The sequence below is a fragment of the Dasypus novemcinctus genome, chromosome X (assembly GCF_030445035.2).
Source record: "Dasypus novemcinctus isolate mDasNov1 chromosome X, mDasNov1.1.hap2, whole genome shotgun sequence".
In the NCBI taxonomy this organism is placed as follows: domain Eukaryota; kingdom Metazoa; phylum Chordata; class Mammalia; order Cingulata; family Dasypodidae; genus Dasypus; species Dasypus novemcinctus.
In genome coordinates this window covers 112,446,136-113,022,851 of record NC_080704.1, presented here as the reverse complement: position 1 = coordinate 113,022,851, position 576,716 = coordinate 112,446,136, and the positions used below count along the sequence as shown (strand labels likewise).

The 576,716-nt window shown below is 38.0% G+C and overlaps 1 protein-coding gene and 3 pseudogenes across 1 annotated transcript; 1 reads left to right on the top strand and 3 right to left on the bottom strand.

Annotated features, from left to right (window-relative positions):
- Positions 1 to 80,169: 80,169 nt before the first annotated feature.
- On the bottom strand, positions 80,170 to 81,044 carry LOC101412747 (BRO1 domain-containing protein BROX pseudogene; annotated as a pseudogene).
- Positions 81,045 to 180,661: 99,617 nt separating this feature from the next.
- On the bottom strand, positions 180,662 to 476,556 carry NRK (Nik related kinase). The gene is given in 28 exon segments (XM_058291117.1): positions 180,662 to 183,733; positions 185,450 to 185,589; positions 189,618 to 189,777; positions 192,543 to 192,714; positions 192,995 to 193,115; positions 194,660 to 194,764; positions 198,213 to 198,368; positions 201,311 to 201,454; positions 203,171 to 203,323; positions 203,789 to 203,975; positions 211,670 to 212,015; positions 216,113 to 216,477; positions 217,472 to 217,569; positions 249,188 to 249,282; positions 251,128 to 251,195; positions 254,176 to 254,283; positions 256,662 to 257,808; positions 257,967 to 258,030; positions 259,571 to 259,746; positions 260,820 to 260,898; positions 272,644 to 272,698; positions 274,308 to 274,438; positions 278,099 to 278,189; positions 280,090 to 280,200; positions 283,963 to 284,088; positions 291,532 to 291,603; positions 292,897 to 292,953; positions 476,407 to 476,556. Coding segments are annotated over 28 exon segments (4,773 nt in total). The 3' UTR covers positions 180,662 to 183,637.
- LOC139438131 (cysteine and histidine-rich domain-containing protein 1 pseudogene) lies at positions 268,149 to 268,670 on the bottom strand (annotated as a pseudogene).
- On the top strand, positions 349,337 to 349,433 carry LOC111766998 (U6 spliceosomal RNA; annotated as a pseudogene).
- Positions 476,557 to 576,716: the final 100,160 nt, after the last annotated feature.

Below are 576,716 nucleotides of genomic sequence, written 5' to 3'. Positions count from 1 at the left end.
TTCTGTAGGTATGTCCTTGTGCCAATACCATGCTGTTGTGATTACTGAAGCTTTTTAATAAGATTTAAACTTGGGAAATGTGAGTCCTCCAACTTCTTTCTTCTTTTTCAAGAAGGTTTTGGCCACTTGGGCCCCCATTACCTTTCATATAATTTTGATGATTGGCATTTTGTTTCGGCTAAGAAGGATTTTGGATTTTTTATTGGATTGTGTTCAATCTGTAAATCACTATGGATAGAATTGATATCTTAACAATATTTAGTCCTCCAATCCTTAAATGGGATGTCCTTCCATTTATTTGGATCACCTTTGATTATTTTTAGCAATTCTCTGTAGTTTCCCATGTACAAGTAATTTACATTCTTGGTTTAATTTATTCCCAGATATGTTATTCATTTATTGGCTACTGTAAAAGGAATTTTTGCATGATTTACTCTTCTGATTGTTCATTACTAGTATATAGAAACATAACTGATTTTTTAGATTTCTTTTTATTAGAAATGTTGTGAGTTTACCAAACAATCATGCATAATGTGGAGGATTCCCATACATCATCCCACCACCAAAACCTTACATTCTTGTGGACTATTTGTTACAGATTATGAAAAAACATGATCAGACTATTAACACTATGGTCCATAGCTTACACTTGTAATATTTTTCCATGCACTCCCTAATTTTAACACTACGCATTAGTATTGTATGTTTATTATGTTTCATGAGAGAACACTCTCATATTTGTACTTTTAACCACAGTGCATCTTCTACTACACTGTTCACCGTCTTATGCAGTTCCATGCTTTGTATATTCTATCCGAAGTGTACACTCACTGTCTCTCATTTTCATCATAGACTTGTACAGTCATTGCCCCAGTAAACCTTTGAAAGTTTTTCTTATTCCAAAAGAAAAATTCCATACCCCCATATTATTGCCCTTGAACACTGATATAGTACCGTCGTTCATACTGATGCAAGACTATTACAATATCACTAATTGTAGTCCATCAGTTGCTTTTATTATATTTTTCCCATGCATATTATTCTTGCCACCTTTTAATAATGATGTACATTTGTTCTAGTTCATAGAGGAACATTATTGATAAAAACACTCCAAAATAAAGAATAAAAGGACATTTTCTCAACACGATAAAGAGCATACCTATCAAAATGATCATGTGATTTTTACTTTGCTATATTGATGGTTCAGAAACAGACACTCACATATTTGCTTAAGTGATTTTTTTTCAAGATTGCCAAGCCCTCTCAGCTGAGTCATATCACTCTATCCAACAAATGGTACTAGGACTATTCAATATCCATATTCAAAAGAAAAAGAAAAGAAGAGGAACGCTTTCTCACCTCCTATAGCAGTTTGACATAGCAGGGACAGTTACTGGACATTGTATGTCCTCCCATGGCCTACTGGGAGGACTGGTAGAGAGTGTAAACTATAATGTGGACCATTGACCATGTGGGGCAGCTCAGAGATGTATTCACCAAGTGCAATGAATGTCCCATGATGATGGAGGTGGTTGTTGTTATAGGAGGAGTGCGGTGAGAGGGGTGGGGAGTAAATGGGGTCCTCATATTTTTAATGTAACATTAAAAATAAATAAAGACAAAAAAGAGAAGTAGATGATTGGGACCTCCTTAAACTTAAACACTTTTGTTCTTCAAAGTACTATGTCAAGAAGATAAAAGGGTAAAACACCCAATAGAAGAATATATTTGGAAACCACATATCCAATAAGGGTTTGATTTCCATGCTATATAAAGATATCATAAATATGATAAAAAATTTATATACAGAGAGAGAGACAGAGCCATTCCCCTGATAGTCTACATCTGACCTTGTGGAGAGAGGCAAAGTCTAGAGAGCCTCATCAGCTACAGCTGACCTTGTGGAGAAAACAGAGGAGCTGAACCCAGAGGAACCCAGGAAGCCTGAACCCTCACAGACATTGGCAGCCATCTTGCTCCAATACGTGAAAATAGACTTTGGTGAGGGAAGTAACTTATGCTTTATGGCCTGCTATCTGTAAGCTTCTACCCCGAATAAATACCCTTTATAAAAACCAACCAATTTCTGGTATTTTGCATCAGCACCCATTTGTATAACTAATACAGAACTGCCATAAGATCCAGCAATACCACTTCTGGGCTTATAATCAGAAGAATTAAAATCAGGGTCAGGAACAGATATTTACACCACAATATTCATAGCAGCATTGTTCACTATTGCCAAAAGTTGGAAGCAACTCAAGTGTCCATCAAAGGATGAATGGTTAAGAAATTGTGCCTTATACATACAGTGGAATATTACTTAGCTGTAAGGAATGTTGTATTAAAACATGGTGCAACATGGATGAACCTTGAAGAACTTATGTTAAGTGATGTAAGAAAAATATTACATGACTTCACTGATATGTCTTAAGAAATTTGAGCAGACTCACAGTGTCTCTCTCTCTGGGGTTTCTGTCATGTCTAAGGAAATGTCTCTTTTCCTCTGTATTCTTCTCCTGGCTCAGGTCCTCTCTTCCTGGGTCTTGCTTCTCTTTCCTCTGTGTGTTTACTTCTGAGGGCTCCAGCTTCAGCATCAAAGTCCAACATCAGACAACCCTCCTACTCTGTCCTTTGCCATTTCTTTTATCTGCCCTAATGACATGGCTCAATCAAAACCCTAATCATAACATAATCATGCCCAAGTTCAGACCAGTTTACAAACATAATCCAATATCTATTTTTGGAATTCATAACTATTTCAAACTGCTATAGGAGGTGAGGTAGGGTTCCTCTTCCTTTCTTTTGAATATGGATATTGGGTTCTCCAAGCACAGTTTGTTAGATATTGTGATATGCCTCAGCTGGGTGGGCTTGGCAATCTTGAAAAAAATCACTTGAGCAAATATGTGAGTGTCTGTTTCTGAACCATCAATTTGTTTCCATTAGTCTATATGTCTATCTTTATGCCAGTAAAATGTTGTTTTACCAATGCAGCAGATAACATGATTTAAAATTGAGAGTCCTCCGACTTCATTCTTCTTTTTTAAGATGCTTCTGGCTTTTTAAAAATTATATACTTTTTATAGATACATAAATCACACAACATGTTACATAAAAAAATATGAGGCTCCCATATACTTCTTACCTTTCCAAATAAATTGGGTTCCCGGTTCAAAAAAAAAGACTGTTGGAAATTTTATCAGGATTGTATTAACTCTGCATATAAATTTGTGAAGAATTGACATCTTAATGATATTTAAGTCTTTCCATCCAGGAACAATAAATGTTCTTCCATTTATTTAGGTCTTATTTAATATGTTTTAGCAATGCACTCTAGTTTTCTCGACACAAGTGATTTACATCCTTGGTCGAGTTTATTCCTAAATATTTGATCCTTTTGTCATGATTGTAAATGGATTTTCCCCCCTCACTTCTTCCTCAGATTTCCCATTACTAGTGTAGAGAAACAGCATCTATTTTTGCATATTAATCTTGTATCCTGCCACTCTGCTGAATTCATATATTAGACCTACTAGCTTTGTTTTAGTTTTTCGGGATTTTTTAGGTGTAGGATCATAACATCTGCAAATAGTCAAAGTTTTACATCTTCCAATTTGGATGCATTTGATTTTTTTTCTTGCCTGATTGCTCTAACTAGAACCTCTAACACTATATTGCACAACTGTGCTGAAAGTGGGCATCCTAGTCTTATTCTTGATCTTAACAGGAAAGGTTTCAGTGTTTTACCATGGAGTACATGTTTGCTGTGGGTTTTTCATATATACCCTTTATCATGTTGAGAAAATTTCCTTTTATTCCTATATTTTGGAGTGTTTTTTTCCAACAAAGTATGGGGGGCATTTCCAAATGCCTTTTCTCCATTTATCAAAATGATCGTGTGATTTTCTTCTTTGATATATTGATGTGGTGTAATAAACTGATTGATTTTCTTGTGTTGAACTTTCATGCGTGGGAGAAAACCCACTTGATCATGATGAATAATTCTTTTAATGTGTTGTTGGGTTCAGTTAGCAGGTATTTTGTTAGGATTTTGGCATCAGTATTCATTAGGGAAATGGGTCTGTAATTTTCTTTTTTCATAGTATCTTTATCTGGCTTTAGTGTTAGGGTGATATGCACTTCATAATCACCTCTCAGGCCTGGGAGTATACAAAGAGGCATTACGCTCAACCCTCAGATTGCAAGCTCAGTGAGGAAGAGTATACAGTCTTGAGAAGCAAGCTTGAGGCAACATGGGCAGCAAATAAAGGGAGGCATTTGTACTAGGAGCATGGCTGTGGGTGGAGGCATGGAATCTAAGTTCACATATCCCCTGTACGGACACACTGGGCACCTGGATATTTTTGGAATGATGGTGCTGGATGAGGGTCAGAGTGGAGCATGTGAAACCATAACAAATAACCTCTTGCCTGTCTCTGTGCAGTACAATATATCACAACTAGTTAAGAATAGGTGTTCTGGTAACCAACCTCCAAGATCATCCCAGTGATACTTGCCTCCTGATATCGTGGCCCTGTGCAGTACCCATGCTTACTTAACAAAGCAGAACTATGTTATCAATTCGTTATTGTGAAAATGATAGAATGTGATATCCAGAGTTAGGTCATATAAGACATTGCTTATGTCTTGCTCTCTTTTGGTTTACTCCCTCTAGGGACAGCAGACTATCACATCATGAGGATACTCAGCCTAATGGAGAGGACTATGTGGTGAAGAAATGAAACCTCTTGTCAACATACAGCAATGTCTTAATTCTTCCTACCCACAGTCATGTGATTGAGCCATCTTGGAGGCAAAACTAGATCCAGTCAAACGTTCAATTATTGTAGCCACAGTTGGCCTATTGACTTCAACTTTATGAGACACTCCAAGACAAAACCACTCAGCTGGGGATTATGGGAAGATGGTGGAGTAGGAAGCTCTAAGACTCAGTTCTTCCACAAAAGAGACACTTAAACAGACAGGAACTGTCTGAAAGAACTATTTTGAAACTTCAGAGGCTGGAAGAACATAATATAGCATCCAGGGAATAGTGGGAGGAAGAGACTGATAAGTTATGGTAATGAACAGTAAATAGTTCTCTGCATGGTGGCTACTGGTGCCCAGCCCCATCTCTCATGGCTGGCCACCACAGGTCCCAGCCCCTGGATTGCTCACTGGTGACAGAACAGGATGTGAAAACCATAATGCCCAAGAACAGGGATGGCACAGCTGACACTGATGATATATATATATGTTTTAAATCAGTTTTATTAATATATATTAATAAAGCACACAATCTATCCAAAGTGTACAATCAATGATATTTGGTATAATCACATAGCTGTGAATTCATCAACTGTGAATAAATCATTATTAGAATATTTTCATTATTTCAAAATTAATAGTAATAATAAACAAAAAATGGTATTCTTTGATATTCACCTCTCAATCTCTCTAAGTTTCCTCTGCCATACATAGCTGCTATTTCATTTCCATCTCCTAATTTATTTTTACATTCATATTATTTTTTCTTTCCTTAAGCATTTTTGGTTAATTTTATTGATACATATTAATAAAGCTTAAATCCATCCAAAGAGTGCAGTCAATGATATTTGGTGTAATTACATGTTTGTGCATTCATCACCCCAGTCACTCCCAGAGCACTTTCATTATTCCAATAATAATAAATAATAAACTGACAAACAAAACTCATCACCTCTCCGTCTCTCTATGCCTCATCTGGCATACATGGTTGCTATTCCTTTTCCTTCTCTCCAGTATATTTAATTTATATTTTGTAAAAACAGTCTTATATATGAAACATCACCCATATTTGTGTTTTACATGAGATTTTAATATCTTATACAGTACCATGTTATAGTTTTTTAGCTTTCTTTCTACAAATATACATCACCTTAGGCTTTCCTTTTCAACATCTGTCATACCCATACAATAGCAATGCTAGTTACAAACACCATTATATACTTTAACCATTTCTATTCATTTCCAAAGATTTACAAACAACTTTTTAAAACAATTCTGCACAGATTAACCCTCAGCTTTCCATTTGCTACCCTCTATTTTCTGGTGACCTGCATTCTATTTATTAAGTCCATGGGTTTACACAGTATGTTTAGTTCATAATAGTGCAATCATACAGTATTTGTCATATTGTGTCATTTCCTTCACTCAACATAATGTCCTCCAGGTTCAATCATGTTGTCACATGCTTCACGACTTCAATTCTTCTAATTGCTGCATAATATTCCATCATGAGTACACATTGCAATTTGTTTATCCATTCATTAGTTGATGCACATCTGGGTTTTTATGTCTTTGCTATCAGTTCTTCTGGGTATATACCTAGAAGTGGTATTGCTGGATCACATGGCAAGACTATATTCAACTTTCTTCAAAACTGCCAAACAGTCCTCCACACTGGCTGTACCATTCTACATTCCCATCAACAGTGAATCAGTACTCTTATCTCTCCACATCCTCTCCAACACTTACTGGTTTCCAACATTTTAATAGCAGCCAGTTTAATGGACGTGAAATATTTCATCATAGTTTTGATTTGCATTTCCCTAATCACTAGTGATGTTGAACATCATTTCATGTGTTTCTTTGCCCTTTGTATTTCTTCTTTGGACAATTGTCTTTTCAAGTCTTTTCCCCATTTTTTAATTGGGTAGTTTGTCTTTTTATTGTTGAGTTGTATGATCTCTTTGTATAATATATCATGGGTATGAACCATTATTGGATATATGATTGCCAAATATTTTCTCCCATTGAACTTGTTGCCTTTTCACCCTTCTGACAAAGTTCTTTGAGGTTGAAAATATTTAATTTTGAGGAGGTCACATTTAGCTATTGTTTCTTTTGTTGCTCATGCTTTGGGAGTATGGTTTCAGAAACCACGGCTTGACAAAGATCTTGAAGATGTTTTCTTACATTTTCTTCCAGGATTTTTATGACTGTCACTTTTAAATTCAAGTCCTTGTTCCATTTTGAGTTAATTTTTGTGTAAGATGTGAGATAGAGGTCTTCTTTCTTTCTCTTCATTATGGATATCCTGTTCTTTTGCACCATTTTTGAATAGATTCTTCTGGGCCACAAGACAGGGATTAACAGCCTTGTCAAAAATCACTTGACTGTAGATATGAGGGTATATTTCTGAGTTCTGGATTCTCTTCGATTGGTCAATATATCTGTCTTTATGCCATTACCATGCAGTTATCACTGTAGCTAGGTAATATGTTTTAAAGTCTGGTAGTGAGAGTTCTCCAATTTCGTTCTTCATAATTAAGATCTTTTTGACTATTCAGGGACATTTACCCTTCCATATAAATTTGATAATTTGTTTTTCCACTTCTGCAAAAGCTGTTGGGATTTTTATTGGGATTGCATTGGATATATAAACCAATTTGGGTAGAAATGACATCTTAAAATTTTTTTCACTCTTTTTTTTAATATTACATTAAAAAAATATAAGAAGTCCCCATATGCCCCTGCCACCCTCATCCCACTCCCCCCACATCGACAACCTCTTTCATCATCATGGCACATTCATTGCATTTGGTGAATACATTTTGGAGCACTGCTGCACCACATGGATAATGGTTTACATTGTAGTTTACACTCTCCCCCAGTCCACCCAATGGGCCATGGTAGGACATACAATGTCCAGCATCTGTCCCTGCAGTACCACCCAGGACAACTCCAAGTCTTGAACATGACCCCACATCATATCTCTTCTTCCCTCACCCTACCCTCAGCAGCTTCCATGGCCACTTTCTCCACATCAATGCTACAATTTCTTCCATTACTAATCACAATAGTTCCATAGTAGAATATCTTGATATGTTGCGTTCCAATCCACAAACATGGAATGTTCTTCCATTTATTTAAGTCTTCTTCACTTTCTTTCAGCAATGTTTTTTAGTTTTCTGAATACAGATCTTTCATGTCCTTGGTTAAGTTTATCCCTAAATATTTTATTCTTTTAGTTGCTATTATAAATGAAATTTTTCTCTGATTTCCTCCTCAGATTGCAAACCTGTAGTATATTTAAAGGCTATTGATTTTTGCATTTTGTTCTTGTATTCTGCCACTTTGCTGTACTCATCTATTAATTCTAGTAGCTTTGTTGTGTATTTTCAGGAGATTCTAGATAAGGATCTTATCATCAGAGAAGACTGATAAACTTTTTAAATTTATTGAGATTTGTCTTTTGACCCATCATATTGTCTATCTTGGAGAAGAATCCATGAGCACTTGAGAAGAAAGTATACCCTGTTGTTTTGGGTTGCAATGCTCTATAGATCTCTGTTAGGTCTAGATGATTTCTCATATTGTTCAAACTCTGTGTCTTTATTATCCTCAGTCCATTTGTTCTATCCAATAGTGAGAGTGGTGTACCAAAGTCTCCAACTATTATTATAGAGACATCTATTTCTCTCCTCAGTTTTTTCAGGGTGTGCCTCATGTATCTTGGGGCATTGCATATTTACTATAGTCATTTCTTCTTGGTGAAACACTGCATTTATTAATATATCATGACTTTCTTAATCCCTTATAACAGTTTTGCATTTGAAATCTATTTTGTCCAATATTAGTATCACTACTCCAGCTCTTTTTTTGGTTACTATATTCATGGAATACCTTTTGCCAACCTTTCACTTTTAACCTGGTTCTATCCTTATATCTGAGGTGGATCTCTTGTAGGCAGCATATAGAGGGCTCATATTTTTTTATCCTTTCTATTTTTCTATGTCTTTTGATTGAGGAGTTCAATCCATTAACATTCAATTTATTACTGTGAAGGCATTACTTACTTCATCCATTTTGTCTTTCATCTCTCTGTTGTCATATCTCCTATTGTCTGCCTTCTTATTCTTTACTTTACCCTTTTTAATAATCTTCATTTCTAAACTTTTCCCCAAATTTCTCACCCTTGCTTTTTACTTTTAGGCTGCAGCACTGCCTTTAGTATTTCATGTAAATCTAGTCATTTGGTAATATATTCTATCAGTTTTTGTTTGTCTCTGAAGACTTTGAACTCACTCTCATTTTTGAAGGACATCTTTGCTGAATACAGAAATCTTGTCTGGAAATTTTTCTTTTTCAGGTCTTTAAACACATCATACTTTTTTCTTCATTCCTTCATTGCTTCTGATGAGATGTCAGCACTTAATCTTATCAAGTTTTCCTTGTATGTGATGCTTTTCTTTTCTCTTGCTGCTTTCAGAATCCTCTATCTCTATTTGTTGTTCAGAACAGTAGGTATCTTGGGGTAATTCTGTTTGTGTTTATTCTGTTTGGCAGGTGTTGTACTTGGATATTGATATTTATGTCTTTCATGTGGGTAGGGAAATTTTCAGTCATTATGTCCTCAAATATTCTTTCTGCTGCTTTTTCATTCCCTTCCCCTTCTGGGATGCCAGTAATGTGTATGTTCTTGCATTTCACATTGTCATTCAATTCCCTGAGACCCTGTTCCATTTTTTTCCATCCTCCTCTTTTCCTGTTCTCCTGTCTTTTCCAGTTCAGATGTTCTGTCTTCAAAATCAGTAATTCTGTCTTCAAGCAGTTCAAATCTGTTCCTATTTCCTCTAATGTATTTTTACTTTCATCCATTGTTTTTTATTCCCATAATTTCTGTTACTTTTCTTTGCAGACTTTCAATTTGTTCTTTATGCTCTCCCAGTGTCTTCTAAATATCCTTTAGTTCTTTAGTCATATTTTCTTTAAATTCTTTAAAGTGATTTAGGAGAGTGTGATTATCACTGATTATTTGTCTTAAATCCTATATCTCTTCAGTATATTTGGATTGTTCTTTTTGGCTGGGCAATCTCACAATCTCTTCCTATTTCCTAGTATAGTTTGTCATTTTTTCCTGATATCTAGGAATCTGAATATGTTGGTGAATTTACTCTGATGGTTAATTTCTCTCTTGCCTCTTTTTCTTTCACAGCTCTTCTTTGATATTTGATTCATTGCCCAGCTTATATATTCAAATTCAGGCCAGGGACACACTAGTGGGGCACAGATTTTCTCCCAGGGATTGGTTACAGAGGGCACAGAGAACAGTTTTTGTCCATGTGATTTTCAGACTGACTAGCAGATAGTGCTCATCAGCACACCTTTCCACATTGGAGTTTCAGTCTCGGTTTTTCTGTATTCTTTTGTTGAATCTCCATATTGGAGATTCAACACAGGCTTTAATTACCAAATTCAGTGATGAAAAATACCTCTACCTCCCTTCCTTTTTTCCATGAAACAGGTGACAGAGAAGAAGATGTCCGTTTCCCTCTCAGTTGGCTGCAGTGAGCCAGGGGTTTTACCTCAGCTTAATATCTTGGGGATGGGGAGGGAAGCCTTTCCCAGCTGCCACAGTGGTTTGGTAACTCATGTTCATTGTTTTTGCTTCTTCAGCTCTCTATTCTTCACCCTCCTGGAAGTCGTATAGCATTATTCTGATCTGCTTACTCCCAAAGTAATTCCCTCAGATAGCTTTTGGCTCTTTCTCTGTTGTTTCTGTGAGAGCATTAAGCTCTGCCTGTTAGTTCATTGCCATCTTCCCAGAATCCTTACTGTGCCTTTTGATTAATGTATTTGGATCACCAGGGTCCTGGCTTTTAGGGTAGCTATTGTTTCAGGCTTCTTGGAAGGAAGTGGTATTAACCAGTGTTTCCACCCTCCACAGACAGGGTCTGAGGCAACGGACACTTAAAGATGCAGCACAACCTCAAAGATGTGGGAGACAATTAGTTGAAGGGCTGCATTTGCTGGTCAGATCAGGAAAATTTAGCTTTGGGGAGCCATGACAGAAGTTCCTGATGCTCTCGCTGACCCCCTCCATGGGGCATTTTGGAGTCAGTATGAGCTCCCTTCATGGGTCCTTGACCTTGTTCCAGCTGGGAAAGACTGGGTTGAGAAAGTCTTCTCTGGTGTGCCCTCATCCCAGAATTTTCCCTACAGGAAAGAGCAACTTGAGACAACAAAAAGAATGCAAGAAACTGTAGAGGAATATAATCTGGGAAAAAGCCTTCTGGCATCAAATGACCTCAAATTCCTGGGAGGGGGTAGTTTGTCTCTGGGAAAACAAAGGGGACAACCAACTCCTGTAAACAAGGGAATTTAAAAAAAAATAGCAAACAAAGGCTAGGGCAAAGCAGAGACCCAGGGAGAAAGTGAAAACCCTGCACATTGCATTTACCTTGGACAGACCTTCCTGATAGGAGTGCTGAGAAGCTCATGAAAATCTCTGTCATAACCAGCAGATTACAAAATTAAGAAACACATCTCATGGATTCAATCTCAGAGTTGACGATTTAAAATATTAAAATGTCCAGTGTACAGACGAGTACAAGATAAACAAAGACACAGAAAATGATGGCCCAATGACAGGAAGAGGATAAAAATCCAGAGGGTATCAAAGAAGAAGATGAGAATTTGTATATACTGAACAACACCTTTAAAATATGATCATAAAATGCTCAAGAAATAGTTCTGGGAAGATGTTGTCAGAGTAGGTAAGCAGTGCTCAAGTCTCTTACAAAAATAGAGAAGGAAGGGCAGAAAATGTCTGAAAGCTGTTTTTGGGATCTTCACCTAGGAGAGTGCTGCATGTATCATTCAGGAGTGAATGGGGATAGAAAAATGAAGACGCAAAATGAAAATTGTGAGTTATTCACCCCATGGCTGGGAATGGTGCCCATGCCCATCCTCAAGGTGAATAGCCTCCATAAAGCTCATGGTTTATGGCAGCTAACTGAGAGGGAAAAATATATATTCCTCCTATGGAAGAGTGAGGGTGTAGAAGAGTGCTAAGTGTGGTTTATCTTCAGTTAGTTTAAACGGCATGTTCTGGCTTTGAAATGTGGTTCTACCCAGTCCAGAAACATCATTCAGAGGAGCCAACTCTGTGGAAAGGTTCATTGAAGACCACCATCTGCTGGCAGGCCAGGAAAGTGAAGGAATAAAAATACTTTTTGGAATCTCTTATATCCCTAACCCCATGTCCCCTTGGATCTGCTCTAACCCCATTAGTGGGACCCTGGTCCTGCTCTAATAACTTAGACAGGGAAATTTAAAATATTTAGAAAATGTTGAATCAAAAATCAATGAAGAGCTGTGAAACTAAACTGTTAGGCAAGAGAGAAAAATTGAGTATCAGAGTAAACTCACCAACATAACCAGATGTCTAGATATCAGCAAAAACTTATAAACTATACTAAGGAACTGTAAGATATGGCCCAGGCAAGGGAACAAATTAAAATTCCTGATAAGACACAGAATTTGTAACAACTAGCAATTTAAAACAACCAACCAATGATGTACACAAAAATCTCCTAAATATATTCAAGGAGTCAAAGGAAATTATGGCTAAAGACATAAAGGATATTAGGAAGATGCTGGGTGAGCATAAAGAAGAATTTGAAAGCTTGACAACAAAAATAACAGATCTTATGTGAACGGAAGACAAAACGGATGAGATTAAAATATATTAGAGGCATATAACAGCAGATTTGAAATAACAGTGGAAATTATTGTGAATTAGAGGACAGAGCATCTGAACTTGAAATGACAGAAGAAAACAGAAGAAAGACTGGAACTCAAGGGATTGAATGATGGTGTAAAATGCACATATATAGGTGTTATGGGTTTCTTGGAAGAAGAAAATGGAAAAGGGGCAGAAAGAAAGAATTTTTGAAGAAATAATGTCCCCAAATTTCCCAAACCTTATGAGAGACACCAATATCCAAGAAGTGCAACATATTCCAAGCAGAATAAATCCAAGTAGAACTACTCTGAGACACATACTATTCAGAATGTCAAATGGCAAAGATAAAGAGAGAATTCTGAAAGCAGGAAGAGAAAGCAAGTCATCACATACAAGAGAGGCTCAATAAAACTAAGTGGGGATTCCTCATCAGAAGCCATGAGGTCAAGAAGGCAATCATATGATATATTTAAGATAATGAAAGAAAAAATACCTGCCAGCTAAGAATTCTTTATCTGGCAAAAATGTCCTTCAAAATTCAGGTTGAGATGGGAAGGCAATATTGTGGCAGATTAAGGATGTCCAAAAGCCAGGTCATCCTACAGCACAGTTAAAAATCAGCTAGATTTAACAAAATCACCTGATTGGGGAGCCCAGGACACCAGAAGAGCATCCTGCAACATCCTTGGATGAATGAAAGGAGGAAACTTCCCATTTTCAATGAAGACTCACAAATAGAGCACTCCACACCACGGATTCCTGGGTCCATCCTCTGCTGATAGGACAAGACACCTTGAAAGATATTCACTAGCTGGAGTTAGAAACTCCATTTCCAAGAAACAGGAGGAAGGGACCAACTTCAGCTACTGATTAGTAAATTCAGCTGGCTAAAGTCCAACCCTAAGAACAGCTAAGTTGGCACTCATACAATTAGGAAAGAGGTCATTAGTCTTCATTTAAACTCCACCACCAGCATGGGTGATTGAAAATCACAGTGATGGTAGGGACCATCTTCTTTCCACCAATAACAGATTGCTCTCCTAGTCTGGGCTACAGTCCTATTTCCAGCAGGGAGGCAGCTGGGGAGCTTGCCCCAACTTTTCCAAGCAACTGTAGTCACTTTTGGCCTGCATGGACTAGATTGTTGTGCATGCCTCTGGCTCCATCCCCACCACTCCAAGGGCAGGAGGAGACATCATGATTCCTCAGGCTATCTAGGTATCTATAGTCACTTTTGCCAACACTGACTAGATTTCTGGGTACAACTGTGTCTACATACCCACCCTGATAGAATAAAAGTGGGAGCAGTGTTTTCCCAGCCTCTCTGTGCAACTATAGATGATTTCATGCTGCATGGACTAGGTTGTTGGGCAAACCTGTGCCTCCATCCCCACTATTGCCAGGAGAGGAAGGGAGTCAGTGCTTCTTCAGTCTATCCGGACAACTGTTGTCAGATTTAACCTGCATGATTTTGTTTACTGCCCCCACCTGCAGCTCCATCCCCAACCCAGGCATGAAGGAATGGGCACGGTGCTTCATTAGTCTCTCTGTGCAACTAGAAATGGTCTTGGCTTGCATGGCTTGGATTACTGCACAAGGTTGCAGCTCTGGCTCCACCCCTGGCAGGGAAGAATGGTGGGAGAAGCTTCATCAATTCCTGGTACGATGCAGACAGCTTAAACCTCCACAGCATACAATACTACCCATATCATGAGCTCCTATACACCCAGCATGGAGAAAGTTCAAGGAAGAAATTAATAGGAAAATGAAATAGTAAGATAGGTTTAAAGATAAGAAATAAAATGCATAATAACTTAGAAAACTAAAATAAAGTGAAAAATAAATGAGGTACCAGAAAAAGTAAAAAATGTCATAAACATTTTTGATGTTTTGCCTTTCATCACTATAATAGGTGCTGGCCTGTATGTACAGTGACAAGGCAATCTCTTCCATTTCTTCCTCAGTGTATTACATCTTTTTTTATGTCTTCAAAAAAGTTTTTGGTCACAGTAAAGTCACATGTAGAATGTAGGGAACTCCCATACACCCAACACCTTCCCCCTTTTTACATGCGGATGTTACATTTGCTACAACTGATGTGCAAATATTGAAACATAGCTACTAACCACAGTTACATTATGGTTTACATTTGGTTTATATTTTAGACTGTACATTTTTATAAAATTTTTGGTTACATTATGGTTTACATTAGGTAGGTTTTATATTTTAGACTATACACTTTCATAAATTTTGGGGGAAATTTAACATGGCCTGTATCCATCATTGTATGATCATGCAGAATACTTCCATTACCTTCCAGTTAGCCCCTCTTCCATCTATTCTATTCTTCTGTCCCCCTCCCGTCAGGGCCCATAGTAACAAACAAACTTCACTGCTTGAAGGACAAGATTCATAGGTACTTGCAACAGTGCTGGGATCTTGACACACTAGTCTTTCCTCCCCCATTGGGAGCCACCCTTGCTCTCAAGAGATACATTCCCCTCTGTTTAAGAACATCAGGGCTCTTCAGGATGGAGGAATAACACATTTTCACTCATCGTATGGGTCTCCACCCACTGATATAACACACTCTGACAAGATGAGCACTCACACACTGCCTCAAAGCCTGCCCCAGAAGGACCCTGTGCTAGATGCCCCCTGCCAAATACCTTAAACCAGTAACACTTCCTTATTATATTTTCTAAAGAGTTTTCTCAACATTATAATTTCAACCATGTACCTGACAATCTCCTGTGTTCACCAGCTCCCCCCCAAGTGAGTGTAAGCTACAACATTGAAGAAATGCTCTAAAGAGCATTCATTAAATGCAATGAATGTACCACACTAATGAAAGAAGCTGTTCATGTGGGATGAGTGGGGGGTGTGAGGAGTGGGGTATATGGGAACCTCTTATTTTTAATGTAACTTTTTCTGTGATTTATGTATCTTTTAAAAAGATAATAACAAAAAGAGATTAAAAATAGCTGAATAATTCAGATTAGCTAAACCTGACTCACTATAAATTTCCAAAATAAATTGAACCAAGTATCAATCAAATACAAAGCCTTAAATTAAAGAGAGAAAATGAGCTCAGAATAAATACATCAAATAAAGCATCAGATGCCCAGATGCTGCCTAATTACAAGCCACGCCAAGAGATAGGAAGATATGTCCCCATCAAAGGAAAAGAGTAAGCCTCCAGATGAATAAAGGAGTTGAAACCACTAATCATAGATATTCAAACAAACCTCCTCAATAAATTCAATGAGATGTCTAAAGAGATTAAGGATATTAAGAAGACACTGGGTGAGCACAAAGAAGAATTTGAAATAATATTTAGAAAATAGCAGAACTCATGGGAACAAAAGGCACAATAAATGAAATAAAAAATATACTGGACAATGGATGCAATTCTCCTGCTTGCAATTGTAGGCACTCATGGCTCCCTGGCTGGTGGTTGTCCTTCTTCAACTTCCTGTTAGCTGGCTGCCAGGGTAGGTCCAATAAACCAGACAGTAAGAGTTGCAAGTCTGCTGAGGCTCTGGGCCTGGCTGTCACACGGACAGTCTAGAGATTCAGGTCTCCTGAGTATACACTAACCCCAGCACCAACCACAGGTCTGGTAAAAGTGACAGAAGAGGCATGTGTAGAAAGGTCATATCTAAGTCCAACTCCATTACACTCAGGAAGACAAACTCCACAGTAGGGCCAACTGACATGGCACTGAACTCTGGAGCCATCTACCATGACCATAGAACCTGTGGGTCTCTGTAGCTCTCAGGAGAACCAGTGCCTGGGCTTCTATCTACTTTGGATGTCTCTGGGACCCTGCTGAGGCATGCCTAAGCATTACCCCTCTGAGGACCTCCTGACTCTTTTTTGGAGACTCATAGCCATATAAACTCATTTGTCCTTTCCATTTCCCCCTTTTATCCAACGTCATAATGCAGTTTTTAACACCTGATATTACATGTAGCCTGAAATATTCTGCTGATCTGAGTTGACCCTTTTATTCAAGGTCTTTTTCTAATTACATCACCAGCTGGTGCTTGATAGTAATCCTTCGGTGCCAGGGAGGTTCATCCCAATGAGTCATGTCCCATGCTGGAGGGGAAGTAATGCATTTAGATGCTGAGTTTGGATTAGAGAGTGGCCACACTTGAGCAACATGGAGGCTCTCAGGAGGTAATTCTTAGGCACCCTGCAGTTCTAGGCCTAGTTCATATTTCAGACACACAGGCTCATAATCATAGCCATAATTATCAAGGGCTCATTGTTGAACAATCTGTCTCTATTGGTCTTTGCCATTGCACTTGGAGGATTGTTGCTGTTCCATTGGGGAATGTCATGTGACAGCCAGGCCCTGAGCCTCAGCAGACTTGCAACTCCTACCATCTGGTTTATTGGACTTACCCTGACCAGCTAACAGGGAGGTGAAGAAGGTCAGCTGCCACACTGGGGAGCTGGGAATACCTGCTGCTGCAGGCGGGAGAAGTTCATCCATCATATATGTGGAATCTAAACCCACTCTTGATATAGAGGGGGAGTGGATGTAGCCATCCCAAGGTCCACAGGCTGGAGGAGTGGAGTGTGGATTAGAGTGGACTTACTGATATTGTATTCTGGAACTTTTGTGATTAGTAATGGAAAAAATTGTGGTATTGATGTGGAGGGGGTGGTCACAGTAGCTGCTCATGGTAGGGAGAGGGAAGAAGAGATATGATGTGGGGGCATTTTCAGGACTTGGAGTTCTCCTGGGTGGTACTGTGGGGACAGATGCTGGACATTTTATGTCCTGCTATGGATCACTAAGTGCAAAAAAAGTCTCCAAAAGAATGTCTTATTAAGACTTCTCAGTTAGAATGAAATGGTACAATAAAGAATGACAAATATCCTTTTCTCCAGAAAAGCAACGTATAAACTGGAAAAAAAAAGCTAACAGACTCAAGTTTTGTAACTCTGGAAACTAATCAAAAGTGTGCAGCTACCACAGGAAAACTTAATCATAAAAAAGCCAAATTTCAGTAGGAACAGGAAGTTTCCTGAAATTTTAACTTAATCGAATCCCATTTTCCACACCTCATCTTGTGTTCTTGAAGACCACATGATGTCTTCAAGGTTTGGTACAGTCCCAGTACAGGTATGGACAGTCTCAGTACACGTACTAGTACTAGAGAGAGCACCACACAACTTATTCACAATGGATTGTCATTGTTTTGATGTGTATGGTGGCTCCCAGTAGGAACAGCTGAAATATCTCATTTTCATCTTGCCTACTCTGAACTCTCCCAGTGCTAAGGTGGCTAGCAAGAGAGAATGTGTAAGAAAAATTTGAAGTTAAATGTGTTGATGGCTGTGGACTGAGTCAATGTATAACAGTTTCCACAAACAAAAGATGAAAAAATGCTTCAGTAGAAAGACTGGTGATGAAACGCTTTAGGGAATAAGGACTTCTGAAAGTTCTTATTCTGGGGATCTATATAGTTCCTTCCATATCCAAAGTTGGTTGTATGCTCAGGAGAGCTCTGAGAAGGACATAATCTCTCACCTTTGACTGACATTTTGTCTTTGCACACACAAAAAATGAAGGTTAAGGCTAAGTTGTTTACTACAGCACTCTGTGTTGAGTGCATGCCCCAACACACACATAGAACTCATCTGCAATCATGGGTAGTTGGTTATATTTATTTTTTGGTCCCAGATGTTTAAAAAAAGTCTACGTCAGATAATTAGTTGATACCCAGGATAGCTGACTAAGCTAATGGAAGGAAGATTTCTATGGACACATGCAAAAAGTGTACAGCATTTAAAAATTAATTCAGAAAAGTCATTAAGCAAACAGACAACTTTTAAAGTAAAGAACAATAAAAAAAAAACAGGGAAGGGCAGTATCATATTTCCAAAATTACCTCTTTATAATATTCAAAATATCCAATTTTCAATAAAAAATTACAAGATATGAGAAGAAAAAAGGAAGTCTGGCCCATATATAGGAAACAGAGGAATTAATAGAAACTGTCCATAACTTATTAGAAAAGACATTCGAACAACTATTTAAAATATGCCCAAAGAGTTAAAGGAAACTGTGGACAATTAACTAAAGCAAACAATGCGAATGATGTCTCACCAAATAGGCAGTATCAATAAAGACAGAAATTATAAAAAGGAATCAGATTTGAAATTCTGGAGTTGAAAAGTATGATAATTTAAATGAAAAATTGTTAGAGGGTCTCAATGGCAGATGTGAACAGGCAGAGAAAGAATTAGTGAACATGAAGACCTATCAATTGAGGAGCAGAAAGGAAAAAGAATGAAAAAAACTAAAGCCAAAAATTCTACTGTACATGATAACATGAGAGGAAGGAGAGATAGGGGCAAAAAGAACATTTGGAGAAGTGGCTGAAAACTTCCAAAATTTGATGAAAGAATCTACACATGAGATAAGCTCCATGAAACTCAAGTAGGCTAAATTTTAAAAGAGCCACAATGAGTTCACATTATCAGTCAAAAGACAAAGACAAAAATATCTTATTTTTATTTTTTAAAATATATATTTTAATTTTTTAAAGATACTTAGACTACACAAAATGTTACACTAAAAAAATATGAGGGATGCCCATATGCCCCAATCCCCACACCTCCCACCCTTCCCCACATTAGCAACATTTTTCATTAGTGTGGTACATTCATTGCAATTGATGAACACATTTGGTGCATGGGCACTAAGCATGGATTATAGTATAAATTGTAGTTTAAACTATCTCCCACACAATTCTGTAGGTTATGTCAGGATATATAATGGCTTGTATCTGCCATTGCAATGTCATTAAGGACAATTCCAAGTCCTGAAAATGCACCCATATTACACTTCTTTTTCCCTCTCCCTGCCTTCAATACCTCCAGTGGCCACTGTCTCTACACCAATGATATAATTTCTTCCATTGCTAGAATATCAATAAGTATATGGTACAATACCAATGAGTCCACTCTAGTCCATATTTTATTCCTCAATACTGAGAATTCTGGGATGGTGATGCCCATTCCACCTCTAATTGAGAGGGGGGCTTCAATCCCATAAGGCTGATGGATGGAACTCTCTTGCTAGCAGTTGTATACACCCTCAATTCCTTGTATGGTGGCTGTCCATCCTCACCTCATTGTCAGTTGTCCTGGGTGAGTTCAATGCACTAGAGAGTAGGTGTTGTGACTCTGTTGAGGCTCAGGAACCAACTGGCAAATGAATAGCCCAAAGATTCAAGTCTCCAGCACCAACTCCAGCACCAACAACAGGTTAAAATAGAAAGGACAGAAGAGGATCCTGTAGAGAAGGCATATCTTAGTCCAACTCTCTCACACTTGGGATCACAAACTCCATGGTAGGGTCAACTGGTGAGAAACCAAACCCCAGGGCTATCTACCATGACCATAGGACCTAAGTGTCTGCAGAACCCTTTGGGGCCCCATTATTTGGGGTAGTATCTACTTTGACATTCTATGAGATCTTGCTAAGACATGCATAAGTGTTACTGCTGGGATGACCTCTTAACTCACTTTGAAGTCTCTTAGCCACATAAACTCATTTGTCTTTACCTTTCCCCCTTTTTATTCAAGATCTTTTTTTCAGTTGCATTGTTCATTGATGTTTGGCAGTAACCCCTCTGTGCCAGGGAGGCTCATCTTCAGAAGTCATGTCCCATGCTGGGGGAAAGGGAATGCATTTATATGATGAGTTTGGCTTAGAAGGAGGCCACATTTGAGCAACAATTAGGTTTTCAGGAGGTAACTCCAAAAAGAAAATCTTGAAAACTGCAAGAAAGAAACAACTGACAAGCAATCCTCAATAAGATAAACAGCAAATTTCTCATTGGAAATCATTGAAGACATTAGACAGTAGGAAGACGTTCAAATTGCTGATAGAAAGCAAACTTGACATAGAATTATGTATCCAGAAAACCCAACCCTCAAAAACAAAGGTGAGATGAAGATATTTCCAGAGGGTAAAAAACAAAACAAAAAACCTGAGCACATTTAATCCTGGGAGATATTACCTATAAAAAATACTAAAGGAAATCCTTCTGTTGAAATGAAAGAGCAGAAGAGAGTAACTCAAATCCACAGAAACAGAGAGTAACAGCAAAGGTAACTATATAGATAAATAGGAAAGTTGATATCAAAGTATTTTTCACTTATAACAACTCTGTTTTTGTATATGGTTTAAAACACAATGCAAAAATAACTAAAAATCTATGACAATGGGCCACAATGTATCATATTTCAATTTGTGACAATAACAACATAAAGGCGTAGGGATTCAGAGAAAAATAGGAAAAATATTTTTCCACACTGTAGTAAATAATTTGGTATTTGACAGAACTAGTTAGTTCAGAAGAATCAGTGAATGCAAAGAGAAGACACTTGAAATGAGTCAGGCTGAGGAGCAGAACAATAAAAGGAAATATTAAAAGGAAAATAGCATAAGGTAGCTATGGGACACCATCAAGTGTACCAACATATGCATTGTTGGAGTCCCAAAAGGAGATGGAAGAGAGAAAAAGGAAGAAAAAATCTTCAAAGAAACAATGATAGAGAAATTCCCAAACTTAGGAAAAGATGAAAATAGGCACAACAAGCAAGTCAAGAGAACAACAAATGGGATAGAAGTGAAGAAAAATACACCCCACCATACATTCAGCACATGATTGATTGACAAGAAAAAGGAGTGAATTCTGAGAGCTGCAAGCTAAACACAATGTGTTACACAAAAGGGAGTCCAAATTAGATTGACTGCTGATTTCACATCCTGTCTGGAGGCAGGAAGGCAGTGGATTGAAATAGTTCTTCAATTTACATTATTTCCAATTTGGAAGGTTTTATTTCTTTTTCTGGCCTGCTTGTTCCAGTTAGAATCTCTAGCACTGTATTGAACAATAAGGTTGCAGCAGACATCCTTGCATTGTTCGTTATCTCAACAGGGAAGCATTCAGTCTTTCCAGAATTGAGTAGAATATTAGTTGTTAGTTTTTCATATATACCCTTAATTATGTTCATCAATTTTCCTTCGATTCCTATCTTTTGAAATTATTGTGTTAAGTAAAGTTGTTGGATTTTTCCAAATGCCTTTTCTGCATCAATCAAGATAATGAAGTGATTTTTGTTCTTTGATTTATTAATGTGGTATATTATGCTGATTGATTGTGTTGAATCACCCTTGCATGCCTAGGATAAAACCCACTTGATCATGATGAACAATTCTTTTAATGTGTTGTTGTACTTGTATAGTGAATATTTTGTTGAAGTTTTTTTGCATCAGTATTCATTAGGAAAATGGGTGTGTAACTTTCTTTTATCATAATATCAGTATCTGACTTTGGTATTAGGGTCATACTGACTTCATAGAAAGTTTGATAGTGTTCCTTCAGGCTCAATTTTTTGGAAAAATTTGAGTAAGATTTGTATTAACCCTTCTTTGAATGCTTGGTAGAATTCATCTGTGAAGTCATCTGGTCATGGGCTTTCATTTTGGGGATTGTTTCATTCTCTTTGCTTGTGATTGGTTTGCTTAAGTCTCCTGTTTCTTTTAGGATTAGTGTGGGTTGTCTGTATACTCCTAAGAATTTTTCCATTTCATCTATATTGTCTAGTTGGTTGGCATGAATTGCTCATAGTATCATCTTATAATTTATTTTATTTCTGTGAGGTCAGTAGTAATGACTCCATTTTCATTTCTGATTTTATTTACTTGCACCATCTATCTTTTTTTTTCTTTGACAGTCTAGCTATGTGTATGTCAATTTGGTAATCTTCTCAAAGAACCAACTTTTAGTTTGCTAATTCTCTGTATTCATTTTTTGTTCACAATTTCATGTATTTCTGATCTGATATTTGATACTTCCTTCCTTCTGCTTGCTTTTCAATCGTTGGTTGGTTGTTATTTTTCTTATTTCTCCAAATATGTAGTTACGTCGTTCATTTTCAGCTCTCTCCTCTTCTTTAATGCAAGCAAGGAGGGCTATACATTTCCTTCTCAGCACTGCTTTCACTGCATCTCATAGGTTCTGAGATGTTGTGTTCTCCTTTTCATTTGTCTCAAAATATTTATTGATTTATCTTGCAAGGTCTTCTTTGACCCACTGATTATTTAAGGGTGTATTGTTTCGTTTATATATATTTGTGAATTTCCCTATTTCTGCCTGTTGATTTCCAGTTATATTCCATTACTTTTTAACTTTTTAAAGAGATACATAAATCACACATAACATTACATTAAAAAATAAAAGAGGTCCTCATATGCCTCACAACCCACACCACCCAATCCTCCCACATGAACAAGTTCTTTCATTCGTGTGGTACTTTCACTGCATTTGATGAATAAATTTTGGAGCACTGTTACACAGCACTGATTATAGTTTACATTCTCTCCCAGGCCATTCAGTAGGTTATGAAAGGATATATAATGTTCCACATCTGTCCCTGGTATATCATTCAGGATGAAACCAATCCCTGAAAATGCACCCATATCACACTTCTTTTTCCCACTCCCTGACTTCAGCAACTCCCTTGGCCACTGTCTCCACATCAATGATATAATTCCTTCCACTGTTAGAGTCACAATAATTCTATAGTAGAATACCAGTAAGTCCACTCTAAACCGTATTTTATTGCTCCATCCTACGCACCCAGGGATGGCAAAGCCCACTCCACCTCTAATTTGAGAGGGGCTTAGACCATACATGGATTGTGGATGTGATTCTCCTGCTTACAGTTGTAGACTCCCTCGGTTCCTCGGTGTGGTGGTTGACCATCCTCAACTCCTTCTTTGCTGTCATAGGCAGTTTCAAGGAATTGGAGAGTAGGAGTTGCAATTCTGCTGAGACTCAGGGACCAGTTGGCACATGGACAGTCCAGAGATGAAATTCTCTTGAGCATACACCCATGCCAGGGCCAACCACAGGCAAAGTAAAAGTGACAGAAGAGGCATATGAAGAGAAGTCACATCTGAGTCCAACTCCAACACATTCAGGTGCACAAATTCCAAAGTAGGCCCCAATGGCAAGGCACTGAACTCCAGAGTCATCTAACAAGACCATAGGACCTGAGTGTCTCCATAGCCCTCAGAAGCACAGCTACCTGTGATTGTATGTATGTTGACTATCTCTGAGATTCTGCTGAGATATGTGTAAGTGTGACCTCTCTGATGATCTTCTGACACATTTTGAAGTCACTTAGACATATAAACTCATATGTCTTTAGCATTTCCTCATTTAATTCAAGATTCTTTTTTGGTTGAATGATGAGCTGGTGCTAGGTAGTAATCCTTTGGTGCCAGATAGGCTTATCCCTATGAGTCAGGTCCCATGCTGGGGGGGGAGGTAATACATTTATATGCTGAGCTTGGCTTAGAGAGTGGCCATATTTGAGCAACATGGAGGCTCTAGGGAGTAACTCTTAGGCACCCTGTTATTCTAGGCCAAGTTGAAGTTTCAAGCACAAAGGCTCATAAGCATAGTCGTTAGTATCAAGGGCCTATCATTTGATTATCCTTCATCACTAGTCTTTGCCCTTGCTCTTGGGAGATTGTTGCTCTTCCACTGGAGAATGTGACACAGCTCCCCAGGATGGGAACTCATCAGTCCTCAGTTGTCATTTGAAATTTTATCCACTATGCCAATACTCAATGAATATCTGAACATATCTATATTCTCTATATGCATGCTCTGGAGAACTTGCTCCGACCCATGCACTCCCCATCAATGACATATCACACCAATGGTCCTTCTCTACCATTGTTGAACTACTCTGTGATCAAAAATTTCTTCAAAAATGAAGCCTAATATATTGCTAAATTCAATTAATAGGAAAATAAAATATTAATGATAAGTTTAAAGGTAAGAAATAAAATACATAATAATTTGGAAAAAATAAAGTAAAAAATAAATTGGGGTATTTAAAAAAAGGGAACTATCCTAAGTGGGTTTTTTTTTTTTTTGGCATTTTGCATATCATCACTGTAAAAGGTGTTGGTATCTTATCCCTTCACTGCACAACTACTTACCTTCATTTTTTTTATTGATTTTGTAAAAATATTACATTAAAAAAATATGAGGTCCCATTCAACCCCACCACCCCCACCGCACCCCTCCCCCCCCAGCAACACTCACTCCCATCATCATGACACATCCATTGCATTTGGTAAGTACATCTTACCTTCATTTTATCATACATTTCACCCCTGTGGGCATTGACTCACAACCTTCCTCTCCCCCCTATTTCCTGTAAGCTTGTCTTCCAGTCTCTAGCTCTCTGAGATAGCTTGATTTGCTTAATTCATATCAGAGAGGTCATGTAGTATTTTTCCTTCAATGCCTGGCTTCCTTCACTCCACATAAAAGTCCTCAAGATTCATCCATGTTATCCCATGTGTTATTACTGTATCCCTTCTTACATCTGAGTAGTATTCCATTGTATGTATATACCATATTTTGTTTATCCATTCAACTGTTGATGGGCATTTGGGTTGATTCCAACTTTTGTCAATAGTGAATAATGCCGTTATGAACATTGGTGTGCATATATCTGTTCATATCCTTATTTTCTGTTCCTCTGAAAATAAATTCCAGCAGTATAATTGCTGGGTCATATGGCAAAACTATAGCTAGTTTTTTTGAGGAATCCCCAAACTCTCCTCCACAGTGGGTGGATACTTCTACATTCCCACCAGCAGTGGATGAGGTTTTCCATTCCTCTACATCCTCTCCAACACTGACAGACCTCTGGTTTTTAAATAGCTGCCTGTCAAATGGGTGTAAGATGGTATCTCATTGTAGTTTTGATTTGCATTACCTTAATAGCTAGTGATATTGAACATCTTTTCATGTGCTTTTTAGCCATTTCTATTTCTTCTTTGGAGAAGCATCCATTCAGATCTCTTGCCCATTTTTAAAATAGGTTGTTTGTCTTTCTATTTTCAAGATATACAATTTCTTTATATATGCTGGATATTAGGCTCCTATCAGATACATGGTTAACAAATATCCCCCCCTCCTTGGGTAGGCTGTCTTTTTACTTTCATGATAAACTCCTTTGAGGTGCAAAAGGCCCTAATTTTGAGGAGGTCCCATTTATCTATTTTTTCTTTCACTACTAGTGCTTTGGGTGTGAAGTTCATGAAGACATTTCCTATTACAATGTCCTGTAGATGCTTCCCTACATTGTCTTCCAAGATCTTTATGGTCTTGGCTCTTATAATTAAATCTTGGATTCATCTTGAGTTGATTTTTATATAAGGTGTGAGATGGTATTCCTCTCCCATTCTTTTGTATTGGGATATCTAGTTCTCCAAGCACGATTTGTTGGAGAGGCCATTCTCTCCCTGTTGAGTGCACTTGGTGACCTTGTCAAATATCACATGAATGTATAGGTGAGGATCTATATCAGACCTCTCAATTTTTTTCCATTGATCAGTATGTTTATTCTTGTGCCAATACCATGCAAATTTTTTCTCTATTTATTTTTTTAAATGTTATATTAAAAAACTATGAGGTTCCCATATATCCCCCACCACCCTCACCGTACTCCTCCCACTCTAATCCATATTTTATTTCTTCTTTCTGTGGACCCTGGGATGGCAATGACCACTCCACCTCTAAGTAGAGAGGGGGCTTAGATCCCACATGATTCATGGATGCAATTCTCCTGCTTGCAGTTGTAGGCCCTTTTAGTTCCATGGTGTAGAGGTTGACCATCTTCAGCTCCCTGTTAGCTGACCTGGGTAAGTCCAACAAACCAGAGAGTAGAAGTTGCAACTCTGCTGATGCTCAGGGCCCAGGTGGCAAATGACCAAGCCAGAGATTCAAGTCTCCTTTTTCATTTCTTATTTTATGTATTTGAATCTTCTCTCTTTTTTTCTCTTTTTTAGTCTATGTAAGAGTTTGTCAATTTTATTGATCTTCTCAAAGAACCAGTTCTTGTAGTGTATGCCATATGTTGTTTGTATTTCTCTTTTTTCTCTTTATTTGTTCTTACACTCTTCCAACTCTGTCTCTCCTGTTTTTTTCTATTTCATTCTGCAATACTCCCTTTAGTATTTCTTTAGGGGCAGGATTCTTATTGGCATACTCTCTTAGTTTCTGATTACCTGTGAATATTTTGAACTCTCCATCAGTTTTGAATGCCAGTTTAGCTGGATAGAGTATTTTTGGCTGGAAATTTTATCTTTTAGTACCATGAATATGTCATACCACTGCTTTCTTGACTCCATGGTTCCAGATGAGAAATCAGCATTTAATCTTATTGAGTTCCCCTTGTATGTGATGGTTCTCTTTCCTCTTGCTGCCTTCAGTATTTTCTCTTTGTCGTCAGCATTGGATAATTTGACAAATATATATCTTGGAGTAGGCCTGTTGGGATTTATACTGTTTGGGGTGTGCTGTGCTTCCTGAACATGTATATACATCTTGCTCAATAGGTTTGGGAAGTTTTCAGCCATTATTTCCTCCAACACCCCTTCTATCCCCTTTCCCTTTTCTTCTCCTGGGATGCCTATAATGCATATGTTTGTGTGTTTTGTGTTGTCATTCAAATCCCTAAGTGCCTGCTTGATTTTTTCAATCTTTTTATCTATCCCTTCTACTATCTGTTTGATTTCAGATGTACTGCCTTACTCATCACTAATTCTTTCCTCTGCCTGTTCAAATCTGCTGTTATTTGCTGAGAGTGTATTTTTTATTTATTGGATTGTGCCATTCATCACCGTCATGTCTGTTACCTTTTTGAGTATGTTTACAGTTTCTTCAGTATGCTCTGAACTGTGTTCTTAACATCCTTAATCTCTTCATTCCCTTCATTTAGTTGGTCCATGATATGATATTTGTTTGGACAGCTTTGATTAGTTGTTCAATGTTCTCCTCCTCTTCATGGTTTTTAGTTTGTTCATTGAACTGGGCCATGTCTTCTTGATTACTGGTATGGTTTGTAATTTTTTGTTGCTATCTGGTCATCATTTCATCTTGACGAATTTGTTTAGTTAATTAGCTTCTCTGTCTAATCTCAGGTTTTATTTGATTGCAGTTTTTCTGTGTGTTAAGTTTTCTCTTTGACACTTTGTTCTTCTTATTCTATTTACTTGTTGTTGTCCAAATTCCTTTGAAGGAAAAGATTCAGGCCAGAGAAGGCAAAAGAGTTAAGAAAAAAAGTATAATAATAATATTGATAGTAAAAGTTAGCAGAAGAATCATGAAGGACCTAGAAGAATGATTATTAAACTCATTTAAGCAGTGTAGAGTTATAGTAATAAAATAGTAGAGTGCCTACAATGAAATGGGGAACTGAATATGGAGAGGAATATGCTATGAATTAAAAGGCCAGTGTGATGAAGAGATAGGGAAAGAGAAAAGAAAGGACAAAGAAGAAAGAGTTAACAAAATATAGAAAACAGAATAGAAGTTTTAGAAACAAAAATTCAGAAAAATTGGGGCTTAAATAAAGAGATGTGTAATGTAAGAGCAACAACAGAAGGTGGAAGATAGAAAGATGTAGGAAGGAAAAGAGATAGTGTCCCCTGCTCCCACCCTGCCTTTCGCTTCCTTACACTTTGCCCGCCTGTTCCTCGTAACCTCCCTGTATTATGGCCCTTCTCAGCAGCAGTTTGTGCTGCTGCCTCCCTCTGCCCCTCCTCCCAGCCACTGTTATCTTCCCCCTCCCAGCCGATCGCTGTTCTCCCCGCCTCATTTCAACCGCCCTCATCCCGTATCCGCCCCGGCACAACCTCAGAAACAACCCCCTCTGCCATCAATGGCTTACGTCATAAACCGCAGGTCCGCCCTTGCCTCTGCAGCCAATCCTCAGCTGCCCCGCGGACATGCCCCTCCCACAACCTCCCCGCCTCCATGACACTATAAAACCCCATGTACTTCCCGAATAAAATCAGACCTGCGCATAGACCTCGTCTCCGTGGTTTTTCCTCCATCGAACCGCGCGTCCCCCAAGCCTTGAGCCGCCCGCTGCCGCCCCGGTCCGGCCGTGGCGTAGGCCCGATCCCCGGCAGCGACTCGCCTGCAGTGACCCGCCTGCAGTGCCGCAGCAGAGGCCAACAGGTGGCGCCCGAACAGGGACCCCAGCTACGGCCCCTTGTCTGGCCAGCCCGCTGCTGACCCCTCGCACGGGACCCATCGCCGTCCTCCCGTGCCGCCGCTCAAGGTAGGGACTCTCCGGCGTTGCTCCCTTCACCCCCCTCCTGAGCCCTCTGCCGCGATGGGGGCCTCCCTCTCATCCCGTCAGGTTCCTCAAGTCCGCCTGCTCGCTGCCCTCTTAGAGACTCACCACGTGAAGGTCTCTCTCCATCAGCTACAGCGGTATTGGGACCTTCTCCTACCCTTTAACCCTTGGCTCGTCACCTGTGCTCTCTGGAGCCCAGAGACCTACGAACGTTTAATTCAGCGGGTGACGTCCGCTATGGAGCACGATCGCAAGCAGTTTCCCCCCGGCCTTATCCCGACCCTCGTCGCTATCCGCGCCTGTCTCCAAGGTGTGCCCTCCCCTGCCTCCGCTCTCGCCTGTGAGCCTAGCCACCCTCTCACCTGCGATCCTGATGGAGACGACGATACTCGTTCTCTGTCCGCCCAGCTAGAGGCCGCGCTCGAACTGGATCCCCCCACAGCCTCCGATCTGGACCCCAACCAACATGGCGACCCCCCGCCTTCTCCCCCCCCCACCGCGTCCTGCAAACAATGCCAACATGGTGCACCTCCTCCTTCTTCTTCCTCGGCGCCCTCTTCCTGCCTTTACCCACCTCTTCCTGTCTCGTCGCCATCCGGTCCCGTCCCGGATGCCTGCCGATCGCCATTTTCGGCTAAACCGGCAGAGCCTCCGGTGCCATCTTGGCCTGTACCTGGAAATGACGTGGCCACTCCTCCATCTTGGCCTGAGGCCAGAAGTGATGTCAGGCATGACGTCACTGTGCCGCCATCTTGGCCAATCAGGAACACCGTTGCCGCCGCGCCCTCCTGGCCGGCGCCCGGTGGCACCGCCCATGCCTCATCTCCATGGCCCGCTTCACCTCCCGCCTGCCCCGGCAATAGCGGGAGCATCGGGAATCCTCCTCCACCAGCGTACGACACCGCCTTTCTCACCTCCCCCACTCCGCCTCTGGCTCAGATGTTCCCCCTCAATCCCGCTCGCACTCCGCAGAGCCCACAAGCGTGGGTCCCCTTCTCTCCCAAAGACATCCAAATGCTCCGCAACGCGATAAAAGAGGATGGCCTTGCCAGCCCTCATGCCCAAGACCTTCTCGAGCGTATGACCATCCCTCGCTGCATCCCTTACGATTGGATCTCTCTAGCCCGAGCGGTTCTCTCCCCCGGGCAATTCATTGACTGGCGAGCCCATCTCGGTGTCCTGATTGACAATCAGATTGCCGACAATGCTCGTCAGGGTGTGCATTACCCTGCAAACGCATTTCTCGGGTTCGGCCCTTACGGCGATCCCAGCGCCTACACTGCCACCCCGCCTGGGTTTTTCATCCAGCTCCGTGACTGTGTTTTTCGAGCCTTCCGTTCGTGCGCCGCGGCTGCCCCAGAGCCCCTCGTGAAGCTTTTCCAAAAACCCGAGGAGCCGTTTAATGAGTTCGTAGCTCGTGTGCAGGCCGCTGCAGAGAGGCGAGTTGTCGGCAATGCAGCCCGCGAGTCCTTCGTTAAGGACATCCTGCAGGAGGGGGCTAACCCAGCTTGCAAAGCCATCATTCGTCCCCTTCGTGACAAGCCGCTCCAAGACTGGGTCCTCGCATGCTCCGGAGTTTCTGGGCAAGCATCTGCGCTTGCAGCGGCTATTGTCGCGGCAGTCCAAACAACCAACACCTGCTTCCGCTGCGGCGAATTGGGCCACTTCGCTCGCGAGTGCCCCAACCTTCCGGCTCCGCCGCAACCCGTAGTCCAGCCTATGGTGCCACCACCGCGCCCTGTTCCTGCCGCCCGGCCGCCCTCCACCCCCTGCCCGCGCTGTGGAAAAGGGTATCATTGGGCTCGCGATTGCCGTGTTCCGAGACAGCCTTTAAACGGGCAGCGGGGCAAGCCTCAGCCCCACCACCAAGAGGCTCCAATCGCCCCGCGCCAACCCCGCCCATAGGCATCCACTGGTCCGTTCCCATGTCACCCGCTTCACAGCCGCGCCTCACCATCAAGGTCAATGGAAAGTGGATGGACGGCCTTCTTGACACCGGCGCCGAAATCTCCTGCATCCCACTCTCCCAAGCTCGTGACTTCCCACTCACAGCCGGACCCGTCATCGTAGGCGCCACAGGCCAGTCCTCCTCGCAACAGGCGGCTGAAGATCTTGCCTGGCATGACACCGATGGATGGTCAGGGTTCTTCCGTCCCCTGGTTCTCAGGGATATCAAGCAAGTCCTTTGGGGGCGCGACATTCTTCACCAGTCAGGCGCCGTTCTTTTTACTTCGCAGCCATCGCTGCCCCCCCAATAGTTTTGGCCGTTGCTCGCGTTCGGCCTCCAGCACCCATTCCTCTGCAATGGGACACAGAGGAACCCATTTGGGTGGAGCAATGGCCTATGACTGCCCCGAAACTAGCTATTCTTCAGGACCTCGTGGAAGAGCAGCTCCGTGCTGGCCATGTTGAGCCCTCCACCAGTCCATACAATACTCCCATTTTTTTCATCATCAAAAAATCTGGCAAGCCACGCCTCCTCCACGACCTGCGAGAGGTTAACAAGCACATCAAACCCATGGGCTCTCCTCAGCCCGGCATGCCTCACCCGTCAGCCTTTCCGCGAGATTGGTATGTGGCAGTCCTCGACATCAAGGACTGCTTCTTCTCTATCCCCCTGCATCCGGATGACCGCCCACGGTTCGCCTTTACTGTTCCCCAGCCCAACCACCACCGGCCTGCCAAACGGTATCAGTGGAAAGTCCTCCCCCAAGGCATGAAGAACAGCCCTGGCATCTGCCAGCTGTTTGTGGCTACTGCTATTGAGCCCTTAACCTCCGAGGCCACTATTGTGCATTACATGGATGACATCCTTGTAGCCCATCCGAGCGAGCCAAAACTACAAGCTATAGTTGCCAGTCTTCTCTCCAATCTGAAAGATATCGGTCTTCAGATCAACATAGAGAAAGCCGTTTTCCACCCACCGTTTCAATTCTTGGGCTTTGAAATCTCGGAAACGGTCACGCCCATGGCGCCGCTTATAAACGCCCCCAAAACCATGACGCTCCATGATCTCCAACAGCTTTCTGGCCAGCTCAACTGGCTGCGCCCGTCGCTGCCAGTCACCACACATCAGCTGCAGCCTCTGTTCCAGCTCCTTCAGACCACTGGCCCACCATCACAGGCACCCACAAAGAGGGTCACCCTGTCGTATGAAGCAGAGTGCGCCCTGAGCTGTGTCAACTCTGCCCTAATGGACTGCTTGCTCCAGCGAATAGACCCAGACAAGCCATTCGCAGGACTTGTCCTTCCCACCCGTGGGACCCCCACTGGCCTCATCTGGCAGGACGGTCCACTCCTGTGGGTCCATTTAGCCAAAAGCAAGCTTCGCAAAATCACCCCCCAATCCGTCCTGTTCGCGCAGCTCGCCATCGCCCTTGTTGAGCGCTCCACCCACCATTACGGGCGTCATCCAGATGTCATCATTTGGCCCCTTACAACTCAGCAGGTCACTCACTTGCTAAAGGACTCCATAGATATGCAGGCACTGTTCCTCCTATTCTCCGGCCCATTCGATAATCACTTCCCCCCAGCACCGCCTCATACAAGGCCTCAGCACGCTCCCCGTCGCAGCTCCTGACCATTTCCCGTTCCCGTCCTCCAAGCCACTCCCCAACGCCGCCATCGCCTTCACTGACGCCTCCAAGCACTGCCTTGCTATAGTCCTCTACAAGCCAAACTCCACACAACCCCTCTGCCACACCCGCCGACATAGCAGCTCTGTCCAAGTGGCCGAATTGAAAGCCGTCACTCTGGCTCTCCAATACCTCCAGGACCAGCCAGTAAATATCTTCACGGACAGTCTCTACTGCCTGCAGGTCTCTCGTATCCTTGCCTTTGCGGCCTTCCTGCCGCCTGCTAGCATCAGCAACCAGGACATCAACCTGGCCTTAGCTGACCTTCAACTCCTCTTAGAGAGGTGGCGACAACCCTGGTTCATTGCCCATGTTAGGAGCCACTCAGGCCTCCCAGGCCCCTTGGCTCACGGCAACCATCTCGCTGACCAGGCCGCCCAAGGTGCTTCCATCAATGCCCTCAGCCCCGCAGCTGCCGTAGGAGACATTATCAACCAGGCAAAGACCTTGCATGCGCGCTTCCATCTTGGTGCGCCCGCCCTCCATCGACTCCTCCCAGAACTTCCCATCGAGACATGCAAACATCTGGTGCGTGCGTGCCGCTCCTGCGCACCTTTGCTGCCCCTGGGGCCACTCCAGCCCCAGGGTGTCAACCCGCGCGGATTGCGGCCCAACTCTAGATGGCAATTAGATGTCACACATGTCGCTTCCTTTGGCCGATGGAAGTTCCTTCATGTTGCCATCGATACGTTTTCGCACCTCTGCTACGCCGTCGCCCTCCCGGGAGAGTCTGCCAAGTATGCCACTCAAGCGCTCCGGGAAGCCATCCTCTTCATGGGAGTCCCTTGGGACATAAAGACAGATAATGGCCTACCGCAGTGCCGCCTTTGCCGAGTTTGTGAAGCTCTACAACATCACCCACCACTTCGGCATCGCATACAACCCGCAAGGCCAAGGACTTGTTGAAAGAATTCACCAAACCCTCAAGATCCTCGTCCAGAAGACTAGAGAGACTCAACCCCGCCTCACCCCACGTGAAACAGTCACGCAAGTGCTCATCCAGCACAACCTGATGACCTTTGACTCTGAGGGGCTTTCGCCTGTCCACAAGCACTGGGAGCCCTCTTACCGGCCCACTCCGGCCCCTCTCATCCTCTGGCGCGACCCGCTCACTAGCAAGTGGACCGGACCAGCGCCCCTTCTCACCCAAGGGCGAGGATTTGCCTGCGTCTTCCCGGAATCTGCACCCCAGCCTGTCTGGATCCCTGCTCGTCTTGTTAAGCCCTTCACTCCACACGGCCCTGCCGACCTTCCACCTCCCGACCCCCTTCCCCCTGATGATTCCCCCCTGCCATAATGATGGCCCCTCTCCGCACCTCACCCCCCCGTGAGGTTTTTCTCCTCTTGTCATTGCAGATGACGCCTCCAGTCGCCCAGTCGAGCCCGCCTGAGTCTGCCCCTCCTGCGCCATCACCCGCAGGGACCACGCCAGCTCTCTCCCGCCGCGAGCGACGTCGATGTCGTCTTCTTGTCCGCCGCTTGAGCCATCTCTCCCTCGAAGATGCCTCCATCGAGCAGCAAATTCTCCAGCTTCTCCGTCGTGCTCGCGCCTCCCCTGCCCCGCGCCCTCCTACCACCCCCCCCCACACCTTCTCATCATTATGCTCTCCTTAGCCTCCTCAGCCCAGGCCACGCCCCTTTGGGCCGCCCTTCTTCAACCGCCTGGCTTCCTCTTTCTCTCCCCTCACTCCCCCACCTTCCCCACCATGTACTCCCCCAACTGCGACTTCCTCCCAGAAAGCTGCGACCCCCTCGCTCTTCCTGTCTCCTCGTCGTTGCCAAATGTCTCCATCCCTATTTCCCTCGACGCCTTGCAGTTCGTCACCAACCTTTCCCTGTGCGTAAACCCCCGCAATAACTCCTGCCTTTTTCTCACCAACGCCACTCTTCTTGACCTCTCCCCCACCTCCCCCCTCAACGTCAACTCCTCCTTCAACGCCTCCGCTCTCAATGTCACAGGTCCCTGGCTTTTCCCCACCAACTCCGCCCCCATGCCCAGTTCCCACCCCTTCATGCGGCCCCTCGTCCAGCCCTGCCACGCCGACACCCTGCCGGCCCGCCTTCCCACTTTCCCTTGGACCCCCTGCCTCTACCCCACGCCGCGCATTGGTGGCCTCTTCCACGGAGCCCCCTGCAACATCTCCGACCCCCACAACCTTACCCCCTGCTATGCAAACCCCTTCCAAGTTTCCCCCCTGGTCCCCCACACGTTTAGCGTCATGTCCCTGTGCAACCCCCACACCTGCTTCGATCTCCGCGCCCTTACCTGCCACCCCAATTGCCTTGTCTCCCACGCCAACGTCTCGGTTATCACCCATACTGTCTCCTCGCCTACAACCCCTCCCCCCAACGTCACCTTCACCTCCACCCCGTTCGTTTGACACCCTTACTATTTCCTTTTATGCCCCCCTCCTTCCGAATCCACCCTCACCAACTGCAGCCTCGCAAACCACTGGAACTCTTCCTTCCCTTCCGCCTTTCTGGTGATGCAGCCCCGCGTTGTGTGGCTCCCCGTTGACTCCCCCGACTGGGTTGCCCCCCAGCTGGTAGATCTCCCCCTTTCTCGCCACCCCCGAGATTTTGGCATCACAGCCGCCATTACTGCTGCCATCCTCGCATCCCTCGCAGCCACCACCACCGCGGCGGCGGCCCTTGCCGTCTCTTCTGGCGCTGCCTCCGCCGTCATCAACGCATCCACAGCAGCAGCCCTTGCCCTCGGCGACCAAAGCAACATCAACTACCTTCACCACCAAGCCTTATTCAACCTACAGCAGCAAATCGACCTGCTCGCCGCTGACGTTGCCGCCCTCTACGACATAGCCACCACCACCTGTGATGCCCGTTGGCCCCTCTCTAGCTTCTGCTTAACCCCCCACCCCGTCAACTCGTCGGTGACCGCCCGCCTTGCACTACGCCAATGGATGTTTTCCTCTTACAACACCTCCTTCCTCAACTACACCCACTCCCTCCAGCAACACATCCTCACCCTCGAATCCATCAAGCCCCCAACCCTCTCAGCTTCCCTCCTTAGAGACGTGCTCCAAAAATTCCTCTCCCTTTTCCAACCCTCCAGCCTCCTCCTCTACGCCTTCCTTTTCCTCCTTCTCCTCCTCCTCCTAGGCCTCGCCTGCTGTATCCGCAAGTCCGTTCGCCAGCACCGAGAGCGGCAAAGGCTCTTGGCCACAGCTGTCCTAGTCCTCTCCCAAAGCCATCCCCTTCCCGAGGAGGCCCGGCACGCCCAGGTGTGGCTCACGGAGGTGGCAGGAGGCGGCCATCGATAGGGCCCATCGTGGTCGCCTCGAGCTGCGGGTACGGGTTCTCTGCCCTCCACATGGGGAATCGGGCGTTTCAGCCGCCCTCCCCTCTGCTCACACCCCCCTCGTGCCCCCACGCCCCCTGCCGGTAACCCCTCCTCGTTCCTTTCTCTCCTATTTCCCCTCCTCTCACCCCCCTCATCTTTCCTCCCTACAAAATGTCAATCCCACAAAACCTGTGCGTTCTTATTTTTGAAAGAGGGAGCAATTGTCCCCTGCTCCCACCCTGCCTTTCGCTTCCTTACACTTTGCCCGCCTGTTCCTCGTAACCTCCCTGTATTATGGCCCTTCTCAGCAGCAGTTTGTGCTGCTGCCTCCCTCTGCCCCTCCTCCCAGCCACTGTTATCTTCCCCCTCCCAGCCGATCGCTGTTCTCCCCGCCTCATTTCAACCGCCCTCATCCCGTATCCGCCCCGGCACAACCTCGGAAACAACCCCCTCTGCCATCAATGGCTTACGTCATAAACCGCAGGTCCGCCCTTGCCTCTGCAGCCAATCCTCAGCTGCCCCGCGGACATGCCCCTCCCACAACCTCCCCGCCTCCATGACACTATAAAACCCCATGTACTTCCCGAATAAAATCAGACCTGCGCATAGACCTCGTCTCCGTGGTTTTTCCTCCATCGAACCGCGCGTCCCCCAAGCCTTGAGCCGCCCGCTGCCGCCCCGGTCCGGCCGTGGCGTAGGCCTGATCCCCGGCAGCGACTCGCCTGCAGTGACCCGCCTGCAGTGCCGCAGCGGAGGCCAACAAGATAGCACTGGTAACCAAAATCAGTACACACAGTAAAGAGGAAACCAAGCAAACGGAAACACAGCAAACAAGAAACAAGTTGGCAGCACCTAATTAAAATGAAAGAAAAAAAGGGAGGATAAAGTGGAAGGCAAGACAAGGGAAAAAAAAGCAGACAAACCCACAAGCAAGGAGTCAACCAAACACTATGAAAAACAGACTTCCCTATTAAGCCCCTGTGGAGCTTGTCAAGATGCCAGTCTTAATCACTCTGAAGCTTTCTTACTGCAGATTTTAAAGTGGGTTTTAGTGATTAAACTAAGTTAAAATACATAACAAAAGAAAGGTTTTTTAAAGGAAAAATTAGAATCCCAAAGAAAGCTAATACAAGCATAGTGTTCATGTTTTCCTTACCTTAAAGTGTCAGCAAGATATTTAATATCACAGTGGGTCACTACTCTAACAGTAGCTGAGAATCTAACTAGAAACCTTGCCTATTCAAGGCTGAAACTCCTCCACTGAGCTAAACTTTCTGGTTGGGTTGATTAGCTCTTCAGAAAAAGTTGCTTCCCCTGGAGCAGGATTGACTCTTTGCAATCAGATCAACTGCTTGTTAGGAATCATTCCTCCACCCACTTTTTTTCCCCTAACTCCTTTCTTGATCAGGGCAGAAGGAAGCAAAAGCCTGTGTGAGAGTTCCCTTTTGAAATTCAAATGGAACCCTGGTGACTTAACTCACCACAGAAAAAATGACTCTCAGTCTCTTTGAGAGAGAGTGCTGACACCTTCCTGGGAACTCTAAATATCCTCTTGGAAGCTTATTTAGCACTTCCTACTATCCCCCTCCCTTAGATGAGTTGCACAGGACTAGCTAATTGCCTGATTCCACATTCTCTTAGACCAATTTTCCCTATCTGAGGGAGATTAGATAAATTAGGCTGCCTCAGCAAATTCACCTCTCCCCTCTTCCAGATTTCTCCTCAAGCCAGCTAGTATGGTCCTCAAAACTCAAAATTGGGGTCCAAACAATTGAACCCACACTCGGGGGTCCCTCTCCACCCTTCACCAGAACCCTCCCACTTTTGGAGTTAGTCTCCTCCATCTGGGCAGCTGGCAAGGTTCAGGGATGACTGCAATTTCCTGCCCTGAGGGAGGGGCTTAGCCACCCCACAGCTCTGGCCTGAAGTGCCAGAAACTCACAGTTTTACCTTGAGAAATCACTCATTCTGTTGCACTCTCTCCAGATCGATGCCTTGAAACCTCCTGCTTTATGGGTTCCCAAAACAGCTCATTCAGTTGGGATTTTACCCCCACTCAGCTGTTTATTATAGGAGAGATGGTGTAGGTGCACTTAATCCAATGGCATCTTGCCCCTCCACCTTCATTCCATTATGATCAGAAAAAGGGTTTTTTTTTTATAATTTTTATCTTTTAAAATTTATTGAGAGCTGTTTGTGAACCAATATATGGTCTATACTGGAGAAATATCCATGAGAATTTAAGAATAACCTATATCCTGTTGTTTCGGGGTGCAATGTTATGAAAATGTCAATTAGTTTTATTTCATTTATTGTATTATTCAAGATCTCTCTTTCTTTACTGATTCTCTGCCCAGATGATCTATCCAGTCATTAGAATGGTGTATAAAAGTCTCCAACTATTATTATAGAGACATCTATTTCTCCCTTCACTTCTGCCATTGTTTGCCTCATGTAACTTGGGGCCTCCTGGTTAGGTGCATATATATTTATGATTATTTCCTCCTGGTGATTTGCCCCTTTTATTAGTATATAATGACCTTCCTTGTACATAATAACTTTGCTTTCACAATTTGTTTCATCTGATATAAGTATAGCTAATGAATTTTTTTGTTGTTGTTCATTCATGGAATATCTTTCTCCAGGCTTTCCTTTTCAATCTATTTGTATCATTAGTTGTAAGGTGAGTCTCTTTAAGACAGCAAATAGATGGCTTAAATTTTCTTATCCATTCCACCAGTCTGTCTTTTACTTGTGCAGTTTAATGAAATACAATTTGATGTTATTACTCTAAAGGCAGCTTTTATGTCACCCTTTTTAATCTTTGGATTTTATCTGTCATAACTTGTTTTCATCAATGTTTCTACCTGTTTAGTTACTTTGATTATAATCTTCATTTCTACACTTTTTTCCAAATATTTTCTGTCATTTCTTTTCAGGTTGTAATACTCCCTTCAATATTTCCTGTAAATCCAGTCTTTTCATTGCAAACTCTCTCAGTTTCTCTTTACAGGAAATACAATAAACTTGCTCTCATTTTTTATTTTATTGAAGTATATCATGAATACATGAACATACATGAACAGTAAGTGTGTAGCAAAAATTGTGAACTTACAAAACAAGCATGTATAACATCGTACAGTGGTCCCATATATCACCCTTCCACCAACACTTTGCATTCTTTTGAGACATTTGTTAAAAATTAAGAATTAATATCATGAAAATCTTATGACTAAATATAGTCCATATCTTACATTTGGTTTATTTTCTCCCAACATTCCCTATTTTTATTTTTATAAATATATTTTTATTACAGATGCTGTGAAGTTATTAAACAATCATGTACATGTGTAAAATTCCCATAAACACTCTTGCACCCACACATCACACCATGGTGGAACATTTTTTTTTTACATATTATGAGATAATATCATCAGACAATTACTACCAACCATAATACATTGCATACATTTGGCACACTTTTTCCATACTCCTGAATTATCAATACAGTACACCTTAAGCATAAATGCATGAGTTTTACAGTATTGCTCTTAACAACAGTCTATAGTTCACTCCAGTTGTATATTTCCCATGCATCTCCACATTCTCACTGCACTGAAATAGTGACATACATCTGATTTAGCACACAGGGCACTCTTGCATCTATACCATCAACCCTAATTCTCATTAAACTCTGGGTTGACTGTGTTATTCAGTCTCTAGATTTTTTTCTAGCTTTCTTTCAATTGACATTTACATCCCTAGACTACCTTTTCCAGCCACATTCCCTCTTGTAAATCAGCTGTTACTGAATATAATGTTACCATCAAATTTATTTATTTCCAAATTTTTACAGTCAAGTTAATTAAAATTTTTACATTCATTAATCACCAGTAGTCCTTCTCAGCCTCCCTTTTATCTCTTTTAAGAATCTACCAACTAGAATCCACATCAAGTCTTTAAGATGTTTTCCTACATCTTTTTCTAGAAGCTTTATGTTTCCTGCTTTTATATTTAGGTCTTTAATGCATTTTGAGTTAAGTTTTGTATAAGGTGTGAGATAATGATCCTCCTTAATTCTTCAGGCTATGGATATCCAGTTCTTTCATCAACTTTTGTTGAGAGGTCTGTTCTGCCCAAGCTGGGTGGGTTTGACAGTCTTGTCAAAAATCATTTGACCACATATGAAGGTCTGTTTCTCAACCATCAATTTGGTTCCATTGGTCTATATAGCTATCTTTATGCAAGTATCATACTATTTTCCACTCTGCATCTAGGTAATATGATTTGAAGCGCAGAAGTTTGTGTCTTCCAGCTTTGCTTTTCATTTTTAAGGTATTTTTGGCCATTCAGAACCCCTTGCCCTTCCAAATAAATTTGATAATTGGGTTTTCCATTTGTTTAAAATTGCTGGTGTGATTGTTGTTTGGATTGTGAATTAGTCAGACAAAGTGTTGCTGATGCAAACTACCAGAAACCTGCAGGGTATTATAAAGGATATTTATTTGGGGTAGGAGCTTACAGTTACCAGGCCATATAGCATAAGTTGCTTCCCTCACCAAAGTCTATTTCCACGTGTGGGAGCAAGATGGCTGCTGAGGTCTGCATGGGTTGAGGCTTTCTGGGTTCCTCTGGGTTCAGCTCTTCTATTTTCTCCATAAGGTCAGCTGTAGATTATGAGGTTCTCTAGGCTTTGCCTCTCTCCACAAGGTCAACAATAAACTATCAAATGAACAGCTCTGTCTCTTTCCCTGGGGCTTCAGCTTCAGCATTAAACTCCAATATCAAAATTCCAACATCAGAAATCCTCAATTCTTTTCTTTGCCATGCCTTTTATCTGAGAGTCCCCACCCTCCAAAGGGTGGAAACTCAATGCCTTAATCTTAACTCAATCATGCCCAGGTACAGATCAGATTACAAATATAATCCAATATCTAATTTTGGAATTCATAACCATATCAAACTTCTACAGATTGCATTTAGTATGTATGTCAGGGTGGAATTGACATCTTAATGATATTTATTCTTCCAAACCATGAGCTTGGAATGTTCTTCTAATTGTTTAGGTCATTTATTTTATTTTAACAATGCATTGTAGTTTCCTGAATACAAGTGCTTTACCTCATTCATTAAGTTTATTCCTAAACATTTGATTCTTTTAGTCACTATTGCAAATGGAACGTTTTCCCTGACTTCTTTTTCAAATTGCACATTACTAGTGTCTTTAAAGTCTATTTCTTCTGATAAAAGTATAGCTGCTATGGCATTTTTTTTTGTTATTTCATATGTGGAATATCTTTTTTCAGCCTTTCTCATTCAATCTATTTGTGTCTTTGGGTCTAAGATTAGTCTTTTGCAGACAGATATAGATGTTCCCCATTTTCTCATCCATTCTGACAGTCTGTGTTTTTTGATTGGGGATTTCAATCCATTAACATTCAATATTACTGTAATGGCAGTTCTTATATCATCCATTTTGTCCTTTGGGTTTTGTGAATCATTTTATTTTCACCACTGTTTTGACACTTTTAATTACATTTATTGATAAAATCTTCATTTCTATACTAGCTTCCAAGCCTCTTTCTCCTATTTTTTCTTTTCAGACTGTAGTAAACCCTTTAGTATTTCCTGTAAGGTTGGTCTCTTTGTTATAAACTCTCTCAGTTTATGTTTATCTGTGAACATTCTAGACTCTCACTCATTTTTAAAAGCCAATCTTGGGAGAAAGGGCAAGGACCTATCCAAGGGATTCCTTTGGGTGTATGTAGAATGGGAAAGTGCTCTGTGTCATGTAGGAGGGAAATGGAAAATAAAGAAGCCAAAAGAAAACCATGAGTTTCTCACCCTTGTGGCTATCAATGGCACATATATCTTGCCCAAAGGGTAAGTAGCCTCCTTCAAGACCCAGGTTTCCAATGGAGTCACAGGGAGCCTTCTCTGGGATGATGAGGGGTTTAATGGAGGGTGGAGAGTGGTTTATTTGTGGTGAGTTTGGTTGCTAAGCTCCCTTTGAATCTTTGAAGGGATTCTGACCTGATGGAGAGAGGGGAGAGGTGATCTATCATGCAGGCTGTCACACCCAACCTTTGTAGGAGAGAGAGGAACTAGATTAAAGAGAGGGCAGAGACAGGTGCTTAAACATCAGGGCCTTAACAAACTGTTAGAAGGCTAAACTGTCTGAGGGAAAGGGGGCAGATAGAGTGATATAAGCTTTCTGAAGCATAATTAACCTGTGCAACCACTTTATCTTAGTGGAGGAATTCCTATATGAGGTCCCTGGTACAATTCCAAGATCACCATAAAGAAGTGAACAAGAGAGTGATACACCTGGGTTATCAGGTACCCAGGTGATACCCAGTGACAGTGAAAATATAGACAATTTTTGACTTTAGGTTTTCTAATATCTGTTATTTTTTATTTTTTAAAGTTTCTCACTTATTTTTTGGCTTATTTTAATTTCTATAATCTGGTACATCACCTGCAGAGGGGAGGCTACAGTGTGATTGATTGATGAACACTGGCAGCCTGAGAAGCTCATTAGGGACCTTAGAGGGAAGGCTGTTTATTTCTTGGTATTTAATTTTTTAGTTGTTGCTGTTTTGTGTCTTATTTTCTGCATTTCCCCTTTCTGTGTTTCCTTTTTTCCATTTACCTATATTATCTACATACTTTATTCATATCCTTTCCTTCATTTTTCTATCTTTGGTTTTCTATTGTTTTCATTCATTCCACCTCTTCTTGTTTGGCCTTCAATTTTGAAAAATTTCTCTTTCTCTCTTTTCTTTTTCTTTGTTTTCTATTTCTTCCTCTCTTCTCATCATTCCAGGCTTTTAATTAATTACATATATTTTTTGTTATTTTGTTTCTTGTTTCATTTTTTTCTATTCTACTTGTTTATTCTTATAACTTTGTAAATCTTATAATTTTTCACTCTTGTTTATTATTTATTCTCTAGGTATGTACAGTTCCTTTTCTGCATTTATTATTATTATTACAAATATTCTTTATCTTTTCTTATCTTTTTCCTTGTCTCTTGTCCTCATTTTTTTTCAAGAGAACACAGACAAAAGCAAGGAAGTAGAATAAAAGGAAAAAAGGTCAAAGAGAAACCTTACCACACACACAAAAATGAAAACAAAAACAAAATAAAAACCTAGGGTAGAAAAAGAAGCTAACCAACTAAATAAGCCCATCAAGATAAACTGATACTAAACACCAATAAAAAATTACAAGCCATACTAAGAAACAAGGAGACATGGTCCAGTCCAATTAGCAAACTGAAAAACAGGAGGAGAGGCAGAACATGGAACAGTTAATCAGAGATATCCACCCAAATATCATGAATTGACCTAATGGAGTGAAGTAAGAGATTAAAGATATTATGAACACACTGGGAGAACATGCTGAAGAAATTCTAAACATACATAAAATGATAACAGGTATGATGGTGATGAATGGCACAATGCAAAAAAAAATACTCTGGAAGCACATAATAGCAGATTTGAACAGGCAGAGGAAAGAATCAGTGATGTGGAAGATAGTACATCTGAAAGCAGACAGATATTAGAACAGATAAATAAAAACAGAGAAATCATCCAGCACGGGCTTAGGAATTTGAATAACAAGAAATACACAAATATATGCATTATAGGTACCCCAGAGGAAGAAGAGAAGGGAAAGGAGGCAGAAGGAGTATTAGAGGAAATAATGGATGAAAATATCCCAAATATTTTGAGGGACATCATTGTAAATGACAAGGAAGTGCTGTGCACTAAAAATATTATAAATCCTAACAAGCCTACCCCAATACATATAATTTCCAAACTGTCAAAATCTCAAGACAATGAGAGCATACTGAAAGCAGCAAAAGAAAAAAAAAGATATATCACATAAAATGGAAGCTTAATAAGATTAAGTGCTGATATCTCATCTGAAACCATGGAGACAAGAAGGCAGGGGTATGACATAGCTAAGGTGCCAAAAGAATAAAAGTGTCAGCCAAGAATTCTGTATCCAGGACAGCTGTCATTCAAAAATGATGGAGAGTTTGAAATATTCACAAATAAAAAATTTAAGAGATTTTCTCAACAAGAGAGCTGTCCTTCAAGAAATACTAAAGGAAGTTGATGCAGTTTGATATGGTTATGAATTCCAAGAATAGATATTGAATTATGTTTGTAATCTGGACTGCACATGGGTGTGATTAAGTTATGATTAGTGTTTTGATTGGGCCACTTCATTAGGGCATTGAGTGCACACTCCTTGGTGGATGGGGACTCACAGTTAAAAGGCATGATAATGGACAGTTAGGGGTTTTTGTGTTGGAGTTTTGATGTTGGAGTTTGATGCTGAAGTCTTAAGCTGGAGTCCCAGGAAGTAAGTGCACAGAGAAAAGAGAAGCAAGCACTAGCAAGAAAGTAACCTGAGCCCAGGAAGAAGCAAGGCCCTGGAAGGCAGGAACCCAGGAAGTCTGAACCCTGACAGACATCCACAGCCATCTTGCTCCTATATGTGAAAATAGACTGGTGAGGGAAGAAACTTATGCTTATGGCCTGGTATCTGTAAACTCATATTTCAAATAAATTTTCTTTATAAAAACCAACAAATTTCTGGTATTTTGCATCATCACCCTTTTAGATGACTAATACAGAATTTGGTACTGAGGAGTAGGGAAGTGTTTTTGCTATTACCAACATGCTGTAATGGTTTTATAAATGGATAAGGGGTATATTTTTTGGAGGAATTGTGAGATGCTTGATGGAAAAGGTCTAGATCACTTTGAAGAGACTGTTGATAGCAATATGGATGCCAAAGTGACTTTTTATGATGCCTTAGAAGGAAATGGTGAAAGTATTATTGGAAACTGGGGGAAAAGTGATCTGTGTTTTAAAGTTGCAGAGAACTTAGCAAGATTAACTCCTGGTGTTTTATAAAAATGCTGAGGCTTGAAAACAGCAAACTTGGGCATTTAGCTGAAGAAATTTCCTAAGCAAACCCAGAAAATGTGGCTTGGCTTCTCCTTACAGCTTATAGTAAAATGCTAACTGAGAGAGATATACTGAGGACTGAACTGTTGGGCACAAAGAAAACAGAAACTGATTCTGGAAAGACCACACCTCTGAAAATCAAGCTACCAGATGAAAGTGCCCCATTGGAGGACTTAACTTGGAACATTCAAATAAGGATTGAACATGCAGTTATTTCAGAATAACTTATGGAAAGTCTTACTGTCTGATGGCCTGGACCCATGTTTCTTGCATGCTACACCAGCAAGGTTTTTGAAAGAACTCTATGGACAAAACCACTGCCAGCTTGGACTAAATGGGACATGGGAAAGAGAGATTGAAGGAGAAAGAGCTTTAAGAGGAAAACCATGGAAGCTGAGACCTGGAGTTAAGACATAACCTTTGGCCAAGAGAGGAATCCCACCCATGTGCACAGAGAGGGTGAGTTAGCCTGTACTAGGGGGGTTAAGACTCTAACCCCAAGATTGGGTAAGGTGGGAAATCACCCCAATACTCTTGGAGGGAGAGATCTGGAGTGTTGTGGACACCCAGATGATTGATGAGGTTGGGACCAAGACAATGGCAATTGGGCAAGCCTGTGGAAAGAGTGAGTTCCCATAATGCACCGAGAAGAAAACATGATCTTAAGAATGCCTCTCAGAATGAAATCAAATAGAGGATGCCCTGCAGTTTTAATGAACTGTAGAGACCCGTGACTCATGTTTCCCTCTCAATTCCTCTTTATTTTAATGAAAATGTTTATCCTTTGTTCATTTGTGTATTGGAAACAGATAAATTGTTTTGTAAGTTTCAGAGGTTTATAGCAGACAGGACTTTGCCCCAAGACAAACTGCATTTCTTTAAATTGATTGTGAAATGATTTAGTACTAGCACTGTTACTGATTTAAGGGTTTTTAAAATATTATAATGTATTTTTGGAATTAAGAGGGTGGAATGTAGCAGTTTGATATGGTTATGAATTCCAAAAATCAATGTTGATTTATTTTTTAATCTATTCTGTACCTGGCAGTGATGCAGTTATGATTAGGACTTTGATTGGGTTACATAAATCTCATAATGTAAGAAAGAGTTAGGGGTTTATGATGTTGGAGTTTGATGCTGAAGCCTTAAGCTGGAGCCCCAGGAAGTAAACTCTCAGAGGAATGAGAAGAAAACACCAGAAAGAAATTAACCCTGAGCCCAGGAAGAAGCAAGACCCTGGAAGGCAGTAATCCAGGAAGTCTGAACCCTTGCAGACATCTGCAGCCATCTTGCTCCAACACGTGAAAATAAACTGTGGTGAGGAAAGTAAATTATGCTTTATGGCCTGGTATCTGTAAGCTCCTACCTCAAATAAATATCCCTTATAAAAACCAACCAATTTCTGGTATTTTGCATCAGCACCCCTTTGGCTGACTAATACGGAAGTTCTGCATGTTTAAATGAAAAAACAAAAAACAAAAAACAAAACAAAACAGTGAGAGCAGGTTGGAGGAGATTGTAAGAAAGAAAATTATTCATAATAATAAGAAAAATAGAGAAATAAAAACATATGACATTCATAAACCTAAAGAAAATATGGCTAATGGAAGTAATGCCTTCACAGTAATGACATTGAATGCTGATGGATTAATCTCCCAATCAACAGACACAGGTTGGCAGGATGGGAAAGGAAATATGACCCATCTATATGCTGTCTACAATAAAATCAACTTAGACCAAGGGAGGCAAAGAGGTTGAAAGTGAATGGTTGGAAAACAATTTTACATTCAAATAATAACTAAAAAGTGGTGTGAGTAGATATACTAATATCAGACATAATAGACATTAAATGCAAAATTACTGTAAGAGACAAAGAGGGACACTATTAATAAAAAGGTAATTAATCAGGAAGAAAGAACAATTATAAACATTTATACACCTAACCAGGACACCTCAAAATACATGAGGCCAACATTGGAAAAACTAAGTGCAGAAATAGATACCTCTACAATTATGGTGGGGAACTTTAGTACATTATTATCACCATTAGGATGAACACCTGGACAGAGGATCAATAAACGAACAGAGACATTGAATATTACATGAGAGAATCTGGACCTAATAGACATATATAGAAGATTATACCCAAATACAGCAAGATATACATTATTCTTAAAGTCACTTGGAACATTCTCCAAGACAGATCACATGCTAGGCCACAGAACAACTCTTAATGAATTCAGAAAGAGTGAAATTATAGAAAGTAATTTTTCTGACCACAATGGAATGAAACTAGAAACCAGTAAGGGACACATAACCAGATTAAGCACAAAGATATGGACATTAAAAAACACACTTTTAGACAATCAGTGAGTCAAGGAGGAAATTGCAAAAACAAAAAAAACAAAAAAACAAAACAGTAACTACCTTGAAACAAATGTATATGAGAGCACAATGTATCAAAACCTGTGGGATGCAGCAAAAGCAGTGTTGAAATGGAAATTCATAGCCATAGATTCCTATATTTAAAAAGAAGATAAAGCTAAAATCAAAGACCTAACTGCACACCTGGAGGAATTACAAAAAAGAAAAATGAACTAATCCCAAAGCAAGTAGAAAGAAGGAAGTAGCACAGAGTAGAGCAGAGTTAAATGAAATTGAAAATAAGAAAGAACCAGAAAACAACCTTTAACAAAAACTGTGTTTTAGAAGATTAATAAAATTGACAAATCTTTAGCTCGAATAACAAAGAAAAAATGAAAAAGGATGCAAATACAGAAAATAAGGGACAAAGAAGGGGATATTGCCACTGACCTCACGGAAATAAAGAGTGCATAAGGTGGTACTTTTAAAAATTCTTTGCCAACAAGGTGGATAACTTAAGGGAAAGGAACAAACTCCTAGAAACAAACAAGTAGCCTACTTTGACAAAAGAAGAATTTAATAAATTCAACAGATCAGTCACAACTACCAAGATTGAATTAGTCATCAAAAATCTCCCAACTAAGAAGGGACTTGTGCTTGATATCTGCTCAAATGAATTCTACCAAACATTCTAGAAAGAACTTGCAGGAATCCTGCTTAATCTCTTCAAAAAAATAGAAGAGAAGGAAACATTGCTTAACTTATTCTATGATGCCAGTATCACCCTAATACCAAAGATGTACAAGACATCACAAGAAAGGAAAATTATTGACCACTCACTCCAAAGACCCTAGATGCTAAAATCCTCAAAAAAAGCACTTGCTAATCATATTCAACAACATATCAAATGATTTATATACCATGACCAAGTGAGGTTCAGTCCTGGTATGCAAGGATGATTCAAATAAGAAAAAAAATCAATGTAATACACCACATTAACATAGAAATAAAATGTCATAATCATCTCTGTAGAAGCAGGAAAAACATTTGACAAAATATAGCACCCATTTCTAATAAAAACACTACAAAAGATAGAAATAGAAGGAAACTTACTCAACATAATGAAGGTTATATAGGAAAAATCTACAGCTAACATCATATTCAATGGGGAACTCCTAAAAGTTTTCCCTTTAAGATGTGGAAAAAGACAAGGATGCCCACTGTCACTGCTCTTATTTCATATTGTGTTTGAAGTATTTGCTCTAGTACTTATACAAGAAAAATATAAAAAACACATCCAAATTGGAAAGAAAGAATTAAAATTTTAACTATTTGAAGATGACATGATCTTATACATAGAGAATCTTGAAAAATCTACAATAAAGATTGTAGAGCTTATAAATGAGTTCAGTAAAGTGGCAGGTTATAGGTTTACTGTGTAAAAATCAGTGGCATTTTGATACACCAATAATGAGCAATCTGAAAAGTAAATCAAGAAAAAATTCCAATTCTAGTAGCAGCTAAAAGAATTAAATTTCTAGGAACAAATTTAACTAAAGATATAAAGGACATGTATGCAGAAAACTACACAGCATTGTTTCAGGAAATCAAAGAAGACCTAAATAAATGGAAGAATATTTCCAGTTCAGAGATAGGAAGAATAAACATCTTTAAGATATATATCCTACCCAAACTGATTTACAGATTTAATGCAATTCCAATAAAAATTAATACAGCATTTGTTTACTGCATTGGAAAAGGTAAATAAGAAATATATTTGGAAGGACAAGGGGTCCTAAATAGGCAAAGTCATATTGAAAAAGAAAAATGAAATCAAGGGACTCATAATACCTGACTTTATTTTTAAATTTTTTCCACTTCCCCTCATTTCTTTTATTTATTTTTCTTTTTTTGGTTTTCATTAATTTTTTAATGTTACATTAAAAAAGTATGAGGTACCCATATACCCCCCACCCCCCTCACCCCACTCCTCCCACAACAACCTCCTCCAACATCATGGGACACTCACTGCACTCGGTGAACACATCTCTGAGCACTGCTGCACCACATGGTCAATGGTCCACAATTAAGTTTACATGCCCCCCCAGTCCACCCAGTGGGCCATGGGAGGACACACAATGTCCAGTAACTGTCCCTGCAGTACCACCCAGGGCAATTCCAAGTCCTAAAAATGCCCTGACTTTAAATGTAGAGCAAACCTACAATGCTCAAAACTGCATGGTACTGAGTGTGATGGAGTTGGACATAGAGGTGATCTTTCTACACATGCCTCTTCTGTCACTTTTACTGTACCTCTGGTTGGTGTGGGGGTTGGTGTATACCCAGGAGATGTCAATATCTGGACTGGCCATGTGCCAGCAGGGCCATGAGCCTCAGCAGACTTGCAACTCCTACCATCTGGTTTATTGGACCTACCTAGCCAGCTAACATGGAGGTGAAGATGGTCAATCACTACACCAGGGAACCAAGACTGCCTAAAACTCCAAGCAGGAGAACCACATCCATCAACCATGTGAGATCTCAGCCCCTTCTTTATATAGAGGTAGAGTGAACATCACCATCCCAGGGTCCACAGGCTGGAAGAATATAATATGGATTAGAGTGAACTTACTGATATTCTACTATAGAACTATTAGACTAGTAATGGAAGAAACTGTAGAATTGATTGGAGAAAGTGGCCACGGTAGTTGCTGAGGGCAGGGAGAGGGAAGAAGAGATGAGATGCGGGAGCATTTTCAGGACTTGGAGTTGTCCTAAATGATATTGCAGGGGCAGATGCTAGAAATTATATATCCTGCCTTAACCCACTGAATGAACTGGGGTAGAATGTAAACTACAATATAAAGCATAATCCATGCAGTGCAGCAGTGCTCCAAAACGTATTCCCCAAATGCAGTGAATGTACCAGAATGATGAAAGAGGCTGTTGATGCAGGAGGAGTGGGGGAGGGGGTGGGATGTGAGGTATGTGGGAACCTCACATTTTTAATGTAACATTTTTTGTGATCTATGTATCTTTTTAAAAAAGCAATTTAATAAAAAAATTTAAAAACTGCATGATATTGTCACAAAGATACATACTCACTAATGGAACAGAACTAAGAGTTTTCATATACATCCTCATATATATGGTCAATTAACAATGGCACTTGGAGAACTGGATATCCATCTCCAAAAGAAGGAGAGGAACACTATCTCACACCTTATGCAAAAATTAACTCAGGATGAATAAAAAATCTTAACAGAAGAGCCAAGACCATAAACATCTTGAAAGATAATGTAGGAATGCATCTAAAAGATATTGCAGTAGGAAATTGTTTCATGCATTTTACACCCAAAGCACAAGAAATGAAAGAAAAATTAAATAAATTGGATTACATCAAAATTAAAAACTTTTGCACTTGAAAAGAGTTTGTTAAGAAAGTGAAAATGCAGACAACTCAATGGGAGTAAATATTTGGTAGACATCTATTCAATAGGGGCCTAATAACCAGTGTATAAAAAGAAATCCTTATTGGACTTACTCCACTCAGCTAACATGGAGTTGAAGAAGGTCAACCACCACAACATGGAGCCTAGAGTGTCTACAACTAGAAGCGGGAAGAGTGCATCCAGTACCCATGTGGAATCTAAGCCCTCACTTGACATAGGTGTGCAATGGCCACAACCAATCCAATGTCCACAGAGAAAATGTGGAATGGGTGTGGGAACGGTAGCCATGGGGGCTGCTGGGTGTGGGGAACGGGAGGAAGAGATGAGATGTGGAGGCGTTTTCGGGACGTGGAGTTGTCCTGGATAGTGGTTCACGGACAATTACGGGACACTGTAGATCCCCCCAGGGCCCACTGGATGGAACGTGAGAGAGTCTGGGCTATGATGTGGACCATTGACTATAGGGTGCAGTGATGCTCAGAGATGAACTTACCAGGTGCAATGGATATATCATGATGATGGGAGAGAGTGTTGCTGTGGGGGGAGTGGGGGGGCGGGGGCGGTGGGGTTGAATGGGACCTCATATATTTTTTTTAATGTAATTAAAAAATAATAATAATAAATAAATATTAAAAAAAAAAAGAAATCCTACATCTTGAAATAGAAAGTCCACAACCCAATTAGAAAATGGGAATTTGATTTGAATAGATGAATTGTCCAAAGAAATATAAATGACTAAAAAACACATGAAAAGATGCTGAACATCACTAATTACTAGGGAAATGAAAATCAAACCTACAATGATATATCATCATACACCCATTAGATTGGTGGCTATTAAAACACATAGGGCTACAAGTCTCGGAAAGGATGTGAAGTTGAGGGAACACTTATCCACTGCTGGTGGGAATATAGAATGGTGCAGCCATTGTGGGGGGCATTTTGGTGATTCCTCAGGAATCTAACTACAGAACTGCCATATGATCCAGCAATCTCCCTGCTGGGTACATATGCAGAAGTATTAATAGCAGGGGCACTGTATTATTCAGCCAAAGTGTTGCTGATACAAAATATCAGAAATTTTATGGCTTTTATAAAAGGTGTTTATATGGGGTAGAAGCTTACAGTTACCAAGCCATTAAGCACAAATTATTTACCTCACCAAAGTATGGTGCCACATGTCAGAGCAAGATGGCTGCTGACACCTGAAAGGGTTCATACTTCCTCTTCCTCTTAAAGCTCTGCAGTCCCAGCTTCTTCCAATATGAACTACAAGTTGGGATAAATCTCCTCTCTCCCAGGGCTCATTCCTCTCTGGGGTCAGCAGTTCTGTTTTCTCCACAAAGTCAGCCGTAGATTGTCATGCAAATAATTTGTCCTTCTTCCCAGGGTCTCTGCCCTGTATATGGAACTGTCTCTTTTCCTCTTTGTTCTGTGTGTTTACTTCCTCAGGCTCCAGAATAAAAAAACTCCAACTGACTCCTCTGCCATGTCATTTTCTGTGTATCCCCATCCATCAAGGGGGGAAATCAATGTCCTTCTGACATGGCCCAATCAAAGCCCTAATCATAAATTAATCATATAAAAGTGAATTGTCTGAAGATAATACAATGTAACACACCTAGAGAAAGAGACCAATTTATTAACATAATGCAAAACTGGCTTTTGGAATTCATAAACAATACCAACTGCTACAGACATGAACAGATATATGCAAACCAATGCTCATGACGGCATTATTAACTATTGCCAAAAGTTAGAAGCAATCCAAATGTCTATCTAGACATGAATGGATAAGCATACTGCGGCATATACATACAATGGAATATTACTCCGTTGTAAGAAGAAATCCAGTGTTAACGCATGGAATAACACTGATGAATCTTGAAGACCACTGAGGCATATGAATGTGTTCAAGTGTTCATGAGGCCTTGTCACTGTGTGTAGTGACCCTCACAATAATCAAACAAAAATTGATTTCCCATCCTAAGGAGCTCTGTTACATTCTCTAGTGGGAATTCCCCAAGTAAGGGGCAGTTCCTAATGAAGGAGGATGAACCATTGCAACATTCCCGTGCTACTGATGACTATAATTATGAATATTTTCTTTGAAATTGGAACTTTGCCTAGTATTATATGTTGCCTAAGATTTACCTCCAGAAAGCCTCTTTGGTGCTCAAATGTGGCCTCTCTCGATGCCAAACTAAGCATATAAATGGTTTGCTTTCTCCCTGGTGTGGGACATTACTCCCAGGGATGGATGAACCTCCCTGGCACTGAGGGATTATTATGAAGTATCAACTAGCAATGCACCTTGACAAAAAGGGGGAAGTGGTAAATACAAATGAGTTTCCATGTCTAAGAGATTTCAGAGTCAGTTGGGAGGTCATTTCAGAGGTTACACTCATGCACATCTCAACAAGATCTCATTGATTGCCACAATAAATATTGCTTCAAATAGCAGGGTTCCTGAGGGCTCTGGAGACATACAGTCACTGTAGTCAGGGCATACAGCTCAGGAAATTGGCACCCTTCCAGTGGGCCCTACTTTGGAATTTATGCTTCCCAGTGTGATGGAGTTGTTCTCATTTGTTGTTTCCCTACACCTTCTATTTGAACCTATAATTATTACTAGACTTTATAGGTGTATATCCAAGAAACTTAAATATTTGGGCTGTCTATGAGCCAGTTGAACCCTGTATTTCAACAGAGTTGTAACACCTACCCTCCAGTTCATTGGACTCACCTTGGACAACTAACAAGGAGATGGTGATGGATCATGCCCATCCCAAGGAACCAAGAGAGTCTGCACATGCAAGCAAGATAGTCACATACATCTGCCCAGTAGGACCTAGAGGTGGAGAGGACATCACCATCCCAGAATCCTCAGGATTGGGGAATGCATGATGGACTCGAGTAATCTTACTATTATTCTGCTATAGACTTATTGATTTCTAGCAAAGGAAGAACTTTTATCTTTAATGGAGGAAGTGGACACTGGAGGTTCTGAAGGAAGGGAGAGGGAAAATCTGGTGCAATATGGGGGCATTTTGGGGACATTTGAATAGTCCCAAACAAAGTTGCAAAGATGAATAAGGGCAATTATATATTTTGTCATAATTTACAAAATTGTGCAGGACAGAGCATAAACTTCAAGGTAAACTATAATCCATGCTTAGTGGTAACACTCCAAAATGTGTTCATCAATTGCAACAAATGCACTACAATATGGAAGGATGTTGTTAATGTGGGAAATTGTGGGAAGGGTAAGGAGTGGGGCATATGGGAAGCTCCTATATTTTTTATGATTCACTTATTTAATCTAAAGATTTTTAAGAATTAAAATTTTTAAAAAATATTTTAAAGAGACAGTCTTGCTCAATATAAGATTTTGGCTGTCAGTTTTTCTCTTGCAGTATCTTAAATATATCATACCACTGTCTTCTTGCCTTCATGGTTCTGATGAGAAATCAGAACTTAATCTTATTGGGTATACCTTATATTTTATGCATTGTTTTCCTCTTGTTGCTCTTTGAATTCTCTCTTTGTCTTTCTCATTTGACATTCTGGTTAATATGCTTTTTGTAGTTGGTCTACCAAGATTTATTCAGAAGAGAGTATGTTGTGCTTTTTGTTTTTTAAATTTTTTATGAGCATTTATTTATTTTTATTGTATTTTTAAAGATACATAGATCACAAAAAATGTTACATTAAAAAATATAAGAGGTTCCCACATACCCCATACCCCACCCCACCCACTCCTCCCACATCAGCAACCTCTTTCATCATTGTGACATATTCATTGCATTCGGTGAATACATTTTGGAGCACTACTGCACTGCATGGATTAAAGTTTATGTTGTAGTTTACACTCTCCCCCAGTCCATTCAGTGGGTTATGGCAGGATATATAATGTCCAGCATCTGTCCCTGCAGTATAATTTACAACAAATCCAAGACCCAAAAATGCCCCCACATCACATCTCTTCGATCTCCCTGCCCTCAGCAACTACTGTGGCCATTTTCTCCATATCAATGCTACAGTTTCTTCCATTACTAGTCACAATAGTTCTATAGTATGTGGATATCTGCATCCTTAAATAGGGTTAAGAAATTTTCTACCATTATTTCTTTGCATATTCCTTCTGCCCCATTTTCCTTCTCTTCTCCTTCTGAGACACCCATGACACATACATGATTGCACATGTCTTGCTGTCATTCTATTCCCTGAGACTTTGTTCAATTTTTTCCATTCTTTTCTTCATCTATTCTTTTCAGGTTCACTTTCAGAGGCCATGTTTTCAAGTTCACCAATCCTTTCTTCTCCCCCCTCAAATCTTCTGTTATATGACTCCACTGTATTTTTAAAATTTCACTTATTGCACCTTTTATTCCCATAGGATTTATTTTTCTATGTATGCTTTAAAATTCTTCTCTGGGGTCACCTAGTGTCTTCTTCCTGTCTTTAATTTCTTTAGCCATCTCACTGAATTTATTAAGGAGATGTGTTTGAACATCTATGATTATTTGTCTCAATTCCTTTATGTCATCTGGAAGCTTATCTTTTTCCTTTAACTGGGCCGAATCTTCCTGTTCCTTGGTATGAATTGTAGTTTTTGTCTGTGTTTTGGCATCTGGCATATTAGAGGTATTTATTATGGGTGCAGTTTCTTTCTTTGGTTTAGGGCTTTCTTGCCCTTTCTCCCTTGCTGGTTGTATAGTGGGAGCTGAGGATGTAGTTGGTGCTGTAAGCTGTGGAATCTCAAGCTGCCTGCAGTGCCCCAAGGTCTGATGAAGCTTCTCCCACCTTTCTCCTTTACCAGGGATAGGGACAGAGCCACTTGTGTGTAATAATCTAATTTGTTTAAGCAAAGCACATCTGTAGTTGCCTGGAAATACTGATGAAGCTTCATACCCCTTCTTCCCCTGCCTCGGGCAGGGATGGAGCTGTACATGTGGGCAGCAGTCTGTGCTGCATGGATCCAGATTGGCCACAGTTGCCCAGGTAAACTGATGTAGTGCTGGCCCCTCTCTCCCTGCCAGAGGTGGAGATGGAACCTCTGTACTGCCAAGAATCTAATCCATTTGGGTTGAATGCCCCTGCAGTTGCACTGACAGTCTGAGAGAATAGTGCCCCTTCTGGTGTTTAGGGAGTAGCAATGAACAACTGAAGCACAACAGTTCCGTCTGTGTAGATGGAAAGGGCTGCTTTTGCCCAGAGCAGCTGAGGAAACATCAGCTCCCTCCTAGTCTATTGGATGGTGGTGGTGGATTCACGGGCACCCAACAATTATTTCCCTGCAGGCAAAGAGTACCTACCTTTGTCTGAGGAAGCTGAGGATTCCCTAACTCCTCCTATCTTATTGGGGGTGGGGATGGATCCATAGGTACCCACCAGTCCAAAAAGCCTACTTTTGCCTGGAAAGACTGGGGAAACTCAGCTCTCCTCTTATCCAATGTTGTGTAAAGATGGAGCAACAGGTGCCTGAATATCCAGAATGTGTGGGCTGAAAAATTTGCAGTTTCCTAGAAGGGCTGAAGAAACCCCACTTGCCTCTTATCCTACGGGTTTGGAATGGTGGAGATGGAATTGAAGGCACTCAACAAACCAGTTTGTATGGGCTGAAAGCACCTGCAGTTGCCCTGAAAGTCTGAGCAAACAATTCTTCTCCTTTCTTATTGGGGTGTGGGGATTTAGGCCTAGTTGTCTGAATATTCAGTCTGTGCTGGGCGAATGTACCTACAGTTACCCAGAGAGGCTGGTGCAGGTCCTGCCAGCTTCCTTCCTGCCAGAGGTGGGGCTGAAGTCTAGGCTAGGGCTGCTTTCCAATCTGGATGGAAAGAAGTTGGTCCCTATGGTCTCTATGATTTTCAATCAGCCTGGTTTCCCCTTCCAGGGGTGGAGTCAAAATGATGGCTACTGGGCTTTTTTCCAACTTGGCAGGTTCAAACTTTAGCTGTTTTTAGGGTTATACTTTAGCCAGCTGAATTTACTAATCAATAACTGATGTCAGTGGCCAACCATTTCTTCCTCTCTGATTTTTGGGAAATGGAGCTACCAATTCCAGCCACAGAATTGCTCCTGAGGCAACATGTGCTACTAGGGTAGAATGAACAGCAGCCTCTGCTGCAAGGCCTGTAGTTTCCTGGAGAGACTGGTGCAGGTCTCCCTAGCTTCCTAACTGCCAGAGGGAGGACTGGGGTTTAGGCTAGAGCTGCAATCAGATCTGGATGGAAAGTAGCATGTCCCTACCAGTGCTGTGATTTTCCATCTGCCCTGCTTCCCCTCATGCTGGGGATAGTGTTAAAATGGTGGCTACTTGTCTCTTTCTGGCTTAGGTTCTAGCTTTAGCTGTTTTTAGGATTATACTTTAGCCAGATGAATTTCTAATCAGTACCTGAAGTTGGAGCCCAACTGTGTCTTCCTCTCCCACTTCTGGGAACTGGAGCTTCCAATTCCAGTCACAGAACATCTCTGGAGGTGTCTTGCACCATCAGTGGAGGATGGTCACTGGCCTCCGTGGCATGGTGTGTTCTGCTCATGAATCTTCTCTGAATATGGGAAGTCTCCTCCTTCCATTCTTTCAGTGATGTTTCATGACACTCTTCTGGTGCCCTGGAGTCCCCAAACAGTTGCTTTAGATAGTTTTGGGTGTTTAATAACTGCACTGTAGAATGAGCTGACTCAAGCAGTCTGCCAATATCTTGCTAGATATTCCTTCCCCACATTTTAAAAAGACAATCTTGCTGTATATAAGATTCTTGTCTGGTTATTTTTATCCTGCAGTATCGTAAATATGTCATACAACTGCCTTCATGACTCCATGATTTCTGATGAGAAATCACCACTTAATTCTATTGGATATCCCTTGCAGGTTGAATCTTCTTTCTCTTGTGGCTCTCGTATTCTCTCTTTATCTTTGGCATTTGACATTCTGATTAGTATGTGTTTTGGAGTTGGTCTATCTGGATTTATTCAAATGGGAATATGTTGTACTTCTTGGACACATATATCTATGTCTTTCAAGAGAATTGGGAAATTGTCTACCGTTATTTCCTCAAATATTCTTCTGTCTTTTTTCCCTTCAGCTGTTGTCCAGAGAAATTGAGGGATCACTGTCCCTTCTTCCCTGACAGGGGCAATAATGGATCCACAGGAGTGACTAAAACTCTAGCCTTTGCAGACTGAAAGTGCCTAGAGGTGTCCACAGAGGTTGAGGAAGCACCAACCCTTCCTATCCTAATGGAGGCAGAAACGTATCCACAGGTTTGTCCATCAATATAGTCCATGTTGGGTGAAAGTGCCTGCAGTTTTGGAGAAATTGGTGCAGGTACCTCCAACATCCTCTCTGCTGGAGGTGGAGTTGGAGCTTAAGCCAGTGTTTTAATCCAACCTGGGTGGAAAGAAGCTAGTCCCTACCTTCACTATCATTTTCAAATCAGTCTTGTTTCCCCTAATGCAATGGTGGAATCAAAATGACAGCTAATGGTGTGTCTTTCCAGTTGGAGAGGTTCAAACATTAACTGTCCAGAGCTTCCAACCCTAGCCAAGGAATACCTTCTCAGTGGCTTGCACCACCACTGGGGGATGGGCACAAACTTCAGTGGAAAGGAAATCTCTACTGACAAATTTTCAAAGTTGGCAAAGTTGGGCACTCTCTTTCTTCTGTTCTTCCAAGATTGTTGCAGGATCCTCTTCTGGTTTCCTGGGGCCCCCAAACAGATGATTTCAATACCTATGGCTGATTACTAACTGCCCTGTAAGGCAAGCTGACTCTTGGAGTTCCTTACTCTGCCACCATCTTCTATGATGTTAAATTTTAACCCAATGGTGACCATAAGAAAGATAGATAAAAAATATATCCAGATCATGTGGAGAGGGTGGCCATGGTGGCTGCTGATGGTTGGGAGAGGGAAGAAGAGATATGGTGTGGGGGCATTTTCAGGATTTGGAGTTGTTCTTGGTAGTGCTGCAGGGATGGATGCTGGATGTTGTGTGTCCTGTCATGGTTCACTGGGTGGGCTAGGGGAGAGTATGGACTACAATGTCGACCACTGTGCATGTGGTGCAGCAGTGCTCCAGAATGTATTCGCCAGGTGCAGTGAATGTGCTGCAATGATGGAAGAGGTTGTTGATGTGTGAGGGGTGGGGTGGGAGGGGTGGGAGGTATATGGGGACCTCATATTTTTTGAATGTAACATTTAAAAGAAAATAAAGAAGAAAAAAGATATATATATATATATATATATATATATATATATATATATATATATATATATATATATCCAGATAGAAATAAGAAAGCACTCTGTAAAGTAGAACACAAGAAAACAAATAAATATAAATATAAGCATTAATGGAGTATGGGGGAAATGATATGAGACATACCAGGGCTGAATAACAAAATGGACAAAGAAAGTCCTGTATTATCAGTAGTGTATTTAAATGTAAATGGATTAAACTCTCCAATAAAAAGGCAGAGATTGGAAAATAGATTAAAAAGCATGGCCCAGCTATCTGCTGGGCTTACCTTAAAGTCTCACCTTAAAGTCAAAAATAGAAGTTAGTTGATGGTGAAAGGATGGGAAAAAATATATCATGCATGTATTAACAAACAGAGAGCTGGGGTCACTGTACTAATACTGGATAAGATAAGCTTTAAGTGAAAAACACATATGAGAAACTAAGATGGTCATTATATACTGATAAAAGGAACAATTCAACAGGAAGATGTAACAATTATAAATATATATGCACCAAACAGCAGAGCCCCAAAATATATGAAGCAAATACTTAGAGATTTGAAGGAAGAAGTTGATGGTCCTATGTTAGGTGTTGAAGATTTTAACACACGACTTTCAATGATGGATAGAACATATTGAGAGAAGATCAGTAAGGAAGTACAGTACTTGAGTGATACACTAAAACAACTAGATATAATAGAAATATGTAAAATATTGTCCCCAACCAAAACAGAATACACATTTTCTAGAGGGCACATGGATCAATCTCCAGTATAAAACATATTTTGTGTCACAAAAGAAATCTCAAAAAATATGAACTTATTGAAATCATACATTATCTATTCTCTGACCAAAAGAGAATGAAGATAGAAATCAATAACACAGAGAATGAAAAATTCACAAATACAGAAATTAAACAACATACTCATAAACAACCAATGGGTTAAAAAGGAAATCAGAAGTGAAATTATGTAATATCTTGAGGTGAATTAAAATGAAAATACAACATACTAAAACTTATGGGATACAGAAAAGGCAGTGATCAGAGGGAAATTTACAGCTATAAATGTTTACATTAAAATAGAAGAAAGATTTCACATCAGAGACCTAACCTTAAAACTGGTAGAACTAGAATAAAAAGAGTAAACTAAGCACAGAGCAAGGAGAAGGAAGGAAATCATAAAGATTAGAGCAGAGATAAATGAAATAGAAAACAACAGAAAAGCAAAAACATAGAGACTGAAAAAATAATAAGTTAGTGTTTGAGAATATAATTAAAATAGAAAAACTTTTAGCTAGACTGGCAAAAATAATAAAAAGAGAGAGGATTTAAAAAATGAAAATCAGAAATGATCTTGGGGATATTACTATTGACCCCACTAAAATAAAAAAGATGATAAGTAGATATTATGAACAACTATATGATACAAATTTAGCTAGCTTAGAAGAAATGGTCAAATTCTTTGAAACACACAAACTACTTACATTGATTCAAGAGGATAAAGAAGATCTCGACAAACTAATAATAAACAAATTATTAGTAAAGAGATTGAAACAGTAATCAAAAACTTCAAAATCAAAGAAAATCCCAGGAACAGATGATCTTGCAGTGGAATTCTACCAAGTATTACAAGAAGACTTGTCTCCAAATTCTGCTCATACTATTCCAATAAACTGAAGAGGAGGGAATACTCCCTAACTCATTCTGAGGACAATACCACCCTTATAATAGAGCCAGATAAAGATACTACCAGAAAATAAATCTATATACTGATATCTCTTGAGGATTGCACCTACGAATATAGATAGAAAAATACTCAAGAAAATACTGGCAAACACAATCAAACATATATTAAAAGGATCATAAACCATGATCAAGCGATAATTATCCCAGCTATACAATGGTGGTTTGATATAAAAATCAATATATAATAGACCACATTAGAAGATGAAAAAAAAACCACATCATCATCTCAATTGATGTAGAAAAGGCATTTATCAAAATCCAGCACCCTTTCTTAACAAAAAACAACAACAGCAACAACACATAGAACACAAGGCATAGAAGGATATTTCATTAAAATGATAAAGGACATGCAAGAAAATCCCACAGCTAACATTGTATTTCATGGTGAAAGACTGAAAGCTTTCCCCCTAATATTAGAAACAAGACAAGGATTCCCACTGTCATCACTGTTACTCAACAATGTAATGAAAGATTTTTTCCAGAGCAAGGAAAAGAGTTAAAAGACACCCAAATTGAAAAGAAGTGCAACTTCCCTATTTGCAGATGGCATGATCCTATATACAGAAAATCCTGAAAAATGAAGAAAAAAGGTCTTAGGCGTAATAAAGGATTTTAGCAAAGTGGTGAGATACAATATCTACCCTTCAAAATCAGTAGTGTTTTCTACACAAGCAATAACCCATTGGAAGAAGAATAAATCAAGAAAAAATTCCATACACACACAAAAAAAACAAAAAGAATAAAGTATGTAGGACTAAATCAAAGAATGATGTAAAGGCTTGTATGTAGAAATCTACAAAGCATTGCTAAAAGTAATTATAGAAGACCAACATAAATGGCAAGACACTCCATATTCGTGGATTGGAAGAATAAATGTTTTAAGATGCCAATACACCCCAAATTAATTTAGAGATTCAAAGCACTCCAAATAAAAATTCCAAGAACCTTCTTTGCAGAAATGGAAAAGCCAGTTACCAAATTTATGCAGAAGGAAAAATAAGAGTGAAGTTGGGGAACTCACACATCCTGCTCTTAAAAGTTATTACAAAGTCACTGTAATCAAGAGAACACAAGGTAATGGCATAAGAATAGACACATAGACCAACACATTCAAACTGAAGGCTCAAATATTAACCCTCATATTTATGGTCAAATGTTTTTTTTTACAAGATTCCAAAGACACTTAATTGGGAAAGAATATTCTTTTTGACAAATGGTGCTGAGAAACCTATATCTCCACTTGAAAAAATAAGAAAGAATGAGAACCCTTACCGCTCAGCAAATACAAATATCATCTCAACGATGGTTGAGAACACAATTGTGGGAGTGTTCTTTTTGGCAACTATGGCAGTGGAGGGTCAGTGATGCAGGGTGTTGGTGTTGATGGGATGTGGGGGAAGGTTGCACTTGGGGCATGCCTTTAAGGAATAACAATGTGTTCATATGGTCATAGGGTGTGCCTTCCTTCCTTCCTTCCTTCCTTCCTTCCTTCCTTCCTTCCTTCCTTCCTTCCTTCCTTCCTTCCTTCCTTCCTTCCTTCCTTCCTTCCTTCCTTCCTTCCTTCCTTCCTTCCTTCCTCTTTATTTTTTTAACATTACATTCAAAAAATATGAGGTCCCCATATACCCCCCACCCCCCTCACCCTACTCCTCCCCCCAGAACAACAACCTCTTCCATCATCATGAGACATTCATTGCACTTGGTGAATACATCTCTGAGCACTGCCGCACCTCATGGTCAATGGTCCACACCAGAGCACACACTCTCCCATAGTCCACCCAGTGGGCCATGGGAGGACATACAATGTCTGGTAACTGTCCCCGCAGCACCACCCAGGACAACTCCAAGACCTGAAAATGCCCCCACATCACATCTCTTCCTCCCACTCCCTACACTCAGCAGCCACCATGGCCACTTTCTCCACACCAATGCCACATTTTCTTCAATTACTAATCACAATAGTTCATGAATAGAATATTAGTAAGTCCAATCTAATCCATACTCTATTCCTCCATCCTGTGGACCTTGGAATGGTTGTGTCCCCTCCACATCTATATCAAGAGGGGGGTTAGATTCCACATGGATCTTGGATGCAATTCTCCTGCTTTCAGTTGTAGGCACTCTTGGCTCACTGGTGTGGTGGTTGACCTTCTTCAACTCCATGTTAGCTGAGTGGAGAAAGTAAAATAAACCAGAGTGTAGGAGTTGTAAGCCTGGTGAGGCTCAGGACCTGGCTATCACATAGTCAGTTCAGAGATTCAGGTCCCCTGGGTATACATTAAAACCCAGCTCCAACTACAGATCTCCAGCTTATCATAGATTTCACCCATGTAGGTGTCAGCTTACATCCTTCCTCTACCCCCAAATTTCCTTTAAGCCTATCATTAAGTCTCAAGTCTCTGAGGCAGCTTGGTTTACTTATTTCATATCTTTGAGGTCATGTTGTATTTGACCTTCAATGCCTGGGTTGCTTCACTCAACATAACATTCTCAAGATTCATCCATGTTATCACGTGTGTTTGTAGTGTATTTGTTCTTAAAGCCGAGTAGTATTCCATTGTATGTATATACCACATTTTATTTATCCATTCACCTGTTGATGGGCATTCGGTTGATCCCAACTTTTGGCAATAGTGAACAATGCTGCTATGAACATTGGTGTGCATATATTGGTTTTTGTCTTTCTTTTCAGTTCTACTGGGTATAAACCCAGCAGTGGAATTGCTGGGTCATATGGCAAAGCTACAGCTTTGCAAATTGCTGGGTCATATGGCAAAGCTACAGAAACCACCAAACTGTCCTCCAGAAAGTCTGGATCCTTCTGCATTCCCACCAGCAGTGGATGAGTGTTCCCATTCCTCCACATGCTTTCCAGCATTTGTAGTCTTCTGTTTTTTCATAGCTGCCAATCTTAATGGGAGTAAGATGGTATCCCATTGTAGTTTTGATTTGCATTTCCCTAATAGCTAGAGATTTGGAGCATTTTTTTCATGTGCTTTTTAGGCATTTGTATTTCTTCTTTGGAGAAGTGTCTGTTTAAATCTTCTTCCCATTTTTAAACGGGTTGTCTTTTCATTTTCGAGATATAGGAGTTCTTTATATATGCAGATTATAAGTCTCCTATCAGATATATGGTTACAAAATATTTTCTCCCATTGTGTAGGCTCTCTTTTCACTTTCTTGACAAACACCTTTGAGGTGCATAAAGCTTTATTTTGAGGAAGTCCAATTTATCTATTTGTTCTTTTGCTGCTGGTGCTTTTGGTGTGAAGTTCATGAAGCCATTTCCTATTACAAGGTCCTGTAGATGCTTCCCTACACTGCTTTCCATAGTCTTTATGGTCTTGGCTCTTACATTTAGGTCTTTGATCCATCCTGAGTTGATTTTTGTGTAAGATGTGAGCTGATAATCCTCTTTCATTCTTTTACATATGGATATCCAGTTCTCCAGGCACCATTTGATGAAGAGGCCATTCTATCCCAGTTGAGAGGTTTTGGTCACTTTATCAAATATTATATGACTATATATATGAGGATCTATATCAGAACTCTCAATTCGGTTCCATTGGTCTGTGTCTCTCCTTATGCCAATATCATGCTGTTTTCACTCCTGTAGTTTTGTAGTATGTTTTGAAGTCAGGTAGTGTGATTCCTCCAATTTTGTTTTTCTTTTTCAATATGTCTTTGGTTATTCAGGGCCTCTTTCCTTTCCAAATAAATTTCATAGCTAGTTTTTCTAGTTCCTTAAAGAAGGCTGTGTTGATTTTTATTGGGATTGCATTGAATGTGTAGATCAGTTTTGGTAGGATAGACATCTTAATAATATTTAGTCTTCCTATCCATGAACAGGGAATATTCTTCCATTTATTTAGATCTTCTTTGAGTTCCTTGAACAGAGTTGTGTTGTTATCTGTGTATAAGTTTTTTACATCTTTAGTTAAATTTATTCCTAGGAATTTGATTTTTTTATTGACTATTGTAAATGGTATTTGTTTCTTTTTTTTTTAAAGATTTATTTATTTAATCCCCCCCCCCCACCGGTTGTCTGTTCTTGGTGTCTGTTTGCTGCGTCTTGTTTCTTTGTCCGCTTCTGTTGTCGTCAGCGGCACGGGAAATGTGGGCGGCGCCATTCCTGGGCAGGCTGCTCTTTCTTTTCACGCTGGGCGGCTTTCCTCACGGGCGCACTCCTTGCGCGTGGGGCTCCCCCACGCGGGGGACACCCTTGTGTGGCACGGCACTCCTTGCGCGCATCAGCGCTGCACATGGCCAGCTCCACACGGGTCAGGGAGGCCCAGGGTTTGAACCGCGGACCTCCCATATGGTAGACGGACGCCCTAACCACTGGGCCAAAGTCCGTTTCCCAGTATTTGTTTCTTGATTTCCTCCTGATCTTGCTCATTATTGGTGTACAGAAATGCTACTGATTTTTTGCGCATTGATCTTATAACCTGCAACTCGACTAAACTCATTTATGCCTTCTAGAAGCTTTGCTGTAGACTTCTTAGGGTTTTCTATGTATAGGACCATGTCTTCTGCAAATATTGAAAGTTTTACTTCTTCCTTTCCAATTTGAATGCCTTTTATATCTGGTTCTTGCCTCAGTGTTCGAGCAAGTTCTTCTAAGGCAATGATAAATAGAAGAGGTGATAGTGGGAATCTTTGCCTTGTTCCTGATCTTAGAGGGAAAGATTGTAGGATTTCACTATTGTAAATGATGCTGGCTGTGGGTTTTTCACATTTCTCTTTGTCATGTTCAGAAAATTTCCTTGTATTCCAATCTTTTGCAGTGTTTTTATCAAGAAAGTGTGCTGTTACTTTTGTCAAATGCTTTTTCTGCATCTATAGATATAATCATGTGATTTTTTTCCTTCAATCTGTTTATATGGTGTATTACATTGATTGATTTTCTTATGTTGAACCATCCTTGCATACCCGGTTGAATGCCACTTGGCCAGCCATGGTGTACAATTTGTTTAATGTGTTGTTGAATACAGTTAGCAAGTATTCTGTTGAGGACTTTTGCGTCTAGGTTCATTAGAGAAATTGGTCTGTAATTTTCCTTTCTTGTGGTGTCTTTGTTTGGCTTTGGTACTAGGGTAATGTTGGCATCACAGAATGAGTTAGGTAATGTTCCTTCTGTTGTGATTTTTTGGAAGAGTTTCAGCAAGATTGGCATTAGTTCTTTCCAGAATGTTTTGTAGAATTCACCTGTGACAACGTCTGACCCAGGGCTTTTCTTAGTTGGGAGGTTTTTAATGACTGATTCTATCTTTACTTGTGATTGTTTTGTTGAGATTCTCAATTTCTTCTTTCATTAACATAGGCAGCTTATGTGTTCCTAGGAATTTGACCATCTCTTCTCAATTGTCATTTTTGTTGGAATATAGTTTTTCAGAGTATCCTCTTATGACAGTCTTTATTTCTGTGATGTCAGTGGCGATATCTCCTTTCTCATTTCTTATTTTTTGTATTGCATCTTCTCTCTTTTTTTCTTTGTTAGTCTAGCCAACAGTTTGTCAATTTTATTGAACTTCTCAGAGAACCAGTTCTTGGTTTTGTTTATCTTTTCAAGTGCTTTTTTATTTTCTATTTCATTTAATTCTGCTCTTAAGTTTGGCCATTCTTTCTTTCTTCTTCCTGTGGGGTTACTTTGTTTTTTGTTTTTGTTTTTTTTTTACTAATTCCTCCAAATGTGTAGTTAGTTCTTCAATTTTTGCTTTCTTCTTTTTTGATATATGAATTTATGGCTATAAATTTCCCTCTCAGTACTGCTTTTGCTGCATCTCATAAGTTTTGGTATGTTGTGTTATCATATGCATTAATTTCAAGGTAATTATTAATTTCTTTTGAGATTTCCTCTTTGACCCACTGTTTCTCTAAGAGTGTGCTGTTTAATATCCATATCTTGGTGTGAAATATGGGCCTCTGGTGCCTGCAGGTTTCCAGCTTCACTCCGCTGTGGTCAGAGAAATTATTTTGCATGATTTCGATCTTTCTGAATTCATTGAGCCTTTCTTTGTGGCCTTGCATATAGTCTGTCTTGGAGAATGATCCATGTGCACTTGAGAAAAATGTATATCCTGCTGTGTTCAGGTCTAATGATCTGTCTATATCTATTAGGTCCAGCTCCTCTAATATATTGTTCAATATTTTTGTTTCTTTATTGATTCTCTTGAGATGTTCTGTCCAAAATTGATAGTGGTGTATTAAAGTCCCCCACTATAATTGTAGAGGCATCTGTTCTTTCACTTAGTTTTTCCAGTGTTTTCCTCATGTATTTGGCGTTGCCCTTGTTAGGAGCATAAATATTTATGATTGTTCATTCTTCTTGAAAGATTATTCCTTTCACTAATATGTATTATCCATCTTTGTCTCTCACAATTGTTTCATATTTAAAGTCTATTTTGTCTAATATTAATATAGCTACTCCTGCCTTTTTCTTTGGTTATTGTTTGCTTATAAAATTGTTTTCCAGCCATTCACTTTCAACCTCCTTGAAACCCAGGGTCTAAGATATGTTTCTTGTAGACAGCATATAGATGGGTCAAATTCCTTATCCAGTCTTCCAGTCTGAATCTTTTGACAGGTGAGTTTAATCCATTGACATTCAGTGTTATTACTTTCAAGGAATTATTTATGTTAGCCATATTTTGTTTGGACTTGTGTTTGTCATATATTTTTTTTAAAGATTTATTTATTTATTTAATTTCCCCCCCCCTCCCCTGGTTGTCTGTTCTTGGTGTCTATTTGCTGCGTCTTGTTTCTTTGTCCGCTTCTGTTGTCGTCAGCGGCACGGGAAGTGTGGGCGGCGCCATTCCTGGGCAGGCTGCTCTTTCTTCTCACGCTGGGCGGCTTTCCTCACGGGCGCACTCCTTGCGCATGGGGCTCTCACGTGGGGGACACCCTTGCGTGGCATGGCACTCCTTGCGCGCATCAGCACTGCGAATGGCCAGCTCCACACGGGTCAAGGAGGCCCGGGGTTTGAACCGCGGACCTCCCATATGGTAGACGGATGCCCTAACCACTGGGCCAAAGTCCGTTTCCCGTGTTTGTCATATTTTGTTTGTTTTTTCCCTTCTCTTTTTGTCTTTTTTGTTGCTCTTACACTCTCTTCCATCTCTGCCTCTCCTATTTTTTTCTTTCTTTCTGCAGAATTCCATTTAGTATTTCTTGAAGGATAGGGCTCTTGTTGGTTTACGGTTTTAACTTCTGCTTATCTGTGAATATTTTGAACTCTCCATCTTTTTGAATCCTAGCTTAGCTGGTTAGAGTACTCTTGGCTGGAAATTTTTTTCTTTTAGTACCTTGACTATATCATACCACTGCCTTCTTGCCTCCATGGCTTCAGATAAGAAATCAGCACTTAATCTTATGGAGCCTCTCTTGTATGTGATGGTTCTCCTTTCTCTTGCTGCTTTTAGAATTTTCTCTTTGTCTTGAGCATTGGATAATTTGACAAGTATATGTCTTGGGTTAGGCCTGTTGGGATTTATGGTGTTTGGTATGTGTTGTGCTTCCTGGATATGTACATCCATCTCCCTCAGTAGATTTGTGAAGTTTTCAACCATTATTTCCTCCAACAATCCTTCTGTCCCCTTTCCCTTCTTTTCTCCTTCTGGCATGTCTATATTATGTATGTTTGTGCATTTTGCTTTGTCATTCAGGTCCCTAAGTCCCAGCTGGATTTTTTCTTTCTTTTTATCTATCAGTTCTACTATCTGTTTGATTTCAGATGTACTGTCTTCCACATCACTAATTCTCTCCTCTGCCTCTTCTAATCTGCTGGTATTTGCTGAACGTTTATTTTTGATTTCTTGAATGGTGGTGTTCATCACCATCATATCTGTTATATTTTTGTGTGTGACTGCAATTTCTTCTGTATTCTCTCCAAGTGTTTTCTTCATATTGTTAATCTCTTCCTTTACTCCATTAAGTTGGTGACTAATATTTGTTTGGAGATCTTTAATTACTTGTCTATTGTTCTGTTCCTCTTCCTGGTTTTTAGTTTGTTCATTGCATTCAGCCATGTTTTCCTGAATATTTGTTTGGTTTGTAGTTTTTTGTTGCTGTCTGGTCATCATTTTATCTTGATGGTTTTAACCAGTTCTTTAGCTTCTTTGTGTAGTCTTGGTGATTAGTTAGTTGTTGTTCATGTGCAAATGTTTTGTATTCTCTTTGTCACTTTGCTCTTCTTACTCTATTTTCTTGTTGCTGGCTAAGTTCACTTTCAAGGAAAATATTAGGGCCAGGGAAAGCAAAATGATTAAGAAAAGAAAATGTATAAAGTAGTATTGGTAATACATGTTAAGAGAGCAACAATGTGAGATCTAGGAGAATCACATTAGGCTCATGTAAGTTGTGTAGGGTTATAGCAGTAAGTTGAGCACCTATAATGAGAAAGTCAACTGAATATCAGGAGGAGTATAGAATTAATTAAAAGGCCAATGTTTTCATGAGAGAGGGAAATAGAAAAGAAAGACAATAATATCAAGAGTGGATAAAAGACAGAAAACAGGACAAAGATACTAGAAATATAAAAAGTCAGACAATTTGGTTCCCAAAGAATAGGAGGTAGAACGTAAGAGAAACAGTAGATGATGGAGGATAGAAAGATGTAGGGGAAAGGGGATAGTGTAGGTGGCTAAAATCAATACACACAAAAAAAGAGGAAGTGGAGGATGAGGAAACACAGCAAATGTGAATTGCTCCCTGCAGCGCCTCTTGCAAGAATCTCTTCTGTCACTGTCTCATCAAATCGATGTCCAGATACCCCCTGCCCTGCAATCCCCTGAAACAGCCCAGTCCAGCAGGACTCCAACACTGCTCAACCGCTTCTTTGCAGGAGAGATTATGAGGTTCACTCACTCAGATGCCATCTTGCCGGTCATAGGGTGTTAACTCAGTGAGTAGCGACTCAAAGAATAAGCAACAAAATAGTAAATTCTCATTCTCGGAAGTCCTGCTAATTTCTAGAGTATATAGGCAGGTCCTAATAAAAGAAAACAGACCAATATACCAAGCTCTTTATATTAATGTCTGTACTTATGAACCTTATTCTAGTAAAATTGAAACTAAGTCTAACAATATCTTTTGCCTAAAGAATTAACTCCTAAAAACCTCCTTGTTACTCAAATGTGACCTTTCTCTAAGCCAATCTCAGCAAATAAACTCACTAACTTTGCTGAAGTATGGGGCATAATTCCTGAGGATGAACCTCCCTGGCACTGAAGGATTATTACCTAGCAGCAACCAGTTAAGTTTGGGAAAAAAAGACCTTGATCAAAATGGGGGGGAGGGATTAAGTTCAATAGAGTTTATACAGTTAAGAAATTTCAAAATGAATCAAGAAGTCATTCTAAAGGTTATGCTTTGCACATCTCAGGTGGATCTCACTACCAGATGTAGTAAACAAAGCCTCAAACAAGGGTAAGCCTGAGGTCTCTAGAGACATCTGGATACTATAGTCAAGGGACACAACCCTATGAAATCAGGATGCCATTGGTGGACCTTACTTTAGAATTTATGATAGCCTATTTAACTAACATAACAGAGTCAGGCTTATTTATTTATTTTTAAAGATTTATTCATCTATTTATTACACCCCTCCCACCATTATCTGCTCTCTGAGTCCATTCACTGTGTGTTCTTCTGTGTCTGCTTGTATTCCCATCAGGTGGCACTGGCAATCTCTGTCTCTTTTTGTTGCATCATCTTGCTGTGTCTGCTCTGTGTGTGTGTGGCACCACTCCTGCAGTTTGGTGTAGGGTGACTCTCCTTGTACAGGGGCCAGTTCTTGCATGGGGGGGCACCCTTACATAGGGGCATCCTTGTATGGGCCAGTACTCCTTGAGTGCAGCAGCACAGTGCATGGGCCAGCTCACCACATGAGCCAGAAGGCCCTGAGTATTGAACCCTTGCACCTCCTAAACAGTAGGCAGATGCTCTATCTGTTGAGCCATATCCACTTCCCAGAGTTAGGCTTATTTATAATTTCTCAGCAGAGTTACAGCTAACATCTACTCTCCAATTCACCAGACTCATCTGGGACAACTAACAAAATGATGATGATGGGCAATCCCCATTCAATAAGATCTGAACCCCCTTGCAATCTGAAGCAGAGAGGGCATCACCATCCACAAATCTTCAAGACTGAAGTATGAAGAGACTTAAGAGGTGAATGTAACCATGGACCAAAGAAGATTTATTTTAGTAACAGAAGAACTCATAATACTGATATAAAGATAGTGGTATCAGAGGATCTGAGGAGAAGGGTAATGAAGAATAGGTGGAACCTAGGATATTTTTAAGGCATTGGAATTTTTCTGCATGATATTGCAAAGAAGAATACAGGACATTATATGTTTTATCAACACCTATAATGTTTTACAGTGCAAAGTGTAAATTATAATGTAAACTATAGACCATGGTTAGTAGCAATGCTTCTTTATTTGTTCATCAATTATAACAAATGTACCACATGAATGTAAGAAGATAGTAATAGGGGGAAACGTGTGAAGGGAAAAGAACTGGTTATATGAGAACCTCCTATATTTTTTATGTAACTCTTTTTGTAATCTAAAATATCTTTTAAAATAAAGTTTAAAAAATCACCTCAAAATGGATCAAGGACCTAATAATAAGCAATAGAACTATCCATCCCCTAGAGGTAAACATAGGAAGCATCTGCAGGAGGTTTGGTTAGGTAAATGTTTCTTTCTTTTTTCTTTTCAAATAACCATAAATAAATGTAATTTTAGTCTAGAATAAACAGCGCAATAGCAAATATACACAAGGCTGAGCATGGTTTTGAAATAACCATAAACAATGGTAATGTCAGACTGGAATAACCATCACAATAGTAAGTATACACAAGGGTAAGTGTAGTTTGAAATAACCATAAAGAAGGGTGAGGAGACACATCTATATAATGACTCAGTAATCATAAGCTTTTCATAATTCTTAATTCTTACATACAAGTTTCCATGTTCAATACAGGTTAAAGCAAATTAAAGAGAAACTTGGGTCAAGTACTCATATTTGAAATGGAAGAAATGGTGCAGTTTGATCTAAAGAGACTGAAGCATTGGGGATAATAAATAAATTTGTTATGGGTAGAACAATGGGGTCCCTTGTAATATACATAGTTTAGGATTTATGGTGACAATTCCAATAATCTGTAAGGTTACCTTCCTTTGAAATGTCCTGGGAGAGACAGGCAATGGAATTGTCTTTCCAGGCCAGAACAAGGACAAAGCATTGAGAAATATAAAGATTTTACATATTATAATTATTAGTAAGGTAGAGGTTATGTGAGGACTTCTTTATGTTAGGACTTGATCTGTCAACTTGGTAATAAGTGGTCTACTTTGTGACATTGTCTACTTCCCATTCTGGCTAGTTTGAGGTTTTTAATTTTATTCTTTTTTATTTAATTGCCTTTTTAAAAAAAGATACATAGATCACAAAAGATACTACATTAAAAAATATAAGAGGCTCCCATATACCCCACACCCCACCCCACCCCACTCCTCCCACATCAACAACCTCCTTCATCATTGTGGTACACTCATTGCATTTGGTGATCACATTTTGGAGCACTGTGGCATGACATGGATTACAGTCCATATTGTAGTTTACACTCTTCCCCAGTACATTTAGTGGGTTATGGCAGGATATACAATTTTCAGCATCTGTCCCTGTAATATCATTTAGGACAATTCCAAGTCCCAAAAGTGTCCCCACGTCTCATCTTTACTTCCCTCTCCCTGCCCTCAGCAATGACCGTGGCCAATGTCTCCACATCAGTAATACAATTACTTGAGGGAAGTGGTTGTGGCTCAACTGAGAACATCTGCCTACCATATGGAGGGACCAGGGTTCAATATCCAGGGCCTCCTGACACATATGGAGAGCTGACCGAAGCACAGAGTTGCCGTGTGCAAGGAGTGCCATGCCACGAAGGGGTGTCCCCCTTATATGGATGCCCCCCATGCAAGAAGTGTGCCCTGGAAGGGGAGCTGCCCCATATGAATAAAGTGCAGCCCACCCAGGAGTTGTGCTGCACACACAGAGAGCTAACACAGCAAGATGAAGCAACAAAAAAAGTGACACAGTTTCTCGGTGCTGCATGACAAGAATGGAAGTGGACATAGAAGAACACACTGCAAAAGGACACAGAGAGTAGACAACAGGGGGGATGGAGAGAGAAATAAATAAAATAAATCTTTAAAAAAAACCAAATTACTTCAATTGCTAGAGTCACAATAGTTCTATAGAAGAATACCAGTAGGTTCACTCTGCTCCATATTCTATTCCTCCAAACTGAGGACCCTGGAATGGTGATGTCCACTTCACCTCTATATTGAGAGGGGGCTTAGATTCCACATGGTTGATGGATGCAATTCTCCTGCTTGCAGTTCTAGGCACTCTTAGTTCCCTGGTGGGGTGGTTGACCATCTTCACTTCCTTGTTAGCTGACCTGGTTAAGTTCAACAAAACGGAGAGTAGAAGTTGCAACTCAGCTGAGACTCAGGACCCAGCTGGGATATGGTCAGTCCAAAAATTCAAGTATCCTGAATATAGAGCAACCCCAGCATCAACCACAGTTTCAGAAAGAAGAGGCATGTATAGAAAGGTCACACCTGAGTCCAACTCCATCACACTCAGGAGAACAAATCGCAAAGTAGGGCCCACTGATAAAGCACTTGATCTCCAGAGCCATCTGCCATGACTGTAGAACCTGTGTGTGTCTGTAGCCCTCAGGAGCACCAGTACCTCAGATTGTATCTACTCTGGCTGTCTCTTGGATCCTGTTGAGATGTGTGTAAGTGTGACCCCTCTGATGACCTCCTGACTCTTTTTAAAGACTCTTAGCCACACAAACTCACTCTTCTTTACCATAATCCCCCTTTTATTCAAGATCTTTTTCTATTTGCATCACCAGCTAGTGATTGGTTGTAATCCCTCAATGCCAGGGAGTCATTTCCCACATTGCAGGGAAGGCAATGCACCCACCTGCCGAGTCTGGCTTACAGAGTGGCCACTTCTGAGCAATGTGGAGGGTATCAGGAGGTAACTCTTAGGTACCCTGCAGCTCTTGGCCTAGTTGAAATTTCAGGTACATAGGCTCATAAACATAATCATCAGTATCAAGGGCTCATCATTAGATCATTCTTCACTGATCCTTACCTCTGCACTTGGGGGTTTGCCTCTGCTTCATTGGGGGATGTGACAGAGCTCCCCTGGCTAGGAACTCAGCATCCCCTCAGTTGTCATGTGTAACTCTATCCACTATGACAATATCCAAAAATCATCCAAACATATCTATATTCCCTATATGCATGCCCTGGAGAACTCCCTTCCAACAATGCATGCCCCATCAATAACATACCACACCAGTGTTCCTCTCTGCCATATTTGAACCCCTCTGTGGTCCAAAACTTCTTCAAAAATGAAGCCTAATATATTGCCAACTTCAATTAGTAGGAAAATGAAATATTAATGATCAGTTTAAAGATTAGAAATAGAATACATACTAATTTAGAAAAACTAAAACAAGGCGAAAAATAAATTGGGGTATTAAAAAATGAAAAAAATCATAAAACTTTGTTTTTGATGTTTTGCCTTTCATCACTGTAATTGGTGTTGCCCTGTATGTGTAGTGGCAAGGCAATTTTTTTCATTCCATCCTCAGTGTCTACATCCTTTTTTTTTACTTTTTAATTTTGTTTTCAGAAAAGTTTTAGATTACAGTAAAGTCACATATACAATATAGGGGTCTCCCATATATCCAACATCAATCCCTTTTTCCCCTTCCCCAGCAATGATCTTTTCACTTGTTCATGCTGTATTTGTTGCAGCTGATGTACAGATATTGAAACACAGCTACCAAACATGGTTCCATTTTTGTTTACATTATGTTTTATATTTTAGTCTATAAAGTTTTATATATTTCTGGTGAAATTTAACATGTCCTATATCCATCATTGCATGATCTTGTGGAACACTTCCATTGCACCCTAGTTACCCTGCTTCTATCTATTCTATTATTCTCTTGCCCTCCCCTCATGGCCCACAGTGACAACCAAGCTTCACTGCTTGAAGAACCAGATTCACAGATACTTGCAACAATGCTGAGGACTTGACACACTAGACTGTCCTTCTTAGACTTAAAGCCCAAAGCACAAGCAACAAAAAAAATTGATAAAGAGAACCTCATCAAAGTTAAAAAATTGTTCATCAAAGGAATTTTTCATGAAAATAAAATGATGGCCTACACAATGGGAGAAAATGTTTGGATCCCACAAATCTGATAATGGATTAATATCCAGAATATTTAAAGAAATACACCAATATAACAACAAAAAGGAAACAAACCAATTAAACTTGAAAATACATCTCTCCTAAGAAGATATACAAATAAACAGAAAGCTAATGAAATGATTATCAACATCATTAGCTACCAACGAAATGCAAATCAAAATCATAATGGCACACCATTTAATATCCATTAGATTGGCTGCTACTAAAAAAAACCCTGAAAATATAAAATATTTGAGAGGCTAAGGAAAAGAAATATATTCATTGCTGTTAGTAAAATAAAATGATGCGATCAATATGGAAAAAAGTTTGTTTCTTCCTCAGAAAGCTACATATAGAACTACCATATAACCCAATAATCTCACTAATAGGTATATACTCAATGTTATTGGAAACAGATACTCAAATAGATACATGCCCACTGAATCATAGTGGGATTATTCACAATTTCCAAGAGATAGAAAAACCCTTGTTTCTATCAGTTGATGAATGGATAAATAAAACGGGGTATATACATTTGGAATATTATTCAGCCATAAAAATGAATGAAGTCCTGGCACATGTGACAACATGGATGAACATGGAATTCACCATGTTGATGAAATAAGCAAGATGCAGAAGGACAAATATTGTATGATATCAGTGATTTGAAACAATTAGAAAAGCAAACTCAAAATCCAGATTACAGACTGTGAGGGGATGGGTTAGGTAAAGGGAATGGAGAGTGAAGGCTTAAAATGTACAGGATTTTTATTTGGAATGATGGCAATGCCTCAGTAATCGATGGTAGTGATGGTAGCAACACTTTGTGAATGCAATTAACAGCACACTGAAATACATATCTGAATATGGTTAGAAGGGGGAATCTAAGATTTCATATACAGAAACAGAAGAAAATTTTTAAAAAATCCAAGGAAGTACACTACACAAATAGGGAGCTTTAAGTTAAACCATGAAATTTCATTAATAATAAAATTATAAACACGTGGTATTATCAATTGTAACACAAATGTTCCACACCAATGCAAGTTGCTGGAGTTGTGTTGGTGTATGGGAATCCTGTATTTTATCCCTGATTGTTCTGTAAACCAACTACTTTCATAAAGAAAAAAAATTATGTGAAAGCAAAAAAAGAGAATCATCTCAAATCTATCACACAAATTTCTCCTTGTATAAACTAGAAAAAGGAGAGCAAACTAAACCTGAAGTAAACAGAAAAAAGGAAATAATGAATAATAAATTACAGATAACGTCTTGTAGAGATAAACAACTGAGAGTATCAACAAAACTAATAGATAGGAAGTGGACTTGGTCCAGTGGATAGGGTATCTGCCTACCACATGGGAGGTCCATGGTTCAAACCCTGGGCCTCCTTGACCCGTGAGGAGCTGGCCATGCGCAGTGCTGATGCATGCAAGGAGTGCTGTGCCACACAGAGGTGTCCCCCGCATAGGAGAGCCCCACGTTCAAGGAGTGTGCCCCATAAGGAGAGCCACCCAGCACAAAAGAAAGTGCACTCTGCCAAAGAATGACATTGCACATGCAGAGAGCTAACACAACAAGATGATGCAACAAAAAGAAGCACAGATATCCCAGTGCCTCTGATAAGGATAGAAGCAGTCACAGAAGAACACACAGCGAATGGACACAGGGAGCAGACAACTGGGGGAGGGGGGAGAGAAATAAATAAAAAAATAAATCTTTTTAAAAATTCCTCTAAAACAAACAAACAAAAAAAAACACAAAAAAATCTAATAGATGTTTCTTTGAAATGGTTGACCAAATTGACAAATCTTTTGTGAGACTACCCAAGAAAATAAGAGAGTAGACCAGAATTACTGGAATCAGGAATGTAAGTGAAGAAAATATGTTACACTACATTTTAGAAATAAAAACAGATTTTCAAAGTATACTATGGACAATTGTATGTCATATAGATGAAATGAATAAATTCCTAGAAACACTCAAAGTACCAACACTGTCCACAAGGAGCACTACCTTCATCCCATCATGGAACATGACTCTTGGGGATGACCCTCCCTGGCACTGAGGTATTTTTACCAGGACCACCTAGCAATGCATCCAGAGAAAGACCTTGATCAAAAGGAGGAAATACTAAATACAAATGAGTTTTTATGGCTAAGAGATTTCAAAATGAGTCAGGAGGTCATTCCAGAGGTTATGATTATGCATGTCTTAGCAGGATCACATTAACTGTCACAGTAAATAGTGCCCCAAACAGTGAGGTTCCTGAGGGCTTTAAAGATATCCAGAAACTATAAGCAGGGCAGACAAACTCTTGAATTTGGTACCCTGTCAGTGGGTTTTTCTCTGGAATTTATGCTCCCCAGTGTAACAGACTTAGTCTCATTTATAGTTTCTCTACATTGGCTCTTATGCCCCTTTTATTTGTCCTTACAGTTGGCAATATATTTGTTAAATGTATGTCCCAGAAACTTAAATCTTTGGTCCATTTATCTGCCAGTTGACCTTGCATCTCAGTAGAGTTGCAACACCTACTCTCCATTTCACCGCGACTAGCCAGGACTACTAACAAGGAGATAATGATGAACAACGACCATACCAAGGAACCTAGAGTGTCTCTAATTGCAAGCAAAAAAATTCCATACATCTTCCCCATGGAATCTAAACCCCCTCTCAACTAGTAACAGGGTGGGCATCACGATCCTCAAATCCTCAAGATTTGGGAAAGAACAATGGACTAAAGTAGACTTATTATTATTCTATTATGGACTTATTATTATTTTAGCAATGGAAGAACTTTTATCATTGTTATAAAGGCAGTGGCCACCAGAAATTCTGAGGTGAGGGAGAGGAGAGAAAAGGTGTAATATGGGGTCATTTTCAGGACTTTAGAATTGTCTTGCATGACACTGAAAAACATATACAGGCCATTATATATTGTGTCATAACCTACAAAATTGTGCAGGACGGAGTGTAAACTGTAATGTAAACTATAGTCCATAGTTAGTAGCAATGCTTCAATATATGTTCATCAATTGTAACAAATGTACCACACTAATGAAGGAGGTTGTTAATGTGGGAAAGTTGGGGAAGGATATGTCAATTCCCTATATTTTTATGTAACATTTATGTAATCTAAAGCTTCTATGAAAATAAAAATAATTAAAAAAAGAAAAACTAGAAAATCTGAACAGATTTATAATACTAAAGAGATTGAGTCTGAAATAAAGAAACTTCCAAAATAGAAACATCCATAACCATATGGATTCACTGGTGAATTTTACCAAACATTTAAAGATGAATTAGCATTAATCCTTCTCAAACTATTCCCCAAATAGAAGATGATGGAATACTTCTTAATTGGTATGGGGCCCATATACCAAACCAAAGATATCACAAGGAAAGCAAAGGGAAGGGAAGGGAAGGGAAGGGAAGGGAAGGGAAGGGAAGGGAAGGGAAGGGAAGGGAAGGGAAGGGAAGGGAAGGGAAGGGAAGGGAAGGGAAGGTCAATATACATTAAGGATATAAATTTTTAAGTCTTCAGCAAAACATACCCAAATGTTAGTGCCACTAAATACAAGCTCTGTGATGTGCTTTCACATTTCTACTCATATCCAAACATTTCCAAACAACCTTTTACCAATTCTGTACAGATTAAATCTCAGCTTTCCATTCTCTAACAACATTTTATTCTCTGGTGACTTAATTTAGCTATTAACTCTATGAGTTTACATTTAGTTCATAATTATGAAATCATACAGTATTTATCCTTTTGTATATGGCTTGCTTCACTCAACATAATATCAGCCACATTCATCCATGTTGTCCTATGCTCCATGACTTCATTTATTTTTACAGCTGAATAATATTCTATCATGTGTATATAACCTGGGTTTTTTAAAATCCATTTGTCAGTTGATGGACACCTACTTGTTTCCATCTTTTGACAATTGTGAATAATGTCATTATGAACAACAGTATGCAGATTTCTGTTCATGTCATTGCTCTCAGTTCTTCTGGGTATATACCCAGTATTGGTATTGCTGAGTCACATTGTAGATCTATATCTAATTTCCTTAGGAACTGCCAAACAATCTACCTCAATGACTGTACAATTCTACATTCCCACAAAAGTGAATAAGGATTCCTATATCCTCTTATGATCCTTCTTATTTCTGTGTGGTCAGTTATAATGTCCTACCTCTCATTCCTGATTTTATATGTAGGCATTTCTCTCTTTTCTTTTTTAGTCTAGCTAAGTGTTTGTCAGTTTCATTGATCTTCTAAAGAACCAGCTTTTGGTTTTGTTGATTTTCTCTATTCTTTTGTACTCAATTTCATTTATTTTGCTCTAATCTTTGTTATATCTTTCTGCTTGCTTTAGGATTGGTTTGCTGTTCTTTTTCAAGTTTCTCCAACTGTTTAGTTAGTTCTTTGATTTTAGCTATTTCTTTTTTCTTAATATAGGCATTTAGGGCTATAAATTTCCCTCTCAGCTCTGCCTTTACTGTATCCCATAAGTTTTGATAAGTTCTGTTCTCATTTTCATTTTTCTTGAGATACATACTAAATTCCTTTGCAATTTCTTCTTTGACCCAATGAATTTTTAGGAGTGTGTTGGTTAGCCTCCTTATATTTGCAAATTTCCCCTTTCCCACCTATTATTATTTTTATTTTATTTTATTTATTTATTTCTCTCCCCTTCCCACCAAACCCCTGTTGTCTGCTCTCTGTGTCCGTTCACTGTACTTTCTTCTTTGTTGGTTTCTGTTGTTGTCAGTGGCATGGGAATCTGTGTTTCTTCTTGTTGCGTCATCTTGTTGTGTCAGTTCTCCGTGTGTGCAGTGCTATTCCTGGGCAGGCTGCACTTTCTTTCGCACTGGGCGGCTCTCCTTACAGGGTGCACTCCTTGTGCGTGGGGCTCCCCTATACGGGGGACACCCCTGCATAGCACAGCACTCCTTGCACACATCAGCACTGTGCCTGGGCCAGCTCCACACAGGTCAAGGAGGCCCAGGGTTTGAACCGCAGACCTCCCATGTGGTAGATGGATGCCCTATCCACTGGGCTAAGTCTGCTTCCCTCCCACCTATTATTGATTTCCAGCTTCATTCCATTATGATCAGAGAAAGTGCTTTGCATAATTTCAATCTTCTTAAATTTATTGAAAGCAGTGTTGTTGCCCAACATGTGGTCTATGCTGGAGAAAGATCCATGAGAAAACTGGCTAAAACTGGATCTACTATACTAAATATCAAAAGCAAGTAAACTGAAAGCAGATTGCATCCAAATATAATAAATTATTCTATAGTATTCAAAGAAATCTTTTTAAGAAATCTGAACAGAAATTACATGGTGTATCTTATATAGTAGTTACAGCAATTCAAAGTGTACATTTTACCAAAGTATTTTAAGAAATGTAGCACTCAGTATCCTTTTGATGTTTGATATCTGGTTCTTTCACAAGTTTTACTTCTTCTGGTTTCAGTTTGGTACTGCCATCTTTGGGTCTCTTGGTGAATTCAAATGCATCCAGCATTTCTGGTGTCCAATGTGCTCTTACAGAAGGAAATTCAAAAGGTCTAGGCTCTACAAGACCATAATTCACTTTGAGTTCCAGTTGCGGGCTTCTGTTGGAATTTTTTGAAAGTAAATACAACCATTTTCTCTCTGACATTTTTCTAGGGTATTCTTCACAAAATTTCCAAGCTTTCCTGAAGAACAAGTATACTGAAGGTTTGACTATTGGTCCAGGTCCTTTGGTTTCTCCATATTCTTTGTGTAATTCTTTTACCTTTGCATAAAAAATTTCTGCTTCTTGGAGATAACTGTTTGCTTTCCCAAATTTATCATTAGCCAACAAAGTCTAACCATGATAACAGTAAGCATGAGTTCTGTAGAAATGTCTAACTTCTTCAAACGAAGATATTTTCTTCATTTCACATTGTATTCAGGCTCCAACCTGGATAAAGTATGATCAGCTTTTTTTACAGAAATTGGCTCTTTTATCTGCCAGTGCAGAAATTAGTCCAGGAACAAGTTCTAGTTCAATTGCTTGAGCAATTGTTACTTCTTCAGCCTGACACTGTATAATATAAGCTTCTAAGAGTCATACCTCGAAGTCCCTTCTGTTTTCCGCAGGTGTAGTAAGTTTGGAATATCATTGCCCTTTAAATGCTTAAAAATTCCAGCTGCAGTTTTTAAGCTTTAATGAATTTCTTTTGCCTGTCTTACTTTAGAAGGACTGTTGTACAGACACTGAAATCCAGGAAATTCCAAAGACATGAAGAGTAGGAGTTGGTCACTAATTTGCTGGGATTTAGGGCTCAACTGGCATAGGAACAATCCAAAGATTTGAGTCTTTAATGAATACAGTTAAAAGACAACATCTGGGGGAAATGACCATTGGTTTCATAGGAACCCATTAAAAGCTACAACTCCTGTCTCTTTGAACTACTATGGTGTGGCTGTTGGTCCTGCTGCTTCAAAATTTTACAATGATTCAAGGACATCCAGGACCCAATTGCTTGAACTGTTCACTGATTTGAGCTGTAATCCAGAAATGATGAGGAATGCAGCAGATTCATATTTTTCACTTTTACAAGTTTTCATAAATTAATTGGATGACTCTATCCAAAAAGCAAGCTATGATATATTCAAAATTTCAAATGGACTGATATATTATGGGGACAGATTCCAAGTTCCCAGCAGGATGTTGTTTTTCAATTATTTTCCATGGGATTTAATGTTACCTTATGGTATTCCAAAAATATTTTCAGACTGACTGGAAAGCAAAACATAACAGAAGATGAAGCAAAAGAAGTGTATACCATAAGTTTTGATAAGTCGTGTTCTCATTTTCATTTATTTCAAAATATCTATTATAATAATTTCTCCTGCAGTTTTTTCTGACCACTTATTCTTGAGAAGTGTGATTAGCCTCAATATATTTGTGGATTTTCCTCTTTCCTGCCTATTACTGATTTCCAGATTCATTCTACAATGATTAGAGGTGCTTTCTATAACTCCAATATTTCATATTTGCTGAGAATTATTTTGTGACCTAATATGTGGTATAACCAATATGTGGTCTATCCTGGAGTAAGATCCATGAGCACTTAAGAAGAATGTATAACCTGCTGATTTGGGGTACAATGTTCTGTATATGTCTGCCAGGTACAGGTGATTTTTCATATTGTTCAGGTTCTCTGTTTTCTTGTTGAGTTTCCATCTAGTTGTTCTATCTAATGATGTGAGTATCGTGTTGAAGTCTCCAACTAGTATTGTAGAGATGTCTATTTTTCCTTTCGGTTTTGCTAGAGTTTGCCTCTTGTATTTTGGGGCAAACTGGTTAGGTGCATAGATATTTATGACTGTTACTCCTTCCTAGTGGATTGTCCCTTTTTTTTTTTTTTTCAACATAAAAAAGTCAATTTTATTTCTATATAAGAGAAATTAACATGTGGACGTTGAAATTAAAATACAAAACATAATTATTAAAATACATTTATAGTCACTCAAAAAATGAAGTGTTTAGGTGTTAATCTAACAAAACATATAAAACTTAATGGCAATTTGATACTGAGTCATAAACTGGGGCAAATATTACTGTATAGGCACATAAATCAAGACTGTAGTATTGGCACAGGGCTAGACCAATTAATCAAACAAGAGAACTTAGAAATAAACTCACATAAGTATGTCCAAGTGATTTCTTTTTGATGCCCCAAAACTGTATTTTCTTTTCAAGTTTGGCTTTCAGATGCTTAACGGAGGGGTGCAGAGTTTGGCTGCAGAGAAAGCCAGTGCCAACTTCCTGCCAGTGGATTGTCCCTTTTTGAATATATAATGACTTTCTACATACCTTATCATATTTTTTAATGCAAAGTATTTTATCTGACACAGGTATAATTATCCCTGCTCTCTTTTGGATAGTTTGCATGAAATAATTTTTTCTAACCTTTCATTTTCAGTCAATTTGCATCCTTGCATCTAAGGTGAGTCTCCTGCAGACACCATATTGATGGCTCATGTTTTTTATACAGTCTATCAATCTATGTCTTTTTTAAAATTGATTTTTAATAAATTTTTTATTAGAGAAATTGTGAGCTTACAAAACAAACCAGGATAACATGTAGAATTCACATCCATCACCCCTCCACCAACACTTTTCATTGTTGTGGAACATATGTCACAGATTATGAAAAAAACATAATAAACATATTACTACTATCTATGGTCCATAACTTACATTGGTTTATTTTTTATACACCTCTTATTACCAATGCCGTGTATTAGTCTTGTTCATTTGCATTAATTCATGGGGGAATGCCCTCATATTTGTACTGTTAACCATAGTCCTTCATCCATCACATGGTTCACTGTGTTATTGAGTCCCATGCCTTGTATAATCCATCCCAGTGTTCACACAGTAAGTCTCAGTGTCATCACAGAGTTGTTCAGCCATTGCTTCAGTAAATTTTGGCACATTTTCATTAGTCCAAAAGAAAAAAAATCCCAAACCCTCTTTATTGACTGTTAGCATTGCTATAGTACCTTCTTTGACATTGATGCAAGAATATTACAATATTGCTGTTTACTATAGCCCATAAGGTATATTAATTGTATCTTCCCATGCATCATCATATTCTTACCACATTGGATTAGTTATATGTACATTTGCTCTAGTTCATAGAAGAACATTCGTTTATTTGTACTATTAACCACAATCTTCATCCACCACTGGGTTCACTATGTTATTTGGTCCCAAGATTATTCTCTAACATTCCTTCAATTGACATTTATGTCCTGAGACTATCCCTTTAAGCTACAATCACATTTATGGTATTGCAGAGTTTAGTCCACTAACAGTCAATGTTATTACTGTAAAGGCATTATTTACTTCAACCACTTTACCCTTTGTCTTTCATATGTTGTATCTTATTTTTTTCTATCCTTTTTTCCACCTTTGGCTACCCTATCTATTAAACTTCAATTTTACACTCTCCACCATGCCTCTTTGACTTATCTTTTCTGGCTTTATATCTTCCTTTAGTGTTTCCTGCAGAGCTGGACACGTGTTTACAAACTCTCTTAGTTTCTGTTTATTTGTGAATATTTTAAACTGACTGTCATCTTTGAAGGACCGTTTTGCCAGATAAAGAATTCTTAGTGAGCAATTTTTCTCTTTCAGTACTTTAATTATATAATACCACTGCCTTCTTGTCTCTATGGTTTCTGAAGAGAAATCTGCACTAAGTCTTACTGGGTGTCCCTTGTATGTGATGTGTCTCTTCTTCTTTACTGCTTTCAGATTTTTCTCTATATCTTTGGCATTTGACATTATGAACATCATGTGTCTTGGAGTCAGTATGTTAGGAATTATTCTGATAGGAGTATATTATGCTTCCTGGACATGTACATTAAGGTCATTCACGAAAGTAGGGAAATTTTCAGCCATTATTTCCTGAAATACTCTTTCTGCCTATTTTTGCTTCTCTAATCCTTCTAGAACACCCATGACATGTAAGTTGGTGCACTTTGTGCTATCATTCTACTTCCTGATCCCCTGCTCCATTTTTACATTCTTTTTTCTTCTTGTATGTCTCTCTTTTCAACTTCAGCTGCTTTGTCCTCTATGTTGCTGATTATTTCTTTTATGATTTAAATCTGTTATTGTCTTCCTCTACTGTATTTTAATCTCACTTATTGAGTCTTTCATTCTCATAGCTCTTTCATGTTTCTTTTCAAGTTTTCAAATTTTTACTTGTGCTTACTTGGTGTCTTTTATTTCTTTAGGCACACTGTCCTTCAACTCCATGACTTGATTTAGATTTGTATGAACATCATTGATTAGCTGTTTCCAGTCCTATATCTCTTCTGGAGCCTTGATTTCTTCCTTTGCCTGAGCCATATCTTCCTTTTTCTAGTACAGCTTGTAATTTTGTTGATGTCTAGGCATCTGATTATAATAGTGGCTTTGTTCTGATGGTCAGTTTCTCTCTCTTTCTTAGTGATTTACTGATAAGTAGCTGTGTGCTACTACTGATCTTTGGTCTGGGTTTAACTTGTTCTATATCTTTAGGATGTCTTCTGTTTAACAGCTCAAACCAGGGCTAAGGACCCAATAATGAGGTGCAGACTAGTTTTCAAGGGTCTTGGAAAGAGTGATATTTAAGGCACGAATTGTCTCCTTTATTTATTTATTATCATGTTTTTTAGACCCCAGATGTTAGAGGGAATGCATTCATTGAAACCCTACTAGAGTGGGTGGTGTTAAACCAATGTCCCTGACGGTGGGCCAAGCCTTGCAAACAAAGGTTCACAGAAGCTGCTTTCTTCCCTTCAAAGGTTGTGCCCTCTCTTTTTCTGCATCATCAGCAACCAGTCCAGGGCAGTAGGGAGGGTGTTTGAGAAGGTACATTATCTTTAGGTTCTTGTCTGCTCTCCGGTCAAACAATCTCTTTGCCCTAACCAGCTTGGAAGTGTGTAACCCCTGGGACAGGAGACAAATTCCCTGGCCTAAATCTGAATTCACCTTAAGTTGTGTGTCTCCCTTTCCCCTTTCTTGTGGAAGAAAACCTCTGCAACCCCCTTTCCCTATAGCCACCAGCCATTGATCAGAGGACACATAGCAGTTTGGTTTGAGGGTAGGGGGATGGGCACCAGCATCTGCTGTAGCTTTACTTATGGAATCTTTCCAGTTACCCAAGACACCTTTCTTTTATCCTTCTGTTTTCTTGGTGATGTCTAGCCTTGCTATGGTGTCTTAAGCCACAGAACAGATTTCTGGACAGTTTCTTCCTGTTCTCTAGCTATTTTTCTTGGAGAGAACTGAGTCCTCTGCCTCCCTAATCCCCCAACTTCCCAGAAGTCAAGTATAATTTGTTCTTAAGTTAAGAGTAATTTGATTCAAATAGTGCAGAGACAGGTTAATTTAGGTCTACTTTTGTTCACTCAAATTAATATTTCTGATCTTCATCTTATTGTTTCATATAAGGGTAGCTTGTTCCTCCTATTGAGTATTATTTGATTTATGAATATGCCCAAATTTAGGTGTTTATTCATTTTTTTCTTGATGGATACTAAGCTTTTTCCCATATGGAACTACCATGAATCAAAGTTGCTACTAACATTCTTGCATACGTCATTGTCAGAAATAAGATTTATTTCTCTTGGTTGAATTCCTGAAAGTGCAATTGTTGGACCACGTCCTAAGTGTATGTTTACCTGTATGAGAAATTGGCAAACAGTTTGTTGAAATTTTTGTACTATTTTCCACCCCACATATAGTATATTAGACTTATTACTCCCATCTTTGTCAACATTGAGAGTTGTCAATCTTTTCAAGTTTAGCCTTTCTAGTGAGTATAAAAGAAAAGCTCATTTTGGCTTCAGTTTGAATTTCCTTGATGACTAATGATATCAAGCACCTTTTTTCTGCATATAGTAGCCATTATTATAACTCCTTTTGTGGGATGTCTGTTCAAATTTTTTGTCAAATCTTAATATTGTACTTTTTCTTTTTGTTTGTAATTATATTTTTTTATTAAATTAGAAAATAAGAAAGATCTAAGATTAGTAATCTAAGTTTCCTCTTTGGTAACCTAGAAAAAGAACCATAATTTTGGCCTAAAGCGAGGAGAAGAGGAAAACAATACAAATTTGAGCATAAATCAATAAATTTGAAGAGAGGAAAACAATAGGTAATGTCAATGAAAAAAAACAGCTTCCTTGAAAAGATCAATAAAGTTGACAACCTCTAGCAAGGTAATGAATGAAAAAATAGAGAAGACACAAATTAACAATACCAGAAATGCTACTGTCATTTCCTACTGATCCCATGGATATTTAAAAGATAGTGAAGGACTTTTATGAACAACACTATGCTTACAGTTATATAACTTGTATGAAATGGACAAATTCTTTGAAAAACACAAGCTATGAAAACTAATGAAAGGAGAAATAGATCATCTGAATAGTCTTATATTAAAGAATTTGACCCAATAATTAATAGCCTTCCAAGAAAGCAAGCACCAAACCTAGATGGTTTCCATTGTGAATTCAACCAAATGTTTAAGGGAGAAAAGATAAAGATTCTTCACAGTTTCTTCCAAAAAATAGAGACAGAGGAAATCCCTCCTAACTCAATCTATAAGAACAGCATTTCCCTAATACCAAAATGAAATAAAGACATTCCAACAAAGGAAATATTCAAACCAATATCTATCATGAACATTGATGCAAAAATTTCCAATATATATTAGCAAACCAAATTTTAAAATGTATTTAAATGTATATATCACTGACATGTTTCACCCTTGAGTACACTAGCACTCAAGTCTCCAGTGTGTACTTTCACTTTCTTTTGTTTCTCATTAAATCTTTTATTTGCTTGCTTAAAAGAAGGTGCATCCTTAAATTCCTTTCTGTGACATGGTTGAGAACCTGGAAACCCACCTCTGGCAACAATACATATAAAGGATTTGTATTAGAGACATAGGTTGGTACAGGAAGATTTCAGAAAGGAAGAATAATGTAAAGCAACTGCTACTGTTATGTGGAAAACTGGAAACTTTTTATCAAAGTCATGATTTTTCCAAAGTGAAATAGAGGACTAGAGCTTAGAAGCACATTCTTCCTTCATGAATCTGTATTGTGTTAATTTTCTCTCCAATTCTTGATGTTAGAAGAAAATTGGAAGAGGATCCAGACTTCTGAGGTTTAGATGTAAAGGTACTAAGATTTAGCTCATGAACTGGTATATAAAAAAGTCAGTGATTCCCCATTGTCTGTTTCATAAAATGTGTTTCAGTAAAGTGAACAATTTTTTACCTTCTGGAAAAAATTATATAATCACTGCTAAGTGGGGCTATTCCAGTTAGGAAAGGGTGGTTCAACAATAGAACATCAATCAATGTAACACACAATGAAAATAGGATAAAGAGGAAAAATCATATTATCATATCAATTAATGCAAAAAAATATTTGAGAAAATCCAACATTCATTCAAGATAAAAACTCTCAGCAAACTAAGAATAGTTAGGGTGATGGTTAGGCTAGTGTGTCAAGTCGGCAAGGTAATTGTGCCTGGTTGTTAGGTCAAGAAAGAACTGGGCTAATTGTAATACAAAGGCATTTATGGACTTTAGTCACCATTGACTTTAGTGCAGTGGTAAATCATAGATAGCTGATTATAATTACATCAATCAGGGAGACTGCCATCAGCAATGAGTGAACGTTTACCCAATCAGTTGAATTCCTTAAAGGGGGAAGTGATTCCAGCATTAAATGAGAAATTCCCAACTCATCTTTGGACAGAAAACATCTCCTAGAACTCATCAAGGATGTTCACTGGACTTTGATTAGAGGCCCTGGTTGCAGCCTGCCTGTGGAACCTGGATTTGTACATCCCCACGGTCATGTGCGAGACTCTGATAAAATTTCTTACTATCGACAGATATCTCTTGTTAATTCTGTTTCCTTAGAAAGTCCTGACTTGTACAGCTTGGTAACAGGAGTGGTTCTTGAGGAACAGAGCCTTAAACATGGGATGTCTGAGGTGGTTCTGGGAATTTTGCAATTGGTTTTCTACTCTAATTGGACTCAAGGGTATATAGTGACTCCCTTTCCAACAACAAAGAGGCTGCTAACAGTCCATGGCTCAAGTTGGCAAATGAGATATGCAAAATATCATCACTGGATTCTTATAAGAAGCAAGGATCTGGGTGAGAGTGTGTTCAACATCTTAAAAGAGTTTTGTAGAGACAAAAGGTATAATGATCTTGACTGGCTCTTCCTAGATAGTCTTTTACTGTTACAAAAGAAAGAAATGAGTTAAAGGCTTCAAATTTGAAATTTAAACACCACATAAATGATGCCAAAGTTTCTATGTTTGCTCTGAAAGAAAATCATGTCTCTTGTAGCCACAGGCTTGAAATATCTGAGAACCAAACTCAGATTTTCATTGTATGAGTATCAGAGTTACAAAGGAAACTAAAATCTCAACCCCACATGGTTTCTGCAGTTAAAGCGAAGGCATTGATTGGAAAAGAGTAGAACCCAGAGAACTGGAATGGAAACATATGAAATGATCATAATGGTGGGGACTATGGAACCCTAAATTCCGCTGAGTCTTCACCAGATAAGCCTGTGATAGCCTGCCCTGTGGAGACCACACCTTGTCAAAGCTGTATCATCCAGCCTCCAACCTGCACCAAGGAGTCCAAAACTCCTTCCAGCCCTAAGGTAGATAAGAGCTAAACTGAAGCCTGCACTGCCCAGCCTCTGGCCTGCACCAGGGTGTCTGGATCTCTCTGAGCCCTGGGGCAAGTACCAGACAAACTCCAGCATGCACTGCTGAGCCTCCAGTTTGCCCTGGGGAAACTGCCTTATATTCTCTGCCTGAAGAGATTTATCCTGTATCACCAGAAGAAAATGCATGGGAATGCTCTGAGGTCAGTAGCTTGCAAGCCATTTCTAATCCTTCTCCTTATCCACCTCTACTATCTCTCCTGTCTTAAAGAACTATTACTAGACTAAAATTACAACAGACCCCCAAAGGTGAAATGCAAAGTGTGACCCATGAGGAAGTAAGGTATACTCTGAAAACTGCCTTAGTTTTCCAATTTATATAGATATAAATCAGGGGAATATAGATGGGAATGGATATTAAGGGTATGGGATAACGGTGGAAAGAATAGAAAGTGTGATCAGGCTGAATTTATTGATATGATGAGCCCACTAATCAGAAATTCTGGATTCAATGCTGTATCTCAAGGGGTTATAAAAGGCTCTAACAGTTTGCTTGGGTGGCTGATTGAAATATGGACCAAAAGATGCCCTAGTATGTCTAAGGTTGTGCTGCCTGATTTGCCCTGGTATACAGTAGAAGAGGGAATTCGACGGCTTAGGGAGATCGGAATGCTAGAATGGATTTATCATTTGAGAACTGCCCACCCACCCCAGGAATGTCCAGAGGATATACCTTTAACCAGGACTGTAAGGAATAAATTTTTAAAACTAATTCCATCTTTCCTAAAGAGCTCTGTGGTTGCTCTTCTCTGGAGTCCATATATTACTGTAGGGAGGGCTGTGATGGAATTAGAATCCTTAAACATTATAGGGATGATCAGATGTAAGTCCAGTAAAAGTCAAGTATTGGCAGTTAATCACCAAAGTCGGGGTGGGCGTGGCTACCACAATGAAAGGCAGATTTTAAAAAACACTCAAAATAGTCTGAGTCATGTAGAGTTATGGTATTGGCTAATATATCATGGGGTACCTAGCAGTGAAATAAAAGGGCAGTCTATTAAATTTCTTCTGGATCTGTATAAACAGAAGAGTCCTAGGTTGAGTGAACAAAATTCTAACTGAAATTATAGACTCAGAGAATCATAGCCCCTTAATCAATTCCCAGACTTAAGAGAATTTACAGATGCAGAGCCACTTGAAGGAGGAGAAGGCCAGGTCTCCTTGGGGAAGGATCCTGCTAAACTGCCAAAAATTTATACTGTTAATCTTCCAGCTTTCCGCAAGGACACCTATGACCTTTTACCAGAGAAACTGTGCTTTGGAGAAAAGGAAATGATCAAATACTTTGGAAATTATTAGACCCTGACTCAGAAGTGACATTAATTTCAGGAAACCCAAACATCACTGTGGTCCACCAATCAGAGTAGGGGCTTTTGGAGATGAGGAGATTAATGGAGTTTTAGCACAGGTCCACCTCACAGTTGGTCCAGTGGGTCCCCAGACCTATTCTGTGGTTATTTCACCAGTTACAGTATACATAATTGGAATAGACATACTCAGTAACTGGCAGAATGCCTACTTTAGATTCCTGACTTATGGAGTGAGGGCTATTATGGTTGGAAAGGCCAAGTGGAAGCCACTAGAAATACTCCTACCTAGCAAAATAGTTAACCAAAAACAATCCTGGATTCTAGGAGGGATTGCAGAAATTAGTGCCACCATCAAGGATTTGGAGGATGCAAGGTTAGTGATTCCTGCCACATCCCCATTGAAATCTCCTATTTGGCCTGTACAGAAAACAGATGGATCTTGGAGAATTACAGTAGATTATCATAAACTTAACCATCTGGTGACTCCAATTGCAGCTGCTGTACCAGATGTGGTATCATTGCTTGAGCAAATCAAAATATCTCCTGGTATCTGGTATGCAGCTGTTGATTAGTCAAATGCTTTTTTATCACTTGCTATTAGTAAGGACCACCAGAAACAATTTGCTTTCAGCTGGCAAGACCAGCAATATACCTTTACTGTACTGCCTCAGGGGTATAATAACTCTCAGCCCTATGTCAGAATATAGTGCACAGGGAAATTGATCATTTCTCCCTCCCAAAAGACATCACACTGGTCCATTATATTGATGATATCATGTTGATAGGACCTACTGAATAAGAAGCAGCAAAGACTCAAATATGGTGCCAAAGAGGTGGCTATACCTTGCAGGCCTGGGCAATGTTCTCCAGAAGGCTGTGTATGACCTAAATAAGAATCCACTCTATAGTGCAATATCTCCCATAACCAGGATCCATGGGATCAGGAACCAAGGGGTGGGAAAGGGAGTGGCACCACTCACTGTTACCCCTGGTGACCCACTAGGAAAAATTTTCATCCTGTCCCAGCAACCACAAACTCTGGTGGTCTACAAATTTGAGTCCCAAAAGGAGGAGTGCTGTCATGAGGGAACACAACAATGGTTCCATTGAACTGGAGGTAAAACTGCCACCTGGCCATTTTGGGCTTCACTTAGCTCTGAATCAACAGGCAAAGAAGGGAATTACTGTACTCGCTGGGGTGACTGGTCCTGACTATCAAGGGGAAATAAGACTGCATGTATATAATGGAGGTAAAGAAGAATTTGCCTGGAATACAGGGGATCCTCTAGGGCATATCCTAGTACTACCATGCCCTATGATTAAAGTCAATGGAAAATTGTTAAAGCCTAATCCCAGCAGGACTAGCAATGGCCCAGAAACTTCAGGAATGAAAGTTTCGGTAACCCCACCAGGCAAAGTATGATAGTCAGTTGAAGAGCTTGCTGAAAATAATGGAAACATGGAAAGGGTAGTGGAAGAAGATAGTGATAAATATGAACTTTGACCATGTGACCAGTTACAGAAATGAGGACTATAGTGGTCATGAATCTTTCCTTATGGTTATAAATGTATATGTACACAAAATGAATTTCTTTGCCTTCTTCCCCAAACTTTTCCCTTATTATATAACAAGTTGTATCAGTTTCATGTCATAATATTTGAGGATGTCAAATTTAAAATTAAATATTACCCAAGGACTTGAACCCTATTCTTTGGGAATTAATGCATTTCCAGTTGTATGCAGGAGAATCGAACAGTGTTAAGTGGAAATACACACACACACACACACACACACGTCTGTTATTGTTTTTACTTAGAGAATAAATATGGTTTAAGGTAATGTGTATGATTGCTGAGTTGACAAGCAGCAAGGGGTGGACTATTATGGTTAGGCTCATGTGTCAACTTGGTCAGGTAATTGTGCCCAGTTGTTTGCTCAAGCAAACACTGGGTTAATTGTAATACAAGGGGATTTATGGACTTTAGTCACCATTGACTTTACTGCAGTGGTAACCCATAGATAGTTGATTACAATTACATCAGTCAAGAAGATTGCCATCAGCAATGAGTGATGCTTTATCCAATCAGTTGAATGTCTTAAGAGGGGAAGTGATTCCACACTCAGTGAATTTCCAGGCTCGTCTTTGGATAGCCAATGTCTCCCAGAAATCATCAAGGACTTTCATTGGACTTTCTTTGGAACCCCCTTGGTTGCAGCCTGCCTGTGGAACTGGACTTATGCACCCCCACAGTCATGTGAGTGACTGATAAAATCTCTTACTATCAACAGATATCTCTTGTTGATTCTGTTTTCCTTGAGAACTCTGACTAATACAGTTAGGAACTTCTTCAACTCCATAGAGAACATCTATAAAAAAGTCTATAGTTACCGTCATATTTAATGGTTACAAACTGGGCTCTTATCTCCTAATATTGGAAACAAGGCAACAATATCTTTTCTGACCACTCCTATTCAAAAATGCTACTGGAAGTCCTAATTGGTGCAACTGGAAAAGAAAGGGAAATAAAAGGTATATAGATGAGGAAGGAAGAAATAAAACTTTGTTTGCAGATGACATGATTTTATATGTTCAAAATACCTAGAAAACAAATTCTGGAATTAATAAGGGAACATCAGAATATCTGAAACATCAAATTTAATTTATACACCACAATTTCTTTCTTATACACTCACAAGTAACAATTGGAATTTTTCACAATAAAATTTATATTTGCAATAGGTCTAAAAACTGAAATATTTTGATTTAAACCAAAGAACAAAAAAATGAAGGAAATAAAAAAGTCCTAAATAAATGGGGAAATATATTCTGTGTTCATGGATTAGAATATTTAATATGGTTAAGATGTCAATTCAGACTTCTGGGGAAGATGGTGGAGTAGGGAGCTACAGGAGTAAATCCTTCTACCAAAACATTTGTTAAACAAGCAGGAACTATCTTAAACAACTATTCTGAAAATCCAGAGGCTAGGAAAACATTATACAGGAAAGATTGGGAGTAGGAAGCTGATCGATTATGGTAAAAAGTATAAATTGGCTCACTGTGCAGCAGCTACCAATGTTCATCCCCTAATCTAAAGGCAGATCGCCAAGGGTTGCAGTCCCTGGCAGGCTCACTGTTGACAGAAAAGGACATAAAAATCCTCTTCCCCAAGAAGAGGGTTGTGCACAGATGATCACTGATTATGGTTGTTCATTAGCAAATTCAGATAACTGGGCCATGGCTCTGAGGCCAGCCATTGTTTCAAACCTGCCCAGAAGGGGCAGAATTTGTGGCTATTTAGAAATGCAGTATTCCCTCTGGACTGTTGAGGAAAATGACACGAAGGGCTGCATTTTCTGAAAAGGTCAGGAAAGCTCCAGATTTGTGGAGCTGTTGGAGAAGTTTTTGGTGCCCTTCCTGACCCCTTTCACAGGCCATTTTGGAGTGTTTCTACACCATTTCATGGTTCCCTGGGACTGTTTTGACCGGGAAAGAGTGAATTAGAAAAGTCCTCCCTGGGTTGACCCTCCTCCCAAAATTTGTCCCCAGGAAAAAGCAATGAAAGACAATGAAAGAAGATTGAAAAACTGTAGACATGGACATTCTGGGACAAAGGCCAGCTTGCTTCAGATACCTGGGAGAAAGAGGTTTATCCCCTGGGAAACACAGGGGACTATCAAATTCCTGTAAACAGAGGAACTCCAAAATAACTAACAAGCAAAAGCAAATAAAATATTTAATATACTAGGCTTCATTTTTGAAGAAGTTTTGGACCACAAAGAGGTTCAAATATAGCAAGGGAGGAATGCTGTTGTGGGGAGTTATTGATGGTGGGAGCATGGTTGGGAGGGGGTTCTTCAGCGCATGTGCAAAGTGTACATAAAAATGTTTGGATATATTCATAATGGTTACAGTTAAAAAAGACAACTGAGGGAGTGCTGAGTTCCTAGCCAGGGGAGCTCTATCACATTCTCCAATGGAACAGGAACAATCCCACAACTGCAATGGCAAAGACCAATAAAGAAGGAGGGTCCAACAATGAGCCCTTGATACTGATGACTATGCTTATGAGCCTATGTGCGTTGTTAAAAACTGCTTTTTTGACGTTGAATAAAAGGGGAAAAGGAAAGAACAAATGAGTTTATATGGATATGAGTCTCCAAAAAAAGAGTTGGGAGGTCATCAGAGAGGTCACATTTACACATGCCTCAGCAGGGTCCCAGAGACAGCCAAAGTAGATAAAACTCCAGGTACTGGTTCTCCTGAGGGCTACAGAGACCCACAGGTTCTATGGTCATGGCAGATGGCTCTGGAGTTCGGGTCCATGTCAATTGGCCCTACTTTGGAGTTTGTGTTCCTGAGTGTGATGGAGTTGGATTCAGGTGTGACCTTTCTACACATCCTTCTTCTATCACTTTTACTGGACTTGTGGTTGGCACTGGGGTTGGTATATAGTCAGCAGACCTTAATCTCTGGACTGTCCATGTGACAACCAGACCCTGAGCTTCAGCATACTTGCAAGTCCTATCCTCTGGTTTTTTGAACTTACCCTGGGCAGCTAACAGGGAGGTGAAGAAGGTCAACCACCACACCAGGGAGACAACAGTGCCTACAACTGCAAGCAGGAGAATTGCATCCATCATCCATGTGGAATCTAAGCCCCCCTCAATATAGAGGTGGAGTGGACATAACCATCCCAGGGTCCACAGAATGGTGGAATGGAGTATGGATTAGAGTAGACTTACTGATATTCTACTATGGAACTATTGTGATTATTAATGGAAGAAATTGTAGCATTGATATGGAGAAAATGGACATGATAGCTGCTGAGGGTAGGGAGAGGGTAGAAGGGATATATGATGTGGGGGCATCTTCAGGACTTGGAGTTGTCCTGGGTGGTACTGCAGGGACAGATGGTGGACATTGTATGTTCTGCCTTGGCCCACTGGGTGGACTGGGGGAGAGTGTGAACTACAGTGTAACCCATTATCCATGTGGTGCAACAGTGCTCCAAAATGTATTCACCAAACGAAATGAATGCCCTATGATGATGAAAGAGGTTGTTGATGTGGGAAGAGTGGGGTGAGGGTGGTTGAGAGTATGTGGGGACCTCTTATAATTTTTGAATATAACATTTAAAAAAAAAGAGAAAAAAAAAGGAAATTAAAGAAAGAGGTCCCGTAAGGCAAGGAAAATGCTGCATAATGCATTCATACCCCTTCATCATACCCCATCACATATTGATTACACTATCAAATATAAAATACAAGGACTGATTTCTGAAAGCTGCAAGAGAAGCAACATGTTACATACAAAGGAATCACATATGGAGACAAGAAGGCCATCGGCTGAAATACTTAAAGTGCTAAAGAAAAACTACTGCCAGGCAAAAAAATTAATATCCAGAGAAACTATCTTTCAAAAATAAGAGGAATAGTATGACATTCTCAGATAATCCAAAATAGAGGGACACATTACCATGAGATCTGCCCTAGAAGTAATGTTAAAATGAGTTTTTTATACTGAAAGGAAAAGGCAGTATACAGAGGTTCAAAGGAGCATAAAGAAATAAAGACCTTCAGTAAAGGAAATCATTTTGATAATTATAATTGCCAATATGATTGTATTGTATTGTTTGATGTGTAACTCCACATCTTACCTCTTATAGGAGTTAAATTGCAAATGCATAAAAAGGAATGCTATATCTATAATTTTGGGCATACAATGTTTAAAGATAAAAGTGGCAACAAGTACAAAAATAGGTGGATTGCCTGAGGGTATAGGAAAATATATTGAATGGTATTCAAGATAAATTGGTATGAAATCAAATAATATTGGTATATATTTAGTATGTTAAATTTAACCCTATGGAAAACACATTGAAAACATATCCAGTAGAAATGAGAACTCAATATGGTACATAATAAGAAAACAACTAAATATAAAAATAGACTTTAAGGGAAGTAAGAAACAAAAAACACAAAGTCTACATAGCAGAAGAAAGACCTGTATTATCGGTAGTGAATTTACATGTAAGTGAATGAAACTCCAGTTAAAAGTGAATGAAACTCCAGTAAAAATTGTGACACAAGTATTTGCTGTCTGCAGGAGACTAATCTTAATTTCAAGATACAAGTAAGTTGACAGTGAAAGAATGGAAAAAATTACACAGTGAAAGTAGTAACCAAAGAGAGCTGGGTGACTAAATTAATAATAGATAAAATAGATATTAAGTAAAAGACAGTTATGAGGGACAAAAATAATCATAAAAGGTACAATTCAACAATAAGATGTAACAATGATAAATATATATGAACCTGAGAGTAGTGCCCTGAAATTTTATTAAGCAAATACTGGCAGATTTGAAGGGGGAAATTGATGATTCTACATTTTTTTCTAATTTTCTTTAAATTAAAAATTTATTTTTTTAGCCCCATATATCCCACCTCCTCACCCTCCCACTCTTTCCTCCACTAACAACATCTTTCATTAGTGTGGCACATTTGTTGCAGTTGATGAATGTGTGTGGAAGCATTGCTACTAACCATGGGCTGTTGCTTATAATATAGCTTACTTACACTTTGCCCCACAGAATTTAATGCATTTTGACAAAATGTATAATGGCCTATATCTGTCATTGGTATTCCAATGCCCCCATGTTACACCTGTTCTTCCCAGTCCCTCCCATCAGAACCTCTGGTGACCACTGCCTTTATATCAATGATACAAGTACTTCCATTGCTAGAATCATAAGTTTACTTTAGTCTGTAGTTGCGTTTGCCAATTTATGTTTGTTTATTTTTCATTCTTGAGGATGTTGGAATGGTGATGCCCACTCTGTTTCTGATTGAGAGATCTCATGGGGTAGATAGATGGAACTGTCTTGCATGCAGATATAGATACTCTCTTTTTTTTTTGAATGGGCTTTGTCCATCATCATCCTTTTGTTAGTTGTTCTGAGTGATTCTAATAAACTGGACAGTAGGTGTTGTAACTCTGCTGAGATTCAGGGCTCAGCAGCATATGAAAAGAGAGAAGATTTAAGTCTCTGGGAAATATATTAATATTTAATATGTACAGTGATAATTACAGGTTCAAATAAAAAGGTTAGGAGAGCCATGTGTAGGGAAATTATAAAGAATTTAACTGTTACATTGAGGAGTATATGTTCCAAAGTAAGACCCACTGACAAAGTGCTGAATTCCTGAGATGGTCTGCCATGCATATAGTGTCTAATATCTCTAGAGCCCTCAGGAAACCCGCTGTTTGAGGCACTGTTTACTATGGCAGTCATTGAGATCCTGCTGAGACATGCTTAAGTGTAATCTCTGGAATGACCTCCCAACTCCCTTAGAAATCTCTTAGCTACAAAAACTCATTTGTATTTAGTATTTCTGCTTTTTTGGTCAAGGTCTTTTTCTAGAAGCATCACACATCACTAGTTGGTGCTTGGTAATAATCATTCGGTGCCAGGGATGCTCATCTGTGGGAGTCATGTTCATGCTGGGGGCAGGTAGTGTATTTATTTGTTGAGTTTGGCTTAGAGAGAGGCCACATTTAAGCAACAAGGAGGCTTTCAGGAGGTAACTCTTAGGCAATATATATTACCAGGCTAAATTTCAATTTCACAAGAAAATGTTCATAAGTATAATTATCAATAATAAGGACCTGGGGTATTGGTCTTTCATCCTTCTCTAAGCACTGCCTATGTACTCAGGGGATTCTTGCCGCTTTATTAGAGAATGTAGCAGGACTTCCCAGGATGGGAATTCAACATTCTTTCTGTTTTTATGTGGGTCTCCTCCCATTGAGATAATTCCCCATGACCATTTGAACATATTCATGTGTCATAGAGGTATGCCCCAGGTTCATCCTCTCAGCACATCCCCCATCACTGACACTCCACAGCACTGATCTGTCCCCGCCCCAGCTGTGACTCTTCAGTAATCCAAATCGTCCCCCAAAACAAAGCCAAAAATAAACAAATAAAAATAACAATACAAAAATAACAAAATAATGAAATAATAAATAATAAAATTAAAAATTAAAAAACTCATCGTCTTTGATCACTGTAATATATATTATCTTTAATTTGCAGTGACAATTTTTTCCACATGTTCCCTAGTATCTTATTTTTCTTCACTTTATCTTCAAAGAAGCCATAGTGTACAGAAAAGTCACCAAAAATATAGAGGTTTACTATATAGCCAACCCCTCCCCTCCCCCACTCTCCCTTAATAATAACATTTTACTTGTGTTTGGTACATTTGTTACAATTTATGTACTAATACTTAAGCATTGCTACTAACTATAGTCTATGCTTTACATTATGCATTGTACACTTTTATAGGTTTTAACAAAATTTAAAATGACCTTTATCTGTCTTTGCAAGATCATGCAGAACAAGTCCAATGCCCTAAAAATGCTCTGTGTTCCATCTATTCTGTTCTTCCCTCCCATTCCCATCAGAACATATAGTAACCACTAAGATTCAATTTTTAAAAAAGATTTATTTATTTATTTCTCTCCCCTTCCCCCCCACCCCAGTTGTCTGTTCTCTGTGTCTATTTTGCTGCGTGTTCTTCTTTGTCCACTTCTGTTGTTGTCAGAGGCATGGGAATCTGTGTTTCTTTTTGTAGCATCATCTTGTTGTGTCAGCTCTCCATGTGTGTGGCACCATTCTTGGGCAGGATGAAATTTCTTTCATACTGGGCAGCTCTTCTTATGGGAGCATGGGGCTCTCCTATGTAGGGGACACCCCTGCGTGGCAGGGCACTACTTGTGTGCATCAGCACTGCACATGGGCCAGCTCCACATGGGTCAAGGAGGCCTGGGATTTGAACGACGGACCTCCCATGTGGTAGACAGATGCCCTAACCACTGGGTCAAGTCCGCTTCCCACTAAGATTCAATTTTTGAAGAATAAGATTCATAGTTACATGCAATAATAAGGAGGGCTTGACATATTTGTCTGTTTTCTTTATTTAAGCACTGCCTATGATCTCGAGGGATTCTTGTCCCTCTAATTGAGAATATAACAATTCTCCCCTGGATGGGAGTTAAATATTTTCTTGTTTATTGTTTAGTCTCAACCCACCGAGGTAGCACACTATGGCAAGATGAACACTTTCACATTCCATCGAAGCATGCCCCAGGTGTACCCCATTCAGTATATCCTCCCACCCATGATACCCTGTATCAGTAAAGCTTCCCTGCCATGTATGACAAAAGAACATTACCACCATCGTAGTTTAAATCACAGACCTACAAATCCCCAGAGTTCATCTGTTCCTTCCCCCAGCCCTCAGTTCCATGGATAGTCCAATCTGAGCCCCTCAACCTACCCCCCTCACCTTTCAGCGCCATTGAACCCAATCACATCACTGTGCCCATCCACTGCCCAACCACCCCCTTCCACCATATCACATATTTTGCCCATATTGAACATCAGCTCACCACCCTCTACTCTCCTGATAATCTATCTTCCTGTCTCAATCACTGAGTCTGCTAAAATTTCTTAAGACATATCAGTGAAGTCATGTAATATTTTTCTTACATCATATAACATAAGATCTTCAAGATTCATCCATGTTGTGCCATGTTTTAATACAACATTCCTTACAGCTAAGTAATATTACACTGTATGAATAAGCCACAATTTCTTAACCATTCATCCTTTGATGGACACTTGGGTTGCTTCCAACTTTTGACAATAGTGAATAATGCTGCTATGAATATTGTGGTGTAAATATCTGTTCCTGACCCTGATTTTAATTCTTCTGATTATAAGCCCAGAAGTGGTATTGCTGGATCTTATGGCAGTTCTGTATTAGTAATACAAATGGGTGCTGATGCAAAATACCAGAAATTGGTTGGTTTTTAGAAAGGTATTTATTTGGGGTATGCTCTACCCTCTCTGTACCCTGGGGAAGCAAAACTCTCCCAGAACATCAGAAAGGAACATTCAACTTCTTCAACTGCTGGGGCAAATGCACTCTCTTTGTACACATGGGTGGGGTTCCTCTCTTGGCCTAAGGTGATGTCCGAATTCCAGATCTCAGTTTCCATGGTTTTCCTCTTAAAACTATTTATCTTTCAATCTCTCCTTTCCATGTCTTTTCATTCTAGGCTGACAGTGGTTTTGTTCATACAACTTTCTCAAAAACCTTGCTGGTTTAGCATGCAGAAAGCAGTAGTACAAATCATCAGACAGTCAGACTTTCCACAAGTTTTTCCTAGGTAACTGCTTCTTCAATCTTGATTTACCAGTTTCATGTTTAGTTAAGTCCTCCAATAGAGCATGTTCATCAGCTCCATTTATGCTTGACAGTCCAGTCCTCAGCATATCATGTAACATTTTGCTATAAGCTGTAAGCAGAATCCCAGCTGCATTCTCCAGGTTTACTTTGGAAACTTCTTCAGCTAGACTTTGCCTCTCTCCAAAAGGTCAGCTGTAGACTATTGGGAAAACAGCTCTGTCTCTTTCCCTGGGATTTCTACCATTTCTAAGTAGCTGTCTCTATTCCACTGTGTTCTTCTCCTGGCTCAGGTCCTCTCTTCCTGGGGCTTGCTTCTCTTTCCTCACATTCTGACTTTCAGGAGCTCCAGCTTAAGACATCAGCATCAAACTCCACCATCAAATCTCCAACATCAGAAAAACCTAAACTCTGTCCTTTGCCATGCCTTTTATCTGAGTCCACACCAAGTGGTGGGGACTCAACACACTAAATGATGTGGCCCAATTAAAGCCCTAATCATAACTTAATCATGCTCATGTACAGGCCAGATTACAAACATGATCCAATATCTATTTTTGGAATTGATGATCATATCAAACTACTACACGTTCTATAGTTATCTTCCTGAGGAAATGTAAAACTGTCCTTCACAATGGCTTCACTATACTACATTCCCAGCAGCCATGGGTGAGTGGTCCCATTCTTCCACATCCTCTCAAACACTCATAGCCCTGTGTTTACTTAATAGTTACCTGTTTAATAGGTGTAAGATAATATCTTATCGCAGTTCTGATTTGCATTTCCAAAATAGCTAGTGATGTTGAGCATCTTTTCTTGTGCTATTTAGCCATTTATATTTTTTCTTTGGGGAAGTGTCTATTCAAATCTCTAGTCCATTTTTAAATGGGTTGTTTATCTTTTTTATGATCAAGATGTAGGATTTTGTTTTATATACTGAACATTTGGGCCCTAATTGAATAGATGTTTGCCAAATATTTTCTCTCATTGATTAAGCTGTCTTTTTACTTTCTTGACAAACTCCTTTGAAACACAAAAGATTTTAATTTTGCAGAGGCCTCATTTATCTATTTTTTCTTTCATTGCTTGCACTCTGTGTATAAAATTTAAGAAAAAAGATTTTGTAGATGCTTTCCCACTTATCTTCTAGGAACACTTTGGTATTGGTTCATCGATTTAGACGTTTGATCCAACTTGAGTTAATTTTTGTATAGGACACATGAGATAGAGATCCTCTCTCATTCTTTTGGATATGGATATTTAGTTCTCTGAGTACCATTTATTGAAGAGGCCATTCGTTCCCAATTGAGTGGACTTGGTGGCTTTGTAAAATATCAGTTGACTGCATATGTGAGGATCTATATCAGAATTCTCAATTATGATGCTTTGGTCAATATATCTATCCTTGGTCCTATACCATGCAATTTGACTACTGCAGCATTATAGTATGCTTTAAAGTCAGGAAGCATGATTTCTCCAATTTCATTTTTTCCATATGATTATGGTTATTCAGGGCACCTCACCCTTCCAAAAAATTAATGATCAACTTTTCCAATTCAGTAAAAAATTCTTTGTAATTTTTATTGGGATTGTGTGGGACCTGTAAATCAATATGGGCAATACAGGCAACTTAATGATGTTTAATCTTCCAATCCATAAATGTGGAATATTCTTCCCCTTGTTTAGGTCTTCTTTGATTTCATTTGGCAATGTTGTGTAGTTTTCTGTGTAAAAGTCCTTTACATCTTTCAGTAAGTTCATTCATAAGCATTTGATTCCTCTAGTTGATATTATAAATAGAATTTTAAAAATGATCCCCCCCCCCAGATTGCTCATTATTGGTGTACAGAATTGCTACTGATTCTTGTGCATTGAGCTTATATCCTGCCACTTTACTGAAATCATTTATTATCTCTACAAGCTTTTTTGTAGATTTCTCAGGACTTTCTATGTATAGGATCCTTTCATCTGCAAATAGTAAATTTTTACTTCTTTCTTTCTAATTTGGATGCCTTTTATATCTTTTTCTTGCCTAAGTACCTGAGCAAGTGCTTCTAACACAATGTTACATAAGAACAGTTACAGGGGGCAAACTTGTCTTGTCCCAGATCTGAGAGAGAAAGACTTTAGCATTTCGCTATTGAATATTATGCTAGCTGTGGGTTTTTAGTATATGTCCTTTATCATATTGAGGAAGTTTCTTTCTATTCCTATATTTTAAAGTGTCTTTTTTTAACCAAGGAAAGATGCTGTATTTTTTCATCAGTAGAGATGATCATGAATGTTTTTCTTTTGATCTGTTAATAAGGTGTATTACATTAATTAATTTTCTTATGTTGTACCAACCTTGCATACCATGAATGAATCCCACTTGGTCCTAGCATATGATTTGTTTGATGTGTTTTTGATTATGATTAGGAAGTATTGTGTTGAGGATATTAGCACCCAGATTCTTTAGAGAAATTTGTTTGTAATTTTCCTTTAATGTGGTATTTTTATGTGGCAATTGGGTTAGGGTGATGTTGATATCATAGAAGGAGTTAGGCAATGTTCCCTCTACCTCTATTTTTTGGAAGATTTTAAGCAGGATTAGTGTTAGTTCTTTCCAGGATGATACAAAGAATTCACCTGTGAAGGCATCTGGTCCTGGGATCTTTTTAGTTGGAAGATTTTTGATGACTAATTCAATCTCATTACTTGTGATTGGTGGGTTGAGTTCATCAATTTCTCTTTTCATCAGTGTAGGCTGCTTGAGTGTTTCTAGAAATTGTCCCATTTCTTCTAATTTATCCATCCTGTTGTCATTCAATTTTTCAAAGTACCCTCTTATAATAATCTTTATTTCTTTTTTATCAGTGATGATATCCCCTTCCTTGCTTTTTATTTTATGTATTTACATTTTCTTTCTTTTTTCTTTGTTATTCTTGCTAAAGGTTTGTCAATTTTATTCATCTCAAAGAACAAGCTTTTGGAATTGTTAACTTTTTTGGGTGTTTTTTTAAATTCTGAATTTCATTTAGCTATGCTCTGATTTTTTTATGTTCTTCTTTCACATAATTTAATATTAGTTTGTTGGTTCTTTTTCTAATTCCTAAAGATGTGCAGTTAGGTCTTTGATTTTAGCTCTTTCTTCATTTTTAATATAGGTATTGATGGCTGTAAACTTCCCCCTCAGCACCGCCTTTGATTCATCCCACAATCCCATAGATTGTGTTCTCATTTTCATTCATTTCAATGTAGTTACTAACTTCTTTTACAATTTCCTCTTTGACCATAAGACTGTGCTGTTGTACTTACATATCTTTGTGCCTATTCCGGTTCTTTTCTTATTACCGAATTCCAACTTCATTCTATTTTGGTCAGAGAAATTACTTTTTATAATTTCAATCTTTCTGAATTAGTTAAAAAATTTTCAGAGACCTACCATATCGTCTGTTTTAGAAAATGATCCATTTGTGCTTAAGAAGAATGCATATCCCACTGTATTTGGGTGTAATGTTCTGTACATGTATACTGGGTCTAGATCTTCTAATATATTATTCAAGGTCTCTTTTTCTTTATTGACCTTATATTGAGATGTTCTGTCTAATGGTAATTGTGGTCTATTAAAGGTCCCCACTATAACTGTAATGGCATCTATTTCTACATTTAGTTTTTCCAATGTTTATTTAATGTATTTTGGGGTACTCTGGTTAGGTGCATAAATGTTTATAATTGTTCTTTCTTGACAGATTACCACTTTTATTAATATATAGTGTCTTTCTGTGTTTCGTACAACAGATTTGCATTTAAAGTCTATTTTGTTCAATATTAGTATAACTACTCCCACCTTTTTTTAAATTACTTTTTGCATGTAAAATCGTTTTCCAGCCATTCACTTGCAACCCCTTTGTATTCCTGGGTGTAAGGTGAGTTTCTTGTAGACAACTTATAGATGGGTAATATTTCCTTATCTATTCTGCCAATCTGTGTCTTTTGATTGGTGAAATTAATCCATTAGCATTCAATGATATTACTATCAAAGCATTATTTATATTAGTGCTATTTTCTTTAGCTTTAACTATGTCATATTTTGCTTTTATTTCTCTTTTTATATTTTTAGTTATTCTTACTAGTAATCTTCCTTCCTACACTCTTCTACAACCCTCTCTCTCCTGTTTTATTTTCCTTTAAACCTGCAGAATTCCCTTTAGTATTTCTTGAAGAGCAGGTTTCTTGTTGACAAAATCTCTTAATTTCTGTTTTATCTGTAAATATTTTGAACTCTCCTTCATTTTTGAATGCCAGCTTTGCTGGTTACAGAATTTTGGGGGGATAATTTCTTTTCTTTTAGCACATTAACTATGTCATAACATGTCTTCTTGCCTCCATGTTTTGAAATGATCAACCAGGGCTTAATATTCTAGAGCTTCCCTTGTACCTGATGGATCTCTTTTCTCTTGCTGCTTTCAATATTTTCTGTTTTGAGCATTTGACAATTTGATACATATATCACTTGGGATGATCCTGTTAGGATTTATTCTGTTTTGGGTGCACTGTACTTCTTGCACATGTACATCCATGTCCCTCAAAAAGTTGGGGAAATTTTAGCCATTATTTCCTCCAACACTTATTCTGTCCCTTTTCCCTCCTCTTCTCCTTCTGAGATGCCTCTAATGCATTTGTTTGTGCATTTTGTGTTTTCATTCAAATCCCTAAGTCTCTGCTTGATTCAATAAGCTGGAAATCAATAACAGGGGGGAGAATTGCAAAATCCACAAATATATGAACATTAAATAACACATTCTTAAACATCAGTGGGTCAAAGAAGATATTAGAAGGGAAATCAGTAAATATCTGGAGATGAGTGAAAATAATGACAAAACAAATCAAAATGTACGGGATGCAGCAAAATGAGTGCTGACAGGGAAATTCATAATCCTAAGTTATTACATTAAAATAGAATAAAGAGCTAAATCAAAGATATAATTGCACTCATAGAGGAATGAGAAGAACATCAAACTAATCCTAAATAGTCATAAGGAAATAAGCAACAAAGAATAGAGGAGAAATAAATGAAATTGAGAGTAAAACAACAATAGACAGCATTAAAAAAACAAAGGTTGGTTCTTCAAAAACATTATTAAAATTGAAAATCCTTAATTAGAATGAAAAGAATAAGATAGAAGGTGCATATAAATAAGATCAGAAGTTAAAGGAGGGATTTTACTACTGACATGCAAAAATAAAAATAATAATAAGAGTATACTATGAACAAGTACATTCCAACAAATTAGACAACATAGATAAAATGGCCAAATTCCTATAAATACACAAACAACAGACACTGACACCAGAAGAAATAAAATATTACAATAAAGAGATTAAATAAGTCATCAGAAATCTCCCAGTAGAGAAAATCCCAGGACCAGAATGACTTCACTGGTGACCTCTATGAAGCATTCCAAACAAGTAATACAAATAATGCTCAAACCTTTAAAAAAATTGAACAAAAAGGAACATTACCCAACTCTTTATATTTAGTCAACATCACCCCTCTACCAAAGCCACTACAAGAAAATAAAACAGATCAATCTTTCTTAGGAATATAGATGCAAAGGTCTTCAACAGGGTACTTGGAAATTCAATCCCGCAGCACATTAAAAGAATTATACACCATGATCAAGTTGGAATTCATCATAGGTATGTAAAGGTGATTCAACATAAGAACATTAATTAACGTTATACATAGCATTAACCAAACAAAGGGGAAAAACATTATTATCTTAATTAAACAGAATCTTAATTCACAAAATACAGCATCATTTTTTGATAAACACACTTAGAAAAATAGGAATAGAAGAAACATCCTCAACACACTAAAGAGCATATATGGAAAACCCAGTTAACATCATACTAAATATGGAAACACTAAAGGATTTCCATCTAAGATCAAGAACAAGACAAGAAAGCACAGTCAGCCCTATTATAATTGGACTAAGTCCTAACCAGAGCAATTAGGCAAGAAAAATAAACAAAAGCATCCAAATTGTAAAGGAAGAAATAAAACTTTGAGCATTTGCAGAAAACATGATCCTATGTACAGAAAGTCCCCAACAGTCTGAAAGAAAATGTTAGTTCTATTGAATGAATTCAACTAAATGTTGGCGTACAAGATCTTCATGCAAAAATCATTTTTGTTTCTATAGTCTAGTAATGAGTAATCTGAGGAGGGAATCCATAGAAAATTCCATTTACAGTGGAAACTATTGGAAACAAATATCTAGACTTAAATTTAACCAAAGATGGAAAGGACTTATACATGGAAAACTACAAAACTTTGCCAAAAAGATAAAAAAAAGATCTAATTAAATGGAAGGGCATTTCATGCTGATGGATAGGAAAACTAAACATTGTTAAGATGTCAATTCTACCCCCAATAATTTACAGATTCAAAGCAATTCCAATTAAAATTCACCATACATTACAGAAATGGAAAATTTATTTGGAAATTTAAGGAGCCCTGAATATCCAAAAAGAGCTTGAAAATGAAGTTGGAGGATTCACACTTCCTGGTTTTAAAACTATTACAAACCCATAATGGTCAAAAGAACTGGAATAAAGATAGATATATAAACCAATGGAATCAAACTCTGAGTTCAGAAATAGACCATCACATCTATGGCCAATTGATTTTTTATTATAATCTATTTTATTAAACCCAAACCATGCAATCCATTCAAAGTATATTATCACAGAGTTGAATTGTGCATTCATCACTTCAATAAATATTAATCTCTCTATATATGTGAATTTCCCTTTTTTCACCTGTTATTTAATTCCAACTTTATTTCATTATGAACAGAGTTTTGTATAATGCCAGTGTTTTTAAAGTTATTGAGATCTGAATCATGTAACAACATCAAGTCTATTCTGCAGAAAAATCCATGAGCACTTGAAAAGAAAGTATATCCTGCTGTTTTGGGATGTAATGCTCTATACGTGTCTAATAGATCTGGTTCATTTATCATATTATACAACCTCTCAGTTTATTTATTTTCTGTCCAGATGTTCTATCTAATCATGAGAGTAGCGTGTTGAAATCTCCAACTATTAATAAAGAGATATTCAGTTCCCTTCAGTTTTGCCAGTGAGTGCCTCATGTGTTTTGGAATGTCTATGTTAAGTGCATAAATATGTATTATTGTTATTTCTTCTTGATGAACTTCAATCAATATGAGAGCATTTTCATTACTCCAAGGAAAAAGAAAAATATCAAAATCAAAACCAAAAACAAACTTCCTACCCTTTAGTAGTCACCTGTCAATCTCTATCTTTTTTCTGCTTTACATAACTGTTAAACTAATTTCATCACTATAATTTATTTGCATTTACATTTTGCATAGGTGGAGTAAAACAAAATGTAGTACTTTTTGTCTAGTTTCTTTAAGCAAATATTTTTTTACCATTGATGGAAAGTTATTACCATATTACTATTAATAAAAGGGAAAATGGAAAATATATGGAGATTAAACAATGCACTTTTATATAATCACTGGGTTAAAGAATAAATTACAAGAAAAATGTGTAACCTCAAGAGAAATGAAAATGAGAGGAAAACATACCAAAACTAATGGGATAAAGAAAAGGCAGCACTGAGAAGGAAATTTACAACCCTCAATGCTTATATTAAAAAAGAAGAACCATGTATAGGGGAACCTATCCCAAGGAACAGAGAGAGTCTGCAATTGCAAGCAAGATAGTCTCATCCTTCTGCCCTGTGGGACCTAAACCCCCTCTAAATTAGAGACAGAATAGTTATCACCATCCCAGAATACTCAGAATTGGGGAATGAATGATAAATTAGAGTAGACTTACTATTGTTCTATTACAGAAATATTGTTATTCCAGCAATGGAAAAACTTTATCATTGATGTGGAAGCAGTGGCAACCAGAGGTTCTAATGGGAGGGAGAGGTAAAAACAGGTGTAATATGGTGGCATTTTCAGGACATTGAAATTGTCCTGAATGATGTTGCAGTGAAGGATACAGAACCCCATCTATGACAAGTTCTTGAAGGTAGTTCCATACATTATCTTCTAGGAGTTTTATAGTCCTGGCTTTTATGTTTACATCTTTGATCCAGTTTTAGTTGATTTTTGTTATAAGGAGTGAGAGAGGTTCCTCTTTCATTCTTTCAGTTATGAAAACCCAGTTAACCTAGCTTCATTTGTTGAAAAAAATTGTTCTTTTCCAGTAATATAGACTTGCAAGACTTATCAAAAACAGTTGTCCATAAAGGGTAGGGTCTGTTTCCAAACTCTCAATCTGACTCCATTGATCAATGGGCCTATCTTTATGCCAATAATATATTGTTTTGACCACTGTAGCTTTGTAATATGCCTCTAAGACAGGAAGTATGGGTACTTTGACTTTACTATTCTTTTCTTAGTATGTTTTTGACTATTTGGAACCTCTTTTTCTTCCAAATAAATTTAATAATTGACTTTTGTATTTCCTTGAAATAAGCTATTGGAATTTTTAAAATATAAGTATATTTGTATTGAAATATAGTATTCATGCATGAATATGCATAAACAATAAGTGTATAGTAAAAGTTGTCAACTTACAAAATAAACATGCATACAATGGTTACATATATCACCACTCCACCAACACCTTGCATTATTTACAGTTGGTGTGAACTAAGGGTATTGCAATTTTGGTTGTGACTGCATTAATCTATAAATCAGGTTCTGTAGAATTGACATCTTAATGATATTCAGTCTTGCAATCCATAAACATGGGATGTAATTCCTTTTGTTTAGGTCTTTGATTTCTTTAACAGTGTTGAGTAGTTTTCTGAGTACAGGTCCTTTACCTCCCTGGTTAAATTTATTCCTAGATATTTGTGCTTTTTTGTTGCTATTGTAAATGGAAATTTTTAAAATTTCCTCCTCAGATTGCTTGTTACTAGGGTATAGAAACACTATTGATAAAGAGAAGCAGCAGGATGATGTCAGTTTAAATGTGTACTCACCATCTCTCTCCCAAAAACTGCCTGAGTAGGAGCAAAATCCTTCCCTTTGGGAACTTACATACCAGGAGACTTCAGCACATCAATCTGGAGAGAGCAGGACAAAGAGATAAATTGCTTAAGGGGAAACCCCGAATTTTTTTGCCCCTGAGGATTGAAACTGTGAGATTGCTAAGCCCCACCCTTAAGGCAAAGCCACTGTGAGTCCCAAGCCATGTCTCCTCTCAGCCAACCAGCAAGAGGAGCATTCTCCAAGAGTGGGAGTGTTCTGGCAAAGGGTAGAGAAGGATTTCCTTTCTGTGGGTTTTATTGTCCGGACCCACTTCGAGGTTTAAGAAGCATACCAATTGGCTCAAGGTGGCACCAGGAAGAGATGAGAAGTGAATCTGCTGAGGCAGCCCTATTTACCTACGATTTACCTAGGATAAAGAAACTTGGCTTGGAATAGGACCGAGTCAGGCAATTGACTAGATCCATGTTGAAAACTATCACAATTTCAACCCACCTAAGGGAGGCAGGGAGTAGGAAGATTTAAATAAGTTTCCAAGAGCCTATATAGGATCCCCTAGGAGACAATGGTACAGAAGAGGGTTGAGAGTCATTTTACTGGGGTGATTTCAGTACACAGGGTCCTATTTGAATTTTAAAAGGGAAATTAACCTGAGGGGAGATCCCCGTCACACAGGCTTTTGCCTCCCACCTCCCTGGGAGCGAAAGCAATAAGAATAGAAAGGAGACAGGGACAGACTCCAAATCAGCAGGAATCAATCCAAATGAAAATGTCAAAACTGCCTAGGGGAAAGTTCCTGGATAGCTTTCTTTTTTTTTTTTTCCACTTTATTCTATTTATTTATTTCTTTATTTTTAATTTTTTTATTCATTTTTTAAAAATATTACATTCAAAAAATATGAGGTCCCATTCAACCCCACCGCCCCCACCCCACCCCTCCCCCCACAGCAACACTCTCTCCCATCATCATAACACATCTATTGCATTTGGTAAGTATATCTCTGGGCATCGCTGCACCTCATGGTCAATGGTCCACATCATAGCCCATACTCTCCTACGTTCCATCCAGTGGGCCCTGGGAGGACCTATGATGTCCGGTAATTGTCCCTGAAGCACCACCCAGGACAACTCCAGGTCCCGAAAACGCCTCACATATCATCTCTTCCTCCCATTCCTCGCACCCACCAGCCACCATGGCCACTTTTCCCACACCAATGCCACATTTTCCCTGTGGACCTTGGATTGATTGTGTCCATTGCACATCTATGTCAAGAGGAGGCTTAGATTCCACATGGATACTGGATGCAATCCTCCTGCTTTTAGTTGTAGGAACTCTAGGCTCCATGGTGTGGTGGTTGACATTCTTCAACTCCATGTTAGCTGAGTGGGGTAAGTCCAATAAATCAGAGTGTAGGAGCTGAAATCTGTTGAGGTCAGGGCCTGGCTATCATATTGTCAGTTCAGAGATTCAAATCCCCTAGATATATATTAAATCACAGAACCAACAACAATTCCAGTAAAGTAGCATGAAAGTCTTGTGAAAAGGGATCCCATCTGAGTCCAGCTCCATCATGCAGAAACAACAGCTCCAAAGAAGGGTCAACTGGCATGGCAGTGAACCCCATCTGCCATGACCATAGAACCTGTGGGTCTCTGTAGCCCTCAAAAGGACCAATACCTGGGGTTGTATCTACATTATCTGTCTCTGAGACTCTGCTCAGGTGTGCATAAGGGCAATCCTTCTGACAACCTCCAGACTCTTTTTTAGAGACTCATAGCCATATGAACTCATTTGTCCTTTCCATTTCCCACTTCATTTAGGTCAAACAGCATTTTTAACTCCTGTTATTATATGTAGACAGGGATATTCTGCTGGTCCGTGTTGAACCTTTAATTCAAGGTCATTTTCTAGTTGCATCATCAGCTGGTACTTGGTAGTCATCCCTCGGTGCAAGGGAGGCTCATCCCCGGGTGTCATGTCCCACGCTGGGGGGAATGCATTGCATTTACATGCTGAGTTTGGCTTTGAGACTGGCCACATTTGAGTAACACAGAGGCTGTCAGAAGGAAACTCCTAGGCACAGTGCTGCTCTAGGCCTTGTTCTTATTTCAGGCGTATAGGCTCACAAGCATAGTCATTAGGATCAGAAGCTCACTGTTGGACCCTCGTTTCTTCCTGGTCCTTACCATTGCACCTGGGGGATTGCCGCTGCTGCCCTAGGGACCACGACAGAGCCCCACCCGGCCAGTAACCCAGTACCCCCCCAGCTGTTGTTTTTATTTGTTTCTACTATGAGTATACTGAAACATTACCATGCACCCTGGACATATGCCCTGTATAACTTCCTGTCAACCATATATCACCTGTCAATAACATCCCATACCAGTATTCCTCCGCTGCCATTGTTGAACCACTCTGTGATCCAAAACTTCCTGAAAAGTGAAGCCCAATATAATGTCAGGTTCCCTTACTAGTAAAATGGGATATAGCTATGAGTTTAAAGGTTAGATATAGAATACATATTGATTTGGAAAAATTCTACTTCCTATCTTTTTCTTTTCTTTTTTCCTAATTATTGAGCTTCTATTCACAAGAGCCCTAGGTCACAGTAATTCATATATACAATATACAGTACTCCCACACATCGACCATAAAACCTTTTCCCTTCCACAGCGATAATCTTATAACTTATTCATATCATATTTACTGAAACTGATGTACAGACTCCGAGACAATAGCTTTCAAACAAGGTGACATCTGTGCTTACATTGTGGTCCATACTTTAGGGTATACAGTTTTCTAAATTTTTAGTTATCCTATGTTTTACATTATGGTTTACATTATTAGTCTGTTGACCCCTACATGTTTTTGGTGTAATATTACATGTTTTATATCCATCCTTGTGTACTATCGTGAAACTCCTCGCTTACCCCCACATTTACCTTGGTTCCCTCCATTCAACATCCATTTTCCCCTCCCCTTGGGGCCCACAGCGGCAGCCAATCTCCATTTCCTGAGGAGCCACGTCCAGAGATACTTGCAACAGTGTTCAGGGCCTGACTTGCTCAACTGCCCTAATGCCCTGGGAGCCACCCTTTCTCTTGAGAGATACAGTTCACTCTTTTTTCATGGCATTAGTCCTCCCCAGGATGTGGGTCCACCCCCACTCTCACTACTTGGGTCTCTACACAATGGTACATCCCACCCTGGCAAAATGAGCATTCAGACATTCCCCAGGCGTCCGTCCGGCGTCAGACCATCCCCTCCGAGCATCCTAAATAGGTAACCCTCCTAATTATATTCTGATACAGTTTTCTCAGCATTTTACTCTCAACCAACACCTGACACTCTCCTATGTTCGTATTTTGCCCCTCCCTCACCCCAATTTTTTGGGCAATATTACCCCTCTGCCCATCCACAGCCCCCCTCAAACCCACAAAGCCCCACCCAAAGGCAACCCCTTGCCCCCATTTTATCTCTTCTTTGTGCTCATACTTACAACCAGCTCATCATAGATTCCACCCCTGCAGATGTCAGCTCACATCCTTCCTCCACCTCTCGATTTCCTGTAAGCCTATCTTCCAGTCTCTAGCTCTCTGAGGCAGCTTTCTTATTTCATATCATTGAGGTCATGTAGTATTTGTCCTTCAATGCCTGGGTTGCTTCACTCAACATAAGGTTCTCAAGATTCATCCATGTTATCACGTGTGTTTGTAGTGTATTCGTTCTTAAAGCCAAGTAGTGTTCCATTGTATGTATATACCACATTTTATTGATCCACTCATCTGTTGATGGGCATTTGGGTTGATTCCAACTTTTGGCGATAGTGAACAATGCTGCTATGAACACTGGTGTACATATATCGGTTTGTGTCCTTGTTTTCATTTCTGGTGGGTATGTACCCAGAAGTGGTATTGCTGGGTCATATGGCAAATCTATGGTTAGTTTTTTGAGAAACTGCCAAACTGTCCTCCAGAATGGTTGGATCCTTCTGCATTCCCACCAGCAGTGGATGAGTTTTCCCATTTCTTCATATTCTCTCCAGCATTTGTATTCTTCTGTTTTTTTCATAGCTGCCAATCTTATGGGAGTAAGATGGTATCTTATTGTAGTTTTGATTTGCATTTCCCTGATAGCTAGAGATTTGGAGCATTTTTCATGTGCTTTTTAGGCATTTCTATTTCTTCTTTGGAAAGGTGTCTGTTTAAATCTTTTTCCCATTTTTAAAATGGGTTGTTTATCTTTTTATTTTCAAGATATAGGAGTTCTTTATATATGAAAGTTATAAGTCTCTTATCAGATATATGGTTGCCAAATATTTTCTCCCATTGTGTGGGTTCCCTTTTTACTTTCTTGACAAACTCCTTTGAGGTGCAGAAGGCTTTAATTTTGAGGAAGTCCCATTTATCTATTTGTTCTTTTGCTGCTCGTGCTTTTGGTGTGATATTCATGAAGCCATTTCCTATTACAAGGTCCTGTAGATGTTTCCCTACACTGCTTTCCAAGGTCTTTATGGACTTGGCTCTTATATTTAGGTCTTTGATCCATCTTGAATTGATCTCTGTATAAGGTGTGAGTTGGTAATCCTCTTTCATTCTTCTACATATGGCTATCCAGTTCTCCAGGCACCATTTGTTGAATAGGCCATTCTCTCCCAGTTGAGAGGGTTTGGTGGCTTTATCGAATATTATATGGCTATATATATGAGGTTCTATATCAGAACTTTCAATTCGATTCCATTGGTCTGTGTGTCTCTCCTTACACCAATACCATGCTGTTTTAACTACTGTAGCTTTGTAGTATGTTTTGAAGTCAGGTAGTGTGATTCCTCCAATTTCGTTTTTCTTTTTCAATATGTCTTTGGCTATTCGGGGCTTCTTTCCTTTCCAAATAAATTTCATAATTAGTTTCTCTAGTTCCTTAAAGAATGCTGTGTTGATTTTTATTGGGATTGCATTGAATGTGTAGATCAGTTTTGGTAGGATAGACATCTTAATAATATTTAGTCTTCCTATCCATGAACAGGGAATATTCTTCCATTTATTTAGGTCTTCTTTGATTTCCTTGAACAGTCTTGTATAGATCTCAGTGTATAAGTTTTTTACCTCTTTAGTTAAATTTATTCCTAAGTATTTGATTTTTTTATTTACTATTGTGAATGGTATTTGTTTCTTGATTTCCTCCTAATCTTGCTCATTATTGGTGTACAGAAATGCTACTGATTTTTGTGCATTGATCTTATAACCTGTGACTTTACTAAACTCATTTATGAGTTCTAGAAGCTTAGTTGTAGATCTCTTAGGGTTTTCTATGTATAGGATCATGTCATCTGCAAATAATGAAATTTTGACTTCTTCCTTTCCAATCTGAATGCCTTTCATATCTTGTTATTGCCTCAGTGGTTGAGCAAGTACTCCTAAGACAATGTTAAATAGAAGGGGAGACAGTGGGCATCCTTGTCTTGTTCCTGATTTTAGAGGGAAGGATTTTAGGATTTCTCCATTGTAAATAATGTTGGCTGTAGGTTTTTCATATATACTCTTTATCATGTTCAAAAGATTTCCTTGCATTCCGATATTTTGGAGTGTTTTTATCAAGAAAGGGTGCTGTATTTTGTCAAATGCTTTTTCTGCATCTATAGATATAATCATGTGACTTTTTTCCTTCAATTTGTTTGTATGGTGTATTACATTGATTGATTTTCTTATGTTGAACCATCCTTGCATACCTGGAATAAATCCCACTTGGTTGTGGTGTATAATTCATTTAATGTGTTGTTGAATATGATTAGCAAGTATTTTCTTAAGTATTTTTGCATGTAGATTCATTAGAGAAATTGGTCTGTAATTTTCCTTTCTTGTGGTGTCTTTTTTTGGCTTTGGTACTAGGGTAATGTCGGCATCATAGAAGGAGTTAGATAATGTTCTTTCTGTTTTGATTTTTTTGAATAGTTTCAGCAGGATTGGTGTTAGTTCTTTCCGAAAAATTTTGTAGAATTCACCTGTGAAGCCATCTGGCCCTGGGATCTTCTTAGTTTGGAGGTTTTTAATGACTGATTCTATCTCTTTACTTGTGTTTGGTTTGTTGAGATCATCAATTTCTTCTTTCATCAATATGGGCTGCTTATGTGTTTCTAGGAATTTGTCCATTTCGTCTGAATTGTCATTTTTGTTGGAATATAGTTTTTCAAAGTATCCTCTTATGATAGTCTTTATTTCTGTGGGGTCAGTGGTCATATCGCCTTTCTCATTTCTTATTTTGTGTATTTGCATCTTCTCTCTTTTTTTCTTTGTTAGTCTCGCTAAAGGTTTGTCAATTTTGTTGATCTTCTCAAAAAACCAGCTATTGATCTTGTTTATCTTTTCAAGTGCTTTCTTATTTTCTATTTCATTTAGTTCTGCTCTTATCTTTGTTATTTCCTTCCTTCTTCTTCCTGTTGGATTACTTTGTTGTTTTTTTTCTAATTCCTCCAAATGTGCAGTTAGTTCTTCAATTTTTGCTCTTTCTTCTTTTTTGATATATGAATTTATGGCTATAAATTTCCCTCTCAGTACTGCTTTTGCTGCATCCCATAAATTTTGGTATGTTGTGTTATCATTATCATTTGTTTCAAGGTAGTCATTGATTTCTTTTGAAATTTCCTCTTTCACCCACTGTTTTTCTAAGAGTGTGCTGTTTAATTTCCAAATCATGGTGTGAAATCTGGGCCTCTGGCCCTTGCACATTTCCAGCTTCACTCCACTGTGGTCAGAGATGTTATTTTGTATGATTTCGATCTTTCTGAATTCATTAAGCCTTTCTTTGTGGCCTAGCATATGGTCTATCTTGGAAAATGATCCATGTGAACTTGAGAAACATGTATATCCTGCTTGTTTGTGTTTAATGATCTATATATGTCTATTAGATCCAGCTCCTCTAATATACTGTTCAAATATTTTGTTTCTTTAGTGATTCTTTTTTGAGATGTTTTGTCCAGAGTTGATAGTGGTGTATTAAAGTCCTCCACTATTATTGTAGATGCATCTGTTCTTTTACTTAGTTTTCCCAGCTTTTGCCTCACGTATTTAGAGGCGCCCTTGTTAGGAGCATAAATATTTATGATTGTTCGATCTTCTTGACAGATTGTCCCTTTCATTAAAATGTAGTATCCTTCTTTGTCTCTCACAATTGTTTTGCATTTAGAGTCTATTTTGTCTCATATTAATATAGCTACTCCTGCCTTTTTTTGGTTATTGTTTGCTTGTATGATTGTTTTCCAACCATTCACTTTCAGCCTCCTTGAGTCTCTGGGTCTAAGATGTGTCTCTTGTAGACAGCATATAGATGGGTCATATTTCCTTATCCAATGTCCCAGTCTGAATCTTTTGATAGGTGAGCTTAATCCATTGACATCCAGTGTTATTACTTTCAAGGAATTATTTGCGTTAAGCATATTTTAATTGGACTTGTGTTTGTCATATTTTGTTTGCTTTTTTTTTCCCCTTCTCTTTTTGTCTTTTTTGTTGCTCTTACACTCTCTTCCATCTCTGCCTGTCCTGTTTTTTCCTTTCTTCCTGCAGAACTCCCTTTAGAATTTCTTGAAGGGGAGGTTTCTTGTTGGCATACTCCTTCAATTTCTGTTTATCTGTGAATATTTTGAACTCTCCGACATTTTTGAATGCTCGTTTAGCTGGATAGAGTATTCTTGGTTGGAAATTTTTTTCCTTTAGTACCTTGACTATATCATACCACTGCCTTCTTGCCTCCATGGTTTCAGATGAGAAATCAGCACTTAATCTTATGGAGCTTCCCTTGTATGTGATGGTTTTCTTTTCTCTTGCTGCTTTTAGAATTTTCTCTTTGTCTTGAGCGTTGGATAATTTGACAAGTATATGTCTTGGGGTGGGCCTGTTGGGGTTTATGACGATTGGGGAGTGCTGTGCTTCTTGGATATGTACATTTGTCTCTTTCAGTAGATTTGGGAAGTTTTCAGCCATTATTTCCTGCAACACTCATTCTGACCCCTTTCCTTTCTCTTCTCCTTCTGGGATGCCTATAATACATATGTTTGAGCGTTTTGCATTATTATTCAGGTCCGTAAGTCCTAGCTGGATTTTTTCTATCATTTTATCAACCAATTCTACTATTTTTTTGATTTCCGATGTACTGTCTTCCACATCACTAATTCTCTGCTCTGCCCCTTCTAGTCTGCTGATATTTGCTGCAAGTGTATTTTTGATTTCTTGAACTGTGGTGTTCATTCCCATCATATCTTTTGTCTTTTTGCATATGTCTGCAATTTCCCCTCCAAGTGTTGTCTTCATGTTGTTAACCTCTTCCTTTACTTCATTAAATTTGTCAGTGATAAATTTTCTGAGATCTTTAATTGCTTGTGTGAAGTTCTGCTCCCCTTCCTGGTTTTTAGTTTGTTGATTGGATTAGCCATGTTTTCCTGATTACTGGTTTGGTTTGTAGATTTTTGTTGCTGTCTGGTTATCATTTTATCTTGATGGGTTTAATCAGTTCCTTAGCTTCTTTGTCTAGTCTTGGGGATTAATTAGCTGTTGTTTTTGCATGTTGTATCTTCTCTTTGTCACTTTGTTCTTCTTATTCTAATTTCTTATTGCTGGTTGAGATCTCAGTGTATAAGTTTTTTACCTCTTTAGTTAAATTTATTCCTAAGTATTTGATTTTTTTATTTACTATTGTGAATGGTATTTGTTTCTTGATTTCCTCCTAATCTTGCTCATTATTGGTGTACAGAAATGCTACTGATTTTTGTGCATTGATCTTATAACCTGTGACTTTACTAAACTCATTTATGAGTTCTAGAAGCTTAGTTGTAGATCTCTCAGGGTTTTCTATGTATAGGATCATGTCATCTGTAAATAATGAAATTATTGCTGGAAAGGCAATTGTGTAAGCAAGGAAAAAGTGTAAAGTAGTATTGGTGATAAATGTTAACAGAACAACAATATGAAATCTGGGAGGATGGATATTAGATTCATGTAAGTTGTAGAGTTATAGCAGTAGGTAGAGTACCTATAATGAGGTAGTCAACTGAATATGGGAGGAATATGGTATGAATTAAAAAGCTAGTGTTTTCATGAGAGAGGGAAGGAGAAAAGAAAGGCAATAGTTTCAAGAGTGGATAAAAGACAGAAAACAAAACAAAGGTATTAGAAATTAAGTGTTAGACACTTTGGGGATCAAAGAAAGGGTGGTGGAATATAGGAGAGACAGTAGATGATGGGGGATATCAAGTTATAGGGGAAAGGGGATAGTGTAGGTAGCCAAAATCAATTCACACAGAAATGAGGGAGCGGAGGATGAGGAAACCCAGCAAATGTGAGGTGTTCCCTGTGGCACCTATTGTATAATTAAGATAAAATAAAATAAGAAGAAAATGAGGGACAAGAGAGAGAGAAAAAAAAGAGAAGAAAGGAAGAAAGAGAAAGGGGGTGGGTAAAGGGCAGGGAACAGGTAGGGAAAAGAAAAAAAAGATACAGAACAACCACAACAGCAACCACAAAAAAAAAAAAAAAACCCTAAATAACTGAAAAAAAATAAAAGACTTTGGAGAATATGCTGGGAGAAAAGACTAGGAGATAATGCAATGTTAGCAATCAGGACATTAAAAAATAAAAAATAAAATAAAAATAAAAACAAAACAAAACAAAACAAAAAAGAAAAAATGCAAACTTTGCGGGCTAGGACATTCAAGGACCTCAGATGGACCTCAGGGCGTGATGAATTAAGGGATGGAAAGTCTGAGATATTGAAGACTCAAGAGGTGTGAGTCTCTAGGGTGTGGGCCCCCAGGGTTTAGGGGACTCAGACCTGGCAACCTCAAGTCCAGTTAACAGGGAGCCTCAGAGCACCGCAGTGCAACACAGCCTTCAGGGATCCCCGCAGCTGGGTGCCAGCCCTATGGGTGAGGTCACATCCGCAAACTCTATCCTGTGTGTCTGAACCCTGCAATTCACTCACTCACTGGGGTCTATTCTGTGGCTGTATCACCAATTCGACTTCCGGACACCTCCCACCCTGTAAGCTCCTGGAACAGCCACCTGGGGGCGCCTCTAGGCTGCAGCCAATTTAATGACGCAGATCAGGAGCCAGGCCTGGGGGTGGGGCTCCAGCCAGAAACGCCGATAACAGAGTCCAAAACCGAAATTCCCACACTTCACAAACTATTCCCCTAATTGGCTTCCAGACGTCTCCCACATTGGCAGACCCTGCAACAGCCTCCTGGTGGTGTCTCTTTATTGCTATCAATTTAAGCCCACTGCAGATCAGCAGCTGGGCTTGGTGGGGGTGGGGCTCTAGACGGAAGCGCTATTATTTTTGTCTGCAATCAAAAATTCCCCGCTCCACAATAAAACTCCCATTTGTCTCCCCAGATCGGTCTACAAAGGCCTCCTGTCCTGTTAACCCCCAATAGCCCACTCACGGCTTATGAATTCCTCAGTACCGCAGAGCCTCCAGCAAACACCGCCACAGTGGCAGTGCCATGGCTCCACCCACCACAAGAAGGAGCGTCCGGCGCACAGCTCCCACCTCCGTGTAATAGAGTCTCAATTATATCTTATAGACACATTTTCTCTGTTACCTTCCCACCAAATTGATGTCCAGACACCTCCTGCCCTGCAAAAATCATGAAACAGGCTGGTCCCGAAGAACCTCCAACGCTGCCCAGCTGCTTCTTTGCAGGAGATATTATCAGGTATGCTCACTCAGTCACCATCTTGCCCCACCCTCCATGATAGCCGGTGTTTTAATCTTGAATACACAAGGTCCCTAGTTTGATTCCCAATTCCTCTTGTAGTAATCCACTGGGATATCAAACATCCAGCTGGTTCTTTAGGACAGTGTACACATAGACATTATTTTTGTATTAGCTTCTCTTGAGTCTCTTATTTTTCCTAGAACAAGTTTACTTTTTAAACAATTAAGTTAGCTTACTCACTAAAACCCACTTCAAAATCTGCAGAAGGAAGGCTGCAGGGTAATTGATGAACAGCAGCAGTCTGAGAAGTTCCTCGGGGGCCTAAGAGGGAAAATGGTTCTTCCTTAGACTTTTGTTTGACTGCCTGTTTGTGTGTTTGTTTTTTGTTTTTGTTTTCTTGTTTTTCTTTCCTCCCCTGCTTTTTAAATTAGGTGCTGCTGTCTTACTTCTTGTTTTCAGTGTTTCCTCTTTCCTGATTACCTCTTTTCTGTGTATACCAATTTTAGCTACCAATGCTGTCTTTTCCTACCTACAGCTTTCTATCTTCTACTTTCTGTGGTTGTTCTTATATTCTACCTCTCTCTATTTAGTCCCCAATTTTTCCATTTTTTAAATTTCTAACTCTTCTATTTTGTTTTCTTTCTTTTATTAATCTCTTTTTGTCCATTCTTTTTTCATTCTCTCTCTCCTCATCAATCTGTTCTTTTAATTCATTTTATATAATTCTCTACATTCAGTTTCCCATTTAATTGTAGGTACTCAACTTTTTTATTGCTATTACTCTACACTGCTTACATGAGTTGAATATTCATTTTCCTAAGTCTTATATGGATCCTTTTCTAAATTTTACTATCATTATTACAGTTACCTTTTTTCTTTCCTTATGCCTTTGCTTACTCTGGCCCTAATCTTTTTCCTTCAAGAAACATAGACAACAACAAGGAAATAGAATAAGAAGAACATAGTGTCAAAGAAAAAACAACACACACACGAAATTGTAAACTAAATAAAACCCTAGAACAGAGGGAGAAGCTAATCAACTGAATAAACACATCAATAGAAAAAGAAGTCCAGACAGCAACAAAAAATTACAAACCATATTAAGAAACAGGAAGACATGGCCCAGTCCAAAGAAGAAACTAAAAACCACTAAGAGAAGCAGAACATCAAACAACTAATCAAAGCATTCCAAACAAATATCAGGGACCAACTTAGTGAAGTGAAGGAAAATATTAAGGATATTAAGAAGACACTGGGAGAACATAAAGAAGAAATTGCATACACACATAAAAAGATAACCGATAGGATGATAATGAATGGCACAATCCAAGAAATCAAAAATACCCTCTCAGCACATAAGAGTAGTTATTAACAAGAAGAGGAAAAAATAGTGATGTGGAAGACAGTACATCTGAAATCAAACAGATAGTAGAACAGATAGATAAAAAGATAGAAAAAATTCAGCAGAAACTTAGGGATTTCAAAGACAACACAAAATGCACAAATGTATGCATTATGGACATACCAGATGGAGAAGAGAAGAAAATGAGGATGGAAGGGGTGTGGGAGGAAATAATGGCTGAAAACTTCCCAATGCTATTGAGGGAGATGAATGTACACGTCCAGGAAGCACAGCATACCCAAAACAGTGTAAATCCCAACAGGCTGACTCCAAAATGTATATTTGTCAGATTCCAATGTTCAAGCAAAAGAGAAAATACTGAAAGCAGTAAGAGAAAAGAGAACCATCACATAAAATGAAGCTCAATAAGACTAAGTGCTGATTTCTCATCTGAAACCATGGAGGTAAGAAGGTTGTGGTATGGCATAGTCAAAGTACTAAAAGAAATAACAGTTACAGCAATAATTCTCTATCCAGCAAAGCTGGCATTCAAAATGATAGAGTTGAAAATATTCACAGTTATTAGAAACTAAGAATGAATGCCAATAAGAAAACTGCCCTTCAAGAAAGAGTAAAAGGAGTTCTGCAGGTTGAAAGGAAAAAAAAAATCATGAGAACGAGTATGTGAAGAGAGTGTAAGAAAAATCAACAAGACAAAAGGAGAAATAAAAATAACGTATGACATACAAAAACCCAAAGAAAATCTGGCTAAAGTAAGTAATTCCTTGAGAATAATAATACTGAATGTTAATCGATTAAACTCACCAGTGAAGAGACACAGATTGGCAGACTGGATAAGGAAATATGACTCATCTATATGCTGTCTACAAGAAACCCACCTCAGATCCAAGGATTCAAGGAGGCTGAAAGTGAATGGCTGGAAAACAATCTTACATGCAAAAAATAACCAAAAATAGATGGGAGTCCATATGCTAATATCAGACAAAATAGACTTTAATGCAAAATTATTGTAAGAGACAAAGATGTACACTATATATTAGTAAAAGGGATAATCTTACAAGAAGAAAGAACACACTTAAACATTTATGCACCTAACCAAGGTTCCTCAAAACACATGAGACAACCACTGGAAAAACTGAGCTGAGAAATAGATGCCTCTACAATTATTGTGGAGGACTTTAATACACCATCATCACCATTAGACAGAACATCTCGACAGAGAATCCCTAAAGAAACAAAGACTTTGAATAATACTTTAGAGGATCTGGACATAACAGATATATACAGAACACTACACTCAAATACAGCAAGATATACATTCTTCTGGAGTGCGCTTGGATTATTCTCCAAGATAGACCCAATGCTAGGCCACGAGAAAGTCTCATTGAACTTAGAAAGACTAATATCTTACAAAGTCATTTCTGTTATCACAATGGAATGAAGCTGGAAATCTGCAAGGGCCAGAGAACCAGGTTAGGTACGAAGATATGGAAGTTAAGCAACACACTCTTACACAAACAGTCAAGGAGGAAATTTCAAAAGAAATCAGTAACTACCTTGAAACAAATGAATATGACAACACAATATATCAAAACATATGGGATGCAGAAAAGCTGTACTGAGAGGGTAATTCATATATCATAAATTCATATATCAAAAAAGAAGAAAAAGCTAAAATCAAAGACCTAACTGCACACTTGGAGAAATTAGAAAGAACTAGAAAAAATAAACAAAACCAGGAGCTGGTTCTTGGAGAAGATCAATAAAACTGAAAAACCCTTAGCTAGATTAACACAGAATAAAAGAGAGAAGATGCGAATATACAAAATAAGAAATGAGGAAGTGGATATCTCCATTGACCCGACAGAAATAAAGAATATCCTAAGAGGATATTTTGAAAACTTATATGCCAACAAGATGGACAATTTAGAGGAAATGGATAAATTCCTAGAAATGCACAAGCAGCATGCATGACAAAAGAAGAAATTGATTAACTCAATAGACGAATCTCAAGCAAAGAGATAAAATCAGTCATTAAGAACTTCCAAACAAAAGAGGCCAGGACCAGATGACTTCACCAGTGATTTCTACCAAACATTCTGGAAAGCACAAACAATAGTCTTGCTTAAACTATTCCAAAAACCTGTAGTGGAAGGAATACTGCCTAACTCACTCTATGATGCCAATATTACCCTAATACCAAAGCAAAATAAAGACACCACATGAAAGGAAAATTATAGACCAATCTCTCTAATGAACCTAAAAGTTAAAATCCTCAATAAAATACTTGCTAGTCATATTCAACAACACATCAAATGAATTATACACCACGATCAAGTGGTATGCTGCTATGCAAGGATGGTTCAACATAAGAAAAACAATCAATGTAATACACCATATAAACAGATCAAAGGAAAACAATCACATGATTATATCTATAGATGCAGAAAAAACGTTTGACAAAATACAGTACCCTTTCCTGATAAAAACACTGAAAAAGAGGAATAGAAGGAAATTTTCTAAACATGATAAAGGGTATATATGAAAAACCCACAGCTATCATCATTTACAATCATAAAATCCTAAAATATTTGCTTCTAAGATCAGGAACAAGACGAGGATGTCTACTATCACCCCTTCTCTTTCACACTATGTTAGAAGATCTTGCTCAAGCATTGAGGTAAGGAACAGATATAAAAGGCATCTGAATTAGAAAAAAAGAAATCAAAATTTCACTATTTGCAAATGACGTGACCCTACACATAGATAGCCCTGAGAAATCTACAACGAAGCTTCTAGAACTTATAAATGAGTTCAGTAAAGTCGCAGGTTATAAGATCAATGCACAAAAAAATCAGCAGCATTTCTGTACACCAATGATGAGCAATATGAGGGGGAAATCAAGAAAAAAATACCATTTACAACAGTAAATAATTGATGTGGAGACACTGGCCATGGGGATTGCTGAGGGCACAGGGAAGAAGAGGTGTGATGTGTGGGCATTTTAGGGACTTGGAGTTGTCCTGAATGATTTTGCAGGGACAGGTGCAGGACATTATATATCTTGCGATAACCTATTGAATAGAATGGGGAAGATAATAAACTACAATGCAAACTATTATCCATGCGGTGCAGCAGTGCTCCAAAATGTATTCACCAAATGCAATGAATGTGACAATGATGAAAGAGGTTGTTGATGTGGGAGGAGCAGCAAGTGGTTAAGGGAGTGTGGTATATGGGAAACTCCAATGTTTTTTTTTTAAAGAAAGAAAAAAGTGATGTATATTAATATTAAAATTTTTTCTTCCAAAAATAAAAAAAAATAAAAGACCTATACACAGTGCTGTGACCTGCACAGGTGAACTGAAAACCTGAGGGGAGTCAACGGGAGCTGAAGAAAGATGCATAGAGACAAAGACAAGATTAGAGGGGGCCAGGTGGGCCAGGGCTAGCTGATGGCAAAGCCAAGGTCCTGAACTGGCACCACAAGCTTTACTTAAAGCAGTTAACTAGGTCATTGTTCTCAGAGCAGGGGCTATCAGGCATGAAGTTCTTTGGGGAGGGTTTTCTTAGAGTTTCTTCTTATCAGGACAGCAGTTCCTTTCTGCTTACTTGCAGGTACAGACATGGCTGACCACACCCTTACCACTCTGCCCACATTGATCCTCCCTAGCAACGTGGCTTGAGCCCCACACATTACTTCAGGGACCCCTACACACAGAAAGCTACAGAACACTGTTAAAAGAAATCAAATAAGACTTAAATAAATGGGAGAATATACCCTGTTCATAGTTAGGAAGACTAAATATCATTAAGAAGTCTGTACAACCCAAACCAATCTACAGATTTAATGTAATCCCAATAAAAATCAATGCAGCATTTTTTTAATGAGCTGGAAAGACTAACTATGAAATTTATTTGGGTGGGAAAGAGGCACTGAATAGCCTAAGACATATTGAAAAATAAAAATGAAATTGGAGGAATCACTTTAAAACATACTACAAAGCTATAGTGGTCACAACGGCATGGTGTTGGCACAAGGATAGACACATTAACAATGGAGTTGAACTGAGATTTCTGATATAGATCCTTGCATATACACTCATCTGATATTTGACAAGGCCACCAAGCCCACTCAATTGGGAGAGAATGGCCTTTTCAGCAAATGGTGCTTGGAGAAGTGGATATCCATATGCAAACGAATGAATGAAGAATACCATCTCACACCTTATACAAAAATCAACTCAATATGGATCAAAGATCTAAATATAAGAGCCAAGACCATAAAGACCTTTGGGGACAAGGTAGGGAAGCATCTACAGGAACTTGTAATAGAAAATGACTTCATGAACTTCACATTCAAAGCATGAGCACTGAAAGAAAAATTAGTTAGATGGGGCCACCTCAAAATTAAAACCTTTTGCACCTCGAAGGAGTTTATCAATAAAGTGAACCAACAGCCTACACAATGGGAGAAAATACTTGGTAACCATAAATCTGATAGGAGCCTAATATCCAGGACATATAAAGAAATCCTATATCTCAAAAATAAAAGGCAAATAACCCATATAAAAAATGGTCAAGAGATTTGAACAGATGCTTCTTCAGAGAAGAAACAAAAATGGCTAAAAAGCATATGAAAATATGCTCAACACCACTAGCTATTAGGGAAATGCAAATCAAAACTACAATGAGATACCATTTTACACTCATTAGACTGAAGGCTATTAAAAAACAGAGGACTCCAAGTATTTTGAGAGGATGTGGGGGAATAGGAACCCTCATCCACTGCTGATAGGAGTGTAGAAGGATCCAGCCATTGTGGAGGGCAGTTTGGCAGTTCCACAAACAATTAGCTGTAGATTTGCCTTATGACCAAGGAAATACACTGCTGGGTATATACCCAGAAGATCTGAAAACAAGGACATGAACTGACATATGCACACCAATGTTCATAGTGGCATTATTCACTATTGCCAAAAGTTGAAATCAACCCAAAAACCCATCAACAGATGAATGGATAAACAAAATGTGACATATACATACAATGGAATATTGCTCAGCTAATGTGAATCTCTGGATTGTCCATGTGCCTGCTGGGCCCTGAGCCTCAGCAGAGTTGCAACACCTATTCTCCAGTTCATTGGACTCACCCAGGACAACCAACAAGTTTGTGAAGATGAATAACCACCACTCCAAGTAACTGAGTCTAGAACTGCAAGCAAGATAGACCCATCCATCTGCCATATGGGATTGAGCTCCCTCTCAATTAGAGGTGGAGTAGGCATCAGGATTGGGCAATAAAATATGGACTAGAGTGGACTTACTGGTATTCTACTATAGACCTTTTGTGATTCTAGCAATGGAAGAAATTATATCATTGATGTGGAGACAGTGGTCACTGAAGTTGCTGATGTTATGAGAGGGAAAAACAGGTGTAATAGGGGGGCATTTTCAAGACTTGGAATTGACCTGAATGACATTGCAATGACACATACAGGCCATTACATATTCTGTGGTAACCTACAGAATTGAGTAAAAGCGAGTGTTAACTACAATGTAAACTATAATCCATGCTTAGTGGCAATGCTCCAAAATGTGTTCATCAGTTACAAGGAATGTACCACACTAATGAAAGAAGTTATTCATGTTGGGAAATGTGGGGGATATGAGGAGTGGAATATATGGAAATCCCTTATAATTTTTTATGTAACATTTTCTGTAATCGAAGTATCTTTTAAAAATAAATTTAAAATATATTTTAAAAAAGGAAAAATTAACACTACTGATCTTTGCGTGTTGATCTTGTATCCTGCCACTTTGTCGAACTCAGTTATTAGCTCTAGTAGCTATCACATAGATATTTTTGAGTTTTCAAAATATAAGATCATGCCATCTGTGAATATTGAGAATTTTACTTCTTATCTTCCAACTTGGATGTCTATTTCTTTTTCTTGCTTTAATTGCTCTAGCTAGAAGGTCTAACACAATGTTGAATTACAGTTGTGACAGTTGGCATCCTTATCCTGTTCTTGATCTTAGAGGGAAATCTTTCAAAGTCTCTTCACTGAGTACAGTGTTGGCTGTGGGATTTTCATATATGCTCTTTATCTTATTGAAGAAATTTCTTTATATTCCTATCTTTTCAAGTGTTTTCATCACAAGCTTTTTCTGTATCAATTTAGATGATCATGTGGTATTTTTTCCCTTTGATTTGTTATTGTGGTGTATTACATTATTTCCTTTTCTTGTTTTGAACCACCCTTGCACACTAGGAATAAAACCCACTTGATTATGATGTTTAATTCTTTTAATATGCTGTTCGATTCAATTGGCAATTATTTCATTGAGAAATTTTGCATCTATGTTCATTTAAGTGATGATCTGTAATTTTCTTTTCTTTTAGTATCTTTATTTGGCTTTGTTATTATGGCTAAGGCTTCATAAAATGTGATGGGTGATTTTCCATTCTCTTCAATATTTTGGAAGATTTTAACCATTATTGTAATAATTCTTGAACTCTGGTAGAATTCATCTGCAAAGCCATCTGGTCCTGTAGTTTTGTTGGAAGATTCCTCTATTTCATGTAGAATCAATGTAGGTTGTTTGTGCATTTCTAGGAATTTGTCTATTTCATCTAAGGTGTCTCATTCATTAGCATACAATTTTACATAATATACTGTTTTGATCATTTTTATTTCTTTGGGGTTAGTTGTAAAATCTCCACTTTCATTCCTTACTTTATTATTTTTTGTATCTTCTCACTTTTTTTCTTTGTTAGTTTAGCTAAGGATTTGTTGATTTTATTGCTCTTTCTCCAAGAAGCAGATTTTATAATTTGGTTTATTTTCTGTATTGTTTTTTGTTCTCAGTTTTGTTTATTTCTGCTCTAATCTTTGCTATTTCTTTATTTCTGCTTGCTTTGAGTTATGTTTTCTGTTTGTTTGTTTGGTTTTTTTTCCCCTATTTTCTCCAGGTGTTCAGTTAGGTCTTGGATTTTAGTTCTTTCTTACTTTTTTTTTATTTTTATTTTTTTTTTAAGATTTATTTTATTTATTTATTTCTCTCCCCTTCTCCCCCCCCCCCCACCCTGGTTGTCTGTTCTCTGTGTCTATTTGCTGCATCTTCTTTGTCCACTTCTGTTGTTGTAGGCAGCATGGGAATCTGTGTTTCTTTTTGTTGTGTCATCCTGTGCTGGCTTTCTGTGTGTGCGGCACCATTCCTGGGCAGGCTGCACTTTCTTTGGTGCTAGGCGGCTCTCCTTACAGGGTGCACTCCTTGCGTGTGGGGCTCCCCTAAGTGGGGGACACCCCTGTGTGGCACGGCACTCCTTGCATGCATCAGCACTGCACACGGGCCAGCTCCACACGAGTCAAGGAGGTCCGGGGTTTGAACTGCGGACCTCCCATGTGGTAGACAGACGCCTTAACCACTGGGCAAAGTCTGCCACCCTCTTATTTTTTGATATAGGCACTTTGGGATATAGATTTCCCTCTTAACTCTACCTTAACTGTATTCCATAAGTTTTGATAAGTCTTGTTCTTATTTTCATTTGTCTCAAGATATTTACTAATATAAATAAATTACCTCATGTCTTTCTTCCTCACCTATTTCAATTCTCTCTTCAAATATTATCTCCGTGAGACTTAACATGCATACCTTATTTAAAATTGCAGCTAACTGTTCCAGCACTTCTCTCACTTAATTTATTCCATAATACTTCCTCTCCTAGAATACTGTGTACTTTATGTATTCATCTTTTCTATTCTGTTTCTCACCCTGCTAGAGAATAACCTACATGAGGGCAAAGGATTTTGTTTCTTTTGTTTATTGCTATGTCATCAGCATCATGAAGAGAGGCTTAAATCTATTAAGTACTCAAATAGAGTCGATGAAACTTGAATCATACTCCTCTTGGGCTGTTTTCAAGATCGTTCTTACCTGGACATACAATACTCATCCGTTCTCACCATTGTTATCTGGCTGCTACTGCAATAACTCAGGGAATTACTATTGCTGACTGACATACTCCACCCACAATTGCTAGTTGCTGCTCCCACCACATGGGGCAAACTTGTCCACTACCCACCTTCATGGATCTCCTGTCTGTTCAAATGATAGTGGTTATTTATGCAACCTCAGTTCTCAAGACCACAATTTAATTTCCCTGAGTATCATCTACACCAACACAACACACAAAACCACAACACAACCTACAGTCCCTTCTGTTGGGCTCTCCTAAAACAGTTTTGCAGATGTGCTTCCATGCATATAAACCATTATTGTAGATATAGGTCAAGTTCTTTCCTAGAAGATTAATTGCATCTAATATTTGCATATTCAAAGATGGGACTGCTAAGAGGCTTAGTCAACACAGACTGTCTTCTCCACCTTTCAGATGTGTCTGAGGAAGTGTTGATACTACAAAGTAAAAATACATTTAGTTCATGACATTAGAATAACTCTCTCAGGCAAGCATGGTCCTAGCAGTGTTAAAGAAAACTGAATTCCTGGGTATCTTTCAACTGTATCTGGGGAAAGTTTTTGGGTAAAAGTCACCTTTGGCTTGCAGACTGGGTGACACTGTCTGGGAAAGCAGCATTTTTGGATTGGCAATAGAGTCTGAAGACTGACTGCATTCTTGTTCTTTGCTTCTGTATATGAAAAATACATTATTCTTAGGTTAAGTTAGGTAAGGTTAGCATCTGTTGCAAAAGACTAAAATTTCAAAATTACCATTGCTTAAATACTGAGGAAATTCATTCCTCTTTCATGTAAAAGTCTAGAGATTCAAGGTTCAGAGGTGAGATGGGAGCACTTATCAACAAAGTCTTGGAGAATTTAAGCTCCTCCATCTCACTGCTCTACCATGTGGAGTATGGTCCTCATCCTCAGGTCTAAAGCACCACCTGCATTCCTGGCAGCAGGATAAAGGAAAGAATGAAGGAAAAGAGCAAAGTGCAAGCTCTAACTCTTTTATAAGGAAGATTCTTGGAAGCTGCCACATGACACTTCTACTTATACCTCAATGGACAGAATTTAATCACAGGACAACATATAAGAATGCATATAAATGTACTTTCTATTTTACCCCAAATAAATCCCCTATATAAAAACCAACCAATTTTTGGTACCTTGCACAGGCAGTCCTTTGGTAAACTAAGACACCTTCTAACATTCCTGGCCTCTACCCTCTAGATGCCAATAGCATCCCTCTAGCTGTGACAACATAAATGTCTCCAGATATTGCCAGGCTTTGCACAAGGGGGTCAAAATTACCCCTCCACCATGTTAAGAACATTTTCTCAAGGTAATATTATTGAAAAATTAAAATATTGATAACATAAATGATAGTTAACAATTATAAATGTGAGCCATTTAAAGAAAATTGTATCAACTATAATATAAACTTAAGGTATTTTTCCTTCTCAATCTCCTGGTATATGAAGTTATTATATAAGTTTTTTAATAATCTTGGATACACAGGGGACTAGCAAATGAAACACAGGAACCTGGAATTTTTTATCAAAAGACAACATTCTGTAGCTGCAATGGTTGTAAATAACATGGCATAAAATGGAATAATGGAGCTGAATTTCACCAAATTTTATATCCCTAACCCTAGCCATTCTAAATAACCACATCCAGTCCTTCTAAATCATAGGTTTTAAATAAGTGAGTGAAATTCTGTGGGGAAAATAGGCTTGCTTTTTTGGTCATTACTCTTGGACAATACCAAGAACCTCATTATATCTATTTTTGTAAAATAATTAAGTGCATGCCACACATTTCTCATACATGAACTTATAGCTCCACTTAGTGGCAAGTATAATTCATAGAATAATCAGGTTTAAAAGTGATTTTATCCATAAGTATAGTAGGAAAGCTGATTCTCTGTTTTCTGATTCTGGTATAATAAATTTAAAATACTCTAGTGCAGGAGAAGTATAACTCAAATATCATAAAGTTATAGTTTCATTAAGCTCAGAGTGAAATCGTATTCTCCTCTGTTAGATATGGCATTGTGGCTTATACTCAAATGATCAGAGAGGGTATTCCTTCTCTTTTATTCCATCCCATTCTTCTCCAAAGCAGCGATTAGAGAAAAGTAGAAGGGCCAAGTGGAAAGGAGCACATATATATGTTATTAGAATAAAGTTTAAAGGATCAAACATAAAGCTGTAAAACACAGTGGATCCTAGTGTAAACAATGGACTATAATTAATAGTGCAAATATATGAATATTCTTTCAACAATTATAAAAAATATTAATAATAGAATGTTAATAATATAACACTCTGTTTCTGATTGAGAGGGAGCTTAGATCTCATGGGGTAGATAGATGGAACTGTCTTGCATGCAGATGTAGATACTCTCTATTTTATTGAATGGGCATTGTCCATCGTCATCCTTTTGTTAGTTGTTCTGAGTGATTCTAATGAACTGGAGAGTAGGTGTTGCAACTCTGCTGAGATTCAGGGCTCAGCAGCATATGAAAAGAGAGAAGATTTAAGTCTCTGGGAAATATATTAATATTTAATATGTATACTGATAATTACAGGTTGAAATAAAAAGGTTAGGAGAGTCATGTGTAGGGAAATTATAAAGAATCTGTTACATTAGGGAGTATATGTTCCAAAATAAGACCCACTGACAAGGTGTTGAATTCCTGAGATGGTCTACCATGCATATAGTGTCTAAATGTCTCTAGAGCCCTCAGGAGTCTCACCCCTTGAGGCACTGTTCACCGTGGAGGTGAATGAGATCCTGCTGAGATTTGCACAAGTGTAACCTCTGGAAAGACCTCCTGATTCACTTTGAAATCTCTTAGCCATAAATCTCATTTCTATTTACCATTTTCCCATTATTATTCTACTGTACACATATGTATGTTCTAGTGAAGAAATAACTCATATTGTTAATATAAAAGCAGTGGACACCCAAGGTTCTGAGGGTTGGGAGAGGGAAGAATCAGTGCAATATAGGGACATTTTTTGGACATTGGAGTTGTCCTGCATGACATTGCAATGATGGATACAGGACACTGTGTATTTTGTCATGGCCTTCAAAATTGTGTGGACAGAGTATAAACTATAATGTAAACTGTAGTCCATGGTTAGTAACAATACATCAATATATATTCATCAATTGTAACAAATGTATGACACTAATGAAGGATGTTGTTAATGTGGGAAAGAGTGGGGCATATGGAAATCCCTTGTATATTTTTATGTAACATATATGTAATCTAAAGCTTCTTTAAAAACAAAAAATATATTTTAAAAATGGGATTTCTGAATTGGTTCTTTTTTTTTTTTTTTTACAATTGACTCTCTACTCTGATCAGATTCAAAGACACTAATGATGAAGTTTCCAATAATCAAGAGGCCACTGATAGTCCATGGCATGAGTTGGAGATAGAGATATGCAAAATATCACCAATGGATAGGACTACTTCCAGGTATATAATGTGGGAGTGCGAGCCACCGTTGCTAAGCCAACCCGGCAACAGGCGTGTGCACAGCCTGAAGCCGCAGTTCAGGGTGGCTGGAACGGGCGACCACGCCCTCAGCCTGGTACGGGCGAAGCGCCCTCAGCCTACCCAGGCAAGATACATCAATAACGGTCGCCTCTCACTATCTCCCGCCTAGCCTAACATCTGGTCGGCTCTCACTTCCCCTTTCCCCTCCCCCATTCCTAACCTCTCCGCCTGCCCTCTGCCTAGCAACCGCTTACATTCACCTATCAGGAAGCAGTACCCGCCCGCACCTATCAAATCTCTCCACGCAGTCCCTAACCCTATAAAGCCATATCCCCTTCTGCAATAAACCAGACTTGTGCCATCAGCCTGTCTCCGCGACTCCTTCCTGGGTCATGCGCCCTCCACGCCTTCGGAGCCCCCGAGGGAAGCCTCAGCGGCCGAACGAGGCTTTCTTCCCCACGCCAGGGACCCCTCTCGTCCCACAACGGGACCCCACTCATCCCTTAACAGGGACCCCGCTCGTCCCACAACGGGACCCCACTTGTCCCGCAACAGGGACCCCCGCTCGTCCCATAACAGGGACCCCGTTTCGTCCCTCAACTGGCGCCCAAACGTGGGGCCGAGCAACCCCACCATAGAGACGCTCCGAAGGTAAGGGCCCCCGGCCCCTTCCCCCACCCCAGCGTGGGGCCAAGCACCACCGCCTGGAAGCAGGTAAGGACTTCGGCCGCCTAGCTCCATAGCTTGGTGGCCCACCGCTCTCCCTACCCCCACCGACGAGAACAAGCGCTTTCCTCCCGGTCTCATCCCTACGCTTATCACCATCCCACCATCCGCTCCTGTTTGCTTGGCGCTGTCCCGCCCGTCTCCGCCTTCCCCTGCACCCCGGAGCCCCCTCCCGAGCCCGCCAAGCCTGACGGCCCCAACGATTCTGCCTCCCTAGTCCTCCAACTTAACAATATCCTCGAGGAGGACTGTCCGCCTGCGTTGCAGCTCCCTAAAATCCAAAATAACCTCAACGCAGGGAACCGCTCCGCCAAAAGCCGCTCTGCTGGCCAGTTCCCTGAAACAGGCAAGCAAGATGGCGAACTTCCCCCTTCCTCGCTGCCTCAAATGCGGAAGTCGCTGTACCCTGAGCTTCCTCCCTCCCCCTCCCATAGCAAACAGGAAGTGACTAACCACATAGAGAAGCCGTTACTCCCTCCCCTCCACCCCAGGCCACCACCTTGGCACTGGGGATGCATCCGCCTTCCTTTAACCCTTTCCTCAGCAAACCTCCTGCAGCAATGATATACTGTCCCCACTACCCCTTCCCAGCTGCTTCTCTCCTCCTACTCACCCTTCCAGCACCTCCCACCCGCTCACGCTCCCACCTCCCTCCGCTTCTTCCCAATCTCTCTCCCCTTCTTTCACACCCCAGCCCCTACAACTGTACCCTATGAATGTTATCCGGACACCTCAGCGCCCGCTTCTTTGGTACCCATGCAGCCCACCTAACATTAAGCGCTTGCGCGAGGCTGTCTGAGAAGACGGACTGGGCAGTCCATATGCCCAGCAGCTCCTTGATGATATTTCTCTCAATTTAAACCCCCCCCTTTATGTAACCTCTTCCAGCCGAGATCCCCCACTCGTATATCCAATGTAGTAGGCAGATTGTGCAAGGCTGCAGAAAGACTGTTTGACAATAGGCGATACCAACACAGAAACAGACTTTGTAAAGCAAATTGCCTTTGTAAATGCAAATGCGGCTTATCAGGCCGCAGTTAGACCTTAAGAAAGTAGGAGAACTTGTCTGGTTACTTCAGGCTTTGTTCTGAAATTGGCCCCGCCTATCAACAAGGCCAGCCACAAGCCCGAAAATCCAGACAAGCTTATAAGGCAATCAACTCTGTTCCAGCAAACGCCTGCCCACCCTTTTCACAACTCCTCAAGCTCCCTACTATCTACATGACAATGTAGCTCTGGGCTAGTAAAGGCTAATAATAGTTAATCCACTGGTATGAGAGAAAAACATGGCAACATTGGTGTTCTGTTTTATTTCCATGCTAATTCTAATTGGACTTCTTTAACCAAGATATTAAAATTGGTACAAAATTTTTATCAAGGTTTAAAAAGGAATTTTCAGTTTTAAATCAATAGTTTACTCCTGAACTTCAAGTCTCAGTATAGTCTTACAGAGTAATAATCCATAAATGTGTGTTAACGGTCTGTCTCAAGTTATCTTAACTGATTGCTAATAACTAATGAAAATGTTTCCAAGCACAAGCTTGCATGTTACAGGCAACATGGATTCCAGAAGAAATCTTAATAAGAACTTAAAAGCAGCTATACCAAGAAAGTAAGAATTATGAGTTAATTGTAAACTGTATGTTTCTGTTACTGTGTTGTGATTGTTCTGTGTTTGTCTGTTCGTTCAATGTCAGTGTGTATTTTGATACCTCCGGATGGTAATATAAATTAATAAAAATTTATAAAAGAGCTCTATTCAAATGGCCAAAAATTAAATAAGCGCTTATATTAATACATAAGTTTAAATGTTAATAAGATCTCTACAATGATAAAAATTGTAAGTCTTGATTAACAAAATTACTATAAGTCTGCTAAGAAAAACAGAGGGGGAGATAATGGTATTATGCTTGTTGTCTTGCTCCCCCGTGTTCTCTTTCATAATGATAACCAATTCTTTGACTACTGGCAGCGCCTCCGTCTACCACCTTCCATGCAAAAACGAGAAATCATCACTGCCATCACACTTGCTTCGCTTCTAGGTCTCGCTGGAGCCAGCACCGGGATTGCAGCTCTCACCACACAACATACATCCCTTTCCTCCACCAGGCAAGCCGTCGACGAGGACATAGCCCGCCTAGAAACCTCCATAGCCCACCTAGAAACCTCTCTCAACTCCCTGTCTGAAGTAGTCCTCCAAAATCGTAGGGGGTTAGACCTCCTCCTCCTTAAAGAAGGAGGACTCTGTGCGGCTCTAGGTGAAGAATGCTGCTTCTATGTCAACCCCTCCGGCATCATTAGAGACAACCTGGCCCAAGTCAGAGAGGGCCTTAAAATACAAAAGCTATGGGACGTGGAGCTGCCCTGGATGGCGCCTCGGGGGTAATCACCGGACATCGTGGATCCTCACAGGGCCCACTGGATGGAATGGAGGAGAGTATGGGCCATGATGTGGACCATTGTATATGAGGTGCAGAGGTGCCCAAAGATGTACTTACCAAATCCAATGGATGTGTCATGATGATGGGAACGAGTGTTGTTGGGGGGGGAGAGGGGGGGGTGGGGGGGGTGGGGTTGAATGGGACCTCACATATATATTTTTAATGTAATATTATTACAAAGTCAATAAAAAAAATACAAAAGCTAGAGCAAGAAGCCTCAGGAGGCTTTTCCTAGAGATTCAATGGGCTTCTCTCTTACCTCCTTCCCCTCTTAGGCCCGCTCATTACCTTTCTCCTGCTGCTCTCTCTAGGGCCATAGGCCATCAAAAAGATTATTCAGCTCGTCAAAGATCAAATTAACACTGTTCTCAGTAAACCCATTCAGGTCCGGTACCAGCGAATCCGCACCACTGAAGAAGAGGCGCCGAGAGTCTCCACCTACCACCTCCCCCTCTGAACGGCCAGCCGCCCTGCAGTGCGCTCAAGCTCCAAGCCCCTTACCTATGCCCCTTCTCACCGCCCATCCTAACCCCTTACAGTTACCCTTCCCCCTCCCCCGCCCTGTTTACCTAAAGCCGCCAGCATCCCATCGAGGCGCAGGACTGGTTAGCCAATGACGGGCAACGGGATTGGCCCCCCAGTCAACCTAAGACAGGGACACGGCCTTTTGCTGCCGCGCTTCCCCATGACGGGTAAGACTGGCCACGTGTGTGGCACGGGCATTGCCCGGCTGGGCGCAATCCCGACCTAAAACAGGCACAGTCCCCCTCCCTCCCCGAATCAAGCATTTCGGTGGAGCTTAATAAAAAGAGAGGGGGAGATGTGGGAGTGTGAGCCACCGTTGCTAAGCCAACCCGGCAACAGGCGTGTGCACAGCCTGAAGCCGCAGTTCAGGGTGGCTGGAACGGGCGACCACGCCCTCAGCCTGGTACGGGCGAAGCGCCCTCAGCCTACCCAGGCAAGATACATCAATAACGGTCGCCTCCCACTATCTCCCGCCTAGCCTAACATCTGGTCGGCTCTCACTTCCCCTTTCCCCTCCCCCATTCCTAACCTCTCCGCCTGCCCTCTGCCTAGCAACCGCTTACATTCACCTATCAGGAAGCAGTACCCACCCGCACCTATCAAATCTCTCCACGCAGTCCCTAACCCTATAAAGCCGTATCCCCTTCCGCAATAAACCAGACTTGTGCCATCAGCCTGTCTCCACGACTCCTTCCTGGGTCGTGCACCCTCCACGCCTTCGGAGCCCCCGAGGGAAGCTTAAGTGGCCGTACGAGGCTTTCTTCCACACGCCAGGGACCCCTCTCGTCCCACAACGGGACCCCACTCGTCCCTTAACAGGGATCCCGCTCGTCCCACAATGGGACCCCACTCATCCCGCAACAGGGACCCCACTCGTCCCATAACAGGGACCCCATTTCGTCCCTCAATATAAGAGACAAATCTCTTGATGAAAGTGTTTTTGATATCTTAACAGACTTTTGTGGAGATAAAGGTACAGTGATGTTGGCTGATTGTTCCTAAATATGCTGGATACAGTTGTTAAGGAAAGGGATGAGCTAAAGACTTCAAATTTGCAACTTATGCACTGCATGAATGATGTGAATATTTCTATATGTGCTCTGAAAGAAAATCTTGTTTTGTGAGCTTTAGACTTGAGATCTCTGAAAACAAAACCCAGAGATACGTTGTTTGAGTAGCATAGTTACAACAGAAACTAAATCTCAACCTTACAGAGTTTCTGCTGTTAAACTGAGGACAATGATTGGAAAGGAATGGAATCCTGAAAATTGAGATGGGAACATTTGAGTTGATAATGATCGCAGTGAGAGCAGTGAAACCCTAAATTCTGCTGAGTCTTTGCAAGATAAACCTGTAATGGTCTGCCCTGGGGAAACACCTTCTGAATCTCCAGTCTTCCTTGAGGAAACAGCTACCTGACCTCCACCTCTTGTATGCCACAAGACTATAATCCAACCTCCATTGAAGAGATTAATTCTGTCTCACCAGATGAAACTGTAAAAGAATGCCATGAGATAAATGGATTGAAAAACACTTCTAATGCTTCTTATTCCCACGCCCAACACCCCACTTTTCTTCCAGACCTATAACTAGACTAAAGTCACATGAACCTAATGGTGAGGGACAAAGTGTGATCCATGAGGAAATATGCTATATTCCAAAAAAACTGCTTGATTTTACAATTTATACAGACAGAAAACAGGGATAGATGTGGAAATGGATATTAAGTATGTAAGATAATGGCAGAAGGAGTCTAAAGTTGGATCATGTTGAATGTATTAATATGGGCCTATTAAGCATAGATTCTGGAATCTATATTATAGTTTGAAGGACTAGAAAGGGCCCTATTAATTTGGATGGCTGTTTGAAATATGTTTCAAAATAGGTTAAAGACCAGAACTGCCCTGGTATTCTGTAGATGAAGGAATCCAAAGTTAGAGAGATTGGAAGGTTAGAATGAATTTATCATGTAAGACTTGCTCACCCATCCCAGGAATGTCCAGAGGACACATCTTTCAGCAGTACTGTAAGGAATAAATTGGTGAGACTAAATTCATCTTCCCTAAAGAGTTCTGTGGTTGGTCTTCTTTGTAGATCAAATATTACCTTGCGAACCGCTCTCACTAAACTGGAAACCTTAGAAACTTCAGGGATGATCAGATACCAGGTTGGCAAAATCAAAAGTCAAGGTGGGTGTGGCTACCACAATGAACAGCAGACTCAGAGCAGCAATTGAATAGTCTCAGTGGTGGAGACTATGGTGTTGGCTAATAGAACTTGGGGTTCCTAGAACTAAAATAAGATTGTCTTCTAAATTACTACTTGATCTGTATAAGCAGAAAAGTTCTAGGTCAAGTGAACAAAAGTATAACTTGAGTTACAGAAACAGAGTCACAGCTGTTTAATCAATTCCCAGACTTTAGACAGTTTAAGGACCCAGAGCCCCTTGAATAAGGGGAAAGCCAGGTCCCCTTAAGGGAGAACCCTTTTACACTGTCAAACATTTATACCGTTAATTTTCCTCCCAGATTTCCCTAAAGAGACCTTTACCAGGGTAACAGTACGTTTAGGAAAAGGATATGATCAGACATTTTAGGGATTATTAGACACTGGATCAGATGTGATACTAATTCCAGGAGACCCAAAATATCACTGAGGTCCACCATTCAGAGGTGGGGACTTGTGGCAATCAGGTGATCAATGGAATTTTAGCTCATGTCCATTTCAAGGGTTATTCCCCCAGTTCTAGAGTACATAATTGGAAAAGACATACTCAGTCACTGAGAGAATTCTGACATTGGCCCTCTGAGTTGTGGAGTGAGGGTTATTATGGTAGAAGAGGCTGGCCATGAGGAAGCCACTAAAATTTTCCCTAGCAAAACAGTAAATCAAAATTTTACCTAGCAAAACAGTAAATCAAAAACAATCCTGGACTACTGGATGGATTGCAGAGATCAATGCAACAATCAAGGAATTATAAGGATGTAGGCTGGAGGTTTCTACTACATCCCTATTTTTTTTGTAGAACAAAAGCAGTGATTTTATATTTTTTTCTTATTTTCAAGGTTACAATACCCTTAATTGTTTTTTTAACTTTATTTTGTACATTTAATAATTGAAAACATAAATAATTAAAAGCTAATAAGAAAACACATTTGAATAAAAACATACATTTCTCAATTAAATATACTGGATACATATAATTTTTTAAAAATCATACAATATGCTGCACAATATGTTTGGTTCACAGTAACACAGTCATATAGTATTTTTCCTTTTGTGTCTAGTTTCCTTCACTCAATATATTGTCCTCCAGGTTCATCCAAGTTGTCATACACTTTACGACTGCATTTCTTCTTATAGCTGCGTAATATTCCATCAAGTGAATAAACCACAATTTATTTATCCATTCATCTGTTGATGGACACCTGGGTTGTTTCTAATTTGGGGCAATTGTGAATAATGCTGCTATGTATATAGGTGTGCAGATGTCTATTCATGTCACTGCTCTCAGTTCTTCTGGGTATATACCTAATAGTGGTATTGCAGGGTCACATGGCAAGTCTATATTCAAATTCTTTAGGAACTGCCAAACAATCCTCCACAGTGGCTGTACCATTCTGCATTCCTACCAACAGTGAATAAGTGTTCCTATCTCTCCACATCCTCTCCAATACTTGTAGTTCTCTGTTTTTTTAAATAGTGGCCATTCTGATAGGTGTGAAATGATATCTCATTGTAGTTTTGATTTGCATTTCCCTAATCTTTAGTGATGTTGAACCTTTCTTCGTGTGTTTTTTTTTTTTTTTGCCATTTATTTTTCTTCTTTGGACAAGTATTTTTCAGATCTTTTGCCTATTTTTTAATTGGGTCATTTGTCTTTTTATTGTTGAGTTGTTACATCTCTTTATTTATCCTGGATATTAAACCCTTTCCAGATATGTGATTTCTAAATAGTTTCTCCCATTGAGTTGGCTGCCTTTTCACCCTTTTGACAAAGTCCTGCGAGTTGCAAAAGTGTTTAATTTTGAGTAAGCCCCATTTATCTATTTTTTCTTTTGTTGCATGAATTTTGGGTGTAATGTCCAAGAAACCACCACCTACTACAAGGCCTTGAAGATGTTTTCCTATATTTTCTTCTAGTAGTTTTATGATACTGGCATTTAAATTTAGGTCTTTTTGATCCATTTTGAGTTATTATTGTATAGGGAGTGAGAGAGGGGTCCTCTTTCATTCTTTTGGTTATAGATATCCACTTGTCCCAGCACCATTTGTTGAAGAGACTGTTTTTTCACATTAACATTAACTTGGTAGATTTGTGAAAAACGAGGTTGACTGTACAGACAAAGGTTTATTTATGGATTCTTAATTCTATTCCACTGATAGATATGTTTATCTTTTTGCCAGTACCATGCTATTTTGACTATTGCACTTTGTAATATGTTTCAAATTCAGGCAGTGAAATTCCTCCCACCTTGCTCTTCTTTTTAGAATGCTTTTGGCTATTTGTGTGCACTTTTCTTTCCAAAAGAATTTGATAATTGCCTTTTCTAATTCTGTAAAGTAAGCTGTTGGGATTTTGATTAGTATTGCATTGAATCTATAAATCAGTTTGGGCAAGACTGGCATCTTCACCTAATTTATTCTTCCAATCCATGAACACAGAATGTCTTTCCATTTGTATAGGTCTTTTTAATTTTCTTTTAGCTTTGTTTTATAGTTTTCTGCATATTGGTCCTGTACTTCTTTGATTAACTTAATTCCTAGGTGTTTGAGTCTTTTTGTTGCTATTGAAAATGGAATTTCCCCCAATTTCCTCCACAGATTGTTCAGTACTAGTATACAAAAACATTACTGATTTTTGTGTGTTGATCTTGTATCCTGCCACTTTGTTGAACTAATTTATTAGCTCAAGTAACTTTGTCATGGATACTTAAGAATTTTCTAAGTACAGGATCATGTCATCCACAAACAGTGAGAATTTTATTCCTCTTTTGCTATTTGGATGCATTTACTTTTTTTTCTTGCCTAATTGCCCTAGCTAGAATTTTTAGTACAATATTGAAAAACAATGGTGATGGTGGGCATCCTTGTCTTTTTCCTGATTTTAGAGGGAAAGCTTTTAACATCTCCCCATTGTATATGTTGTTGGCTGTGGGTTTTTCATATATGCCTTTTATCATATTTAGAAATTTTCCTTCCACGCATATCTTTTGAAGTGTTTTTATAAATAAAAACATGCTGAATTTTGTCAAATGCCTTTTCTGCATCGATTGAGATTATCATGTTTTTTTTTTAAATTTTCCTTTAATTTGTTAAAGTGGTGTATTATGTTGATTGATTTTCTTATGTTGAACCAGTCTTGCATACCAGGAATAAATCCCACTAGGGTGGTGATGTATAAGTCTTTTGCTATGCTGTTGAATTCGATTTGAAAATATTTTTTGAGAATTTTTGCATCTAGGTTCATTAGAGGGATTGGTCTGTAATTTTCTATTCTTGTAATATCTTTATCTGGCTTTGGTATTAGGATGATGTTTGTTTCATAAAATGTGTTGGGTAATTTTCCATCCTCTTAAATTTTTTGGAAGAGTTTAATGATGATTGGTGTTAATTCTTTTGAATTGCTTGTTGGAAATCACCTGTGAAGCCATCTGTCCTGGACTTTTCTTTGCTGGGAGATTTTTGATAACAGATTCAATCTCTTTGAATGTGATTGTTTGCTAGGTTCTTGCATTTCTTGTAGTATCAGGGTAGGTTGGTTGTGTATTTCTAGGAATTTATCCATATCGCCTAAGTTGTCTTGTTTGTTGTCATACAGTTTCTCATAATATCCTTATGATTCTTTTTATTTCTGTGGGGTCAGATGTCAATTCCACCTTTCATTTTTTATTGTATTTATTTGCATCTTCTCTCTCTTCTTCTTTGTCTAGCTAGGGGTTTGTCAATTTTATTGATCTTATCAAAAAGAACCAATTTTTGCTTTTGTTGATACTCTGTATTGTTTTATTTTGTTCCCAATTTCATTTAGATCTGCTCTAATCGTTATTATTTCTTTCCTCCTGCTTGCTTTGGGATTGGTTTGCTTTTCCTTTTCTAGTTTCTCTAGTTGTTCAGTAAAATCTTTGAGTTTAGCTCTTCAATTTTTATTTTTTAAAAGATACTTAGATGACATAATGTTACATAAAAATGCAGGGGAATCCCATATGCCCCACTCCTTACCCCTTCCATACTTTCCCACATTAACAACATCCTTCATTAGTGTAGTATATTTGTTACAGTTGATGAACACACACTGGAGCACTGCCACTAAGTTTGGATTATAGTTTACATTATAGTTTAAATCTCTCCCACACATTTTTGTAAGTTATGGCAATATTTATAATTGCCTGTATCTATCACTGAAACATCACTCAGGAAAATTTTGATGTCCTAAAAATGTCATGATATTACACATATTTTTAAAAAATACATAGGTTACATAAATGTTACATTAAAAATTCATCAAATGCTCTGAATGTGCCACACTGATGAAAGAATTTGGTGATGTGCGAAGAGTGGGGGAAGGAAGAGTGGGGGAATATAGGATCCTCTTATAATTTTAATGTAATATTTTATATGATCTCTGTATCTTTAAAAAAATCTTAAAAAAATAAATAAATTGATCTTGAAGCCCTCTAAAAATATTACACCTTTTTTCCCCTCGCACTGCCCTCAGAACCCCCAGTGGCCACTTTCTCCATATCAATGACATAATTTCTTCCATTGCTAGAATCACAGTAAGTCTATAGTAAAATAACAATAAGTCCACTTTAGCCCATAGTTAATTCCTCAATCCTGAGGATTCTTGGATGGTGAAGTCCACTCCAACTCTAACTGAGAGGCAGCTGTGATTCATTAGGGTCGATGGATGGAAATCTCTTGCTTGCAATTTTAGACTTTCTCAGTTCCTTGGTATGGTATTTACCAATTATCACCTCCTTGTTAGCTGTCCTGGGTGAGACCAATGACTTGGAGAGGAGGTGTTGCAACTCTGTTGAAAATTCAGGGCCCAACTTGCACATGGACAGCCCAAAAATTTAAGTCTCTTGGATGTACGCCTTCCAACTCTAGTACTAATTATAGATTCAGTTAGAAGAACAGAAAAGCCATGTGTAGAGAAACCACAGCTGATTCCAACTCTGTCACCCTGAGACATAAATTCCAAGTAGGGCCCAATGGCAAGGCACCAAAATCCTGAGCTATTTGCCCTGGCTGTAGTGTCTGGATGTCTCCAGAGCCCTCAAAAGTCCCACTATTTGGGATAGCATCTACTTTGGCAGTCAATGAGATTCTGCTGAGACATACATAAACGTAACCTCTGGAATGACCTCCTGACACACTTTGTAATCTCTTAGCCATATACATTCATTTGTCTTTACTTTTTCTCCTTTTGGTCAAGTCTTTTTCCAGTTACAATGCTAGTTGGTACTTGGTAGTAATCCCTCATTGTCAGAGGGGCTCATTCCCAGGGGTTGTATTCCAAGAGGAGGGAAGATAATGTATTTATATTCTGAGTTCAGCTTAGAGAGAGGCCACATTTGAGCAACAAAGAGGCTCCCAGTAGGCAACTCTTAGGCAATCTATAATACTAGGCTAAGTTTCACTTTCAAGAGTAAAGGTTCATAAGCACAGTCATCAATATCAAGGGCCAAACAATGGACCGTCCTCCTTCACTAGGCATTTCCCCTATATTCTGGGGATTCTTGGTGTTCCATTAGAGAATGTAACAGAGCTCCCCAGGATGGGAATTTGATATTTCTTAGGTTATTGTGTGAATCTCCACATACCATGACAATGCCCCATGAAGACTTAAACACATTTATATGCCTTAAATGTATGCTAAGGTGAGCTTCCTCCCATGTATTCCCTATCACTGACACCTCATACCAATGATCCTCCGTTGCCACAATTGTACCCCTTCTGTGATCCAAAATTCCTTAAAAATTCAGCCAATAGAATAGTCAAATACAATTAATAAGAAAATGAAATAATGATAGTTTTAAAAATAAGAACTAAAATACAAAAAAAGCATTAAAATTTTTGGGATAATAGAACTAATGAAACAATATTAAAAACTTTTTTGACATTTTTTCTTTCATCACTAAGATTTCTTTTCATGACACAGGAAAGTAATTTTTCTTTATTGAATCCATCTAACCTTACCAAGTGACTGCTCCCCTACATATGACCATTGATTATTACCTTAGTTCTTTTAGCAGTTGCACCTGTACTTATACCAGGCATGCAACGCTTTATTCAAAAGCAATCACAAACATTAACAGGCTTAATTTTCCTCCTCAGACTACCCTCTTACAATAGTTTCCTAAGAGATCAATGCCCATAATATCAGCAGAAAGTAGTTACAGAAGATTTGAGCTTCATCCCTTTCTCCTGTGATAAGAATATCACCAAAAAGTAGAAGGAGGGAAATGATGGATGTAGGATGACTGAATACCTGAAAGTAACTTGTTTCTCTCTCTGTTGCTAGGATAAAAAGGAAAGTATTGTGTGTAAATTAGAAGGTAATGATATGCAACCCTCTCTTTCTGCCAAATTCTGTTTTGGTGGTCAAGTATATCCTGTTGAAGCCTTGAAGTATGAAAACCAGCTTCAACTTGTTTTCCAGACCTGTGCAGAAAAAGGCTCTTGCTATCCTCAATTCATCACTGTAAGATCTTTTGTCGTATATGGACAGTGGCATTTTCTTCCATTTATTCCACCAGTATCTTACTTTTTAAATTTTGTCTTCAAAGAAGTTTTAGGTTACAGAAAAGTAACGTATTGAATACTGAGGACTCCCATATGCCCAACATCCTTCCCCTTTTCCCCAGTTCCCTATTAATTACATTTTATATGTGGATGGTATGTTTGTTATATCTGATGTACAAATATTGAAACATAGTTACTAATCATGGTCAATGGTTTACATAATAATTTACATTTTGAACCACTTTTAAAAGTTTTGATATAATTTAACAAGATCATATAGAACACTTCCATCACCCCAAAAATGCCCCTTATTCCATCAATTCTATTACTCCCTCTCCTCCCCTTGGGACTCATGGTAACTACCAGGCTTCTCTCCTTTTCCTTGAAGGACAAGATTCATAGTTACTTGCATCAACACTGAAGGCTTGACACACTGTTCTGTCCTCACCTATTAAGCACTACCCATGCTCTTGAGAGACTCCAACCCCTCTATTTGAGAACACAGCAGGCTTCCCCTGGATAGGAGTCCACCACCTTGTCACGCATTATGTGGGTGTCCATCCACTGACTCAACACACTCTGACAAGATGAACACTCACACACTCCCTATTAGCCTGTCCCAGGTGCACCCTGTCCCAAATGCCCCCCAACAACCAACATCCCAAACCAGCAACCCTCACCTGTCACATTGCCAACAGAGCATTCCCGATGTTGTACTATCAACCATGTGCACACCAATCCCCAGTGTTCACTTGCTCCCTCTCCCAACCCTCCCCCCTTTTCCATGGACAGTCCAACCCAACCTCCCCACGCCACCCTCCTGAAAAACCAGTACCTCCCAACCCAACAATATTGTCACACCACCCTCACGCTCCCCCACTGTACAACTACACAATTCCGCCTTGTCATAGCTTTTGCCCATAAGGGCATTGGCTCACAACCTTCTCCATTTTTGTTTCCTCTAAACCTATCTTTGAGACTCTAACTCTGTGAATCTGCTCAAATTGCTTAATTCATATCAGTGAGGTCATGAAATATTTATAGTTCAGTGACTGGCTTGCTTCACTCAACATAAGGTCCTCAAGATTCATCTATGTCATCCTATGTGTTAATACTCTATTCCTTCTTACAGCTAAGTAATATTTCATTGTATGTATATGCCACAATTGGTTTATCTACTCAACTTTTGAGGGGCATTAGGATTGATTCCAACTTTTGACAATAGTGAATTTGCCACTATGAACATTCGTGTGGATGTATCTGTTGTGTCCTTGCTTTCAGTTCTTCTCGGTATATGCCAGGCAGTGGAACCGCTGGATCATATGGCAGTTCTATAGTTAGTTTTCTGAGGAACTGCTGAATTGTCCTCCACAACGACTGCACCGTTCTACACCCCCAACAGCAGTGGATAAGTGATCCCTGTCCTCTGCATCCTTTATAACGCTTGTAGTCCTCTGATTTTTAATAGCAGGCAGTCTAATGGGTTTAAGAAAATATCTCATTGTAGTTTTGATTTGCATTTCCCTAATAGCTCGTGATTTTGAGAATATCTTTTGTGCTTTTTAGACATTTATATTTATATTTATTCTTTGGATAAGTGTTTATTCAAATTACTTGTCCATTTTTGAATGGGCTGTTTGTATTTTGATTTGTGAGTTGTAGATTTCATTATATATGCAGAATATCAGGTCCCTATCAGATATATTTTCACAAAATATATTCTCCCATTGAGTAGGTTGCCTTTTCACTTTCTTGACAAACTCCTTTGAGGTGCAAAAGTATTTAATTTTGAGAAGTTCCCATTTATCTATTTTTTCTTTCACTGCTTGTGCTTTCAGTGCACAGTTCATGAAAACATTTCCTATTATAAGATCCTCTAGATGCTTCCCTACATTATCTTCCAAGGTCTTGATGGTCTTGGCTATTATGTTTGGATCTTTGATTCATCTTCAGTTAATTTTTACATAAGGTGGGAGATGGTGTTCCACTCTCATTCTTTTGGATATGGATATCCAGTTCCCCAAGCACCATTTATTGAAGAGATCATTCTCTCAATTGAATGGTGTAGAAGTTTGACATTACTGATGAATTCCAAAAAGAAATATTGGATTATGTTGGTAAACTGATCTTTTCCTCTGAGCATATTAGATTATATTGGATTCATAAGTTTACTTGATTAAGTAATTATGTAAGCCTCTTGTGTCAGTAGGGTGTTGAGTCCCCACCCTATGGTGGATTTGGGGACTCACAGATAAAAGGCATGGCAAAGGACATAGTTAAGGTTTTTGATGTTGGAGTTTTTGATACTGAAGCCTTATGCTGGAGCCCTGGGAAGAAAGGTACCCTGAGCCTGAAAAGAGGCAAGCCCTGGGAAGAGAGGGACCCAGGAAGCCTGAACCCTCACAGGTGTGAGCAGCCATCTTGCTCCAGCACATGAACATAGACATTGGTGGGGGAAGTAACTTATGCTTTATGGCATGGTATCTGTAAGCTCCTACCCCAAATAAATACCCTTTAGAAAAACCAACCAATTTTTGGCTGACTAGAACAAATGGACTTCATGGACTTCTTGAAGATCAGTTCATTGTATATCCAAGGGTCTATATCAGAACTCTCAAACTGGTTCCATTGGTCAGTATGTCTATCCTTGTGCCAATACCATGCAGTTTTGACCACTGTATCTTTGTAGTGTGTTTTAAAGACAGATAGTGTGGTTGCTCCAATTCATTTTTCTTTTTCAATATGTCTTTGGCTATTTATGGCCTCTTGCCTTTCCAGATAAATTTTATAGCAAGTTTTTCCAATTCAATAAAAAATGCTGTAGTGATTTTTATTGGGATTGTGTTAAATCTGTATATCAGTTTGTGCAGGATAAACATCTTAATGATGTTAGTCTTCCTATCCATGAATAGGGAATATTTTTCAATTCTTTAAGGTCTTCTTTGATTTCTTTTGGCACTGCTGTGTAGTTTTCTTTGTGTAAGTCATTTAGATCTTTAGTTAAATTTATTCCTAGGTATTTCATTCTTTTATTTTCTATTGTAAATGGAAGTTTTTTTCTTAATTTTCTCCACAGATTTCTCATTATTGTTGTATAGAAATGCTACTGATTTTTCCACTTTGATCATATAACCTGCAATTTTACTGAACTCACTTTCAAGCTCTAGGAGCTTTGTTGTAGATTTTTCAGAGCTTTCTATGTATAGGGTCATGTTGTCTGCAAATAGAGAAATTTTTACTTCTTCTTTTCCAATTTGGATGACTTTTATATTTTTTTCTTCTTTAAATGCTCTAAGTACTTCTAGCACAATGTTAAATAGGAATGGTGAAAGTGGGCACCCTTGTACTGTTCCTGGTCTTAGATTTCCCCATTGAATATGTGGGTTTTTCATATATACCCCTTATGATGATGGGGAAGTTTCCATCGATTCCTACCTTTGAAGGGTTTTTATCAGGAAAGGGTGTTCTATAGTGTTGAAATTTTTTTTTGCATCCAAAGAGATGGTCATTTGATTTTTTTTTTCTTTTGATCTATTTATATCGTGGATTACATTGATTTTCTTTTGGTGAACCATCCTGGCATACCAGGGATGAAACCCACTTGGTCATGGTGTACAATTCATTTGATGTGCTGTTTCATGGGATTAGCAAGTATTTTATTGAGGCTTTTGACGTCTAAATTCTTTAGAGAGATTGATTGGTCTATAGTTTTCTTGTGCCATCTTTGTTTGCTTCTTGTATTAGGGTTATGTTGGTATTATAGAATGAGTTGGGCAATATTCCCTCCACTTCTATTTTCTTGAAGATGTCAAGCAGGACTGGTGTTAATTCTTTCTGGAATGTTTGATAGAATTCACCTGTGAATCCATCTGGTTCTGGGGTCTTCTTATTTGTGAGGTTTTGAGTGACTAATTCTATCTCATTCCTTTTGATTGGTCTCTTGAGTTCATTAAATTATTTTAGTGTTAATGTAGGCTGCTTGTGTCTATCTATTAATTTGTCCATTTCCTCTAAATTATCTATCTTTTTGGCATATAATTTTTAAAAGTATACTCTTATGATACTTTTTATTTCTGTGGAGTCAGTGGTGATATCTCCTCCATTGTATCCTATTTCATGTATTTGCATCTTCTTTCTCTTTTTCTTTGTTATTCTAGCTAAGGGTTTGTCAATTTTATTGATCTCCCTGGTGAATCAACTTTTGGATTTATTTACTTTTTCTAGTGCTTTCTTATTTTCAATTTCATTTTGTTCTGCTCTTATCTTTGTTATTTCCTTCTTTTTACTTCATTTGGGGTTAGATCTTTGTTCATTTTCTAATTCTTCCAGGTGTGCATTTAGGTCTTTGATTTTAGCTATTTTTTTAAATGTAGGCCTTTATGGCTATGAATTTTCCTCTCAGTACAGCTTTTGCTGCATCCCATATGTTTTGATACATTGTGTTGTCATTTTCATTCATTTCAAGGTAGTTACTGACTGCTTTTGTGATTTCCTCCTTGACCCACTGTTTGATCAAGAGTGTGTTTTTCAACTTTCATATCTTTGTGCCTAATCTCTTTCTTTGACCCTTACTGATTTCCAGCTTCATTCCACTGTGGTCAGAAAAATTGCTTTGTGTAATTTGAATCTTTCTGAGTTATTTGAGTGTAGTCCTGTGGCATAGCATGTGGTCTGTCCTGGAGAATGATCCATGTGTACTCAAGATGGATGTATATCCCACTCTATTTGGATGTAATGTTCTATATATGTCTATTAGGTCCAGATCCTCTAATGTATTATTCAAAGGCTGTTTCTTTATTGATTCTCTGTTGAGATGCTCTGCCTAATTGTGATAATGATTTGTTAAAGTCCCACACTATAATTGTAGAGGCATCTATTTTTCCACTTCATTTTTCCAGTGTTTGCCTCATGTATTTTGGTGTCCTGGTTAGGTTTATACATGTTTATGATTGTTCTTTCTTCTTGGTAAATTATCCCTTTTATTACTATGTTGTGTCCATCATTGTTTCTTACAATAGATTTGCATTTAAACACTATTTTGTCCAATGTTAATATAGGTAATCCCACACTTTTTTTGACTATTATTTGCTTATACAATGATTTTTCCAATCATTCACTTTCAGCCTCCTTGCATCCCTAGGTCTAAGGTAGATTTCTCATAGATGGCATGTAGATGGGTCATATTTCCTTATCCATTCCACAAATCTGTGTCTCTTGACTGTTGAATTTAATCCAATAACATTCAATGATATTACTGGAAAGGACTTACATTAGCCATATTTTATTTTGTTTTATATATGCCTATATTGTTTTATTTATTTTCTTACCTTGTTATTTGTTCTTACACTCTATTCCAACACTATCTCTCCTGTTTTTTCCTTTCATCTTGCAGAATTCCCTTCAGTATTTCTTGAAGTGCCAGTGTCTTATTGACATACTCTCTTAATTTCTGTTTATCTGTGAATATTTTGAATTCTACCTCATTTTTGAATTCCAGTTTTGCTGGATAGAGAATTCTTGGCTGAGAGTTTTTTTTCTTTTTTTCTTTTAACCCATTAACTGTGTCATACTGCTGCCTTCTTGCCTTTATGGTTTCAAGATGAAAAATCAGTGCTTAATCTTTTGAGCTTCCCTTGTATGTGATGGATTTCATTTCTCTTGCTGCTTTCAGTGTTCTCTCATTGTCTTGAGCATCAGACAATTTGACAAGTATATGTCTTGGAGTAGGCCTTTTAGGAATTTCACTGTTTTGGGTGTGCTGCACTTCCTGGACATGTACATCCATGTCTTTCAATAGGCTTGGGAAGTTTTCAGCCATTATTTCCTCCAACACCCCTTCTGTCCCCCCCCTTATCTTCTCCCTCTGGGTTGCCTATAATGTGTATGTTTGTGCTTTTCATGTTGTCATTTAAATTCCTGAGCCCCTGCAGGTTTTTTTCTATCTTTTTATCTATATGTTCTACTATCTCTTTGATTTCAGTTGTACTTTTTTCCACATGTCGATTCTTTCCTCTGCAGGTTCAAATCTGTTGTTACGTGCTTCCATTGTATTTTTGATTTCTTGTATTTTCCCATTCATTGCCACCTTATCCATTATCTTATGTCTGTTTACAATTAGTTCAGTGTGTCTCCAGTGTCTTCTTAATATCCTTAGTCTCTTCCTTCACTTCATTAAGCTGACTGATGATATTTGTTTGGAAATCTCTGATTAGTTGGTCCATGTTCTGCACTCCTGTTTCTTAGTTGGTTCATTGTGTTGGGCCATGTCTTCCTATTTCTTAGCATGGGTAATTTTTTGTTGATGTCTAGACTTTGGTTAGTCTTGATGCTTTCATCAAGATTAGCTTCTCTTTCTAATCTAAGGTTTTATTTTGTTTTTATTTTTGTGTGTGTGGTCAGTTTTCACTTTGACACTTCAGTCCTCTTATTCTATTTCCTTACTGTTGTCTATGTTCTCCAGGAATTGATAACCTGTTCAAGGAATGCTAAATTGGCCTTCAGGTTGGGTTCTGAAATAGCTCCCAGAAGAAAAGCCTTGAAAGACAGGAGCAAGCTACCACTCACTTTTGTGGGCACATGTCTCTGTCTTCTTTTTCAATAATGGCATTTAGGGCTATGATTTTCCCTCTCAAGACTGACTTTGTTGAGTCCCATAAGTTTTGATAAGTTGTGTTCTCATTTTCACTTGTCTCATTATATTTACTGATTACACTTAGAATTTCTTCTTTGACCTAGTGATCATTTAGGAGTGTGTTGTTCAGCTTCCACACATTTGCAAATTTACTTTTTTCCTCTCTATTATTGATTTTCAGTTTCACTCCATTATGAGCTGAGAAAGTGCTTTGTATAATTTCAATCTTTTAAAATTCATTGAGAGGTATATTTTTCCTTACCATGTGGTCTATCCTGGAGAAAGATCCATGGGCACTTGAGAAGAATTTTTAACCCACTGAATTTGGATATAGTGTTATGTAAATGTCTGCTAGATCTAACTCATTTATTATATTGTTCAAATTCTCTGTTTCCTTGTTGATCTCCTATCTATTTGCTCTATCTAATGATGTGAGTGGGGTGTTGCAGTCTCCAACGATTATTGTAGAGATGTCTATTTCTCACTTCGGTTTTCCTAGAGTTTGTCTCATGTATTTCGGGGCACCCTGGTTAAGTGCACAGATATGAATGACTGTTAAATCTTCCAGGTGGATTGCCCCTTTTATTAATATATAATAGTCTTCTGTATCTCTTATAACTTTTATCATTTAAAGTCTATTTTGTCTGATATTAGTATAGCTACCCCTGCTCATTTTTGGTTACTATTCACATGGAGTAACATTTTCAAATCTTTCATATTTAGCCAATTTGTATTCCTGAACCTAATGTGAGTTTCTTTTAAGCAGCATATAGATACCTTATGTTATTTTATCCATTCAGTCAGCCTGTATCTTTTGATTGAGGAGTTCAGTCCATTCACATTCAATGATATTACTGTAAATGAAGTATTTACTATCACTATTGTATGCTTTGGATTTCATATGTTATATCACATTTTGTCTGTCTTTTTATTCTTTTGGTTACCCTTATTGCTATTCTTTCTTCTATACTATCCTCCAAGCCTGTCTTTCCTGTCTTCTACTTTCAGGTTCTAAGGCTTTCTTTAACATTTACTGCAAAGATGGCTTCTTCCTTGCAAATTCTCTTAGTTTCTGTTTCTTTGTGAATATTTTATACTCACCTTCACATTTGAAGAACAATTTTGCTGAATAAAGAATTCTCAGCTAGCATTTGTTCTCTTTTAGTATCTTAATTGTATAATACCGCTATATTTTTGTTTCCATGGTTTCTGAAGAAAAATCTGCACTAAGTTCTACTGGACATCCCTTTTATGTGATGGTTTGCTTCTCCCTTGCTGCTGTGAGAATTTTCTCTTTATCTTTGACATTTGACATTCTCAGTAGTATGTGTCTTGGACTAGGTATATTCAGATATATTCTGATTGGGTTACAGTGCACTTCTTGGACGTGTAAGATTACTTCTTTTGCACTAGTTGGGAAATTTTTGACTATTATTCCTCAAATACTCTTTCTGCCTCTTTACTCTTCTCTTCTCCTTTTGGAACTCCAATGACACATATGTTGTTGCATATTTTGTTGTCATGCAACTTTCTGAGCCCCTGCTCAATTTTTTCCCATTCTTTTCTCTCTCTGTTCTTTTCTCTCTTAACTTCTAACTATTTTGTCTTTGGTAATACTTATTCTTTCATCTATCATTTTGAGTCTGCAGTTGTATGTCTCTAGTGTATTTTTTAAATCTCATCTATTGTGTCTCATTCCTTTGAGCTTTGTTATTTTTCTGTTCAGGAATTACAAATTCTTCTTTGTGCTCACCCTCTTCTTGATGTCATTTATCTGTTTAATCATATTGTCTTTCTACTCATTAATTTGAATTTGGAAATTTGTGCACCTCTTGCTGATTATTTCTCTCAAATTCTGCCTCTCTTCTAGGGCTTTGATATATTCCTTTTCTTGGGCCATATCTTCTATTTTCTTAATATGGCTCATATTTTTTTGCTGAAGTCTAAGCATCTGATTAAGATGTAGTTTACTCAGATGTTCAATGTTTTTCTCTTTTTTAGGGATTTAGTGGCAGGAGGCTGTGTGTTAACCCTGCCCTTTGATTCTTGGCTCAACCTGTATTGTTAGGTTTGTCCTGCTGGTTGCTGAAAACTGGGCACTGTACACAGTAATTGGTTGTTGACTTGCTTCCTTGGACCTTCGGGAGGGAAGCTACAGAGGTAAGAAAAAGCCTCTCCTACTTTTTAGTTTCCTCAAGAGCACTTCCTTGGTTTTCCAGCAGATGGCGTGTGTTGACAGCTCTCAGATGAATGGTTGATCAGAATGTATTTGTTGCAAGGTAGACCGAATCAACGTGATAAAGCTTCTTGTCTGCAAGCTGTGAGCTTTGTAATTCAGATTTTCTCTGACACTGTTCTCTAATCTTCTCTGGCAGCCTTCCCCATCTTCCTGTCAAGGAAATATTTCCACTGCCCTCTGAGTCCTTAGCAATCAGCCCTGGTTAGTAGAAAAGGAGTTTGGGAATGTCTTATATACTTAGCCCTATGCAGGCTCCTCCCAAGGCTAACAATGGCACAAACCCATCCAGCCTGAAAGTTCTCCTGAGACACAGCAGACCAAATTTATGAGTTTAAAACTGAGCCAACCTTAGGCTGTGTCCCTCTCTCTCTATTTCCTGAGGCATTCTCAACAATCAGTCCTAGCTAGAAGAGAGGGAGATGTGAGGGTTGGATTTCTCCAGTCCTTTGCTGGGTCATAGGGCAAACCACCATGTCATTCTACCTGGCCTGAAAGGACAGGTGGGACACAGCAGACTAAATTTGTGGGTCAGAAGCCCTTTCCTGGGGTGGTAAATACCTGGCTTGCCCTTTGTCTGTAGCAGCAGGACAAGAGGCCTGAGAATTCTCAAGTGTCTTTGGTGTAGTGAATGGTGCCTCCGAGAGCAGCAGCCGCTGGTTTCAACACACATTTCTGTCCATGCAATTACCCATCTTTGTCCCTCTTTCCTCTGGATGATGGCTAGCCTTTACCTGGTGTCCTAAATCCTAGAAGATATTTTTCTAGGCTGTCTCAGCCTATCCTCTTCCTATTTTTCTGGAGAAGAGAGTCCCCTGTCATTTTCTTTGTTGCTGTTGTTTAAACTGATTTTGTTTTTATTTTTTATTTTTTACTTTTTCTCTTTATTTTTTTAAAAATGTTACATTCAAAAAATAGAAGAGGTCCCCATATAACCTCACCTCTCTCACCCCACTTCTCCCACATCAACAACCTCTTTCATCATCATGGCACATTCGTTGCATTTGGTGAATACATTTTGGAGCTTGGTTGCACCACATGGATAATGGTTTACATTGTAGTTTACACTCTCCCCCAGTGCACCCAGTGGTCCATGGCAGGACATACAATGTCCAGCGTCTGTCCCCGCAGTACCACCCAGGACAACTCCAAGTCCTGAATATGCCCACACATCATAGCTCTTCTTCCCTTTCCTTACCCTCAGCAGCTACCATGGCCACTTTCTCCACATCAGTGCTACAATTTCTTCCATTACTAATCACAATAGTTCCATAGTAGAATATCAGTAAGTCCACTCTAATCCATACTCTATTCTTCCATCCTGTGGACCCTGGGATGGTTATGTCCACACCACCTCTGTATCAAGAGGAAGCTTAGATTCCACATGGATGATGGATGCAATTCTCCTACTTGCAGTTTTAGGCACTCTTGGCTCCCTGCTGTGGTGGTTGACCTTCTTCCCCTCCTTGTTCGCTGGCCAGGGTAAGTCCAATAAACCAGAGGGAAGGAGTTGCAAATCTGTTGAGGCTCAGGGCATGGCTGTCACATGGACAGTCTAAAGATTCATGTCTCCTGAGTATATACCAACCCCAGCACCAAACACAGGTCTGGTAAATGTTACAGAAGAGGCATGTGTAGAAAGGTCACATATAAGTCCAACTCTAACACACTCAGGAACACAAACTCCAAAGAGAGCCAACTGACATGGCCCTGAACTCCAGAGTCATCTGCCATGACCATAGAACCTGTGGGTCTCTGTAGTTCTCAGGAGAACCAGTACCTGGGCTTGTATCTACTTTGTCTGTCTCTGGGACCCTGCTAAGGCGTGCATAAGTGTGACCCCTCTGATGACCTCCCAATTCTTTTTTGGAGACTCATAGCCATAAACACTCATTTATACTTTCCACTTCTGCCTTTTATTCAAGGTCAAAAAGCAGTTTTTAGCACCTGATATTACATGTGAGCTGAGATATTCTGCTGGTTTGACCTTTTATTCATGGTCTTTCTAGTTACATCATCAGCAGGTGCTTGGTAGTAATCCCTTGGTGTCAGGGAGGTTCATCCCTGGGAGTCATGCCCCACACTGTGGGGAAGGTAATGATTTTACATACTGAGTTTGGATAGAGAGTGGCCACATTTGAGCAACATGGAGGCTTTGAGGAAGTAATTCTTAGGCACCTTGCAGCTCTAGGCCTAGTTTGTATTTCAGGCACACAGGCTCATAAGCATAGTCATCAGTATGAAGGACTCATTGTTGGACCATCCTTCTTTATTGGTCTTTGCCATTGCACATGGGGGATTGTTCCTGTTCAATTGGGGAATGTGATAGATTTCCCCTGGCTAGGAATTCAGCACTCCCTCAGTTGTCATTTTTAACTGCAACCACTATGAAAATATCCAAACATTTTTATGTACCCTGTACACATACCCTGGAGAACTCCCTCCCAACCATGTGCCCCCCATCAATAACACCCCACACCAGTCTGTGTTCCTCCCCTGCCATGGTTGGACTCCTTTTGTTCCAAAACTTCTTAAATATGAAGCCTAATATATTGCCAGGTTCCATTAATAGTAAAATGGAATATAGTGATGGGTTTAAAGATTAGATATAGCATACATACTAATTTAGAAAAATTAAATAATTTAAAAATAAATTGGGGTATCAAAAATGAAAAAATGAAAAAGGTTTATTTTTGACGTTTTGCCTTTCATCACGTGCCCTGTATGTACAGTGGCAAGGCAATTTCTTTCATTTCTTCCTCAGTGTCTACATCCTTTTTTTTGTAATTATTTGTTTTGTCTTCACAAATGTTTTAAATCACAGTAATTCACATATATAATAAAGGGTACTCCCACATATCCTACATCAAACACTTTGTCCCTTCCCCAGGAATGATCTTTTTACATGTTCATATTATATTTACTCCAGCTGATGTACAGATATTGAAACATAGCTTTCAACCAACGTTCCATTTGGTTTACATTATGGCTTATCTTTTAGACTATGAGATCTTCTAAATTTTTAGTTATGTTTTGCATCATGGTTTACATTTTTGCCTATAGAATTTTATACATTTTTGGTGTAATTTAACATATCCTATATCCATCACTGAATGATCTTGTGGAACAATTCATTGCCTCACAGTTACCTTGCTTCCATCTATTCAATATCTCTTCCTTCTCCCCACAGCACCCACAGTGACAATCAATCTTCATTACTTGAAAGTCCATATTCAGAGATACTTGCAACAATGTTGAGGGCTTGACAATACTCTACTGCTCTAACCTATTGGGATCTACCAATTCTCTCAAGAGACACAATTCCCTCCATTTGAGAACATCAGTCCTCCCCAGGATGTGGGTATACCTTCACACTCTTTGTATGGATCTCCACCCAAAGATATAACACACTATGACAAAATGAACTTTCACATACTCCCTAGAAGCCTGCCCTGTGTCAAATGTCCCCCCTTAAGCATCTTAAACAGGTAGACTTCCTTATTATATTTTCTAATGAGTTTTCTCAATATTATAGTTTCAACCACATACTTGACAATCTCCTATGTCCAAATATTCCCCCACCCTTCCCCCAATTTCTTGGACCATCTGACCTATCCTCCCATCCCTAGCCTCCCATCAAGCCCTTGAAGCTCCACCCAAAGGTATCCCTATGCCCCCATTTTATCCCTTCCCTGTACAAATACTTACCTCCAGCTTATCATAGACTTCACCAATGTAGGTGTCAATTCACAATCTCCTTCTTTCTCCAACTTTTTTAAAGCTTATCATCCAGTCTCTAGACCTCTGAGACAGCTTGGTTTACTTATTTCATATCAGAGATGTTATGTAGTATTTGTCCTTCAATGCCTGGCTTGCCTCACTTAACATAAGTTTCTCAAGATTCATCCATGCTATCACATGTGTTTGTAATGTTTCCCTTCTTATAGCTGAGTAATATTCCATTGTATGTATATACCACATTTTATTTATCCATTCATATGTTGATGTGCAGTTGGGTTGATTCCAACTTTGGTGATAGTGAATAATGCTGCTATGAACATTGTTAGCCATATATCAGTTTGTGTCTTGTTTTCAGTTCTAGTGGGTATATACCCAGCAGTATAATTCCTGGGTCATATGGCAAATCTATAGCTAGTTTTTTGAGAAACCACCAAACTGTCCTCCAGAATGGCTGGATCCTTCTGCATTCCCACCATCAGTGGATGAGTGTTCCCATTCCTCCACATCCTCTCCATCACTTGAAGTCTTCTGTTTTTTTTGATATCTGCCAGTCTCATGGGAGTAAGATGTTATCTCATTGTAGTTTTGATTTGTATTTCCGTAAGAGCTAGTGATTTGGAGCATTTTTTTCATGTCCTTTTTAGCCATTGGAATTTCTTCTTTGGAGAAGTGTCTGAGTCTCTTGCTCATTTTTAAAATGGGTTGTTTGTCTTTTTGTTTTTGAGATATCGGAGTTCTTTATATATGCAGGATATTACTCTCCTATCAGATACATGGTTACCAAATATTTTCTCCCATTGGGTATACTGTCTTTTTACTTTCTTGACAAACTCCTTTGAGGTGCAAAAAGCTTTAATTTTGAAGAAGTCCCATTTATCTATTTGTTCTTTTGCTGTTATGTCTTTCTAGTCCACCATCTTCCCAGAAGTCCTTACATCCCCATTTGACTTTCCAATTTGGCCTGTGCAGAAATCAGGTGTTACTTGGAGGATGACAGTGGATTATTGTAAAGTTAACCAGGTGGTGGCTCCAATCGCAGTACTTTTCCAAATGTGATATTAATGCTTGAGCAAATCCCTTATTTACCTGGTATGCAGCTATTGATCTAAAAAATGCTTTTTTTCTCAATTGTTGTTAGTAAGTACCTCCAGGTACAGTTTTCTTTCAGCAGGCAATGCCTACCTCAGAGGTATATCAACTCTTCAGCACTATGCCATAATATTTTCCATTCCTCCCACAAGGCAACACATTGGTCCATTACATTGATGATATTATGTTGATTGGATCTAGTAATAAAGGAACAGCAACCACTCTGACTTATTAGTAAGATATTTATGTGTCAGAAGATGGGAGCTGAATCCAACAAAAATTCAGGGGCCTTCCACACCAGTGAAATTTCTAGGTGTCAAGTGGTGTGGGCGTGTTGAGATATGCCTTCTAAAGTGAAGAATAAGCTGTTGCATCTGGCCCCTTCTGTGGCCAAAAAAGAGGCACAATCCTTAGTTGGCCTCTTTGGATTTTGAGGACAACATATTCCTCATTTAAGAATGTTACTCTGGCTTATTTACTGAGGGACCAGAAAAGCTGCTAGTATTGAGTGGGGACCAGAATATGAGGAGGCTCTATGACAGGTCCAAGCTGCTGTTCATTCTGCACTGCCCATGGACCATATGTCCAGCCCATCCACTTATCCTGGAAGTCTTCGTGGCAAATAGAGGTGCCATCCTGGAGTCATTGGCAGACCTCAATAGGAGAATCACAGTGAAGGGCATAAGGATTTTGGAGCAAATCCATTTTCTGCAGATAACTACTCTCATTTTGAGAAACTGTTTTTGGCCTGTTTCTTGGTCTTGGTAGATACTCAACACTTAAACACAGGACACCAATTTCCCATAAGGCCTGTGTTGCCTATCATGCCCTGCATGTTTTCTGACCCACAAAACCATAAAGCTGGGTGTGCATAAATTCAGTCTTATTATAAAATGGAAGTGGAATATATAAGGTAGGGTTTGAGTGGGTCCTGAAGGTACATTTAAGTTACATGAGAATGTGGCCCTAATGCCCATGGTCACTACTGCTAGTTAACATTCCCTTTCCCAGCCCACAGCTGGGGCCTCTTGGGGAGTTCCTTATAATTGTTTGACTAAGGAAGAGAAAAGTTGGGCTTGGTTTACAGATGGAGTGAGGGTAAATCCTCCCAGTGCTCAGAACTTTATATAGTGCACCTGGTTGTTCATTATTCTTAGAAGGAGAAATGGCAAAATGTGCATTGGTACACTGATTCATGGGTTTTTCCCAGTGGTTTCACTAGATTGGCAGGAAATAGAAACATGATTGGAAAAATGGTTACAAAGAGGTCTGGGGAAGAGATACATGGATATACCTTTGTGAGTGGGCAAAAAATATGAAGATATTTGTGCCCTAAGTGAATTATCAGCATAGATTGGCTTCAGCAGAGGAAGATTTTAAAAATCATGTGGATAAGACTTACCTGTTTTGCGGATAGCAGTCAGCCTCTTTCCTCAGCCACACCTATCATTGCCTAATAGCCTCATGAACAAATGGCCATAGTGGAAGAATGGGGGTTATGCCTGGGTTAAACAGCATGGACTTCTATGCACAAAGGCCTATTTTGCTACAGCCACTGCTGAATGTCTAATTTGCCAACAGCAGAGACCCACACTCAGCTTCCAATTTGGTACCATTCCCACTTCCATCATGGAAGGAGCAATGTTTTTTTCTAACTGGAACAGATATATACTATGGATATGAGTTTGCCTTTCTTGCATGCAATGCTTCTGCTAACACTCATCCATGGACCTACAGAATGCCTTATCCACTATCATGTTATTCCACATAGCATTGCTTCTGATCAGGGAACCCACTACACAGAAAATGATATACAGGAATGGGTACAAGCTCATAGAATCCACTGGTCTTACCATGTTCTCCATCACCCTCAAGCAGCTGGGTTGACAGAAGTATTGAATGGATTTTGGAGACTCAATTACAATTCCAACTACGTGACAATATCTTGCAGGGTTAGGCAATATTGTCCAAGATACTCTGTAGACTCTAAGTCAGTGTTCACCTGTGGTGCAATTTCTCCCATTGCCAGTATTTATAAGTCCAGGAATCAAGAGTTGGAAATGGGCATGGCACTACACACTATTTCCCCTTGCAATCTACTAAGAAAAATTTTGCTTTCTGTCCCTGCAACCTTAAGCTCACTGGTCTATAGGTCTTAGTTCCAAAAGGAGTGATTCCACCAGGAGACATAGCAACAATTCCATTGAACTGGAAATTAAGAATGCCACCTGTTCTCATTGGGCTTCTCATACCACTGAATCAACAGGCAAAGAAGGGAATTACTGTACTGGTTGTAGTAATTGATTCTGACTATCAAGGGGAAATAGGATCACAACTATAAAATGGAGGTAAGAAAAATAAAACTTTTGCCTGTAACACAGAGATCCCCTAAGGCATCTCTAAGCACTGCCATGTTCTGTGATTAAAGTCAATGGAAGACTGCAAAAACCCAATACAGACAAGGCTAACAATGGCCCAGAAACTTCAGGAATGAAGGTTTGTGTCACCCACCAGGGAAAGAACTATGGACAGCTGAGGTGTTCGCTGACAGTGAAAAGAACATGGAATGGATATTGGAAGAAGTTAGTAATAATTATAAACTATGACTATGTGAATAATTACAGAAATGAGGACTGTAGTACAGTTCTTTTGTTATGAATTTATGTTTGCACATAAAATAAATATATTTTTCTTCCTTATTTTATCCCCTTACCTTGAGACATAAGTTGTATTAGATTCACATCATAGTATTTAAGTTGTAGATTGTTAAGTTTAAGAGTCAGTATTATCCATGGGCCTGCATCCTATTCTGGAGAGATTTGCTGCATTTCCAGTTGGATGCAGGACAGTTGAGTATTATTAGGTGAAAAAAAGTCTCTAATTATTTCAATTAAAGATAAGTTTGGTTTAAGGTATTGTGTATGACTGTCAAGTTACAAGGGTTGGAATTTGATAGTTAGACACCTGTATCAAATTGGCCTGTTAATGATGCCCTGTTTCATCAAGAAAACTCTGGCCAAATTGTACTGTGAGGATATTTCTTGGACTTAAGTTATCATTACACTGATCGTATCTATGGCTGATTACATCTACAATCAACTGAGGAGATTGCCTTCAGCAATGAGAGACATCTCATCCAATCAAGTGAAAGCCTTAAAAGGAGAAATGATGTCTCCATGCATAGAGAGAATGAGAGGTGATTATTAAGGGGCAGAGCTTTGTTTGTCTATTTTATATTTATTATTATTATTAGAATATGAAAATGCTCTAATAATAATTGAATAATGAATGCACAACTATGTAATTATATCAAATACAATGGATTGTACACATTGAAAGGATTATACATCTTGAAGGGATTGTATGCTCTATTAATATGTATTAATAAAACTGATTGAAATACAATGGGAATGTGATTTCAGCAGCCAGAAGAGAGAATTTCCATCTCTACTTCACATGGACAGCTTCTACTGGAAACTCAGTGGGGATGTTCATCAGAGTTCACCAAAGGTTTACAGCAACCAAGTGAATGTTGAATCAAGAAAAAGGCAGAGTAAAAATAGTAAGAAAGCTTTTAGTATTTTTATTTTCTCTCTATCCAATTCTTACTTGGCTTCACAGAGATCTTAAAGACAGCATCCTGTGGGACAGTGGCTCCTTGTTCCAGATGGTGCAAAGTAGCAGACCATAATTGTGAATTACTGTTTTCTGTTCTAACTTCTCTGGTGTTTACCTTAACGTCTAAAACAAGGTTCTTGTCTGTTTTACCAACCCCTGAATTCACTGAGGCAGAGAGATGGTGGAAATTGACAAGAAACACTTTGAGGTGAACTATCAAATCTCAGCTGCCTGAAGTAAATTATAAGTTGATACAACACAACAGCAAAGGCAGTTTTTAGAAGGAAAGTTATAGGTACATATGCCTGCATTTGCTTATTTGCTTTATTTTTTATTTTTTAAAGATATTTAGCTTATATAAATGTTACATAAATATATAGGTGATTCCCATATGTCCTGCTCCCCGTACTACCCATATTTACCCTCCATTAACAACATCCTTTAGTGTGAAACATTCATTCCAATTGATGAATGTTTTTTAGAGCACTGTCACTAAGCATGGATTATAGTTTACATTGTCGTTAACACTCTCCCACACAGTTCTGTAGGTTATGGCAAGATATATAATGGCCTCTATCTGTCATTGCAATATCATTCAGGGCAATTCCCAAGTCCAGAAAATACTTCCATATTACACCTGTTTTCCCTCTTCCTGACCTCAGAACCTCCAGTGGCAACTGCCTCCACATCAATGATATAAGTTCTTCCATTGTTAGAATCACAGTAAGTTTAAAGTAGAATACCAGTAAGTCCACTCTAGTTATTAGTTCATTCCTCAATCCTGAAGATTCTGGGATGGTGGTGCCCACTCCACCCCTAATTGAGAGGGGGCTTCAGTCACATACAGCTGATGGATGGGACTTTCTTGTTCACAGTTGTAGACTCTCTCTGTTACTTCATGTAATCTCTTGGAATACACCGACCAACTCTAGCACCAGCTGTAGGTTCAAATAGAAGGGACCAAAAAGCCATGTGTAGGGAAACCACAACTGAGTCCAATTCTGTCACACTGGGGAACACAAACCTCAAAGCAGGGCCCACTGGTAAGGCGCCAAACTCATGAGCTATCTGCCTTGACCATAATGCCTTGGTGCCTCCAGAGCCCTAAGGAGCTCCGCTATTTTCGATAGTATTTGATTTGGCAGTCAATGAGATTCTGCTGAGATGTGCATAAGCATAACCACTGGAATGACCTCCTGACTCACTTTGAAGTTTTTTTAGCCATATAAACTCAGTTATCTTTACCGTTCCCCCCTTTTGGGCAAGGTCTTTTTCCAGTTGCTTTGCTATTTGATGCTTGGCAGTAATTTCTCAGTGACAGGAATTCTCATCAATGAGAGTCATGTCCCAAGCTGGGGTGAAGTTATTGCATTTATATGCTGAATTAAGCTTAGAGAGAGGTCACATTTGAGCAACAAGGAGGCTCTTAGGAGGTAACATTTAGTCACCCTATAATACTAGGATAAGTTTCAATTTCAAAAGTAAAGAAATGTTCATAAGCAGTCATCAAAATCAAGGGCCCATCACTGGACATCCTCCTTCACTAGCCATTGCCTCTGTACTTGGGAAAATGCCTACATTTAAAAAAGAAGAAAGATCTCAAATTAATATCCTGACATTACACCTATAGGAACTAGAAAAAAAAAGAAAATTAAACTCAAATCTAGAAGAAAGAAGTAAATCAAAGAGAATAGAATGTAGATAAACAATAGAGAGCATCAACAAATTCCAAAGTTGGTTTTTTGAAAATATTTATAAAATAGGCAAATCTAGTTACATTGCCAATGAAAAAGAGAGAGGAGACCCAAGCAACTAAAAATAAAGTTAAGGTGGGTTCATTATTGCCATCATTTCTGAAATAAAAGTATGATAGATAATATTATAAGCAATTGTGAGCCAACAAATGAGAGGATCTAGATGAACTGGATATATTCTTAGTAGCACACAAGTTACCCAATCTGATTCAAAAATAAAAGGAAAATATCAACAAATCTCAAAAAAGTAAAAAGATGATTGGGAAATACAGGCAAAGTATGATGCTCTAGAATTCAGTTCTTCTACCGGAACAACTATTAAACAGGAAGGAATTGTCTGAAACCACTATTTTGAAATTCTTGAGAACAGTATAACTGTGTATGGCGTCCAGGGAAGAGCTGGAGGAAGAGGCTGGTGAATTATGGTAAAAACAAGTAAATTCTTTTCTCCTTGTGGAGGTTACTAGCACCCATCCCCCACTCTCAAATCAGGATGCATGGGGTTCCACCCTTCCCCTCCTGGTTAGCTTGCTTGTGACAGAAAAGATGTAAAAATTATCTTTCCCAAGGCCATATTGGACACGGCTGATCACTGATCAGAGGATTTTTTTTTCTCCTTCCTATGATTTCTTTATTTTTTTAAAATGTTACATTAATAAAATATAAGAGATTCCCATATACCCCGCACCCCCTCACCCCACTCCTCCCACATCAGCAACTTCTTTCATCATTGCGGCACATTCATTGGATTTGGAAAATACATTTTGGAGCTTTTTATTAAGGACTTCAGATTCCTGGAAGCCCAAATCTGAGGGTGGCTGATGTTCCAACCTGCACAAACAACAGTGGTAGAGGAGGAGATTAAAACATTCTATGGTTCCTCAGGGCTGTGTCGCACAGCTAGGTGAGGTACTGAAATTCCTGGAGAGATCAATAAAGCTCAGCTTTGAATTGCCCTTCCTGATTCCCTCCTTAAGGCAGGTTGGAGCCAGTCTGTGACCTCTTTGTGGGTCCGTGGCCCTGATTATGCAGAGGAAGACTGACTTGGGAAACTCTTCTCTAGCATGCCTTCCCACCCTTCCAGGGTTTGTCATCTGGGCGAAAACAGCTCAAGACAACAAAAAAGTGTAAGAAAATATAGAGTAAGACTATATAGGGCAAAGATCTTCCTGCTTTAAACATCCTAAAGAGGAAGGTCTATCTCCTAAAGAATACAAGGGGCACTCAGATGTTTGTAAATGGAGGAACTTCAAAACAACTAACAAGCACAAGACCAGAATAAGACACAGGCTCAGAAAAGACCCTGCACAATATATTAATCTTGAGAAAACCTCCTTGAAAAGAAGGCTGAAGCTCAAGAAAATTTCTGCCTTCCCACCAGCCAATTAAAAAATCAACAAACAGATGTCTCAGGATATAAATCCCAGAGTTAGTATTTTAATATAGTAAAATGTACTGTATGCAACCAAAGAGACCCACACAAACAAAGGTAAAATGACGGTCCATTCAAAGGAAGATTATGAAAATCCAGAAAGCACCAAAGAAAAACACCAGAATGTGAACATACCAAAAAAAAGTCTTTTAACAAGTGAACGTAAAAATGATCAAGAAGATGAAGGAAAATGCAGAAGAAGGACTAAAGGATATCAGGAAAACAATGAATGAGCAATATCAGAAATTTAGTAAAGACATAGAAATATTAAAAGGCAACCAAACAGGGCTACTGGAGTTGATGGCCACAATAGCTGAAATGAAAAATGTCCAGGACAGTTTCCAGAGCAGATTGGAGCTAGCAAAAGAAATAATTAGCAAACATGAAGAAAAGACCATTGAAAAGAGTCATGCTGAAAGGCACAAAGGAAAAAGAATTATAAAAAGCAAAAATAGCAAAATATCCTTCTTGGATCCAATCAGGCATACCAATATAGACAGAGGAGTCCCAGAAGGGGAAGAAAGAGAGAAGTGTCAAAAGAAATATGACAGAGAACTACCCAAACTTAGTAAAAGACATGAATATGTACATCCAAGAAGTCCAGAGAACACAAACAGGATAAACATGAAAAATCTACTCCATCATATACTGATTACACTATCAAATATAAATATTAAGGAAAGAGTCCTGAAATATGCAAGAGAAAAGCAATCTGTTATGTACAAGAGTCCCAATTAGTTTGAATTCAAATTACTCATTAAAATATTTGGAAGCAAGAAAACAATAGATTGCAATATTTAAAGCACTGAAAGAAAACAAATTTCAACCAAGAATTTTATATATGGTGATACTTTGTTTCATAAATGAGGGAGAAGGCTTCTGGCAAAGATGGCAGGGTACGGTGCTCCAGGACTCACTGCATTAACCATAGCAACTATAAAATAGGCAGAAACTTTTAGAAACAACTATTTGAAGCTCCAAAGGCTATAAGAACACTGTACAGCATCCAGGGAAGAGTGGAAGGAAGAAGCTGATGAGTTATGGTAAAAAACTGTAAATTGCTTTGTGTACAGAGGGCCACCAGCATTCATCCCTCACTCTCATGGTAGGCTAATGCTGGGTCTAGCCCCTGGCTACCTGCAGGTAATAGAAAGGGACATAAAAATCCTCTTCACTAAGAACAGGGGTGGGTAAGGTTGTTCAGTCTTAATAACTCTTCATAGTGAATTCAGGTCTCTGGGACGTGGTTCTGAGAGAGCAATTTTATCAAACCAGTTTGAACAGTGAAGATTTAAAGTGCAAGACTTCCTCAGGGCTACCAAAGAGAAACAGCTGAAGAGATGCATTTGCTGGTCAGGGAGGAAAGCTCAGCTCTGGCGAGCCATCAGAGATATGAAAGGGTGTAAAAAAACCCCACAAAACTATAGAGTCAGACAGTCTAGGCCAAAAAATTTTCAGTTGCAAATACCCAGGAAAGGGAGATCTGTCTCCCGGGAATCAGAGGGGACCATGAAACTCCTGTAAACAGGGCAAATTCCAAACAACTAACATGTAAAATCACAAGATAAGAGAGAGACCAAGAAAGACATGAAAAACCCTGCACAATGCAAGGTAGACCTTCTTGATAGGTGCACTGAAGTTCAAAGAAAATCTCTGTCTTATCACCAGCTGATTAGAAAATCAGAAAAAAACACCTCAGGAAATAAATCCCAAAATTAGCATTTTAAAATATCAAAATGTATAGTGTGCAACAAAAGAACACAAGATAAACAAAGAAAGAGGAAATTAGGGCTCATCCAGAGCAAGAAGATAAAAATACAGAAAACACCAATGAGGTAGATGAGAAATTGGACATACCAAAATGAGTTTATAAAAATGTTTTTAAGATGCTTAAGTAATGAAGGAAAGTACAGAGAAAAGAACTAAAGTATATAAGGAAAAGAATGAATGTGCATATGAACTTCTAAGTAAAGAATCAGAAATTTTAAAAAGGAATCAAACAGCATTACTGGCATTGAGGACTGCAATAACTATAATGAAAAGTGCAGGAGGATTTAAAGACGACATTGGACCTGGCAGAAGAAAGAATAAGTGAACTTGCAGAGAAGACATTTGAAATGAGTCAGGCAGTGGAGTAGAAAGAAAAAAAAAATTAAAAGTGAAAATAAGAGAGAGGCAAGATGGCGTCTGAGTGAACTGCCCGGTTACTAGCTCCTGGGGGGAATCGGCTGGGAGGCGTCGGAGACTCTTTAGGACCGGGCTGTTTCGGGATTTTTCCTGGTCCGGAGGTGTCTGGACATCAATTTGGAGGGAAGGTAACAGAGAGGATCCATCTGTGAAATATACACGGAGATCCCAGCTACGTGTGGAGGATTCCCTCCTTGGGTAGGCGGAGCCGAGGTAGCTAGCACCCTTCCGAGCCCCGGCGGGCGGCGGCCAGGGTAGCCTAGCTGGGCCGCGGTGGGCAGCGGGCGGGAGAGCCGAGCCGAGCTGCACTGCGGCGGGCGGCGGGTGGGGGAACCGAGCCCAGCAGAGCCCAGCCGAACCCAGCCGAGCTGCGTCGGGCGGCGGGCGGGGAAGCCGAGCCCAGCCGAGCCCAGCCGCGCTGCGGCGGGCGGCGGGCGGGAGAGCTGAGCCGCGCTGTGCCGCGGCGGGCAGCGGGCAAGGGAGCTGAGCCCAGCCGAGCCTAGCTGTGCCGCGGCGGGCGGCGGGTGGGAGAGCCGAGCCGCGCTGTGCCGCGGTGGGCGGCGGGCGGCGGGCGAGGGAGCCGAGCCCAGCCGAGCCTAGCCGCGCCGCGGTGGGCGGCGGGCGGGAGAGCCGAGCCGTGTTGCGCCGTGGCGGGTGGTGGGAGGGGAAGCCGAGCCCAGCCGAGCCCAGCTGAGCCGCGGTGGGCGGGGGTGCCGAGCCCAGCTGAGATCGGTTGAGCCCAGCCGTGCTGCGGCAGGCGGCGAGCGGGAGAGCTGGGTCGCGCTGCGCCGCGGCGGGTGGCCGGCGGGGAAGCCGAGCCCAGCCGGGCCCGGCCGAGCCCAGCAGAGCCGCGGCAGGCGAGGGAGCTGAGCCCAGCCAAGCCTGGCGGCGGGGTTTCTGTTCTTTGTTTTTTGTTTTTATTTTTTTATTTTTTATTTTTTGTTGTTGTTGTTGTTGTTTTGTTTTTTTTTAATCCTCTCTTTCTTGTCCCCAATATTCTTCTTATACTATTTTATCTTAACAATACAATAGGTCCTACAGGAAATACCTCACATTTGCTGGGTTTCCTCACCCTCCACTACCTCATTTCTCTGTGAATAGATTTAGCCTATCTACACTATCCCCTTTCCCCTACAACTTGATATCCTCCACCATCTGCTATCTCTCCTATATTCCATCTCCCTTTCTTTGATCCACAAAGTGTCTAACTCTTAATTTCTAATACCTTTATTTAGTTTTCCATCTGGTATTCGTCCCTGAAACTATTACCTTTCTTTTCTCTTTCCCTCTCTCACGAAAACAATAGCCTCTTAGTACGTACCACATTCCTCCCATATTCAGTCGTCTACCTCATTATAGGTACTTTCCTACTACTATAACTCTACACAATTTACATGATCTAACCTCCATCCTCCCAGAACTCATATTGTTGCTTTGTTAACATATATCACCAATACTACTTCACACTTTTTCCTTCCTTACACAATTGCCTTTCCCCAGCACTAATACTTTCCTTTAAAGTGAGCTTAACTAGCAATAAGAAATTGGAATAAGAAGAACAAAGTGACAAAGAGAGGATATAACACTTACGCAAAACAACAGCTAATTAATCTCCAAGACTAGACAAAGAAGCTAAGGAACTGATTAAACCCGTCAAGAAAAAATGTTGACAAGACAGCAACAAAAATCTACAAACCAAACCAGTAATCAGGAAAACATGGCTGAATCCAATCAACAAACTAAAAATCAGGAAGGGGGGCAGGACTTCGCACAAGCAATGAAAGATATCAGAACATTTATCACCGACAAATTTGATGAAGTAATGAAAGAGGTTAACAGCGTGAACACAACACTTGGAGGGGAAATTGCAGACATGCGTAAAAAAATAACAGATATGATGGAAATGAACACGACAATTCAAGAAATCAAAAATACACTTGCAGCAAATATCAGCAGACTAGAAGAGGCAGAGCAGAGAATTAGTGGTGTGGAAGACAGTGCATTGGAAATCAAACACATAGTAGAAGTGGTCAATAAAAAGGTAGAAAAAATCCAGATAGGACTTAGGGACCTGAATGATAACGCAAAACGCTCAAACATACGTATTATAGGCATTCCAGAAGGAGAAGAGAAGGGAAAGGGGTCAGAAGGAGTGTTGCAGGAAATAATGGCTGAAAACTTCCCAAATCTACTGAAAGAGACAGATGTACATATCCAAGAAGCACAGCGCACTCCACTGGTCATAAACCCCAACAGGCCCACCCGAAGACATATACTTGTCAAATTATCCAATGCTCAAGACAAAGAAAAAATTCTAAAAGCAGCAAGAGAAAAGAAAACCATCACATACAAGGGAAACTCCATAAGATTAAGTGCTGATTTCTCATCTGAAACGATGGAGGCAAGAAGGCAGTGGTATGATATAGTCAAGGTACTAAAGGAAAAAAATTTCCAAACAAGAATACTCTATCCAGCTAAACTAGCATTCAAAAATGATGGAGAGTTCAAAATATTCACAGATAAACAGAAACTGAAAGAGTATATCAACAAGAAACCTCCCCTTCAAGAAATTCTTAAGGGAGTTCTGCAGGAAGAAAGGAAAAAACAGAACAGTCAGAGATGGAGGAGAGTGTAAAAGCAACAAGAAAGACAAAAATAGAAGGGGAAAATAAAATAATACAAACAAAATATAACAAACACAAATCCAACCAAAATATGGCTACCATAAATAACTCTCTAAACGTAATAACACTGAATGTCAACGGGTTAAACTCACCTATCAAAAGATTCAGACTGAGACACTGGATAAGGAAATACGACCCATCTATATGCTGCCTACAAGAGACACATCTTAGACCCAGAGACTCATGGAGGTTGAAAGTGAATGGCTGGAAAACAATCATACAAGCAAACAACAATCAAAAAAAGGCAGGAGTAGCTATATTAATATCAGACAAAATAGACTTTAAATGCGAAACAATTGTGAGAGACAAAGAAGGATACTATATTTTAGTGAAAGGGACAATCTGTCAAGAAGATCAAACAATCATAAATATTTATGCTCCTAACAAGGGCGCCTCTAAATATGTGAGGAAAATGCTGGAAAAACTAAGTGAAAGAATAGATGCATCTACAATTATAGTGGGGGATTTTAATACACCGCTATCAACTCTGGACAGAACATCTCAAAAGAGAATCACTAAAGAAACAAAACATTTGAACAGTATATTAGAAGAGCTGGATCTAATAGACATACATAGATCATTACACCCAAACACAGCAGGATATACATTTTTCTCAAGCGCACATGGAACATTCTCCAAGATTGACCATATGCTAGGCCACAAAGAAAGGCTTAATGAATTCAGAAAGATCGAAATCATACAAAACAATATCTCTGACCACAGTGGAGTCAAGCTGGAAATTTGCAAGGGACAGAGACCCAGACTTCACACGACAATTTGGAAATTAAACAGCACACTCTTAGAAAAACAGTGGGTCAAAAAGGAAATCTCAAAAGAAATCAATGACTACCTTGAAACAAATGATAATGATAACACAACATACCAAAATTTATGGGATGCAGCAAAAGTGGTACTGAGAGGGAAATTTATAGCCATAAATTCATATATCAAAAAAGAAGAAAGAGCAAAAATTGGAGAATTAACTGCACTTTTGACGGAATTAGAAAAACAACAACAAAGTAACCCAACAGGAAGAAGGAAAGAAATAAGAAAGATAAGAGCAGAACTAAATGAAATAGAAAATAAGAAAGCACTTGAAAAGATAAACAAGATCAATAGCTGGTTTTTTGAGAAGATCAACAAAATTGACAAACCTTTAGCGAGACTAACAAAGAAAAAAAGAGAAAAGATGCAAATACACAAAATAAGAAATGAGAAAGGTGATATCACCACTGACCCCACAGAAATAAAGACTATCATAAAAGGATACTTTGAAAAACTATATTCCAACAAAAATGACAATTTAGAGGAAATGGACAAATTCCTAGAAACACATAAGCCGCCCATACTGACGAAAGAAGAAATCGATGATCTTAACAAACCAATCACAAGCAAAGAGATAGAATCAGTCATTAAAAATCTCCCAACTAAGAAGAGCCCAGGGCCAGTCGGCTTCACAGGTGAATTCTACAAAACATTCCTGAAAGAACTAACATCAATCCTGTTGAAACTATTCCAAAAAATTGAAACAGAAGGAACACTGCCTAATTCCTTTTATGATGCCAACATTACCCTAGTACCAAAGCCAAACAAAGACACCACAAGAAAGGAAAATTACAGATCAATTTCTCTAATGAACCTAGACGCAAAAATACTTAACAAAATACTTGCTAATCGTATTCAACAACACATTAAACGAATTATACACCATGACCAAGTGGGATTTATTCCAGGTATGCAAGGATGGTTCAACATAAGAAAATCAATCAATGTAATACACCATATAAACAGATTGAGAGAAAAAAACCACATGATTATATCTATAGATGCAGAAAAGGCATTTGACAAAATACAGCACCCCTTCCTGATAAAAACACTCCAAAATATCGGAATACAAGGAAACTTTTTGAACATGATAAAGAGTATATATGAAAAACCTAAAGCCAACATTGTTTACAATGGCGAAATCCTGAAATCCTTCCCTCTAAACTCAGGAACAAGACAAGGATGCCCATTGTCTCCGCTCCTATTTAACATTGTCTTGGAAGTACTTGCTCGAGCACTGAGACAAGAACCAGATATAAAAGGCATTCAAATTGGAAGGGAAGAAGTCAAAATTTCATTATTTGCAGATGACATGATCCTATATATAGAAAACCCTGAGAGATCTACAACAAAGCTCCTAGAACTCATAAATGAGTTTAGCAAAATCGCAGGTTATAAGATCAATGCGCAAAAATCAGTAGCATTTCTGTACACCAATAATGAGCAAGATCAGGAGGAAATCAAGAAACAAATACCATTCACAATAGTAAATAAAAAAAATCAAATACTTAGGAATAAATTTAACTAAAGAGGTAAAAAACTTATACATCGAGAACTATACAAAATTGTTCAAGGAAATCAAAGAAGACCTAAATAAATGGAAGAATATTCCCTGTTCATGGATAGGAAGACTGAATATTATTAAGATGTCTATCCTACCAAAACTGATCTACGCATTCAATGCAATCCCAATAAAAATCAACACAGCCTTCTTTAAGGAACTAGAAAAACTAACTATGAAATTTATTTGGAATAGAAAGAGGCCCCAAATAGCCAAAGACATATTGAAAAAGAAAAACGAAATAGGAGGAATCACACTTCCTGACTTCAAAACATACTACAAAGCTACAGTAGTGAAAACAGCATGGTACTGGCATAAGGAGAGACACACAGACCAATGGAATCGAATTGAAAGTTCAGATATAGAACCTCATGTATATAGCCATATAATATTCGATAAAGCCACCAAACCCTCTCAACTGGGAGAGAATGGCCTATTCAACAAATGGTGCCTGGAGAACTGGATAGCCATATGTAGAAGAATGAAAGAGGATTACCATCTCACACCTTATACAAAGATCAACTCAAGATGGATCAAAGACCTAAATATAAGAGCCAAGACCATAAAGACCTGAGAAAGCAGTGTAGGGAAACATCTACAGGACCTTGTAATAGGAAATGGCTTCATGAATATCACACCAAAAGCACGAGCAGCAAAAGAACAAATAGATAAATGGGACTTCCTCAAAATTAAAGCCTTCTGCACCTCAAAGGAGTTTGTCAAGAAAGTAAAAAGGGAACCGACACAATGGGAGAAAATATTTGGCAACCATATATCTGATAAGAGACTTATAACTTGCATATATAAAGAACTCATATATCTTGAAAACAAAAAGATAAACAACCCATTTAAAAAATGGGAAAAAGATTTAAACAGACACTTCTCCAAAGAAGAAATACAAATGGCTAAAAAGCACATGAAAAAAATGCTCCAAATCTCTAGCTATCAGGGAAATGCAAATCAAAACTACAATGAGATACCATCTTACTCCCATAAGATTGGCAGCCATGAAAAAAACAGTAGAATACAAATGCTGGAGAGGATGTGAAGAAAGGGGAACACTCATCCATTGCTGGTGGGAATGCAGAAGGAACCAACCATTCTGGAGGACAGTTTGGCGGTTTCTCAAAAAATTATCCATAGGTTTGCCATATGACCCAGCAATACCACTGCTGGGTATATACCCATCAGATCTGAAAACAAGGACACAATCCGATATATGTACACCAATGTTCATAGCAGCATTGTTCACTATCACCAAAAGTTGGAATCAATCCAAATGTCCATCAACAGATGAGTGGATCAATAAAATGTGGTATATACACACAATGGAATACTACTCAGCTGTAAGAACCAATACACTACAATCGCACGTGATAACACGGATGAACCTTGAGAATCTTATATTGAGTGAAGCAACCCAGGCATTGAAGGACAAATACTATATGACCTCAATGATATGAAATAAGTTAACTGCCTCAGAGCACTAGAGTCTGGAAAAGTGGCTTACAGGAAATCGGGGGGTGGAGGAAGGATGTGAGTTAATGTCTGCAGGGGTGGAATCTGTAATGAGCTGGCGGTAAGTATGAGCACAAAGAAGGGACAAAATGGGGGCAAGGGGTTACCTTCGGGTGGGGTTTTCTGGGTTTGAGGGGGGCTGCGGATGGGAAGAGGGGTAATATTGTCCAAGAAATAGGTGGGAGGGAGGGGCAACATACAAACATGGGAGAGTGTCAGAAGTTCGTTGAGAACTAAATATTGAGTAAAATGTATGAAAGTATAAGTAGGAGGGTTACCTGGTTAGGACGCTCAGGGGGTATGGTCTGATGCGGGACGGACTCCAGAGGGAATAGCTGAAGGCTCATTTTGCCAAGGTGGGTTCTACCATTGGGTGGGGTGGACCCATATCCTGGGGAAGACTAATGCCGTCGAATAGAGAGAACTGTATCTCTCATGAGAAAGGCGGCTCCCAGGGCATTAGATTGGCAGGCGTTGTGGGCCCTAAGGGGAGGGGAAAATGGATGTGGAATGGATGGAACAAAGGTAAATAAGGGGGCAAAAGAGGAGTTATGTGAGAGTACACGAGGATGAATATAAAACAGCTAATATTACAGCAAAAACATATAGGGGACGACAGACTAATAATGAAAACCATAAGACAAAACATAGGATAACTAAAAAATTTAGAAAACTGTACAACCTAAAGCATGGACCACATAGTAAGCACAAATGTCACCTTGTTCGAAAACTATAGTTTCGGAATCTGTACATCAGTTTCAGGAAATATGATATGAATAAGTTAAAAGATTATTGCTGTGCAAGGGAAAAGGTTTTATGGTGGATCTGGGGAAATACTGTATATTGTATATATGAATTTCGGTGATCTAAGACTCTTGTGAAGCTGACATTATGTTGGGATTCACTTTACGGGAAGTTTTGGATCACAGAGTGGTTCAACAATGGCAGCGGAGGAATACTGATATGGGATGTTATTGACAGGATATATATGGTTGACAGGGAGTTATACAGGGCATATGCCCAGGGTATATGGTAATGTCTATATATACTCATAGTGGAAACAATTAAAAACAACAGCTGGGGGGGGTACTGGGCTCCTTGCCGGGGGGTCACTGTTGTGGGCCCTGGGCGAGCAGCGGCAATCCTCAAGGTGCAATGGCAAGAACCAGGAAGGAAGGAGGGCCCAACAGTGGGCTCTTGATACTAATGGCTACACTTTTGAGCCTATACACCTGCAATAAGAACAAGGCCTAGAGTAGCATTGTGCCTGGGGGTTTCCTCCTGACAGCCTTCATGTTACTCAAATGTGGCCACTCTCACAGCCAAACTCAGCGTGTAGATGTGATGCATTCCCCCCAGCGGGGGACACGACACCCGGGGATGAGCCTCCCTGGCACCGAGGGATCACTACCACATACCAGCTGAAGAAGCAACTAGAAAATGACCTTGAATTAAAGATTCAATGTGGAACAGCAGAATATACCTGTCTACATATAATAACATGACTTCGGGAAGCTGTTTGACCTAATGTAAGGGGGAAATGGAAAGGAGAAATGAGATTATAAGGCTGTGAGTCTCTAAAAAAGAGTCTGGAGGTTGTCAGAAGGAATACCCCTATGTACAACTGAACAGAGTCTAAGAGACAGATAAGGTAGATACAACCCCAGGTATTGGTTCTTTTGAGGGATAGAGACCCACGGGTTCTATGGTCATGGCAGAAGGAGTTCACTGCCATGACAGATGGCCCTTCTTTGGAGCTGGTGTTTCTGCATGATGGAATTGGACTCAGAGGGGATCTCTTTTCACAAGGCTTGCATGCTACTTTATTGGAATTGTAGTTGGTGCTGGGTTTAAGATATATGTAGGGGATTTGAATCTCTGGACTGATAATATGACACCTAGGCCCAGAGCCTCAACAGACTTCAGCTCCTACACTTTGATTTATTGGACTTACTCCACTCAGCTAACATGGAATTGAAGAAGGTCAACCACCACAACATGGAGCCTAGAGTGTCTACAACTGGAAGTGGGAGGAGAGCATCCAGTACCCATGTGGAATCTAAGCCCTCACTTGACATAGGTGTGCAATGGACAAAACCAATCCAATGTCCACAGAGAAAATGTGGAATGGGTGTGGGAATGGTAGCCATGGTGGCTGCTGGGTGTGGGGAACGGGAGGAAGAGATGAGATGTGGAGGCGTTTTCGGGACGTGGAGTTGTCCTGGATAGTGCTTCACGGACAATTACGGGACATTGGAGATCCCCCCAGGGCCCACTGGATGGAACGTGAAAGAGTCTGGGCTATGATGTGGACCATTGACTATGGGGTGCAGTGATGCTCAGAGATGAACTTACCAGGTGCAATGGATGTGTCATGATGATGGGAGAGAGTGTTGCTGTGGGGGGAGTGGGGGGCGGGGGCGGTGAGGTTGAATGGGACCTCATATTTTTTTTAATGTAATTAAAAATAATAATAAATAAAAAAAATAATACCAAAAAAAAAAGTGAAAATAACCCAAGACAGCTACAGATACGATCATGCATGCAAATATGATGAGATTCCAAGAAAGAGAAAAAAGTGAGAAAGAGGAAGAAGGTAAAAGAAGGATATATTTACAGATAACTTCCCAAACTTAGCAAAAGAAATGAATATGTATGTCCAAAAAGATCAGAGAACTTCGAATAGGATAAACATGAAGAAAATAACACCCCATCATATATTAATTACACTGTCAAATGCTAAGGAAAAGGAGAGAATAATGAAAGCTTCAAGAGAAGAGCAAAGTTAGAGACCAAAACAAATTGCTGATTTCTCATTAGAATCCATGGAGGCAAGAAAACAGTGCATTGAAACAACTGTGAGCAAATAATTTTTTACCCATTGAAGCTCTTTCAAAAGTGTCAGAGAGATTAAAACATTCTTGGATAAACAAAATCTGAAGGTGTTTATCACCCCTAGACATACCCTACAAGCAATGTTAAAGGACATTCTTCAGACTGAAAGGAAAGGACACTAGACAGTAGTTCAAAGCAGCATAAAGAAATAAAGACCTGCAGTAGAGGAAATCTTTTGGGTAGTAATAAATGTCAGTATTATTGTATAGTACTGTTGGGTATGTAACTCCACTTCTTAGTTCCTACAGGCAATAATAAGTAAATGCATAAAAAGTAATGATAAATCTTTGATTCAGGATATACTATGTACAAAGAGATAAGTGGTGACAAGTACAAAAACGTGGTTCAGAGACAGAAGTGTGTAGGAAAATTATATATGCATGCTATTGAAGTGAGGTTGTTATCAAAACAAATATGATTGAAAATTCTTAGCTGGGAGTTCTGGGACGATAAGGTTGGATTAAGCAGGTAGAGCTCAAGTCACTCACAAAAAAGAATCGAAAAGGGCCAAAAGCTACCTGAGGGACCTGATTTGGGAGTCAGCAGACCAGTGCAGTGCTACACAACTCCCAGGAAGGAGAGGAACAGAAACACATAGAACCGAAATAATAAGCATGAGATACCAAACAACCATTGCAGGCAGGAAGGGTTCTTTTTTCCCACTCCAAAATATTAAGCTGTGTAAATCCCCCAGATCAGTGCATCTGACTGAGATGGGAACAGATGTCCTCTTTTATATTTGCTGTTACAAGGGAAAAGGGAGGGAATTCAGGGGCTTATCTTCAGTGAATTTGGACAGCAGACACTGTTTTCAATCTAGGCTCTGGCCAGACCAAAACACAGGAAAGCAAAAATTGAAATAAATACCTTCATGGAAAGTTGTGCTTAAGAGCACCTTCAGCTGGCTGATCTGGAAATTGCATGGAGAAAAACTGCATTTAGGTTTCTTTTAGCTCAAACTTCTGAAAGAAAATCTGTTCCTCATTAGTGAGTCATTGGCCCTATTTTGAAAACTTATTGTAACAGAAAAAAATTTTGTAAAAATCGATGGAACTACACTGCACAAGCAGGGAATGCTAAGTGAGACCATGAATATGTGGTGTATGGGAAATCCTGCACATTCACATTCAAACCAAATGTTTGTGCATACCAAGCAGCCAGATGAATATCTTAATTGTTCATTTTTCATGCAGTTTTTATATTATTAAACAATCTTTGCCATTATTTAAGGTCCTTGGATATTAATTACTAAAGGATTATGGTGGTTCTTTATATGTTACTTTTAAAGGGAAAATATAACATGTTAGAACCAAAAAACCACTATTTTATATTCCTTTCTGGAGTAAAATCTTTGAAATTGCTTGAAATAGGTCATTCTTGGGCACCAGAACTCAGATAGTACTTTAATGAATCATCAAATGGAACTGTGAATTTTTAAGCTGTTTTAAATAAAATACCATGAAAGAAAATCCAAATAAAACAGGCCTTTTTCTCCCTTTAAACTTATGTTGTTATTGAGCCTTTGGTGTATATATTAAGCACCAAACTAGGATCTTTGACATATGGGTTGGCAAAGCTATAAGAAAGAGTTCATTCCAACATTGATTTTGTATTACTCTACAAAGAAGGCTGCAGACTAGCTTCTGGAAATAGAAATAGATTTAGAATCTGTTTTTACTCCCTCTGGAACTGTTCTTTATGAATCAGTTAATATGCTTGTGAATAACAAAATATATGACAGTGCTTTCTGAAAACTGGATTTTTATTCATTACTGCCTTCATTCAGTTTATGAAATTACGAGTGGTCATACTCATTGGATGTAGAATCTTCAGGAACCTTGAGTGAAGGTGGAAATCACTGTGTTGGAAAAATGTTCAAATTCAATAGCTTTGCCACATTGGGGTCCATAAAATAACTGCTCCCTTTGTGAGTGAGAAAAGTACTAATGGTTAATTCTCATGATCTACCCCATCACCAGGATTTGTTAAAGGGTCTCTGGGATGCACTCTCTCACCCTTGGGACCACACCGTGCCCAAGATGATTCCAATTTGCAATGATACTTTTTTCCCTGTAGCTCGCAAAATTGTCCATTAAGGTACTTGAAGCTAGTTGCACTATATGTAAAGCGCAATAAGTCAATTTGATTATAATAAACAATTTTAATTTAGCTTCTAAATGTCTGGATATGCTTGATGTGTCTGAATAGCCCAGTTATGCTTGATGAGATTGAGTAGCCCAGTTCCTGAACACATGGTCACACCTGAAAATTTAGGACCATACCCAGCTGGCACTTATGGAAAGGCTTAATGAACATCTCTTCAGAATGACCTGAGAAAATAGGATGTACATGGGACCATGTCACTAATGTTTCATTGCTGATCCGAAACAAAAGACTTAGATTCCTTGACAACCTGCATTCTGACATTATTACTTCAATTTCCATTTTTCACCACAAGCTTGAACGAGACATTTTCTTATAGGGTTCCTTCTCTTTCTTCTTCAGAAGACTTCAGGGTACTGGGATGAGGTGGTAGAGGAGCTGGCATTAAAATTTGCATGGGTTTCACCCATTCTAAGTGAATCTCTGCCTCTGTGTAAAATCCTATATATTTGGAGGAAAAATAATATGCCCCTAACTCCACCAGAAAGTTCTTAACCAGATTAATATCCCCTTTGTTGGTCAGATTTCCTAATGGGACAATAAGCATAATTCCTAATATCTTCCAATCAGTGCATAATTGCAGGTTTAAATAAATGTATATTCCTTCAATGAGTCCTCAGTTTGAAACACTAGACAAATATATTTCAATGATGACATTGGCCAATAATTTTTAAATTTTTATTTTTAGAGGTTGAACAATGATTCATTGCTCAATTTCTGGTAAAACAATTAGCAGTCTCAAAGATTGTTTCAATATTATTTTAAGTTAGATCACAGACTGAATACAAATTGATTTAAATATACACATTCCTCAAAACAAATTCAAAAAAGCACTTAAAAGATCCCATTGAATGCATGTGGCATTATTCTTAATTTTACAGATACAGTCTGAATTAAATAACTCTTGACAGAAAAGTGATTCATTTATCTAGAAATCGATAGCATTTAATGTAATAAAATTTATGCATTCTAATTGTATGTGTTAGATTCTTCTTTTTTATTTTACTATTGTAACAGTAATTATTCCCCTTTTCTTCCTGCTTCATGTGAAGATTACCTTATTTAAAAAGACTTAATCTCTCAAAAATTTTCTTATCTCCCCATTTTCATCTACCATTTTCTTATTTTCAAATATTTCCAATAATGTTCACTTCGGACAAGGACTTTGCTGGAAAAACTAAAATACAATAAAATGGAACTATAGCTCTGTCCCCAGTGCTGCTCACAACCTGCTAGAACTTTCATGCTTCAAGTCCCAGGGCTAGGGAAACTGGATTGTCAGGAGACCCCCTTCATGCCTCTGTGATGAATAAAGCTTCAAGGGGCTGCTGCTACAAGATGGGGTGTAGATATAATTTCTTCTATCAAAAAGTGCACTGATTGAAATATCACTGTTCCTTCACTTTCTTGTTATAGCTGGCAAAAGGTCTGAAGATTCCAGAAAGATTTATATCTAAATTGGAAATTGTCATTACCTATTTCCACTTCAATACTTTCAATTCTTTCTGTTTAGTCACCCAAAATTATAATCCTTCTTCCTAATATGTGCCCAGGTTCTTTTATTCATTTACACTTTCTCCTTTAAAGCACACTTACACTTCTATAATCTCTCTTGCGTGGTTACTTTGGGACATCTTTATATATTTAGTTCACAATTTTCAATGTTTACTGGAATAACAGTCACCGAGCACAATGGGAGTTGACTTCCTAAAATAGTTAACTGTCTTATTGCCTTAAAATATGATTATAAGGTAAAATTTACTTTTGAACCTTAACTTTGAGTAACTATTATGAAGAAAAAAATGAATTTTTAAAAGACTTGATTCTACACTTTACTTAAACGAGAACATTTTCTGAAATGCAGTCAAAGCAACTTCCGTTTGCTCTGCAATGAGGTACTTGCACAAAGTTCCCCACAATTTTTTGGTCTACAAATTTACAACAATGACTACTTTAAAGAAATAATTTAAGACAAAATTTGGTTTTCTTTTTAAACTACTGCATTTAAAAAGTCATTTGAGTTGTAAACATGCAAGGGCATGCCAGTTATGGTATCACATTATTATATCACAGTAACAGAAATGTGAATCACATTTAGTTCTTTAATTCGAGGATTCAGATTCTCCTAAATTATCAATATTGAGCTGCTACACTCTTGATATAAGATGTTTGGAAAATCTAAATCTTCATTTCTGCTACCAAAGTGCCAAGAAATGATGTGCTCTCATGAAATCACACAGCTGTTTTTGTATATTAGTTAACCAGGTAGTTGGAAAATTATTACCCCATTAGCACTGTCTTCAGATTTTAGAAGCAGAGCTTAGAGGAATTAAACTGAGGTATACTTTGTGTTGCTTCTCTCTTGCTACAGAACTAATCATGATATTGAAGATGAATATGTAGAAAGTATGCTGCTTTTCACAAGATAGCAAATACCATAGGTGACCAAAAACTATCTATGGAATCTATAAGATATTTGGGTAATGGACTAGTATGATTATCACTATTCAGTCTAATTTTGTGAATCTAGATATGTGAGGAAAGTTGTATTTTTTCTAAAAAAAATTTTTACTTATCACATTAAGTACCATATATGTGATTAATTGCTGATTTTACAAGTAATAAAAACAGGAAAAGTCTCATTTTGGATGCTAGTGCATCCAAAACTTTTGTTATTACATTTTTGTTTTGTTTTTGTTTAATTACTGGAAGGCAACTTTGATATAGCTTAATCTAGATTTTGGAAAATATTTGGTGCTGTCAGATGGTTACACTACTGCTTTGTTAAGAATTTTGATAAATCCACCAATAAATCCTTAGAGTAGAATTCAATGCCTATTTTAAAGGTTTAAACACACACACAAATACACACACACAGAGTACTCATTCTACAGTACGTTTGTATAGGAATTCAGTCTTGTATTCAGGCTTGCAAGTGTATTATTTTGTGGTTGTATAGACAGCTATTGCACATCTTTTGCTATCTGAGGGAAATCAAGAATCTGAGGCTTTCTTGTTATCAGCAGAAAACCAGCTTAGCATTGGGTGAAAATAGCACAACTAGTCACTAACTAGGCTTAAATGTGATGGAGATTGTTAAAATAGTTAGGAAATGAGTGACCCTTATTGCTGTACTTTTCCCCAGGAATGAAGGTTGTTCTGCCTTAGTCTGATTTATAGCATAGACCTTATTATTTTCATTTTGTGATTTAACCTTTGGTTCTTCATATGACTCTGGTAAAATCATATGTGAATTATTGCTGCTTTAGTTTTTCTGAAAAATTGCACAGTCGCTTCTTTTAAAAACTGCTTGCAATCTAATTCGACAGGTGTCTTTACTTCTTGTTGTGAAATTTCAGTATAGATACTGTCCAAACTGTCCTAAGAATAAATTTGAATTCACAGTAACAACAGCTACAAAATTTGTGCAAAAGATATTGTACATGATTGGAGTACATAGAGCTTGCAATAGTTAATTTAATATAAAACTGTTTTCACTTATTAAAACTATTCTGTACTACATTAAAAGTTATTTCTCTGATTTAATTTTCCCTATCAAGGAAACTGAATGCTCATTTAATTCCAGAAATTTGAAGATTCTAATTAATTGCGTACTGTTGCAATACATCAATGGAATCTTTTAAACATCATAATTGCTTTGAAGTTCTTCAAGTTTTCCAAGGGTCATGAAGTAAACCCGGCTGTGGTGATTGTGCAGAGTAGGAGTAAAGAATAACTTTGAAAGGAGAGAAAAAGATGCCATCAGTAGATATTTCATATATTTTGACCTCATAGTTCATAGGCAAAAGTTTTAAGTACCAGGAAACCACTATAGCTTCAATTTATCTGCAACTGCCATACCATTTTTCTGAACAGGCTTTCCTCAAATTAAAAATTAAAAATTTAGATGGGAAAGACATTTAATTTTACATATTTTAAAATAACATTTTACTGTATTCTATATAATTGTAGTTTATATCCTTTAAATAAAATTAGTTTCTTATAAGTGGCATTCAAGTCCTTAAATTCTTGTTGAATTTTGGTGAAAATTTTAATTTTTCTTTATTAAAAATAATCTTTTACTTTTAACTCAAGTTTGTATTTCCTTTTTAATATAAAGAAACTATTAAATTATTTAGATGTTGTTTACCATTGCTTCTGGTGTTGAGTGGCCACTGAAATTTTCTACTTTATGATTTGTTACTTCAGTGTAATGGACCAAGATCAATAGAATGATATATATATATAATTAGGTAACCCCAGTATTTTGGAGAGGGACATGTTGTGCAAATACAGTCTGTACCATAAAGAAACTTAGACAGAACATGGGCATAAATATCAGAGTCTTCTTTTTTGATGAGAATTTTCAACATTCACAAAATTTATATCTAGTAGGAGGTTTGTAACATAATAATAATGATAATAAAACGCATCGGCTATCCTTGACTTAACACCCTTGACTCAAGGCACTTTGTGAGAGATTTACTATATACACAAGATCAATAATTTTCATAATTGACGTCCAATTAGTTATTAATTTCCCCATTTTGGAGAAAAAGAAACTAAAGCTCAGAAAGATTCATCAAATTTCCCAGGTTCTCAGTTCTACTTCTGTTGCAGAGCCAGGACTGCATCTTGGGTCTGTCTCACCTCAAACACTGGTCCTCTGTCCAATACATTTCTCTGCATGGACAAATCAATAAATCACCCTGTCTTATTGCAGAGCGCTTTATCCTGGTGTTCTAGTATTAACTCGAATCCTCTACAATCTCTTCCAAGCGTGAAAGCATTCTATCCTAGCTTCATGCCATTATTTCTTATAATGTGCAGGGAATGTAATGGCTTTATGTGGTGACTTTTCAATTTAAACTATCTGAATTGGTTGTCAAAATTGATCAAATTACACAATCAATTACACAATTGAAATCTCAATTTCATTCTTCTTTTCTGCAAAGTGGACATAGTAATACTTACTTGAGACTAAATAAGATAGCTTTTAAAGTATCTAACAAAAGACCTACCACATAATTAGGTGCTCAGCAAAGGAAAGTACTTTTCTGTCTTCTATCACTGGATTATGCTAAAAGCTCTAAAACACAGATTTACTCTAACATTCTGTTTAAAATATATTTTAATATGAAAATGAACAAAACTATAGAATAAAGACAATAATGGACTGCATTAAACTAGATAATAGCTAAGTTTTGCTTACTTATGGCATGAGGAGAATATTTAATTTTTTGGAAATGATTTCCTTTTGAAGCCGAATTTAATGATTTACTGAACCATTGTTTCTGATGCAAAATGTAAAATTTTCATCAGTAGTAAGCCTGTTTGAAAAATGTAGTGCAAATACATTTATGGCCAGAAGGGAAATGACATAACTTTATTTAGTACGTTAATTTTCAATACTTTCTTTATTTTTGCTGCAACTGGAAGATGTAAGCTATACCTTGTCACCTCGGGAACACAGGAATCTCAGCTTCTTAATTGACCTGCATTTCAGTTCATCTTCCAGAACCCATGATTGCAAAGAGTGCATGGCAATGGCCTTTTGACCCCATCCTGTGGTTCGCTGTGTATATTCATAAGCTACAATAAAAATGTAAAAATAAGTAAAGCATAAAATCTTTCTGAGAGTGATAGAAAATTACAACAAAAAGAAAATTTTGATTATTAAGAGGTTCATTATTACAGTTCAGGTAAGCAAATCTTTTTTTAACCTACTTTTTTTGTCTTTATTTGTCTATATACCCCCTACCACTCTTACCCCACTCTTCCCCCCAGAACAACAACCTCCTCCATCATCATGAGACATTCATTGCACTTGGGGAATACATCTCTGAGCACTGCTGCACCTCATGGACAATGATCTACACCATAGCCCACACTCTCCCACAGTCCACCCAGTGGGCCATGGGAGGGCATACAATGTCCGGTAACTGTCTCTGCAGTACCACCCAGGACACCTCCAGGTCCCAAAAATGCCCCCACATCTCATCTCTTCCTCCCACTCCCTACCCCCAGCAGCCACCATGGCCACTTTCTCCACACCAGTGCCACATTTTCTTCGATTACTAATCACAGTAGTTCCTGAATAGAATATCAGTAAGTCCACTCTAATCCATACTCAATTCCTCCATCCTGTGGACCTTAGAATGGTTGTGTCCACTCCACATCTATATCAAGAATTGCTGGATGCAATTCTCCTGCTTTCAGTTGTAGGCACTCTTGGCTCGTTGGTGTGGTGGTTGACCTTCTTCACCTCCATGTCAGTTGAGTGGGGTAAGTCCAATAAACCAGAGTGTAGGAGTTGCAAGTCTGTTGAGGCTCAGGGCCTTTTGCCTACTTTTATAATCACTCATTTGAACATTTTACTTCTCAGGAATGATGTTCAAATCAGCACCATTGCAACCAACACTGAATTTCGAGACTTTTGTTTCTTGGATTCACATTCTCCAATACCACAGAACAAGCCAAGGTTTAAGTCTATGCTGTTAGCAGAAATTCAAATCTACCACTAGTCATCTTTATGCATTCTAGGTGAAGTACAGCATTCCATAAGTGTTTTATTTGCGCTCAAGTGACATACAAGGAAACCTAACTGGTAAAAATGAAAACTGTTTAAAAAAATGACTTCTCAAATAATGACTTTTGTAACTCTAATGCAATTCAATAAATTACCATGTTACAAAGCTAATTTCATGCCATTAATCCTGTCTCGTACACAGGAAATTTTTATATGATTTTAGCTTTTTGGCCCTGTTTTATATTAATTTTGACAATGAAGATTATGACAATAACTGATTTAATGCAGAAAACTTAATTATGTTAATAGCCATTATAATATAATGCTATAATAGCTGCTGCTGAAAAGGATTCTCTGGTACATGGAACAGTATTACTGTTAGATGTTTAACTTTCAAGTAGATATTACTTATGTACTTTATGGGGAAGAAAATTTCCATTTAAATAATATCAATATATAAAAATTTTTACTCAAGCTAAAATAATCTAGAAAGCAATAAAATAAGGTGCCCTCATTCCCACAGCAACATAATAAATAGCTTAATATAATGATTATTTTGTCTTTCCATTTTCTTTTATTATAAAGGCAATAAAGTTCATGTTGATATAATAATATGTTTTAAAAATTCCTTATTTTTCCTCAGAGTTTCTAGAATACTTTTTTAAAACCAAAATTTATCTGGCCTATATTTGTATATATTTACTATGCATAAAGGGACTCTCATAAAAATGATTGTTGATAGGCGTAGTATGAGATATTTTGAATACCTCAACTAGAATTCACCAAATATTTACTATCTCTTGCTTCATTTTACAATTCAAAGTATTTATGTTTAGAAAAATTACATCAAATTGTAATGAAATCACAACCATATTTTAAGTCAGACAAATTTCTCTCATTGGAAGAAGATTTTGTAAGACTCTTTTCAGACTAGACTTAAAATCATCCAATATATAAGGGAAGTAAGGGGAACCATAGTGATCCTAGTGATGGGAAAACTAATAGATTTTGTTTGTCTGGGTTTGAACATTTTCACTTATGTGACTGTGTAATTAAAAATAGTATTTTTATCAAAACCACATAGAAGGAAGTGAATGTAGCTCAGTGGTTGAGTGCCTGCCTCCCACATATGAGGGCCTGGGTTCTATTCCTGATATTTCCAAAAAAAAATCCCACATAGAGTAAAGATTTCTTAATGCACACACTCCTTGCTGAGTACAAGTACTCAATTAATATGACTTCAAATAATTTCTACATTAGTTCTGAAACCAAAGCCTTGCCAAAAAATATGACACATAAATCTACCACTTACTTGAGTTAGTAAGTAACTGTGTTGGCCAGGATGCTTTCTGAGTTGGCATGCGATGATGTGGAAGTAATACTTGCTGTGATTGTTAAGCCTCTGTATATTTGTTTGGAAATCTACAGCACTGATCTACTTATCAAAAACATTTATTATAATTCAAGGAAGTATAAAATTCGAATTAGGGATGTTGAAATTTGGGTTAGTTTTAAATTACTAAGAATTTATAATACAGAAAACTCATAATTAATTTTATATCAGCACACTGTAGTCTTTGGAATACTCTCACAACCAAAATATAAGGTTCTTATAATTCTATAATTTAATTATATATATATAAAGAGAGAGAGGGAGAAGTCGTTCAAATCCTGGCAACTTAAAATAGCTTTTTCTTTTAGGATAGAAGTTATCCTCCCTAAGGACAAGATTTGCACCAGATGGCATAAATACAATTTGTTCAATTTTCCATTTGAATTGAATTTCCTTACTCCCATTTCTGATGAACACATTGATAATGTAAGTATCACTGTTAAAGTTAGAACAAGACTTGTTATTTTTAGTTTCTTTTGCCCCAGTTCTGCCAATTAAGTTGTAAGCATTTACATTCTGTCACTTAAAATGGTTTTAAACCCTCTGTTGAGTTCTTACCTGCTTGAAGAATTTGGAACAGGTTTATTTTCGGGACAATCCTTAACACTGAATATGTAAGTAAAAGGAATGATTTTGCAGATGCAATGCAAAAATGCCATCATCCCATAATTAGAAAAATGTCTATTAAAAAGCCGTTCTTTCAAACTGGTTTTTAAAGCCATATGAGGATCACATTTAACAATTTTTAGAGATTTCTGAAGCTTCTGGCTTCTCTATTGTCTCTCTCTCTCTTACACTCGATCTCTGATGTTTGCTCCATTAAATTTTTCCTGCATTCAGGAAAATTTGTCCTCCATCTAATATTTCTATCCTGTCTAATATTTCTATTTCTCATATGCATTATGTTTCCTATATAGAATCATGCCTATAGTCACCAAACCTCAGAGTTACACATATGAATTCCTGATTGTTGTGATTATTACATTATTACTATGATGATGATGATGATGATGATGATTTATTTCCTAACTCAGCATCCCTTCATTGGTATGAAGGAAAAAATATCGTGGTCTGATGAAGATGAGAAGGCAGTTTTCTTTATGTTGCCACCTGAATGGTACCTAACAGGTGGTCTATTAAGTCAATCTACCTCTTTTTGAAATGACGGATGATGTCAATTTAGTGACAAAAAATATGTCACAAATTTAGTTTGTATTTGATTTTCTCACAAGAGTATTAGTCACTCAGCATAACACTACTGACTGAAAGAAATAGAAGCAGTTTTCTCTTTTTTATGACTATTTTTCAGTCTCCTAAATTAAGTGAGAATCACAAAAATCAAGGTAATGGAGAGAAGCATTTTTATCATCTGTCTAAAATCTGAAAGCAAATAGAGGTAAGCATAAATATAGGTTATTATGAAATAGAATTTGCCCTTGTTTCAATTGTATAATTATTGCAATGAACAAAAACTCAAATAACAAAAATCAGCCTCTTAGTGGTATTCTCATAAATGCACGAAGCATAAGACAAATACACATCACCTTACAAATTGAACTGGTAGGCAGGATCCCAAACTAAGAACCCTATGTGCTTTGAGAAAACGTGATATTCAGGAAACGTTTGCTTAGGACACATGTTTTACCCTTAAAAAGCTTCTCTGAGTTCATCTGAAAGAGTAAGAAATTTTATACATACCTACAGAAGATGGTATGTCTTTCCACATTTCAAGGATCTTCTTGAAGAGTTGTTTGTTTGCTTCCATAGAAAGGGCTTCGGCATTGAAGGTGAGAATCATGCCAATTCCCAAGCAATCAGGCAGAATGATGATATTCTGTGGTAACATGATTTCCAGGGGCTGGAATTATGTTTCATAGTTTTACATGTCTAACATTTTATCACTACTACTTTAATTGAAGCAGCTTGGTTTAGCAATAAAGACCAAAAAGGGTTTCAAAGTGTAAGGAAAGGAAGAGAAACTTCTATTGCAAAATTAAACTGCATGAGATCCAACACTTGAAAAGAGCTTTCTTTATAGCATAAAGTAGTCACTGTTTTATATTCCCCCTTTATATTTATGAGAAACTTTTGTTTGAATAAGGCTAAAATATATTTCCAGTGCAGAAACAGTTTGCTAAAATTTCATATAGCTTTATGAATAATGATAGAATGTAGAGTTAAATTTAAGATATATTTCAGTATATTAATGAACACTTTAATAATAAATGTGTGAACCAAATGACAAGACACAATTGTTGAATATCAGCCAATATATTCGAATCAGAAATAGAAAATTAATTTAAAAATTGCTTGAGTTTAAAATGTTTACAAAAAAGTAGTTTTTTAATGCTTTTCATCGCTTGTTATGTGTTAGCTGTCCCCTTCCTCAAAAAAGTAGGATTTCTTTATATAATCCTAAAATACATACAATAATATACACAAAAGCCAAGTAATTAGTTGAATTCAGAGACTTAAGTTTACATAATATGAAATATTAAGAAATACCTAAGCATTTCTAAATTTGTTGGACATTTGCTTAAGCTACAGACCTTGTCACATTAGCAGTATTTCCCTAAAAAATGAACAATTATTCTATTTTTATCATTTCTCTAAATTAGCAAGTTACAGGAAAAAAAGTAGAAACTGTACTTGCCAAACCTGGTGTACTCAGGACAATTGCTTGAGGCCATGTCTCAGCTACTACTATCCTTAAAACTAAAATGGGGATCCAGAGGCGAAAAGCAATTTTAATGCGTTGCCTGGGCACTCTCATGAGCATTTGAATCAGAAAAGAGATGAAGGAAGAGAGTAAAAGAAGGTACAAGAAAGAAGGTTTTCACAAAATCTTTTAAATAAAACTCTACTGCTGCAAATCCAGGAAGCCTCAGCCTCTTGCTTCTCAGTAGATTCTTGAAGTAATCAAATATTCTTTAACACACTTCTAGCAGTACAGATTTTACAATCTAGCACACTTGTATAAAAATAATATTTTTAATATGTTCTATTTCAGAAGATATTGTCTCCTCCCTCAAATCAGAATCCTTTCTCTCTTGGTGGGTCAAGTCACTAAGGAATTTAGCTAAAAATGTTACATTTGAATGTACTACATAAGGTATCCTAATTAGGTTAAAAATGATTTTAAAGAAACTCATCTTTCATTCTAGGTTCCACAATAATTACCTAATTATTATTTAAAAAAGAAGTAATTCTCCTTGCTTACCAATCAAGTGGCATACAAGTTTCAACCATCACAAATGGCTTTTTAAATATCTAAACTTTGAAAAGTACAGAAATGTTCAGTACTGCAGTAGCTTTTAAATACAGATTATCTGACATGACATAAAAAATTAAGATGCAGGAAGTTATGGAAGACACACCAATCCAATGAGTATTTTAAAATTATCTCCAAAATAAATTGACTTCATATCTAATTGGCTTTGCCTGGACTTGGATCAGTATTTTCTACATTATCAATAGGGTGATTTCTATACAATCCTAGATGATAACTGGGCAAACACTTTTTTAAAAAATGTCTCCATTAATGATCTGAAATTGCCTTCTATAATTTGTCAGAGATGTATGAAATCTTGAAGTTATTTTTAAAAAGTCATACAAGCTGTGATTTAAAAGTACGTAAGTTTTCTCCTGGACTTTTTGTCTAATAATAAGCCTCTGAATTTTTATTTGTCTATTAGCTGTGGAATTAAGAAATGGTGAAAAGGAAAAATGTTAGGGTCAGCACTTCCAACTAAAAAATAAGTTTTACAAGGACAATAATAATCACTATCATCAAATCACAGATAGAGTGGAATTATGTTTTGTATGGTATGTGTGGATGTATGTTATGCTACACTGGAAGTCCTTATATAAATGATGTGTAAAGTATTTTATAACTATCCATTTTGCAGATGTTGTGGCATATTTTTGCTGTAATTATTTTAGAGTTTAGGAGTTGACATATATTTTCTTTTAAAGCACTGAATTACTTGAAAATATATTTCAAATATAAGTGACATATATGATATTTTGCTATACAGCAGAGTTAAAATTAATGCAAACTGGATAAAGAAGGGGGTATGCATAATAGTGCTGAACATATTAATGTCTGTGTTGTATTTTTAAAGAATCTGTTGGGGAATTATAGGGGTACAGAATGACTAAAGAGCAAGGATTGTAAACTCAAATGCTTCCTAGTGCCAGCTAATATAAATGCATAATGGTGACTAGATAGGGAATGTGGAGAATATATACCATCTAAAATTGGGTAAGCACAAATCAGTTCCAGCTGATGATGACCAGATAGAAATATGGTCCTAATATTGTCAGATCTTCTTGCTTTTCAATACAAGTCCAAATTTATATGTAAATTTAATTCATTAAAAAAAACACTGTGCTAGAAAACAAAATATATCTGCAAAATAAACTTGCTTATCTGGACTAAGAAACTATTAGCAAGTTTTGTTTGTTGATGATCACTTTATGGCACTCTATAATTACCTATTAGATCTCAGTTCCAGTATAGATATCATTTATCATATTTTTAAACCTTTAAGGGTTTTCACAATTGGAAAAATTCAGAGAGCAAGAAACAATAATTTCTGAGATCTGAAGATATTATCTTACATTAATTGGCAAGGTCACATCAGATATAGCCTCAGATTCTGCATCAATGATGTGATATCCATCCATTGAGCTGAAGAAAATCTTTAGTCTTTTTTCAGAATCAATAGCCAGGTCAACTGTCATTGGTTTATGACCAAGTGTTGGAAATACCTGCAAATGTAAAACCAAATATTGCCAAAAGGCAAAAAAATGACACTCTGCCAAAGCAAAAATTTCCCTACCATTTTGCTGGATTTTTTAAAACCTAGGTTGGTTTTCAGAATGTTACAATGTATTTAGAGATCTATACACTGCAACTTTCTTTAGGTCTGCTACTGCAACAAGGACATATTTATATTCAGATTATAAATCTTGAATTTCTCTTCAAAGGTCAAATTGCCAAGGATAATAAGAGCCTTACACTCTGTTTGCTGTATTTAAATTCCTTGTCTTAAGCTTCAGCAAATGAAGGGAGTTCTTCTGGTCACTTAAACCAGTTCTCTGAATTAGCTGCCTGTATTTTTGCCTATATTCGTATATAGCCTTCGTAAGACATGTAGTCTCCTTTGGAGTCTGCTGATTGATCTGTGACAACTTGGTAGGGAGTCAAAAAGACAGGCTTGTTAGCCTACCATATACTGGGAGAATGCTAGACTCCAATAGTTCCTTGTCAAAGGAAATCAAAGGCACAAACAGGATTCACTGTCAAGATCAGGTCATAGTAGGGAACTGAGTATCACAGGATTCACTGTACTGTAGTCAAGAGATGGCATACAAGAACTGGAATGAGGACTTGGACCAGGAAGAGAATATCAGACTAGAAAGAATGTTGGTTCTTATCTATTCTTTCCAGCTCCATACCAAGCAGCTTTGACAAATCAGCAGACCCCAAAGAACAAACCCAGGCCCAAATCCTGACAACTGACCCAAGGCCCAGTTTAGGGAGATCAGATATGGGATGTGATCTGTATCAGGCCAAACTCAGACTGTCTATATAGTACAGTCTGTGATATCTACTGTGCAAAAAGGCTTTGAGGAGCAGTCATGTGAATTAGTCCATCTTTATTTTACATATGTGTTGTTTTGGCCTGCAAAATATACCTTGTGAACAGATCCTGACCTAAGGTTGAAATGAATATATCTCTACCAGTACTTTTTAAAAATGTGTCCATGGACCAACTAGTTCAAAACCACTTGGCAGGTTTGCTAAAAATATAGATTGACAGACCCCACTTCAGGCTCACTAATTCAGCCTGGGGTTGGGTCTGAGATCTGAACTTTTACAAATGCTCCAGGTGATTCTGATGCATAACCCAGGCTAAGAGCTACTGGATTCTATATAATATTGCCAGTTTATTAATCAGTCCTGTGAAATAAATTTGAAATAATCCCATTTAAATGGACTGGCTTTAATTCTGGAGCATAATAACCAAATTATTTTAATTTAAAACCATCCTCAGTATATGGGATGTGATAAAAAAAAATTTAATCAACTACTAAATTAAGACTCCAAATGGCCAACTTCCAAGGTTGAGTCATAGAAGTTAAACAACGTAAAGGCAAAAATAGTACTAGTATTCCAAGTAAACCTCATAATAGTTCTAGAAAGAAATGTGTTTTGAATTCCAATTTGGAATTTTCACCCCTTTCCTTCCCACTCCCATCTATTGTAGCCCTGTTATTCATATCACAGGTTGATTCTTCCCTCATTCGTCCTCCAAAAGGGTTCTGCCCTTTACCATTGTCACAAGTCTTCTTATCTTCCCTCTGCCCCCCATCCCCCATTAACAGAGAACAGGGACTACCAGCTTCAGTTCATTGCAGTGGCATCCAAAACCTGTGTCTGGGGCTCTAGAAGAGTAGGTATTCATGTAGACTAAAGGAATTGACAGTAAGGAGCTGGTGGAAACATTCTCTAAGGGGAGGGATTGAGGATTTCCCTCACATTCTCCCTTGCTATGGTGCCTGTGAATTATCTAAAAGAAAGTGGTTAACAGATAAATATTGACCTAGTATATTCAAATCAAATTAATTGTAGAATAAAGGCGTATATTTTTGTATCTATGTTCAAACTATTGTTCAGTTTACAATTTCTTCTGAAAAGAAAAACTGTATTTGACAAAGGAAAAGGAAATTACTCACTTTAGTAGCAGTATCTTCATCAAAGGACTTTGGAGCCCACACATAAAGATGAATTGAGGATTTCAAAACAATTGCAATATAAATTGTTTCTTCATGTTGGACTATAGCGATAAAATACAAAGAAGAAACAATGAATTAGCTAGAATACTCGTGTATGTGTATTTGTCATTGAAAATGTTCTAACAACACTATAAGATCACATACCTTACATTTTTAGAAATTATACTTGACTAAAATTTGATGCCCCAAAACTCGTGATAAAATTACTCTCTAATGTTACGGAGCATATGCATTAGCTTACAAAAGCATGGAAAACTACAAAATATAAGTAAATGGAATGAAAGAAGGCCTAAATAAATAGCAGAATATCTGTGTTCATAGATTGGCAGTCTTAATATTGTTAATATGATGGTATTACCAAAAGCAATACACAGATTCAACACAGTCTGTATCAAGATTCCAATGGCATGTTATGCAGAAATGGAAAAGCTGATCCTAAAATTTATGAGAAATTGCAAGGAACCCCAAATAGTCAAAGCAAACTTTGAAAAAGAAGACCACAGTGGGAGAGCTCACACCTCCTCATTTCAAAATTTACCATAAAACTACAGCAATTAAAATGGTGTGGCACTGTCAAAAGGTAGACATACATATCAAAAGAATAGAATTGGGAGTTCAGAAATAGAGCCATACATCAATGGTCAATTGATTTTGACAAGGATGCCAAGAACCTTCAAAGGGAAGAAACATCTCTTCAACAAATGGAACTGGGCAACTGCATATCTACATGCAAAAAATGAATTTGGATCCCTACATCATACATTATGTAAAAATTGACCCAAAATGTATCAAATAGCTAAATATAAAAGTAAAACTTATAATATTCTTAGAAGAAAACATAAGGGTAAATCTTTATGACATACATTTGGCAATGTATTCTTAGAAATGACAACAAAAGCACAAGCAACAACAATAAAATAGATGAACTGGACTTCATCAAAATTAAAAACTTTCCTGCATCACAGGATACCATCAAGGAAGAGATAGTACATTCTAAAAAATGGGAGAAAATATTTGAAAGTCATATATCTGATGAAATAAATATACCATTATATATTTTAAATAAAATAAAATATATCTCATAAAATTTCTCCAAAGAAGATATACTGTTCAGTCATTTTATGGCCCTTAAGCACCAGAAAAATTTTCATCATTAGTTATTAAGGAAATGATCATCCAAACCACAAAGAGATACCCAATTTATGTCCACTAGGGTGGCTATAATCACAAAATAGGCAATAGCAAATTTTGGAGCTTATGTGGAAAAACTGGAACCATTGTTTATTTTTGGTAGGAATATAAAATAGTGCAGTCTGGAAGTACTATTCAAGAGGAAAGAAAACATACATATCCACAAAAACATGTAGGAAAATACTCATAGCAACGTTATTCATAATAATCAAAAAGTGGAAAGAGCAAAATGTTAATCAACAGATGAATGGGTTAACAAAGTTAGCTTGTCCATTCAATGGAATACTATTCAATAATAAAAAAAAGTAGGATGCACATTGCTCAAAATACAGCGTGGATGAATCTCAAAACATTATGCTAAGTGAAAGAAGCCTGTCACAAAGACCGCACATTGTAATTGCATCATTCCTTTTATATAAAATGTCTTGCATATGCAAAACTATAGAGAAAAAAATATATCAGTAGTTGCTTATGACTGGAGGTGGGGGTGGAAGTTGGAGGAAAGGTAAAATGGAGAGTGGAGTTTCTTTACGGGATGATGAAAATTAGATTTTGGCGATGTTTGCATAACTCTGAAAATACTAAAAACCATTGAATGTACACTTTAAATGGACGCATTTTAGGATATGCCTAATTCTGCCTAAACAGGCAATTAGTGAAGAGGGAAAGAAGAACAATAAGGTTGAGAGTAGAAAGAATTAGCTTCAGAAATAGAACAGAATAGGATGTTATTTATTCCCAGTTGCTCACTGCCAACAGCAACATTCTGAGACACTGGAGTTATTACTCCGTTTCACAGTGGATGGCTATGAAAAGACAGGGGATACAAAAACACTCTAATCAGGCAGGACATTTTTGCAAAATACAGTCATGAATATTGATAATGTGAGCAGGAGTCAGTAGATCACAAATATTTTTCTTTTTGACTCATTGTAAAGTTTCCTGATCATTATGAAGAGAGATTTTAATGTAATCTACTTCATTGCTGGCGGTCACCCCTCGGGCTGAGGTGTGGTTTGCTGGCCTGGAGGGGGAGCAGCCGCGGCAGGCCAAGCCGCTGCCCCCATAATAGGGTGGCTGGTCGGACTCACCGCCACCCCTGAAGGGAGTTCGGCATGGGCGCAGAGTGCCCTCGGGTCTCCCCTTCTCGGCAGCCATGCTTCCGCGGCCGCCCCTCCTCCCGGATGGCGCCACAGGATGCCTGTGGGGCGGCACCCTTCTTCTTCTTTCTCCCTGCGCAGGCGCAGGGTGGAAAATTCCAGTCTGCCCTTTTCCCCTCCCCCGACAGCAGCAACAGCCAGGCGTGGGTGGAAAAATCCAGTCTGCCCTTTTCCCTGCCCCCCCCCGACAGCAGCAACAGCCAGGCGTGGGTGGGAAACTCAAGTCTGCCCTCCACCCCAGCAACAGCAGCCACCAATCCCTAAACCCTGCCCCTTCCCCCCGCAACAGCGACAGCCAATCCCTAACCACCACCCCTCCCCCGTCCAGTACCGCCCACTGACCTTTCGCTGGCAACCAATCAGAACAGGGCGTGGCTTCGACCAATCAGCCTTCCCCAGCCCCTATAAAACTGTTGCCTCTCCCTCAGTAAAGTGGACTTGCGTGTTTACCTTGTCTCCGCGGTAGTTCTGCCGTGCGCCCTCCAGTCCTGAGAGCCCCCGACAAGGGCCTGGCCTCCCTTGTCCCCAGTTCGTCGCCTGCTTCTCCGGGTGACCCCTTCGTCGCCGGCTTTGCCGGGCGACCCCATCAGCCGAACCGCACAACCCCTTGTGAGACCGATCCCTCGTCTGCTGCCGGACCGACCCCTCGTCCCAAGTGGGACCGACCCCTCGTCCCAAGCGGGACCGACCCCTCATCCAGAGCTGGACCGACCCCTCGTCCGCAGCCAGACCCCACCTCTACCGACCGAGCAAGCCGCCGCAATTGCTGTTCCAAAGGAAACCATTATCAAATGGCTCTCCTTTCAGGTTTGTATAGATACATCTTGAATATTTATATATTTGAAGCTACTAGCAGCAGGAAAAAAATATATCAACTTATCTGGAATATCATGGATGCCAGAAAAGAGGGAAAGTGAGAAAGAAAATCATTCTTAACTTCAATAGCTATTTCAGTCATGCAACATTATCTTGATAGCAACAATGTCTGCAGCATAAAAGACCTAGAAGATGTTTCAATTAAATTCACTCAAATTTGTAATTAAAGTTGTCAATTATTTTCTTTCTTCACTTTACCTTTCATAACAATTTACTTCACGTAATGAAGGAAGCAAAGTCCTACACACAAAACGGAACTTACGGACACTGAAGTGTTCACCTGTCAACTTGTCAATAACTTTGCAGCCTTCTTCTGTCTTCAGCATTTCCTCTTGCCTTCTTTTACTTTCTGGATCATCATTCAAAATCTTGTTCCTCAGCCAGGTCAAATGATAAATCTGAAGTCTGTTCTTACAGCCTGGTACATAAGAAAAGATACAGTATTTCAATTTAGTCTTTTTAAAACCTTTCTACCTATTGGGAGGGAAAAAAAGAGTAAAAGATACTTTGTTTTTCTTTAAATCAAATGTTTCATTTTTCAAAAGTGCCAGAGGTTCTGAGTGGAGAGTGAGGGAAGAATAGGTGTAACATAGGAACACTTTCAGGACATTGGAATTGCCCTGCATGACTTCGCAATTGATGAGTACAGACCATTATTCATTTTGTCATAACCTATAAAATTGTGAGGGGCAGGGTGTAAACTATAGTGTAAACTATAGCCCATGGTTAATAGCAATGCTTCAATATGTGTTCATCAACTGTATCAAATGTACCACACTAATGAAGGATGTTGTTAATGTGGGAAAGTGTGGGAGGGGGAGGGAGTGGGGCAAATGGGAATCCCCTATATTATTTATGTAACATTTATGTAATCTAAAGCATCTTTAAAAATGAAAAAACAAGTGCATTGCATCAGAGTCTCCCTTTCAGGGCTAGGGGATGTCATAGAGAAGAATTTCTTAGTCTCTTGCTCCCAAGAGATAATCACTTCTTATCTACTGTTTACCTATACATTTGTCTGAAGAGGATTTATCAGACTCCTTTGAGGTAGGTTAATACTTCCACTGCGCAGGCAACAGAATTACCATCTCATTCATTTGTACCTTGGCTTTTCCCTAAGTCATGCTTCCTCCCCTGAGGTTCAGAGACCCAGGAGCTGCCCATAGTAGTGTCAATACTTGTGTATATATGAGAGGTATGTGAGTAGGCATTCAGGATCAGTGGGGTGGGCCTTTTTGTGCTGTCTTTCTAGCATACTTACAAAATAATTGAATAGTTTTCTTTTTCTTAACAGAATGTATCTTTAATTTTAACTTTCTAATTATAAATTCCATCAAATTCTAATAATTCATTTAGGAAAAACAGGTCATGAAAATTACACATTCCTCTTCCTACACATTGACTCTAAAATAATTTTTCTTAGTCATTTTTAGGATTCATTATTATAAGATTTCTAGGTCCAATATTAGGATTCTTATGAGATGAATAAGTTTTAATGTAACATTTTTGAAGCAGGGGTAGGATTCAGGTATCTATGCCTATTTTCATTCTTTTCTATAATGGTAAAATAATTCGGTGCTTTAAATTATTCAATAGCTTTCTATACTGATGTTCTCAGTACTATTTGATGCAAAAACAATCCACATTTAAAAGAAAAGGATGCATTAAAGAAGGGCAGATTTCGATTAGAGAAAGCTGGACTCAAAGTGAAGAAATTCATTATTTCTAAGCCACCCTAATGTTTTCAAAAACTAAATGTTGTTCTGTGTACTTCAAACCATTATAAACAAATGACCATGAAACATGATCAACAAATTCTGAAGTCTGAGGATACTTTTTGAGGATTTTCTCCTTAAATCAAAACTTAAATCAATGTTAATCGTATTTAGGAATATACATAATCATTAATTAGTTTGCAACATGGCTATTTGGTATAAACTCATAGAAATGATTGATTAGCATAATTTTATTTGGCAGCTAAATGACTTTTTTGCCTCTCCTTTTGTCAGTCATCTCTACTTATAATCACCTTAAATGCTAGTGCTTTCCTGATACCAAATATTCTTTAGTAATCATTCTGATTATTTTTAAAATATATTTTATTTCTTTTTCAAAGGTATGTAGATCACACAAAATGTTACATTAAAAAAATATAGGAGGTTCCCATATGCCACACTCCCCACACCCCCCCACTTTTCCCACATCAACAATTTCTTTCATTAGTGTGGTACATTCACTGCATTTGATTAATACATTTTGGAGCACTGCTACACAGCATGGATTATAGCTTACTTTGTAGTTTACACTCTCCCCCAGTCCATTCAGTGGGTTAAGGCAGGATATATACTGTCCTGTACTGTCACTGCAATATCATTCAGGACAACTCCAAGTCCCCAAAATGCCCCCATATCATACCTCATTTTCCCTCTTCCTTCCTTCAGCAACTACCGTGACCACTGCCTCCACATCAGTGATACAATTCCTTCCATTGCTAGAGTCACAATAATTCTATTGTAGATTACCAGTAAGTCCACTCTAATCCATATTTTATTCCTCCATCCTGAGGACCCTGGGGTGGTGATGCCCACTACACCTCTAACTGAGAGGGGGCTTCAATCCCACACAGCTAGTGGGTGGGACTCTCGTGCCTGCAGCTGTAGACTCTCCCGGTTCCTTGGTGTGGTGGTTTTCCATCCTTGCCTCTCTGTCAGCTGCCGGGTAAACCCAAAGAACTGGAGATCACTCCTATTATTAACATCCATTTACTTACACTCTCATATTGGAAAGTTCAGGTTCTGATTGCCAACACAAGAAGTTCTACTACATTATGGGAAAATTACAGAGGCCTCAGGGGCTCCATTCTTGTTTATAATCTTATCTGTTGGTTCTTGTGATAAGGCTGTGCTAGGAACAACAAACTTTCTTATTTATTTATTGCCCACTTTGTTCTTCGTTGCTTCTAACACATTACAAGAAAAGTATACGGTGGATTTTGGTGGTGTTCCTGTACGCATGCATGAATGAGAATTCCAGTTGTGAAGTAGGTGGCTACTCAGAAAACAACCTGAGAAAATGCAAATAGAGTGGTTTTTCTTAACCTTGACATCTTTATCCTAGGTGAATTGGAATAAAATATCCAAACACCAAAAGAGAGTCAGGTTTAACTTAACTTAGAAATTCGTTTAAATTTTAAATAGATAAGAAAATAAAAATAGCAAAGTCTGGAGTCCCAAATTGTCCCAATTAAAAGTTTATTTCAAGGTTCTCCTGTGAACACTTTCACCTGAGAAAGTCTTTAACCCACTTTGCAACCTAATTAATCTGTATAATTATTTAGTTAATTTTAGTTCTTAAACAAACCTGAGATGGTAATCAGCAAATTCAGTGGCTCAATAACTTGAATCTGATGGAATGGTCTTCGCTTTATAAGTTTAGTAATGTCTGCTTTTCCACTTCTGTCCATCAGATACAGATCAGATTGGGTTCCCAACAGCAAATTCACTCCTGTTGATATATATATTTTTAAAAAGTGCTATATTAGCTCAGAATAATTTTTAGAACTGCATATATATTAGTATTTTTGCTATTCCAGTGAATTTTATCATTTCGTGCTAATGTTAACTTCATTCTGTTTAACTGTGAAAATTCTACCAACTAAAATTTTCAAAGAAATATATTATCATAGAGAAGATTATACTGTCTCTTAATATTCCAATGGCAAGTGTCCAGTGCACTGCCTCACAAATAGAACTTTATATAGATCTACTTACCTTTCGTAGTGTCCCAAACTTTATCAAAACAATCAACCCTTTTGAAAGTTACCACTAAACAGTAAGGATGACTAGTACACACACATAATTCAATTCTTTTGATTTCTTATTCCTAACTATAACTGAGGGTATTAATGCTTTTAAAATATTTATATGTGAAATAATTATTTTCAATTGAGTCATTTCTGTGCCTAACTATACATTACAAAACAATTACACTGTTAAATTCTTGTTAAATTAGTTCCAACTCTCATGTATCTAAGTTCTTACACTCTCTTTTATTTGTTGGCTTGCTCTATTGGCTCAAATATAAGCACTGTTTAAATCCAAATAAGAGGACTGAAATAGACGCTAGAACTAAAGTTATAATACACTTCAAACCACTGTGTGGGTTCTCCCTACAAATTGAGATATAAGAGACATTCAGCCAAAGTAATGTAAAAGAGAATGATTGAGTGTCTTCCTTTCACTTGGAGGACATTAGTGCTCCATGGATATAAGAAGAAAAGACAAGTGTCTTTGCCTTCATTTTCTCACTCTTTTCTTTACCAGTTTTCTAAGTCATGGCCAATGGCAGATTTAGGAATTGCATCCTCCTCTCACACAGAAATCAGGAAATCATGGACAAGTACAGTCAATTTTGACTATAATATTTTATATTTCAAAATATAAAACCACAAGTTATAAAAATGAGTAGTCAGACATTAACTACATCTATGGGTAATTGATTGAAATGTTAATGAAGTAAACTTTCCTTTCTTGTTTTCTAACACATAGTAGCAAAACTTTGAGGATGACATGTTTTTTTCTAAGTTTTTAAATACCTATAATGCTTGCTACACTATTCTGTTTTTTAAATATAAAATCCTGTTCTCCATTCAATAATACATTAAGAAAAATCTGTGAAACTGCAAGTCACAGAATGGCATTTGCTTTGGATTTCTACCCTCTGTTTTTCATTTATGATTCAGACTGACTTGACATAAAATATTGTCTTAGCACTCTCAATGTTATAATTCTTCTGAAACAAAAGGATTGAAAAGTCTATCAAAGTTAAGACATTATAGAAGGAATTTTCTCTACAAATCTTAGACAATTTAAAAACAAGATCCCACAAAATTCTTTCTGGTAATACTTTGTTATTTATCATATGGTGTATACTATCCTGAATTAGAAGTATTAACATCAAATTTTCAAATCATGGTAATGTACTCCAATATTATATTTTAGCCAAGTTACTAGAGGTTAAAAGTAGAATAAAAAGGTGGGGCATCAAATTTCATTGTGTGAAGAAAAATTAGCTAAGCAATTTTGAACAAATTATCAATTAAACATATTTTTATTTTTATTTGACTGGAAATGATTTGCTAATAACAGACAACTGTTTTAACTATGATTTTCACAGATTTGCTACATAGATTAAAAATTTATTCTTTTTAAAAAAACTCACCCCACAAAAAACCACAGCAGATCTCAGAAGTGAATTCCTTCTCATACATGTGAATTAGTGGTTTTTTACATGCAGGTGAGACATAGAGGGAGTTAACATTGACATCAGATCTCTCAGGTCGTTTCTCAGGTATTTCCACTAATCTAGCATATGCTGCAAAGAAGAAAATGGAAGATACTGAGGGAAAATACTGTTATACACCATATGTGCTTAGATGTTTCCACAAATGAAACACAACCAAGAAAAGTTACTTTCACTTTAAATTATTTTATTTTTAACAGGAAGTATTATCATTTTAGTAACTCCTAAGCTATCAGATAACTCAAATCATGCTGGTTAAGATATATCACTGAATATGAATATATTTCAAGTTACTGTGACTTAGATGCAAAGAAACAAACAAAAATCAGACGAGGGACTCGACGTCTCAATTGTAGTTCAAATGTAGGTGCCATAAAGATTGAGTAAGAGGTGTATTTTCAGTATACAAAATCTGAATTTATGTCAACTGAATATTAGAATGATTTTATTCTTTGCAAATTATGAATCAGTGGTCAAACACTGCATATAATATGTGAACTGATAGTGGTATTTGTAGATCATATTAAACACACTCACAGATGCCACTGGCAAAGGCAACATTAGCAGCCTGCCGAGAACTTTTGGAAGGAAATGAGTGGCTGGCAGAAAAATCTGATTTTGTTGATGATTCCGATATATCTTTATTGTCATTCTCATCATCAGGTGCTGAGAGTGCCGTGCTGGAAGTGCTGGCATTTGAGGCCTTGCTTCCACCGTTTGGCACCTAAAAGAAGAACCAAAATCCATTTTATTAGGAGTTTAATAGTGAGGTGAAATATGCTTAAATGGTATATTTGAAAAATAGAATGGAAATTTGCAGCATCTATAATTCCATATTCTTATAAAATCCACATTTACTCAACAATGTTTTTGAGAGAGAGAACTAACCTATATTGAGGCCATTGACATCAGAGGAGAAATATAAGGAACTTCAAGTCCTCAACTATACATTCTGGGGACCAAACATTTGTGGAACTTTTATCATGTACCAAGTACTGTGCTGAGGCATTTTATATACATATTTTCACGAATGCTTACAAAAACCCAAAAAGTAAGTATAATTATTTCCAGTTTACTTATCAGAAAACTAAAGGTCAAAATTAATTTATTCAAGGTTGTAGAGCTGTCACGTAGAGTAACCACAGTCTGAAGCCAAAGTGTGTTTGTTTTGAAAGCTTACATTCAGCTACCAAAAAGCCAAGTGAGAAAATGAAAACTACACATGTGGGATTTGAGTTCCACTCTTCACAAAGCTGTGAGCATGAAAAAGCCTGTAGTGAGAATTTTCATATGTCAAAGCTAATGGTGGAAAATCCACCAATGCAAATTCTAGAGTGTAAAAATGCTACACTGTCCTGAATCTGTACCTGCAGTATCATTGAGGACAACTCCAAGAACCAAAAAAGCCCCAATATCACACTGCTTTTTCCCTGTCCCCACCTTTAGCAAGTCCCATATCCTGCCATCACCCCCTGAATAGACTGGGAGAGAGTGTAAACTACAACATAAACTATAATACTTGCTGTGTAGCAATGCTCCTAATGAAAGAAGTCATCGATGTGGGAGGAGTGGGGAGTGTGGGGAGTGGGGAATATGTGAATCTCTTATATTTTTTAATGTAACATTTTGTGTGATCTATGTATCTTTTTAAAAAAAAGATAATAAATAAATGAGAAAAAATGCTTCACAAATCTAGCCTACTTGCACTAATTTATACAGAAGAAGCTCCAGGAAAGAAGCCATAAAATGTGATAGAATTTATGTGGATGATATATCCTATGGAAAACATAACAACTACAAGCCTGATTGTTGATAATCTCATCTTCATGACTAAACAGTCATTCTTGGCATTGAGAGCACTGTGCTGCCTTGCTATCAATTGGATTTTGTAGACCTTCCCAATCATAAAAGTGCAATATGGCAGTATACACTTCTTTAAATTAAAATGAAAGTTAGAAAAACCAGCGAGATAGCACCAGAGTATAGAGCTACAGGGCAGTTAGTATTCACCCAGAGCTATTTAAAGCACCTGTATGGGGGCTCCAGGACACCAGAGGAGCATCCTGCAATATCTTTGAGGAGTGGAAGGAGGAGACTGCCCTTCTGCAGAGAAGTTGCATAAGTTAAGCACTCCACACCACGTAAGCCAGGACACATGCTCCACAGACTGCACAAGCCACCTTGAGAGCTATTCCATGGCGGAAATTGGAAGCTTCATTTTCCAAAAAATGGGGGAGGAAGAGACAGGTGGGCACCAACTTTAGCTATTGATTAGTAAATGTGGCGGCTAAAGTATAATCCCAAGAACTGCTAAAGTTTGAACCTTTCCAAGTCAGAAAGAGGCTGGTAGCTGCCATTTTAACTCTGCCTCAGGCATGAGGGGAAGAAGGGAGGACTGAAAATTACAGTGCTGGTAGGGACAGGCTTCTTCCATCCAGATCAGATTGCAGCTCTAGCCTAAGTTCCAGCCCCAACTCCAGCATGAAGGAAGTAGTCAGGCCCTGTGCCAGCTTCTCTGGGTAAATGCAAGTACATTTGGCTGGCACAATCTGAATACTCAGAAGTCTACCAGGCAACTGTGGTCATTTTAGACCCACAGAGCATAGACTGCTGCCCACACCTGCAGCTCCATCCCCAGTCCATGCAAGGGAGAAAAGGGCATGAAGCTTCATCAGTCTCTGGGCAAATACAGTCTAGAACTGCATGACTTGGATTATTGCACACAGCTGTGGCTCTGTCCCTACCCCTGGCAAAGGATAAAGTTGGGAGAAGCTTCATTGGTCCCTGGGGCAAAAAAAGCTATTTGAGCCTCCATAGCTTATAAGACCAGATAAATCCTTGGCTCTTATCCAACACCAGCAAGGGAGAAAGCGCAAGAAAGCCCTAAACTAAAGAGAGAAACTGCACCCAGAGTAAATAATCTAGTAGTCCAGATGCCAAGACACCAACAAAAAATTATAACCCTCACCAAGGAACAGGAAGCTATGGCCCAATTAAAGGAACAAGATTAGCCTCCATATGACACAATGGAGTTGAGACAACTAATCATAGATATTCAAACAAATCTCCTTAATAAATTCAATGAGATGACTGAAGACATAAAGGATATTAAGAAGACATTGGCTGGATAAAAATAAGTATTTGAAAATATACATAGAAAAAATCAGATCTTATGGGAATGAAAGGTGCAACAAATGAAATTAAAAATACACTGGAATCATATAATAGCAGACTTGAGGAGGCAGAAGAAAGGATTGGTGAGCTTGAAGATATGGCCTCTGAAGGCAAACATTCAAAAAAGCAGATGAAGAAAAGAATGGAAAAAATTGAACAAGGTCTCAGGGAACTAAAAAAAAGCAAGAGATGTGCAAACATAGGTGTTGTGGGTGTCCCAGAAGGAGAAGGGAATGGAGAAAGGACAGAAGGAATATTTGAAGAACTAAAGGTTCAAGATTCCCAACCCTATGGAATGACATAGATATCCATATCCAAGAAGCACAATGTAGTCCCATCAAATAAATCTGAATAGACAAACTCCGAGACACATACTAATCAGAATGTCAAATACCAAAGACAAAGAGAGAATTATGAGAGCAGCAAGAGAAAAGCAATGCATAATATAAAAGGGATACTCAATAAGATTAAGTGCTGATTTCTCATCAGAAACCATGAAGGCAAGAAGACAGTGGTGTGATATATTTAAGATACTGCAAGAGAAAAACTTCCAACCATGAATCTTATACCCAGCAAGACTGTCTTTTAAAAATGAAGGTGCGTTTAGAATAGTCACAAATAAATAGAAACTGAGAGAGTTTTTAACCAAGAGACTGGCTTTGCAGGAAATATTACAGGGTATGCTACAGCCTGAAAGGAAAAAAACAAGAGAGAAAGACTTGGAAGAGAGTCTAGAAATGAAGATTATATCAATAACAGTAACTAAAAGCATCAAAAGAGTGGTGAAAATAAAATATGACAGATAAAACCAAACATACAGGAAAAAATTTAACCAATGATGTAAAGCACTTGTATTCAGAAAACTACAACTCATTGTTAAAATAAATTTTAAAAAGACCTACATAATTGAAAGAACATTCCTTGCTCACAGATTGGAATACTAAATATCATTAAGATGTCTATTCTGTGGAAATTGTGATACAGAGCCAATGCAATCCTCATAAAAATTCCATGAGCATTTGTAAATAAAAGGAAAATATGATTGTCAAATTTATTTGGAAGAGTTAACAGGTCCTGAATAGCCAGAAACATCTTAATAAGGAAAAAGCAAAGTTGGAGGACTCATTTCTGAAATTTAAATCATATTACCTTGCTATAGTAGTAAAAACAGCTTGGTACTGGCATAAAGACAGGCATGTAAACCAATGGATCAGACATGATGGTGCAGAAACAAAATCAAGTGATTTTTTTATTATTCTGTGAAACCCCCTTAGCATGGGCAGAACAGTCCATTCAAAAAATGGTGCTGAGAGAATTGGATATCTACAGCCAAAAGAAGGAAAGAGAACCCTATCTCACACCTTATACAAAAATTAACTCAAAATGGAACAAAAACTTAAATATAAAAGTAAGAACCATAAAGCTTCTAGAAGAAAATGTAGGAGAATATCTTCAAGACCTCGTGGTAACTGATGGATTCTTAAAGGAGATAAGAGGAGAACTGAGATGGAATACTGATGTTTAATGCATGTAGAAGTTTCAGTTAGCTTTACTGTAAAGTGTGGAAATGTACAGAGTTGAGATTAATGCATTATTGTGAGTAACAGCTGTTTTATAAATGAGAGTGTGGCTGAAAATGTGTGCCAAATGTACGCTATGTACCTGGTAATATATGATGATATTATCTCATAATCTGTAACAAATGATCCACCACAGTGTGGTGTGTTGATAGAGAGGTGTTGTTTGAGAATTCTGCACATGTGCATGATTGTTTTGTAAGTTTACAACTTCTGCCATAAAAATATATTTAAAGAACATAATAAGATGGGTTGGCAGAAAAATACACTGAATATAGGATAAGGACTATAGTTAATAGTAAGATTTTGACAATATTCTTTCATAATTTGTAACAAATATCTCACAACAATGCAAGGTGTTGTTGGTGGGTTGATGTACGGGACTTCTATATAATGTTATTCATGTTTGCTTTGTAAGTTCACAGCTCTTACTATACATTTATTGTTTATATATGTTAATGTAAAATGATAATAATAATAGGGTGGGTTGGGGAATACTTGGATTAATAGTAATATTTTGAGGATGCTCTGTAATCATTAGTTAAAAATGTTTCACAACACTGCAAGGTATTGTTGGTATGGTGAGGTATGAGAACCCTGTATAATGTTGTGTATGTTTGTTTTCTAAGTTCAAAACTATTATTATATACTTATTATTTAGGTATGTTTATATATGAATGATATACTTCAATACACTTTTTAAAAATGAAGATTCCATTCACTCTGGAAATGTCAAAAACACTCTTTCCTGGAGATACATTGAAGTGCTAAGAAACCTATGTTGGGACATCCTGATTTAATGTCTTGAATTAAGGTAGATGGATGATAGTTAGATAGATAGATAGATTGATAGATAGATAGATAGATAGACAGACAGATAGTATCAGTATCTTTGCTTTAAAATTGGAAATTATCTGACAAGTTCCCTTCATTCCATTTTTATTTTCATTATTTTCTTCATTGACATCTTCCATAAACCTTATGTGCCTATCATGGGACAGGGCCGTGGTTGGGTCCTGGGTTGAGTGAATGGATAGAGGACAATAATCAAGGATCGATTATGCATAGCTCCTGTCTTTTAAGAGTTCATAGTCCAGTATGATGAAAATCAATTAAACAAATAACTAAAATAGAATGTGATATGTATTATAATGGGACTATGGGCAAAATGTTTGCAAGTACCAGAGAAGGGGTGTGTAATTCTGTGGCTTCAAAAGTCAAAGACAATATTTGAGTTGGATCTTGAAGGATGACTAGTTCACCCAGCAGAGAAGGGGTGAGGGGGCTGTTTTTCAGACATAGGGAACAGTTGCATTATGGCACTAATTCATGAAAATCATCAAATCTTCAAAGCCAGTTTGTGTGATAATAAGCTTGGAAAGTATATTAGCATGACCTACCCTCTCTATGGAATCTCTCCTATGTTGTCATATATCCAAGTACACCCATTCCCATTTTTCATGTACTATTTCACATGCTTTATGCTCCAGGAAATCTTTTCTCCATGGTAATTCTTATTGATCTAGCATCTTTGAAGCTACTTAAGTATTTTAAGCTTATTTATAAAATCAATAAACATTTATGAGCAATAAAATCACTTTCTAAACAGTATTTCAGTTAAAATTGTATAGAAACAAGTGTAAATAGAAATTGCCAAAAAGCACATGAAAAAAAATGTTCTATATCACTTGCTACTAGGGAAATGCAAATCAAAATGACAATGAGATATCATCTCACACAGCATAGAATGGACATTACTGAAAAGACAAAAATCATTAAATGCTGGAGAGGATTTCCAGTCTCACTGTTGGTAGGACTGTAAAAAGGTGCAGTCTCTGGATTGCAGTTTGGCAGTTCCTCAGAAAGCTGAGTATAAAACTACCATGATTCAGCAATTCTTCTACCAGGAATAAATCCAGAACTAAAAACTGTGACACGAACAGATATTTGCACACTCACATTCATTAGTGGCATTATTCACAACTGCCAAAAGATGGAAACAACCCACGTGTCCATCAACCAACGAATGGATAAATAAAATGTGGAATATACATGCAATGGAATATTATGCTGCAGTAAGAAGAAATGAAATTGCTACACAGATGATAACTGGATGAAATTTGAAGACACTATGCTAAGTAAAGTAAGCCAAACACAAAACGACAAATATTGCATGGCCTCGTTAATATGAACTCAATGTGAAGAATAAATGCATGGAGTTAAAACCTAGAGTATAGGTCATTAGGGGATAAGAGGAGGCCTAAGGAGAACTACTGATGCTTAATGTATGTAGAAATTTTAACTAACTTGACTGTAAAGTGTGGAAATGGGTAGAGTTGATGGTACCACATTATAATGAGTACCAGCTGTTTTATAAATGGGATTGTGGCTGAAATGGGTAGTTTAGGGATGTAAATGTCAATTGAAAGAAAGCTAGAACATAATCTAGGGTCTGAATAACAGTGAAATCAGAGGTGAATGGGAATTGTGGCTGATGGTAGAGATGCAGGAGTGCCTTCAGTGAGCTAGAACAGATGCACGTCACTATTGCAGGGCAGTGGGAATAAGGAGAAATATGAGAAATTACAATTGGTGTGACCTATGGACTGTGATTAACAGTGATACTGTAAGATTCTTGCGTTAATGCAAAAGATGTGCTGTGCAACGCCCAGAGATGTACTCACCAAATGCAATGGATGTGTCATGATGATGGGGGAGAGTATTGCTGTGGGGGGAGTGGTGGGCTGGGGGCGGTGGGGGTGAATGGGGACCTCATATTTTTTAATGTAATATTTTTTAAAAATGAATTTAAAAGAAAGATGTGCTGTGTTGATAATGGGAGTAATGGAAAAAGTGTGCTAAAGTTATGTTATGGTCCATGGTTGGTGGTAATAGCCTGATGATATTATCTTGTAATGTGTAGTAAATATTCCACCACAGTTCGATGTGTTGGTGAATGGGTGTTGTATGGGATTCTACACATATACATGATTGTTTTGTAAGTTCACAACCTTTGTAAAAATAAAAAATATATTAAAAAATAATCGTGTGGGTTGGGGGAAAATACACCAAATGTAAGATATGAACTGTAGTTTGTAGTAATATTTTGATGATGTTTTTACATAGTTTTTAGGAAATGTTTCACAATGCAAGGTGTTGTTGGAGGGATGATGTATGGGAGCCCTGTATGATGATATGCATGTTTATTTTGTAAGTTCACAACTTGTACTATACATTTATTGTTTATTTATCTTCATGTGTGAATAATATACTTCAATCAAAATATTTTAAAACATTATATTGAGACACCATTGTGAATGTAATAAATAATCACTGAATTGTACATTGGAAGGTAGTTAAAATGGGAAATGTTATGCTCTATATAAGTTCTCATAATAAAAAAATTAAAAATTGTGTTATGACACTACCTCAAACATACGATTTGAGTAAAAAATGCAAACAAAAAGATTTCCTTCACTTGAAGTAAATAGGAACTATCAGCATTAAAAGAAATAAAGTTCTACCACCCAAAGCTAAAATCAAGAATGTTTACGGATTCAGGTAGAAGGTTAAAGTCGACCTAGAAAAGCTGGAAATGCTATATATCACATCCAGGAACACATTCACTTCGAGAGAAGTTCATTTCCTTTTTTGAATGATGAATTACCTCTTGTTGGTGTTCAAGGTCCTGGAATGCTGATCTTTCCAATTCTGGACCATCTATAGCTGAGCTTTTTTCTCCTCCACTGAATCCATGTGTTTCACTCTCTTCACTGGTTCCATTGAATTTCTTACCTCCATTACTTCTTCTGCCTCTTCTTCCACTGCCTATATTGGTTCCATATCTTCCATGGTCACCAGTGGCTGCACTGACCCCACTGGCTGGACTTTCTCCTTGATTTCTACTGGTTCTTTGGCTTCTATAGCTTATTAAGGTTGCTTCTCTTCCATCACTTCCATACCTATCATGTTGCTTGGAGCTGCTACCTCTTCCATCTCTGACATAGCTTGGCCTGATAACAAGCTCCAATTAATAAAAGAAAGCAACCCAACAAAAATACAGTGGACAGTCAGCAAATGAAACAGAATTAGGATGTTTCTTATCCATAGTTATCACGTATAAGACTGTTTTTGATCTATATGAACAATATTGGGGTGGTATAAACAAGAAAAATGCCCTTATGTCTTATTACTGTTAAATATTGAATTAACACCAAATCCACCAAAACTTCCCTGGTTGAATTAGAATGGCAGAAGCAAGAGAACATCAGTTCTTTGTTAGCAATATTTGTTGGGTTAGTGACCAGAACATGATTGTGCTTAAGTAATAGACTACATCACAAATTAACAAATTCACAACCACTTGAATGCCCAAAGGCATATTTTTTACTCAGAAAACATATTTGAATAATTCTTCTTGCAGTATATGTAATTTATGTTATGTTAATTTTAGCACCTTCCTTGATACTCTAACTTGTGTATTGATTGCCTTGCAGCAGAGTCCAATTTGTCTACTAATACCACGAGGAAGTTCAGTAACATAACTCATATTATATAGAAGTAAGATAGTCAATTAATTCTGTGCTAAGAACACAGAGTTTAACAAAATGTCCCAATGTTCTTTTTCTGCATAAGAGACAATATTAAAAACGAGTCTGTGGTCATTCTAAAAGCAAATTTTTTAGAAAAGTTAATTTCTGGTGATTTATTTTTAGTTAGTAAAAAAAATTCCAAAGAACACTTGGTAATTTCTCCACTAATTAAGTGTAAAAAGATCATCCCATCGCTGACAAATGTATTATATACATAGAAATATCTCAATTGTTTGAGAAGTGTACAACTATGGAAATTAAAATTGATATGCACAAATTATCTATATTATATAAAAGATATCCATAAGGATCATACGTATTTATAAGCAAATATTATCAAAATGATAGACCACTGCACAATAACCTTTAGCATATATCTTCTTCCTTAACCATTTCTATTACTTCCATCAACAACTTGAGGCGACAAGGGAAAAGGAAGGCATCGGAAAGATTAACCTTATAGTGACTTCTGTTCACTTTCCACTTGAACAGTTGGTCTCCCCTGTTTGACTTTTATAAAAGTGGCTTAGAATCTAGAGGTAAAGAGGGCATGACAACAAGGGAAATGGGCTCTGAACTACCTGATTGGCATCTAAAAGATCTAGTACAACAAAGAAGAAAACAAGTATAAGACTGGGCAGACAGCCAAAATTGGAAGCAATTAAATCACCTTTCATTCAAGCATGGCTTAGGTTACATATGGGTAAATCAAGAGAGAAGAGTTTGTAAAAAGTTCTTCAGTTTTCCTGCAACGAGGGACCACTATCAAATACCAACTGATGATGCAACTGGAAAAGGACCTTATATGGAAGGTTCAATGCGGATCAGCAGAATATCCATGTCTACATAAAATAACATGACTTTAAAATGCTGTTTGACCTAAAGTAAGGGGGAAATGGAAAGGAGAAATGAGTTTATATGGCTATGAGTTTCTAAAAAAGAGTCTGGAGGCTGGCAGAAGGATTGCCCTCATGCACAACTGAGCAGAGTCAGAGAGACAGATAAAGCAGATACAACCCCCAGATATTGGTTCCTATGAAGGCTAAAGAGACCCATGAGAGTTATGGTCATGGCCGATGGGGTTTACTACCAGGGCAGATGGCCCCTCTCTGGAAATGGTGTTTATGTGTGATGAATCTGGACTCAGATGGGATCTCCCTTCATAAGACTTTCATACTAATCTGCTGGAGGTGCAGTTAACGTTGGGGTTTAAGATATAGTTAGGGGATTTGAATCTCTGGACTGATAATGTGATAGCCAGGTCCTGAGCCTCAACAGACTCCAGCACCTACAATCTGATTTATTGGACTTACCACACTCAGCTAAGATGGAGTTGAAGAAGGACAATCACCACACCATGGAGCCTAGAGTGATTACAACTGAAAATGGGAGGATGGCAGCCAGCATCCATGTGGAATCTGAGCCTCCTCTTGACAAAGAGGTGCAATGGACACAAGCAATCCAATGTCCACATAGAAGAGGTGGCATTGGATTGGGAAAAGTGGACATGGTGGATGATGGGTATGGGGAAGGGCAGGAAGAGATGAGAGGTGGGGGCGTATTTGGGACGTGGAGCTGCCCTGGATGGCGCCTCGGGGGTGATCACCGGACATCGTGGATCCTCACAGGGCCCACTGGATGGAATGGAGGAGAGTATGGGCCATGATGTGGACCATTGTCTATGAGGTGCAGAGGTGCCCAAAGATGTACTTACCAAATCCAATGGATGTGTCATGATGATGGGAACGAGTGTTGTTGGGGGGGGAGAGGGGGAGTGGGGGGGTGGGGTTGAATGGGACCTCACATATATATTTTTAATGTAATATTATTACAAAGTCAATAAAAAAAAAAGAAAAAAAAAGTATTTTGTTAAATACCAGATTTTCCCTCTTCTTTAAAGAGGCTATTGAATATATATGTCACATCTAGGAAAGCAGTAGTATATATGGTACAATTAATCAATTTTCTCAGAATTTCAACTATAAAACATTTCTGTTCAAAAACTAAGTTTTATTAGAACAATTGACATTCTGATTTAATTGACCTAGGTTGGCACCCAAGCAACAGTAATTTTTTTAAAGTTCCCCAGGAGAATCAAATGTGCAGCCAGGATTGAAAACTATTGCTGTCATATTGTAACAAATACCTTTAATAAAACTGTGTCCACCAAAGATTGAGACTAGTCATAATGAGATCCTACTTGCAGCCGTAGTTCTATGTTAAGGAAATAAATTTTTAATTTCTTTTTAGAGAATGAAATTTTGTTTACACTGTAAGAATAGCTTTACAAATGAATATAAATGTTTCTATGGCAATGATGTGAACCTCTATACCAGTGGCTCTGAAACTCTAGTTTATAAAGGATACTATGATTTAGGACATTTGTAAAGAGGCTAATATTATGTACTTTAAAGAAACTCCCTAGCAGATTCTAAAGCAGGGGCATTTTAGATTACAACTCCTTTATAAAAGTACAATTATATTTAATGATAAAATAAATGGGGAAAATTATATTTTATCTATCTATATAATTCTCTGCACTATAAATCTGTTCCTCTGAGGTGTGATATTCACCACAACCATACTTGTTTAATGCTTTTGTTAATAGTTAATATTATTTATATATATTATATATTTACATATATTCTTGCCTTTAAATAGTGAGTTTTCTTAAAGTGTGTAATGATCTGTAGTTTGTTCTCCCATGTAGTTCCCCTAATGACATTATTTGAAAATTTAGCAAAACTCTATATGCTTTGTAATATTATAAAGCAAACAGTTCTCCCATTGTTAATGATATTTTTAAAAATATAAAAATGTACTATATCAACAAATCTTTGAAAGCAGTATAAATAGAAATAATGAACATATGTAAGAAAGAAAACACTGGCTCTTTAGGGCACGAATGAAGAAACATTCACAGTAATCAACTGTTGGCATGCCAAATCACTACTTCACCAAATATTAGCATTTTTGGAAACCATGGTTAAAATGATAATAACAAATGGTACTGAATTAAGGTACAACAGTTTTCAAAATTTCAAGAATAACAGTATCTTAATAAGCTGCAGTCAGAAAATATCAACCAGTGAGCCAATTTCACAATTTATTTACTTCAGTTAATTAAGAGCTTTGTTAGTAAATATTAGAACCTCACCTTAGCAAGTATTAGACAGCATGTTTTATTTTTTGCCCAAATTTTTATAATGACTTTGTCTTCATGAGGTAGGATGAGTCACCAGCATAAATTTTAACAGAAACCCCAGACCATATCAGTCATAAAGAATGAATGAATACTTGAAAGTTAACAAAATATAGTAAACAAATAATGCAACATTAAGTGCTCCTCATTTTTTAAAAAAATTAACTTAAAATTACTTATCAAAAATCAAACAGTAAACCAATATGCAAGTGCAATCATTCACCCTTTTGGTAATGGATTTTGAAAGTAACTGAATGAAGCAAATGGTTCTGAAGCTGCAAAACATAGATAGTACAAATAACCCAGGTAAACCAACCTTGCCAAACTAGGATCATCATTGTGATTATTGTCTTCATCATCAACAATTTCATCCTTTTCATCATCATGGTCATTGTAGCTATCATTAGCTTGAACAGCCTGGTTATTGAAGTCATCATTGTCATTATCATCGTTGTAAGTATCCTCATAAACATCATTAGAATTGTCATCATCATTGCCATCAGTGTTAGCACCAGCATCATAGAGTTCAACATAATCACCATCCTCTTCAGGTGGCTGAGTGATAGGTGCAGGAGTTAGCCAGTCATTTTGGAATATTTCAGAGCGTGCATTACAACCTACCCATTCATTTATCAAGTATACAGGGGGTGATAATTTTCCTATTTTAAATCCATCAGGAACCTGTGTGCATAAGAAAGGTTAATGCAGTCACTAGTAGCCTTTAATTTTCTTCTAGAATGGAATTTTCCAAGCCAAAAAACATTAAAAATATATATTTCAATTGAAAAGATGTTCACGCACTGGCTACAGTCAACATTTTTGTAAGGATGAGATGGAAAAACCCAAATCTCAGGCTGTAATTGTTAATGAACTTTCTGGATCACAAAGTGCAAAATTTACTCACTTTGTCTGCTGAAGAGTAGACATTTATTTTTAATAGTGGAAAGTAGAACAGTTTTGATGCTCCATAGTGCAGTCTCCTTTTCCTTATATTTTATCACCTGATATATTGGGATTAACACATAGATCTTCAAGTTGGTATGTTAATTTTCCTACGCTGGTTTTACATGCCATACATTGCCTTAAAGAATCTCAAACTCCTCTAAAATTCAAATTAATATAAATTCACCTTTTAAGGATTATATGTGTCATACATCACCTTAGGTGAGCTTGGAAAGTGTGTGTGTGCATTGAGGTGGGTAATTACAAAAGTGAAATAGAATAATTGAAAAGCACAATAGAAAAAGGTGTTGGTAGAACTTTTAAATATATGCAATAAGTAAACACTTTCTTTTCAGTAAATGTTTTATTTTTGTACGTTGGTTCATTAGTCAAGAAATAATATTAGACATAAATTCAGCATTTAACCTCTACCCCTTTATTTAGGTTATAGTCTACAAATAGATCTTTATCACTCTTCTCTTAAATATGCTTTATCTGACACAAGTATGTGAAAATAAAACATTTTCTGATCAATGAAGTGTTTTCCTATTTCAAATTTCATTTCTGCATTTCATTTCTGCATGTTAACATAGCAACGAAAATCTGTCATAAAATCATTAACCAGAAAACTAAACTCTTTAACCTTTCCTTCTGAGTTAAAATGGAAATGCACTAGTCAAAACAAATTGAAATATAAAAAGACAGACATAAATATATTAAGATGGAAACCTACATGGACATTAACCAACAACTTCTGATCAATAGTAGAATAAGGTGGTGATGACTGGGACCTCCTTCCAGTCACAGGACTCTCTTCCTCAGAAGATGATTCTGTGGAATGCCAAAAAGGAATGAGTAATAGTGGTGATCACAGCCATTGTTTCTATTATATGGTGGACCAATTCAATTGCCTAGCATTTTTCTTGTATCTTCTTGATTCAATTCAAGAATTATTACTGGATAAATTCTCACGAGGCCAAGATCCCAAGTTCTAGTATCAGGAGTAGTAGCAGGCTCCAGTTTTGTTTCTTCTGTAATTCAATATTAAATGTAGATCCACTAAACATTACTATCTGTGTAAGAATAGAAGGGAACTGACTAGTGGTCGGATAGTTCCATTAAAAAAATCTGTCACTAATAGAATGGGCTAGGGGAAATGGACTTGGCCCAGTGAATAGGGCATCCATCTACCACATGGGAGGACCGCGGTTCAAATCCTGGGCCTCCATTACCCGTGGGGAGCTGGCCCATGTGCAGTGCTGATGCATGCAAGGAGTGCCGTGCCACACAGGGGTGTCCCCCGCGTAGGGGAGCCCCATGCACAAGGAGTGCGCCCTGTAAGGAAAGCCACCCAGCATGAAAGAAAGTGCAGCTTGCCTAAAAATGGTGCCTCCCACTCAAAGAGCTGACACAACAAGGTGATGCAACAAAGAGAAACACAGATTCCTGTGCCACTGACAAGAACAGAAGCAGACAAAGAAGAAGACGTAGCAAATAGACATAGAAAACAGACAACTGGGGTGGGGGGGAAGGGGAAAGAAATAAATAAAAATAAATAAATCTTTTAAAAAAAAGAAAGGGCTGGGTTGTACCATTTATTTTACATACTAATCAGTAGAAAAAAATGTGTGTTTGAAGATGAAATAACAGCCAAAAATTTCAAGAGCAGAACTGTCTCTATAATCTTAGTCCCCCAATTTCCACTCAATGACAAATCCTCAAATATTTCAATACACCAATGAGAGTACTATTGAAGAGAGAGAAAAGTGATCTGAAAACCTTAGTATAGTAGTGCTATAGAATTTTCTATGGTAGTGTATTAGATCTTTCTATAGAAAAGCAATAAAACTTTCTGTGGTAATAGAAATGTTCTGTGTCTGCACTGTCCAATATAGTAGTCACTAACCATATTTGGTTATTGAGAAGTTGAAAGGCAACCAGTGTGACTGAGGAAATGAATTTTTATTCTCTTCTAATTTTACTTTTAAAAGCCACATGTGACTATTTGCTATCATTTTAGACAACTTGTAAGAGCATGAAATTTTATTCAATAAATGAAACAATTGAGTAAAATGTCAAAGCTCAAGGCAGACTTTATATACTTAGTCATTCATTTACAACATTCATTCAAGTCAATCAATCACAGTATCAAATTCATTTTTGAAGCAGGCAGGACTCAAATTAAAAATAAAGAACATACTCATACAGCTAGCAAGAATACCATTGTATCTTCTACTATATGCATACTACATTTCTTCAGCAACTTCAGAGTCGAAAAACATTATTTCAGTATGTATGCAGGGTGAGGTATGACCTGGTCTCCCAAAGATTTCGTCAAGGGAGAATTTCCCATTATCTATTACTATATAACAACAAATAACTCCCACTCCAAAACTTAAGTGCCTTAAAACAACAATCCTTCATAGTTGTATTGGTTGAATATTTACAGCTGTGCAATTCTTGCTCAGGCTGTCTAGTGGTTGCATTTAGATTAGGGGTTCTTAACAAGGGGTCAGTGAGCTTGAATTTAAATTAAAAAATCAACAGTATTCTTGTGGGGCCATGTTGGTGAAGGTTTGATATACTTACTAAATAATACAGAGTACAGTGTGGACATAGTAAGGGGTCTGTGGTTTTCATCTGATGGGCAAAGGGGTCCATGAAACTAAAAAGGTTAAGAATCCTTGAGTTAGATGGTACTGCGGATGAAGTCATTGAAGACTTCTTCACTCACATGTATGGTACCTGAGCTTGAATGTTTGAAACAGCCTGACTGTCTCCATTGCTTATTACCTGGCCCCCAAGTCAAGGGTTCTAAGAAAAAAAGTAAAGGCTGCCAATCTTTTAAGGATGATCCAAGAAATTAGCACTATTTCACTTTTCCCTTATGCTCTATATTTGCTTTTTTTCTATATAATAAACTTTATTTACAGAGAAGTTTTATAATACATAAAAGTTACAAAGTATATTGTTAATGTGGGAAAGTGTGGGAGGGGGACATATGGGAATTCCCTATATTTCGTATGTAACATTTATATTTTCTAAAGTGTCAAGAAAGAAAGAAAGAAAGAAAGAAAGAAAGAAAGAAAGAAAGAAAGAAAGAAAGAAAGAAAGAAAGAAAGAAAGAAAGAAAGAAAGAAAGAGAGAGAGAGAGAGAAAGAGAGAAAGAAAGAGAGAGAGAAAGAAAGAGAAAGAGAGAGAGAAAGAAAGAGAGAGAAAGAAAGAGAGAAAGAAAGAGAGAAAGAAAGAAAGAAAGAAAGAAAAAAGAAAGAAAGAAGGAAAAAATAGAAAGAAAGAAAGAAGAAAGAAGGAAAGAAAAGAAAGAAAGAAAAAGAATGGGGAGAAGACTGTGGGAAGGACTCGAAGTTCTCACACAATGAAGAGCCAAAATCTGTCTGAGGGACCTGTTTTGGGGATCAGCAGACCAGGACAGTGCTTCACTACTTCCAGGTCGGTGAGGGACAGAGAGACGAAGAACCCAAAAATTGTTTCAATTTTTGGTGAGTTACCAAGCCCCCACAGCAGCCAAGAAGAGCTCCCATCTTGCTCAACTGCCAAGATATTAAGCTGGGGTAAAACCCTTGGCTCACTGCAGCTGACTGAGAGGAAAACAGACATCTTCTTCCCTATCAGCTGTTTTGAGAGAAAAGAGGGGGGTAAGAGGGGGCTTTTCTTCATTGAATTCAACCAGCACAACTGCGTTTAAATCTCTGCTCTTGAAGTCAAACACAAGAACACTGAAAAGCGTAGACTGAGGCGGGGCAAGATGGCATCTGAGTAAGTGCACCTCATAATCTCTCCTGCAAAGAAGCAGCTGAGTAGGGTTGGAGTCCTGCTGGACCAGGCTGTTTCAGGTGCTTGCAGGGCAGGAGGTGTCTGCACATTGATTTAGTGGGACGGTGACAGAGGAGATTCTTGCAAGAGGTAGAATTTTGGGTCTCTTTCATGGAGGTCAGGGTTGTGGGCAGGACCCTTCCCCGTGGGGCCGGCGGCCCAGCAGCGGTGACAATTCCTGAAGGCTTTGCTGTGCTGGGGAGTTCCCAAGCCCTGAGCAGGCTGTTTCGGTGGCTTGCAGGGTGGGAGGTGTCTGGAAGTTGATTTGGTGAGACAGTGATGGAGGAGATTCTTGTGAGAAGTGGAATTTTGGGTTTCTGACATGGATGTCTGAGGTTCTGGGTGGAGCCCCTCCCCCTAGGACTGGCGGCCAGGGCACGGCAATCCATGGGATCTTTGTTCTGTGGGGTGTTCCCAAACACTGAGTGGGCTGTTTTGGACGCTTGCAGGGCAAGAAGTGTCCAGATGTTGATTTGGTGAGACAGTGACAGAAGAGATTTTGGGAAGAGGTGGAACTTTTGGTTTCTGATGTGGAGGTCAGAAGTTGTAGGTGGAATCCCTCCCTCTAGGGCTGGCGGCCCATCTGAGGTGGCCCCTGAAATCTTCATTGTGCAGCAGTGCTCCCAAACCCTGAGCAGGCTGTTGCAGTGGCTTGCAGGGCAAGAGGTGTCTGGATGTCAATTTGGTGAGACAGTGACAGAAGATATTCTTGTGAGAGGTGGAATTTGGTGTTTCTGGCATGGAGGTCAGAGGTTGCGGGCGGGACCCCTCCCCCTAGGACTGGTACCCAGTTGTGGGGATCCCTGAAGGCTGTGCTGTGCTGCAGTGCTCCCAGGCCCCATGTTAACCGGATGCATGGTTCCAAGGTCTGTGTCCCCTAAACCTTGGTGGACCATGCTCCAGAGACACACACACCTTGAGTCTGCAATATCAGACTTCCCATCCCTGAATATACCACGCCCTGAGGTCCATCTGAGTTCCTTGATTACACTAGCCCTCAGTGTTTGTGTTTTCTTTTCTTTTCTTTTTCTCTTATTTTTTCTTTCTCTCTTTCCTTGAACTTGGAGGAGTATACCAGCTGTCTTGGGGAGAGTCTAGGAAGAAAGGAGAGGTGAATCTGCTGAGAAAGCCCAATTTGCAAAAACGTCCTGGGATAGGAAGAAAGTGGAGTCAGAAAATCAGTTAGACCTCTCCTAGCACACCTAAGGGGGAGGGACTGTAGGACGTGCTATCCAAGCTTCAAGTAGCATATTTGGGGTTACTGGTGAGGTGGAGGTGATCTCACGCTGGAAATAAAGAGCCATAGTCTTCTGTGTTGAGTTGGTTCAACAAGGACCTACATGAATCTCTTACTGGACCTCTCAGGCAACTTTCCTGCTGCCCTGGGAGAGAGAAGTAAGGAAAGGAGAAAGGGGGAAGGTCAGATCCCTAAGTGTATTATTTAACTGCAAATAGGATTCCTAGCTTAAAACGTTAGTTATTTTTTTTTTTGTCTTGGTTGCTAATATTGCACTGTCTCCTGGTCTTTTCTCCTGTTTTCTCTCCCAAGGTCCTATTTTTTTTTCTTTTTCTTTTTCTTTCTTGCTTGCCCCCCCTTTTATTTGCCCCCCCTTTTTCTCTTCTCTTTTTTTTTCTTTTCTCTTTTTTTCTTATTTTATATTATGTTCTTTATATAATAGGTGCTGCAGGGAGCACTTTACACTTACTGTGTTTCCTCATCCACCATTTCCTCTTTTCTGTGTGTATTGATTTTAGCCACCTACACTAACCACTTTCCCCCACATCTTTCTATCCTCCTTTATCTACTCTTTCTCTTACATTCCACCTCCCTTTCTTTGGCCCCCAAATTCTCTGACTTTTAATTTCTAATACCTTTTTTTCTGTTTTCTGTCTTTAATCCACTCTTGATATTATTGTCTTTCTTTTCTCTTTCCCTCTCTCATGAAAACCTTGGCTTTTTAACTCATACTATATTCCTCCCCATATTCATTATAGGTACTCTACCTATTGCTATAACTCTGAACAACTTACATGAGTGTAATATCCATTCTCCCAGATCTCACATTGTTGCTCTGTTAACATTTATTACCAATATTATCTAATACATTTTCTTTTCTTAATCATTTTGCTTTCCTTGGCCCTAATATTTTCCTTCAAAGTGAACTTAGCCAGAAACAAGAAAATAGAGTAAGAAGAACAAAGTGACAAAGAGTAGACATAACACTTATGCACGAACAACAACTAATTAATCCCCAAGACTAGACAAAGAAGCTAAGGAACTTATTAAACATGTCAAATTAAATGATGACCAGACAGCAACAAAAAACTGCAAACCAAACCAATAATCAGGAAAACATGGCTGAATCCAATTAACAAACTAAAAACCAGAAAGGGGAGCAGAACATTGGACAAGTAATTAAAGATCTCAAAACATATATTAGAGACCAACTTAACATAGTAAAGAAAGAGATTAACAATATGAAGGAAACATTTAGAGAGGAAATTGCAGACATACACAAAAAGATAACAGATATAATGGTGATGAACCCCCATTTCAAGAAATCAAAAATACACTCTCAGCAAATAGCAGCAGTTTCGAAGATGCAGAGGAGAGAATTAGTGATGTGGAAGACAGTACATCTGAAATCAAACAGATATAGAACTGATCAATAAAAAGATAGAAAAAATCCAGCTAGGACTTAGGGACCTGAATGATGATGCAAAACGCACAAACATACGTATTATAGGCCATCCCAGAAGGAGAAGATAAGGGAAAGAGGACAGAAGGGTGTTGGGGGAAATAATGGCTGAACACTTCCCAAATCTACTGAAGAGATGGATGTACATGTCCAGGAAGAACAACACACCCGAAACACCATAAATCCCAACAGGCCAATTCCAAGACATATACCTGTCAAATTATCCAATGCTCAAGAAAAAGGGAAAATTCTAAAAGCAGTAAGGGAAAAGAGAACCACACATATAAGGGAGGCTCCGTAAGATTAAGTGCTGATTTCTCATGTGAAACCATGGAGCCAAGAAGGCAGTGGTATGATATAGTCAAGGTACTAAAAGAAAAAAAAGTTTCCAACCAAGAGTACTCTATCCAGCTAAACTAGCATTCAAAAATGATGGAGAGATTGAAATATTCACAGATAAACAGAAATTAAAAGAGTATGCCAATGATAACCCTGCCCTTCAAGAAATACTAAAGGAATTTCTACAGGAAGAAAGAAAAAAACAGGAGGGGCAGAGTTGGAGGACAGTGCAAGAGCAATAAAAAAGACAGAAAGAAAAGGAAAAAAACAAACAAAATATGAAAACACAAGTCCAAACAAAATATGGCTAACATAAATAATACCTTGAAAGTAATAAACTGAATGTCAATGGATTAAACTCACCTGTCAAAAGATTCAGACTGCAAGTTTGGATAAGGAAATATGACCCATCTATATGCTGTCTACAAGAAACACATCTTAGACCCAGGGATTCATGGAGGTTGAAAGTGAATGGCTGGAAAGCAATCTTACAAGCAAACAATAACCCAAAAAATGGCAGGAGTAGCTATATTAATATCAGACAAAATAGAATTAAATGCAAAATGATTGTGAGAGACAAAAATGGATACTACATATTAGTGAAAGGGATAATCTTTCAAGAAGAGTGAACAATCATAAATATTTATGCTCCTAACAAGGACGCCTCCAAATATGTGAGGAAAACACTGGAAAAACTATGTGAAAGAATACATGCCTCTACAATTATAGTGGGAGAGTTTAATACACCACTATCAACTTTGGACAGAACATCTCAAAAGAGATTCACTAAAGAAACAAAGACTTTGAACAGTGTATTAGAGGAGCTGGATCTAATAGATATATACAGATCATTACACCTGAATACAGCAGGATATACATTTTTCTCTCCAGTGCACATGGATCATTCTCCAAGATAGACCATATGCTAGGCCACAAAGAAAGGTTTAATGAATTCAGAAAGTTTGAAATCATACAAAATAATATCTGTGACCACAGTGGAGTGAAGCTGGAAATCTGCAAGGGCCAGAAGCCCAGATTTCACACCAAGATACGGAAATTAGCAGCACACTCTTAGAAAAACAGTGGGACAAAGAGGAAATCTCAAAAGAAATTAATAACTACGTTAAAACAAATGAAAATAATAACACAACTTACCAAAACTTATGGCATGCAGCAAAAGAAGTACTGAGAGGGAAATTTATAGCCATAACTTCATACAACATAAAAGAAGAAAGAGCCAAAATTGAAGAACTAACTGCACATTTGGAGGAATTAGTAATAAAACAAAAACAAAGTAACTCCATAGGAAGAAGAAAGAAAGAAATAACAAAGAAAAGGGCAGAAATAAGTGAAATAGAAAGTACGAAAGCACTTGAAAAGATAAACAAAACCAATGCTGATTCTTTGAGAAGATCAGTAAAATTGACAAACCCTTAGCTAGACTAACAAAGAAAAAAAGAGAGTGTTGTGGTGTCATCCAGCGGCTCTGCTCTCGAAGAGGTTAGGACGAACAGAGCAAGAAAACACAAGTAACCACTCTGGAGATGCAGGCTGGTGGTGCAGGTCTAGTTTATTGAGGAAGTGCAACAACTTTTATGGGTGACTGGGGGGAAGCTAGGCATCGTGCAAGCACCTGATTGGTTATGCTGATTCAGTGAGGTTGGTTGGCACATGGGATCTTGTTGCTGAGGACTGGGGAAGAATTAGCAGTGGCTCACAGTTGTTTACTGTGAGGCTCAGCGCCATCTTTAAGGAGTGGCGCCTGCAGCTCACTCACAATTCTCCTGTTTTTGTTTTTTAAGAAGCATTAGGCAGTGGTTGAATGAGCACCAAGGTGACTGTGCCTGTCGTAGATTGTCTCCCTCTGGAGATCTTACCCGTCATTGACTACCAGTCAAGCACACTGATGCTACTAATTATTCGCGCATGTTGCGCAATACTGCAAGACTGAAGGTATTTGTGGCACACTGTATAGCTTCTATATTGTCCTCTATTAGTTGCGGGGCTGAGAGGTGCCCCTGATCTCATTTAAAGGCAGAAGAGGATTGCCCTGAAGGTCAGTTTTTGAGTGACAATCTCTTTTCCAATGAAGTCCTTTCCTACATCTTGGGCAGACCAAGGGGGGAACATTTTGTGGCTTAGGAGTAACCATGAGAGGGCACTCCTTGGTGAAATGACCAGGCTTGTGGCACCTGTAGCAGATTTTGTGAGGTGGCTGGATATGCAAATGATCAGCTAAGGCAGCAGCTAGTACAGAAGTGGTATTAGTTGCAGCTGCCATAGCAGAAGTGGAATGAGACCCAATGTCTCTGCAAGCAAGGACCCAGTTGTCGGGGCTTTTATTACAAATAGGCATAATTGTTTGTTGACACTCGGTATTGGTGCCTTCCCAAAGAAGGTCTTTTAATAAAGCATCAGCAGCAGCAGAATGGGAAACTTTTCTATCAACGGCCTCCTTCACTCGACTATAATAGTCAGAAAAGGGCTCGTTGGGACCCTGCAGAAGTTTGGAGAGGTGAATAGGTTTCCCCTGAGGGTTGAGGTTTTGAAAAGCAATTTTAGCAATGGTGAGGCACTGATCAAAGTAGGGCACTGGACATGCATCTTGGACTGTTGGAAGAGCCCATTGCCCCTCCCCTTTTAAAGCATCAGGGGGGAGGGCCGTTATGCCGTTGGTAAGATTGCGTGTGCCTGTTTTCTCTGCTTCATCATTGTACAAAGCTTTCCAGGTGATATAATTACCAGGAGTCAGAATGTCATGCGCAAGGTTCTTCCAATCAGTAGCGCAATTGTGTTCAAGGGGCAGATTATCCATTAACATCTGAGCATGTGGACTATTAAAGCCATCTTCCTGAATGGCTTTGCAAAGGTTAGAAATAGTTTTATGATCCCAAGGGTACCAATTGTAGGGGGTGTGATTGGTAGGATTGAAGTTCACCTGGTAAATGTTGCAGGGGAAGGGGTGAGAGGAGGGAAAGTGACGGATGGGTTAGCCAAGATGGCTGCTGAACCAGAAGAGGAAGTAGAAGAGGAAGAGAAAATGGCAGGTGCAAGTGAAGGAGGGGAGGAACGGTTTTAGGGTGAGAAAGAAAAGGGCAAAGACCACAGGGTGGAGCTCCAGAGGAGGAAGAGGAGGGAGGTGGGGGTTGTGTAGGAAGGGAAAGGGGAGGTGTTAAAGAAGAGGAGCAGTTGGTCACTGCCGAAGCAAAGGTGATTAGGTCCTCCTCCTTTGTGGAAGGGAGGGTGACGCTCTTGTGGCCAATGGCTTCCGCTGGAACCCGTGGAGCAACGGCGTCCTGTGGAGGACCATTAGTAGGCATTTTTTGTTGAGAAAGGTTGGTAGCAGGTGTCAGGATGAGCAGAGGGGAAGTTTCAGGGGGGGAGTAGGTGGCCCTGGGATATATCTTTGAGCGATGGGTATAAGGGATCGCTGTCAGTTGGTACATAAGGAGGAGCAGGGGTAGAAGGAGTTGCGGGCGTGACGGAAAGTGGGATTGGGGAAGGTACATCTAGCAGAGCACCCATAAGGCAAGCATGAATGGCTAAGAGAGCAGGAATGAGGCCTAGAGGAAAGGTTTTTCCCTCATGGACTTCAGCAGAGCGCACATGCTTGAGCAGCTTCACCCATGTGGCGGGATCCCACAGGGCGGCTGTGGAGAGCCAGGGGTTAAAATGAACAACAAGGTCCCAGTATTGATTAAGTTCCTTTTCAGAAATTTTGATGGGCCTACTTGCCAAAAGGGTGTGTAGGGCGCACGCTTGTGGAGCCTTCTCAGAGGAGGAGAGATTACCCATTCCGAGGGGCACTTACCGACTGCAAATGCCGAGCTGCACTTCATAGCTCACTGATATTGTCTCCGAGGCTTTCAGGCCCCCACGTTGGGTGCAAGAGAGAAGATACAAATACACAAAATAAGAAATGAAAAAGGAGATATCACCACTGACCCCACAGAAATATAGAATATCATAAGAGGATAATTTGAAAAACTATATTCCAACAAAAACGACAATTCAGAGGAAATGGACAAATTCCTAGAAACACATAAATAGCCTATATTGACGAAAGAAGAAATTGAAGATCTCAACAAACCAATCACAAGTAAAGATAGAATCAGTCATTAAAAACCTCCCAACTAAGAAGAGCCCAGGGCCAGACGGCTTCACAGATGAATTCTACAGAACATTTCGAAAAGCACTAAAACTAATCCTGCTGAAACTCTTCCAAAAAATTGAAACAGAAGGAACATTGCCTAACTCCTTCTATGATGCCAACATTACCCTAGTACCAAAGCCAAACAAAGACACCACAACAAAGGAAAATTACTGACCAATTTCTCTAATGAACATAGACGCAGAAATCCTCAACAAAATACTTGCTAACCATATTCAACAGCACATTAAATGAATTATACACCATGACCAAATGGGATTCATTCCGGATATGCAAGGATGATTCAACATAAGAAAATCAATCAATGTAATACACCATATAAACAGATTGAAGGAAAAAATAACATGATTATATCTATAGATGCAGAAAAAGCATTTGACAAAATACAGCACCCTTTCTTGATTAAAACACTGCAAAAGATCAGAATACAAGGAAATTTTCTGAACATGATAAAGAGTATATATGAAAAACCCACAGCAAACATCGTTTACAATGGTGAAATCCTAAAATCCTTCCCTCTAAGATCAGGAACAAGACAAGGATGCCGACAATCACCTCTTCTTTTTAACATTGCCTTAGAAGTACTTGCTCAAGTACTGAGGCAAGAACCAGATATAAAAGGCATTCAAATTGGAAAGGAAGAAGTCAAAATTTCATTATTTGCAGATGACATGATCCTATTCATAGAAAACCCTGAGAGGTCTACAACAAAGATTCTAGAACTCATAAATGAGTTTAGTAAAGTCACAGGTTATAAGATCAATGAGCAAAAATTAGTAGCATTTCTGTACACCAATAATGAGCAAGCTCAGGAGGAAATCAAGAAACAAATACCATTTACAATAGTCAATTAAAAAAATCAAATACCTAGGAATAAATTAAAGTAAAGATGTAAAAAAAATTATACACAGAGAACTACACAACACTGTTCAAGGAAATCAAAGAAGACCTAAATAAATCGAAGAATATTCCCTGTTCATGGATAGGAAGACTAAATATTATTAAGATGTCTATCCTTCCAAAACTGATCTCCACATTCAATGCAATCCCAATAAAAATCAACACAACATTCTTTAAGGAACTAGAAAATCTAGCTTTGAAATTGATTTGGAAAGGAAAGAGGCACTGAATAGCCAAAGACATATTGAAAAAGAAAAATGAAATTGGAGGAATCACACTACCTGACTTCAAAACATACTACAAAGCTACAGTATTGAAAACAGCATAGTATTGGCACAAGGAGAGACACACAGCCCAGTGGAAACGAATTGAGAGTTCTGATATATATCCTCATATATATGGTCATATAATATTCGATAAAGCCATCAAACCTTCTCAACTGGGAGAGAATGGCCTATTCAACAAATGGTGCCTGGAATAACTGGATATCCATATGTAGAAAAATGAAAGAGAATTACCATCTCACACCTTATACAAAGATCAATTCAAGATGGATCAAAGACCTACATATAAGAGCCAAGTCCATAAAGACCTTGGAAAGCAGTGTAGGGAAACATCTACAGGACCTTGTAATAGGAAATGGCTTCATGAATATCACACCAAAAGCACAAGCAGCAAAAGAACAAGTAGATAAATGGGACTTCCTCAAAATTAAAGCCTTCTGCACCTCAAAGGAGTTTGTCAAGAAAGTAAAAAGGGAACCCACACAATGGGAGAAAATATTTGGTAACCATATATCTGATAGGAGACTTATAACCTGCATATATAAATTACTCCTATATCTTGAAAATTAAAAGGCAAACAACCCACTTAAAAAATGGGAAAAAAGATTTAAATAGAAACTTCTCCAAAGAAGAAATACAAATGGCTTAAAAGCACATGAAAAAATGCTCCAAATCTCTAGCTATCAGGGAAATGCAAATCAAAACTACAATGAGATACCATCTTACTCCCATAAGATTGGCGGCTATGAAAAAAACAGAAGACAACAAATGCTGGAGAGGACATGAAGGAATGGGAACACTCATCCACTGCTGGTGGGAATGCAGAAGGATCCAGCCATTCTGGAGGACTGTTTGGTGGTTTCTCAAAAAAGTACCCATAGATTTGCCATATGATTCAGCAATTCTACTGCCGGGTATATACCCAGTAGAACTGAAAACAAGGACACAAACAGATATATGCACAACAATGTTCATAGCAGCATTGTTCACTATTGCCAAAAGGTGGAATCAACCCAAATGCCCATCAACAGATGAATGGATAAATAAAATGTGGCATATACATACAATGGAGTACTACTCAGCTTTAAGAACGAATACACTACAAACACACGTGATAACATGGACGAATCTTGAGAATCTTATGTTGAGTGAAGCAACCCAGGCATTGAAGGACAAATATTACATGACCTCAATGATATGACATAAGTAAACCAAGCTGCCTCAGAGAACTAGAGATTGTATGATACACTTAAAGGAAATTGGGGGATAGAAGAAGGATGTAAGCTGTCACCTACATGGGTGAAATCTATGATAAGCTGGAGGAATTTGTACAAGGAAGGGGTAAAATGGGGGCATAGGGTTACATTTTGGTGGGTTTTTGTAGGCTTGAGGGGTTCCAGGGATGGGGGGATGGGTACTATTGCCCAAGAAATTGGGTGGAGGGTGGGGCAACATATGAACATAGGAGATTGTCAGATATTTGGTTGAGAGTATAATGCTGAGAAAACTTTTTCAAAAATTTAATAAGGAAGGTTACCTGTTTAAGATGTTTAAGGGGATAATCTGACACAGGACAGGCTCCTAGGGAGTATGTGAATGTTCATTTTGACATAGTGGGTTATATCATAAGATAGAGACCCATATAATGAGAGCGAAGGTATACCCACATCCTGGGGAGGACTAAAGCCCTCAAATAGAGGGAATTGTATCTCTCAAGAGAATTGGTGGCTCCCAGTGCATTAGGGCAGTTCAGCATGTCAAGCCCTCAAGACTGTTGCAATTATCTCTGAACATGGCCCTTCAAGAAATGAAGATTGACTGTCACTGTGGGCCCTAAGTGGAGGGGGAAAGAGGTATTGAATATATAGAACCAATGTAACTGTGTGGGCAATAGAAGTGTTCCACAAGTTTACACAAGGATGGGTATAAGACATGTAAAATTACACCAAAAATATATAGGGACTGATAGGCTAAAAGATAAGTCATAATGCAAAACATAACATAACTAAACATTTAGAAAACTGTATAGTCTAAAATAAAAACCACAATGTAAACACAAACGTTACCTTGTTTGAATACTATTGTCTCAACAGCAGTACTTCAGTTTCAGTAAATATAGTATGAATATGTAAAAAGATTATTGCTGTGGAAGGGAAAAGGTTTTATGTTAGATATGTGGGAGTACTGTATATTGTATATATGAATTACTGTGATCTTAAACTTTTGTGAAGATAAGCTTAATAATTAGAAAAAAGAAAAGAATAAGGTAGGACGTAGACATTGAGGAAAAGACGGAAGTATTTGCCTTGCCAATTTGCATACAGGGCAACACTTATTACAGTGATGGAAGGCAAAACATCAAAAACAAAAGGTTTTACATCTTTTAATTTTTGATACCCCAATTTATTTTTACCTTAATTTTTCTAAATTAATATGTATTCTATATCTAACCTTTAAACCCATCACTATATTCCATTTTACTATTAATGGAACCTGGAGATATATTGGGCTTCACTTTTCAGGAAGTTTTGGATCACAGAGAGGTTCAACAATGGCAGGGGAGGAATACTGGTGTGGCATGTTATTGACAGGGGACACATGGTTGGCAGGGATTTCTCCAGGGCATATATCCAGGGTATATAAAAATGTTTGGATATTTTCATAGTGGATACAATTTAAAACAACAACTGAGGGAGTGCTGAGCTCCTAGCCAGGGGAGCTCTATCACAGTCCCTAAAGGAACAGCAAAAATCCTCCAAGTCCAATGGCAAAGACCAAAAAAGAATGATGGTCCAACAATGAGCACTTGAAACTAATGACTATGTTTGTGAGCCTGTGCACCTGAAATAAGAACAAGGCCTAGAGCTGCAGGGTGCCTAAGTGTTACCTCCTGAGAGCCTCCGTGTTGCTCAAATGTGGCCAGTCTAGAAGCCAAACTCAGCATGTAAATGCATTGCCTTTCCCCCAGCATGGGACATGACTCCCAGTGATGAGTCTCCCTGGCGCTGAGGGATTACTACAAGTACCAGCTGATGATGTAACTAGAAAATTACCTTGAATAAAAGGGTCAACTCGGACCAGCAGAATATCTCAATTTCCATATAATACCAGGAGTTAAAAATGCTTTTTGACCTGAATCAAGGGGGAAATGGAAAGGATAAATGAGTTTATATGGCTATGAGTCTCCAAAAAGTGCTGGGAGGTTATCACAGGAGTTGCCCTTATGCACACCTCAGCAGCGTCCCAGAGACAGATAAAGTAGATACAACCCCAGGTATTGGTTCTTCTGAGGGCTACAGAAACCCACGGGTTCTATGGTCATGGCAGATGGAGTTCAGTGCCTTGTCAGTTGGCCCTACTTTGGAGTTTGTGTTTCTGTGTGATGGGGCTGGACTGAGATGTGATCTTTAATCATAAGCCTCTCCTGTTACTTTTACCAGAACTGTAGTTGGTGCTGGGGTTTAATATATACCCAGGGGACCTGAATCTCGACTGTCCATGTGATAGCCAGGCCCTGAGCCTCAACAGATTTGCAGCTCCTACACTCTGGTTTATTGGACTTACACCACTCAGCTAACACAGCATTGAGGAAGGTCAATCACCACACCAGCGAGCCCAGAGTGCCTACAACCGAAAGCAGGAGGATTGCATCCAGCATCCATGTGGAATCTAAGCCCCCTCTGGATATAGATGTGTAGTGGACACAACCATTCCAAGTTCCACAGGATGGAGGAGTAGAGTATGGATTAGGGTCGACTTACTGATATTCTATTCATGAACTATTGTGATTAGTAATCGAAGAAAATGTGGCATTGGTGTGGAGAATGTGGCCATGGTGGCTGCAGGTTGTAGGGAGTGGGAGGAAGAGATGTGATGTGAGGGCATTTTCGGGGGTTGGAGTTGTTCTGGGTGGTGCTGCAGGGACAGTTACCGGACATTGTGTGTCCTCCCATGGCCCACTGGGTGAGCTATGATGTGGACCATTGACCAAGAGGTGCAGCGGTGCTCAGAGATTTATTCACTAAATGCAATGAATGTCTTATGAAGATGGAGGAGATTCTTGTTATGGGAGGAGGAGTGGGGAGAGTGGGGAGGAGGCTATATGGGGACCTCACATTTTTTTAATGTAATATTAAAAAAAAAGACAAAAAAAAAAAGAAAAGGTGAAAAAAAAGAAAAGCATAGACTGAAACACCTATGTGGAAAGGTGCATACATGACCGCCATCTGCTGGCCAGTATGGAAACTGCATGGACAAAAATTGTTCTCTGTTCTCTGTGAATCCTAACCCCTGGGAAAAAATCTGCACCTCATTACTGAATCCCTGGTCCAAATTTGACAACTTAAGCTGGGCAATTTTAAATTAAAATAAGTTGAAAGTAATATCAAAACAGAGAAGTGGGAAAAAATAAGAAAGAGAGAGAAATTGGCCATCAGAGTAAATTAATTAAAATACTCAGATGCCTTCATATCAGCAAAATCTATGAGCCATACTATGAAACAGAAAGATATGGCTCAGCCAAAGGAACAAATCAAATATCCTGAAGAGATACAGGATTAAAACGATTACTCGGTGATAATCACACAACTCTCCAAAACCAATTCAAAAAATTGAAAGAAAATATAACTAAAGAAATAAATGATATTAAGAAGACACTTGTTAGCATAAAGAAGAATTTGAAAATCTTCAAAGAAAAGAAATAGACCTTATGGTAATGAAAGACATGATGGATGAGATTAAAAATACATTACAGGCATATAAGTGCAGATTTGAATACTCAAAGACAATTAGTGATTTGAAAAGCAGAACATCTGAACTGGAAAAAAGAAGAAAAGAAAGAGAAGAGAATGGGAAAAATGGAACAGAGTCTCAGGCAATTGAATGACAATCCAAAACACACCAACACTCATATTATTGATGTCCGAGAATGAGAAGAGAATGGAAAAGGGATAGAAAGAATATTTGAGGACAATGCACCCCAAACAATAAATCCAAATAGTCCTACCCCAAGACACCTACCTACAATTCAGAATGACAAATATCTTAGATAAACAGAGGATTCTGAAGGCAGCAAGAGAAAAGCAAAGCATCACATAAAAGGGAATCTTGTTAAGATTAAGTGATGATGTTTCATCAAAAACCATGGAGGAGAGAAGAAAGTGGTATGATATATTTAAGGTACTGAAAGAGAGAAACTGAGCAAAGAATTCTATATCTGACAAAAATGTCCTGCAAAAATATAGGTGAGATTCCACATGGATGATGGATGCATTCTCCTGCTTGCAGTTGTAGACACTCTTGGCTTCCTGGTGTGGTGGTTGAACTTCTTCACCTCCCTGTTTGCCATCCAGGGTAAATCCAATGAACCAGAGGGTAGAAGTTGCAAGTCTGCTGAGGCTTAAGGCCCAGTTCTCACATAGACAGTCAAGAGATTCACGTCTCCTGAGTATACACCGACCCCAGTGCCAACCACAGGTTCAGTAAAAGTGACAGAAGAGGCATGTGTAGAAATGTCACATCTGAATCTAAGCTCCCTCTCGATATAGAGGTGGGGTGTACATAACCATTCAAGGGTCCACAGGATGGAGGAATAGAGTATGGATTAGAGTTAACTTACTGATACTCTACTATGGAACTATTGTGATTAATAATGGAAGAAACTGTAACAATGATTTGGAGAAAGTGGCCATGGTAGCTGCTCAGGGTAGGGAGAGGGAAGAAGAGATATGAAGTGGAGCATTTTCAGGACTTGGTATTGTCCTGGGTGGTACTGCAAGGACAGATGCTGGACATTGTATGTCCTGCCATGGCCCACTGGGTGAACTGAGGAAAGTGTAAGCTACAATGTAAACCATTATCCATGTGGTATAGCAGTGTTCCAAAACATATTTACCAAATGCAATGAATATGCCATGATGATGAAAAATATTTTTGATGTGGGAGGAGTGTGATGTGGGAGGTGTGGGGTATATGGGGACCTCTGATATATATATTTTAAGGTAACATTAAAAAATAAAGAGAGAGAAAAAAAAGAAGAAATAATATAAGTGAGTACAAATTCTTCACAGACAAGCAAAAACTGATAGAATATGTTACTGAAAGACCAGAGTTACATAGATGTCTCTACAATACTAGTTGGAGACTTCAATATGCCACTTTGAGCATTGGTTAGAATATCTGGGCAGAGGATCAGTAAAGAAACAGAGAGCTTCATGAATATGATAAGTAAACTAGACCTAACAGATATCTATAAAGCATTGTACCCCAAGTAGCAGGATATACATTCTTTTCAAGCACTCATATAACCTTCTCACAGTTAGACCATATGTTGGGGCATGAGACAAGTTTCGAAAATTTTAAAAGATTAAAATTATACAAAACATTTCTCTGATCATAACAGAATGAGGCTGGAAATCCATAATGGATGGAAAAAGGGAAATTCATAAATGTATGTAGGTTAAACAATAAACTCTTAAATAATCAGTGTGTCAAAGAAGAAATTGCAAGAGAATTCAGCAAATATTTTGAGACTAATGAAAATTAGAACACAACATATGAAAACCTATGGGACACTGCAAAGGCAGTACTGAGAAAGAAATTTGTAGCCCTCAATGCTATTTTTTTAAAAGAAAGAGCTAAAATTAAAGATCTAACTGAACAACTGGAGAAAACTAGCAAAAGAAGAGCAAGCTAATCCAAAACAAGCCAAAGGAAAGAAATATTAAATATCAGAGCAGAAATAAATAAATTAGAGGACAACATAAAAAAATAGAATCAACAGAACTGAAAGATGATGCCAGATTGAGTGCACCCACATCATCTCTCTTGCAAAGGATAGGCTGAGTGAGGGCAATATTCTGCCTGAGTGAGCTGTTTTGGAAACCTACAAAACATGAGGCTTCAGGGTATTCATCTGGAGAAAGCACGACAAAAAGAGGGGTTGCTCAAGATAAAACCATGAGTCTCTGGCACTTGAGGCTGGAGCTGTGGGATGGCTAAGCCCTCCCTCAGGGCAGGAAGATGTAGGGTTCCCTGACCTTTGTCAGTCACCCAACTGGAGGAGACAAACTCTGAGAGTGGGAGGGTTCTAGTGAACTGTGGAGCGGGGTAACCTGAATGCAGGTTCAATTGTCTGGACCCCACTTTTTTGAGCTTTGAAGAGCATACCAGCTGACTTGAGGAGAAACCAGATAGGGGGGAGAAGTGAATCTGTTGAGGCAGTCTGATTACCGAACCTCCTTGGGACAGGGAAAATTGGTCTGGGAGAAGGTGGAGTCCGGCAATTAACTAGTTCTGTTCAACCCACCTAAGGGGGGGGGGGGGGGACAGTAGGAAGGCTTTAATAAGCTTCCAAGAGCATATTTAGGGTTTCTGGCAAGGTGTGGATACTCTCTTTCAAAGAGACTGAGTCATTATTTTCTAGGGGGAGTTAATTCACCAGAGTCTCATTTGAATTTCAAAAGGGAACTCACAGGCTTCCTGCTGCCCTGAGAGAGACAGCAGTTAAAAAAAGGGCAGAAAGGAGGACAGATTCCAAGTTAGCAGCTGATCCATTTGCTAAGTGTCAATCTGGCCCCAGGTAAAGGGACTCTTTCTGAAGAGCAAATCAACACAGAAAGACAGTTTAGCTCAGTAGGAGTTTCAAACTTGAAAGTGCAAGCTCTCTTGTTCAATTCCTGGTTCCTCTTAGAGTAGAGATCCACTGGGATATTAAAGATCTAGCTGATACTTTATGACAGGGAAACACAGACATTATCCTTGTACTAGCTTCCCTCAGGTCTCTTATTCTTCCTTAAAAAAAGGTTACTTTTGTTATATAATTTAACTTAGTTTACTTACTAAAACCACTTCAAACTATGCAGTGAGAAAGCTGCAGGGTAATTGGTTGATCAACACTGACAGCCTGACAAAGATCCACAGGGGCTTAAGAGAGAAGTCTGTTTTTTCTTAATGTTTGGTTGACTCCTTGCTTGTGGGTTGGTTCATTTTTTTGTTTTCTTGTCTTTCCTTCCTCTTTATACCTCTCCCCTTTTTATTAAATTATGTGCTGCCAGATTGTTTCTTGTTTGCTGTGTTTAATCTTCCTCAATTTCCTCCTTTCTGTGTGTACTGATTTGGCTACCAATGCTATTTCTTTCCCTTCCTACATCTTTCTATCTTCCATCTTCTGTTATTCTTCTTACATTTCACTTCTCTTTGTTTAGCCCCCAGTTTTTCTGGCTTTTTATTTCTAACACTTCTGTTCTGTTTTCTATCTTTTATTAACATTTTCTGTTTGTGTCCTTTCCTTTCTCTTTCCCTCTCTCCTCATCATGCTGACCTTTTCATTCAAACTATATTCTTCTTTATATTCAGTTTCCCAATTCATTGTAGGTACTCCACATTTTTATTTCTATATCTCTACACTGCTTACATGAATTTAACATTCATTCACCTAGGTATTATATGGTTCTTTTGTTAATATTTACTATCAATATTATATTATCTTATACTTTATCTTTTCTTACCACTTTTGCTTTCACTGGCCCAAATCTTTTTTCTTCAAGGGAACTTAGACAACAACAAGGGAATTGAAGAAGAAGAATGAAGTGTCAAAGAGAAAACTGAACACATGCACAAAAACAGCAACTAAATAAAACCCAAGACTAGGCCAAAAAGCTAATCAACTGAACAAACCCATCAAGATAAAATGATGACCGGACAGCAACAAAAAATTACAAACCATACAAATAATCAGGAAGAAATGGCCCAGTCCAAAAAACAAACCCAAAACCAGGAAAAGGAGCAGAACATCAAACAATTTATCAAAGTTCTCCAAACAAATATCATGGCCCAATTTAATGAAGTGAAGGAAGAGATTAATGATATTAAGAAAACACTTGGAGAGCATACTGAAAAAAATTATAAGCATACACAAAATGATAACAGACATGATGGTGATGAATGGCACAATCAAAGAAATCAAAAATACACTCCCAGCAAATAACAGCAGATTTGAACAGGCAGAGGAAAAAAATTAGTGATGTGTAAGGTAGTACATCTGAAATCAAACAGATAGTAGAAGTGATAGATTAAAAGATTGAAAAGATCCAGCAGGGATTTAGGGATTTGAATGACAACATAAAACAGACAAACATGCATTATAGTCATTCCAGAAGGAGAATAGAAAGTAAAGGGAACAGAAGGGGTGTTGGAGGAAATAATGGCTGAAAATTTCCCAAATCTATGGAGGGAAATGGATGTACATGTCCAGGAAACACAGCACACCCCAAACAGTAAAACCCCCCACAGGCCTACTCCAAGACATACATTGTCAAATTACGCAATGCTCAAAACAAAGAGAAAATACTGAAGGCAGCAAGAGAAGAGAGAACCATCACAAACAAGGGAAGGTCAATAAGATTAAGTGCTGATTTCTCATTTGAAAGTATGAAGGCAAGAAGGCAGTGGTATGACATATTCAAGGTACTAAAAGAAAAAAAAATTCCAGCAAAGAATACTCCATCCAGCAAAGCTGGCATTCAAAAATGATGGAGAGTTCAAAATATTTGAAGATGAACAGAAACTAAGAGAGCATGCTAATCAGAAACCTGCCATTCAAAAATACTAGAGAGAATTCTACAGCAGGAAAGGAAAAAAAAAGAACAGGAGAGACAGCATTGGAGGAGAGTATAAGAACAATTAAAAACCAAAAAAGAAATAAAAACAACATCTGACACACACAAATTGAAAGAAAATATGGCTAATATAAGTAATTCTTTGACAGTAATAGCATTGTTAATGAATTAAAATCACCAGTAGAGAGACACAGATTGGCAGAATGGATAAGGAAATATGGCCCAACTATATGTTGTCTACAAAAAACCCACCTTACACTCAGGGATTGAAGGAGGTTGTAGTGAATGGCTGAAAAAAAATTTTAAAAAGCAAACAATAACCAAAAAGGGCAGGAGTAGCTATACTAAATTGGACAAAATAGACTTTAAATGTAAAACTCTTTTGAGAGACAAAGGTAGACACTATATATTAGTAAAAGAGGTACTCTTTCAAGAAGAAAGTGCAATCATACATATTTATGCACCTAACTAGAGTGCCTGAAAATACATGAGGCAAACACTGGGAAAAATAAGTGGAGAAACAGATGCCTTTACAATTATAGTGGGAGACTTTAATATGCCATTATCACCATTAGACAGAACATCTCAACAGAGAATCAATAAAGAAACAAATACATTGAATAATATATTAGAGAATCTGGACCTAGTAGATATACACAGAACACTACACCCAAATACACCAGGATATACATTCTTCTCAAGTGCACATGATCATTCTCCAAGTTATATCACATGCTCAGACACAGAGAAAGTCTCAATGAATACAGAAAGATGGAAATCATTCAAAATAATTTTTCTGATCACAATGGAATAAAGCTGGAAATCTGCAAAGACTAGGAAGCAGATTAGGCACAAAAATATGGATGTTAAGCAACCCACTCTTAGGAAAACATTAGGTCAAGGAGAAAATCACAAAATACACCAGTAACTACCTTGAAACTAATGAAAATGGCAACACAACATATCAAAACTTATAGGAAGAAGCAAAAGCTGTACTGACAGGGAAATTAATAGCCATAAATTCATATACCAAAAAGTGGAAAGAGGTAAAATTGAATACCTAACTGCACACTTGGAGGAATTAGTAAAGAAAACAACAAACTACCCCAAAGGGTGGAGAAAGAAAGCAATAACAAAGAGTAGAGCAGAACTAAAAGAAATAGAAAATAAGGAAGCACTAGAATAAATAAACAAAACAAAGACCTGGTTCTTTGTGAAGATCAATAAAATGGATAATTCCTTACCTAGACTAACAAAGAAAAAAAGAGAGAAGATGCAAATACACGAAACAAGAAATGAGGAAGAGGATATCGACACTGACCCCACAGAAATAAAATCTATCAAAGAGGATACTTTGAAAAGCTTTATGCCAACCAGGACAATTTAGAGGAAATGGACAAATTCCTAGAAACAAATAAGCAGACTACATTGTTGAAAGAAGAATTGATAATCTCTCCCAAACTTTTAGGAAAGAACTAACATCCATCTTGCTTAAACTCTTCAAAAATATTGAAATAGAAGGAACATTGCCTAACTCATTCTAGGATGCCAACTTTACCCTAATACCAAGCCAAACAAAGACACCACAAGAAAGGAAAATTATAGACCAGTTTCTCTAATGAACCTTGATGCTAAAATCACCAACAAATTGCTTGCTGATTGTATTCAACAACACATCAAACAAATTATACACCATGACCAAGTGGGTTTCATCCCTGGTAAGTAAAGAGGGTTTAGCATAAGAAAATCAATTAATGTAATACACCACATAAACAGATTAAAAGAAAAAAATCACATGACCATATCAATAGATGCCAAAAAAGCATTTGACATAATACGATATCATTTCCTGATAAAAAACACTGCAAAAGATAGGAATAGAAAGAACCTCTCTGAAAATGATAAAGAGTATATATGAAAAACCCACAGCTAACATCATGTACAAAGGTGAAATACTAAAATCTTTCCCTCTAAGATCAGGAACAAGACCAGGATGCCCACTATCCCCCCTCCTATTTAACACTGTGCTAGGAGTACTTGCTTAAGAACTAAAGGAAGAAACATATAAAAGGCATCCACATTAGGAATGAAGATATCAAAATTTCACTCTTTGCAGACAACATGATCCTATACATAGAAACCCATGAGAAATCTACAACAAAGCTTTTTGGACTTATAAATGAGTTCAGTAAAGTGTCAGAATATAAGATCAATGAACAAAAATCAATAGCATTTATGTACTCCAATTATGAGGAATCTTAGGTGGAAATCAAGAAAAAAAACCATTTACAATAGTATATAAAAAATTGAATGCCTAGGAATAAATTTAACTAAAGATGTAAAAAGCTTATATACAGAAAACTATACACTCTTAAAGGAAATCAAAGAAGACCTAAATAAATGGAAGAATATTCCCTGTTCATGGATAGAGAGACTTAATATCATTAAGACGTCTATCCTACCAAAACTCTTCTACAGATTTAATGCAATCCCAATAAAACAACACAGCATTATTTATTGAACTAGAAAAACTAACTGTGAGATTTATTTGGAAAGGACGGAGGGCCCAAATAGCCAAAGAAATATTGCAAAAGAAAAATAAAATGGGAAGACTTTAAAACATACTACAAAGCTGTAGAATTAAAAACAGCATGGTATAGGCACAAGAATAGACATACTGACAAATGGAACCAAACTGAGAGTTTGGATATAGATTCTCGCATATATAGTCATCTGATATTCGACAAGGCCAACAATCTCACTCAACTGGGAAAGAATTGCCTCTTCAACAAACAGTGCTTGGAGAACAGGATATCCATATGCAAAAGAATGAGAATGGAACACCATCTCACAATTATACAAAAATCAACTCAAAATGGATCAAAGATTTAAATATAAGAGCCAGAACTATAAAGAACTTGAAGGACAATGTAGGGAAGCATCTACTGGACCTTGTAATAGAAAATGGCTTTATGAGCTCCACACCCAAAGCACAAATAGCAAAAGAATAATAGATAAATGGGACTTCCTCAAAATTAAAACCTTTTATACCTTAAAGGAATTTATCAAAAAAGTGAAAAGTCAGCCTATTCAACAGGAGAAAATATTTGGGAACCATCTAGTTGATAGGAGCCTAATATTCAGCATATATAAAGAAATCCTCTATCTCGAAAATAAAAAGAGAAACAACCCATATAAAAAATGGGCAAGAGATTTGAACAGAATCATCTCCAAAGAAGAAACAAAAGTCTACAAAGCACACGAAAAGATGCTCAACTTCACTATTTATTAGGGAAATGCAAATCAAAATTACAATAAGTTACAATCTTACACCCATTAGACTGGCGGCTATTGGAAAAAACAGAGTACTACAAGTGTTGAAGTGGGTGTGGAGGAATAGGAACACTCAAACACTGATGGTAAGAATGTAGAAAGATCCTGCCATTGTGGAGGACAGTTTGGCAGTTTCTCAAAAAACTAGCAACTGATTTGACATAGGACTCAGCAACCCACTGCTGGGTATATACCCAGAGGAACAGAAAACTAGAACATGAACCAACGTATGCACACCAATGTTCTTAGCAGCATTATTCACTATTGCCAAAAGTCGGAATCAACCCAAATGCTCATCAACAGAGGAATGGATAAACAAAATATTGTATATACATACAATGGAATACTACTCAGCTGTAAGAAGGAATACAGTACTAACACATGGGATAACATGGATGAATCATGAGGACCTTATGTTGAGTGAAGCGAACCAGGCATTGAAGGACAAACACAACATGATCTCTGTGATATGAATCAAGCAAATCAAGATGTCTCAGACAGCTAAAGACTAGAAGATCGGGATACAGTAAATCAGTGGGGAAGGAAGGTGGTGAGCCCACACTCACATGGGCAAAATCTGTGGTAAAGTGGAAGTAAGTAATTAAGCAGAGAAGTGATAAGATAGGGGCATAGGGATACTATTGGGTTGGGCTGTACAAGCTTGAGGAGGCAAGGGTCGTGAAAAAGTGTCTGATGATCCATGGAATTGGGGGAGGTTTGGGTGTAAGCGCGTGAACACAGGAGATTGTCAGGTACGTGTTTGAAACTATAATGTTGAGAAAATTCTTTAGAAAATATAATAAGGAAGGGTTGCTGATTTAAGGTGTTTGATGGGGGCATTTGGCACAGGATGCACCTGGGACAGACTTCTAGGGAGTGTGTGAGTGTTCATCTTGTCATAGCATGTTATATCAGTGGGTTGAGAATTATACAATGAGCGGGAAGGTGTTGTACCCCCATCCTGGGGAGGCCTGATGCTCTCAAACAAAAGGGAGTGTGTCTCTAGAAAGCATGGTTGGCTCCCAATAGGGGAGTACAGACTAGAGTGTCAAACCTCAGCATTGTTTCAAGTATCTATGAATCTTGTCCTTCAAGCAGTGAAGCTTGAATGTCACTGTGGGACCTGAGGGGAGAGGGAGTGAGGAATAGAATAGATGGAAGAGGGGGTAACTGGAGGGTACAATGAAAGTGTTCTGCATGATCGTGCAATGTTGGATACAGGCCATGTTAAATTTCACCAAAAATTCATAAAAGTATATAGTTTAAAATGTAAACCCTAATGTAAATCATAATGTATCCAAAAATTTAAAAAAGTGTACAGTCTAAAATGTAAACCATAATGCAAACCATAATGGAACCATGGTTACTAGCTATGTTTCAATATCTGTACATCAGTTGTAGCAAAGGTAACATCCACATGTAAAACAATCATTGCTGGGGAAGTGGGAAAAGGGTTTGATGCTGGGTATATGGGAGTCCCCGAAATTCTCTAGGTGAATTTATTGTGACCTAAAACTTTTTTGAAGACATAATAAAAAGAAAAAGATGTAGAAACTGAGGGAGAGACGGAAGAGATTGCCTAGCCATTGTACATACAGTGCAACACCTATTACAGTGATGAAAGGCAAAATGTCAAAAAATTGTTATGGTATTTTTCATTTTTTAGTAGCCCAATTTATTTTTTCCTTTTTTTAGTTTTTCTAAACTCTTATTTATCTTAATTCTAATCTTTAAACCTATTATTACTATTTCATTTTCCTATCACCTGAATTTAGCAATACATAAGGCTTCATTTTGAAGATGTGTTGGATGACAGAGGGGTTCAACTATGGCAGGGGAAGAGCACTGCTTTGGGGTGTCATTGATGGGAGATGCATGGGTGGGAGGGATTTTGCCAGGGCATGCATATAGGGTTTATAGATATGTTCAGATATTCGTTTGGGTATTGAGATAGCATGTAGAGTTTCACACAACAACTAAGGATGATATGGTCTCATCCTGGGAAGCTCTGTTGCATCCCCCAATGGAAGAGCAAAAATCTCCCAAGCACATGGGCAAAGACCAGTGAAGAAAGATGGTCCAAGGATGGGTTCTTGATACTGATAACTATGCTCATGAACCCACACGCTTGAAATTTCAACTTGGCCTAGAGATGTAGGATGCATAAGAGTTACCTCCTAATAGCCTCCATGTTGCTCAAATGTGTCCATTCTCTAATCCAAACTCAGCATATAAATGCATTACCTTCCCCCTATCATGGGAAATGACTTCCAAAGATAAAGCTCCCTGCCCCCAAGGAATTACTACCAGGCACCAACTAGCAATGCAACTGGAAAAAGATCTTGAATAAAAGGGGGAAAAGGTAAAGATAAAAAAGTTTGTATGGCTAAGAGATTTCAAAGTGAGTTGGGAGGTCATTCCAGAGATAATGCTTATGCACATCTCCGCAGGATCTAATAGATTGCCAAAGTAGATACCACCCCAAATAATGAGGCTCCTGAGAGCTCTGGAGAGAACCAGGTCCTACAGTCATGGCAGATGGCTCTGAAGTTCAGTGTCTTGCCATTGGGCCCTACTTTGAAATTTGAGCACCTGAAAGTGATGGAGTTGGGCTCAGATACGACTTCTCTACACATGCCTCTTCTGTCACTTTTACTGAACCCATGGTTGTCCCTCGGGTTTGTGTATGTTCAAGAGACTTGAATCTCTAGACTGTCCATGTGCCACATGGGCCCTGAGCCTCAGAAGAGTTGCAACACCTACTCTCCAGTTCATTGGACTTACCCAGGTCAGTTAACAAGGAGGTGATGATGGTCAACCACCACATCAAGGAACCAAGAGTATCTACAACTGCAAGCAGGAAAATGCCATTCATCAGCCATGTGGAGTCTAAGCCCCCTCTCAAATTAGAGGTGGTGTAGGCATCAACATCCCTGGGTCTTCAGTATGGAGGAATAAAATAAGGATCAGATTGGACTTCCTGATATTTTACTATAGAATTTTATGATTCTAGCAATGGAAGAAATTATATCACTGATGTGGATAAAGTGGCCACAGGAGTTGCTGAAGGTAGGGAATGAGAAAAAGAGGTGTGATATAGGGGAATTTTTGGGACCTGGAGTTGTCCTGAATGATATTGCAGTGACATTATATATCCTGCCATAACCCACTGAATGGACTGGGAGAGAGTATAAACGACAATGCAAACTATAATCCATGTTATGTAGCACTGTTCAAAAATATATTCATCAAATGCAATGAGTGTACCACACTAATGAAAAGAGCTGTTGATGTTGGAATAGTGGGGGGTATAGAGAGTGGGGTATATGGGAACCTCTTATATTTTTTAATGTAATATTTTGTGTGATTTATGTATCTTTAAAAATAGATAATAATAAAAAAGAAAACGAAAGCTGGTTCTTTGAGAAAACCAACAATATTGACAAACCCTTAGCTAGACCAACAAAGGAAAAAAGTGAGAATACACAAATAAATGAAATCAGAAATGAAAGAGTGGACAATACAACTGACCCCGCTGAAAATAAGAGATCATAAGACAATGCTATGAACAACTGTATGAGAAAAAATCTAGACAATTTAGAGGAGATGGACAAATTCCTAGAAACACAGACCATCTACACTGACCCTAAAAGGGATAGAAGATCTCAACAAAGCAACTGAAAAGTGAAGAAATTGAGCCAGTCATGGAAACCTCCCAAAGATGAAAAGTCCGTGACCAGATCATTTTTCAGATGAATTTTACCAATGACTCAAATATGATATAATACCAATCTTGCTCAAGCTCTTCCAAAAACTGAACAGGAAAGATCACTACCAAGCTTATTCTATGACACCAACATCGCCATAGTACCAAAAACCAGAAAAAGATTCTACAAAATAAATTACAGACTCATATCTCCAATGAATACGAATGCAAAAATTCTCAAAAATATACTTGTAAACTTAATCCAAAAGCACAATAAAAGAATTATACACCATGATCAATTGGGTTTTATTCCAGGTACACAAGTGTGGTTCAACAAAAGAAAATCTTATAGTGTAATAAGCCACATTGATAAATTGATAAATTGAAAAATCACACGATCCTTTTGATTGATGCAGAAAAGGCATTTGACATAATACCACACCCTTTCTTGATGAAAAAAATTCAACAGAAAAGAATAGAAGGAAACTTTCTCACTATGGTAAAGTTCACATATGAAAAAGCTACAGCTAGCATTGCACTCAATGGTGAAAAATTGAAAGATTTCCCGATGAGAAAAAGGACAAGAAAAGGATGCCCACTGTCAACATTGTTTTTCAGTACATATCCAAAAGAAAGAAAGGGAATGCCTATCTCACACCTTACATAAGAATTAACTCAAAATGGATCAACAACCTAAAATTAAACATGAAATTAATCCTTTGCAACTCAAAGGCCTATTCCGAAGGGTGAAAATTAGCTGACTCCATCAATGGGAGAAAATATTTGGCAATCACATATCTGATAAGGTTTAATATCCATGATATTCAAAGAGATAATAGAATTCGGCAATAAAAAGACAAACTGATTAAAAAATGGCACAAAAAGTTGAAAAGGCTGTTGTCCGAGAAGAAATACATATAGCAAAGAAACACACAAAAAAATGTTCAATATCACTAGCAATTAGGTAAATGTAAATAAAAACTGCAATGAGACCTAATTTCACACCTATTAGACTGCCTCTATTAAAAAGTCAAAAAACTGTATACGTGGGAGAAGATGTGGAGAGATTGACATGCTTATTCACTATTGGTGGGATTGTAGAATGGTACATTCACTTTGGATGACTGTTTGGCAGTTCCTAAGGAAGTTGAATACATACTTGTCATGTGATCTGGCAATACCATTACCATGTATATACACAGAAGAACAGAGAGGAGAGACACAAACAGACATATGCACACTGATGTTTATAGTGGTGTTATTCACGATTGCCAAAAGTTGGAAACAACCCAGGTGTCCATCAACTGAAGAAGTGGTAAACAAGTTGTGGTATATACACATGATGGAATATTATGCAGTGGGAAGGAGAAATGAAGTGGTGAAGCAAATGACAACATGGATGAACCTGGAGGACATTATGTTGAGTGAAGTAAGCCAGACGAAAAAGGACAAATAATATAAGATTGAACTATTATGAACTAAATATATTGTTTAAACACATGGAATTAATAGTTAGAATATAGGTCACCAGAAAATAGAAGGAGGGAAGAGAATGGAAAGCTGAGGGTTAATCTGCACAGAACTGGTAAAAAGGATGTTTATAAATCTTTGGAAATGAATAGAAATGGTGATAGCACAGTATGGTGTTTGTAACTAGCAGAGCTATATATGAGTATGACAGTATTTGAAAGGGAAAGTCTAAGGTCTTGTATATTGGCAAATGGAAAGCTAAAAACGAATATGTTACTGTATAAGATAGTAAAATCACATGAAAAACACAAATATGAGTGATGTTATTTATACAAGACTGTTTTTACAAACTATAAATACAAATATATTGAGAGAAGGAAAAAGAATACAGCTATGTACAGCAGAAGAAGCATAGATTGAGAAGTGATGAGTTTTGTTTGTTTTTCATTTATTATTTTTATTATTGGAATAATGAAAGAGCTTTAAGAATGATTCAAGTGATGAATGCACAAATATGTGAATACACCTAATACCATTGATTATAAACTTTGGATGGATGTATGCTTTATTAATATGTGTCAATAAAATTTATAAAAATGTATAAGGGATTCTCAATACCTCATACCTTTCCACATTTTCCCCTATTATAAACATCATACATCATTGTGGTACATTTGTTATCCTTGAAGAACAAATATTGAAGCATTACTACTAACCAAGGTCTATAGTTTATATTTTAGTTTACACTTTTCACTATACAGTTTCATAGGATTTGACAATATTTATAATGATCTGTATCCAGTATCACAATGTCATGCAGAAGAATTTCAATGCCCTAAAAATGCCTTATGTTCTACCTATTCTTTTATTACCCACCCCCACAGAATCTCTGGTACCCTCTATCTTTATGTCAACATTACAAATTCTTCCATTACAAAAGTAATAATAAGTCTACTCTGATCCATGACTATATTTCCCCTTTATGTTTGTTAAATCTATATGCCACATTTTCACTGATAGGGACCCAATAAGGTATTTTGCCCTTAAATTACACCTGGGTTGCTTAAGTCAATAATTCTAGATTTTATGATCCAAGACACAAATTTGCTAATATTTCACCAATCTCTAATTAATATAATCTCTCTTAAAAAAACATTTAAAATAAAACACTTGCTTGAAATTCCTATCTCAATTTGTGAAGTCATTTTTTATTAATTCATATCCTGAGTGAAATCGTCAATTTAAACAATTAGAAATGTTTATGAGATTCTGTATATATTTTAATTTTGTGACATGAAATTAAAAAAACAGATAAATAAAAATCATGCCCACAATTATTCCAACCAATATTTTAAAGGTTGCCTATAAATTTTAGGTTGTTGATGTGGCCTCTCCTAAGTTTCTTTCTCATATTTTTCTCACCTGCTACAAAAGCTAAATGAAAGTCATTCTCCCCACATCCTTAGACATATACTTAACTCTAACAAACTGGAAGAAGAAACTTCAGAAAATTAATTTCTATTTATTAAAGGTCACCACTGATTACCCGAATGCCATTCTAATGGCCTTCTTTTCATAATCCTACTTGACCTCCCTAAAAATTTTAATTCATTCTTTCTTGAAATTCTTTTTTCTTGACTTCATCAATATAACTGTTAATCATTAGCTCTTTGGTTTTTTAAAAGCAGTTTTATTGAGATATATTCACACACCATACATTCCATTCAAAATGTACAATCAATGGCTATCAGGATAATCACAGACTTGTGCAATCTTTACTACAGTCAATTTTAGAACACATTCATTACTGAAAAAGTAAAACCACATACTTCACATACCCTCCCCATTGGCACTTAGCATTGGAGTGGTACTTTTGTACAGCTGTTGAAAGAGTTTTACGATATTACTTTTTCCTCTAGTCCTTAGTCTGCATTAGGTGTGTTTTCCCATAGACCACCCTATTATAAACACCTTGCCATAGTGTTGTACATTTGTTCTAGTTCATGAACAAATATTCTTATATTTGTACTATTAACCAGAGTTATCGTCCATAACCAGTCTATGTTTTGACTGTCAAATTTTATGGTTTGAATCACCTGATGCTGCTGGGCAACTGTGAGGATTTTGTGAACTCTTTTGTCTGATGTAAATGGACTTCTGAGCTTGTTCCAAAGGTGACAGTTGGGGAACACTACTGGAAAGACAGAAAAGCATGAGACATGTCCTAACACTCATAAAGTTAATTTATAACTAAGCATAAAAACCAACAATACAGTTTTGCTTAAAGATATGGGTATATATCAAAATGAAAATAAGCAGAACGCAAGTATATTTTCCAATTTCCATTTTCCTTCAACTTGTTTTATTTCAAACAGAGAAAGTTTCCAAAATAGAGAAAAAAAACTATTTCCATATAGTATATGTCCTTCACATACAATATTTCTAAAAATTCCTATGAACTTTCTTTAAACTAATATTCACACAATATTATCTGAGTAGCAGCAAAAAACATACATTGTATGTGAGAATTTTAGCATGATAAAAGCTAAGTTTTTGTTATGCTAAATATTCCTCTATTATCATCCTGATTTTAAATATTTGGGGTTCATGACATTTATGTCCTGTTCCTGATTTAGAGACATGGAAGGGTGGATAGAAAGTTGGATGGATGGATAGATGGATAGATGGGTTAGATCGATAAGATAAAATACATTAAGATTTTTTGCTTTTCTTTGCAGTTTTGTTCTTACTATTCAAATTCAATGAATATCTAGAATGTTGCTTTGGACCACTGTTGCTAAATTTTATAGTTGCTTTGTAATTTCTAAATAGGAATGAGTTTGTTAATGACATGTCTAGATATGACAAGTTTTCTCTATGACACCAAATTTCAAGAAAATTTTCAGTTTTATTTAAATTAATTGTATAAATTTAACCATATTTAAAAGCAATGTATTTGCTATTCATTTATAAATTTAAAAAATCCTTTGGTTAAAATGAAAAATCACTTTTAGTTTAAAAGTAAGTTTGATTTTTATATATTGGATTTTATTTTAAAATCATGCCCCATTTCATCAAAACTAGCTACCAAAAACTATAAACTTTTTTTCCTCCTTTGGAGTCAAAAGGACCATGCCAACCCATTCACTGAGCACAGAGAAAAAGTTATCCGTCTTGCTTTCAGATTTTTCCAGGGTTTCCTAATGATATTAACTGAGAACATAAATATATAGGGCTAAAAATATTGAGGTAAGAATATACATACTATGAACTCTCAAATCTCTGCTAACTGTCCATAACGTCAAGTATCTTGAACATGATAAGTGCTCAGTAAATATTTACTGAGTGACTGAGTGAATCAAAGCAGGTTAAGTTCTCTGCATTGTGAGTTGGGTTGGAAGAACTATGTCTTTCAAGGAAACCGTATTTAAAATTTGGCTTTCAAATATAGTGCCTATCACACCACCTCTAAAATACGGAATGAGATCTTTGAATATTACTGAAAATTACCATTATTAAAGGAATCTAAAAATCAAGTGACTAGTATGTATACACAAAATATATGATATTTTATCAATATACTAATTTGAGTTTTAGATTTTATTTTGAATACAGGTTATTTTCAGTCTTACTATCTTTGTAACAATAGCTTCTGTGGCTAGGGATTATGTGTGCTTGTTTAATCTTGCAGAACCTGCAGGGAAAGTCACTTTGAAATTTCATGTCATTTTATTCTCATTATTAATTTAAAGCTATCAAAGAATTCATTGTTTTTCTTCATTAAATTGTGGACCTTGACAGTAATTATCAAACTAAATGGCACTGAGATTGCACTACATGCAGATATGAAAATCTAGTTAATGAATCTTTGCAGTGGAGGTTTTAAATGCACTCCAGTGATGGGAATTAAGTTGATGCTCTAACTAATATTTCAGTTTTATCTTCAGTCAGAACTTGGAGTCAAAGAAGCAAACTTTAGTTTTCTACTTGATAGTAAATAATTAGCAATTTGAATATAGAAATCAGAGACAAATACCTTAAAGAGAATTTGACACGGTGTGCACAATCCTGGCTGTAAGGCATAGAGCTAGATCTTTCTTGAACCTTAAAGACACAACCCAATACTTCACTAGGATTTTCAGTCATTAATTATTTTGAGCAATTAATTTATAGTAAAATGTCTTTCTTCATATACAGATATTTTCCCAAGTGCCTAATTTATCATATCTGATTTTCATAAATACTTCCTATTTTCACAAATATTATGGTATAACATTAGAATTGCTTAACCATAATTTCTGAAGGAATCTTTGTCTCCAATCTCATCACCTCATTCTGTATAATAACAGAATTTTTGTACATGAAGAGATTCTCAAGATTATATAATCAAACATCTGCATTTTTATTGTGGAGGAATCTGTGGCAAACAGAGGGAAAATTATTTTTCTAAGGATTTTACAATTCAGTGGAAAATCTAGAACCAGAATGTATGTCTCCTGACTCTTAATTTAATGTTCTTTCCCTTTTATAGTGTTGCTTTTTATTTCAAGCCCAAAGTTCGCACTCCAAGATTAAGGGTTTAAATCTCAGCTTCTCACTCACTCACCCTTTTATGCTAACACTAAATTTTACATTTTCAAAATACGTAACACATATGCATTCATAATTAAAATCTCAAAAGAGTCAAAACTATCTCATATTTACGAAAGTATTTTACTCACTTTACAATTTGACTATGCTGTCATAACTAGCATTCCAAAAAACTTTCATTTTAAAATTAATTAATTTGGACTTCACTTATGATTCACTCATCTAATGTAGCAAAAACCCTCAAGAAAGAACATATATGATGAGCTAGCTTCCATCAGCGAGGTAAATTTCTGTCAACGTTAGTAGTCTGGTCATTGAGATGTTATCTAGCTTAATTTAGTCTAATTTCATTAGGTTTCTACTCACCATACTTTTTATATGTTCAATAAATAGGTCATTTTGAAAAGCAAAGAGGTGTCACATTAGATTCTTTAAAAAGGACCTTTCAATGTATTACATGCTTTAAAAACCTAGCATTTTCATGATGATAAAACCACTCTATAGTTTGTAGAAATTATACTAGCTTAAGTGCACTATTTTTTTTTTCTGTCAAGTGACTTATCTAGGCTGTCTTTATACTCCAGCAGACAGATAGGTGAGAAATTTTAAATGTCGTCAAACTTTCACTTGTTTTGCTAATCAGTGTTTCCAAGTATAACCAAATGTTCGGCAATATGTAAGATAAACATTTGACTTATAGTTGGCATTTTAGTGACCCAGTCTAGGCCTCTTGGTTCATAAAGTTGATTTCAGAACATTTACCAGACGCCAAAATTACTCGGAATAGATAAAAGTCCAAAATGAGAAAAACAATATGTATATGGCCTGAGAAATGGGGAGAAAAAAATGATTGGTAAGAATAGCAAGATAAATGATGCATTCTAAACCAAGCAGGCATACCTCATTACATTTCTTGCTTAAGATGCCATGTTTAAGGTAACAGTTATTACCTGAGACTTCTAGTGAAGTCATAATTTAATAAGGCAGAGAGAAAGCCATGTTTCCTGTACTAATTAAATAGTGAAATCTTATTTATATCCTTCCACTGGTTGTTAGCATATACAAAGAGATACTCTTTGTTATTCACTTTCAGGTGACTATTATTATCAGGGGGGCATATTTAAAAATAATTGTCCAAGAAAGACCTCATAGTAAACTCCTGAAGAAGCATAGTAATCTTGGACCACTTGGGGCCCTTGTGTTGATTAGGAGCAATGATGCTGCTCCTGATCCCACACTAACAAGGCAAGAGTTTGAATTCTTTACACACTCTACTGGTCATCCTTACTGAGCAGGAATTTTTTTAAATGGCTGGTTAATGATGCTACCTTATCTACATAGGAATTGGACCTATAACTCAGCCCTCACCGATACCATATGCTGAACAACTATTATGATAATATTAATGTAGTAGCGAAACAAGTCAACTGGGATATTAAGATTGTCTTTATTATTCACAGAAGTGTAAGAAAATAGATCACACATTACATGAACCCAATCCTTTCATAAACTGCATTCCAGGAAAAAGATAATCAAAGAGAACTACCTGGTTATTTCATGGACAATAATTTTACTTAAATAATGTTGACAAATAACAATTATTATTCAAATTTAGGTATTCAGCAGACATTTTATTTTTAAATGAATGGCATAAGACTGTCAATTAAAGGAAAAAATAAACTGATATTATTTGTTAACAATGAAAAAATTTAGGCTTTCAAAGAAAAAATAGTTTTTGAAAACTTGTATCTGCTACCGTGCTCTTGAATGCTTCTCAATATTCAATAACTTTCATGATGAAATTGATGGTGATGTTAACAAGTGTGGTTTTGTATATTGCATAACGAAAAATATAAGTATTTATAAGATTTGCATAAGCAGTGAACTGATAGTTTCCAACTTATCAATACATGATGCTCAAAATCATGCAGAAGTAAAAATATCTATTCATAGCATGAGAGGGCAAGTATAAAAAAATTCATTGATATGATTTTAGATTTTATTTCTCTAGCTTTGATGAACTATCACAGAACAGCCACAATTAGCTGAAAAGGCTATGAAAATCCCTCCTTTCCCAACTACCTATCTGTGAGAAGCCAATTTTCCCCATAAACGTCAACTAAAACAACATGTGGTGACAGATTGAATGCAGAAGCAGATATGAATACCCATCTGTCTTCCATTAAGTCAGACAGATTAAAGAGATAAGCAAAAATGTAAATTCTTCTTCTCTTTAAATTTTTTGTTCTGAGAAATATAGTCATTTTCATTGAAAAATCTATTTATGTTAGCATGTAATATTTTTACTATATTTTAATGACAATAATTTTTACTTTTTTCAGTTTAATTTCTAAAATGGTAAAAATTGAATAAAAGAATCCACATCAAAAAAAAAAACTTTTGAGGGCCTAAAATATAATTACTGGAGACCAAAATGTTTAAGAACCACTGTTCTAGGCATTTAATATCATAGCATTTCATACTGAAAAATGACCTCATTTCCTTTAGGATTTGTGACATATGGCTGCAATGGTTCTATTTGGACTTGGGCCTGAATTGAATGAAATACTTCATCATTGTCTGATGTCTCCTCTGCTTTTTCCTTGAAAACAAAATAGAAAATATTTTAATTGGTAAAATGCAAATGATTTTTAACAGCAAATGGAGCAACTGCTGCATCCCATTACACAGTTTAAAAGTACTTTCCAGACAGTAATGATTGATTTAAAAACCAGTGCTTTCTGAAAATATTTAGTTTGGATTGCTTTCAGAATCTGAGGAGTGCTACAGAGTCTCCATAGGAAAATACATATAGACACATATTTTTGCATATATATTCAGGTGGATCATTGAACTCCTGAAGGTCATCTATAGGCTCCAAGTTAAGAATCCATGGTCTAAAGCTTCATTGCCTCATAACCCATACTAGCTATCACATTTAGTCAGTTTTTATAACTTCAAACTTTCATTCTCCTGCTGCAATGGGAGATCTGTAATATCTTGATGCAAATATTTCCCCCTAATTGAGCCCTGGAAGTTTAGAAAAGATTCTGTTGCTTATTTGAACAAGTAAATTTTAGTTCTTCAACTCAGACCAATGAAAAGTCATTTTCTCTCTTGCTGGTGAGTTAAAACACCTACATTTGTCTCCAACTTGTAGTAGAATTTCAGATATTTCAAAAGAAATATGATTTTGACTATATTATTAATAATTTTCTTTTCCTTTATTTTTTCTGTAAAGGCAAAACAAAAACTATAAATGCCCAAACAAGATCCTAGGGTCACAGGATTATGAACTATTATTTACTGGCTTTTCCTTCCATTTTAGCATAACAGTCCACATATATTTTTAAAATATTAAATGATAATAATCATGTGCCATGCTGGAAACATTGAGTCTTTTAGGGATTTATAAAAGTTTCTTATGTATATTTTTAATGGATGACTGTAGTATAATATTCCTGTTTAGAGGATGGCAAATTCAACAAATGTTCACAATTTAAGTAACGTCTCCAAGTATGTGGGGATGTGTTTTAGAAAATAGCTATATAAATTCAAAACTACAAACTCAAAATGCAAAAGAATTCTCCAAGGACATTTAGACAGTGCTACATTCCTCTTGGTAAGTACCTAAATTTCTTTTATAACCAATTGCATCTTGAGATACTTCACAGCCATGTTATAACAGGGCTGCAGAGCTTTCATCTTTTACAACACAAATGCAAAAGTCATTAGATGTATTTGGACATCTGGGTTTGTTTGAGAATAGTCATTATTACTTTAGATGTCCTACTATCAGTCAAATATCATCATTCTACACTTATGCCACTCCTCTTTCTGGCTTCTTTCCCTCCCTATCTTCCTCTTTTTCTGGGGATTGACCATCTATTTTCCCTTTTGGGCCTCTCTTCTTTTGTTGCCTTTACCTTTCTTTATGTTAAACACATCAGGGAAACAGCATTTGTTCAATTGGCTCAATGGCCACAAACTCAAATATTTCCATTTTCCAGACATTTAAATGAGGTTCATTTGTAATTATTATGTGAATTATTATTAAGTAAATGGGTGTGGATACCAAGGTTTAAGTTAAGATCATTACAATGATTCTTTTTAGGTCAATAGATACTGGAAAGTATTAGATAATGGCTGCTCTCCTAACCTTGTATACCTCTTTAATTTGTATATCAAGCCCACATACACTTCATCATCTGATTAGATTTTTCAGGTTAAATTCTACTCCAGTCAAATTATATATTTTAAAAGAATGATAGTTTATTGACTGTTCCTAAACAAAGAACATAACATATTGCAACAAACATTTTAAAAGGGTGCAGAAACCAATTTGTATCATGTGCCATATTCAGAGCAGCTCATCACTGATTATACCGTTAGTTGGGAGGCAAACCAGTGAGACAAGTCATAAACATGAAAATCACATACAAAACATTTTGAAAACTGCTTTTCCTTCTCATTTCTTAAACCTTGATCCAAACATTTTGAAGTATGGAAATGAGTAAAATTCATTTAAATAATACAGTTCAGTTATCTATGGGAAGAGAAAGGAAAAATGTAAACATTCAAATTACTATTTTGGATCTCTAAAACTTAGTTCATAATTTACAACCTGAAAAATAACTCAATAAAAATAAATGCAGAAATTTGGTTTATTCCTCAAAACTTTATTAGTTTTTTCCCCCTTTTTCTTCCCTTTATTTGTAAAGGAATAGTAGGAAGACAATTAATAATTAAAGTTGCATCTTTACTGAGTGGCTAACGTAAGCAATACCTTGGATCATTCAAGCAAAATTTCTTCTCAATTTAGAACAATTATCTAGAAATTGAAGGTCAATTTATTTAAATAATCTTCTCTGGAATATGGGAATATTTACTTCATTTGGTTTTACAGAGGAAACCATGAGTATCAATTAGCACATTTGGATTGCACATTGGACTCAGAGTAAAAATATCAAAGACTCTTACATTTGTGACTTGCCTCAATCCTTCCTCCCATCTGCATTGTTGCCTTTGTCTGTGGGCTTCTAAATCTGAGAGTTCTAATTCTTCAGTTCTCTGTGATGACTTTGTCCAAAATCTCTTTGGTGATAGTCTTTTAGCCAATGCCTGCCTTATACTAGAAACCTTTGATTTTTTCTTACGTGCCTTTTCTGGTTGAGAGTAAAACATGTTTGATGACAGATTTTCCATCAGCATTTGCAGTGGACCAAGTGGTTTTGAGTTATGTGAGTTTGGTGCTCGAAGCAAGTTTCTTGATAATCCTTCTATCAGGTCTTGAACTGAACCAACAGCAAGCAGGGGATCTAATGCCCAGACCTGTGCCTGAGGTGTCTGTTCAGTTTGCCCCTCTACTGGAATGAGCACCTGAGTATCTAAATGTAGTGGCAATAGCACATGGTGGTTCTGCAACAGTAGTGGCAGGAAAACTTGGGCATGTACTCGAAATACCTCAGGTTCCTCTGCCTCAGTTTCTGCCTGTACAGGCTCAGCAGCCTGTTCCTCGACCTCTGGGTGTACAGGTACCTGGTTCTGCTCCAGCTGCTCTTCTGGGCCCTGATTCTGCTCCGGTTCCTGTTCAGCGGCCTGGTCTTGCTTTTGTTGTTGTTCAGGTACCTGACCTTGTCCCTGAATATCCTCTGGTACTTGGTCAAGATCCTGTGGCTGTTCTGATACCTGGGGCTGAGTTTGAGTGTGATGCTTTTTGGCTACCTGGGCGTGTACCCGTAGAGGTCTAGATGCTTTAAACTGATCCTGTAATGGCATGAGCACCTTAGCTGCCCTCCATAGTCGCGGGGGTGCCTTAACCTGCATCTGTAGAGGCCTGGATGCTTTAGCCTTAACCTGAGCTTGTAGTGGCATGAACACACGAGCTGCCCCTTGTAGCCGCTGAGGTACATGGGCTTGCCCCTGTAGAAGCCTAGGTGCATTGTCTTGAGCCTGTACTGGCATGAATACCCGGGCTGCTCCCTGTAGTTGCTGAAGTGCCTGGACCTGTGGCTCTACTTGATCAGGTAACCAACGTGGCTGGGAGGGTTCTCCATGTAGGACTCTAAGTGGTCTACATCTGCTGCTGTTTGGCAATCTCAGAAGCTCATGAGTACAAGACGGTCCTCTAGAAATAAACATACAAATGATTCCCACACAATTAGAATTTTCCTGTTATGTGTTGCATCAGAAAAGATTGTCTTTCTGAGTCAAATGAACAGTATGCAATCAATTTCTTTACATGAATTACTATTTCAAATTATATATGTAATTTTTCTAACACACCTGAATCTTCTCATGTTGTACTGTTCTTTAATAACTTCTTCTTTTTCAAAGATCAGAGGTATCCCTTTTTATGAAAGAGAAAAAAAACCCGCATAAACAGTCAACAGAGAGGCATGCAGTCTGCCTTAGTCATCCTCTATAAACCTCAGAATGTTGACAGGATTCACAAGGGCAAGAAGAAAGTAGCCATCCAAATACACTTGGTTGGTGATGTAGACAATATGCTAGTCCCTAGGCTTACATTTGCAGCACAGTGCAGCTATTCAATATAGTTGAATTTCTCTGGGCATAGGAAAGAGAATTGAACAAAATTATTGCTGCAATTCTGAAAAGAAAGAAGAGGGAGGCAAAGGGAGAACATGGCAAAAGAATCTCTAATAGGTAGATAAGCATGGTTTTCAGCTATGGGTTCTAGAAGCAAGGACTTCTTGAATTGAGATTGATCTTTGGTCTTTCAAATGAAAGGTTAAATCTTATTGCAGGATTTACAATGAACATATTCAAAATAAATATTCTGTTTCTTTCCCATCACCTGTGCTGTTATTTCTGAAATATAGAAGCCTACAAGCAAAATATGGTTCCTTTGAGTTTCCTATATTAAAGTGTTTAGAGCAAGTGTATTTGGATTTCTTTATATAATAGAAATTGGACTTCTTCTGGAGATTCCATACAGGAAATCTTGCAAATCTGGAAATCAGCTGATTTTCAAGTATACATGTGGTCTTCCTGCACCCATTTGAGACTGGCTGGCCTCTGTTATGTTGTTCCAATGAATTATACACCATGGTTAAACTAATTCCTGTTTATCCTCATTCTAAAACAGAATACATATAATTATGCAGATGAAAGAAGCACCTCTGCAATCAATCCTATAGCTAATTTGTGGATGCCTGCTATCTTTTTCAGGTTTCTCCCTCTTCACTCCATTAATACGATCAACCATGCCTAAAGACCATGCCTAAAGATCTATATTTTAAGTTAGACCATCCCAAATTGTTTCCTTTGGACTTAGTGAAAATCCACTTTGCCATTTTTACTATTAATAAAGAGAAGCTACTTTAATTTGTATAAATTAGTTGCTCTACTTCAATAACTTTTTGTAGTTAGAGATTGGTACCCTAAAAGTTGCTTTATATGTTACACAGGCATTACTCAAAATGAACAGTCAGTAAATGGTTAATTACAAACTTCACTTATCTCAGTAGAGTTAATTAAAATGTCAGTCAAAAAGAACAGAAAGCCATATATTTCATTATTTCATTAACTTTTTTATTATTTTATTTCTTTGGTTAGGAGTTTACTTAACATAAAATTGGCACATCACAAAACTGTACTTGAGACTTTCAAGGTCTTCATTAGTATAAATACTTGCCAGGTATAAATGGCAAAAATTAATAATAATACACATACATACCCAGGGAGGTAATGGATCAAATAAGAGCACATGGCACATTAATGGAAAAAACTAATACTAAAGGTTTCAGAATTTTTGCATTCAACCTAATTCTTAAATAAATACTACTTTTTATTGAATAAAATAAATGAGTGTATTCTACTTGCAACTGAATATTCATTCCAGTAAAATGAAACATTGCAGATTGTACCTTTTTTCTGTCTCCTTTTAATGATGCCTGTAAGATGCTTCTTTAATGACTCTACAACATGTCCTTCATTTTTTATATTTTGAACAAATGGGTGATGAAGCATGTTCACAGAAGTGGGACGAAATAGGAAATTTTTTATCATGCACTTTTCCATGAAATTGTGGAACTTGCGAGACCTAAAAGAAATGAACCAAAGGTATAAATGCGCATTCTCAGGTGTACAAACCTCCTCCCACTCCCCACCCCCATGCTATTCTGCAGGTCATATTTTTGGACATAGTTACCTTTAGTGAAAATCATCTTTTAAACTGTCAAATATCCTGCAGCTTTATAATATTCATTACACATCAATGCCATTCAAATATCAGAAAAAATACAGATGTCAATAATTTCTATCTGAATAATAGAAATTTAATTGAGTTCAGCTGTATGTTTACAGTATAATGTAAAGTGGAGATGTAGCAATTAAATGGTTAATGCAATATATGTAGACCATGTGACTAGCTTGGTCAGCCCATAAAATCATACTCTGAATCCTGAATATTTCACTTAACTACATGCACTTTGAGGTACAGAGGCATAGATGTAATGATCCACACAAGAAGTTAATGACATCAGGGCTAATTAATCTTATAAAATGACCAATGAAAACGGTTGTGGCCAGATAGCTTGCATTTGTGGAAAGGACTAAACTTAATCAAAAGAAAGAATATAAACAATCAAATCATAATCACCACATAACCAGGACAAGCAATAAATACTAAGAATAAGCAAAAGTTGCAGGTACTTGATCAACAAGCTTCAGAGAGAAGAGTTCCCAACTTTAGCTGGCCTCTAGTGCCCTGGGAGATAAAGTCCTCTCCTTTAGGTCTATGAATGTTTAATTTAATGGGCCAAACAAAAGGGCTGTATATCATAATTCCTCATTGCCTATTTAAGCACAATGAGCAAATTCAGAAATGGTTGACCTTGGTCCATCCCATAACTGGGGAAACAAATGAACACACCCATTAATGGCAGGATAGAAATGTCGTCATAGTATACTATGGAGGATATTATTTATTTCTAGTTGGTTAGTTAACTCTTTATGAAAAACTAGTCATTTAGATTTCCTAAATAAGGTCCTGGATTTTAGATAATACTGCCCAAAAATTATGATGAAGCAGGATTGTTCAAATGCATGAAAACTTCTTTGCTACATAAAAATATCAAGTCAATGTGTTCAGAAGGTTAAGACATTCATCTTTACCATCCACTGGATTTGACTGTTGGAGCAGATTCCCGCAAAATAACGAAGAGGGCTTCCAAGGGCTGAAGATTGCACAGTGCTGTAAATTAAACAGAGAAGTTTAGAAAGAAGGAGAAGAGTAATTACAGCACACACTCTTTATTACAGAGGGAATTCTCAGTATTTTCTCACACATCATATTGTATAGACACTAAAGAATCAATAGATATACAACAGAATGTAATTAAAGGAAAAACTCATTTTATCACAAACAGTACATTACACAGAATTCTAAAGCTTCACCATCACCAGATGTGTAAATGCAATTGACAATTCAATAATAACCTAGGAAAAATTTAGAATATGTGATTGATAATTTATATCTAGAAAAGCAAACCAGAAGTGGAGACAAACACACTTTTGTGTTTTTGAATTGTAGGTATCTATAGTTGTACAATTATATATGTAATGATAGGTTGGAAAATTCAGTCAATCTTGTAGTTATGAATAGCAACATATAAAGGAGGATGATTTAGTAATCTATATATCTGAGAGCAATCTGTTTTGGAAGCTCAGAATCCTATGGAAAGAGAAAGATAAAATGCAACCATTAAAAGCATACACTAGGGTAAAAACACCTGGGTTCAAATTCTAACTCAGTCTTTGTGGGAAATTACTTCAACCTATCTGTGCCTAAGTTAACCTCATCTAAAAAACAGGGGTTATATCAGAAACACTTTCACAGAGTTGCAGTGAAAATTAAATGACAACCTACCTGAAAAGTATCTTATACCTAGTAGGCATGTATTAAATATTAGCTTTTAACACTACAATAGTGATTTTGAACTCTCTGGCACTTCAAGTCTGCTAAATTACTGGGCTTTCATTCTATTTTTCTTACAGACAGCCATACAAAGAAGTCTATTCCAAATATGTGCTGGATAAATTACTTACCTCATCGTTTTTGGAATTCAGTCTCACTTCACTTATAGAAAATAAGGTGTCAAAAAAAATTCCCAAGGGAGAGCGATAGTGTAAATTTCATCTTCACACTTCCAGTATGTCATTCATGAGAGGGCAGTTTTATATTAATGACTCTTCAGAGTCTACTTTCCTCTCTAAAATATATCTCTGGTAAAACTAACAATGCTATACTGTCCTCTCATAGTAGTAGAAAGTACTCCCCAGGGTGATTTTGTTAGAATGTTGTAAAGGCAATTGTTGAAAAGTTAAGTTTTTTCTCCATTACATGGGTATAAATAATACAAGATTCACGTTAACAACTGAGGACAGAAATCATTCCAAGCTCAAAAGATTAGGATTATATTTCACTCTTTTCATTCATTTACTGTGTCCAGTCAATTACAACATTCGGTCTTTTAAACACATTGCAAGGGAGTTGTACAATGTTAAGCAGTTGTCATCTATCAGCATTTGAACATCATTCATTCAACTAACAGCATCTTGAAGGGTCAAGAGATAGGACATAGATTAGGTAACTTTTCATTAAGGGAAAAGAGAAATATACACAGGAATGGAGCATGAGGTAGATATAATAACCTTGTCAGCACTAGCTGTGAATGGTTTCTTATATGGACTAATTTTAGTAATGTTGATAAATACCACCCCACCCCATATCTCCTAAAATTGCCTAAGTTTTGACCATTAGAGATTCATTCCTTTGAGATAGCAAATCTTATATATATATATATCTCCTTGGGTGAGAAGTGATATAAAGAAGAGACTAAGGTGGCAATGGGGATAGTCTGGACATTATTTGAGAAGGCTTTCTAAGAAGTGATTGCCAGTTGAAGAGAAAAAGTTGAAATCAGAAGATAAAGAAAATATATCTCTTGAGGGGTTACAACCATGTTAAACTGGGCATAGTTTGAATTAGATGAAAAAACGTGGTTTTTTCCTAACACATATTGAAGTAATCTTCTAAATACAGAAGAAAGAGGTCTTTATATGGGATAACAGCAAATTTGAATAATGAGGCATTCTGGTTCGGCTTGGAGTGTGAGGGAGGGAAACTACAAGAAATAGAGGTATGACTATAAACAAGAGTGGCTGAGCTGACAATATTAGAAAGAATCTTTGCAACATCAAAGAGAATGTCAAAACAGGGAAAATATGATCCAGATTAAGTTAAACAAGCTAGTGTGACCCTTACCAAAGTAAAGTGATGACCTTGCATGCTTCTCTACCAGGCAACAATTCACTTTTCTATAAAGAGTAAAGAGATTAAGAACCTCATCTATTCAATATTAATAAGTTTGTGATATTCTGATGTTCTAATCTTAGTTTAAAGGTCTCCATATTAAGTTTGAATTCCTAACCAGAACCCCAGAACTGAAGGAAGCTTGAAAGGTCCTGGTGTATATGGGTCCAGATCATTATTCTCTTAAGTCTCTATAGCACCCTTTCAATTCTTCTCTCTTTTTACCACTCCAGGAAAGACTCACAAAAGACAGACAAAAGGAAGGGTATTTTGTTTTCTGGACCTCAAAGACAATTATCAGGTAACTGTTAGTTTTGAAAGTCCTCTCCTTGGAGATGAGAATTATCATAAACTGAAGGATATCTGCAGTTAAACTGATGACAATCATGTCCACCTAAAGTTAATTTCCAGGCAATAAAGGAGGTTAATGAAATATAGATGTTTTAGTAGTATGGCTAGTTCAAGCTGCTTATGACCAAAGATATACCATTTCAATTGCTTATCCAGGCAGACTGATTGTATTAATATTTTCTCATCTTTTGTGTTCAGAATCTCCTGGCCCTCACTCGTCTTTGGCAAAAAGCTTTCCGGGTACATAATCTGTACAAAATTTCTTCTATGCACTCCTTCTCTGAGTATGCTATGTTCCCGTGACTTAATATTTTAGAATGAAAAAGTGAAAACAAAAAAGATGAATCAAGAAGTGCAGAACTTCAAAATGTAGACAGCCGGTTGTATGAAAAGACATGTTAAGAAATGCTCAGACTCTTCATGAGAGCCTAAAAAATGACTCAAAATAATTATTTTATATTTAACATGTAAGAGATAATTGTCATAAAGCGAAGTATTTACATTTATTCATTCTAGTATATTTTCACAAGCTTTTAAAAGTCTACAATTTTATAAATGTAATTTTCCATCAATGAGACCAGGTAAAATTTCTCTTGATACATAACTAAATAAAGGTTGTAAATCAGGTTCAACTTAGTTACACTATGCAAAGTGCCTTTAAATAATCAGGAAAGGGATTCCTAAAATTATTGCTTAGTCTTTTAAAATAGTGAATTTTAACCAATTTGATATCTCCATAATCTTATTTATAATGCCTCCTATACAATTACATCATACTGTTGAGCAAGAAATACAAGTTATTAAAATAATGTTTTAAGTAAATTAATTGACTAAAAATTAGAATTCAGTTACAAAGCATATATTCCTCTTAAAGTACTTGCTATACTACCTGAGAACTAATCCTCCTAGAATAAGCAACTGTCCCAAGTGGAAAAACAATGCAGAGCTTTATCTCTTCCTTTAAGATTTTCAAGTGTTATAGGACCACAAATCCATGAAAAACTGATGAAAATTTGACATTCCAACCTGCTTTTATAATTTTAGGATAAGAGGAAAATACGAAAAAAATGTTCCTTATTATTCCTCTGCTCAATATAAACATTATCCTATGAAGTACTACACTACAACTCTGTTTATGAACTGTTTTCTAATTTGTTCAAATATAGTTCCATTAGTGAGGAAAATAATCAAATAATCAAACTTATTTGATTAAGGAAGATGAGAGACATAAAATATAAATGACTTTGGCTTTTAAAAACTTACTGTTGAGGAAGGATCACTACCAAACTAATTCTAAGAAGATAGTATCACCCTAATACCAAAGATGAAGATATTATGAAAAAAGAAAATTACAGAGTCATTTCCCTAATTAGATAAAAAATCCTCAACAAAATACTCACTAATCAAATCCAACAACACATTAAAAGATTTATTAATCATGATCAAGTGGGTTTTATTCCAGGTATGAAAGGGTGGTTCAACACAAGAAAATCAGTGTAATATACCACATTAATAAATCATAGAAGAAAAATCACATGATCATCTCAATACACAGAAAGAGCATTTGATGAAATCCAGCACAAGCATCCTTTCTCTCTATTTTTTTTTAAGGCTTTTGGCACCTTTATTTTTAATCTCCAAACTCTGAAAGAAGGCAAGGAATCCTAACATAGATGAATGTAAGAAGCACACAGAGCTATATCTACAAAATGAAATACATTGAGCTATTCAGTGATAAAATGAAATCTTCCATACGGTCAAAAAAGACAAGGATGAAACTTAAATGATTATTCTTGATAAAAACACTTCAAAAGATAGGAATCGAAGGAAACTTTCTCAACATGATAAAGGCTATATATGAAAAATCCACAGGTAACATTGTACTCAATGGTGAAAGGCTGAACGCTATCCCGTTGAGATCGGGCAAAAGACAAGGATGCCCACTGTCACTACTGTTGTTCAGTATAGTTCTAGATATTCTAGCTAGAACAAGCAGACAATAAAAATAAATGAAAGGCATCCAAATCAGAAAGGAAGAAGTAAAACTTTCTCTATTCACAGATGATATGATCCTATATTTAGGAAATCCTGAAAAATCTACAACAAAGCTACTAGAGCTAATAAAAGAATTCAGCAGAGTAGCAGGATACAAGAGTAATAGGCAAAAATCAGTAGTGTTTTTATACACTAGTAACAAGCAATCTGAGGGGGAAGACAGGAAGAAAATTCCATTTATAATAGCAACTAAAAGGATCAAATATTCAGGAAAAAGCTTAACCAAGGATATAAAGTTCTTGTATTCAAAAAGCTATGATGCATTGCTAAAAGAAATAAAAGAAGATCTAAATAATGGAAGAACATTCCATGTTCATTGATGGGAAGACTGAATATTGTTAAAATGTCAGTTCTACTCAAGTCAATATACAGATTAAATGAAATCCTGATAAAAATTCCTACAGCCTTTTTAAAAGAAATGGAAAATCCAATTATCAAATAAATTTGGAAGGGTAAGGGTCCCCAAATAGCCAGAAATATCCTAAAAAAGATTAAAGTTTGAGGACTCTCACTTTCACTTTGAATCACATCACCCAGCCACAGTGGGAAAAACAACATGGTACTGGCAAAAAGATAGACATATAGAGAAATGGAACTGAATTTATGGTTCAGAAATAGACCCTCACATCTATAGTCAAGTAATTTTTGACAAGGTTGTCAAACCCACCTAGCGTGGGCAACAAATGTTGCTGAGAGAACTGGATATCCATACCCAAAAGAAAGAAAGAGGAACCTATCTCACACCTTATACAAAAATTAACATGAATCAAAGACCTAAATATGAAACTGAGAATCATAAAACTATTAGAAGAAAATGGAGGGAAACATCTTCAAGACGAACTTTTGTGTATCAAAGCACTTTGTCAAGAAGTTGAAAAGGCAACACACTCAATGGGATAAAATCATTGGAGACTACATATACAACAAGGGTTTAATTTCCATGGTATGCAAAATGATCATACAACTCGACAATAAAATAGCAAGGAATCCAATTAAAATTGGGCAAAAGAATAAATAAGCATTTCTCCCAAGAGGAAGTAAACATGGTAAAAAAAAGCACATGAAAAAAAATGTTCATTATCATTAGCTACTATGGAAATGCAAACCAAAATTACAATGAGATATCATCTCACCCTCACTGAATGACTGTTACTAAAAAAAATAAGAAAACAGAAATCAACAAGCGCTGGAGAAGATGTGGAGAAATAGGAACACTCCTTCACGTTGGTAGGAATGTAGATGATGCAGCCTCTGTGGAAGACAGTTTGGTGGTTCTTCAGGAAGCTAAATATAGAACTTCTGTATGATCTGGCAATCACTTTACTAAGAATATATTCAGGAAAACCGGAAAGAGTGATGCAAACAGTCATTTGCACACCAATGTCTTAGCAGCATTATTCATAGGTGCCAAAAGATGGAAATAACCCAAGTGTTCATCAACTGTTGAATGGATAAGCAAAATGTGGTATATATGTATGATGGAATACTATGCTTCTATAAGAAAAAATGAAAATAGTAGACATATGATTACATGGATGAACCTTGAAGACATTATGCTAAGTGTAATAAGTCAGATACAAAAGGACAAATATTGTATGGTCTCACTAATATTAACCAAATATGATGAATAAACATATGGAGTTACAATCTAGACTAAAGGTTACTAGGAGAGGATTGAGAAGGAGTACTGATGTTTATTGTGTATAGAATATCCAAGTAGCTTGATTTTTAAAATGTGGAAATGGATAGAGTTGATAATAACACATTAATGTGAGTATAACTAACAGCTGGTTTATAAATGGGATTGTGGCTGAAAGGGGTAGTCTAGAGATATAAATGTTAATTGAAAGGAAGCTAGAGAATAATCTAGGGACTTAGAAATATAGTGAACCCAGAGATGGATTAGGATTGTGGTTAATTATACAAATACAAGAATGTTCCTCTATGAACTAGAAAAAATGTATATCACTATTACAAGGTGGCAAGTATATAGTGATGCATGGGAAAATACAATTAATGTCACTTATGGAATATAGTTAACAGCAATATTGTAATATTCTTGCATCAATGTCAAAGAAGGTACTATATCAATGCTAAGGGTCAGTAATAGGGGATAGAGGATTTTTTTCTTTTGGACAATAGAAAACATTCAAAGGTTTACTTGGGTAATGCCTGTACAATTTTGTGATGAAAGTGAAAGTCACTGTGCATACACTTTAGATAGAATATACAAGGCATGGAACTATATAACACAATGAACCATGTAGTGGAAGATGGACTGCAATTAACAATACAAATATATAAGAGTATTTTCTTATGAACTATAACAAATACACTATACTAATACATGGTGTTAATAAGAGTGGTGTATAGAAAAAGTATATCAAATTGTATATGGACCAAAGTTACTGGTAATAGTTTGATGATGTTCTTTCATAATCTTTAACAAATGCTCCACAGAAATGCAAGGATTTCGTGGAGGGGTGATATATAGGAACTCTGCACATTATGCAATACTCTTTTGTAAGCTCAAACTTCTCAAATAAATAAATAAAATGGAGAAAAATACAAAAAATTCTTCGTCCCTTAGATGACAGACTTCAACAATAACAAAATAAAAATTTACAGCAGCAAGCTACCAGTTCATCAAATATTATTAAAAATGCTGATATAGGCAATAGTTATTTTTTACCTTTCTGCAGTCAATTAGTTATATCTTTCTTTTACTTTTCCTGCTTTTTGATTGCAGGCAGTTCAAGACTTGTGCATAGCATGAGTTTAGCTTTTCTTATAGTGATCTCAATCTTGGTTGCCGTCATAGATAAATAACCTTGCTTTACATCAATCACACCCCATAATTTCATATTTTGATGAAATTCTTTCTCACCTTCAAATACAATGTCCATAATTAAGAATATACTATTTGCTTCTGGAAATAATTTCTGGAAGTGAAATTTCAGCCTATATTGAAGTGGTGATTACATTCTCCAGTCTGATGCTAGTCATGCCTACATGTAATATCTTTTTCCCCAGCATCCTTTTTAGTCCATATGTGTTTTCCTGTGGCACAACCCTCTTGGGCTGAAAAACGTATTAAAATCAGAAGTTTACCTTCTACAACATCTCCAGTATTTCATCCATTCAAGGAAAATAGATACTACAAAGTGATATACATAGATTTGTTCTAGACTTGGTAGAACCTGATATGTCCTTGAACATCTTCCATTTTTACGCAATTTCCCATGAAATTAAACCTTCATGAATAGCTTGGCAATTCTATGTGATAAAATATTGATTCTATATTGCACTTTATTTGTATTAAATCTAGGTATCACAGAATTAGATTGTATATGTTCATTGAACCCATTAAAGGATAGGTTACTTTTAGAGGGAATACAGGGCTCAAGAAGAAAATTAATATCAAGAAATATTATGAAGGCCTAATAAACTGGCAAAACTCATTAAGTTTGGGTATAGTTTATGCTTACATAAATTAAAATTGTTTTTCCTCAAACCCCTATTTTTTCCTTGGAATTAAGAAATTCTTATAAGGAAAAAATTGCAGAAATATACTTTTATTTAATATATTAAAGAGTATATCTCATTCCACTAACCTTAGTAAACAACTGTTGGACATAGGTAGGTAGGTATTAAACCCTTTAGCTCTTACAAATAAAGACTCAAAAAGTCTGACCAGCAGGAAGAGACCAGGCTTTTAGGACATCAAATTTCAAGGCAAGAAATTTTTGGCAGTAAAAATTGGATCTTAATAGAGTACCTAAGTGTTTAGTATTTAGAGATATATTTAGATTTTTAAAAAGTTATCTTTTATCAGGTACTGTCTATGTTCTCAAGTGATTCTTGTCCCTCTAATTAAGAATATAGCTGGACTTTCCAGGATGGGAGTTTGATATGCTCTTGTTTATTATGTGAGTCACAACCAACTGATATAACACACTATGACAAGAAGAACACTTATGTATTCCATAGAAGTCTGCCCAAAGTGCACCCTGTACCACCTACCCCCCATATCCAACACCCTACACCAGTAACCCTTCCTTGCCATTTTTGCCAAAAGAACATTCCCAACATTGCAGTTTTAACCACAGACCTTCAAATCCCCAGGGTTAACCTGCTCCTTCCTCCGACCCTCCCCCCAGTTCCCCCAGGATTGGCATCTCAGGGATAAGCCTCCCTGACACCAAGGGGTTATTACCAAGTGCCAACTAGCAATGCTTCTGGAAAAGGACCGTGACCAAAAGGGGTAAATGGTAAATACAAATGAGTTTTCAGGGCAAAGAGACTTTGAAGTGAGTTGGAAGATCATTCCAGAGGTTACACTTATGAAAGTCTCAGCAGACTCTCATTGACTGCCACAGGAGGTGATTCAAGCAGCTCCTGAGGCCTCTGGTGACATCCAGAAACTACAAGCAGGGCAAACAGCACTCGTTAGTGGGCCTTACTTTGGAATTTATCCTCCCCAGTGTAACAGAATTAGACTCATTTATAGGTTCTCTACACCTGGCTCTTCTACCCTTTTTATTTGAACCTATAATTAGCACTATACTTGATAAATATATGTCCCATGGACTTAAACCTTTGATCTGTCCATGTGCTAGTTGAGCCCAAAATTTCAGCAGAGTTGCAACAACTCTCCAGTACATTGGATTCACCCAGGACAACTAACAAGGAGAAGTGTATGGACGATGTCCATCCTAAGGTACAGCAAGTGTCTGGAACTGCAAGCAAGATAGTTCCATCCATCATCCCCATGGTCTCTAAGCTCCCTCTCAATTAGAAGCAGAGTGGGCATCACCATCCCCAAATCTTCAGGATTGGGGAATGAACAATGAACTAAAGTAGGCATGTTATTATTCTAACAATGGAAGAACTCTTATTATTGATATAAAGGCAGTAGTCACCAGAGGTTCTGAGGGGAGGGAGAGGGAAGAATAGATGTAATGTGGGGGCTTTTATGGGGCATTGGAATTGTCCTGCATGACATTGCGATGACAGATACAGGCCATTGTATATTTTGTCATAACTTACAAAATTGTGCAGGACAGACTGTAAACTATAATGTAAACTGTAGTCCATAGTTAATAGCAATGCTTCAATATGTGTTCACAAATTGCAACAAATGTACCACACTAATGAGGGATGTTGTTGATTTAAGAAAGTGTGGAAGGGGAGGGAGTGGGGCATATGGGAATCCCTTATATTTTTTTATGTAACATTTATATAATGTAAAGGTTCCTTAAAATAAAATAAAATAAAATTAATTAATTAAAAAATGAGGTAATAAAGTTATCTTTCATGATTTATAAACCGAGTTAATTTAGACATGAAATCTTTATTGTTCATGGGGAGGGTTTGGAACTTGATTTGATTCAAAGTAATGATTAATCTACCTTTTTAAATATTGCCTGCTGGTGACTTTCCCCTAAATAATATCTCACTTCATTATGTGAAACTGAGCTATTGTTTAAAGCAAATGGATTATTTATCAGAGTTAGTTACAGACCTGATATATATATATATATATATATATATATATATATATATATATATATATATATATATATATATATATATATAGAGAGAGAGAGAGAGAGAGAGAGAGAGAGAGAGAGAGAGTCTGGTTAATTTATGTTCTACTTCTAAGAACTTCTGAATTTGTTGGCCAGGTAAAAATCTAAATGATATTTATCTTAGACTCATACATAAATGGACAAAACTATGGTTAGATAGAAAATGTTTTTCTCTGTCAAGAAAATTAATAGAAATGGCTAAAGTTGAAAAGTAACCCTTAGAAATAATGGAAAAAATATTGACCTTAATTCAGTTATTCATTAGCCAAGTCCATACATCAATACTAATATCAAATGCTACAGTGTGTATTTAAATAAAAAGAGAGAAAGAGAGGAAAGAGAGCCCTATCTAGCATAATCTAAGCATGTTTCCCAAACAGAAATAATCAGGAAGGGTTGAGGAATAATGGACATCTCTCCTGTTTCAATTCAATTTTATATATGCTGTATATGTAACTTTTTATACAATGTAAACTTTTCCATCATTAAAAAATTCCTCAACCAACTTTGGGGCTTTCCAATTTGGGGGCAGCAGAATACAGGTAGCAGCAACCTGATCTCCACATCTCCTTCAGCTTTATCCTAGCCCCTTTGTGATATTACAAGGGACACCAGGAATTTTAAATAATTCTTACCACTATTTCTACTTCTTGAAATTCCTCCCATTGGCCTTGAAGCATGGAGCTAAAACAGTCCAAGCTTATAGTTTGTTGGAGGTAGATTATATAGATGGAGCATAAAAGAACCTATGAACCTATATGGTTTTATTGAAGAAGGGAAGAAAAGCAATTCCCATACCCACTGAGTATTTTCCCTACTTTTCATCTGGCAATACCAGAATGCCTTTATCTTTTATGTCTTTGGATTTATATGCTGAAGAAAGCAAATATGCCATCCTCATGGGGTTATACATTAGATGGTTATGGGGTTATACATTAGATAGTTATGTAACTAAGTTTATATTCCATTCTCACTTTTCTAACAGTGTTCAGTGCACTGGGAGAACAGGATGCTTACAGGATGTTTAAATGATAGGGAGGAGAGGGAAACAAGAGGAACAGCTCACATCAGTGGCAAAATAATAAAGCCTTGTGGGTGGCTGAAGAAAGTGGGATAGCTGAAGAGACAAGGAAGGCAACAAAGGTGAGCTGAATCAACTCCCTAGAAAAAAATGCTTACTTCCCAGCACTGTTGAGGATAGGCCAGTTTCAATGACCCATTGAAACTTTTTTCAGCTTCCACAGTCTGAGGCAGTAACTCTGTGTGGCTGTAACTGTTCTGGAATCTAAATATCTCACCAGTATAGCCTGGAATTCCTTTGGATTCTGGTGGGTCAGGACTGTCAAGACCAAATACTACTGAGGCTGAATTTCAACAACACTTTGCAATCCTAAAATAAAATACCATAAGAGATAAAAGTACAAACGGTTTTTATGTACTCATAGCTGCCATTTTAAGAGCATTTGGTAATCACCTAAAATCCCACTGCTTAATTTGATATATAGTATGTGGCATCTGTGTGGTCAATTAAAGCAAAATAGTACAAGTGGAAACCTTATATTTTTCCACAAATACAGATTCACACAGCATGTTTCCCTAACCTTTAACAAATATCATTTGTACTCACGAGGAGCCCCTTCAGCCATTTCAATAGCAGTGATTCCCACGGACCACACATCACTCTGCAAAAGAAAAGATGGCAAAAAATGTCGCTAAAAACTGGGAAATTGGTATTATTTAGAATCTCAAAATAATTTTTCGTTGGGGTGAGGTGTCAAGGTCTCAGCCATTTTATAGGTATTCTATAATGAAGCTCAATTTAAAAAGTGACACTCTAGGAAGATATTATCTGGGTTTGTAAGAAACCAATACTCACTATGCAACTAGCTGATGTGCAATGGGACTTAGTGTTAGGGCAAGTTCATATTGGATGTATCATTATTGTTGACTTAATTGAAATACCAAAATGAACTTTCCATAAAGAAATCCAATCATAAGATCTGCAAGTTGTGTGATATTGGGTAAATTATTTAACTCTTTGTGACTAAATTTTGCCTCATTTAAAGTGGGATGATTTTAGTACTGTCTCATAGGGCTGATATGAGATAAAATGAAATAATATATGTAAATAACTTTTAGTATTCCCTGGCATATGTTAAATTAAGTGTAGACTTAAAGGAAATCAACTTCACTACTATTAACTGTACTTTATTCTATAGAATGTGGGAAAAGTACTGGGATAGAGGTGCACTAGACATAACAAAGACCCCAAACAATTTAACTGAATTTTTAGAACACACTTTTTTGTTATCTGATGGCTTAAAAGGGTTGATGTGAAGGCTTAGGCTTCCTTTTAGTTACATGGTGCTAAGAAGTAAAAATAAATAACATATATCAGTGATGGAACTTTGAAGTTTGAAAAATAATTATACAGCTATAAAGCATTATTTTTATAGCAAACCACTTGAAGAATATTATGTTTCCTTATTCTCCATAGTTCCTAGTATAGGACTGGACATTTAATAGACACTCAGTAAATAATTATGTTGCCAGTCAAGAAGAGAGCATTTAAGGGAAAGAGAAAAGAGATGAAACAAATTAATCAGTTTCAAGTACTGAGTCTTAGGTTCCATGCAGAGAGACCACAATGAATTGTTTCAGTGGATTATTACATGGGGAATGAGTGAAGTTTTCCAGTCTATAGCAAATGGATAGTGTTCTTTCCACATCAACTTTTTGAAATATATATATATATGTGTGTGTGTGTGCGTGTGTATGTGTATTTTCCAGATTGTAGCTTCAGTGGAAATTTTAATAAATAGTATGAATGGTTATTTAATTTGTCTATTCAGTGATTTCTCCATGGTTTGGAAGTGAACCATGCCAAGGATTTTCTCCATTACCCTAAATAATCAAGTTATTATTTATTCTTTTTGGATTTAAATTACAGAGGGGATTATTAATAAGCTTTCTATTTATTCGTTTTAAGTTTACAGAGCCCTCGAACTCTGGAAGTTAAATTTCCATGTAAAGACACATAATTTTTACAAGTTGCTACAAACAACATGAAATAGACATTATTTCCCGAATCTGGATACCTTCAAATGGTCTACTTTGTCTAAGTTTTTAGAAATTATTATTTGTATGCATATAATCAAACCACATGTAGAAATAGAGGTATTTACTACTATGGTCTAATACTATTTAAATTTTCTATTTTATTATTTAAAATAAAATATGGTAAAAAATCCTTTCCAAACTTTGATTCTCACTATCTGAATTCACACTCACTCTGTAATCATAGGAGCGTCTGGGGTCCTCATCACAGTTAATCACTTCTGGTGCCATCCAGTATGGTGTCCCAATGAAGCTATTTCTCCTCCCATTTGTTCTGCTCACCTGGGCACTTACTCCAAAATCCACTGAAAATTCAGCATATGTGCAAAGAGTTAATAGGTAACAAAAGCACAAAAAGTTATTGCTTTAACTTGGAAAGCCAATACAAAAGCCACAATGGATAACAGATTTTCATTCTAGCCCAGCAAGCTTAACCATGAAGTTTACTCCAGAAAAAAGGAAAATAGGCTTATACTGCTATTTTTGTTGGAAAGAGACTCAGCAGTGCTATTATAAATCTATGCTAGTTTTGGCTGGATGTTTACCATTAATATTAAAATGAAGTCCATCAGTACACCGTGAAATTCTGAAGTGGTATCATATGTATTGTTTGGATATCCCACCAAGCTGGAGAAAGAAAAGCACTTTAAGTAGCATCTAAGAAATATAAAACCATTGGACTAAGTTTCTAGCAGTTGACTGGAAATATTCATTATGACATTACAATACTATCACATTGATGAAGAAAAATAAATGTTCTCATTTTATTATTGAGAATTTAGTTTAAATTCTTCTAGAAATCCTCTGAATCATATGTAAATATTTACTGTGGTGTCTATACCTTAACATTGCCTGTAAAATTTCAGTCTTCTATTCATCCATGAGATACATTATTAGAAAATAGTATAGCATGGTTTCTTCAGAAACAGACGGAAAAAAATGGCTAACTTAGAGTGGGGTTATTCAATCCACCAAAAAAATAAAGTTTTCTAATTTATAATGATTTCCAGGAATCTGGAGAATGGAGAATGGTGAAAAATCTGACTATAAAACATTTTTTAAGAGCTTAGGAGAAGAAATGAAAAAATAATAATTTTGGGCATTCTTTAAGGATGTATCTAACACGATGAAAAATATGCATAATATTATAAGGTCATCATTGGTTGTTGCACAATCTTATTTTGAGAGTAAGTTAAATCATTGTTCAGCATTCCAACCATCCCTAACCGGCAACTTTAAGGGTCAAGAAATACCTGTGAAGACAATAAGCTGATATATGGCATACATCCAGGGAAGAAAATGAAAGGAGAAAACAATGAAAGAGAGGTGAAAATAGAAGGAAAGGAAAAAAAGAAAGAAAAAAAGAGCTGAAATTAAGATAAAAACCTCAATTATGTTGTAATTTTACCTTTCCTTTAATGATCCAGGGACTAGAATACGGAGATCATTGACCAACTGCAACTGCAATACAAGCATTTTCCTGTCTCTTTCATCTCTGTCTCTCCCTTCAGCTGTCATTTGTCTGACTTCTGCAACCTTCTCCTTATAATATGTTGCTTAAAAAAATATTTTTTTTAGTTATTTGAGAAAACTACAACTAAATATATAAGGATAACGTGTAAAATAACCCTGATTAAATTATAATCATGGGAAGTGGACTTGGCCCAGTGGTTAGGGCGTCCGTCTACCATATTGGGGGTCCCGTGGTTCAAACCCCGGGCCTCCTTGACCCGTGTGGAGCTGGCCCACACGCAGTGCTGATGTGTGCAAGGTGTGCCCTGCCACGCAGGGGTGTCCCTGCATAAGGGAGCCCCACGCGCAAGGAGTGCACCCCATAAGGAGAGCTGCCCAGGAATGATGCCACACACACGGAGAGCTGACACAGCAAGATAACGCAACAAAAAGAAACACAGATTCGTGTGCCGCTGACAACAGAAGTGGAAAAAGAAGAACACACAGCAAATTGACACAGAGAACAGACAAACTGGGGGGGCGAGGAGGGCGAAGGGAGAGAAAAAAAATTATAATCAAATGCAAAAATTTCTCTCCTACAGAGTAAAGCAGATGAGCACATGAGCTTTAGTGCATGGATTTTGTGACAGATAATTTCAGTGGCTTTTCACTTACTTCCAATTTCTCCTCTGTGTTGCAAATGATTGGGTTGGCCAGCAGCTTAGCGCAAGTATGAGGGAGTGTTGTTCTATATTATAACATAGTATTTAGCTTTGTGATGACCATTTGAATATGAAATCTATTGCCCCCTATGTATTCTAACAGTTTTTTAAAATTATGCTTTTAAGAAAGTGTTAAGAAATTGTTCTTGAAAGTGTCTTTGTAGATTTTAGATGCAAAAGATATAAATCACTTCCTTGAAATTATTTTTTAAATTATTTCAAGAATAATTACTATTCCTGTGTTTCTTCCACAAATATTCAGTTGAAAAATGTCCTCAATGAATGAATAAAAACTCCACTCTGGTTCTATTTGTAAAGCAGGATAATGAGAAATAATTAAGGTCATATTTGAAACATGTTAGGAAAGAGTTGCTGTAATTTAAAAAAGAATAAATGCAGGGTATGATACCTGATTTATGTTATCAATGAGGTTAGTTGCTGTAGCAGTGTGATATTATTTATGAAATCCAAAAAGAAATACAGATTGTTTGTAAACTGGTAAGTTCCTCAGGCATGATAACCATTTTATTGAATTAGATTTAGTTGAGATGTCGAGTCTCATCCCCCTTGGGGATAAAGCAGATGCCCATATGGAAATAAACACACAGAGAAAAAGAACAAAGAGGAAAAGAGATAGCTCATTAGATACGGCAGAAGCTATGGGAAGAGAGATGACCCCAGTGGTCTACAGCTGACCATGTGAAGAGACTTGAGCAGCTAAGCCTGGAAAGAAATGAAACCCAGGGAGAGAGATTGAGCCTTATATCAGCCTACAGCTGAGACTGGAAGAAGCTGGGATCACAGAGTCTTAAAGGAAGAAGGAAGGCTGAACCCATGCAGATGTCATCAACCATCTTGCTCCAACATGTGGTCAATAACTTTGGGTGAGAAAGTACCTCTTATGGTACCCTAAGTTGGAGTCTTTAGGGCCTTGTGACTGTAAGCTTCTACCCCAAATAAATATCCTTTATAAAATGCAACAGAGTTCTGGTACTTTGCATCAGCATCTCTTTCTCTGACTAATATAGTTGTCATTGCATCATACTGTCATTATTCATACGATATTATTTAAGAATCAGCCAAAAATATTTATTTTAAATGTTTAAGGATACAAACATGCTCCTGTGATGGAATATGTGTGGGCATTTTCAAATACATTTTGCCACTCTAAATCCTGTAATAGAAAGCCAGGGAATTTCTGGTCTTTGATTTCTAATTCTGAATTTCCTATGGATATTATTGAAGCATCATTTCTGATTGATAGCATTTCTCTAAATATTTGAGGGAAAATCCTAAATAAGCAGTCCATCTTTAAGTAATTTTAAAGCTCTCTGATATTCTTGGGAAAGCACGTCTCTGTGATGCTGTAGAAATATCTTTTTTTTTTGCATCCTCATCCACCAGACAGAAATTGTGCATATGGTAAGTACTCAGTTCAATTGTTGCAATAAATAAAATAGCTATACTTAATAAAGGGTCAAAAATGACTAAAAAATATAAGGTTTTATATAAATTAATATGCAATATAATTAATTCATATATTAGTTATACTTAAAAGTTATTTTTATCTACATGATTTCAAAGAAGTGACTAGGTACGTCCTCTTTCTCTTGCTCCACCTCCTATCGCAAACAAATTTTCAAGTTTTGACAGGCTTTGCAGACAGGGAAGACACAGGAAATATGTAGAAGATACCGGCCATGACATGAAAGAAAGCACAGCTATTTTAAAGTAGTTTTCTTCATTGAAATATTTTGGAACTCATTTAAAATATTTTGAGAATAAACTTACCTAGTTTTACTTCAGCATTATGAGTCAGTAGCACATTCTGACCTTTGATATCCCGATGAATTACTCGGTGTGCATGAAGGTGCACTAAACCCTGGATATACATATAAATTAAAAATAAAAGTCACATTAGTATATGTTATTCCTCTTTTCTGACACTGTTCTTAGTACTTTTGGAGAAATTTTTGGTAAGAAAAGTGACCTAGGTTTGAGTTTTCAGATGAAATCCTTTCTTTAGGCTGGAATTACTACAACCAATTCTCAGAAATACCACTTTTGGCTATAGAGAAAGGAAAAGAAATCAGGACAACCATGAAAGAAAATGAACACCAAAAAGTAGTGTTTGTATACATTGGGCCACTTTAACTTCCTGTCTAGCCTCCATATTTCCAACTAAACATAAGAGTAAAGTCCTGGACATCTTAAATAGCTCAGCTCAGCCATAGTTCTGCTCTGTTCTTCATTCAGCCATTTGTTTAATCCAAATGTTTTAACCCAGACTTGTGGGAATGGAGGAACGTGGAAATTCATTTAAAGCATTTGCAATGTATTGGCTTACCTCACTGACTCCAGCCCATCCATTACTAAATGTAACCCGTGACCTGGTATGCAATGTTAGACTGCAATGAGATCTCTCTAGACACTTACTGGTGATTAATAATTGTAGTAACAACAAAGAGAGCTAATATTTATTTAGCTCTTTTCCTTTGCCAGGCACTGTACTATATGCATTACATGGAATAAATTATTAAACCCTCATAGCAATCTTTTGAGGAGGGTACTAATGTCACCTTATATTTCAGATGAGGAAAGAAAGACAAAGAAAGTAAGTAAGTGACTCAAAGTCACACAGTTAATGGATAGTGAAACCAGAATTCAAACTCAGTTCAGAGTTGGCATTCTTACTCATTATACTATTATCACAAATGATTTTAAACAAGATGGGAGGAAAGGCATTGTGATATTGCATGAATGCAGTTATTGAGTTCTGTTAATATCCTTCTTGGGTGTCACTAAACACTTCAGCCGCATAAAAACTTGAGTTTGTTTGATCAAGTAGATTTTTGCCTTCACACAATTTGGTGTTAGAGTAAAGATATTTAAAAGCAGAGAAGTATTCATGGGAGGTTGTCTGTCTGTAAAAACGTTTTGGATATTTTCTGTTCATTTTGTAAACCAGTGACTTCTCCCACTTCACTTTCATTTTAATTACTGACAGTGTTATAATTTTTAATAATCTTAAAAAAAATCATAAGAACTTAGTAAATACTTCCAAGTGGTTATTTCTGTGATTCACTGACTACAATAGTGTAACACTGACAGTGCCATTAAAAGGTATGATTTGGAAGGGTCTAATTACCCATTTGTGGCATGGTTGTCGGTTTTGGTTTGTATTCTAGTCAGTGTAGACCCATTGTAAGTAAGATCTCTTCAAGATGTTACTGCAGTTAGATGTGGCCTAACTGAATCAGTTTGAGCTTTAATCTGGAAAATTGAAGTCCTTTATAAGCATAGTGAAAGTCAAATTCAGAGAGAAGCCGTGGCAAGCAAGAAGCTGGAAGTTAACAGAAGCCAGAAGAAAACTGAGAAGAAGCTGCCATGTGCATTGCCATGTAATGGAAAAGTCAAAGACCAAGGATTGCCAGCAGCCAGCCCCAGAATGCCACAGTCTTCTGGAAGAAAGTATCACTTTGCTGATTCCTTGATTTTTAATTTCTCTTGGCTTCAAAACTGTGAGCCAATAAATCCCCATTGTTTAAGCAAAGCCATTATATGGTATTTGTTTTAGCAGCTGGAGCAAAGCACTAGTTTACATTCTGTCTGAAAATCTGCTTGCTACAAAGCTTTCTGGTCAGTTCAGAAACCCTGCTCCAGAGGTTATGTTGATAATATTTGATCCATAATAATCAGACATGAGCAGGTACAAGGTAAATTTTATATATTACTCTCAGATTAGTTCAAATCCAGGGGAGAATGACCATATGAAGACTCACCTGCAGAATTTCTCGGCAGATATAAGCAATCCATTCTTCTTTTAAACTCTGATTTCTGGTCATGTTGACTACATCAGTGACTGAACCTGCTGCACATAACTCCATCACCATCTGCAAAGAAGCCAGAAAAGTACTAAGAATTAAAAAGTAATTCTCTGAAAATATCTGGAGAGTTTTAGTCCATATAGCTATATGGGCTAAAACACACAAATCTGACTTAATTTTCTGATGGAAGCCTCCAAAGCCTACTAGAATCAGAAAGAATTGGAGTAAAATAAAACCTTTCCAGAGTGAGGAAAGCCAAGTACCAGAAGTATTTAACCAAGAGGTAGAATTTGGGCTAAGCATTTTTGGATGGGTAATACTGGAAAAGAGGAGAAGGAAGACCATTCAGTTTATGGAAAACAAAATAAGAACATGCCCTTAGAAAGAAACTTGTGCAGGGGACAACTCTGAGTGGTGAATATAATAGAAAGAAAAGGATAGATAAGGAGACAGTTTTACTTGGAGGTAGAGAGGCAGGTTATGGAGGACCTCAATATTTAGACTAGGTTTTTTTGCTTTTGTTTTTATGTTCAAATTCCAGACTATTTTTCCCTAAGGACTGGCAAGCTACAACTCCAAGGGAGGAATTATCAACTATATTCCTGTGGATAATTCTTTCCAAATGGGATTACTATTAAGGCATGCCCATTTTAAGGCTAAAATAATTGACATCAACTTTTCAGATTATACTTTGTTTTATTAATAAAATAAATTAGTCAGAAAATCTATATTTGCTACCAGTGACTTGGGTGCCCAAATCATTTTTTATCTTCAAGAACTGAATTTCCTTCCAGACAATATTAACTAACTAGAGGACTGACCTACATGATTGAAAACATAACTATTATGGTCAACCTAGCTTTTAATAGGTACCTAGCCTTTAAACATAGGTTTATGCAATATTTCCTATGTCAAAAATACATTATCAATAGAACAAAACATGTATTCTTTTTTTAAACTGTTTGTGATGGTCACATTTCTGTGTCAACTTGGCTAGGTTATGGTGTCTAGTTGCTTCTTTAAGCAAGCCTGATTGGTACTGTGAGGGTATTTTGTATATTTTAATCAAGTCAGTTAATTGCATCTATAGATGATTATATCTTCAATCAATAAAGGAGGCTATCTTCAGCAATGAGAAAAGTCTCATCCTTTCTTTTCAGAAAACTAACCCTCCCCAATATATAATTTTTCACAACTGATAAAGTTGCATTTCGTCCACCTGAGCACACTCTCACCAGAAAGAATTGGTCAAGCAAAACCAACAATACAGATAAATTTCAAAAGGATAATTTTCATATGAGGAATTAAGGATTGACTATACGCAAATGGGTACAGCATATGTGTTGTGGTAGAGGAAGTAAAGGGGCCTCCCTTGAAACATGAAAAACTGAATTAAAACCATTCATAGAATCTAGAATATACGTTACCAAGGGCTGGGGTAGGGGTAGAGAATAGGGAGATAATGCTTAAACTATACAGAATTTCTGTTTGGGTCGATTATAAAGCTTTGGAAATGTCTGGTAGTGATGGTAACACAACATTGCGAATATCATTAAAAGAACTGAATTATGTATGCAAATGTGATTCAAAGGGGAAATTTTAGGTCATATATATTTTATTAGAATAAAAATTTAAAGAAAAAACATGACTGTACAATACAGTAAACACTATTGTAAATGATGGATTATAGTTAACAGTGCAATTATAAAAATGTTTTTTCATGAATTATAATAAATGTACCATACTAATGCAAAGTGTTAATAGGATGGTATATGGGAAAAACAACATGCAATAATGTAAATGATGGACTGTAATTAATAGTACAAATATACTATTTTTTTATCAATTGTAACAAAGGTACTACACTAATGCAAAGTGTTAGTAATAGGGAGGAATGTGGGAATGCTGCATATTTATGTGATTTTTATATAAACTTACGACTTCTCTAATTAAAAAACTTTTTAAAAATTCAGTAAGAAGTATCCTGAAAAATCTTGCCAATATTCCCCGATCAGAAAATTTCTGCTGTAAATGTAGGGAGTTCTGGATCATTTCTTTGTTTTTAAGCATAGTGCCTTGCATATATTCATAAACGGTTATTAGTTAGCCATTTTCTTCCCATTTGTTGCCTTGATTTACATAGATAAGAAAGTGTGAATGGGTGTACGAAAACACTTACTTCCACAAGTAATTTATGCATTAAGTGCCTTTTAATCTTTCAGACCTCAGTTCAAGATTAATTTACCCACATAGAACCATGTCATTTGCTTTCTGACCAATTACATATTCTTCAGTGTGACTATTTGATTAATATTGGTCTGCATGAACAGATTTGTTACCTCCATTGTGCCTGCGACATGTCTATTCAGCTTACCATTGTATTCCATGGATCTAGCAAAATTCCTGGCATGTAGATGATGTTCAATAAATATAATATTGAAAGACTGAATGGATTGAGTACTATTAATGTATACCTAATGAGGATACCTAAACATATATCATAGTTTGCCATATTGTCAAAAGGAAAATCTTACAAGTAAAAATAAATGAAAAGACAGATTGGATATGCTGAAAAAAAAATATTAATCATTAACCCTGTGCAGCTATATTTAAAAAAATACCCACTGGAATTGTCATAGAATAGTAGATTCTACTTAATCAGACATTTGGGAGAAAATAGGGTTAAATTAAATAGCTTAGAATTTGGTCATTCACAAAGTATGCTACCAGACCAGCGGCATCAGTATCAACTGTGAAAATGGTAGAAAGCACAAAATCTAGGACCCCAATTCCAAACCTACTGAATCAGAAACTGAACAAAGAGCCCAGGAATTTGTGTTTTATAAGGTTCTCTAGGAGATTCTGATGCATGCTAAAGTTTGTGAATAACAGTTTTAATTTAATCCCTGTTGAAAACATTTCTATAATGCTCACTGTCCTGCTTCCTAAAGGACAGTATATAGAATGCAAATGAATCTTTCACTAACACTTGAAGATACTGAAAAGTCTCAGTCATTATTTCAAAAAAAAAAAAAAAAGAGGAACTATTGTTGGCTTGGTCTACAAATAGAAATGTAACGAAAGTAGAGGTTAAGTGTACAGAAATCCCAGTTTATATACTAATATTCATTTTTAAAGTAAAGACATTCTTGACCAAGGCTTGTTTTCTTTTGATTTGCCTACTCCTCCTATAATAGGAAAAATACAATAATTCCTCTAACTGTGGCTTAGGCAGTGTGAGTTCCTGTTAGCTAAGGCTTTCTGTAATTTATATTCATTGATCTGCAATTTGTGATTCTCTAGGCATGATGACTAAGAAAATAGCAAATCTATTAACCATTTAGAAAAGAGATTCTAGGAGTTATGTTTATACATAGTTGCATATAGTTGACAAACACTAAAAATAAGTTCAGGCCAAGTTCTAATTAATTGAAGCTGATGATTATCCAGTAATTTCACAGTGGATCTGGTAATCACCTTGGCGATACCTCTAATATATCAGCAAATCTGTCTACCATATAAAATTAAAAGCAACAAATCTGTATTTGAAAAGGAATATGTTAGATATTTTAATTATTTTATGTCCTTCTCCTTCTTACTTTTAAGCCCACTGTCAGGCACTTAACTTATTTTTTCCACACTTTATCATCCCCCCACCCTTTCCCAGTAACCAGAGCACATTTTGTCATACTACTTTGAGCAGTGAAGTGCTTAAGTTGCTTAAGTTTTCCTGTAGGTGAACAAAAGTGACGTGTCAGCTCACAAAAGCTTATGCCCTTGGGTAAGACTTATTCTTATGGAATAAGAGAAGGGTAATTAAAAACATACCCAAAGTTGGTGCCTCTGGCCAGGGGGACTCAGCTTGAAAAATGCACCATAGAAGGACACAATATTTTTGTGAAAAGAATACTTCTTCAGAAGGTTGAGTTCAGTTCTGAGATCCTCTTCCTCATCCTATGGAATAAATACACAATTTAAAGCTAAAACATCAAAGAGGGAGAATCCTATAGCGACCCATTATATCCCACAGCAATTTATAATAAAATATAAACTGGAATTCTCAATGAATGAAAGTCTCTGGCTAACTGGGAATTTGAGAGAAAATAAGGGTAAAATGGAGATCTTTTAATCTGGTAATTCTCAAAGTTTGGTTTCTGGACTAGTCACTATATAAAGTTTTCACTGAATGATTAATTGAAGTATTACATGTTTTGCTTGTTTGTAACAGTTTTATTGAGATTTTTAAATTTTTATTTAATTGTCTTTTTAAAAAAGGTACATAGATCACACAAAATGTTACATTAAACAATATAAGAGGTTCTCATATACCTCCCACACACACTCCTCCCATATCAACAACCTCTTTCATCATTGTGGCACATTCATTGCATTTGGTGAATACATTTTGGAGCACTGCTGCACGGCATGGATTATAGTTTATATGGTAGTTTACACTCTTCCCCAGTCCATTCAGTGGGTTATGGTAGGATATACAATATCCTGCATCTGCCCCTGCAATATCGTTCAGGACAATTCCAATTCTCAAAAATGACCTCACATCATACCTCTTGTTCCCTCTCCCCGCCCTCGGCAACTCCCGTAGCCACTGCCTCCATATCAATTACTAGAGTCACAATAGTTCTATAGTAGAATTACTAGAGTCATAATAGTTCTATAGTAGAATACCAGTAAGCTCACTGGAATCCATATTTAATTTCTCCATCCTGTGGACCCTGAACCTGTGGTTGACGATGGGATTGGTATATACTCAGGAGACTTGAATCTCTGGACTAGCCATGTGCCAGCTGAGCCCTGAGCCTCAGCAGAGTTGCAACACCTACTCCCAGGTTCATTGGACTTACCCAGGTCAGCTAATAGGGAGGTGAAGATGGCCAACCACCACACCAGGGAACTGATATTGTCTACAACTCCAAGCAGGAAAATCACAACCAACAGCTATCTGGAATCTAAGCCCCCTCTCAATTTAGAGGTGGATTGGACATCACCATCCCTGTTTTATTGACATTTAATTCACTTTCCATATAATTTTCTCATTTGTGGTGTGCAATTCAATGGCTTTTAGGACATTTATAGAGTTGTGCAACCATCACCAAAAAGAGTTTTAGAACATTTTCTTCACCCCGAAGTTAAACCCTGAACCCTTAGCTATCACTTCTCAATTCTGCCATCCCTCCCCCTACTGACAACCACTTAACTTCTTTCTGTCTGTACAGATTTACCTAATCTAGACATTTCATATAAATTCAGTAATATGTGTTCTTTTCTGACTGGCTATTTCCAAATGTCATTCATGTCTGAAAATGTGTCAGTACTTCATTCTTTTTGGTTTACTGTCAATCAATTGATGTGCATTTAGGTTGTTTCCACATTTTGGATATTATGAATAATTCTGCTATTAACATTTTTATACAAGATTTTGTGTGGACATATGTTTTATTTTGAGGAATTGCTTGATCAAATGGTAACTCTAAGTTTTAACATTTTGATGAATTGAAAAAACTGTTTTCAACAATGACTGCACCATTTTACATTCCTAACAGCAATATATGAGGGTTTCAATTTCTCCATCTCCTCAGCAACACATGTTATTTTTCATTTTTTAAAATTATAACCATCCTTGTGGATGCGAATTGGTATCTCACTGTGGTTTAGCTTTGCATTTCCCTGAAGATTGATGTTATTGAACATCTTTTCATATGCTTAATATCCATTCATATAATTTCTTTAGAAAAATGTATTCAAGTCCCTTACCATTTTTAATTAGGTTATTTGTATTTATATTATTAAGTTTTAAGTATTCTTTATATATTACAGATACAAGTATATTATCAGATATATGATTTACAAATATTGTCTCCAATTCCGTGGGCTGGATTTTCCACTTCTCTGAGAGTGCCCTTTCAAGAGTTTTAAATTTTGATGAAGTCCAATTTATCTATTTCTATTGTTGCTTGTGCCTTCGGAGTTATATCTAAGAAACACACCTCCAAGTCCAAAGGCACAAAGATTTACCCCTATGATTTCTTCTCAGAGTTTTACAGTTTTAGCCCCTATATTTAATTATTTGATACGTTTTGAATTAATTTTCTTGTTAGTTAAGGGTCCAACTTCATTATTTTGCATGTGGACATCCAGTTGTCCAAGCATCATTTTTGAAAAGACTATTCTTTCCCCAGTGAGCAGTATTGGCATCCTTGTTGAAAATCATTTGACCATAGATAGGATTTTTTAAAATGAACTATCACCTTTATTGCATTAAACTATATACCTATCCCTACGCCAGTACCACACTGTCTTGATTACTATTAGTGAGTAATTTTATTTTATTTTATTTTTTATTTTCTTCTTTGCTTCTGTTGTCGTCAGCAGCTCGGGAATGTGTGTTTCTTTTTGCTGCGTCATCTTGTTGTGTCAGCTCTCCATGTGTGCGGCACCATTTTTAGGCAGGCTACACTTTCTTTTGCCCTGGGCGGCTCTCCTTATGGGGTGCACTCCTTGCACGTGGGGCTCCCCTACGCGGGGGACACCCCTGCATGGCACGGCACTCCTTGCACTCATCAGCACAACGCATGGGCCAGCTCCACACGGGTCATGGAGGCCCGGGGTTTGAACCACGGACCTCCCATGTGGTAGACGGACGCCCTAACCACTGGGCCAAGTCCCCCACCGTGAGTAATTTTAAAAGTGTTGGTTTGAGCTGTGCTGATCTCTTTTTAAGTATATGTTTAAAAGCATTTATTTTCCTAATCACAGTAGTGATACATGCATTTGAAAAAATCATAAGTATATGAAGTAAAATATGTAAGTAAAATAAAATATGTTCTCACTTCTCCAAGCAATGGTAACTTCCCTCTACACATTTTTATACGCTAGTGCTGTAGCTAGAGTGATTACTATTAGAGATAGATACGTGATCTATAGATATAAATGAATATATTAGATTTTTATCTTTTAATCCAAGTAAGTCCACGTTATTCTCTGCTGGATATTTTAATCAATACATAGAAAACACTTGTCAATAAACAAAAATTGTTTATTAATTGTAATTAATTCTACATAGGATTGCATAACATGGAGACATGCATCTTGAGTTCAGGAGACAGGTCAGGGCCAGAAGTAGTGTTTTGAGAATCATCTATATAGGAATAGTTGAAGCCATATGAGTGAATAAGAGAGAATGCACTGTTTCTAGAAATATTTTTAGCTGGGGGTAATGAAATGTCAGTTAGAAAGAGAATTTACACTGGGCATCCAGGCTCTGAGTTTTATTGTTAATAATCATGAATAGGAAATTCACTTAATCTTACCAAGGTTAAATTTACTCTTAAAAAACTGATAGAAAATGGCAGCCACTATTTATCTCCATGAATGTTAGTGGGACTAAATGGGAAAATAAAGTTATTTAAAATTCTTGGGAAAATGCTATAAATGGAAGATATTGTCACACAGTATCTTTCTTACTTGAACCTCTCATTTGAATTAATCAGAGTGTTATCAGAACTATGGGCCTTATCGCTCCACTTTATACCCTAATATATAAACATCAGCACCTTTCATTCCTGGCACATCTGTTGTAGGGGAGTGAAATGGAAAGTAATTCTCTTACCCTAAACTTCAACTATGACTGCTCTTATCACAACAACAAAGTGCTTTTGAAATTTCTTCTGCAACTTATTTTTTAGTCAATGTAAACATTTTCTTTGTTTCTTAATAATTTTTAAATCATCAAATATTTTTGTGTATATAGGTACAACCCACTGGAAAAATCTTTTAAAATATTAACTTAAAAATGATAAATTCTTGGAAATTTTCCAAGAGCATATCATTGGATTATACCTTTAGGTGTTATATAGTCCTAATTTAAAGGAACTCACAATCCAGGAAAACAAGATTCACATACATTAATGACTGCATATAATAAAGTTGAGGGTGATTTGAGGTGACCCAGGAAATAATTCTACATTTGACAGATAGAGTCACCACCAGACTGAATTACTTCTAGCTTTGAATTTTATTTGATTTTACAGAGAGTGCTCTCTTACAAATCTACCGAAGTTCAGTATAAAAGAGTATAAAATACTCTTATTTTATAAAGTGAATTATATTTATAATGTACAAAGAAAGCAGAATTTTTAATTAAAGATATAGTTAAGATCCTGTCCTAAAGTCCACTAATAAAGGATGCCTTTGACTTTTTTGGTCTTTGAATTAGGAAGGAGCCAATTGACATGAAAAGCTTAATCCCTAAAACCCACTAAGAAAGGCAGAAAATTAGTTTATATATATATATATATAGCTATCTTGTGGCTAGACTTTATAAATCCTTATGAAATAAATATAAGGCAATGCACTAGGTTCTGTAATATCTCCATATTGAATTGGTATTTGTTTGTAAATTAACCTCCTCCCAAATGCCAAGTATTCATAACATATCTTGTGAAGGAAGTTTAAAATCTCAGAGAAATGGCTGGCAGCTGCAGAACATTCTTCAGCATTTCTCTAGGATTTTCCAGTGGATTTCCTTATAAACATTCAATTACTAAAACATAAACCCAGAAACCAATTTGTCTTTTGGGCGAGTGAGATGGAGCCTGATTTATTCAATGGATAACACCAATTTATTGTGTGTGATAAAGGCATAGACAAATTAAATTAAATTAAATTAAAATAATAAAATATAATAACAGCATCAAAAAATAAAACAACAAATTTGCCTGAGAATTACATGGAAGTTAAGGTTCACATCTCATCCCAACCTCTCAAGGAAGCTTAGTTAAAATTTCCCATCAAATTCTCCCAATTTGTTTTCTATAAAGCTAAAATTTGAATCTTAAGACTTTCATTCTTGCCAAGTGGCCCTAAGACTCATCTATTTCTTCTATGATGTGACCCTCCTTGAAACTGTAACAATATCTTCAATCATGTAGAAGTAAATTACAGGGATTCACAAGTTAAAAATGTACTCTCCAAAGCATGAACAGGAGATTTGGACCCCTTAGGCTGGGCTCTAGGAATCTATGTAGTTGCATTTATCCATATTTATAAAGATTTATAGGCAAGCCAAATATTCCTGTGTCATTTTCCTGTAAAGAATCTGAGGCCTAGAGAGGTAAGAAAACCACTTTTCCAAGAAATTTCATGACTGTTTAGTGGTCAACTTGGTATTTCAACTCATACTTTTGGACTTCCACATTATTACTATTTCCATAAAATGTTGGCATTATATGTGTGACCAAGTTATATACTTCTTTTCCCAAACGATTCAAGATGATTTAGAGATGTTAACTGCTTGATCAGTAAGTAGTTATTTTTTCTTACTGAAATATATGTTGAGAGAATTCGAAGTCCCCAACTGGAAAATCTTCTAAAAGCAGTTTTCTCATACAAATGCAAACTCCCTCAAATCAAATAAACCAAAATCAGATATGTTTGGAAAGCATTTGAGTGTTTGTCACTCTCAATTAACAGGAAGTTGAGTTCGTGAGAAACACGTAAATACATCACATCCATCAGACCAAGTGGGAAATTTAAAACTCTCACATTTCTTCAAGTAATTCCATGCTGCAGCATTTCCTGGATCAGGGCCAATTGATCCCAGAATGGCTGAATATCCTGCTTTCTGTCAAGAAGTAGCAGCTCAAGGATGCCAGAACTTACTTTTTAATTTCACCCAATTGTGGAATCAAAATCTTTTTTTCACTGTGGAATGAACTACCAGAGAAGGTTTGGGTATGATCTTTAGAGGAGTTTCATTACCACAAATGTTTGATGGGAACAGAACTGGTCAAATAATTACATTTTTCTTACATTCCCTCTTGCATCTTCTTTTTCTTTAATGGTAGGAGGTATATTTTTAACTCAGATTCTTCTAGTACTCTTGCATCTTCTTGATCCACCAAAATATGTTATTAATCAGCTCTAACCATTTCGTATGGATAGTATGCTTTTTCTTTCAAGATATATTAAAAACAAAACTGGAGTCTAGTACTTAATAAAAGACTCATGAAGCTGTTTAGCAATACCTTTTTTTAAGGGTAGGCAAAGGAATAAAGAGTTTATTAAGAAACAAGAAGAGATCATATACACCCAAGACATGAGTGTGGGCCATACAACAGGGTGAGACGCGTGCGTGGGGCTCTGGAGTAGGCCTTTTTAAGGCCTTTCCTCCTCCCCTTTCACCATATTAAGGAGAGATCTCAGCTATTTGCTGTCCTGATTGTTTGCCTTTCTACCGCCACCTGCTGGTCAGGGAACCAATAGGGAGGCCTAATACCTTTTTTAATATAGGTAGAACATTTTTCTCAATGTGATTGTGTGAATGAGAAAGATTATTTTTAGTATCCCTGAAAACATAAAAGTAAGGAAAATTCTGCTTTCAGTCCCACAGAATACTTTGATAGATAACCAAAATCTACTTAAAAGGGGAGCCCACTTTGTCTGATCTTATTCTAAAACTAATGAATTATCAGAGCCATAGAAACTGCATTATAAGGCCATCAAAAAGCTTCATCTTTAGTCTTTCAAATATTCAAGTACATTTCCAGATATCTTCCAAGTTTTAAGCTGGGTAGCTTGCTGTGTTTTTTTTCTGCTATTGTACTTTTAGTAAAAAAATGACAGTGCTCCATAGTGGTAATAGTCTGATGATAGTATCTCATAATTTGTAACAAATGTTCCACAACAATGTAGTGTTTTGGTGGGGGGGTGTTGTATGGGAACTCCACACATATGCCTGATTGTTTTATAAGTTCACAACTTCTCTAATAACAATATATTTAATAAAGGGGCAGTCTGCAATAGGGAAAACTTTGGGAGGGGTACAGGGAGAGGGGGATATGGGAACTCTGGACTTTCTGTTCAGTTTTACTATATCCATGAAACTACTCTAAAATATAGTGTATTAAAAAAGAAATGCACACTAAAGTTTTTTTTTAAAGCAGTTCTCATATGGCTCATATACAATAGCAATATTTGTTAGACTCATAATGGGGGAAACCTCACAGAACCTCACATAAGAGGTTTGAAATTGACCTTGAGAAAGCTGACTTTAGGCAGAATTTGGTCTTGGTCCCATTATCTCCTCATATGTTGCTACCGAGCCAGAAGGCTCTATGTTCTCTAAATTTATTCAATCAATCTTCTACAATCAATGCTTACCTGTTCAGGGACCGCTGCTCTCTGCCAGATGTAAGTGTTCAAATATAATGAAAGGATCTATGTAACTATGTTAAAATATATAACAATATTACCACTTCCATTTGAAAACATTTCAGTGATGACCTTCTAGAGATAATGATACAACACAACGGGGGTGATTTTAAATCTGAAATTAAAGGAAATAATACTTGGGAGCTAATGAGGACTTTAAGTACTCACACTGTATCTCCACCCGACAGACTTTTGATATTTATTCACTCTCACTCGTCTTCCTATTTCAGGTAAAGGGGTCTGTAAAACACAACAACAAAATATTATTAGACCCACTGGTACACTCTGAAAATTATTTATACTTAAATACTTGGTGTTCCTTTAGCACTCAAAAGAAGAGTAAGAATATTATTCCTCCCTTAATTTCACTAATAGTTTTAATAAAAAATATTGTATACAGAAACTTGGTACCAAATTCACAGTAAGTGATTTAGCTGCCATATTAATGGAAAAATTAAAATTTGATGTTAGTAAAATGTTATTTTCCTTTACAGTACCAAATAACTGACATTGACCACTTATGGGCTGAACATAATTTGAAAAATATTTCCATGGTCTGAGAATGGGAAATGTAGATTAAATACGGGTCAAGGTATCTCAGTTAAACAAGGAAATAACAAGGAAATATTACAGAGAGTACTTTTACTCAAAAAGTACAAGGTTGATTATTTGGAAACCATGGTTTTTAGGGCAAAATGAATCTACAAAACCTCAAAATCCCTTGAAAGTCACATTGATTTGTAATATTCGACATCTACTGGAAAAAGAAAACACATGCATCTCTTTAAATAGTTTAAGAAATTCATTCACTGCACAAACTAGAAAATAACAGTTTAGGGCATTGATAACCCTTCAATAAATTTGTTCAACATAATATTTGAGAATATTCCTTCAGGGTATAGTGAAGTGAAAATTTTTCAACCTTTGCTATGTTCATGCTAATAATATCTTGAAAAGACAGGTAGTCATGCTAAAGAAAGACAACAAAAAGAGGACTTAGCAGATTCTACAGCAATGTGCTATGGACCATTACCCAGCTTTATGAATGTTTTAGCAACAGTGTCAGTTAAATTCTCTTGCTCACTTGTCACAAAATACATGAAATATGTGCATCTCTGATAAGTTCTTTCCTTCTATATGTCATGCAGAACCTAATGGTTTCAATTATCTAGAAGAATGACTGGTGAGGGAAAATAATACAATGGAACACAGTAGGATTAACACAGTACTAGAGGAAATTTCCTACTGGCTATCTCTGAAAACAGATAACCAACTAGAAATAATAATACAGATATTTTCCTCATTTTAAAAGTATATCAAATATCTGGAATATCCACCCTGAGTGATGTTTGTTAGTATGGAAATACAAGTAAATAATAAATATAATATACTAATGAATATAATTAATATCATATACTAAATATCAAATAAGTCCAATAAATGTAATTATATACAGTAATTACTTAAAAACTAAAACAATATTTCCTGAACTCTTTAATCCCAAGAAAACAGTCCCTTAGGATATAATATTACCTTGCGAGCATTCATCACTTTAACAGCTGTCAGTACACCAGTCTTTTCATGGAGGCCCTGAAACACAGGAGAATGATAAGCATCAAATGATGGATAAATAATCTAGCAATCAAGAAGTAAAAAAAAAGTAAATAAGATCAAGCACTCTAGAATATAATGTATTATATAGAGATTAAATATAAGGTATCAAATAGAGAACAAATAGATTATCAACATTTTATTTTTAAAATTTTTAATTTATATATTTTTATTATTATCTTTTTTTAAAGATACATAGATGACAAAAAATGCTACATTAAAAAAATAAGCCGTTTCTATATATCTCCATTCCCCACCCCACCCCTACTTCTCCCACATCGAAGATCCTCCTTCATCAGTGTGGCACGTTCATTACATTTTTTTTTTTAATTTTTTAATTTTTTATTGACTTTGTAATAATATTACATTAAAAATATATATGTGAGGTCCCATTCAACCCCACCCCCCCACCCCCCCCTCTCCCCCCCCCCAACAACACTCGTTCCCATCATCATGACACATCCATTGGATTTGGTAAGTACATCTTTGGGCACCTCTGCACCTCATATACATTGGTTCACATCATGGCCCATACTCTCCTCTATTCCATCATGTAGGCCCTGTGAGGATTTACAATGTCCGGTGATTACCTCTGAAGCACCATCCAGGGCAGCTCCATGTCCCGAAGATGCCTCCACCTCTCATCTCTTCCTGCCTTTCCCCATACCCTTTGTCCATTATGTCCACTTTTCCCAATCCAATGCCACCTCTTCTATGTGGACACTGGATTGGTTGTGTCCATTGCACCTTTATGTCAAGAGGAGGCTCAGATTCCACCTGGATGCTGGACGCAATCCTCCCATTTTCAGTTGTAATCACTCTAGGCTCCATGGTGTGGCGGCTGTCCCTCTTCACCTCCATCTTAGCTGAGTGTGGTAAGTCCAATAAATCAGATTGTAGGTGCTGGAGTCTGCCGAGGCTCAGGATCTGGCTATCACGCTGTCAGTCCAGAGATTCAAATCCCCTAAATATATCTTAAACCCCCACATTAACTGCACCTCCAGCACATTAGCATGAAAGTCTTATGAAGGGAGATCCCATCTGAGTCCAGATTCATCACACATAAACACCATTTCCAAAGAGGGGCCATCTGCCCTGGCAGTTAACCCCATCGGCCATGACCATAACTCCCATGGGTCTCTTTAGCCCTCAAAGGAACCAACACCTGGGGGTTGTATCTGCTTTATCTGTCTCTCTGACTCTGCTCAGTTGTGCATGAGGGCAAACCTTCTGCCAGCCTCCAGACTCTTTTTTAGAAACTCGTAGCCATATAAACTCATTTCTCCTTTCCATTTCCCCCTTACTTTAGGTCAAACAGCATTTTAAAGTCATGGTATTTTATGTAGACATGGATATTCTGCTGATCCGCATTGAACCTTCCGTATAAGGTCATTTTCCAGTTGCATCATCAGTTGGTAGTTGATAGTGGTCCCTCGTTGCCAGGGAGGCTCATCCCCGGGTGTCATGTCCCACGCTGGGGGGAAGGCATTGCATTTACATGCTGAGTTTGGCTTCGAGACTGGCCACATTTGAGTAACATGAAGGCTGACAGAAGGAAATTCCCAGGCACAAAGTTGCTCTAGGCCTTGTTATTATTTTGGGTTTATCAGCTCACAAGCATAGTCATTAGCATCAGGGGCTCACTGTTGAACCCTCACTCCCTCCCGGTCCCCACCACTGCACCTGGGAGACTGTCGCTGCTCCCCTAGGGACCACGACAGAGCACCACTGGCCAGGAACCCAGTACCCCCCCTACTGTGGTTTTTAATTGTTGCCACTATGAGTATATCCAAACATTACCATGCACCCTGGACATATGTTCTGTACAGCTCCCTGTCAGTCATATATCACCTGTCATTGGTATCCCATACCAGTATCCCTCCATTGCCATTGTTGAAACACTCTGTGATCCAGAACTCCCCGAAATTTGAAGCCCAATATAATGTCATGGTCCCTTACTAGGGAATGGCATATAGCGATGAGTTTAAAGGGTAGACAAAGAACTTGGATAAAGTTAGATAAAGAACTTAGATAAAGAATGTTGACTTGAAAAAATTCCACATCCTATTTTTTTTCTTTTTTTTTTTTTTTTCCCCCCCCCCCCTAATTATTCAGCTTTTCTTCACAGGAGTCCTAGACCACAGCAATGTATATATATAATATACAGCACTCCCACACATCCACCAGAAAACCTTTTCCCTTCCACAGTGATACTCTTACGCCCTATTCATATCATATTTTCTTAAAGTGATGTACAGAGTCTGAGACATTAGCTTTCTAACAAGGTGACATCTGTGTTTACATTATGGTGCATACTTTAGGATACACAGTTCTTTACATTTTTAGTTATCCTATGTTTTACATTATGGTTTACATTATCAGTCTGTCATCTCCTATATGTTATGGTGTAATATTACATGTTTTATATCCATCCTTGTGTACTCTCAAGAAACTCCTCTCTTACCCCCCATTTACTTTGGTTCCACATATTTAACGTCCATTTTCCCTTCCACCTTGGTGCCCTCAGTGATAGCCAACCTCCGTTTCCTGAGGAGCCACTTCCAGAGATAGATGGAATAGTGTTCAGGGCCTAACTTGCTCAACTGCCCCAATGCCCTGGGAGCCACCCTTTCTCTCGAGGGATACAGTTCCCTCTATTGGATGGCATTGGTCCTCCCCAGGATGTGGGTCCACCCCCACTCTCACTACTTGGGTTTCTACCCCATGGTGTCACCCACTCTGGCAGAATGAGCATTTAGACATTCCCCAGGAGCCCGTCCTGCATCAGACCCTCCCCTCCGAGCATTCTAAACAGGTAACCCTCTTTATTATATTTTGATATGATTTTCTCGGCATTTTACTCTCCACCAACACCTGACCCTCTCCTGGTTCGTATGCTACCCCTCCCTCCCCCCACTTTTGGGCAACGTTACCCACCCGTCCCTCCCCAGCCACCCTCAAACCCGCAAAGCCCCAAGCAAAGGCAACCCCTTGCCCCCCTTTTATCTCTTCTTTGTGTTCATACTTACCACCATCTCGTCGTAAATTCCACCCCTGCAGACATCGGCTCATATCCTTCCTCCACCCTCCGATTTCCTGCAAGCCTATCGTTCAGTCTCTTGCTATCTAGGGCAGCTTGTTTATTTCATATCATTGAGGTCATGTAGTATTTGTCCTTCAATGTCTGGGTTGCTTCACTCAACATAAGGTTCTCAAGATTCATCCATGTTATCACATGTGTTTGTAGTGTGTTTGTTCTTACAGCCGAGTAGTATTCCATTGTGTGTATATACCACATTTTATTGATCCACTCGTCTGTTGATGGGCATTTGGGTTGATTCCAACTTTTGGCAATAGTGAACAATGCTGCTATGAACATTGGTGTACATATATTGGTTTGTGTTCTTGTTTTCAGTTCTACTGGGTATATTCCCAGCAGTGGTATTGCTGGGTCATAACGTTCATTACATTTGATGAACACATTTTGGAGCACTGTAACACAGCATGGATTATAGTTTACATTGTAATTTACACTCTCTCCCAGTCCATTCAGTGGGTTATGGCAGGATATATAATGTTCTGTATCAGTCCCTGTAATTATTAACATTTTAAAGAAACCTCAACCATTTCACTCAAAATTCAAGCAAGTTGATGCAGTAATTTTGCTTTTTATATTTATGTTAAATAGCAGACCTAACTGGCCATTTAAAATTACTGCTAGATTATTATCATTGCTTTATGTTTATACAGGACCAAAACATCCAAAATATATGAAGACATATATTTCCACTGGACTTGACTTAACACATATTAGAAGTTTCTCAGTAATGATCACTGGTAAGAATGATCCATAATTATTAATTCAACTCAAAACCAGTATGTCCTATATCATATGCATCAAGAGATTTATGAATGGAATAAGTTCGGGAAGAGTCTTTCCTATTGAAAACATAATTTCTAAGAACTTAATCTTATCCTAAATCCAAGTAGGTATTACAGATTTATAATTTAAAGAATGAAAATACAGATTTAGACTCAGAGCTGTTATTTCATGGCTGGTGCCATTTAAAAAATATTCATATTGTAGTCATAGAAAAATTTTCAGTCAGGTATTGAAATGAGTAAGACTTCAACGTCGAAGAGAATGCTTTCTCTGATAGTTATCTAACAGAAGGTTTATATTTGGGGCATTCAAACCAAAAGACTGTCATCAAATCATAGCTCTCATGTAAAAGATATCAACACTTTCACTTAGGGGTGGTGTATTAGGATAATATTGTTAATATCTGGGTAACCTGTAAGGTGAATAAATATGCAAAAACATTAATTTCTTAATTTCAGTAATGCAATCTTGAAATATATTGCCAGTTTGTTGTCAAATCTCTTTTACAAAGCATCTACTTTGAAGTATATGAATGTTGTTTTTAGACGTTTGTTAAGTGTTTTATCATCAAAATATGATCAGTTGATCAAATAATTCTCAAAAGGTCTTACTGTACCAGTACCACCAATGTTACATGCTACTTATGAGTGTCACCATGTCTCCACTTTTCTCATTAAATACAATAATGTTGATTGTAGTTTATCTCATTGATTTCAAGTGATTATTGGCCTATTGAGCAAACTACTTCAAGTAAATACCTTTCCATTACCAGGGACCGCTGTTTGTAAAGGGGGCCATATGTCAGAAATGGGTCATAAAACTTTCCAGGAAATACAGTAAATCTAGACACACTGGCACCTTGACTTGACTCCAGTTCTCACCAAAGAATTACGCGTTAAGCATTTACACTGGTTAAATGATGGGAAGTGCCAGTAGATTGCTGATTTCAGTTCAAGGAGTCAGCCCTGGAAGAACCAGGTCAAAGCTCAAAGAGAAGGGTGGAAATCGAGCCAGGCAATGGACTGGACTTAGGATAAGTGTTTGGGAAACTAGTGATAGTGTTTGGGAAGAAAACATCATCTTGATGATGTCTTGATTTAGACATTTTTCTCAGCCTAAAAGCTGTAAGCTTGTAAATTCATAAATTCCTACAGTTAAAAGTCAACTGATTTTATGGTATCTGCTTTGGTAGCAAAGCTAATCTGAACATGGGTTAATATGCCAAACCATTATACAAGTGTCCATAGGCATCTGTTATATCCAGATAATAGATAAATGGAAAATCGCTGCCTATTGGCTAGCATTTCAGATAACTACCTTTATATCTCGACTTTTTAAAAATTTTATTTTGAAATAATTTTAGGCTTAGAGAATAGTTTCAAAGACAATACAGTAGTTTCTGTATCTTCTCCATCCAGCTTCCTCTAATATTTAACCCTCTTACCGGATCATTGCACAGAGATCAAACTGTGAAATTAACAATGCTATAGTACTCTTAACTAAACTATAGACTTTATTTGTATTTCTGAAGTTTTTCCATGAATGTCCTTTTTCAAGAATCCAAACAAGGAATCCTCCATTCCATTTGTGTCATGTTTCTTCCTCCAGTTTGTGACACTTTCTCAGTCTTTCCTGTTTGTCATGGCCTTGTTATTTATGAAGAATACTAGTCAAGTACACTGTAGAATGTCTCTCAACTTGGGTTTGTCTGATATTTTTTTCCTTGTTTGACTGAGGTTATGGATTTGACTGCAGACTATCACAGAGGTGAAGTGCCCTTCTCATTTCATTTTACCACGGGGTAATGAAGGTAAAATTAAAAAAAAAAGAATTGTCTATTTTACAAATTATAAATTTCAACACCAAATTCACTAAATTTCTTTTTTTTTGAAAGTCAAATTATCATATTTCAGGTTACTTCCAACTTGGGAGAATATCTCAAAAGCATTAAAGCAAAGTAAGCTTCTAACAAGGATTCAGCATGAAACTATAGTTTCCTCTTTGATTGTAATGGAAAATTATGAATTGTCAGTGCCTGGCCACCTGAGATTTAGCCTTGCTGACTTCATTATCTGATTTGCTTTCTGTTAGCAAATCTCAGAGACATGCCTAAGTGTTTGTTTGGGATGGGGCTTAGCTAGACCTAGAACAGGGATCAGGTCTTAAGGTGGGATCTGATCTTCCAAAATCTTTTGTAACTATAAAATCACATTGACAGTCTTGAGTAAAGTACATGGGCAGGTTAATTAAATACAGAAAATGATAATGGAAAAATACGTTAAGGTGATAAAGCTTAGGTATCAGGCATATCATTGTTTCAAGATTTCGATATTCCATCAATAAAACCAGACAAACCATAAAAGTTCTAAAGGGCTGAGAATATATTTCTTTAATCATACTATCTCCGGTGCTTAGCAGAGTGACTGGTACATAAACACTATTTAATGAGTTTTCATTGAACAAACTATGAATACAGAAACTAGGAAGGCTGCCTAGAAGAGGTGGATTGTTAATTGGACTGTGAACATGGTATAAACTTTGAACAGATTCAGAAGGGCAGGGTGGACCCAGTTTGAGACATCATGAGCAAAGGCTCTGAGGCAATACTGAGTATGGAGGCACAACCATTGAAGCAGAAAAGAAAAGGAAGTAGGGATCGATTGGCCATGGATTAAAGAGAGTCAATAAAGATAGCATGAGTGCACCTGTCTTTTGTCATGTCAGAAATTTTAATCTGAAGTTCGTAAAATAAAATGTTCTTTGAAAGAATAAAGAATTGATGAAGAAATGAGCCCCTAGTAGTTTAGCACTTTATGACTATTTTTTATTAGTTAATTGTGTGATGCAAAGCTCAGTGTTGTTAAGGCACTAAAAAACCAAAACTGAATTGCAGTAATGATCTATTTCATGGGGATTACACATTTTAAACTATAACAAATTATTTAAAATAGTAATTTTGACAGCTGTGTTGGAGAAATCCATCATTCTGATAAAATTACCATGTTTTTCCCCAGAATGAACACAGGGCATTCCTTGATGGACTTGCAATTTTGACGAGTCTAAAAACTTTTTTCAATCATGCCGTTAAAGAAACTGTGTGGAAAGACTGCCAACTCTCTAGCAGTTCCTACATAGCCCTTACAGTTATTTTCTTAGCCTTATGTTGGCAAATCTAAGCCTCATAATCTACAGGGCATTTTTCCTTTCTTTTCAATTTTTTTTTTTTTTTGTGTGTGTGTGGTAGAAGAAGACCATGAGAAACTCACTACACGAAGATTCATTCTGTAACCTTGCTTTTCATCCACATAGTTTTGGCCCTCTTTTCACTTGATTGGATGTACTTTTCTCCTGGTAAACAAACCAAGTGATCCTTTAAGGCCACCAAGTGTACTTAGTGCTGTGGTGTGTCTGGTTTTTGTCAGTGCCGTGTCCATTCAGGAAAACAAACACATGGGGTTGGAGAAGACTTTCAAATGTTAACAAGTCTGTATCTATGCCTATAAACAAGAGCTTTCCTTAACCATTCTATTTTAGTATTATGTTTTTTATTTTTAAAGAATCTTTAGATTGCATAAATGTTACATGAAAGATATAAGGGATTCCCATATGTCCCACTTCCTTTCCATCCCACACATTCCCACAACAACAACATCCTTCATTAGTGTGGTACATTTGTTATAATTGATGAACACATTTTGAAGCACTGTTACTAACCATGGATTACAGTTTATATTATAGTTTAAACTGTGTCCTGCATAATTTTGTAGGTTATGACAAAATATACAAGGGCCTATATCTGTCACTGCAGTGTCATGCAGGACAATGATAATGTCATGAAAAGTCCCCTATGTTACACTTATTCTTCCCTTTCCTATCTCTTAGAACCTCTGTTGGCCACTGCCTATATATCAATGATAAAAGTTTTTCCATTGCTAGAATAATAATAAGTCTATGATATAATAATAATAAGTCTGCTTTAGTCCATTGCTCATTGCCCAGTCTTGAGGATTGGGGATAGTGATAACCACTCTGCTTCAAACTGAGAGGAAGCTTAGATGCCATGGGGTAGATGGATGGAACTATCTTGCTTGTGGTTGCACTTTAACCATTCTTAAGATGAGAAATAATGATGATTTGATTTTTCCTTAGAATGCTATTTATTTTATATTCCTTCTTAGTCTTCATCAAAATCTACAAACTCAACAACCCAATGGGACAGATGGGTTCAGAAGAGTCAGAGTGCAGGAGGGTTGGTTAAGATTCGATCGGATCTAGTGCAGATTGGTAGTAGTGGTGGGAGAGTGGAGTTGAGTATGTGTAGAGGAGCACAGCAATTACTCCCCCCACCCCCAGTTCATACATCATCTGTCAGGAAGAATGACCTATTTCTAAAGATTGCCAAAGGAGGAGATGTAGTCTGTTTAGGGAATTCTTCAAAAGAATTACACAGACCTTAAATTTAGATTTGTTTTAAGAAATTTTAAGAAACTCATGATGGGCACATGTTTGATAGGTGCTATTTTATAACTGTCAAGGATATTAAGACACACGTTTTACAAAGAATGTACTTAGTAAATTTTATTGAGGCAGTAGTTGCTTAACTGCTTAAGGGTACAAAAGAAAGTCTCTGATTCAATACTTGTTTGAACACCCCAACACCAAACAGGTTTTGATATGCTCAAGTGTATCAAAGTTGGGAAATTCTTCTGAGTGTGACTTTCTTCTTTTGGGAAGAATGCAGATTAAGCGGAATCAGATATTTCTGGTTCTGAGAGGATCAATCCTGGAGTTGAATAAATACTATTTTAACCATAACACCTTGGGACTGAAATCTTCTATAATCAAACTGCCAGAGGGGCAAAAACTACAGATACTCTTCCTTAGTAACAAAGAGATTTGCTGAACTTAATAAATACGGTCATCGCACTGTCATAGGTCATTGTCATAACATAGGTCAATGTTAAATTATCACGTCTTCACATACATCATGAAGTAAATTTGCATTCAAGTGTATGTGTGTGATGTGTGTATGTATGTGATGGTGTGGGGCACAAGAATAACTTTAACACCGTGTTTTGTGGGTTTTGTGAAGAGGCAGAGAGTGAAACCAAAGCAGTGTGTCCCCATGATACCTTGGAGTTTCCTGATAATGGCTGTGAAATGCTGCACCAGAGCAGAGTTTTTCAGAAACTCAAAGATTATTATTTGTCCATAGGTGAATATTTTTCAATCCTTTACTCATATTTCTGGCTCTATTTTGAAGCAACTTAACGTTCTTCACAGCTTTCTTAAGTTAGAGAATCTCAAGGGAGAATATATAGTTAACATATTAACTAGCAGAAGTAATAAAAGTACCAATGCTCTTGCCAAACTGGCACACATTAGGCATGTCAGGTGACATTGCCTAAATCTCATCCATGTTTTTCTTAGCCCTTTCCTAGTATCCCCAAACCTCTTTCTTCACTACGTATCTGTTACATACACCCTTAGTCAATATCAGCTACAGAGATATGAGATAGTGAGAGCTCCAAGTTCATCACATTTTCTGTATTTTTACAGCAAACCAATTATCCAAACCTTGGCTGGAGAGAGTCAAATAATCTTCATTGAAACAAAAATTTGATAGCTATAAAGCTACTGAACTAGCAGCATAATCAAACAAAATATTCTTTTTCTACTTCTAGAAATCTGGGATAGGCATGGTTATGCTTATTGGAATTGTGAAAGGATTTGGAAGAGGGCCTTTGTGGTTTAACTGGCTTTGTAGCTTAGAAACTTCCCTGTAATTCGAAGCAGTTATTTGTGCTTATACAGCAGCTTCAATGAAGTTATATTACCCTTGTTTTTACTTCTGCAAGGAAAAATAGGCCAAAATATGTAGTAACATCACTTACAAATGGAGCTGCTCTCTTGTGCTACAACCCTCAACTGGTAAATTGCATGAAATGGACAACAAAGTTCAGTGTTCTTGGCTATAAGATACATACAAAATTTTCTGGAAATAAACAGCTGCTCTTAGGGAAATAAGGAAAGACCTCAATATGCTGCTATGTGGCACAGTCAGGTCTACAGTGGACAAATATCTAAAGCCATTGAAGTTTGGTGTTATAAATGGGTGATAACCTAAAAACTTTGATACTGGTCACAAATTCAAGTTTAAAGTCACAGTCTGTAACTTTGCACATGCTGAGGGAACTATATAAGAACACAGCGAGATTAGGGTTCACACTGTGCCAAACCTTCTGAAAACACATCCATGCTACTCTACCTAACAAAGTCTAGTGAAATTATGATCAATTGAGAGAGATAACTATTTAGTTCCCTATATGTACAACTTCTTCACAAATATTCCTTCTTTTTTTCTTCTGAAAGACCACACAATAAAAAATATAACAGAACATAGCTACCAGAAGCTGCTTTTGTCTTTAGATTTTTCCTCTCTGTTCTTATTTTCTCCTATCATCATAGATTGTATGCATTTTTTCTTTAAAAGTTTTCTGGGATTGACCATGGGGGAGTGGGTGAGAGCATAAACAAGGGAAAAGAATCAAACCCAGTATAAGTAAACAGGTTTCAGAACACCACAGATAATGCTTCATTGCAGAGTCACCAGGTTTTAACACAGATTACTTTCTTTATGCAATGCATAAATCAGTTAATATTCATACAAAATGCATTCCATCTGCTCAGACAGATGTAAGCTGCAGTGCTTCCAATTCTATCAAACAGCACAACTAGATGAAAGAAAAGCACGGAGACAAATGGGTGATAGGTGTGGAGAGGGGCTTAACTGAAAAAAAAATGATTGTGCCTCACACTCTATCCAATCAAAATGGGATTCTCAGCTCTCCCAGTTCTGTCCACAGAAGTAAAAGCACAACAGCCCTAAATGAGTATGAAGCTAAAGTGGAGAGCATTGATGCCTTAAAGAAAAATAAGAGTCCTTATAAAACTGAACTGTCCCCACAATCTACAACAATGATTAGCAGTAGTCAAAGGCCTTAGGAGTGCCTAAATTTAACTGGGATGGAAACTAAGAGTAGGGCAAATGCCAAGGAGGAGGGAAGGAGTAGTGGAGAAAATGAGAGAGGAGTCAGAGTAGAAGGGCGGTGGGGGTGAATGGGGACCTCATATTTTTTTAATGTAATATTTTTTTAAAAATTAATAAATTGTGTAGAATTTGGGGAAAAAAAGTTTGAGAAAGGAGATAAGGAGGAGAAAGGAGATAAGGAGGAGAAAATGACTTCATCGTCCATTTAGTGCTCATAAATAGATGTCAAGAAGATAAAAAAATCAATTCATCAAAATCAGTTTGATTGTTTACCACTAAATCTCGGGCTCTGTCTGACCCAAATAGTTCAGTGGTCGACATTCTAACCCCTGAGTTTACTTAGGACTACTTCCCCATGGAGGTATTTCCTTCAATTAACCTTAATGAGGAAACTCCTTACCCCACTTAACATTCCACTCTGTGCCTTATTCCTTCCAGATCCTGCTCTGGTCTTTTCAAAGTCAGAGGACTTGTTAAAAAAACCAGCACTTCTTTACTCATATATTGGAGAGGTCTCGTCTAGTGACGTCCCTTCCCACTATTTGAACTAAAGACATATGATGTCTGATCTATTTTTGAATCTAAAGAATTACCTACACAATGAAATTTCAGGAAATTTTTGCTACTGTCGTGCAGGATTTCCCCATGATGGGGTGTTTAACTCAAGGCTTTAGAAATGAAATCTGAAGAGTGTGAAATCAGTTAAAAGGACCAGAGTTAAATACCTCGGTATATTCCTCAGAGTTGTGTGGCAGAGGAGAGCTGTGAAAAGACAGTAGGATATAGCCACTGAGAGAATTCTGAGGTGAAAACTGCAACATGATAAAAGGAGAATGTGCTAGTGCACAAGAAAATAAAATCCAAATACAAGATCTTAGGTATGGCTGCCCCAAACAAGAAAGCCACTGAGGTCGGGTCAAATGCAACAATGCAATATAGAAAACTAAGGCAATAATTTAACTGAAAACACACACAGGTATAACAAATATCTGGTTGTTTAAAACAAATCTGTGCATGTGTGTGTGCATGCATATGTGGGAGAAAGGTACAATAGGGAGCATTGTGTGTGTGTGTACAAATTACAATTCCCAGATTTGGAGGAAAAGAAGGGCAGTTATCTAAAGGATCATGGGAGCATGTAGAAACCAACTTTGCCTTGTTCACACTTTTGACTTTTTTCTTTCCTTCTTCAAACAGTTTTGTCCTTTTCCTGCTGTATTTTCCACCCCCCAATTTTTTTTTCTCACCATTGCCCAAAACCTAGAGTTAGTAGCAGAGCCAAGAATAAGACCAAGACTTCTGATTCCCTCTGGACTGACCATATGATAGCCAGGCCCTGAACCTCCACACTTCAGCTCCTACACTCTGGTTTATTGAACTTACCCCACTCAGCTAACATGGAGTTTGAAGAATGTCAACCCCCACACCATGGAGCCAAGAGTGCCTACAACTGAAAGCAGGAAGATTGCATCTAGCATCCATGTGGAATCTAAGCCCCCTCTTGATATAGATGTGGAGTGGGCACAACCATTCCAAGGTCCACAAGATGGAGGAATAGAATATGGATTAGAGTGGACTTACTGATATTCTATTCATGAACTGTTGTGATTAGTAATCGAAGAAAATGTGGTAATGGTGTGGAGAAAATGGCCATGGTGACTGCTGGGGGTGGAGAATGGGAGGAAGAGATGAGATGTGGAGGCGTTTTTGGGACTTCGAGTTGTCCTGGGTCATGCTGCAGGGACAGTTACCGGACATTGTATGTCCTCCCATGGCCCACTGGGTGGAACGTGGGAGAGTGTGGGCTATGATGTGGACCATTGACCATGAGGTGCAGCGGTGCTCAGAGATGTATTCACCAAATGCAGTGAATGTCTCATAATGATGGAAGAGATTGTTGCTATGGGGGAAGGAGTGGGGGAAGTGGGGTGGAGGGTATATGGGACCTCATATTTTTTTAATGTAATATTTAAAAAAAGACAAGAAAAGCATGTTCATGTATGAATGATATACTTCAATAAAAATATATTTTTAAAAAAGTAAAAAAAGTAAAAAAAAAAGACTTCTGATTCCCACTCTGGTACTCCTTTCCTCTTACACACTACCTCTATATCTAAGAAGGGATTATTAAATGCCAACTACATGCTAGGCACAATGCAAAATATTATAAAAACTAGTTTGTACTTTTAAGGAATTTTTAATACAGTTTTGAAGAAAAACAAACCAACATAATGCAAGGAACAATGGAGCAATTTTCATAAAAGGGGTTCAAATGAAAAGATACAAGGTTCTTAGAAGTATTATAATTACATTTAAGATTTTCCTATCTCAAGCATTTCACAAATCCAGATTGGCATTGCTGTAAATCAGTGAGATTCTAGTGTATTTGATTATTTTCAAATCCTCAGTGTTTGCATGAATTCAAACACTTACTATAAGATGCAGAAAAACTTCTAGGGAATATGGCAGAGGAAGGAGTTCCAGGAATCATTACTTTCACCAAAACTACTATAAAACAGGCAGGAACTGTCCAAAGGAACAATCTGAAATTTCAGAGGGCAGAAGAACACTGTACAACATCCACGGAAGAGTGGGAGTAAGTGATTGATAAATTATGATAAAGAACTGTAAATGGCTTTCTCTGTTTGGCATCTGCCAGCACCCATTCCCTGCTCTTGTAGCAGGCCACTGCAGGGCCCTGTCAATGGCTAGCTGCTGGGATGGAAAAATTCTCTTTCCCAAGAACTGGGGTGGGCACAGATAATCACTGAGCATGGCTTTTATTTAGCAAATTTGGATTGCTGGATTCTGGCTCTCAGGAGAGCCATTGCTTCAACCTCTTCTGGGCAGAAGAAGTGACAGCCATTGTATCAACCCTCCCTGGAATTGCAGGGAACTTTTAACTGAATGACTGCATTTTCTGGGCAGGCAAGGAAAGCTCCTTTGGGGAACCATCAGAGTAGCTTTTGGTGCCCTTTTTGACCACTGCACAGCCCACTTTGGACCTGGTTTGTGCCCCCTACATGGGTCCCTGACCCTATTTTGACTGGGAAAGACCGAATTAACAACGTACTCTCTGGAAGGTCCTTGTCCCAGAATTTTCCATTCAGGCAAAAGTAGAGTGAGACAATGAAAAAAGTGTATGAAACTAGAGATGTGCCTACCAGAATCAAATATTTGGCAGAGAGGGTTTATTCCCTGGAAAAAAAGAAAGACAACTAAACCCCTGTGAACAGCTGAACTACAAAACAACAAATAAAAGCACAGAAATGATAGAAGCCGAAAAAGAGAAGGAAAACCCTACACATTGCTTTTGCCATGGGCAGAACTTTCTGATAGTAGGGTTGAAGCGTGAGAAAGTCTCTGGATTGAAAATCACAATAACTGAAAATAAAAATGCCCAGGGGAGTTTCAAGAGAAAGAATGGATCTGGCAGAAGGAAAAATCAGTGAACTTGAAAGCATGATGCTTAAAATGAGTCAGGGTGAAGAGCAGAAAGAAAAAAAGAAATATTACAAGCAAAAAATAGCGTAAGACAGCTGACTTAGTTTGCCAAAGGCTGTCAATGCAAAGTACCAGAAATGGGTTACTTTTTATAATGGGACATTTATGAAGGGCAAAATACTACAGTTCCAAGGCTGTGAAAATGTCCAAATCAAGGCATCATCAAAGATGACCAAAGACAGCTACTGGTGGTCCTGGCATGTGAGGAGGCAAGATGACAGCCAATACCTGCTGAGGTCCTTGCCTTCCCTTCAAGGTTAATTTTCTCCAGGAGCATATCAGTGAGAAATAAGACATATGATTTGTGTCTTTCCAGATTTCCTCTCTCAAATTTGTCTGCTCTGTTTTTTCCCTAAGTCCAGTTGTGACAAACAAGCATGTGTCTCATCTTTTCAGCCTTGAACTGATTCTTGGACCCAGCCTCTTGGGGGCTTCCTGTCTCAGTTTTGACTGCTAGCAATCCTTGAGTCATTTCTCATATAAGGTTGGGTTAAAATGGTAGAAATGCCTTGTCTGTATGTCTCCTCTATGTATCTCTATTTATATAATGTCCAGTAAAGGGGCAGAGACCAACCTGAGTCACACATCACTGACATAGTTCAACCAAATACAAGCTGAGGATTGTGGGAAAATGGTGTTGGACTAACAAGCAGAACTCAATGCTCTCACCTCAAAAATGGGAATCAGTAGACCAGGACAGTTCTATATAACTCAGAGGAGGCTGAGGGATAGAGAGATGAAGAATCCAAAACAACAAATGTGAGCTACTAAGCCACCATGGTATACAGGAAGGGCTTCACTTTCCCACCCCCAAGATATTATGCTGGGGTAAAACCCCTGGCTCACTTCACCTAAATGAGAGGGGAACAGACATCCTTACTTTTAGTCATTTCAGGGGAAAAGGGAGGGGAGACAGGGAGATTTTCTTAGGTGAACTCAGCCATCATAGCCTGCTTTGAATCTCTGCTCTGGAAAGTCAACACAGGAACACAGGAAAGCTTAGACTGAAAACTGTGGAAACATGAACCCAGGAGCACCATCTGCTAGCTCATCTGGAAATTACATGGACATAAACTGTTTTCGGTTTTCTCTGTATCCTAACCCCTGGGATAAAATCTGAGCCCTATTCATGAGTCCCTGGTCAGAATTTGATAACTTAAGCTGGGAAATTTTAAAGACTTAGAATAAACTGAAACAAATTTCAAAGAAGAGCTGTGGGAAAAAAAAACAACAAAGGGTAAGAAAGAGAAATTGGCCATAATAGTAAATTGACCAACATATTCAGATGCCTAGACATAAGCAAAAAAATGCAAGCCATACTGAAAAAGAGTAAGAGATGGGTCAGGCAAAGGAACTAACAAAAATGCTAAAGAGATACAGGACTTAAGACAAAGAGTCAACTATAATAACATAACTCTTATACATCACTTCAAAGAATTTAAAGAAAAGATGACTAAAGAAATAAAGATTATTAAGAAGATACTGGGAGAACATAAAGTACAATTTGAAAGCCTATAGAGAAAAGTAACAGGTATTATGGGAATGAAAGGCATAATGGATGAGATTAAAAATACATTGGATTAGAGTGAATTTACTGGTATTCTACTATAGAACTATTGTGACTAGTTATGGAAGAAATTGTAGCATTGATCTGGAGAAAGTGGCCATGGTAGTTGCTAAGGGCATGGAGAAGGAAGAAGAGATGAAATGTGGGGGCATTTTTGGAACTTGGAGTTGTCCTAAATGATATTGCAGGGGCAGATGCTGGACATTATATATCCTGCCATTACCCACTGAATTTTCTAGGAGAGAGTGTAAACTTCAATATAAACTCTAATCCATGCAGTGCAGCAGTGCTCTAAAATGTATTCACCAAATTCAATGAATGTGCCACAATGATGAAAGAGGTTGTTGATATGGGAGGAGTGTGGGGGGCTGGAGAGTATGTGGGAACCTCTTATATTTTTTAATGTAACATTTATTGTGATCTGTGTACCTTAAAAAAGAAAATTAAATTTAAAAAAAATTAAAAATATTTTTAAAATAGATTGGAGACACATAAGAGCTGATTTGAATTATTTGAAGACAGAATTAGTGATTTCAGAGACAGATCACCTGGATGGAAAACATAGGGGAACAGAAGGAGAAGAGAATGGAAAAAATGGAACAGAGTGTCAGGGAATTGAATGACAAGGTGAAATACTCAAACTTTCACATTGTCAGTGTCCCATAGAAGAAGAGATTGGAAAAGGGGCAGAAAGAATATTTGAGAAAATAATGACAGAAAACTTACCAACCCTTATGAGAGACATAAATATCAATATCCAAGAAGGACAACACATCATAAACAGAATAAATCCAAATAGACCTAGCCTGAGACATTTACTTTTCAGAATGATGTGTATCAGAGATAAAAAGAGGATTCTGAAAGAAGCAAGAGAAATGAAAAGCATCACATACAAGGGGAACAGAGTATGATTAAGTCCTGAACTCTCATCAAAAACCATGGAGGCAAGAAGAAAGTGGTATGATGTATTTAAGGTACTGAAAGAGAAAAACTGCCAACCAAGAATTCTATACCTGGCAAAGCTGTCCTTCAAAAATGAAGGAGAGTTCAGTCTTCATAGGAAACAAAAACTGTTAGAAAATGTTACCAAAAATCCAGGAATAAACAATATACTAAAGGTAGTGCTGCAGTCTGAAAAGAAGAACAAGGGTGAGAGATTAGGAGAAGAGCACAGACATGACGATTATTAGGAAGTGTAAATTAAAGGGTAAGAAGACAGACAATAGAATGATATGACAGCAGAGACCCAAAGCACAAGATGGATGAAGTAAGTGAGATGTCTTTACAATAATAACATTGAATGTTATTGACTTGAACTCCCTAATCAAGACACAGATTGATAGAATGGAAAAAAAGTAGAAGCTGTCTATTTGTTGTCTACAGAAGATCCAAATCAGACGTAAGGACACAACTGGTTTAATACTGAAAGGTTGGAAAAAGATATTCCACGCAAATAGTAACCAAAAAAGAGCTGGAGTAGTGATAGTAATATCAGACAAAATAGATTTCAAATGCAAAACTGTTATAAAGGATGAAAAATGTCATTATATATTAATAAAAGTGGCAATTGACCAAGAAGAAATGTCTAAACTAAATATTTATGCACCATACCTGAGTATCCCAAGATACAAGAGGTACTCACTTGCAAAACTGAAGGGAACGGTAGATGTCTCTACAATAATTACTGGAGACTTGAAAATAACATTCTCAGTGTGGGATAGAACGTCTGGATAGAGGATAAATAAGAAACAGAGAACTTGAATAATATGATAAATGAACTAGACCTAATAGACATCCATAGAGCATTGCACCCAAAAGAGCAGAATATACTTTCTTTTCAAGTGCTCATGGATACTTCTCCAAGATAGACAATATGCTGGGTGACAAGACAAGTCTCAATAAATTTACAAAGTTTGAAATTAAACAAAACACATTCTCTGATCATAATAGAATGAAGCTGGAAATCAATAGTGGATAAAAAAGGGAAAATTCATAAATATATGGAGATTAAACAACAAACTTTAAAAAAAAATATGTATTTTTTTATTATTTAAAAGGTACTTAGATTACAAGAATATTACACAGAAAATATAGGAATTCCCATACGCCCCATTCCCCATATCTCCCACACCTTCCCACATAAACAACATCCTTCACTAATAAATGAAATGTGTGGCACATTCATTGCAATTGACAAACATATCCTGGGGCATTGCCACTGAGCACAGACCATAGTTCACATTGTAGTTTGTACTCTCTTCCACACAATTCTGCATGTTATGGAAAGATATAAAATGGAGTATATCTGTTGTTACAATGTCATTCAGGATGATTCCCAAGTCCCAAAAGAACCCCTATATTATACCTGTTTATCCCTCTTCCTGGCCCCAGAGCCTCCACTGGCCACTGACTCCACATCAATGTAATTTATTCCATTGCTAGAATCTCAATAATTCTATAGTAGAATATAGAATATATATAGTTCACTCTAGTCCATCGTTCATTCCCTAATCCTGAGGATTCTGGGATGGTGATGTCCACTCCACCTCCTATTAGAAGGGGGCTTTGATACCATACAGCCAATAGATGGGACTCTCTTGCTTGTAGTTGTAGGCTTTCTCATTTCCTTGGTATGGTGGTTGTCAATCCTCCCCTTCTTGTTAGTTGTCCTGAGTGAGTTCACTGAACTGGAGAGTAGGTGTTGCAACTTTGCTGAGGATCAGGGCCCAGCTGGCACAAGGACAGCCCAAAGAGTCCAATCTCCTGACATACACCTGCAAACTCCAACACCAAATATGGGTTTAAAAAGAAGGGACAGATGAGCCATGTGTTGGGAAGTCATAACTGAGTCCAATTCTGTTGCTCTCAGGAGCACAAAATCCAAAGTAGGACACACTAGCAAGGCACTAAATTCTGGATCTATCTGCCCTGACCATAGAAACAGGGAGTCTCCAGAGCCATGAGAAGCTTCACTTATTGATTGGGTAGTACCCACTTGGCTGTCTATGATATCCTGCTCAGATATGAATAGGTGTTACCTCTGGGATGCACCCCTGCCTCATTTTGAAGTCTCTTTCCATATAAACCCATGTGTCTTTAGCTTTTCCCCTTTTTATTTGAGGCCTTTTTCCAGTTGCATTGCTAGTGGGTGCTTGGTAGTAATCCCTAGATGGCTTTTTCCCAGGAGTCATGTCCCATGCTGGGGGGAAGGTAATGCATTTAGATGCTGAGTTTGGCTTAGAGAGAGGCCACATTTGAGCAACAAAGAGGATATCAGGAGGCAACTCTTATACGCTCCACAACACTAGGCTAAGTTACAATTTCAAGAGCAAAGGCTCATAAGCATAGTCAGCAATATCAAGGACCCATCAATGGACCATCCTCCTTCACCAGTCATTGCCCCTGCACTTGGGGGATTGTTGCTACTCTATTAGAGAATGTGGCAGAGTTCTCCAGGATTGGAATCCAGTGTCCTCTTGGTAATTGTGTGTCTCTACCAACTGTGAAAATGTCCAATGAACATTTGAACACATTTATATACCTTATATATATGCTCAGGTGAACTTCTTCCCATGTATTCCCATCACTGACACCCAACATCATGATCCTCACTTGCCCCTTGTAACCCTTCAGTTGTAACCCTTCTGTGATGCAAAGCTTCTTCAAAAAAGAAGCCAATAAAATAGCCAAACACAATTAATAAGAAAATGAAAAAATGATTATATAAATTTTGATGTTATTTAACATGACCTGTGTCCATCATTGCAAGATCATGTAGAACACTTCCAAATAGGAAAGGAAGAAGTAAAAATTTCACTATCTGCAGGCAAAATTATCCTATACATACAAAGCCCTGAGAAATCTACAACAAATCTTCTAGAGCTTATAAATGACTTCAGTAAAAAAAAATAACAAAATATATGACTTCAGTAAAGTCGCAGGTTATAAGATCAATATGCAAAAATCAGTAGCATATCTATACACTAATAATGTGCAATCTGAGAAGGAAATCAATAAAAATATCTCATTTACAATATTATCTGATAGAATCAAATACTTAAGAATAAATTTAACTAAAGGTAAAAATGACTCATATGAAGAAAACTACACAACACTGTTAATGGAAATCAAAGAACCCCTAAATAAATGGGACAATATTCCCTGTTCATGAACAGGAAGAATAAACATCATTAAAATGTCTATCTTACCCAAAGTGATCCACAGATTTAATGCAATCCAAATAAAAGACCGCACAACATCTTTTACTGAATTAGAAAAACTAGCCATTAAATTTATCTGGAAGGAAAAGAGGCCCCAAATAGACAAAGACATACTGAAAAAGAAAAATGAAATTGGAGGGATCACACTACCTAACTTTAAACATACTACAAAGCTACAGTGGTCACAACTGCATGGTACTGGCACAAGGATAGACATACTGACCAATGGAACCTAATTGAGAGCTCTGATATAGACCCTCGCATATGCGGTCAACTGATCTTCAACAAGGCCATGAAACTGGGAGAGAATGGTTTCTTCAATAAATGGTGCTGGAAGAACTGGATATCCATACCCAAAAGAATGGGAGATGAGTACCATGTCACACCTTATACAAAAATTAACTCAAGATAGATGAAAGAGCTAAATATAAGAGGCAAGACCATAAAGACCTTGGAAGATAATGTAGAGAAGGATCTACAGGATCTTAGAAAATGTTATCATGAACATCATACCCAGAGCATGAGCAAAGAAAGAAAAAAATAGATAAATTGCAATTCCTCAAATTTGAAAACTTTTGCACCTCAAAGGAATTTGTCAAGAAAGTGAAAATACAGCCTAGTCAATGGGAGAAAATATTTGGTAACCATATATCTGATATAGAACTAATATTCTACCTATACAAAGAAATCCTACACCTCAAAAATAAAAAAACAAACAACCCATTTAAAAAATGGACAAGTGATTTGAATAGACACTTCTCCAAAGAAGAAATACAAGTGGCTAAAAAACACATGAAAAGATGTGCAAAATCACTAGCTATTAGGGAAATGCAAATCAAAACTTCAATGAGATATCTTACATTCTTTAGACTGGTGGCTATTAAAGAAACAGAGGACTACAAGTCTTGGAGAGGATGTGGAGGAATGCAAAACTTATCCACTGCTGGTGGGAATTTATAATGGTGCAGCCATTGTGGAGGAAAGTCCTCAGAAAACTAACTATAGAACTGCCATGTGATCCAGCAATTCCAGTGCTTGGTATATACCCAGAAGAACTTAAAGCAAGGACAAGAACAGATATATGCACTCCAATGTTCATAGTGGCATTGTTCACTATTGACAAAAGTTAAAATCAACACAAATGCCCTTCAACAGATGAATGGATAAACAAATTGTGGTATATACATATAATGGGCTATTACTCAGCTGTAAGAATAAATAAAATACTAACACATTGGATAACATGGATGAATCTTGCAGACCTTATGTTGAGTGGAGCATACATGCCCACACTGATATGAATTAAGCAAATTGAGCAGACTCACATAGCTAGATTCTGGAAGATAGTTTACAGGAAATACAAAGGGAGAAGAAGGTTGTCAGCCAATGCTAATATGGGTAATATCTATGATATGGGGGAAGTGTATAGTTGTACAGTGGAGGGGAATGACAGCGGTGTAATGGTACTGTTGGGGTGGGTGGTGTTGGTTTGTAAGGCGGTTGGGTTGGGGAGGGTGGGTTGGACAGTCCATGGATCTGGGAGGAGAATTGGGGGAGGGAGCAGGTGAACACTGGGAGTTGAAGGGCGCATTGTTGAAACCACAATGTTGGAAATACCCTGTTGAAGTTATGGCAATTGAGGATTGCTTCTTTTGGGTGTTGGATTTGGTGGGGGGGGGGGGCATTCAGGACAGAGAGCACCTGTGGCAGGCTTCTAGTGAGTGTGTGAGTGCTCATCTTGCAAAAAATGGTTAGAACGGTGACCCACATAATGAGCAGCTAGGTGGTGGACTCCCATCCTGGGAAAGCCCACGATGTTCAAAAATAGAGGTGCAAGAGTCTCTTTTTTTTTTTATTGATTTTGTAAAAATATTACTTTAAAAAAATATAAGGTCCCATTCAACCCCACCACCCCCACCGCACCCCTCCCCCCCCAGCAACACTCACTCCCATCATCATGACACATCCATTGCATTTGGTAAGTACATCTCTGGGTATCTCTGCACCTCATGGTCATTGGTCCACATCATGGCCCACACTCTCCCCCATTCCATCCAGTGAGCCCTGAGAGGATTTACAATGTCCGGTGATTGCCCCTGAAGCACCATCCTTGAGAGCATGGGCGGTGCCTAATAGGGGACAACAGGCCAGTGTGTCAAGTCCTCAGTGTTGTTGCAAGTAACTGTGAATCTTGTCCTTCAAGGAGTGAAGTCTGGTGGTTGACATGGGTCCAAAGAGGAGGGGGAGGGATGAATAAAATATATGGAACAGGAGGCATTCACTTTACAGGTGGTGGAAGTATTGTACATGATCTTGCTATGATGGATACAGGACAAGTTAAATTACATCAAATTTATAAGTATATGATCCAAAATGTCAACTGTAAATGTGAACAATTGACCACGGTTAGAAGCTATGTTTCAATATTTGTACATCAGCTGTAACAAACTTACTATCCACATATAAAATGCTTTGTTTACGTGTGTTCATATATAGATGACATAAAGAAAATGTAATAATAGGGTGGGTTGGGGGAAAATACTTCGGTTAGTAGTAACATTTTAACAATGCTCTTTAATCATTAGTTAAAATATTTAACAACAATGCAAGGTATTGGTGGCAGGGTGAGCTGTGGTAGGTTAAGGAATGAGATTCCTGTATGATGCTATACATGTTTGTTTTGTAAGTTCACATCTATTACTATACACTATTGTTTATGTATTTTTATGTATGAATGATATGTTTCAATATTTTTTAAATGTTATTAATGGGTGAAGGGGGAAAGGAAAGAGGATGTTGAATATATGTGAGTCACCTGTATTTTGTATGTGACTTTTCAGTAACTTAAATTTTCCTTGAAGACAAAATGATAAAAGTAAGACACTGGGGGAATAAACAGAAGAAAATGTCACAGTACATGAAGGACAACATATATTACAGTGATGAAAGACAAAATGTCAAAAAGTTAATATTTTTCCACTAGTTTCTATTATCCCAAATTTTATTGTTTTATTTTTTAAAATATTTTATTTCTTATTTTATAACTATCATTATTATTTCATTTTCTTATTAATTGTGCATGGTTATTTTATTGGCTTCATTTTTGAAGAAGCTTTGGATCACAGAAGGGTTACAACAACGGCAGAGGAGGATCATTGGTGTGAGTTGTCAGTGATGGGGAATATATTGAAGGAAGCTCACCTGGGCATATATATAAGGAATATAAATGTTCAAATATTCATAGGGTAACACCTAGGAATAAATTTAACTAAAAATGTAAAAGACTTATATACAGAAAACTACACAACACTGTTCAAGGAAATCAAAGAAGGCCTAAATAAATGGAAGAATATTCCCTGTTCATGGATAGGAAGACTAAATATTATTAAGATGTCTATGCTACCAAAACTGATCTACAGATTCAATGCAATCCCAATAAAAATCAACACAGAATTCTTTAATGAACAAGAGAAACTAACTATGAAATTTATTTGGAAAGGAAAGAGGCCCCGAATAGCCAAGGGCATATTGAAAAAGAAAAATGAAATTGTGAGAATCACACTACCTGACTTTAAAAAAAAACTACAAATCTACAGTAGTGAAAATGGCATGATATTGACACAAGAATAGAAATACTGCCAATGGAACCAAATTGAGACTTCTGATATAGATCTTCATATATACAGCCATATGGTATTTGACAAGGTCACCAAACCCTCTCAACTGGGAGAGAATGGCCTCTTCAATAAATGATGCTTGAAGAACTGGATATTCATATGCAAAAGAATGAAAGAGGTTTACCATCTCATGCCTTATACAAAATTCAACTCAAGATGGATCAAAGACCTAAATATAAGAGCCAAGACCATAAAGACCTTGGAAAGCAATGGAGAGAAGCATATACAGGAACTTGAAATAGGAAACAGCTTCATGCACTTCACACTCAAAGTACGAGCAGTAAAAAACCAAATAGATAAACGGGACTTCCTCAAAATTAAAGCCGTCTACACCTCAAAGGAGTTTGTCAAGAAAGTGAAAAGAGAGCCTACACAGTGGGAGAAAATATTTGGCAACCATATATCTGATAGGAGACTTATATCTTGCAATATAAAGAACTCTCATCTCATATCTTGAAAATAAAAAGACAAACAGCCCGTTTTAAAAATGGGAAAAAGATTTGAACAGACACTTCTCCAAAGAAGATATACAAATGACTAAAAAACACGTGGAAAATTGCTCAAAATCACTAGTTATTAGGGAAATGCAAATCAAAACAACAATGAGATACCATCTTACTCCCGTAAGACTGACATCTATCAAAAAATCAGAAAACTACAATTGTTGGAGAGGATGTAGAGGAATGGGAACACTCTTCCACTGCTGGTGGGAATGCAGAAGGATCCAGCCATTCTGGAGGACAGTTTGGTGGTTTCTCAAAAACTAGCTATAGTTTTGCCATATGACCCAGCAACTCCACTGCTGGGTATATACCGAGAATGACTGAAAATAAGGACATAAATTGTATATGCACACCAATGTTCATAGCAGCACTATTCACTATTGCCAAAAGTTGGAATCAACCCAAAAGTCCATCAACAGATGAATGGATAAATAAAATGTGGTATATACATACAACTGAATACTACTCAGCTATAAGAACAAATACAGTACAAACACATGTGATAACATGAATGAATCTTGAGAACCTTATGTTGAGTGAAGCAACCCAGGCATTGAAGGACAAATATTACATGACCTCAATGATATGAAATAAGTAAACCAAGCTGTCTCAGAGAGCTAGAAACTGGATGATAAACTTAAAGGAATTTGGAGGGTAGAGGAAGGTTGCACGCTGACAGCTACTTGGGTGAAATCTATGATAAGCTGGAGGTAAGTATTTGTACAGGGAAGGGATAAAATGGGGACATAGGGATAACTTTGGGTGGGGCTTTGTGGGCTTTAGGGGAGCTAGGGATGGGAGGATGTGTCAGATTGCCCAAGAAATTGGGGGGAAGGTGGGGGGAATATTTGAACATAGGAGATTTTCAGGTATGTGGTTGAAATTATAATGCAGAGAAAACTCTGGAAAATATTATATGGAAGGTTATCTGTTTAAGATGCTTAAGGGGGGGCAATTGACACAGGGCAAGCTTCTAGGGAGTCTGTAAGTGCTCATTTTGTCATGGTGGGTTATATCATTGAGTGGAGACCCATACAATGAGAGTGAAGGTATATTCACATCCTGGGGAGGACTGTTGTTCTCAAATAGAGGGAATTGAATCTTTCAAAAGAGAATTGGTGGCTCCCAGTGGGTTAGGGCAGTTGAGTATGTCAAGCCCTCAACACTGTTGCAAGTATCTCTGAATATGTTCCTTCAAGTAATAAAGATTGATTGTCACTGTGGGCCCTGAGGGGAGGGGGAAAATAGGTGTTGAATATATCAGTGTAAATGTGGGGCAATGGAAGTGTTCCACAAGATCATGCATGCAATGATGGATACAGGATGTTAAATTACACCAAAAATGTATAAAAGTCTTTAGGCTAAAATGTAAACCATAATATAAAACATAAAATAACTAAAAATTTAGGAAATTGTACAGTCTAAAATATAAAACATAATGCAAACCCAAATGGAACCATGTTTGAAAGCTATTGTTTTATTTTTATTTTTTTCATCTTCTTTTAAAAATTTTTTATTAGAGAAGTTGTGAGCTTACAAAAGAATCATGCATAATGTGCAGAATTCACATACATCACCCATCCACCAACAACTTACACTGTTGTGATATATTTGTTACAAATTTTGAAAGAAGATGATTAGACTTTTACCACTAACTATGGTATGTAGTGTAACTTTGGCATATTTTTCCATACATCCACTGTTATTAACACTATGTATTAGTATTGTACATTTGTTATAGTTCACAAGAGAACACTCTCATATTTGTACTGTTAACCACAATCCATCTTCCACCAACCACATGGTTCATTGTGTTATACAATCCCGTAAAAGCTATTGTTTTAATATCTGTACATCAGTTGCAGCAAATATAATATGAACATGTAAAAAGATTATTGTTGGGGAAGGGACAAAGGGTTTGATGTTGGATATGTGGGAGTACCATATATTGTATATATGAATGACTGATCTAAAACTTATGTGAAGACAAACTTAATAATTAGAAAAAAAAAGGATATAGACACTGAGGAAGAAATGGAAGAAATTGCCTTGCCACTGTACATTCAGGGCAACACCTATAGTAGTGATTAAAGGCAAAATATCAAAAACAAAGCTTTTTCCTTTTTTCATTTTTTGATACCCCAATTTATTTTTCCTTTAATTTTTCTAAATTATTATGTATTCTATATCTAACCTTTAAACCCATCTCTATATTCCATTTTACTATTAATGGAATCTGGCAATATATTGGGCTTCCTTTTTGAAGAAGTCTTGGACTATAGAGAGGTTCAACTATTGCAGGGGAGGAGCACTTGTGTGGGGTGTTATTTGTGGGGGCACACAGTTGGGAGGGAGTTCTCCAGGGCATGTATACAGGGTATATAGAAATGTTTGGATTTTCATAGTGGTTTCAGTTCGAAACAACAGATGAGACAGTGCTGAGTTCCTTGCCAGGGGAACTCTATCAGATTCTCCAACGGAAGAGCAGCAATCCTCCCAAATGCAATAGCAAAGTCCAACAAAGGTGGGTGGTCCATTGATGAGCCCTTGGTATTGATGGCTCTGATTATGAGTCTGTGTACTTGAAATATGAACTAGGCCTAGAGCTGCAGAGTGCCTAAGAGTTACCTCCTGAGAGTCTCCATTTTGCTCAAATGTGGCCACTCTCTAAGCCAAACACAGCATGTAGATGCATTGCCTTCCCCCTAGCATGGGACATGACTCCTGGGGATAAGCCTCCCTGGATCCAAGGGATTACTACCAAGCACCAGCTGATGATGTAACTAGAAAAAGACTTCGAATAAAGAGGTCAACATAGACTGGCAGCATATCTCAGCCTACATGTAATATCAGGTGCTAAAAACTGCTTTTTGACTTTGGATTAAAGGGGGAATTGGAAAGGACAAGTGAGTTTATTTGGTTACGAGTCTCCAAAAAAGAGTTGGGAGCTCAGAGCGGTGATGCTTATGTACACCTCAGCAGGGTACCAGAGACAGCCAAGGTAGATGGAAACCCAGGTGCTGGCTCTCCTGATGGCTGCAGAGACCCACAGGTTCTATGGTCATAGCAGATGTCTCTGGAGTTCAGGGCCATGTCAGTTGGCCCTACTTTGGAGTTTGTGTTCCTGAGTGTGATGTAGATGGTCTCAGATGTGACCTTTCTACACATACCTCTTCTGTCACTTTTACTGGATCTGTGGTTGGCCCTGGGTTTGGTGTATACTCAGGAGACCTGAATCTCTGAACAGTCCACTTGACAGCCAGGCCCTGGGCCTCAGCAAACTTGCAGCTCCTACCCTCTGGTTTCTTTGACTTACCCTGTCCAGCTGACAGGGAGGTGAAGAGGGTTAACCACCACACCAGTGAGCCAAGAGTGCCTACAACTGCAAGCAGGAGAATGGCGTCCATCATCCATGTGGAATCTAAGCCCCCTCTTGATGTAGGGGGGGACTGGACATAACCACCCCAGGGTCCACAGGATGGAGGAATAGAATATGAATTAGAGTGGACTTACTGGTGTTCTGCTGGGGAACTACTGTGATTAGTAAGGGAAGAAATTGTTGTAGTGATGTGGGGAGGATGAACACAGTGGCTGCTGATGGTAGGGAAACAGAATAAGAGATATGGTGTGAGGACATTTTCAGGATTTCGAGTTGCCCTAGGTGGTGCTGCAGGGATGGATACTGGATGTTGTGTGTCCTGTCATGGCCCACTGGGTGGACTGGGGGAAAGTGTGGACTAAAATGTGGACCACTGTCCATGTGGTGCAATGTTTCTCCAGAATGTATGCACCAGGTGCAGTGATGTGCCACAATGATGGAAGATGTTGTTGACGTGGAAGGGGTGGGGTGGGTGGGAAGAGGGGTATATGGGGACTGCATATTTTTTGAGTGAACATTTTAAAAGAAAATAAAGAAGGAGAAAAAAGAAAAAAAATGTTCATGAGGCATTGTCACAGTGGCTGGAGATTCACGAAATATCCTAAGGAATATTAAATTCCCATCCTGAGGAGCTCTGCCACATTCTCTAATGGAACACTAAGAATTTCATGAGTTCAAGAGCAATGATTAGTGAAGAATGATGGTCCATTGATGAGCCCTTGATATTGATGACAATGCTTATGATCTTTTACTCTTGAAATGGAAACTTAGTTTAGTATTATAAGGTGCCTAAGAGTTACCTCCTGTGAGCTTCCTTGTTGCACAAATATGGACTCTCTCTAAGCTGAACTCAGCATATAATACATTACCTTCCCCCCAGTATTGGACATGACCCATGGGGATGAGTCTCCCAGGCACCAAGGGATTCCTACCCACAACCAACTAACAATGCAACTGGAAAAAGACCTTGACCAAAAGGGGGAAAAGGTAAAGACAAATCAGTTTATATGGCTAAGAGACTTCAAAGTGAGTGGGGAGTGCATTCTGGAGGTTATGCTTATGCATATCTCAGCAGGATCTCATTAACTGCTAAATAGTGGGGATCCTGAGGTCTCTGGAGACATCCAGACACCATAGTCAGGGCAGATATCTCAGGGGTTTGTTGCCTTGCCTTTGGCAGTTTGGAATTTATGCTCTCCAGGGTGACAGAGTTGGACTCAGTTGTGGTTTTTCTACACATCGCTCTTCAGTTCTTCTATTTGAACATATAACTAGTACAGGTGTTGGTAGGGGTATGTCCAAGAGACTTAAATCTTCAGGCTGTCCAATTGCCAGCTGGGCCTCAATTCTCCATGGAATTGCAACTCCTGCTCTCCAGTTAATTGGTCTCAACCTGGACAACTAACAAGGAGGTGATGATGACAACTACCGTACTAAGGAACCAAGGGAATCTACAAATGCAAGCAAGCAAGAGAATCCCATCCATTGGCCCTAATGGATTGCAGCCCCCTCTCAATTAGAGGTGGAGTGGACGTCAATATCACAGAATCCTCAAGATTGTGGAATGGACTATAGACTAAAATAGATTTACCAGTATTATACCGTAGCCTTATTGTGATTCCAATAATGGAAGAAATTAAATAATTGATGTGGAATCATTGACCCCTGGAGGTTCTGAGTGCAGAATGAGGGAAAAACAGGTGTAATGTGGGAGCATTTTCAGACTTGGAAATTGTCCTGAATGACATTCCAACGACAGATACAGGCCAGTATATGTCTTGTCATAACATACTGAATTTGGTGGGAGAGAGTGTAAACTACAAGGTAAACTTTAATGCTTAGTGGCAATGCCCCAAAATGTGTTCATCAATTGCAATGGATGTACCACACTAATAAAGGATAGTGTCAATTTGGGAAAACATGGGAGGTGTGGAGAGCTGGGCACATAGGAATACCCTATATTTTTGGTTCAATTTATGTAATCTAAACATCTTTAGAAAATAGGAGTAATGTGGTGGCATTTTGGGGACATTGGAATTGTCCTGAAATGATATTTTAGTGATGGATACAGGTCATTATATATCTGTCATAACTTCCAAAAATGTGTAGGAGAGAGTTTTAAGTATAGTATAAACTATAATCCCTACATAGTGACAATGTTCCAATATGTGTTCATCAATTGTAACAAATGTTCCACATTAAAGAAGAATGTTGTTAATGTGGGAAACTGTGGGAAGGGTAAGGAGCAGGACATATGAGAATCCCCTATATTTTTATGTAACATTTATTTAATCTAAATATCTTTAAAAATAAAATAAAAAATAAGTAATTAAAAAGAGAAATGGAAAGCCTAAGGTCATGTATATTTCTAGAAGGAAAACTAAAAACTAACGTGGGAATGTATACGATAAAACCTCATGTAAAGCAAGGACATAGTTGCTATTGCATTCATAAGATTGTTACTATAAAATATAAATACAAACATACTAGAAAGAATGAAAAAAGAATACCAACTATGTACAGCAGGTGGAGAGATTGGGATAGAGAGATCGGGAGGTGAGTTTTGTTTGTTTATTATTATTATTGGTATAATGAAAGTGCTTTAAGAATGAAGTGATGAATGAACAAATATGTGATTACTCTGAATACCATTGGTGGTACACTTTGGATTGATTTATGCTTTATTAATATGTAGCAATAAAATTGATTTGTTAAGAATAAGCAGTCTCATCAAGTGAACAAATCAAGGTCCCTTAATTGAATCTAATGCATTCAAAGAGTTTCAGGCCCACAGTAATTGATCTTTTTTGGGGGAGTTACCAAATTAAAACTTGAACACTAGCTATGGGACACCATCAAGTACAACAATATATATAGTATATGGTCTTAGAAGGAGAAGAAAGTGAAAGGTACAGAAGCAATAGTCAAAGAAATGACAGAGAAATTGCCATAGTTAGCAAAAATCATGAATATGAATGCCTAAGAAGGTCAAAGAACCATAAAACAGGATAAACATGAAGAAAAATGCCCCCAGTCATATACTGATCACACTATTAAATGCAAAGAACAAGGATAGAGTTCTGAAAGGTTCAAGGGAAAAGTAATGTTTTACATACAAGGGCATCCCAATTAGATTTAATGCTAATTTCTCATCAGAAACCATGGAGGCAAGAAGGCAGTGCATTGAAATACTTTAAGTACTGAAGGAAAACAATGGCCAGTGAAAAATTTTATATCTGATGAGACTTTCAAAACTGAGGGTCATACTAAGATTTTCCCAGAAAAGCAAATGTGGAGGGAGTTCATCACTACTAGACCTAACTTATAAGCAATGATGAAGGGAATTCTTCATACAGAAACAAAGGGCACTAGACAGTGGTTGAAAGCAAGATAAAGAAATAAAAATCTAAGCTGGGAGGATGGCATCAGAATATGTAAGAATGTCTCAGCTCTCTTGCAAAAACAGCAGTGGAGGGGCAGAAACTGGCTGAAACAGTTTTGAGGATCTGCAGACCAGGAGAATGCTGTGCATATTGTCCAGAAGGGTGTGAGGACAGAAAGATAAAGAGGCTGAAAAGAAAAGTGTGAGTTACTAGCCTCCACAGCTGGGAAAAACGCCCAACAACCAACCTCAAGGCAAACAGCCTAAGTAAAACCAGTGGTTTGCAGTGGTAAACTGAGAGGGTAAAAACATATTCCTCTCTGAGAAGATGGGGGGTGCATAAGAGTGCTGAACATGGTTTCTCTTCAGTGAGTTTAAGCATTAGTGCCCTGCTTTAAATCTTAGCTCTAACCAGCTCAGAAACACAGGCCAATAGAATTTGAAAGCATCATTTCTGTGGAAAGGTTCCCCAAAGAGCACCATCCACTGGCAGACTAGAAAAGTGTAAGACAATCAGACTTTCTGGGGTCTTACTTGTCCCTATACCCAGAACCCCTTTGATCTTGTCTATGCCCCAATAGGGGGTCCCTGACCCTGATTTGATAACTTAAACAGGACAATTTACATATTTTAGAATAAATTCAACCCAAAATCAAAGAAAGGCTGTGAAACAAAAAGCACTAGACAAGGAAGAGAAATTGACCATCATAGTAAACTCATTGAGATAATCAGATGATTAGACATCAGAAAAAATTACAAGTCATACTAAAAAACAGAACAGGACGATATGGCCCAGCCAAAGGAACAAATTGAAAGAGCTAATGAGACAAAGGTTATTTATAAAAAATTAATCAATGACGTTCACACAAATCATGTAAATCAAATCAAGGGGTTGAAGGAAAATATGGCTAAAGGTCTAAAGGCCAAGGAACAAATAAGTGAATTGGGAGATGGAACATCAGAACATGACAAGACAGAAGAACAGAAAGAGAAAAGAACACAATATTTAACAAGGTCTCAGGGAGTTTAATGACAGCATGAAGTGCACAAATACACACATTTTGGGTGTCCTGGAAGGAGAATAGGGAAGGAAAAGGGGCAGAAAGAATATCTGATGAAATAATAGCCCCAAATTTCCCAACTTGTATGAAAGACATAAATATAAATATGTCAAGAAGAGAATTGCACACCAAACAGAGTCAATCTGAAAAGTTCTACTCCAAGACACCTACAATTTAGAATGTCAAATGCCAGAGACAGAGAATTCTGAAAGCAGCAAGAGAAAAGCAATTCATCACATACAAGGGAAGATCAATTAGACTAAGTGCCAAATTCTCATCAGAAACCTTGAAGGAGAGAAGGCAGGGTTATGATATATTAAAAGAACTGAGAGAAAAAGTGCCAGGCAAGAATTCTTTACCCAGCAAAACTGTCCTTATAAAATGAGTGTGAGTTTAAAGTTTCACAGATAAAAATAAACTGATAATTTGACACCAAGAGAAAAGCCTTATAAGAAATATTAAATGGAGTGATGCAGACTGAAAAGGGAAGACAGGAGACAAAGGCTTGGAGAAGAGTGTAGTAATGATGATTTTTAGTAAGAGTAATTAAAAGGGTAAAAAGACAGACACTAGTAGGAAATAATAATGGGAAGCCAAAGAAAAAATGGATGACGGAAGTAATGCCATTAAATAATAATATTGCATATTAATGCATTGAACTGCACAAATAAAAGACATAGACTTGCAAGTTTGATTTTTAAAGAATGAGCCATCTATATAATATCTATAAGGGATTGACCTTAGATACAAAAACACAAATAGATTGAAAGTGAAAGACTGGAAAAATATATTCTAGGGAAGCAGAATTGGCTCAGTGGATAGAGTGTCCACCTACCATATGGGAGGTCCAGGTTTGAAACCCAGGGCCTCCTGACCCGTGTGGTAAAGCTGGCCCACATACAGTGCTAATGCATGAAAGGAGTGCTGTGCCATGTAAGGGTGTTCCCCGTGTAGGGGAGCCCAACGCACAAGGAGTGCACCAGATGAGGAAAGCCATCCCATGTGAAAAAAATGCAGCCTGCCCAGGAGTGGCACCACACACAGAGAGCTGACACAGCAAGATGATGCAATAAAAAGAGACACAGATTCCTAGTGCCACTGACAAGAATAAAAGCAGACACAGAAGAATGCACACTGATTGGACTCAGAGAGCAGACAATGGGGGGAAGGGGAGAGAAAATTTTTAAAAATCTTTCAATATATATATATACACATATATATAACACAAATAGTAATCAAAAGAGATCTATAATATCTACACTAATATCTCAAAAAATAGATTTTAAAGGCCAAACTCTTAAGGGATAAAAAGGACTTCATATATAATTAAAGGGGAAATTCACCAAGAAGAAATGAAAATAATAAATATTTATGCACCTAACCTGGGTGCTCCAAAATACAAGAAGTAAAAATTGGCAAAACTGAAGGGAGAAATAGACATCCATAGAATAATATATGGAGATGTCATTCCACTCTTATCACTGGATAGACCATCTGGCAGAGAATCAATAATAAAACAGAAAGCTTATATAACATGTTAAAAAGAACTAGGCTTAACAGACATATATGGAACTTTACAGCCTGAAACTGCAGGATATACATTCTTCTCAAGTCCTCATGGATCTTTTACTGGGATAGACCATATGTTTTTGCAAAAAACGTGTCTCAGTATTTTTTAAAAGATTGAAATTGGGAAGTGGATATGGCTCTAGCAATTGGGCTTCCATTGGCCATATAGGAGGTCCAGGGTTCGATGCCCAGAGCCTCCAGGTGAAGACAAGCTGGCCCATGTGGCAAGCTGGCCCACTCGAGTGCTAGCCTACACAGAGTACTGCCCAGCGCAGGAGTGCTGCCCTGCACGGGAGTGCTGGCCCACACAGAGAGCTGGCACAGCAAGATGATGGAACAGAAAGAGGTATAGAGGAGAGATAATAAGAGACACAGCAGATCAGGGAGCTGAGATGGCACAGGAAAAAGATTTAAATTATACAAAACTATCTATTCATAATGGAATGAATCTAGAAATCAGTAACAGACAGAAAAAGGGAAAATACACAAATACAAGGAGATTAAAAAACATGCACTAAAATAATCAGTGGGTCAAAGGAAAAAAGTGCAAGAGAAATCAGTAAATATCTTGAGATGAATGAAAATAAGAACAGAACTTATCAAAATCTATGAGAAGCAGTGAAGGAAATGCTGAGAGAGAAATGTATAGTCATCAATGCTTACATTAAAAAAGAAGAAAGAGCTATAATCAAAGACAAAACTACACCCCTGGGGGAAATAGAAAATAACAGCAAATGAAATCTAAAGCAAGCAGAAGGAAGCAGTAAGAAAGATTAGAGTGGAAATAAATAAAACAGAGAAAACAATAGAGATAATTTACAAGAGCAAAAGTAGGTTCTTCCACAAGATCACAAAAATGGACAAACCATTAGCTAGAATAACAAAGGAAAAAGAGAAGGTCAAATAAAAAAAAATCAGAAACGAGGGGGAGGGCATTACCACTGACCCCACAGAAATGAGAGATCATAAGAAGATATTATGAACAACTGTACATCATCAAGCTAGACAACATATGCGAGAAGGACAATTTCCTAGAAACACATGAACAACCTACATTGACTGTTGAAGAAATAGAAGACTTCAGCAAATGAATCACAAACAAAGTGATTGAAATATAAAATAAATAAATAAATAGATAGGTAACCTACCAAAAATGAAAATTCCAAGACCAGATGGCTTCACAGGTGAATTCTACCAATCATTCAAAGAATATTGCTCAATCTCTTCCAAAAAATTGAGCAAGAGGGAATGCTACCAAACTCATTCTATGAAGCCAACATCACCCTAATACCAAGGCTAGATAAAGATACTATGGAAAAAGAAAATTACTGAACAAAACCTCTAAAGAATACAGATGCAAACTTCCTCAAGAAAATGTTTGCTAATTGATTCCAAAGCACATTAAAAGAATTAGACATTATGATCAAGTGGGATTTACCCAAGGTATGCAAAGGTGGTTCCAGAAAAAAAAATCAATCAGTGTAATACACCACATGAAGAAATCAAGTAAGAATATCATATGATCTTCTCTACTGACAAAATACAGAATTATTTCTTGATAAAATACTCCAAAAGATAGGAAAAGAAGGAAATTTCTCAATATGATAAAGTGCATATATGAAAACCAACAGCCAATATTGTACTCAAAAGTGCAAGATTGAAACTTTTCCCACTGGCACCATGAATAAGACAAGGACGCCCGCTGTCACAATTATTTTTCAACGTTATGTGAAAGTTCTAGGTAAAGCAATTAGGGAAGAAAAAGAAATAAAAAGCACCCAAATAGGAAAGGAAGAACTAAAACCCTCACTGTTGACTGAGGATATGATCCTATACATAGAAAATTCTGAAATATCCACAATGCAGTTCCTGGAGTTAATAAACATGTTCAGCAAAGTGCAGGGTACAAGATCAATATGCAAAAATCAGTATGAATGTTTACACTACTAATGAGCAATGTGAGGAGGAAGTTAGGGAAAAGTTCCATTTAAAATAGAAAGTAAAAGAATCAAATATTCAGGAATAAACTTAAACAGGGAAATAAAGGATCAGTATTAAGAAACCTAAAAACCATGCTAAAAGAAATCAAAGAAGACCTAAATAAATGGAATAACATTCCATGTTCATGGAGTGGAAGGTCAAATATTATTAAGATGTCAATTCTACCCAAATCGATTTTCGTATTTAATGCAGTCCCAATAAAAATTCCAATATACTTTTTTTTTTGCAGAAATGGAAAAGGCAACTATTAAATTTATTTGGTTGGATTAAAGGCCCTTATTAGCCAAAATATCTTTAAAAATGAAGACCCAATTTGGAGGACTCTCACATCCTGATTTTAAAGCATATTGTATAGGGAAACGGACTTGGCCCAGTGGTGGGAAACGGACTTGGCCCAGTGGTTAGGGCGTCTGTCTACCACATGGGAGGATCGCGGTTCAAACCCCGGGCCTCCTTGACCCGTGTGGAGCTGGCCCATGTGCAGTGCTGATGCGCGCAAGGAGTGCCGCGCCACGCAGGGGTGTCCCCCGCGTAGGGGAGCCCCACGCGCAAGGAGTGCACCCTGTAAGGAGAGCCGCCCAGCGCAAAAGAAAGTGCAGCCTGCCCAGGAATGGCGCCACCGACACTTCCCATGCTGCTGACGACAACAGAAGCGGACAAAGAAACAAGACGCAGCAAATAGACACAGAGAACAGACAACTGGGGGAGGGGAGGAATTAAATAAATAAAAAATAAATCTTTAAAAAAATAAATAAAATAAAGCATATTGTATAGCTACATTGTTAAAAACTGGATGGTACGGACATAAAGAAAGACATATTTTTTTAATTTTTTAATTTTTTTTATTGATTTTGTAAAAATATTACATTTAAAAAAATATGAGGTCCCATTCAACCCCACCACCCCCACCCCACCACTCCCTCCCCCCAGCAACATTCACTCCCATCATCATGACACATCCATTGCATTTGGTAAGTACATCTCTGGGCATCTCTGTACCTCATGGTCACTGGTCCACATCATGGCCCATATTCTCCCCCATTCCATCCAGTGGGCCCTGGGAGGATTTACAATGTCCGGTGATTGCCCCTGAAGCACCATCCAGGGCAACTCCAAGTCCCAAAGGCGCCTCCACATCTCATCTCTTCCTGCCATTCCCCATACCCATCAGCCACCATGTCCACTTTTCCCACTCCAATGCCACCTTTTCTCTGTGGACCTTGGATTGGTTGTGTCCATTGCACCTCTATGTCAAGAGGAGGCTCAGATTTCACATGGATAGTGGATGCAATCCTCCTGCTTTCAGTTGTAGGCACTCTAGGCTCCATGGTGTGGTGGTTGTCCTTCTTCAACTCCATCTTAGCTGAGTGAGGTGAGTCCAATAAATCAGATTGTAGGAGCTGGAGTCTGTTGAGGCTCAGGCCTGGCTATCATATTGTCAGTCCAGAGATTCAAATCCCCTAAATATATCTTAAACCCCAACACCATCTACAATTCCAGTAAAGTAGCATGAAAGTCTTATGAAAAGAGATCCCATTTGAGTCCAGTTTCATCATGCAGAAACACCAGCTCCAAAGAAGGGCAATCTGACATGGCAGTGATCCCCATCTGCCATGACCATAGAACCCATGGGTCTCTTTAGCCCTCCAAGGAACCAATACCTGGGGATTGTATCTACTTTATCTGTCTCTTAGACTCTGCTCAGTTGTGCATAAGGGTAATCCTTCTGACAGCCTCCAGACTCTTTTTTAGAGACTCGTAGCCATATAAACTCATTTCTCCTTTCCTTTTCCCCCTTACATTAGAAAGACATATTGACCAACGGTATTGAATTGAAAATTCAGAACAAGACCCTGACTTCTATGGTCAAAAGATTTTTGACAACACTGTCAAACTCACCAGTTGGGTCAGAACAGTATCTTCAATAATGGATGCTGGGAGAACTGGATATTCAAAACCAAAATAAAGAAAGAAGACCTTATGTCAGAACTTATACAATGAATAACTCAAAATGGATAAAAAGCCTAAGTAAAACTAGAACCATAAAACTCCTAGAAGAAAACGTAGGAAAATATATTCAAGATCTTGTGGTAGGTGGTGGTTACTTAAACCTTACAACCAAAACACACACAATGAAAAAAAAGTAGATAAATGGGAACTTGTCAAAATGAAACATGTTTGCACTTCAAATGACATTGTCAAGGAAGTGAAAAGGCAGCCTACTCAATAGGAAACCACATATCTGATAAGGGTTTGTTTCCCATGTTCTATAGAGATCATACAACTCAATGATAAAAGTAAACCAACACAATTAATAAAAAGGACAAAAGACTTGAATAGACATTTTTCCAAAGGAAATACAAATGACTTAAAAGCACATGAGAAAATGCTCAATATCACTAGCTATTAGTGAACTGCAGATAATAACTATGAGATATCATTTCATGTCTTACAAAATGGCTTTTATTTTAAAAAAAACAGAAAACTGTAAGTGCTGGAGAGGACATTGGAGAAATAGGAAATCTTCATTGTTGGTGGGAATGTAGAATGGTGCCTCCTAGGTGGAAGACTGTTTGTCAGGTCCTCAGGAAGCTACATACAGATCTGCCTTAAGATTTGGAAATCCTGCTCTTAGAAATATATTCAGAAGAATTAAAAGGACATGAACAGACATTTCCACACTGATGCTCATAATGACATTATTCACAAGTGCTAAAACATGGAAACAAACCAAGTGCCTAACAAATGGTGAATGGGTAAACAAAATGTGTTATACACATATGATGGAATAATATTCAGGTGTAAGAAGAAATGAAGTTGGATTCATATGATGAATGGATGAACCTTGAGGACATTTTGTTGAGTGAAATAAGCCAGGCACAACAGGACCAATATTGTATGGTCTTGCTAATATGAACTATATACAATGCATAAACTCATGAGGTAAATTCTAGAGTAGAGGTTACTATAAGATAGCATGTAGTCTCAGAAGGGGGAGTTGATGCTTAATGTTTGTAGAATTTTTAATAAAGCTGATTGAAAACGTGTGGAAATGTATAGAGTTGATGGTAGCACTTTATAGTGAGTATAACTAAGACTACTGATTTATAAATATGATTGTGGCTAAAAGGCATAGTCTATGATGTAAATGTCAATTGAAAAGAAGCTAAAGGATAATCTAGGAACTATGTAACATAGTGACTTTGATAGAGGATGAGGATTGTGGTTAATAGTAGAAATACTATTAAAGGTGATAAGAATATGTTGATACATGGGAAAAATAAAACTAATGTAACATGAATTATTTTAACAGTAATATTGTAATATTTTTCCATCAATGGTAAAGAAGATACTATATCAATTCTAAGGGTCAACAATAGGGGGTATAAAGGATATGGGAATTTTTATTTTGCAATGATGAAAATACTATAAAATTGACTGGTGATGACAGCACAAACTGAGAGCCATCTAAAGTGTACACTCTATGGCTCTCAGTTTGTGCTGTCAACATTGAATCCTGTGGTGAATTATGGACTGTGATTAACAGTACAAATATGAGAAAGCTCTCTCATGAATTATAACAAGTATACAATACTAATACATGGTGTTAAAAATTGGAAGGTTTGTGGAAAAAATACAATGAATGTTAGATATGAACTATAGTTAGCAGTAATATATTGATGACATTTTTTCATTATTTGTAAGAAGTGTTCCACAACAAAGCAAGTTATCAGTGGTGGGTCGATGTAGAGGAATATTGTATGGTGTACATGATTGTTTTTTAAAACTTACCACTTCTCTAATAAAAATGAGAAAAAAAAGAGAAATAAATGAGAGAAAAATGACCTACAGTAAAGGTAACCATTTGTGTGATAATTGCCAGTATTATTGTATTGTATTGTTTAGTATGTAATGCAGCATCTTGCTTCTTAAAGGTGTTAAAATGAAAATGCATAAAAAGTAATAATTCTATGTTTGTGGTATAAAATGCACAAAGAATCAAAGTTCAAGCACAAAAGCTGTTGAGGATTCAAAAGGTTACATGTAAATGCTGTTGACGTTAGTTGTTATCAAGCCATATATAATTGTTTTACATTTAGGATGTTAAAATTCAACCCCATGATACCCACAAGAAAATCAGATGGAAAATATATCTACATAGAAGGTATGACATCTATCATCAAGTCTCTAGCTCTCTGAGACAGATTGATTTGCTTAATTTATATCAGATAGATCATGTAGTATGTGACTTACTGGTATTCTACTATAGAACTATTGTCACTCTAGAAATGGAAGAGATTGTATCGTTGATGTGGAGACAGAGGCCATGGGAGTTGCTGAGGGCAGGTAGAGGGAAGAAGAGGTGTGATAAGGGAGCATTTTCAGGACTTGGAGTTGTCCTAGATGATATTGCAGGACAGATGGAGGACATTATATATCTTGCCCTAACCCAATGAATGGACTGAGGGAGAGTGTAAACTACAATGTAAACTATAATCCATGTGGTGTAGCAGTGTTCCGAAATGTATTCACCAAATGCAATGAATATGCCACACTGATGGAAGAGGTTGTCAATTTGAGAGGAGTGGGATGTGTGTGTGGAGTGGGGTATATGGGAAACTCATATTTTTTAGTATAACAATTTGTGTGATCTATGTATCTTTTAAAAAATTAAAAAACTTGCTAAAATAAAAAAGAAGGTATGACATACTAAAGTAAATAGAAATAAAAATAGGCTTTAATGGAAGTGAAGGATAAAAAAGACTTACATATAATACCAGGAGTTAAAAATGCTTTTTGGGTGTCTGAGTGAGTGCACCTCATAATCTTTCCTGCAAAGAAGAGGCTGAGTAGGGTTGGAGTCCTGCTGGACCAGGCTTTTTCGGGTGCTTGCAGGGAAGGAGGTGTCTGGAAGTCAATTTAGTGGGACGGTGACAGAGGAGATTCTTGCAAGAGGTAGAATTTTGGGTCTTTTTCATGAAGCAGGGTTGTGAGCGGGACCCTTCCCCCTGGGGCTGGAGGCCTGATGGTGGCAATTCCTGAAGGCTGTGCTGTGCTAGGGAGTTCCCAAGCTCTGAGCAGGCTGTTTTGGGGGCCTGCAGGATGGGAGATACCTGGAAGTTGATTTGGTGAGACAGTGAAAGAGGAGATTCTTGCAAGAGGTGGAATTTTGGGTTTCTGACATGGAGGTCAGAGGTTCTGGATGGAGCCCCTCCCCCTAGGACTGGCGGCTGGGCCATGGCAATTCCTGGGATCTTTGTTGTATAGGGTGTTCCCAAAACCTGAGCGGGTTGTTTCGGGGAATTGCAGGGCAGGAAATGTCTGGATGTCGATTTGGTGAGACAGTGACAGAAGAGATTCTTGCAAGAGGTGGAACTTTCAGTTTCTGACACGGAGGTCAGAAGTTCTAGGTAGAACAACTCCCCCTAGGGCTGGTGACCCATCCGTGGGGCCCTGAAATCTTTGTAGTGCAGTGGCACCCCCAGCAGGCTGTTTTGGGAGCTTGCAGTGTAGGAGGTATCTGGATGTCAATTTGGTGAGACAGTGACAGAAGAGACTCTTGTGAGAGATGGAATTTTGGGTTTCTGACATGGAAGTCAGAGGGTGTGGGCGGGACCCCTCCCCCTAAGGCTGGCCCCCAGCTGCGGGGATCCCTGAAGGCTGTGTTGTGCAGCAGTGCTCCCAGGACCCCTGTAACCGGATGCATGGTTCCCAGGTCTGAGTCCCCTAAGCCCTGGTGGCCCACACTCCAGAAACTCACACACCTTGAGTCTGCAGTGTCACAGACTTCCCATCCCTGAATCCACCACGACTGAGGTCCATCTGAAGTCCTTGATTACCCTAGGCTTCAGCATTTGTGTTTTTTTCTTTTTTCTTGTCTTGGTTACAATTATTGCATTGTCTCCTGGTGTTTTCTCCCATTTTATCCCCCAAGATCCTTCTTCATTTATTTAGTTTTTCTCTCCTTTTCTTTTTCCTGCTTGATTCCTCCCCTCTTCTTTGCCCACCCCCTTTTTCTCTTCTCTTTTTTTCTTTTCTCTCTTTTTCTTCTTATTTTATTTTATTTTCCTTATATAATAAGTGCTGCAGGGAGCACCTATCACACTTGCTGTGTTTCCTCATCCTCCATTTCCTCTTTTCTGGGTGAATTGATTTTGGCCACCTACACTATGCTCTTCCCCCACATCTTGCCATCATCAATCAACTACTGTTTCTCTTACATTCCACCCCCTTTCTTTGGCCTCCAAATTGTCTGAATTTTAACTTCTAATACCTTTGGTCTGTTTTCTGTCTTTTATCCACTCTTTTGTTTTAATTTTTTTATTTATTTTTTAAAAATATTACATTCAAAAAATATGAGGTCCTATTCAACCCCACCGCCCCCACCCCACCACTCCCCCCACAGCAACACTCTCTCCCATCATCATGACACATCCATTGCATTTGGTAAGTATATCTCTGGGAATTGCTGAACCTCTAGGTCAATGGTCCATATCATATCCCATACTCTCCCACGTTCCATCCAGTGGGCCCTGGGGGGATATACAATGTCTGGTAATTGTCCCTGAAGCACCACCCAGGACAACTCCAAGTCCCGAAAACGCCTCACCATCTCATCTCTTCCTCCCAATTCCCTGCACCCAACAGCCACCATGGCCACTTTTCCTGCACCAATGCCACATTATCTCTGTGGACCTTGGATTGATTGTGTCCATTGCACATCTTTGTCAAAAGGAGGCTTAGATTCCACATGGATACTGGATGCAGTCCTCCTGCTTTCAGTTGTAGGCACTCTAGGCTCCATGGTGTGGTGGTTGACCTTCTTCAACTCCATGTTAGCTGAGTGGGGTAAGTCCAATAAATCAGAGTGTAGGAGCTGAAGTCTGTTGAGGCTCAGGGCCTGGCTATCATATTGTCAGTCCAGAGATCCAAATCCCCTAGATATATCTTAAACCCCAGCACCAACTACAATTCCAGTAAAGTTGCATGAAAGTCTTGTGAAAAGAGATCCCATCTGTGTCCAGCTCCATCATGCAGAAACACCAGCTCCAAAGAAGGGCCAACTGACATGGCAGTGAACCCCATCTGCCATGACCATAGAGCCTGTGGGTCTCTTTAGCCCTCAAAAGAACCAATACCTAGGGTTGTATCTACTTTATCTGTCTCTGAGACTCTGCTCAGGTGTGCATAAGGGCAATCCTTCTGACAACCTCCAGACTCTTTTTTAGAGACTCATAGCCATATAAACTCATTTCTCCTTTCCATTTCCCCCTTACATTAGGTCAAACAGCCTTTTTTTTTTTGTTTTTTTTTGTTTGTTTTTTTGTTCTTATGACTATAAAGTCTTTTTTTTTATTGACTTTGTAATAATATTACATTAAAAATATATATGTGAGGTCCCATTCAACCCCACCCCCCACCCCCCCTCTCTCCCCCCCAACAACACTCGTTCCCATCATCATGACACATCCACTGGACCTGGCAAGCACATCTCTGGGCACCTCTGCACCCCACAGACAATGGTTCACATCATGGCCCACACTCTCCTCCATTCCATCCAGTGGGCCCTGTGAGGATTTACAATGTCTGGTGATTACCTCTGAAGCACCATCCAGGGCAGCTCCATGTCCCAAAGACGCCTCCACCTCTCATCTCCTCCTGCCTTTCCCCACACCCATCGTCCACCATGTCCACTTTTCCCAATCCAATGCCACCTCTTCTATGTGGACATTGGATTGGTTGTGTCCATTGCACCTCTATGTCAAGAGGAGGTTCAGATTCCACATGGATGCTGGATGCAATCCTCTCATTTTCAGTTGTAATCACTCTAGGCTCCATGGTGTGGTGGTTGTCCTTCTTCAACTCCATCTTAGCTGAGTGTGGTAAGTCCAATAGATCAGATTGTAGGTGCTGGAGTCTGTTGAGGCTCAGGACCTGGCCATCACATTGTCAGTCCAGAGATTCAAATCCCCTAAATATATCTTAAACCCCAACATTAACTGCACCTCCAGCACATTAGCATGAAAGTCTTATGAAGGGAGATCCCATCTGAGTCCAGATTCATCACACATAAACACCATTTCCAAAGAGGGGCCATCTGCCCTGGCAGTCAACCCCATCGTTTTAAACTCCTGTTATTATATGTAGACAGGGATATTCTGCTGGTCTGCATTGAGCCTTTAATTCAAGGTCATTTTCTAGTTGCATCATCAGCTAGTACTTGGTAGTGATCCCTCGGTGTCAGGGAGGCTCATCCCCAGGTGTCATGTCCCATGCTGGGGGGAATGCATTGCATTTACATGCTGAGTTTGGATTCTAGAGTGGCCACATTTGAGTAACATAAAGGCTGTCAGGAGGAAATTCCCAGACACAGTGCTGCTCAAGGCCTTGTTCTTATTTCAGGTGTATAGGCTCACAAGCATATAGTATCAGGGGCTCACTGTTGGACCCTCATTCCTTCCTGGTCCTTACTGTTGCGCCTGGAGGACTGCCATTGCTCTCCTAGGGACCATGACAGAGCACCCCCGGTCAGGAACCCAGTACCCCCCCAAGCTGTTGTTTTCAATTGTTGCCACTATGAGTATATCCAAACATTACCCTGCACGCTGGACATATGCCCTGTATAACTCCCTGTCAACCATATATCACCTGTCAATAACATCCCATACCAGTATTCCTCCACTGCCATTGTTGAACCACTCTGTGATCCATATCCACTCTTGATATTATTGTCTTTCTTTTTCTCTTTCCCTCTCTCATGAAAGCCCTGGCATTTAAACTCATACTATATTCCTCCCAATTTTCAGTTGACTGTCTCATTATAGGTACTCTACTTACTGTTATAACCCTACACAACTTACATGAGTCTATACTCATTCTCCCAGATCACATATTATTGATCTGTTAACATTTATTATGCATTTTCATTTCTTACTCATTCTGCTTTCCATGGCCTAATATTTTCCTTCAAAGTGAACTTAGTCAGCAACAAGAAAATAGAGTAAGAAGAACAAAGTGACAAAGAGAAGACATAACACTTATGCAAGAACAAAAACTAATTAATCCCCAAGACTAGACAAAGAAGCTAAGGAACTGATTAAACCCGACAAGATAAAATGATGAAGAGACAACAACAAAAAACTACAAACCAAACCAAAAATAAGGAAAACATGGCTGAATCCAATGAACAAACTAAAAACCAGGAAGGGGAGAAGAACATCAGACAAATAATTAAAGATCTCAGAACATATATTAGAGACCAACTTAATGAAGTAAAGGAAGAGATTAACAATATGAAGAAAACACTTGGAGAGGAAATTGCAGACATGTGCAAAAAGAAAACAGATATGATGGTGATAAACACCGCAGCTCAAGAAATCAAAAATACATCCTCAGCAAACAGCAGATTAGAAGAGGCAGAGGAGAGAATTAGTGACGTGGAAGACAGTACATTCGAGACCACACAGATAATAGAACTGATTGATAAAAAGATAGAGAAAATCCTGCTAGGACGTAGGGACCTGAATGACAATGCAAAATGCACAAACATACGTATTATAGGCATCTTTGAAGGAGAAGAGAATGGAAAGGGGACAAAAGGGGTGTTGGCGAAATAATGGCTGAAAACTTCCCAAATCTACTGAGAGAGATGGATGTACATGTCCAAGAAGCACAATGCACCCCAAACATCATAAATCCCAACAGGCCCACCCCAAAACATATACTTGTCAAATTATCCAATGCACAAGACAAAGAGAAAATTCTAAAAGCAGCAAGAAAAAAGAAAACCGTCACATACAAGCAAGGCTCCATAAGATTAAGTGCTAATTTCTCATCTGAAACCATGGAGGCAAGAAGGCATTGGTATGAAATAGTCAAGGTACTAAAAGAAAAAAAATTCCAATCAAGAATACTCTACCCAGCTAAAATAGCATTCAAAAATGATGGAGAGATCGAAATATTCACAGATAAACATAAATTGAAAGAGTATGCCAACAAGAACCCTGCCCTTCAAGAAATACTAAAGGGCGTTCTACAGGAAGAAAGAAAAAAAAACAGGATAGGCAAAGTTGGAGGAAAGTGTAATATCAACTAAAAAGACAAAAAGAGAGGGAAAAAAAAACAAACAAAATATGACAAACACAAGTCCAAACAAAATATGGCAAGCATAAATAATTCCTTGAAAGTAATAACACTGGATGTCAATGGATTCAATTCATTTGCCAAAATATTCAGACTGGGAGATTGGATAAGGAAATATGACCCATCTACATGCTGTCTATAAGAAACACATCTTAGACCCAGGGATTCATGAAGGTTGAAAGTGAATGGCTGGAAAACAATTTTACAAGCAAACAATAACCAAAAAATGGCAGGAGTAGGTATATTATTATCAGACAAAATAGACTTTAAATGTGAAATGACTGTGAGAGACAAAAAGGATTTTACATATTAGTGAAAGTGACAATCGCTCAAGAAGAATGAACAATCATAAATATTTATGCTCCTAACAAGGGCACCTCCAAATACGTGAGGCACACACTGGAAAAACTAAGTGAAAGAATAGATGCCTCTACAATTATAGTGAAAGACTTCAATACACCACTATCAACTTTGGACAGAGCATCTCAAAAGAGAATCAATAAAGAAACAAAAACTTTGAACAGTATATTAGAGGAGCTGGATCTAATAGAAATATACAGATCATTACACCCAAATACAGCAGGATATACATTTTTCTCAAGTGCACATGAATCATTCTCCAAAATAGACCATATGCTAGATCACAAAGAAAGGCTCAATGAATTCAGAAAGATCAAAATCATACAAAATAATATCTCTGACCACAGTGGAGTGAAGCTGGAAATCTGCAAGGGCCAGAGGCCCAGATTTCACACCAAGATATGGAAATTAAACAGCACACTCTTAGAAAAACAGTGTATCAAGGAGGAAATCTCAAAAGAAATTAATAACTACCTTGAAACTAATGAAAATAATAACACAAAATACCAAAACATCTGGGATGCAGCTAAAGCAGTATTAAGAGGGGAATTTATAGCCATAAATTCATACATCAACAAAGAAGAAAGAGCAAAAATTGAAGAATGAACTGCACACTTGAGGAATTAGTAAAAAAAACCAACAAAGTAACCCCATAGGAAGAAGAAAGAAAGCAATAACAAAGATCAGAGCAGAACTAAATGAAATAGAAAATAAGAAAGCACTTGAAAAGATAAAGAAAACCAAGAGATGGTTCTTTGAGAAGAACAATAAAATGGACAAACACTTAGTGAGACTAACAAAGAAAAAAAGGGAGAAGATGCAAATACACAAAATAAGAAATGAGAAAGGAGATAACACCACTGACCCCACAGAAATAAAGACTATCATAAGAGGATACTTTGAAAAACTATATTCCAACAAAAATGATAATTCAGAGGAAATGGGCAAATTCCAAGAAACACATAAGCAGCCTATATTGATGAAAGAAGAAATTGATGATCTCAACAAACCAATTACAAGTAATGAGATAGAATCAGTCACTAAAAACCTCCCAACTAAGAAGAGTCCAGGGCAGACAGTTTCACAGGTGAATTATACAAAACATTTCGGAGACAACTAACACCAAACCTGCTGAAACACTTCCAAAAAATCAAAAAAGAAGGAACATTACCTAATTCATTCTATGATGACAACATTACACTAGTACCAAAGCCAGACAAAGACACCACAAGAAAGGAAAATTACAGAACAATTTCTCTAATGAACCTAGATGCAAAAATCCTCAACAAAACACTTGCTAACCATATTAAACAGCACATTAAGTGAATTATACACCATGACCAAGTGGGATTCATTCCGGGTATGCAAGGATTGTTCAACATAAAATCAATCAATGTAATACACCATATAAACTTATTGAAGGAAAACAATCACATGATTATATCTATAGATGCAGAAAAAGTTGAAAAAAACAGCACCCTTTCTTGATAAAAACACTGCAAAAGATCGGAATACAAGGAAATCTTCAGAACATGATAAAGAGTATATATGAAAAACCCACAGCCAGCATCATTTACAATGAGTAAATCCTAAAACACTTCTCTCTATGATCAGTAACAAGGCAAGGATGCCCACTTTCGCATCTTCTATTTAACATTGTCGTAGAAGTACTTGCTCGAGAACTGAGGAAAGAACTAGATATAAAAGGCATTCAGATTGGAAAGAAAGAAGTCAAAATTTCATTATTTGCAGATGACATGATCCTATACTTAGAAAACCCTGAGAGGTCTACAGCAAATCTCCTAGAACTCAGTAATGAGTTTAGTATAGTCGCAGGTTATAAGATCAATGCGCAAATATCAGTAGCATTTCTGTACACCAATAATGAGCAAGCTCAGGAGAAATCAAGAATCAAATACCATTTACAATATTCAATAAAAAAAAATGAAATACCTAGGAATAAATTTAACTAAAGATGGAAAAAACTTATACACAGAGAACTACACAAGCCTGTTAAAGGAAATCAAAGAAGACCTAAATAAATGGAAGAATATTCCCTGTTCATGGATAAGAAGACTAAATATTATTAAGATGTCTATCCTACCAAAACTGATCTACACATTCAATGCAATCCCAATAAAAATCAACACAGCCTTCTTTAAGTAACTAGAAAAAATAGCTATGAAATTTATTTGGACAGTAAAGAGTCTCTGAATAGCCAAAGACATATTGAAAAAGAAAAACGAAATTGGAGGAATCACACTACCTGACTTCAAAACATACTACAAAGCTACAGTAGTGAAAACAGCATGGTATTGGCACAAGGAGAGACACACAGACCAATGGAACCAACCTGAGAGCTCTGATATAGATCCTCATATATATAGTCATATAATATTTGATAAAGCCACCAAGCCCTCTCAACTGGGAGAGAAAGGCCTATTCAACAAATGGTGCCTGGAGAACTGGATATCCATATGCAAAAGGAGGAAAGAGGATTACCAACTCACACCTTATACAAAAATCAACTCAAGATGGATTAAAGACCTAAATATAAGAGTAAAGACGATAAAGACTTTGAGAAGCAGTGTAGAGAAGCATCTACAAGACCATGCAATAGGAAATGGCTTCATGAACTTCACACCAAAAGCATGAGCAGCAAAAGAACAAACAGATAAATGGAACTTCCTCAAAATTAACGCCTTCTGCACCTCAAAGGAGTTTGTGAAGAAAGTGAAAAGAGAGCCTACATAATGGGAGAAAATATTTGGTAACCATATATCTGATAGGAGACTTATAACCTGCATATATAAAGAATTCCTGTATCTTGAAAATAAAAAGATAAGCAACTCATTTAAAAAATGGGAAAAAAGATTTAAACAGACACTTCTCCAAAGAAGAAATACAAATGGCTAAAAAGCACATGAAAAAATGCTCCAAATCTCTAGCTATCAGGGAAATGCAAATCAAAACTACAATGAGATACTATCTTAATCCCATAACATTGGCAGCAATTAAAAAAAAACAGAAGACCACAAATGCTGGAGAGGATGTGAAGGAATGGGAACACTCATCCACTGCTGGTGGGAAAGCAGAAGCGTCCAGCCATTTTGGAGGACAGTTTGGTGGTTTCTCAAAAAACTAGCCATAGATTTGCCATATGACTCAGCAATTCCACTTATGGGTATATGTCCCCTGCTCCCACCCTGCCTTTCGCTTCCTTACACTTTGCCCGCCTGTTCCTCGTAACCTCCCTGTATTATGGCCCTTCTCAGCAGCAGTTTGTGCTGCTTCCTCCCTCTGCCCCTCCTCCCAGCCACTGTTATCTTCCCCCTCCCAGCCGATCACTGTTCTCCCCGCCTCATTTCAACCGCCCTCATCCCGTATCCGCCCCGGCACAACCTCGGAAACAACCCCCTCTGCCATCAATGGCTTACGTCATAAACCGCAGGTCCGCCCTTGCCTCTGCAGCCAATCCTCAGCTGCCCCGCGGACATGCCCCTCCCACAACCTCCCCGCCTCCATGACACTATAAAACCCCATGTACTTCCCAAATAAAATCAGACCTGCGCATAGACCTCGTCTCCGTGGTTTTTCCTCCATCAAACCGCGCGTCCCCACCAAGCCTTGAGCCGCCCGCTGCCGCCCCGGTCAGGCCGTGGCGTAGGCCCGATCCCCGGCAGCGACTCGCCTGCAGTGACCCGCCTGCAGTGCCGCAGCGGAGGCCAACAGGTATATATCCAGTAGAACTGAAAACAAGGACACAAACCAATACATGCACAACAATGTTCATAGCAGCATTGTTCACTATTGCCAAAAGTTGGAATCAACCCAAATGACCATCAACTGATGAATGGATAAATAAAATGTGGTATATACGTACAATGGAATACTACTCAGCTATAAGAACAAATACAGTACAAACACATGTGATAACATGGATGAATCTTGAGAAGCTTAAGTTGAGTGAAGCAACCCGGGCATTGAAGGACAAATACAACATGACCTCAATGATATGAAATAAGTAATCCAAGCTGCCTCAGAGAACTAGAGACTGGATGATAGGCTTAAAGGAAATTGGGGGGTAGAGGAAGGATGCAAGCTGACTCCTACATGGGTGAAATCTATGTTAAGCTGGAGGTAAGTATTTGTACAAGGAAAAGATAAAATGGGGGCATAGGGTTACCTTTGGGTGGGGCTTTGTGGGCTTGAGGGGGGCTAGGGATGGGAAGATGGGTAATAGTGCCCAAGAAATTGGTGGGAGGGTAGGGCAACATACGAACATAGGAGATTGTCAGGTATTTCGTTGAGAGTATAAAGCTGAGAAAATTTTTTCAAAAATATAATAAGAAAGGTTACCTGTTTAAGAGGCTTAAAGGGGATAATCTGATGCAGGACAGGTTCTTAGGGAATATTTGAATGCTCATTTTGTCAAAGTGGGCTGCATCATTTGATAGAGATCCATATGATGAGAGTGAAGGTTTACTCACATCCTGGGGAGGACAGATGCCCTCAAATTTAGAGAATTGTATCTCTCAAGAGAAATGGAGGCTCCCAATGCATTAGGGCAGTTGAGCATGTCAAGCCCTCAACAGTGCTGCAAGTATCTCTGAACATGGCCCTTCAAGCAATGAAGATTGACTGTCACTATGGGCCCTAAGGGGAGGGGAAATGTGGTATTGAATAGGCGGAACCAATGTAACTGTGTGGGCAATAGAAGTGTTCCACAAGTTTACACAAGGATGGATATAAGACATGTAAAATTACACCAAAAATATATAGGGGCTGATAGGCTAAAATGTAAATCATAATTTAAACATAAGATAACTGAAAATTTAGAAAATGGTATAGTTTAAAATATAAAACACAATGTAAACACAAATGTTTCCTTGTTTGAAAGCTATTGTCTCAATATCTGTACATCAGTTTCAGCAAACATAGTATGTATGTAAAAAGATTATTTCTGTGGAAGGGAAAAGTTTTATGTTGGATATGTGGGAGTACTGTATATTGTATATATGAACTACTGTGATCTAAAATTCTTATGGGGGGCAGAGGACTTGGCCCAGTGAGTAGGGCATCTGTCTACCACATGGGAGGTATGCGGTTCAAACCCCGGGCCTCCTTGACCCATATGGAGCTGGCCCATGCACAGCGCTAATGCACGCAAGGAGTGCCGTGCCACGCAGGGGTGTCCCCCACATAGGTGAGCCCCATGCACAAGGAGTGCACCCTGTAAGGAGAGCTGCCCAGAGCGAAAGAAAGTGCAGCCTGCCCAAGAATTGTGCTGCACACATGGGGAGCGAACACAACAAGATGATGCAACAAAAAGGAACACAGATTCCCATGCCACTGACAACAACAGAAGTGGACAAAGAAGACACAGCAAATAGACACAATAGACACAGACAACCGGTTTGGTGGGGGGGGGGGAAGGGGAGAGAAATAAATAGATAAATAAATACATCTTTAAAAATAAGGAAAATAAAATTCTTGTGAAGATAAGCTTAATAATTAGAAAAAAGAAAATAAAATGATAGGATGTACAATTTTTCCAAATTAAAATATATTCTATGTATAACCTTTAAACTCATCGCTATATTTCATTTTACTAATAAGGGAACCTGGCAATATATTGGGCTTCACTTTTCAGGAAGTTTTAGATCACAGAGAGGTTCAACAATGGCAGCGGAGGAATACTGGTGTGGCACGTTATTGACAGGGGACACATGTTTGGCAGGGATTTCTCCAGGGCATATATCCAGGGTACATAAAAATGTTAGGATATTTTCATAGTGCTTACAATTAAAAACAACAACTGAGGGAGTGCTGAGTTCCTAGCCAGGAGAGTTCTATCACAATCCCTAAAGGAACAGCAACAATCTCCCAAGTGCAAAGGCAAAGACCAAAAAAGAATGAAGGTCCAACAATGAGCCCCTGATACTAATGACTATGCTTGTGAGCCTGTGCACCTGAAATAAGAAAAAGGTCTAGAGCAGCAGTGTGCCTAAGAGTTACCTCCTGAGAGCCTCCGTGTTGCTCAAATGTAGCCAGTCTCGAAGCTAAACTCAGCATGTAAATTCATTGCCTTCCCCCCCAACACAGGACATGACTCCTGGGAATGACCTCCCTGGCACCGAGGGATCATTCCCAAGTACGAGCTGATGATGTAACTAGAAAATGACCTTGAATAAAAGATTCAACTTGGACCAGCAGAATATCTCTGTCTACATATAATAACAGGAGTTAAAAATGCTTTTTAACCTAAATCAAAGGGGAAATGGAAAGCACAAATGAGTTTATAAGGCTATGAATCTCTAAAAAAGAGCCAGGAGGTTATCAGAGGGGTTGCCCTTATGCACACCTGAGCAGAGTCCCAGAGACAAATAAAGAAGATACGACGCCAGGTATTGGTTCTTCTGAGGGCTACAGAGAGCCACAGGTTCAATGGTCAAGGCACATGGAGTTCAGTGCCATGTCTGTTGGCCCTTCTTTGGAGTTGGTGTTTCTGTGTGATGGAGCTGGACTCAGATGTGATCTCTTTTCCCAAGCCTTTCCTGTTACTGTATCAGAATTGTAGTTGGTGTTGTGGTTTAATATATACCCACGGGATCTGAGTCTCTGAACTGACCATATGATAGCCAGTTCCTGAGCCTCAACAGACTTCAGCTCCTACACTCTGGTTTATTGAACTTACCCCACTCAGCTAACATGGAGTTGAAGAAGGTCAAATACCACATCATGAAGCCAAGATTGCCTACAACTGAAAGCAGGAGGATTGCATCCAGCATCCATGTGGAATCTAAGCCCCTCTTGATATAGATGTGGAGTGGACACAACCATTCCAAGGTCCACAGGATGGAGAAATAGAGTATGGATTAGAGTAGACTTACTGATACTCTATTCATGAACTATTGTGATTAGTAATCAAAGAAAATATGGCATTGGTGTGGGGAAAGTGGCCATGGTGGCTGCTGGGGTTGGGGAATGGGAGGAAGAGATGAGATGTGCGGGTGTTTTTGGTACTTGGAGTTGTCCTGGGTGGTGCTGCAGGGACAATTACTGGACATTGTAGGTCCTCCTATGGCCCACTGGATTGAAAATGGGAGAGTGTGGGCTTTGATGTGGACCATTGACCATGAGGTGCAGGGATGCTCAGAGATGTATTCACCAAATGCAATGAATGTCTCATGATGATGGAGGAGAATGTTCCTATGGGGGGAGTAATGGGGTGAGGGTGTGGGGGGTATATGGGGACCTCATATTTTTTGAAATTAATATTAAAAAATTGAATAAAGCAAAAAAAAAAAAAAAGGAACAGCAACAATCCCCCATGTGCAACGGCAAAGACCAGAAAAGAATGAAGGTCCAACAATGAGACTCTGATACTAATGACTATGCTTGTGAGCCTGTGCACCTGAAATAAGAACAAGGCTTAGAGCTGCAGGGTGCCTAAGAGTTACCTCCTGAGAGCCTCTGTGTTGCTCAGATGTGGCCAGTCTCGAAGCCAAACTCAGCATGTAAATGCATTGCCTTCACCCCAGCGTGGGACATGACTTCCGGGGATGAGTCTCCCTGGCACTGAGGGATTACTACCAAGTACCGGATGATGATGTACCTAGAAAATGACCTTGAATAAAAGGGTCAACTCGAACCAGCAGAATATCTCAATCTACATATAACACCAGGATTTAAAAATGCTTTTTGACCTGAATCAAGGGGGAAATGGAAAGGACAAATGCGTTTATATGGCTATGAGTTTCCAAAAAGAGCCGGAGGTTATCAGAGATGTTCCCCTTACACACACCTCAGCAGATTTCCAGAGACAGATAAAGTAGATAAAACCCCAGGTACTGGTTCTTCTTAGGGCAACAGAGACCAACAGGTTCTATGGTCATGGCAGATAGAGTTCAGTGCCATATCAGTCAGCCCTACTTTGGAGTTTGTGTTTCTGTGTGATGGAGCTGGACTCAGATGTGATATTTATTCACAAGCCTCTCCTGTTACTTTTATCAGAATTGTAGTTGGTGCTGGGTCCTGAATCTCTGGACTGACCATGTGATGGCCAGCCCCTGAGCCTCAACAGACTTCAGCTCCTACACTCTGGTTTATTGGACTTACCCCACTCAGCTAACATGGAGTTGAAGAAGGTCAACCATCTCACCATGGAGCAAAGAGTGCCTACAACTGAAAGCAGGATTGCATCCAGCATCCATGTGGAATCTAAGCCCCCTCTTGACACAGATGTGGAGTGGACACAACCATTCCAAGGTCCACAGGATGGAGAAATAGAGTATGGATGAGTGGACTTAGTGATAGTCTATTCATGAAATATTGTGATTAGCAATCAAAGAAAATGTGGCATTGGTGTGGAGAAAGTGGCCATGGTGGCTGCTGGGCTTAGGGAATGGGAGGGGAGATCAGATGTGGAGGCATTTTCAGGACTTGGAGTTGTCCTGGATGATGCTGTAGGGACAGTTACCGGACATTGTATGTCCTCCCGTGGCCCACTGGGTGGAACCTGGTTGAGTGTGGACTATAATGTGTACCATTGACCATGAGTTGCAGCGGTACTCTGGGATGTATTCACCAAATGCAATGAATGTCTCACGATGATGGAGGAGATTGTTGTTATAGGGGGAGAAGTAGGGTGAGGGGGGTGGGGGGTATATGGGGACCTCATATTTTTTTAATGTAATATTAAAAAAATAAATAAAGACAAATAAATTAAAAAATGCTTTTTGACCTGAAGAAAAGGGGGAAATGGAAAGGACAAATGAGTCTATAAGGCTATGCGTCTCCAAAAGAGCTAGGATTTTATCAGAGTGGTTGCCCTTATGCACACCTGAGCAGAGTCCCAGAGACAGACAAAGTAGATACAACCCCAGGTAGTGGTTCTCCTGAGGGCTACAGAGACCTGCAGGTTCTATGGTCATGGCAGATGGAGGTCAGTGCCATCTCAGTTGTCCCCACTTTGGAGTTTGTGTTTCTGTGCAATGGAGCTGGACTTAGATGTGATCTTTGTCCACAAGTCTCTTCTTTTACTTTTACTAGGACTGTAGCTGTTGCTGGGGTTTAATGTATACCCAGGGGACCTGAATCTCTGGACTGACCATGTGATACCCAGGCCCTAAGCCTCAAAAGACTTGCAACTCCCACACTCCGGTTTACTGGACTTACCCCACTCAGCTAACATGGAGTTGAAGAAGGTCAACCACCGCATCAGGGAGCCAAGAGTGCCTACAAATGAAAGCAGGAGGATTGTATCCAGCATCCATGTGGAATCTAAGTCCCCTCTTGACATAGATGTGGAGTGGACACAACCAATCCAAGGTCCACAGGATGGAGGAATAGAGTATGGATTAGAGTGAACTTACTGGTATTCTATTCATGAACTATTGTGATTAGTAATCTAAGAAAATGTGGCATTGGTGTGGAGAAAATGGCCATGGTGGCTGCTGGGGGTAGGGAAATGGAGGAAGAGATGAGATGAGGGGGCATTTTCAGGACTTGGAGTTGTCCTGGGTCATGCTGCAGGGACAGCTGCCAGACATTGTATGTCCTCCCTTGGCCCACTGGGTGGAATTGGGAGAGTGTGGGCTATGATGTGGACCATTGACCGTGAAGTGCAGTGGTGCTCAGAGATGTATTCACCAAATGCAATGAATGTCTCATGATGATGGAGGAGATTGTGGTTATGGGGGGAGGAGTGGGGTGAGGGAGGTGGGGGTTATATGGGGACCTCATATTTTTTGAATGTAATATTAAAAAAATAAGAACAAAAAAGAGAGAAAAAAATAAAAAGGGAGCAATTAAAAAAAAGACTTACAAAACATAAACAGCGAATTGGCAGAAGATTGACCTATATGGTAAGTAGTAACTTCAAATGTAACTGTTTTAACCTCTCCAGTCAAAAGAGATGGTAGAATGGATGAAAATCATGGCCCAACTACCTGCTGTCGGGAAGAGACTTACCTACTAGCCAAAGATACAAGTTGAGTCTTGGTGAAAGGATGAAAAAAAAAAAATACCAGGTCAACAGTAACCAAAAGAGATCTGGGGGTGCAGCACATATATCAAAATTGGAATGATGCAGTGAAAATTACCATGGCCCTTGCACAAAGATGATATGCACATTTCTGATACCTTAAATATTTTTGGACATTATGTAATAATTAAAGAGACATATACCAAGAGAAAAGAGCAATCATAAATATTTATTTATGTACCTATACAGGGTGTCTCAAAATATATGAGGCAAACACTGGAAAATTTGAGGGGAGAAACAGATGCCTTTAAATAATAATGGGGGCTTCAATACACCACTCTCAGAAACAGATAGAACATCTAGACAGAGGATCAATAAGGAAACAGAGATCTTGAATAATATGATAAATGAAATAGACCTGACAGACATATACAGAAATCTGCATCCCAGACATATACAGAACTCTACTCCCTCTTGTTTGGGAGCTTATGAACTATTTGTAGAAATTACGAACCATTCTCCAGGATAACCACATGGTAGGTCATAGAACAAGTCTCAGTGAATTTAGAAAATTTGAATTTATACAAAACATCTTTGTGACCACAATGGGAAGAAGCCGGAAATCAATAATGGGTGGGTGGAGAACTGGAAATTCCATAAATAAATAGAAGTTAAACAATACAATCTTAAACAATCAATGGGTCAAAGAAATTGCAAGAGAAATCAGTAAATATTTCAAGCAGAATGATAATGAGAACACAAGATTTCAATACTCACAGGATGCCATGAAAGCAGTGATGAGAGGGAAATTAATAGCCCTAAATGCCTATATTACAAAAGAAGTCAGAACTAAAAGCAATGACTTAATGTACACTTGGAAGAATGAGGAAAAGAACAGCAAACTAATGTGAAAGCAATCAGAAGGAAAGACATAGCAAATATCAGAGCAGAAATAAATGAAGTTAAGAATAATAAATAATAGAGAATCAGCAAACCCAAAATCTGGTTTTTGAGGAGATTAATAAAATTGACAAATCCTTATTTAGACTAACAAAGGAAAAAGAGAGACAATGAAAATAAATAAACCAGAAACAAGATAGGAGACATCATCACTGAACTCACTTAAATAAAAGGATCATAAGAGTATACTATGAACAACTGTATGCCAACAAATTCCTAGAAATACACGAACAAACTACAATCACTTTAGAAGTAATAGAAGACTTCAACAGATGAATTACAAGTAAGACAATTGTATCAATCATCAAAAACCTACCAAGGAGGGAAAATCCAGGACCAGTAGGCTTTACAGATGAATTCTACCAATCATTCCAAAAGTAAATAATAACAATCCTGCTCAAACTCTTCAAAAAATTTGAAGAGGAGGCACCACTCCCTAACTCTTTCTATGAAGGAAACATCACCATAGCACCAAAGCCAGATAAAGATACACCAAGTAAAGAATATTAGAAACCAATCTTTCTGATTATTTCAGATGCAAAAATCCTCAAGAAAGTACATTCAACTAGAATCCAACAACTCATTAAACAAATCACACCCAATGGGTTTTATAACAGGTATGCAAAGGTAGTTCAACACGAGAAAATTAATTAATATAATACAACACATTAACAAATCAAAGAAGAAAAATCACTTGATTATCTCTATTGATGTGAAAAGTCAATTGACAAATTCCAGCTTAATTTCTTAATAAAACCACTTAGAAAGTTAGGAATAGAAGAAACTTCCTCAAGATGATAAAGGACATATATGAAATACCCACAGTTAATATCATGATCAATGCTGAAAAATTGAAAGCTTTCTGTCCAAGGCAGGGGTTCTTAAGAAGAGGTGCATGAGCTTGAATTGAAATTTAAAAAGAACATTTTTCCTGTAGGGGCATGTTGGTGTGGGTGTGATATATTTATTAAATAATACACAACATAGTGTGGACTTTGTAAGGTGTCCATGATTTTTCACCTGATTGGCATGGGGTCTGTGGAACAAAAAATGTTAAGAACCCCTGCTGTAAGATCTGGAACTTGACAAAGATGCCCATTGTAACCAGTTTTATTCAACACTATGTTAGAGGTTCTTGCTAGAGCTGTTAGGCAAGAAAAATAAAAAAAGGCATCCAAATTGGAAAGGAAGTGCAGTGAGGAAAGCCGCCCAGCGTGAAAAGAAAGAGCAGCCTGCCCAGGAATGGCGCCACCCACACTTCCCGTGCGGCTGACGACAACAGAAGCGGACAAAGAAACAAGACGCAGCAAATAGACACCAAGAACAGACAACCAGGGGGGGGGGGGAAATTAAATAAATAAATAAATAAATCTTTAAAAAAAAAAAAACTACTAGAGCTAATAAATTAGTTTAGCAGTGACATGATATAAGAACAACACTCAAAAATCAGTAGTGTTTCAATACAGTAGTAATGAGCAATCAGAGGCGGGCAGCAAGAAAAAAATCAATTTAAAATAGCAACTCAAAGATTCAAATAGCTAGGAAGAAATTTAACTAAGGATGGAAAGGACTTAACATGGAAATCTACCCAACATTGCTAGAAGAAACCAAAGAAGACCTAAATAAATGGAATGACATTCCATGTTCCTGGTTAAAGAGACCAAACTTCATCAAGATGTCAAATTTACTCAAATTGATTTATAAATTCAGTGCAACCCGAATAAAAATTCCAATAGCTCTTTTTTTTTTTTTTCAGAATTGGAAAAGTCAATTATCAAATTTATTTGGAAGTTTTAGGGGCCCTGAATATCTGAAAATATCTTAAAAAGGAAGAATGAAGTTGGCGGAATCACACTACCTGATTTTAAAGCATACAGGGTTCAAAACAGCATGGTATTGCTGCAGGATACACACACTGACTGATATTCTCAAATTGAGAGTTCAAAAATAGACCCACACATCTATGGCCAACTCTTATTTGGCAAGGATGGCAAGTCCACTCAACTGGGATAAAATAGTCTCTTCAACAAATGGTGCTAGAAGCACTGGATATCCATATACAAAAGAATGATGGAGTACCCTATCTCACATCCTGTACAAAAATTAACTCCAGATAGATGAAAGACCTAAATATAAGAGCCTGTACCATAATACTCCTAGGAGAAATGTAGGAACGCATGTTCAAAATCTTGTGATAGGTAATGGTTTCATCATCTTTATTGTCAAAGCATGAGCAATGAAAGAAAAATTAAATAAATAAAACCTCCTCAAAATTAAAATTCTTTGTGCTTAAAAAGGAGTTTGTAAAGTAAATGAAAAGGCAGCCTCCATAATGAGAGAAAATATTTAGAAACCACTTACCTGATAAGGATCTAATATCCAGCATATATAAAGAAATCTTACAACTCAACAACAAAAGACAAAGAACCCAATTAAAAATGGGCAAAAGATTTGAACAGACATTTTTCCAAAGAGGTTATGCTTATACAAGTCTCAGCCAGACTTCACAAACTGCCACAGTAAATGAAGCCTCAAACAAAAGTGTTCCTGAGGACCCTTGATATGTTCAGACACCATAGGCAATTGTCATGGCCTCATGAAATCAAAACCTCCTCAGTGGGCCCTATTTGGGAATAAATGAAATGTTATTTTCCCCAATATAACATAGTTACTCATGTATAAATCCCCTAATCAGGATTCTTCTTCTTTTACTTGAATTTATAATTTCCAATTTATCTTTTAAGTACATTTCTTTATTTTTATTTCTTAATTTACAATATGCATTCTTATTTATTTATTGCTTGTATTTTTTAAATTAAAGTTAATAAATCACAAGGAAGTTTACATTAAAAAACAAGAAAAAAACAAAAAACATAAGAGTTTCCCATATAACTCACTCCCCACCCTCCACCACATCATTTTTGTAAATTATATATTTTGGAATATATATACATCACAAAAAAAAGCCACATTAAAAATATAAGAGATTCCTGTATAACCCCCACCATACCACCCCACTCCTTCCACACCAACAACCTCCCCCATCATTGTAGCACACTCGTCACACTTGTTGAATACATTTTGGGGCACTACTGCCCTACATAGATAATAGTTTACCCTGTAGTTCACACTCCTCCCTAGTACTTTCAGTGTGTTATTTCTTATTTATTTTTAAAAGACACATAGATCACACAAAAATGTTACATTAAAAAATATAGGGGATATCCATATGCCCCATTTCCCACACCCACCACTTTTCCCACATCAAAAATTTCTTTCATTAGGGTGGTACATCATGGCAATTGATGAACACATTTTGGAACACTGCTACACAACCTGGATTATAGTTTATATTGTAGTTTACACTGTTTCCCAATCCATTCGGTAGGTTATGGCAGGATATGGAATGTCCCTGTAACATCATTCAGGACAAGTCCAAGTCCTGAAAATGCCCCCGTATTACACTTCTTTTTCACTCTCCCTGCCTTCACATTTGGATCATTCCTATTCCATTTGAGCCCTGAAACCAAACCAATATGTGGCCATCTCCTACTCTCGAGTTCTTCAAGATTGCCCTGAACAACTGAAAAAAAGTGTTGATGAACCAGCCCCATCCCAAAAACAAGGACCATCTTCAACTGCAAGCAAAACAATTCCATTCCTCTGCTCCATAACTATACATCTCTTCTCAGCCTAAAGCAGTCAGTGACCATTGTCCCAAATCCCTCAAGATTGGGGATTGAAGAAAAATAAGAGAAGAGTGTAATCATGAACCAAGCAAAGTTATTGATATTGCTGTTATAATCTTGTTAACTATTTGTAGCATTTGTATAATAAATAAAATTGCAAATAAAAAGGAGAGCTGGGGTGGCTATACTTACATCTGATAATATAGATTTTAAGTCAAAAACAGCTACAAGGGACAAGGATAGTCATTATATTCTGATAAAAGTGAAAATTCAATAGGAAGATGTAACAATTATAAACATTTATGCTCCTAACAGCAGAGCCCCAAATTATATGAAGCAAAAACTGACAGATTTGAGAGGGCAAACAGTGTTCTTCATTAATAGTAGGAGACTTTAATATCACACTCTCAATAATGGATAGAACATCCAGTCAGAAGATCAGTAAAGAAGGATAAGACATGAGCAATCTACTAAATCAACTAGACCTAAAAAACATATGTAGAACACTGCACTCAACATAAACAGAATACACATTCCTCAAGAGCACATGGATCATTCTCCAGGAAAGATCATATATTGGATTGCTAAACAAGTCTCAATAAACTAAAAAATATTGATATCATACAATATATATTTTTCAACCAAAATGTAATGAAACTAGGAATCAATAACAGAAGGAAAAAGGGAAAATTCACTAATATGTGGAAATTAAGCAAATACTCTTAAACAAACAAAAGTTTAAAGAGGAAATCAGAAGCAAAGTTTGGAAATATCTTGAGGCAAATAAGAATGAAATTACAGCATAACAAAACTTATAGCATGCAGTGAAGGCAGTGCTGAAAGGAAAATTTAGAGCTCTACATGCTTACATGAGGAGGCAGGACAAGATGGCATCTGAGTGAGTAAACCTACATAATCTCTCCTGCAAATGACCAGCTGAGTGGGGTTGGAAACTTGCTGGAGCAGGTTGCTTTGGGAACCTACAAATCAGGAGGTGTCTGGACGTACATTTGGAGAGACTGTGACAAAAGTAGTGCTTGCTAAAGGTAAAATTGCGGGTATCTAACACTGAAGTCAGAAGTTATGGGAAGGAAAAACCCTTCCCCTTAGAACTGAGGGATGCAGTGTTCCATGAAAACTGTTGGTTGTGCAGCAGCGTTTCTAAGCCCCATGTTTGCCAAATACATGATCCGTGTTCCCTGAAATGCTGTAACCCACATTCCACAGACCCAAATACCCCGAGTCAGCAATATCCCAGGCTTTTGTTTCCTGAATCCAGCACTTCCTAAAATCCTGGATTCCCCTAGCCCTCCATTCTTAAACTAACTCTGGGAGTGGGAGGGTTTTGGAGGGAGGTGCAGAGGGGACTGCCAAGTACAGGTTCAATTTTCTGGTCCCCATCCCTTTTTTTTTTAGCTTAGAGGAGCATACCAGTTGACTTGGGGAGAGCCTAGGAAGAAAGGAGAGGAGAATGTGCTGAGAAAACCTGATGTACCTAAATACGCTGTGATAGGAAAATTGGTTTGGGAGAAGGTGGAGTCAGAAAATTAACTAGCCCTCCTGTAGCACACCTAAGGGAAAGGGACAATAGGGCATGATTTGCAGGCTTCCAATAGCATACGTAGGGTTCCTGGCAAGGTATGTGTGCCCTCTCTCAAGAAATTAAGGCTAATTACTTTCTGTGGTGAGTTGGTTCACCAGGCAACCAATTGAATCTCCTACCAGACCCCTCATAAACCTTTTCTGCTGCCCTGGAAGAGAGGGAAGTGAGGAAGGGAGAAAGGGGGAAGGTCAGACTCCTAAGCATTTTATTTAACTACAAAGAGGAAACCTTGCTTGAAGCCTTGTCTGGTCTTTTTGGTTGGTTTGTTTTCTTGTTTTTCCTTCCTCTATATCCCACAGTCCTTTTTTCTTCTTTCTTTTCTTTTTTTCATTACCTTGCTTGCTTCCCCCTCCCCTTTTTTTCACTTCTTTTTTCTTCTTTTATATTAGGTGCTGCAGGAAGCATTTCTTATTTGCTGTGTTTCCTCATCCTCAATTTCCTCTTTCCTGTGTGTACTGATTTCGGCTACCAATGCTATCCACTTTCCTTCACAGTTTTCTATTCTCCATTGTATATTGTATCTCTTACTATCCATCTCTCTTTGTTTAACCTTCAATATTTCTACCTTTTTATTTCTAATACCTCTGTACTGTTTTCTGTCTTTTATTCACTCATTATATTATTGTTCATTCTTTTCTCTTTCCCTCTCTCCTGACCACACTGGCCTTTTAATTCATACTGTATTCTTCCCTATGTACAGATTACTACTGCATTATAGGCACTCCACTTTTCTTACTGATATAAGTCTACACAGCTTACATGAGTTTAATGTCCGTTCTCTAGATCTCACATGGTTCTTCTGCTAACATTTACTATCATTACTACTATTAACCTTTTCCTTTTCCTACCCATTTTGCTTTCTCTGGCCCTAATATTTTCCTTCAAGGGAACTTAGTCAATAACATGGAAATAGAATAAGAAGAACAAAGTGACAAAGAGAAGACTTAACACAGACACAAAAATAACAACTAATTAAACCCCAAGAGTAGATGAAGAAGCTAATCAACTGAATAAACCCATCAAGGTAAAATGATGATAAGACAGCAACAAAAAACTACAAATCAAATCAATAATCAGGATAACATGCCCCAATCCAATGAACAAACTAAAAAACAAGAAGAGAAGCAGAACATTGAAAAACTGATCAAAGCTCTCAAAACATACAGCATGGAAAAATTTAATGAAGGGAAGGAAGAGACTAATGATATTAAGAAAACACTTGGAGAGCATACAGAAGAAATTGTAATCATGCACAAATAGATCATGGATATGATGCTGATGAACAGCACAATTCAGGAAATTAAAAATACACTATCAGCAAATAACAGCAGATATGAAGAGGCAGAGGAAAGAATTAGTGATGTGGAAGACAGTATATCTGAAATCAATCAGATAGTAGAATTGATAGATAAAAAGATAGAAAAAATCCTGCAAGGACTTAGGGACCTGAATGACAATGCAAAATGCACAGACATATGTATTATAGGCATCTCAGAAGGAGAAGAGAAGGGAAAGGGGACAGAAGGGGTATTGGAGGAAATAATGGTTGAAAACTTCCTAAATCTACTGAGGGAGATGGATATACAAGTCTGGCAAGCACAACACCCTCCAAACAGCGTAAACTCCAACAGGCCTACCCCAAGACCTATACTTGCCAAGTTATCCAATTCTCAAGACAAAGAGAAAATACTAAAAGCAGCAAAAGAAAAGAGAACCATGACATACAAAGGAGGTGCCATAAAATTAAGTGCTGATTTCTAATTTGAAACCATGGAGACAAGACAGCAGTGGTATGACAGACTCAAGGAACTAAACAAAAAATTCCAACCAAGAGTACTCTATCCAGCAAAGCTAGCATTCAAAAATGAGGGAGAGTTCAAAATAGTCACAGATAAACAAAAACTAAGAGAGTATGCCAACAAGAAACCTGCCCTTCAAGAAATACTAAAGGGAGTTCTGCAGGAGGAAAGAATAAAACAGGAGAGACAGAGTTGGAGGAAAGTGTAAGAGCAACTAAAAAGACAAAAAGAGGAAAAGTCAAACAAAATATGACAAACACAAATCCAAAGAAAATATGGCTAAATATAAGTAATTCCTTGAAATTAATAACACTGAATGTAAATGGATTAAACTCACCTGTCAAGAGATTCAGACTGGAAGACTGGATAAGGAAATATGACTCATCTATATGCTGCCTATAAGAAACACATCTTAGACCCAGGGATATAAGGAGATTGAAAGTGAATTGCTGGAAAACAATCTTACAGGCAAACAATAACCAAAAACAGGCAGGAGTAGCTATATTAACATCAGACAAAATAGACTTTAAATGCAAAACAATTGTGACAGACAAAGATGGGCACTACATATTAGTGAAAGGCGTAATCTTTCAAGAAGAAAGAACAATCATAAACATTTATGCCCCTAACAAGGAAGACTCCAAATATGTGAGGCAAACATTGGAAAAAATAAGTGAAGGAATGGATGCCTCTACAATTATAATGGGGGCCTTTAATACACCACTATCACCATTGGACAGAACATCTCAAAAGAGAATCAATAAGGAAACAAAGACTTTGAACAATATATTAGAGGATCTGAACCTAATAGACATATTCAGAACATTACACTCAAATACAGCAGGATATACATTCTTCTCAAGTGCACATGGATCATTCTCCAAGATTGACCATATGCTAGGCCACAAAGAAAGTGTCAAAGAATTCAGAAAGACTGAAATTATGAAAAATAATTTCTCTGACCACAGTGGAATGAAGCTGGAAATCTGCAAGGGCCAGAGACACAGATTTGTCACCAAGATATGGAAGTTAAACAACACACTCTTAGAAAAACAGTGGGTCAAGGAGGAAGTCTCAAAAGAAATCACTAACTACCTTGAAACTAATAAAAATAATAACAAAACATATCAAAACTTATGGATGCATGCAGCAAAAGCTGTACTGAGGGGAAATTCATAGTCATAAATTAATACATCAAAACAGAAGAAAGAGCTAAAATTGAAGACCTGACTGCACAATTGGAGGAATTACTAAAAAAATAAAATAAAAAAACCAAACTGAACTCAAAGGAAGTAGAAAGAAGGAAATAACAAAGATCAGAGCAGAATTAAATAAAATAAAGAAAACAATGAGCTGGTTCTTTGAGAAGATAAAGAAAATTGACAAATTGTTAGGTAGACTAAGAAAGAAAAAAAGAAAGAAGACGCAAACATACAAAATAAGAAATGAGAAAGTGAATATCACCACTGACCCCACAGAAATAAGGACTATCATAAGAGGATATTTTGAAAAACTATATTCCAACAAAAAGGAAAATTTAGAGGAAGTGGATAAATTCCTAGAAACACATAAGCAGCCTACATTGATGAAAGAAGAAATTGATGATCTCAACAAACCAACTACAAGAGATAGAATCAGTCATTAAAAATGTCCAATGGCAGATAGGGTTCATTGCCATGACAGATGGCCCTTCTTTGGAGCTGGTGTTTCTGCGTGGTGAAACTGGACCCAGAGGGGATCTCTTTTCATAAGACTATCATGCTACTTTACTGGAACTGTAGTTGGTATTGGGGTTTCAGATATATTTAGGGGATTGAATCTTTTTACTGACAATATGATAACCAGGCCCTGAGCCTCAACAGACTCCAGCTCCTACAATCTGATTTATTGGACTCACCTCACTCAGCTAAGATGGAGTTGAAGAAGGACAACCACCACACCATGGAGCCTAGAGTGCCTACAACTGAAAGCAGGAGGAATGCATCCAGTAACCATGTGGAATTTGAGCCTCCTCTTGACATAGAGGTGCAACGGACACAACCAATCCAAGGACCTCAGAGAAAAGGTGGCATTGGAGTGGAAAAAATGGACATGGTGGCTGATGGGTATGGGGAATGGCAGGAAGAGATGAGATGTGGAGGCGCCTTTGGGACTTGGAGTTGCACTGGATGGTGCTTCAGGGGCAATCACCGGACATTGTTAATCCTCCCAGGGCTCACTGGATGGCTGGGGGAGAGTGTGGGCCATGATGTGGACCAATGACCATGAGGTGCAGAGATATCCAGAGATGTACTTACCAAATGCAATGGATGTGTCATAATGATGGGAGTGAGTGTTGCTGGGGGGGGGGGGGGTGCGGTGGGGGTGGTGGGGTCGAATGGGACCTCATATTTTTTTTAATGTAATATTTTACAAAATCAATAAAAAATAAATAAAATAGATTTAAGAGAAAAAAAAATGTCCAATGGGAAGTGGCTGTGGCTCAATCATCTGGGTTCTTGTCTACCATACGGGAGGCCCTGGGTTCACCTCCCACGGCCTCCTTGTGAAGGCAGGCTGCCCACATGACATGGAGAGCCAGCAGCCTGCAAGGATCGTGGAGTGCCATCCGGACCACAAGCGCCACAGATTGCACCCGGCCTGCAAGTGCCAGGGAGTGCTGCCTGGCTAGCAAGTCCTGTGGAGTGCTGCCGGCCAACAGTCACCATGGAGAGCTGACTCAGCAAGTTGATGACCAAAAAAAAAGAGAGAGACAAGTAAAACACAGAAGAGTACACAGCGAATGGACACAGAGAGCAAAAACAACAAGCAAGCCACAAGGTGGGGGGGGATAAATAAAAATAAACACAGACACACAGAAGAACACATGGTGAATGGACACTGAGAGGAGACAGCAAGCAAAAAGCCACAAAGGGGGGGGGGGATAATAAAAACAAACAAACAAACAAAAATACGTCCAAATATGAAGAGCCCTGGGCCAGATGGTTTCACAGATGAATTCTACCAAACATTCCAGAAAGAACTAAACTAATCTTGCTTACACTCTTCCAAAAAATCTAAACTGAAGGAACATTGCCTAACTCATTCTATGATGCCAACATTACCCTAATACCAATCCAAACAAAGACATCACAAGAAAGGAAAATTACAGACCAATCTTTATAATGAATCTAGATGAGAAAATCCTCAACAAAATATTTGCTAATTGTATTAGACAACACATTAAATGAGTTATACACCATGACCAAGTGGGATTCATTCCTGGTATGCAAGGATGGTTCAATGTAAGAAAATAAATTAATGTAATCCACCACATAAAGAGACTGAAGGGGGAAAATCACATGATCATATCTAAAGATGCAGAAAAAGCTTTTGACAAAATACAACACACTTTCTTGATAAAAACACTGCAAAAAATCGGAATAGACAGAAACTTTCTGAACATGACAAAGGGTATATATGAAAAACTCACAGTTAACATGATTTACAAGGTGAAATCCTAAAATCTTTACCTCTAAGATCAGGAACAAGACAAGGATGCCCACTATTACCCCTCCTATTTAACATTGTTTTAGAAGTACTTGCTGGAGCACTGAGGTAAGAAATATATACAAAAGGCATCCAAATTGGAAAGGAAGAAGTCAAAATTTCACTATTTGCCAGTGACATGATCCTATACACAGAAAGCCCTGAGAAGTCTATAGGAAAGCTTCTAGAACTTATAAATGAGTTCAGTAAAGTTGCAGGTTATAAGATTAATGTGCAAAAATGAGTAGCATTTCTGTACACCAATAACGAGCAATCTGAGGAGGAAATCTAGAAACAAATACCATTTACAATAGTAATTTAAAAAATCAGATACCTAGGAATAAATTTAACTAAAGATATAAAAGACTCATACACAGAAAACCTAAACAACATTGTTCAAGGAAATAAAATAAGACCTCAATAAATGGAAGAATATTCCCTGTTCATGGATAGGAAGACTAAATATTATTAAGATATCAAATCTACCAAAATTGATCTACAATTTAATGCAATCTCAATAAAAATCAACACAGCATTTTTTAATGAACTAGAAAAACTATGAAATTTATTTGTTAAGGAAAGAGGCCCTGAATAGCCAAAGACATATTGAAAAAAAAAGAAATTGGAGGAATTACAGTACCTGATTTGAAAATATACTACAAAGCTAGAGTTGTGAAAACAGCATAGTATTAGCACAAGGATAGACACACTGACCGATGGAACCAAAATGAGAATTCTGATATTGATCCTCATCTATATAGTCATATGATATTTGGCAAGGCCACCAAAACTTCTAACTGGGAGAGAATGACCTCTTCAACAAATGGTGCCTGGAGAACTGAATATCCATATGCAAAGAAAGAGGTTTACTATCTCACACCTTATACAAAAATCAACTCAAGATGGCCAAAAAACCTAAATATAAGAGCAAAGACCAGAAAGACCTTGGGAAACAATGGAGGGAAGCATCTACAGGACCTTGTAATCTGAAATGGCTTCATGACTTTCATACTCAAAGGACGAGCAGCAAAAGAACAAATAAATAAATGGGACTTCCTCAAAATTAAAGACTTTTTGTGCCTCAAAGGTTTATGTCAAGAAAGTGAAAAGACAGCCTACCCAATGGGAGAAAATATTTGATAACCATATATCTGATAGGAGACTAATATCCTGCATACATAAATAACTCCTCTATCTTGAAAATAAAAAAAACAACCCATTTTAAAAATGGGCAAGAGATTTGTACAGACACTTCTCCAAAGAAGAAATACAAATGACTAAAAAACACATTTAAAAATGCTCAAAATCATTAGCTATTAGGGAAATGCAAATCAAAACTTCAATGAGATACCATCTTATTCCCTTAATATTGGCAGCAGTGGAAAAAACAGAAGACTAAAAGTGCTGGAGAGGATGTGGAGGGATGGGAACACTCACCCATTGCTGGTGGGAATGCAGAAGGATACAGCCATTCTGGAGGACGGTTTGTCAGTTTCTCAAAAAACTAGCTATAGATTTGCCATATGACCCAGCATTTCCACTACTGGGCATATACCCACTCTTATGCAAGTAAGACTGTTGGGAGGATGGGTCAGATGGCCCATGAAATTGGGGGGAGAGCTGCGGGGAATATTTGAACATGGGAGTTTGTCAGGTGTGTCGTTGACACTATAATGTTGAGAAAGCTCTATAGAAAATATAGTAAGTAAGGATTACCTGTTTAAGATGTTTAAGGAGGGGGGATCTTGCACAGCAGCAGGCTTCTAGGGAATGTGTTAGTGCTCATTTTGTCATAGTGTGGTATATCATTGGGTGGAGACCCATAAAATGAGTGTGAAGGTGCACCCACAACCTGGGGAGGACTGCTGTTCTCAGAGAGAGGGATTTGTGTCTCTTGAGAGAATTTGTGGCTCCCAATGGGTTAGGGTAGTCTAGTATGTCAAGCCCTCAGCATTCTTGCAAGTATAGTGAATCTGGTCCTTCAAGTAATGAAGATTGGTTGTCACTGTGGGCCCTGAGAGGAGGGGGAGAGAGGTATAGAATAGATAGAACCAGGATAACTGGGGGGCAATGGAAGTGTTCCACAAAACCATGCAATGATGGATATAGGACATGTTAAAATACACCACAAAGGTATAAATCTATACCTTTTATATTTTTTATAAAAAAATAAAAATTTGCGAAATATCACACGGTCTAGAATATAAACCATAATGTAAACCAAAATGGAACCATGTTTGAACACTATGTTTCAAAATCTGTACATCAGCTGCAAAAAATATAACATGAACAGGTAAAAAGATCATTGCTGGGGAAGGGGGAAATGGGTTTGATGTTGGATATATGGGAGTCCCCTATATTGTATATGTAAATTACTGTGATCTTAAACTTTTGTGAAGATGAAATTAAGAATTAGAGGAAAAACAAAGGAAAGGTTGTAGACACTGAAGAAATGAAAGAAATTGCCTTGCCACTGGACATACAGGACAACACCTATTGCAGGGATGAAAGGCCAAATATCATAAACAAAGCTTTACTGTATTTTTCATTTTCTAATACCCCAGTTTATTTTTACTTCATTTTAGTTTTTCTAAATTAGTATATGTTCTATTTCTAATCTTTAAACCCATCACTATATTCATTTTACTATTAATGGAACTTGGCAATATATTTGGCTTCATTTTTAAAGAAGTTTTGGAACACAGAGAGGTTCAAATATGGCAGGAGAGGAACACTGGTGTGGAGTGTTATTGATGGGGGGGCACATTGTTGGGAGGGCGTTCTCCAGGGCATGTATCCAGGGTACATAAAAACGTTTGGATATTTTCATAGTAGTTACAGTTAAAAATGACAACACAGGGAGTGCTGAGTTCCTGGCCAAGGGAGCTCTATCACATTCCCCAGTGGAACGGCAACAATTCCCCAAGTGCATTGGCAAAGACCAATAAAGAAGAATGGTCCAATAATGAGCTCTTGATACTGATGACTATGCTTATTAGCCTGTGTGCCTGAAATATGAAATAGGTCTAGAGCTGCAGAATGCCTAAGAGTTATCTCCTAAGAGCCTCCATATTGCTCAAATGTTGCCACTCATTAAGCCAAGTTCAGTAAGTAAATGCATTACCTTCCCCCCCAGTGTGGGACATGGCTCCCAGGGATGAGCCTCCCTGGCACCAAGGGATTACTACCAAACACCACCTGATGCTGTAACTAGAAAGAGACATTGAATAAAAGGTTCAACTAAGACCAGCAGAATATATAGCCTCGATTTAATATCAGGAGCTAAAAACTGCTTTTTGACCTTGAATGAAAAGGGGAAATGGAAAGAACAAATGAGTTTATATGGCTATGAGTCTCCAAAAAAGAGTCAGGAGGTCATCAGAAGGGTCGTGCTTATGCACGCCTCAGCCGGGTCCCAGAGACAGCTAAAGTATATACATGTACTGGTTCTCCTGAGGGCTACAGAGACCCACAGGCTCTATGGTCATGGCAGATGGCTCTGGAGTTCAGAGCCATATCAGTTGGCCCTACTTTGACTTTGTGTTCCTGAGTGTGATGGATTTGGACTCAGATTTGACCTTTCTACACGTGCCTCTTCTGCTACTTTTACTGGACCGGTGATTGGCACTGGGGTGGGTGTATACTCAGGACACCTGAATCTCTGGACTGTCCATGTGACAACCAGGCCCAGAGCATCAGCAGGCTTGCAAGTCCTACCCTCTGGTTTATTGGACTTACCCTGGCCAGCTAACAGGGAGATGAAGAAGGCCAACCACCACAACAGGGAGCCAAGAGTGTCTACAACTGCAAGCAGAATTGCATCCATCATCCATGTGGAATCTAAGACCCCTCCTAATATAGAGGTGGAGTGGACATAACCATCCCAGGGTCTACAGGATGGAGGAATAGAGTATGGACTAGAGTGGATTTATGGATATTGTACTATGGAACTATTGTGATGAGTAATGGAAGAAATTGTAGCACTGATGTGGAGAAAGTGGACATGGTAGCTGTTGAGGGTAGGGAGAGGGAAGAAGAGATATGATGTGGGGGCATTTCAGGACTTGGAGTTGTCCTGGGTGGTACTGCAGGGACAGATGCTGGACACTATATGTCCTGCCATGGCCCACTGGGTGGAGTGGGGCAAAGTGTAACCTACAATGTAAACCATTATCCATGTGATGCAGCAGTGCTCCAAAATGTATTCACCAATTGCAATTAATGTCCAATGATGATGAAAGAGGTTGTTGTTATGGGAGGAGTGAGGTGAGGGGGGTGGGGCGTATATGGGTACCACTTAATTTTTTTACTGTAACATCTTAAAAAAATAAAGGGAGAGAAAATATTTGCAAATTAATAATAAAAAATGGTAACCTACTCAATGGAAAAAAAACTTGGTAACTATTTGTCTGATAAGTGCCTATTATTCAATATATATAAAGATATTCTATGCCTCGAAAATAAATAAAAAACAACCCCTTGAAAAAAGGAGAAGAGATCTGAATAGACACTTTTCAAATAAGAAATACAAATGGCTAAAACGTACATGAAAGTTTGCAGAATATCACTAGCTATTAGGGGAATGCAAATCAAAACCACAATGAATTAGCACTATATACTCATTAAATACATGTCACAGAGACTTAATTCTTCAGTCCATTCCTATGTCATTTGAGCCCTGAATCTCAGCAGAGTTGCAACACCTACTCTCCAGTTCATCCAGACAACTAACAAAAGGATGATAATGGACAATGTCCATCCCAAAATACACAGAATATCTACAGCTACAATCAAGCCAGTTCCATCCATCTGCCCCATTGGATCTAAGCACCCTCTCAAACAGAGTGGTCATCACCATCCCAAAATCCTCAAGATTGAAGAATGAACAGACATAAGGAGGGGATGCAAATATGGAGTAATGGTTGATTTATATTATTCCAGTAATGGAAGAACTTGTAACATTGATATAAAGACAGTGGCAACCGGAGGTTCTGAGGGAAGTTAGGAGAAAGATAGGTGTAACATGGTGCATTTTGGGGACATTAGAATTGATCTGAATGCCACTGTGAAGATGAATACAAGCCATTATACATTTTGTCAAGACCTATAAAAATGTGCAGTGCAAACTGTAAACTATAATGTAAACTATTGACCATAGTTAGCAACACTGCTTTAATATGTGTTTATCAATTGTAACAAATGTACAACTCTAAAGAAAGATGTTGTGAATGGGGAAACGTGTGGGAAAAGGAGAGTGTGGGAATCCCCCTATTTTCAATCTATTTTTTATGTGATCTAATGCTTCTTTAAAAATAAACTTTAGGGAAGGAGATTTGGTTCAATGGATGGAGCATCTGCCTGTCACATGGGATGTCCAGGGTTCAAACCCAGGGCCTCCTGAGCCAGGTGATGAGCTGGCTCACACACCCTGCTGATGTGCACATAGAGGGCCGTGCCATGCAGGAGTGGCATAGGGGAGCACCATGCATGGGGAGTGTGCCCCATTAGGAGAGCTGCTCAGCATGAGAAGAGTACAGCCTGCCCAGTAGTGGCACCACACACAGAGAGAACTGACCCAGCAGAATGACACAGTGGAAAGGGACACAGATTCCCAGTGCTGCTGACAAGAATATAAGTGGACACAGAAGAACACACAGTGGATGTACACAAAGAGCAGACAACTGGTGGGGGGGCGGGGGGGGGAAGGGGAGAGGAATAAATGAAAAATATTTAAAAAATAAAATTTTAAAAGGTGCAGATGCCTAGGCATCAGCAAAAAATTACAAGCCATGCCAAGGTAAAGGAAGAGGCAAAGGAACAAATCAAAACTCCAGATGACACACAGGACTTGAAATAGCTAATCAATGAGGTTCTTACAAATCTCCTAAGTCAAATCACAGATTTGAAGGGCAACATGGCTAAAGAAATGAAAAACATTAAGAAGACAATGAATGAGCACAAAGAAAAAATTGAAATCTTGGATAGAAAAATAAAGCTTATGGGAAAGAAAGACACAATAATTGAGATTACAAGTAAAATAGAGGCACACAACAGCAGATTTTGAAATCATGGAAGAAAGAATAAGCATCAGAGAGGAACAATTGAAATTCATGAAGGGAATAACAGAGAAAAGAATGGAAAAAATGAGCAGGGGATCAGGGATTTGAATGATAACATGAAGCACACCAACGTATGTGTTTTGGGACTTCTAGAAGGAGATAAGAAGGGAAAATGGGCAGAAAGAGTATTTGAGGAAATAATGGTTAAAAATTTCCCAACTCTAATGAAAGATATGAACATACATGCCCAAGAAACACAGCATACTCCAATCAGAATAAATCAAAATAGACTTACCCCAAGAAATATAGTATGCACAATGTGAAATGCGAAATATAAAAAGAAAATTCTAAAAGTAGCAAGGGCAGAAATATCACATTAAGGGACATCCAATAAGACTTAGTGCAGATTGCTTTTCAGAAACCATGGAGGTGAGAAGGCAGAGTATGATACAATTATGGTATTGAAAGAGAAAAACCACCAGCCGAGTATTCATTATCCAGCAAAACTGTTCTTCAAATATGATGGTGAGCTTAATATATTCATATATCAACAGAAGCTAAAAGAGTTCATAAACAAGAATCCAGCTCTGCAAGAAACACTACAGGGAGCTGTACAACCAGAAGAGAAAGATGCTTGGAGGAGAGTGTAGATGTGAAGACTGTCAGAAATGGTAACAAAAACGCAAAAAGATGAATAAAAACAAGATATGACCTATGAAAGCCAAAGAACAAAATGGCTGAAGTAAGTAATGCCTAGAGTAATAACTTCGAGTGTTAAGGGATTAAACTCCTCAATCAAAAGGCATAAGCTGGAAGAATGGATAAGAAATAATGAGACATCCCTATGATGTCTACAAGAGACTCACCTTAGACCCAATAGACAAATAGATTGAAAGTGAAAGATTGGAAAAATATATTTTATGTAAATAGTAACCAAAAGACATCAGAGGTAGCTATACTGGTGCCAGACTTTAAATGCAAAATGGTGAGAAGAGATGCAGAAGGTCACTATATATTAATAAAAGGAATAATCCTCCAGGAAGAAGTAACAGTCATAAATATCTATTAACCTAACCTGGATACCCAACAATTCCTGAGGCAAGCTCTGGAACAACTGAAAGAAGAAATAAACATCTCTACAATAATAGTTGGTAACTTCAAAATGCCTCTCACATTAATAGAAAAACTAGACAGAAGATCAAAAAGGAAACAGAGTACTTAAACAATATGTTAAATGAGCTTGACCTGACAGACATCTACAGATCATTATACCCCAAAACAGTAGATTACATATTCTTCTCAACTGCTCATGAATCTTTCCCCAGGATATATCACATTTTGGGTCACAAAAGAACTCTTAGTAAATTTAAAGAGATTGGAATTATAAAAAGCACCTTCTCTTATCATAATGGAACAAAGCTGGAAACCAATAATAGGTTGGAAATGGGGAAATCTGCAAATATATGGAGGCTAAACAACACACTCCTACACAATCAGTGGATCAAAGAAGAAATTTCAAGAAAAATTAGTAGATATATTGTGACAAATGAAAACAAGACAGTGCTGAGAGGGAAATTTATAGCCCTAAATGTCTCTATTAAAAAAGAAGAATAAGCTAAAATCAAAGATCTACCTGAAACTAGAAAAAAGAACAGAAAACCAATCCCAAAGCAAGCATGAAGGAAAAAATAACAAAGATTAGAGCAGAAATAAAGGGAATTTAAGAACAAAAAAAAATAGAGAATATCAACAAAAACAAAATCTGGTTCTTTGAGAAACTAAAAAAAATTGACAAACCCTTATCAAGGCTAACAATGGAAAAAATCAAGATGCAAATAAAATCAGTAATCAAAGGCAGGGGGGTGGCAATATAACTGATTCCAAAGAAGTAAAAAGTATAATACGAGGATATCATGAGAAATGGTATGTGAACAAATTAGAAAAACTAGATCAAATTGACAAACTCCTAGAAATGTACCACCTACATACATTGACTTATTTTTACATACATTGACTCTTAAAGAAATATGAGAAATCAACAAACAAAGCACAAGTAAAGAGATTGAATCAGTCATCAAGTATTATCCAAAGAAGAAAAGCCCAGGACCAGATGGCTTCACAGGTGAATTATAAGAAACATTTTGAGAGAAATTAATATCAATCTTGTTTAAACTCTTCCAAAAAGTTGAATGGAAAATTACCCAACACATTTTATGAAGCCAATATCACTCAGGTGCAAAAGCCACATAAATATAATATAGGAAAAAAATTGCACACCAATCTCTCTTATGAATATAGATGCAAAAATTCTCCAAAAAAAATATACTTGCAAATCTAATCCAACAGCATATAAAAACAAGTAGAGCACTGCTCCAAAATGTAGTCACCAAATGCAATGAATGTGCCACATGATGAAAGAGGCTGTTGATATGGGAGGAATGGGGTGCAGTGTGGGTTATGTGGGAACCTCATATTTTTTTAATATACTATTTTTGGTGATCTATGTATCTTGTTTTAAAAAAAGGCAATTAAACTTAAAAAAAATTAAAAAAACAGACATCACAATTAAGTGCGTTTTATTCCTGGTGTGCAAGTGTGGTTCAACATAAGAAAATCAATTTACATAATACACAGGAGCAGTTTTATGTGGTTTATGAATTCCAAAGACAGATATTGGATTATGTTTGTAAACTAGTTTGTACCTGGACATGATTAAATTATGATTAGGGCTTTCATTATGCCACATCAGTAGGATCAAGGGGGCAGAGAATCACAGATAAAACTACATGGTAGAGGAGAGGATTTAGTTGGCATTTTGATGTTGGAGTTTTCATGCTGGACTTTTGAGCTGGAGCACTGGAATTAAGCACACAGAAGAGCAGAGCAGCTGAGCCTAGAGAGAATGAAACCCTGGGAAAGAGACAGAGCTAGTTGCCTGATAGTCTACAGATGGCCTTGTGGAGAAAATAGAGGAGCTGAGCCTGGAGAGAAATGAACCCTGGGAAGAGTGGAACCCAGATGATAATATATAGAATTGGTACTGATTTCTTGTCCTGATTTTGTATCCTGACATTTTGCTGAACTCATTTATTAGCTCAATTAGCTTTGTTGTAGATGTTCTGGATTTTCTAAATATAGGATCATCTTATCTGCAAATAGTGAGAGTTTTAATACTCTTTTCCAATTTGTATGCCTTATATAATTTTTCTTCCTTAATTTCTCTAGCTAGAACTTCTAGTACAATGTATAATAGCAGTGGTGACAGTGGACATCCTTGTCTTGTTCCTGAACTTAGGGGGAAATCATTCAAACTCTCCCCATTGAGTACAATGTTGTCTATGGAATTTCCATATATGCCCTTTATTATATTAAGGAATTTTCCTCCTATACCTATATTTGAAGTGTTTTTTACAAGAAAGGATGATACGTTTTGTAAAATGCCTTTTATGCATCAATCAAAATGATCATGTGGCTTTTCCCTTTTGATTTGTTATGTGGTATATGTATCAATCAGCCAAAGAGGTGCTGACGCAAAGTACCGGAAACTGATTGGTTTTTATAAAGGGTATTTATTTGGAGTAAAAGCTTACAGTTACTAGGCCATAAAGCATAAGTTACATCCCTCATCAAATTCTTTTGCTACATTTTGGAGCAAAATGGCTTCCCAGGCCTGCCAGAGTTCAGACTTCCTGAGTTCCACTCTTTCCAGGGGAATTGGGAATGTCTTGGGAGTGATGAAAATTTTCTGGAAATAGATAATTATGTTGTTGCACAATTTTGTGAATACACAAAAAAAACACTGACTTGTACACTGTGAAAAGGTAAGTGTTATATGAATTGTATCTCAATAAAGCAGTTATTTAAGTTAAATAATGACTGAATACTTTATATATATATTTATTAAATTGTCTTTTTTTTTAGAGATACATAAATCACAAAAATATTGCATTAAAAAATATAAGAGGTTCCCACATACCCCACACCCCTCCCCCACTCCTCCCACATCAACAACTTCTCTCATCTTTGTGGCACATTCATTGCATTTGGTGAATACATTTTGTAGCACTGATGAACTGCATAGATTATGGTTTACATTGTAGTTTACCCTCTCCCCCAGTCCATTCAGTGGGTTATGGCAGGGCATATAATGTCCAGCATCTGTCGCTGCAATATCATTTAGGACAACTCCAAGTCCTGAAAATGCCCCTACATCTCATCTCTTCTTCCCTCTCCCTGCCCTCAGCAAATACTGTGGCCACTTTCTCCATATCAATGCTACAATTTCTTCCATTACCAGTCACAATAGTTCTATAATAGAATACCAGTAAGTTCACTCTAATCCATATTTTATTCCTCCATCCTGAGGACCCTGGGTTGGTGATGTCCTTTCCCCCTCTATAATGAGGGCTTATATCCATGTTTGATGGATGCTATTCTCCTGCTTGGAGTTGTAGACAATCTCAGCTCCCTGATGTGGTGGTTAAGCATCTTCATCTCCCTGTTAACCAACCTGTGCAAGTCCAACAAACCAGAGAGTAGGAGCTGCAACTCTTATGAGGCTCATGGCCCAGCTGGCACATGGCCGGTCCAGAATTTGTAGTCTCCTTGGTGTACATCAACCCCAGCACCAACCACAGGTTCAGTAAAAGTGATGAAAAAGGCATGTGTAGAAAGATCACATCTGAGTCCAACTCCATCACACTAAGGAACACAAATTCCCAGGTAGTGCTCACTGACAAAGCACTTAACTCCAGAGCCAAATACCATGATCATAGAAGCTGTGTGTTTCCATAGTCCTCAGGAAGCACCAGTACCTGGGATTGTGTCTACTTTGACTGTCTCTGGGATCCTGCTGAGGCATGTGTAAGTGCAACCCCTCTGATGACCTCCTGACTCTTTTTTGAAGACTCTTAGCCATGTAAACTCATTTATCTTTACCATTTCCCTCTTTTATTCAATGTCTCCTTCTAGTTGCATCACCAGTTAGTGATTGGTAGTAATCCCTCAGCGCCAGGGAAACTCAGCCCCAGGAGTCATGTCCCACGCTGGGGGAAAGGGAACGCATTTACATGCTGTTGTTGATACTTTAAGTATGGATTTCTTCTACTCTTTTCAGAGGAACAGTTTAGCAAAAATAAATATTTTAAGAATAATCACTAATATAGTAAACGAACACATTCATTTATGGTGAATCATTTACTACATTGAAGTGATCTCTGGTATGTTATAAAGAGCATTTTGATTTTTGAATCTCATTGGATAGCTGTTTATCATCCCCTAAGTATATGACTGGCAAGTTACTAGACCACTCTGAATCCTGGTTTCTTCATCTGTAAAATGGGAATGATGATACCCTCCTCACAGATGTCTTGGAGAATGAAAGAAATTGTGTACATAAAAAGATTAGCACACTGCCTAACATATATCCACTAAACAATGCTATACAAAACAGGACTAATTAATTCAATGTAAGGTGCTGGACATGAACTTTAAAAACAAGTTAAGTCAAGGACTCCAACTTCAAGGCTTCAGTGTCAACTAGCCTATTACAAAACTGCCATCAAACAGTTATTTTAGTCTTTTCAAACTTTCTAAATGGCAAGGGATCCCAAACTACCCACCTGTCCTCTCTGAGTCTTTCCACACATACCCAACCCTACACATGCAATTAGGGGAATATCTCAAAAAGAAGTGCCAATAATAATATTCATGCATGTCATTGTACTAAGAAAAGGTATTTAATTTAAGGAAATGCTATAAAGTAGTTCTCTCTCTTTGGATAGTTGTTTCATATTTTCTGGAAATATTTTGCAAGAGAAACATGGCTTCATTGCACTCATTTGAGGACCACTCCTGTGTGTCTGAAACATATGCAAACTTCTCCTCTATTTCTGATCTCTAGATTGAAGTCGCATGTAATCATAACCATAACCGTGCCAGATTATGAGTCACTAAAATCATGCTGACACTAGTGATATACAATATTACAAGTTATTGACATAAATAATAATCTAATTATTAATGAAGAATCTTATTTGGCAGGTTTCACTTATAGATGCTCCATAGAGGTTGACGACAAGCAAGTTCAACCAGAGAACATGGTTTGCCTTGGCTCCTATTATTGTTTCTTTTTCAAAATCACCATATAATCAACTTTACTATTTCATCTAGGTCTATTTGAATTTGGAAGTGGAAATCCAGCTCTCCCAAAAATAATCTGGTTACATTATATTAACATACCAATACTGTGCAATGAATTCCTATCTGACATTCTTTATTGATGCAGTCAACAATAGAAATTTTTCTCTAATTCTATTTTTTCTCTAATTCTATTTTTTCTCTAATTTTTCTCTAATTATATTCTCTTCTAATTCAAAGACAAATATTTGAGCAAACAATTACAGGACAGTGAAGCTTTCAGAAAATATTCAGAAAAATTTACCTACCTATCTTGGAGGCAAACTTTATTCTTTTAAGATTCAGTAATTTTCAATCTCCACATCAGGGAACCGAGAATGTCTACAACTACAAGAGGAGAATTGCATCCATCAGACATGTGGGATCTAAACTCCCTTTCAATTTAGAGGTAAGTTGACATCGCCATCCCAGGATCCACAGGAAGGAGGGATGTAATACGAATTGGAGTGGATTTGTTGGTATTCTACTACAGAGCTGTTGTGTCTAGCAATTGAAGTAATTGTATCATTGATGTGTAGATGGTGGCTATGGGAGTTGCTGAGGCCAGGGAGAGGGAGGAAGAGTTGTGATACCGGGAATGTTCAGGACTTGGAGTTGTCCTGAATGGTATTGCAGGTACAGATGCAGAACATTGTATATCCTGCCAGTATCCACTGGATGGACTGGGGGAGAGTGTGCACTACAATGTAAACTATGGTCCATGTGGTGTGGCAGTGCTGCAGGGTGTATTCACCAAATGTAATGAATGTGCCACAATGATGAAAGGGGATCTTGATATGGGAGGAGCAGGGGTAGGGTGGGGAGTGGTGTAAATGGGAACCTCATGTTTTTTAACGAAACATTTAGTGTGATCTATTTATCTTCTTTAAAAGACAATAATGAAAAAAAAAACTTAAACTTTTAAAAAAGTACTCCTGAGGTGTTTATGGATGGCCTCATGAAACAACACCCTTTATCTGTGAATATATGAAAATCTATTTCCCCAATATAACATAGTAATACTCATTTATAATTCCCTTAATCATGATTCATTTACCCTTTTTAGTTGAACCTATAATGTTCAATATACTTTATAAGTATATAGCTGAAATCTAGCAGAGTTGTGGCCAACTCCTACTCTCCAGTTCTTGTGGTTTGCCCAGGATAGTTAACAAAATAATGATGGACCAATCCCATATCCAAGATGAGGAGTATTTTCAACTGCCAGCAAAACAATTAATTTCTTCTGCCTTATAATATCTAGTTGCCTCTCAGTGTTATGCATTTAAAGCAGACATTACCCCAAGATTTAAGAATGAATAAACATAAGGGGGTAGTGTATCCATGGACCAAAGCAGATTTTTTTTATTGTTGTAGTTATTATCCTATGTTAATGGAATAAATTCTTACATTGATATAAAATTAAAGTAAACCTACAATTCTAAAAAAAAAAAAAACCAAAAGAGGAAAACAATCCTTTAAAACTATGCAAGTATAATAGTCTCTTTCTCTCTCTCTTTTTTAACAATGTCCAAAATGCCCTGGGTCTACTAGATTCTCATTTCGGAAACCTGATACATCACTTCTGCTGAGGTGGCATCATCTTGACCCAGGAACGCTATAAGCAAACAGATGTTTCTCAAATTTCACATGACATTATCCATTCCATTGACACTTAAACAAATCTCCATACCCATGCCTTTCACCTTCCCCAAAATAAGGACACCTCAACAGAGAATTGTCTGAGCTTAAGGAGAATTCTTGTCCAACCCCTTAAGTTTATAGAAGCAGAAACAAACTCCAGATTGGGAAAGTAACATCCATGGCATCACTTGGGAAAGTGGGATGAAGTCAGTGGTATGGATGAGCCTGAAATTATGCCTCAAGGGTCAAGTCTCAATCTCAAAACACCAGCTAGACGTTTTCTTCCTAAAATTTTAGAAACTGTTATCTTTATAGCTATATCCATTCATCTATCCACTATCTTTCAAATTCCTCCCTTTTAAATACTAAAACGAAAGAAAAAGAATTGAGGTGACATATTTCAGGGGTCAGGATCTGAGATATAACTTACATAATTAAAATTCAGCTGTTTTAATGTACAATTCTATGAGTTTTGACAAACGCAGGCATTAGTGTAACCACTATCACAATAAAGATAAAGAATAGTCTCATTATCTCCATAAAATAACCTCAGGTGGCACTTTATTCTTACTATATTTACTTTACTCATTATGAGACTTAGCAGTTCATGAAATGTTTGACTTAATTTTTAGCTTAATTGAGAGGTAATGTAAGAAACTCTTTTTTAATTTTATTTTTTTAAATTCATTTTTTAAAAATATTACATTAAAAAAATATGAGGTCCCCATTCACCCCCACCACTCCCACCCCACCACTCCCCCCACAACAACACTCTCCCCCATCATCATGACACATCCATTGCATTTGGTGAGTACATATCTGGGAATCATTGCACCTCATGGTCAATGGTCCACATCATAGCCCATACTCTCCCACGTTCCATCCAGTGGGCCATGGGAGGACCTACAATGTCCGGTAATTGTCCCTGCAGCACCACTCAGGACAACTCCAAGTCCCGAAAATGCCTCCACATCTCATCTCTTCCTCCCATTCCCCGCACCCAGCAGCCACCATGGCCACTTTTTCCACACCAATGCCACATTTTCTCGATTATTAACCACAACAGTTCATGAATAGAATATAAGTAAGTCCACTCTAATCCTTACTGTATTCCTCCATCCTGTGGACCTTGGATTGGTTGTGTCCATTCCACATCTTTGTCAAGAGGGGGATGCAATCCTCCTGCTTTCAATTGTAGGCACTCTTGGCTCCATGGTGTGGTGGTTGACCTTCATCTCCATATTAGCTGAGTGGGGTAAGTCCAATAAACCAGATTGTAGGAGCTGAAGTCTGTTGAGGCTCAAGGCCTGGCTATCACATTGTCAGTCCAGAGATTCAGATCCCCTAGATATATCTTAAACCCCAGCACCAACTACAATTCCAGTAAAGTAACAGGAAAGGCTTGTGAAAAGGGATCACATCTGAGTCCAGCTCTATCACACAGAAACACCAAATCCAAAGAAGGGCCAACTGACATGGCAGTGAACTCCATCTCCCATGACCATAAAACCTGTCGGTCTCTTTAGCCCTCAGAAGAACCAATACCTGGGCTTGTATCTACTTTATTTGTCTCTGGGAATCTGCTCAGGTGTGCATAAGGGCAACCCCTCTGATAACCTCCCAGCTCTTTTTTAGAGATTCATAGCCATATAAACTCATTTGTCCTTTCCATTTCCCCCTTAATTTAGGTCAGAAAGCATTTTTAACTCCTGTTGTTATATGTAGACAGGGATATTCTGCTGGTCCGAGTTGAACCTTTTATTCAAGGTCATTTTCTAGTTACATCATCAGCTGATACTTGGTAGTGATCCCTCGGTGCCAGGGAGGCTCATCCCCTCGTGTCATGTCCCACGCTGGGGGAAAGGCAGTGCATTTACATGCTGAGTTTGACTTCGAGACTGGCCACCTTTGAGTAACACAGAGGCTTTCAGGAGGGAACTCTTAGGCACAGTGCTGCTCTAGGCCTTGTTCTTATTTCAGGCGTATAGGCTCACAAGCATAGTCATTAGTATCAGGGGCTCACTGTTGGACCTTCATTCTTTTCTGGTCCTTGCCATTGCACCCGGGGGACTGCTGCTGCTCCCCTAGGGACCATGACAGAGCCCCCCTGGCCAGGAACCCAGCACCCTCCCAGCTGTTGTTTTTAATTGTTTCCATTATGAATATATCCAAACATTTCCATACACCCCGAACACATGCCCTGTATAACTCCCTGTTAACCATATGTCCCCTGTCAATAACATCCCATACCAGTATTCCTCCGCTGCCATTGTTGAACTACTCTGTGATTCAAAACTTCCTGAAAAGTGAAGCCCAATATAATGCCAGTTTCCGTTAATAGTAAAATGGAATATAGCAATGAGTTTAAAGGTTAGATATAGAATACAAATTAATTTGGAAAAATTTTACATCCTATCTTTTTCTTTTCTTTTTTCCTAATTGTTAACTTCTCTTCACAAGAGTTATAGATCACAGTAATTCATAGATACAATATACACTACTCCCACATATCCAATATAAAACCCTTTCCCTTCCACAGCAATAATCTTTTAACATATTCATACCATATTTACTGAAACTGATGTACAGATATTGAGACAATAGCTTTTTGCCCCACTTTTGCTGAAAGGTTTTCTAAAATGCCAGAGTCTGTTCATTGTCTTTGTGAGTAGAAGAAAGAAAGGTAGGAAATATGGGGCAACTTGCCTGCTCAAGTAGGGTTCTTCGGGTGACAGATCTGGGGGAACCAAGGGTGAAATACTAGCAAAAAAAAATGAAGGAACAAAAGAAGAGGAATGATGGCAAAGAGACTTTTGTTTATTCATATATTTTGCAGAGAGTCAGTCTTTACTGTTGATAAAGACAGATACAGGTCTGTGAAAATCTGCAGAATGTATGTTCACCCTACCTTCCAACCCTTCCAAATGTCTGTTAAAAACTTTTAAAGTTTGTTTTATTTTCGTCATTGTTCTACAAATTATTTGTGTACAAATCTCCCAGTAATTTAAGGGTTCCTTTCTGCTGGGCTTAACAAATCAATAATTGACTGCAAAATATTAGTTTTATTTATTTTGAGAAATATAGGTTCTTTATAAATTGATAAAAATGTCTTCATAGTTTTGGGGTGTTCAGAAATCACGAAAGATCAGGAAAAGATCAGGAAATCCAGGTATTTATTATTCACCTGAATTCATTATCTTACCTTAGGTTCTTTGGATAATTCCAAAGAATTCTAATTTGTTTCTCATCTCTCACCTTGATCTTAACAATGTTTTTAATATTCTAAATAGCCTCAAATCCTCTGAAAAAGCCAGTGCTTAATTTATGAATTATTTACATCTGGTTGTTTTGTACTAGCTAAAAAGAGTGATATGGAACATGGATTATACCAAACTTTTGCTTCTTAATTACTAGCCCATAATTTAAGAGGTGTATGATTCTAATCAAAGATTAGAGAACCATACTATTTTCTTATAGCCAGAATAGAGCAATAAAAAATAACTAACAACAATTGCTTTAAAAAGTAATAGAATCAATCCCACTTTCTTCAGTATGCTGGCTACTGTCTCAAAATTACTCCAGGACAAAGAGCCATTAGTTACAAATTGCTACTAACAACAACAATAATACATAATTTTTAGATGATTTACCATGTATTAGGTACTATTCTCAGAACTGTTACTTATATTAACTCAGTTAATCCTCACAACTATTTTATGAGGTAAGTAGTAGTATTATACCCAGTTTACAAATAGGAAAATTGAGACAGAGAGGTCACACATCCAAAGTCACAGAGCTATTTTTGGCAGAGTCAGGACACAAATTGAGAAAAATTTGACTCCTCCAGTTCCTATGTTCTTAACAATACTGGCTTTGACCCACTATTTTTTGGATAAGTTTGGATAATGTTACATCTAAGAAAATCAGGTCTATTTTTTCTCTATTAGAGGTACCATGGTCCCTCTTTCTGTATTTAATCCTGTGGCAATGGTTTCCTTAGCCTGGTAAATTATGTTTTTCTACTGTATCAAAATTGGAATGGCCTACAAGCATAATAATTTGTGATAAAGTTTTCTGCTGCAGTTGCATCCATGAAGATTTTTAAATATCTAGAATGCATATGATACCATACCATTCAAATGTAAAGTACCCAGATGTTTAGCACATGCATATGAGCACTAACCCTATGGTACAATGGACCAAAATAAGATTTTTCATGACATTCCAGGAGCATTAGTGTTACTATATTACAGACAGTTTACATACTATTGAATATCAAGTGGCAAAAATGAAGAATAAACACAGCTCTAGAATTTTAAATTCCTTTAAGGACAAGGATACTGGTGAGAGTTCTTTGTTAGGTACCTAGGCATTTCCTCAGCAGAGCTTTCTCAAACATTTCTGTTTTTAAAGTTGTTGTAAGCAACTACCAAAGTGCCCAAACAACAGAACCCATTAGTTATATATATTTTTCATAAAGTATCAATTAAAGCTTTGTACACGTATCCAAAAAAGTGTTTTTTTTTAATCAAAGAAATAATGATCACAGAAAATATGGCAGTAGGATCAATAAAAATGTTCCTTCCCAAATTTCCTTTTTAGGTCGTGTTACAAACATAAAATTTGGGGAAAAAAAGGGTGTGGAAAAGATTATTAATTTCACAGATCAAACAGCTCACAAGAAAGCGTATAACTACTGTTAACAGACTATTAACTCATTATTTTCTAGTCCTAATTATCTTAAATTCCTTTATTAAATTTGCTGTTTCCTTAATGTTGAGTACATTAGAGTAGTGTTAACAGGTGAAGCATAAGTTGATACCTTACTTGTATGTTTTATCTTCCTCTAAAAAATATGGTATTGACAGTGGTTTGGTGGATCTCACGTTATCTTCTTTGTGTCAGAGTCAGAGAAAATTAAAGAATACTAATGTCTCAAAAAAGTGAAACATGATATCTGAAACTCCCAACTGCCAATAATTTTCCTTCATTCTTTTGTTTTTTAAGTTAGATAAGATCATCTTTCAGGAGATATTCACCTAAGGAGATAATCAATTATACATGCTGCAAATGCAGACTAGTCTCCCAGCTACAGAAATGAGAGGACATGTGGAGAAAACTTCCAGAAACTCCCTCACCCCTAGTTTTCTCAATCAGAATAATTGTAATCCCTCTCCTTCCTTTTCTCTCACAAATACCCACTGTCCTTTGTATTAATAGTTATTTATATAGTACTTATTACAGTATGTTTTGTATTATGATTATTTTTGCATGCTCTCATAGTGCATTTAGGAGTTACTCCTCCTCCTCTCTCTTCTATTCTCCCAATTCTAGCTTTGATTTTTTTCCCTCAGAATTCTGTACTTACGTTATACCTTTAGGTATTGTTTTCTTCAAAATTAAAATTAAATCATTTTATACTTGTTATTAAATCAAACACAAGGAGGTTAACGGCAGGTCCCTACTCTTTCTCTTCCCCTCTGTTAAAACAAACTTGTATATTACCCATACACACATATTGACTCTGGAAGGAAGACAAAAACTATAGACCATTCTGGTTATCAGGACAACTCAGTGTCTATTAATCTGAATTAGGATTAGATTTAAATTCATTTTCAGTCTACTTTCCTGGAAGGGGCTAATATTTACTGATCACTTCTTAATTATCAGGCACGTTGAGGTATTATCAGCCTTAATTTCACAAATGAGAAAACCTGAGGCTCAGATAAGTAATTTGCCTAAGGTCACACAGAAAGTTGAAGAATTAAGGTTAAAACCCATATCGGAGTGATTCAAATGCTTGTGCAATACACTATGCAGTTCCCCAAGGCAATCAACATTTTATTTATTTAAAATAATAATAAAAAGATTTAATGAAACTGATGATTCCCTTGTAAATACTGAAACCCATCTGCAGAGAGAACAGAATATTTATCACCTGGCACGTCCCCTTAAAATGTTCCATACTAGACCATAGCGAATCTGGGTTCAGTCAACTTTGGTGCAGATCAAGTACTTCAGACTATAGACTATAAAACGTTTGGTACCTCCCTGTGACTGAAATGATGGGGGAGAATGTTACTGTGGGGGGAGTGGTGGGGTGGGGGTGGTGGGGGTGAATGAGGACCTCATATTTTTTTAATGTAATATTTTTTAAAAAATGAATAAATTGAGTAGAATTTGGAAAAAAAATAAAACAAGAGTTAATTCAGTTAAACAATTGGTCTGACAAAATTTGTTTTTTAAATTAAAAATTGACTAGTTGACTAAGTCGACTGAGATATATCAATCTCTTGGCAGCAAAAATACAAAAGCCTTCAAATCATCCGCAAAGCATCTCACACTGTAAATCCTACCAGGAGAGGGAATAAAGCCCTACAGCTCTCTTCATTGTCATCCTCGACTTCTGCCCATTCTGAGAAATCTCGCCCATATTCTAAGATCTGAAAGTACTTCAGAAACATTTAGGAAATTCTAAGCCATCATCACTGAGAAATTGCCGCAGAATGCTACTATAGTACTCTAAGCCAGGCTAATAAGGTGCTATCACTAACTTGCGAAGAAAGAACTTTATGAAGACGTTTTATTTAGACTTTATGACGACAGTTTCAAAATGCTAATCAACTGTGCATTAATATGTAAGAAACAGATTGTTTAAGTTTCCAATTCTCCAACAGGGTATGCATGCAAACCAAGGAAAAGTATTCTATAATCAAGACCAGATTTACGTATATTTCTAAACTATTAAAGAATTGTGGTTTGGGAGTAGGAAAATCAGATTTGCTTTTTTTAATGCCCAAATGTGTGATTAAATAATTTATAGTTTATTTTTATTGTGAACGAAGTCTTTATACCTTCCTAAAATCTGTATACTCAATGAATTTAATCTGGAAGATAAGCTATATAAACTGATATGCTTGACCTGGGGAAACTTTGCCTAGTTCAACCTTATCCTGTGATTCTCCCAGGGGAAGGGAAGTAGTTCACTTTACCCTTCCTGGAATATTCAAGTAACGAATATTGTTGTCTCATAATTTTGTGTGTGTATGTGTGTGGGGTGTATGATTGGCAGTAGAAACAGCCTTGCTAAACCACTTGGAAATCTAATGAAAATGCGATTTTCTTTTATTAGCACCCGATTCTAAGAGAGGGCCGTATGTGTAGTGGAGGGATGAGAGTGAACTTTCACAGACAGGTTTTAACTCAAACTTGTGCATGTATAAGAATTATTTACAGCTTTTTAAAACACAGACTGTTCCCTATCCCCTCCACTAGCATTCCTATCCCAGAGTTTGAATTTCTGATTCAGCAGCTCTGGGGTGAGTCCCAAGAACTTGAATTTCTAACAAATTCCCAGGAGTCACTGATGTTGCTGGTCTGGAGGCCAAATTCAGAGAACCACTGTAGTAAGGAGATTAACATGTGAAAGCAGGATCTGTGACTCAACCCTTCCAAAAGTTCATAAAGGAATGATGAGAATCATTCTAAGGACAGCTGGGACATGGCATTGAATTTTAAAGGAAAAAAACTTATATGCCAGAGAGTGAATAAAACTAATTTAATTACTTGGCTGATAGATTTGAATTTCACAAGGGTGTAATAAGGTATTAAAAAAAAACTTTAGGTTTTTACTCCATGCATTTATTCTTCATATGGAGTTAAAACCTAAAATAAAGACTTTTTAATAGCTTAAAACCTAGAGTATAGATTATTAGGGGATAGGAGGAGGGCTGAGAAGTGGTACTGATGCTTATTGTATGTAGAAGTTTTAATTAATTGACTGTAAAACTGTGGAATCATGAGTAAAACTAACACAACTGGTTTATAAATGAGATTGTGGCTGAAAAGAGTAGTCTGTGGATGTAAATGTCAATGGAAAGAAAGCTAGAAAAAAATCTAGGGATTGAATGACATAGCGACCCAGAAAAGGATGAGAATTATAATACAAGAATGTCTCTCCATGAACTAGAACAAATGTGCATCATTATTGCAGGGTGATGGAAATGTGGAGAAGCATGGAAAAAATGTAATTAATGTAACCTATGGACTATAATTAACAGCAGTACTGTAATATTCTGGCATCAGTATCAAAGTGTACTGATCTAATAACAGGGGGGTATGGAAAAAATATACGAAATGTACATTAAAGACCACAGTTAGCGGGAATAGTCTGATGATATTATCTTTCAATCTGTGACGAATGTTCAACAACAACGTAGTTCATTGGTGGAGGGGTGTTGTATGGGAATTCCACACACGGACATGACTGTTTTCTAAGTTTACAACTTCTTTAATATAAATATATAAAGAATAATACTAAATAAATAAATATCCACCAAAAAGCAAAGAAAAATCTTTATTTTAAATTGCTGCATCACACTGCCTTCTCTTTCTGAGACTGTTAAGATCTTGGGTGTTTGTGGAAATTTGAGCAGATTTTTAAATCCATAGTGAATAAATTTTATGTCCAACATATTACCTTCCCGCACCTGAAACCTGTCTTTTGAACTTCACTTAAGAAAGTGGTCCACACTCAGGCCACTTCAGCTAGAAAAAACTTATAATTCCCTTAATTGAAAACACTGCTATAGAGAGTAGATGCTAACTTGGGGTGGAGTGGAGGGTGACAAGAAAGGGGTCATGAATTTGGCTTGGTTTAAAGATGTCTGCTTAGATTTGATATGTGCTTTAATACTTATTTTTCATGGCTAAATATGAAAAAGAAAAATTAATAAAAATTCCAAGGTTCAAGTCAGCTGACAAAGAGCAACTAAAAGATCCAATAGCAAATAAATCAAAATATTTTTTAAGGGTACACAGTTCCTTAATTATATGAGGCAATCTGGGCAAATGGGCTTTATTGGTATCTGAAAAGAGAGATAAAATATCTAGTGTAATTCAGGTTGTTGATGTATCAAAACGTTGTGGGTTTTTGTTTGTTTGTTTTGTTTTTTCTACAGCCATACCTGAACTTTCACCATTTCACTATTTTTCAGTTAACTTAAAACAGCCAAATCTACATGACCGTTTCCCCTGTCCCCAGTATCCCCCTTTCAGCCTATGTTGCCTGGTGATTGCTACACTTTAGCATTTTCAGAGTAATGAAGGGTCCTGACAATATTTTTTTTCACCCAAACATCAGTTCCCATAGCCACCAGAATTAGAAGGCCCCACAAATCTGGTTCAGTTTTAGGTGAGTAAACAGAAAATGGTATTTGCAAAGAGATTGAGAAAGTTTTTTCTCCATTTGTCTAACTTCATTCAACTGTTTTCCCAGAATTGACAATCGCTCCAATGTATGTTCATATGTTTTCTTTAAGCTGTTAGCCAAATCAATCAGTTGTTTAATAGTTTGTAGCCTAAATGGTAGGATTAAGTCTCTCCAGCCTTTCTCTGTTACTTTGCATTTGAATGAACCAGGGTCAGTGAAGAATAATTCTAAGCAATAGACTTGAGCCTGTAGGAGTGAGAGAAGCAGACTTCTTCCATCAAGAGTAATTGGATACTGGGTGGAATGTGGAAGAGTGTGAGCTGTGATGTGGACCATTGACCATGAGGTGCAGCAGTGCTCTGGGATGTATTCACCAAATGCAATGAATGTCTCATGAGGATGGAGGAGATTGTTGTTATGGGGGGAGGAGTGGGGTAAGGGGGGTGGGGAGTATATAGGAGCCTCATATTTTTTTAATGTAATATTAAAAATAAATAAAGACAAAAAAAAGAGTAATTGGATAAACCAGAGGGTGGGAGTTGCAAGTCTGTTGAGGCTTAGGGCCTGACTGTCACATGGACAGTCCAGAGATTCAGATCTCTTGAGTATACACCAACTCCAGCGCCAGCCACAGGACCAGTAAAAGTGACAGAAGAGGCATGTGTAGAAAGGTCACATCTGAGTCCAAATCCATCACACTCAGAAACACAAATTCCAAAGTTGGGTCAACTGACATGGCACTCAACTCCAGAGTCATCTGCCATGACCATAGAACCTGTGGGTCTCTGTAGCCCTCATGAGAACCAGTACCTGGGGTTGTATGTGCTTTGGCTGTCTCTGGGATCCTGCTGGCAAATCTTCATTCGTCAGTTTGCCTTCATTCCTCAGTGGCTCCCATCTTGTCCCCCCCACGTCCCCCATCAGGCTCTCTCTCTCCTCTCATTGATGGACTACATCTGGCCTTGCTTTCTTTGGTAACAACTCCCCACATTAAAAATTTCTCTTCCCTCTACCCTCACAACTGGCAAAATTAATTTATGCTCTTTGCACCTCATTTCGTTTGGAACTAAGGTGGGAATTAATCTCGTCTGTGCTAAAGAGTTAATCAGTGGTTGAATACATTCATTTATGTAATGTTTTCACATAAACAGGTGATTCTGGTGGGGAAATGGCTTAAAGCCCAATGCAATGGTTCTCTAATAACAGGAATTTTGAGGAAGGCTGCAGGCTGGTCTGTGAGAAATATATTTTTCTGGTTTATCTTTTCTACAAATCACATTATGTTGGGCCAAATATCTGCCCTCCCCAATACAAGTATTTCATTTTGTTTCAACTTCTGAAAAAATGTAATAAACTCTCTTAGACTTCTGATTTATACTGAGAGTATTAAGCTTTTCTAAGCAGTGATACCTAATCAGAATCACTTAGGGTAGGTCTCAGTATTTTGCACTTTCAGATGTTTCCTCCAGAGAATTTTTATGTGACCCCTACTTAAGAACAACTGAAGTAGTAAAATGAAAGAATTCTGCTCCATCAGAGAGCTGTACATTCAGGCTTGCTACTGCCTTTGCTCACATTGTTGCTTAAACACACTTTATTAATTTATGTCAAATTGTGGATTGTCCAGGAAAGCATGCAACATTGAGGTCTGTGATCTATTATACATTCTTTCATTCATTCTCTCCCCCTCACTCCCTCCTGCCTCCCTCCTCCCTAACCCCCAATCCCCAACCCCTGCATACCTGCTATCAGCAGTCATTCAACCTGCTACAGGGATACATAAAGAAAAATACAGAGAGACATTTTAAGAGCAGGTAGACCAGGCCTTCCCTATTGAGCCAGTGCTTTCAAATGTTCATCAACATCTAATATACTTGGGACAAATAATTCAAAATTTTCCATAATAATGCAAATCATATGGAAGGAAATGAATGTGGTGGGAAGAGATTCTGGGAAAACATTGAATACGTTTCTTTTACATAGCTTCAGATTCCATTCACAAAGCAGTCAGTCATCATCCAAACTGAGAATTTGTGGTATCTAATGAAAAAAAATAAGGATGGGGTAGAAGAATGGGAAGATGGCAGAGTAGGAAACTCCAGGATTCAGAGTAGGAAGCTCCAGGATTCAATACTTCCACCAGAACAACTATTAAACAAGAATTATCTGTCTGAAACAACTATTTTGAAACTCTGGAGCCCAGTGTTAAACTGTCCAGCATCTGGGGAAGAGTGGGAAGAAGAGGCTGGTAAATTACAGCATGACTAGCAAATTGTTCTCTCTCCTTGTGGCTTATGGGAACCTATGCCCCACACTCACAACAGGCAATCATGGGGTTCTAACACTGGTTAGAACACTGGTGACAGAAAGGGACTCCCAAATCCTCTTTCACAACACCAGTGGTGGGCATGGCCAATCACTGATCACACCTTTTGATTAGCAACATTGAATTGCTGTGGGCATGGCACTGAAGTCAGCCATTGTTCCAATCTGCCCTGGACAAAGGCAGCTGAGGAGACATAAAATTCAATAAGTTCTCTTAGGGCTATGAGGAACAGTTAGTTGAAGGGCTTCATCTTCTGGGCAGGCCAAGTAATTTCAACTTCAGGGAGACAAAGAAGCATCTTTACGAATCCCTTCCCTAGAGCATTTTGGAGCCTGATTGTTCCCCAATCCTGTGCCCCTTGCCTTGTTCTGGCTGAGAAAGATGGACTTGGGAAACTACTCTCTGGTATGCCCTTCTCCTGGAATTTCATCCCCAGGCAAAAGCAGCTTGAGACAACAAAAAGAATGTAGGGAAACTATAGAGGCAGACAGCCTGAGACAAAGGCATGCTTGCTTTACATACCTGAGAAGAGAGAGGTCTGTCTTCTGGAAAACAGAGGGGACAACCAACCTGCTGTATACAGGAGAACTCCAAAACAACCAAAAATCAAAAGTGCAGGACAAGACACGGTACTAGAAAAGATGGATGATCCTGTATTCTGCATTTGCCATGAGCAGACCTTCCTCACAGGAGAACTGATACTCAAGAAAATATTAGTCTTATCACTAGCTCATTAAAAAATCAAGAGACAGACATGAGAAAAGAATCTCAGAGGTAACATTTAAAAACAATGAAATTCGCAGTGTGTAACAAAAAATTACAAGCTCAAAAAAGAAAAAAAAAGAAACAGGAAATATGGCTCATAAAAAGTAAGAGGATAAAATCCAGAAGACTTGAATGAAGGAGACCAAAACATGGACAAACCACATACAGACATTTAAAAAATGATCTTAAAAATGTTCAAGATGCTGAAGGAAAATACAGAGAAAAATTGAAAGGATATCAGAAAAACCACAGATAAATAATATGAGAATTTTAATAGATAGGTAGAAGTTTTCAAAAGGATACAAACTGGAAAAAACAAACTCCAGAACTACTGGGTTTCAGGACCACAATAACTGAAATGAAAAATGCCTAGGAAGGTTTCAACTGCAGATTGGACGTGGCAGAAGAAAGAATTGGCAAACTTGAAGATACAACTATTGAAGTGAGTCAGGCTGAGGAATGAAAAAGAAAAAAAGTATTATAAAAAGCAAAAAGAGCTTAAGACACTTCTGGGGCACAATCTGCATACTGATATTTGCATTATGGGAAGCCCAGGAGAAGAAATAGAGAAAGTGAGGAAGGAATATTCAAAGACTTACCAACCAAGAACTTCCATAACTTAGCAAAAGACATGAATATACACACCCAAGAAGCTGAGAGAGAAAAAAAAAAGATAAACATGAAGAAAAATACACCCCATCATACAATGATCACACTGTCAAATACAAAAGACAAGGAAAGAGTTCTGAATGCTGCCAAAGAAAAGCAACTTATTATGTATGATAGTTCCAATTACATTAAATGCTAATTTCTCCTCAGAAACTGTGGAGGTATGAAGTATTTAAGTTGAAATACTGAAAGTGCTGAAGGAAAACAGCTGCTAATAACAGATAAAGTGAACTTTAAGTAAAAACTGTTTCAAGGTATAAAGGTTATTATATACTGAAAAAGAGGTCAATTCAACAAGAAGACAACAATGATAAATATATATGCACCTCACAGTAAAACCACAAAATATAGTGCAAATATTGACAGATTTGTAAAGAGAAGTAGACAGTTCTACATTAATAGTAGGAGATTTCAATAAACCACTTCCTTGAAAGAATGGAAGGAAGAGACTGCCCATCTGCAGAGAAAATTCATGAGTAGAGCACCCCATGTCACAGAAGCTGGTGCCCATCCTCCACTGGTGGCAGAAGCCACCTTGGAAGCTACTCCATGGCTGGAATTGGAAGATCCATTTCCCAAAAATTGGGAAGGAAGTGACATTTGGGCACCAATGTCAGCTACTTATTAGTAAATTCAGCTAGCTAAAGTTTGAACCTGTCCAAGTCAGAAATAGTCTGGTAGCTGCCATTTTGACTCCACTCTAGGCATGAGGGTAAGCATGGTTGATTGAAAATCACAGCAATGCTAGGAACCAGCTTTTTTCCACCAAGATCAGACTGCAATCCTTGCCTAGGAGTCAGCCCCACCTCTGGCAGGGAGGAAGCTGGTGGGACCTGCACCAGCCTCTCCTGATAACTGCAGATACATTTGACTGGCACAGACTGAAGAGTTGGAAGTCTGCTGGGGCAACTGTGGTCATTTTGGACCTGCATGGCATAGATTGCTGACCACACCTGCAGGTCCATCACTGCCTCAGACAGGGGAGGAAAGTCATGCCTTCATCAGACTTTCTGGGCAACTACAGTCTAGGGCTCCATGAATTGGATTATTACACATGGCTGTGGCTCTGTCCCTATCCTTGGCAAGGGAGAAAGCTGAAAGAAGATTAATTGATTCCTGGGGCAATGTGGGCAACTTGAGCCTCCATATCTTTCATGAAAAACTACATCTACAGGTCTTACTACACAACCAACAAGAGAGAAAGAGCAAGAAAGCCCTAAACAAAGAGAGAAACTGCACCCAGAATAAATATACCAAGTAAGCCAGATGCCAAGACATCAATAAAAAACTACAATCCATACCAAGAAACAGGAAGATATGGCCCAATTAAAGGAACAAGATAAGCCTCCAGATGACATAAAGGGGTTGAGACAACTAATTATAGATGTTCAAAAAAATCTCCCTAATAAATTCAATGAGAAGGCTAAATACGTTAAGGATATTAAGAAGAATTGGATGAGTACAAAGAAGAATTTGAAAGCATACATAGAAAAATAGCAGAACTTATGGGAAAGAAAGGTGCAATAAATGAAATGAAAAATAAACTGGAGTCATAAAACAGCAGATTTGAGAAAGCAGAAGAAATGATTGGTGAGCTTGAAGACATGACCTCCAAAATTTAACATAAAATAGACAGATGAAGAAAGAAAGGAAAAATTGGTCAAGTCCTCAGGGAACTAAAAGACAGGAAGAGATATGCATACATACTTGTCATGGGTCCCAGAAGCAAAAGTGAAGGGAAAAGGGGCAGAAGGAGTATTTGAAGAAATAATGGTAGAAAATTTCCCAACCCTATTAAAGGACACATACACCTGTGTCCATGAACCACAAAGTACTCTCATCTGAATAAATCTGTATAGACCAACTTCGAGGCACATACTAATCAGAATGTGAAATATAAAATACAAAGAGGATTCTGAGAGCAGCAAGAGAAAAGCTATGCGTAACATATAAGAGACACCCAATAAGAATGTGCTAATTTCTCACCAGAAACCATGGAGGCAAGAAGAAAGTGGTATGATATATTCCAGATACTGCAAAACGAAAAAATCCAGTCAAGAATTTTATATCAAGCAAGACTGTCTTTGAAAATTGAGGACAAGTTTCAAATATTTACAAATGGACAGAAACTGAGAGAGTTTATAACAGAGAGACTGGCCTTGCTGGAAATACTAAAGGGTCTGCTATAGTCTGAAAAGTAAAGCCAGGAGAGAGAGGCTTGGAAGAGAGTCACAAAATGAAGATTGTATCAGCAAAAGTAATTAAAAAGTCTCAAAGGAGTGGTGAAAATAAAATATGACATAAAATCCAAAGGTCAAAATGGGTGAGGTAAGAACTGCATTTAAATAATAACATTGAATGTTAATGGATTAAACTCCCCAATCAAGAAACACAGAATGGTGGAATTGATAAAGAAATATGAGCCCCCTATATGCTTTCTACAAGAGACTCACCTTAGATCCCAGGATACCAATAGACTGAAAGTGAAAGTCTGGAAAAAGATATTCCACACGTGCAATAGCAAAAAAAAAAAAAAAAAGCCAGGGTAGCTATACTTCTATCAGATAAAATAAACTTTAAAAGATCTTAGGTATGTGCAATCTAAGGAGAAATTCAGGGGAAAACATCCCATTTATGTTAAAGACAAGATAATCAAGTATTTTGGAATAAACTTCACCAAGAATATAAAGTACTTGTATTAGGAATACTAAAACTTATTGTTAAAAGAAATTTAAAAAGAACTAAATAATTGCAAGAACCACCCATGCTCATGGGTTGGAAGACTAAATATCATTGAGATTTCAATTCTATCCAAATTAATATACATATTCAATGCAATCTAAATAAAAATTCCGCCAGCATTTTAAAAATAAAAGGAAACACTATCATCAAATTTATTTGGATGGGTAAAATTTCCCGAATAGCCAGAGGCATCTTAAAAAGGAAATGGAAAGTTGGAGGACTCTCACTTCTGGACCTTAAATCATATTACCTAGCTACAGTGGTAAAAATAACATGGAATGGGCATAAATACAGACACAGACCAAATGGAACAAAATTGATGGTTCAGAAACAAATGCTTTTTGATGAACTTTCAAACCCACCCAGCTCGAGTAGAACACTCCATTCAACAAATGGTGTTGGGAGAACTGGATATATATAGCCAAAAGAAAGAAAGAGGACCCCTGACTCACACATATACAATTAATACAAAATGGATAAAATTCCTAAATATAAATACAAGAACCATAAAGTTTCTAGATTAAAATGTTGGAAAATATCTTCAAAACCTGGTAGTAGGAGGTGGATTCTTAAAGGAGATTAGAGGAGGGCTGAGATGGACTATTGATACCTAATGTATGTAGAAGTTTTAATTAACTTTACTGTAAAAGTATGGAAATTTCAATAGTTAATGTTAACATATTATAGTGAGTAACAGCTGGTTTATAAATGGGAATATAGCTGGCAAGGATAGTCTATGAATGCAGCTGTCAACTGAATAATCTAGCTGTCAAGAGAATAATCTAGGGACTGAATCACACAGTGAACCCAGAGGTGGATAAGAATTGTGGTTGATGGTACAGATACAAGAGTATCTCCTTTGTGAGCTAGAGCAGATGTACATCATTATTTCAGGTGGTGGGAATATGGAGAAGGATGTGAAAAATACAACTGGAGTGACCTATGAACTGCAGTTAACAGCAATTCTGTAACCTTCATGTTTCTATGCCAATGATGTACTGTGTTAATAATGAGGGAGTATTGGAAAAGTGTACCAAATGTATTCTATGGACAATTGTTAGTGTAATAGTCTGATGATATTTTCTCACAATCTGTAACAAATGTTCCACCACATCATGGTATGTTGATGGAGGGGTTTTGTATGGAAATTCTGCACATGAGCATGACTACTTTTTAAGTTCACAACTTCTGTAATAAAAATATACTTAAGAAAAATAGGGTGGGTTGGGAGAAAATTATACCAAATGTAAAATATGGACTATAGTTAATAGTAAGATTTTGAGGATATTCTTTCAGAATTTGTAACAAATGTCTCACAACAATGCAAGGTGTTGGTTGTGCATTGATGTACAGGATCCCTGTATGATGTTATGTATGTTTCCCTTTTAAGTTCACAAATTTTTTATACACTTATTATACATATTCGTGTATGAATGATATAAAAATTATAGTAATAATAAGGTGGGTTGGGGAAAAATACACCAAAATAAGATAATTTGGTTAGTAGTAATATTTTAAAGATGCTTTTTCATTGTTTGTTAAAAATATTTCACAAAAATGCAAAGTATTGGTGGTAGGGTGAGATATGAGGGCCCTGCATACTGTTATGCATGTTTGTTTTGTAAGTTCACAATTTGTACTATACACTTATTGTTTATGTATGTTTATGTATTAATTATATACTTCAATAAATTTTCTAAATTAAAAAAAATATACATACTCCATAGTGCACATGGATAATTCTCCAGGATAGTCCATATATACTGTTATAAGACAAGTCTCAATAAATTTAAAAAAATATTTTAATCATACAATATATCTCTTTTTGACCACAACAGAATGAACCTAGACATTAACAATGGATGGAGAAATAGAAAATACACAAGTATGTGGAAATTAAAGTACTCTTAAACAACCAATGGGTCAGAGAAGAAGTCACAAGGGAAAACAGGAAATATTTTGAAGTAAATGCACAACATAGCAAGAGTTAAGGGATGCAGTAAAAGCAGGGCTGAGAAAGATATTGAAACCTCTAATTATTTCCATTTCAAAAGAAAGATTTTTTTTTGCATTATAAAAGAAGGATCTCAAATCAGAGAACTAAACTAAAAAAACTGCAGGATCTACAAAAAAAAAAGTGAATTAAATCCAACATGAGCAGAAGGAAGGAAATAACAAGGTTTAGTTCAGAGAAAAATGATAGAATTAAAAATAAAGAAAATTTTAAAAACCGAAGTTTGTCTTTTGTGAGGAAATGAAGATTATCAGTAAGGGTAACTAAAAGGGTAAATGCAAAAACCCAATAGTACTGCATCTTTTCAAGTTAAGAGTTTATAGATGTAGTTTTTGTAATATAGACACCAGGGTAACTGTATAAAAGTATTTTAAAAACATACAGAAACAGAAATGAGTAAGTGATCAGTAGGATACATCAAATATTATTAACTATACAGAAAATGTGGTGGCAATAAAGGGAAAAAGGGACAAAACATATATAACATGCAAATCCAAAGATCAAATTTGCTTACATAAGTATTGCCTTTACAGTAATAACACTGAATTATAATGGACTAAGATCACCAATCAAAAGACAGAGATTGGCAGAATGGATTAAAAAGCATAATCCAAAAATGTTGTTTACAGAATACACATCTCACACTCAAAGACACAAAGAGGGTGAAAGTGAAAGGCTGGGAAAATATATCACATGCAAAGAGAAACCAATAAAATCTAGAGTAATAATACTAATATCAGACAAAATAGACTTTAAGGCAAAAGCTGTTATAAGAGAAGGACACAATATATTAATAGACGGGACAATCCACCAAGAAGAAAAAAAAATATTTATGTTCCTAACAATGGTGCCAAAAAAAACATGAGGCAAACACTGGCAAAACTGAAGGGAGAAATAGACACCTATATTTGGAGATTTTAACACACCAGTGTCATCAATAGAATATCTAGACAAAAGGACAATAAGGAAATATAGAACTTGAATAATATGAAAATGAACTAGACTTAATAGACATATACAGAGCACTGCACTGCAAAACAACAGGGTATACATTCTTTTGAAGTGCACATGGATCGTTCCTCAGGATAGACCACTTGCTGGGTCACAAAACATGTCTCAGTAAATTATAAAGATTAAAATTATACAAAGCAGCTTCTCTGACCATAATGCAGTGAAGTTGTAAATGAAATCAATAACAGGTGGAGAACTAAAAAATCCACAAAAATATGGAGGTTAAATAACACATTCTTAAACAATCAGTGGGTCAAAGAAGATTTTACATGTGAAATCAGCAAATATCCTGTGACTAATGAAAACAAGAACACATTATATCCAAAACTTATGGGATGCAGCAAAGTCAGTGCTGAGGGGGAAATTTGTAGCACTACATGGTTACATTAAAAAAAGAAGCAAGATAATGCATTACCTTCCCACCAGCATGGGACATGACCCCGGGGATAAGCGTCCCTGGCACCGAGGGATTACTACCAAGCACCAGCTGATGCTGTAACTAGAAAAAGATCTTGAATAAAAGGATCAGCTCAGCTCAAACCAGCAGAATATCTCAACCTACATGTAATATCAGGTGTTAAAAACTGCTTCTTGACCTTGAATTAAAGGGAGAAATGGAAAGGACAAATGAGCTTATATGGTTATGAGTCTCCATAAAAGAGTTGGGAGGTCACGTCAGAGGGGTCGCACTTATGCATGCCTCAGCAGGGTCCCAGAGACAGTCAAAGTAGATACAACCCCAGTTACTGGTTCTCATGAGGGCTACAGAGACCCACAGGTTCTACTGTCATGGCAGATGGCTCTGGAGTTCAGTGCCATGTCAGTTGGTGCTATTTTGGGGTTTGTGTTCCTGAGTGTGATGGAGCTGGACTCAGATGTGACCTTTCTACACATGCTTCTTCTGTTACTTTTACCAGACCTTTGGTTGGTGCTGGGGTTGGTATATACTCAGGAGACCTGAATCTCTGGACTGTCCATGTGCAGCCATGCCAAGAGCCTCAGCAGACTTGCAACTCCTACCCTCTGGTTTATTGGACTTACCCCAGCCAGCTAACAGGGAGATGAAGAAGGTCAACCACCACACCAGGGAGCCAAGAGTGCCTACAACTGCAAGCAGGAGAATTGCATCCATCATCCATGTGGAATCTAAGCCCTCTCTTGATGTAGAGGGGGATAGGACATAACCATCCCAGGGTCCACAGGAAGGAGGAATAGAATGTGGATAAGAGTGGGCTTACAGATATTCTACTATGGAATTATTGTGAAAGAAATTCTAGCATTGATGTGGAGAAGGTGGCCACAGTAGCTGCTGAGGGTAGGGAGAGGGAAGAAGAGATATGATGTGAGAGCATTTTCAGGACTTAGAGTTGTCGAGGGTGGTACTGCAAGGACAAATGCTGGACATTGTATGTCCTGCCATGGCCCACTGAGTGGACTGGGGGAGAGTGTAAACTACAATGTAAACCATTATCCATGTGGTGCAGCAGTGGTCCAAAATATATTCACCAAGTGCAATGCATGACCCACAATGATGAAAGAGGGTATTGATGTGGGAGGAGTGGGGTGAGGGGTGGGGGTTATACGAGGACCTCATATTTTTTAATTTACCATTTAAAATAGAGAAATAAAAAAGAAGCAAGAGGTAAAATAAAATAAAAATCTCTCAGCAAACCCACAGGAACTAGAAAATGAACAACAAACTAACACTAAAGTAAGCAGAAGGAAAGAAATAATAAATATTAGAGCATAAATAAATGAACTCGAGAACCAAAAAAAAAAAGAGAATTAGCACAATCAAAAGTTATTTATATGAAATGATAAATAAAATTGACAAATGCTTAGCTAGATTGACAAAGAAAAAAGAAAGAAGATGCAAATAAAGAAAATTAAATTTAGAGAGGGTCATTACTAGATTCTATATGAATAAAAAGGATCATAAGAAGATACTTTGAACAATTGTATGCCAACAAACTAGACAATTTAGATGACATGGACAAAGCTCAACAAACACATGAACAACATAACCTGAATCTAGGAGAATTAAGACCTCAACAGACCAATTAAAAGACAAGAAATTGAATTATACATCAAAACCTTCCCATCAAAGAAAAGTCCAGGAGAGATAAAATCACAGGTGAATTCTACAACCATTCCAGGAAGAAATAATACCAACCCTGTTCAACCTCTTCCAAAAAAGTGAAAAAGAGAGAAAACTACCAAACTCATACTAGGGAGTCAAATTTTCTTAATAACAAAGACAGATAAATAAGGAAAAAAAATTCTCTTTTGAATATAGGTGCATAAATCCTCAACAAAATCCTTGCAAATAGAATCCAACAGCACATTAAAAGAAATATACAGCATTATTATGTGGGCTTTATTCCAGGTATGCAAGTGTGGTTCAACATAAGAATTTCAATTATTGTAATACATGACATTACAAAAAGGAAGGACCACATGATCTTTCCCACTGATGCAGAAAAGTCATTTGACAAAATCCGGACATTTTTTAAAAATATGATAAATTTTATTTTTAGAGTACAGATAAGTTACATCAGACATATAGGGAATTCTCATATACTGCACCCACTCCCATTCCCACATCTTGCCCTATTAAAAACATCATATAATTGCTTGGCACATTTGCTATAATTGATGAATAAATGTTTAATCATTGCTACTAACCAAAGTCTATAGTTGACATTGTGGTTTACACTTAATTCCAGTGCTCTAAAAATGCCCTGCATTCCTCCTATCCCCTCCCCCCACAGAATCTCTTGTAACCACTATCTTTTTAAACATGTCACAAGTTCTGCCATTACTACAATATGAGTAAGTTTACTTTGTCCATGGTTGCATTTCCCCTTATGTTTGTTTTCCTTGTCCTTGAGGATTCTGGGATAGTGGCGCCCTCTGTGTCTCAAATTAAGAAGGACTTACCTCTTATGGGGCAGAAGGAAGGAACTGTTTTGCTTGTAGTTGTAGGTACTCTGTGCTTTATGGGATGGAGTTGTCCATCATCATCGTTTTGTTAGTTGTCCTGGCCAAGGTTAATGATCTGGAAAGTAAGTGTTCATTGCAACTCTTGTGCAATTCAGGGCTCAACTGTCATATAAACAGACTGGAGATTTTTAAGTCTCTGAGACACATAATTAATGCTTATAGTGCTAATTATAGGTACAAATAAAAGGGGTAGAAGAATTATGTGTAGCTAAATTATAGGAACTTAACTCTGTTACATTGGAGTAATAGGATGTTCTATAACTTAAGGTAAGACCTCCCAACATAGTGCTGATTTGAAGGAATATTGTGCCTTGCCTAAAGTGTCCAGATGGTTCTAGAGCCCTGCAGAGCACCCTTTTTTGAGACTTTGTTCACAGTTACAGTTAGTGTGCCTGAGATACCTGTAAGTGTAACCTCTGGAATGACCTCCCAACTCATTGTGAAATCTCTTAGCAGTAAAAACTCTTGTCTATTCATGTTTCCCCCTTTTGATCAAGGTCTTCTTCCAACTGCATCACTGGTTGGTGCTCAAAATTGATCCCTCAGTACCAGGGAGGCTCAAATCCAGGCATCATGATCCATGCCACGAGGAAGGTAATGCATTTATTTGCTGAGTTTAACTTAGAGAGAAGTCACATTTGAGCAACAAGGAGGATTTCAGGAGGAAACTCTTAGGAAATTGTTAATATTACATTGTTTCAATTTTACAAGAATAAGGTTCATAGTTAGGTGCATTAATATTGCATCATTTTATTACACACTGCCTATGTACTCCAGAAACTCTCACCCTTCTATTTGAGAATGTAGCAGGACTCCCCAGGATGGATGTTCAATATTTTGTTCTTTATTGAGTGGGTCTCCACTCACTGAGATAACAAGTTATGACACGTTGAACACATTCATCTTCCACAGAAGCATATCCCAGGTGCACCTTTTCCCACACATCTCTCCACCACTGACACCCTGCATGAGTTACTCTCCCATAAATGCCAAAAGAACATTCCTGCAAATGTTTTCAACCACAAACCATCACCTCTAGAGAGTTCACCTGTTCCCTCCCTCAGCCATCCCCCCAGTTCCATGGATAATCCAATTCCCCCCCAAACCCTGCTCATTATCACACTCTAATACCATTAACCCCACTCACATCCCTGCCTCACCATCACCCCCATCCACTGCCAAAGGATCCCCTTCCAATATATCATAGATTCTGTCCAGATTGAGCTTCTGGTCACCATTCTCTGCCCTTTCTGTCTCCTGGTAACCTATCTTCCAGTCTCTATCTCTGTGAGTCTGCTCATTATGTTCAGGTAATATCAGTGAGGTCATGCAATATTTGTCCTTTACTGACTGGCTTACTTCACTCAACATAAGGTCTTCAAGATTTATCCATGTTGTGACTTTTGTCAATACTTCATTCCTTCTTACAGCTTAATAATATTCTTTTGCATGTATATACTACATTTTCTTATCCATTTTTCTGTTGGTGGACACTTCAGTTGCTTCCAACTTTTGGCAATAATAAATAATGCTGGGCTGAGTTGGGTTGGAGTCTTGCTGGACCTGCCTGTTCCAGGTGTTTGCAGGGCAGGAGGTGTCTGGACGTTGATTTGGTGGGACGGTGACAGAGATTCTTGCAAGAGGTAGAATTTCGGGTCTCTTGCACAGAGGTTGGAGGTTGTGGGTGGGACCCTTCCCCCTGGGGCTGGTGGCCCAGCTACAGTGATTCCTGAAGGCTTTGTTGTGCTGGGGGGTTCCCAAGCCCTGAGCCGGCTGTTTTGGGGGCTTGCAGGGTGGGAGGTTTCTGGAAGTCGATTTGGTGAGACAGTGACAGAAGAGATTCTTGTGAGAGGTGGAATTTTGGGTCTCTTACATGGAGGTCAGAAGTTGTAGGCAGAACCTGTCCCCCTAGGGCTGGTGGCTTGGCCATGGTGATCCCTGAAATCTTCATTGTGCTGCGGTGTTCCCAAGCCCTGAGTGGGCTATTTCAGCGGCTTGCAGGGCAGGAGGTGTCTGGATGTCGATTTGGTGAGACAGTGACAGAAGAAATTCTTGTGAGAGGTGGAATTTTGGGTTTCTGACATGGAGATCAGAAGCTGTGGGCAGGACCCCTTGCCCTAGGGCTGACGGCCTGGCTGTGGTGATTCCTGAAGGCTTTGTTTGCTGCTGTGTTCCCAGGTCCCCTGTAACCAGATGTGTGGTTCCCGGGTCTGTGTCCCTTAAATCTTGGTGGCCCATGCTCCAGAGACTCACACACCTTGAGTCCGCAATGTGACAGATTTCCCATCCCCAAACCCACCATGCCCTGAAGTCCATCTAAGGTCCTTGATTACCCTAGTCTTCTGCATTTTTGTTGCATTTCTTTTTTCTTTCTCTCTCCTTGAGCTTGGAGGAGTGTACCAGCTGAATTGGGGAGAGTCTGGGAAGAAAGGAGAGGCGAATCTGCTGAGAAAGCCCAATTTACCTAAACGTTCTGGGATAGGAAACCTGGTCTGGGAGAAGGTGGAGTCAGAAAATAAATTACATCTCCCCGAGCACACCTAAGGGGGAGGGACTGTAGGACGTGCTATCCAAGCTTCCAATAGCATATTTGGGATTTCTGGTGAGGTGTAGGTGCTCTCACGCTGGAAATAAAGAGTCATAGTCTTCTGTGTAGAGTTGGTTCAACAAGGACCTTCTTGAATCTCTTACCAGAACACTCAGGCAGCTTTCCTGCTGCCCTGGGAGAGAGAGAAGTGAGGAAGGGAGAAAGGAGGAAGGTCAATCACTAAGCATATTATTAACTGCAAAGAGGATTCCTAGCTTGATATGTTGGTACTTTTTTTTTTTATTGTGGTTGCTAATATTGCACTCTCTCCTGGTCTTTTCTCCTGTTCAATCCCCAAAGGTTCTTTTTCATTTACTTAGTTTTTTTTCTCTTTTTCTTTTTCTTGCTTGTTCCCCCCCCTTTTCTTTGCCCCCCTTTTCTCTTCTCTTTTTCTCCTTTTCTCTCTTTTTCTTCTTATTTTATTTTATTGTCTTTATATATTAGGTGCTGTAGGGAGCTTTTAACATTTTCTGTGTTTCCTCATCCTTTCCCTCCTTTCTCTGTGTATTACTTTGGCCACCTACACTATTCCCTTTCTCCTACACCTGTCTATCCTACATCATCTACTGTTTCTCTTACATACATCCTCCCTTCTTTGGCTCCCAAATTGTCTGACTTTTTTTCTAATACCTTTGTTCTGTTTTCTGTCTTTTATCCACTCTTGATATTACTGTCTTTCTTTTCTCTTTCCTTCTCATATGAAAACACTGGCCTTTTAATTCATACTATATTCCTCCCCATATTCAGTTGACTGTCTCATTATAGGTACTCTACTTACTGCTATAACTCTACACAACTTATATGAGTCTAATATCCATTGTTCTAGATCTCACATTGTTTCTCTGTTAACATATATTACCAACACTACTTTATATATTTTCTTTTCTTTCTCATTTTGTTTTCACTGGCCCTAATATTTTCCTTGAAAGTGAACTTAGCCAGCAACAAGAAAATAGAGTAAGATGAATAAAGTGACAAAGAGAAGACATAACACTTATGCATGAACAACAACTAATTAATCCCCAAGACTAGACAAAGAAGCTAAGGAACTGATTAAACCCATCAAGATAAAATGATGACCAGACAGCAACAGAAAACTACAAACCAAACCAATAATCAGGAAAGCATGACTGAATCGAATAAACAAACTAAAAACCAGGAAGAGGAGCAGAACATCAGACAAGTAATTAAAGATCTTAAAACACATATTAAAGACCAAGTTAATGAAGTAAAGGAAGAGATTATACCAATATGAAGAAAACACTTGGAGAGGGAATTGGAGACATACAAAAAAAGATAACAGATATGATGGTGATGAACACCACAGTTCAAGAAATCAAAAATACACTCTCAGCAAATAGCAGCAGATTAGAAGAGGTAGAGGAGAGAATTAGTGACATGGAAGACAGTACATCTGAAATCAAACAGATAGATAAAACGATAGAAAAAATCTAGCTGGGACTTAGGGAAATGAATGACAATGCAAAATGCACAAACATACATATTATAGGCATCCCAGAAGGAGAAGAGAAGGGAAAGGGGACAGAAGGGGTTTTGGAAGAAATAATGGCTGAAAACTTCCCAAATCTACTGAGAGAGATGGATGTATATGTCCAGGAAGCACAATGCACCAGGAAGCACAACACCATAAATCCCAACAGGCCTATCACAAGACATATACTTGTCAGATTATCCAATTCTCAAGACAAAGAGAAAATTCTAAAAGCAGCAAGAGAAAAGAAAACCATCACATACAAGGGGGGCTCCATACAATGAAGTGCTATCACATGGTCAGCCAGGTCCTGAGCCTCAATGGACTTGCTAATCCTACACTCTGGTTTATTGGACTTACCCCACTCATCTAACATGGATGTGAAGAAGGTCAACCACCACATCAGGCAGCCAAGAGTGCCTACAACAGAATGCAAGAGAATTGTATCCAGCATCCATGTGGAAACTAAGCATCCTCTTCTTACAGATGTGGAGTGTACACAACCATTCTCAGGTCCACAGGATGGAGGAATATACTATGGATTAGAGTGGACTTACTGATATTCTATTCATGAACTATTGTGATTAGTAATTGAAGAAAATGTGGCATTGGTGTGGAGAAAGTGTCCATGGTGGTTGCTAGGGGTAGGGAGTGGGAGCAAGAGATGTGATGTGGGGGCGTTTTCAGGACTTGGAGTTGTCCTGGGTGGTGATGTAGGGACAGTTACCAGACATCGTATGTCCTCCCATAGCCCACTTCGTGGACTGTGGGAGTGTGGGCTATGATGTGGACCATTGATCATGAGTTGCAGCGGTGCTCAGAGATGTATTCACCAAATGCAATGAATGTCTCATGATGATTGAGGAGGTTGTTGTTATGGGGGGAGGAGTGGGGAGAGGTGGGGGAGGTATATGGGGACCTCATTTTTTTAATGTAACATTAAAAAAATAAATAAAGACAAAAAAAGGAAAAAAAAAAGATTAAGTGTGATTTCTCATCTGAAACCATGGAGGCAAGAAGGCAGTTGTATGATACTAAAAGAAAAAAATTTCCAACCAAGAATACTCTACCCAGCTAAGCTAGCATTCAGAAATGATGGAGAGATCAAAATATTCACAGATAAACAGAAATTAAAAGACTATGCCAACAAGAACCCTGCCCTTCAAGAGATAGTAAAGGGAATCTGCAGGAGAAAGAAAAAAACAGGAAAGGAAGAGTTGGAGGAGAGAGTAAGAGCAACAAAAAAGACAAAAAGAGAAGGGAAAAAAACAAAAAAAGTATGACAAGCACAAGTCCAAACAAAATATGGCTAACATAAATAATTCCTTGAAAGTAATAACACCGAATGTAATTGGATTAAACTCACCTCTCAAAAGATTCAGACTGGAAAATTAGATCAGGAAATATGACCCATCTATATGCTGTCTACAAGAAACACATTTAGACCCAGGGATACATGGAGGTTGAAAGTGAATGGCTGGAAAACAATCTTACAAGCAAGCAATAAGCAAAAAAAGGGCCAGAGTAGCTATATTAATATCTGACAAAATAGACTTTAAATGTGAAACAATTGTGAGAGACAAAGATGGATACTACATATTAGTGAAAGGGATAATCTTTCAAGAAGAATGAACAATCATAAATATTTATGCTCCTAACAAGGGCAACTCCAAATACATGATGCAAACACTGGAAAAACTAAGTAAAAAAATAGATGCCTCTACAATCATAGTGGGAGAGTTTAATACAACACTATCAACTTTGGACAGAACATCTCAAAAGAGAATCAATAAACAAAAATTTTGAACAGTTTATTAGAGGTGCTGGATCTAATAGACATATACAGATCATTACACCCGAATACAACAGGATATACATTTTTCTCAAGTGCATATGGATCATTCTCCAAGATAGACAATATGCTAGCCCAAAAAGAAAGGCTCAATGAATTCAGAAAGATCAAAATCATGCAAAATAATTTCTCTGACCACAGTGGGGTGAAGCTGGAAATCTGCAAGGGCCAGAGGCCCAGATTTCCCACCAAGATATGGAAATTAAATATCTCACTCTTAGTGCAACAGTAAGTCAAAGAAGAAATCTCAAAAGAAATTAATAACTACCTTGAAACTAATGAAAATGATAACACAACATACCAAAACTTATGGGATGCAGGAAATGCAGTACTGAGTGGGAAATTTATAGCCATAAATTCATACATCAAAAAAGAAGAAAGAGCAAAAATGTACATTTGGAGGAATTAGAAAAAAACAACAAAGTAATCCAATAGGAAGAAGAAGGAAGGAAATAACAAAGATAAGAGCAGAACTAAATGAAATAGAAAATAAGAAAGCACTTGAAAAGATAAACAAGACCAAGAGCTGGGTTTTTGAGAAGATCAACAAAATTGACAAACCTTTAGTGAGACTAACAAAGAAAAAAAGAGAGAAGATGCAGATACACAGAATAAGAAATGAGAAAGGAAATATCACCACTGACCCCACAGAAATAAAGACTATCATAAGAGGATACTTTGAAAATCTATATTCCAACAAAAATGACAATTCAGAGGAAATGGACAAATTCCTAGAAACACATAAGCAGCCTATATTGACGAATGAAGAAACTAATGATCTCAACAAACCAATCACAAGTAAAGAGATAGAATCAGTCATTAAAAACCTCCCAACTAAGAATAGTCCAGGGCCAGACGGCTTCACAGGTGAATTCTACAAATCATTACGGAAATAACAAACGTCAATCTTGCTGAAACTCTTTCAAAAAAATCGAAATGAAGGAACATTCCCTAACTCATTCTATGATGTCAACATTACCCAAGTACCAAAGCCAAACAAAGACAAGACAAGAAAGGAAAATTACAGACCAATTCCTCTAATAAACCTAGATGCATAAATCCTCAACAAAATACTTACTAACCCTGTTCAACAACACATTAAACGAATTATACACCATGACCAAGTGGTATTTATTCCATGTATGCAAGGATGGTTCAACATAAGAAAATCAATCAATGTATCACACCATATAAACAGATTGAAGGAAAAACATCACATGATTATATCTATAGATGCAGAAAAAGCATTTGACAAAATACAGCACCCTTTCTTGATAAAAACACTGCAAAAGATTGGAGTACAAGGAAATTTTCTGAACATGATAAAGAGTATATATGAAAAACCCGCAGCCAACATGGTTTATAATAGTGAAATCCAAAAATCTTTCCCTCTAAGATCAGGAACAAGACAAGGATGCCCACTATCACCTGTTCTATTTAACATTCTCTTAGAAGTAGTTGCTCGAGCACTGAGGCAAGAACCAGATATAAAAGGCATTCGAATTGGATAGGAAGAAGTCAGAATTTCATTATTTGCAGATGACACGATCCTATACATAGAAAACCCTAAGAGGTCTACAACAAAGCTTCTAGAATTCAAAAATGAGATTAGTAAAGTCACAGATTATAAGATCAATGCACAAAAATCAGTAGCATTTCTGTATACCAATAATGAGCAAGCTCAGGAGGAATTCAGGAAACAAATACCATTTACAATAGTCAATAAAAAAATCAAATCCCTAGGAATAAATTTAACTAAAGATGGAAAAAACTTATACACAGAGAACTACACAACACTGTTCAAGGAAATCAAAGAAGACCTAAATAAATGGAATATTCCCTGATCATGGATAGGAAGACTAAATATGATTAAGATGTCTATCCTTCCAGAACTGATCTACACATTCAATGCAATCCCAATAAAAATCCACAAGCATTCTTTAATGAACTAGAAAAACTAGCTATGAAATTTATTTGGAAGGGAAAGAGGCCCTGAATAGCCAAAGACATATTGAAAAAGAACAACGAAATAGGAGGAATCACACTACCAGACTTCAAAACATACTACAAAGTTCAGTAGTGAAAAGAGCATGGTATTGGCACAAGGAGAGTCACACAGACCAATGGAACTTATTTGATAGTTTTGATATAGATCCTCATATATATAGTCATATATTTGATAAAGCCACCAAACCCTCTCAACTGGGAGAGAATGGCCTATTCATTAAATGGTGCCTGGATAACTGGATAATCATATGTAAAAGAATGAAAGAAGATTACCAACTCACATCTTATACAAAAATCAACTCAAGATGGAACAAAGACCTAAATGTAAGAGCCAAGACCATAAAGACTTTGGAAAGCAGTATAGGGAAGCATCTACAGGATGTTGTAATAGGAAATGGCTCCATGAACTTCACACCAAAAGTACGAGCAGCAAAAGAATAAATGGATAAATGGGACTTCCTCAAAATTAAAGCCTTCTGCACCTCAAAGGATTTTGTCAGGAAAGTGAAAGGAGAGCCTACACAATGGGAGAAAATATTTGGTAACTGTATATCTGATAGGAGACTTATGACCTGCTTATATAAAGAACTCCTATATCTCGAAAATAAAAAGACAACCCGTTTAAAAAATGGGTAAAAGTTTTAAACAGACACTTCTCCAAAGTAGAAATACAAATGGCTAAAAAGCACATGAAAAAATGCTCCAACTCTTTAGCTATTAAGGAAATGCAAATCAAAACTGCAATGAGATACCATCTTACTCCCATGAGATTGGCAGCTATGAAAAAAAACGAAGATTAAGAATGCTGGAGTGGATGTGAAGGAATAGGAACACTCGTCCACTGTTGGTGGGAATGCAGAAGGATCCTGCCATTCTGGAGGACAGTTTGGTGGTTTCTCAAAGAACTAGCTATAGTTTTGCCATATGACCCAGCAATTCCACTGCTGGGTGTATATACCCAGTAGAACTGAAAACAAAGACAGAAACTGATACATGCACAGCAATGTTCATAGCAGCATTGTTCACTACTGCCAAAAGTTGGAATCAACCCAAATGCCCATCAACAGATGAATGGATAAATAAAATGTGGTATATATGTACAATGGAATATTACTCAGCTTTAAGAAAGAATACAGTACAAACACACATGATAACATGGATGAAATCTTGAGAACCTTATTTTGAGTGAAGCAACCCAGGCATTGTAGGACAAATACTGCTTGACCTCAATAATATGAAATAAGTAATCCAAGCTACCTCAGAGAGCTGAAGACTGGATGATAGGCTTAAAGGAAATTGGGGGGTAGAGGAAGGATTTAAGCTGACACCTACATGGGTGAAATCTATGATAAGTTGGAGGTAAGTATTTGCACAAGGAAGGGATAAAATGGGAGAATAGGGTTACCTTTGGGTGGGGCTTTGTGGTCTTGAGGAGGGCTAGGGATGGGAGGATGGGCAATATTTCCCAAGAAAATTGGGGGATGGTGGGGGAACATATGAACATAGAAGATTGTCAGGTATTTGGTTGAGAGTATAATGCTGAGAAAACTTTTTAAAAAATATAATAAGCAGGGTTACCTGTTCAAGATGCTTAAAGGGGATAATCTGATGCAGGACAGGCTCCTAGCAAGTGTGTTAGTGCTCATTTTGCCATAGTGGGTTATATCATTGAATAGAGACCCATATAATGAGACTGAAGGTATACCCACATCCTGGAGAGGCCTGATGTTCTCAAATAGAAGGAATTGTATCTCTTGAGAGAAATGGTGGTTCCCAGTGCATTAGGGCAGTTGAGCATGTCAAGGCCTCAACACTGTTGCAAGTATCTCTGAATATGGCCATTCAAGCAATGAAGATTTACTGTCACTGTGGACCTTGAGGGGCGGGGGAGAGGGGTATTGAATAGATGGAATCTATATAAGTGTATGGGCAATAGAGGTGTTCCACAAGGGTACGAAAGGATGGATATAAGACATGTAAAATTACACCAAAAATATATAGGGCCTGATAGGTTAAAATGTAAATCATAATGTAAAAAATAAGATAACTAAAAATTTAGAAAATTGTATAGTCTAAAACATAAAGCACAATGTAAACCCAAAAGTTACCTTGTTTGAAAGCTATTGTCTCAATATCTGTACATCAGTTTCAGTAAATATAGTATGAATATGTAAAAAGATTATTGCTGTGGAAGGGAAAAGGGTTTTATGTTAGATATGTGGGAGTACTGTATATTGTATATATGAATTACTGCAATCTAAAACTTTTGTACAGATAAACTTAAAAATTAGGGCAAAAAAAAAAAAGAAAGGATAAAGACACTGGGGAAAAGATAGAAGAACTTGTCTTGCCAATTTGCATACAGGGCAAAACTTATTTTAGTGATGGAAGGCAAAACATCAAAAACAAAGATTTTGCATTTTTAAATTTTTGATACATAATTTTTTACCTCAATTTTTCTAAATTAATATGTATTCTATATCTAACCTTTAAACTCATCACTATATTCCATTTTACTATTAATGGAACTTGGGAATATATTGGGATTCATTTTTAAAGAAGTATTGGATCATAGAGAGGTTCAGCAATGGCAGGGGAGGAATACTGGTGTGGGATGTAATTGACAGGGGACACATGGTTGGCAGGGAGTTCTCCAGGGCATATATCCAGGGTACATAAGAATGTTTGGATATTTTCATAGTGGTTACAATTAAAAACAACATCTGTGGGTATGCTGAGTTCCTAGCCACGGGAGCTCTATCACAGCAAAAATCCCCCGAGTTCAATAGAAAAGACCAAAAAAGAAGGAAGGTCCAACAATGAGCCCTTGATACTAATGCCTATGCTTGTAAGCCTGTGCACCTGAAATAAGAACAAGGCCTTAGAGCTGCAGGGTGCCTAAGAGTTACCTCCTGAGAGCCTCTGTGTTGCTCAAATGTGGCCAGTCTCGAAGCCAAACTCAGGATGTAAATGCATTGCCTTCCCCTAGGGTGGGACATGACTCAGGGGATTAGCCTCCTGGTGCTGAGGGATTACTACCAAGTACCAGCTAATGATGTAATTGGAAAATGACCTTGAATAAAAGGGTCAAATCAGACCAGCAGAATATCTCACTCTACATGTAATACCAGAAGTTAAAAATGCTTTTTGATCTGAATAAAAGGGGGAAATGGAAAGGACAAATGAGTTTATATGGCTATGAGTCTCCAAAAAGAGTCTGGAGGTTATCAGAAGGGTTGCCCTTAAGCACACCTCAGCAGAGTTCCAGAAACAGATAAAGTAGATACAACTTCTGGTATTGGTTCTACTGAGGGTTATAGAGACCCACAGGTTCTATGTCATGGCAGATGGAGTTCAGTGCCATGTCAGTTGGCCCTTCTTTGGAGTTTGTGTTTCTCTGTGATGGAACTCAACTCAGATGTAATCTTTATCCACAAGCCTTTTCTGTTACTTTTACTGGAACTGTAGTTGGTGCTGGAGTTTAACGTATATACAGGGGACCTGAATCTCTGGACTGACTATGTGATAGCCAGGCCCTGAGCCTCAACAATCTTGCAATTCCTACACTCTGGTTTATTGGACTTACCCCACTAAGCTAACATGGAGTTGAAGAAGGTCAACCACCACACCAGGGAGCCAAGAGTGCCTACAACTGAAAGCAGGAGGATTACATCCAGCATCCATGTGGAATCTAAGCCTCTGCTTGGTAAAGATGTGGAGTGGACAGAACCATTCTAAGTTCCACAGGATGGAGGAATAGATTATGGATTAGAGTGGACTTACTGATATTCTATTCGTGAACTATTGTGATTAGTAATTGAAGAAAATGTGGCATTGGTGTCCAGAAAGTGGCCATGGTGGCTGCTGGAGGTAGAGAGTGGAAGGAATAGATGTCATGTGCGGGCATTTTCGGGACTTGGAGCTGTCCTGGGTGGTGCTGCAGGGACAGGTACCGGACATTGCATGTCCTCCCATGGCCCACTGGTTGGACTTTGGGAGAGTGTGGGCTATGATGTGGACCATTGACCATGAGGTGCAGCGGTGCTCAGAGATGTATTCACCAAATGCAATGAATGTCTCAAGATGATGGAGGAGATTATTGCTATGGGGGGAGGAGGGTGGTGAGGGAGTGGGGTGTATATGGGGACCTCATATTTTTTAAATGTAACATTAAAAAAAATAAAGACAAAAAACATAAAGAAAGAAAGAAAGAAAGAAAGAAAGAAAGAAAGAAAGAAAGAAAGAAAGAAAGAAAGAAAGAAAGAAAGAAAGAAAGAAAGAAAGAAAGAAAGAAAGAAAGAATGTTGCCATGAACATTAGTATGCACATATCTTTTTGTATCTCTTCTTTCAATTCTCCTGGATATATACCTAGTAGTGGGATTCCTGGATCAAATGCCAGTTCTATATTTATCTTCCTGATGAACTGCCAAACTTCTCTCCAAAATGGCTGCCCCATTTTACATTCCTACCAGCCATGGATGAGATTTCCAATTCCACTACATCATCTCCAACATTTGTAGTTTTCTGTTTTTAATACCAATCAATCTAAAAGAGTTAGGATGATATTTCTGTGAAGTTTTGATTTGCATTTGTATTTCCTCTTAGAAAAGTGTCTATTCAAATGTCTTGCCCATTTTATATTTTCAAGTTCAGGATTTCTTTATATAAGCTACATATTAGACCTTTATTAGAAAATTTGCTCTCAAATACTTTCTCCTATTATGTAGGCTGACTTTTCACTTTCTTGACAAAATCCTTTGAAGCCCATAAGTATTTGATTTTGAGGAAGTCACATTTACTTATTTATTTTCTTCCATTGCTAATGCCTTGGGTGTAAAGCTTAGGATACCATTTCCTACTACATATATCTTAGATTCTTCCTTACATTATCTTCTAGGAGCTTTAAGATTTTGGCTCTTATATTTATGTCTTTGATTCATCTTGAGTTAATTGTCATATAGGGTGTTAGAATGTGCAGCAGTTTGATATTATTTATGAATTCCAAAAATAGATATTGATTTATGTTTATGAACTGGTCTTTTCCTCTGGGAATATTAGATTATATTGGATTCAGAGGCTTCACTCTTCCTTGATTGGGCCACATCAATAGGACATTGAATCACTGCCCCCTTGGTGGGTGGGAACTCACAGAGAAACCACAATACACAGAAGGGAGGTTGGAGTTTTGAGCTGGAGCCCCGGGATATAAACATGCAGGAGAAAAATGCAGAGTAACAAATATGTGAGGAAACAGAGAAGGCTCCTCTAGACATGGCAGAGGCCCTGAGGAGACAAGTCATTTGTACAGTTTTCAGCTGCAGAGACCAGAGGCCTGAGCAGCTGGATCTATAAAGAATCAAGCCCTGGGAGAGGCATGCGACTTATCATCGTATGGGAAGAAGCTGAGAAGACAGAGCCATCAGAGGAAGAGGGAGGCTGAACTCTTGCAGATGTTGGCTGTCATCTTGCTCCAACATGTAGCAACAACTTTGGTGAGGGAAGTAACTTACATTTTATGGCCTGATAACTATAAGTTTCTACCCCAAATAAATACCCTTTATAAACACCAACAGATTTCTGGTATTTTGCATCAGCACCCCTTTGGCTGACTAATACAGATGGTGATCCTCTCTCATTATTTTGGACATGGATATCCATTTATCTCAGTGCCATTTAGAATAGGCTATTCTGACTGAGTTGAGAGGGCTTGGAAGCCTTGTTGACTACCATTGTCCATATATGTGTGTGTTTATAACAGAATTCTAAATTTGGTTCCATTGATCAGTATGTCTATCCTTGTGCCAATTTCATGAAGTTTTAACCACGGTAGATTTGTAGTATGCTTAAAAGGTAGCATGATTTCTACAATTTTATTTTTATTTTTCAATATGATTTTGGCTATTTGGGGCCCCTTGCCTTTCCAAATAAATTTCTTTTTTTTTTTTTTTTAATTTTTTTATTTTTTATTGACTTTGTAATAATATTACATTAAAAATATATATGTGAGGTCCCATTCAACCCCACCCCCCCCACCCCCCCCTCTCCCCCCCCCAACAACACTCGTTCCCATCATCATGACACATCCATTGGATTTGGTAAGTACATCTTTGGGCACCTCTGCACCTCATATACATTGGTTCACATCATGGCCCATACTCTCCTCTATTCCATCAAGTGGGCCCTGTGAGGATTTACAATGTCCGGTGATTACCTCTGAAGCACCATCCAGGGCAGCTCCATGTCCCGAAGACGCCTCCACCTCTCATCTCTTCCTGCCTTTCCCCATACCCTTTGTCCATTATGTCCACTTTTCCCAATCCAATGCCACCTCTTCTATGTGGACATTGGATTGGTTGTGTCCATTGCACCTCTATGTCAAGAGGAGGCTCATATTCCACCTGGGTGCTGGATGCAATCCTCCCATTTTCAGTTGTAATCACTCTAGGCTCCATGGTGTGGTGGTTGTCCTTCTTCAACTCCATCTTAGCTGAGTGTGGTAAGTCCAATAAATCAGATTGTAGGTGCTGGAGTCTGTTGAGGCTCAGGATCTGGCTATCACATTGTCAGTCCAGAGATTCAAATCCCCTAAATATATCTTAAACCCCAACATTAACTGCACCTCCAGCACATTAGCATGAAAGTCTTATGAAGGGAGATCCCATCTGAGTCCAGATTCATCACACATAAACACCATTTCCAAAGAGGGGCCATCTGCCCTGATAGTTAACCCCATCGGCCATGACCATAACTCCCATGGGTCTCTTTAGCCCTCAAAGGAACCAATATCTGGGGGTTGTATCTGCTTTATCTGTCTCTCTGACTCTGCTCAGTTGTGCATGAGGGCAAACCTTCTGCCAGCCTCCAGACTCTTTTTTAGAAACTCGTAGCCATATAAACTCATTTCTCCTTTCCATTTCCCCCTTACTTTAGGTCAAACAGCATTTTATTTTTTTTTTTTTTTTTTAATTTTTTTATTTTTTATTGACTTTGTAATAATATTACATTAAAAATATATATGTGAGGTCCCATTCAACCCCACCCCCCCCACCCCCCCTCTCCCCCCCCCCCCAACAACACTCGTTCCCATCATCATGACACATCCATTGGATTTGGTAAGTACATCTTTGGGCACCTCTGCACCTCATATACATTGGTTCACATCATGGCCCATACTCTCCTCTATTCCATCATGTAGGCCCTGTGAGGATTTACAATGTCCGGTGATTACCTCTGAAGCACCATCCAGGGCAGCTCCATGTCCCGAAGACGCCTCCACCTCTCATCTCTTCCTGCCTTTCCCCATACCCTTTGTCCATTATGTCCACTTTTCCCAATCCAATGCCACCTCTTCTATGTGGACATTGGATTGGTTGTGTCCATTGCACCTCTATGTCAAGAGGAGGCTCATATTCCACCTGGGTGCTGGATGCAATCCTCCCATTTTCAGTTGTAATCACTCTAGGCTCCATGGTGTGGTGGTTGTCCTTCTTCAACTCCATCTTAGCTGAGTGTGGTAAGTCCAATAAATCAGATTGTAGGTGCTGGAGTCTGTTGAGGCTCAGGATCTGGCTATCACATTGTCAGTCCAGAGATTCAAATCCCCTAAATATATCTTAAACCCCAACATTAACTGCACCTCCAGCACATTAGCATGAAAGTCTTATGAAGGGAGATCCCATCTGAGTCCAGATTCATCACACATAAACACCATTTCCAAAGAGGGGCCATCTGCCCTGATAGTTAACCCCATCGGCCATGACCATAACTCCCATGGGTCTCTTTAGCCCTCAAAGGAACCAATATCTGGGGGTTGTATCTGCTTTATCTGTCTCTCTGACTCTGCTCAGTTGTGCATGAGGGCAAACCTTCTGCCAGCCTCCAGACTCTTTTTTAGAAACTCGTAGCCATATAAACTCATTTCTCCTTTCCATTTCCCCCTTACTTTAGGTCAAACAGCATTTTAAAGTCATGGTATTTTATGTAGACATGGATATTCTGCTGATCCGCATTGAACCTTCCGTATAAGGTCATTTTCCAGTTGCATCATCAGTTGGTAGTTGATAGTGGTCCCTCGTTGCCAGGGAGGCTCATCCCCGGGTGTCATGTCCCACGCTGGGGGGAAGGCATTGCATTTACATGCTGAGTTTGGCTTCGAGACTGGCCACATTTGAGTAACATGAAGGCTGACAGAAGGAAATTCCCAGGCACAAAGTTGCTCTAGGCCTTGTTCTTATTTTGGGTTTATCAGCTCACAAGCATAGTCATTAGCATTAGGGGCTCACTGTTGAACCCTCACTCCCTCCCGGTCCCCACCACTGTACCTGGGAGACTGTCGCTGCTCCCCTAGGGACCACGACAGAGCACCACTGGCCAACCCAGTACCCCCCCTACTGTGGTTTTTAATTGTTGCCACTATGAGTATATCCAAACATTACCATGCACCCTGGACATATGTTCTGTACAGCTCCCTGTCAGTCATATATCACCTGTCATTGGTATCCCATACCAGTATCCCTCCATTGCCATTGTTGAAACACTCTGTGATCCAGAACTCCCTGAAATTTGAAGCCCAATATAATGTCATGGTCCCTTACTAGGGAATGGCATATAGCGATGAGTTTAAAGGATAGATAAAGAACTTGGATAAAGTTAGATAAAGAACTTAGATAAAGAATGTTGACTTGAAAAAATTCCACATCCTATCTTTTTCTTTCCCCCCCCCCCTAATTATTCAGTTTTTCTTCACAGGAGTCCTAGACCACAGCAATGTATATATATATAAAATACAGCACTCCCACACATCCACCAGAAAACCTTTTCCCTTCCACAGTGATACTCTTACGCCATATTCATATCATATTTACTTAAAGTGATGTACAGAGTCTGAGACATTAGCTTTCTAACAAGGTGACATCTGTGCTTACATTATGGTGCATAATTTAGGATACACAGTTCTTTACATTTTTAGTTATCCTATGTTTTACATTATGGTTTACATTATCAGTCTGTCATCTCCTATATGTTATGGTGTAATATTACATGTTTTATATCCATCCTTGTGTACTCTCAAGAAACTCCTCTCTTACCCCCCATTTACTTTGGTTCCACACATTTAACGTCCATTTTCCCTTCCACCTTGGTGCCCTCAGTGATAGCCAACCTCCGTTTCCTGAGGAGCCACTTCCAGAGATAGATGGAATAGTGTTCAGGGCCTAACTTGCTCAACTGCCCCAATGCCCTGGGAGCCACCCTTTCTCTCGAGGGATACAGTTCCCTCTATTGGATGGCATTAGTCCTCCCCAGGATGTGGGTCCACCCCCACTCTCACTACTTGGGTTTCTACCCCATGGTGTCACCCACTCTGGCAGAATGAGCATTTAGACATTCCCCAGGAGCCCGTCCTGCATCAGACCCTCCCCTCCGAGCATTCTAAACAGGTAACCCTCTTTATTATATTTTGATATGATTTTCTCAGCATTTTACTTTCCACCAACACCTGACCCTCTCCTGGTTCGTATGCTACCCCTCCCTCCCCCCACTTTTGGGCAACGTTACCCATCCGTCCCTCCCCAGCCACCCTCAAACCCGCAAAGCCCCAAGCAAAGGCAACCCCTTGCCCCCCTTTTATCTCTTCTTTGTGTTCATACTTACCACCATCTCGTCTTAAATTCCACCCCTGCAGACATCGGCTCATATCCTTCCTCCACCCTCCGATTTCCTGCAAGCCTATCGTTCAGTCTCTTGCTATCTAGGGCAGCTTGTTTATTTCATATCATTGAGGTCATGTAGTATTTGTCCTTCAATGTCTGGGTTGCTTCACTCAACATAAGGTTCTCAAGATTCATCCATGTTATCACATGTGTTTGTAGTGTGTTTGTTCTTACAGCCGAGTAGTATTCCATTGTGTGTATATACCATATTTTATTGATCCACTCGTCTGTTGATGGGCATTTGGGTTGATTCCAACTTTTGGCAATAGTGAACAATGCTGCTATGAACATTGGTGTACATATATTGGTTTGTGTTCTTGTTTTCAGTTCTGCTGGGTATATTCCCAGCAGTGGTATTGCTGGGTCATATGGCAAATCTATGGCTAGTTTTTTGAGAAACCGCCATACTGTTCTCCAGAATGGTTGGATCCTTCTGCATTCCCACCAGCAGTGGATGAGTGTTCCCCTTCCTTCACATCCTCTCCAGCACTTGTATTCTTCTGATTTTTTCATAGCTGCCAATCTTATGGGTGTAAGATGGTATCTCATTGTGGTTTTGATTTGCATTTCCCTGATAGCTAGAGATTTGGAACATTTTTTCATGTGCTTTCTTGCCATTTGTATTTCTTCTTCGGAGAAGTGTCTGTTTAAGTCTTTTTCCCATTTTTTAAATGGGTTGTTTATCTTTTTATTTTCAAGATATAGGAGTTCTTTATATATGCAAGTTATAAGTTTCTTATCAGATATATGATTGCCAAATATTTTCTCCCACTGTGTGGGCTCCCTTTTTACTTTCTTGACAAACTCCTTTGAGGTGCAGAAGGCTTTAATTTTGAGGAAGTCCCATTTATCTATTAGTTCTTTTGCTGCTCGTGCTTTTGGTGAGATATTCATAAATCCATTACCTATTACAAGGTCCTGTAGATGTTTCCCTACACTGCTTTCTAAGGTTTTTATGGTCTTGGCTCTTATATTTAGGTCTTTGATCCATCTTGAGTTGATCTTTGTATAAGGTGTGAGATGGTAATCCTCTTTCATTCTTCTACATATGGCTATCCAGTTCTCCAGACACCATTTGTTGAATAGGCCACTCTCTCCCAGTTGAGAGGGTTTGGTGGCTTTATCGAATATTATGTGGTTGTATATGTGAGGTTCTATATCAGAGCTTTCAATTCGATTCCATTGGTCTATATGTCTCTCCTTATGCCAATACCATGCTGTTTTCACCACCGTAGCTTTATAGTATGTTTTGAAGTCAGGTAGTGTGATTCCTCCAATTTCGTTTTTCTTTTTCAGTATGTCTTTGGCTATTCGGGGTCTCTTTCCTTTCCAAATAAATTTCATAGTTAGTTTTTCTAGTTCCTTAAAGAAGGCTGCATTGATTTTTGTTGGGATTGCATTGAATGTGTAGATCAGTTTTGGTAGGATAGACATCTTAATAATGTTCAGTCTTCCTATCCATGAACAAGGAATAGTCTTCCATTTATTTAGGTCTTCTTTGATTTCCTTGAACAATCTTGTATAGTTCTCAGTGTATAAGTTCTTTACCTCTTTAGTTAAATTTATTCCTAAGTATTTGATTTTTTTATTTACTATTGTGAATGGTATTTGTTTCTTGATTTCCTCCTGATCTTGCTCATTATTGGTGTACAGAAATGCTGCTGATTTTTGCGCATTGATCTTATAACCTGCGACTTTACTAAACTCATTTATGAGTTCTAGAATCTTCGTTGTAGATCTCTCAGGGTTTTCTATGTATAGGATCATGTCATCTGCAAATAATGAAATTTTGACTTCTTCCTTTCCAATTTGAATGCCTTTTATTTCTGGTTCTTGCCTCAGTGCTCGAGCAAGTACTTCTAAGACAATGTTAAATAGGAGCGGCGACAGTGGGCATCCTTGTCTTGTTCCTGAGTTTAGAGGGAAGGAGTCTAGGATTTGTCCATTGTAAACAATATTGGCTTTAGGTTTTTCATATATACTCTTTATCATGTTCAAAAAATTTCCTTGTATTCCAATCATTTGGAGTGTTTTTATCAAGAAAGGGTGCTGTATTTTGTCAAATGTTTTTCTGCATCAATAGATATAATCATGTGATTTTTTTCCCTCAATCTGTTTATATGGTGTATTACGTTGATTGATTTTCTTATGTTGAACCATCCTTTCATACCTGGGATGACTCCCACTTGGTCGTGGTGTATAATTCGTTTAATGTGTTGTTGAATACGATTAGCAAGTATTTTGTTAAGTATTTTTGTGTCTAGGTTCATTAGAGAAATTGGTCTGTAATTTTCCTTTCTTGTGATGTCTTTGTTTGGCTTTGGTACTAGGGTAATGTTGGCATCATAGAAGGAGTTGGGTAATGTTCTTTCTGTTTCGATGGTTTGGAATAGTTTCAGCAGGATTGGTGTCAGTTCTTTCCGGAATGTTTTGTAGAATTCACCTGTGAAGCCATCTGGCCCTGGGCTCTTCTTGGTTGGGAGATTTTTAATAACTGATTCTATCTCTCTGCTTGTGATTGGTTTGTTAAGGTCATCAATTTCTTCTTTTGTCAATATGGGCTGTTTATGTGTTTCTAGGAATTTGTCCATTTCCTCTAGATTGTCATTTTTGTTTGAATATAGTTTTTCAAAATATCCTCTTATGATAGTCTTTATTTCTGTGGGGTCAGTGGTGATATCGCCTTTCTCATTTCTTATTTTGTGTATTTGCATCTTCTCTCTTTATTTCTTTGTTAGTGTTGCTAAAGGTTTGTCAATTTTGTTAATCTTCTCAAAAAACCAGCTCTTGGTCTTGTTTATCTGTTCAAGTGCTTTCTTATTTTCTATTTCATTTAGTTCTGCTCTTATCTTTGTTATTTCCTTACTTCTTCTTCCTGTTGGGTTACTTTGTTTTTGTTTTTCTAATTCCTTCAAATGTGCAGTTAGTTCTTCAATTTTTGCTCTTTCTTCTTTTTTGATATATGAATTTATGGCTATAAACTTCCCTCTCAGTACTGCTTTTGCTGCATCCCATAAATTTTGGTATGTTGTGTTATCATTATCATTTGTTTCAAGGTAGTCATTGATTTCTTTTGAGATTTCCTCTTTGACCCACTGTTTTTCTAAGAGTGTGCTGTTTAATTTCCAAATAGTGGTGTGAAATCTGGGCTTCTTTCCCTTGCAAATCTCCAGCTTGACTCCACTGTGGTCAGAGATGATGTTTTGTATGATTTCAATCTTTCTGAATTCGTTCAGCCTTTCTTTGTGGCCTAGCATATGATCTATCTTGGAGAATGATCCATGTGCGCTTGAGAAAAATGTATATCCTGCTGTGTTTGGGTGTAGCGATCTATATATGTCTTTTAGATCGAGCTCCTCTAATATACTATTCAGATGTTTTGTTTCTTTGGTGATTCTCTTTTGAGATGTTCTGTCCAGATTTGATAGTGGTGTATTAAAATCCCCCACTATAATTGTAGATGTATCTATTCTTTCACTTAGTTTTTCCAGCGTTTGCCTGACGTATTTAGAGGCACCCTTGTTAGGGGCATAGATATTTATGATTGTTTGATCTTCTTGACAGATTTTCCCTAGGACTAAAATGTAGTATCCTTCTTTGTCTCTCACAATTGTTTCACATTTAAAGTCTATTTTGTCTGATATTAATATAGCTACTCGTGCCTTTTTTTGGTTATTGTTAGCTTGTATGATTGTTTTCCAGCCTTTCACTTTCAATCTCCATGCGTCTCTGGGTCTAAGATGTGTCTCTTGTAGACAGCATATGGATGGGTCATATTTCCTTATCCAATGTCCCAGTCTGAATCTTTTGATAGGTGAGTTTAATCCGTTGACATTCAGTGTTATTACTATCAAGGAATTATTTGTGTTAGCCATACTTTGATTGGATTTTTGTTTGTCATATTTTGTTTGTATATTTTTTTTTGTCTTTTTTGTTGTTGTTGTCTTATACTCTCCTCCAACTTTGCCTTTCCTGTTTTTTCCTTTCTTCCTGCAGCACTCCCTTTAGAATTTCTTGAAGGGGAGGTTTCTTGTTGGTATACTCTTTCAGTTTCTGTTTGTCTGCAAATATTTTGAACTCTCCATCATATTTGAATGCTAGTTTAGCTGGATAAAGTATTCTTGGTTGGAAATTTCTTTCCTTTAGTACCTTGACTATATCATACCACTGTTTTCTTGCCTCCATGGTTTCAGAAGAGAAATCAGCACTTAATCTAATTGAGCTTCCCTTGTATGTGATGGTTTTCTTTTCTCTTGCTGCTTTTAGGATTTTCTCTTTGTCTTGAGCATTGGATAATTTGACAAGTATATGTCTTGGGGTGGGCCTGTTGGGGTTTATGACTTGTGGAGTGCGCTGTGCTTCTTGGATATGTACATCTGTCTCTTTCAGTAGATTTGGGAAGTTTTCAGCCATTATTTCCTGCAACACTCTTTCTGACCCCTTTCCCTTCTCTTCACCTTCTGGAATGCCTATAATACGTATGTTTGAGCGTTTTGCATTGTCATTCAGGTCCCTAAATCCTAATTGGATTTTTTCTATCTTCTTATTGACCCCTTCTACTATCTGTTTGATTTCTGATGTACTGTCTTCCACATCACTAATTCTCTGCTCTGTCTCTTCTAGTCTGCTGATATTTGCTGCAAGTGTATTTTTGATTTCTTGAACTGTGGTGTTCATTCCCATCATATCTGTTATGTTTTTGCGTATGTCTGCAATTTCCCCTCCAAGTGATGTCTTCATGTTGTTAACCTCTTTCATTACTGCATCAAATTTGTCGGTGATAAATGTTCTGAGATCTTTCATTGCTTGTGCCAAGTTTTGCTCCCCTTCGTGCTTATTGGTTTGTTGATTGGATTCAGCCATGTTTTCCTGATTATTGGTTTGGTTCGTAGATTTTTGTTGCTTTCTGGTCATCTCTTTATTTTGACGAATTTAATCAGTTCCTTAGCTTCTTTGTCTGCTCTTGGAGGTTAATTAGTTGTTATTTTTGCACAGGTGTTATATCTTCTCTTTGTCACTTTTTTCTTCTTATTCTAGTTACTTGTTGTTGGTTAAGTTCACTTTAGAGGAAAGTATTAGTGTTGGGGAAAGGCAATTGTGTAAACAAAGGAAAAGTGTAAAGTTGTATTGGTGATGTATGTTAATAAAGCAAGAATATGAGATCTGGAAGGATGGAGGTTAGATTCATGTAGATTGTATAGAGTTATAGCTGTAGGTAGAGTACCTTTTATGAAGTAGATGACTGAATTTGGGAGGAATATGGTATGAACTACACAGCTATTGTTTTCATGAGAGAGGGAAAAAGAAAAGAAAGGTAATAGTTTCAAGAGTGGATAATAGACAGAAAACAGAACAAAGGTATTAGAAATTAAGAGTTAGACACTTTGTGAATCAAAGAACGGGAGGTGGGGGGTGGAATATAGGAGAGACAGTAGATGATAGTGGATATCAAGATGCAGGGGAAGGGGGATAGTGTAGGTAGCCTAAATCAGTTCACACAGAAATGAGGCAGTGGAGGATGGGAAAACCCAGCAAATGTGAGGTGTTCCCTGTAGCACCTATTGTATACTTGAATTAAAGTAAAAATAAGTGGAAGATGAGGGACAAGAGGGAAAGAGAAAACCGAAAAAAAAAAACTAATTATAATAAAGAAAAAAGAAAGACAAGAAGAAAGGAAGAAAGAAAAAGAGGATGGGCAAACGGTGGGGAACGGATAGGGAGAAGAGAGATACAGGTACACACGTGTCACAATTGCAACACTATCTTAAACAACAACTTCCCCCCGCTTTGCCCTAAAACCCCCTGTCTGTCTGCCCAAATGGGTCTGCAAGCACCTCCCTTCCCACAAACCCCCAATAGGCCGCCCAGGGCCCACGAACTCCCCAGTACTGCAGATGCTCAAAAAAAAAAAAAAAAAATTAAGTAAAATAAATTTAAAAAAAAAAAAAAAAAAACAGAAACCCCTCCGCAGGCCCGGCTCCGCCCGCCGCGGAGGCTTGGACCGGCTCTGCCCGGCTCCTCACACCGCCTTGGCCTGGCCTGGCTCCGCCCAGCTCCGCTCGCTACAGCGGCCCAGCCGGCTCCGGCGTCCACCTCCCGCCACCGCGGCCTGGACCGGCCCTGCCCGGCTCCGTACCCGCCGCGGCCTGACCCGGCTCCGCCCGGCTCCAAACGCTACCGCGGCCCGCAGCCGCGGCCTGAACCGGCCCCGCCCAGCTCCAAAGGCTATCGCGGCCCTCAGCCGGGGCCTGAACCGGCCCCGCCCGGCTCCAAACGCTACCGCAGCCCGGCTTGGCCTGGCTCGGCCCCGCCCGGCCCCGCCCAGCCCCTCTCGCCGCCGGCGCAGCCCGGCCCGGCTCCGGCGTCCGCCGCTGCGGCCCGGCCTGGCTCAGCCCCACCGAGCGGGGCTAGATGCCTCGTCTCCGCCTACCCAAGGAGGGAATCCTCTACAGGTAGCTGGGATCTCCGTGTATATTTCACAGACGAATCCTCTCTGTTATCTTCCCTCCAAATCGATGTCCAGACACCTCCGGACCAGCAAAAATCCCGAAACAATCCGGTCCCAAAGAGTCTCCAACGCCGCCCAGCCGATTCCCTGCAGAAGACCCTAAGAGGGATGTTCACTCAGCCGCCATCTTGCCCCCTCCTCTCCCAAATAAATTTCATAATTTGCTTTTCCAATTCAGTAAAAAAATGCTGTTATAATTTTATGGGAATTGCATTAATTCTGTAAATTAATTTGGGTAGGATAGACATGTTTATAATGTTTAGTTATCCAATCCTTGAATATAGGATATTCTTCCATTTATTTAGGTCTTCATTGATTTTTTAAACAATGTTGTGTAATTTTCTGTTTTCAAGTCATTTATATCATTAGTTAAGGTTTTTCCTAGATATTTGATTTTTTATGTTATTAGAAATACAATTTTTTCTTAATTTCCTTTTCATCTTGCACATTATTAGTGTACAGAAATCACCCCAATATTTGCATGTTGATCTTATTCCGTGTCACTTTACTGAACTCATTCACCAGCTCTAGAAAGTTTGTTGTAGATTTTGGGTACTTTCTAGGTATAGGATCATATCATCTGAAAATAGGGAAAGTTTTAATTCTTACTTTAAAATCTGTATTACATTTATTTATTTTTCTTGCTTAAGTGCTCAAGCAAGTACTGTTAATACAATGAGAGATAAAAGTGGTGACAGTGGGCATTCTTCTCTTTTTCCAGATCTTAGAAGGAAAGACTAGCATTTCCCCATTCAGTATGATGTCAGCTTTGGGTTTTTAATATATACCCTTTATCATATTGAGAAAATTTTGTTCTATTCCTATCATTTGAAGTGTTTTTTTAATAAAGAAAATATGTTGTAGATTGTCAAATGCTTTCTGCATCATGTGGTTTATTCTGTCTATAGGTTAATGTGGTGTATTACAATAATTGATTTTCTTATGCTGAATGTTCCTTGTATACATGGGATGAAGCCCACTTGATCCTGGTGTATAATCATTTGCTGTGTTGTTGAATATGATTAGCAAGTATTTTTTGAGGATTTCAGCATCTAGGTTCACTAGCAAGATTGGTATGTAGATTTATTTCCTTGTAGCAACTTTATGTGGCTTTGGGATTAGTGTGATGCTAGTATCAGAGAATGAATTAGGCAATGTTCCCTTTAATTCTCTCCTTTGAAAAATTGGAGCAGGATATGTGTTAGTTCTTTCTGAAATGATTGAAAGAATTCACCAAGAAATCATCCGTTCATGTGCATTTCTTGTTGTGGAGGTATATGATGACTAATTCAATCTCATTACATGTGATTGTTCTGCTGAGTTCACCTAATTCTTTTTTCATCAATGTAGGCTGCTTGTGTGTTTATATAAATTTGTCTCTTTCATCTAAGCTATCTATTTTGTTCACATACAATTTTTGAAAGTATCCTCTTATGATAATCTTTATTTCTGTAGAATCAGTGGTGATATACCCTCTCTCATTTTTTATTTTATTTATTTGTGTCTTATTTTTTTTTCCTTTGTTAATCTTAGTTAAAGGTTTATAAATTTTATTAATCTTCCCAAAGAACCATTTTTTGTTTATTTTAAAATTTTTTAGGATTTTTAAAATTATTAATTCATTTACTTCTGCTCAATCTTTGCTATTTCCTTCTTTATGCTTGCTTTGGTGTTAGTTTGATATTCTTTTTGTAATTCCTCCATGTGAGCAGTTTGGTTTTTATGTGAACTTTATTATTTTTAAATATAGACATTTTTGGCTATACCTTTTCCTCTCAACACTGCTTTAGTTGAATCCTATAAGTTTTCATATATTGTGTTCTCATTTTAATTTGTTTCATGGATTTCTTCTGCAGTTTCCTCCTTGACCCACTGATTGTTTAGGAGTATGTAGCTTAAATTCCATATAATTGTGCCTTTTCTGGTTCTCTGCTGCATATTAATTTTTGGCTTCATTCCATTGTCATCAAAGAAATTATTTTGTATAAGTTCAATCTTTCTAAATTAATTGAGACTTGTTCTTTGACATAGCATGTTGTGGAATGATCCATGTGCACTTGATGAAAATGTAGATCCTGCTCTATTTGGATGTAATGTTCTGTATATATCTATTAGCTCTAAATTCCTAAAATATTATTCAAGGTCTCTGTTTCTTTATTAACCATCTGTTGAGATATTCTATATAACGGTGATGATGGTGTATTAAAATTAGCCACAATGATTGTAGAGACATCTATTTCTCCCTTTAATTTTGTCATTGTCTCATATATTTTGGAGGATTGTGTATACATGAATAAAAATTTGTCATTGTTCTTTCTTCTTGATAGATTACCTTTTTAAATATATAGTGTCCTTCTTTTGTCACTTACAATAGTTTTTCACTTAAAGTCTATTTTACCCTATATTAGTACAGCTACTCCTGTCTATTTTAGCTTATTGTTTGTATGTAAAATCATTTTCCAACCATTAATATGGAACCTCCTTGATACCCTGGCTCTAAGATGAGTTTCTTGTAGACAGCATATAGATGGGTCATATTTCTTTATCTATCTGACAATCTGCGTCTTTTGACTTAAGAGTTTAATCCAATTACATTCTATTTTCTTACTGTTAAGGCAGTAGTTACATTAGCCACTTTTTCTTAGGTTTATATATGACATATTTTGTGCTTTTTAAAATTTCTCTCTTTTTAGTTACTTTTACTAATAACATTTCTTTTTGCACTCCCCTGTTAACTTCTCTCTCTTGTTTCTTCCTCTCAATATGCAGAACTCCCTTTAGTATTTCTTTTTTTTTAAGATTTATTTATTTATTTATTTCTCTCCCCCCCCCCATCCCAGTTGTCTGCTTTCTGTGTCCATTCACTGTGTGTTCTTCTGTAACTGCTTCTATCCTTATCAGTGGCATGGGGAATCTGTGTTTCTTTTTGTTGTGTCATCTTGTTGTGTCAGCTCTCCATGGGTGTGGTGCCATTCTTGGGCAGCCTGCACTTTCTTCCATGCTGGGCAACTCTCCTTACTGGGTGCACTCTTTGCATGTGGGGCTCCCCTATGCAGGGGTCTCCCCTACGTGAAGGACACCCCTGCATGGCACTGCACTCCTTGTGCGCATCAGCACTGTGCATGGGCCAGCTCCACATGGGTAAGGATGCCTGGGGTTTGAACCATGGACGTCCCATGTGGTAGGCAGATGTCCTATCCATTGGGCCAAGTCTGCTTCCTCCTTTAGTATTTCTTGAAGTGTGGGACTCTTGTTGACAAACTCTCTGAATTCCTGTTTTTCTGTGAATATTTGGAACACACCCTTATTTTTTGAATGCCAATTTTGCTGGATACAGAATTTCTAACTAGCAGTTGTTTTCTTTTAGCACCTTAGCTATGTCATACTATTACCTTCTTCTCACCTGCATAGTTTCAGATGATAAATCAGCACTTAATCTTATTGAGTTTCCCTTACATGTAATGGACCACTTTTCTCTTCCTGCTTTCTGAATTCTTTCTTTGTCTTGAGCATTTGACAATCTGATAAGTATATATCATGGGGTAGTCCTGTTAAGATTTATAATGTTTAGAGTGTGCTATTCTTCCTGGACATATACATCGATGTCCTTCATAAGAATTGGATATTTTGGGCCATTATTTCCTCTGAAACTCCTTTTGCCCCCTGTCACTTCTCTTCTCCCTCTGTTATGCCTATAATGCAAATATTTCTGCATTTCATGTTGTCATTCAATTCCCTGATTCCCTGGTGATTTTTTTTCTATATTTTATCACCTATTCAACTGTCTGTGTGATTTCACATGTTCTATCTTCAATGTGATTAATTCTTTCTTCTGTATGTTGAAATCTTCTATGTGCTTCCAGCATATTTTAATTTATTGTATTGCTCTTTTCATTGCCATCAAATCTGCTATCTTTATGTCTTCAATTTATTTTGTATGTTTGCCCACTATCTCCTTAATAACCTTATCTTTTGCTTCACTTCATTACTTTGATTCTTGATAGTTTTTTGACATCCTTGAATAGTTGTTCAACATTCGTCTTCTCCTGTTTTTAATTTGTTCATTAGACTGGAAAAGTCTTCCTGTTTCTTAGTATGGCTTATAACTTTTTTTGCTAGTATCTAAGCCTCTGTGTATCTTCATGGGCTTATTCAGTTGGTTAGCTTCTCTTTAGGGTTTTATTTTTTGTGTGTTTTCTGTTAAGGGTCCTCTTTGCCACTTTATTCTACTTATTCTGTCATTTTAGTTGCCTACGTCCCTTCCCACAGTTTCTAAAGAAGGACTGCTGCTTGCCATTCCCTCTTCCACCATCTTGGATCTCCTCAAGAATTCTTTTTTCATAAAGACACTTAGAAATTTAGGAGTAGAAGGAAACTTCTTCAACAAGATAAAGGGTATATATATATACATATAGGTGTGTGTGTATACATATATATGTATACACACACACACAGTGGGAACATGGCTGAAGCGTTAGGAATATAAGGCTTATATCTTACTAAAACAACAAAGAAAAATCCAGAGGCTGCCATGGGGACCTGCTTTGGGGCACAGCAAACCAGGACACTGCTTACCAACTCCAAAAAGTGTGCGGGTCAGAGACAGAAAGAAACCAAAACAAGTAACGATGAGTTATTAAACCTCCCAGCTTCTGGGAAGGGTTACCTTCTCCCACCCCCAAGATATCAAGTGAGGGTAAAACTCCTGGTGAATTGGATCTGAGTGTATAGCATATATAGTGTTTCACAGGAAGGTGCTCTGAGTCACCTAGGAGGGTACTGGACAGATAGGGAAGCCAAGAATAATCATGGGACACTTACCTCAATGACTGGAAGTGGCACATATACCTACCTCTCAGTGTGGAAACACTAGGTGGATCCCCTGTCCCCCTGCTCCAAATGGTAGTGTGATGAAAGATTCTCTTTGAGGAAGAGTGGTCTAGGGATTTCTTTGCAGTGAGTTTAGTCAACTGTGCCCACCTTGAATATCTGAAGGGACCCTAATTTGACAGGGAGAGGCAAGGGGAATCACCTCAGGCAAGCAGTCATGCCCAGTCACCTAGGTAAAGAGAGGAATTACATCAGAGAGAAGGCAGAGAAAAGCAGCTGAACAGCACCACTCCAGCTGAATGCAGGGAATTTCAAATGCCCAAAGGAAAAGGAGAGCCTTGTGAAAGGACAATTAACACAAGGAATCAGAATAGCTTAGTGGAAGAATTCCTGCCTAGAATATATGAGGTCCCTGTTTTGATTCCTGGCTGTTTGTTGGGAAGAGAGTTACCAGCTTATCAGGCATCCAGCTCAAATGTTATGAAAGGGAAAATATAGATATTTTCTTTGTATTAACTTTTCTTTGATCTCTTCTTTTTTTCCAAAAAAAGTTTCTTTTTCTTTTATTTCTCTTAATTTACTCACTAAAACCCAGTTCAACACCTGCAGAGGGCAGGCGGCAAGGTGAGAGACTGAGGAACACAAACAGCTTGAAAAGGTCCTTAGGTTTCTAAAAGAGAAGGCTGTTTTTCCATGTTTATTTATTTATTTATTTTATTGTCTCCTTTTAAAAAATATATCACTGCTGCCTTGTTTTTTGCTTGTTTTGTATCTCCATCTTTTATTTTTCTGCTTGTTAATTTTTCTTTATTTCTGTTGCTTACTGATTTACTCTACCTATACTATCTATTTTCACTCCTTTATCTTTTTATCTTTTATTTTCTGTTGTTGTTCCTGCACTCCGCCTCTTTTATTTGGTCTCCATTATTCTTATTTATATTTCCCCCTCTCTATTTTTTTCTGTTTAATTTCTCTTTTTTTTTACTTTTTTCTTTCTCTCTTTTCTTTTCTTTTCCCCTCCTCTCATCATTCCAATCTTTTAATACTTGCTGTATATTTTTCTCTATTCTGTTTCTTGTTACATTGCTTCTATTCCACTTTCCTAATCATATTCCTCTGTTTCTTACTCATGTTAATTTTTCAATTTCATAGGTCATGTATGATTTCTCTCCTATCTTTTACTATTATTATTACTATTATTATTTTGTCTCCCTATCTCTTTCCTTTTCACTGGTCCTACATTTTTTTCAAAGTAACATAGACAAATCTCTCTCACAAAAAGCAACTGAGTAGGGGCAATATCTTGCCCAAGTGGACTGTTTTGGGAACCCACAGAGCAGGAGGCTTCAGGGCAATTATCTGGAGGGAGCTGGACAAAGAGATAAATTCCTCAAGGTGCTACTGGCTTGATTCTTGGTTTCTGTGTTTGCTCTTCCTTGATTTCCCCTTTTCAGTGTATACAGATTTTTTCTACCAATGCTATCTTTTTTCTTTCCTTCATCTTTCTATCTTCCACTTTCTATTGTTGTTCTTATATACCAACATTCTTTGTTTAATCTTTTGTTTTCTGGTTTTTATTTCTATCTCATCTATCCTGTTTTCTTTCTTTGTCTTTTTTTTCTCTTTCCTTCTCTCCCCATCATTCTGAACTTTTATTTCATTCTGCATATTTTTCTGTATTTGGTTTCCCATTTCATTGTTGGTACATCACTTTTTTCCTCCTATTACTCTACAATGTTTACGTGAGTTACTTGTTCATTTTCCAATATCTTATATGGCTCATCTTCTAATGATTACTACTATTACTATTATCTTCTCACTTTTCTTACCTTTTTCACTTTCTCTGGCCATAATTTTTTTCCTTCTAGGGAAAATAGACAACAGCAAGGAAACAGAATAAGAGGAACAATGTGTCAAAGAGAAAATATGACACACATGCAAAAACAGCAACTAAATAAAATCCTAAAGAAATAAGTTAATCAACTGAATAGACACACCAAGATAAAAATACGACCAGAGAGTAACAAAAAATACAAACCATAGTAAGAAAGGGGAAGACATGGCCCAATCCAATGCACAAAGTAAAAACCAGGAAGAGGTGCAGAACATGGAACAACTAATCAAAGCTGTCCAAATAAATATCTTGGACCAAATTAATGAAGTGAAGGAAGATATTAAGGATATTAAAAAGACACTGGAATAACATACTGAAGAAATTATATATATACATAAAAAGATAATGGATATGATGGTAATGAATGGCACAAACTAAGAGATCAAAATTACGCTGGAAGCATATAACAGCAGATTTTAACACGCAGAGGAAAGAATTTATGATATGGAAGATGGTATCTCTGAAATCAAACAGATAATAGAACAGGCATACAAAAATATAGAAGAAATCCAGCAGGGAATTAGTGACTTGAATGACAACTCAAAACACACAAACATATGCATTATAAACATCCCAGAGGGATAAGAGAAGGTAAAGGGGGCAAAAAGAATGTTGGAGGAAATAAAGCTGAAAACTTCCAAATCTTTTTGAGGGAGAATGAGATACATGTCCAGGCAGTGCAGTGCACCCACAAAAAGTATAAAATCCAACAGGCCTATTCCAAGACATATACTCATCAAACTGTACAATTCTCAAGACAAAGAGAAAATAATGAAAGCAGCAAGAGAAAAGAGAAACATCACATGCAAGGGAAGCTCAATAGGATTAAATGCTGATTTCTCATCTGAAACCATGGAGGCAAGAAGACAGTGGAATGACATAGTTAAGGCACAAAAAGAAAAAAAAAATCCAGCCAAGAATTCTCTGTCGAGCAAAAGGGGCATTCAAAAATAATGGAGAGTTCAAACTATTCACAGATAAACAGAATTAAGAGAGTATGCCAATAAGAAACCTGCCCTTCAAGAAATACTAAGGCAGGGAGAGGGATAAAAGAGGTGTGATAATGGGATTTTTTCAGGACTTGATGTTGTCATCAATGATAGTGCAGAGACAGAGGCAGGATATTTTATATCTTACCATAACCCACTGAATGAACTGGGATAAAGTGTAAAATACAACATAAACTACAATCCATGCTGTATAGCAATGCTCTAAAATGTACTCATTAAATGCAATGAATGTACCACACTAAAGAAAGAAGTTATCGATGTGGGAGGAGTGAGGGTTTGGGGAGTGGGGCATACTGGAACCTCTTATATTTTTTATTGTAGCATATTGTGTGGTTTTTGTATATTAAAAATAATAAAATAAAAAACAAACAGAAAAAAAAAGAAATACTAAAGGCTGTTCTGAAGGTTGAAAGGAAAAAAAAACAGGAGAAAAAAAGCTGAAAGAGAGTTTAAGAGCTACTAAAAAGACAAAAGGAGAAATAAAAACAACATATGACATACCTAAACCAAAAGAAACATGGCTAGTGTAAGTAATTTCTTGAGGGTAATAACACCGAATGTTAATGTATTAAACTCACCAGACTGGAGACACATATTGGCAGAATGGATAAGGAAATATGACTCATCTACATGTTTTCTATATGAAACCCACCTTAGACCCAGTGATTGAAGAAGGCTGAAAGTGAATTGCTGGAAAACAATCTTTCAAGCAAACAATAACCAAAAACAAAAAGAAAAATGAGAGAGTAGCTACACCAATAGTGGAAAAATAGACTTTAAATAAGAAACTATTGTAAGAGACAAAGACAGACACTATATATTAGTAAAAAGGCTAATCTTTCAAGAAGAAAGAACATTCATAAACATTTATGCACCTAATCAGGGCACCTGAAAATACATGAGGCAAACACTGGAAAAATTAAGTGGAGAAATAGATGCTTCTACAATTATAGTGGCTGATTTTAATACACCATGAGACAGAACATCTTGATGGAGAATCAATAAAGAAACAAAGACTTTGAATAATACATTAGAGAATCTGGAGCTAATAGACAAATACTAAATACTACAACAAAATAAAGGGGGATATACATTCTTCTCAAATGCACATGGTTCATTCTACAGGATAGACTACATGGCAGGCCATAGAAAAATTCACAATGAACTCATAAAGATAGAGATTACAGAAAGTAATTTCTCTGACCACAAATTAATAAAGCTGGAAATAAATAAGGGCCAGAGAATCAGATTAGGCCAAAAGATATGGAAGTTAAACAACACACTCTTAGACAAAAAGTTTGTAAATGAGGGACTCTCAAAAGAAATCAGAAACTACCTTGAAACAAAGGAAAATGACAACAAAACAAATAAAAACCTAAGGGATGCAGAAAAAGCTGTATTGAGAGAGAAGTTCATAGACATAAATGCATACATCAAAGAAGAAATAAAGAGTTAAAACTGAAGACAAAACTGGACACTTGGAGGAATTAGAAAAATCAAAACAAACTAACCCCAAAGGAAGTAAAAGAATAAAATAATAAATTTTAAAGCAGAACTAAATGAAATAGAAAATAAAAAAGGGATCACCTATGTACACATTCCCTTCCCTCTCTATATATCCCCATGTTTTACCCCCAATAAACGAGGCTTGATCAGAAAAAAAATAAAATAAAAATAAAAATAAAAAAGGAATAGAAAAAATAAACAAAACCAAAACTTGTTCTTCAAGAAGATCAATAAAATTGACAAACCTTTAGCTAGACTTGCAAAGAAAAAAAGGAGAGAATATGTAAATATACAAAATAAGAAAGGAGGAAGGGGATATCTCCACTGAACCCACAGAAAAAAAAGAATATCATAAGAAGATACTTTGAAAAAGTATACGACAGAAAGAAGAAGAATTTAGAGGAAATGAACAAATTCGTAGAAACTCTCAAGCAGCCTACATTGATGAAAGAAGAAACTGATGAACTCAATAGACAAATTACAAGTAAAGAGTTAGAATCAGTCATCAAAAACCTCCCAATTAAGAGGAGCCCAGGACCAGACGGCTTCACAGGTGAATTCTAACAAACATTCTGGAAAGAACTAACATCAGTCCTGCTTAAACTTTTCCCAAAAAAAGTAGAAGTAGCAGGAATATTGCCTAATTCATTCTATAATGCCAACATTACACTAATGCCAAAGCCAAGCATAGATGCCATAAGAAAGGAAAATTACAGACCAATCTCTCTAATGAACCTAGATACCAAAATCCCCAACAAAATACTTGCTAATCGTACTCAGGAATGCATCCAACAAATTAAACACCATGGCCAAGTGGGTTTCATCCTGGGTATGCAAGGATGTTTCAACATAAGAAAATCAGTCAATGTAATACACCACATAAACTGATTGAAAGAAAAAAAATCACATGATCATATCTATAGACGCAGAAAAAGCATTTGACAAAATACAGCACACTTTCCTGATAAAAACACTGCAAAAGATAGTAGAAGGAAACTTTGTGATCATGATAAAGGGTATATAAGAAAAACCCATAGCTAACGTCACATACAATGATGAAATTGTAAAATTGTTCCCTCTAAGATTGAGAATAAGACATGTATGCCCCCTATCACAGCTCCTATTTTTTTTTGATTTTTAAAAAATGGGTGCATTTATTTATTTATTTATAAAGATTTAGTTTTCAGTTATTTTTCCCCACCCCCCCCCCACCCCGGTTGTCTGCTCTCTATGTCCATTCACTGTGTGTTCTTCTGGGTCTGCTTTTATTCTTGTCAGTGGCACTGGGAAAACATGTCTCTTTTTTGTTGCATCATCTTGCTGTGTCAGCTCTCTGCATGTGCGGTGCCACTCCTGCGCAGGCTGCACTTTTTCACGCTCACAGCTCCTATTTAACATTGCTTTAGAAGTACTTGTTCAAGCACTGAAGCAAGAGAAAGATAAAAAAGGCATCCAAATTTTAAAGGAAGAAGTAAAAATTTCACTATTTGCGAATGACATGATCCTATACATGAATAGCCCTGAGAAATCTCCAACAAAGTTCCTAAAATTCATAAATGAGTTCAGTGAAGTCACTGGTATAAGATCAATGCACAAAAATCGGTGGTATTTCTGCACCATAATGAGCAAACTGAGGAGGAAATCCAGAAGGTTTAAAATTTTCAATAGTAACTAAAAGAATCAAATACATAGGAATAAATTTAACTAAAGACGTAACTGGTGTATATACAGAAAACAACACAGCACTGTAAAAGGAAACTGGAGAAGATTTAAATAAATGGAATAATATTCCCAGTTCTTGGAAAGGAAGAATAACTATCATTAAGATGTCTATCCTATCCAAACTAATCTACAGATTTAATGAAATCCCAACAAAAATCAACACAGCATTTTTTGTTAAATCAGAAAAACTAAATATGAAATTTATTTGGAATTGCAAGAGGCCCTAAATAGCCAAAGACATATTGAAAATGAAAAATGAAATTGGAGGAATCACACTCCCTGACTTTAAAACATACTACAAAGCTACAGTTGTCAAACTGCATGGTATTGACACAAGGATAGACATATCGACAATGGAACCTAATTGAGAGTTCTGATATATTTCCTTGCATATACAGTCATGTGATAGTCAACAAGGCCACCAAGCCCTCTCAACTGGGATAGAATGACCTCTTCAACAAATGATGCTTGGAGAACTGAATATCCATATCCAAAAGAATGAGAGAGGAACACCATCTCACACCTTATACAAAAATCAATTCAAGATGGCTCAAAGATCTTAGTGTAAAAGCCAAGACCATAAAGACCTTGGAAGATAGTGTAGGGAAGCATCTAAAGGACTTTTTATTAGGAAATGGTTTCATGAACTTCATATCCAAAGCATGAGCAGCAAAGAAAAATAGATAAATTAAAAATTATCAACTCAAAATTATCCTCAAACTTAAAAACTTTTGCACCTCAAAGGATGTTATCAAAATAGTAAAGTGGCAACCTACCCAATGGGGGAAAGGATTTGGCAACCATATATCTGATAGGAGCCTAATATCCAGCATATATAAAGAAATCCTACACCTAGAAAATAAAAAGACAAACAACCCATTTAAAAATGCACAAACAACTTGAAAAGACACTTATCCAAGGATGAAATACAAATGGTTTAAAAGCATATGAAAAGATGCTCAAAATCGCTAGTTATTAGGGAAATGCAAATCAATACTACAATGAGACACCATCTTACACCCATTAGACTGGTGGCTATTAAAAAAGCAGAGAACTACATATATTGGAGAGGATGTGGAGGAATGGGAACCCTCATCCACTGCTGGTGGGAATATAGAATGGTTCAGCCATTGTGGAAGACAGTTTTGTGGTTCCTCAAAAAACTAACTATAGCACTGCCATATGATCCAGTAATTCCATTGCTGGGTATAACCAGAAGAATTGAAATCAGGGACATGATCAGCCATATGCACACCAATGTTCATAGTGGAATTATTCACTATTGCCGGTAGTTGGAATCAACCCAAATGCCCATTAACACATGAATGGATGAAAAAAGTGTGGTACATACATACAATGAAATACTACTCAGCTGTAAGAAGGAATACAGTGCTAACACATGGGATAACATGGATGAATCTTGAGGACCTTAGTTTGAATGAAGCAAGCCAGGCATTGAAGGACAAATATAACATGACCTCACTGATATGAATTATGCAAATTGAACAGCCTCAGAGAGCCATGGTTTGGAAGATACATTTACAGAAAATAGAACGGGAGAAGAAGGTTGTAATCCAATGCCCATATGGATGTACTCTTTGATAAGGTGAAAGTGTGTAGTTGGGCATTGAAGGGATATGACAGGAGGGTAGTGATACTATTGGGTTGGGCAGTGCAGGTTTGACAGTTGGGTAGATTTTGGGGAGGGTGGGTTGGAAGGTCTATGTAATTGGGGGGAGGGTTGGGAAAGGGACCAGGCGAACACTGGGTATTGGCAGGTATGTAGTTTAAAGTACAAAGTTGGAAATGTTTTTATGGCAATATGACAAGGAAGGGTTATTGACTTAGGCTACCAGATGTGGATGGTTTCGGGACAGGGTACACCTGGAGCAGGCTTCTAGGGAGTGTGCAAGTGATCTAGGGAGTGTGATTTTGGCATAATGTGTTGTATCAGTGGGTTGGAGATCCACATAATGAGCAGGAAGGAGTTGGACTCCCATCCTGGGCAGGACTGATATGTTCCCAAAAAGAGGGGTGAGAGTCTCTTGAGAGCATGGACAGTTCCTAATAGGGGAGGAAAAATCAGTGTGTCAAGGCCTCAGTGTTTTTGCAAGTAACTGAATTTTGTCATCCAAGGAGTGAAGGTGGGGAGTCTCCGTGGGCCCCAAGGGAAGGGGAAGGGAGGAATAAAATATATGCAAAAGGGGGTATTTAGTGGACAATGGAAGTGTTCTATATGATCTTGCAATGATGGAGACAGGCTAAGTTAATTATCAAAATAAATGAAAGTGTACAGTCTAAAATATAAACCCTAATGTAAACCATTGACCACGGTTAGTAGCTATGTTTCACTATTTGTACATTAGTTGTAACAAAGGTACAATCTACATATAAAAAGGTACTAATAGGGAAAGGGAGAAAAAGTAGAGGACGTTGGGTATAAGAGGTAAGGGGGTCCCCTGTATTCTGTATGTGACTTTATTGTGACCTAAAATTTATTTGAAAACAAAATGAAAGTAAATAAGACACTGGGGAATAAATGGAAGAAAATGTCACTCTACATACAAGACAGCACATATTACAGTGATGAAAGGCAAAACGTCAAAAACATTTTAAAAATATTTTCACTAATTTTTAATATCCCAAAGTTTTATTTTTCTTTTATGTCTAGTTTTTTAAAAAGTTATATATTTTATTTCTTATATTTAAACCTATCATTATTTCATTTTCCTATTGATTGTTTTTGTCTATTTTATTGGCTTCATTTTTGAAGAAGCTTTGGATCATGGAAGGGTTACAATTTGGGCAGGGGAAGACCATTGATGTGGGATGTCAGTGATGTAGAATACATGGAAGGAAGTTCACCTGGGCATATATATAAGGTATACAAATGTGTTCAAATGTTCATGGGGCATTGTCACAGTGGGTGGAAACTCACACAGTACCTGAGAGAATATTGAATTCCCATCCTGGAGAGCTCTGCCGCATTCTCTAATGGAGCAGCAACAGTCCCCCAAGTGCAAGGGCAATGACTGGCAAAGACGAATGGTCCATTGATGGACACTTGATTTTGACGACTGTGCTTATGAGCCTTTGCTCTTGAAATTGAACACTGGGGATTGGTTTTTTCTAGTATTCTGGGGAGCCTAAGAGTTGCCTCCTGAGAGCCTCCTTGTTGCTCAAATGTGGCCTCTCTCTAAGCCAAACTCAGCATATAAATGCAATACCTCCCAGTATGGGACACAACTCCCGGGGATGAGCATTCCTTGCATCAAGGAATTACTACAAAGCACGAACTAGCAATGCAATTGGAAAAAGACCTTGAATAAAAGGGGGAAAATGTAAAGACAAATGAGTTTATATAGCTAAGAGACTTCAAAATGAGTCAGGAGTTCATCCCAGATGTATCACTTATGAACATCTCAACAGGATCTCAAAGACTGCCAAAGTCGATACTACCCCAAATAGTGGGGCTTCCGAGGGCTCTGGAGACCCTCAGGTTTGATGGTCAGGGCAGATAGCTCTGGAGTTTGGTGCCTTGCCAGTGGGCCCTACTTTGGAGTTTGTCCTCCTGGGAGCAACAGACTTGGACAGTTATGGCTTCCCTACACATGGTTCATCTGCCCCTTCTATTTAAACCTCTACCTGGTGCTGGAGTTTGGAGGTATATGTCTATGAGACTAGACTCTTTGGGCTGTCCATGTGCCAGCTGGACCCTGAGCTTTTTAGCACAGTTGCAACACATCTCCTGTTCATTGGACTCACTCAGGACAAGTACAAGGAGGTGAGGATTGACAACCACCATACCAAGGAAATGAGAGATCCTACATCTGCAAGCAAGAGAGTCCCATCCATTGGCTGTATGGGATCAAAGCCCCCTCTCAATTAGAGGTGGAGTGGACTTCACCATCCCAGAATCATCAGGATTGGGGAATGACCTATGGACTAAAGTGGACTTACTGGTATTCTACCGTAGACTTATTGTGATTGTAGCAATGGAAGAAATTACAACACTGATGTGGAGGCAGTGGCCACTGGAGGCTCTGGGGGCAGGGAGAGGGAAAAACACCTGTAATATGGGGGCTCTTTCAGGACTTAGGAATCGTCCTGAATGACATTCCAAAAACAGATATAGGCCATTTTATATCTTCCCTTACATGCAAAATTGTGTGGGAGAGAGTGTAAACTACAATGAGAACTCTGGTCTATGCTCAGTGGCAATGCCCCAGTATGTGTTTATCAATTGCAATGAATGGGCCACACTAATGAAGGATGTTGTTTGTGTGGGAGGATATGGGAGGTGTGGGGAGTGGGGTATATGGGAATTCCTATATTTTCTGTGTAATTTTTATGTAATCTAAGTATCTTATAAAAATAAAAAATATATATATTATTTTTTAAAAAACTAAAAACAAAACCAAAACCTCACAGCTAACATCATACGCAATGGTGAAACACTGAAAGTTTTCCTCTAAAGAACTGGAAAAAGACAAGACTGCCCACTGTTATTCCACATTTTACTGAAAGTTTCATCGAGATCGTTTAGATAAGAAAAAGAATTCAAATGCATCTAAATTGAAAAGGAAAAAATTAAATTTCACTATTTTCAGTCATCACAATCATATGTATAGAAAGTCCCAAAATATATACAACAAACCTACTAGAGCTAATAAATGAATTCCTCATGTGATGAGATACAAGATAAATATGCAGAAAGTAGTAGCATTTCTATAAACTAATTTTTAGCAATCTGAGAAGGAAATCAATAAAAATTCCATTTATAATAACAGCTAAAAGAATCAAGTATCTGGGAGTATATTTAACCAAGGATATAAAATTTTGTACAAAGGAAACTACAAACATTGCTAAAAGTAATCAATCAAAGAATACCTAAATTAATGGAAGGGCATTCTGTGTTCATGAATAAAAAGGCTAAACACCATTAAGGTGTCAATTCTATCCACAGTTATTTATAGATTCAATGTAATCCCAATCAAAATTCCAAATGGTCTACTTTGATGAAATTGAAAAACAAATTAAGAAATTTATTTGGAAGTGTAAGGGACCCTGAATAGCCAAAAACATATTGAAAATGTAGAATGAATTTGAAGGCCTCATACTTCCTGTCTTCAAGGCATACTACAAAACTACAGTAGTCAAAACAACATGGTACTGGCACAAGGATAGACATATTTACTAATGAATTCAAATTGAGAGTTCAGATAAAGACAGTCACATCTATGGACAATGATTTGACAAGGATAACCAGTACACTCATTGGGGATTGGAGGGTGCTTCAAAAAATGTTGCTGAGGAAACTGGATATCCATTTGCGAAAGAATGAAATAAGACATTCATCATATATGAAAATCCAAAATGGATTAAAGACCTAAATATAAGTGCCAAGACTATAAATCTTCTAGGAGAAAATTTAAGGAAGCATCTTGGAGATCATATGGTCGGCAATGGTTTCCTGGACTTCACACCCAGAGCACAAGCAATGAAAGAAAAAATAGACAAAGAGGACCTCCTCAGAATTAAAATCATTTGTGCATTGAAAGACTGTCCTGAAAGTGAAAAGAGAACCTACTCAATGTAAGAAAAAAAGTATAAACCACATATCAAATAAGGGTTTAATATCCAGTATTTATAAAGAAATCATACAACTCAACCATAAAATACAAATAACCCATTTTAACAATGGGCAAAAGACTTGAATAGACATTTCTCCAAAGAGGATATACAAATGGTATAAAAGCTCATGAAAAGATGCTCAACATCACTAGCTGTTAGGAAAATGGGAATCAAAACCACAATAAGATATAATTTCGCACTTACCAGAATGGTTACAATTAAGAAAAAAAAAACTACATGTGCTACAGAGGATGTGGAGAAATAGTAGCACTTATTCATTGCTGGTAGGAATGTAAAATGGCGCAGACTCTGTGAAAGACAGTTTGGCAGTTCCTCAGTAAGTTAAGTATAGAATTACCATATGACTCAACAATCCCACTACTAGGTATGTAACCAAAAGATTGAAAGCAGAGACCAGAACAAATATTTGCACTATAATGTTCATAGCAGTGATCTTCACAATTGCCATAAGGTGGAAGCAATCCATGCATCCATCAGTGGATGAATGGATAAAAAATGTGGTATGTACAGACAATGGAATATTATTCAGCTGCAAGAGGGACTGGAGTACTGATGCATGCAAAGACATGGGTGAACCTTGAGGACATTATGCTGAGTGAAAGAAGCCAGACAAAAAGGGAAAAATATTGTATGATCTCACTAATATGAATTAATTGTAATAAGCAAACTCATAAAGTTAGAATCTAGAATATTCATTACCAGAGTATAGACTGGTGTAAGACAAGGCATAGTTGATGATTAATTTATGCAAAATTTCGATTTAGGCTGCTTGTAAAGTTTTCTAGCTGGATGGTCGTGATAATAGAACATTATTGTGAGTGTAATTAACAGCACTGGATTATGTAGATGAATATGCTTAAAAAGGAAATCTGTAGGTCATATATAATACTAGAATAAAAATTAAAAGATAAAACATATGACTGTGTAGGACAGTGAACCCTATTGTAGACAAACTATTGTGAATAACGCAAGTGTAAGAATGTTCTTTCATGAATTATAAAAAAGTGAATGACACTAATAGAATGTGCTAGTAATATGGTGGCATATGGAACAAAATACTCCACTGTAAACTATGGACAACAGTTAGTAGTACTATTATAATGTTCATTCATTGATTGTATAAAGGTACCTACTGTTAAAAAAATAATACAAATTGCAAAAGAGTGCAATAATCAATTGTAACAATTCAAGGGTTTGGTGATAGGGTGGTGTATGGGAATCCTGTATTTTATGCATTATAGTCTGTAAATCCACAACTTCTCTAATAAAATATTTAACATAATAGAGTTATTTGAAAACATCAGTAAAATTGAGAAACCTTTATCTAAACTTATAAAGAACAAAAGAGAGAGGGCACAAATAACAAAAATCAGAAAAGAGAAAGGGGTCATCACCCCAGAAGTGGAGAGAAGGAAAAAAAAATATTACAAGGGGATACTATGGAAAATGGCATCACAGAAGGTAGGCAGAGCCCAGCTCTCTCAAAGAAAAGAAGGAAGAAAGGGCAAATACCTATCCTAAGGAGCGGCTTTGGAGATATATAGAATGGGAAAGTGCTGTGCATCATCCAGGAGGGAACTAGATAGATAAAGAAGGCATAAAAAAAACCCTGAGTTACTCACAGCATGGGCCGAAATGGCACCTATACCCCAACCCTAAAGGCAAATAGCTTCGGTAAAGCCGCTGACTCACTAAAATCCACTGAGTAAGAGGGAGCATTCCCTGGGAAGAGGAGGAGGCTGGCAGGGGGTGGAAAGAGGTTTCTTTTTGGTGAGTTTGGTCAGCTGAGCCCCTATGAATGTCAGAGTGGACTGAAATGGCCAGAAGGAGAGGAGAACGGGGATCTGATCAGGCAGACAATTACAGCCCGCCAACATTAGAAAGGAACTAAGATAGAGAGGGGGCAGAGATGGCACCTGAACAGCCCGGCTTGCGAAACTGTTAGAATGGAGGAAGCAAGACTCAGATAAGCTTTCAGAAGCCTACTTAAGCAGTGAAGCTGGTGTAACTCAGTGGAGGAATTCCTGTCTTGCATATATGAGGTCATTGGTTCAATTCCTGGGTCTCCTTAGAAAAGTAATCTAGGCATTTGCCAAATGGGTTACCAAGTACCCAGCTGGTACCTTATGATAGGGAACACGTAGTAGATTTTTTGTTGTTGTCGTCTTAGGTTTTGTTATTATTTATTTTATTACTTTTTTATTTTTCTTTTTTCCTTATCTGCTAAATATCGGTACACCACCTCCGGTGGGCAAGGTGAAGGGTGATTGATTAATGAGCACTGGAAGCCTGAGAAGTTCCTTAGGGGCTTAAGAGGGAAGGCTGTTTTTCCTGGGTTGTTTATTGTTACTGTTGTTTTGTTTCTTGTTTGTTGTCTTTCCTCTTTCTGCATTTCCTTTCTTTTTCTTTTACTTATTTAAGCTGCCTACTTTATTTCTTTTCCTTCCTTCATTTTTCTATATTCTGTTTTCTGTTGTTTTTCTTTCATTCCACCTTTTTGTTTGGCCTTCATTTTTTTTTTTTTTACTTTTGCATTCTTTTTTTTCTTTCTTTTCCTCTTTTCTCTTCATTCTGGTCATTTAATGCATTCTATTTTTTACCTCTATTTTGATCCTTGTTTCATTTTTTTTCTATTCCACTGCTTTTGTTCTTATTCTGTTGTACTTTTTTGGTTTTTTAAATTCTATTACTTATTCTCCCCACTCTTGCATGGTTCCTCTTCTACCATTTTTATATTATTATTACTGTTATTCTTTCTCTCTTCTTATCTTTTTCTTTTCTGTTGGTCCTAGTATTTTTTTTTTGCACGAGATCACAGACACCTACAAGGATAGAATAAGAGAAACCAAATGTCAAAAAGGAGCCTCACCACACAAACAAAAACAACAAAATAAAGCCCTAGAGGTGAAAGAGAATCTGTCCAAACAAAACAGTCCATCAAAATAAACAGATGCCAAGACACCAAAAAAAAATTTAGTAGTTATATTAAGAAATAGGAAGACATGGCCATGTATAATGAACAAACTAAAAAAACAGGAGATGCAGTATGTGGAACAACTAATTAGGGATGTCCAAACAAATATCATGAATCAACTTAATGAAGTAAAGGAAGAGATAAAAATATGGGGAAGCAGACTTGGCCCAATGGATAGGGCATCTGCCGACCAGATGGGAGGGTTGCAGTTCAAATCCTAGGTCTCCTTGACCCTTGTGGAGCTGGTTAATGCATAGTGCTGATGCACGCAAGGAGTGCCATGCCTCGCAGGGGTGTCCCCTGCATAAGGGAGCCCCACGTGCAAGCAGTGAGCCCCATAAAGAGAGCCACCCAGCACGAAAGAAAGTGCAGCCTGCCCAAGAATGCTGCAGCACACATGGAGAGCTGACACAACAAGATGATGCAAGAAAAAGAAACACAGATTCCCAGTGCTGCTGATAAGGATAGAAGTGGTCACAGAAGAACACACAGCGAATGGACAAAGAGAGCAGAAACTGGGCCGGGGGGGCTGGTGAAGGGGAGAGAAATAAATTTAATAAAAAGAAGACATTGGTGAAACATACTGAAGAAATTTTAAACACACATAAAAAGTTAACAAATATGATGGTGATAATGGTACAATGAAAGAAATTTTAAAAATACACTGGAGACAAATGACAGCAGATTTGAACAGGAGGGGAAAGAACTAGTGATGTTGAAAACAGTACATTTGATATCAGAGAGTAGAACAGATAGATAAAAAGATAGGAAAAAAAACAATGACTTAGGGATTTGAATACAACATGAAATGCACAATGTATGCATTACAGGCATCCCAGAGGGAGATGAAAAGGGAAAGGGGTAGAAGAATTGATAGAGGAAATAATTGCTGAAAAGTTCAGAAGTTTTTTTGAGGGACATAGATGTACATATCCAGGAAGTACAGCAAACCCCAAACAATATAAAACCTAATATCCCTACTCCTAGACACATATGAAATATCCAATGCTCAAGACAAAGAGAGAATACTGAAAGCAGCAAAAGTAAAGAGATCCATAACATACAAGGGAAGCTTGACAAGATTGAGTGTTTTTTTCTCATCTGAAATCATGGAGAAAAGAAGTTAGTGATGTGTCATTGTTAAAATACTAAAAGAAAGAACAAAACATTTTCATCCAAGAATTCTCTATCCAGCAAAGCTGGCATTTAAACATGGGAGAGAGTTAAAAATATTCACTGATTAACAGAAATATTCATAGATAAACAGAAATTAAGAGAGGTTGTCAACAAGAAACCTGCCCTTTAAAAAGTACTAACGTGAAAATAAAACAGGAGGGAGAGAGTTAGAGGAGAGTGTACAAAAGAAAATTATTGGTAAGAATAACTAAAAAGATAAAAATAGGAAGAAAAAAATATATATTACATACATAAACCTAAAGAAAATTGGCTAATGTAAATAACTCCTTGACAGCAATAACATTGAATGTTCATGGATTAAGTTCTCCAATCAAGAGATACAGGTTAGCAGAATGGATAAGGAAATATGACCCAAATATAAGCTGTCTACAAGAAACTCACCTAAGACCCAGAGATCAGCAAGGGGGTTGAAAGTGAATGTTTGGAAAACAATTGTACATGCAAAAAATAACCAAAAAAGAGTGTGAGTGCATCCTTCTTGAGTACATATGGATCATTCTCCAAGATTGATGACATGACAGAACACAGAACAACACTAAATGATTTCAGAAATGTTGAAATTATACAAAGTAGTTTTTCTTATCACAATGTAATGAAGCTGTAAATCAGTAAGGTACAGAGTAGCATTTTAAACTCAAAGATATAGAAGGTAACACTCTCAGAAAATCAGTGGGTCAAGGAAGAAATTGCAAAAGAAATTATAACTACCTTGAAATGAATGAAAATGACAACAAAACATTTCAAACTCTATGGGGTGCAGCAAAAGCTGTTCTGAGATGGAAATTCATAGCCATAAATGCCTATATTAAGAAAGAAGAAAGAGTTAAAATCAAAGACTTAGCTACTCACCTGGAAGAATTAGAAAAAGAACAAACTAATCTCAAAGGAAGTAGAAAGAAAGGAATAACAAGATTAGAATAGAACTGAATGAAATTGAAAATAAGAAAGTGCTAGAAAAAATTCAAACCGAAAGCTGGTTCTTTGAGAATGTTAATTAAATTGACAAACACTTAGCTAGTATAACAAAGAAAAAAGAGAGAAGATGCAAATACATAAAATAAGAAATGAGGGAGGGGTATCACCACTGACCCCAAAGAAATAAAGGGTATTATAAGAGGATACCTTGAAAAATTGTATGACAACAGGGTGGATAACTTACATGAAATGCACAAATCCCAAAAAATACACAAGCAGCCTACATTGTTGAAAGAAAAAAATGGTGAACTCAATAGTCCAATCAGAAGTAACAGGATTAAATTAGTTATCACAAACCTCTCAAATAAGAACAGCCCAGGAGTAGATGGCTTCATAGATGTATTCTACAAAACATTCCAGAAAGAACTAACACCAATCTAGCTTAAACAGTTCCAAAAAATTGAATTGGATGGAACATTGCAGAACTCATTCTATGATGCCAACATCACCCTGATATCAAAGTCACACAAAGATGCCACAAGAAAGGAAAACAAGAGATCAATCTCTCTAATGAATCCAGATGCTAAAATCCTCACCAAAATACTTGCTAATTGTACTAAAAAAATATATCAAATGAATTATACACCACGACCACGTGGGGTTCAACCCTGGTATGCAAGGATGGTTCTACCTAAGAAAACTAAACATTGTAAAATACCACATTAACAGATTGAAAGAAAAAATTACATGCTCATCTCTATTGATGCAGAAAAAACATTTTACAAAATACAGCCTCCTTTCCTGATTAAAAAAACACTTCAAAAGATAGGAATTGAAGGAAACTTCCTCAACATGATAAAGGGTAATATGAAAAATCCACAGCTAACATCACATTCAATGATGAAATGCTGAAAGCTTTCCCTCTAAGATCTGTAACATGACAAGCATGCCCACTGTTATTGCTCTTATATAATGTTGTGATAGAAGTACTTGTTTGAGCACTTAGGCAAGAAAAAGATATAAAAGGTATCCAAATTGGAAGGAAAAAGTAAAATTTCATTATTTGCAGATGACATGATGCTATACATAGAAAGCCCTGAGAAATCTACAACAAAGCTTCTAGAGCTTATAAATGACTTCAGTAAAGTGGCAGAGTATAAGATGAATGCGCAAAAATAAATAGCATTTCTGTACACCAACAATGAGCCATCTGAGGAAGAAATCAAGGAAAATACCCCATATGCATTAGCAATGTAATGAATCAAATACCTAGGAATAAATTTAACTAAAGATGTAAATGACTTGTATGCAAAAAACTAAACAAAACTGTTAAAGGAAATCAAACAAGACCTAAATCAATAGAATAATATTCCCTGGTCATGGACAGGAAGACAAATCTCCATTAAAATATATATCTGTATTTAGGGGATTTGAATCTCTGGACTGACAATGTGATAGCCAGATCCTGAGCCTCAACAGACTCCAGCACCTACAGTCTGATTTATTGGACTTACCACACTCAGCTAAGATGGAGTTGAAGAAAGACAACCACCACACCATGGAGCCTAGAGTGATTACAACTGAAAATGGGAGGATTGCATCCAGCATCCAGGTGGAATCTGAGCCTCCTCTTGACATAGAGGTGCAATGGACACAACCAATCCAATGTCCACATAGAAGAGGTGGCATTGGATTGGGAAAAGTGGACATAATGGACAAAGGGTATGGGGAAAGGCAGGAAGAGATGAGAGGTGGAGGCGTCTTCGGGACATGGAGCTGCCCTGGATGGTGCTTCAGAGGTAATCACCGGACATTGTAAATCCTCACAGGGCCCACTTGATGGAATAGAGGAGAGTATGGGCCATGATGTGAACCAATGTATATGAGGTGCAAAGGTGCCCAAAGATGTACTTACCAAATCCAATGGATGTGTCATGATGATGGGAACGAGTGTTGTTGGGGGGGGGGGAGAGGGGGGGTGGGGGGGTGGGGTTGAATGGGACCTCACATATATATTTTTAATGTAATATTATTACAAAGTCAATAAAAAATAAAAAAATTAAAAAAAAAAAATAAAATAAAATATATATCTGACTGAAACTGATTTACAGTTTCAATGAAATCACAATAAAAATACCACAGCGTTTTTTACTGAATTGGAAAAGTTAACCATGAAATTTACTTGGAAGGGCAAGGGGCCTCAAATAACAAAAGATATATTGAAAAAGAAAAAAGAAATTGGAGGAATCACACTACCTAACTTTAAAACATACTACAAAGCTACAGTGATCAAAACTGCATGGTATCGGCACACGGATAGACAAACTAAACAATGGACCCAAACTGAGTTCTGATATCAATCCTTGCATATACAGTCAGTAATATTTGACAAGGCCTCCAAGCCCATTCAACAGGGAGAAAATGGCATCTTCAACAAATGGTGCTTGTAGAACTAGATATCCATATGCAAATGTTTGGGAGAGTAACACTATCTCACACTTTATACAAAAATTAACTCAAGATGGATCAAAGAGTTAAATATTAAGAACCAAGACCACAAAGATCTTGGAAGATAAAGTAGGAAAGCATCTAAAAGACCTTGTATTATATGAGAGCCTCCATGTTGCGCAAATGTGGCCAGTCTCAAAGTCAAACTCAGCATGTAAATGCATTGCCTTCCTCCCCCAGGGTGGGCCATGACTCCCAGGGATAAGCTTCTCTGGTGCCGAGAGATTACTACCAAGTACCAGCTGATGATGTAACTAGAAAATGACCTTGAATAAAAGGGTCAACTTGGACCAGCAGAATATCTCAGTCTACATATAATACCAGGAATTAAAAATGCCTTTTGACCTGAATCAAGGGGGAAATGGAAAGGACACATGAATTTATATGGCTATGAGTCTCCACAAAGAGCCAGGAGGTTATCAGAGGGGTTGCCCTTATGCACACCTCAGCAGAGTCCCAGAGACAGATAAAGTAGATACAACCCCGGGTGTTGGTTCTTCTGAGGGCTACAGAGACCCACAGGTTCTATGGTCATGGCAGATGGAATTCAGTGCCATGTCAGTTGGCCCTTCTTTGGAGTTTGTGTTTCTGTGTGATGGAGCTGGACTCAGATGTGATCTTTGTTCACAAGCCTCTCCTGTTACTTTTACCAGAACTGTAGGTGGTGCTGGGGTTTAATATATACCCAGGGGATCTGAATCTCTGGACTGACCATATGTTAGCTAGGTACTTAGTCTCTACAATCTTCAGCTCCTGCACTCTGGTTTATTGGACTTACTCCACTCAGCTGACATGGAGTTGAAGAAGGTCAACCACCACACCAGGGAGCCAAGAGTGCCTACAATTGTAAGCAGGAAGATTGCATCCATCATCCATGTGGAATCTAAGCCCCCTCTTGATATAGATATGGAGTGGACACAAACATTCCAAGGTCCACAGGATGGAGGAGTAGAATATGGATGAGAGTGGACTTACTGATATTCTATTCATGAACTATAATGATTAGTAATCGAAGAAAATGTGGCATTGGTGTGGAGAAAGTGGCCATGGTGGCTATTGGGTGTGGGGAATGGGAGGAAGAGATGAGATGTGGAGGCATTTTCGGGACTTGGAATTGTCTGGGTGATGCTGCAGGGACAGTTACCAGACATTGTATGTCCTCCTATGGCCCACTGGGTGGAATGTGGGAGAGTGTGGGCTATGATGTGGACCACTGACCATGTGGTGCAGCGGTGCTCAGAGATGTGTTCACTGAGTGCAATGGATATCTCAGGATGATGGACGAGATTTTTGCTATGGGGGGAGGAGTGAGGTGAGGGGGGTGGGGGATATTTGGGGACCTCATATTTTTTTAATGTAATATTAAAAAAATAAATACACACACACACACACAAAGACCTTGTATTATGAAATGGTTTCATGAACTTTACACCCAAAGCACAAGCAATGAAAGAAAAAAATAGATAAAATACACCTTCCACAAAATTAACAATTTTCCACATCATAGGAGTTTGTCAAGAAAGTGATAAAGCAGCCTATTCAATGAGAGAAAATATTTGGCAACCATATGTCTAATAGGGGCCTAATATCTAGCATACATAAAAAAATCCTACTCCTCAAAAAGAAAAAGAAAAATAACTCATTTAAAAGTGGCCAAGTGATTTGAATAGACACCTCTCCAAATACGGAATACAAATGGCTGAAAAGCACACGAAAAATATGCTCAACATCACTAGCTATTAGGTAAATGCAAATCAAAACTACAATGAGGTATTATTTTACACCCTTTTGACTGGCACCTATTACAAAGATAGAGGACTACAAATGTTGGAGAGCATGTGGAGGAATGAGAACAATTACCTACTATTGGTGGGAATGCAGAATAGTGCAACTATTGTGGAGGAGAGTTTAGCAGTTCCTCAGGAAGCTAACTACAGAACTGCCATATGAGCCAGTAATCCCACCACTGCATATATACTCAGAAGAATTTAAAGCAGGGACATGAACAGATATATGCAAGCCAATGTTCAAAGCAACATTATTTATTATTGTCAAAATTTGGAAAAACACAATTGTCCATCAACAGATGAATAGATAAGAAAACCTTGGAATATATGTACAGTGGAATATTACACAGCTGTAAGACGCAATGCAATATTAACACATGGGATAATGGATGAACATTGAAGACCTTATGTTTCTTGGAGCAAGCCAGGCACTGAATGATAAATAGTTCATGACCTCACTGATATGAATTAAGCAAATTGAGCAGACTCATAGAGCTAGTGTCTGGCAGATAGATTAACAGGAGACAGAAAGGGAGTTGTTGTGAGCCAATGCCCATATGGTAAAGTGTAAGGGTGTAGTTGTGCAGTGGATGGGCATGATGGTTGTGCAGTGATGCTATTGGGTTCAACGGTGCTGCTCTGTGAGGTGATAGGGTGGGGGTTGGGTTGGTATAACTATGGAAGTGGGGGGAGAATTGGGGGAAGAAGCAAGCAAACTTTGGGGTTTTGCAGGTCTGTGGTTAAAACTACAATGTCAGGAATGTTCTTTTGGCAAATATGGCAGAGGAGAATTAATGGCATAGGGTGTTGGATGTGTGTGTGTGTGGGCATACAAGGCAGTATGCACCTGGGGCAGGCTTCTATTGAATACATAAGTGTCTATCTTGTTATAGTGTGGTTTTGCTTGGTTATTTTTTTGTTTCTTTATTTTAAAGATTCATTTTTTATTTATTTCTCTCCCCTTCCCCCCACCCCCATTTGTCTGCTCTCTGTGTCCATTTGCTGTTTGTTCTTTCTGTGACCACTTCTATCCTTATCAGGGGCACTGGTACTCTGAGTTTCTTTTTGTTGCAGTGGAGACCCACACAATAAACGAGAAAATATTGAGCCCCCATCCTGAGGTGTCATGCTATGTTATCAGAGAGAGGGGCAAGACACTCTCATTAACACAGGAAGTACCTAATAAAAGAAAGAGCAATATGTCAAATCCTCAATATTATTGCAATTAGCTATGAATCTTTTTCTTCAACAAGTTAAACGTAGTCATTACCATAGTTCTTAAGGGAAGGGGAAGGGATGAATAGAATAGATGGAACATAGGGCATTTTGGGGGCATTTGAATTGTTCTTCATGATCTTACAATAATGGATTCAGGCCATTTTAAATTTCATCAAAATTTATAAAATTGTATGGTCCAAAATGTTAACCATAATGTAAACCATTGACCATGGTTAGTAGTTATATTTGTACATCAGTTGTAACAAAGGTACCATCAGCATGTAAAATGTTATTAATAAGGAAGACAGGTAAAATGGGAAGATGTTGGGTGTATGTGAATCTCATATATTCTCTACATGACATTTCTGTAATCTAAAGCTTCTCTGAAAATAAAATTAAAAAAAGACATTGAGGGAATATATGGAAGAAAATGCCACTGTACTTACAAGACAACAGACCTTATGGTGATGAAAGACATAATGTCTAAAATTTATTTAATTTATTTAATTTTTAATTTAATTTTTTGTATTTTACATATTATTTTTAAAGCTATCATTATTTCATTTTCTTATTTTTTTATTTGATTATTTTCTTGGCTTCATATTTGGAGAGATTTTGGATCACAGAAGGGTGACAACTCTGGCAGGGTAGGATCATTGGTATGGGATGTCAGTGATGGGGGAATTCATGGGAGGGTGCTCATCTGGGGCATACCTCTAAGGCATATCAATGTGTTCAAGTGTTCATGGCCATTGATATGGTGGGAGAAGATCCATACAATAACTGAAAGAATATCTAATTCCCATCCTGGGGAGTTCTGCTACATTCTCTAATGGGACAACAATAATTCCCTGAGCACAGGGTCAGTGCCTAGTGAAGGAGGATGTATCGCTGTGCCTGGCCCTTGATATTATGAACGATTTGTTTTGACATTGATGCTTAGCATAGTATTATATGTTTTCTAAGAGTTACTTCCTGAGGGCTTCCTTGTTGCTCTGATGTGGCTTCTCTCAAAACCAAACTCAGTATATAAATGCACTACCTTCCCCCAGTGTTGGATATGACTCCCGGGGATAAGCCTACCTGGCACTGAGCGATTATTACCAAGTGCCAACTAGCAATGCACCTTGAAAAAGACCTTGACCAAAAGGGGGAAATGGTAAATACAAGTGAGTTTTTTATCACTAAGAGATTTCAAAGTGAGTCTAGAAGTCATTCCAGAGGTTATGTTTATACATGTCTCAGCAGGATCTCATTGATTGCCACAGTAAATAGTGCCTCAAATAACAGGGCTCCTGAGGGCTCTACAGGCATCCAGACACTATAGGAAGGGCAGACATTTCAGGAGTTTGGCACCCTGCCAGTGGGTCTCACCTTGAAATAGACACATTTGTGGTTTTCCTACACATGGCTATTCTGCCCCTTCTATTTGAACCTATAGTTAGAACTATACTTGCTTGGTATATATCTAAGATACTTAGATCCTTGCTCCACCCATGTAGCAACTGGGCCTTGAATCTCAGCAGGGTTGCAATATCTACTTTCCAGGTAATTGTACTCACCCAGGACAACTAACAGGGTGATGATTATGGACAATGCCCATGCCCATCCCAAATAACATAGAGAGTCTGCATCTGCAAGCAAGATAGTTCCATCCATCTGCCCCATGGTATCTAAGGCCCCTCTCAATTAGAGGCAGAGTGGGTATCACCATCCCAAAATCCTCAGGACTGGTGAATGAACAATGTACTAAAGTATACTTACTACTATTATTCTATAGTTTTATTATTATTCTAGCAATGAAAGAACTTGAATCATTAATATAATGGCAGTGTCCACCAGAGACTCTGAGGTGAGGGAAAGTGAAAAATAGTTGCAATATGGGGGCATTTTCAGGGAATTGTCCAATGTCCCGAAAATGTCCTCATATTGTAACTATTTTGAAGAATGTTGCAATGATGAATACAGGCCATTATACATTTTATCATAACTTACACAATTGCATGGGAGAGAGTGTAAACTATAATGTAAACTATAATCCATGGTTAGTGGCAATGCTTCAATATGTGTTCATCAATTGTAACAAATGTACCACACTAATGAAGGATGTTTACAATGTGGGAAATCACGGGAGGGTGAGGGAGTGGGGCATATGTGCATCCCCTTTATTTTTTATGTAATATTTATTTAATCTAAAGTTTCTTTAAAATAAATAAATAAATAGATAAATAAATAAAAAGGGGATACTATGAACAATGGTATACTAATAAATTGGACAACCAAAATAAAATGGGTAAACTCTTATAAACACATAAACTACCTATGCTGACACAAAAATAAATAGAAGCAATCTAGTGTGTATGGGTCAAAGTGACTGCAGTTGCCTGGAAAGGATGGTGAAGTACCTCCCACCTTTGTTCCCTGTCAGGGGTGATTATGGAGCCACAGGTGTGGGTATAGTCTAAGCAATGTGGATCAGAGTCCACCGCAGCTGCCCAGAGTGGCTGCCAAAGTATCATTCCCCTCCTGTCCTGTCAGGGGTGTGGATGGAGCCAAAGGTGTGCAAAACTGTCACGTCTATGTAGGCCAAACTTGCCTCCAGTGGCCTGGATAGGCTGGTGCAGGCTCCTAGCTTCCTCCCTGCCAGGGTTAGGACCAGACCATAGACTAGAGAAGCAATTTGACCTTGGTGGACATAAGCCAGTCTCTACCATCACTGTGGCTTTGAATCAATCCTGCTTCTGCTGATGATGGGTGCAGAGTTAAGAGTGAGGCTACTGGCCTCTTTCTGACTTGGACCAGTTCAAACATTACCTGTACTTAGAATGGGACTTTAGCCAGTTGAATTTACTATTCAGTGACTGAAGTTGGTGCCTGAATGTTTCTTCCTCACCTGTTTTTGGTAAATGAAGCTCCCAATTCAAGCTAGGGAACAGATCCTGGGGCATCCATCCCTGCCAGTGAGGAAGGGGCACAGGCCTCCACAGCATGGAGTGTTCTACTGATAAATCTTCATTTCAGATAGGCAGTCTCCTATTCTTCTTAGAATTTTGCACATTGCTCTTCTGGTCTCCTCAGCCCTCCAAATAGGTAATTTACACTGCTCTGACAGATGAGTAACTGCCCTGTATGACGAGGTGACACTTAGCACTCCTTACTCGGCCACAATCTTGCCAAACACCCCCAGATTGTTGCACACTTTTGTGGCTCCATCTTTGCCCTGGCAGAGGAGGAGGGGGTCAGTTCTTTGTCAGTCTATCTAGAGAAATGTATTCAGTTACAGCCACAAGACTTAATTTATTACCTACACCTGATGCTCCATCTCCATACCATGCAGGTGAGGAAATTGCATGAAGCTTCAGCAGGCCCTCAGAGCAACTAGATGGTCTTGACCTGCACAGCTTGGATTGATGCACAACACGGAAGCTCCATCCCCACCCGTGGAATGGTAGAAAGGTGTGAGAAACTTCATCACTTCCTGGGGGTACTTGAGCAGCTTCAGCCTTATGGCTTACAGTACCAATCACACCCACAGCTCTGACTCTGCCCAAAGTAAGGGAGAAAGGTTAAGAAACAGTTAATAAAGAACTGAAAAATTTCAATTTGGTAAACATTAGCCGTCATAAAATTCCTAAATAAGTTGAACCAGGTATCAAAAAGGGGCTGTAACACAAAGCCAAATAAATATAAAGCCCTAAGGAGAGAAACTGGGCCCAAAACAAATACATCAAGAAAATCAGATGGTTAAACATCAACAAAAAATTATAAACCATACCAAGAAATAGGAAATATGGGCCAGCCAAAAGAACAGACTAAACATCCTGATGACATAAAGGTGTTGAGAAATCTATTCACAGATGTTCAAATAAATCTACTTAACAAATTCAACAAGATGGCTAGAGAAATTAAGGATATTGAGAAGATACTGAGTGAGCACCAAGAATTTTCTTTCAATTTTATTGAAGTATAACATTCATACATGAACATACATAATTAATACAGCATAATAAATGTTCTGAACTTCCAAGCAAACATGCATAACACCTACAGGGTTCCTATAAATTAACACACTACCAACTTGCATTGTTGTGAAACATTTGTTACACATTATGAAAGAACATTGTCAAAATCTTACTACTATTGATAGTCCATATCTTACATTTGGTGTATTTTGTCCCAATACACCATATTATTATTTCTTAAAATACATATTTTATTACAGAAGTTGAGAACCTACAAAACAATCAGGCAAATATGTAGAATTCCCATACCACAACCCCTGACTAATATACCACACAGTAGTGGAATATTTTTTACAGATTATTAGAAAATGTCATGAGACTATTACTACCAACCATGGTCCATAGCATACATTTAGCACACTTTTTCCATACTTCCCTACAATCAACACAGCACATCTTTGGACCATATACATGGATATTACAGTATTGCTGTTAACCACAGTCCATAGGTCCCATCAATTGTATTTTGCCATGTTTCTCCACATTCCCACCACCCTGCAATACTGATGTACATCTGCTCTAGCTCACAGAAGGATACTCTTGCATCTCTACCATCAACCACAATTCTCATCCAGCTCTGGGTTCACTATGTTATTCAGTCCATAGATTATTCTCTAGCTTTCTTTCAATTGACATTTACATCGTTAGACTACCCTTTTCAGTCATAATCCCATTTATAAACTAGTTCTTACTCACTTAATGTGTTATCATCAACTCTATCCACTTCCACAATTTTACAATTAAGTTAATTAAAAGTTCTACATACATTAAGCATCAGTAGTCCTTCTCAGCCCTCCTCTTATCTCCTAATAACTTATACTCTAGGTTTTAACTCCATGCATTTATTCTTTGTATTAATTTCATATTAGTGAAACCATGCAATATGTGTCTTTTTATGTCTGGCTTACTTCACTTAGTATACTGTCTTCAAGATTTATCCATGTTTTTTTATATGTCCCAATTTCATTTCTTTTTACTGCAACATAGTATTCCATCGTATGTATATACCATATTTTTTTAAATCCATTCTATGGTGGATGAACATTTGTGTTGCTTCCATCTTTTGGCAATTGTAAATAATGCTGCTATGAACATCAATGAAAAAAGAATTTGAAAGCATATAAAGAAAAATAACTGACGTTGTAATGAAAAGCACAATAAATGAAATTTTAAAATATATTTGAGGAATATAATAGCAGATTTGAAGAGGCAGAGTAAAGAATCAGTGAGCTTGAAGTCAAGGCCTCTGAAAATGTTTAAAAAAAAAGGACCAATAAAGAATGGGAAAAGTTGAAGAGTGTCCCAGGGAACTAAATGGCGGCAAGAAATGTGGAAACATGCATGTTATGGGTGTTTAGAAGGAGAATAGAACAAGGGAGTAATGAATTTTTGAGGAAATAATGGTAGAAAATCTCCCAACTCTTTTGAAGGATATAGATATCCATGTTCAAGAAGCACAATGTATTCCAATCAGAAAAATCCAAATAGACCAACTACGAGACACATACTATTCATAATGCCAAATGCCAAAGGTGGAGAGTTCTGAAATTCATGTCCACAAAGCACAAAGTACTCCAACCAAATAAATCTGAATAAACCTACTCCAAGATAGATATTATTCAGAATGACAAATTAAAAAGATAGAGAGAATTTTGAAAGTAGCAAGATCTAAAAGTTATTTATCACATAAAAGAGATGCCCAATAAGATTTTTATCAGAAACTATGGAAGTAAGAAGGCAGAGGTTTGATGAGTTCAAGGTACTTAAAGAGAAAAAAAAATACCAGCCATGACTCTTATATCTGGCAAGTCTCTCTTTCACAAATGACAATGAGTTTAGAATAAACAAGATAAACAGAAAATGAGAAAGTCTGTAAACAAAGACTGGCCTTTCAGAAAATATTAAAGGGGGTGCTAAAACCTGAAAAGTAAAGATGAGAGAAAGTTCAGAATAGAGTCCAGAAATGAAGATTGTATAAGGAAAAGTACCTAAAAGTGTAAAAAGAGTTGTGAAAAAAATATATGACAGATAAAACCCAAAGGTCCAAATGGGAGAAGTAAGACCTGTCTTTGCAAGAAGAACACTGAATGTTCATGGATTAAACTTCCCAATCAAAAGATACAGATTGGCAGAATGGTAAGAAAATATGAGCCATATATATGCTGTCTACAAAAGCCTTACCTTAGACCTAAGGATACAAATAATTTGATAACTAAAAGCCAGAAAAATATATTCCATTATGCAAAATCAAAAAAAAAAGCTGAAATATCTATACTTACATCAGATAAAATAGGCATTAAAAACAAAGTTCTTATTAGAGATATGGAAGGATTTTATATATCAATAAAAGGGTAATTCACTAGTGCGACGGTTTGCTCGGTCAGTAGAGGTGGGGTCTGGCTGCGGACGAGGGGTCGGTCCAGCTCTGGATGAGGGGTCGGTCCCGCTTGGGACGAGGGGTCGGTCCCACTTGGGACGAGGGGTCGGTCCGGCAGCAGACGAGGGATCGGTCTCACAAGGGGTTGCGCGGTTCGGCTGACGGGGTCGCCCGGCGAAGCCGGCGACGAGGGGGTCGCCCAGAGAAGCAGGCGACGAACTGGGGACAAGGGAGGCCAGGCCCTTGTCGGGGGCTCTCAGGACTGGAGGGCGCACGGCAGAAGAACTACCGCGGAGACAAGGTAAACACGCAAGTCCACTTTATTGAGGGAGAGGCAACAGTTTTATAGGGGCTGGGGAAGGCTGATTGGTCGAAGCCACGCCCTGTTCTGATTGGTTGCCGGCGAAAGGTCAGTGGGCGGTACTGGACGGGGAAGGGGTGGTGATTAAGGATTGGCTGTTGCTGTTGCTGTGGGAAGGGGCAGGGTTTAGGGATTGGTGGCTGCTGTTGCTGGGGTAGAGGGCAGACTGGAGTTTCCCGCCCACGCCTGGCTGTTGCTGCTGTCAGGGGGAGGGAAAAGGGCAGACTGGAATTTTCCGCCCTGCGCCTGCGCAGGGAGAAAGAAGGCATCGTGTGGCGCTATCTGGGAGGAGGGGCGGCCACGGAGGCATGGCTGCCGAGAAGGGGAGACCCGAGGGCACTCTGTGCCCATGCCGAGCTTCCTTCAGGGGTGGCGGTGGGCCCGACCAACCACCCTATTACAGGGTCAGCGGTTTGGAATAGACCTACCGTGGCCGCTGCCCCCCGCCAGGTCAGCAAACCACACTTCAGCCCGAGGGGCGACCGCACACTAGGAAGAAATAACAACCAAAAATGTATATGCAGCTAACCATATCTGGAAACCACATATTACATAAGGGTTTGTTTTCCATGGTATATGAAGAGATTATAAAACTCAAAGATAAAAGGGAAAGTAATCCATTTTTAAAATTTGCAAAAGACTTTAAGAGACATCTCTCCAAAGGGGAATTACAAATGGCAAAAACCTGCATTAAAAAAAGTTCAATATCACTAAGTAATAGAGAAATACATATTAAAACTACAATGAAATGTCATCTCACAACTCATAGAATGGCCATTCTAATTTTAAAAAACAAACAAACAGAAACTACAAGTGCTGGATGGAATGTTGAAGATAGGAACATTCCTTCACTGCTACTGGGAAAGGAGAATGGTGCAGTCTCTACTGAAGATAGTATTAGGACTGAGAAGGAGTACTGATGTTTAATATATGTAGAATTTTTAAGTAGGTTTGACTGTAAAATTTTAGAAATGGATAGAGTTGATGCCAACATTTTACAGTGAGTTTAACTAACATGGCTATTTGTAAATGTGATTGTGGCTGAAAGGGGTAGTCTAGGGACTTAAGTGTCAATTGACAGGAAGCTATAGAATTATCTAAGGGCTGTATATCATAGTGAGCACATTGGTGAATGAGGATTGTGGTTAATAGTACAATTACAAAAATGATCTTCTATGAAAAATGAAAGTATCTCACTATTACGGAATGCTAAAAATATGGTGAAAAATGGGAAAATACTAACAATGTAAATTATTGACTATAGCCAAAGCAATATTGTAATTCCCTTGCATCAGTGTAAAAGAAGGTCTTATAGCAACATTAAGGCCAATAATAGGGTGGCATGGGACTTTTTCAATTGGACTAAGGAAAAAGTTCACAAAATTACTGAGGTGATGAATGCATACCTTTGTGATGAAAGTGAAAGCAACTGAGTATTCACTTTGGGTGGATTGTTCAAGTCATGTGGCTGTATAAATCAGTGAACCCTATGCTGGATAGTGACTTTGGTTTACAGTACTATTATGAGAGCATTCTTTCATGAACTATAACAAATGTACAATATTAATACATGGTCTTAATAATAGGGGTTTTGTGTGAAAAATACACCTTATGTAAGCTATGGACCATAGTTAGCAGTAACATTTTGATGATCTTCTTTCATAATCTGTAACAAATATTTTACAACTATGCAAGGTGTTGTTGGAGGGGTGATATATGGGAACTCTGCACATTTTGCACGATTATTTTGTAAGCTCACAACTTCTCTAATAAAATATATTAAAAATAGTTAAGAAAAGAAATAGAAATGTTTAACAAATCATTAGTAGTAAAGAGATTGAAGCAGTTATCAGGCAACTCTCCCCAAAGAAAAGCCAAGGACCAGATGACAAAAAGGAATTTTACCAAATATTCCAAGAAGACAACAGCAATTTTGCTCAAACTCTGTCAAAGAATTGTAGAGGAGAGAACACAGCCTAATTAATTCTACAAGGTCATCATGCTCATAACAAAGCCAGATAAAGATAATGCAAGAAAAGAAAACTATAGACCAATATCTTTTAAGAATACAGAGATAAAAATCCTCAAAAAATACTTGCAAACTGAACCCAACAGCACATTAAAAGAATTATAGGGAAGCAGATGTGGCTCAAGTGATAAGGCCTCTCCTTACCATATGGGAGGATGCAGTTTCAATCCCTGGAGCCTTCTGGTGAAAAAGAAGAAGAGAAAGCATGCCCACGCGATGAGCCACTGCCTGAGTGGTGAGCCAAGTGCCCACATGGGTGCCCACATCATGAGCCAAGTGCCCACATGGATGCCTGTGTGGTAAGCCAGTACCCATGCAGCAAGCAAGTGCTCACATGGTGAGCCAAGTGCCTGTGTGAGTGCCCACACAGTGAGCTAAGTGCCCGAGTGGTGAGCTGAGTGTCCATGTGGTAAGCCGAGTGCCTGCGTGAGTGCCTGCATGTTGAGGCAGTGCCCACACTGTGAGCCAATATCTGCACAGCAAGTAGAGATCCCACACAGTAAGCCAGAGCCTGTGCAAGTGAGTCAGGCAGCAAGATGGTGGCACAACAAAAGAGAGATGAAGGGAAAGTCAAGGTGAAGCGCAGCAAAGACCAGGAACTGAGGTGTCGCAATTGACAGGGAAACTCTCTCCACATCAGGAGACCCCAGGATTGAATACCAGTGAATCCTAAAGGAGAAAGATGAGAAGGAAAAATACAAAAAGAGAAATAAATACAGAAGATCACACAGCAAATGGACATAGACAGCAAAAACAGCAGGGTTTGAGAGGGGGAGAAAAACATATAAAAAATAAAAATAAATAAAAGATTATATACAATTACCAATTGGGATTCATCTCAGATATGCAAGGTGGTTCAACATAAGAAAATAATGCAATATGTGACAATAAAACACAATGAAGGAAATAAAAATGACATGATCATTTAAATTGAAGTAGAAAGAGCAGTTGGCAAAACTCAGCACCAATTATGATTTGAAAAACACTTAGAGAAATAGGAATAGAAGGAAATTTCTTCAACAAGATAAAGTCATATATGAAAAATCATCAGCTAACTTTCTACTTAATGTGAAAGACTGAAACTTTTCCATCTAAGATCAGGAACAAGACAAGGGTGCCTACTGTCACCACTTTTATTCAACAACTGTACTGGAAATTCTTGCCCAAGCAATTCTGTAAGAAAAATAAATAAAATGCATCCAAATTGAAAAAAAAGAATGAGTTTCCCAAATTACAGATGACATGATTCTATATATAGAAAATTCTGAAAAATTCACAGCAAAGCTACTAGAGCTAATAAATGAATTCAACAAATTAGCAGGGTACACAAAACACCCCAAAATCAGTACCATTTATATAGAGTAGTAATGAACAACCTGAAGAGGAATTCAAGAAAAAAATTCCATTTACAATACCAACTAAAAAAGTCAAATATCTTGGAATAAGTCTATTCAAGGATGTAAAGGACTTAAGCTCAGAAATCTAGAAATTATTAGTAAAAGAAATCAAAGAAGACAAAAATATATGGATGGATATTCCATGTCAGTAGAATGGAAAACTAAATATGGCTATAATGTCAATTCTACTCAAAGTGATCCATATTGAAATTCCAACATCCCTCTTTGCAGAAATGGAAAAAGCTATTATCAACTTTACTTGGAAGTATAAGGGGGCCAAAATAGACAGAGTCATCTTTAAAAAGAAGAAAGAGGTTGGAGGACTCACACCTCCTTATCTTAAACCATATTTTAAAGCTACAGTAATAAAAAGAGATTATACTGGCACAAGGACAGACATGTAGACCAATGGAATCAAACTGGGTGCTTAGAAATCAATCTTCACGTTTATGACCAAATGATTTTTTGAGAAGAGGGCGAAGACCACTCATTTGGGAAAAAATAGTCTCTTCAACAATAGGTGTACAGAAACTTTCTATTTGGGAAAAAAAGATGGAGGACCCACACACACACATTTTATACAAAAATCAACTCAAATTATATCAAAGACCTACATATAAAAACTAGAATTTTCAAACTCATAGAAGAGAACATGGGAAGGATTTTCAGGTCCTTGTGTTAGGCAATGTTTTCTTAGATTTTATACCCGAAGCACAAGCAACAAAAGGAAAATAGATAAATGCGAACTCTTTGCCTCAAATGACTTTATCATGAAAGTAAAATGGAAATATTTAGAAACCAGAAATATTAAAAAAGTTTCATATCCAGAATATATAAATAATTCCTTTAACTTAGTAATAAAAGATGAACAACCCAATTAAAAATGGGTAAAAGACTTGAATAAGCATCTCTCCAAAGAAGATATACAAATGGCCAAAAAAGCATATGAAAAGAATCTCAACATTATCAATCACTGAAATCAATCAAAACGACAATGAGACGTCATTCCACAGGCACTAGAATGGCTGCTATTTAAAAAAAAAACACAAAACAGTAAATTGCAAATGTTTGAGAGGATGTGAAGACATAGGAAACCCCGTTGTTTGCTTGGGGCCATTGTAAACTGGTGCAGCCGCTGTAGAAGACAGTCTGTCAGTTCCTCAAAAGGTTAAGTATAGAATTACCATATGACCTGGTAATCCCTCTAATAGGCATATACCTAAAAGAATTTTATTTTTACCAAAAAGAATTGAAAGCAGGGACATGAACAGCTATTTGCTCACTGATGTTCATAAAGGCATTATTCACAATTACCAAAAGATGGAAGCAACTGAAGTATCTATCAACAGATGAATGAATGGATAAACAAGATGAGATATATACAACAATGGAATATTATTCAGCTGAACTTCTGATGCATGCTATGACATAGATGAAACTTGAAGAAATCATGTTATGTGAAATAAACTAGATGTAAAAGCCAGGCACAAAAGGACAAACAATGTATGATCTCACTGACTTTAAACAATTAAAATAAGCATACTCACAGAGTAAGAACCTGGAATAAAGTTTTCCACGGGATAGGGTGGAGATAGGGAATACAAAGTTAAGGCTCAAAATGTACTGGGTTCCTATTTTGAAAGGTGGATATGTTTTGGTAAAGCATGATGGTGAAGGTAGAATAGCATTGTGACTGCAATTGACAGCACTGAAATATATATCTGAATGTGGCTAAAAGGGGAAATTTTATATTGTATATATAACAGAACAAAATTTCCAAAAAATCCATGCAACTACACTACACAGTTTACCCTAAATTAAACCATGGACTATACAATTGTCAAATGTACTTTCATCACTTCTAAAAATGTTTCACACTAATGCAAAGTGTTAACAATACAGTGGTATATAGGAAACATGTATTTTATGCATGATTTTTCTGTATACCCATAACTTTCCTAATAAACAAGAGAATATAACTTGTATTAAAGAAGGATATTTATTCAATTTCTACACTCTCTATGGTAATGACATTTTTATATTTTCAGTATTGTTGAAAGTCTTTTGTTTGTTCTCTCATGGGGGTAATAGCTACACTGCATAATGGATTTTATTCTATCTGTTATATGTATGTGGGAAAGTGAGGCTTAGAATGGTTAAATGACCCATCTTTGTGGTTTCTCACCTCAGTCACACACCTCCTGGAGTGAGGAATTAAACTAAGATCTGTGAAACTTCAAATCACTTGCCCTCACTGTGGCATGGCAGGGGACTAGACTAAGATTGATTAATAGTACAATTATAAAAATGTGCTTTCATCAAATGTAAAAAATATTCTACACCAATGCGAGGTGCTGGTGGTGGGGTGCTATTTGGGAACGTTGTATTTTATCCATGATTTTTAAAAATATAGTTTTTATTATTTTTAAAGGATATATATATCACACAAAACATTATATTAAAAAATAATAGGAGGCTCCCATATGTCCCACTCCCCAGACCCCACACTTTTCCCACATCAACAACTTCTTTCATTAGTGTGGTACATTCATTGCATTTCATGAATACATTATGAAGCACTGCTACACAGCATGGAATATAGTTTACATTGCAGTTTACATTCTCTCCTGGTCCATTCAGTGGGTTACAGCAGGATATATGATGTCTTGTATCTGTCCCTGCAATATCATTCAAGACAACTCCAAGTCCCAAAAATGCTGCCATAACACAACTCTTTTTCCCTCTCCTTGCCTTCAGCAATACCTGTGGCCACCAATTCCACATCAATGGTATAATTTCTTTAATTGCTAGAGTCACGATAATTCTATAGAATACCAGTAAGTCCACTCTAATTCATATTTTATTCCTACACCCAGAGAACCCTGGGATAATGATGCCCACTCCACCTTTTAATTGAGAGGGAGTTTTGATCCCCCATGGCTGGTGGATGGGGCTCCCATGCCTGCAGCTGTAGACTCTCTCAGTTCCTTGGTGTGGTGGTTGTCCATCCTCACCTACCTGTCAGCTACCTGGGTAACTCCAATGAACTGGAGAGTAGGTGCTGCAACACCACTGAGGCTCAGAGCCCAGCTGGCACATGAACTTCCCAGAGGTTAATGTTTCCTGGGCATACACCAATCTCAGTGCCAACCACATGTTCAATAAAAGGGACAGAAGAGGCATGTGTAGAGAAGTCACATCTGAGTTCAACTCCATCACACTCAAAGAGAACAAATTCCAAAGTAGGACCACTGGCAAGGCACTGAACCCCAGAGCCATCTGCCATGACCTTAGGACCTGGGTGTCTTCATAGCCCTCAGGAGCACCAGCACCTGGGGTTGTATCTACTTTGGCTGTCTATGAGATCCTGCTGAGATGTGCATAAGTGCAACCCCTCTGATGACCTCCTAACTCATTTTGTAGGCTCTTAGCCATATAAACTCATTTGGCTTTACCATTTTCTCCTTTTATTCAAGGTCTTTTTCCAATTGCATCACCAGCCAGTGCTTGGTAGTTATCCCTCAGTGCCAGGGAGGCTCATTCCCAGGAGTCATGTCCCATGCTGTTGGGAAGGTAATGCATTTATGTGCTGCTTTTGTCTTAAAGAGTGGCCAAATTTTAACAAGGTGGAGGATCTCAAGAGGTAACTCTTGGACACCCTGAAACACTAGGCCAAGTTGAGATTTCAAGTGCAACAGGCTCATTAACATCGTCATCCATATCAAGGGCCCATCATTGCACCACCCTTCTTCACTGGTCATTCATTGCCCTTGCACTTGGGGGATTATTGCTGTTCCATTGGGGAATGTGACAGAGCTCACCCAGAAGGGTCCCAGTACTCCCTCAGTTATTGTGTGGCTCTCTACCCACTGTGTCAATACCCAATGAACATCCTTTTGTAATTAAAGATTTATTAATTTTTATTTCTTTCTTTCCCTTCCCCGCTCCCCAGTTGTCTGCTTTCTGTGTCCATTCACTGTGTGTTCTTCTGTGTCCACTTTTATTCTTGTCAGTGGCACTGGGAATCTGTGTCTCTTTTTGTTGCATCATCTTCCTGCGTCAACTCTCCATGTGTGCAGCACCACTCCTGGGCAGGCTGCACTTTTTTCACTCGGGGTGGCTCTCCTCATGCGGTGCACTCCTTGAGAGTGAGGCTCCACTATGCAAGGAACACCCCTGCATGGCATAGCACTCATTGTGCACATCAGTATTGTGCATGGACCAACTCTTCACAGGGGTCAGGAGGCCCTGGGTTTGAAGCCTGGACCTCCTATGTGTTAGGCAGATGCTCTACCTATTGAGCCAAATCCACTTCCCTATTATTTTTTAAACCCGCAATTTCTCTAATGAAAACACAATCTGGGAAAGTACTCAGTGAACAAAGATGAGTTGGTCACTGTGTGTGTGTGTGTGTGTGTGTTGTGTGTGTATGAATAAAAGGTGTTGCAGTCCATGTTGCTTAAACAGTTAGTTTATCTTTTGTAATGATTTAGTCTTGAAACTCATTTAAATTTGAGGTAGTTAAAAAACATTACAGTGACTGGCTAGTGTGGTTAGAAGACTAAGAGAAGCAAGAACTTTTGTAGGCTTTTATTTGTATGTGCTTTTCTTTCTAATGGCTGCCACTCTTTCAAGTCAGGAAATATTTGCACATTTTCTTCTTTTTCCCTCTCTTTATTTATTTATTTTTAAATGTTACATTCAAAAAATATAAGAGGCCCCCATATACTCTCCACCCCCCTCACCCCACTCCTTTTACATCAACCTCTTTCATCATCATGGGACATTCATTGCAATTGGTGCATATATTTTGGAGCACTGCTGCACCACATGGATAATGGTTTACATTGTAGTTTACACTCTCCCCCATTCCACCCAGTAGGTCATGGCAGGACATACAATGCCCAGCATCTCTTTCTGCAGTACCACCCAGGACAACTCCAAGTCCTGAAAATGCCCCCATATCATATCTCTTCTTCCCTCTCCCTACCCTCAGCAGCTACCGTGGCCACTTTCTCCATTTTATAGACATCTTCCTGAAGGTATGAGGCTCTCTTCAAACCATCCTTATTCTTAGCTGTGCCAACAACACTACAGCACTATATAGGACCCTGAGAAAAAAACATATTCTTTCAAGTTTCCTAAATGACTCATTCACCAGAAAGTAAGAAAAAAGTATGGCTATTATTTCCATCCTTTGGGAATATTTATTTCTATACAGTGGCACCCTTTTAGAATCAGTGTAGAAGTCACTTAGGATGTATAATTTTGAAAGTCATCCTAGCTCCAACATTGGCTTAACGAGTTGTCATTAGTCAGTGTTTTCCATTAAGGCACCTTTGCAATGAACCCCAGTTAAAATATATGATTTAGGAGGGCGTCACTTTTTCACACATCTTTTTATTCCCACAAGAAATGGTACCAAGCACTCATATATATAAGGTATTGTGCTAGTCCCAAAGAGATGAAACGATTTCTGGATATATCTAACTTTCCCCTAATAACTACTTGTGGAATGACGGTATCCATGGAACCAAGGGGATGGCTGGGGGAGGGATCAGCTGAACCATGGGTATTTGAGGGTATGTGGTTGCAAATACAATTTTGGAATCTTCTTTTCACAAATATGGCAGGGGAGGGTTACTGGTTTAGAATGTTGGATATGGGAGACATGCAGGATAATGTGCACCTGGGGTAGGCCACTAAGGAGTGTGTGAGTCTTCATCTTGTCATAATGGGTTGTATCAGAGGGTGAAGACCCAAATAATGAGTGAGAAGTGTTGGACTCCCATCCTGGGAAACCCTACTTGTTCTCAAATAGAGGAATGGGCCAAACCCTCAATGTTGCTGAAAGTAACTATGAATCTTGTTCTTCAAGGAGGGAAGCTTGTGTTTGCAATGGGTCCTGAGGGGAGGGGAAGGAATAGAATAGATGGAAGATGGGGCATATTGGGGGTGATGGAATTGTTCTACATGACTATGCGATGATGGACAAAGGGCCATGTTAAATTTTATTGAAATTTATAAAATTGTGTGGTCTGAAATGTAAACCATAATGTAAATCATTGACCAAGTTATTAGTAACGATGTTCCAATATTTGTACATAAATTGTAACAAGTGTACCATCCACCTGTAAATTATTATTAATAGGGGAAAGGGGAAAAGGGGGAGGATGTTGGGTATATGGGAATCCTCTATATTCTGTATGTGACTTTTCTGTAACCTAAAACTTCGCTGGACACAAAATGAAAAAAGACACTAGGGGAATAAATGGAAGAAAATGTCACTGTACATACAAGATAAAAGATCTTACAGTGATGAAAGACATAATGTCAAAAAAATTCTTAATATTTCCTTTATTTTTTATTATTCCAAATTTTTTAAGTTTTCTTTAATTTCTAACTTTTTAAATTTTTTATTTTTAAAACTTACTATTATTTCATTTTCTTATTATTTGTATTTTGTTATTTTGTTGGCTTCATTTTTAATGAAGTTTTGGATCACAGAAGGGTTACAACTATGACAGAGAAAGATGATTGGTGTGGGGGTGTCAGTGATGGTGGATACATGGGAGGAGGTTCACCTGGGGCATACCCGTAAGTCATATAAATTTGTTCCAATGTTCATGGGATATTGTTACATGAAGTGGAGACTCACACAATAACCGAAAGAATATCAAATTCTCATCCTGGGAAGATCTGCCACATTCTGTAATGGAACAGCAAGAATCTCCCAAGTACAGGAGTAGTGACTAGCGAAGGAGAATGGTTCATTGATGGGCCCTTGATATTGATGCCTCTACTTATGAGCCTTTACTTTTGAAATTGAAACTTAGCCTAGTATAGGGTGTCTAATTGTTATGTCCTAAGAGCCTCCTTGTTGCTCAAATGTGGCCTCTCTCTAATCCTAACTCAGCATAGAAATGCATTACCTTTCCCCCAGAGCAGGATATGATTCCCTGGCACAGTGGGATTACTACCAAGCACTGACTAGCAATGCAACTGGAAAAAGTCTTTGACCAAAAGGGGGAAAACAGTAAAGACAAATGAGTTTAAATGGGTAAAAAAACTTCAAAGTGAGTTTGGCACCCTGCCAGTGGGCCCTACTTTGGAATTTTGCTCCCCAGTGTGGCAAAGTGGATTCAGTTGTGGTTTCCCTACGCATGATTCTTTTACCCCTTCTATTCAAACCCACAGTTAGTAATAGAGTTGGTAGGTGTACAACCAAGAGACTTAAAACTTTGGGCTGTCCATATGCCAACTGGGCCCTGAATCTCACCAGAGTTGCAACACCTATTCTCCAGTACATTGGACTCACCCAGGATCACAAACAAGGAGATGATAATGAACAACAACCATCACAAGGAAGAGAGAGAGTCTTCAACTGCAAGTAAGATAGTCCCACACATCTTCTACCATAGACTAATTGTGATTTTAGCAATGGAAGTACTTATATCATTGATGTAGAGGCAGTGACCACTGGATGTTCCGAGGGGAGGGAAAGGGGAGAACAGGTGAAATAGGGGGGCATTTTTCAGACTTGGGATTTGTCCTGAATGACATTGCAATGACAGAAACAAACCATTATATATCTTGCCATAAATTACAAAATAGTGCAGGAAAGAATGTAAACTACAGTGTAAACTATAATCTACATTTAGTGTCAGTGCTTCAAAATGTGTTCTTCAATTGTAGCCAATGCATTACACTAATGAAGGGTGTTCTTAATAGAGGAAAATGTGAAAGGGGTAGGAAGTGGAGCATATGGTAATCCTCTATATTTTTAATGTAATATTTATGTAATCTAAGTATCTTTTAAAAATAAAAAAGTATATTTTAAGAAAGATAATCAGATACCTAGACATCAACAAAAATGTGCAAACATACTAAGAAATGGCTCAATCAAGGCAACAATTTAAAACTTCAGAGGAGAAAGAATTTGGAAGAACTAATCACAAAGTTCCAACAAATCTCCTAAATTGGGAAGCGGAATTGGCCCAGTGGTTAGGGCGACCATCTACCACATGGGAGGTCCGCAGTTCAAACCCTGGGCCTCCTTGACCTGGGTGGAATTGGCCCACGTGCAGTGCTGATGTGCACAAGGAATGCCATGCCACGCAGGGGTGTCCCCATGTAGGGGAACCCCACGGTCAAGGAGTGCGCCCCGTAAGGAGAGCCACCCAGTGCGAAAGAAAGTTCAGCCTGCCCAAGAATGGTGCCACACACACGGAGAGCTGACACAACAAGATGCTGCAACAAACAACAAAAAGAAAACACAGATTCCCATGCCGCTGACAACAACAGAAATGGACAAACACGCAGCAAACAGACACAGAGAACAGACAACTGGGGTGGGGAGGGGGGGGAATAAAATAAAATAAATAAGTCTTTAAAAAAAACTCCTAAATCAATTCAAGGAGATAAAGGAAAATATACATAAAAAGATAACAGATATTAAGAAGACAAAATCAGAGAGCAGTAGTGACTCAGGTATTTGAGCACCTGCTTCCCACATGGGAGGTCCCAGGTTCAGAGGTTGAGTTCCTTATGCCTCCTGGAAACAAAAAACAAAACAAAACAAGCAACAAACAAACAAAGAAGCCAACTCAAGAGAGGTGATGTGGCTCAGAGATTGGGCGCCACTTTCCCACCCACAATTTCCCAGTTTCAATCCCAGGTCTCGGTACCTAAAAAAAAAAAAAAAAAAGGCAGAAGACCACATGTGTGAGCATAAAGAAGAAATTGAAAGTATAAAAAGAAATATAACAGAAATTATAGGTATGAAAGTTGCAATAGTAGGCATCAGAGTACACTAGAGGCACACAACAGCACATTTGAACAGGCAGAATAAAGAATCAGCAAACTAGATGAAAGGCAATTGAAATTACACATTCAAAAGAACAAGTAGACAAAGAATGGAAAAATTTGAGCACTGTCTCAGGGATTTAATTGAAGCACAAAGCACTCAAACATATGCATCAGGGGTGTCACGAAAGGAGAGTAGAATGGAAAAAAGGGCAGAAAGAATATTTGAGAAAATAATGGCTGAAAATTTTCCAATCCTTATGAAAGATGTAAATATATATGTCCAAGAAACACAACACAAACCAAAGAGAATAAATGCTAATAGTCCCACTCGGATTCAACTACTAATCATAATGTCAAATGCCAAAAATATGCAGAGAATTCTTAAAGTAGCAAACGAAAAGCAATTCATCAAACATAAGGGATCCTCAATAAGAATAAGGGCCTATTTCTCATCAGAAACTATTGGGACGGGGGGGAGGAAATGTTATGACATATTTAAGGTAATGAAGGAGAAAAACTGCCAGTCAAAACTTCTTTTACTGGCAAAACTGTTCTTCAAAAATGAGGGAGAGTTTAAAATATTCACAAGTAAATAGAAACAGAGAGTTTGTCAACAAATGATAGGAATAGACTGGCAAGAGTAGTTTGAAGTAGAGTGAAGAAATGAAGATAATCAGCAAGGGTAACTTAAAGGGTAAATGCAAACCTGAATGGTATTGTATCTTAAATATACAACTCTGCTCTTTAATTCCTGTTAAAGACAGAATACAATTGAACAAGAAAAAGGCATATTTCCTCATACTTGACTTGCAAAATATAAAGTGGTAATGTGCGACAAAAACAACAGAAAGAGGGGAAGGAGAAGGATATGGGAGCAGAGGAAGTATATGCTATTGAAGCTAAGTTTGTATCTTTTCAAAATAGTAGGGTATCTATGTATGCTATGTAATATAAACCCCAGAGTAACCATAAAGAAAGTATTTAAAAATATACAGAAACAGAACACAAATGAGGAAGATAAATAAGGAAACAGAGACATTGAATAACATGAAAAATGAACTAGATCTAATAGACATATTCAGAATATTACACCACAGTGCAGCAGGATACATATTCTTCTGAAGTGCATATGGATAATTTCCCACGATAGACCACATGTTGATCAAAAAACATGTCTCAATACATTTTAAAAGATTGAAATTATACAAACATCTTCTCTGACTATAATAGAATGAAGCTGCAAATCAATAACAGGTGGTGAACAGGAAAATCTCCAAATATATGGAAATTAAATAAGAAACTCTTAAACAAACATTAGGTAAAAGAAGAAATTGCAAGAGAAAGCATTAAATATTTTGAGATAAATGGAAAAGAGAATAAAACATACCCAAACTTATGGAATACAGTGGAGACAGTGCAGAGAGGGAAATTTATAGCCCTAAAATCTTACATTAAAAAAGAAGCAGTGTGTCAAATGTACTCTATGGACCATGATTGATAGTAATAATCCAATGATATTATCTCATAATCTGTAACAAATATTCCACCATGGTATGGTGTGCTGATGAAGAAGTACGGTATGATAAATCTGCACATGTGCATGATAGTTTTGTAAGTTCAAAGCTTCTTTAATTAAAAATGTATTTTAAAATAATAATAGGGTGGGTTGGGGGGAATACACCAAATATAAAATATGGATTATAGTTAGTAGTAAGATTTTTATGATATTCTTCCATAGTTTGTAACAAATGTCTCACAACAATGCAAGGTGTTCGTAGTGGGTTGATGCATGGGACTTCTGTATAATGTTATGCATGTTTGTTTTGTAAGTTTTCAAATTTACTATACACTTATTGTTTATATATATTCATGTATGAAAGACCAACCTGTATACCTGGAAGAATTAGTGAAAGAAGAGCAAACTAAACCCAATTTAAGCTGAAGGAAAGAAATAACAAAAATGTAGGTCAGAAATAAATGGAATTGTGAATAAAAACAACAGAGAGAATTAACAAAACCAAAACCAAGACCCAAAAGAGGGTTCTTTCAAAAGACAAAAAAAAAAAATTGACAAACACAGATCTAGGTTGACAAAGAAAAAAAGAGAAAAGTTGCAAATAAGTAATATCAGAAATGAGAAGGGGAGCATTATTACTGAACCCTCACATATAAAAAGTATCATACTATTAAACTATGAACAGCTTTATACCAACAATTTAGAAAACTAGGGTGAAACACACAAATTCCTAGAAACACTCGAACAACCTACACTGAATCTAGAAGAAATAGAAGACTTCAACAAAACAATTACAAGTAAGGAGATTGAATCAGTCTATCAAAGACCTCCCAACAAAGTAAAGTTCAGGACAAGATGACTTTACAGGTGAATTTTACCAATCTTTCCCAAAAGAATTAATACTAATCCTGCTCAAACTCTTCCAAAAAAATTGAAGAGAAAAGACTACAAAAATCAATCTATAAGGTAAAACTCAGCCTAATACCAAAGCCAAATAAAGATACTACAAGAAAGGAAAATTACAAAATTCTCTCATGAATACAGATGCAATAACACTCAATGAAATTCTTGCAACTTGAATTCAACAGCACATTAAAGAATTATACACAATGATCAAGTGAGATTTATCCCAGAAATGCAATGGTGATTTTACATAAGCAAATCAATTAATGTAATACACCACATTAACAAAATGAGGCAAAAAAATTGCATGATTTTCTCCAGTGATACAGACAAGGGATTTGACAAAACCCTGTATCCTTTTTTTTTGATAAAACTCTTAGAAAAATAGGAATAGAAGGTAACTTCCTCAACAAGATAAAGGTTATGTATGAAAAACCCATAGCTAACATCATAATAGAAATTCCCCAAAATTTAAAACAAAGTTATTAAAGCTAATAAAAGAATTCAGCAAAGCAACTGGGTACAATATCAACACGCAAAATTTGGTAGTGTTTTTATAATGTAATAATGGGCAATTTGAGTAGAAAAATCAAGAAAAAATCAATATAAAATAGCAACTAAAAGAATTAAATATCAGGAATAAATTTAACCAAGGATGTAAAGGATGTGTACATGGAAATGTACAAAATATTGCTGAAAAATCAAAGATCTAAATATATGGAATAATAATCTGTGCTCATGGACTGCTGGGTAAATATTGTTGCAATGCAATTCTACCCAAAAATGATGTGCAAATTCAATACAATCCCAATGAAAATACCAACAGCCTTCTTTGGAGAAATGGAAAAGTCAATTATAAAATTTATTTGGAAGGGTAAGTGGCTCTGAATAGCCAAAAACATCTTGATGAAGAACAAAGTTGGATGATTCATATTTACTGACTTTAAAGCATATTACATAGCTACAGTGGTAAAAACAGCATGATATAGACACAAGGCTAGACATACTGAACAATGGAATCAAATTGAAAGTTCAGAAATAGACCCTCAAGTCTATAGCCAATTGATTTTTTTAAAAGGAGGTACCAGGAATTGAATCCAGGATTTCATACAATGGAAGCAGGCACTCAACCACTGAGCCACACCTGCTCCCCAAAATACTTTTTCAGGTAGTTTTGGAAAGTGGTACTGGGCATTGAACCCAGAATCTTATACATGTGAAGCAGTAGTTCAACTACTGAGCTATACTAGCTCCCCAATTAATTTTTTTAAAGATTTATGTATTTATTTATTTATATCCCCTTCTACCCTCCCCACCCCAGTTGTCTGTTCTCTGTGTCTATTTGCTGCATATTCTTTTTTGTCCCCTTCTGTTGTTGTCAGTGGCACAGGAATCTGTGTTTCTATTTGTGGCGTCATCTTGTTGTGTCAGCTCTCCGTGTGTGCGGCACCATTCCTGGGCAGGCTGCACTTTCTTTCACGCTGGAAGGCTCTCCTTACAGGGCTCCCTCCTTGTGCCCGTGGGGCTCCCCTGCATGGCAGGGCACTCTTTGCGTGCAACAGCACTGCACATGGGCCAGCTCCACATGGGTCGAGGAGGCCCGGGGTTTGAACTTCGGTCCTCTCATGTGGTAGACGGACGCCCTAACCACTTCGCCAAGTCCGCTTTATCCAATCGATTTTTGACAAGCCTGCCAAGTCCATTCAATTGGGGAAGAATAGTCTTCAGCAAATGGTGCTGGGAGAGTTTGATATCCATATGCAAAAGGTTGATAGAGGTTCCTGACCTCATACCTTGTACAACAATTAACTGAAAATGTATCAAAGATGTAAATAAAAGACCCAGGAATGTAAAACTCCTAGAAGAAAATGTAGGGAAATGTATTCATGATCTTATGTTGGGCAATAGTTTCTTAGACATTACATCCATAGCACAAGCAACAAACTTGATTAATGGGTCTGCCTCATAATTAAATATGTTTGAGTATCAAAAGATTTTGTCACTAAAGTGAAAAAACATTCTACTCAAAGGAAGAAAATATTTGCAAACCACATATTCAATATGCATATATAAAGAAAACCTAAGGCTCAGCAATAAATAGAGAAGTCAAATAAAATATGAGCAACAAATTTGAAAAGACATTTCTCCAAAGAGGATATATAGGAATGGCTAAAACATCACGTGAAAACATGTTTAACATCACCGGCTATTAGGAAAATGCAAATCCAAACCACAGTGAGATTTAATTCCACACCCACTACAAAGGCTACAACTAAAAAAAGAAGAAAAAAACAGCAACATAAGTAAATTGCAAACGTTGGAGAGGATGTGGAAAAATAAGAACACTCATTCATTGCTGGTGGGAATGTAAAACAGTGTAGCCTTGTTGAAAGACATTTTGGCAGTTTCTAAGGATACCAATTATAGAATTTTTATATGACCTGACAATCCTGCTATTAAATTATATATACAGAAAATTGAAAACAGGGACTCGAACAGATATTTTCCAACTGATGTTCACAATGGAATTATTCACAATTGCCAAAGGATGGAAGCAACTCAATTTTCCATCCACTGATGAATGGATAAACAGAATGTGGTACATACATAAAATGGAATATTATTCAGCCATGCAGAGAAATGAAGTCTTGATGCATGTGACTATATGGATGAACCTTGAGGACACTATGCTGAGTGAAAAAAAACCAGACAGACAAGGACAAAAATTGTATGATCTCACTGACATGAACATATTATAATAAGCAAACTCATAGAGCTTGAATCTAGAATATAAGTTGAAAGGGGATAGATTGGTGCAAAAGAAAGTGTAGTTGATGCTTAATTTGTACAGAATTTCTACTAAGGTTGATAGTAAAGGTTTGTAAATGGATGGAAACACTTTATTGTGGGTGCAATTAACAGTACTCTATTATTTAAGTGAACGTGGCTAAAAGGAGAAACTTGAGATTGTTTATTTTACTAGAATAAAATATAAAGATAAAACACAGGGCTATATAATATAGTGAACCGTATTGTGAATGATGGACTATAGTTAACAGTACAATTGTATGAATGTTCTCTCATGAACTGTAACAAATGTACTACACTAATAGAAGGTGTTGATAATAGGGTGGTATATGGAAAAAATATCCCTAATGTAAATTATGAGTGACAGTTAATAGTACTATTTTAATAACTTTTCTTCAATTGTAACAATGGTAACTAATGCATAAAAATTTGTACAATTAAAAAATGCTATTATCAATTGTAATGAATATTCCACATAAATGCAGGGTGTGGGTGATGGGGTGTTGTATGGGAATACTATATTTTATGCAACATTGTTCTGTGAACACAGAATTACTCTAATAAATTTTAAAATGAAGAATAGAATTTTCATACAAACAAATACTGGGAATTCATTAGCAGAAGTCCAGACCTGCATTGTAAGAGATATCAAAAGTTCTTCAAATTGAGAGTAGAGACACGAACAGACATCTGTACATGTTGCGGTGCGGTCCAGCGACTCCGCTCCCGAAGAGGTAAGGACGAACAGAGCAAGACAACACAGAGTAACCGCTCTGGAGACGCAGGCTGGTGGCACAGGTCTAGTTTATTGAGGAAGTGCAACAACTTTTATGGGTGACTGGGGGGAAGCTAGGCGTCGTGCAAGCACCCGATTGGTTATGCTAATTAAGCGAGGCTGGTTGGCTCATGGGATCTTGTTGCTGAGGGCTGGGGAAGAATTAGGAGTGGCTCACAGTTGTTTACTGCGGGGCTCGGCGCCATCTTTAAGGAGTGGAGCCTGCAGCTCACTCACATGCACACCCATGTTCATAGAGGCATTATTCACTATTTGCAAAAGTTGGAAACAATGCAGGTGTCCATCAACTGATGAAAAGATAAACAAATTGTGCTGTATACACATGAGGGAATATTATGCAGCAGTAAGAAGAAATGAAATTGTGAAGCATATGGCAGCATGGATGAACCTGCAGGACATTAAGTGAAGCAAGCCAGACACAAAAGGGCAAATACTGTATGACTGTGATATTATGAATTAAATATAATGAGCACACTCATGGAGTTAATAATTAGAATATAGGGCACCAGAAAATAGAAGGATGGTAGAGAATGGAAAGCTGAAAGTTAATCTGTGCAGAATTGTTAAAAAGGTTATTTGCAAATCTTTGGAAATGAATAGAAATGATGAATGCATATCATGGTGTTAGTAACTAGTAGTGTGCTGTTATATCAGTATGACAGTGGTTGAAAAGCAAAGTTGAAGGACATGTGTATTACTAGAAGGAAAGCTAAAAAGTGTAACATTAATAGTAAAACCTCATACAAGACACAAATATGGGTTATATTGCATATACGATTGTTTTCACAAAATAAAAATGCAAATATAATAGAGAGAAGGAAAAAGAATAGGAGCTATGTATGCCAGATGAGTCATAGAGAGACTGAGAGATGATGAGTTTTGTTTGTTTGTTGTTTATTATTATTATTGGAATAATGAAAGTGCTCTGGGAATGATTGGGGTGATGAAAACACAAACATGATTATAGCAAATAGCATAGATTGTACTCTTTGGATGGATTTATGTTTTATTAATATGTATCAATAACATTGAAAAAAAAAGAAAAATATATATAAAGAAAGTTTTTTAATGAATAATAATGTTATATTACTTATATTTTCCCTAGTTTGTATCTGCATTTCTCTAATTGACATATGTGCCATTGTTTAGAATGACTGACTCCCACCTCTCTCTCTCCCTTTCTCTCTTTCAATTTATATTTCTCTTTCTCTATCTCTGTTATATATATGTATACTCAATAAAGCAATTATATTTAAAGACAAAAATAGGTAGGAATGAAGACCCTAGAAAAGATTAAAGGGAAGATAAATATGAAATATTTTTTCTTATTTTTGATTGTTCTAAAAGATAAATTATTATCTAAACAAAAAATATAATAGTGAGCATAGGGAGCAGAATTTAGGATTATGTGTTTATAGCATACAAAGAAGTATAACATAAGACAACCATAACCATAGCACACGAATTGGGAGGAAAGAATTCAAAGTACATTCTTACACTATACTCCTACTAGTGGTATATACATACTTGAAGATAGACTTGACTAAGTGAAGACGTATATTGAAAATCCTGATTGTGGTGGTAGTTACACAATTTTATGCATTTGTCCAAACTCACAGAACTGTTCAAAGGGTGAATTTTACTAGGTGTGTATCGTATCTCTATTATTTCTCAATAAAACTGAGCTTTAAAAAAGGTAGTTGTCATGCCCAACTCACCTTTATACTCTCTTGAATTTTCTTCGTTTCATGGCAACACAATTCTGATGCTTCACGATGGAAAACCATCTTCCTGTAGTACCTAACTTTACCTTTGTTTTTTACCTTAAATGAATCAGATGATTTTTATTTCTAAATAAAAGTGTGATGGAAAGGGTTTTATTCCTTCGACTCAAAACACGTACACACACACATATCTCTCAGGAATTAAGGTGTGTATAGAGACATGGAGACTGTAAATATGCCTAAGGAAGAGCAATTTCTTCTATTTATAAGGTGTCTATGTATAGGTATCTATGTATGAGGGGGCAAAACAGACCCCAATCAAACAAATGTTAACTAATCATTCATTCTGGGATGCAACTGAGGTAATTTATACATTATATTTGGGTCTGTATCGCATCACTCTCTACAGTTTATTGGTTCTGTTAACAGGTAATGTCAAAATAGTTTGAAAAACTTTTGCCATTAATATTGGCTTTCTCTCTCCTCCCTTTACTCACTAAAAATTCTTTCTGTCTTTAAGAACTCTTCATATGCTATTTCTACTATTCAGTTTCTGTGTTTTAAGGTACATTTTGTGCAAATTTTTCAAAACCTTCCCACCCCACCTGCGGAATTAGATTGGGAAAAGAACCCCCCTATGGGCAGACTTACAAATAGCATCCAAAGGTCTAAGGTTTGGCAAATAGAGGGTGCCCTTGTCTGAATTAGAAAGTTTCCCCTTTCTCTGTGCCTATACCAAGACACCTCTATACAACCTGTATGTAGAGGAACTGTGATCAGTCTAAAATAAGGATGGGCCTAGAAACGATGTTCTCATTTCTGATAAACAGGTCTAGGAAAAGGGAGAACTGCATTTTTATAGTACTGTATACAAGATTGAGGTAATGTTCATTCCCCATATTAGAGAGAGGTGGAAGGGTACCTGGTCAATGTGACAGAGCTATTAAAGCCCCTCTCCTCCAAACCATCTGTTAACATTGCCATTGCCTATACCTAGAATGCACTAATATCCTCCACAACTACGTCTTTGCTTGGCTGACTCATATTTATCTGCTTATTATTAACTTAAATGTCACATCCCAGGAAAGCCTACATTGACCCTTTAACCTGAATAAATGACCATGTTCCATGATTCCATATCACTTATAATTGTATAACAGAGCATATACTACAATAGTTAATATACTGCTATTTGTGTACTTTTGTATGTAATATATGTGCTGTTCACTCAGACTTAATTACTTATGTATTTCTATACTACAGGCCCAAAAGAGAAAGAATCTTATTGTTTTGATCATCTCTTTATCCTCAGAGACTATCACCATGCTTAGCACATACTTGATGTTTAATAATCATTAAAAATACAGGGATTTTCTTGTAAGATTCTTCTTCAAACTCAATCACATACATGTGTCCACTCATGGGTACAATATGATATCGAATGTTATGGAAACTCTCCATTTTATAACATTTAATTTGAAAGATGAGTGTGAGTAATGAGAATGGAATGGATTTATAATGTAAAAAGAATTATATTTTCATTTAGGTACATCCTATTTGAAATACTTTTCCATTAGTGGTTTCATTTTGTTATTTTTGTGCCATAAATTTTATAGATCTTTGAAATGATTCACTATAGATTCAATACTCCATTCATTTTTTTAATAATAATGATTAATTCTTACAAATATTACTGAGCTATCATAATTTTATTCATTTCACAGAGGGAAATATTTTATTTTGCATTATTTGATTTGCAGTTTAGGGGTTTGACTCACAATCATCGCTGCTATTAGAAAATGAAGAATGAATAAGCTAACTGTACTTACTAAATAGATTCTGCCATAAGTACCAAGACCAATGGTTTTATCCAGTGAAAATATCCCAGTTGGATCCTGCAAAATTAGAACAAAAACTGTCAGTCTTCTTGGGGAAGTAGTCAGGTATTCAAAATCTTGAATAGTACTTCCAATCTGCATTCTTCCCTTAGAATTTTCATGAGAAGAACCCAAATCTCATTTAGTAAATGTAAGCATGTCACAATCCCCTGTACTAAGTGTAGTCATTTATAAAAAGGAAACAATGGTATGGACATTTAGTGGTTGCATAATGACTTATCATAAATTTGTAAAAGGTATAGAATTATGTAAAGCTGAGACATATTGAAAATGTAATTGGAAAGATAAATAAAATAGAAGTAAGCTCATTTACTTGCAATTGAATATTTATCTTTTGACTGCTAACCAAAGAAGCAGAAAGCTTAACATACAGCAATGATGACTAGATATGGGATACAATGTCTAGATGACTTACTTACATAATAGAAACTATGAAGATAGAAATATAGTCTATCTAAATATGAATAATAAAGAAAATCAATTAAAAGAGCATTGCTTGAATACAAGAGACAATGTATTTTAAAAATTAATCTTTGAGGTCTTTGTCAAAAGTGTGAAAAGCCTACTGACTCAATGGGAGAAAATATTTGGCATTCACATATCCAATAAGGGCTTAATGTCCATGATTGACAAAAAGATCATACAACTCAACAATAAAAAGAAAACTATCTGATTAAAAAATGAGCAAAAGACTTGAAAAGATGATTGTCCAAAGAAAAATATAAATGGTGAAAAAAATACATGAAAAAAATGTTTAGCATTACAAGCGATTAGTGAAATGCAAATCAAAATTACAATAAGATATCATTTCAAACCTATTAGACTGGCCGCTGATTACAACTGAAAATGGGAGGATTGCATCCAGCATCCAGGTGGAATCTGAGCCTCCTCTTGACATAGAGGTGCAATGGACACAACCAATCCAATGTCCACATAGAAGAGGTGGCATTGGATTGGGAAAAGTGGACATAATGGACAAAGGGTATGGGGAAAGGCAGGAAGAGATGAGAGGTGGAGGCGTCTTCGGGACATGGAGCTGCCCTGGATGGTGCTTCAGAGGTAATCACCGGACATTGTAAATCCTCACAGGGCCCACTTGATGGAATAGAGGAGAGTATGGGCCATGATGTGAACCAATGTATATGAGGTGCAGAGGTGCCCAAAGATGTACTTACCAAATCCAATGGATGTGTCATGATGATGGGAACGAGTGTTGTTGGGGGGGGGGGAGAGGGGGGGTGGGGGGGTGGGGTTGAATGGGACCTCACATATATATTTTTAATGTAATATTATTACAAAGTCAATAAAAAATAAAAAAATTAAAAAAAAAATAAAGTAATTAATATGTGAAAAAAAAAAGTCAGAAATTGGGAAAGCAGGTGTGGCTAAACGCAATTGGTTGCACACCTCCCACACGGACAATCCCAAGTTCAATTCTCAGTTCCTCCTGAAGAAGACAAACAGACAATCAGATGACAGATAAAGGAGCCATCTTAGAGGGGGATAAAAATTGAAAAATAATATTAAAATAAAATTATTTTAAAAGTTGGAAGTCTATAAATATTGGAGAGGATGTGGAGAGATAGGAACGCTCATTCATTGTTGGTGGGAATGTGGAATGGTACAGCCACTGTGGAGGACTGTTTGGCAGTTCCTAAGGAAGCTGAATATAGACTTGCCATTCGACCCAGCAATAACATTGTTAGGTATATACCAAGAATAACAGTGAGGAGAGTCACAGGGACATGTGCACACTGATTTTAGAGCAGTGTTACTCATGATTGCCAAAAGACGGAAACAACACAAGTGCCCATCAACTGATGAATGGATAAACAAATTGTGGTATATACACCCGATGGAATATTATGCAGTGGTAAGAAGAATTGAAATATTGAAGCATATGACAGCAGAGATGAACCTGGAGGACGATATGTTGAGTGAAGCAAACCAGACACAAAAGGACAAATACTGTAGAATTGCGCTATCATGAACTAAATATATTGTGTAAAATCTTGAATATAGAATATAGAATACAGGTCACCAGAAAATAAAGGGGTAGATTTCATAAAATGATGTTTGTAAATCTTTGAAAATGAATAGAAATGGTGAAAGCATATCATGGGGTTTAGAACTAGCACAGCTATTATACGAGTATGATGGTGGCTGAAAGGACTAAGGTCATATATATTAATAGAAGTAAAGCTAGAAACTGTAACATGGGGCTGTATAAGGTAGTAAAACTTCATGTAAAACATGAATATGTGTGATACTGAATATATAAGATTTTTTACAAAATATAAATAAAAAATAAACTGGAGGGAAGGAAAAAGAACAGCAGTTATGTACAGCAGGGGAAGCATAGAGAGATTGAGAGTTAATGAGTTTTGTTTGTATTTTGTTTATTATTATTTGAATAATAATTGAAAGTACTCTAAGAATAATTGAAGTGATGAATGCACAAATATGTGATTACACTGAACCATTGATTGTACACTTGGATTCATTTATGCTTTTTAAATATGTAACCATAAAATTGATATTTTAAAAAATGAATCTTTGAATCATATGAATATTTTTCAATGCCATAAATTTACTAATGATATTTTCTATACCTTTAATGTAAATATGGCATCATAGGAGACAAAGTTTAACATGTTTAAGGCTAATTTCTTAAATCTTCCATATTTATCCCAAAACATGATTTCCTTACATTAAAATATTCTTCACCACAAACCATGGTTTCTTTAGTTTTATTAGGGCTTGAATTTTTGGTTTAGCATCCTATTTTGCTATTTTAACAAAAAGTCTAAAGAGATGAGTAGATGCCAATTTATACTTAAATTGGTAGGAACACTAGCAAATTCTTGGAAATTCAACGTTTTTGAGAACGAATACTTTATAGTCACAAATCTTGTATATAACCCTGCTTAAAAATATTTTTTATCATCTTTAAACTTGAGCTAAACAGAAAAACTTTTGAGCATATGTGAAGTATATTACTAAAATTATTAGAATACCTGAAAGTGATGTAAAATTTGCGTAACTTAAGAAAACTGTCATAGGAAAATTAGGTAGCTCTGAGAGTTTATCAGTCCAAATTATTCAACTGGACAGAATCAGGCAAATTTTAAATTTTAGCCCAGCTCCACCATTGACTAACTATATGACTCTGGGCTAGTTATTTTCTCTCACAGGACTTAGTTTTCTCAAATATAAATGAAATTGTTGTAGATAATTTCCAGGTATACAATCCTATAGGTAAAAACTCATATTTCATCATTCTAAATTCCAGGTGTTTCCAAAATTATCATTGAAATTAATGTCACAATAGTCACAATATCACAATTAAGCAAAGAGTTCAGAAAAAAGACTCCCATAAAAATGTAAAATTTATATATGGTGATAATTTTGAGTATTCAGGTGAACTAAATAGTTATACTGTGCTTGATAGAAAATGTATCACTTTTGTTATAAAATATTGAAAGCTTTATGGGAAAAAGTGCACAAAGGAGTTGGTACAGGTTGGCTTGAAGACTATCACTGTGGCCCATTTTTTGGAGGATATCACTGAGGGATTTATATTAGACATTTTTAATTCTTAGAAATAGTCTTTGGCCACTTTTTAGAAGAATCAAACTGGTTAGCTGATTCCTATTGGTAAACCATTCTTAGTTATAGTCAAGGCTCCCCTTTAGCTGAAAAAGACATCATACACTAAAGAATTATTGTATTTTCTGTACAACCTTTATTTATAAATCGTTGAGGACAGGGTTAAGTTTTTCTAATCCGTTTTCTAACCCTCAATAACATAACTACCTTTACTTGGATTTGTACTCAAGTATGTAATTACTCAAAAAAGTCATCAAGGAAATGGACCAGAACAATAAAGTCCTGTGGAATTAATGGAGGATTTAGATTATCGATGTTCAAGCCTTTAGGAATATTTTCCCTGCTTGCAAATACCAAACCATCTTAATTCTCTTAAGAGCATTTATTAAATGCTCACATTTAATAAAAGAACAGCTATTTTTAAAATTTTCCTCTATTTTTAAAAAAATTTTCAATAAATCAATTGTATTGATACATGCTAATAAAGCATACAATTCCTCTATTCTTAAAGGCCGTTCAACCAAGTTTTCATCTATTCCAAAATTACATTTTTAATCAGTTTTATGCAATATTTATTGTTCCTGCAACTCACAATAGTATCTTTCAACACTAAATTATTGTTAAGCTTAGAAAAATGGGAGGAGCTAAGCTAATTACTAGGATAAGACCCAGGTTCTTATATCAAAGTTTCTACTGATTTCTAAACAGCAAGTTTATTCTGGACTTCAAAGGAAGAAAGGATTGAAAAGTAGCCCTCTTTTTGGTCACTGATCAATTGAAAGGTTTCCATCAGAAGGGTCTCCAGGATTACTTGGTTCTCTGCCCTATGACCCCAAGATAGGGAAAAAGGAAAAACAAAAATAAAAATATCTATGACTGCTAAACCAATTTGGTGCTTTGTTATGCTTTGTGTCACATTTGGGTAAACCAAATTGTCAGTAAATAAGAAATCTTAATTAGTAAAGGTTTTTCTCATAAGAAATTTCTAAAACCTGTCTTAAAACATTTTTGAAATGTTAAGCAAATACTTTATACTTTTGTTATATCATTTTATGTATACAAATCATCTCCTGAAATTTAAAAGTCCTAGTCTGGCTGCCACTGAAACTCAGAATTTTGGAGAGTTGTTTGTTTTTTGAATTCAAGGGGCGGGGAAAAGAGTTAGTACCCAGATGAGTAATTTTATTAAGAGGGAGAAGGTAACAGGGAAAAAAAGAACCACTAGAAGGCAGTGTTTACTGGTCAAGGAAGACTGAAAAGCAGATACTTTGAAAGAATCAATTATGGCACAGATCAAGGAGAAATGGGACCTATAAACAGTCAATATGGGTAGCAGGAAAGTCGTGAGTCAAATGTGAGTTGTGATTTCAGACTTGGAGCAGTAAAGAAAGAGAACAAGGGAATATGTTTCAGGAGTTAAGCAACAAAAGGAGGAAAGTACCTAGAAGGAAAGAGTAGAGGCTTAAAAAAAAAACAACCAAAAGACTAGAAACAGTGATTTTATGAGGAGAATTTATGGATAGAGAACCTGAAATATGGTGAACATAACCAAGAAAAATGACAGAATTTTAAATAGGAGGAGGAATGGGCTTGACAATTCAAGTGACGTGATTCTCTAAACCACTGTTTCTCAAACTTGGACTGTATGGAGTCCCTTTAGGAGACTCATTTATGTAATCTTGTTAAAAATAGATTAACTGGCCCAATTGTGGAACTATTAAATCAGAGTCTTTAGAGATGGGTCCAAGGAATCTTCATTTAACAAGATCTCCAGATGATTCTTGTGCACTGACATGTGAAACCCAATTCTCTAGAGACTGGAGGAATGAGAAAATGGATTGAAATAAAATGACATGCTGAGTTGGTGTTTTAGGATACATAATGGAGAATTTGTTGAAAATTCTTTAATTTAATTTAATTTGGATGGACTCAAAAGCAAAACTGCTTCAAAACAGGGGCTAAGGGACTTGGTAGAGTAGGAGATTTCTTATGACTAAACTGTTGAAATCAAGTTTGGTCTAGGTTGTGGAAGACTGAGAAAGCTAGCAGTTATATTTAAATATAAACCTAATGTAATTCAAATATAGTTTTTGGATCATGTGCTATTTCAGATCACCTCTGCCACTGACTGTCCTCCAGGCCTGTCTAATCCTGGTCCCAATATAGATTAGGACTACACATGGCAGTGTCAAATACCAAGGCCACAGTCCTGAGGAATGTCCTTACCATACTGGGCCCAGAAGGCAAAGGAGACTATCAGAGTGAAAGACATGCCAGATTTGGAGATGAAGAAATAGTTTGCAGTCCCAAGGATTGAGTGCCACTGTCACATTAGGAAAAAAGAATATACACACACACAGAGGTATTCCTTTCAGGCAAGGGATACAAACACACGTGCATAAAAAGATATATATAATCAGGCTTTGCAAATTCTCTTTTCAAAAGGTACCACAAGTTTCTGGACTTTCTTATTTGTTTTATCACCAATAAGAAATATTTATTCAATAAAACAGGAAAAATTAGAACCACTGATTAACTAACATAATGAACTTCACCTGTTCCTTAGCTCCCTTATTTTTATTTCTCTAAATTTAGGGCATTCTGCAAAAATAAAAATAAAAAAATAATTTTCTCTTCCTTTCCTGACTCCTCAGCATTCACTCCCACTTACTATTTCAAGTTTTAAAATGATGTCTAATGACTATTTAAATATACCAAATAATCTTTCCCCTCTTTCTTTAAATCCCAATTAACAAAACAAGCCAAGCCTGTATCAAGGGTCTTTGTCTTAAGGTCATTTCGTTGGTCAGCCTTACAAAGAACGTAATATATCAATTTCTAAAATAAACTTACATTTAATTATTCTTCTATTATTTGCAAGGTTTGCTAATTTGCTTAATTTTAAGCTCCAAGGTCTGACTCTCCCTTCATCGTATGACTGTTGTCAATTTGCTCTACTTTGTGCTGAGAAATGAAAACTTTCTGATCCGCACAGCTATCTTATGGAGAATATTATTGCAAGGTACTCCATCATATGTATGTGTTTGTTTGTTTGTTTGCTTGCTTTAAATTCTCCACTTTACATCAAGATACGAACTTCCAAACAATTGAATTAAATGTTTCTTGACTTCTTCATTTACTTTTACTTCTTAAGAGGCTCAAGAAATAAATCAAATGCAAAGATATTCCAGACCAGTGAAATATATCCCAGAGGCCAAAGCAACAATGGGCTTTTCTGGTTCTTTAAAAACTCGATGTGAAGGAAATTTTAATAGGGGTGCTGCTTTTCTAGATTTCCAGTATTTATGCTGGGTGTTTGCGGTGGTATGCATATTTTGCTCTGAATGTCAAGTTCTCCACAATGAGACAAATTGGCTTCTATATAAAGTTCAGAAATTTAGAAATTTTTAGAAACTGAGGACTTTGTGAAACTCTCAGGATTTTTCCTGAAGTCTATAAAATGAGTCCAAACAGCAATGCTCTGAGGTTTTGTGTCACTTAAGGGCATATTAAAGTCAATGTCTTCGTCCCATACCTTAAAAACTGATCTCATCTTTCTTCCCTCCCCACTATTCCCACCCCAGCAAACTAATATTTCAGTGGACTACACTATAAAGACTGCAGACTTTCCCTTCTCTCCTCTTCTCTAACCAAGTTCGTATGTTCCAGGTTCTAGACCTGGTCTGTTAGTCTGGGACGTTTCCCCATTTTTTTGTGTGGCAATAAAACCTTTTCTTCCTTTTCACCTTGGCCTTGAAATTCCCTGCCCATTCATTCCTATGAGGTATTTCCCATTCTTCTCTTTAGTCATTTTAGGAAAAAACTTTATTTCAGTTTGCTCATATATGCCCTAGTTTGTTTTTTTCCTTTCTCCCAGTATGTTCACAGTATTTTAGAGGAGAGTGGCATTTCATTCCTTGGTTTTACACTTTCATTTGGGAGCAAATCAAATATGAATATGTAAGTTCTGTTCAGAAAGGAAACCACCATTTGAGCCTTCTATATTCCAGAAGTCTCATTTGTGCACAATGAAAAGAAGGAATTCCAGGTGCCTATGGTGGAAAAACATTTAACTTTAAAAATTCTGTGACTTCACTTTAAGAAGCTCCATAATGACCACAATGCTAATACTTGTCATTTAACTCAACATGCTTGCATTGAGGTTTCCTTTTTTTTAATAGTTAAGAAAATATCTAAAATGCTATCCATGTGCACCACCTCATCCCATACCATTCTAGTGTGAAATTATATAAGCAAGGCTTTGGGAATGCACTTTTATTTGAGAGAAGCTGGCCTCTGTCATCCTCAAGAAGACAATATTTAAATATCAAGTGTAAAATTAAGGCAATGCAACTTGGAACAGTCCTATAACCTCAAGGTTAATACTTAACTTTTCTCAAAACTAGTAGGCCACTGCCCTAAACTATAGTTGACTGGTGATCATTTCAGCATGGTGCTTGCTTATTCCCTTTCAGAGTCCAGGGGCCCTTTGCATTCAAGAAAGGGTGCTAGTGAAATGCCAATCTAAAAAGGGAACTTGATATGGTCATGGCCGATGGGGTTAACTACCAGGGCAGATGGCCCCTCTTTGGAAATGGTGTTTATGTGTGATGAATCTGGACTCAGATGGGATCTCCCTTCATAAGACTTTCATGCTAATGTGCTGGAGGTGCAGTTAATGTTGGGGTTTAAGATATATTTAGGGGATTTGAATCTCTGGACTGACAATGTGATAGCCAGATCCTGAGCCTCAACAGACTCCAGCACCTACAATCTGATTTATTGGACTTACCACACTCAGCTAAGATGGAGGTGAAGAAGGACAACCACCACACCATGGAGCCTAGAGTGATTACAACTGAAAATGGGAGGATTGCATCCAGCATCCAGGTGGAATCTGAGCCTCCTCTTGACATAAAGGTGCAATGGACACAACCAATCCAGTGTCCACATAGAAGAGGTGGCATTGGATTGGGAAAAGTGGACATAATGGACAAAGGGTATGGGGAAAGGCAGGAAGAGATGAGAGGTGGAGGCGTCTTCGGGACATGGAGCTGCCCTGGATGGTGCTTCAGAGGTAATCACCGGACATTGTAAATCCTCACAGGGCCCACTGGATGGAATGGAGGAGAGTATGGGCCATGATGTGAACCATTGTCTATGAGGTGCAGAGGTGCCCAAAGATGTACTTACCAAATCCAATGGATGTGTCATGATGATGGGAACGAGTGTTGTTGGGGGGGGGGAGAGGGGGGGGTGGGGGGGGTGGGGTTGAATGGGACCTCACATATATATTTTTAATGTAATATTATTACAAAGTCAATAAAAAATAAAAAAATAAAAAAATAAAAAAATAAAAAAATAAAAAAAAAAAAAAAGAAAGAAGAGGTGACATTAGCTAGGCCCCTAAGCTATCCAGTTTAACCTTCCCCCGTTTCAGCCCTCAAGTGCTCCTAAGAGAAATAACATGGGCTTTAGAAATGGAACCCAGTCATAGACTAAGAGCAACAATATCCTGCTTGAGCTGAGATCACTGAGTGGATCACTTCAAAGGGAAAAACCATGGATTTCAAGTTTAAGAAACTTTGAAGAAAAAAATCTTTTGATTTTTAAAAAAACTGTGTGTTATGAAAAATACAGATTCAGAAGTTCCTTTGCTGCTGTATTTCTTGTTTCATTTTCATATTTAAGATTAATATATGTATATATCTTAGGCATTTAAAATTTTTTGCTCTCATAAAATGCTTTTTTAACATGTTCAAGTACACAAAAAAGCCTGCCATTTTCTGGTTTTCCTTTACTCTGGTTTTTCCCTATTCTGACACTTCACATTTGAAAAGAAGTCAGTGTCTTGCAAATTTCTGTTCGTGCATGTTTGCTATCTACATTACTAAGTACTGGGTGGGAATGGTGAAATACGGTTATTTAGCAATCTTCTTGAACAGATACCAGATATTGTCAAACATTTATGGTTCCAAACACTCCAACTCCAATATCTCCCAATATACCTGGGAGTATATGGGGCAGTCTGAGGGAGCCAAAAAAAGTTCTAGTTGAGAGAGGAAACTCCTTTGGTACCTACTGGGCTAAAGGATTTTCTTGAGATTTTCTTTCTTCTTTATAGAGATACCTTTGAAATTGTAGAATTTTCTCTATAGTTCCTAATTTTCTTGCCATCTCTCCTTTTGATTTTTCCTACATGCCACTCCTATGGAGAAGCAAGCTACCTGTTGTTTCTCAGGCTAAAGATTATGAAATGTGCCTTCTCACCATAGATTACAAAGCTTTTGTCATTTGTCATAGAATGCTCTTAAGCTCGGCATGATTTCAGTTACACTAGTTTCTAAAATGTAGCCTCGGAAACCTGACCATAGCTGAACAGTGGTCTCTTTTCTATTGAAAAGTGGAATACTACTCTATAATAAAATAATTGTTTTGTAAAAACAACTAAAACAGGAAAATTAAAGCCAAATTTAGACAAATTTTTGAAGTTAGACTTGGGTCTCAGCCTTTTATCTCTTTGGAAGCCATTCCATCCTAGTCCTGGAAATTCCAACCCAATAACTTCATCAGCTTACCCATTTCACTTCACCTGGCAAAGATGCACAATAGCGCAGACATACTGTGATGTTAAAGAAGCTTAAGCTTCAAAAGTCCCTCACCTGCCAAAGCACTGGGAGTGGCCCTGGTAATTTTTTATATAACTTTATATTTTTTTTGTAAATGAGCTCTCCAAATTATAAAAACTTCAGATCTAATAAAACATGGATGCAGGTCCTGAATGTAAACTTGAATATATCTATATTTAAAGATACACATTATATAATCATATAATCTACTTAATGTCACCAAAACTTGACAAAATAAGAGTTGCAACCAGCAATTAATAAATAAAAAAGTATGTAAGCCCAGAGAAGGAGAGGAATAGCACTGAACTTTAAGAAAGTACACATTTATATAGAAAAGAAAACATTGAAAAGCAGAATGGATATCCTTTTTATTGTGAATAAAAATGAAAGCGACTATAGAAGTGGCATAGTTATGGGAGTATGTTACAAACTGACCATATAAGCTCTTTGGGCAATACTTTCCTAAATTCAGATCACAGGAATGACACAGAAAAGGAATTAATAATGCAGAGAGCATATATTAATATCTTATCTTATTGAATTAGACAAATTTTTAAAAATAACGTAAGCTTATTGTAACAAGTAAAAAAACACAGCCAAAAGTGAAAACAGAAAAAAGTAATAGTCTCTACCTGTTCTTCCAATCACATAATATTACCACCACTCCCTCTTCCAAGGGATGTTAATAATTTGGTTTTTATCCTTCTATATCATTCTCTATGAACCTAAACTTTATGTAAACACACACACATGCATGAATACATACACAGGGTTCCATCTCTATGCTCTCTCATTCTCTTTTATTTAAAAATTGCATACATATTACCCTGCAAATTGTCTCTTTTCTTAAAAATGTATAACATTACCTTTCCGAGTGAAACATGTAGATACAATTCATTCTAAAGTTATTCATTACATTTTTCCAAAGAAAGAAAAAAATCTAAATTATTCAATTACCATGCAGACAATTTCATGTATTAGAATATAAATCCTGCTAATCAGGATTTAATTTTGCATATAAAGTAAAAGCTGCTTAGTGATCTAGAAAAGACAGGATATGAGGGATAAAGTAACCACACTATTTTAGAGATTTTAATAGAGAAATAAGTGAATGCTTGGCAAAGTCAATCATGCACAGCAGACTTCAGGAAATAAGGTGGATTTTTAAAATTCAGATTATGTGCATGCATGTATGTTTGTATGCATGGGGGTATTTCGTCCCATCTTCATCTGATATTCTTTAAAAAGATGTAGTCCAAGAAGGAGGGAAAGATAAAATCAATGAAATTATATAGCTATGATTGTATATGTGTATATGGATATTTATTTATATTTACATATATATTTATAATTAAGATAGAGGAATATGTTTCCTGAGTTGACAGAAAGAATATCTATTTTTATAAATATGCTAAAATGCTAGAAAATGAACCAAAATTGCTTGGATTCAGTATATGTCTGTACATGCATATATTGTTCTTTATAAAACAAATCCATGAACAAAAATCACTCCATTAAGTATATAATATCTTAGTAAAGGTTTAGGCAAAATGACTTAATTCATATTTTACTTCTTTTACATCATTGAGAATAATATTCAAATTATATATAGTTAAACATCACTAGGAGGAATGAAGCTCAAGATCTTATAGGACATTCATTCGACAAAAATTATTGTCAGGGACTGTGTAAGTATGGGGAAGAGAGAAAATAGAGAATACCCAACTATTGTGCATAATGACGAGCCTCCACTTCCAGAAAAATGGCAGATCTAAAATAAAAAACAAAAACAAATAAACAACAAAACACTGTAAATGTGATTGTGGTCAACTTTGGAGCACAGTTAAAAGGCCACAAGTATGGAAACATGGAAAATTCCAATTTTGAAAACAAGGTAGAAGCAAGACCTGTTTTGATCAAGATGGTGGAGTAAGATGCTGCAGCGTTCATTCCCCTACAGAAACTTTCAACACCAGCAAGAACAGACAGAAATATCTTTCTCACAGCTCCAGAAAATAATTTAAAAACTGTAGTAACAGGTCTAGTGCTGAATCAAGAAAAAGGCTACTAAAGGCAGTAGGATCCACTCTCCCATCTGGTCTGTACTCTCAGTACAGATCCTTTGTCCTGGTTCTGGAAGGAGCAGACTGGGAGCATTTACGCCTGGCTCAATCTGTTTGGTGGTGGCCTGAGGAAATTGCCATCCAAAAACTTGCCCTGAACGTAGAAAGCAGCTCACTGAGCTCTCCAACAGAATGATATGGGAAAGCAGTCAAGTCATGCTGCCTAGGGAAAGAGATTGCTGGTTGTAGGACATACAATGTTGTACTTGTGGCCATGAGGAAATGGTTTCCTAGGGAAGAGGGGGCATTGAGAGCTGTGTAAAGGGGTAATTCCTAGGGCTACACATACATGCCCAAGATAAGGCACATGTACAGAAAGGATCAAGGAGGCCTCTATGAGCTATTCTCTAAACTCATTGTGTGGATTAGCTTTGAAGAAGAGCACTCGCAGAGATCAATCTGCAAATACAGGGAAAGATGTTTTTCTTTTTCCCACTCCTCTTCCTCTCCCTCTTCTATGTTTTTTCAGTTACTGGAAATCAAGGTTTATTGCTTAGCACCTGTCATAACACTAGCTGGATACAAGCTTAAGAAATAGAAACCTCAGAGTCTAAATTCCAGTGAAGACACTTCATCAAAATATCAAAATGTCCATGTTTCAACAAAAATTACAAAACATACAAAGAGACAGGAAGTAATGGCCAAGAAAATGAAACCATTAAAAGTGATCAATGTGGAGGACCCAACATAGGACATATGAGAAAAGATTTAAAACATGATCTTAAAGATGATCAAAGAGCTAAAGGAAAACATGGACAAATAACTAAAGAAAATCAGGAAAACAGTAGATGAACACAAAGTGAATATCAATATAGAGATCAAAATTATGACAAGGAAACAAACAGAGCTGAACACCACAGTAAGATAAATTAAAAATTCTCTAGAGGAATTCAACATCAGTCGTCCAGTATGAGGAAGAAAAGGAATAAAGAATGAAGAAAAGTGAGGACAGCCCAAGGAACCAGTGGGACACCATAAAGTGTGCCAATATACTCAATGTGGGAGTGCTAGAAGGGGAAGAAGGGGACAGAGAACATTCAAATCGCTGAAAACATCCCCAATTTAATGAAAGACATGAATATGCACATTCAAGATGATCAACCATCTCTAAACAAGATAAACCTAAAGAGACCCATTCCACAACATAAGGGAAGGTGGGTTGGACTGTCCACGGAACTGGGGGGAGGCTTGGGGAAAGGAGCAGGTAAACTATGGGAATTAGCAGTTATGTGGATGAAACTACAATGTTGGGAATGTTCTTTCGACAAATATGGCAGGGGAGGGTTACTGGTTTAGGGTGTTGGATGGGAGGGGCATGCAGGACAGTGAGCACCTGGGGCAGAATTCTAGGGAGTATGTGAGTGTTCATCTTTTCATAGAGTTGTTGTATCAGTGGATGGAGACCCACATAATGAGCAGGAAGGTATTGGACTTGCATCCTGGGGAGTCCTGCTATGTTCTCAAATAGAGGGTTGGGAGGCTCTCAAGAGCATAGGCAGTGCCTAATAGGGGAGAACAGGCCAGTATATCATGCCCTCAATGTTGTTGCAAGTAACTATGAATCTTATCTTTCAATGAGATAATCTTGGTGTTTATCATGGGCCCCAAAGGGAGGAGGAGAGAGGAATAGAATATATGGAACATGGGGCATTTTGGGGTGATGGGATTGTTCTACATGTTACTGCAGTGATGGATACAGACCATGTTAAATTTCTTCAAAGTTTATGTAAGTCTATGGTCCAAAATGTAAACCATAATGTAAATCATTGACCTTGGCTAATAGTAATGTTTCAATATTTGTACTTCAATTGTAAAAAATATACCATCCACTTCAATTGTAAAAAATATGTCATCTACATGTACAATGTTATTAATAAGGGAAAGGGGAAGGGGGAGGATGATGGGTATATGGGAATCGCCTATATTCTCTATGTGACTTTTCTGTAACCTAAAGCTTCTTTGAAGACAAAATGAAAAAAAATAAGATACTGGGTGTATAAACAGAAGAAAACATCACTGTTCATGCAAGTCAATATATATTACAGTGATAAAAGCCATAATGTCAAAAAATTTTTAATCTTTAAAAATTTGATATATTTTTATTTTTTATTATTTCAATTTTTAATTTATTTTATTTTATTCATAATTTTTATAACTGTCATTATTATTTCATTTTCTTATTAATTGTATTTGGTTATACTGTTGACTTCACTTTTCAAGAAGTTTTGGTTCACAGAAAGATTACTGCTGTGGCAGGGAAGGATCATTGCTGTGGGGTGTCAGAGATGGGGGATGCATGGGAGGAAGTTCATCTGCGACATACCTATAACATAGTTGTAACATCCACTCTCCTTTTCATTTGACTCACCCAGAAGAATTAGCAAGGAGAAGATGATGGACAATGACCATTCCAAGGAACAGAGAGAGTGTGAACTGCAAGCAAGGTAGTTCCATCCACTTGCCCCATGGAATTTAAGCCCCATCTCAATTAGAGCTGGAGTGGGCATCACCATCCCATAATTCTCAAGACGGGAGTGAGTGATAGATTAGGATAGACTTACTGCTATTCTACTATAGACTTATTGTGATTCTAGTAATGGAAGAATTTTATCATTGATGTGGAGGCAATGATCACTGGAGTCCCTTAGGGGAGGGAGAGGGAAAGTAGGTGTAATTTGAAGGCGTTTTTGGGACTTGGGAATTGTCCTGAATGACATTGCAATGACAGATACAGACCTCTATATACTTTGTAATAACTTATAAAAAAATGTGTGGGAGAGAGTGTAAACTACAATGTAAACTACAATCCATGCTTAGTTGCAATGCTTCAAAATGTGTTCTTCAATTGTAACAGATGTACCTCACTAATTAAGGATGTTGTTAATGTGGAAAAATGTGGGAGGGCTAAGGAGCAGGGCATATGGGAATTCCCTTTATATTTTAATGGAACATTTATGTAATCTAAGTATCTTTTTAAAAAATTAAAAATGTATTTTAAAAAATCAAACTGCCAAATGTCAAAGATAAAGAGAGAATTCTGAAATCTAAAAGAGAAGCAACTTGTCATGTACATGTGAACCTCAGTAAGATAAGTGCTAATTTCTCTTCAGAAACAATGGAGGCAAGAAGTCATTGGGAGGACAAATTTAAAGTGCTGAAAGCAAAACACTGCCAAACAAGAATTCTGTATCTGGTAAAATTGTCTTTCTAACTTGATGGGGAGATTAAGACATTCCCAGATAAACAGAAGCTGAGGAAGTTCATCACCACTAGATGGGCCCTATAGGAGATACTGAAGAGAGTTCTGCAAGTTAAAAGGGAAGGAAAATAGACAATAGATCAAAGCAGCATAAGATGATAAAGCTCTCTGGTAAAAGTAGTACTATTGTATTTTTGGTTTTTAAGTGCACTTTTTTTATTTCCTACAGGCTCTAAGAGGCAAATACATAAGAGGTAATGATAAATCAGTGGTTTTTGGATGCATGAGAAATAGACATGTAGTTTGTAACAAGAACCATATAATGGTGGGAAATGAAGGGATATGGGAACAAAGTTTGTGTAAACTATTGAATTAAGTTGGTATCAAAGCAAATGAGATTACTGTAGTCTTTAGGATGTTAAATTTAGTACATGTTTCCAGTTGCAGGGTAAAGAGAATGGGAATTCAATGTAAAATGGGTGTTAGTTTTCTGTTTGCCAGGTTGGGAAAGTTTTAATAATGGAAATTGGTGAGGATGCCACAACTTAATGAATGTGCTTAATTTCACTGAATTATATACTCATGATTGAGACATGAAAGTTTTGTCATATATATGTTCCCACAATTAATAAAAAAGAAACAGAAAAATGGCAATAAAATGAGATAAATGATCCTGAATGGGATCAAAGACAGGTGAAGAGAAGTTTCAAAAGGATAGTAAAATTTGGCAATTGATAGTGGTAATGGTAGCACAACATTGTGAACTGAATTAATAGTACTGAATTATATATTTGAATGTACTTAAAGTGGAAATTTTAGGTTGTATATGTTGTAACTAGAATTTAAAAATTAGAAAAAAACCACATAGGAGTATACTACACAAGCAGTTAAGCCTTATTGTAAACTGTGAACAATGGATTATAGTCAAGAGTACAGTTATAAAATTGTCCTATTTTGAATTGTAACAAAGTGCCATACTAAAGCAAGGGGTTAAGAAAAAAGATATTATATGGGAATTCTGCATTTTATACGTAATTTTTCTGTAAACCTGTATTTTCTCTAATTAAAAAATAAAGAAGGGAATTGATGAGAAAGATATTCCAAACAGAGGGAGAGAGAGAGTGAGGTCTCAGAGCTACCATAAGACCTGGCGTGTTTGGGATCCAACCTGTGTAGCTGGAGGGAAGTGGACGATATTGTACTATGAGACTGGAAAAAGTCTGATCATAAAGGATTTTGAATGCCAGGCTGTGCCCCACATGTTACATGCTTGTTATGAGTAGCTTAGCCACATAGCAATCTCAGCAATGTTTGCCACACTTCTCTGCCAAAGCTCAGGAAGAGACAACTTAAAAGGAATCACAAATTCTTTAATGCATCACCTTAAAAGGAGTGATATAAATGAGGAATCAATATTGCACTGAAAGGGAAAAGTGGTACCTTATACACCTGAAGCCTAAAAGGCCCATCTGAAGTCTAAAACAAACGAAATTATCTTAAGTTAAATACTCCCCATGAGATGGTTAAAATTCAATTCCATCTTATATTTAGTGACAGAATAATTAATTGATCAGACATAAGAATAATTTTATGGGAGAAATTACCACATGCACACATATACACAAAAGGACATTATTGGAACATATGAGAAAACTAGATTATAGAATATAAGCTTTATGTCAATTTTAAATTTTTTGAACTGCACGTAAGGATTTTACATAAGCCATTATCATTGTTCTTAGGAAATGTGCATGGCAGTATTATATTTCAAGGAACATGTTGTACATAATCTACACTCAAGTGTTCAGAAAATGGATTGAGAGATAAATGAATCTTACAGAAATGTGGCAAAATGTTAAAATCGGTGAATCTTGGCATCTGGGAGGATGGTATATTGTAGTTCACTGTATGTGGTGTGCAGTACTTTTTAACTGTCCTATAAGTTTGAAAATATATCAAAATTAAAAGTTTGAAATAATACAAAACAGGGTAATAAGGAAACTTCAGAAACAATAGACCAGTAAACTTGATGTTGGTTCTAGGGAAAATTGTCACAAAATAAAATGCATATGGCTCCTAAGATATACTTCCTTGAAGCATCTATGGATTCACTAACAATGAACCTGGATATTTTCTTCATTCATGACATGACTTTTGTAGTCATCTCCCACATTGAGTCAGGGCTGGCCTTGTGTAACCAATAGAATACAAAAGAAGGGATAATTTATAACTTATGCTACTAGAACATAATAGGCATGGAAGCTTCTAGCTAGGTCTCTTGGACTACTTGATCTAGAGGAAGCCATGTGCCAAGCTGGGAGGTCACTGAAGCAGCCTTGTAGAGAGGCCCACATGGAGAAGAACTGAAGCCCCTTGCCACTAGCCAGCACCTCTACCAGTCACGTGAGTAAGCCACTTTGGAAGTAGATTTTCCAGCCCCACTAAAGACATAAGATGATAGCAACCCCAGTCAACAATTGACTATAGCATCATGAGAGACCCTGAGCCAGAATAACACAACCAAGCCACTTCCAAATTCCTGATCTATAGACAGCATGAGATAATGATTGATGTCATTTTTAAAAAGATTTATTTAATTTACTTATCTTCCCTTTCCCACCCCCCATTGTCTGCTCTCTGGTGTCCATTCGCTGTGTGTTCTTTTGTGTCTGCTTGGATTCTCAGCAGCATCAGGAATCTGTGTCTCCTTTTTGTTGCATCATCTTGCTGCATCAGCTCTCCATGTGTGCAGTGCCACTCCTGCGTGGGCTGCACTTTTTTCATGCAGGACAGGTCTCCTTGTGGAGCACACTCCTTACATGTGGAGCTCCTCCATGCGGGGGACACCCCTGCATGGCATGGCACTCCTTGTACAAGGCAGCCCTGTGCATGGGCCAGCTCACCACAAGGGCCAGGAGGCCCTGAGTTCAAACCCTGGGCCTCCTATATAATAGACAGATGCTCTATCAGTTGAGCCACATCCTCTTCCCATTAATGTCATTTAAATCCACTAAATTTGGATATGATTTGATACAAAGCAATACCTAACTAATCAAATGGGTTTCTTAATGAGTAGACGAAGATAGTATTATAGTCAAAATATTTTTATTTTAGTAAAGGCTTTTATGACATCCTTTTAGACAAGATAGAGAAATATGGGTTGGGTGACTGCACAGACAGGCAGATTCATTAATAGCTGAACAATGTTCAAGTGTGAAGGGAACTTGTACTACTGATATAAGTTTATGCTGGACATAATCAAATATGTAATTTATATTAATAATGTCCAATAGAACCTTCTGAGGTGGTGAAGATGTTCCATAGTTCCACTGTCCAATATGATAGCCAATAGACACAAGTAGCTGAGCACTTGAAATGTGGCTAGTGCAACTTAGGTAATAGACTTTAAACTTTATTTAATTTTGATTAAGTTAAATTTAATTAAGTTTAAATTGGCACCTGTAGCTAGTGGTTACAGTATAAGTTCAAATCTAGACATTTCTATGAATCATATTTGTTACAAATTATAGAAAAATAAATAGTATCTCTGGATAGAAACTATTAAAAGTAATGTGGAAAAGATTTTTCTGTTACTGGTTCAGTGTTCCAACTAGTTATCAGTGCTTTAGGTGACAAAATAAAAGACCTGCATATAACTTTTTTTGATGAAACCAAATTTGGAATAATATATAAGTACAGTGTTTTCCTGGGTCTGGCAATCTAAAGTTGGAGTAATAAGGAAGTAGATCTAGGAAAGTGGTCAGACTAAGACATAAAGTAGTCTTCATGTTTAGTTCAAACGAAAAGATTCCAATGCCAGAACAGTGTAGAAGGGGCAAGCAATAAATTGGGCATAGGCTTGGGGGGCAGTGAAGAAGACAAACTGAGAAGATAAAACTAGAAATGAGACTGAAGCTGACAGGAAGCTAGTATGATGAATGAGCAGGGGGTTAGGAAAGGGAGGCTGGGGGCAAACTGAAATAGAGTGAAGAATAAGCACAAATGAAGGCCAGTTCATGCTGGCTTTTGGTTGCTTTGTTTTTCCTGCAGATTATGCTTATGGCGTTTTGTATTTTCTCTGGGCACGGCTGGTGCATTAAAGAATCAGGGACTTTCTGGACATAATAAGACTATACATGATGTCAGTAGCCCAGAAGTATTGACTTAAATCAACCAGAAGACACTTAACTGACAAACAGTTTAAAAGCAAGCAAAAATTCCATAAGAATGGGATGTGAGAAATCTGACTAAAGGTGACAGCAACCTAAGGATGCAGGAATGCTGGAGTGGCCAGTAGAATATCGTGATCTAAAGCAATTGTCTCGATCACGTCTTATACCAGGTAAGGACATCTGAAGAAGTGTGATTGTTCCAGTGCATTATGTTGTTTTTTTATTAAATAGTCTCCAAACTAGTGGAAGTAGGATGGTGAGTAATCAAGATATCGTGACACATTTTGAAAACTTGAGAGACAGGTGGGTGGCGTAGTCTTTTGAGGAGAAATGTTAGGGTGTAAGAGTAGGTGTCCTCACATATTTTTAGTAGATGTCATAAGGAAGAATGACGAATGGATAGAGGTTCCAAAAAGGTAAAATTCAGATCACTTTAAGGAAGAACATTCTAACAATTATCACCATTGAGAACTAGTTGATTTATAAAGGAGAGAACTATCTCTAACTAGAAAATTTCAATCAGAGACTAGATGATCATCTGCCAAATATGAAGAAAGAACTCATAGTTTAGAAGATAGTCTGACTAAAGCAATTCTGAGCCCTTTCCAATTCTCAGAAACTATGCAATTACTATTACTTTCCTTTATGTATTGTGGTGCCTGGTTATTTACCCAGAAGGTATTACTATTCTGTTTCTAAGTTAGGGACATGAACTACCCTTAAGTTATACACTTGAGAGTACATTTTGTATAAGGTCGTAGGACAAATGCTGCACTTGGTTAGAACTCAAAGTCATGACTAACTATTTTATATGTGGAGCAAGCATAAAGTAATGCAAACATGCTCTCGCTCTTTCCTCTTCCTCTTATTTTCCTCTCACCCTTAGGCACAGCCACGCAGGGTGAACTCTTGTCAAAATCTGTAAATATATACTTCCTGCTCCTCTACTTTTCATTTTATGGTGTCAGAACAATAGAAGGGACTTCAGAGTCAAGTAGTTTGTCCACTGGTAGTGTATATTAGTAATATTGCTACTCATCCCATCGTAAGCAATGGAAACAATCCAATCACTTATTCCTCTTTGAGTGGTTCCAAGGGAAATACATGAGAGAGGGTGGTGCTTGCCCTACATGATGCACGTTCTCCTCCAAGAAGGATGGCTGCAAGCACAGCATGGCTTTCTTTATTTTCCCTTTTATTGGAGTAGTGATATCAGCAAACATCCATCCTTCCATAGGAAAACTGAAAAGCAAACACAAACTTTCAGAATCAACAATGTCGGTACTCTCAAAAACATTCAGAAGGTTACAGTGAATGCTGAATCAAGAAAACAACAACTTTAATGGGGGGAGTAGTGGGGCGAGGGGGGTGGGGAGTATATGGGGACCTCATATTTTTTAATGTAATATTAAAACAATGAATAAAGACAAAAAAAAAAAAAAGAAAACAGCAACTTTAGAGTAAGAAAGGGGAGTAGATGTAGTCCAGTGGTTGAGCACCTGCTTCCCATGTATGAGGTCCTGGGTTCAATACCTGGTACCACCTAAAAAATAAAGAGTAGAAAAGTTTAAGACAACAAACTTCTTTACTTTCCTACTTCCTCCCCAGCTTGGTGGCAATCTTGAAGACTGAAGCCTATATTCCTGGTGTGGGAACATGGAGCCTAATCCAGAGCAATAAGAACAGATCTTATATACCAATTTTTGTATTTTTCTGATCTCATCTGTTTGGTGTCTCCCTGAGGGACTGAAACAAATAACCTCTCTCTGTTACACATAATACAGAATACAATCAGGCTAGTAAAGTAGAGGGTATTGCTCAAAATACTGTAAGGTGAAATATAAAACTGCAGCTATCTGAGGCAAAATACTACAGTTGAGTCATACAACGAACTGCCTAAAGCCTTGAGGGAAAAGCTGGGGAGAGTGTTTCATTAAGAAATTAGGGCATTCAAAAGCACCCATGTATACTGTGGAATTTACAAAGCCACCACTATGCCCAAGACAGGAGATATGCTCAAAGAAATCTAAAACGACCTTAAGGCTTTCACCACTGGCTGATTTCTATGCTCAGTGTAAGTAGGAAGTGAAGGCAGTAAATGGCCTCAATGTTAAAGGTGTGTTCCAATACAGAGCCAATCCACAAAAACTGGAAGAGGTGTTCTGTGTATATGTGTGTTTATTTATTTTAAATCTTTTTTTTTTCTTTTTTTTTTCTTTTATTTTATTTTATTTTTTTTACATTTTTTTAAATTGATTTTGTAATAATATTACATTAAAAATATATGTGTGAGGTCCCATTCAACCCCACCCCCCCACCCCACCTCTCCCCCCCCCACCTCTCCCCCCCCCCCCCCAGCAACACTCGTTCCCATCATCATGACACATCCATTGCATTTGGTAAGTACATCTTTGGTCATCTCTGCACCTCATAGTCAATGGTCCACATCATGGCCCATACTCTCCTCCATTCCATCCAGTGGGCCCTGTGAGGATTTACAATGTCCGGTGATTGCCTCTGAAGCACCATCCAGGGCAGCTCCATGTCCCAAAGACGCCTCCACCTCTCATCTCTTCCTGCCTTTCCCCATACCCATCAGCCACCATGACCACTTTTCCCAATCCAATGCCACCTCTTCTATGTGGACATTGGATTGGTTGTGTCCATTGCACCTCTATGTCAAGAGGAGGCTCAGATTCCACATGGATGTTGGATGCAATCCTCCCACTTTCAGTTGTAATCACTCTAGGCTCCATGGTGTGGTGGTTGTCCTTCTTTAACTCCATCTTAGCTGAGTGTGGTAAGTCCAATAAATCATATTGTAGGTGCTGGAGTCTGTTGAGGCTCAGGACCTGGCTATCACATTGTCAGTCCAGAGATTCAAATCCGCTAAATATATCTTAAACCGCAACATTAACTGCACCTCCATCACCTTAGCATGAAAGTCTTATGAAGGAAGATCCCATCTGAGTCCAGATTCATCACACATAAACACCAGTTCCAAAAAGGGGCCATCTGACCTGGTAGTTAACTCCATCGGCCATGACCATAACTCCCATGGGTCTCTTTAGCCCTCGAAGGAACCGATATCTGGGGGTTGTATCTGCTTTATCTGTCTCTCTGACTCTGCTCAGTTGTGCATGAGGGCAATCCTTCTGCCAGCCTCCAGACTCTTTTTTAGAAACTCGTAGCCATATAAACTCATTTCTCTTTTCCATTTCCCCCTTTCTTTAGGTCAAACAGCATTTTAAAGTCATGTTATTTTATGTAGACAGGGATATTCTGCTGATCCACATTGAACCTTCCGTATAAGGTCATTTTCCAGTTGCATCATCAGTTGGTAGTTGATAGTGGTCCCTCGGTGCCAGGGAGGCTCATCCCCGGGTGTCATGTCCCACGCTGGGGGGAAGGCATTGCATTTACATGCTGAGTTTGGCTTCGAGACTGGCCACATTTGAGTAACATGAAGGCTGACAGGAGGAAATTCCCAGGCACAATGTTGCTCTAGGCCTTGTTCTTATTTTAGGCTTATCAGCTCACAAGCATAGTCATTAGCATCAGGGGCTCACTGTTGAACCCTCACTCCCTCCCGGTCCCCGCCGCTGTACCTGGGAGACTATCGCTGCTCCCCTAGGGACCACGACAGAACACCATTGGCCAGGAACCCAGTACCCCCCTGCTGTGGTTTTTAATTGTTGCCACTATGAGTATATCCAAACATTACCATGCACCCTGGACATATGTTCTGTACAGCTTCCTGTCAGCCATATATTACCTGTCATTGGTATCCCATACCAGTATCCCTCCATTGCCATTGTTGAAACACTCTGTGATCCAGAACTCCCCGAAATTTGAAGCCCAATATAATGTCATGGTCCCTTACTAGGGAATGGCATATAGCGATGGATTTAAAGGTTAGATAAAGAACTTGGATAAAGTTAGATAAAGAACTTAGATAAAGAATGTTGACTTGAAAAAATTCTACATCATATCTTTTTTTTTTTTTTCCCCCCTAATTATTCAGCTTCTCTTCACAGGAGTCCTAGACCACAGCAATGCATATATATAATATACAGCACTCCCATACATCCACCACAAAACCTTTTTCCTTCCACAGCGATACTCTTACACCCTATTCACATCATATTTACTTAACGTGATGTACAGAGTCTGAGACATTAGCTTTCTAACAAGGTGACATCTGTGCTTACATTATGGTGCATACTTTAGGATATACAGTTCTTTACATTCTTAGTTATCCTATGTTTTACATTATGGTTTACATTATCAGTCTGTCATCTCCTATATGTTATGGTGTAATATTACATGTTTTATACCCATCCTTGTGTACTCTCAAGAAACTCCTCTCTTATCCCCCATTTACCTTGGTTCCACACATTTAACGTCCATTTTCCCTTCCACCTTGGTGCCCACAGTGACAGCCAACCTCCGTTTCCTGAGGAGCCACTTCCAGAGATAGATGGAATAGTGTTCAGGACTTAACTTGCTCAACTGCCCCAATGCCCTGGTAGCCACCCTTGCTCTCGAGGGATACAGTTCCCTCTATTTGGTGGCATTAGTCCTCCCCAGGATGTGGGTCCACCCCCACTCTCACTACTTGGGTTTCTACCCCATGGTGACACCCACTCTGGCAGAATGAGCATTTAGACATTCCCCAGGAGCCCGTCCTGCATCAGACCCCCCCTCCGAGCATTCTAAACAGGTAACCCTCTTTATTATATTTTGATATGATTTTCTCAGCATTTTACTCTCCACCAACACCTGACCCTCTCCTGTGTTCGTATGCTACCCCTCCCTCCCCCCACTTTTGGGCAATGTTACCCATCCGTCCCTCCCCAGCCACCCTCAAACCCCCAAAGCCCCAACCAAAGGCAACCCCTTGCCCCCCTTTTATCTCTTCTTTGTGTTCATACTTACCACCATCTCGTCTTAAATTCCACCCCTGCAGACATCAGCTCATATCCTTCCTCCACCCTCCGATTTCCTGTAAGCCTATCATTCAGTCTCTTGCTATCTAAGGCAGCTTGTTTATTTCATATCATTGTGGTCATGTAGTATTTGTCCTTCAATATCTGGGTTGCTTCACTCAACATAAGGTTCTCAAGATTCATCCATGTTATCACATGTGTTTGTAGTGTGTTTGTTCTTACAGCCGAGTAGTATTCCATTGTGTGTATATACCACATTTTATTGATCCACTCATCTGTTGATGGGCATTTGGGTTGATTCCAACTTTTGGCAATAGTGAACAATGCTGCTATGAACATTGGTGTACATATATCTGTTTGTGTCCTTGTTTTCAGTTCTGCTGGGTATATACCCAGCAGTGGTATTGCTGGGTCATATGGCAAATCTATGGCTAGTTTTTTGAGAAACCGCCATACTGTCCTCCAGAACGGTTGGATCCTTCTGCATTCCCACCAGCAGTGGATGAGTGTTCCCCTTCCTTCACATCCTCTCCAGCACTTGTATTCTTCTGTTTTTTTCATAGCTGCCAATCTTATGGGTGTAAGATGGTATCTCATTGTAGTTTTGATTTGCATTTCCCTGATAGCTAGAGATTTGGAACATTTTTTCATGTGCTTTTTTGCCATTTGTATTTCTTCTTCGGAGAAGTGTCTGTTTAAGTCTTTTTCCCATTTTTTAAATGGGTTGTTTATCTTTTTATTTTCAAGATATAGAAGTTCTTTATATATGCACGTTATAAGTTTCTTATCAGATATATGATTGCCAAATATTTTCTCCCACTGTGTGGGCTCCCTTTTTACTTTCTTGACAAACTCCTTTGAGGTGCAGAAGGCTTTAATTTTGAGGTAGTCCCATTTATCTATTAGTTCTTTTGCTGCTCGAGCTTTTGGTGAGATATTCATAAATCCATTTCCTATTACAAGGTCCTGTAGATGTTTCCCTACACTGCTTTCTAAGGTTTTTATGGTCTTGGCTCTTATATTTAGGTCTTTGATCCATCTTGAGTTGATCTTTGTATAAGGTGTGAGATGGTAATCCTCTTTCATTCTTCTACATATGGCTATCCAGTTCTCCAGACACCAATTGTTGAATAGGCCACTCTCTCCCAGTTGAGAGGGTTTGGTGGCTTTATCGAATATTATGTGGCTGTATATGTGAGGTTCTATATCAGAGCTTTCAATTCGATTCCATTGGTCTATGTGTCTCTCCTTATGCCAGTACCATGCTGTTTTCACCACTGTAGCTTTGTAGTATGTTTTGAAGTCAGGTAGTGTGATTCCTCCAATTTCATTTTTCTTTTTCAGTATGTCTTTGGCTATTCGGGGTCTCTTTCCTTTCCAAATAAATTTCATAGTTAGTTTTTCTAGTTCCTTAAAGAAGGCTGCATTGATTTTTATTGGGATTGCATTGAATGTGTAGATCAGTTTTGGTAGGATAGACATCTTAATAATATTCAGTCTTCGTATCCATGAACAAGGAATAGTCTTCCATTTATTTAGGTCTTCTTTGATTTCCTTGAACAATCTTGTATAGTTCTCGGTGTATAAGTTCTTTACCTCTTTAGTTAAATTTATTCCTAAGTATTTGATTTTTTTATTTACTATTGTGAATGGTATTTGTTTCTTGATTTCCTCCTGATCTTGGTCATTATTAGTGTACAGAAATGCTACTGATTTTTGCGCATTGATCTTATAACCTGCGACTTTACTAAACTCATTTATGAGTTCTAGAATCTTCGTTGTAGATCTCTCAGGGTTTTCTATGTATAGGATCATGTCATCTGCAAATAATGAAATTTTGACTTCTTCCTTTCCAATTTGAATGCCTTTTATTTCTGGTTCTTGCCTCAGTGCTCGAGCAAGTACTTCTAAGACAATTTTAAATAGGAGCGGAGACAGTGGGCATCCTTGTCTTGTTCCTGAGTTTAGAGGGAAGGAGTCTAGGATTTCTCCATTGTAAACAATATTGGCTTTAGGTTTTTCATATATACTCTTTATCATGTTCAAAAAATTTCCTTGTATTCCAATCTTTTGGAGTGTTTTTATCAAGAAAGGGTGCTGTATTTTGTCAAATGCTTTTTCTGCATCAATAGATATAATCACGTGATTTTTTTCCTTCAATCTGTTTATATGGTGTATTACGTTGATTGATTTTCTTATGTTAAACCATCCTTGCATACCTGGGATGAATCCCACTTGGTCGTGGTGTATAATACGTTTAATGTGTTGTTGAATACGATTAGCAAGTATTTTGTTAAGTATTTTTGCGTCTAGATTCATTAGAGAAATTGGTCTGTAATTTTCCTTTCTTGTGATGTCTTTGTTTGGCTTTGGTACTAGGGTAATGTTGGCATCGTAGAAGGAGTTGGGTAATGTTCTTTCTGTTTCGATTTTTTGGAATAGTTTCAGAAGGATTGGTGTCAGTTCTTTCCGGAATGTTTTGTAGAATTCACTTGTGAAGCCATGTGGCCCTGGGCTCTTCTTAGTTGGGAGATTTTTAATAACTGATTCTATCTCTCTGCTTGTGATTGGTTTGTTAAGATCATCAATTTCTTCTTTTGTCAATATGGGCTGCTTATGTGTTTCTAGGAATTTGTCCATTTCCTCTAGATTGTCATTTTTGTCGGAATATAGTTTTTCAAAATATCCTCTTATGATAGTCTTTATTTCTGTGGGGTCAGTGGTGATATCGCCTTTCTCATTTCTTATTTTGTGTATTTGCATCTTCTCTCTTTTTTTCTTTGTTAGTGTTGCTAAAGGTTTGTCAATTTTGTTAATCTTCTCAAAAAACCAGCTCTTGGTCTTGTTTATCTGTTCAAGTGCTTTCTTATTTTCTATTTCATTTAGTTCTGCTTTTATCTTTGTTATTTCCTTCCTTCTTCTTCCTGTTGGGTTACTTTGTTGTTGTTTTTCTAATTCCTTCAAATGTGCAGTTAGTTCTTCAATTTTTGCTCTTTCTTCTTTTTTGATATATGAATTTATGGCTATAAACTTCCCTCTCAGTACTGCTTTTGCTGCATCCCATAAATTTTGGTATGTTGTGTTATCATTATCATTTGTTTCAAGGTAGTCATTGATTTCTTTTGAGATTTCCTCTTTGACCCACTGTTTTTCTAAGAGTGTGCTGTTTAATTTCCAAATCGTGGTGTGAAATCTGGGCTTCTGTCCCTTGCAAATCTCCAGCTTGACTCCACTGTGGTCAGAGATAATGTTTTGTATGATTTCAATCTTTCTGAATTCGTTCAGCCTTTCTTTGTGGCCTAGCATATGATCTATCTTGGAGAATGATCCATGTGCACTTGAGAAAAATGTATATCCTGCTGTGTTTGGGTGTAGCGATCTATATATATCTATTAGATCCATCTCCTCTAATATACTATTCAGATGTTTTGTTTCTTTGGTGATTCTCTTTTGAGATGTTCTGTCCAGAGTTGATAGTGGTGTATTAAAATCTCCCACTATAATTGTAGATGTATCTATTCTTTCACTTAGTTTTTCCAGCGTTTGCCTGACGTATTTAGAGGCACCCTTGTTAGGGGCATAGATATTTATGATTGTTCGATCTTCTTGACAGATTTTCCCTTTGACTAAAATGTAGTATCCTTCTTTGTCTCTCACAATTGTTTCACATTTAAAGTCTATTTTGTCTGATATTAATATAGCTACTCCTGCCTTTTTTTGGTTATTGTTAGCTTGTATGATTGTTTTCCAGCCATTCACTTTCAATCTCCATGCGTCTCTGGGTCTAAGATGTGTCTCTTGTAGACAGCATATGGATGGGTCATATTTCCTTATCCAATGTCCCAGTCTGAATCTTTTGATAGGTGAGTTTAATCCATTGACATTCAGTGTTATTACTGTCAAGGAATTATTTGTGCTAGCCATATTTTGATTGGATTTGTGTTTGTCATATTTTGTTTGTATATTTTTTTTGTCTTTTTTGTTATTGTTGTTGGTCTTATACTCTCCTCCAACTCTGCCTTTCCGGTTTTTTCCTTTCTTCCTGTAGAACTCCCTTTAGAATTTCTTGAAGGGGAGGTTTCTTGTTGGTATACTCTTTCAGTTTCTGTTTGTCTGCGAATATTTTGAACTCTCCATCATGTTTGAATGCTAATTTAGCTGGATAGAGTATTCTTGGTTGGAAATTTCTTTCCTTTAGTACCTTGACTATATCATACCACTGCCTTCTTGCCTCCATGGTTTCAGAAGAGAAATCAGCACTTAATCTAATAGAGCTTCCCTTGTATGTGATGGTTTTCTTTTCTCTTGCTGCTTTTAGGATTTTCTCTTTGTCTTGAGCATTGGATAATTTGACAAGTATATGTCTTGGGGTGGGCCTGTTGGGGTTTATGACTTGTGGAGTGCGCTGTGCTTCTTGGATATGTACATCTGTCTCTTTCAGTAGATTTGGGAAGTTTTCAGCCATTATTTCCTGCAGCATTCCTTCTGACCCCTTTCCCTTCTCTTCACCTTCTGGAATGCCTATAATACGTATGTTTGAGCGTTTTGCATTGTCATTCAGGTCCCTAAATCCTAATTGGATTTTTTCTATCTTCTTATTGACCCCTTCTACTATCTGTTTGATTTCTGAAGTACTGTCTTCCACATCACTAATTCTCTGCTCTGTCTCTTCTAGTCTGCTGATATTTGCTGCAAGTGTATTTTTGATTTCTTGAACTGTGGTGTTCATTCCCATCATATCTGTTATGTTTTTTCGTATGTCTGCAATTTCCCCTCCAAGTGATATTTTCATGTTGTTAACCTCTTTCATTACTTCGTCAAATTTGTCGGTGATAAATGTTCTGAGATCTTTCATTGCTTGTGCCAAGTTTTGCTCCCCTTCGTGATTATTGGTTTGTTGATTGGATTCAGCCATGTTTTCCTGATTACTGGTTTGGTTTGTAGATTTTTGTTGCTTTCTGGTCATCTCTTTATCTTGACGGATTTAATCAGTTCCTTAGCTTATTTGTCTGCTCTTGGAGGTTAATTAGCTGTTATTTTTGCATAGGTGTTATATCTTCTCTTTGTCACTTTTTTCTTCTTATTCTAGTTTCTTGTTGTTGGTTAAGTTCACTTTAAAGAAAGTATTAGTGTTGGGGGAAGGCAATTGTGTAAGCAAGGGAAAAGTGTAAAGTAATATTGGTGATATATGTTAGCAAAGCAAGAATATGAGATCTGGGAGGATGGAGGTTAGATTTATGTAAATTGTGTAGAGTTATAGCAGTAGGTAGAGTACCTATTATGAGGTAGGTGATTGAATATGGTAGGATTATGGTATGAGCTAAAAAGCTATTGATTTCGTGAGAGAGGGAATGAGAAAAAAAATGGTAATAGTTTCAAGAGTGGATAACAGACAGAAAACAAAACATAGGTATTAGAAGTTAAGACTTAGACCCTTCGTGGTTCGAAGAAAGGGAGGTGGGAGATGGAATATGGGAGAGCCAGTAGATGGTGGCGGGTATCAAGATGTAGGGGGAAGAGGATAGTGCAGGTAGGCTAAATCAGTTCACACAGAAATGAGGCAGTGGAGGATGAGAAAACCCCAGCAAATGTGAGGTGTTTCCTGCCGCACCTATTTTATAATTGAGTTAAAATAAATTAAGTAGAATATGAGGGACAAGAGGGAGAGAGACAACAGAAAAAAAGAAAGAAAGAAAAAAAAAGAAAGTGGGGGGGAAGGGACGAGAGGAAGAAAGTAGAAGGGGATGGGCAAGGGGTGGGGAACAGATAGGGGAAAGAAAAAAAAAACAGATATGCACGACCCAGAATTAAAACACCCACTTCACAGCACCTACCACGAAAAAAAGCCTTAAATAACTGAGTAAAAGAAAGACTTTGGGGGATACGCTGTGAGAGAAGACTAGGGGATAATGCGGTGTTAGCAATCAGGAAATTGAAAAAAGTAAAGAATAAGTCAAAATGAAAATAAAAACAAAACAAAATGAAACGATAAGGAAAGAACGCCAACGTTGAAGGCTAGGGCATTTAAGAACCTCAGATGGACCTCAGTGCGTGATGGATTCAGGGATGGAAAGTCTGAGATATTGAGGTCTCAAGAGATGTGAGTCTCTGTGGTGTGGGCCACCAGATTTTAGGGAATTCAGACTTGGCACCCTCCAATCTGGTCTACAGGAAGCCTGGGAGCCCTGCAGTGTAATACAGCCCTCTGGGATCCCCTCAGCTGGGTGCCAGCCTTAAGGGGGAAGTCAGATCCGCAAACTTTATATTATGACTGAACCCTGCAATTCATTTACTTAGCTGGGCTCATTAGTATATTTCACTTCAGCTTTTAGACAGCTCCCGTCCTGTGATTCCAAACCTCTGCCACTAGAGGGCGCCTCTACACCGCAGCTACTTTGCTAGTACAGATCTGAAGCCCGGCCTGTGACGCCGAAAACAGATTCGAAAATCGGATTTCCCAAGCTTCGCAAAATATTCCCTAATCTGCTTCCAGACGTATCCCCCTCCCTTGCCGCAGCCTAATACAACTTTCCGATTACATCTCTTTATTGCCTACAGCCTATTTGGGTCGGAGACCGGCTGCCGGGCTTTTGGGGGCGGGGCTTCAGGCAGAAGCACTATTGTTTATTTTCGCAATCACAAGTTTCTCCCGCTTCAAAGCAAAGCACCGTCTATCTTCCCAAATCCCACTGCAAAGGCGACCCGTCGCATCAACCCGTGCACAGCTTGCTCAAAGCTCGTGAACTCCTCGACAGCTCAGAGCCGTGTAAAATCGGTGCCGCTGGGCTGAACCACGACTCCCCCCACCCCCAGCAGGGAGGAGCCCGCGCGGGTCTCACCCACAGGCAATAGAACACAAACTATATCTACTAGACCAATCCTCTCCGTTACCTTTCCACCCAATCAATGTCCAGGCACTTCTGCCTTGCAAAAATCCCGAAAAAGCCCGGCTTTGGAGAGCCTGCAGCCGCGCCCAACCGTCTCCTCCCGGGACCTACCGCAAAGGCAAGTTCACTCAGCGACCATCTTGCCTCCACCCTTTTTTTAATTCTTGAATGTCTCTGAAAACAATGTCTCAACACAAATGAAAGGAACAGTCTTCAGGGACCCCACATAACAAGGGATACAATCTTCACCGAAAATAGTTTGGAAAAGTCACTAAAAAAATAGACAATTACAGCCTTCAACGATCAAGAAAAGCAAATCTTGGGGAAAAGAGACAATCTGATTTCCAGAGTTAGCACATAATAATATTTGAATTCCAGTTTTAAATAAAAAATCACAAAACATATAAAGAAATAGAAAAGTATGACCCCTTCCATGGAAAAATTCAATTGACAGAAACTGTACATGAGGAAGCACAAATATTGTACTTACTGCAAAATTAATTTAATTCAGATATTTTAAATATGCATATTTTAGTTTGCTAAAAGCTGCTGGGAACAATATACCAGAAATGGGTCAACTTTGAAAATGTCCAAGTCAAGACATCATTAGTGATACTGTCTCATTGAAGTTCTGGTGCTGGTAATCCTAGTCTCCTGCCATATGGCAAGGTAAAATGGAAGCTCTGCTGGTCTCTGCATTCTCCAGGCTCACTTTCTCCCCAAGCTCAGCAGTGGGTAATCAGGCTCATGGTGGTAGTGTCAGAAGTTGCACAGCTGTAGGTGATCAGGCATGAGGATAAATTTTCCTTCTTCTCCAGGCTGTCTCTTTCAGCTTCTGGCTGCTTTATACACGGCTTTCTTTCTTCTGGGTTCCTCTATGAGTTCCTGGTTCCTTCACTCTGTCTCTGTGGCTTTTTCTCTATGTTTCTGTGACTTTTTAATTCCTTGTTTTTAAAGTACTCCAGTAAGAGTTTAAGATCCACCCTGGGTCCCAAAATCTAATCAAATACTCTTAAGTAAGCCATCTAATCAAATGTGATCTAATCAGAAGGTCCCATCTACAATGGGTTTACAAGCATAGGAATGGATTTACTTTAAGAACATGATTTTATGGGGTCCACAAAAGACTCAAACCAGCACAATGCACAAAGAGCTAAAGAAGACCATGGGCCAAGAACTAAAATAAATCAGGAAAATGATGTATGAAATAATTAGGATATTAATAAAGAAACAAAACTTACAAAAAGGAACCAAATAGAAATTCTGGAACTGAAAATTTCAATAAGTGAAATGAAAGATTCACTAGAGGGACTCAACAGATAATTAGAGCAGGCAGAAAAAAGAATAGTGTCCTTGAAATTGAGACAATTGCAATTATTCAGCCTGAGGAACTGAAATAAAAAAGAATGAAGAAAAATGAACAGAACTTAAGGGAATTGTGGAACCATCAAATGGACCAATATACATATTATGAAGAAGAAAGGTGAGAACAAAAGGGAAAGAGAATATTTAAGAAATAATGGCCAAAAACTTCCCCAATTTTGTGAAACCTATCAATTTACATGTCCAAGAAGCTTAACAAACTACAAGTAGAATAAACTCAGACATATACAGTGAGACACATAATGGTTAAATTGTTAAATGTCAAACACAGGAACTCTAGAAAGCAAGAGAGATGTGACTCATCACAAATAAAGGATCCTAAATAAGAACGTCACCTCATTCCTCTCCCAAAACCATGGGGCCCAGAAAGTAGCAGAATGGCATAGATAAATTGTTAGGGAAAAGCAAAACCAAATAACAAGTAAGACTTCCATATCTGGCAAAACTATCTTCAGGAATGGAGGACAAGTTAAAACATTTCCAGATAAATGAAGGGCATGGGAGTTTGTTACTTATAAACCTTCCCTGCAAGAAATGGTAAGGACACTAGACAATAACTTAAAACCATATGAAGAAAGAGAGATCACTGGCAAAGGTAATTAGGTAAATATAAAGGCCTGATTTATTATATTTTGTTTTGTAACTCCTCTTTTTTCATATTTAAAAGACAAATGCTTAAAGCAATATATATAACATAAAGCCATTTTAATGCACACATGTATAAAGCTATATTCTATGACAATAACAATTTAAGGGAGAAGAGAAAGAAATAAATTCAGGGGTAAGTATGTAATTGTTATAACAAATCAAGCCATGCAAAGATGTGTAAAGAACATATTCGTAATTGCTTTTTCTCTGTCCCTATTTCACCCCACTGAGATGATCAATGTTAACTGTTTGAATTGTATATTTCCATGTATTTATTTTTGCTCATACATATATATGCAACATCCACAAACACACATAATGTATTTTCCCCTATTTTTAATATACAAAGATAGAACCATACTATACATATTATGCAGCAACTTGCAGTATTTCACTTAATATATAATAGACAACAAGATATATAATAGTCTTTTTTTTTAAAGGGTGACAGGAAAAAAATTGGCAGGTGTGATCACATAAAAACTAAAAAATTTCAATGGACCAGGAAAAATAATTACAGTGCATATAACCAACAAATAGTTAATATTCCTAATAGTCAAGGAACCCCTAAAATTGGGAAAAAGAAACTATCCACTTGAAAAATAGTGCTGAGCTATGAACAGGGGATTCACAGAAGATATACAGCTAACCAATATATACATGGGAATGTGCTTAAGTTCATTAGTAATTAAGGTAATGCAAATCCAAATAAAAGTAAAATTTCACTAAAAAATTTTAAAGTTAGCAAACCACATTGTAAAAAGATGATAGCAGTTAAACTATATAGAGATATATAAATAAAAATTTCACTTCCACCTTCACTCTTGCAGCCTTACTCACAGGGGGTAAACATATTTACCATTTACCACACAATTATCTATTCTTTTACAAACATGGAAATTTATAATAGGGTTATCTTTATTATAAAAGGAATCTACTTTATATATTACCTTGGAAACTGCATTTTTCACTTAATTTTCATTATCATCTTCCTGGTCAATGTCCAAAGATCCAGTTCATTATTTTAAATATCTACCTAATTTTTCATAATATACATCTATCACAATTTATTCAATTTGTTACAATGGGGTAAAACAAATGTATTTATTGTAACCATTTACATTATTTTATTTTTTAAAGAAGCTTTAGATTACATGAATGTTACATTAAAATTATAGAGGAATTCCATATGCCCCGCTCCCTTTGCCTCCCATACTTTCCCACAATAACAACATGCTTCATTAGTGTAGTAGATATGTTACAATTGATGAACCCATATTGAAGCATTGCTACTAACCATGGAATACAGTTTCATTATAGTTTACACTCTGTCCCGCACAATTTTGTAAGTTATGACAAAATATACAATGGCCTGTATCTGTCACTGCAATGTCATGCAGGACAAATCCAATGTCCCAAAAATGCCCCCATATTACACCTGGTCTTCCCTAACTTTTTTGAAAAATCCAGTAAAGGAAATTGTTCTTCCCCATAGAAATCTATTTGCGGACTTTCAAGTAGCTTCCTTATTGTATTTATTTACAAATAATCATTTTATAAATAAGCTTATTAATATACCCTAAGCCCCGATGTTTTTATTTTCAGTACAAATTTCCAAGACTGAAATTTCTGGACAAAAGTGACTGTGGATTTCAAATTTTAATATCGACTGCCAGATTATTTTGTCATACTGTGGTAGAAATCACATTTACACTAGCAGTTTTATGAGTGTTAAATTATCTCCACCTATTTGGTCCAATAGATGTTGCCAATCTTTTTACTTTTTCTTTTTTTATAATAACAATGGGATTTCTATGCTTCTAATTTCATGAAGAACTACAAACTTACCAATATACAGGTATAATAGTTTGACTGATTCTTCTGATTTTAAAACAATGCCAACAACAATATATGCTTCGTATTCAACTGCATGTACTTAAATCATTCTGTAGGCTCAATAATCCTTTGATCTTTTCCTTTCAAGAGTATTCGTTTTTAGGGAAGTTGGGGCTGGTAAGGAGAAATGTTTAAAAATGGAAAAGTGCTAATATTTTGAGGCCTATTGCTCATTTCATTTTCAAAAATATATCCCTTTTTTATTTAATTGTTGAGATGTTTAAAGAGAGATTTGTATCATCTCTCCTTTTTTTCCTTATTAGTTTAACTAAGGGCTTGTAAATTTTAATGATATTTTCAAAGAAACAAATTTGGCTGTACTGTTTTCTTTGTTTTTACTCTTTCATGTATTTTTGCTCTAATCTTTGTCATTTCTTTCCTTCTACACACTTAGGGCTTATTTTGCTGTTGTTTTTATAGTTCTGCCAGATTTGAAGCTAGGTCTTTGATTTGAGCTCATTATTATCTATTAATGACAGCATTTAAGGCTAAAATTACCTCTCTGAATATTGCATTGGATATATCCAATATGTTTTTATGTGTCTAAAAGATATTTACTGATTTTCCTTATGATTTCATCTTTGGCCCATTGATTTTTTCAAGAATGTGTCATTTAACATCCTCATATTTGTGGATTTTACAGGTCTGTAGTTGTTACTGATATCCAAAATCTTTCCATCAAAGCTGGCATTCAAAAATGAGGGAGAGTTCAAAGCATTCACAGATAACCAGAAATTAAGAGAGTTGTCAACAAGAGACCTGTTCTTCAAGAAAAACTAAAGAGAGTTCTGTAGGTTGAAAGGAAAAAAAAAACTGGAAAGACAGGGTTGGAGGAGAGTGTAGAAAAGAAATTATTAGTTAGAAAAACTAAAGGAATAAAAAGAGATACAAAAACAAAATATGACATATATAAACCAATAGAAAAAAATAGCTAATGTAGTATTGCTTGACTGTAATAACATTGAATGGTAATGGACTAAACTCTCCAGTGAAAAGACAGATTGGCATAATGGGTAAGGAAATATGACCCATCTATATGATGTCTACAAGAAACTATGGACCCAGGGACTCAAAGAGGTTGCAAGTGAATGTTTGGAAAATGATTTTACTTGTAAACAATAATGAAAAAGGGGTTGGAGTAGCTTACTAATATTAGACAAAGTAGATTTTCAGTGCAAAACCATTTTAAGAGAAAAGGAAGGACATTATATATTAATAAAAGGGGTAATCTATCAAGAAGAAAGAACAATCATAAATATTAACACATATAACCAGGGTGCCCCAAAATACCTGAGGCAAACAATGTAAAAACTAAGAAGAAAATTTTAATGGGAACCCCTATATCTTCTTTTTTTCCCCACAGTTCAATAAAAACATATATTTCTCAATTAAATGTACTGGATACATATAATTTTTTAAGAATCATACAATATGTTACACAATATATTTGGTCCATAGTAATGCAATCATATGGTATTTGGCCTTTTTTGTCTAGCATGCTTTGCTCAACATAAAGTCCTCCAGGTTCATCCATGTTGCCATATGATTTACAATTTCATTTACTCTTACAGCTGCATAATACTCCATCATGAGAATACACAACAGCTTGTTTATCCATTCACCGGCTTATGAACACCTGAGTTGTTTCCAACCTTTAGCTATCGTGAATAATGCTGCTGTAAAACATCAGTGTGTAGATGTCGGTTCATGTCACTGCTCTCAGTTCTTCTGGGTATATGCCCAGTATTGGTATTGCAGAGTCATTTCCTGAGCTGTTTTATCATTTGTTTTGCTTGTTGTTTTTCCAGGAGGCACTAGGAACCAAACCTGGGACTCCCTATGTTGGAGACAGGAGCTCAACTTCTTGAGCCACATCTGCTCCCAAGAGTCTGTTTTGTTTTTTGTTTTTTGTTATTTTTTTGGTCTGTATTTATTTTTCTAATACTACATTAAAAAAATATAGGTCCCATATACACCCCAACCCCCTCACCCCACACTCCCCCCATAACAACAACCTCCTCCAACATCATGAGACATTCATTGCACTTGGTGAATACATCTCTGAGCACTGCTGCACCTCATGGTCAATGGTCCACACCATAGCCAACAATATCCCACAGTCCACCCAGTGGACCATCTCAGGACATAAAATGTCTGGTAACTCTCCCTGCAGCACCACGCAGGACAACTCCAACCCCAGAAAATGCCCCCACATCACATCTCTTCCTCCCATTCCCTACCCCCAGCAGCCACCATGGCCACTTTCTCCACACCAATGCCATATTTTCTTTGATTACTAATCACAGTAATTCATGAATAGAGTATCAGTAAGTCGACTCTAATCCATACTCTATTCCTCCATCCTGTGGAACTTAGAATGGTTGTGTCCATTCCACATGTATATCAAGAGGGGGCTTAGATTCCAAATGGATGCTGGATGCAATTCTCCTGCTTTCAGTTGCAGGCAGTCTTGGCACCCTGGTGTGGTGGTTGACCTTCTTCACCTCCATGTTAGGTGAGTGGTAAGTCCAATAAACCAGAGTGTAGGAGTTGCAAATCTGTTGAGGCTCAGGGCCTGGCTATCACATGGTCAGTCCAGAGATTCAGGTCCCCTGGATATACACTAAACCACAGCGCCAACTACAGATCCGGTAAAAGTAACAGGAGAAGCTTGTGGACAAAAATCACATGTGAGTCCAGCTCCATCACACAGAAACACAAACTCCAAAGTAGGGCCAAGTGACAAGGCACTGAACTCCATCTGCCATGACCATAGAACCTGTGGGTCTCTGTAGCCCTCAGAAGATCCAATACCTGGGGTTGTATCTACTTTATCTCTCTCTGGGACTCTGCTGAGGTGTGCATAAGGAGGACCCCTCTGATAATATCCCAGCTCTTTTTGGAGATTCATAGCCATATAAACTCATTTGTCCTTTCCATTTCTCCTTTTTATTCAAGTCAAAAAGCATTTAGAACTTCTGGTATTATATGTAAACTGAGATAATCTGCTTTTCCGAGGTGACCCTTTTATAGGTCATTTTCTAGTTACATCATCAGCGCTGGTAATCCCTTGACACCAGAGAGGCTCATCCCCAGGAGTCATGTCCCACCCTGAGGGGAAGGCAACACATTTACATGCTGAGTTTGGCATCGAGAATCGCCACATTTGAGCAACATGGAGGTTCTCAGGAGGGAACTCTTAGGCACCCTGCAGCTCTAGGCCTTGTTCTTATTTCAGGTGCACAGTTTTACAAGCATAGTCATTAGTATCAAGGGCTCATTGTTGGACCTTCCTTCTTTTTTGGTCATTGCCGTTGCACTTGGGGGATTGTTGCTGTTCCTTTAGGGACTGTGATAGAGCTCCCCTGGCTAGGAACTCAGCTGCGGCGGCTTGCTCAGTCGGTAGAGGTGGGGTCTGGCTGCGGACGAGGGGTCGGTCCAGCTCTGGACGAGGGGTCAGTCCCGCTTGGGACGAGGGGTCAGTCCCACTTGGGACGAGGGGTCGGTCCGGCAGCAGACGAGGGATCGGTCTCACAAGGGGTTGCGCGGTTCGGCTGACGGGGTCGCCCGGCGAAGCCGGCGACGAAGGGGTCGCCCGGTGAAGCCGGCGACGAAGGGGTCGCCCGGCGAAGCCGGCGACGAAGGGGTCGCCCGGAGAAGCAGGCGACGAACTGGGGACAAGGGAGGCCAGGCCCTTGTCGGGGGCTCTCAGGACTGGAGGGCGCACGGCAGAAGAACTACCGCGGAGACAAGGTAAACACGCAAGTCCACTTTACTGAGGGAGAGGCAACAGTTTTATAGGGGCTGGGGAAGGCTGATTGGTCGAAGCCACGCCCTGTTCTGATTGGTTGCCAGCGAAAGGTCAGTGGGCGGTACTGGACAGGGGAGGGGTGGTGGTTAGGGATTGGCTGTCGCTGTTGCTGGGGGAAGGGGCAGGGTTTAGGGATTGGTGGCTGCTGTTGCTGGGGTGGAGGGCAGACTTGAGTTTCCCGCCCACGCCTGGCTGTTGCTGCTGTCGGGGGAAGGGAAAAGGGCGGGCTGGATTTTTCCGCCCACACCTGGCTGTTGCTGCTGTCGGGGGAAGGGAAAAGGGCAGGCTGGATTTTTCCGCCCACACCTGGCTGTTGCTGCTGTCGGGGGAGGGGAAAAGGGCAGACTGGAATTTTCTGCCCTGCGCCTGCGCAGGGAGAAGGAAGAAGAAGGGTGCCGCCCCACAAGGCATCGGGTGGCGCCATCTGGGAGGAGGGGTGGCCGCGGAAGCATGGCTGCCGAGAAGGGGAGACCCGAGGGCACTCTGCGCCCATGCCGAGCTTCCTTCAGGGGTGGCGGTGGGCCCGACCAACCACCCTATTATGGGGGCAGCGGAATTAGGCCTACCGCGGCCGCTCCCCTGCCAGGCCAGCAAACCACACTTCAGCCCGAGGGGTGACCGCATTTCCCCCTTCTTTTCAAATAAGGGCCAGGATGGCAGCAGCAACAAGTAGCCGAGGCCCAAGAGGCAGTAAGCAATGAGGGAAGCGGGGCTGAAGAGGGAGGTGAGTATGATGGGGATACAAATGTACAATTTGGGGGGCAGTATCTTGCCGTTGCAAGCAAGGGTGGCCAATGTCCAATTCTTGTTGATCTCGGTGGCTATAAGGTCCATCTGCTTGTTAAAAGTCCAGGATGACAGTGCGTTACAGGTAGTTGATCTCTTCTTGGTGGCGAAGAGCGGTAGAGGCAGACTGTGTGATGGTCTGGAGGATCGCAGCGGTGAGGACAAGTCGCGTCAGGGCACCAGCGATGGTGGTGGCGGCAGCGTCGGGAGTGGTGGAGACGTAGGCGAGGACAATAAGAAGGCCAAAGTCTTCACAGGCGCGAGAGAGGCCGATGTTAATGGGGCGGGCCGACATGGGGCGGCCCAATCTGCAACGCAGTAGGGGTTCAAGCGAAAAAAGGAGGGGGGCGGGGGACGAGAAAGGACGCTTTGGATGGCTGAGAAGAGGAGTGAGGTCGAGACAGGAGGAAGCTCCGCAAGCTGCGGGCCGGGGAAAGCGGGTTGCGGGCCGTTTAGCGGGGCTGGTGAGAGGGGTTAGCTTGGCCAGAGGTGGCGAGGGAGAGCATAAGGAGAAGGAGAGAGACTATGTTAATTGGCTCGGCAGCATGGCGAGGGTTGCGGCATCTGCACTGACGGTAGAGTGCGAGCAGTGAACAGACTTCAGGGTTGGATGGTTGCCTCTCGGGGTGGAGGGTGAGCTGGCTCAGTTGGTGCTGGATCACTCGCATCTGGCGCCGTGCCCTGCGGGACATCCGCTGCTGAGGTGGCGGGTTTGACGTATCTCCCGGGGACCCAGATTGGCTGAGCGGCATCCTTGAGAGAGCGGCGATGGGAGCCGAGGTGCGCGGTGAGACGAGGGGTCGGAGCCGGTGGGGCTCCGACGGTGGTCACGGGCCAAGAGAAGGCCCCGACGAGGGGAGGGCGGGACGACGAGCAGTGGAGCAAGGCAAAGGGGAGCAAGCGTGAAGGGGAGGAGGCAGAGGTGAAGGCAGGGGTGGAGGTGCTCAGGCACGTGCTCCTGAGAGTTTTATTGGCGCCTCTTAATCATAGCGGGTCGGTATAAGCCCCCAACATGGAAGGAGAAAGCCATCCAGCGATTCTCCCAGACCGCCGTGGATCATATGAGGTCACCAAGGTTCAGGAGCAGCAATGCAGAGTGAAAAGATAGGGGTGAGAAAAGAGGAGGGCGTAGGGCTGTGGTAGGGTTACTTCAGACGTGCAAGCGCGTGCTCCCGAGAAATCCAAGGCTCCTCTTAATCATAGCGGGTCGGTATAAGCCCCTGACATGGAAGGAGAAAGCCATCCAGCGATTCTCCCAGACCGCCGTGGATCATATGAGGTAGCCAAGGCTCAGGTAGCAGCAATGTTGCACGAGAGAAGTCCCACGGTGAGAAGAGAGGAGGGGGGGGCCGCCAGGTTATGGAGTGAGGCTGTGGTCGGGTTGCCTTGCCCCACGTTGGGCGCCAACTGCGGCGGCTTGCTCAGTCGGTAGAGGTGGGGTCTGGCTGCGGACGAGGGGTCGGTCCAGCTCTGGACGAGGGGTTGGTCCCGCTTGGGACGAGGGGTCAGTCCCACTTGGGACGAGGGGTCGGTCCGGCAGCAGACGAGGGATCGGTCTCACAAGGGGTTGCGCGGTTCGGCTGACGGGGTCGCCCGGCGAAGCCGGCGACGAAGGGGTCGCCCGGCGAAGCAGGCGACGAACTGGGGACAAGGGAGGCCAGGCCCTTGTCGGGGGCTCTCAGGACTGGAGGGCGCACGGCAGAAGAACTACCGCGGAGACAAGGTAAACACGCAAGTCCACTTTACTGAGGGAGAGGCAACAGTTTTATAGGGGCTGGGGAAGGCTGATTGGTCGAAGCCACGCCCTGTTCTGATTGGTTGCCGGCGAAAGGTCAGTGGGTGGTACTGGACGGGGGAGGGGTGGTGGTTAGGGATTGGCTGTCGCTGTTGCTGGGGGAAGGGGCAGGGTTTAGGGATTGGTGGCTGCTGTTGCTGGGGTGGAGGGCAGACTTGAGTTTCCTGCCCACGCCTGGCTGTTGCTGCTGTCGGGGGAAGGGAAAAGGGCGGGCTGGATTTTTCCGCCCACGCCTGGCTGTTGCTGCTGTCGGGGGAAGGGAAAAGGGCAGGCTGGATTTTTCCGCCCACACCTGGCTGTTGCTGCTGTCGGGGGAGGGGAAAAGGGCAGACTGGAATTTTCTGCCCTGCGCCTGTGCAGGGAGAAGGAAGAAGAAGGGTGCCGCCCCACAAGGCATCGGGTGGCGCCATCTGGGAGGAGGGGTGGCCGCGGAAGCATGGCTGCCGAGAAGGGGAGACCCGAGGGCACTCTGCGCCCATGCCGAGCTTCCTTCAGGGGTGGCGGTGGGCCCGACCAACCACCCTATTATGGGGGCAGCGGAATTAGGCCTACCGCGGCCGCTCCCCTGCCAGGCCAGCAAACCACACTTCAGCCCGAGGGGTGACCGCACTCAGCACTCCCTCAGTTGTTGTTTTTAATTGTGACCACTATGAAAATATCCAAACAATTTTATGTACCTTGGATATATGCCCTGGAGAACTCCCTGCCAACCATGTGTCCCCTGTCAATAACATCCCACAGCAGTATACCTCCCTTGCCATTGTTGAGCCTCTCTGTGATCCAAAACTTCTTCAAAAATGAAGGCCAAAATATTGCCAGGTTAAATTAATAGTAAAATGGAATATAGTGATGAGTTTAAAGGTTAGATATAGAATACATATTAATTGAGAAAATTAAAGTAAAAATAAATGGGGGTATCAAACAACTTAAAAATGCAAAAGCTTTGTTTTTGATATTTTGCCTTCCATCACTGCAATAAGTGTTGCCCTGTATGCAAATTGGAAAGGCAACTTTTTCCATCTTTCCTCAGTGTGTATGTCCTTTCTTTTTCTTTTTCTTTTTACCTAAATATTAAGCTTATCTTCACAAAAGTTTTAGATCACAGTAATTCATATATACAATATACAGTACTCCCACATATCCAACATAAAACCTTTTCCCTTCCACAGCAGTAATCTTTTACATATTCATACTATATTTACTGAAACTGAGGTACAGATATTGAGATATTAGCTATCAAACAAAGTAACATTTGGGTTTACCTTGTGGTTTATATTTTAGACTATACAATTTTCTAAAATTTTAGTTATCTTATGTTTTACATTATGATTTACATTTTAGCTTATGGGCCCCTATACATTTTTGGTGTAATTTAACATGTCTTATATCCATCCTGGAATAATCTTGAGGAACACTTCTATTGCCCACACAGTTACATTGGTTCCATCTATTCAATAGCTCTTTCCCCCTCCCCTCAGGGCCCACAGTGACAGTCAATCTTCATTGCTTGAAGAGCCATGTTCAGAGATACTTGCAAAAGTGTTGAGGGCTTGACATGCTCAACTGTCCTAATGCATTGGGAACCACCATTTCTCTCAAGAGATACAATTCCCTCTGTTTGAGAACATCAGTCCTCCCCAGGATGTGGGTATAACTTCACTCCCATTTTATGGATCTCTATCCAATGATATAACCCACTATGGAAAAATGGACGCTCACACACTCCCTAGAGCCTGTGTCAGATTATCCCTTTTAAGCATCTTAAACAGGTAACCTTCCTTATTATATTTTTGAAAAAGTTTTCTCAGCATTATACTCTCAACCAAATACCTGACAATCTCCTATGTTCATATGTTCCCCCACCCTCCCACCAATATCTTGGGCAATATTACCCATCCTCCCATCCCTAGCCCGCCTCAAGTCTGCAAAGTCCCACCCAAAGCTAACCCTATGCCCCCATTTTAGCCCTTCCTTGTACAAATACTTACCTCCAGCTTATCATAGATTTCACCCATGTAGGTGTCAGCTTACATCCTTTCTCTACCCCCAATTTCCTTTAAGCCTATAATCCAGTCTCTAGCTCTCTGAGTCAACTTGGTTTATTAATTTCATATCATTGAAGTCATGTAGTATTTGTCCTTCAATGCCTGGGTTGCTTCACTCAACATAAGGTTGTCAAGATTCATCCATGTTATCACATGTGTTTGTAGTGTATTCGTTCTTAAAGCTGAGTAGTATTACATTGTATGTATATACCACATTTTATTTATCCGTTCATCTGTTGATGGGCATTTGGGTTGATTCCAACTTTTGGCAATAGTAATCAATGCTGCTATGAACATTGGTATGCATTTATCAGTTTGTATCCTTGTTTTCTCTACTGGGTATATACCCAGCAGTGGAATTGCTGGGTCGTATGACAAATCTATAGGTAATTTTTTAGAGAAAGCACCAAACTGTCCTCCATAATGGCTTGATCCTTCTGCATTCCCACCAGTAGTGGATGAGTGTTCCCATTCCTCCACATCCTCTCCAGCATTAGTTGTCTTCTGTTTTTTTCATAGCTGCCAAACTTATGGGAGAAAGATGGTATCTCATTGAAGTTTTGATTTGCATTTCCCTAATAGCTAGAGATTTGGAGCATTTTTTCATGTACTTTTTAGCCATTTATATTTCTTCTTTGGAGAAGTGTCTGTTCAATTCTTTTTCCCATTTTTTAAATGGTTTGTTTGTCTTTTTATTTTTGAGATATAGGGATTATTTATATGTGCAGGATGTAAGACTTCTATCAGATATATGGTTACCAAATGTTTTCTCCCATTGTGTAGGCTCTCTTTTCACTTTCTTGACAAACTCCTTTGAGGTGCAGAAGGCCTTAATTTTGAGGAAGTCCCATTTATCTATTTTTTCTTTTGCTGCTTGTGCTTTTGGTGTGAAATTCATGAAGTGATTTGCTATTACAAGGTCCTGAAGATGCTTCCCTACATTGCTTTCCAAAGTCTTTATGATCTTGGGTCTTATATTTAGGTCTTTGGTCCATCTTGAGTTGATTTTTGTATAAGGTTGAGTTGGTAATCCTCTTCCATTCTTGTTCATATGTATATACAGTTCTCCAGGCACCATTTATTGAACAGACAATTCTCTCCCAGTTGAGAGGGTTTGATGGCTTTATCAAATATTATATGACTATATATATGAAGAACTATATCAGAACTCTCAATTTGGTTCCATTGGTCTGTGTGTCTCTCCTTGTGCCAATACCATGCTGTTTTCACTACTGTAGCTTTAAAGTATGTTTTGAAGTCAGGTAGTGTGATTCCTCCAATTTTGTTTTTCTTTTTCAATACGTCTTTGGCTATTCGAGGCCTCTTTCCTTTCCAAATAAATTTCATAGCTAGTTTTTCTAGGTCATTTAAGAATGCTGTATTGATTTTTATTGGGATTGCATTAAATATGTAGATCAGGTTTGGTAGGATAGACATGTTAATAATATTTAGTCTTCCTATTCATGAACTGGGAATATTCTTCCATTTATTTAGGTCTTCTTTGAGTTCCTTGAACAGAGTTGTGTTGTTATCTGTGTATAAGTTTTTTACATCTTTAGTTAAATTTATTCCTAGGTATTTGATTTTTTCATTGACTATTGTAAATGGCATTTGTTTCTTGATTTCCTCCTGAGCTTGTTCATTATTGGTGTACAGAAATGCTACTGATTTTTGCGCATTGATCTTATAACCTGCGACTTGACTAAACTCATTTATGCGTTCTAGAAGCTTTGTTGTAGACTTCTCAGGGTTTTCTATGTATAGGACCATGTCTTCTGCAAATATTGAAAGTTTTACTTCTTCCTTTCCAATTTGAATGCCTTTTATATCTGGTTCTTGCCTCAGTGCTCGAGCAAGTACTTCAAAGACAATGTTAAATAGAAGAGGTGATAGTGGGCATCCTTGCCTTGTTCCTGATCTTGATTTCAGATGAACTGTCTTCCATGTCACTAATTCTCTCCTCTGTCTCTTCTAATCTGATGCTATTTGCAGAGAGTGTATTTTTGATTTCTTGAATTGTGGTGTTCATCACCACCATATCTGTTATCCTTTTGTTTATGACTGCAATTTCTTCTGTATTCTCTCCAATTGTTTTCTTCATATTGTTAATCTCTTCCTTTACTTCATTAAATTGGTCTCTAATGTATGTTTTGAGATCTTTAATTATGTTTTTGATCTTCTGCTTCTCTTCCTGGTTTTTAGTTTGTTCATTGGATTCAGCCACGTTTTCCTGATTATTAGTTTGGTTTGTAGTTTTTTGTTGTTGTTTGGTCATCATTTTATCTTGACGGGTTTAATCACTTCCTTAGCTTCTTTGTCTAGTCTTGGGGATTAATTAGTTGTTTTTCATGTATAAGTGTTATGTCTTCTCTTTGTCACTTTGTTCTTCTTACTCTATTTTCTTGTTGCTGGCTAAGTTCACTTTGAAGGAAAATATTAGGGCTGGGAAAGCAAAATGAGTAAGAAAATAAAATATATGATGTAGTATTGGTAATAAATGTTAACAGAGCTACAATATGAGACCTAGGAGAATGGATATTAGACTCATGTAAGTTGTGTAGATTATAGCAGTAAGTAGAGTACCTATAATGAGACATTCAACTGAATATGGGGAGGAATATAGTATTAATTAAAAGGCCAGTGTTTTCATGAGAGAGGGAATGAGAAAAGAAAGACAATAATACCAAGAGAAGATGAAAGACAGAAAACAGAACAAAAGTTTTAGAAATAAAAAGTCAGACAATTTGGGGGCTGAAGATAGGGAGGTGGAATGTAAGAGAATCGGTAGATGATGGAGGATAGAAGATATAGGGGAAAGGGGACAGTGTAGGTAGCCAAAATCAATACATACAGAAAAGAGGAAATGGAGGATAAGGAAACACAGCACATGTGAAGCCCACTCTGCAGCATCTATTATACAAAGAAAATTTAAAAATAAAAATAAAAAAGAAGAAAAATAGAGAAAAGAAAAAAAGAGAAGAGGAAAGGGTGGGCAAAGAAAAGTGGGGTAAATAAGCAAGAAAAAAGAAAGAGAAAATATCTAAATAAATGAAAAAGGACCTTGGGGGATGAAATGGGAGAAAACACCAGGAGACAATGCAATAAGTAGCAACCACAACAACAACAAAAAAAAAACAAAACGAACATTTCAACCTAGGAATCCTCTTTGCAGTTAAATAAAATGCTTAGGGATCTGACCTTCCCCCTTTCTCCCTTCCTCACTTCTCTCTCTCCCAGGACAGCAGGAAAGCTGCCTGAGAGGTCTGGTAGTAGATTCAAGTGGGTCCTTGTTGAACCAACTCAACACAGAAGACTATGACTCTTTATTTCCAGTGTGAGAGCACCTACACCTCACCAGAAACCCCAAATATGCTATTGGAAGCTTGGAAAGCACGTCCTACAGTCCCTTCCCCTTAGGTGTGCTAGGAGAGGTCTAATTGATCTTCTGACTCCACCTTCTCCCAGACCAAGTTTCCTATCCCAGGATGTTTAGGTAAATTGGGCTTACTCCGCAGATTCACCTCTCCTTTCTTCCCAGACTCTCCCCAAGTCAGCTTGTATACTCCTCCAAGCTCAAGGAGAAAACAAATGTGGAGGGCTAGGTTAATCAAGGATCTCAGACGGACTTCAGGGTGAGGTAGATTTGGGAATGGGAAGTCCATGATATTGCAGATTCAAGGTGTGTGAGTCTCTGTAGCATGGCCTACCAGCTTTAGGGGATACAGACCTGGAAACCATGCATCCAGTTAACACTGGGTTTGGGAACACCGCAGCACAACAAAGTTTTCAGGGATCGCCATGGCCAGGCTGCCAGCCCTAGGAGGAGGGGTTCCTCCTACAACTTCTGAACCTCTGTGTCAAAAACCCAAAATTCCACCTCTCACAAGAATCTCTTCTGTCACTATCTCACCAAATCGACATCCAGACACCTCCTGCCCTGTAAGCCCCCGAAACAGCCCGCTCCGGTTTTGGGAACACCTCAGCAAAACAAAGTTTTCAGGAATCGCCCCAGCCAGACCGCCAGCCCTAGGGGGAATGGTCCCGCCCACAACTTCTGACCTCTGTGTAAGAGACCCAAAATTCTACCTCTTTCAAGAATCTTTTCTGTCACTGTCTCACCAAACTGATGTCCAGACACCTCCTGCTGTACAAGCACCCGAAACAGCCTGATCCAGCAGGACTCCAATCCTACTCAGCTGCTTCTTTGCAGGAGAGATTATGAGGTGCACTCACACAGACACCATCTTGCTCTGCCTCCCCATATATTTTCTATGTGATTTTTCTGTAACCTAAACCTACTTGAAATATGAAGTGAAAATAAGAAACCAAAACGTAAGAAACCAAATTGTAAATTTTCAATTTACATAAAAGATAACAGATCTTACATTGACGAAAGGCAGGATGAAATTTTTAAATGTTTACTATTTTATTTTTTATTTTTTGACTGTCTTTTGGGGGAGATTTTGGATTGCAGATGGGTTTCAATTGTGGCAAAAGAAGATCACTAGTGGAAGTTGTTGGTAGTAGGGGCATGTGTGGGGAAGGTTGCACCTGGGGCATGCCTCTATGGACTATGAATGTGTTCATGTGGCCATGGGATGTTGTTTCAGTGGGTGGAGACCCATACAATAACCGACAGAGAATTAAAGTCTCATCTTGGGAGTCCTGCACATTCTCTAATAGAGGAGTAAGAATCTTCACAGTACATAGGCAGTGCCTAACAAAGGAGGACAGACCAATATACCAGGCCCTTGATATTGATAGTTGTACTTATGAATCTTATTCTTGTGAAAGTGAAACAGCCTAGTAATATATATTGCCTAAGAGTTACCTCCTGAAAGCCTTCTTGTTTATCATTATGGCCTTCTCTCTAAGCCAAATTCAGCATATAAACTTATTACCTTCTCAACAGCATAGGCCATGAATCCCAGTGATTAACTTCCCTGGCCCTGAGGGATTATTACCAAGCACTAACTAGTGATACATTTGGAAAAAACCTAGACCAAAAGGGGAAGTACTAAATACAAATGAGTTTTTATAGCTAAGAGCTTTCAAAGTTAGTGGGGAGGTCATTACAGAGGTTATGCTTATACTCATCTCAGGAGGATCTCACTGAATGACACAGTAAACAGTGCCTCAAGTAAGGGTACTCCTGAGGGCTCTAGAGAAATCTAGTCACTATAGGCAGGGCAGACAGCCCCAGGATATCAGCAAATTGTCAGTAGGCCTTACCTTGTATTATATGATAACCTACCTCCCAAATGTATCATAATTAGACTCATCTATAATGTTCCCGCACATGGTTCTTCTTTAATTAGAACTATAGCCATTAAATATATGTCCCAGAGACTTAAATCTTCCAGTTTTTCCTATGCTGGTTGAGCTCTAAATCTCAGCAGAGTTGCAGCCAAAACCTACTCTCCAGTTCGTCAAACTCACCCAGGACATCTAACAAAATTTGATAATGGATAATGCCCATCCCCCAAAAAAGGAAATATCTCCAACTGTAAGCAAGCCTGTTCCACTCATGTTCCCCATGAGATCTAAATCTCCTCTCAGTTGGAAGCAGAAAGGGCATCACCATCCCAAAATCCTCAAGATCAAAGAATGAACAATCATAAGAGGGGAATGCAACTGTGGACCAAAGTAGACTTTATTATTCCAGTAATGAAGAACTTGGAACACTGATATAAAGACAATGGTTAAGAGAGGTTCTGAGGGGAGAGAGAGGGAAAATAGGTGTAAAAAGAGGCATTTTTGGGACATTGGAATTGTTTTGAATGATATTGCAATGATGGGTATAAGCCATTATACATTTTCTCAAAACCATAAAATTGTGCACTGCAAAGTGTAAACCATAATGTAAACTTTAGAGCATGTTTAGTAGCAATGCTTCAAAATATGCTCATCAGTTGTAAGAAATATACCACACTAAGAAAAGTTGTTGATAATGGAGGAAAATATGGGAGGGGAAGAGGGTTGGCTATATGGGATTCCATATAAATTTGATGTAACATTTATATAACCTAAAGCTTCTTTTAAAATATATGAAAAAATGTATAGTGACTTCCCTGAGTTTGTGAGTTAAACTCTATTTTAACCAGTATTAATATACCCACCCCAGCTCTTTTATGGATACAATTTGCATGGGATAGTTTTCCATCCTTTCACTCTCATCTTACGTGTATGTAATATAAAATGAAAAAAACAGCATAGAATTCTGTCATGACTTTTTCACACAATAGTTATTTTTATTTGTTCAAGGAGTTGTATTGTAAATATTGTAAGCATTAAACTAAGCAATTGCTTTAATTCTGTGGGTCCAAATTCACATATTTAGGAAGAAAAAAGCAATCTGTGATCCATGCATATGCATGATAACCAATTGCTCAAGGTTAATCATATTGCAGTTTTTAAATTTCTACGGCATGTAACTCAAATGTGACAGGCCTTTTAGGTCCTTCTGGATTTCCCAAGGGGTATCTCCCCTCTTCTTGAGTTGAGAAATTTCATCATCCTTCAGCTTCTGGTTGATAGCGCTGATTAATCCCAGAGCATTCATGGTAATTTGAAAGTTCAAGAAGACTTAGAACTTCATGCCATAATGCCCTTTTCCATTTTTGACAGTGGATGAATCATGAATATATTTTTGTTTTTTTTTTTGTTTTTTTTTTTAATTTTTTAATTTTTTATTGACTTTGTAATAATATTACATTAAAAATATATATGTGAGGTCCCATTCAACCCCACCCCCCCACACCCCTCTCCCCCCCCCAACAACACTCGTTCCCATCATCATGACACATCCATTGGATTTGGTAAGTACATCTTTGGGCACCTCTGCACCTCATATACATTGGTTCACATCATGGCCCATACTCTCCTCTATTCCATCATGTAGGCCCTGTGAGGATTTACAATGTCCGGTGATTACCTCTGAAGCACCATCCAGGGCAGCTCCATGTCCCGAAGACGCCTCCACCTCTCATCTCTTCCTGCCTTTCCCCATACCCTTTGTCCATTATGTCCACTTTTCCCAATCCAATGCCACCTCTTCTATGTGGACACTGGATTGGTTGTGTCCATTGCACCTTTATGTCAAGAGAAGGCTCAGATTCCACCTGGATGCTGGATGCAATCCTCCCATTTTCAGTTGTAATCACTCTAGGCTCCATGGTGTGGTGGTTGTCCTTCTTCACCTCCATCTTAGCTGAGTGTGGTAAGTCCAATAAATCAGATTGTAGGTGCTGGAGTCTGTTGAGGCTCAGGATCTGGCTATCACATTGTCAGTCCAGAGATTCAAATCCCCTAAATATATCTTAAACCCCAACATTAACTGCACCTCCAGCACATTAGCATGAAAGTCTTATGAAGGGAGATCCCATCTGAGTCCAGATTCATCACACATAAACACCATTTCCAAAGAGGGGCCATCTGCCCTGGTAGTTAACCCCATCGGCCATGACCATAACTCCCATGGGTCTCTTTAGCCCTCAAAGGAACCAATATCTGGGGGTTGTATCTGCTTTATCTGTCTCTCTGACTCTGCTCAGTTGTGCATGAGGGCAAACCTTCTGCCAGCCTCCAGACTCTTTTTTAGAAACTCGTAGCCATATAAACTCATTTCTCCTTTCCATTTCCCCCTTACTTTAGGTCAAACAGCATTTTAAAGTCATGGTATTTTATGTAGACATGGATATTCTGCTGATCCGCATTGAACCTTCCGTATAAGGTCATTTTCCAGTTGCATCATCAGTTGGTAGTTGATAGTGGTCCCTCGTTGCCAGGGAGGCTCATCCCCGGGTGTCATGTCCCACGCTGGGGGGAAGGCATTGCATTTACATGCTGAGTTTGGCTTCGAGACTGGCCACATTTGAGTAACATGAAGGCTGACAGAAGGAAATTCCCAGGCACAAAGTTGCTCTAGGCCTTGTTATTATTTTGGGTTTATCAGCTCACAAGCATAGTCATTAGTATCAGGGGCTCACTGTTGAACCCTCACTCCCTCCCGGTCCCCACCACTGTACCTGGGAGACTGTCGCTGCTCCCCTAGGGACCACGACAGAGCACCACTGGCCAGGAACCCAGTACCCCCCCTACTGTGGTTTTTAATTGTTGCCACTATGAGTATATCCAAACATTGCCATGCACCCTGGACATATGTTCTGTACCGCTCCCTGTCAGTCATATATCACCTGTCATTGGTATCCCATACCAGTATCCCTCCATTGCCATTGTTGAAACACTCTGTGATCCAGAACTCCCCGAAATTTGAAGCCCAATATAATGTCATGGTCCCTTACTAGGGAATGGCATATAGCGATGAGTTTAAAGGATAGATAAAGAACTTGGATAAAGTTAGATAAAGAACTTAGATAAAGAATGTTGACTTGAAAAAATTCCACATCCTATTTTTTTCTTTTTTTTTTCTTTCCCCCCCCCCCCCCTAATTATTCAGCTTTTCTTCACAGGAGTCCTAGACCACAGCAATGTATATATATAATATACAGCACTCCCACACATCCACCAGAAAACCTTTTCCCTTCCACAGTGATACTCTTACGCCCTATTCATATCATATTTACTTAAAGTGATGTACAGAGTCTGAGACATTAGCTTTCTAACAAGGTGACATCTGTGTTTACATTATGGTGCATACTTTAGGATACACAGTTCTTTACAATTTTAGTTATCCTATGTTTTACATTATGGTTTACATTATCAGTCTGTCATCTCCTATATGTTATGGTGTAATATTACATGTTTTATATACATCCTTGTGTACTCTCAAGAAACTCCTCTCTTACCCCCCATTTACTTTGGTTCCACACATTTAACGTCCATTTTCCCTTCCACCTTGGTGCCCTCAGTGATAGCCAACCTCCGTTTCCTGAGGAGCCACTTCCAGAGATAGATGGAATAGTGTTCAGGGCCTAACTTGCTCAACTGCCCCAATGCCCTGGGAGCCACCCTTTCTCTCGAGGGATACAGTTCCCTCTATTGGATGGCATTAGTCCTCCCCAGGATGTGGGTCCACCCCCACTCTCACTACTTGGGTTTCTACCCCATGGTGTCACCCACTCTGGCAGAATGAGCATTTAGACATTCCCCAGGAGCCCGTCCTGCATCAGACCCTCCCCTCCGAGCATTCTAAACAGGTAACCCTCTTTATTATATTTTGATATGATTTTCTCGGCATTTTACTCTCCACCAACACCTGACCCTCTCCTGGTTCGTATGCTACCCCTCCCTCCCCCCACTTTTGGGCAACGTTACCCACCCGTCCCTCCCCAGCCACCCTCAAACCCGCAAAGCCCCAAGCAAAGGCAACCCCTTGCCCCCCTTTTATCTCTTCTTTGTGTTCATACTTACCACCATCTCGTCTTAAATTCCACCCCTGCAGACATCGGCTCATATCCTTCCTCCACCCTCCGATTTCCTGCAAGCCTATCGTTCAGTCTCTTGCTATCTAGGGCAGCTTGTTTATTTCATATCATTGAGGTCATGTAGTATTTGTCCTTCAATGTCTGGGTTGCTTCACTCAACATAAGGTTCTCAAGATTCATCCATGTTATCACATGTGTTTGTAGTGTGTTTGTTCTTACAGCCGAGTAGTATTCCATTGTGTGTATATACCACATTTTATTGATCCACTCGTCTGTTGATGGGCATTTGGGTTGATTCCAGCTTTTGGCAATAGTGAACAATGCTGCTATGAACATTGGTGTACATATATTGGTTTGTGTTCTTGTTTTCAGTTCTGCTGGGTATATTCCCAGCAGTGGTATTGCTGGGTCATATGGCAAATCTATGGCTAGTTTTTTGAGAAACCGCCATACTGTTCTCCAGAATGGTTGGATCCTTCTGCATTCCCACCAGCAGTGGATGAGTGTTCCCCTTCCTTCACATCCTCTCCAGCACTTGTATTCTTCTGTTTTTTTCATAGCTGCCAATCTTATGGGTGTAAGATGGTATCTCATTGTGGTTTTGATTTGCATTTCCCTGATAGCTAGAGATTTGGAACATTTTTTCATGTGCTTTCTTGCCATTTGTATTTCTTCTTCGGAGAAGTGTCTGTTTAAGTCTTTTTCCCATTTTTTAAATGGATTGTTTATCTTTTTATTTTCAAGATGTAGGAGTTCTTTATATATGCAAGTTATAAGTTTCTTATCAGATATATGATTGCCAAATATTTTCTCCCACTGTGTGGGCTCCCTTTTTACTTTCTTGACAAACTCCTTTGAGGTGCAGAAGGCTTTAATTTTGAGGAAGTCCCATTTATCTATTAGTTCTTTTGCTGCTCGTGCTTTTGGTGAGATATTCATAAATCCATTACCTATTACAAGGTCCTGTAGATGTTTCCCTACACTGCTTTCTAAGGTTTTTATGGTCTTGGCTCTTATATTTAGGTCTTTGATCCATCTTGAGTTGATCTTTGTATAAGGTGTGAGATGGTAATCCTCTTTCATTCTTCTACATATGGCTATCCAGTTCTCCAGACACCATTTGTTGAATAGGCCACTCTCTCCCAGTTGAGAGGGTTTGGTGGCTTTATCGAATATTATGTGGTTGTATATGTGAGGTTCTATATCAGAGCTTTCAATTCGATTCCATTGGTCTATATGTCTCTCCTTATGCCAATACCATGCTGTTTTCACCACCGTAGCTTTATAGTATGTTTTGAAGTCAGGTAGTGTGATTCCTCCAATTTCGTTTTTCTTTTTCAGTATGTCTTTGGCTATTCGGGGTCTCTTTCCTTTCCAAATAAATTTCATAGTTAGTTTTTCTAGTTCCTTAAAGAAGGCTGCATTGATTTTTATTGGGATTGCATTGAATGTGTAGATCAATTTTGGTAGGATAGACATCTTAATAATGTTCAGTCTTCCTATCCATGAACAAGGAATAGTCTTCCATTTATTTAGGTCTTCTTTGATTTCCTTGAACAATCTTGTATAGTTCTCAGTGTATAAGTTCTTTACCTCTTTAGTTAAATTTATTCCTAAGTATTTGATTTTTTTATTTACTATTGTGAATGGTATTTGTTTCTTGATTTCCTCCTGATCTTGCTCATTATTGGTGTACAGAAATGCTACTGATTTTTGCGCATTGATCTTATAACCTGCGACTTTACTAAACTCATTTATGAGTTCTAGAATCTTCGTTGTAGATCTCTCAGGGTTTTCTATGTATAGGATCATGTCATCTGCAAATAATGAAATTTTGACTTCTTCCTTTCCAATTTGGATGCCTTTTATTTCTGGTTCTTGCCTCAGTGCTCGAGCAAGTACTTCTAAGACAATGTTAAATAGGAGCGGCGACAGTGGGCATCCTTGTCTTGTTCCTGAGTTTAGAGGGAAGGAGTCTAGGATTTCTCCATTGTAAACAATATTGGCTTTAGGTTTTTCATATATACTCTTTATCATGTTCAAAAAATTTCCTTGTATTCCAATCATTTGGAGTGTTTTTATCAAGAAAGGGTGCTGTATTTTGTCAAATGCTTTTTCTGCATCAATAGATATAATCATGTGATTTTTTTCCTTCAATCTGTTTATATGGTGTATTACGTTGATTGATTTTCTTATGTTGAACCATCCTTGCATACCTGGGATGAATCCCACTTGGTCGTGGTGTATAATTCGTTTAATGTGTTGTTGAATACGATTAGCAAGTATTTTGTTAAGTATTTTTGCGTCTAGGTTCATTAGAGAAATTGGTCTGTAATTTTCCTTTCTTGTGATGTCTTTGTTTGGCTTTGGTACTAGGGTAATGTTGGCATCATAGAAGGAGTTGGGTAATGTTCTTTCTGTTTCGATGGTTTGGAATAGTTTCAGCAGGATTGGTGTCAGTTCTTTCCGGAATGTTTTATAGAATTCACCTGTGAAGCCATCTGGCCCTGGGCTCTTCTTAGTTGGGAGATTTTTAATAACTGATTCTATCTCTCTGCTTGTGATTGGTTTGTTAAGATCATCAATTTCTTCTTTTGTCAATATGGGCTGTTTATGTGTTTCTAGGAATTTGTCCATTTCCTCTAGATTGTCATTTTTGTTGGAATATAGTTTTTCAAAATATCCTCTTATGATAGTCTTTATTTCTGTGGGGTCAGTGGTGATATCGCCTTTCTCATTTCTTATTTTGTGTATTTGCATCTTCTCTCTTTTTTTCTTTGTTAGTGTTGCTAAAGGTTTGTCAATTTTGTTAATCTTCTCAAAAAACCAGCTCTTGGTCTTGTTTATCTGTTCAAGTGCTTTCTTATTTTCTATTTCATTTAGTTCTGCTCTTATCTTTGTTATTTCCTTCCTTCTTCTTCCTGTTGGGTTACTTTGTTGTTGTTTTTCTAATTCCTTCAAATGTGCAGTTAGTTCTTCAATTTTTGCTCTTTCTTCTTTTTTGATATATGAATTTATGGCTATAAACTTCCCTCTCAGTACTGCTTTTGCTGCATCCCATAAATTTTGGTATGTTGTGTTATCATTATCATTTGTTTCAAGGTAGTCATTGATTTCTTTTGAGATTTCCTCTTTGACCCACTGTTTTTCTAAGAGTGTGTTGTTTAATTTCCAAATCGTGGTGTGAAATCTGGGCTTCTTTCCCTTGCAAATCTCCAGCTTGACTCCACTGTGGTCAGAGATAATGTTTTGTATGATTTCAATCTTTCTGAATTCGTTCAGCCTTTCTTTGTGGCCTAGCATGTGATCTATCTTGGAGAATGATCCATGTGCGCTTGAGAAAAATGTATATCCTGCTGTGTTTGGGTGTAGCGATCTATATATGTCTATTAGATCGAGCTCCTCTATTATACTATTCAGATGTTTTGTTTCTTTGGTGATTCTCTTTTGAGATGTTCTGTCCAGAGTTGATAGTGGTGTATTAAAATCCCCCACTATAATTGTAGATGTATCTATTCTTTCACTTAGTTTTTCCAGCGTTTGCCTGACGTATTTAGAGGCACCCTTGTTAGGGGCATAGATATTTATGATTGTTCGATCTTCTTGACAGATTTTCCCTTTGACTAAAATGTAGTATCCTTCTTTGTCTCTCACAATTGTTTCACATTTAAAGTCTATTTTGTCTGATATTAATATAGCTACTCCTGCCTTTTTTTGGTTATTGTTAGCTTGTATGATTGTTTTCCAGCCTTTCACTTTCAATCTCCATGCGTCTCTGGGTCTAAGATGTGTCTCTTTTAGACAGCGTATGGATGGGTCATATTTCCTTATCCAGTGTCCCAGTCTGAATCTTTTGATAGGTGAGTTTAATCCATTGACATTCAGTGTTATTACTATCAAGGATTTATTTGTGTTAGCCATATTTTGATTGGATTTGTGTTTGTCATATTTTGTTTGTATATTTTTTTTTGTCTTTTTTGTTGTTGTTGTTGGTCTTATACTCTCCTCCAACTTTGCCTTTCCTGTTTTTTCCTTTCTTCCTGCAGAACTCCCTTTAGAATTTCTTGAAGGGGAGGTTTCTTGTTGGTATACTCTTTCAGTTTCTGTTTGTCTGCGAATATTTTGAACTCTCCATCATGTTTGAATGCTAGTTTAGCTGGATAGAGTATTCTTGGTTGGAAATTTTTTTCCTTTAGTACCTTGACTATATCATACCACTGTCTTCTTGCCTCCATGGTTTCAGAAGAGAAATCAGCACTTAATCTAATTGAGCTTCCCTTGTATGTGATGGTTTTCTTTTCTCTTGCTGCTTTTAGGATTTTCTCTTTGTCTTGAGCATTGGATAATTTGACAAGTATATGTCTTGGGGTGGGCCTGTTGGGGTTTATGACTTGTGGAGTGCGCTGTGCTTCTTGGATATGTACATCTGTCTCTTTCAGTAGATTTGGGAAGTTTTCAGCCATTATTTCCTGCAACACTCTTTCTGACCCCTTTCCCTTCTCTTCACCTTCTGGAATGCCTATAATACGTATGTTTGAGCGTTTTGCATTGTCATTCAGGTCCCTAAATCCTAATTGGATTTTTTCTATCTTCTTATTGACCCCTTCTACTATCTGTTTGATTTCTGATGTACTGTCTTCCACATCACTAATTCTCTGCTCTGTCTCTTCTAGTCTGCTGAAATTTGCTGCAAGTGTATTTTTGATTTCTTGAACTGTGGTGTTCATTCCCATCATATCTGTTATGTTTTTGCGTATGTCTGCAATTTCCCCTCCAAGTGATGTCTTCATGTTGTTAACGTCTTTCATTACTGCATCAAATTTGTCGGTGATAAATGTTCTGAGATCTTTCATTGCTTGTGCCAAGTTTTGCTCCCCTTCGTGATTATTGGTTTGTTGATTGGATTCAGCCATGTTTTCCTGATTATTGGTTTGGTTCGTAGATTTTTGTTGCTTTCTGGTCATCTCTTTATTTTGACGAATTTAATCAGTTCCTTAGCTTCTTTGTCTGCTCTTGGAGGTTAATTAGTTGTTATTTTTGCACAGGTGTTATATCTTCTCTTTGTCACTTTTTTCTTCTTATTCTAGTTACTTGTTGTTGGTTAAGTTCACTTTAGAGGAAAGTATTAGTGTTGGGGAAAGGCAATTGTGTAAGCAAGGGAAAAGTGTAAAGTTGTATTGGTGATGTATGTTAATAAAGCAGGAATATGAGATCTGGAAGGATGGAGGTTAGATTCATGTAGATTGTATAGAGTTATAGCTGTAGGTAGAGTACCTTTTATGAAGTTGATGACTGAATTTGGGAGGAATATGGTATGAACTACACAGCTATTGTTTTCATGAGAGAGGGAAAAAGAAAAGAAAGGTAATAGTTTCAAGAGTGGATAATAGACAGAAAACAGAACAAAGGTATTAGAAATTAAGAGTTAGACACTTTGTGGATCAAAGAACGGGAGGTGGGGGGTGGAATATAGGAGAGACAGTAAATGATAGTGGATATCAAGATGCAGGGGAAGGGGGATAGTGTAGGTAGCCTAAATCAGTTCACACAGAAATGAGGCAGTGGAGGATGGGAAAACCCAGCAAATGTGAGGTGTTCCCTGTAGCACCTATTGTATACTTGAATTAAAGTAAAAATAAGTGGAAGATGAGGGACAAGAGGGAAAGAGAAAACCGAAAAAAAAAAAACTAATTATAATAAAGAAAAAAGAAAGGCAAGAAGAAAGGAAGAAAGAAAAAGAGGATGGGCAAACGGTGGGGAACGGATAGGGAGAAGAGAGATACAGGTACACACGTGTCACAATTGCAACACTATCTAAAACAACAACTTCCCCCCGCTTTGCCCTAAAACCCCCCCGTCTGTCTGCCCAAATGGGTCTGCAAGCACCTCCCTTCCCACAAACCCCCAATAGGCCGCCCAGGGCCCACGAACTCCCCGGTACTGCAGATGCTCAAAAAAAAAAAAATTAAGTAAAATTAAAAAAAAAACAAAAAAAAACAAAACCAGAAACCCCTCCGCAGGCCCGGCTCCGCCCGCCGCGGAGGCTTGGACCGGCTCTGCCCGGCTCCTCACGCCGCCTTGGCCTGGCCTGGCTCCGCCCAGCTCCGCTCGCTACAGCGGCCCAGCTGGCTCCGGCGTCCACCTCCCGCCACCGCGGCCTGGACCGGCCCTGCCCGGCTCCGTACCCGCCGCGGCCTGACCCGGGCCCGCCCGGCTCCAAGCGCTACCGCGGCCCGCAGCCGGGGCCTGCACCGGCCCCGCCCGGCTCCAAGCGCTACCGCGGCCGGCAGCCGGGGCCTGCACCGGCCCCGCCCGGCTCCAAGCGCTACCGCCGCCGGTAGCCGGGGCCTGCACCGGCCCCGCCCGGCTCCAAGCGCTACCGCCGCCGACAGCCGGGGCCTGCACCGGCCCCGCCCGGCTCCAAACGCTACCGCGGCCCGGCTCGGCCTGGCTCGGCCCCGCCCGGCCCCGCTCCGGCGTCCGCCGCTGCGGCCCGGCCTGGCTCAGCCCCACCGAGCGGGGCTAGATGCCTCGTCTCCGCCTACCCAAGAAGGGAATCCTCTACAGGTAGCTGGGATCTCCGTGTATATTTCACAGATGAATCCTCTCTGTTACCTTCCCTCCAAATCGATGTCCAGACACCTCCGGACCAGCAAAAATCCCAAAACAATCCGGTCCCAAAGAGTCTCCAACGCCGCCCAGCCGATTCCCTGCAGAAGACTCTAACAGGGATGTTCACTCAGCCGCCATCTTGCCCATCTACCTATATTTTTGAATATGGATTCAATCTGATCATTCACACTTGATACAATAGGCCGGTTTGTTTATTCTTTTACCTAAATGACTTCATAGGCTCTGTGATAGTCTGAAGCTAAGTGGACCCCAAAAGATCATGTCCTTAGTATTAATCCATTCCTGTGTGTATAAACCTATTGTAGATAGGACCTTTTGACTAGATTACTTATGGGACCTTGTGTTGGATAGCTTCAGTTAAGGGCCTTTGATGAGATTGCAGGACCCAAGGTGGGTCTTAAACCTCTTATTGGAATACTTTATAAATTGAGAAATAAAAAGGCACAGACACAGAAAAAAAGCAGCAGAGATAGAGACAGACTTCCAGAAGTTGATCTGTCCAGGAAAGAGAAAAAGCACAGGCCCAGAGGAAAGGGGAAAGATAAGCAGATTAGCATTGTGCCCTGCCATGTGCCTGATCACCAACAACTGCAACTTGGTGAGTCAGCATGTCTTGATGGTGCCTTTATTTGGACATTTTCAGGGTTTCAGAACTGTAAATTTTAAACTAAAAAATTCTCATTATAAAAATCAACACATTTCTTGTAGATTGCTTCCATCAGCCTTTAGCAAACTAAAACAGGCTTATGCACTTCCTACCAATTTTCACTGCCATTGTCCATTCCCATTTCTGGATTAATTTCTTAGGAAGAAACTCCTGCCTCATTCACTCTACTCCACACAGCCACACTTGTATCACCATATTACCCCAATGTTCGTCCATCACAACCGATGGGATGAATGCGAAGTTTTTCAACCCGTAGTATAATGAAACATAACAGAATTCAGATTGCACCAAATTCCAATCACACAATGCTTGAATAATTCGCTTAGTTTTCAGGTAACATGTTAGAATAACCACTGAATTGGAAACCACATTGTAGATCTGAGGAATAATGAATGAAGATATGAACATTCATCTGAACTAGATTGAGGCAAATCCCCACCTCTTGCTAAAGGACTCTGCTGTTACCACAATCTTAGAATTGTCAGTCAGAGAGTACTTTTTATGTGTTACAACTTTAGGTGTCTGAAGAAATAAGATTCTGTGCTACAGATCCATAATTTCTCCCTTTAGTTTATCTTCCAAAATATTCGCAAAGGCAAGTTTATCATCCAGAGACTTTCAAAAATGCTTTCGGCACATGACATATCAACTTGTCCAACACACACTACAGTGATCTTATTGTTTGGGACTCTTGACTGTTCCACGACTAGTGCAATCAGTTTTTCCTTAAGAGTGGTCATTGTGCACAGGACAGAGGACACTCAAGATGGCCATACAAGTCCAGTGGTGAAGAAAATGTAACTGTGTGTTTCTCCTCCATTGCAGAATCTGCACCTGTCATTTTTAAAATCCATTCTGCCAATCTCTGACTTTGACTGGAGAGTTTAATCCATTTACATTTGAAGTAACTACTGATAATACAGGACTTCATTCTGCCATTTGTGCTACATGACCTTTGTAAACATTATACCTTTTTGCCCCTCAATTTTTCCTTTAATGCCTACTTTCTTATTTATTTGATTTGTTGTATGTTACTTATTCAAGTACATTTTCATTCCTTTCTGTGATCTATTTTTCATATATATACTTTGTGATTACCATTGGGATAAAATATAATGTTCTAAATCTGTAACAAATTTGTTTGTTTTGATATCAATTTAGCTTTAATAACACATGCATATACTCTTCCTATACCCTTCTCCTTCCAACATGTTACAAATTATATTGATATACATTCTTTTCTCAATCCATAGATTTACCATTGCTTTTTATGCATTTGTAGTTTAGAACATGTAATAAATTAATAATGGAGTCATACCAAAATTATAATACAGTAGTACTAGTATTTATAAGGGCACATATAGTATTTATAAGGGCACACTGGAGATTTTCATTTCTTTATTCTGCTTTGATTCTCTTAACTCCCTTTAGTATTACTTGTAGGGAAGGTCCAGTGGTTACAAACTCCCTTAGGTTTTCTTATCTTGGAATGTTCTTTTTTAAATTAATTAATTTATCTTTTACTACATTCAGAAAATATGAGGTCCCCATATATCCCCCACCCCCCTCACCCCACTCTTGCCCCCATAGCAACAATGTACTCCATCATCATGAGACATTCATTGCATTTGGTGAATACATCTCTGAGCACCGCTGCACCTCATGGTCAATGGTCCACATCATAGTCCACACTCTCCCACGTTCCATCCAGTGGGCCATGGGAGGATATACAATGTCCAGTAATTGTCCCTGCAGCACCACCCAGGACAACTCCAAGTCCTGAAAACACCTCCACATCTCATCTCTTCCTCCCATTCCCCACACCCAGCAGCCACCATGGTCACTTTCTCCACACCAATGCCACATTTTCTTTGATTACTAATCACAATAGTTCATGAATAGAATATCAGTAAGTCCCACTCTAATCCATATTCTATTCCTCCATCCTGTGGACCTTGGATTGGTTGTGTCCACTCCACATCTACATCAAGAGGGGCTTAGATTCCACATGGATGCTGGATGCAATCCTCCTGCTTTCAGTTGTAGACACTCTTGGTTCCCTGGTGTGGTGGTTGACCTTCTTCAACTCCATGGTCTAATATGTTCCTCATTTTTGAAAGACAGTCTCACCACATATAAAATTTTTGGTTGGCATTGTTTTCTTTCAGCACTTTAAATATTTAATCCTACTGCCTTTTTTAAAAAAGATTTTTTAAAAATTTATTTCTCTCCCCTTGCCCCCCCCCCCCATTTGTCTGTTCTCTGTGTCCACTTTGCAGCGTGTTCTTCTTTGTCCGCATCTGTTGTCATTGGCACGGGAATCTGTGTCTCTTTTTGTTGCATCATTTTGCTGTGTCATTTCTCCGTGTGTGTGGCGCCATTTCTGGGCAGGCTGAACTTTCTTTCACGCTTGGCGACTCTCCTTAAGGGGCACACTCCTTGCGCGTGGGGCTCCCCTACGCCGGGGACACCCCTGTGTGGCACGGCATTCTTTGCGCGCATCAGCACTGCGCGTGGGCCAGCTGCACATGGGTCAAAGAGGCCCAAGGTTTGGAACATGGACCTCCCATGTGGCAGACAGACGCCCTAACCACTGGGCCAAGTCCACTTCCCTTATTGCCTTTTTACTTCCATGGTGTCTGATCAATAATCTGCCCGTTATCTTATTGGTGCTGTCTTCCACATAACACATTGCTTTCTTCTTGCTGCTTTCAGACTTCTCTCCTTGTCCTTGGCATTGACAGTTTCATTACTATGTGTTTTGATAAACTTAGAGTTTATCCCTTTTGGGATTTGTTGGACTTCTTAAATGTGCATATTCATATCTTTTGTTAAATTGGGGATTTTTTTTCTCATGATTTCCTTTAATATTCTTTCTGTCCCTTTCTCTTTTTCTTCTCCTTTTGCGACTTCCATAATGTATATTTGGTATGATTAATGCTGTCCTACAGACCTATTGGACTCTGTTAACTTTAGTTCATTCTTTTTTGCTTTCTGTCCTCACCCTGACTTTATTTCAATTCTCTTGTCTTAGGTATCACTAATTCTTTCTTCTGCCGCTCCAATCTGCCATTTGTAATTTCTCTTTATTGAGATTTCCATAATGTTCATTCATTGTTTTTTGGATATGCTTTATTTTTTCCCCTGTGTTTTCCTTATCTCTTTGATCATATTGAGGTTCTTTTTTTCAAGTCTTTTCCTGGTATGTGCAAAATCTTGCCTTCTTCATTGATGGTTTCTTGATTTTTATCCTGTTCATTTTTATGGGCCATCATTTCTTGTTTCTTTATTTGTGTTGGAATCATCTGTTGTACACTGCACATTTTAACATTTTGGAGTGTTAATTCTGGGATTCAGTCCCTAAGCTGTCTGTTACCTAAAATTATTATAAAACTATTGATATATCATAGATTTCCTTATTTCTCAGGAGATAACAAAAATGAACAAATGCAGAAAACACCTTTGACAATCTTTTAAAACTGACTTTGGGTTGGTTGTTGCCCAGACTCTCCTTCAGAGTTTAGCCCTTCCGTCAGCCTGAGGCAAATGTGAAGTTCAGTATCCTCGCACTTTTCTCAGACTGTTTCCTGTCCTGGTGTGTGTTTGCTAAATGTCTTATGAATTTCCCCATTTACAGAATTTGTATGCCTCTCTCCTCACAATAAAATAGACTTTATTCTCCTCCTGGTGGCTCTCTTGTATGACTTAATACAGGTAATTCTTTGTCCCATGCCATTTTACTAAATTGTTTTGTACATTGGTGTTGCTATCTGACAGCTGCTTTTTCATACAGGGCATATTCTGGCAGGGCTAACTCCAGTAAGTTTCCTCATTCAGTCTTTTAGGATGTCACTTGATAGACTGGCACTGACATAGAGGCACCTAATTATGTACATAGTGTTTACTCTGCTCCCTCTGGAACAGAACAAGGGACCCACAAGGAGAGCACAAGCATGGACCTCACTATCCAGGGGAAGGGGTGGGGAAAGGACTAATAAGTGCTTCTCCTACCATTTTAAAAGCTGTTTTTTCTTCCTTTGACACTCACGCAGTTAGTGCAGCCCTTTAACTGTTTTCTGGAGTTTTCAGGAAGATGACTCTGCCAGTTTTTGCTATTTGTTCAACTATTCTATTGGAGAATGGAACCTTGGTATGTCTTTCACTGCCATCTTTGTCGAATCTCTCAATCCTGTATTCTTAACCAATACTACACTGCCTTAAACCAAAAGGGTAAAACAAGGACAGTGAAATTTAGATTTCAGCAAGCAGATGAAGGACATATTATGTGGGGATGGAGAATTAAGAAAGAACAGTGAGTGGCCCCCTGATATCCCCATAATCATGCCATGAAATAGGTTGCTTATTCCACTTACTTCTCATTATGATGATGAACATTTCTTCCAGGTCCAGTGTATCTCAGTTTATATTATCACCAAAGGTGTGGAAATATCATTGCATTTTTCATTTTATTTCCCTAAAAGAACTTTTTAGAGAAAAGGACAAAAGGTATGATTGTTACAGAGACTTTTCAACGTGCATATCTTTTGATGCATACCAAGTTTTGATATTTTAGCACACTTCTAAAGTGAAGAAACACTTTCAGTGGTGCAACAGAATAAAAAAGTGTACCCAAGTCTACTTCCCTTGATTTCTGAATTCTAACCATTTTGACCATTGCATCATTATCAGTTTGCTGATGAATAAAATATATCTACTCCCCAGAGAATATAGATTAGATTCTGAATTTTACTGGGCAGACATAAATATGAGGATCTTAAATCATACTGGTCATGAATCAGAAAGGAAAAGAGCTAGGGCGTTTTTCTTCTCCATGGGTCAATTGACAGAAAAAATGTTGCTAATATACTTGCCATTTAATACCCTTAATTCAGAAGACAATAATTTTAACAACTCTCTTATTTCTCTCAAGTTTCTGAGTATATTTCAATGGATTCCTTAAAGAGAAATTTCTCAACACATGTTCTTTGTTACTCCCTTTCCCCCAGGCATTTCCATTTGGACTAGGCAAATTGGAAGAAGAGTGTCTTAGTGAGTTATCCATATTTTATCATTTGTCTCCTGAATCCCCTTTACCCCACATCTCAATAAGACCACTCATTAGTCATTCAGAATGGGACTCTTTGCTGCTTTATTTAAAAATATCACCCTCTTCAATTGTGCAAATTAGAATTTCTCAGCTATGTTTCTGGATTTCTCAGGATGGCCATATATACCTTTTCCTCACCAGATGATAGCCTCCATTTTCAGATCTTATACCATTATATTATGACATTATTTCAGTTTGCTGCTTGGAACCTCTCATCTAACACTGTTCTTTGGAATTTTTCTCTTTGCCTTTTCAAACACACACTCATGCAATGAATTTTACTTTGGGGCAATTCCTAACAATATTTGTACAAACACATATTATCTTTTCTAGCTGCCAAATCTCTATGTCTTTCTATATTTTTATAACAACCTTATTGAGGTATAATTCACATATCATGCAATTCACCTTTTTAATTGTACAATTCAGTGGTTTGTAGTTTATTCTCAGAGTTGCGCCACTATCAACACAATTTTAGAACATTTTTGTCACTTCCTAATGAACCCCAAAAACAGTCATTTCCCATTTCTCCCCAACTCTTCCAAGCCTAGTCAACCACTAATCTACTTTTTGTCTCTCTCTGTTTGCCTGTTCTGGATATTTCACATAAATAAATGATAAAATATGTGGTCTTCTGTGGTTGGCTTCATTCTCATTATAATACTCCCAAGATTCATCTATCTAGTAGCATGTATCAGAACTTAATTCCTTTTTGTTGTCAAATAGTATTCCATCACATAGATATACTAAATTTTATGACATGGATAAATTTTATGACGAACGGGTAAATTCATCAGTTGATGAACATTTGGGTTGTTTTTATTTCCTGGCTATTAAAGGTATCTAATTGGTTAATTTGTTAAATGAATTCTATAACTTTAAACATTTACATTATTTCCGTTGTTCCTGCGTTACAACTGATACTCTTAAAAACACACATCTTTGCCCACTGCTTTGATTATTTCCTAAGATACCTTCCTAGAAATGCAATTGCTGGTCCTTATTTTACTGAAGTGAATTGGGCATACAGTGAAATGCACAAACCTTAAGTATACAATCCAATTCAAAATGTTCAATTTGACCCATACACCAAATACCCCATTAAAAATATAGAACATTTCCATCATTTCAGAAGGTATTCTCATGCTCATTTCAGGCTAGGTCTACTCTTTCCTAAACAATCACTCTTCCAATTTCTATCACGTCAGATTACTTTTGCCTGTTCTTGTATGCCAAACAAATAAATTTATACTGTATATACTCCTTGGTATTTGGTTTTTTTCACTTCAGTTCTACATACTTTTAATTAGTGGTCTAGGATTTGGCTTCATTTGGTCTTTGCCATTAGGTTCAAATCCTTTATTCCACTGATTTGGAATTAAATTTCAACTATTCAAAGAAGAATTACAACTAAAAAACTTGTATGCTTTAGGCTAATATAGATCTGTCTTCAAAGCAAAATATTCACCATGGGAAGATACTCGCAAATTCATCAACAAAAATGCTATAGTTTGTTGATTTCTAAAGAGAAAAAGTACTATCAGATCCACTTAATGCAGTTTGACTTTGATATATAACTTTATTTTCTGCTGTTTGTATTATCAGCTTTCAATGCCATTGAAGGGCCACATGTATTATCATGAAATTTATGTCTTTTTTTAGTTCAGGATAAACTAAGTTGCACTGAAAGGGAAAGTTTCCTAATTACATTTCTTGGTTTTTCTCTAAATACATTTAAAAGATGTCACGATGTCTAAGTGTTTTTTGCAGGTAGATAGATAAAATGTTATTCAATTTTGCTTTTATTTTCAACTTGAACTGAGAACTTTTTGCCTTTTTTTCTTGCAGTCAGGGTCACTTACTCTATGAACTATTTGGTCACTAGGCTGTTTGCTGCAGTGTAACAGCAGCAATTTTATGAGTAAATGAAAGGACCTATGAAATCCCCTCATACCTGGGCATCTACACATATTTAAGTAGGTGGCATTGGAAGGTGAAATTAGAAGCTTATCTCTGTATGAGGTGTCATGGAGGTCACCCATTTTAGAGATGAGTAGCTTTATGTAAATGGATATTATATATTTGCGAAATTCTGGTAAACACCCTGATCTTGAGCAAAGGAGTTACTTTCTTTTTCACTGCTCCTTGATTGATTCATTTATTATTCAGTATCTTGCCTCTATTATGGAAAACAACATTATCATTATTGTTTCTGTATTTTTTACCCATAACTGCCATGTCATTTTTTTTCATTTGTTTATTCTCAATGATAATGAGATCTGTCCTTGAAAGGACTTGGGACTGGGGTGAATGTCGCGTGTGGTGAAAGGAGTAGAGCAGGAAAAACATTACTCCCATATTTGGTTTGGTGGCATTAAGTCTGGTCTTTGACCACAAAGCTGCCCCTCAAAGTTCCCTCCTCTCAGATATTCCTTTTGCTCTCTGTCTGCAAATGCCAAAAATGTGCTGCTTAGGAAAAAAAGTCCATGGAACTGTACAAATCAAACAGTGAACTCTAAGTTAAACCATGGACTATGGTTAACAGCACAATGATAAAAATGTACTTTTATCAGTTGTAAAAAATGTTCCACACCAATTCAAGGTGTTAATAATAGGATGATATATGGGAATCATGCATTTTATGGATGATCTTTAAAACTACAACTTCTCTAATAAAAACAAAATAACATCTGTTGCCTTGGTTGGGTTGTTGGGAACAGGAAGTGGGACATTTGTGTTATTGGCAGATATTCCCTCCCTGCCTTTCTTCTCTCTAATGCTCTGATTAGTATTGAACCCATATGTTTTTCCCAACTCAGTCCTTTTATTTTTTTTTTTTTTTTTTTTTTTTTTTTTTTTATTTTTTTATTTTTTATTGACTTTGTAATAATATTACATTAAAAATATATATGTGAGGTCCCATTCAACCCCACCCCCCCACCCCCCCTCTCCCCCCCCCCAACAACACTCGTTCCCATCATCATGACACATCCATTGGATTTGGTAAGTACATCTTTGGGCACCTCTGCACCTCATATACATTGGTTCACATCATGGCCCATACTCTCCTCTATTCCATCATGTAGGCCCTGTGAGGATTTACAATGTCCGGTGAAGCACCATCCAGGGCAGCTCCATGTCCCGAAGACGCCTCCACCTCTCATCTCTTCCTGCCTTTCCCCATACCCTTTGTCCATTATGTCCACTTTTCCCAATCCAATGCCACCTCTTCTATGTGGACACTGGATTGGTTGTGTCCATTGCACCTTTATGTCAAGAGGAGGCTCAGATTCCACCTGGATGCTGGATGCAATCCTCCCATTTTCAGTTGTAATCACTCTAGGCTCCATGGTGTGGTGGTTGTCCTTCTTCACCTCCATCTTAGCTGAGTGTGGTAAGTCCAATAAATCAGATTGTAGGTGCTGGAGTCTGTTGAGGCTCAGGATCTGGCTATCACATTGTCAGTCCAGAGATTCAAATCCCCTAAATATATCTTAAACCCCAACATTAACTGCACCTCCAGCACATTAGCATGAAAGTCTTATGAAGGGAGATCCCATCTGAGTCCAGATTCATCACACATAAACACCATTTCCAAAGAGGGGCCATCTGCCCTGGTCCAACTCAGTCCTTTTAATCCCACTGTATTACTGTGTTTGTTTTGCCATGTAGTATACCAACTTTAAAAATGGCCCTGTTTCTCAGCAATTTGTACATTTATAGCAGATATACCACTATATATAAGCCTCCATTGTGTAAACTGAAATGTGCTGAAATTCCTCCTAGCCCCAAATGTCTCTCCACAGTTAACCTGCACCAGTGTCTGAAATTCCCACCACTAAAGAATTCCTAAGTCCCTTGGATTATGTGTTTGTTGAAAGCTCTCTGCTAGATTGTGTATATACCAGGGTGTAATAAATCACCCTGAACCTATAATTCCTTAGCCTAAATGAATTTATCTTATTACATCTAGTAGAAACTGGCTACTAAATGAATAGGGCACAGAATAGAGAAGTTTTATTAGGGAGAAATGGAGGAGGGCAATATTTTAAATGTTTCTGGAGATTGGAAAGCATACTAGGAACCCAAGTTGGATAAACCCAATAATTTTGCCAGTTGATCCTTATTCAGAGTACACCCAAGTTGATGAACCCTGTTTGCCTAGCAGCATAGTACATTAAACATTACCTATGCCAATGATTTCCATATTGTTTTTGTTTTTGCTTAACATTGATTTTTTCCCCATTTTTCTTGCCTTACAAAACTACGTTGGAGGGTTTATTTCTTTCTCTTCCTTTTTTTGTAAGACTCATTTTGTTTCTGTCTTGAAGGTCATTTAAAATGTGTTCAATTATTTTCACAAATGCTTTCTAACTTCCTATAGGGATTTAAAACTAGAACCTGTTTGCTGATAATTTATGGAACTCAGATAAAAACCAAGCAAATTATTTTACCCTGTATAGCAAAGCTACCCTTTTGCAATTTTAAAAAAGATATAAGGACTAAGTGAATTTCCTTAAACTTCTCTTTTGTTATCTTTTTTTAACTCAATGAAATAAAAAACTAAAGAAGATTTAACCATCTCTGCTCAAAGGTTAACATCCTTCCTCCAATCACTAGAACTCAGAATAATCAGAATTATATTGTAGTTTCCAATTTCTCACCTGTAAAGTCAAAGTGGTCTACTTTCCAAGCTTTTAGTGTGGAATTTTTAACAATGGTTAAGAAATGAGAGCAAATGGTCAAAATGAGAAGGATAGAAACAAGTTGAAACATGGAGTGCTAACTGGGAGAGGTACTTTTCACAAGGAATAGGAAGTAGTATAACAGAATGAGACAAAGACTTGGGCATTCCAGAAATACCTCATGGGGTTGTTATGGGAATTCAACGAGATAATGCTCATGAAAGCATTTTGTAATCCATACAGAATCACACAAATATAACTAAAAAAACAGAATGAGACAAAGACTTGGGCATTCCAGAAATACCTATGTGTATGTTTTGGTTTGAGTTTATTGTTTGGAATAATAACACTTTCCTCAAGGGGTTGTTAAAAAAATTAGTCTGCCAAAGTCTCTTCTCTCTCTCTCTTTCTCAAAAGAAAACCTAGAAAACTTTTGTGTTTCTTTCTTCATTGGCTGTTACTCTCTCAGAGTGAGCATTGATTCTGGAGTCAGGCTGTCATGGAATTGATCTTTAGTTCTGTCACTTTATAGATGTGCATTATCATTAGATCAGTCACTTACCTTCTGTGGCCCTTGATTTCTTTTCCTATAAAACAGAGATAATAATATCTACCAAACACAGTATTGAGAGGATTAAATAAGATATATGTAAATTACATACATAGTGCTGTGAAAACAGTAGGTACTTAATACATTTTAAGTACCTTCCCACTGGTCTCATTGTGAGCTACTATTAAATTCATGAAGAAAATTTTGCCCAAGTAGAAACAATATTTGTCTTACTCATTGAATCTCATGTTTTCAGGATGGCAAGATTATCTCAATATTTTCTTATAAATTTTATAGTTCGGTTAAAATGATGAGTGTGAAGGCAAATAAATCTACACTGGAATCTGGAATGATCAGGCTGCAGCATTGTTCAGTTCTCCTTGTAGGTCTTTTGTGGAATCACTCACTTTTTGAAAGAAACTGACCTTCAAAGAGAGTGGGCCCATGTTTTTTGTTAAATTTATGGGTATCCATATATGTGTAAATTTTCCAAGTAAATGGATTGGTAATTCTGATAACCATTACTCAGTGTACTGACATTTGTGTTGCCTTTGAATAGCCCTTGATATCTCAGTACATTTAGGCAGAGTTGATAGACCATTTCTTAGCAAAGCAGGACTTGGCTACAACAGGGTCTGGTGGTTGCCATTTATGGGCCTTAATATACAAATGACTTTTCAAGGTTGTTTTTACAATGCTTGATAGGCACATACATTTACTGATATTAACCTCATCTGTTATTATAATTCACAAATAAGGTTTCCTCTCTCGGTGATATTCTTGCATTTCTAAATAGGCATCATTTCCCAAGTACCCCACATGCTCAAGATTTCTTTTGTTTTAGGACACTCACAGAAATTCTGTCAGAAATAAGGAACTGCCAAATTTCTATTGCAAAGAGGGCTTACTTACTGATGTTGGGATTTGGATGTTAGGCAAAAGGTGAGAAACATATCATAAAAGTTATAACTGAAGCTGGCCCTTCTTATATTGCAACCCCAGTTATAAATATATTTCTGTGCCACTTATAAACATTTATGATTTACAGATCCAGTCATCATTTAATCATAAATTTGAGGATGTCTGCAAAGCAACTAAATTGAGGTAATGAATTCAACCTGCAAGTATATATAGACAAATTGATAATGGATGTTTCTGGAATTTTCCCCTTTTACATATCTTGAGGAAATCACAGAGACTTTTACCCTTTACAATGAATCCTGAAAAGTTCAATCAGATCTGTGTAACACAGACAATAATCAGTGGGTGCAACAATGGACATATTTCCAATTGATACCAGACTTGATAAAGGTGGAAAGGAACATGAGTGAGTTGTTTCCATTTTTGTCACCTCCTATCACCAGATATGATCCTTCATCCACTGTGTTAAGGGTTTAGATGGTAAAAACTTATTTGGTTTAAGTAGGACCTGGAAATCTGAGCTCACTAGGAAAAGAGAATTCAATTTTTTTGTGCAAATCAATTTCAGTTATGAAATTGTCTCCAATGCCATACAAGACAGGACTCACTTATCAAAGTCATTTTCTTTCCTCCTATTAGGGTGACAATTCAGCTTAGTATATTGGAGAAACCATTAGTTTTGTATTGGCACATAAAGACCTTGAGTAAAATCTTTGTTTGCAAGGTTGTTTTGCTGGTGGGAGTAATCATGTAACTAATTTTTGCCAAATGGGATCTGTACTACTCAGCCAAAGGGGTGTACCAGTAATCTGGTACTTTGAATTTTATGAACAGTATCTGTTTGGGCTGGAAGTTTTCAATTACAAGAACCTAAAGAGTCCAAATCAAGGTACCATAGAAGGTACTTTTTCACCCAAAGTCTATTGTCACATGTTGATGCAAGATGGCTGGTGACATCTGCAAAGGTTCAGCCTTCCTCTTCCTTCTTAAGGTTCCATGGGTCCAGTTTTTCTGATCTCAGCTGGCATAAGGCTCATCTCTCCAATCTTCTCAGTTGCTCTGCTCTCTTCACAAGGTCAGCTGTAAATGATCAGACTCATCTCTCTTCCTTGGGCCACAGGATCCTCTGTTTATCTTCTCTGTGCATCTACTTCTATGTGAGAGTCTGTTTTATCAGCCTACCAAGAGTGTTGGGTCTCTACTCTGTATGCCCTAATGACCTAGTCAAATCAAATCCTTAATCCTAACATAATTTAGTCAAAGACATCTCAGATGATTCTAATGCAATCAAAGGGTATCATGTTCAGAGCAACAGACCAGTTAAAAATATAATCAATATCTCCTTTTGGAATTCATAAATAATATCAAACTGCCACAGGATTATATTGGAGTGAAAAGGAACTGGTAAAGAACTGGGAGCAGCCTCTAGCCAATGGCCAGCAAGGAACTATTGTTCCAGCTGCCATGTGAATAAACTTGGAAGCAGATCTGATTCCTAGGTGAAACTTCAGATGATACCACAGCCTCAGTGCATTCCTTCATTGCATCATTGTAAGAGACTGTGAGACAGAGGATCCAGCTTAACAGTGCCCAGATTCCTGGTCCTCACAACTGCAATTTTGCAGTTTTGATTTAAGCTGCTAAATTATGGAGTAATTTGTGATATAACAATAGCTAATGAATACAGTGACAAATGTGGGAGTGAAATGTTTGTCTTACAAGTTTCCTTAAAGAAAGTCATCCTTTCTCTGCTCCTTCTTCTTGCTAGCTGGAATAAGGACATAATGACTGGAACTCCAGCAGCCATCTTGAAACATAAGATGATCTTTGAAATAAAATTCCCGCAAAGTAGAACAATTTAAAAGAAATCTGGATTCTTAGGATTATTATGTGTAATAACACTCTGGATCATCTACTTTGTTTTTCTGTCACTTGAAACCATATCTAATGCTAAGTAATAATGTCCACCACTATACTTAACACCCAACAGATATTTAAGAAATAATAGTTGTATTTCTAACTTAGAAAAATGAATACAAAATACCATGTAGCATAGTTCTTGTCTTTCAGGAACATGTAGTCTAATTTCAAAATGGTTTTAATGTTTTGGATAAATTTTTCTTACCTCAAATGCTGACAGCCTCTCCCTTATGTAAACTCTTAACACTTAAATATATCAAGTTCTCTAGAGAATGCTGAATTATTTTACAGAATTGGAAAAATATTTTGTGATTGTAACATTCACCTAATTTTATCCATTGATTTAAAAATTGAGGTTTTATGAATATGTTCTTCTTCACTAAGTTGAAATTTTTATATGCATAATGAATCCAAGTTTTGTCACTAATAGGTTGTATGAACTTGTCCAAGTCCCTTACAATATCTGAAACTCAGTCTTCTTATTCAGACAAGAGGAATACTAAAACTACCTTCTTCACTGGGTGGAGTCAATGAAGTAATACACTTAAAATATTTAGCATAGAGTTTCACACAAACTCATAATTGCAGAAGTCATTAACATATTATTTGGAATGCTATTAATACAATTTTTGTAGGGTAAAAATTGAGTGATGATCCTGGCCTTCTTTGGTTGTAATATGTTAATATGTAGAATTTGACATCTCATGTAGATAGTGCTTGAATGCAAAAGAATGAATTTAATGTTGAAATTTTCAGAAATTAAGGGAGACTAATAGGGCAGATATTTTCTAGCAGGGAGTGGACTTTCCCAGTTTTGCTTTAAATTTTTCTCCATGGGGTGGTGGCACCTTCTATTCTTATGGCTATGAAAGCCGCAATAACGACAACACATGATTACCTCTGTTATTTGTTTTACTTGAAGCTTGAAAAGCTCCACAGGAGAAAACTCTCCCCACCATACTTCACCTTCCTTCAGTCTTCCATTTTGCTGTCTTCTCACTCAGATGTTCAAGAAGCTCTTCGTTAGGTGTTGATTTGTTGATTTGGGCTCATGGAAACACGTAGATATCTATAAATTTCCTAGATCTATATATAGTGATCTGGCCACTAGTATGATTTGCAGTTTTTACAAGGTATTATTACAGACAAAATGGTGCTGAAATTTTAGTTTCTACCTTTGGATATGATGCTGTTTGTAGTTGTAGGGGTCATCTGTGAGATAATTAATTTTGGCAATTGTTCGCTGGTCCCATTTGCTGGAAGTCAAGGCTAGTCGCATAATCTGGACCCAGGGTCTTATGACTTGCTCTTTGATGTTCATCCAGATGCTTTGGCTTGCTGGAGATTGCTCAGTACTAAAATTTTCATAAAAAGCTCTCTGCTGCCCACCTCACCCAAGCAGTTTAACTCCCTTTGGAGTGTGATCGGAATTGAAATCATTCAAAAATTACTGTAGTTCTAATTGGTCATAAAGAAATCCTGAGCCAGTCCAGGGTTTAACAGTCTAAGATATTTTATAAATTTAGCTTTTGACAAAGCAAATGGCATCTATAGGCTTTAATGCTAATGAAGAAATATATTTTTCATAGTGGAAAAAGATATCCTAACTTATCTGGTCTGGTTAGGTACTTCCATCGATTCTCTTAATGGGTTTAAAAAGACTACACACACGCATGAACACACACACACATATCCAGAATGAAGCTAACCTAAAAAATATCATGATATTCATGACTTAAAGTAGATAATGATTTCAACCAATCGTGTTCTTTATAGATTTTAAAGCTCTAGGCAGAGACTAAACCAAGATTTTCCCTACTTTAAATGATAGCAGACCAAAGTGGTCTTGAAGTAGTTTTTCTCTCCATGTTTTGTCTTGTGGTAAATTGTCTTTTTCATAGGTATTAGAAAGGCCATAATTTTAAAAAAAAAGGAAACTAACAAATGTTGGCAAGAATAGAGAGAAATTTGAGTCTTCACACACTACTGTTAAGAGTGTAAAATATTGCAGCTGCTGTGGAAAACAGTTTGGTGGTTCCTCAAAAAGGTAAACATAGATTTACCATACAATCCAGCAATTCCATGCCTGGGTATATATTCAAAAGAGCTAAAAACTAGTATTCAAACAAATTTTTGTACATGAATGTTCATAACAGCACTGTTCACAATAGCTAAAAGGTGAAAACAACCCAAATTCCCATCAATGGATGACCAGATGAATGATAAACAGAAGGTTATATAAATATACAATAGACTATTGTTTAGCCACAAAAAAGGAATGAAATACTGATGCAGAGGAGCCTCAAAAACATTATGTTATGCGAAAGAATGCAGACGCAAAATGTCACATATTGTATAATTCTATAGATATGAAATATCCAGAAGAGGTAGACCCATAGAGACAGAAAGTAAATTAGTGGTTACCAACAGTTAGGGAAGAAGGAAATAGGGAGTGACTGCTAAAGGATACAGTGTTTTCTTTTGGGATGATGAAAATATTTTGGAACTAGATAGAGATAGTAGTTGTACAACATTGTGAAAGCATTAAATATTACTCAGTTGTGTACTATTAAATGGTTAATTTGTGTTATATGGCTTTCGCCTCAATAAAAAAAGAAAAATACAAATTCTATCTTTTAATTTATTAGGGAACTTCACTGACTTCTTTAAAAGGCAGTCATTGTTCATATGGTTTCATAGAAATGGATGTTTCAGCAGTGAAGTTTAAATTTTGTGTTTCTCTAATCAACTGGGTTTAGGGGGCAGAAGATACAGAACAAGACCTCCTTGTGGTAAAGGTATGTTTGTTTGTTTTTTAAAGCAGTGTTAGTCATTTCACAGTCCCCATATCAAGTTTAAAAGTTCTTTAAAGTTCACCCATGTCAACATAATCTTTAATTATAAATCTCTTGAGTGTCATAGATATGGTCATTTGAAAATCAATGTGTGTAATTGAAGGACTAAATTTCTCCTCCTTAATTTGTTCCATTACGCTTGAAAACTATATCCTATTTGCAGTTCCCCACACGTTTGTTATTTTATTTCTTGTTCCCATTGTATTTTCTGCTATTTTTACTTGGAATGCCCTTCTTCACTTCGGCCACCTAGCAAACATCTACACTTTCGAGATCCAAGTCAAAGTGTCACCTCCTTAAGCAGACTTAGTTTCTCCTCCTCTTGTTCTGTCTGGCATGTTTATATTTCTATTAATGCACTTAGAACATTTAATTATAATCAATTGCTTACATATATTTTTTCCCCACTAGGCTGCCAGTTTCTTAAGAATAGGGGAATTCAAGATGTCTGAATAGGGACCAGCAGGCTGCAGTCCTCCTCCAGAAACTGCAGGAAAACATGAAACACACAGGTTGGTTGTTAATGGAGGAAAGTGTGGGAGTGTGAGGGGTTGCGGCATCTGAGCTATATGGGAATCCCCTATATTTCTGATGTAACATTCATGTAACCTAAAATATTCCTTAAAGCTAAAGAAAAAACAATGAGCTGAAATATTTTTAAAAATCATTGAATCATATAAGACATAAAAAGTAGAGTTAAAAACAAACAAACAAACAAAAATAGGATCCAGGTCCATTTTCCTCTCTTGTGCTTGTAGTGACCAGAAAAGTACAGAGTATATAAGAGGAACTCAGTAAAGTTTTTAAAGACAACTAATTATTTAAAAAAACCAAAACAGAATAGTATGATTTTGGTTTTCCTGGAGGCAGGAAAAAGAAAAGAAAAGATCCCTGGAAATCTTGAGATATCTGAGGATGTTTTTGGTTGCCATGGAATATTTTTTGAGAATTTTATTACCAAGGAATAATGTCTCAAATCTTCAATTACTTATTTGCTTCCAAGATATGATGTTTCTGATATTTTGTTCCAAACTTCTCCATGTGAGAAGGATTCCTGATCATTTGTGCTGGCAAGAGTATATCCTGGAGATGTTCTCAATGTGAAATACAGCATTCTGAGATCATGGGATCTACACTAAAGAACTTTTTCTACTTGTATTTCCTGACTTGGCTTAATTGTTCTGAAGAGTTGGACATTCATTATGTGACCTGATTTTCTCCATAAAGGGCAACTCCCACATCCCTAGAGCCCTTCAAGTTCTTTAGAAGCTTTAGAAAGGCAGTTGAGTCCACCAACCTCAGCACTCTGCCAGTTTCCATTCTGTACATGTTTTTAACCCTCGGGGTAGAGTGAATGATTGCAGATATACTTTCATAACATTTGTTTAGCAGGAAAAATGAAAAAATGGTAGTAGCCAAGAGTTACAGTTTCTACATTCTTCAAGATATCATTAGACATATTCTGCTTTATTTTTTGCAGAATGAAAAGTTCACAGTTTTGTGACAATTCTGCACATACCATTCTTTGATTTGTTACTGGGATGGGACTATCAGGGCTATAATTCTGGTTTGCTTACACTCTTTGCATTTTTGTGTCACTTGAAAGCATTATTATATTTCCTATATTCCTTCTTCCTAGGTGATTACATTTTCAGTTTTTTTTTTAATTCTAGAGAGGCACACTTAATTTGGCGACTACTGGTTCTTAATGGCACCCATAGATAGGTTTTTGGAAAAATTATGAATTCCCTCAAATTGTGAGCAAATTATGCATATTTGTTTAAGTGTGCATATTTTTCTGAGAGAAAGGGTCCATGAGGCAAAAATAAGTTCAGAACCATTGTTCTATAGATTCTTAAACAAATTTACTTCATAAGAACTTATCAGAGAATAAAATAAAGGTCTTCGAGCTGAAAGCAAATTTCCTCCCCATAGCAGCTTTCTTTTTCTTTAGGGAGTTCTTGTGAAATGGGACTAGAATATACAGGATTGTAAAAACTGGTTTTTGAGGAAGCAGCTGTGGCTCAATCAGTTGGGCTCCTGTCTACCATAGGGGAGGCCCTGAGTTCACATCGGGGGGCTTCCTTGTGAAGGCAGGCTCATCTGCAAGCCGTGCAGAGCCCCTGGCCTGCAGGCCCCGAGGAGAGCTGCCCAGCCCGCAGGCTCTGCGGAGTGCCATCGGCCCACAAGTGCCATGGAGAGCTGACTTAGCAAGGTGATGCAACAGACAGGGAGACAAGTAAAAAGACACAGAAGAGTGTGCAACGAATGGATACAGAGAGCAGACAACAAGCAAGATGTAAGGGGGTGGATAAATTAAAAATAAATAAATAAATAATTACAGACACAGAAGATGTACAGCAAATGGACACAGACAGCAGACAGCAAACAAGCCACAAGGGAGGGGGAATAAAAAAAAACTAAAACTTTTTGGATTTAACCTTCACACTTGATATTCAGTCTCCTCATTCAAGCATCTGGGATTTACAGGCCACTGGGTGAGGTGTTAGAATTCATACAAAAATCACCAGTAGTAGCTCCTAATGGAGAAACAGCAAAGGAACTGTTACTGGATTTATAAATCTTTTTGAAATATTTGAGGTCCAGTTGTTATTTACCGGTTTCTGGAGAAAATGTTCCAGCATATTAATATCTGTGAATTTATATGTATAAAACTGTGTACACTTCTTTATCAATCTGCATTTATTCAGCAGTCTAAAATGATTTACACCCTCCCAGTCACTGAAAACCCTCAAGACAGAGTGTTACACATACTCCCAATTATTTATGCATAAAAATAATAAAAATATGAGGTTTGGCCATTGGACCCACTGACATAGTAAACATTTTTGGCCTCCTTACAAGGCAAAGGGTGGAGATGTGGCAGTTATTGGACTCACATTCCATAGTCTGCATTGGTCTTTGGGGGAAGTGAAGAGTAAGAAGAAAAAGAGCTCCTTCAAATTGGTAGGCTACTCTCTCAGAAAAGGACTTTCATCTATTGAGGCACATCAGAATTTGGTCATTTTCAGGTTTAGTCAACTTGGACCTCTCATTACTGAACTTATGTCATCACATTCCTCAACATTCTTTTCTAAACATATTCTTTCTTTGGTGAATAATGGTGATGCATGTGAAGTCCATATATTTCACACTTGGTTCTCTTGTAGTTTCAACCATTTAACTTGAAACTTGACAGAGTTTCTGTTTCCCTACCATACTTATGAAATTTCATTCTTTGTCTAGCATTACAGAAAGCAGGAGTCATAACTTATACTTTGGATTCTCCTGCACATCTAGTACAATGTTCTATACATAATTGAAAGTGAGTATCTATGGATTGATTTCAATGTTTGTGTTGACTAGCTGGTTCTGGCCTTTAGTAGCTTAAAATAATATCTCTAATGGCTAGAGATGGGGAGTTTAGATTTTCACTTAAAGGAATAAAGCCAAATAGCAAGGTTCATTGGACAGATGTGGCTTTGGACAGTCAATCTCAATCATTCTGTTCTTAGTGGTGGTCAACTCAGTTTGGATCTAATTAGTCTGGGCAGGCATGTAAGTTTTCAGATCTTCCTTTCATTCATACAAACATAGCAGATGGCCCTTCTAAGGGGTATGTCAAAAACCCAGGGAACCAGCTGACAGGGAGGTGAAGAGGGTCAACCACCACACCAGGGAACCAAGTGTGTCTATAGCTGCCAGCAGGAGAATTGCATCCATCATCCATGTGGAATCTAAGCCCCTCTTCATGTAGAGGTGGAGTGGACATAATCATCCCAGTGTCCACAAGATGTAGGAATAGAATATGGATTAGAATGGACTTACTGGTTTACTGCTGGGGAACTATTGTGATTAGTAAGGGAAGAAATTGTAATAGTGATGTGGACAGGATAGCCACGGTGGCTGCTGATGGTAGGGAGATGGAAGAAGAGATATGGTGTAGGGGCATTTTCAGGATTTGGAGTTGTCTTGGATGGTGCTGCAGGGATAGATGCTGGAAATTGTGTGTCCTGTTGTGGCCCACTGGGTGGACTGGGTGAGAGTGTGGACTACAATGTGGACCACTGTCCATGTGGTGCAGTGGAGCTCCAGAATATATTCACCAGGTGTAGTGGAAATGCCACAATGATGGAAGAGGTTGTTGATGTGGGAGGGGTGGGGTGAGTGGGGTGGGGGGCTATATGGGGACCTCATGTTTTTTGAATGTAACATTTAAAAGAAAATAAAGAAGAAAAAAAAACAGGGAAGGGGAGTAGGGGCAAGACGGCATCTGAGTGAGTGCACCCTCGTCAAGTCTCCTGCAAAAAACTGGCTGAGTGGGACAGAATCCTGCCTGAGTGAGCTGTTTTGGGAACTCACAAAGCAGGAGGTTTCTGGACATAGATCTGGAGAGAGTGTGACTAAAGGAGTGCTTGCTCAAGGTAAAACCAAGGGTTTCTGGCATGTGTGCCTGAAGCTGTCGGAAGGCTTAACCATTCCCCTAGGGCTGAAAGCTGCAGCATTCCCTAAACACTGCTGGTCACACGATGGTGTTCCAGAGCCCCTTCTTCCCCAAAACAGGATCCCTAAACCCGCGTTTCCGAGCCTGCGCTCCCTGGAGTCTGCATTCCCTGAACCCAGTGCTACTTGAATGCTGGCATTCCCCTAGCCTGCTGGTCTCAGACAAATTCTGAGAGTGGGAGGGTTCTGGTGAGAGGTGCAGAGGGGCCCAAGGAGTGCAGGTTCAATTGTCTGCCTGCTCCCCCATCTTTGTTGTGCTTGGAGGAGCATGCCAGCTGGCTTGGGGAGAGGCTAGGAAGAGAGGAGAGGTATATCTGCTAAGGCAGCCCAATTTACTTAAATGCCCTGGGATAGGGAAAATTTGTCTGGGAGAAGGTGGAGTCAGTCAATTCACTAGTCCTGTGAAACATAGTAGGACGTGCTTAGTAGGTTTTCAATAGCATATTTAGGGTTCCTAGCAAGGTGTGGGTGCTAGCTCTCAAAGAGTCTGAGAGTCATTATTTTCTGTGGTGAGTTGGTTCAACACAGTCCCGTTTAAATTTCAGAAGGGAGCTAACACATGGGCTTATTGCTGCCCTGGGGGAGAGAGAAGTGAGGAAGTGAGAAAGGGAGAAGGACAGATTCCTAAGCAATTTATGCAAATGCAAAGAGGACTCCTTGATTAAGGGCTTGTCTGGTTTTTTTTTTTCTTGTATTTCCTACCTCTTTATCTCCACACTGCCCTTTTTTTCCTTTCCTTTTCCTTTTTTTAGCCTATTAGGAGCTGCAGACAGTGTTTATTGTTTGCTGTACTTCCTCATCCTCAAATTCCTCTTTTCTGTGTGTACTGATTTTGGCTACCAGCGCCTTACCCTTTCCATTATATCTTTCTATCTTTTGTTATTGTTTTCACATTCTACATCTCCTTGATTAGCCCTCAATTTTTCTAGCTTTTTATTTCTAACACCTCTGTTCTGTTTTCTATCTTTTATTCACTCTTTATGTTATTGTCCTTTTCTTTTTTCTTTCCTTCTATCCAGATCACACTGGCTTTTTAATTCATACTATATTTGTCTCCATATTCAGTTTCCCATCTCAGTATAGGTACTCCACTTTTTTACTGTTAAAAGTCTACACAGCTTACATGTGTTTAATATTTATTATTCTAGGTCTTACATAGCTCTTCTGCTGACATTTTCTATCAATACTACTATTATACTTTTCTTTTCATACATCTTTTGCTTTCCCTGGCCCTAATCTTTTTCATTCAAAGGAACTTAGACAACAACAGGGAAATAGAATAAGAATAAAACAGTGTCAAAGTGAAGACTTAATACACACACAGAAACAGCACATAAATAAACCCTGAGACTAGAAAGAGAAGTTAATCAACTGAAGAAACCCATCAAGATAAAACGATGACAAGAAAGCAACAAAAATTACAAACTATACCAATAATCAGAAGACATGGCCCAATCCAATAAATAAACTAAAAACCAGGAAGAGGAGAAGAACATTGAACAACAAATTAAAGATCTCCGAACAAATATCAAGCGTCAACTTAATGAGTGAAGGAAGAGACTAAGAATATGAAGGAAACACTTGGAGAACATACAGAAAAAAATGCAAACGTATGCAAAAAGATGATGGATATGATGGTAATGAATGGCACAATCCAAGAAATCAAAAATACACGATCACAGTGGTGGACTTGGCCCAGTGGTTGGTTAGGGCATCCATCTACCACATGGAAGGTCTGTAGTTCAAACTCCAGGCCTCCTTGACCCGTGTGGAGCTGGCCCATGCACAGTGCTGATGCGCTCAAGGAGTGCTGTGCCATACACGGGTGTCCCTGTGTAGGGGATCCCCACGTGCAAGGAGTGCAACCAGTAAGGAGAGCGACCCAGTGTGAAAGAAAGTGCAGCCTACCTAAGAATGGCACTGCCCACACAGAGCTGACACAACAAGGTGACACAACCAAAAGAAACACAGATTCCCATGCTGCTGAAAACAACAGAGGCAGACAAAAAAACACAGCAAATAGACACAGAGAACAGACAACCAGGGTGGGGGGGGGGGGAAGGGGAGAGAAATAAATAAAATAAAATAAAAATTTAAAAAAATATACTCTCAGCAAATAACAGCAGATTCGAAGAGGCAGGGGAAAGAATTAGTGATGAGGAAGAGAGTATATTTGAAATCAAACAGATAGTAGAACAGAACAATAAAAAGATAGAGAAAATCCAGCAGGGACTCAGGGATTTGAATGACAATGCAAAATGCACAAATATACACATTATAGGCATCCCATAAGGAGAAGAGAAGGGAAAGAAGATAGAACGAGTATTGAGGGAATAATGGCTGAAAACTTCCCAAACTTATTGAAGTAGATGGATATACATGTACAGGAAGTTCAATGCACCCCAAACAGGCTAAATCTCAACAGGCCCACTCCAAAACATATACTTGTCATATTATCCAATGGTCCAAACAAAGATAAAATACTGAAGACATCAAGAGAAAAGAGAACCATCACATACAAGGGAAGCTCAATAAGATTAAGTGCTGATTTCTCATTTGAAACTATGGATAAAAGAAGGCTTTGGTAATGACATAGTCAAGGTACCAAAAGGAAAAAAATTCAGCCAAAAATACTCTGTCCAACAAAGATGCCATTCAAAAATGACAAAGAGTTTAAAATATTTATAAGGTAAACAGAAACTAAGAGAGTATGCCAACAAGCATCCTGCCCTTCAAGAAATACTAAAGGGAATTCTGCAGGAGAAAGGAAAATAAAAACAGGAGAAACAGAGCAGGATGTTAGTGTAAGAATAATTAAAAAGAAAAAAGAGAAATAAAAACAACATATGACATACACAAATCCAAATAAAATATGGCTAATGTAATTAATTCCCTGAGAGAAATAACACTGAATGTCAATGGATTAAACTCACCTGTCAAGAGACACAGATTGGCAGACTGGATAAGGAAATATGACCCATCTATATGATGTCTACAAGAAACCCATTTTAGACCCAGGGATTCAAGGAGGTTGAAAGAGAATGGCTGGAAAACAATCTTACAACAAACAATAACCAAAAAAGGGCAGGAGTAGCTATAATAATATGGGACAAAAGAGACTTTAAATGCAAAACTATTGTGAGAGACAAAGATGGACACTACATATTAGTAAAAGTGGCAATCTTTCAAGAAGAAAGGACAATCATAAACATTTATGCTCCTATTCAAAGCACCTCCAAATACATGAAGCAAACACTGGAAAAACTAAGTGAAGGAATACATGCCTCTACAATTATAGTGGAGGACTTCAATACACCATTATTACCATTGGACAGAACATCTTAACAGAGAATCAATAAAGAAACAAAGACTTTGAACAACATATTAGCATATATAGACCTAATAGACTTATACAGAATATTACACACAAATACAGCAGGATGTACATTCTTCTCAAGTGCACATGGATCATTCTCCAAGATACATCACATGCTAGGCCCCATAGCAAGTCTCAATGAATTCAGAAAGATTTCAATAATGCAAAATAATTTCTCTGACCACAGTGGAATGAGGTTGGAAATCTGCAAAGCTCAAAGAATCAGGTTAGGCACGAAGATATGGAAGTTAAGCAACACAGTCCTAGATAAACAGTGGGTCAAGGAAGAAATCTCAAAAGAAATCAGTAACTACCTTGAAACCAATGAAATTGAAAGCACAAGATATAAAAAGTTATTGGATGCAGCAAAAACTGTTCTGAGAGGGAAATTCATAACCATAAATATACATCAAAAAAAGAAGAAAGTGTTAAAATCAAAGACCTAACTACACACTTGGAAGAATTAGTTTAAAAAAATAACAAACTAACCCCAAAGAAATAAGAAATAGAGAAATAACAAAGAGCAGAACAGAACTAAGTGAAATAGAAAATAAGAAAGCACTAGAAAAAATTTTTTAAAAAAACAGAGTAGGTTCTTTGAGAACGTCAGTAAAACTGAAAAACCCTTAGCTAGCCTAACAAAGAAAAAAGAAAGAAGATGCAAATACACAAAATACAAAATGAGAAAGGGGTTATCACCATGGTCCCCACAGAAATAATGAGTATCATAAGAGGATATTTTGAAAAACTGTATGCCAAAAAGAAAGACAATTTAGAGGAAAAGGTCAAATTCCTACAAATACATAAGCAGCATACATTGAGAAAGAAGAAATTGATGATCTCAACACACCAAACACAAGTAAAGAGATAGAAGCAGTCATTTAAAACCTCCCAAGTAAGAAGAGCCCTGGGCCATATGGCTTTGCAGGTGAATTCTACAAAACATTCCAGAAAAAACTAACACCAGTCTTGCCTTAAACTCTTTCAAAAAATCAAAATAGAAGGAACATTTCCTAACTCATTCTATGACACCAATATTCCCCAATCCAAAGTCAAACGAAGACAACACAAGAAAGGAAAATTATAGACCCATCTCTCTAATGAATCTAGATGTTAAAATCTTCAACAAAATGCTTCCTAATTGTATTCAACAACTCATCAAACAAGTTATTCACCGTGACCAGGTGGATTTAATCCCTGGTATGCAAGCATGGTTCAGCATAAGAAAATCAATCAATGTAATACACCACATAAACAAAGCAATGGAAAAAAATCACATGATCATATCTATAGATGCAGAAAAAGCATTTGACAAAATACAGCTCCCTTTCTTGATAAAAAAACACTGCAATAAATAGAAATAGAAGGAAACTTTCTGAACATGATCAAGGGTATATACAAAAAAACCCACAGCTAACATCATTTACAATGTTGAAATACTAAAATCTTTCCCTCTAAGATCAGGAACAAGACAAGGATGCTCACTATCAACCCTTCCATTTAACATTGTCTTTGAAGTACTTGCTCTAGCACTACAGCAAGAACCATATATAAAATTAATCCAAACTGGAAAGGATGGAGTCAGAATTTCACTATTTGCAATCAACATGATCCGATACATAGAAAGCTCTGAGAAATCCCCAACAAAGCTTTTAGAACTTATAAATGAGTTCAGTAAAGTCATAGGTTATAAGATCAAAGTGAAAAACCAGTAACATTTCTGTACATGAATAATGAGCAATCTGAGGAGAAAATCAAGAAACAAATACCATTTACACTAGCAAATTAAAAAATCAAACACCTAGGAATAAATTTAACTAAAGATGTAAAAGATTATACAGAGAAAACTACACAACACTGGTAAAGGAAATCAAAGGAGACTTAAAAAAATGGAGGAATATTTCCTGCTCATGGATAGGAAGACTGAATATCATTAAGATGTCTATCCTACCCAAACTCATCTACAGATTTAACGCAATCCCAATAAAAATCAGCACAGAATTTTTTATTGAACTGGAAAAACTACAAAATTTATTTGGAAGGGAAAGATAAAATAAAATTGGAAGAATCATGTTCCCTGGCTTGAAAACATACTACAAAGCTACAGTTGTCAAAATGGCATGGTTTTGGCACAAGGAAAGATATACTGACCAATAGAACCCAACTGAGAGTTCTGATATATATCCTCACATTTACATTCGTCTGATATTTGACAAGGCCACCAAGCCCACACAACTGAGAGACAATGGCATCTTCAACAAATGGTACGCAGAGAACTGGACATAAACAGGCAGAAAAAATTAAAGAGTATAACCATCTCACACCATATACAAAAACCAACTCAAGATGCATTAAAGAACTAAATATAGGAGGTAAGACCATCAAGAACTTGGAAAACAATATAGGGAAGCATCTACAGGACTTCATGTTAGGAAATGGCTTTATAAATTTCACACCCAATGCATGAGTGGCAAGAAAAAAAAATACATAAATGGTATCTCCCCAAAATTAAAGACTTTTGCATCTCAAAGTATTTTATCAAGAAAGTGAAAAGAAAGACAGCCTACCCAATGGGAGAAAATATTTGGTAACCATATATCTGATAAAAGACTTATATCCAGCTTATATAAAGAAATCCTGTATTTCAAAAATAAAAGGACAAGCAATCAATTTTAAAAATGGGCAAGAAATTTGAACAGATGCTTCTTTAAAGAAGAAATACAATTGGCTAAAAAACACATGAAAAGATTCTCAAAATCACTAGCTATTGGGGAAATGCAAATGAAAACTTCAAAGAGATACCATCTTACACCAATTAGACTGGTGGCTATTAAAACAGAAGACTACAAGTGTTGTAGAGGATGTGGAGCAATGAGAACCCTCACCCAATTTTGGTGGGGGTGCAGAAGGATACAGTCATTCTGGCAGACAGTTTGGCAGTTCCTCAAAACATTTAGTTGTAGATTTGCCATATGACCCCACAGTTCCACTGTTGGGTATAAATCCAGAAGAACTGAAAACAAGGACACAAACCAATATGCACACACAAATGTTCATAGTGGCATTATTCACTATTGCCAAAAGTTGGAATCAACCCAAATGCCCATCAAAAATGAGTGGATAAACAAAACGTGGTATGTACATACAATGGAACACTACTCAGCTGTAAGGAGAAATAGAGTACTCACACATGAGAAAACATGGATGAACCTTGAGGAGCTTATGTAGAGTGAAGCAAGCCAGGCATTGAAGGACAAATACTACATGACCTCTCTGATCATGAATTAAATAAATCAAGCAGTATCAGAGAGCTGGAGACTGGATGATAGGCCTACAGGAAATTGGAGGGAAGAGAATATTTGTGAGCTGATGCCTACATGGGCAAAATCTATGATAAAGTCGAGTTAAGTAGTTGTGCAGGGAAGGGCTAGTGACTACTATTGGGTGGGGATTTGCAGGCTTCAGCGGTCTAGGGTTAGGAGGATGGGTCAGATGGCCCATGGAACTGGGGGGATGTTTTGGTATGAGCAGGTGAACATGGGAGATTGTTGGGTATGTGGATGAACCTATAATTTTGAGAAAACTCTTTAGAAAATATAATAAGGAAGGGTTACTTGTTTAAGGTTTTTGATGGGGGATATCTGGCACAGGGTGCACCGAGGCCAGGCTTCTAGGGAGTGTGTGAGTGCTCATTTTGTCATAATGTGTTATATCCTTGGGTGGAGACCCATACAATGAGCAGGAATGTGTTATACCACCATCCTGGCGAGGACTGATGTTCTCAAACCAAAGGAAGGGTGTCACTAGAGAGAATTTGTGGCTCTCAATTGGGAGGGCAGTCTAGTGTGTCAAGCCCTCAGCATTGTTGCAAATATCTATGAATCTGGTCCTTCATGCATTGAAGCTTGGTTGTCACTATGGGCCCCGAGGGATGGGGAGAGAGGAAAAGAAAAAATGGAAGAGAGGTAACTGGGTGCAATGGAAGTGTTCCACAAGGTCGTGCAATGATGGATATAGCCCATGGTAAATTTCACCAAAAATTTATAAAATTATATAGTCTATTCCATTCCCCCTTTTATTCGGGTCAAAAAAACATTTTTTAACTCCTGGTATTATATGTAGATTGAGATATTTTGCTGGTCTGAGTTGACTCTTTGATTCAAGGTCATTTTATAGTTACATCACCAGCTGGTATTTGGTAGTAATCCCTCGAATGAGTCTCCAAAAAGAGCCGGGAGGTTATCAGAAGGGTTGCCCTTATGCACATCTCAGCAGAGTCCCAGAGACAACTAAAGTAGATACAACCCCAGGTATTGGTTCTTCTGAGGGCTACAGAGACCCACAGGTTCTATGGTCATGGCAGATGGAGTTCACTGCCATGTCAGTGGGCCCTACTTTGGAGTTTGTATTTCGGTGTGATGGAGCTGGTTTCAGATGTGATCTTTGTTCACAAGCCTCTCCTGTTACTTTTACCAGAACTGTAGTTGGTTCTGGGGTTTAATGTATACCCAGGAGACCTGAATCTCTGGACTGACCATGTGATAGCCAGGCCCTGAGCCTCAACAGACTTCAGCTCCTACACTCTGGTTTATTGGACTTACCCTACTCATCTAACATGGAGGTGAAGAAGGTCAACCACCACACCAGGGAGCCAAGAGTGCCTTCAACTGAAAGCAGGAGAATTGCATCCAACATCCATGTGGAATCTAAGTTCCCTCTTGATATAGATGTGGAGTGGACACAACCATTCCAAGGTCCACAGGATGGAGGAATAGAATATGGATTAGAGTGGACTTACTGATATTCTATTCATGAACTGTTGTGATTAGTAATCAAAGAAAATGTGGCATTGGTGTGGAGAAAGTGGCCATGGTGGCTGCTGGGGGTAGGGAGTGGGAGGAAGAGATGAGATGTGGGGGCGTTTTTGGGACTTGGAGTTGGGTGGTGTTGCAGGGACAGTTACCGGACATTGTATGTCCTCCCATGGCCCACTGGGTGGACTGTGGAAGAGTGTGGGCTATGATGTGGACCATTGACCATGAAGTGCAGCGGTGCTCAGAGATGTATTCACCAAATTCAATGGATGTCTCGTGATGATGGAGGAGATTGTTGTTATGGGGGAAGGAGTGGGGTGAGTGGGGTGGGGTGTATATGGGGACCTCATATTTTTTAATGTAATATTAAAAAATAAAGACAAAAAAAATTTTAGGAAATTTTTTTAATGAAATAAAAAAAGGGTATAGTCTAAAATGTAAACCATAATGTAACTAAAAATTTAGAAACTTGTACAGTCTAATGTATAAACCGTAATGTAAACCAAATTAGAACCATGATTAGTAGCTATGCTTCAATGTCTGTACATCAGCTGTAGCAAATATAACATCCACATGTAAAAAGATCATTGCTGGGGAAGAGGGAAAAGGGTTTGATACTGAATATATGGGAATCCCCTATATTGCATATGTGAAGTTACTCTGATCTAAAACTTTTTGGAAGACAAAATTTTTTAAAAAAGATGTATATACTGAGAAAGGAATTGAAGAGATTGCCTTGCCAGTGTATATACAGGGCAACACCTATTATAGTGATGAAAGGCAAAATGTCAAAAACAAAGTTTTATAATATTTTTCATTTTTTGATACCCTTAATTATTTTTTACTTTATTTTAGTTTTTCTAAATTATGTATTCTATTTCTAATATTTAAACCTATCATTACTATTTCATTTTCCTCCTAATTGAATTTGGCAGTATATTACGCTTCATTTTTGAAGAAGTTTTGGATCACAGAGGGGTACAACTATGGTAGAGGAGGAGCACCTGTGTGGGATGTTATTGATGGGGGAGACACATTTGTGAGGCAGTTCTCCAGGGCATCTGTATAGGGTATATAAAAATGTTCGGATGCTCATTGGGTATTGTTATAGTAAGCAGCATTACACACAACAACTGAGTGAGTGTTAAGTTCCTAGTGAGGATAGCCTGTCACATTACCCAAAGGAACAGCTAAAATTCCCCTAGTGCAAGGACAAATACCAGTGAAGAAGGATAGTCCAATGATGAGCCTTTGATACTGATGACTATGCTTATGAGCCTGTATGCTTGAAATTTCAACTAGACCTAGAGTTGCAGGATACCTAAGAGTTACCTTCTGAGAGCCTCCACGTTGCTCAAATATGGCCACTTTCTAAACTAAACTCATCATGTAAATGCATTATTTTCCCCCCAGCATGGGATATGACTCTCAGGTATGAGCTTCCCTGGCACTGAGGGGTTACTACTAACCACCAGCAGGTGATGCAACTAGAAAAAGATCTTGAATAAAAGGGGGAAATGATAAAGACAAATGAGTTTATATGGCTAAGAGACTTCAAAATGAGTCAGGAGGTCATCAGAGGTTTCGCACTTCTACACGTCTCAGCAGGATCCAATAGACAGTCAAGGTAGATATAACCCCAGGTCCTGGTGCTCCTGAGGTCTATAGAGACACACAGATTCTACAGTCATGTTGGATGGCTCTGGAGTTCAATGCCTTGCCAGTGGGTCCTACTTTGGAATTTCTGCTCCTGAGTGTGATGGAGTTAGACTCAAATGTGTCCTCTCTACACATGCCTCTTTTGTCTCTTTTACTGAACCTGTGGTGCTGGTGTTGGTGTATACTCATGTGTCTTGAATCTTTGAACTGTCCATGTGCCAGCTGGGTCCTGAGCCTCAGCAGATTTGCAACACCTACTCTCCAGTTCTTTGGACTTAAACAGGTCAGCTAACATGGTGGTGAAGATGGTCAACCACCATACCAGGGAACTGAGAGTGTCTACAACAGCAAGTAGGAGAATCACATCCCTCAATCATTTGGGATCTAAGCCCTCTCTCGATTTAGAGGTGGAGTAGACATCACCATCCCTGGGTCCACAGGATGGAGGAATAAAGCACAGAATAGAGTGGAATTATTGATACTCTACTATAGAACTATTGTGACTCTAGCAATGGAAGAAATTGTATCATTGGTGTGGAGACAGTGGTCACAGGGGTTGCTGAGGACAAGGAGAGGGAAAAAGAGGTGTGACATGGGAGCATTTTCGGGACTTGGAATTGTCCTGAATGATATTGCAGGTACAGATGCAGGACATTATATATCCTGCCATAACCCACTGAATGGACTGGGGAATAGAGTAAAGTACAATGTAAACTATAATCCATGCATTGTAACAGTTCTCCAAAATGTATTCACCAAACGCAACGAATATGCCACAATGATGAAAGAATTTGTTTATCTGGGAGGAGTGGGGGGTGGGGTTGGGCTATAAGGGAACGTCTTATATTTTTAATATCACAATGTTTGTGATCTATATATCTTTTTTAAAAAGTCCATTAAATAAAGAAGAAAAAAAAGCAGGGAAAGGAATCCAGTTTTCAAAATTTTTCCTCATGTCAAAGTGAGTTGTTTAGTTCAAGCCCACTTGGTGGTATGCAAGGAAGTTTTATAGGTGAACTCTCCTTTCAGGTAGTCCTTCTTTACTAGATTTTTCTTTTTCTTTCATCCTAAAAGAATTTGCTCATCATCCCTTAGAATTTAAGCACCACAGGGACATATATTTGTATCAGTTTTGCTCACTACAGTATCCCAGTGACTAGAACAGTGGCTGGCAAGAGAAATTGTTCAATAAAATTGACCAAGTGGAATCAATCAATTAATAAGAACTTATTGAGTGACACCTTTGTGTCTAACAAGGTGAAGTTCTCTGGAGATTAAAAAAAATTCTCCAGGAGCTTAGAATCCACCTGAGGAAACAAAGTGAACAGATATTAAATAACTACATGCTAATGTACCTAGACCAAGAACAGAAAGGCAAGAGTTCATTTTCTGCATTTGCTACTAACTAGCTGTGTTAACTTGGACAACCACTTTATTTGGGGGCATTATGTTTTTTTAATTTAGAAATCTGTGGATTAGAATAATTTAGAGACTGAAAATAAGATGGTTCTATGTTTACATACGCAGAGAAAGGGTCAAAGAGGGTTGTAGTACTCAGAGTGTCAGGTGGACCAGATCTCGGCCTTAAAATATGTGTAGCATTTGACTTTTTGGATGGAAGAATAGGGAGAATTTTAGGAATAAGTATAGTACATGCAAAGGTAAGGGGTAAAATATGTGTTTCCTATAACTAGGATGGCTTAAAGAGTAGAGAATATGTTTTGGAGAAGAGGGAGAAATGATGATTTCAAAAGGGAGGAGTCCAGTATATGAAGAAAGATGTTTGGAATCACAGTAGTAAATAAGAAATAGGCATTCATAAAGTGTGTGTTTTCTGTTGAATGTATGTATATACATATAGTTCTTAGAAAAGTGCTTGACACACAGTGAATTCCATATAAATCTCAGCTGTTTTATATGTGTGTGAGTGTGTATGAAAGATGGGGGGGGAGAGAGAGAGACAGAGAGAGACAGAGAGAGAGAGAGAGAGAGAGAGAGAGAGAGAGAGAGAGAGAGAGAGAGAGAGAGAGAGAGAGAGATTAAGCAGAAAGATTAGTCTGACTGTAATGCCCAAGACAGGTTAAAAGGCAAGTGACCAGAACCTCTGGTGGCCACTCTCTTCATATCAATGATAAAAGTTTTTCCATTGCTAGAATAATACTAAGTCTATAATAGAATCATAATAAGTCTACTTTAGTCTATTTTCATTCCCCAGTCTTGTGGGTTTTGGGATGGTGATTCCCACTCTATTTCTCATTGAGTGGGGTCTTAGATCCCATGGATGCAGATGGATGGAACTATCTTGCTTACATTGCAGACATTCTATGTTCCTTGGGATGGTAGTTGTGCTTCATCATCTACTTGATAGTTGTCCTGAGTCCATCAAACTGGAGATTAAGTGTCGCAACCCAGCTGAGATTCAGGGCTCAATTGGCACATGAATGGACCAAAGAGTTAAGTCTCTGAGACACATATTTATCAAGCATAATGCTAATTATAGATTCAAATAATAGGGGCAGAAGAGCCATGTGTAAGGAAAGTATAAATTAATCCAACTCCATTACAATGGGGAGCAAAAATTCCAAAGTAGGCCCACTAACAGGGTGGCAATTCCTGAGTTTGTCTGCCCTGCGCTTAGGGTCCTGATGTCTCCAGAGCTCTCAGGAGCCCTGCTGTTTGAGGCACTGTTTACTATGGCAAAAAAAAAAAAAAAAAACAACTAATGATAAAAAAGGCAAGCCATTAGATTCTATTTAAGTAATCTGAGCATATAGTCACAGGGCTAAAATCATAGATCATAGGTGGAAATATTCTTAGATAACTGCTGTTTCAATCTTACACTAAAACTAAACATCCTTTCTCCATTCTCTGTCTGATAATTTGCAGTGACAGAGTTTACTGTTTTATAAGGCAATCCATTTGATTTATTTGTGGTTTATAACCCTAGATAGAGCATTCTAATATTGAGCCTAAATTTGCCTCCTCAGGAGTTCTACTCATTATCCTGGTTCTCCTACTGGAGCTACAGAGAATATGTTAAATTTTGCTTCATTGTCACATTCTGATTAAATCTTCTCTTTTTCAGGAAAGTTAGAGTTCCATTAATCATCCCTTCCATGGCATGATTTAAGTAGCTTTACAATCTCGGCTATCTTCTTCTGAAATCTCTCTAGACTGGCAAAGTTCCTATTAGATCATGGGTGCCCTGCAATGAACACAGCCTCCCAGATGTTGTCTGACTAGTGCCGATTTCCTCCTTTGCACTGGGCACTCCCCTTGTATTCCTCTATTCTAACACTGAATTTGCTTTCTCAGCAGCTATATCACACTATTGACTCATTTCAGCTTGTGATTGCCTAAAAACCACAACTATACAATGGCTTGTTAACACGATGTACTTTCTCATTATTTCTGTCTTTCAAACCTGTTGAGATCTTGGTTAGTGGAAAATTTAGGGAATTTCGCAGGTTAAAAAACTAAAACTACTTTTTTCAAAAAAATATCCAAGCTTGTTATTTTTGGTGAGAGAAGAGAACTGAGGTACAGTCACAACTTACTAATTCAGAGTAGCTGGAAGATCTATTTACTGAATTACTGAAAAGTCTAAATTGCATTCTAATTTGAAAAAAAAATGTTATTTGGTATAAAAAAAGTAAATTGGAATAAAAACTATGATGATGTTTTTAACTAAAGGACCCGCTCAATAAGCTCTAATAAAATGACATGACTGTGATTAGCAATGCCCTTCCTTCCATATATTTTGTTTCTTTTTTTTCTTTTAGATTTTTCTTTTTTATTAGAGAAGTTCTGGGTTTATCTTTCTTCATTTCCTTTTTTTGTCTTTATTTTTTATATGTTACATTCAAAAAATATGAGGTCCCCATATACTCCCCACCCCCCTCACCCCACTCCTTCCCCCATAACAACAACCTCCTCCATCATCATGAGACATTCATTGCACTTGGTAAATACATCTCTGAGCACTGCTGCACCACATGGACAATGGTCCACATTATAGTTTACACTGTCCCTCAATCCACCCAGTGGGCCATGGGAGGACATACAGTGGCCACCATCTGTCCCTGCAGTAACACCCAGGACAACTCCAAGTCCTGAAAATGCCCCCACATCACATCTCTTCTTCCCACTCCCTACCCTCAGCAGCTACCATGGACACTTTCTCCACATCAATGCTACATTTTCTTCGATTACTAATCTCAATAGTTCATGAATAGAATTATCAGTAAGTCCACTCTAATCCATACTCTATTCTCCCATCCTGTGGACCCTGGAATGATTATGTCCACTTTACATCTATATCGAGAAGGGGCTTAGATTCCACATGGATGCTGGATGCAATTCTCCTGCTTTCACTTGTAGGCACTCTTGGATCCCTGGTGTGGTGGTTGACCTTTTTCACTTCCATGTTAGCTTGCAACTCCTTCCATATATTTTATGGTTAAAATCTTTTAAAACTGTCCCTGTAAAACTCAGTGTTGGCATTGATTTAATGAGCTATCTTTTTTTTTCCTATTCAGCAGACAGATAAATGCAAATAAAACTTTACAATACTTACTATATACTATGCTAAAGTATAAAAACTTTTTATTGTAAAGCTAAAAACTTTACAATACTTACTATATGCTATGTTCTCTACTAAGCACTGTACATGCCCTTTTAATCTTCCCAACAGTCCTATGAAGTGGACACTATTGTTATCATCATTGTGCTCATCTGTATATTATAACTGAGAAAGGTGAGGAACTGAGAGTGTAAGTAACTTTTCCGAAGTAAATTCAAATGTTGAATTTGCATCTTGGTGATCTGATGCCATAGTCCTCTTATATCCAAAAACTGATCCCAATCAGAAAGGTAGAATCCAAATAATATCTTACAGTAACTAGAAAATGTTTTCAGCTTGCTTTGACTAAGAACACCAAATGTAAGGGTGAGGTAAGCAAGCACAGTCCAGACTAATATATATTCTATCCTACAGTTGGTAGTGGTGGTTGTGGGGAAGGAAGTTTCACTTTTGATTTCTGTCTCTTTGTGTACAAAGAATATTTGGTTAAATGTTTTATGTTCTCACAGAAGGATCTGCAAGACATAAAGATGTTTGAAAGGATTTAAAGTTTCATGAACTGACAAGACATTGGCTTTCTTCCACCTAAAAATGTAGATGAATGGATGAATACAATAAGAATCTGGTTTATGAATTGTTGAGAGACTTAATGGTATCATAGAAACAGTCTAGTCAATCAGGAATCTTGGATTCTAATTTTAGTTATTAAATAATTAGTTTTCTGACTCTGAATAAGTCACTTAAATTTTCTGAGTCTCAGTTTCCCCATCTTTTAAATAAGAGGATAAGATGATCTCTAGGAACCCTTCCAACTGTTAACATTACAAGTTTTAAGAGACAAAATATGTCATTGGTAGAGGAGTAGAGAAACAGTTTATAGAACTGCCATGAATTAAGGAATATAGTCCAGCCTTGGTTTTCCAATATTTAAATGTTTTATCATTCTTGAGTTGTGCCTGGAATTGGAAAGCAAGGAGAGAGATCAGTGACTTTCATATTCCACAATGTGACTTAGAACTGTGTTTGCTCACATTAAAGGAAAGAAAAAGAAAACAAATAAAATTTTCAACTGAATAATGCTAATTTTGTGTGAGTTGTCATCAGTGCAAAATAAATTAGGTGAATAGTTTACAGTATATCTCCTGTAATAATCTGGCTTGTCTTGAAACATTGAGCTTTTTAAACAACTTTTACTGCCTGGCCTATGTCTTTGTGTTTCCATCATGTTCATGGAAAAATGTTTTCTGTTTCCACTGGCAGAATTACTGTTTTTAAGTCGAAATGATAAATGGTCAAGGATGGTGCAATTGTTTAACCTTGTATTCTATACTGATATTCTATATTTCTCTTTAATGCATACGTTTTTATTCCCAGGTAGATTTCCACTGTCTTAGACAAAAAGGCCATCCTGTGATCATTGTAATCATTGAAAAGTTACATGGATTTTTATCCTAATACTTGAACAAAGATATCTCCTAATTTAGGCTTCTTTTCATTGTATACGAGAACATTCAAGAATACCAGAAAACCCTGAGTAGAAAGTGCCTTCTTTTTTTTTTTTTTATTTGGGGAAACCCAGGTGTGCTGAGTATTTTCCTAATTTATTTTTATTCATGCCTTTAAAAGCATTGAGAACAGTTAATTTGTATTTTCTATGTATACATTGCCAAAGATTTCCTCTGATCTGAAGTTGGTTTTCCTTGCCATATTTTTGTGCAATTGAGCACTCTTTGATAATCAAAACCAACTCCCAAAATCTGAGCTTAGTCATTGAGCACTTTATTTGAGCCTTTGGGGGTGAACCTTAGATTGTTTTTCCCTTCAATTGTTAAATGGGCTGATTCAAGTCTCAAAAAACATTACACTGAATGATTTTAACTACTCTGGAAAATGCAGCAATCATGAGGATGCTATTTGCAATGTTTCATTTTTTATATTGACAAAATTAATCATTGGTGAAGCTTACTTATCTTGGGCATCTTATGACTTCTCTTTTCAGTATCTATCTAACAAATAATCCTATCTTTGGTATATTCCCAGCATTCCCATGTGCCCTTTGCCTTTGTGAATTACTACTATTGTATCTCTCTATCTCTTTCCACCTTTATTAAGACTTACTATCAGTTGCCTCAAAATTGTAGACTTCAACATTCCATGTTAACAATATTTGTTACTTGAGCAATCATTACTTTCCAGGCCTTGGTTTTCACATAAGTAAAATTAAGGGATTTTAATAGATGACCATGCATGTCCCATCTAGTCCTAAAATTGCGTGAATCAATACCTGCATTAATATATTATCTAGCAAATGTTCTTTCCTTCTTGGTAGAGGACTTTGGTGTAATCATAGAATCAGAGTGTTACAGCTCCCTTGGAACATCATGATGTAACCTACTTAACAGTCTTTTAGAGCATTAGTGATAGATATTTCAGGGACATCTCATGAAATTTGATTTCCTTTAAATTATACTCCATAAGTACCTATTTTACTTATGCCTACAGTGGACTCTCTCTCTCTGTTGGTTTCCAGGTAGCAAATATTCACATGTATTTCATAAAAAGAAGTGATTTATATGTATTCTTCTGCATTTACTCCTTGCACATTTAGGTGAGGCCAGGACCTCTTAGGAAATAAACAGTATTTGAGAAGAATTTCTTTAACAAACTTTCCTTTACTCTTGGTATAATACCAGTCATATTTTCCCAGATAGTTTATTATGATCAATTCTTCCAAGATATTGTATCACTTTCAAAGCAGCCATCTCTTACAAATGTTATTCATGTATCAGGTGACTTCTTTAAGTTAAAATATTTTCATGCAACAGCTCATCTAGTGATAATAACAAATAGCTTTCTATGTTGGCTTGAGTCTTTTGTGCACCATAGAAAGTTATTTACTTAATTTGAACCTACTGTGAACCTTTGGTTAGATTAGATCAGTTAGGGCCATTTTGATTAGATTGATCCAATAAGGCAAAGTCCAGGGTGGATCTTAATCTTCTTACTGGAGTGTTTTATAAATGGTAGAATAAAAAGCCAGACAAAGAAAAAAGTTACAGAGATACAGAAGAACCCAGAAACTGAGAGAGAAAGCCTTGAGGAGAAAGTGAGCCTGGAGAAGAAAACAGAGATTGGCAGACACTGCCTTTGAACCCTGACACTTGAGATGAATCCAGGACCACCAGCAGCCACTCCTCAGGGATAAAAGAATTGCCTGATGGTCTTGATTCGGACAGTCTGGCAGTTTGAAATTCTTTTATGAATCCAAAAAGAGAAATATCATATTTGTAAACTTGTCTTTTCTTCTGGGTGTAATACACTTTGGTTGCATTAAATTCAGTTTAAGTTGTCTTTGATGAGATTACTCAAGAGATTGTTTTATGGATTTTGATTGGACTACATCAGAGAATGATGAATCTAGTTGAGTCTGCTCCCTTGCTGGGTCTGCTGTAAATGGAAATACGTAGAGAGATTCACTCAAACAGGCAAGGGAAAAAGAAGTCACCATGTTAAATCCAGCCATGTAAGAGAGAGGACTACAGGATTGCTTAAGTACGTAACCCCAAAATGCTGGACCCACAAAGCAGCTTAAGAGGAAACAGTGAGCCCAGAGGGGAAGGCTGAAACCTAGTCAGAGATTGATGGCTATCTTGCTTCACATGCCAGGATCAACCATAGCTGCCTTTTGTTAGAAAGCATCTCTGATGGTGCCTCAATTTGGACTTTTCACGGCCTTGGAAGTATAAGCTTTTACCCCAAATAAATCCCCTTTATAAAAGCCACGCCATTTCTGGTACTTTGCATTGCCACTCCCTTGGCAAACTAAAAGAGACACTTTCACATACTCGGAACTGTAAGCTTTTAACCTAATAATTTCCCATTGTCAAAGCCAACCCATTTCTAGTATATTGCTTCCAGTAGCATTCGGCCAACTAGAACATTTCCAAATCAGCTTTTGGACATTTTAAACATCTATAATAACAACAACAAAGCGTGATTTGTGTCCAGATTAAGAGAAAGGCAAAATATGTGGAATTTTTTATTCTTTTGGCTCCTCTTTTTTTTAAAGAAAAAAAAATAAATCCAAATTAGAGACATCCAGATGTTTCTCATCATGAGGCTTAAACATCTGCATTTTTTTCACTTCTCATCCAGATGTTTTTGGTCTTCTATAAAAGTAGCTAAAGTGAAGCTGAATATCAAGCAATTATCTGGGGATTTTGATTAATCCATGTTTTGAGTCCTATTTCTTGTCTAGCTGAGAACACATTACTAATGTGGTCAAAGGTACTGTAGGTCTGTTCCTTGTATGGGCCAGTTGTTTTTGATACATTTCATGACCACAGAATTCTAGTCTCAGCCAGCTGTCTGGAAAATGAGTGTCCATGGTTCTACAGGCAGACAAATAAGAAATGAAATGGTCAATTTTACCACTTAGAAAGTAAAGTAAAATCTGCATTTCTTGTGGATGGTAGAGCAGCAGTGACCTTTGTGTATAAAACAATAATTATAACAGTAACACTTATCTAGTTCTTACTCTCTGACAAACATTATTCTAAACACTGTATACATTATATATATTAACTTAAAATGATCATAATATTTACAACAATCCTTTGTGTTGGGGACTATATACCTACTTTACAGATGG